Source organism: Macaca nemestrina, chromosome 7 (genome assembly GCF_043159975.1).
Source record: "Macaca nemestrina isolate mMacNem1 chromosome 7, mMacNem.hap1, whole genome shotgun sequence".
NCBI lineage: Eukaryota > Metazoa > Chordata > Mammalia > Primates > Cercopithecidae > Macaca > Macaca nemestrina.
The window spans coordinates 100,116,933-100,627,267 of record NC_092131.1 but is presented as its reverse complement, the minus strand read 5'-3'; the positions used below and the strand labels follow the sequence as shown (position 1 = coordinate 100,627,267).

At 43.1% G+C, this 510,335-nt stretch overlaps 4 protein-coding genes, 1 long non-coding RNA gene and 1 pseudogene across 12 annotated transcripts; 2 read left to right on the top strand and 4 right to left on the bottom strand.

The window, feature by feature from the left end:
* The first annotated feature begins 17,731 nt into the window (after positions 1-17,731).
* LOC105488279 (chondroitin sulfate proteoglycan 4-like) lies at positions 17,732-78,582 on the top strand (annotated as a pseudogene).
* LOC139364374 (golgin subfamily A member 6-like protein 4) lies at positions 74,227-82,113 on the bottom strand. 4 transcript variants are annotated; one of them, XM_071100638.1, is made up of 10 exons: positions 81,978-82,113; positions 80,208-80,327; positions 79,532-79,591; positions 78,538-78,625; positions 77,183-78,144; positions 76,838-76,915; positions 75,451-75,525; positions 74,932-75,024; positions 74,569-74,677; positions 74,227-74,459 (listed from the first exon to the last, which is right to left on the bottom strand). In XM_071100638.1, exons 1-7 carry the CDS (start codon positions 82,026-82,028, stop codon positions 75,475-75,477), a joined length of 1,410 nt encoding a protein of 469 aa, XP_070956739.1. In that variant the 5' UTR covers positions 82,029-82,113; the 3' UTR covers positions 74,227-74,459; positions 74,569-74,677; positions 74,932-75,024; positions 75,451-75,474. The 4 variants fall into 4 exon arrangements, with proteins under 4 accessions (XP_070956739.1, XP_070956741.1, XP_070956742.1 ...); XM_071100640.1 differs by having other exon boundaries at positions 74,932-75,021; XM_071100641.1 differs by lacking the exon at positions 75,451-75,525.
* A 56,159-nt stretch (positions 82,114-138,272) lies between these two features.
* LOC112426263 (putative golgin subfamily A member 6-like protein 3) lies at positions 138,273-148,641 on the bottom strand. Its single transcript, XM_071100634.1, has 11 exons — positions 148,317-148,641; positions 146,600-146,719; positions 146,108-146,167; positions 145,096-145,183; positions 143,737-144,701; positions 143,388-143,465; positions 141,143-141,233; positions 140,547-140,632; positions 140,374-140,460; positions 140,122-140,278; positions 138,273-140,059 (listed from the first exon to the last, which is right to left on the bottom strand). Exons 1-11 carry the CDS (start codon positions 148,365-148,367, stop codon positions 140,022-140,024), a joined length of 1,821 nt encoding a protein of 606 aa, XP_070956735.1. The 5' UTR covers positions 148,368-148,641; the 3' UTR covers positions 138,273-140,021.
* Positions 148,642-204,322: 55,681 nt separating this feature from the next.
* Positions 204,323-275,555, bottom strand: LOC105479416 (golgin subfamily A member 2-like). 3 transcript variants are annotated; one of them, XM_071100636.1, is made up of 6 exons: positions 275,188-275,555; positions 208,447-208,551; positions 208,169-208,280; positions 207,494-207,804; positions 206,426-206,501; positions 204,323-204,968 (listed from the first exon to the last, which is right to left on the bottom strand). In XM_071100636.1, the coding sequence occupies exons 2-6, from the start codon at positions 208,465-208,467 to the stop codon at positions 204,892-204,894; spliced, it is 597 nt and encodes a 198-aa protein (XP_070956737.1). In that variant the 5' UTR covers positions 208,468-208,551; positions 275,188-275,555; the 3' UTR covers positions 204,323-204,891. The 3 variants fall into 3 exon arrangements, with proteins under 3 accessions (XP_070956737.1, XP_024647852.2, XP_070956736.1); XM_024792084.2 differs by lacking the exon at positions 275,188-275,555 and having other exon boundaries at positions 208,447-208,926; XM_071100635.1 differs by lacking the exons at positions 208,447-208,551; positions 275,188-275,555 and having other exon boundaries at positions 208,169-208,338.
* A 352-nt stretch (positions 275,556-275,907) lies between these two features.
* LOC105479331 (synaptic vesicle glycoprotein 2B) lies at positions 275,908-464,135 on the top strand. Of its 3 annotated transcripts, none has more exons than XM_024792104.2 (13): positions 275,908-276,149; positions 389,012-389,845; positions 420,875-421,055; positions 421,425-421,576; positions 427,573-427,706; positions 429,451-429,540; positions 435,462-435,572; positions 436,439-436,527; positions 437,090-437,254; positions 450,499-450,632; positions 452,802-453,002; positions 458,343-458,502; positions 461,207-464,135. In XM_024792104.2, the coding sequence occupies exons 2-13, from the start codon at positions 389,395-389,397 to the stop codon at positions 461,388-461,390; spliced, it is 2,052 nt and encodes a 683-aa protein (XP_024647872.2). In that variant the 5' UTR covers positions 275,908-276,149; positions 389,012-389,394; the 3' UTR covers positions 461,391-464,135. The 3 variants fall into 3 exon arrangements, with proteins under 3 accessions (XP_024647872.2, XP_024647873.2, XP_024647874.2); XM_024792105.2 differs by lacking the exon at positions 275,908-276,149 and adding an exon at positions 277,513-278,106; XM_024792106.2 differs by lacking the exon at positions 275,908-276,149 and adding an exon at positions 328,197-328,314.
* LOC105479330 (uncharacterized) lies at positions 402,162-413,048 on the bottom strand. Its single transcript, XR_011626127.1, has 4 exons — positions 412,910-413,048; positions 412,630-412,769; positions 411,742-411,813; positions 402,162-402,474 (listed from the first exon to the last, which is right to left on the bottom strand). It is a non-coding gene; the product is annotated as an uncharacterized lncRNA (long non-coding RNA).
* Positions 464,136-510,335: the final 46,200 nt, after the last annotated feature.

Sequence of the window (510,335 nt, the reverse complement as noted above, 5' to 3'; positions counted from 1 at the left end):
AGTCCTGCAGCCGAGCATTCGGCTTTTGCTCTGCCAATGATGCAGTTGATTAGGGGTCTGCAGCCTGTTTCCTAATGCTCCGAGATTCTGTGCCCAGCCCAGGTCCCTCTGTTCTGGAAACAAAGGACCAGATCCCCATATTTCCTTCTTGCTCTTTTGTTTTTGTTTTTGAGACAGTCTCTCTCTCTTCTGGAGTAAAGTGGCACAATCTGGGCTCAGTGTAGCCTCCATCTCCAGGGTTCAAGTGATTCTCATGCCTCAGCCTCCTCAGTAGCTAGGATTACAGACGTGCACCATCATGCCTGGCTAATTTTTTTTGTATTTTTAGTAGAGACGGGGTTTCACCATGTTGCCCAGGTTGGTCTCAAACTCCTAGCCTCAAGTGTTCTGCCCCTCTTGGCCTCCCAAAGTGCCAGGATTTCACGCATGAGCTGTTTTGTTTTAATTTCTTGTTTTTATTACCATGTAAGTTTTCTACTCCAAGAGTGCAGGCCTGTGATTGAAGTATCCTAAGTAGAGCTGATAACATTTCCAGATGTAGGGAATAATGGACAGAGAAAAAATATCTTGATGGGATGGGACATTTTGAGGAGAGTAGGCATTTTCTAAAAACTCCATTCTTAGCTACAAGACTTCACACTATGAAATGACTTGGTTGCTCACAAAATAATCTTGCTATGTGTGTTGAATAGCCCTCAGAAAAATAGTTTTTCAGCTCCGTGCGGTGGCTCATATCTGTAATCCCAGCACTTTGGGAGGTCGAAGAAGGAGGATCACCTGAGATCAGGGTTTGAGACCAGCCTGGCCAACAGTGAAACCTTGTCTCTACTAATAATACAAAAATTAGTCGGGCATGGTGGCATGTGCCTGTAATCCCAGCTACTCAGGAGGTTGAGACAGGAGAATCGCTTGAACCCAGGAGGCGGAGGTTACAATGAACGAAGATCAAGCCACTGTACTCTAGCCTGGGCGACAGAGCAAGACTTGCTCTGAAAATTTAAAAAAGATAATACTTTTTTCCCTCCTCTGAGGATTCCTGTGTCTAATTGTAGAGTTCAGTGGGAACCCAGGATGCCGGGAGGGCCCTAAAGCCTAGCAGGGTCTATGGCTAGGAGTTCCAGCCTTCCCTCAAGACTCATGCCTGGCCAGCAGCTGAACCCCTGGCCTAACCTATTAGATTCAGTTGTAGACATTGTTAAGGCAACACCAGGTTCCATGGTCACAGTAGACTTGTAAAGATACAAAGAGAACTTGGCTCGTCTTCATTTCCACCAGACTCTGCAGCACTTGCTCTAAGCAGGGAAGGGATTTGGGTTTTCAGAGGCCAGGGCTGAAGGGTCCAGTGAGCAGGCAGTCCTTTCCCTGAAGAGAGGTGTAGCCACTTCCCCCAGACCCAGCTGCCCTGGCCAGGCCTTGGCTGTCTGGTGTTTTTCTCTTGTCCAGCTTAGCTGGTCAGCCAACTTTTTCTACTGTCTGCCCATCTGGCCTGTTGGATATTAGAAGATCTCTTGAGCCAGACGCTTGGGCCAAAAGTAAGGCCAGAGACTGGAGAGAGGCTGGGTGGGGCTCTGGTCAAGCAGGTAGGTCCAATTGGGGTCAAGAGAGAGGCTCCATGTGACCCCAAGTCCTGAATCCTAGGATTGTTCCCAGCTGCTATTCCCCAGGAAAGAAGTCCCACAACTTCCAAGTTGCCAAGAGCCATAGGGCAGATGTCTTACCTCTGTTTTCTTGGGTGGTTTCTTGGTTGGGCAGATGTTTCTGGAGGTAAGAAGTTGGGGTGGGGGTGGAGGCCACAGTTTATTCTCTTTTTGCCTCCAGAGGGTGCAGAGAGGCTTCTAGTTGGGTGACTTCATCTTCCTTGAAAAGGCCTGAGTCAGAAACACAGCCAACAGGGCCAGGTGCAGCGGCTCACACCTATGATCCCAACACTTTGGGAGACCAAGCTGGGAGGATCACTTGAGCCCAGGAGTTTGAGACCAGCCTGGGCAAGATGGCGAGACCTTGGCTGTATAAAAATTTAGCTGAGCATGGTGGTGTGTGCCTGTAATCTCAGCTCCTTGGGAGGCTGAGGTGGGAGGACTGCTTGATCCCAGGAGGTCAAAGCTGTAGTGAGCTATGATTGTGCCACTGCAGGGGAGAAGGGAAGGGAGGAAAGGAGGAGAGACGCAGATAGCCACATTGTACACTGCCCAGACTGCTACTTCCTCATCATCGTCCTCAGGTTCTTGCCTCCCTGATTCTGCCTGCTGCCCTCTTGTACCTACTATGGATTCTCTTCTCCTTTCACAGGTGGCTTATTCCCTAGGGCCAAGTGCCCTTCCTAGGGGCTGTGCTGGGAGAAGGCTCAGACTGGGCTTTTCCTTGAGGTCTGGGGAGATGGAAGATTGTTGGAATGAGCTTCAGCACTTGGCTCATCCCGTCCTGGGAGATTCTTACCAGAAATTGAATGACCCTTTCATATGTTTCTTCCCACACAGAATACAGAGAGGGAACATGTGTGTGTGTGTGTGTGTGTGTGTGTGTGTGTGTACTATGATAATGTACATAAAACAAGTCTGCAAGCATTCATAAAAGACTCAGGAGAGAGGTACAGCGTGGCTGGGAGATACTTCCCTTCTGTACCTTCTGAGTTTTGGACTATGTGAATAAGTCATCCTTTCAAAAAGTGAATAAAAGTTTAATTTCCCCCTTTCTCTCTGTGCCCCCATCCCCAGCGAAAAAAATGGGCTTAGAGAATCAGCTATACCTTGGTGTTCAAATCTCAGCTCTGAGTGATCTTAGGCAAGCACTTAACCTCTAATACCCCATGTTTTTCATCTACACAATAGAAGTGATAATAGTAACTGTCTCCTATGGTTCTTGTGAGGATTAAGTGGGATTGTTAGTGTGGTGCCTGGTAAAGCACTCAATAAATGTTCAAATAGTGGTAGTCATAATGGTTGTTTGTTTGTTTGTTTGTTTGTTTTTGAGATGGAGTTTCGTTGTTGTTGCCCAGGCTGGAGTGCAATGGTGTGATCTTGGCTCACTGCAGCCTCCACCTCCCGGCTTCAAGCGATTCTCCTGTCTCAGCCTCCTGAGTAGCTGGGATTACAGGCATGTGCCACCACACCCAGCTAATTTTGTATTTTTAGTAGAAATGGGGTTTCTCCATGTGGGTCAGGCTGGTCTCGAACTCCTGGACTCAGGTGATTTGCCCAGATCTGCCCACCTTAGCCTCCCAAAGTACTGTGATTATAGGCGTGAGCCACCATGCCTGGCCAGTCACAATGGTATTAACAATAGCAATATAATCTGCTCTCTCTGGGCCTCTGTTAGCCAGCTATAAATTTGATCTTTTTTCCTGTCCATTGCATCCTTACTGAGTTCTTTTAAAAACAAATGAGGCCGGACGTGGTGACTCATGCTTGTAATCTCAGCACTTTGGGAGGCTGAGGTGGGTGGATCACTTGAGGCCAGGAGTTTGAAACCAGCCTGGCCAAAATGGTGAGACCCTGTGTCTACTAAAAAATACAAAAAATTAGCAGGGCATGGTGGTGTGCACCTGTAATCCCAGCTACTCGGGAGACTGAGATGGGAGAATTGCTTGAACCTTAGAGGCAGAGGTTGCAGTGAGCCGAGATAGCACCACTGCACTCCACCCCGGGTGAAAGAGTGAGACTTTGTCTCAAAAAAAAAGAGAAAAGTGCTTGTGCAGTAGGGTCTGTTCTGTTGTACCTCTGTCATCATCTGGCTAGCCTGCTGGTCTTGGGAGAAGAATAGAAGATGTAGGGCAACACCATTCCAGTGACTTGCAGACTTGCAGACAGAAGCAAAGCAATCTGGCCAGCCCAGCCTAGATCAGCTGAATTCTTGTACATCTGCAGATGGGTGAACAATCATAAATGATTGTTGTATCAAGCCACTGAGTTTTGGGGTAGTTTGTTATGCAGCAGTAGCTAACCAATACATACTATGATTTACCTTCCCAGTCCCCCTCCTCCTTCTCCAGTTATATCACCATTTCAATTGTTACCAGTGTAATCATTCTCATTTCATTAATTATTGATGGTATAACTTCTCTCCTCTGCCTTTTTTTTTTTTTTTTTTGAGATGGAGTCTTGCTTTTGCTGCCCAGGCTGGAGTGGAATCGTGTGGTCTCAGCTCACTGCAACCACCATCTCCTGGGTTCAAGCAATTCTCCTACCTCCGTCTCCTGAGTAGCTGGGGTTACAGGTGCCTGCCACCACACCCAGCTAATTTTTGTATTTTTAGTAGAGATGGGGTTTCAACATTTTAGTCAGGCTGGTCTTGAACTCCTGACTTTAGGTGATCCACCTACCTCTGCCTCCCAAAGTGCTGGGATTACAGGTGTGAGTCACTGCGCTTGGCCGAGCATTTGTTTTTAAAATGGAAATGCATTTTTTAAAAATTAGCATGGACCCAGTTATGGCATACAGAATAAAGTCTACAAAAGTGTGAAGAAACTCTTCTTGATATTCTTGACATTGGAAGAAGTCAAACCTCATGGAATGCTCTCAGTGTCTTTTCCTACAAACCCCAGTGTCTTCCTGGTGATTCTCACATTCTCGTCTCTCATGTCCACTTGGTAATCTGTCGTTTTAGTTTAGAAGTGATTCAGGAACCTACTCAACCTCTCCTTGTAAACGCCACTTTTATGAAAACAGTCATTCTTCCTTGCCTGTAGCACCACAAAAGTTCTAACTGGGTTTCTTTTTTCATTTTCCCTACTTCATTCTGCACGTTTTGCAGAGGCTACTGTATTAGTATGTCTTGCGCTGCTATAAAGAAATACCTTTATATGGCCAGAGCCAGAGGAAGTTGGGGGCATGCTACACACTTTTAAATAAACAGATCTTGTGAGAACTCACTCACTATGCAGTACCAAAAGGGGATGGTGCTGAACCATGAGAAACTGTCCCCATGATCCAATCACCTCCCACCAGCCCCCACCTCCAACACTGGGGATTATAACTGACATGAGATTTGGTGAGGACACAGATCCAAACCACATCAGTTACCTTTCAATAAGAAGATCTAGTTGTATTAAATGGGAAACTATGGAATTGCCAATATCCAACCTCTCTTGACCTACAAAAATTTGCAGTCTAACACAGGTCGCCATGACACTGCTACCTAGCTCTTGGGTCTGTGTTGACCTCTCATGACAATGGTTTTTTGAGAAGAACTTGCTGTACTTTGTTTCCTAATTACTTCCACAGAATTAAATAAGTGGGGTGGTATCCAGAATCTCATGTCCCATCGATGTCATTTGCTGGGTAACCAACAGCGAAGATCAGATATTTATGTCTGAAATGCAATGTTCAGATCAAATAGTAAAACGTCTCCATGTACACATGTTACGCCTCCTTGCAATTATCAATTAAATACTATTCTTTCTGAAGTCACTACACCATTTCTCCCAGTATAAAATTGTCTACAAAATCTCAGAGTTGGTTCTGCATTACTAATTTTGAGTTAAGTGACCTTAGACAAATCGCCTACCTTTTTAAGCTTCACTTTTCTCATATAAAAATTGGGCATATTAATAATAGTTAACTTGGCCAGCTATGGTGGCTCACGCCTGTAATCCCAGCACTTGGGAGGCCAAGGTGGGAGGATCACAAGGTCAGGAGATGGAGACCATCCTGGCTAACACGGTGAAACCCTGTCTCTACTAAAAACACACACAAAAAATTAGCCAGGTGTGGTGGTGGGCACACCTGTAATCCCAGCTACTCAGGAGGCTGAGGCAGGAGAATGGTGTGAACCTGGGAGGCAGAGCTTACGTGAGTCGAGATCGTGCTACTGTACTTCAGCCTGCGTGACAGAGCGAGACTCCGTCTCAAAAAAAAAAAAAAAAAAAAAAAAAAATTAACTCATGAAAGTTAAAATAAAAGTGCATATAACATGGTAAATAGGGTGACTTGCACATACTAAGTGCTCCATGGAGTACATTGTACATTTAAAAATAACTCAAAGAATGAAAATGAATTGTTTGTAGTTCAAAGGATAAATGCTTAAGGGGATGGATACCCCATTCTCCATGATTTGCTTATTTCACATTGCATTCCTGTACCAAAACATCTTATGTACCCCATAAAAATATACACTTACTACGTTCCCACAAAATTTTTTAAAAAGAGAAAAAAAGTAAAGATTTTTTTTGTTTGTTTTTATGTTTTGCTTTTTTTTTTTTTTTTTTGAGACTGAGTCTCGCTCTGTAGCCCAGGCTGGAGTGCAGTGGCGTGACCTCAGCTCGCTGCAACCTCTGCTCCTGAGTTCAAGCGATTCTTCTGCCACAGCCTCCCAAGTAACTGGGATTACAGGCGTGCACCATCACGCCCAGCTAATTTTAGTAATTTTAGTAGAGACGGGGTTTCACCGTGTTAGCCAGGATGGTCTCCATCTCTTGACCTCGTAATCTGCCTGCCTCAGCCTACTGAAGTGCTAGGATTACAGGCATGAACCACTGCGCTCAACCTACATTAAAAAAAAAAATTATTTATTTAGAGACGGGGTCTAGCTCTGTCCCTCAGGCTAGAGTGCTGTGGCCCAATCTTGGCTCACTGCAGCCTCTGCCTCCCAGGCTCAAGTGATCCTCCCACCTAAGCCTCCCAAGTAGCTGGGACTACAGGTGTGCCACCCAGCTAATTTTTGTATTTTTTTGTAGAAACAGGGTTTCACCATTTGCCCATGCTGGTCTTGAACTCCTGGGCTCAAGTGATCCACCAACTTTGGCCTCCCAAAGTGCTGGGATTACAGGTGTGAGCCACCGTGCCTGGCCTATTTTTATAGAGATGGGGTCTCGCCATGTTGTCCAGGCTGGTCTCAAACTCTTGGACTCAAATAATCCACCCACCTTGGCCTCCCAGCCTGCTGGCATTACAGCTGTGAGCCACTGCGCCTGGCCTATTTTTTTTTTTTTTTTTTTTGAGATGGAGTCTCGCTCTTATTGCCCAGGCTGGAGTGCAATGGCGCAATATCGGCTCACTGCAACCTCTGCCTCCTGGGTTTAAGCAATTCTCCTGCCTCAGCCTCCTGAGTAACTGGGACTACAGGCATGCGCCACCATGTACAGCTAAGTTTTGTACTTTTAGTAGAGATGGGGTTTAATTATGTTGGCCAGGCTGGTCTTGAACTCTTGGCCTCAGGTGATCCGCCCGCCTCAGCCTCCCAAAGTGCTGGGATTACTGGCATGAGCCACCGTGCCCGGCCTGCGCCCGACATATTTTTATAGAGATGGGGGTCGTGCCATGTTGCCCAAGCTGGTCTTCAAGCAGTCTTCCCGCTTTGGCCTCCCAAAGTGCTGGGATTAAAGGCGTGAGCTACTGTGTCTGGTCTAAGGTCTTTATTGATAACATTTTGAGTGATACTGATTAAGAAATAAAAAAGTTTTATCTTAGGTATTTGTGTTAGCTTTTTTATTTTTGTATAACAAAATACCACAAGCATAATGGCTGAAGAAAATAACACGTATCTCACAGCTGGGCACAGTTTAGCTGGGTCTTCTCAGGGTTTCTCATCACTATAATCCAGGTGTCAGCTGGGGCTGCAGTGTGTCAAAGGGCAAACTGGGGAAAAAGACTAACTTCTAAGCTCCCTCAATGTGGCTGGCAGAATTCATCTTTAACTGTAGGACTGAGATGTGTTTCCTTGATTACCTTTGGCTCTGAGTTGGGAGCTGCTCTCACCTAGGGACTGCCTGCAGTTCCTTGTTACCTGGCTCATCTGTAGACTGTCTTATGACATGGCAGCTTGCTTCTTTAAAGCCAGTAAGGGCTTCTACAGTCTGCTAAGATGGTATCTTATATAGAACATAATCACAAGAGTGACATCCCATCACTTTTGCTATATTCTTTTGGTTAGAAACAAGTCAGGTCTCCTCCCATCCCAGCACTTTGGGAGGCCGAGGTGGGTGGATCACTTGAGATCTGGAGTTCGAGACTAGCCCGGCCAAAATGGTGAAACCCCATCTCTATTAAAAATACAAAAAATTAGCCAGGAGTGATGGCTAATCCCACCACTTGTAATCCCAGCTACTAGGGAGGCTGAGGCAGGATAATCACTTGAAGCTGGGAGGTGGAGGCTGCAGCGAACTGCGATCACGCCACTGCACTCCAGCCTGGGTGACAAAGTGAGGTTCCATCTCAACAACAATAACAACAACAACAACAACAACAACAACAAGAAACAAGTCAGGTCTTGCCTACACCCAAAATGAGGGGATTGTATAGGGTGTAACATGGGGGATGTGTGGAGATCACGGGACCCATTTTAGAATTCTGCCTACTATAGTATGCTAATAATCTCTAATAGATGTCTAATAATCGGCAGAGAATATTTTCAGTTTTATCTTCATTGAGTACCTTTTTAGATTTATAACTAATAAAATACTATTTTATATTAATTACATTTCCTTAGCTTTCTTGTGAGGGTTTAGAAGTCAGTCTATACATTTATCCTGGCCTGTATTTTTCTGTGGGCTTTCTAGGGTGTGATGTGAGTACACAGAGTTTACACGCACCTCACTGAAACCCTTTTTTTCCTTGCAGCACTGTAAGGGCTGTGGTAATGTAGCCTGGGTGCGGTGGCTCACACGTGTAATCCTAGCAGTCTGGGAGCTCGAGGCAGGCAGATCACTTGAGGCCAAGAGTTCGAGACCAGCCTGGCCAACATTGTGAACCCCGCATCTCTACTAAAAATACAAAAATTAACTGGCCATGGTGGCGCATGCCTGTAATCTCAGGTACTCAGGAGGCTGAGGCAGGAGAATAGCTTGAATCGGAGTTGGAGTTTGCAGTGAGCCGAGATTGCACCACTGCACTCCAGCCTGGCGACAGAGTGAGACCATCTCAGAAAAGTAAAGAAGTCTTCCGTTTGCACAAAGGGAAAGTAACATAATTGTTTAAATTAACCAGAAGTCTGTAATTAGGTTAAGCAAGGGCTAAATGTTGTCTGTTCGTCATTAGAAACACGTGACGATGGTAGTGCTGGTGATGAGGGTGACTGGGCTCAGAAATGATCATAGTGCACCTAGGTTTTGAGGCCTAATTTTCTAGTTTCTAGAAATGAGGTTAGAAACAAGAGTTCTGATCAAAATCTCCCTTGGCTATTACTGTTAATATGGTTTGCATCTAGAATGACACAGAAAGCTCATTACCCATATCTTGTCTAATAGCAGCGAGGAAAACAGAGTAGGGATTTAGCCTTGGGTAATGAGGAAGGGTATGAAGCAAGGTTACTGACATTTCTAAATGTCTGGAATCCGATTTGAGGCTGGGCACGGTGGCTCACACCTATAATTCCAGCACTTTGGGAGGCCCAGGTGGGAGGATTGCTCAAGCCCAGCAGTTTGAAACCAGCCTGGGCAACATGGCAAGACCCCATCTCCGCAAAAAATGTAAAACCTTAGCTAGGCATGGTAGTGCGCACCTATGATCCCAGCTACTGAAGGGACTGAGGTGGGAGGATCCCTTAAACCCAGGAAGGTGAGGCTGCAGTGAGTCATGTTCACACCACTGCAGTCCAGCCTAGGCCACAGAGTGAGACCCTGTCTCAAACAGTAGATAATCAACCCGATTGTGGCAGATGAAAAAGTTGGCAATTTGATTTGGAGCTCATGGAAACTTTCTCAAGTTCATGATTAGTATTTTCCCATATTTTGAATTTCTAGGACGAGGAGACTGGCTTTCACAGAGGTTTGGGTTGGTTCAGTTTTCTTCAGAAGAATTTCAAAATGCACTACAACAGGAAAATCATACACTAGATGGAATAAAGGTCAATCTGTATACCAGATACATCTATGATATATATGTAGCTACTTTCTGATTATGTATCAATTAAATAGATCATAAATGTGGAATGATGGGACTTTGAGAGATTTGTAACTGAAGCTGCCTTCATGCTTGTTAGAATGGTGGGGTGGAAGAGTTCCCACTTTTAAAGGAGAAGTACAAGAAGACCCTTAGGCCGGGCGCGGTGGCTCACGCCTGTAATCCCAGCACTTTGGGAGGCCGAGGCAGGCGGATCATGAGGTCAGGAGATCGAGACCATCCTGGCTGACACATTGAAACCCCGTCTCTACTAAAGAATAAAAAAAATTAGCTGAGCGTGGTGGCGGGCGCCTATAATTCCAGCTACTCGGGAGGCTGAGGCAGGAGAATGGTGTGAACCTGGGAGGCGGAGCTTGCAGTGAGCCAAGATTGCGCCACTGCACTCGAGCCTGGGCAACAGAGTGAGGCTCTGTCTCAAAAAATAAATAAATAAATAAATAAAATAAAAAGAAGACCCGTAACGGTTAGCAAGATATATAGAACACAGGGGACCTAGCAGCGTACTTTTCCAGTCAGGTGAGCTGGGGCTGAAATCTCGTCTTTCCCACTGATTATGTGATCTTGGGTCAGATTGATTTACTACTTTATTTTTTCGTTTATTTGTTTTCGTCATGACTGGGCCTTTCTATGCTGCAGGTTAGTCTTGAACCCCTGGCCTCAAGCTGTCCTCTTGCCTCATCCTCCCAAAGTGCTGGGGTTATAGGACTCAGCCACTGTGACTCACCCAATTTGCAATTTTTAATGGAGGGTGAGGGAGTCATAAGAACAACAAAGATGGTAAAGGGAATTTGAGGAGAAAACAAATAAAATAACAAGGTGAACATAAAAACTGCCTGAGTTCTTTTTACTGACTCCCTCATAAAAAGGTGATTTTCAGATCGAATATTTTTGCAGACATTGCCTTTCCTTCCTTACAGTGCTTATTTTTTTCACCTCCAGGTTCAAGCTCAAAGGCCTAAAGTTTTGCAAACATCTGATGAAGAGGAAGATTTCTGAGACTGTGCCAGCCTATTACATAAAGGAAACATAACCGAGAATTTTGTCTAAAGGTTTTTATTTGAAACAAAGCAAGAGCTTCTTTTCCCCACTCCAAATTAAAACACAGCGCAACAGGGGCCACATTTATTTGGCAGGACAGTTCCAACATGTGAACATCCTCCACCTCACTGCGGTTGGGACGACTTGACTCATAAGCAGCTGTTCTTACACAAAATATTAACGCGAACTACGTGTCACACAAAAGGCAGTGGTCTTGATTGTGGATGTGGGCCAGCATGTTCTATGAATGCTGAAAGGTGGGAGGAGCACAAATAAAAGCCACTCTTTAAAAAAACCAAATAATTCAAAGTAGAATTTTCTATCCCCACCCTCTCCCCACTCCCACCTTCTCCAATAATAGAAAGTAGCATCCAGATCTGGTTTGTATCCCAACCACTCACAAAGTGTTGCCCCATAGCACTTGCGTCATCAGGGTTATGGATAATCACAGTTCATTTGCTTTGAAGAGATGTGTGTCTACTCCTTCCTCCTCTTCTTGCCTTCATGCTCATGTTCTTTGGGGCTGCTGCTGAGGGTCTTTGAGAGCCACCAAGCTGTCTGGCTTCTTCCAAAAACTTGTCCAAACCAAAAGGATCTTCCTCAAACTGAACTGGTCCTTCTCATCCTCTCGGCCTCTCTGCCTGTGGTCTGAACCAGAAAACTTGTCGAGAACAAATCTAGGAAACAAGAGAAAAGACTATGAACTACTTTGTTTTCACTGGTGTAAACACTGAAACGGAGTTGTACGGCTTGATACCTGTTGGTCTTTATTCTGGCTTCTAGGTCATCACCAAACATGTCCTTGTCTAGATTTTTACTGGACCTATAAATACTCTGGGCCATATCTTTACCACCTCTCCAGGTTTGGTCATAAACATTATAAATTTCATCTTCTCCACCTGCAAATCCACTGACCATACCCTATAGGAAGATGAATGCCATTAAATAAAAATGTAAACATTGTTTATTAAAAGATGAATCTGACAACATTCATGTGAAGCATCAACTCTTGTTAATTTGTAGCTCAAATTTTCCACAATCTGAACTGCAAATTTTATTTTATTTTATTTTTTTTAATTTTTTTTTTTTTTTTTTTTCTTTTTTTTTTGAGACGGAGTCTCCCTCTGTCGCCCAGGCTAGAGTGCAGTGGCCGGATCTCAGCTCACTGCAAGCTCCGCCTCCCAGGTTCGGGCCATTCTCCTGTCTCAGCCTCCTGAGTAGCTGGGACCACAGGCGCCCGCCACCTCGCCCGGCTAGTTTTTTGTATTTTTTTTTAGTAGAGACGGGGTTTCACCGTGTTAGCCAGGATGGTCTCGATCTCCTGACCTAGTGATTCGCCCATCTCGGCCTCCCAAAGTGCTGGGATTACAGGCTTGAGCCACCGCGCCCGGCCTGAACTGCAAATTTTAAAAAGGTCTTCATTGGAATATGCGTGGTGGCTCAGGCCTGTAACCCCAGCACTTTGGGAGGCTGAGGAGAGTGAATCACTTGAGGTCAGGAGTTCAAGACCAGTCTGGCCAACATGGTGAAAGCCCGGTGTTCTCCCCACACGCAGAATCGTTCTTGGAGTTGGGGCTGCCACCTCTGGTTCCTTCTGAGCCAAGGTCACCGGGTGAGCCACACACTGGCAGTGTACCCTTTACTCCTTCAGCTGCCCATGTGACTGTGTCTGCTGCTCTTCCTTGGCACTGGCTAAAGCCGAGTTTAAAAAGGCCACCCGCAGGCAAGATGTGCACATTCTTGTAGGTGGATACACAGGACAAACGGGGCAGGGAGCAGGAGAGGAGCCCTTCCTTTGGGGCCTCAGAGGGCGCACCTGTGGGTCACAGGTAAAATGATGTCTGACTACTGGCTCCCAGGGAAGGCATGAGGTTCCAGAGAAACCAGAAGGCAGGAAACTAAGAGCATAAGGGGGTCTGGGAGGGACCACAGTGGAAGGCGGCAAAGGTGGGGCAGCCGGAGTCAGGCTCATCATGGCTGCCCAGCTCTCCAGGTCCTCCAGAATGCTCAGCATGGGCCGAGGCGGCTGCTCCTCCTCTTCCTTCCCCCTCCTCTTCCTCCCCTCCTTCTCCCCCCTTCCTCCTCCCCTTTTCCTTCCCCCCTCCTCCTCTTCATCCCTCTCCTCCTCCTCCCTGCCCAGTCCATCTCCTGTAGGGGGTGGGGGTGTTCAGAGGGGTCCTCAGACAACCCAAAAAGGGAGGTACTGTGGCCCACCCTTGTCTCCACCCTCACTGTGTAACTGTGGGCCAGCCCCTTCCCAGAGGGGAATGAGCAGCTGTTCTTTATTTGCATTCTTTTTTTTTTTTTTTAAGAGCCAAGGTCTCAGTGTGTTGCCCAGGCACAGTCCCACTAGCCATCAGTGCGGGAGTTCTGACCTGCTCCCTTTCTGATCTGGACCAGTCTACCCATCCTCAGGCAACCTGGTGGCCCCCCTGCTCCTGGGAGGTCACCATATCAATGTCGAACTTAGTGCAGACACCTGGTAAGCATAATGACCAGCTGTTCTAAAGGTCTCTTCCAACTCCTCACTCCTACACTGCCAGCAGTCCCCGATTCCTCCTGGGGCTCTCTCCTCTTCCTCTGAGTGGTCTCCTGTATCTTCCCCAGGGAGAGCCATGAGGCTCAACTGGGCCTGTAGCTGCTGGTTCTGCTGGCTGGCAGCTTCCAGGTGCTCCTAAGGGGCCAGGAAAGAGGGTGAGAAGGCACGGAGATTGCCAGGTTGTCCCCCTCAGGGCCCAGCCCTCAGTAACTACCTCATCTGGGTCTCCTGAAACTCTTGGCAGACCATCTTGGCCACTGTTTTGCCCTGAGCTTCCTGTTGCTGCAGCCGATCCATGAGCTGGGTCTGCAGCAGTAACCGTCTGTGCAGCACCTTCTTCTCAGAGGTCAGCTGCTGATAGGCGGCCACATACTGCTGCAGGTGACCCAGGTACTGGTCTGAGCCTCTGCAGAGTCTGAGCCTCTTGGCTCTTCAACTCCACCTGAAGCTGGTGGCTGGCTTCTAGATTCTGGGCCCATAAGTAGGGTAGCGAGGGCACTGTGGGGCTGTTGCCTGCCCAGGCTCCTGGCCCCTTGCTCCAGGCCTAAGTGACTGCATCCATTGTCTTGCCTCCTTCCCCAGCCTCAAATCTCACACCCTTTTTCCTACCATTTAAACTGTAGGCCACAGACTGGTGGAAAAGCAGAGGGAGCCAAACACCATCTGCTAAGTGCACTACATGCCTAATGTTTCCACGTATTATCTCATTTAATCCTCAGCACCTCTGCAAGGAAAATGCTAACTTCGTTTTGAAGTTAAAGAAACCGAGACTTGGAGATGCAAGGTAGTTCAATGGTGAGCAGTGGAGCTGAGGCTGGAATTCAGTTTCAATCTAAGGAGCCTCTTATACCATTGTCTCTTTCCCTGTGATTGGGGAATTCCATGCCTCTAGCTGGGATAATGATGTTCAGACCTGGGAGGAGCCCCGGGCTACCCACCTCTAAAATTCAGAGGGCAGGAAGCAAGAAACAGTTACAGCACTGCCCTGGAGGGTGCTGCGGTCACCTGTCCCCTAGGCTGGAGCTGTCTCTGGCCTCGCACCTCCGTTCCCCAGAGGCTGGTGCCTGCCTCTCAGCCCTTCTTTGATGGGGAAGGGGTTACCATCTCCTTCATTCTCAGTCAGCTGCTCCTTCAGCTTGTGGTTCTGGGAGAGCGTGCAGCTGATAGTGGTGCGGTCATTCGGGAAGGATTGCCTGCGCCTGATGGTGGTGCGGTCATTCTGGAAGGTTTGCCTGTGCACCTCCGCCTGCTCCTCCCAGAGCTTGGCCTTCCATTCCAGCAGCTTCTCCTGCTCCTGCAGCCTCTCCTGCTCCCAATTCAGCTGACGCAAGCCCTGATTGTCTTCCACCTGAGCTTGGAGTTGTCCTGCCGGACTCTCCAGCTCCTTCTGCAGGTGCTCAGCCTCGGCTTGTAGCTGCTGCTCCAGCTCTCAGGGCCCTGCTGGGGACTCCAGGCATGAGGATTCGGCTGAAAAAGGAAGAAGACAATAAGTGCCTCTGGATTCTCAAAAAAGAACAAAACAAAACAAAACACCCTCCTTTTGGTCCACAACTCCTCTCAGGCTTCCCACACTTGGCCTCCCTGCTAATGATTCCTCGCACCCGGATGGTAGTCAATCTTCCAAGCCACTTTCAGACAGAGAACGCTGTGGGTGGCTGACAACTGGCACTCCTCCTTCTTTGCTGATGGGGACACGGAGGCTCATGGAGATTACAAGACTTGCTGTCTCCTGGCACTGACCTCTCCCTCTGCCTCAAAGCCCTTCCATGCACCCACCTCCCTGGGGCATTCTAAGCCACCCCTACAGCCCTCTGATGCCGGTCCTGCTTCCAGGTCACGCCAACCCCAGCTCACCCATCTGGTTCTTCAGTTCAGCCAAGCTTGTCTCCAGCTTCTGTACTTGATGCACTCACGCTACTTCTCCTCCTTCAATGTGCGAACCTGCCCGAAGCACAGGGGAAAGGGCCCTGGAGAGATGGACTGGTGGCTGGACAGGCTACTATCTCCCTCTGTGCTCCTACCTCCACAAAGCCCAGACCCATGACTACCTCTGGTTGTACTATTCCCATTTTACAGATGCCCAGAAAGATCCAGTGACCTATTTAAGGTGGGGGGCTGAAGGGTCAGGTCTCACCTCCTCTGACATTTTCCACATCCTTTCCTGCCACCGGGCCCTCTCTCCTTTTATATGTTGAGCATATTCATCTCTCTCTAGCTGGAGTCGTTTAAGTGACTCCATCACCTGCAAGAATGAGCACAGCAGTTAGAAAGGGCTGTCAGTGGTCCTCACCTGCTCTGACATCTGCATCCTCTGCCACCATATGGCGTGCTCTCCATGGAGATACTCGGCATACTGGTCTGTCTCCATTTGCAGATACTGCACCCACTCCATCACCTGTGAGAAAGGACACAGAAGTTAGGAAGGGCTGTCACTGGTCCTCACCTACTCCTGGCCACCTAGGATCATCTTCCTTCCATCTACCTGCTGAAGTGTGAGGTCGGCGATCTCCAGTTTGTTTTTCAGCTCCTCGAAGTCATGCTGCATCGCTGCCTTGTGGATCAGTATGACTATAAGCTGCTCTGCCTAAGCTGAGTTCTCCTGCTTCAGCTCCTTATTGCTGTTGCTATGGCCAATGGCAGCAGAGAAAGGAATTAACGAAAAATAGAAAGGATTGCTTTGGTGATCAACCCTCTACCCTTGCCCCACAACCACAGAACTGTGGTACTGTAAGGGTCCCCAGGAATCAAATGTCACAGGTGACAGGCCAGAGAGAAGACATGAGTTGCCCAAGTCTATAGCATGAGTTGGGGCACAGATGGCACTAGAGCAAGCGGTGCACGCATGCAAACCTGTACAACCACCTCACCATACTCACCTGCACCCCTCCCACCTCGCCCACGCTACCCACGCTAAGGGCCCCAGACCTCCCATTCCACCTTCCCCCATCCTAGGTGTTCTTGTCTAACTGCAGCCTGAGGGCATCTCTGTCTCTGCTTAACTGGTTGTTGTCCTGCAAATACAGAAAGGTGAAGTCAGGATACAGCAGGCAGAGGAGCAGCTGGCCGACCAGGAAGACAGCTACAGTGACTATTCCAAAGCAACACTTCATCACTCTCAATCATGCCTGACATATTTTCAAGGCATTTCCAAGCCCGTGGTCTCATTTGTTTCTCAAAGAACTCAGTAAGGGTGGAAGGGACACAGAGAGAGATCGAATTTATAGCTGGCTAGCAGAGGCCCAGAGAGATCAGAGAATATTGCTATTGTTCTTACCATTATGACTACCCCTGTTTGAACCTTTATTTAGTGCTTCACCAGGCATCATGCTAACAACCCCATTTAATCCTCACAACCACCATAGGAGACAGTTACTTTTATCACCTCTATTGTGTAGATGAAAAACATGGGGTATTAGAGGTTAAGTGCTTGCCCAAGGTCACTCAGACAGAGCTGGGATCTAAACATCCAGGTATATCTGATTGTCCATGCCCCTGTTTTCACTGTGAGGCAGGAAAATAGGGTCTGGAGGCAGGGAACATAAGGCCAGTTCACACTTCAGCTATAACAGGAAATATCCTCTCCATAGGGCATATGCGTAAATGACTTTGTAACTTTACTTCATCCTCTCCAGTTACATAGGGCGTACCTGAAGTAACCAATGGAATCCTCTAGGGGGGTCATTAAACCCTCCAAAATTTTGTAACGGGGTCCTTAAGCCCCTGTGCTCGGGCGTGCTCCCACACTGTGGAGTGTGCTTTCATTTTCAATAAATCCCTTCATTCTTTCCTTGCTTTGTGCGTTTTGTCCAATTCTTTGTTTAAGATGCCAAGAAGCTGGATGCTTTCCACCTTTAACAGCTGGGGGGTGGGAGCACAGATAGAAAGGGGAATAATCTTGTGTTCACTTTTTGAAGAGTACATTTGTATAGTCCAAAACTCAGAAAATACAGAAGGGAAATATCTCCCTGCCACCCTGTTCCTCTCTCCTGAGTTTTTTACGAATCCTTGCAGACATGTTTTATGTATAGTTTCATAGTACACACACACACACTAACACACACACATACACACACACACATGTGTTCCCACTCTCTACACAAATGGTAACATACTAAAGATACTCTTCTGTATCTTCTTGGTACAAGTATCCTAACCCCCACCTAGGACTTGGTCAATGCCACAGTCAGGTAAGGGCAGGGCAGGCATTTGGCCTCCAAGCTCCATGTCCAGTACTTGCTCCCCTCAGTGCTCCCCAACTCACCCACAGCAGCCAACACAGCCCTAGGCTGCCTCTAATGACCACACACAAAAGCAGTGAGAAATGGCCCATGCTGCCTTCTGGGTGGGACATGCCTTCCTGCAGAAGGGACCTTTAGGCTCACTCCTCCATCTGGAAAGCCGGGCTGCCAGGGTATGGTTAGACGGTTGACTCACCCTATTTGCCTTCTTCTGCTCCCTCTCCAACTCTCCCACACGCTGTGGGAAATACTGCAGGCGGCTGGTCAGATCCTCAGCCTCTTCTGGAATGAGAGGTTGAGATGGGGCCCAAAGGACTTCCCCTAAAGGCCTGTCAAAGTGTCAAGTTGAAGGATGATGGGGTGCCCAGATTCCCACCTTCAAACTGCCTGGCAGCATGCTGGGTGTAGTACAGTGCTGTCTGCAGCTGAGTTTTCTCACATGTAAGGATTTGTATTGCATGAACCTGAGCCTTTGGGATAAAAACCAAGGCAGGCGTGATGGTTATTGCCTGTAATTCCAGTACTTTGGGAGACTGAGGCGGGTGGATCACCTGAGCTCAGGAGTTCAAGACCAGCTGGCCAACATCATGAAACCCTGTCTCTACTAAAAATACAAAAACTAGCTGGGCATGGTGGCAGACACCTGTAATCCCAGTCACTTGGGAGGCTGAGGCAGGGGAATCGCTCGAACCAGGGAGGAGGAGGTTGCAGTGAGCCAAATTGTGCCACTGTATTTCAGCCTGAGCAACAGAATAAGACTCGGTCTCTAAATAAATCATTAAATAAATACACAATGCTTTCCATTTAATAAGCACTCAAAGCCCTTTATCAGTTTAAAATAAATACAAGCCCCTTGTAAAGTAAGGCTAAATGCTAAGTGATGGGGAAGAGAAAAAGGACATAAGTAACTCCTACTCTCATAAGGTTAATGACTAAATCCTATTTTTTGCACGTTCTTGAACTGCATACAAAGTGTCTCAATTTTTACTTAACATTTTTCTTGAAATATACTTATTTTTTGACACTTTTTATTTGACCTAAGAAATACCATTAATGAAACAATGGTTTGACGTGATAGGCATTTCCCTCCTAATGCGCACTAAAACACTTAACTATTTGAAAAAAGAAGTATCTTTGTGTATCAACTAATATATTCTCCTCGGCCACCGTTGGTACACGGACCACATTTTGTTTCTCAAAGCAACGAGATGATTTCTGAGGTCATTTGCAGCTCGAACACGGAATGACTTTGTGGTGATCGAGTAGCCAAAAGTTCACGGAATGCACTGTCACAATTGTGATTCCGCTATAGCGCCGTGCATCCATCCAACACTTGTTTAATACCTAATACCTTAGACTGTCCTAGGCTGTGCACAGAGAAGACTAAACCTCACTTCCTGAGTTGAAGTGCGGGAATAGAGGAGTAAATCATTTCTCCTCTATGTGGTTAAGTGCTGCAGCTCAGGTAACCACCGGCACACAGAGAAAGGGCGGTTTCTGGAGACAGGGCGGAGAGGAGACCGTGGGTGGGCATTTCCCAGAGCAGCCTCTGCCAGCCACTCTAATTTGATCACTTTGCCACGAAGCAGCAGCTGCGGTCAACCTCAGCCTCCCTCAGCAACCTGAGTGCCCCGCCCAGGTGCCTTACTATTGGTCTCGTGGAGCGGGATGGGCAGCTCTGCCGTGCAATCCTAGCTCGCAGCCCTTGCTCCGCGTGTACTCACGGGAGGACTCGCAGGCGTTACCGCCCTCCTGCGTGCCCCGCCCACCGCCGGGCAGCTTGTAGCTGGTGCGCAGGCGGGGCTGTGTGCAGGGCCGGCGCGGAGCCGGAGCAGCAGCGGTGAAGCGCTTGGGTTCGGCGGAGACTGCCGTGCCCGTTGCTCGCCTCGGTCGCCGCCTGTTTAGCCACCGCCGCCGCTGCGGGGGGAGCGGCCGCCTATTGTTTTTCTGCGCGGCGAAGGTGAGGAGCTGTCTCGGCCGGCGGAGGAGCCCCGGGAGCGTCACTGTGAGAGCGCAACTTAGTTGGCGGAGTTGGGGCAAGTTTTGTAATTTGAGGCGGGGTGGGGGTGCGGAGCGCGGCCCGTCCCCTGCGGCCGCTAGGTGGGGCGGGCCCCGGAGGAGGGTCGGCGGCTGCGCGGGGCTTCCGGGGCAGGCGGGACGGACGGGGAGCCGGGCGGCGCGGGGACCTTAGCTTTGCGGACCCCTCCTCTCTGCGCATCACCCTTCTCCCGCATTGTCTGCTTGGGACTCAGCGCGCCTCACACTCCGCAGCCCAACTTGGGGCCGTCGCCGCTTTCCGGGTGGGGGGTGCGCCCGCCACGGATGGCCCGGAACCCTTCCCCGGGTCTCCTGGTTGGCGCTGCTGGGGCGGGCTCACTCCTCCCCTGGGGCCGGCGGCCGCCCTGTGGAGTCCGCGCCCTGAACAAGTGCTGCGGGCGCGGAGGAGCGGCTCCCCGGGGCCGACGCTGACGGTAAATGTGTCCGACGGCGCCCGCCTGCTGGGGTCTCCGCTGCTTCTCCGGGACGCGGCCCGGCTGAAACCCCGCCGCTCCGAGTCGAATGACCCAGGAGACCTGTGCAGTCGGTCCAACTTGCAGCTATACTTTGAGACTAATCTTATTTTTTTTTTTGTAAAGGCAAACCGGTATGTGAAATTGAAAAAAGCAAAAACCCTCAAACAAACTTTCTTTCTCTCCTCTTTCTCTCTTTTTCAAAATCAAGAAAGGGGGTAGATAGGTTTGTTTTGGAAGTAGTTCTTATAGCAGAGTGATACCGTCACATTTAATACTCCTACTGTGAACTCAGGAATTCACGATGGAAGTTGGATTGAGCGGTATTTTTGGTGTTCATTCTTTGCTGACACTCAGTAATGAAGGTATTTGGAGAGTTGATTGCTTCAGTAGAGTAAAAACCAGTGTGCCTTTTTTTTTTTTTTTTTGTTACTACTTGCCCCCCACCCCCCGCATTGTTTTATTTTTCGAAGAAGCAGTTTATTCAGTTTTTCTAAACCATTGGATTGCCCAGATGAGGACAAACGGTGCAGTTCTTGAAAGGTCATTATTGGCAAGTTTGTGAAGGAGCTAAGATCAGTTAAGAAACCAGTGTTACTGTTCTTGTATTCCGTCGTGGACTCTTGGGGATTTGCAGGCTGCATTAAGTACAAGTCTGGTCCAGTTTTGGGTGCACGTATTCCACTGAATAATTTGTGTGGCTTATTATATGAACATGATTCTGTTTCAGTTCTCCAGATGGAACTAGCTTAAATGTCTGTCATTCATATTGACAAATGAACAAAATAGCCAGAGTGTCATTTACTGTTAACTTCAGTTGTGTTCCTTTACCGTCTGCTAAATGAAAAAAAAAATTTGAGAAATAACTGTGTATGTCAGTTTGTTGTGAGTGATTTCTCATGCTAAGTGAGTCATGTGGAGAAGCGTTCCTGGGCTTTTCTGGTTTGGTGGGCCTTGTGTTATAAAACCAATTTTCTTCACCTGATGAAGCTAAAGACAAATTTTCTTCAGGCACAGGCGTTGTACTTTAAAACTATAGAGCCAGTTTAGGATTCACAATACTCGCTTGATGGCTTCCCTTCCTGGTTGTGTGGTTGTGTGTGTGTGTGATTGTGGGGAAGGAGGTTGGTTGACAGGTTGGAAGGGATTGTCAGGGAGGGACACAATGTAAGCCAGTACTGTTTACAACATAACTTAACGAGTGCACCAGTTGCTTTCCTTCTCTGGGCGGAGATGGCATGTTATCTTGTAGGTACTATTGTTTTAGGATTTCTCACACTTCGTTTGCCTTGACTAAATAGTAACTGCACACATACTGTACTATAAATGGACTCCTCCTCTAGTCCTTAACTCCTTGAGGGCTGTGATAGACCTTACTTAGCTTTGTACCCTCTTTGCCAGTAGTCTTAACAGTGCAGGCACGGTATGTGTTTGAATTGGGTAAATTATTTTTACTGCCTAGTGGTAGCTATCGTACACAGGAGAGAGCCACTAACTCTGGGGACTTGTCCAAAATGACAATTCACGTGCAGATCTGTGATAAAATTTACTTTAAAAGGATTTCTAACTTAAAAAAAAAAAATCTGTCGGTTATTATTTATTTAAAGAAGTGGGGCTTAACTGGTGCTCTAAGGATTTCAACAAGAGATTCCGATTTAGAAATCCGCCCCTCCTTTTGGTGAAACTATTATTTTTTTAGAGTCGGAATCTCACTGTTTCCCAGTTGTCTGCCGGGAACCCAACCTGTCCTCCCACCTCAGCCTCCCACAGTGTTGGAATTACAGGCCTAAGCCATCCCACCCCAGCTGGTGAAATTATTAAAATTGTAGTGACAACTCTCCCTCCATTGTGAAATTGGAAAAAAATTAGACATTTTAGTAAAACGTACACCCTTTGGAGCTAGGTAGAGTTCAGATCCCCACATTTCCATTGACTAGTTGCATAGCCTCTCAGAGCTTCAGTTTCCTACTCCATAACGGTTGGTAACATGCTTTGCAGTGTTTTTAGGGATGAATGAAACTGTGAGGTACTTAACTGCAGTATTTAACATGAAGTAGGTAGCTATTTCCTGGTAGCTGTAATGATAATAATTTTGATACGTTTTTACATGACTTAAGCATTCTTAAAAGTCTGATGCTTCTGAGTATAGAGGCTTAGCTATTTCTTTCGTAAAGAAGGGGCCCTGAGACTTGTTAGTCTTATAGTAAAGCATTTCTTAGGTCATGTAAACTGAAGGATAATGGAAACAATAGCGAATTTATCTTCTCAGTCACCTGTGAGTCTTCCTTTGAGAGTGGGACTCGCAGAGTGCTTGGTGGGGTAGAGCTCTTTGTGACTATGGTATTTAGGAAATGGTGAGAGATGGATTGTTTTCAGTCATCAGTCATAAGAGGATATGAGTTAGTTCCAACTTTATTTTACCTTAGTCTTGACAAGTAACACGTGTGGATTATGTCTGTATTTCTCAGACTTGTTTAAGGTAGAGCTGGACTGGGTGTTAACAGTGTTGGTTCAGTACAGAGACATAAGCAAATCACTCACTTCCCCTTCAAGTTAACACTTTAAAGGTGCCACCATTTACAGAAGAAAGCAGTGATTTAAAGCGGCTATACCAGCACAGTTTAGAATACTTACAGTACCTGATGGAGTAGATACATTCTAGAAATATTTACCTGTAGTGGGAGTTGAACAATGAGAACACATGGACACACAGAGGGGAACATCACACACTGGGGCCTGTTGGGGGTTGGGGGCTAGGGGAGGGATAGCATTAGGAGAAATACCTAATATAGATGACAAGTTGATGGGTGCAGCAAACCACTGTGGCACGTGTGTACCTATGCAACAAACCTGCACGTTCTGCACATGTACGCCAGAACTTAAAGTATAATAATAAAAAAAGAAAAATAAATATTTACCTGTTAAGGACATTTTCTGTATATTTTATTCCATCTTTCCAATAGTTTTCTTATGAAGAGATTATAGTAAACCTTTAAACATTATGTTTGATCAAACTTATAGATTGAGGGTAAACCTTTAAAAATTATATTTGGTGACCCTTACAGAGTGAGGGTAAAAACATTCCTGACCAAGCTAGGCAAAGAGACTTGGACTTTTTTTTTTTTTTTTTTGAGAAGGAATCTCACTCTGTCACCCAGGCTGGAGTGCAGTGGTGCGATCTTGGCTCACTGCAACTTCCGCCTCCCGGGTTCAAGCGAATCTTCTGCCTCTGCCGAGTAGCTGGGACTACAGGCACGCACCACCATGTCTTGCTAACTTTTGTATTTTTAGTAGAGATGGGGTTTCATCATATTGGCCAGGATGGTCTTGAACTCCTGACCTCGTGATCCCCCCGCCTCGGCCTCCAAAAGTGCTGGGATTACAGGCGTGAGCCACCGCACCTGTCTGAAACTTGGACTTTTGATGTTCCCTTCTTTTAAAGTTAACATCTGGCACTTGAATAGACTTGGTTATTACTGATGGGGACAGGCGTCCATTTGGAAGTAGCTTCCCTCTCTCTCTCTGTCTTTCCCAGGTTAGGCTGTCTTACTGCTGTAAATGGGGAGAGAAGAGAAAGCTGTGGGTGGAAGAAAGTTTGTTTCATGGCCTGGCACGGTGGCTCATGCCTGTAATCCCAGCATTTTGGGAGGCTGAGGCGGGCGGATCACCTGAGTTCAGAAGTTCAAGACCAGCCTGGCCAACATGGCGAAACCCCGTCTCTACTAAAAATAGAAATATTAGCTGGGCATGGTGGCGGGCACCTGTAATCTCAGCTACTTGGGAGGCTGAGGCAGGAGAATTGCTTGAACCCGGTCGATGGAGGTTGCAGTGAGCTAAGATTGCACCACTTCATTTCAGCCTGGTCAACAGAGCAAGACCTCGTCTCAAAAAAGAAGAAAGAAAGATAGGGTCCCACTCAGTTGCCCAGGCTGAAACGCAGTGGCATGATCACTGCTCACTGCAGCCTTGACCCAAGTGATTATCCCACCTCAGCCTCCCAAGTAACTGGGCTCACATGCATGCACCACCATGCCTGGCTAATTTTTTTGTTTTTGTGGAGAGAGGATCTCTCTATGTTGTCCAGGCTGGTCTCAAACTCCTGGGATGAAGTGATCCTCTCACTGTGAACTCCCAAAGTGTAGGGCTTACAGGTGTGAGCCACCATGCTCAGCCTGCTGGGGTTTTTGATTGGCATTGCATTGAAGCTGGAAATCAGGAGGCAATTGACATTTTAATAACGAGCCATGAGCATGGTATATCTATTTATTTAGACCTTCTTAGATTTTTCATCCGTGTTTTGTAGTTTTTAGCAATTGGATCTTGCATGTTTTTTGTAATCTTATATATTTATTTCATGGGTTGTGATGCTGTTGTGAATGATACTTTTCAATTTCCAGTTGGTCATTGCTAGGATATAGGAAGATGATTTTATGTTACATGCTGATCTTGGATTCTACAACCTTGCTAAACTCATTTTTAGTACTAGAAGCTTTTTTGTAGATTTTTGGAATTTTGTGTCTAGACAGTAATGTCATTGCCAAATAAGGGCAGTTTAATTTCTTCATTTTCACTTTGTATACTTTTATTTCCTTTTTTTTTTTTTTTTTTTCTGAGACGCAGTTTCTCTCGTTGCCCAGGCTAGAGTGCAATGGCGCGATCTCATCTCACTGCAACCTCTGCCTCCTGGGTTCAAGTGATTCTCGTGCTTCAGCCTCCCCGTTAGCTGGGATTACAGGCGCCTGCTACCACGCCTGGCTAATGTTTGTATTTTTAGTAGAAACAGGGTTTCACCATGTTGGCCAGGATGGTCTCAAACTCCTGACCTCAGGTGATCTGCCCGCCTCAGCCTCCCAAAATGCTGGGATTATAGGCGTGAGCCACCGCTTCTGGCCCAAGAGGACACACTGTTTCTTGGCTTATTAAGAGGTATTTGGTTAGTGTTAGACCAGGGGTTGGTACATTATAGCTTGCTGACTGGATTTAACATGCTGCCTCTTTTTATAAATAAATCTTTATTGGAACACAGCCACACCCATTCATTTACATATTGTTTAACAGAGACCATATGACCTGCACAGCGTAAAATATTTACCAATTTGCGCTCCACAGGCACTTTGCTGAGCACTGCTGTGGACACCAATTTTGACTTAGGTATATAAACTTTTTTTGTAGCTTCTGAGGTTTTGCATTAATTTTGCTCAGGCATATAGGATGGCGGAAGTGCTTTCTGTTCCTTCTCCCAAACCAATCACACAACCATGTAACTTCATGCCTGAGTTACTGTGTGGTCCTCTATAGTGATTGAGTTTTTACATAGTTCTTTGCAGGCAGCATGAATTTCAAAAATCTCCAAACTTTTGATATTGCTAATCTTTGTAAACTTTGCACACTCAGCGCTGGTACATTCTGATGATGGTGTCCACACTGCACTCTATGAAGAAAATACTGATGATTGTTTATATTAAAATGCAGGAAGAGAATTGTAGCAGCAACTTTTGCTTCTCTAATCAACACTGTAAAAGACTTAGTATGTGTGGGCAGTGGGGGAGAATGTTAATTTATAAATTGAGATAGTTGTATTAAAATTGAGTGACTCTTATTTTGACATAAAGTGAATGTGTCTCTTTTATACAGCAGAAAACTATTAAATGTGTTTTTTCTCAGCATTATAAAATAAAGTGGAAAATGTGGGAAGAATACAAGTCCTTAACTACTGTGCTTCTGCTTATTTCACACCCCTCAAATTTCTGATTCCTTACAACTATAGCTGGCTTTACTCCTGAGTGGTGAAATTGATGAACATACTTAAAAGCACATCATTTAAGACTTTGAATTTTGACATTTCCTCCTGTTCACATTCTTTCAAATACTAGGCAACCTGTAGGGTTCCACTGTCTCTGTCATGTATTGTCCCTGTGTTACATGAAAACAGCTCCAGTGAACTTGTGAATTTCCTCAGTCATTTCACTGACTACTGGGTGAGGAAGAAGTAGGATTTTCTCTCTTAAAATTCCTTGGTGAAATCATTGGATGGGCATGGTGTGTTTCTTTAATTTTCCTTTTGGTAAAAAATCTGACAAAGCAAAGACTTTCAGTGGGTCTTGGTCTTTCAATAGGTTTAGTTTTTAAGCGTGTTTGTTCTGACCGAAAACTGCCTTCCTGTAATATACTCCTTCCTTTAGAACACAGTTCTTAAGTAGAGTTTGTTTAAATGTATAAAATAATGCATTATATGCATTATATGCATTATATGCAGCGAGGTTTTGCATCAGAACCCTGAGTTCTCAATGTTGTGGCCAGTTTAAGTGTCACCTTTTACTTTTAAAGGAAAAGGTGTTTTAAAAGGTAAAACATTTTTACCTGTTTTTTCTCTTACTTGCTTTTTTATTTTTGGGGTAAATGATATCTTTCTCAGCGAGGCCTTCCCTCAGCACCATGTTTAAAATGGCATCTCCTTTGTTTGCTATTCCTTGTGTTTTATTTTTCTCTATAGAATTTGTTACTGTGTGAAAGCTATTTATTTTAATGTTTTATTTACCTGTGTACCCCTAGAATAATATCTGTGGAGGTAGAGATTTTTGTCTGTTCCTTCTATCCCTACAGAATCTTGAGGATTATGGTGTCTGGCACATTGTAGGTGCACAATGACAGCTGAATTAACTTCAGGGAGAGTTTGTAGGATGGGGGCTCGAGATGTAGGGCAAGTCAGTTTTTAGATTTGAGGTCATTAGCAGGAGATCCTCTTATGATGTGGGGGAAAAACACATGTTTTAACATCAGACTGGGTTTGAATCTGGTCTCTCCAACTTACCCTTTGACCTTGGTGTTAAATAATTTAACCTTTGAAAGATCAGTTTTTTCAGTGGTGAAGTAGGGGAAATAGTATCTTTTTAATGGAGATTAATTGTAATATAAAATATAATGCTCTGTGAATGTTAGTTTTTTCTTTCTCCTTGTGTGCCAGCATTGTGGAAGTCTAAAAGCAACCTGAATTTACCAGTCTGTTTCCGGAGCCTTCTGGGGTCATTACTTTGATTCCTTTTGACAGATAAATTCTTTTCAGCAGCCTGTGTTGCCAGCATAACAATGTCCTGTCCCTTTGACCAGTGTAGGGGACAGACACTTTGTCATCCCTCTTTTAATCCGTGTGTCAGAACAACTCTTATGAGTTCTGGCTTTGAAATATTTAGAGGAGTTTATAATTTCAAACAGTTCAGATGACATCAGCCCTTTCTTATAGTCCTCTGAGTTCGCTCAGCTTCCTCATTCCAATGTGGTGGGAACCTTTCAGTTAAATTGATGTTTGTCGTCTTTCCACATAGTCATCCTAAGTTTCTTGCAAATCACGAAAGATCAGAGGGCTGCTAGGTCACTAGTTTGTCTTTGTAGATTTCTCTAATCCAAGTTTGTCCAACTGCGTCCTGCAGGGTGCATGCAGCCTGTGAAGGCTTTGAATGTGGCCCAACACAAATTCACAAACTTTCTTTTTTTTTTTTTTTTTTTGAGGCGGAGTCTTGCTTTGTCGCCTAGGCTGTAGTGCAGTGGCGCCATCTCGGCTCACTGCAAGCTCCGCCTCCGGGGTTCACGCCATTCTCCTGCCTCAGCCTCCCGAGTAGCTGGGACTACAGGCGCCCAGCTACTTTCTTAAAAGATTGGCCGGGCATGGTGGCTCATGCTTGTACTCCTAGCACTTTAGGAGGCCGAGGCGGGTGGATCACCTGAGGCAGGAGTTCGAGACCAGCCTGGCCAACATCTCTACTAAAAATATAAAAATTAGCTGGGCGTGGTGGCATGCGCCTATAATCCCAGCTACTCGGGAGGCTGAGGCAGGAGAATCGCTTGAACCCAGGAGGCAGAGGTTGCAGTGAGCCAGGATCATGCCACTGCACTCCAGCCTGGGTGACAGAGTGAGACTCCATTTCCAAACAAACAAAAAATTGTGAGATTATCTGTTTTTGCACTTTTTTTTTTTTTAAAGCTTAGCGGCTATTATTAGTGTTAGTGTATTTTATGTGTGGTGCAAGACAGTTCTTCCAGTGTGGCCCAGGGAAGCAGAAGATTGGATACCGCTCCTTTAATTTTTATGGATTAACAAGGTGTTAATTCCTGTATCAGTTTCACTGATATTTCTTCTGCTTGATGCAGGAACACTTGACAAGTTAGTTAAGGTAGATTGGTCCATAAATTTATGGGTTCTTTCATTTCCATGTCCTACGCAAGTCTGAGCAGGACCTGGAAAGCTGATTAAAAGGCCAGTGAGCACAGTGAGCTTAATTGTAAATTAAATGGATATTTAATACATCGAGAAGGTACTCAAACCTTTCAATCTTTCATTTTCATCCATGCTTGCTATTTGAATCTGATGGGCTTGAAATTGACTGTTCTTCTTGTAAAAATGTTGGTTGGTTATTGCTGCCTTTCTCAAGCTTGCTTTTCAGTGTGGATTTCTGCAGATAATTTTTGCAGCAAAAAGTACAAAGTCATTAAGTGAAGGCAGTAAGGAAGGAAAGAGTACCCTGAGCAGGAGGTCTGCTATAGCGCATGGGGTGGACCAGAGAGTGAATGGGCATGGGCCCGGAGGTGGTTCAGTCAGTGTGGGAAAGCCACCTGCTTGTCAGCTTTCTACTGCATTGTCCAGCAGAACACATTGAAGCTTGGGACCTGCAACTGGTGTGGAGATGATTGCATTTAGGAGGCTGATGTAGATTTTTTCCCTCTTAAGTGTGTGTTAACTGCTTTTTGGCAAAGTCTTGATCTGAGACATACACAGCTTGATCTGTGGCAGATCTGTGAGGATTTTAATATCGAGAGGGTTCTGTTATTTGAGTTGGGCATGACTAGGCTACCAAGGCATTGCTTTTCAGTCCAAACATTTGGTCATATCAGTTTATTGTTAGTGAGGCTTTTGTGATTTGTTAGAACACGGAGTTTGGGATTTTGTCTGTTTTTTGCATGTATGAATGACACTTTATACTGTCGTTTTTATTGCTGGTTAGTATGTGTCTTCATTTACCTATTGTGAGTAAGAAACTTCCTCAGATCAAATTATAGAAACAGAACCAAGTGATTATAGAAACAGTCACTTGGTTCTGTTTCTCTGACTCTTAAGAGGATGAGATCACTTTATACTCTAATTCAGGATGTTTGGTAAAGGACCTACCATTGTGAGCATTTATAGCCTAGATGAAGTCCTGGCCCAATCTCCAAGTTCAACTTTTAAGAACATGCTATTCTTAATGTTCAGGAATTCAACCCTGGAAGCCTTCTCTAAATCTTAATGAGATTTTTATGAGAATTCATTTAGTGAAAATAACAACAATCAGGGAATCCAGGTATTAACTCTGAGGAGGGTCATGCCTTTTAGTGGTTAGAGAGGCAAGCTGTAGCCTCCCTTCTTAGAGAAGGGGAATTGAGGAAGAGATTTCTAGTGGCCCTTACAATCCTCCCCTCACTTTCCAGGCTCCCTAGTAAGACTGGAAGAAGTCCCTGAGTAAACAGCGTTTTGTGAGTTTGAGGGACTAGGTAAAAACGTAAGTGAACATACAGTGGTTTTGCTTTGATAACTTTTAAATATCCTGTTGGTTGTTGAAACTTCTGTGACAGTGAAACCTTTTGTCCTTATTTTTCAATTGGAAGATCTTTCTTCCCCACTTGAAAAGATTGAGTTTGGGACCAATCCCTGACCCCACTTCCTTCCTGAATCTCTTAGTGTATGGCATACAGCTGGGCATATGGTAATCTCGGGGACGGGATTGTACTCATAGAGCTATGCTTGACACCTAGGACTTTAGGTGGCTCATGTATTTTTGATGACAACTTTTCATTTTATTCTCATTTATTCCATTTCTGTTTCAGTGTCTTGGGTCATGAAACTTAATCCACAACAATCTCCCTTATATGTGAGCAAATCATGAGATTTCTTTTCATTTTGTATTTATCTGTTCTGTTTACTTGTTATAATAAGCTCACACTCTCACGTGATAGATTCTCAAGGAAAATTTTAACCATATATGCATGAATATATTGATGTAAGACACTTCAGAAATTGAGTTTGATTTAGTAAATACTAAATGGCTAATCTGTGCATGGAACTGAAAACAAATAATACCTGTAAGACTTGAGAGTTAATTTAGTGAGGGTGATAGTATGCACATATGAAACAAATTGTCCTGCAAAACAGTACTGTAGCTTCTTATTTTTTACCTGCAGTGCATTCCTGTAAAAGTAGTGTGGAGATCCTCCTACTGCCATTGTGATTTACCTTATGTTGCAAGTAGGTGGAACTATGTCATTGGCAAGAGTGCTGTTTTCTTTAGACTCTGGGTGAAAGCTGATATATCATCTCCCTAAAGTGAGGGACTTTAAAGATAAAATTGATGAATGATTGAATCAAGGCTGGAAAAGGTAGGCTGTAGGCGACTATTCTTTATTATGGTAAGAGTGAATTAGTTGAATTTGGGTGGTGAAAAGTGCCTGTTTGATGAGAAGCCAGCTTCGGGTTGTGGATGGTTAGGGCTATGAGAGGCCAGTAGTTGCTGGGTTGCTATGCTCTGGAGAGGGTGAGAGAATATCTTTGTAATAGGACTTGATTCCGGCCTTGAAGAATATGGATCATTTAGTTGGACAAAATGTCCCCAGAATTAGTTGAAGACAAAAGGCAAATGGTCAGGAATGGGAGGCAGTGAACATAGTGTTGGATGAATAGTGGGGGGATGGTCAGTGGAAACTGGCCCACCCAAGTTTGTGTCAGGTAATAATGGGAGATAAGCCTGAAAAGATGGATGAAGCTCAATTGTGAAGGAAGACAAAAGTGTGAGGATTTTGTTTTGTGACCACCGAGGAGCCATTGATGGTGTTTATTTTGAGGATGCTTTTCCTTTTATGCATTTATACATAAATACATAAATATACTGCTGTATTAATAATAGTCATTTACCTTTCTGACATAAAATGTTCATGTAACTTCTGCATAGCTGATTTTTATGTTGAATGTAACATGTCAAGAAATATATGTGCCTTTTTAGAAGTTGTCTTATGTGCTCATTTTCTTTCTAGACTACTTGGAGATAGTTTGTGTTTACCAGCGGGTTTGCATATGAACTGAGTACCTTGGGTTATTTATTTTTATTTTTTTTGAGAGAACGGGTCTTGCGCTGTCATCCTCATTGGAGTGCAGTGGAGCGATCATAGCTCGCTGCAGTGATCATAGCTCGCTGCAGCCTTGAAGTCCTGGGCTCAAGCAGTCCTGCTTCAGCCTCCCGAGTAAATGGGAGTACAGGTGCATGCCACCATGCCGAGCTAAATTTTCCCTTTAGAAGCGTGTGATTCTTTGGTTTTTTGTGTGTATACAGTTTTGCAATCACCATTGTCTGACCAGAACATTTTCATCACCCCCAAATAAAGTGCCATACCCATTAGCAGTCACTCGCCATTCCCTGATCCTCTCAGCCTGTGACAACCACTTATATACTTCTTGTCTTTATTGACATACCTATTCCGGAAAGTTCATATATATATATAAAGTTCATGTATATATAAAATCATGCAGTACATGGCCTTTTGTGACTGGCTTCTTTAATTTAGCTTAATGTTTTCAAGATTCACCCATGTTAAAGCATGGATCAGTACCTTGTTCTTTTTATTAATGAATGACAATCCAGTGACTGGACATATCACATTTTACTTATCCATTCACCATTTAATGGGCAATTGAGTTGTTTCCACTTTTGGTCTATTATGCATAATGCTGCTCTAAACAGCAAGTTCTGGTGAAGACATATGTTTTTACTTCTCTTGGGCATATACCTAAGAGTGGAATTGCTTGGGTGTGTGATAACTGTATTTAACATTTTGAGAAATTGCAAAACTGTTTTCCACAGTGGCTGCACCATTTTACATTCCTACCAGCAGTGTATAAGGACTTCAGTGTTTCCATGTGCTTGCCAACACAAGTTATCTGACTTTCTGATGTATAGGCACCCTAATGGGCGTGAGGTGATACCTCATTGTGGTTTTGATTGCATTTCCCAATGGTGAATGATTTTTAGCATCTTTTTATGTGCTTATTGGCCGTTTTTCTGTATGAAGTGTCTGTACAGATCCTTTGCCCATTTTTAAATTTGGTTGTCTTATTGAATTGTAAGGGTTCTTTGTGTATTCTGACTACAGGTCCCTTATCAGATACATGATTTGCAAAAATTATCTCTCATTCTCTGGGTTGTCATTTCACTTTCTTGCTGGTATCCTTTCAAGCAAAATTTTCAATTTTGATAATGTTCTGTTGTTGCTTGTTTTTTTTGGCATCATATCTAAGAACAATTCTTTGCATAACCCAAAGTCGCAGAGATTTACTCCTATGTTTTCATCTAGGAATTTTATAGGTTTAGCTCTTACATTTAGGTATGTAATGTGAGAGTTCATGTTTGTGTATTTTGTAAGGGAAGAGTCCAACTTTTTTCTTTTACATGTGGATCTCCAGTTGTTCCAGCACCGTTTGTTGAAAAGACTCTTCTTTCCCCGATTGAATTGTCTTGGGCATCCTTGTTGAAACTGGTCATAAATGTGAGGAATTTTTTCTGGACTCTGAATTCGATTCCTTTAATTTAGGTTGTCTTTGATTTATTTCAACAGTGTTTTATAGTTTTCATTGTATAAACTTGGTACTTTCTTGAAATTTGTTGCTTATGATTTTATTCATTTTGATGTGATTGTTAATTTTATCTTAATTGTTCAGTTTTTGATTGTTCATTGATACAGAAATACCATTGATTTTTGCATACTGATCTCTGAAACTATAGCCTTGTTTCAGAGGTCAGTTATAAACTATAATCTGGCTTGTTTGTTTACTTAAGTGAATGCCTTAGGATTTTCTGTGTACAGGATCAAGTAATTGGAGATTGTTTTCTTCCTTTTCAATCTGGATCGTTTATTTCTTTTTCTTGCCTAAAATTGCCTTGGGAATCATCTCCGGTACAACATTGAATAGAAGTGGTGAGCGCAGACATCCTTGTCTTGTTACTGATTTTAAACAGAAAGCATCCAAGTTTCACCATTAAGTATGATGTTGTTAGGTGTGGGTTTTTCACAGGTACCTTTTGTTAGATGAGGACGTTCCCTTCTATTCCTAGTTTGACTATTTTTATGATGAAAACATGTTGGATTTTGTCAGGTGATCTTTCTGTGTTGAGATGGCCATGTGGGTTTTTTCCTTTCATTAATGTGATACATTAACATTGACTGAATTAAGTAGTTTTTATTTATTTAAAGAGATGGGGCCTTGCTGTGTCACCCCGGCAGGAGTGCAGTGACATGATCATAGGTCACAGCATCGTGGAACTCCTGGGCTTAAGGGATTATCCCACCTCAGCCTCCTGAGCAGCCAGGACTACAGGTGTGAGCCACCATGCCTGGCTATTTATTTATGTATTTATTGAGACAGGGTATTCCATGACTCCCTGTAGCTGCGATCTCCTAGGCTCAAGTGATCTTCCCACCTCAGCCTTCTGAGTAGCTGGAACCACAGGCATGTACACCCATGCCCAGCTAGTTTTTATTTATTTTTTTGTAGAGACGAGATCTGACTATGCTGCCCAGGCTGGGCTCAAGTTATCCTTCCAGCTCAGCCTCCCACAGTGCCGGGATTACAGTATGAGCCTTCATGCCTGGCCTATCTTTATTTTTAGAGATAAGGTCTTGCTCTGTTGCCAGGCTACCTTGGTTGAATGTTAAGCCAACCTGGCATTCCTGAGATAAGTATCATTTGATCATGCTGCACAATCTTTTTTATATGTTGCTGGATTTGTTTTGATAGTATTTTGAGGACTTTTGTGTCTATACATAGAGATATATTCTGTACTTTTCTTGTGATGTCTTTGTCTGGTTTTGGTTATTAAAGATTTTTAATTAGGGAACTGTTGTAAACAAGTAGTTGTGTTATGCAGAAGGATGGCTCCCCCAAATTTATTCACTTCTTAATCCCTAGAACCTGTGACTATTTACCTTACATGGCAAAAGGAACTTTTCATACTTGATTAAGTTAAGGATCTCAAGATGGGAGGTTATTCTGAAATATCTGAGTGTCCCAGTGTAATTACAGGGGTTCTCATGAGTGAGAGAGGGAGTATCAGGAGAGTCAGTGGTCAGAGTCAGAGATTTGAGGATGCTACACTGCTGGCTTAGAACATGGAAGAAGGAGGCCATGAGCCACGGAATGCAGCTCTAGAAGCTGGAAATGGCAAAGGAACACTTTCTCCACACAGACTCTAGAAGGAACACAGCCCTGCCAGCGCCTTGAATTTTAAACAAATGAAAGTCATTTCGGACTTCTGACTTCCAGAAATGATAATATGATAATAAATTTGTGTTGTCTTAAGCCACTGAGTTTGTGATAATTTGTTGTAACAGCAATGTGAAACTAATAGAATGGTAGTTTGGGAAAATTAGTGATAAAGAATAATTGGCAAGGAGAGGATAAGTGCAGTTAGATCAGTTTGAGTTCTCTGTATGTTTTACTGTCAGTGTTTTGTAAGATTTTAGTTTTTCCTAAAACCAAAGGATTGATTGACCTTCAAAAGGCGGCTCCTTTTTGATGTTAGTCTGTAACCTTTTATCAAAGCAATATTTTCCCCAAATAGGGTTGACAAGAAGACATTCTAAATTATCTCCTAATAAGTTGTTTTGACCTCGGATGTTGAAATTGCAGGCCCATCTCCCACCCGTCTCTGTTTTCTCACTTTTTTGGTATGTTTAATAATAAGTCTTACATTGACTTATTATAATAAGTAAATTATCAGTGGTTAGTGTATGTGTCTGTCTGTCCTTCCCTCTTTCCCCCGACCCCGCCCTCTCCTTCCCCACTCTGTGTGTGTGTGTGTCTCTGTGTGTGTGTAATTACAAAGAAGTTGTAAAGGCCTTTTTTTTTTTTTTTTTTTTGAGACGGAGTCTTGCTCTGTCACCCAGGCTGGAGTGCAGTGGCCAGATCTCGGCTCACTGCAAGCTCCGCCTCCCGGGTTCACGCCATTCTCCTGCCTCAGCCTCCCGAGTAGCTGGGACTACAGGCGCCCGCCACCTTGCCCGGCTAGTTTTTTGTATTTTTTAGTAGAGACGGGGTTTCACCGTGTTAGCCAGGATGGTCTCGATCTCCTGACCTCGTGATCCGCCCGTCTCGGCCTCCCAAAGTGCTGGGATTACAGGCTTGAGCCACCGCGCCTGGCAAAAGGCATCTTTTAAATCTATTACTGTAAACCATTGATGTTCATATGGAATTTTACTGAGAATGGTTTAAGGATTAGGGACAAGAGGGTGGGTAGTCTGGACTGTCTGGGTCATGGCCCAGAGGTCTGAACGCTAGTTGATATGACCTACCTGGTTTCTTCACAGGCAGTATTGGGGTGTTATAAGGGGACATACAGGGTTCAAGGAGCCCACCCTTGATGAGGCTTTCAATGACAGATTTTAGGCCTATTCTGCCTTCTAAAGGAATGGGATATTGCTTTCTTCTTACTATTTCTCCAGGATTTTTTAACTTTATATGTATAGGAGGATTTAGGAGTTTTCCCCAATTTCCTTCCCTTGCTCAAACATCAGGATGAATGTATGTTTCGTCTGCAATGGTGAGCAGGTTTAATGAAGTGTAGAATCCTTCTGAGCCAACATGTAAACCTATACCTAATTTTAACATTAAGTCTCTTCCGAATAGAGTAGTTCCTGCCTCTGGAATTAACAAAAATTCAACATTAGCTGAGCGGTTTTTACATCTAATTTCTGTTTCTTCTAAACTTTTTACTTTGATTCCCTCTCCTTTTACCCCTGAGACTACAAGTTCCTTTGAGGATCAGGCTATATTGTAGGGGAAGGTAACAGACAGGAGCGGTTGCTCCTGAGTCTACTAAAAAGGTCATAAGTTCAGATTTGGGTCCCACCTCTAAATTTATCAAGGGCTCTTGGTGGGATTCAAGGTAAAAGAGACAGAGCCCCTAACCCCCCATTCCTCCTCAAAGGTCATAAGTGGGACAACTTCTCTTTCTGGTTTTAATTCGTGACAGTACCTCTTGAAGTGGCCTACTTTCTCACAATTGAAGCATTCATTCTGTCTCTCTCTATTTTTGTGTTTCTTGGCTTTGCCTCCTTATGTTCTTCATATGGCTTAGGAAGTGGGGGCCTAGGATCTTTATAGGTTTTGGCTCTCGGGAGGCTTTGTTTGGGAGTGTATGGGTCTCCTGGCAACGGAGAGTAATACCGGTGTGTTTATCCTTTGGGGCCCCCTGTTGGAAGGTGGATAACATAATTTTCATTTTTTGTCTTTGCTTCTCCTTGTTCCTCCTTACACACACTTTCTGAGCTTCTCTGAGAAAGTTCGTTCATGGGACGGTCCTTCCAGTGTTCTATTTTTGTAATTTCCTTGTGATATCTGGCTGTTAGTAATGAAATGAAGCTTTAACATTCCCTACCCTAGATGATCTTCTAAATCTTGGTCAGTGTATTTTCTCATTTGTTCTTTCAATCTGTGTAAAAATTCCATAGGCCCTTCATCTTTCCTTTGTTGTATGTCGAATGCTCGAGTAAGATTTTGCGTTTGGAGTACTGACTCCCGAATCCCATTTTTTTTTTTTTTTATCATTTCCCTAAGTTCTTGCATATCCTCTCGGTGAGCTGCATTACTGTTGTCCCACCGGGGTCTTGGTTGGGGAATTTTTGATCTGCTGCATGAACTTTTTTGCCAGGAGGGTGTTCATGTTCCCAGGCTACCATAACAACTCTACGGATCATGCTTCTTTCTTCCCCTGAGAGGAGGATGCCTAGGATGGACATTAACTCAGCCCAAGTATATAACTGTGGTCCTAGAAATTGGTTAATTTGATCTGCTACTCCATATGAGTCGTCTAATAGTGTGGCTTGAGCTCTGTTTTTAGGTTTCGGACTTCTGAGCTGGTTAAAGGAGCATTTACAAAGCCAATGCTGGCTTCTCCTCCTAGGGATACCTCTCTTAAGGGGAAGAGAGATGGAGCTGATTCTTCCAAGTTAGAGGGGAAGGGAAAGTCCTGAATAGCCTTTTTACATTGCTCTATCTCATGTTGAAGTCCTTTCAGGAAAGGGTACTTAGGCTGGCAGTGAGCAGGCTCTTGGGACAATTCCCAAGAGGCAGGGTTATAAGTAGGGGGAATGATGTGGGTAGGAGAAGGGTCTATGACAACTGCCTCTACTTGAGGGGGAGGGAGGTTAGGGTTAGGGGTATTGGACGGGGGAAGGTGGTAGAGGACGTTCCATGTGTTGGTGAGCTGTCTAGGAATATGGACCTTATCTTTCTCAGGGGAGTTAATTTCTGACTTGCTCCCTCCAATCTTTAGAGGGTAAAGAAGGACAGGTCCTTGTCACCAACATAGAGAATAGTCTGTTTCCTCCTGGAAATAGACTATGTGCTCTTGTCATTAGCATGTCCTATTAAAAGCTGACAAATCCAATCCTCATCTGACCCAAACTTTGGCCACAAGACTGAGGGCTTGAGGATTGGTTCCTGAGTCCAAATGAAACAACAATATTTTATCATTGGCTGCTTTTTGTTGTATTTAGTCCTTTCATTCTCTTTCTAGTATTTTAGCATAAGCCCTAGGGGAGTATCAGGAGGAATGTTAGTGTTGCTAGCTTTATTCTTTTTATCCCCTACCTTACTTGGGGTATTTCCCATCTTAAAAAGGGTTTGGGGTGAGGCTCCGTTTCTCCTGTTAGAAATTTCTTGCCTTCCCAGTTACCAGAGGTTTGTGTGTGGCTCAGCCTCCCCTACTGGAGATTTGTCACCTTTCCTTTCCTTTCCTAGAGGCTCAGCCCCCCTGCTGGAGGTTTCTTGCACTTTTCTCCTTTCACTTTGTCCTTCCCTGGCTGCTTCCCTTGTGGGAACATTGGGTTCCTCTTAGCAATGGCGGGTTCAGTAGAAACCCCTGACCCGGACTGCTTTACGGAAGGGCCACCTTAAGCAGTATAAGGTGTCCACCGAACCGCAGATCTGGACTGAACACTTGCTTCTCACTCAGTTGTGAATTTCAACACACACTTTCAATCTCCAAGATATCCCAACCACCAAGGAAATATTTTGTTGCTTTTGTGAAGTTTCTTACTTTGGTCTGTGCACATGGTTACCTGGTCTCCGTGGTATGTGAGGATCCTTTTCTCTAAGTTGTTGGTCTGTTCCTTTCCACATTGCTGGGAGTCTGGGTGTATTCGTCACACTGGGTGAGTCCTGATCACTCACCACGAGGCCACCTCAATGAGGCAGTGGGACGCCTCTCCTCACTAGAGTTGACCAGAGACCCTTTCCCTAGAGGAGAATGGGAATCCCGGACAAGCCCCCAGATTGTTAGAAACAAATGATCAGTGCCACAAGGAAGAACCAGCACTCAGGCAAAAACGGTTTTCTCAGCAAGACAACTTCTGCAAAAGAGTGCTGCTTGGGTTAGTCACAATTGCAAGAGCACACCGAGTGGGTTCTCTCTAGAGCAGGGGTTTTAATCCCTAACACAGTCCCTACTTCTGTGTCATTCCCCCATGGGCTGGGGTCGGACCTCACGATCTAATCGGACCTGGTTTGCTATCGCGAGTATTTTCCCTGATAAGGAAGGGAGAGGGAATGTGAGTTACAGGTTGAGACTGATGGGAAGAGTTGTTTACAAGGCAGGTAACTGAGCAGATAACTAAGCAGGTAAGTAGGGGCGAGAAGGTACAGGGAAATTGTTCTTAGGAACAAAGAACAAGGAATTTGAACAAGTTAAGCTTTTGAAGAACTTACTGTACCTAATAAGTTTTTTTTTTGGTTGACTAATTAAATGTCTATTCATTTTTGCCAAAGAGTGCCTACCCCAATGACAAGATACTAAATTTTAGAAAATGTTGGAGCTCTCTCTGAATCTAGGAGGAAGTGAATAGTTTAGCTTTTATTTAGTAGTTAGGACCTTAAGTAAATCACTTTTTTTACTGTGTTTCTGTATAAAATAGATAATATTTTTTGCCCTGCAAGAGAACATATAGAGGAAAACTCTTTGGCAATGATGCTGTGCCCTATGAATAAAAAAGTGATGATGTCATTTGTGGCTGAATAACACTTTATTTTGAGAATGCTTTATAACAGCTTTTCATGGGAAATAAATGTATGCTGTTAACTTCATCTTGCATTTTTGTCATTTTTACTGTGATTAAAAAGTAGTCCAGTCAAACCTGTAGAAAGGAAATAAACAAACCTTGACTCAGGAGCCTAGGACTTTTTCTTTGGTTTGCCCTCCTGGGACGGATTACCTTTCCAAATTCAATTTGTGGAGGAGCATTGGGAAATATCAGAACTGTCATATGAAGCACCTAAGTGGTACTTTATTAAAGAGGAGTTATTCAGAAATTATATTAGGCAGATAGAGAGGGAAAGGAGTCCTCAGTAAGGCTTTCCCTTTTAATAGAAACAACTCCCGAAACATTTCTTTTCTTTTCTTTTTTTTTTGGAAACGGAGTCTCACTCTGTCGACCAGGCTTTAGTGCAGTGATGTGATCTCGGCTCACTGCAACCTCCTCCTCCCAGGTACAGTTGCATCTCCTGCCTCAGCTGGACTCTTGAGTAGCTGGGACTCCAGGCTGCCAAGCTTTAATATGCAAATGTCAGCACTTGGAAACTGAGTCCATTCAACATGAAAATTCCCGCCCTCTTCTTCAAGTCACCGCCTCAAGGTGACACCTCCAGAAGACCCTGTGTGCAGGACAATATGGTGACCTACATTTGCAAATTAAAAGGCTAGAGTGGGAGGGCCACGTTTTTCTTGGGCTACATGAATGACATGCCTGGTCAAACCGATTCCCTGGGCCCTATGCAAATCAGACACCACCTCCTCCAGCCTCCCAATATAACCAAGTACTTTTCTGCTGCACACGGGGCTTTTTCTCTGTTCGGAGCCCCGCTTTCTCTGTACAAGGGGAAGCCTTTCTTCTTTCTTGCCTATTAAACTTTCTGCTCCTTAAAACCACTCCTCTGCGTCCAAGTTGTTTAACTGATGTGAGCCAGAGGACCCCGATGTTTCTCCAGTCATCAGAGCCATATCAATTTCAGTTCCGAGGAATCGTTTTCATTTATCTGACTGATTTATAATACAGGGTCAAATTCATGGTGGTTGTCTATCCTCCCTCATCCCCATTTTTGTACCCTTCCTTGAAAGAAACATATATATGAAGAAGATACATGTTTCCCTTTTGTGAATAGTATATCCCTTAGTATCTTGATTTTTTTCTTAGTGTGGGGGGTGCGGTTAAACTTACTTAGACTTGATAAAGGGCAGTATTTAATAAATGTCAGCTAGTTGAGGGGTAGGGAATTGAGTTGACTGGAGATAGTCACTGCCAAATGTAAAGCATGACTGGAGAGCCAGAGTGATGAAGCCAGGGTCCCTTTCTTCAGATCCTTTGTAACAGTGTTATGTGATCTCTTCTAGAAGATCGTTCTGAAAGATAATGCCAGCTCGGAACCTAGGAAACCATCCAGCGGGTTTCTGCAGCTTAGGTGGTTCAAATCCTCTTCAGCATGTTGGTTTTCTCTGCCTCAGTTTGCTTCCAATGATGTTCTCAGTAGCTGTAATTGCTGTCTGTCTTTGAATACTCAAGCTTTTTTTTTTTTTTTAGCTCACACAGGTATGTATGCATTTTTATTTTACCAAGTGTTAGAACTTTGACCCTCCTTTTGTGGGCTCTGGGTCAGCAACTTGGTTGTTTAGTTGTAAAATGGTTAGCAGGGAAAAACATGTGTGTGTGTGTGTCTGTATTTTAAGTTGATTTTGTTGTCAGAGCACTTAGAATTTTATATGGAAATTCTGTCAGTTTACTTGCTTCTCCACCCCACATTTATTGAACAGCAAAGTTTGAAAGTAATGTGTCCCATAACCAGCCTTCAGAAGAATCACAACTGCTTTATCTCTGAACTTTCAAGAAGTTTGTGCATCAGTTTTCAAATAATACGAAATCCCTGAAGATAGCTGTGTCCTATATTTGGAAAGATACAAAAACTGAACATTCTAGCAGGCAGTTTTGCTTGCTGATGCTCGAGATAGAGCCACACATTGATCTCAGTGGATTTATGGAGAAAAATAGATACAGAAAGTTACTTCTAAATAAGACCAAAAAATCCTTTTCTTAAACAGTGACAGGTAAAGAGGTTGCCTTGCTAACCTTGAATTGTGTTGCCCTTGATTGAGACAGTTTTATGGTGGGGATGGTAGCGGTGATAAACTTATTTGAAATTTGTCTGCTTATAGTAAGCTTTGTGGTAGCTGTCACAGACAACTTCATCCTCACAGGCCTTAAAATTACTATAAAACTAATAGAATGGAGGAGAAACAAAGGACCTGAATAATTAGATGCTTAGATAATTGTTCTGTTTTCATAACCGGTGAAAAAGAGCAGTATTAGAAGCAATTACACATCCTATGTAAGGAACACTGCCTGAATTTATATTGCGATTTTTGAGCACCATTCACTGTTTGAAAGCTGGCATATTGTAGGTCATATTTTAAAGACAAATAAAACACTTATCTTTTCAAGATGGATCTAAAGCTTAACCTTATCAAAATTACAAAATTTAAAGCATGTGATTGAAAAATATTAATGCATAGGTTTAAATATTGGTCATCATTTTAAATGTCTTTCAAAATAGGTTGACTCTTAAACTGAACAAATTTTGAACACTATGTAGAGTTTGTGCTGAAGGTTACATTTCCTGGGGTGATAGCTATTTTATAATATGGAAAGCAAAACCTTCTTAAGAAATTTAGCAATTTTTTAGGCAAAACTAGAAAATATTACCTATATAATTCTACCACTCAGAAGGTGCCACTATTAGAAATTTGTATCTTTCCAAGTCATCTGCTCATCTCTTTTCTCCTATGCTTGTGTATGTTTCCTCTCCCTTAAAAATCAGATTTTTGTTTGTAATCTGCTTTTTCACTCAACAATATTGTAGATCCACGTCATAACTTCTCTACATTGGCTTCAGTTATTGTGTGCTTTCTGTTGGATGACTGTACCATGTAGTCAGTCATGTTTCCTGGTACTGAATACATAGGGGTATGTGTGTGTGTGCGTGTGCGTGTGTGTGTGCGTGCGCGTGTGTGTGCGTAGTTTTTTCTAACTTAACTAATGCTTTAGACATCAATAGGTAGACCTACATCCTTGAAACCTTCCACATGGTGACTTTCAATTCTCATTGCTGAATTTGTTTCCAGAGATGGAAGAAATTATATTGTATGGGAACTTTATTTTTCCCTTTTTTTTTTTTTGAGATGAAGTCTTGTTCTTGTCTCCCAGGCTGGAGTGCAATGGCGTGATCACAGCTTACTGCAACCTCCGCCTCTTGGGTTCAAGTGATTCTCCTGCCTCGGCCTCCCAAGTAGCTGGGATTACAGGCACGTGCCACCATGCCTGGCTAATTTTTTTTTTTTTTTTTTTTTTTTGAGACAGAGTCTCGTTCTGTCGCCCAGGCTGGAGTGCAGTGGCGCGATCTGGGCTCACTGCAAGCTCCACCTCCCGCCACGCCATTCTCCTGCCTCAGCCTCCCAAGTAGCTGGGACTACAGGTGCCCGCCACCTCGCCCGGCTAGTTTTTTGTATTCTTTTTAGTAGACGGGGTTTCACTGTGTTAGCCAGGATGGTCTCGATTTCCTGACCTCGTGATCCGCCCATCTTGGCCTCCCAAAATGCTGGGATTACAGGCTTGAGCCACCGCGCCCGGCCTAATTTTTGTATTTTTAGTAGAGACAGGGTTTCACCATGTTGGCCAGGCTGGTCTCAAACTCCTGACTTCAGGTGATTTTCCCACCTCAGCCTCCCAAAGTGTTGGGATTACAGGCGTGAGCCTCTGTGCCCAGCCTTTTTTCCTTCTCAGTACCAGCTTTTATTTATCAGATTGGTAAAAATGTTAGAAAGTGTGCAATGAAATGGGCATTCTTACAGTCATGGCAAAAAATATAATTATCTTTGACTTTCCAGAAAGTAGTTTGGCTTTCTAGAAACTTGTCTGAACTCTCCCTGATTAGGCAGGATGAATTCTGACTGCCCCAAGGTGGCCAGCCTTGTCCCTGTGATTCCAGATCTCCCAAAAAGAGAGGTCTAGTCTCAGGGAAAACCCAGATTTGCTTGGCTTAGCCCACCTGGCAACTAATCACTGGAAATGGGGTGGGCTGGTAGAGTCCTTTGCTCAGGTTTTGTGTTGAGAGAGAGGGGTGGAAAGATGGGAGGGAGGTAGCAAAACTGGCCTCAATGGAACTCTATAAGTTAATATAGAATGGCAGAGGGATGCTTCTTCCAAGGAAGAAATTCTAGAGAAGGAAGGAAACTGGAAGGGAAGGCAGCAGTTCTCAAAGTTTTGGGGTCAGGATTCCTTTACACTCTTAAAAATATATTGAGGGCCCAAGGAGCTTTGGTTTATGTAGGGCATATCTATTGTTATTTATCACTAGAAATTAAATCAGAAATATTTAAAATATTCTTTAAAAGCTCACCACATATTGTTATAAATGCTTTTATGAAAAGAAAATTTCTAAACCCAAAGTAGTACAGTCTTGCATCTTTTGCAAATTTCTTTGATGTTTGATATGCCATTTGTGTCTGCGTTCAATTTCTTGTGTGATATTTCCTTGAAAAAATGTGAACAAAGGCCAATCTCATACAGATAACCATTTTAGATCATTGTGGATGTATGTGTATATATTTTTGAGATGGAGTCTTGCCCTGTCGCCCAGGCTAGAATGCAGTGGTGTGATCATGGCTCACTGCAGCCTGAGTCTCCGGGGACTTGGGTGATCCTCCCACCTCAGCCTCCAGAGTAGTTGGGACTACAGGTGTATACCACCACACCTGGCTAACTTTTTATATTTTTTTTTTTGTAGAGACAGGGTTTTGCCATGTTGCCTAGGCTTCTTTTTTGATACTCCATCGAAACTCGGTTTTTCTTGAACTTTGGATCTTTCACCCTTGCATGATATTATAACATCATGCATTGGTCATTTATAAAAAAAATGGTTCACTGAGATCTACATGTTGATACAATTGATTGTACAGTATCAAAATACATTAATCAGTACCAACATCAATCTCATCAGAATACTTTTGGAAAGCGATGGTGGATATAAGTTTTCTAAAATTCTATTTTTTTGTTCAAAAGCTTGAATTTTATTAGCAATTTTATTATTGAATTTTATTATGGCCTGTTTTCCTTGAAATGACAGAATCTGATTTTTTAGAAAATGTCTGCCAGAAACTCAAGTTGAAATAACATTGTTTGCCAGTCATCCTTTCAAGTAAAAATGGTTTTCCATTAAAGTGGTTAATTCTCTTCATGACTTAGTCACTCAAGGGTTTTTTTCTCAGGCAGCCTGTAGGAATGCTCGTGTATACTTCCCATTTCATCATTTGAAATATTAAGAAGATATATTCAAGGATTAAAGTGCAGTAAAATATTCACTGCGTCATCATAAACATTTTTTTTTTTTAAAATTTTTGAGACAGGGCCTTGTTCTGTCACCCAGGCTGAAGTGCAGTAGTGTGATCACAGCTCACTGCAGCCTCAACTTTCTGGGCTCAATCAATCCTCCTGCCTCAGCCTTCCAAGTATGTGGGACTACAGGCATGCAGCCACTGTGTTCAGCTAATTTTTGTATTTTTTGTGGAGATGGGGTTTCACCAGGCTGCCCAGGCAGGTCTTGATCTCCTGGGCTCAAGTGATCCCCCTGCCTGGGCCTTCCAAAGTGCTGGAATTATAGACATGAGCCAAAATTCCCAACCTTATCATAGATGTTCTTAAATGAAACTGACCTTTTGTTGCTCTTCCTTTTTCTTTTTCTTTTTGGAGATGGAGTTTTGCTCTGTTGCCCAGTCTGGAGTTACATAGGTGCGATTTCAGCTCAAGGCAACCTCTGCCTCCCAGGTTCAAGTGATTCTTCTGCCTCAGCCTCCCAAGTAGCTGGAACTACAGGCACGCACCACCACAACGAGCTAATTTTTGTATTTTTAGTAGAGATGGGGTTTCACCATGTTGGCCAAGCTGGTCTCAAACTCCTAACCTCAGGTAATCCATCTGTCTCAGCCTTCCGAAGCACTGGGATTACAGGCGTGAGCCACCCTGCCCCACCCGCCCTTCCTTTTTAAACATTTCCTGTGCATGGTGAAGAATACCATGACTACTAGTAGTTTGGTGTTACTGCCTTTGTTTGTGCTAAAGTACCAGTATTTTTACCCACCATTGTATTTGCATGCTTACAGCTAGTGTCACCATGTTGTTACTCCTGTCACAATAGTTTGGACCTGGGGGTCTGAGGGCCGCGCTTTGGGAACCACTGAAATAGGTACTTAGACCTAGTATATATTGTATGTTTTCATCTTCAAGGGTTTTAAAAACTTGATTTCAGTTAATTTTTTTTTGTAATTTTTAAAATATGGTTTTGAGGGGTTTCAGTCCAGAGCAACAATACGTATTTTATTTTGCTTATGCTGAAGTTTACTAGACAAATACTAACCTAACAGAATGAGGTCCTAAATCTAATTGCAATTTCGTTAGCCAAAATAAAAAAGCCCCAAAATAAAAAGCGTAAAAATGGTCCATATGGTGTATTCTCAGTGTATGCTGAAGAATTTATAGAAGAAAATGCAATACTCAGTAAGTGGTGTTCTTTAAGAGTAGGATTGGCTGGGCACGGTGGCTCGCGCCTGTAATCCCAACACTTTGGGAGGCCGAGGTGGGCGGATCGTCTGAGACTGGGAGTTCTAGACCAGCCTGACCAACATGGAGAAACCCCGTCTCTCCTAAAAATGCAAAATTAGCCGGGCGTGATGGCTACTCAGGAAGGCTGAGGCAGGAGGATTGCTTGAACCTGGGAGGTGCAGGTTGTGGTGAGCTGAGATTGTGCCACTGCACTCCAGCCTGGGCAGCAAGAGCGAAACTCGGTCTCAAAAAAAACCAAAAAAAGAAAAAAAAGAATAGGATTAATTCTGAAGGCTTTCTTTTAGCCTGTAGAGAGATTTGGAACACAGTAAGAGAGGAATGAGAGGAATGATAATAGTAAAATAAATCATTATTGAAGAGAGATACTGTTAATGATGGTCTCCTTCAATACAACTTTTTTTTTTTTTCTTTTTCTTTTGATTTTATTTATTTATTTTTGAGACAGAATCTTGCTCTGTCCATCGCCAGGCTGGAGTGCAGTGGCACATCTCATCTGCCTCCCGGGTTCAAGTGATTCCCCTGCCTCAGCCTCCTGAGTAGCTGAAACTACAGCATGCGCCACCACACCTGGCTATTATTTTTTGAAATTTTAGTAGAGACGGAGTTTCACCATGTTGGCCAGGATGGTCTCGATCTGGCCTTGTGGTCCACCCGCCTTGGCCTCCCAAGGTGCCAGGATTGCAGGCATGAGGCACCATGCCCAGCCATCTGGTTTTTCTTTTTCTTTCTTTCTTTTTTGAGATGGAGTCTCGCTCTGTCGCCAGGCTGGAGTGCAGTGGCGCGACCTTGGCTCACTGCATGCTCTGCCTCCTGGCTTCACGCCATTCTCCTGCCTCAGCCTCCCGAGTAGCTGGGGCTGCAGGCACCCGCCACCATGCCTGGCTAATTTTTTTGTATTTTTTTTTAGTAGATACGGGGTTTCATCCTGTTACCCAGGATGGTCTCTATCTCTTAACCTCGTTATCCGCCCGCCTCGGCCTCCCAAAGTGCTGGGATTACAGGAGTGAGCCACTGTGCCTGGCCCATCTTGTTTTTCTTAAAAGTTGTTTGTGCAAAATTGTTTTCCATGACTTGAACCTAGTTATTCTGAAGCTAATAGATAATAATAATGGCTTTTCCCCAATTTATAATAGAAAACAGTACAACGTAACAGAGGGAATGTTTGTTAGTGGGTGAAAGCACATGATGCTTAGTTCATTAGCTTTTTAAAAAAATCACATGTAATTGTATTCCAAAAATATTATGTATAGTAATGGCATTTATTGGTATTACTTGGTTCATGTGATAGAATAAAATGTTAGAATTTTATGGTGTTTGAATTACTTATCTATTGCTCTGTAACACATTTAGCAGCTTAAAACAATAAATGTTATGTCACAGTTTCTGTGGGTCAGGAGTCTGTGCAGTTTACCTTGGATTCACTGGCTTGGCCTCTCACCAGGCAGTGAAGGTGTTGGAGGTGGCTGGATCATCCCAAGGCAGGATAGGGAGAGAATCCGTCTCCAGGCTCACGTTGGCAGGATTCATCTCAGAGGCTGTTGGACTGGGCCTCCTTTTCTAGATGGCTACTGGTCAGAGGCTTTTTGCAATACCTTTCCATGTGGGCCTCTCCATAGGGCACCTCATCACATGGCAACTGGCTTCCATCAGAGGGAGCAATGGAGAGAGCAGGAGAAGGGTGACCAAGGCAGGCATCATAGTCTCCTTGTAGCCTCACCTCAGAAGTGATGTTATTACTTTTGCTGTATACTCCTTGGTAGAAGTGAGTCACTAGGTCCAGGGATGGGAATTTTACAAAGGTGTGAATGGCAGGAGGTGAGGGTGATCGGGCCCATTTAGAGGCTGCCTACCAGTGTTGAAGAAAATTGGTGACTTCTATGAGCTGTAGCAGCAGACAGTGCTGTGCAAGGAGAATGGCTGTCTGAGAAGTCCAGCGCCTCATATGGGTTTTAATGTGTTACCTTTTCCCCCTGATACATTTTGTTTAAATCCATGGTCATCTTGCCATTTAGTGGTGTGGTTTAATTGCATATTTGGGTTAGTCTGTACGTAAACGTTTAACACAGGTGTCTCTGTGCTAAACAGGAATCCTATTCATCTTCTTCACCAATATGGTTTGTGGACTCTGATGAGCCAAATCTGACATCAGTTCTGGAATATCTAGAAGATACTAAGAACAACAATTCGGTGAGAAAAAAAGCCAAGCTATTTTCTCTTTTCCTCATGAACATTATATTTACAAATTAAATGTTAAGTGATAATATGATATAAAAGCATGATTAATAACTATAATCTTAGAGGAATTAAAGTCTGGGTATTTTAAGTCCTCCAAATCTTATTTACTACCTGGTTTCTCTTTATTATTTCCCACATGTATAACCTTAGTTTAGATTAGGAATTCAGGGTCTCTTTTTCCCTGAATTCTAACCATTAAGCCAACCAAGCGTTTTGGGTAGCGACCAGTAGCCAAGGTGGGAAGTAGAAAAAAGACCAAGGTGGAAGTGAAGGCAGAGATGGGAGAATGACACCAGAACTAGTGGGAGGGAATTGCCTTTTCTTTCAGGGGTCTGTAAGTCTGCAGTAAAAGTCAAAGGTATTCAAATAGGAAGTTTTGTTTTTGTCTTTAGTATATAAAGAAATATAACTTCTCATTTTGCAAAAACTTTAGAAACCTTTGTTTTCTTGATTATAAAACTTATAAAGAACCATTATTGCGATCAGTAGTAAAATATAAAAAAATTAAAATCTCACATAATTTCTCTACCTAATATAACTACTGTTGACATGATGGCTAGTTTCTATCAGTATGTATTTTTTTTTTTTTGTTATCAAAGTACATATACCCTTACAGATATGTTTAAATAGTTGAGGTCATATTCTATAAATAGCCGGGTGCTGTGGCTCACGCCTGTAATCCTAGCACTTTGGGAGGCCGAGGCAGGCAGATCACAAGGTCAGGAGTTTGAGACCAGCCTCGCCAATATGGTGAAACCTCATCTCTACTAAAAATACAAAAAGCAGCCGGCAGTGGTGGTGGGTGCCTGTAGTCCCAGCTACTTGGCAGGCTGGGGCAGGAGCATTGCTTGAACCCAGGAGTCAGAGGTTTCAGTGAGCCGAGATCGCGCCACTGCACTCCAGCCTGGGGGACAGAGCAAGACTCCATCTAAATAAATAAATACACACACACACACACACACACACACACACACACAGATATACACCTACACGTGGCCGATTGCCTCGCCTCTAGTGCTGGGAATCAGTCACTGTGCTGTCCTTGTGGAGTCTTGTGGCCCAACAAGAGGAAGCTCTCCCCTGACTTTGTCCCTCCAAAGTGCGCCACCTCTGGTGAGCCTCCCTGTCATGTCTGGCCTGTGGACAGCCAGCCCCTGCCATCCCCCTCACCCCTCACCAAGCATGGGGGTGCTGTGCAGGCAGCCGTGTGGCCTGACAGTCTCTACCAGTCCTGCTGTCCCTTGATTGAGAATCAGATCCATTTCTGGATGACAGATAATGTGTCCTCTGCTGGCTGTGTTCTCTGTGGAACTCGGGAGGGGAAAGGCCAAACCATTTCTAGGGTGCTGTTGGGAGCGGTGAAAAGGTCACACCTTTTGCAAGGGATACTTTTCTTGGAAAGCCCTGGAGCTTAGCTGGCTCTTATCCTGTGATAAGCCAGAGGTTCTAGGGGGTGAGGGAGCAGAAACCCTCCTCACCCCACCCAGTGGGGTCCTGTATACCTCTGTCAGTCTCTCACTTGGACTTGCTGCTGTCCTCTGAGACTGCCTATTCCTCCCTCTCTGTGACTCTACACCACCATCACCTCCTCCAGGAAGTCTTCTGGATTGACTGCTAGCTTATTAAATCTTTATCCTGCAGACCCTCTCCATTCAAAGCCCCTCTTCAACTGCCCCCGCCCCTCACCACCTCCAAGACAGAGATTCTGGGTTCTTGCAACTGCGGCCCCTCAGAGAGTGTAAGAGGGGCAGACAAAGGAGATCAGAAGGTGGGGGAAGCGGCGCTGTCAGTTTCCAAAGCCCTGGCCAGCAAGGCCTCAGAGGCCTCTGTTGGGGTGGGGTCCTGACTGGCTATGCAATCCAGCAGCACAAGGCAGCCTCTGTGAGCCCCTCCCGCTCAGCCCCACAGGAAGCAGCAGAGCCCAGCCCCTCAGTGGACCCATTCAGACCCCAGCGCTCTGGAAAGTACCTCTGTTTCTTGCCACCGTTCCACTCTGGCCAAACAGGCTCTTCTCTCTTCTGCTGGGAGGGGGCTGCAGGCAGATGGTTCAGTGGTTAGAGCCAACCACCTCCTTCAGTTCCTGTTTGGCCCAGATTCCTGACGTTGACCATGCCCTAGTGGGTGTACATATACCTTTAGTGCAAGGGTGGTGTGATGGTTAATACTGAGTGTCAACTTGATTGGGTTGAAGGCTGCAAAGTATTGATCCCTTGGGTGTGTCTGTGAGGGTGTTGTAAAGGGAGACTAACATTTGAGTCAGTGGGCTGGGGAAGGCAAACCCACCCTTAATACTGGTGGGTACCATCTACTGAGCTGCCAGTGAATATAAAGCAGGCAGAAAAATGTGAAAAGGCAAGACTGGAGCAGCCTCCCAGCCTACATCTTTCTCCCCTGCTGGATGCTTCCTGCCCTCTAACATCGGACTCCAAATTCTTGAGTTTTGAGACTCGGACTGGCTCTTCTTGCTCCTCAAACTTGCAGACAGCCTATTGTGGGACCGTGTGATTGTGTAAGTTAATATTTAATAAGCTCCCCTTTCTATCTATCTATATATCTATCTATATCTATACCTATATCTATATATCTCTTATTCTATCCCTCTAGGGAACCCTGACTAGCACAGGTGGGTAGGCACAGGGAGATGTGTCCCCTTCCCCATGGGTGCTGGGTAGGTAAATGTTTAGCAGTGGGCTTTCTTGGGGAGAGGGAACCCTGATTTTCAGTATTTGCCTCTTTGCCTGGTATAAATATTCCCACTGTGGGCAGTCTCACCTGGCTCTCAAAATTCCTGAAAATGCAACAGTTGGCTCCTGGCAGCTGCTGTGAGCTATTCCAGCCAGTGACGGTGGTGGCTCCATCCTGCAGGGCCATGTGCCCCCACCCCTTGTGCTATGGCCTCCCTCCCTTTAGTGTGCTGTGTTTCGCTCTGAGGAATCAATGTCTTTGCAGATAAGGCACCCCAGTAGGTGGCCGCCACCTGCAGTTCCCTGGTCTGTCTCTTGCTGGCACCAAGCTGTGCTGTGCCTGCTGAGCCTGCCGCGCTGTTCTGCGGGGCTTACTTGATTCCCTTAGCTTCCCAGACACGGTGATGTTGCCAGCAGTGCCCACCGGCAGGAGGAGGGGATAACTACAGGGGATTTAACTCAGCCCGAGGGGCTCTTACGGGATCTTTCCTGGACATCTGTCCAGGGGGGGCTGGCTGCCCTTAGGGCGTAGAAATCTCCAACTCTTCCAATGGCTGAAGCTACTTCCTGGAACAGATGACAGCTGGCTCAGGCTGGCCAGGGACCAGCACATGTGAGGCCAGTACTGGATCACCCTATCAAGGCCATCAGCCTGTGCTTGTTCTTGGGGTTTGAGGGAAACTCAACAGGGATGAATCACGGTTTTTAACCTGTGTTTTTCTGCCCCCTAGCCCTGGACATCTGCAGGCAAAGTCAAAGTTGTATTTGGCTCTTATCACCACAAAAGGCATAGACCAGAAATTATGGCAGCAGGTTGGAAGTCAGGGAGGCTGATTTGGGGAAACTGCCTGAAGGAAGCAGCAACTCAAAAGAGGAGGAGTCCCAGTGTGGGACAGAACAGGCCTTGCATGGGAACCACTAACCCCAGGCAACCCCAGACATGGCCTTCTGCCTGGTGAGGCCTTCTCTGGCCTGCCCTGCAGACCCTCAGCCCCTCCTAGGCCCTGTCTTCAGCCTCAGCCTGAGTGGTGGCCTGGGGCAGTTGGGAGCTCAGCTGTTCTCATTCCTGGTTCTTTGGCCATGGTGGAAACAATGGGGCTGGATCTGGCTGCTCAGCAGCGACTGTGAATAGCTCTCCAGCAGAAAGCAGTAGCAGGGTTAATGGAGGAAGTGTGGGCCCACTTTGGTTTGACACTGCATATGGTCCCCATCTGGCCTCAGAGCCTTTGCTCCTTGGCAAACTGAGGCCAATAAGCTCCCGCCCCCACCCTCAATGGCAGCTGAAAGAATGACCTGATAGAGGAGCGGGGATAGGTGGGCTCCACTGAAACCATCCCCAGATCCCAGCCATGGCCCCAGCCAATCCATGGAGGCAGGGCATGGCACGGCAGGTGCTGCACAGGAGCCCAAGCACAAGGGCACTTAGGAGAAGGAATATCAGCAGGAATCAGTCTGGACTGGGGGTGATTCTCCAGAAACTCCATTCCTTGGGGCTGAGCCACCAAGCCAGGTGATCAGGCCAGTGATGTTTCCCTTTGGGCTGGGTCAGGGAGCCAGACCTGGGAGGGAGACTCCTCTGGGGCCCAGGGGAGGTGAGTCAGAGCTGGCGGAGGCCTCTGGCTCCAGGAATCTCTAAGGAGGAGACCTGAGTTGCTGGGAATTTCTGGGTCTGACCTCCTGCAAAGTCAAGGTCTGGACTGGACACAAGGTGAGGCTGTGCCTTCTGGTGCCAGGACCAAGGAAATGCTGGGATCTGGGCAGTGCTCAGAGGCAGCACCATATAGCAGAACCATGAGGGTGCACCAGCATGAACCCCTTTCTGCAACCCACCCATCCCTCTCTATGGCACCTCGCCTCCTCCAGGCAAGAATCTGAGCCTTGACCAGAGCTCCCTCTCTCACACAGCTTCCTTCTTCGGTGAGAACCACCTGGAGGTGTCCGTGGCCACGGCTCTGACCGACATAGACCTACAGCTGCAGTTCTGCACCTCCCAACCTGAAGCCCCCCTTCTCCTGGCAGCAGGCCCAGCTGACCACCTCCTGCTGCAGCTCTACTCCGGACGCCTGCAGGTGAGTGACATCCCCCTGGGATGGGGGTGAGATTCCTTCTCTAGCTTTGAACCCCAGCTGGCTGTGTGACCTTGTGTGAGTCACTTTTATCTTGGGGTCTCAAGTTCTTCACCATGGGATGGGCAGCAGCAGCCCAGAAATGGTAAATCCTTCCTGAACTGGCTCTGCCCACCAGCTCCCTCCAACCATGTTTCCCACCACAAGCCCTCCCTGGCCATTTGTGCTCTGACTGCACTGAACTGCTTTCAGTTCCTGGCCATCTTATGGTCACTTGCTGCCAGGCCTTTAGTCACTACACTGCTTCTGCCAGGTGCATGCCTCACTCATTCCCTGCACCTGCCTAACTCTAGCCTCTCCTTGAAGTTTCAGAGTGAGCGTCCCCTCCTCCTGGGCGAGGCCCCCTCCTGAGCCCCCATGACCCCTGTGCATCCCTGTGGCACTGCACCAATTTCTCTGCACTACCACTGTCTGTCCACGACAGTAACAGCACCAGTACTGCCTCAGCTTCATTTTTCCATTTCATCCTTCAAGACACCACAAGCTTTATTATCAAGGAGTTTTGTGGCTCCTTCTTGAGTCTTCCCCCATACCATGAAGAGTTTAAGAACCCAGGGTCTTAGTCCAAATTTGGGGCAGGCTGGGTACAGTGACTCATGCCCATAATCCCATGACTTTGGCAGGCCAAGGTGGGAAGATCACTTGAGCCTAGGAGTTCAAGACTGGTCTGAGTCACACAATGAGACCCCGTCTCTATTTTAGAAAGAAAAAACCAAAAAGTCAAATTTGGGGCAACCATCTCCTTCCACACCCCAGTGAGAAGAGAACTAGGGCTTGGTCAGTCTGCTGCTGTCATTGCTGCTCACTGCCACATGGTGTCACTGTTGAACACTAATGTGGTACAGTCTGGCACTGATGGCTGCTGAGCTCTGCGGGTACAGTGATGCCACACCCCTACAGAGATGCACCGTACCAGGACTCCAAGATCATGGCTCTTATTGTTCTGGTTTTGCAGTTCCCATACTCTGCCACCACCTGTTCTAGCATCTGGGAGCACCATACCAGAGCCATTTCTGATGTCATTGTCATGGTGACAGAACTATATCCTTGATCTGTCCCTGAGATCTCCCTCCACCACAGGTCAGGGAGCTTTTCTTTCCGAACACAGAGCATCTGCCTGGGCTCTCTATCCCTGAACAGTTAGCCTGGCTTCCCTCAGTGACCTTGAAAAACTTTGCCAAACTTAGGGGGACTGATCAAGGGATTCTTAGTTACCCTTTATTCCAGGGGTGAAATCTAGATTCCAAGACAGTATTTCTGGCACCTCTCACTCAAGGAAAGAGAAGGAGAATTTAAAAATACAGGTTGGGTTTCTAGAAGAGCATCCTGCTATATGTCAGTTCCTTGTGGGCAAGGAGTACATCTGATTCACATCAGGGTCCCCAGAGCCCATTCAGGCCTGGCCCAGAGTTTCCTTTGGTGAGTGTTTGGAGGATGAATAAAGAGATGGCAGGAAGGCAAGAGGAGTGGCACCAGAGGCCCTTGTCCTAGGTTTTCTGCTCTGGGCCCCAACTGTGGGGAACCCACTGTGCGTTTTATAAGGGAAATGATGGATTCAAAGTGCTGCTCCCCATCTCCCATTCCCCGTCTCTCCTCAGGTCAGACTTGTCCTGGGCCAGGAGGAGCTGAGGCTGCAGACCCCAGTAGAAATGCTGCTGAGCGACTTCGTGCCCCACAGTACAGTGCTGACTGTCTCAGAGGGCTGGGCCACAGTGTCAGTTGATGGGTTTCTCAACGCCTCCTCTGCAGTCCTGGGAGCCCCGTAGAAGTCCCCTGTGGGCTCTTCGTTGGGAGCATTGGGAGCCTTGGCCTGCCCTACCTGAGGGGACCCAGCTATCCCCTGAGAGATTGCCCCTATGCAGCCACCCTCAATGGCTGCAGCCTCCTCCGGCCTCTGACCCCCGAGGTGCGTGAGGGCTGTGCTGAAGAGTTTTCTGCCAGTGAGGATGTGGCACTGGGCTTCTCTGGGCCCCACTCTTTAGCTGCCGTCCCTGCCTGGGGCACTCAGGATGAAGGAACCCTGGAGTTGACACTCACCACACAGAGCCAGCAGGCACCCTTGGCCTTCCAGGCAGGGGACCCGCATGGGGACTTCATCCATGTGGACATATTTGAGGGCCACCTGTGGGCCATGGTCGAGAAGGGCCAGGGTACTGCATTGCTCCTCAGCAGTGTGCCTGTGGCTGACAGGCAGCCCCACAAGGTCAGTGTCCACATCAACATTCACCAGCTGGAAATCTCCATGGACCAGTACCCCACATGTACTTTGAACTGAGGAGTCCTCAGCTACCTGGAGCCACGTGGCAGTCTCCTCCTTTGGGGGCTGGTTGCAGAGGCCTCTTGTCTCCTCCAGGAATACCGCCCAGACCTGACATGAGGAGCCGCCAATGCCTCACTGCTGGGATGGCTGCATGGAAGACCTCAGTGTCGATGGCCAGAGGCGGGGGCTGCGGGAAGCCTTGTTGACGCACAACATGGCGGCTGGCTGAGGGTGGAGGAGGTGGAGGAGTATGAGGACGATGCCTGTGACCGTTATGAAGCTTTCTCCATGCTGGCCCCCAAGACTTGGCTGGCCATGGAGCTAGCTGAGCCATGAGTGCCTGAGCTAGGGCTGCACCCTGTCTGCTAATTTCACCCAGCTGTTGACTATCTGCCCACTGGTGGTGGCTGAGGGTGGCACAGCCTGGCTTGAGTGGCAGCACGTGCAACCCATGCTGGCCCTGATGGAGGCTGAGCTGCACACATCCCAGGTGCTGTTCAGCGTGACCTGAGGGGCATGCTAGGGTGAGGTTGAACTGGACATCCCGGGTGCCCAGGCATGAAAAATGTTCACCCTCCTGGACATGGTGAACCACAAGGCCTGCTTCATCCACGATGGCCCTGAGGACACCTCTGACCAGCTGGTGCTAGAGGTGTCAGTGACGGCTCTGGTGCCATGCCCTCATCCCTACAGAGGGGCCAAAATGACCTTCTGCCCTTCCAGGTTCACCCTGTCAGTGACCCACGAGGCATCATCTTTCCACGTGGCAGCCTCATGGTGTTCCTGGAACACATGCAGAAGCCACTGGGGCCTGAGGTTTTCCAGGCCTATGACCTGGACTCTGCCTGTGAGGGCCTCGCCTTCTAGCTCCTTGGCGCACCCTCTGGCCTCCCCGTGGAGCACTGAGACCGTGGAGCAGCCTGGGGAGCCGGTGACCGAGTTCTCCTGCTGGGAGTTGGAGGCCGGCAGCCTAGTCTATGACCACCACGGTGGCCCTGCACAGCACTTGACTTTCTGGATCAGCGATGGACTGCAGGCCACCCCGCCCTCAGCCACGCTGAAGGTGGTGGCTGTCCAGCTGTTCATACAGATCCACTACAGCACAGGACTGTGCCTGGCCCAGGGCTCTGCCATGCCCATCTTGCCCACCAACCTGTCGGTGGAGACCAGCGCCGTGTGGCGGGATGTGAGCGTGCTGTTCCGCATTGCGGGAGCCCTGCAGTTCAGGGAGCTGCAGAAGCAGGGGGCTAGTGGGGTGGAGGGTGCTGAGTGGTGGGCCACACAGGCATTCCACCAGCCGGACGTGGAGTAGGGCCACGTGAGGTAGCTGAGCACCGACCCACAGCACCACATCAAGGACACCGTGGGGAGCCTGGATCTGGAGGTGCAGGTGGGCTGGGAAATCCTGAGCAATCTGTCCTTCCCAGTGACCATCCAGAGAGCCACAGTGTGGATGCTACAGCTGGAGCCACTGCACACTCAGGACACCCAGCAGGACACCCTCATCACAGCCCACCTGGAGGCCACTCTGGAGGAGGCAGGCCCAAGCCCTCCAACCTTCCACTATGAGGTGGTTCAGGCTCCCAGGAAAGGCAGCCTTCAACTACAGGGCACGAGGCTGTCAGGCGGCCAGGGCTTCACCCAGGATGATGTACAGGCTGGCCAGGTGACCTGTGGGGCCACGGCACGCACCTCAGTGGCAGTGGAGGACACCTTCTGTTTCTGTGTCACAGCTCCACCATATTTCTCCCTGCTCTGTACCTTCTCCATCCATACTGGCGGTGACCCAGACATGCCTGTCCTCACCAATGTCCTCGTGGTGCCTGAGGATGATGAGGGTGTCCTCTCTACTGACCAGCTCTTCCAGAGTCTCAACAGTGCCGGTTACCTCTATGAGGTCATGGAGCGGCCCCCGCCATGGGAGGTTGACTTGGCATGGGACACAGGACAAGACCACTGTGGTGACATCCTTCACCAATGGAGACCTGTTGTGTGGCCGGCTGGTCTACCAGCATGATGATTCTGAGGTCACAGAAGGTGATACCCCATTTGTTGCTACCCGCCAGGATGAGAGCAGTGGTGACATGGCCTGGGAGGAGGTACGGGGTGTCTTCCAAGTGGCCATCCAGCCCGTGAATGACCACGCCCCTATGCAGATCATCAGCCACGTCTTCCGTGTGGCCCGGGGTAGGTGGCGGCTGCTGACTATAGTCGACGTGGCCTTCAGCAGTGCTGATTCGGGCTTTGCTGATGCCCAGCTGGTGCTGACCCGCAAGGACCTCCTCTTTGGCAGTATCATGGCTGTGGATGAGCCCATGCAGCCCATCTACTGCTTCATCCGTGAGGGACCTCAGGAAGAGGTGAGTCCTGTTTGCACACTGGGGCTGACCACGCTGGATCCAGCTGCAGGCGTCTGATGGGCAGCACCAGGCCACCACTCTGCTGGAGGTGCAGGCCTTGGAGCCCTACCTCTCTGTGGCCAGTGGTTCCGGCCTCATGATCCCTCAAGGAGGCCAGGGTACCATCAACACGGCCGAGCTCCACCTGGACACCAACCTTGACATCCACAGTGGGGATGAGATCCACTACCACGTCACAGAGTGTCCTCGCTAGGGACAATTGCTCCGGGCCACTCAGCCAGCCACAGTCGTCTCCCAGCAGTACTTGCTGCATGGGGCCATTCTCTACAGCCACAATCTCCCAGCAGTACTTGCTGCATGGGGCCATTCTCTACGGCCATTCTCTACGGCTCAGACCCTGCAACACCCTGGCCTTCTCAATGGAAGCAGGGCCAGTGCACACAGATGCCACACTACAAGTGACTGTTGCCCTAGAGGGCCCACTAGCCCCACTGAAGCTGGCCCGGCACAAGAAGATCTACATCTTCCAGGGAGAGGCAGCTGAGATCAGAAGAGACCAGCTGGAGGTGAGGAGCTGGAGGTGGTGAGCGGGGTAGTGGACCAGGTAGAGGGCCTCCCGTCCAGCCTCCATGCCAGGTACACATGTGACTTGGGCTGTGGCTGTGGTGGTCCCAGATTGTGTGTGTGCACATGTCTCAGATGTGCTCCTGTATATGTTGTGTTCCCAAGAGTTTTTGGGGAGCCTGCTGTACACCCATCCTCCTGGGAGTTGTGTGTGCCTCTAGAGGTCGTGTCCACTCATGTCCATGGCGTGGCTGAGCATGCAGATTCCTGGACCCCACTCAGCCCTACAGAATCTCTGAAGTGAAGCCCAAGAATCTGCATTGCAGTCAGTTCCCTGGGAGGGCATCACGGGTCCTGAACTTTGGGGATAGCTGGCCGTGGAGACAGGCCACTGCGCCTCAGACCCCCATGTATCCCGCTCTCTTCTCGGAGCCCAGACCAGGACTAGGAGGGTCTGTCAAGGGCTTCTGCCCACCCAGGAACCCCACAGAGCAGCCAAGGGCCCTGCAGCGAGCTCACTGACATGCCCTGTGACCTCAGGCCAGTTCTTGCCCGCTCTTGGCCTTACTCTCCTACACTGCTCATTTCGGGGACCCTTCTGCAGATCTGGCATCAGGAAGGCCTCATGGGAGGAGGCAGTGTTTGGGCCGGGCTCTGAAGAGCACAGGCCATTGGGAGCAGAGAATGGGGAGTGGTATTCCAGGCAAAAGGAACATTCCGGGCAAAGGCACAGAACAGGAATGTGAGTTTGGGGGTGGTTTAGCCTCTTGTGGATGGCCCATCAGGTGAGGGAGCCCGTGTGGCCTTTGGGGCATGAGCTCTGTAGGGCCTGTGTTGGGGGCGCCTGTGCCTCTAGGAGGGGTGGGGTGGGGCGGGGCAGGGCATGCTCTGATGGTCCTGGGTGGTAATAGCAGGGGTTGGGGAAGACACTGCCAGCAAACCAGCCACAGGCCTGAACAGATCCTGAGCAGGGGGGCCTGTGTGTGTGCGTGTGCACACATGCATGTGGATATGTGTGACTGAATCAGTGTCTGATGAACTCGTGTGTCTGTCACTGAGTCTGGGGACGTGTGATTACGCACCTCCCCAAGGGAGTGCATCTCAAGCTGTGTGACCAACCCCCTGTAACCGTGTGTGGCGTGGGTATAACATGTGTCCAGCAGCCGGGGCAACCCAGTGAAACCCCGTCTCTACAAAAAAACTTTTTTAAATTTAGCCGGGCATGGTGGCTCATGCCTGTGGTCCCAGCTACTTGGGAGGCTGAGGTGGGAGCCCTTGAACCTAGGAGGTTGAGGCTGCAGGGAGCTGTGATTGCACCACTGCACTCCAGCCTGGGTGACAGAGTGAGACCCTGTCTTAAAAAACAAAAAATGTGAACAGCTGCATGTCTGGCTGCTGTGTGTGTGAACCCACGTGTATGTTTGTGTGACTAAATGAGCAGTGGTATCTGGTGAGCAAGATCAAGCCTGTTCTGGCTGCCTAGGGCCACAGTGGGCCCCTCTGAGACCCATCTGTGTTCCCTTGTTGGTCCTCATGACCTCTGTTAACCAGGCAGCCCAGGAGGCAGCCCAGAAGGCAGACATCGTTTTCTCAGTGAAGAGCCCACTGAGTGCCAGCTACCTGGTGATGGTTTTGCCTGGCGCCTTGGCAGATGAGCCACCCAGCCTGGACCCCATGCAGAGCTTCTCCCAAGAGGTGGTGGACGCAGGCAGGATCCTGTACCTGCACTTCTGCCCTGAGGCCTGGAGCGATGCCTTCTTGCTGGTTGTGGCCTCAGCCTGGGTGCTCCCCTTGAGGACGTATCGTAGAGCTGGAGGTGCTGCCCACTGTCATCCCCACCGGGAGTGCAAAACTTCAGCGTCCCTGAGGGTGGCAGCCACACCTTGGTCCCTCCACTGCTCTGCGTCACCGGGCCCTACTTCCCCACTCTCCCGGGCCCTGGCCTGCAGGTTCTGGAGCCATCCTGGCACGGAGCCCTGCAGAAGGAAGATGGGCCTCATGCCAAGACCCTCAGCGCCTTCTGCTGGAGAGAGGTATGGCTGTGAGAGGCCCAGGGGCTGCAGCCCAGCTCTGGGGGTAGAGTGGAGGGAGCTCCAGGGACTCCCAGTCCGGGGGGTTATACACAGAGAGGAGACAGGGAGTCACATTTCAGAAGCACCTATGCTTTCACTACTGTATCTCAGGCCAGCGCTTTGGGTGGCTGAGGTGGGCGGATCATGAGGTCAGGAGATCAAGACCATCCTGGCTATCATGATGAAACCCTGTCTCTACTAAAAATACAAAAAATTACAGGGTGTGGTGGCACGCGCCTGTAGTCCCAGCTACTCAGGAGGCTGAGGCAGGAGAATCGCTTGAACCTGGGAGACAGAGGTTGCAGTGAGCCAAAATCGCACCACTATACTCCAGCCTGGGCAACAGAGCGAGACTCTGTCTCAAAAATAAAATAAAATGAAATAAATACTGTATCTCCTTTCTTCCCCACAACTCCTCTGGGAGCCAGAGCTTATGATCCCCGTTTTCCACCAATGGAAGCTGAAGCCCTGAAAGTCAGTCTCCTCCTGCACCCAAAGGCAGGGCATGAAGGGTGCTGCTGGGTCCTGACTGCCAGCCCTGGGCCTGCCCCTCGGTGGAAGAGCAGCTGATCTGCTGTGTGCACGAGGGGAGCGAGACACTGACAGACAGTTTTGTCCTGATGGCTAATGTCTCGGAGATGGACCGCCAGAGCCATCCTGTGGCCTTCACTGTCACCATCCTGCCTAGAGGCCAGCGTCCCCTACTTCCTACTGCAGATCTCCCCCATTCTGAGCCTCAGTATCCTCCTCTGCAAAATGTGGCCACTACCGTGTGCCTCACGCAGTTGGAAGGAGAGATGTGAGATTGTGCTGAAATAGAACACTGGTGGGAGGTTTTGTTACTGGACGTTTGCAATACTGTAGGCGGACTTCTGAGCAGCGACGGGTGGCTCTGCTGTTCCTTTTCCTGTGGCTTAGGACCAGAACACCTGACAGAATCACTTACAAGCCCTTAAGGGCAGACGTCAGGGTGGGACCATTAAGCTTCCCACCTTCACCCCAGCACGTGAAGGCCACGGCTTGGCTCCCCAAACTCCTGCCCTTGTGCCACAGCAGAGCAGGGCCCCCATTTGGCAGAGGTGGAAGTTGAGGCCCAGACATGGGATGGGACTTCTCCATGGTTGCAGAAGTAGTTCTGGTGGAACAGAAAGGGCACGGCTTTACTAAGCCCACATGGCAGGGCTTTGAACGCCAGCTTCTGGGGTGCGTCCTCCCCAGTCAGCAGGAGTCACTGAAGGTTCCACAAGAGGGCTGACTTGGGCCGTCTCTGACATGAGACACCGCGGGGGGCTTTGGTGGTCTAGGATGTGCCTGTAGGGGGTGGCCTCGTGGTGTGGAGGCCACAGAAGAGTGGTACACAGCGTTGTGGAACCACAGGGCGGGATGGCTGTGTGGCAGTGTGGCCACCAGGTGGGACCATCCCCCTGTGTTTGCTCCGGGAGCCCAGAGATGGGGCCCTGCCCCCGACACTATGGCCCCTCCTGCCAAGGCTTGGCCTCAGGGCTCCCTGGGGCCAGGGGAGGAAGCCCAGGAATGGCAGAGGGCTGTTTTCCGGGCATGTGAGTCCCCCTGTAGCACTGCCCGCAAGTAATTGACCCAGCAAGACTGGTACCAGGACCTCAGGAACAGGCGCCTGCTCTGCTTGCAAGTGGGAGGCCTGGAAAGGGGTCCCCTTTGCCCAACACGAGGAGGGCCCGTAACTGCTCTGGAAGCCCCTGGGCCCATCCCAGCACTGTTTCTGTGCTGCAGGACGGTACCAACCATCAGGCCCCAACTCTCCGTGCCTCCCACCCCTCCGTCAGCTGGAAGGAGGGCCCATTTCTAAATCACCATTCCCACCTATGCCCAGCCCCTTCCAGGCACACATGGAGGGTCTGAAAGGAGACCCCTGTCCCACGAATGAGACAGATTAAGGAGCACTGTTGGTCAGCGTTGGGGGTTTCTGGGGGTGAGAACTTGCTGAGGGTAAGAACTGGGGCCTTCCTGGGTAGGGGACACAAGCTAGTCTTGAGGGACACACAGGACTAGGGCAGATGAAGAGCAGGGAGGCTGGCCCTGGAGGGTGGCCTTCCCTGGGGTGACAGGGAAGGTGAATGCGGGGAGGTCCTTTTGTGCAGGGGAGCCAGAGCAGAGCCAAACTCGATGCCACTTGAGGACCTGAGCTGCAGGGCAGCCTAGGGCCGGGGAGGAAGGGGTGGGTGAGCGTGGCAGGGCAGAACCTTCACAGGCCTGTGTCCCCAGATGTGGGAGGAGGCCACTGTGCCCATCCCAACAGAGGCTCTGAGGAGCATGGATGGTTACTCTGGGCCCAAGGACCTGGTCTGGACCATTGAGCAGCCCAGCAATGGGCGGGTAGTGCTGTGGGCGGTGCCAGGCACCGAGGTGTGCAGCTTCACGCAGGCCCAGCTGGACGGCAGGCTTGTGCTGTTCTCACACAGAGGTGGGTGCTGAGGGCCAAGCCCCGGGTTCCTGCTGCCCACAGGAGCACCCCGAGTTGGGGAGCCAGCTCAGGTCAGTCAGACGCAATGCCCCTGTCGCCAGAAGCCCTGGACGGAGGCATCCACTTTGGCCTCTCTGACGGTGAGCACACTTCCTCTAGACACTTCTGAGTGACGGCCCAGAAGCAAGTGCTCCTCTCGCTGGAGGGCAGCCGGACGCTGTCTGTCTTGGTTGGTGTGCTGATTGTGGGCATTCCTGGGTGCTGGGGGCTAGGGCAGAGCTGAGAGTGGGATGCCAGGGTCACGCTGCCTCTCTGCAGCCACAGGCCTGGGCCTGGATCACAAAGGCTGATGGCCCCTTTTGCCTCTGGCAGGGTCCGTCCAGCCACTCAGCAGCCAGAGCCTCAGAGCCAGCTCCAGTGCAGGCACCAACCTCCAGCTTCTGCTCTTACTGTGTGGTGCGGGGCCCCCAGCTAGGTCGGCTCTTCCATGCCCAGCATGACAGCACAGGGGAGGACCTGGTGAACTTCACTCAGCCAGAGGTAAGGGCCCCACTCTGCAGCCACCGCTCAGATGCCCCCAGCCTCAGGTGGCCGCTGTGCCATGGACGTCATGTGGACATGGGCACCAGCTCCAGCATCACTGTCAGCAGACACTGCCAGGCCTACCATGGTCCAGGCCCTGGTGTCCTGCCCTACAGGAGCTATCTGGCTGGCAGGGCAAGTTCATCTTCCCAGAATGAGGGAGAAGGATGTGGGAAGTTGGGGATACAGGGCCCTAGAGCAGGGCTGGGGTCTTGGGGTGTGGCTTCCAAAAGGAAGCTACAGCTGGACCCGAGGGTCTGGAGAGGGAGCACCATGTAGGGGTACTAGTGGCACCCCAGTAGCTGGTGAGCAGCAGTGCCTGGTGGAGGAGGGGGTTGAAGGTGAAGCAGCTGCTGGGCCTGTGGGCAGAGGTGTGAGCCTGGGATTCAGATCAGGTGCCAGCCAGAGGCAGAGTGGATCCTAGGAGCAGATGAGCTGATGAAAGGCAACTGAGTCGGCCAAGAGGATGAAGCTGCCATTCATCCATCCTGGTGGCTTCAGAGAACTGGAGCTCTCAGCCATGGATAGCAGCAGACTCTGTGTAGTAGCTGTGCCATGGGGGCCAGCCCAGTCATCGTTTAAATGAACACCTCTCCCCAAAGGCAGAACAGGAGTAGTTCCATAGCAAGGCAGAGCAGGGCAGACTCTTTTGTAGGCCGTCCTGGGCCTACAGTTATCACACCTGGTGCTCCCACCAGGAGACTGTGTGGGCATCTGAACCCAGCACATGATCACAGTGAGTTCTGGATAGGGAACAGTCTTGTGGGGTGCAGAGCTGACTCTGTCACTCAGAAGCCATGGCATGCGGTACTGCTCCAAGTACCTCCAGAGGGGCCCCCCTGCCAGCCCTTGAAAATGGCAGAGCCCACCCCTAGCCCCCTTTCTAAGCTCCCTTGCTTGGGCAAGGACCTCCTGAGCCTGGCATTCTCCCTCCTGAGAGGTGCAGATGGTATCCAGCAAGTGCAAAGCTGAGGTTTCTTGGGTCTCTCACATCAGCACCTCTGAGGCCTGGGTTCTGTATTTCCCTGGAGCCCCACTCCTGCTATGGTCCCCTCCCCACAATGAGAGATTCATTGGGCTGCTGTCTACAGCTGCTGCTTAGCAGTCGTTGGGAGCCTTTGTCAGGAATGCCCAGGAATGAGGAAGGGACGGGACCAGACCATCAGCAACCGTCTTGCACTCTATAGTCTCATGTTACTCAGAGCTTCCCCGTTCTCCAGCAATATGAAGGACCAGATTGAATGGGCACCAGGGGGCCAGGCTGGCAGTGTCACCCAGGAAAGCCTGGAAGAGGCTACATGGGCTACCTGGCCCACTCGGGGAGGAGGCCAGGACTGAGTCTTGTTTTAACAGCAGCCCTGTGCCACAACACTGAACTGGGCAGGGAAAGGGTCAGGTGTCCCCACTTTTCAGATAAGGAAACTAAAGCTCATGGAGGGCAGGTAACTGTATTCAGAGCACATGGTGAGTAAGAGACACAACTTCTGCCTGCAAGTCTAGGATTTCCTTCACCAGAGGACACTGCTTGCTCCCCAGAGCTCAGGACCCTGTGTTTTGTTTCACTCCCACCCACAGAGCTCCCGTATCCAGGCATCAGCTCCAACTCCCACTCCTGGAGGCGGAGGTGGGAGGATCACTTGAGCCCAGGAGTTCCATACCATCCTCGGCAACATAGTGAGACCTTGTCTCTACACAAAAATTTTAAAAATAGCTGGGCTTGGTGGTGGCACGTGACTGTAGTCCGAGCTACTCGAGAGGCTGACATGGGAGGATCACTTTGATCCCAGGAGGTTGAGGCTGCAGTGAGCAGTGATCACTGTACTCCAGCCTGGTGACAGAGCGAGACCCTATCACCACCCCCACCCCGGCCAAACAAAACAACAACTGAATAGACAAGTATCCTATTGGCATGATAGGTCCTGAGTCCCCTCCCAGATCAGTAACGTGGGACAGGTGTCTTTTCCTCTGGACTTCGGTGTCCCCATCTGAGTGAGAAAAGGCAGTGGGGAGGTGGATCTTCCAGTTGAAGCGGTGTAGAAGCCAGTGTGAAAAGCCATACTACAAGGGGCTCCAAGTCCAGCGCACCGTCCCAGCAGGGCCCAGCACGGCAGCCAGTGCCGCACAGGCATCAGGTCCCGACCTTCTTCACCGATTGCCCACTCTCAGACCACGGAGTTCATATTGGAGCTGCTGGCCAGTCTGTACTCATGTGGGGCCCAGAACACACTGGTGGAGCAGTTGGCAGAAGAGGCACAGCGGCGCGACGAGATGCTGCGCATGCACCACATGCTGAAGGAGGTACTCACCATCATCAGGGACATCAACACGACCACCGTCAGCCTGCCCCTAAGCCTGCATGTGGACGACTCCTGGCTGCAGGTGCAGAGCCTCCCCGACGAACGCAGAGACCAGGGCCGGCCCCACGGTCCCAAAGTCCCCCAGCCTGGGCCGCCCAGAGGAGTGCCAAGGGGGCAGTGGCGTGGTCCCTCACCAGGGTGGCTGCTACCTGGAGTGAGGGGCGGAGCTTGCCGAGGAGCACTGGCTGCGGGGCGGGGTGGAGCTGGGCTGTTGGTGCTGCTGGGGCGGGGCTTAAACTCTGGCGACCACATCAGAGCGTGGCAGGGAGGAGCTTCCCTGCATGGGCGTGGCCGGCACTGGGCTGGGGCGGCGCCTCAGGGGGCGGAACCGCCTATGTCTCCTGTCCCTGTGCCTTGCTGCCTGTCGCCTTGCAGGTCGCCCAAGTCCAGCCCCGGGATGCCCAGCCCCCGCCATGTCCCCAGCCCAGCCTGGGTTGCGGGCCCGGCTTCTGGGCTTCCTGCTGCTGGGTGCGCCCTTGGGGAAGTGCCACCCCGTATCCTCCAGACCAGAGGCTTCCCCTGATCCCTTCCGCCCTACTCGCCAGGTGCTCTCATGCCCCACTAGGGATCACCAAGTAAGTAGGAGCTGAAAGCAGCCAAAGAGGCCGCTGGAGGGGTGTGGCCGGGAAGGAAATGGGACTGGATTCCAGATCATCGGACCTGGCGGCAAGAACTGGCCGTCTCCATCCAAGAAACTGGGACCGTGGCTGCCGAGTCACGTATGGCCGAGGGCTGGCGGAGCCTGTCCCCCAGGGAGGGCTGAGTCCTGGAGGTAGTCGTTTTTGCGGAAAGGGCTGTGGGGCTCCTCCCACCTGCCCCCTTCTTTCCAGCACTTAGGTGGCACTTCCCTCTATTTTCACTCTTGGCGGCTGCCCCCACGTTGCATCCCTCATCCTTTCTTCTCGCCCTCCTCCATTCTCCATTCTGTGCAACTCCTCCCTGGGAAACCTAGCTCAGGTCTGAGAGTCTGAACCCCGAGATGCTCTGGGTGTGTAGATTTCCTTCTGCTACCCTGATGTCCCCACATCCAAGTCCTGACTCCTTTGAGCCATCCCTGGGGGTATCGGGCCACTTGACCACGGGAGCAGAGGCCAGGCTGTGACTGTGTGACCAACAAGATGTGTGATGTGATGTGTGTACGGGTGAGCACACGAGTGTGAGAGTGTAAGAGTGGCACCCAGGCCTGAGCTAGGACAGAAGCAACTGGGGAAGGAGCCCAGGGGCCACAGGCAGTCTGATTTTTTCTCCGCATCTCCCCCCACCCCCTGACCCTGTCCAAACTAATGGGGTAGTGGCAGCTGCAGGGGCAGGGATGGGAGTGACTGAGTCCTACTTCACTCCCAAAGATTTCTAAGGAAGAGCGTTCTACTGCAGCCTTTGGCTTGGCCTTGTTGACCCATGACCCTCTTTCAAGGACATTCACTCTGATTTCCAGTGTGCCCTGTTTCCACTGGCCATGTTCTCTAAGGTAGAACAATAGCATCTGTTTTTGTGTCCAAATGGCTGGAGAGTGGGGCTGTGGGTCCAGCGCCCATATACAAAAGCAAAGTAGGGATTGGGGCTTGCCCTATGACGTGCTGTTGACCAAGTTACATGGATAAAGGCAAGCAGCAGAGTACTGGGCAAGAACACTGGACTGGGAGTCCAGAGATGCTTCACCCTGGGGCTTTAGGCAAGTCCCTTTCCCTCCCAGAGCCTCAGTATCCTTTCTATCAAATGATGATGTTACCGCCTGGGAAAGGCTGTCACCATCCCGCCCTGTCCCTCTCACCCCTCATCCCTCACCCCTCATCCCTGCGCGCCCCGTGCACACCCATTTCGGCTGGTGCAACGAGACCAGAGCATGTGCGCGCTTCCGGCTGCCCCCTCCTTTCCTTGACCCAGCACTGCTGGACCCATGTGGTCCGTTCCTCACTCATGGACTGGAGGCTCTGGGCAGCACAACCACCAACTCCGGTGTGTGTTGAGGGGGGGCGGGGCACAAAACCAACTCGTGTGTGTGTGTGTGTGTGTGTGTGTGTGTGTGTGTGTGTGTGTGTCTGTCTCCCAAGGGAACAGCAGTGCTGAGTTTGGCTTGAGTATTAACTCATGGACTGTCAGCAAAGAACAGTCACCAAAAGACTATGGGCTGTTTTGTCTTTCTCAGTGACATCATGTTGCTCACCTTTTATGTTTTTCAGAGTTCATTAGTTTTTGTTTGTTCTCCGTTAATATCCAGCTCAATAGATTGTGTAAGTAGAATACCCCTAACTGAAAGTCACCTACATAAAATATAGTGAAAAATATGTCACCCACTTAAACTATAGTTGAAAACATGTACTCATGAGTTTTGTGTAGCCAACACTGGATACTGGGTAAGGGCACAGGATCCCAGGGCTAGACTGCCTGGGTTCAAGTTCTGATTTAGCCACTTGCTGGCTGTGAAATACTTGACAGCTTTAAGCCTCAATTTGTTAATTTTTTTTTTTTTTAACTTAATCCCAAATGTGATAGTCTGTTTCTTGATCTGAAAAACAGAAATTATTCAATGAGAGTCTATGTAAAAACTTTAGTTTTTACAGCCACTATCTGGCTCAGGAAAGTCCTCAGCTTTAGGGGTTAAAGTTTTAAAGGCCACTTTAAAGTGTTTCAAGCCACTGCCTGGCTCAGGAAAGCCCTCAGCTTTAGCCATTATTAGCACATTATTGTTGTGCTGGCTACACATGCATTAATGAGGCAGGAAAATGCTCAAGGATAACAACTAAGCATCCAGATTATCTCATCAGACCGAGACAGATACATATACATGCATGCTCATGTTTTAGCTCAGAGCCATTTGTCTAAAAGGCTGTTGAACTCAGAGGCCCAGGCAGTATCTACTTTACTTTGTAGTGGAACCATCAGTTTTGTTAATCAATGAAATTGACATAACGCTCTTTTTTTCTTTTTTTCTTTTAAGTACCAACCATGTGCCTAGAGTTAACTGTGTCAAGAAGAGCATGCTTCAGGTGGCTGGAGTGAGCAGTTCAACTTGTGGAGGAATGAGAAATGATAGTGTTGAGACAAGAAACACAAAACCCAGGGTAAGGTAGGAATCACTGAAAGTCAGGCAAAGGAACTGGCATCCAGAAATGAGTCAGGCTTTGCCAACCTCTGGCCCTACATGTGGCCCTTTGGAGAGGAAAAAATTAAGTCAGACCCGAGGGCGCAGATTGTAAGGAAATGCCGGCAGCTCTAGGCTGTCTGTGAGAGTCCAGATTTGCTGCTTCATCCTGGGGCTTTAGGCAAGTCCCTTTTCCTCCCAGAGCTTCAGTATCCCTTCTATCAAATGATGATGTTCTGCCTTTCTCCTAGGATGGCTGTGATCCCGGGAGGCAGTGGCCATAGGGATGCTATGTTAACTGCAGATGCAGCCATAGGAGCCCTTTGCTAACTGCCAACGTGAGTTCAGACTCTTCAAGCTATTTGGCACCCAGGTGTGTGGTGAGGTGTGACATGTGGGATGTAAGGTTTGATGCCTGCTCCGACTCCGGTCTTGCTAACACACGCTAAACATTTGACAAATCCTGACCCTACCTTGGGGAAAAGGGCAGTCTGGGAGAGCTTCTTCAAGGCAGGTTGGCTTCAATGCAATCCGGGGCATGACTGAAATAGGCTTACGTGGTGAGGAATTGGAGGATAACTGGGTAAAGAGCTGCCATGGGCAGAGGTGTAGTGTGGGTCACATCGAGGATAGCCCCCGGCCAAAGCAGGGAACACAGACAGAATGAGGAAGAGCTCTGTGGGGAAGGTGGGGCATACGGTGGAGAACCTTCAAAGTCTGAAGAGTATGACTTGTTGGGGTTCAATGCTGTAGGCAGTAGGGAGCCATGGAAGGCTCTTAGGTGGAGAAATGACAGCTGGACATTAGTGGGCAAGCCCCGTCTCCATGAGCAGCATGGGTGGTCCTCTGAGCACACCAGGCACGAGTGTGCAGGGAGCTGGTGCAAATGCCTCTGTGTGTGGGCGAGCATCTGTGTTGTGACTCTGCCCACACATGTGCTTCAGTGTGCCGACTGGCTGCATGTCCCAGATCCATGTGGCATATCCCGGCCAATGAGGGTGCTGGGCGGGGAAGGCGGCGTATGCGTGTTGTTTGTGGGCGTGTGTGTTAGCGTGTGCATGCAGGCCGTGGGGCCTTACAGTATGTGTGTGCACACTCCGGTGTGTGCGTGTGTGTCCCCCACCCTCAGGCCTGCCCCACCCATGCGTGTGACCTGCCATGTGATTTGATGCTGTCTTTCAGAATCACTATCGGTGTTCCCTGAGGAGCGTCAGCCATGGTAGGTACATGCTTTGCTGCCTGCTGCATGAAAGGTCTGCCCGCCCCGCTGCCCCAGCTCCACACGGGGGGCACACCTGGGACCTCAGAACCAGGCTCCCTGCCCCTCCCTTCTGGAGCTGCAGACTTGCTCTTTCCTCTTTCTGTCCTTGTGCTGCTGGTTGTCTCACTTCCCTCCCTGCGAGTCATGGGACTCAGTGCCACTGCTCAAGGCCTCCATGGCTGAGCCTGGGAGCTCTTAGAATAGGCTCCATGGCCAAGCTGGTAGATGTGGAACCATCAGAGAGGACACAGAGCTCATGGTTTATGGTGTAGGGGCTGGGAGCTTGGAGCGGGTTGTGTGTAGGGCTGGACTCTGAGGCGGTCAGAGGCCTAGGAACATCATCCTGGGCACGCTGTACCTGTCATGCAATCTGAGGCATGCTGCCAGGGCAGGTATCCAGCTCCCAGCCTGGGAGTGCCGAGAGCCAAATCCACTGCAGATTCAGGGTGATAGTTAGGGTCCCACGTCCTCCAACTGTCAGCAATCCAGTGGTGATCTAGGATAAAAGCCTGAGAGTCCTATATACACAGTCGCCCCACAACACACTTCACAGACCAGGCAGGGACACACAACCCCCTTCCCTCCCTCCCAGGTACCATCATAGCTGCTAGTGTGGACTGAAGACAGGGCCTGTGGCCCCCGCTGAAGCACTACCGCCGACCAGCCACTGGGCTCACTCACCTTGGCCTGTTGCTCCTAGGGGTCGCCTGTGCTATTCAGCCAAGGAGACCACAGTGCCTGCTGGCCCAGCCGAGCTCCGCCTAGCGAGCCCACCTGCCTGTCCTGCCACGGACTCTCCCTCTTCTGCTTTTCCCATCATACAGGGCCCAGCCTCACCTATGCAACCTGCAGCCCCCTGCCTACCTTTTGGACTTATAACTGTATGGCCAGTGGCATCAGGCTACCTGCCCTCCCAGCGTTCCCCAGGGTCCTTCAGAGGACCCTGAGCTTTCTGCCCACCCAGAGGGGCCTCTGGTGCTCACTCCAGCCAGCCATCCCCTTATAGCTTCAATATTTTGTTTCAAGCAGTGTTTCTTCTCTATGAGGAGTGGTGGCTGTTGAGTGGCGCTCCCCAAGCAAGAGGTGGCCCTGGGCCAGTGGGTTGGAAGACAGGGTGACCAGAGAATAGGGAAGTCCTGGGGGCTGGCATTGGTCTGAACTGTGGGTGGACTGCCTGGGTGCCATGAGAGAGGTCAGCGTGTGTGGGGTGGGGAGGGCCGCCACAGCCCCCGGGCACTACCTATGAAGCTCTGGCTTCTCCCTCCATCTTCCTCACCTTTCCCTTCCAGCCTCTCTTTTCCAGGAACCTTGCCATGCCCACACTTACACCTTCCCCTCCCGGCCCTCTCACAGCTGCTACGGTGCACCCATGCTCTGCACTTGCCTCACCAGCTCTGGCTTTTCTCTAACCTGTTTTCTCTCTGCGTTCTCTCCAATGCCAGCTGATTGGGTCAGGCAAGTACATCCCGTCCTGAGAGCCCCAGGCCCCCCTTTGACCTCTGAACAGATCCCTCCTGTTCTGAGAGACCGCCCTTTCTAAGGCTGCCTGGGTGGGTGTCCTGTGACTTGACAGTGGCTCCCGCAGCCCCAAAGCCCGCCCCCTTCATCTGTGACTTAGTCTGTTGTAGTGGTGAGCTGGCACATCAAGCTGTGACCATTGCTGAAAACTTGTGCCCCCTCTGTGGTATGTCCCTGCCCTGTTCTATAAATAGCTATAAATACACACACACACACACACACACACACACACACGTGGCCGACTGCCTCACCTCTAGCACTGGGAATCAGTCCTCGTACTGTCCTTGTGGAGTCTTGCGGCCCAGCAAGAGGAAGCTGTCTCCTGACATTCCCCCTCCAAAGTGCACCACCTCCAGGGAGCCTCCCTGACATGCCCGGCCTGTGGACAACCAGCCCCCGCCATCCTTCCCGCCCTTCTGGGCCAGCATGGGGGTGCTGTGCAGGCAGCTGTGTGGACTGACAGTCTCTTCCAGTCCTGCTGTCCCTCGGCTGAGACTCCAACCCATTTCTGGATGACAGAGAATGTGTCCTCTGCTGGCTGTGTTCTCTGTGGAGCTCAGGGGAGGGAAAAGTCCAAGCCATTTTTAGGGTGCTTTTGGGAGTGGTGAAAAGGTCACACCCTTTCCAAGGGACACTTTTCCTAGAAAGTCCCTGGAGCTTAGCGGGTTCTTATCCTGTGAAGCCGGATCTGGCCACTAGGGGGCAGGGCCGTGAACTCAACCTGGAGGGAGCCTGCGGGGCAGCCTGCACTCTGGAGGGACAGACAGGCCACCCGGTGCAGACAGGAGAGGGAGGCAGGGGGACGGAATGGAAGACACCTGGGGTGGGTGAAAGTCAGTGCCCTCGGGTGCTGGTGTTGTCTTCCCGGCCACAGCTAGATCAGTCTTCTGAACCTGTTGGCTGTCAGGGCTGCATTGTGCCCATTAGGCACCATGGCAGTCCCTGTGAAATCCACCAGGTGTCACCAGGCAGCATCCAGGCAACAGGCCTGGAAGATTCCCAACAGCCCAACTGGACATGCTCAGACACTCTGGGGCTCGTCTTTCAATGGGACAAACTGCAGGACCCACTGAGGGAAATGGGAACATACCAGGCTGAGCAGTATAGCTAAATCCATTTATTCCCAAATAAAAAGCAAAGAAAACAGGAGTCCCATCACCGGGGAGCCATGACTCCATCCCCACCTCCTTCCTCGCTCCTATGCTAGCAATAAATAAGTTTCCCAGCTGCAAATAACTATCAGAACCTCTTCCTCATATGCCAGTTGCAACCTCCGCTAGGTACGATACATACAGAATGTTACACAGATACAGTATGTACATGGGGGAAGGGCGGGTCACCCCCAGCAGCCTGTGCCCTCGCCTGGTCTACAGTTAGCTCCACTGTCCCGCCTCAGATGCCTCTCTGAGTAAGAAGATGGGAGCGCCCCCGAGAGAAAAGTTGCCTTGGTGAGAGTAAGGCGGCCATCGCACCTCCTGCAAACAAACCAAATCTATCAACCTCTGGCTCTTAAATAACAAACATCATCATCCAGAAATGTAAGGACTCAGCCTTGGTCAAGGTGGTAAAGGGTCTGTTTTTCTCCCTCCATTAGTCAGGGGTCTTGTCTTGCTACCTAATGGTAAAAAGGTGACTGGGAAGGGGTTGTAGGGACATGGTGGGGGTGAAGACTCCAGACCCACTTCTCCAGGCTTATGCTGACAGGGGCCTGCTTTTATTTATTTTTATTCCATGACTTTTTCCCGTAACTTCTTTCTCATAACTTTTTAAAAAAACCTTTCATGGAATTTTTTTTTTAACTTTTTTTGGACTTGTTGCCACAAGTTTTCCACCATATTATTTATCCCATAACTTTTCCCTCCCACAACTTTTAATTCCTGTAACTTTTTAAGTTTATGTTCTTTTAATAAACACACTTACATAGTTACAATTTTGTGAGAATAAAAACCAATTATCTCATGACAAGGGTGCCCAACATTTGCACAGTCTCAATACCTTTAATACTATAGTTTTCAAGACACACAAAAATTTAAGGCAAAAACAGCACCTTGCAACAATTTCCTAATTTATTACATTATAGTAGCATCACAGAGGTCAATAATGCCACTTTAGACAAAAGTCAGTATTTCCATTATACATTCTGTTTACAAAAAATCATAAGTTGGTAAAATTATTTGCCAAGAAAACTTGGCAAATAAAGCTTTGGACTGGAATTGGCATTTCTCTCTCTACTTTTCCTTCCCCTAGATTCTTTGTTTTACACTACAGTGTTCCTATTTTAAAATGTTTTAACTTATTTCAAGATATTATTATAGCAGTTATGTTTTTGAATAGTTATTTGAAAGTGACTGTAAGATAAAGTTTTAGAGAAAGTATTATGGATAGGGCTGATTTACATTTTCATGTTTTATAAAACTCAGCTTTGGTTTTAGAACTGATTTTTTTCATTTCAGAGAGACGTATCAGGTTTAATCAAATACTTTAAAAATAATTATATATTGCAGTCTTTAAATTGATATTTTGATTCTTCACTTCCTACAGAAATTCACATTTATTCAGTTTGAACTCACATTTTAAAATTCTGTTTCTGCTGAACTCTAACCTTCTAATGTTGCCTTCTAAGCAAATTGAAAGCTGCCTTATACTGAATGAGGAAGAGAACAAATACTTGGCTGAATGAGGTATTGCAAACGACTGCATGCACTTTGAAGAAAGACTTAAGTTATTGTCACAGGATTTCCATTCTTTTTAGCTTTTTCTTAAACATATGACAAAATTCCTACACAAAGAGTGGTATTTCAGGTAATATAGCACATTTATTTTTCAGACTGACATTCAGCTTAAATATGCCAGTATGTGATTTAATCCAGAGGTCCCTGATGAACACATTATTGCCAGATAGGTTACAGATGCTAAACACTATCTGAAGGTCATTCCTAGTCATTTATATGTGTTAGCTAAAAGTGAAGTGAAAGCTCTAGTTTCTCCACATGCTCTTTCATGTCCACCTTCTCCTCCATAAAGTCGCCCTGAAGCCAAAATAATGTGGTCACATCTCAGGAACCACCTGCCTTGCCCCACCCACACTGTTCATGGCCCCTTGCAGGGCTCGGTGGGTCTCCCCACACACAGACTCACCCCCAGTCCCTGGGGTCCTCTGGGATGAAGCCACCGGGTGAGCCAGGGGCTGGCAGCACACCCTTTGGTATTCCTGGGCATTGGCCCCAGCGTCGTTCAAAAATGCCACCTGAAGGCAAGAGGTGACTATTCTTGTAGGGACATACACAGAACAACTGGGGCAGGGAGGTGGAGCGCAGCCCCTTCCCTTGAGGCTCAGGGTGTGCACCTGTTGGTCACAGGTGAAATGGCGTTTGACCACTGGCTCCCGGAAGGAGTGAAAGTCCACAGAAATCAGAAGGCAGGGAAACCAAGAACATAAGGGGATCTGGGAGGGACCGCCGGGGAAGGTGACAAAGTAGGGGCAGGGAAAGTCAGGCTCACCTGACCTCCTGGCTCTCCCAGTCCTCTGGGATGTTCTGCATGGGCTGAGGTGCCTCCTCCTCCTCACTGCCCAGATGTCCTCCTCCATCTCTTCTAGGGAGTGGCCAGAAGGGTCCTCAGACAACCCAACAAGGGAAGTACTGGGGGCCCACCTCTGCCCCCACCCTCACTGTGTAGCCCTGAATCAGCCCATTCCCAGAGGGGAATGAGCTGTTCTGTATTATTACTTTTAAGAACCAAGATCTTGCTATACTGCCCAGGCACAGTCCCACTACCGATTGGTGCGGGAGTCCTGACCTGCTCCCTTTCTGACCTGGGCCAGTTCTCCCATCCTTAGGCAACCTGATGGCCTCCTGCTCCCAGGAGGTCACCATATTGATACCGAACTTAGCGCGGACACCCGGTCGGCATAATGACCAGCTGTCTTAAACGTCTCTTCCAACTCCTCAATCCTATGCTGCTAACAGTTCCCCTTTCCTCCTGGGGCTCTCGCCTCTTCCTTCGAGTGGTCTCCCGTACCTTCCCCAGGGAGAACCATGACGCTCAACCTGGCTTTAACTGCTGTTTCTGCTGGCTGGTAGCTTCCAGGTGCTCCTAAGAGGCCAGGAAAGAGGGTGAGAAGGCACGGAGGTTGCCAGGTTGTCCTTCTCGGGGCCCTGTCCTCAGCAACTCCCTCCCCAGGGTCTCCTGCAACTTTTGGTGGGCCATCTTAGCTACCACTTTGCCTTGAGCTTCCTGCTGCTGCAGCTGGTGCATGAGCTGGGTCTGCAGCAGTAACTGCCTGTGCAGCACCTCCTTCTCAGAGGTCAGCTGCTGCTAAGCGACCACATACTGCTGCAGGTGACACAGGTACTGGTCTCCCTGCTGCTGCAGACTCTGAGCCTCTTGGCTCTTCAGCTCCACCTGCAGGAAGACCCTGGGCATGAGGGCATTTACTAGCTGGCTTCTGGATTCCTGGCCCATTAATAGGGTAGCAAGGGCACTGTGGTGCTCTGTGGCCTACCCAGGCCCCTGGTCCCTTGCTTCAGGCCTAAGAGACTGCCTCCTTTGCCTGGAACCCAGTGCATCCTTCCCCAGCCTCAAATCTCACATGCTTTTCCCTATCATTTAAACTGTAGGCCACAGACTGGTGGAAAACGGGGAGCCAACCACCATCTGCTAAGTGTACTACATGCCTACTCTTTCCGTGTGTTATCTCATGTAATCCTCAGCACCTCTGCAAAGAAAATACTAACTTCCTTTTGAAGTTAAAGAAACAGAGACTTAGAAATGCAAAGTAGTTGAATGATAACCAGTAGAACTGAGTCCAGAAACCAGTTTGAATCTAAGGAACTTTTTGGTTTTTGTGTTTTGTTTTGTTTTGAGACAGTGTCACTCTGTGTCCCGGGCTGGAGTCCAGTGGTGTGATCTCAGCTCACTGCAACCTCTACCTCCCAGGCTCAAATGATTCTCGTGTCTCAGCCTCCTGAGTAGCTGGGATGACAAGCATGCACCACCAAGCCTAGGTAATTATTTTTTTTTTGAAATTTTAGTAGAGATGAGGTTTTGCCATGTCAGCCAGGCTGGTCTCAAACTCCTGACCTCAAGTGATTCTCCTGCCTCAGCCTCCCAAAGTGGTGGGACTACAGGCGTCAGCCACCACACCCAACATAAGGAGCCTCTTATACCACTGTCTCTTCCACTGTGACTGGGGGCTCCATGGCTCTAGCTGGGATGATGATATCCAGACCTGGGGGGAGCCCAGGGCTCCCCACCTCTAAAACTCAGAGGGGAAGATGCAAGAAACAGTAATAGGACTGCCCCAGGGTCACCTGCTCGCAGGCTGCAGCTGCCTCTGGCCTGGCACCTCCCTTCCCCAGAGGCTGGTGCCCGCCTCCCAGCCCTTCTTGGATGGGTCAGAGGTTACCGTGTCTTTCGGCTCGCCCAGCGTCTTCAACTCCTTTACTTGCGGCTCCAACTGCAGTGCGCTCTTGTTCTCATTGTTCTGGACAGAGAGAAGCAATCATTGGCCACCCACTATAGCTGGAGACCCCAGAACTTGGTGTCTGCCTCCCATAGCACCGGGAAGGGTGGAGGCAGGTAAGAAAAATCATCCCCTCTCTCCCACAGCCATCAGAGCAGGGCTCTGGCTCACAGGTGACTTTAGAAGTACCATTTCATGTGAGGGCTACAATGCCCCATTTTACAGGTGGGGAAACAAAGGCCTGGAGGGCTAGGGAAGAGGGCAGACTCCCCAGGTGGGGGAACCCACCAGCTCCTCGAAGCTGCTGTGTGGCTCCGCCTGCTGCTCGTAGAGGGCTTCCCACCCCAGCTCCAGCATCCTCTCCAGCTCCCGCAGCCTCTCCAGCTCCCGCAGTGTCTCCTGCTCCCACAGCCTCTGATCTTCCTCCCGCAGCCTCTCCTGTTCCAGCATCTCCTCCACTTGGTCCAGCAGCTGCTCCTCCTCCAGCAGCCTCTTCTGCTCCTCCTGTCGCCTCTCCCGTTCCAAAAGCTTCTCCACCTGCTCCAGCAGCCTCTCCTGCTCCCGCAGTCTCTCATCCTGCTCCCACAACCTCTCCTTTTCCAACAGTTCCTCCACCTGCTCCAGCAGCCTCCCATGGTCCAGCAGCCTCTCCTGTTCCAATAGCTTCTCCACCTGCTCCAACAGCCTCTTCTGCTCTGGAAGCCTCTCCTCCTCCCGCAGCCTCTCCTCTTCCAGCAGCTTCTCTACCTGGTTCAGCAGCCTCTCATGCTCTAGCAGCTTCTCCTCCTCCTCCTCCCGTCTCTCCTGTTCCAACAGCTTTTTCACCTCCTCCAGCAGCCTCTCCTGCTCTGGCAGCCACTCCTGCTCCCATAGCCTCTCATCCTGCTCATGTATCCTCTTCTCCTGCTCATGTATCCTCTCCTCCTGCTCACGTATCCTCTCCTCCTGCCCAGATAGCCTCTCCTCCTGCTCATGTAGCTTCTCCTCCTGCTCACGTATCCTCTCCTCCTGCTCACGTATCCGCTCCTCCTGCCCAGATAGCCTCTCCTCCTGGTCATGTAGCCTCTCCTCCTGCTCACGTATCCTCTCCTCCTGTCTCCTGTTCAGGAGATTCAACATCCGATTGTTTTCCACCTCGGCCTGGAGCTGTCTTCCCAGACTCTCCAGCTCCTTCCTTAGGTGTTTGGTCTCATCTTGTAGCTGCTCCACCTCAGAGGGCCCTGCTGGGGGATCTGGGGCCCGGGGTTCAGCTGAGAAAGGAAGCAGACAATAAGGTTCTCTGGATTCTCAAAAAAAAAAAAAAAAAAAAAAAAAAAATCCTCCCATTGGTGCAGAGCTCCTCCTCTCAGGCTTCCCAAACTTGGCCTCACTGCTAAGGATTCCTCGCACCCAGGTGGTAGCCAATCTTCCAAGCCACTTTCAATGGAGAGCACTGTGGGTGGCTGACAACGGGCACTCCTCCCTCTTTGCTGATGGGGACACCAAGGCTGAAGCAGATGACAAGGCTTGCAGTCTCCTGGCACAGACCTCTCTCCCTCTGCCTCAAAGCCCTTCCATCCACCCACCTCCCTGGGGCATTCTAAGCCACCCCGACAGCCCTCTGATGCTGGTCCTGCTCCCAGGTCTCGCCAGCCCCATCTTACCCCTGTGGTTTTTGAGTTTGAACAAGCTCCTCCCAAGCTTCTGTACCCGATGTATCTCACGCTTCTTCTGCTCCTTCAATATGTGAACCTGCCCAAAGCACAGGGTGAAAGGGCCCTGGTGATAGGGGCTGAACCTCTAGAGACAGAGTTTGAGAAAGGCCCCCCCGTCCTGCCAGCTTGTGATTTAGAAAGGTGCGTTCATTCAACAAACATCTACTGAGCACCTACAGGCCAGGTATGGTTCTTCACAGCAGAGATAGAAGACAGAAAAGAACAGACAGGAGCCCTTGGCCCTGAGGTTTCCATTCTAGGGGCCTTTAAATCTTGGACTCTCAGAGCTAACAGAGACCTTGATACTCTACCTCCTCCAGCAACACGAGCTCAAGGAGGAGAGAAGGCTTGTCCAGACTCAAAAAGCAAATTAGGGACTGAGTCAGGGCAGAAATACAGGCCCCTGACAAACAGGCTAGTGCTTCCCTGAGAGGGAAGAACCCCAGGGCGTGTGTGGCAAGGACTCGAGCAGGGGTGTCTGCAGAAGAGAGAGTCAGCAAAGAGGGCAGTGCAGAAGAGCCATGCTGCACGTTCTGTGCTCTGGGGTCCATCCAGGTGAGGCCCTCGTGCCCCAGCTCCCCATTTTCCCATGGCACCAGGGGCCCCAGCCCCTTTCCTCAGGGCCCCAAGGGGAAACGAGTCCAGGATTGGCAGCGTGGAATCAGAGGACCCCACTAGACTCTTCCCAGTGAATGGATGTTTCCACTGAGTTGACTGATTATTGTGGAACTTTGAGTCCGGGGCTCCTGCTAGTTCTTGGTACTGGCTCTGAGGTGCATGCAGAGAGGAGGAGTTGGAGGAGGATTGCGGGGAGGGGTAGAGAGAACATTCATTAGGGCTGGGGAGGGGTGTGTGTGGGCTGTCTCAGCTGGCAGAGGGGCAACCAGCCCCTGCTGTGGGAGGAGGTTGCAGGGTCACTGAACCTCGGCCCAGGGCCTCTTACCTCTAGATCTTTCAGGGTAGAAGATGACACAGGGCCCTCGCCGTAGACACCTGTTGCTGACTACAAGAGATGAGAGTGCACATGGAGATGTTCTGTCCCCCTCAGTGTCTAAGCCCTCTGACTTCCTTTCTTCCCCATCAACTGACAAAAGTTTCTTTTCTGCCTATCTTGCACCCTTTGTCCCATAACTCCTTTGTGCCAACGTCTCTCATGGTTTTTATCTCCCCACGATCCCACCCTGGGGTCCTTTCAGTAACTCCTAAAGGGACAGCCTGATGGCAAGTGGCTCTTCTCATTGGCCTGGCTTCCCCTTGAGACTGGGGATGAGGAAAATCAAACAGCAATGACCATTTCCTCAGTGTCCTGGGTGTTTACAGCAGGCCATGTACTAAGGATTCACATAAAAGCGATAACAAATCTCATTACAACTTCACAAATGGAAGTCAAAAAATACCACCTCTATTATACAGATGTGAAAAGAGAGGCCTGAAGACCTCAAGCAACTTGCCCTAAATCATATCCTAATTAATCTCTAATCAATCATTAGCAGATGGAGAGGCAGGATTCAAACCCAGAATTCTTAACCAGTACCCAACAGTCCATCCACATCTTAACAATTATCCTCTACTGCCCCTTGGGCCCCCTGTCCCCAGGAGCCTGGTCAGCCAAGACTCACATCCGCAGGTGAGCGGTGACCACCAGAAGCGGCTGTGTCAGGGCTACCGCCATTGATTTTCTTTTTCCTGTTAGTTCCTGCTGGAACGCCAGGGCTCTTCCTCTGCCAATATTCTTTTAACTGTGGGAAAGAAGAGCAGTGACACTCATGAGAACTATCAGCCCCTACAGCCACACCCTCCTTCACAGTTTTGACAAAATACTCTTATACACCATCTGATTTAATGCCACCACCAACTGTACATGGTATTGTCACAATCATTTAGTGACTGAGAGGGATTGATATCATGGTTAGAAAAAAAAAGGAAAAGGCAATACTGGAACTTAAGCTCAGTCTTCTGACTCCTAGGTCTGGGGTTTTGCCATGAATCAACAGCTGCCAGGGACCAAAATCAGGGGCAGAGTTAGAACAGTAAACATGAAGCAGGCAGGAACTGCATGGTTTAGAGTCATACATCCTCACATGTCTGTTAGTGTGAAGAAGTGCACCAGTACCTCTCACACTTGCATATCAATGTGTCCTCATGGCAGAAGGCAGCTTTTTTTTTTAAATCTGGGAATTTTTCAGAAAGAGGACAACCGAAGCCTGATTTCAGAGAGAAGTCTGGTATATACTTTGAAACCTATGTGACTGTCATCCCTAAGTACATTAATGTTTGATCTGAAGAGAATCAAGGGAAAATGATGCTTCAGAAAGATGTCCCACATTCATCCTGTGGCACTCAAAGTACCCCAGAGATGATATGAGGAACATTCAAGCTATGTGGTTCATTCAGCTTCCCAAGATCTACTCCACTGAAGATGAGCAAATCTCACTTCAGAGACCACTGACTGAAGGGCTGTCTGGTCCCAGAACTGTGGAGAACTCAGAAAAGAATGTTAAGGTCTCTCTGCAAAGTAGAAGCCTGGGAGAAAACCAAACCAAACCTGTTCTCCCATGGCCACCCAGAGATACTGTCAACGTTTTGAGCACACAGGGGAAGTGCAGGCTTTTCCCACTGTCAATGTCTATGTGAAGCGAGTAAGGCGGCCTGAAACCTCTTGTTCCTGGGTCCCATAGTCCCCATTCCCCTTCCAACTGGAAATTTGTGCTGTGACCAGAGGAACAGGAAACGGGGTGAGAAAACTTAGGGAATTGGGTTGTAAGATGAAAGGCTGGTCTTGCAGCAGTAATGACAGTTCCTAGGGGGACTGTGACATCACCACATTCCATTCCTCCCAGGGGAGGGGATCACATCAGCGTGATGCCCAAGTCACCAATTCCACGATGGGGGAGGGAAACACAGGGTTCAGACCCAGGTCCTTGGAGACACCAGCCGAAGGAGCCCAGGGAGGTCGAGCTTGGGGCAGCAGGAGGGGAGGGCAGAGTCTGCAGTAGGGAGCCCCGGGAGTCACCAGCCTAAAGTCACCCAGGGACGACTGATGAGGGTGTTGCCTGGGGCTAGGGGATCCAGGTCTTGGGAGACGGAGGCCCAAAGAGCTCAGGGAGGTCGGGCTTGGGGCAGCAGTAGGTGAGGGCCGAGTATGGAGCGCGGAGCCCCAGAAGCTGCCAGCCGAAAGTCACCCTGGGGTAAAGATCGGCAAGGGAGGGACTGGGCTTCTTGCTGAAGGGGTGGGGCTGACTGACAAGAATTTGGTGGGGGAAGCCCAGAGTCGCTGGTGTTGGGGGCCCAGTCCGGTATGCCTCAGGAGTAGTTTGGACTCTGGCAATGGTCTTGTCGTCGGAGGGGATCTGTGAATGGGTTGGGGGCTATGACCTGGTGCGTTTTACCTTTTTCTTGGCTGCGGTGAATTTTCCCTGTCGTGTTTTTTCTGACATCATGGGGTGCGGAGGGAGGCGGGGTTGGGGGTCACATCAGTGAAATCCCAGTGAGCACGGCTGAATGCCTCCAGTCACCTACCAGGCCGCTGTGCAACTGAGCCAGAGGAGGCATAACCAGGGCCCCACTAGAACTCAGAATAGGGGCGTGGCCTTAATGCTCCAAGCCCATTGGTCAGTGAGAAAGATGAAAGGGAAAGGAGGTGTGGCCAGGCAGCAGCATGTCCAGAGGGACCTGTGGCATCACAAGGAAAGCTGCCCATGCAGCTGCTGTTCCTGCCCACTCAGAGAGAGAGGAGGGGCCGCCCACTCAGAGAGGGGAGGGGCTGGCTTTTGCTTTAAAAGCTTTCAAACTGTAAAAAAAACCTTAAAAAACTATACATGTGTATACTTTATATATATGTGTGTCTGTGTGTGTGTATGTTTTCCTCCAGAGCTGTCTTCATTATCCAGCTTCTATGCAAAGTCTATGATTTTGGCCTATATTTTTCATCTTCAAATAGAGTACAAGAATTACCAGTATCACCTTCACTGAGATACAGATCCTAGAAAAATGGAAAATGCTTGATGATTAATGAAGTAGACTATAGTACCAACATTCCAATAATACAAAATAATCACAATGATTTCTCTTTTTTGGAAGAACATTTCTCTTTTTGTCCTACATTATTAAGATTTTTTTGTTTTTTAAATCAGAAACCTGTCTGATATCTTTAAAAACACAAAGCTTTTGGGCCGGGTGCGGTGGCTCACAGCTGTAATGCCATCACTTTGGGAGGCCGAGGTGGGTGGATCGTCTGAGGTCAGGAGTTCAAGACCAACCTGGCCAACATGACGAAACCCTGTCTTTACTAAAAATACAAAAACTAGCCAGGTGTGGTGGTGGGTGCCTGTAATCCCAGCTATTTGGGAGACTGAGGCAGGAGAATTACTTGAACCCAGGAGACGGAGGTTGCAGTGAGCCAAGCTCATGCCACTGCACTTCAGCCTGGGTGACAGAGCAAGACTCCATCTCAAAAGATGTAAAATAAAATAAAATAAAATAAATTAGAAAATAAGGAAGAACACAGAGCTTTCAATTTAATAAGCACTTAAAGCTCTCTACTGGTTTAAGAGAAATACAAGTCCCATTATTCTAGAATCACCTGGCCTGTCTAAGCCTTGCAAATGAAACTGAATTTCTCACTTGACACTGTGCTTTGCAATCATGAAAACCAATAATTATGTTACCTCACTGTGTACTGCTTATTAGCTGAATTCCACACTAGGCTGGGATCATGGGTTGAATCTTTCATGATTTTCTCCATAACATGTGTGCTTCTTATCCCAGAGCAAATTAAACTTTTTTTCTAGAGTTCTACGATTTACAGTTAATAGACAAGAGTGGTTCTCAAAATGTAGTCTATGGACTAGCGGCACCAGCAGCACGTGAGATCTTTTCATAAGTGCAAATCCTCAGGCCCCATCCTGGACCTGGTGAATCAGAAACTCTGGAGTAGGGTTCAGCAACCTGTGCTGCAGTAGTCCCTCCAGGTGTTCAAGAACCTCTGGCATACGGCAGGTAGAGAAATATGTTTCCTTCTGTAGGTCCAAAGCCAGATATAACATACGTTCTGCCTTGTTATGCAACAATGACATGCAATGAAAAGACATAAATCTCCTTCCTACTCCCACCCTGTATCCAATGTCTTTTATTTTTGTGAGTTCAATAAGAAAGCAAGTGGCAATCAGAGACTTAGTCTAAAACATATATTTATAAGTGTCAGTTCTCATCCATGCTGATCTCATACAAAACCATTGACATCCTTTTACATCTCAAGTTTTAAAAAAGTATCTCCACAATGTGAGACTCAGGCACACTAGCAGTTCTATAATAAAACACCAAGTAGATCGGTATGTCCAACCTTACTAGAGAAGAAAAGTGGAATCATTGGCTATATTTTCAAATTGCATTCAACAGGAAATTTAAGTGTTGAAGTTTTTTTCGCCTTCATATTTCCAAGTTATTAGAATTAAACCACAATACACCATTCTTTCAAAGCCTCTAGCCAGGCTAAGTTTTACTGTATTATTTCTTGCTTTCAATGGATATAAAGCAGATTCCTGGTAGGCACACTTTGTATACCTGCAAAGATGCAGAACCAAAAAGTTCCAGTCCAGGAGTTCAAGGCTGCAGTAGCTATGATTATGGCACTACACTCCAGCCTGGGTGACGGAATGAAACTTAGATCATTATATTTTCTCCTGCTCCTGTTTACACTAAAATCACTCAGTTAAAAGGCTTTCAAATTTGGCAGGATAAAAATTAAGTGAAATGTGACTTTGGAGGTTGGCTAGTGAAAGAAAGAAAAGAGAGAAAGAAGGAAAGAAGGAAGGAAGGAGGGAGGGAGGGAACAAAGAAAGAGAAAGAAAGGAAAGGAAGAAAGAGAGAGGTAAAGAGAGAAAGAGGGAAAGAAAGAAAGAAAAAGAAAGAAAGGAACATAGAAGGGGAGAGAGGAAGAGAGAGTGAAAAAGAGAGGAAAAAAACAAAGTGAGAATGGCAAGGAAGGAAGGAAGCAAGGAAGAAGGAGAAGGAAAGAAAGAATGATGAAAGAGAAAGAAAGAAACGAGGAAAAAAGAAAGGAAAGCAAAGGAAAGGGAAGGGAAGGGAAAAGAAAAGAAGTAAGGAAAAGTGAAATGACAAATTACTTACTGGGAGAAAGTTTTTGTAACCTCATCGACATATAAAAGTTTTACATCCTTAGTCTATAAAGCAATCTTTAAAATTACTAAGAAAAACAAAACAAAATACAAAACAAAAAAACCAAATGATTTTCAACCGAGAAAAGGCAATGGAGAAAGTGGCACTTCTCATGAGAATAAAAATGGCCAATGGTATATAAAAAGATTCAAAAGCACTAGAAATCAAAGAAATGTCATGAAAACAATGACATTTTCTATATAAAGGCAGGAAAGATGACACTTGGAAGGGGGAACCTGGAGCTCTGTCGTTGTTGGTGGGAGTATAACCTGAGTCACTTTTCCTGGAGGATAATTTGAAAATTTTGATTAAAAGCCCTAAAAATTATTTTCCTTCAGAAATTCTACTTCTACGAATTCAGTCCAAAAATGTTTGGTCAAGTCTATTAAAATGTATATATAGGAAAATTCACCTCTAGGGTGGCAATGATTAACTTAATATACATCCAGCTGTTAAAAATGATGATGCCAGGATATATTGACTGCCACAGAAATATGACCAAAATATAGTAAGTGACAAAAGTATTATGATTCTACCTTTAAAAAGGTTTATATGCATAAAAACTTATAAAAAGCAACAAACCAGAATGTTTGAGTGGCAAATTAAAGATTTTTCTTAATATTTGTCATTCAAATTATTACAAAAGGAATGACTTCCTATACAATCAGGGAGAATTGCTATTTTCATGTATCTGTATTTAAATCTCTTTTCTTTTTCTAAGTTTCTCTGCTGTATGTTTCCCATGTAGGTTCCCGTGGAGGTTAGAATCCCTGCCTCTTGAGGTAAATCAGCCCATTTTTGGGAAGTACGCTACATAACACTGCCCCATCTTCCTTTTAAGAGATCTGGAGACATTTTTATTTCAAATTGTTTTATTGGTCTCAGATTCTTTTAATATATGAAATTGAGGAAAAGACAAAGGAAAGGCTGACATCCTGGGGCTACTCTTCCAATTTTTGCTGCTATTGTTATGTATTAATATTCACGGTACTAAAAAGATGGGCAGCCCCTTAGATCCTTTGTTCTTATCTCATTCGCATTATCCTACTTCATTTCCTCATTCACTTATTTTTAAAAGGGTCATGTGTACAAATACATAGTTCACAAAATTTTTAAATATAACTATCTATGAATGTATGTGGCAAAATCTCATTCACAGTCTTATTCTCCTTCCACAGCCAAACACTTTTAATTGGTCTCTTATATATCATTTCAGAATTTATCTTTGCAAATACACATGTATATGCTTATTCTACTCTTCTCTCTCAACACAAAAAGTAGCATACCATTCATATGATGCCATTCCTTGTTCCTTTTATAACACCCACACTATATATGTGAGTTTTTCTACATGAGTACAGAGGTCTTTCTCATTCTTCTTTACAACTGCACAGTATTCACCGTTAGAATGTTCCACGGTTTACTTAACCAGTTCCCTGTTGGTGGACACTGAAGTCATCACTATCACACTATTAGTAAAAATAATGACAAGCAAAACCACCTATACACACTGAGTTCATTTCTGAATCTGCCTTTGATGAAACGTCTATTTGAATCACCACAAGGTCACAAGGCTGAAAAGTTAGCCCCCTTTTTAGTTTTCATTATGTACAGCAGGATGTAGCAAAAGACTCCCTTGGGCAAAGCAAATGTGCTCTTTGGGGATTTACTTCAAAACAATAAATGGATAAACAGAACACCAAGGAGAAATCTTTCTATTTAAGCATGCACATGTATGTATATAATACACTTATATGCATAGAAAGTATACAATAAATCCATCAAAGCGTTAAGCATTGTCTCAGTATGGTGGATCTATGGAGTGCTTTGTAGACAGCCCTCTTTGCCTATCAATTCTTTCTGGTTTCAAAAGAGTGAATATTTACTATTTTTGCAATATAAAATTTCAAAAAATGTTAACTCAAATTAAGCTGGATACATTCCTTCAGTCTGTCCTATATTTGTAATCCCAGTTACTCAGGAGACTGAGGCAGAAGAATTGCTTGAGCCTGGGAAGCAGAGGTTGTAGTGAGCTGAGATCACACCATTGCACTCCATCTTTGGCGACAGAGCGAGACTTCATCCTAAAAGAAAAAAAAAAAAAAAAAAAAAAAAAAAAATCAGCTTAAATACCTTCTCTGAGAAGTCTTTGTATCTTCGTATTCTTTCAGTAAGAGTTGAAAATTCCTCAACTCTTGAAACATTTGTGCCTCTATTACTATGTATCAGTCACTGAACTGAGTGCCTAGGATAGAAAGAAGAAACTGTAGACCCTTCCTTTATGGAGCTCATGATCTAGTATGGAAAACAACCATATGAAGAAATAACTACAATATAGGTCCTCAGAGCTCAAAACTTATCCTAAATACTGCTAAATTAATATTGTGTGAGGTTTTGAAAGTACTAGGGCCTGAGACAATACCACTGTTTGGATGACTTTCCATCCAAGTGAACATTGGGCCCTCATCATCAAAGGTGATATGTGTGTGCCTCTTCCTTGCAACCCATCAGGGCCTAACATATCATATCACCACTGTTGAAATTAGGAAACAGGCTCAGAAGTCCAAGAGCTTGACCCAAGCAACTCAGCTGTTAGGTAGCAGAACCGGGTTGGTATGATTCTTCTTCAATGTCCTGCCAGTTACATGGGCAAGTAGCCTCAAAATCAACAAAACACAAGTATGGATTGACATGCATCAATGGAGAGAGGCTGAAAAGGAAGAGTTTATACACAAGAATAGAAGAGATATGCTCTAGAAGAGAAATGTTCTAAAAGCGTGTCTTTGAATGTGAAGTATAAGGGGACACATCGGGTTTCACCTTGGTCAAGTGAATCTATAATTCCAACCTGGGCCTCACCCCGGAGCTCCAGTCTTAGTTATCTCTTTTTCTTACTCTAATATAAAATCCACAGGGCAGAACTTAATCTCTAGGTTGTTCACCACAAATTAAAGCACAGTCTGGTTTATAGTAAGTACTTAATAAATACATGAACTATCAAAGAAGCTAAAGAAACATTTCACACTCTTGGGGGAAGGGATTACCATGAAAGAGACCCTAGTAATCACTTACGAATACAGTTGACCCTCATTATTTGTGGATCTCACATTTGCAAATTTGCTTACTTGCTGAAATGTCTTTGTAATCCCCAAATTAATACCTGTGGAGCTTTCAAGGTGATTCGTGGATGTGCACATAGTAGTGAAAATTCTGTCACTCCTTGCACATGTCCCAAGCTAAGGTCAAATAAGGTGTCCCTCGGTCTTCTTGTTTCAGTTCTCACACAAATATGACCCGAGGACAGAGACAGTAGAGGGCCGTGTAGTGTGGTGCAAGAAGCTGTGCCTCTGGGGCCAATTGGACGGGGTCTGAATCTTAACTCTGGCACCTGTTAGTGGAGCGGCCTCAAGCAAATCACTTAACACTTCTGTACTCCCCTTATTCTCTTGGAAAGAAAAAAATTCAACCTATCAGGAGGAGTGGTTTTTTGGAATTAAGATTATAACCTATGTGAGATATGTACATATGTACATATTGACCCTGGAAACAAGGGCTTAGTGTTTGATTAATTCAGTGTTCCAGGCAACTTTATAGAATATTACTACTGCAAATAATAAGAATTGACTGTAATCATTTATAAAGAAAGAGCAGAGATGTAGACAAAACAATTACTTGGATGAGCTAGAGGCAGGCTTCAAGAAGCTTTTGAAGAAACAGAACTTCACCAGACACATAAGGTGTGGAAAAGGCTTGCAAGGAGAGAGAACGGTGCCTACAGAGAGAGGTCTAGATGCTGGAAGAAAACACGTAGGTTCAGGAAGTGGCACTTAGGAAGTCTAGAACAGTAGAAGATGAAGCCAGAACACGGTGCCACAGCGCTTCTCTGCACCCTGTATACACCCTGTACTGCAGAACCTCACTCTTTGCATTGAATTCTTGGTTTCTAGTTCTCTCTTCCATTAATCTCTAAGCCCCTCAACATCAAGGTCTCTAAGAGTAAATCCTAGGTACAGCCCTCTAAATTTACAAACAAGTTATTATTAAACACAGATACACCAAAAAAGACTGTACAAAAATAACGTTAGATTTCAACTGCAGTCATAGCAATTCACAACTTGTATAGATTTGCAATTTTTCCATGATATTTCTCTGATGACTGCTGTAACTCTGTTGTAAACTCTTTTCATTGTTTTAGACACACAGACATTTGTTAGAATTCTAACATTCTAAAAGAGCCAGAAAGATCTTGGTCTTTTAGTGTAAACGATTGATGGGTTGATTGACTGAGATGGGGTCTCATTATGTAGCCCAGGCTGGTCTGAATCTCCTAGGTTCAAGCAATCCTCCTAACTCAGCCTCCCAAGTGGCTGGAATTACAGGCACACACCAATACGCTGGGCTCTAGTGTGATGTATTAACGAGGTTTAAACATACGGTCCATTAGACAAGGCTGCCACCTCAGACTAAAGATTTCTTTTAATTCACTCTAATAGACTTATTTCTCTATATGCAAGATAGAATTTTACCCTAGTAAAACACAAGGAAGCATACTGATATACATATATGTTACAAACAGGATAAGGAAAGTAATATAATGGTCTCCACAAAAACTTGCAAAACCCTGGCCAAAACACAGTAAACAGGATGCTAAACTCACAGCTTACATTTCTCCACTGAGACCTAGGAAAAACAATTCCAGTTTTTGTGCAGTCACAAAACTAAGCACTGTGAGAATTTGTAAGATTTGGTAAACTTGCATATTCTCCCCACCCTGATACCCAAGTAGCCAAAGGAATCTACCAGTCTTACCCCACCAAAGAGGTTCAATCTCCAGCCTCCAAAATGAAACCCTCACTGTCCAATATCTGAATTTATATTTTCAAACATGTAAAAGCTTAATCAAAACTAAAAGCAGTGCATTAGCTTTTCCCCCATAAAATTCTTGGTATAATTTTGCTTAGGCATGACACACTTTGTACTATTATCTAAAAACATATGGATAGAACCAACATTACTAGAAACCAAACGAATATACTATGAAAGTGAAAAGGAAATAGGGAGTGTTGTTTTTAAACTGATTCAATGCTGTTATTCTCCACTGATAGATTGGGTGTGATCAAATCACATCGTGCTGTACAGCTAAGGATGTCCTATATTTTATGACAAAGTAAGGTAACAAATTATTTATTGAGGACCTGTTGGGTACACGGAGGCATGCTAGAAGCTGTAAAAGACTTGATTCTTGCCCTCAAGAAACTTTCAAGGTTGAACACAGCCTGATAGAAGGTAGTCAAAAAGCAAATACTTCAAGGACTATCCATCACAACTACCTTAGGTATTTACTTTACCCTTCTACAAGTCTCTGAGTATTTCCAGGCCCCCTTTACTAACTCCAATGGACTCTATGGCTCAACATTCTTTAGAGCCACAGGCTTTCATGGTCTTCACATTATTATTGAATCTACATTTCTCTGTATCTGCCTCATTTGCCAACTAAAACTCCACTTTGCATCCAACCACCACTTTGGCTTTGGAACCGCCACCTGATATTGACACTTCGTAGATGTAATATGTTTATACTTATATGCCTCTATCTACTGATGAGGATCCTACTCTTTTAGTATACATAGTGCCATTGACTTCTAATCAATTACTTTTGATAATTCCCAAAGTATTGGATAATATCTGATAATACTCCCAAAAGAAATAATGAGTGATGTTCTCTCAAATATATGTATAATCAAATGTGAAATGGAGGAGAAGATGGGGAGGATCTTAGACTCAGAGACTGTATTCAGACCTTTGTAGTGGCATTTGTTTGACGTAATTGTGCATTTATAAAATAAGTAAATTTGTCATCAGATCAGTCTGAAATTTATAGAGGCTTTTGTTGGTGAGAAATATATTTTATGTATAATCATTTACCCATGGGAATTCTTTTGATTATTGTTATCTGCTAAAGTCTTCAGTTCACAATATTTCCACTGTTAATAGTATATATCTCTTTGGAGCAGATCTGAAGAATTCGAGGACCATGTACTAACTGCGATTTGATGTTATTCTGGTAGGACAATTGATTGTCTTTGGGTTGCGGGGAGTTAGAATTTGAAGGCGGGTCTGAGTCTAGAGATCTTGCCACTGACTTTTGGGAAGTCTGTTGATTGTGCCTTTGGAAGCGCCTTTAAATGCCTTATGGAAGGCTGGGCACGATGGCCCATGACTGTAATCCCAGCACTGTGGGGGACCGAGGTGGCTGGATCATTTGAGGTCAAGAGTTCGAGACCAGCCTACAAGGTAAAACTTTGTCTCTCCTAAAAATACAAAAAATTAGCCAGGCGTGGTGGCACATACCCCTAGTCCCAGCTACTCAGGAGGCTGAGGCAGGAGAATCACCTGAACCTGGGAGTTGGAGGTTGCATGAGCCGAGATTGTGCCACTGCATTCCAGCCTGGGTAACAGAACAAGACTCCATCTCAAAAAAATAAATAAAATAAAATAAATAAATTAATTAATGGAGTACATGTTATGACTGTTCTGTACCTTTCCAACAGGGTAACAGTAATATCACCGAACATCCTTGGGGCATTGTTTCTGTAAGTTTGGGGCATTGTTTCTATAAGTTTGGGGCATTGTTTCTGTAAGTTTGGGGTTATTAACAGTTACCAGGTTAAAAATGTAATAAATACACGTAATAGAGGTAACAAATTAATAAATAAGTTTGGGAAACGCTTGGTAAATTCAACAGGACTTCTCAGAACAATGAATTTATACGACCATGATTGTGAGTTTTTTTTTTTTTTTTTTTTTTTTGTTGTTGTTTTTAAGGAGCATTCGCAAGACTCTGTAGTACACCAGTTTGCGAACTGTTGGTATAGGAATCAGGGTAATTAGGATTTGGCCTATTCCAGGTAGGGGTTGTCACTATGTTCAAGCAATTGTTCTTAGTCTTTGGTCTTTGCATGTATCAGCAAATTAACAAGCAAAAATATCAGAATTGGGCCTTGGCTCAGGCCTAACAAATCAGAATATCTGAAAAGTGTGGGTGTGGATAAGCTTCTGCGTGATTCCATGTACTCCAGAGACTGAAAACCACTCAATTACAATAGGCCTTCTCACCCCTTGCTAAATGAATTGTTAATCCTACTTGAGTATGCTTCTGTTTTGTTTTCTTGGGCCTGGTCCAGAGACTAGACTGTTGCTACAATTAAGTTCAATTTTATCATTCTTCCCACAGTATCTGTATCCCGATTTTCAGATTCCATTTCATCAGTGGGACAAATTTATAGGTCAATATAGGACCAGTTTTAAACATTAATGGAAAAGAGATTGTATTATATTGATATTGTCCTTCTAATCTGGCAGCCTTGAATTTAATTTAGAAAATGCCTCTATTTCTAATTTTACCTTGATTTTGATATATTTTACTATTACGGATCACATACATAATTTTCCTCTTTTTCTTGACTTCCTTGTCAACTAATATGTTTTTGAAAGCTTCTGGTTAACTTCTAATTGCAGGTAAGTGTTAGTTTCTGTTTGCTTAACAAGCTCATTGAGGTTTTATTTCTTTGAGACAGAGTCTCGCTCTGTTGCCCTGGCTGGAGTGGGATGGCGTGATCTCAGCTCACTGCCACTTCCACCTCCCTGGTTTAAGCAATTTCCATGCCTCAGCCTCCCCAGAAGCTGGGATTACAGGTGCCTGCCACCAAGCCCAGCTAATTTTTTTACATTTTTAGTAGAGATAGGGCTTCACCATGTTGCCCAAGCTGGTCTCAAACTCCTGACCTCAGATGATCCACCCAACTCAGCTTCCCAAAGTGCTGGGATTTTAGGCATGAGCCACCACACCTCGCCACTTCTCCCATTTTTTACAGGGTAGTTTTTTGAACTTCTAAGAGCTCTTTATAGTAAAGCCCTGCCATAATACTGTTAAAAACCTAAGATATAAAATGGGTAGTAACATGCTTCTCTTAACATTAATGAAAAAATGTTTTTTAATCAGTCCATATTTTTGCAAAAAGGACAAAAATAAAAGATTTAGAAACAAACTGTACATAGAAAGTACATATTTCCTGAAACTCCCAAGTGATTGTGAAGGAGTCACTTTCGAAACCTACTACCCGCCGCCCAAAACACAAGGAGAAAATAAGAATGTTATCCTCTTCCATACTCAATCATCAGTAGCAAGGTACTCAAAGCCCAGTTTAAAGGAATGTTTCTACAGATTCTTTACTATACTGGAGATTCAGCCCTTTCTATTCTTCTAACTGACTGATTCCTACTTGTATATCTTTTTTTTAAGTTAATTTTTAATTTTTTATTTTTTTTGAGACATAGTCTCACTGTCCCCAGTCTGGAGTACAGTGGTGCAATTTCAGCTTGCTGCAAGCTCCACCCTCCCGGGTTCATGCCATTCTCCTGCCTCACCCTCCTGAGTAGCTGGGACTACAGGTGCCTGTCACCACGCCCGGCTAATGTTTTGTATTTTTAGTAGAGATGGGGTTTCACTGTGTTAGCCAGGATGGTCTCGATCTCCTGACCTCGTGATCTGCCCCCCTCGGCCTCCCAAAGTGCTGGGATTACAGGCGTGAGCCACCACACCCAGCCTCTACTTACATATCTTTAATAATTTCCCCATTCTGCTTTCCGTCAGGTCTTTTGATTGTCCTTTCTAAGAATGAGTTAGAGGCTTCATTCATTTTCATTCTTTTCTTAATGACATAAGGATTTTAAGGCAATGAATATTTCTCTGAGCTCTCCTCTAGTCTCTAATCAGTAATGATTGCATTATTGCTTTTCTCTACATATTTGGCAGTTTTAATTTCAAGTCCCTCTTTGACCTTGATTAATGCTGTTTGAATTAATTTTAAAATTCCACAAATCAACATTTGTTTTCTGGTTTTGTTATGAATTTATAGATTCAACTAAGATCAGAGAATGACATCTGTCCTTTTTCTACCTTTCAGTATTTGGGGTGATCTTCATTGAAAAAGACTAACTTCCTGAATGTTCTAGATAGGAAGACAGAGGGAGAGGAAGGGAGAGGAATAGATAGAAGTTTTGTATTTTAACTATGGTTCAATTCTAAGCATTCTGAAATTGCATTGTTTCTGAAACCACAAATTACAAGAGTGTTTGATTTCCAAATTCACATAGCTTTTGTTAATCTCTTCATTATTGCCTTCTAACCTTAACTGCTTCATATTTAAATTATAAATTATATGGTGCGGGTGGTACCAATTGTTGTTAAATCTTCTGACTTGCTTTATGAATTAATATAAAATTAATGTTTCTCCCACAGTCCACATATGTTTGAGAAGAAAATAGAATATCTAATTATTGGGCACAAAGGTCTATATTTGTCCATTATACCATGTTCTTTCACTGATTATTCAAACCTACATATGGGCATTCTGTGTAACTTACTTATGGTAAGCAGGGTATGCTGAGATCTCCAAATATGATGGCAGACTTGTCAGTTTCTCCCTGTGGTTTACTCAGTTTTTCTTCTGTATGTTGAGGTTATTTTTACATGTACCTAAAATATGAAAATTGCTACATCCTCCTAATTAACAGTCATTTAGCATCAAGTTCTTACTAATGCTTTCTGTTCCAAAATCCCTTATTGGTTGATACTGAAGCTCCATCACTTGATTTTGGTTCATGTACACTGGCATATCTTTATCACTCTCTCTCCTTTATAAAAACTTTCAATCTTTTCATATCTTCATAGTTTAAATATGATGGATTAAAACAGCTGGATATTGTTTTTTTAGTTCCATCTGGTTAACTGGTAACTTTAGTCCATTTACATTTGTTGTGACTGATTTACGTGGATTTCCTTCTATCACCTTTAGAACTTCTGTTTCTCTTTCTAATATAATTTTAATATCTCCTCTAAGGATTCCACTAAGACATATTTTAGACCTCATTCTGGACTCCCTCCTCCCACAACCCCACCAACTTCTGCCCTATCATCTATCCTTATGTCTCTCTGTGTAACATACTAACGTACTTTTGGGAGATAATTGTCTAACCAATTAATTCTTTCTTCTGATGTCTAATCCATCCACAGAGTTACTTATTTCTTTTTTTCTTTTTTTTTTTTTTTTTTTGAGACGGAGTCTCGCTCTGTCGCCCAGGCTGGAGTGCAGTGGCGCGATCTCGGCTCACTGCAAGCTCCGCCTCCCGGGTTCACGCCATTCTCCTGCCTCAGCCTCCCGAGTACCTGGGACTACAGGCGCCCACAACCGCGCCCGGCTAATTTTTTGTATTTTTAGTAGAGACGGGGTTTCACCGTGGTCTCGATCTCCTGACCTTGTGATCCGCCCGCCTCGGCCTCCCAAAGTGCTGGGATTACAGGCGTGAGCCACCGCGCCCGGCCTAAGTTACTTATTTCAACAATTACATTTTCTATTTCTTTATTTCATTTGATTCTGAGACAGAGTCTTACTCTGTCACCCAGGCTGGACTGCAGTGACACGCACCTGGAGCCTTGGCCTCATAGGATCAAGCGATCCTCCCACCTCAGCCTCCTGACTAGCTAGGACTATAGGCACATGCTCCACACCCAGATATTCTTTTTTTTTTTTTGGTGGTGGTGCTGGGGTATTTTTTATAGAAATGAGTTCTCACCATGTTGCCCAGGCTTGTCTCCAGCTTCTGGTCTCATACCATCCTCCCACCTCAGCCTCCCAAAGAGTGCTGGGATTACAGGTGTGAGCCACCATATCGAGCTATGTATTTTGTTTCTGTAAGTTCTATTTCATCCATTTTCTTTTCAGGTCCTCCTCATCATTCCTGGCAGTCTTACTGGTTGCTCAATTTTATGAGTCCATCTTTTTTTTTTTATTAAGTTTCACGTGTAACTATTTTCTCACAATTCTAATATTTGAAGTCTGTGCTCTGTATCTGATAATTCCAAAACCTATAGTCTTTGGGAAATATATTATTAATTATTTCTAACAATTCTCAAATATGGTGGGTTGAGACTACTTGAATGCTATGATTTGACTGAATTCATATTTGCCTGCTTTTAATCTTTGGGAATCCTACAGGCTTAAGGTAGAGATGCTTTCCTACAAAAAGTATCTGTGTCTGCTTCTGATGAGAGCTGTCGGCACAACTAACATGAGACCACTTTACCACCATGCATAATCCTGATATTCTCTTGGATTGTCTTGGAGAATCTCAGCATTACACAAGGTTCTCAAATTCGGCTCCCCAACCTTGCTCATTTATACACAGAAGACTAGACTATTTAGTATAGGTGGTGACTCCCTTCCTCCTACCCCGGAAGAAACAAAACCAATCTCTCATCTGAATGTGATCGCAGACTAGGAAATTCTGAAGGTGAATAACTGGAGGCTGTGGGCAGCAGGGAAAGATGGGTGTCTTTCCTGAACATAGAAATAGGTCAGAAGCTGCCTTAAAGGCTGTGTGCTGCAGCATTTCACTCTTTAGCTCAACTACCATTCCCTCCACAAGAGTGCGAATGGAAGCTTCTTAGAGCAACATGCTGTCTTTAAATAAAATCAAATTTTTGCTAAAAGTCATGGTCATGGTTAAAAAGACAAACAAAACAAAACAAAACAAAACAAAACAAAACACCTCTGGCTTTGGAAGGCTTTCTCAGTAATGTCCTAGAATTCAGGTTACAGGCTGCATTTCATGTTAACTAAACAGAAAACCAGCCTGACCAACATCCTTCTGCCCCATGGCTTGCTCTCAGCTCCTCTTGGTTGGGCCTAGGGCAGCCAGGCTGTCTGGTTCCAATCCTCGCTCTGTTACCTGTGACCTTGGACAAGTTACCTACCTTTAGTTGCCTCATCCATATGATGCAGATATTAATAATACTCTCTTTTTAAGTTATTAAGAGGATTGGTGGAGCTAATAAAAAGTAAAAAATAAGAGCTAATAAAATGTAAGAAATAAAAAGATTTGGTAAGCATAGGCACAGAGGGAAAAAAAATTAAAAATAAGTAACTGAAAAGGCTAGTGCCTAGCACATAAAAGTTCATCAGGAATTAATTCTATAACACGAACACAATTTTGCAAAACTTCAAAGTACATACAACTTTTACTAGGGTATACATATCAATAATAAATTTACAACTGTAGATATGTTTGTCTACACTAAATATAACAAAGACCAAACAATCAGATACTAAATCATTAAGTGATTAGCAGTCAGTCAGTATGTTTAATTTTCTTCTACTTCTGTATTTTCTATAGATCATCTTTGTAACAGAAAGAAAACAAACTGAATGAAAATGAAAAGAAGAAAAAATAATTAAGACAGGAAGAAGGTTCACAAAGTAATATAAAATTTGTCTTAGGGTTTATATCAAATTCTTAATAAAAGTACCTTCTTTGCTCCAAGCTGCACGTTGGCTTTGCCTTTGACTCAGGTGGCATTTATTTGCATGATGACTGATTCTATGGAGTAGGCACTGCTTCAGCCCTACGGGAGGAACAAAACATCTCTAGAACACCGCAGCATTCCTGATTCCCACTTGAGAAGGCCTTAACAAAATAGCATATAACTTAACAGCAGATCAGTGTTAAAAAGTCCGGAGTCAAGGGGAAAAAGTAAAATTGGAACATTTCCAGAATCTCACAAAAAAACAACAAACCGATGTTCTAAGTGCCCAACATGACCAAATTAGAATCTTACATAAAGGTTACTGTTAATGTGTATCCTAGCAGGTAGCTCTGTCACCCAGACTGCAGTGCAGTGGCGCCGTCTTGGCTCTCTGCAAGCTCCTCCTCCCGGGTTCATGCCATTCTCCTGCCTAAGCCTCCCGAGATTCTGGCACTACAGGAGCCCACCACCAAGCCCTGCTAAATTTTGTATTTCTTTTTAGTAGAGATGGGGTTTCGACGTGTTAGCCAGGATGGTCTCGATCTCCTGACCTTGTGATCCAGCGACCCGGGCCTCCCAAAGTGCTGGGATACCTTTTTCATTCTTGAAAGTAGGAGCTATGAAAAAAAAAAAAACCTAAAACGTCTTTAAGATAACCTTCTACTCATGATCTAACTTACATAATCAAAACACTCTCTTGAGAGTGAAAATTGAGTATTATAAGAAAATAATCACCTGTTTTGTGAGAGGTTCCATACATAATGATCCTCCATCCAATACATACCTTAAAAAGAAAAAAGGAAAGTTACAAAATTATCTCGAGAATTATTCCTGCTTAAACAATTTCTATGTGCCATTATTAAGAAAGTATGCACACAGTAAAGATAAGAAGAGAACATGCAAGTATGAACATATTTGTTAGGGATATAGGACTATAGGTAATTTAAAAATTCTAATGGTATTACTCTCACGTAATTGCTCTGAAATTCTAGTCAATTGTTTGAAATGGCTCTTAGAACAGAATACTTTGACATTTTGATGATGTCAAAAACTAAGAACTTGGCCCTAAATATTACAAAGAATAGGGGCAGAGGAACCCGTTTCCTTAAATGGCATTTGAGTATTCTTTACAATGGAAACTTTCTCTCCCATCCTGTGATGGCCAAGAGTTGCTCCTCTGACAATGGCACTGACTTTACCCTATCCAAAATATGAACATCTGCATGGTTTCATGGTTCACATTTTTTTTTATCCATTCTGTTGTGAGAATCAAAAGGTTCACAGCATGTGGCTCCTCTGTGGGACTCCTCAAGTCCTTTCTAGGTCTGAAGACTGTTCTCTGAATCAAAGACAACTTCTGGGGATGTACCAAATCTCCCATTAGAAAATTATTTAGATCAAGATATTTTAACCTTTTAACTCTTTCTCAAACAAAATAATTTCATTTCTCCTTTAATGTTATTTTAAATTTCAAAATACACAGTTAGCATACCTCAAATAAAATCAAGGGAATGATAGTTTTAGAACAAAAACTGTGGTAATTTTGAAAACACAAATCTAAGACCACTGATTAGATCTATGTGGACACCAAGTCCACCACAAACTGTTCTGTCCTCCGGGGCTCTGCCCACATCTTTCCCTTGCCTGAGATTCCTTCTGCTTCCTACCCTTCCAAATGCTGTATTTCCCCCCTGCTCACTGCACCCTCTGCCTCCCTAGTTCAAGCGATTCTCCTGTCTCAGCCTCCTGAGGACCTGGGATTACTGATATGTGCCACCACATCTGGCCATTTTTTTTGTCTTTTTGGTAGAGATGAGGTTTTGCCATCTTGGCCAGGCTGGTCTCAAACTCCTGACCTCAACTGATCTGCTTGCCTCGGCCTCCCAAAGTGCTGGGGTTACCGTGCCTGGCCCATGGTTATCATATGATAATCAATAGAGTACTTAGAGTTCTTAGTACTTTTAATTTCCTCTTATATAGCTGGTATTTGGTATAATAAAAAACACTTTACTAGGAACAGAAGATTTATTTGGGCAGGTCACAAGCTGACTTATTAATGAGAACCATAACACACTGTGGCAAAAAAGAATCAATGAAGAAACTATGTGAGAGATTTTAAAACTGAAAATGGCATGACTCATAACTTCATGTATTTGTCTCAATTCTAGGTGACATACTAAGATCATACACTTACATTCTTGGAATTCTTACAAGAAAATGTTGAAAAGCTATACTGGTCCATTTTACAATCACATTTTAAAACGTTTTCATACATTCATCCTGAATTTGCAGATTTTTATCCAAATCCTTTCCTTGATCCTTTTTTTCCCCTCAAATTCTGAACAAAAAATGACCCGTTTTCCTTTCCTATACTTATGGGAATATTGAGTCAACATACACAATTTTATAAACCAGCGCATAAAACTACAGCAGAATACTTATGTCTTTTCTCCCCATTCAGTAAGGGCTTCATTAAAAAGGCATTTTAACATTCAACCATGAAAAACAAACGAACAAAAAAAATGTCTTGGAGGCTAGTAAAAGGCTGGTGTAGTGAGTAAGACACACAAAGGTTAAATATTTACTCTTTTTCAGTCTTGTGTTTATTTTGCATACATAAGTATTTGGCTGGGTTACCTAACACTGAACTTCCAAAACTGACCATGAGGTTTTATACCAAGAGAAGTACTTTTTATAGCAATTTTCCTGCAGAAACCAAAGCAGCCTAGAGAAAATTTAAAGGTAACAAAATAAAACAGTACACAATTCTAAACAACTCTGCTTCACACCCAACCTGGGACTTCCACTCACTGTAATAGTATATTTGTGATCAACTTTGTAACAAGCTGTCAAAAGGAGACCTCTAACATCTGCTCATGAAGGAATCACTTCAGCATGTCCTGCTGTGCAGCAGAAGACACGTGGGAATCACTCAAAACTCTGGATTTCCAACAGAGCAGCATTTCCCAGAGAGTAAGCCAGAGGACAGCATCCTCTGAGATGCTGTCAGAAGCACTAGTAAATGAATTTGGGAAAAATAGAAAATGGCAATAAAGCTCCAGGAAGTCCTTTGGTACAAGACATTTTGAACCTGGTTTCCCCCAAACCTTGCAATCCCCACAAAACAAATATCTATTAAGATTCCACTATATTAGCACTCACAGAACACTTGGGGAGATATGGCAAAGATTAGGCTGCAGGCGTCAGGTAAGTAAACTCTTAAAACGCAATATTGAAAAAAATAGAAATTTAAAAATTAAAACAGAAAAGCAAAATTAAAAGATAGGTAAATAAATACAAAATTTTAGCAAACAATATTGGGCTGGGCAAAGTGGCTGAGACCCATAATCCTAATACATTGTGAGTCTGAGCGGGGTGGATCGCTTTAGCCAGGGAGTTTGAGATCAACATGAGCAACATGATGAAACCCTGTCTCTATCAAAAATGCAAACATTTGCTTGGTGCGGTGGCATACGCCTGCGGTCCCAGCTACTCAAGAGTCTGAGGTGGGAGGATGGCTTGAGCCCGGGAGGCAGAGATTGCAGTGAGCAGTGATTGCACCACCCACTCCATTGGGGCAACAGAGCAAGATCCTGTCTCAATAAAATTAATTAAGTAAATAATAAAACCAATATTTCTTTACTGTGTGGGGAAACTCAAAATGAGCTCAGCACATCCATATGTAATACTAAGGTGTTTTTCTGTTTTTTTTTTTTTTTTTTTTTTTTTTTTACCCACACTTTTGTTTCTCTGAGCTTTTATAGATGGATATCATGTGCAGATAACTATTCTGTAGTATCAACACCACAGTTAATATGTATTCTGATTACACAGAATGATTCTTAACAGGATGTTAGCCCCCAAAACACATACATAAGCATGCAAAGGAAATACAACTGAAAAAATAACTATAGCTACAAAACTCTTCTGGAGAGAGTTCTGTAGTCTGAAGTAGTAGTCACTCGTATTTTTACCCTAAATGCAACTATTACTATCTCAACCATAGAAACGATCAAAGTAAGGGCTGGAGGTATTTAGATTTTAAACACCATAATGTGAATTATGTCACATAATGGAATTAGTCAGTTGAATGTTTGAAAATCCTCAAGTTACTTTAAATTGCTCATATTTTGAGGGTCTACAGAACATTTCATAACTAACCTAGCACACTGTGACCTTTACCCCACTTCTGTAAGACTACCAATCACAAAAAAGAAGCAATACAAATTTCAGTAAAACTGCATGTCTCTGTTTTTTTCATCAAAATACTTCATATAACCATAGATGTTAAACCATTACATCTTATCCAGATTCCATATTAGATCATTAACATTTTTTTCTAGATTTTCTTGTTATTGTTTTCTAACCTTTATTTTTAGTATCTTAAAAACACTTTATTAAATATAACACATTCAGAAAAGTACACAAAAAATACCTTAAAGTAGACCTTAACTAGTTATTCTAAATTATTTGTCCATGTAACCACCAACCCTGGTCCAGAAATATATTACAGCCAGTATCCAAGAAGCCCACAGATGTACCTTTCAGTTCACACCTCTCTACCTCCCACCTAGATGGACTCCTTACCCTACCCTGTGTGTAATCACCTCTTTTTTATTGATAGTTTTACTGCCCAACTATGAATCCATAAATAAGTGTTTCTCAGTTTTCTTTTCATTTATGTTCTATGGCTCCCTGGAGGGCAGCAGACCATTACAATAGGTAAGACTTTCTTTTACTCTAAGGACCGATTTTCACTCCACTGCAGGCGACATTGCCTCCACTAAGAATGTATGCCCTAACGAACATTACTTTTGCCTATTTTTGAACTCTGTATAGAGAAAATTGTACAAAATAAGTTTTGAGGGTCTGGTCTCTTTTGCTCAACACAGTGTTCAAGACCTGCCCATCTCATCCCACAGAGCTGTAAGCCATTTTATGAATTCCACAATTCTCCAGTTTATTGGAATGAACATTTGGGTTCTTCTCTGTTTGGGGCTATTATAAATGATGCTGCTCTGAACATTCCTGTGTCTCCTGGCACCTATGTACTCAGTTCTTGTGGAGTACATATCCACAAGATTCCTGAACCATAGGGTATGAGTATCTTCCACTTTACCAAACTGTTTTCCAAAACACTGGTACAAATATACACCCCCATTAGAAGGATATAGAGTCTCATAACAATTTTCTTACCTTAAAAGATAAGAAAAATGTCTCCTATCCCTTGTTTTTCTTTTAAGATCTGAAGATCACTGTGCAAAGGACTATCAGGGTCAACGTTGAGAATTACAAAACAAAAAATTCAAACAGAAAGATTATTATTATTATTTGTACTAACTCAAAACTGAACCAATCTGAAAGCTAAAATAGAGCACCTAGGGTAGGTTCCAGAAAGAGGAGATCTTAAGCTGCTCTATATCCCCGGGAAAAATGGAGGACACTATAGCTTCCAGCTCCTGTAGAATAAAAGTCCCAAAGAGATCATATAGCTTAAGTCTAATCTAACAAGGGGGTTCAGAGTTTGCAGTCATTCTAAAGGAAAACAGTCACATGTATATAATTTTCTCAAGAATTCAAAAAAAGTTTAATATGCTTTCCTAAACTTGTATTACTAGCCACGCTGTTCAAGGAGGAAAATTTGCCATGGACAGAACCATCAAAAGTTAAATCACTAAAAAATCAGCATGTTTCTACACCTGTCCTATATACACATATCCAATATGTATCCCACTCCTCACTCCCCCTTAGTTTTGTTTTATGAGGCAGGGTGCCTCACTCTGTCACCTAGGCTGGAAAATGATGGTGCAATCACAGCTCACTGCAGCCTTGACTTCTCCACACTCAAAAGATCTTCCTGCCTCAGCTTCCCACCACCCCTGGTAGCTGGGACTACAGGTGTACTCCACCTATATATTTTAAAAGTAATAACATAACTACCTCCACAATAAGAGTTGATTATGTTGCTTTAAAAACTGGCAGAAAAATCACAAAAATCAACTTGGTAATCATTCTCTGTAGAATGAAATGTATTACTCTTATTTACATTATCAAGCAATATTGCTCAAGCTTTTTGCCACAAGATAAAAATCATGTAAATGTTCACTCTATCAGGAAGATGACAAAAAGAATTCCAACAGGCCTATAAAACCAATAGCATACTCATCTTATCTTACCCCCTACATCTTTTGGAACTTGATTGCATTCGAGTTTCACAAAATAAAGCTAGTAAACATTTCCATTTCTGCCCAGTTTTAAGAAATGACATTTATAATCGGACAACAGAAAAGAACAAAAGAACAGTAAGAAAAGCAGGGATTTAGAGATCCTTACCTGTCTTATAACTCTGTGATCTGTATATGTCCCTGAGCCCTTTCATAAGTCTATGTGAAGCTTGCACTGACCCAGACACGGCAGGCTGAAGCAGAAAGGTCGCTGTTTACCAGGGTCGACTGAATCAACTAATGTAAAGATTTGAGGTATTTCAACCTGCTCTAAAAGATTGAAACAGTAGCCAGGCACGGTGGCTCACACCTGTAATCCCAGCACTTTGGGAGGCTGAGGCAGGTGGATCACTTGAGGCCAAGAGTTTGAAATCAACCTGGCCATCAGGATGAAACCACATCTCTACTAAAAAATTACAAAAGTTGATCAGGTGTGGTTGCACGTGCCTATAGTCCCAGGTGCTCAGGAAGCTGAGGCAAGATAATCAGTTGAACCTGCAAGGTGGAGGTGGTAGTGAGCTGAGATGGTGCCACTGCACCCTGGCCTGGGCCACAGAGCAAGGCTCCATCTCAAAAGAAAAAAAAAAAGAAAAGAAAAAAGAAAAAGATTACAATAAAAATTGATCACTACTCAACAATCTAAGAAGTGAAAAAAAAAAGTACAATTAAATGAAGCATTATGAAGTTTCAAGAGAATATAAAACTAGACACAAGTGGTTCATTTCCTTTTTCTTATCACCTAAAAACCTCTAGCCAACATGTTCATACCACCATGGACTCCATGATAGCCTAGAATTCAGTATGAGTCTATTCCAAACCCCAGCAATTTTTGAAAATACTAGAAGACACTCAAGGTGACATTATTAACTAAAATAGGCTTCCATTCATAAGACTACAAGCAAGAATATTACACAGATGGTCTAGTTCACACATTAGACACTGAGGACCATGTGTGCCTACATGCAACTGGTTTCAGTTTTTCAGTGCAGAGACTTCTGTAATGATGAAAACAGATCAATATCTTATCCTAAGACTAAACGGAAATGGAACTACTTTTTGGTCATGAGAAACTAAAGGTTTTAAAGACTGCGCTAGACTTTGAAGGGCGAAAAAGTCAACTTGATAAAAATATTACTTCCTAACCATGTAACCATGAACTCATTTCATATCTATAAAATATGAGAAGTTTTTCCTATCTCTAAAATATCAAGAGTACCTATTTCACACAGTGGCTATGATGACTAAATGAAAAGATCTATAAAGTATTTAGCATAGTATCGGTCATGCAAAAGTGTTCAATAATTTATACTTCTTTTGAAGATAACTCAAACTGGAATTGATCACAAGACACAGAATGTACAGTGACATTAATTCAAATGCTACAATCTTAGTTTTGTAAATAATCAAGATATGAGGGATTAACTAAATTTCTTTGCTGTATGAAAAACTACCTATTAAATTAATATATAAATAAGATTGAAGGAGGGAGAGTTAGCTATCTGATTTCAACATTTGGCATCTACTTGGCTAACAATTCATTCCCTGTTTTGGAGAACCTGTACCCAAGACAAAGTAACTGGTCCTCAGATATTGCAGAGTCAGTAAATAGCTCTAATACAAGACAGGAAGCAGTAAGTGTTTAGACAAACATCTGATGTTTCCCTACACTGTCTAAGCATTTTATGTGTATACATGTAGAATTTTAATTTATTTTTCATAGCAACTATCCAAAATATATGTACTGTCTATCCATATTTTAGAGTTGAGCAAAGTGAAACCATACAAGGTGTGTTTGTCACCAAACTCAGTGTTCCTTTCCCATCCTGCTGCTTCACATAAAGAGATGTAAAGTCAAAAGAGAAACATTACTTTCGGTCTGGTCAGAGCAGGATGGATCAAAGTCAGCTTCACGAAGGAGAAATAATTGGAGCTGTGCTTTGTAGGAGAGAATGAATTTGAATATACAGATGCTACAGAAGGAAGGTCAGCAGAGAAAATAGCATAGACAAGCTGGAAAGGGGCATATACAGGGATCAGCAGGTGGAAGAGCAGATGAACAGGATAAAAAGTGGCTATTCATAGATGAGAAAGATAACCTTGGGCAACAAAGCATATGAGTGTGGCTAGGCATGGTGGCTCATGTCTGTAATCCCAGCACTTGGTCAGGGCAAGGTAGCAGGACTGCTTGAACTCAGGTGTTCAAGACCAGCATGGTCAACACAGTGAGACTCCATCTCTACTAAAAATCAAAAAAATTAGCTTGGTGTGGTGGCACATGCCTATAGTCTGAGACACTTGGGAGGCTGAGGCAGGAGGACTGCTGTAGTCTGGGAGATAAAGGCTAGTTACAGTGAACTATGATTGTGCCACCGCATTCTAGCCCAGGTGACAGAGCAAGACCCTGTCTCAAAACCAATAACCATATGACTGAATCCACCACTAACTCAGGAATGGAGGAGGAGAGCAGCTGAGATTGGCATGTTCATGAATTGCCTGGTATTAACTATAATTACTTAACCAAAAAGTCCAGGCTCCAGATATTTATACACGCTTCCACATTTAAATGGTCGTACCTTTCAGTCTTCCTAATTTTCTCTAATATTGCCCAATTTTCTTTTTCAGTTCCTTCATCCTCCACCTGTTTCCCACTCATAGGCTCTTCTTTCATCTCATAGTGATCTAAGTCTTCTATATCCTGCAAAAAGAAGAGAAATACTAGGTTATTCAATCGATATTTCTTCAGCAGTTTCTTATGCCAAAAGTTCAATTATTCTTGACTCAATGGGGAACAAGAAACAGAATATATCTATCTTATGGGGAGAGAGAAAAAGCCCCACATTCCATTCAAGAGGCTCCCACCTTTTATATCCTGTATTTTCTTTAAAAGCTAGACTCTGAGTAAAGCAGATTTAAAAGCTTTACAAGTCACAACTAGTATGAAATAGACCATCATTAATTTATATACTTCTTTATTTAACTTATCTTCTTTTCTTTTTTTTGAAGATAGAGTCTCACTTTGTCACTCAGGCAGGAGTATAGTGGGGTAATCTCTGCTCACTGTAACCTCTGCCTCCCAGGTTCAAGTGATTCTCATGCCTCAGTCTCCTGGGTAGCTGGGATTACAGATGTACACCACCACGCCCAGCTAATTTCTTTGTATTTTGAGGAGAGACAGGGTTTCACCATGTTGGCCAGGATGGTCTCAAACTTCTGACATCAAGTGAACTGCCCACCTCAGCCTCCCAAAGTGCTGGGATTACCAGCATGAGACACCACGCCCGGCCAAGCCATCTTTTAAATCTCCTCTTAAGAGGAACCTTTGAAACGGTTTGGCAGCAGGTGTCAAGAACCTGAACTGTTCATAGTTTGTTCCAGAAACTCGACTCTAGAATTGCATTAGAAGAAACTAGTCTAAGATGTAAGCACAGATTTAGGCATGAGGATACCTATTCCAACCTTGCAACCACAAAAACAAACACAAAATCTGCATGTGCAAAAATAGCAAAACAGTTAACTCAAGTCCATGAAATATTAAGAGGCCACTGAAATACCAATACAGCATAATTTCTCCTGTATTGAAAAACTTTGAAATGAAAAATGGAATACACAAAGGAATAGAATTTCAATTATGCTGAAATAAGCACAGAAAAAGACCAGAAGAACTCATATTGAAATGTTAATTTCAATTAATTTTAGTTATTATCTCTGGAGAGATTTGGTGCTTCCCCTAATTTCCAGGTTTATGGTTTTATGCAGGAAGCATCTATTGATGTTAACAACTTAAAATTAAGTTAAAAAAAGCATTTGATCTCAGGTGCTCAGGAGGCTGAAATAGAAGGATCGTTTGGGCCCAGGACTTTCAGGCTGCAGTAAGCTATGATCACGTCACTGCACTCCAACCTGGGTGACAGTGACCCTATCTCAAAAACTAAGAATACTTTTTAAAGAATTTGAATAATACCCCACAGAACAAAATCTTTATTCACATCATTCTGCTCCCTCCTTTCCCATACTATCTGTTCTTACATATATACAAATATATGCAGAATTGTTTAAATCCTTTTTCCAATTATGTTATTTTTCTACTTCAATTGCCAAAATCTCTAAAGGAATAGTTTATATTTATCTCGATTTTTTCCCCTCAAGCTGGCTAATTACCCGATTTCTAGACCAGATTACTGACTACCTCCTCTCAAACTCTGCCCATGACTCTGTACTTCATGGAGCTCCCTTCTCCCTGTGTGCCCCTTTCAGCCCTGATCTTCCATCCTACGCTTGTTTTCCCCACAGTGCTCACAAATGCTTTTGGCCTGTATTTCCTCCTGTGTCTTTAACCTCAGTCATGTTCCCATCCACAAAACTTCTCCACCTAAGTATTAGTCAGCACATCCCAAACAGAATTCAACATATCTTTCTAAAACAGTGTTATCAGCACGTTTCCCTGCCTAAGGCCTTCTTATCAACAAACACAACAAATAGAAACGTTCCGTTCTCAAATTCAAGACTTTTAACCATCTTCCTTTTCTGGACAACCTTGCTTTCCATGACTTCAACACATCAACCTTCCTTCTCAAAAGAAAAGCATCCAATACACCCAAACACACCATGTCCAAAATTGCTCTGGGCCTGTTCCCACGTTATTTTAGGAGCCTAGAATATCTGCTTTTCACCTGGCCTAATCTGACATCTCCAAAGTTCAGTCTCCCACCTTTGTAGATTTCCCTCAAAGGGGCAGTCCCTTGTTTATTAACTTGTGAAGGGGCAATGAAAGGGTTCATGAATCTGAGTACAATGGATGTCTGACCCATGGAAAAGGTTTAATGTTTCCATGAAGTTTATTCCACCTAAGCTAAACTGCATAAAAATGTTAAAACAAACTCTCCTTGTAATTGGACAATTTTAAGAAGTATTTTACTCCCAGACTCATAAAACAAGCCTACAGCCAGTCACAGTGGCACACACCTGTAATCCCAGCACTTTGGGAGGCCGAGGTGGTGGATCACTTGAGGAGTTCAAGACCAGCCTGGGCAACAGAGCGAGACTCAAACTCTACAAAAAGTAAAAAAGTAATTAGCTGGACATGGGGCACAGGCCTGTAGTCCCAGCTACTAAGGAGGATCGCTTGAATCCGGGAGTTCAAGGTTACAGTGAGCTGTGACTGCGCTACTGCACTCCAGCCTCTGTGACAGTAAAACCCTCTCTCAGAAAACAAACAAAAAGAAGCCTACAACACTACTTTTCTAGTTCTGAAGCTCTCTAAAGTATATTTTAGATTAATAACTTCCCAACTAAGAAAATGGAATCCTAAATTAATTATAAGACCACAAACAGAAAAAAATCTTTTAAAACAACCAAGACCATGGAATTCACATACATTCTATTTGGTCAATGCAGAGACACAGATCTTTGTTCCAAAGTTTAAATTTAAATGCAAAGCTTCAGAGCCTGAAAACATCTAAAATTATACCCATGACTGACAACTGGCCTAGGCTCAATGTCTTTGGAATTTGCTGTACTAAATTTGCTACTGTTTGAGTGTATTCCCTCCAAAATTCAAGTGTTGCCAATGTGATGATATTAAGAGGTAGGACTTTTAAGAGGTTATTAGGCCAAGACGGCTTCTTACTCCTTCATGGGATTAAGGATTAAGGCCCTTATGAATGAGGCTTCACACGCTGGACTAGCTTGCTCTCCTGCCCTTCTGCCTGCTACCGTGTGAGGATGCAACAAGAAGGCCCTGAGACACCAAATGTTGATATTTTCATCTTGGATTTCCCAGACTCCAGAACTGTCAGAAAAGAAAGGACTGTTCTTTATAAATTACTCACTCTCTCTTATTTTGTTAAAACACTATAAAACAGACTAAGACTGAATGAGCTTTCAACAAGAGACAGTTTCACTACTTCTGGCAAGTAGTTCATAAAGTGTGTCCAAATTCCCTTTTATGGAAGCAAAAAATTTTTTAAACTCAGTAGTTTCTCTTCCAAAAAATAACCAAATACATGTTAAGTACTGATTAGTATAAAATATAATTTTAGTGCTGAAAGTTAAGAGCTTTTGTTTTCCAGAAAATCAAATCCAAGAATTCAGATAAAAAGTTTGCTCAAAGGCATATCATGAGTTAGAGGTAAAACCAGAATTTACAAATTAAATTGCATTCCAAATATGATATGCTTTCAATTATTCCACATTAGTAGTTATTTATAAAGGAGATTAGAGAATTACTCAAATGTTCAAAACTGAAGATATTCATGATTTTTTCTTTTTTTATGAGACAGAGTGTCGCTCTTGTCACCCAGACAGGAGTGCAGTGGCACGATCTTGGCTCAATGCAACCTCTCCATTCGAGGTTCAAGCCATTCTCCTGCCTCAGCCTCCTGAATAGCTGAGATTACAGGTGCCCACCACCACGCCCCGCTAATTTTTGTACTTTTAGTAGAGAGAGAGTTTTCCCACTTTGGCCAGACTGGTCTCAAACTCCTGACCTCAGCTGATCTGCCCGCCTTGGCCTCCCATAGTGCTGGGGTTACAGGCATGAGCCACCTGGCCTGGCCAAAATGTTATTCTTATATAATATACCTACTTCAGCCATCTCTTCTTCCTCTTCTTTTGAAGTCACTTCTTCTGTTGTCCCATTTGAAAACAGAGAAAGAATCTTCCAGGACTACAGGGAACAAATATGCACATTAGAAGACTGGTGTCATAGCTTTAGGGACAAACTCCCAACCATCTGTCACTGCAGTCCCACTACCAGAGAGCTTATTAAAATTAAAATGTGCATTTTAAAATCCAACTTTGATTTGACAAACAACAGTTCTCAGCTTTTCAAATTGAAACGATTTTGAACAATTTAACTTAATGGATGCCTTCAGAATAAAGAAAAGCAATCAGTCAAATATAAAGCAAAAATGAAAAACACTTTAAAATGTAATCTAATTTAAAATAAGGAAATCTTTTACTTATATGGCTATGTGCATAAGATCAAAGGCTTACTTTGTTTAAAATAAATGTCCCAAACTATCAATTTCTCAAAACAGCTACCTTTGTAACTTTGAAAAGCCTGAATAAATTCAATTTCCTTACATTGTAAAAGGTCAGATGAATTACCTATAGTAGACACTTCCCAAAACTAAGAATTATGAAATGATTACCACCTCACTATAAAGCAAATTTTCTTTTTAAAAGCATGTAATTTACTATCAAATATCTCACTACAAGACATAATTTACCAATTAACACAAATTACAATTATCAAGTTCAGAAATGAATGTAATGAATTTTTAGGAAGGGCCTTCACACCCAGTTTGGGCAAAGTTCAAAAGATAAGCTTCCTGGTTAGGACATAGTATATAAATGCATCTTTAACCATTAAGGCCAGTTCAGGTTAGAATCCAGAATATGTAAAAGATCAAGAAACTAGGATCCAGAAATCAAGACCAACAAAGGTCTTAGCAGTATCTAAGCAGTAGCTTCCAAAATGGAATTCACCCCTTCTTTATTTCCCTAAATTGTTATATTCCAAATCCAATTATTCTGGGTATCTAAAGAATATATACCCAGCCTCAAAGTCCCAAAGAATCTGGTTGCATCAAGGGTTGAAAGAGCATTTTTCAAATGCTAATTTCAAAGCCTACCCAAAGAATCTGTTTTGAAAAGCTGCATGAGGTGATTCTCACAGGCAACTGGGTCTGTCACCATTACCCCATTTACTATCCTTCATTCTACACATGAGAAAGCTGAGCCCCTTCCCCATCAAAAAGGGGAAGTAATTTAATCAAAACAAAAAGTGAGTTAGGGCTGTGAAATCTGAAGATTAATTTCATTTCAAGATGTGACCTGGTCCTCTTTCTAAAACCCCACTGAAATGACAGAATTTTATAAAAGAGAGTAAGTGTGCCGCAGCAGCAGCAAAACAACAAATACAAAAAGAATACCCTTAGTGAACCAAAACTATAAGGACATGCTGGAAGACACAAAACAGATGGCATCAGACTGCGGGCCTCAAGAAAGCCACAAACCCAATCCAAATAATAGAGGGACCACTTCTGTTGAAAGAATCAAACATTCTTCACCGTACTTGTCCCAGCTATAGTTGGTAAGGATCACTCTGCTAATAGGAAGCCTATCTTGAAGGTCTCTTACTATCAGTGTCAAAACCAGAGAGAAAAGACAGAACGTTTTTTAATATAACTCAATGAGCAGCAAAATCTTATAACAGATTCTGCTCTTCCTTTTAGTTCAACATCTGGAAAGCTCACCGGCCAGCACCTCCCCATCCTCATGCCACAGGAAGAGCACAGGTCGGCAAACCAGGAGGGGGAGGCCACAGCAGAAAAGAGTGACAATTCTGAAGACATTCATAACAACTGATACTGCTCAAAGGTATACCTCATGTATAAATCAACAGATAACGATGTATCATCAGAGAGTTGAAGAAAATTAGCAACCTGAAAGGAAGGTACCAAGTCAAAGAAGCACAAATGACCTGAAGCACTGCTAATGAAGGAAATAAACAGAATTGTGAAACCTAATTGGAATCTTTAGCAGTAATTGAGAAGATACTATATCCACAAAATACAAAACAGATTACAATGCAAAAGACAATTCTAGGAGGTAAAAATAAGACCCCCAAAACAAACAAACAAAAAAACAAACAAAAACCATCCAATCAAAAAAACAAACAAACAAGAAAACCCACTTGTAGAAGGGCCGGAGCACAATGGACTTGACTCAGCAAAGCATTTGAGGTGGCTCATGTCTGTAATCCTGGCACTTTGAGAGTCTGAGGCAGGCAGATCAGGAGGTCAGGAGATCGAGACCATCCTGGCTAACACGGTGAAACCCTGTATCTACTGAAAATACAAAAATTTAGTCAGGCATGGAGGCAGCAGGATCATTTGAACCTGAGAGGTGGGGGTTGCAGTGAGCCAAGATCGTACCACTGCACGCCAGCCTGGGTGACAGAGCAAGAATTCCTCTCAAAAAAAAAAAAAAATAAATAAATAAATAAATAAAATAAAATAAAATAAAATAAAACCCCACACTTTACAGTTACACAGAAAATCATACTAACTATCAGAAAGAACTGCGGATCAGATAGGCATGAGAATTTCCATCTATAACAATAAATATCATAACATAAAAGTGTAAAGACCTGGAAAGAAACTCAATTATGACCTCAGAATTCTATATCTAGCTCCATCAAGACAGGAATCATATCTGGGTATGTTTGCCTCGGGATTCTCCACACTGATATGAATGGGGTACTTCATACAGAGTCAAATATTTGTTGAACAAGTGATAACACACAGTAAGTTCATGGAACACACTCCATACACATGCCCACAAACCCTTTCTAGGAAAAACAAAACCCAGGATATTATTCAGGGATATACTTGAGGGGCAGGGAGCAGGAGACATAATACAAGAAGTAGCAATAAGCAAAGACAACAGTAACGCCAACAGTGCAGTCTAAATGATTGCTGATAATCTAGCTGAAAGCTCACAGGCCATATTCTCTGACCATATTGATGCACTTAAAATACCTCAAAAGCCACCTAAAATGCTTCTAAAATTTTTTTTTCCTAGATAAGTCTTGGGTAAAAGAAGAAATTGATCCTCATGCCTCAGTCATCCAACTCCTAAGTATGTGCCCCAGAGAAATGCTGGCACAGGGGTACCGTTAAATATAGATAAAAATGATCATAGCAGCATTTGCTCTTCCTAGTAACATGGGAAACAACCCACATGTCTGTATCTAGTCAAGGGAATAAATGGTATGGTGTTTTCAAACAATGGAGTAAATACAGCCATGCAAAAGAACTATAGCTACACACAATAGGAACAAATTTCATACACAATGTTGAGCACAACGAAGAGATGAAAAAATACATATGGCATGGTTTTCAAAAGTTCAAACAATAGGCAACACTACACTGTATTGCTCAAGGATGCATACATGAGTGATAACACTAGAGAAACAGAAGGCAAGATGAAGTGTGCAGAGGCATGGTGATTGGGAAGCAGCCTGCAGAAGGTTTCTGTAGTGCAAGCAATGTGCCTTCTCTTCACCTCGGTGCTGGCTAGGTGTTGGTTCCCAAGTACTGACTCTAACTATATGTTACACTAAGCTTATGTTTTATATAATTTCAATACATGTCATATCTCACAATAAAAAGTTGTGTTTTTTTTTTTTTCGGAGTTTCACTCTTGTTGTCCAGGCTCGAGTGCAGTGGCACGGTCTCAGCTCACTGCAACCTCTGTCTTTCTGGGTTCAAGCGATTCTCCTGCCTCAGGCTCCCAAGTAGCTGGGATTATAGGCATGCACCATCGCACCTGGCTAGTTCTTGTATTTTTCGTAGAGATGGGCTATCTCCATGTTGGTCAGGCTGGTCTCAAACTCCCGACCTCAGGTGATCCACTTGCCTTGGCCTCCCAAAATACTGGGATTACAGGCGTGAGCCACGATGCCTGGCCAACATAAAGTTTTAATAGTAAGAGCAATGTGAACAGAGGTTGCAATAAAATGACTTAGAAAATACAAGCTATTTAGAAAATAGATTTTAAAACTTGTGCAATAAAGTCAAACAGCACCCAAAGGAAGTGTATACCCTTATATGTTTGTTTAAAAAGCAATTTAAATTACATTGATCCACTACACTAGAAAAAGCAAAATAAACAAAAAGGGGAAATAACGAAAACTTAAGGAAAATGTGAAAAACACCCCACCAAATTAAAAAAATAACACTAAAGGAGGATTCTTTCAAAAGACTAAGATAATAAAACAGTCACGCCTCTGATAAGTGATCAGGATAAAGAAAACCTTGAAGAGAAAAGGGCATATACCCACATGTGAATATGATGCAAAAAGTGAAAACTTTACACATCTTTAAAACACCTTAGAAGTATGGATGAAGTGCTCATTTCTTTTAAGAATCTACAGTAACGAAAACTAACTGAAGAAATGGAAAATCTGGAGACCAATACGCAGAAGAAGGAAAAAGACAAAGACTCATCTTCCAAATTGGACATTCGTTTAAACCAGGGTTTGTCAGCCTCAGCAATATTGACATATTGGGCCAGACAATTCTTTGTGGAGGGTTCTCCTGCTGTGTTGTGGGACATTTAGTAACATCCCCTCTACCCATGAAATGCCAATAAGACCTCCCAAGCATGACCAGTTGTGACCATAAAAATGTCTCCAGATATTTCCAAACCTCCCACTGGAGGCATAATATTCCTGTAGTTGAAAATAACTGTGCAGACTAGATCTACATCCTAAGTCTTAGAAAAAAGATGTCATGTTTCCCAAGCTATCCCTGCATACCCTGGATACTGAAAGGAAATAAGAGCCTTAAAGGAAACAAACAAAATATAATCTTATTTAATACAGAAGTAAAAATGCAAAAATGAAATATTACCATAGCCATTCTTACAGTGTTTATTATAGGAATGCAAGGATGATTCAAAATTAGGAAAATTTTGTCAGGTAATTCACAAATTATATTTCTCCATAGAATTGTAGGCACAATCATGAAAAACAAGGTATCTCTATATGCATTAAGTCTATGTGATATTCAGTGAAAAACACAATTTGCACATGTCTTACAGAAAAAAACTGGACACTGAACACATATTCCCACCATCTGCTCTTTGTCTTGAGGCTCCACTAGAAATACAGTGAAGAAGAAACATTATATAAACACACAATTACAAAAAAAGAAATGGGATTACCAACAGAAGATTCACCTCCATTAGACAATGACAGTAAATGGAAAATGATTAATTAATGGAGCAAAGCAAACAAAAGCGGAGGTCCGGGGGATACCGATAACAAGGAAGCTAATTTGTCCCACAGCAACCTGGAAAGGTTCTAGACTCATACACCAGGTACCCCCGAGGGTGGGACTGACAGGCAAGACTGAAAACAGAGATTAACCAAAAGCCTATATAGAGAACACATTTTTCAGGCACTGAAATGCACTGCTTTCCCCCATCTCCTTAAGCAAAACCCAAGCATACGTATCTACCTCAGACAAGAGAATGCAGATTTCATCTCCAGAGGAATGGAGTAGTTCCAGCCATCATTTATGATTCCACCGGCAGATAAGAAAGAGGGGTAGAGGAAAATAATCAGGAATCACCGTACATTCCCCCTAAAAGCTATCAGTTGCCAAGTCTTGGCCATGAAGAACTCCCAATCAATTTTTTACTTTTATTTTTTATTTGTATTTATTTGTCTAATTAATTAATTTATATAGTTATTTATTTTTGAGACAGGGTCTTGCTTTTTTACCCAGGCTGGAATGCAGGAATGCAGCAGGATGATCACAGCTCACTTCAGCCTCAACATCCCGGGCTCAAGAGGTCCTTCTGCCTCAGCCTCCCAAGTAGCTGGGGCTATAGGTGTGTATCACCACACCTGGCTATTATTTTCATTAATTTTTTGTAAAGATCAGGTCTCACAACATTGCCCAAACTAGCCTTGAGCTCCTGGGCTCAAGTGATCCTCCAAAGTCAGTCTCCCAAAGCACTGAGATTGTAGGTGGGAGCTGACACACCCAGCCTCCCAGTCTTTTAGTACCTCTCTGAAATATGAATGAACAAAAAAAGGAATTAATAATTAAAAAAAAAGAATACAGACCGGGCACTGTGGCTCACGCCTTTAATTCCAGCACTTTGGGAGGCCTAGGTGGGCAGATCACCTGAGGTTGGGAATTGGAAACCAGCCTGACCAACATGGAGCAACCCTGTCTCTAATAAAAATACACAAATTAGCCAGGCATGGTGGCACATGCCCATAATCACAGCTACTAAGGAGGCTGAGGCAGGAGAATCACTTGAACCCAGGAGGCAAAGGTTGCGGTGTGCCGAGATCACGCCTTTGTACTCCATCCTGGGCAACAAGAGCGAAACTCTGTCTCAAAAAAAAAAAAAGAAGACTACAAATGATAAGCAACATAGAAGAGATAAAATTTAAGGAAAGGCTTTAAAAAGAAAAATAAGACAAAAATAAACTAAGAAAAAGTTTATTAAAGAACAAACAGATGCTAGGGAGAAGACAAAAGAGTGTCAAAATCACTTCATAAAGACACTTGTGAATATATTACATGAATAAAACAAAAATAGAATATGAATAAGGAATAATCAGAAAAGAAAAAGTTCTTAGAACTCAGGGTTCATCTTAGGAGTTGTTCCCCAATGAGCCACACCTCCTGTCGTCATGTCCTTGGACAGGCCCATCCCACAGTGAATCTGTGTTGGCCCCAAGACTCACTTTAACCTAGAGAATTTGGTAGAAATGACACTGGACCTGTTCCAGGTCTAAGCCTTAAGAACACCTGGCAGCTCCACTTCTGTGCTTCTAGAAGCCAAAATAAGTACTGACTCTCTTCTTGGAGAAAGAGAAGCCACATGAAGAGGCCTTAGAGCATGAGATGCTAGGCAGAGAGGAAGGCCACATGAAGAAACATCCCACAGGCAGACCCGTGGGTGAAGAAGCTGTCTCAGACATTCCACTGCAGCTGAGTATCCAGATGACCAGTCCCTGACACCATCTAACCACACAGTGAGAGATGCCAAATGAAACCAGCAGAAAAACTGTCCAGCTATCCCCAGTTAACCCATACAGTAGTGACAGAGATAAATGTGTAGTTTTATGCCATTAAGTTTTGGGAAAATTGGTTAAACAACAATAAATAACCAAAACAAAACTTAAAGTTTTGACTGTCCAAATAACATTTCCTACAATCAAAAGATAAGAAAAATATTCCGGAACTTAAAAACTAAACAAAAATTAGAAATAACATGAGATACAAGAGGCAAGACAAGAGGACTAAAACCCAATTAACAGACACCTCAAAATGAAAAAATAAAATGGAAAGGTGAAAGTTAACAAAAATATGATAAGATTCAAGATTCCAACTTTGAAAGAGCCTATCCATAGCCCTATCCATTCGGTGTACCCAGCACAGTGAATGAGAAAAGACCTACACTAAGTACAATGTTGTGCTATTTCAGCTCACCAAGGAAAAGACAAAATCCTAAAAGCTTCCAGGGAGAAAGTCGTGCCTAAATGGTGAAACTCAGGATGATATGAAGCTTCACCACCATGACTGGTTAGAAGACAACAGCACAGACTTTGAAATTCTAAGGTAAAATTATCCTCAACCTAGAAATACATAATCAACCAAACTATCAATCAAGTGTGAGGGTAGATTATGACAAAAGTGAATTGTGATGGGGATGTGCTATGCACCAGGCACTGTTCTAAATGGTTTACACGTACCAACTCATTTAATTCTCATAGCGCCCTAGAAACATGGGTACTAATACTATTGCTGGCTTCCCCATTTTGCAAATGGAAAACTGATGCATAGAGCACTTAGGGACTCAGCCCAAGGGCCTACAGCTAATAAGCAGTAGAACGAAGATTCAAACCTATCTCGACTGACTCCAAAATTCAAACACTGCATTGCATTTTTTTTCAGAAGCTAGAGATCAGAAAATATGCCACTCTATGCTTCCTTTGGGTTTTACTGGAGGACACAGTCAGGGAAAATGACAAAGGGAAAGCCAAGAAAGATGACATGGGATCCAGGAAACAATGGATCTCTAGGAGAGCAGATGAGAAAAACCTCAAGATGACATCTGCACAGCCAACCCAAAGAACGACCTGCCAAAATGGGCACAGAGGAGCCAAAGCTTTGGAAGAGAAAGAGATCTCAGAGAAAGGGCTACGACAGAGTTTTTTAAATTAAAAGTTACTATTATGAGGAAGACACTGCAAAACAAAAGGCAGGACCATGAAAAGAAATATCCTATCCTAAATATCCTAGAAAACTTGGCTTTATGAAGTCCTAATGATCATTAGTGATTACTTATATGACTAAGGATAATATTTGAGGAAGGGAAAGTGGGTGGTATAACAGCTAAATTCTCATGTATTATACTAAAATGTCAATAACTAATGCCTAAATAGGTAAATCCAGGGAGAAGTTAGGCGTAGTGGTGACCTAGTGGAGATTTCTGTCGCTTGCAGGAAATAACATTTGGGCGAGTCCTTAAGAAGCATAGACAGACTTAAGGAGATGGCATTTCTAGGTGAAGGTAATTCATTGAGAAAAGACAAACAATGAAAGAAGCAAGAACATTTATGGACACCAAGAATATTCACAACAAAAAGCTGGTGTTAGGGAAAAGGGCAATTTTGCCTGTCATACTAAATACCAGCAGCTCCAAAGAATGAAAAGGTTATTTTTAGTATCTAAAACAGAACAAACAGAACAATTCAATAGCTACAGAAAAACTAACTTCTAAATAAGTTGAGTAATAAAAAAAATCATCCTAGTTTGACTTTTGTTTGAGACAATTTATTTTATCTCTTGAAACTAGAGAATTTTTACCCATGGGTAGTGGTTGATCTGGCATCTCAACACCCCTGTGCTTAGGAAGGTTATATAATCTGCAGAGTCCACATATCACTGACTTCAATTGCTGATGAAGCTACAAAACACATTTCAGTAAATAAGCATTATGTTAAAGAGCCCTTAGAAGACATTAATAATGTTAGGTCTACGGTAATCAATCCAGGAGGAAATAAAAAAGTTTGTTACTGCTCAACTGCAGCTTACAGATTAATAAAAACTCTTTAAAATATTTTCAGGAGCGTCTAGTTTAAGAAAGTTACTCTTGCTTGGGGTATAATCACTACAACTGATACCTAGCAGAATGACAACAATAAAGACAGAGGAAGGAAGTTTCAGACATTGTGCAATTTCTCATTGCTACCTTGTTTCCTTACAAACTTACAACTTCAAACAAGAGAGCATTAATGCATTAATGAGGCTACCAAAAATAAAGAAAAAGAGGACAGGGACATGCCTTTTTTGTCTTTTATACCAAATTATAACAGGTCCTGGCAGAGAGACACACATTTTTTTTTTTAATTGTGTCCTACTATTCAGAGTTTCCTGTATCCACCAGGGGAGAAAAAAAGTAAGTAGAAACAAGCACAGACATAGAGATTTTTTACAGTGTATACTAAAGGGGTCAGATTATACACAATATTTTATGCCTTACTTTTTTTTCTGAGTATATCTTAGAAGTTTGCACATGCTCTATGGAAAGACTGGCTGCCTTTTTTTTGGTCCACAACAGAATATTCTGTTATAAAATGTACACTATAATTTTTATTTAACCAACTCTTTATTGGTGGACATTAAGAATGGAGGAATGTTTCAACAAGGGAACAATCAACAGTATCAAAATACTGCAGAGGGGTCAATTTGGGGACTAAGAAGGAGCCATCGTTTTTGGCAACTGGGAGATAAATTTCAGCACCATGATGAAGGCAGATTCCAGATTATAATGAGCTCAGTGAAAAAAGGTGAAGACATGTAGCTTATTCTCTCGAGAAACTAGGCTATGGTAAACTGGCAGAGGCTCTAAGAGTGGGAGGTGAGTTGTTTTCTCTTTCATGTAAATATATTTACTTTTTAAAACACTAGGCCCAATTTTATATGCTACTTCATTTAACTTTATGAACATGTTTATGTATGTATCTCATGTAATGTTTTAGACACTGAAAAATAACTCATTTCTGCTATTATAAAACTAGTATCTTTAGATGTTCAGAAGCAACTTCCTAAAAGGAGGTAGCAGTAATGGAGCTATGTCTATCACTCTTTCCCATCAATCCCCTTGCTGGAGATGTAAACATGTGTCCATCAAGCCTTTAATTTTTACCTCTTATCTTCATGGCTCTGCAGACAAAACTTAACTCTTTTTTTTGGTATTTGTATATGTATATTTATATGTATATCTATATCTAGAGAGAGAGAGAGTCTTGCTATGTTGCCCAGGCTGATTTCAAACTCCTGGGCTCAAGCAATCCTCCCACCTTGGCCTCACAAAGTGCTGGGATTAAAGGCGTGAACCACTGTGCCCAGCCTCATCCTTAACTCTTAAAATATCTTCAGACTGATGTTCTTCTGTTCTAATTTTTAAGAATAGATGTGTTTAAACCAACTCTAACTTATTTTGACAAAAATTGGAGTTAAGACTCAAACTTCCTCAAATTGTCAGTTTTCCTAAAACCATTTACAGAATAATCTATCTTTTCACTATTAAGTTAAAATACCACCTTTTCCTTACACTAAATTCTCCTTTGCATGACTCTGGTTCTAAACTTCCGTTGCCTTTATCTGTCTGGCCCAGGGCTGGTCCACAGTATTTTATTTAATATCTGCTTGAGAGTCTATACTTCACTACTTTTTAAAAATTTACTCTTCTAAACAAACTTTAGAGTCACTTTGTCAAGTGCCAAAAATAAATCTGCTGGAATTTGTACTGAAATTTGTAAATATATATATTATATACATATTGTGTATATATATATATATATATGTACACTCACTACTTTTTTTTTTTTTTTTGAGACAGAGCCTCACTTTGTCATCTAGGCTGGAGTTCAGAGGCATGATCTCGGCTCACTGCAACCTCTGACTCCCAGGCTCAAGTGACCCTCCCACCTCAGCCCTCAGCCTCAGGAGTAGTTGGAACTACAAGTGTGTGCCACAGACACCCAGCTAATTGTCATCTAACCGCCTCAGCTTCCCAAACTTTTGGGATTACATGTATGAGCCACTGTGCCCAGCAGAAATTACATTTATAAATTAATATGAAGACACGGTGATAACTAACATATTTATAACATGAAATCTGCTCATCCAAGAACATAGAATGAAAATCTTTCATTCCACTCAGCAAAATTTTGTCATGTCCTTGATAAAAGTCCTGCACATCTAAGTTTATTCCTAGATATTTAATTTTTGCTGAAATACCTGAAAAAATACTTCATCACTATATCTTCTACGTGATTACAGCTAACATTTGGGAAGGCTATTGATTTTTATATAAAAGAGCTTTTAACCAGTAATCTTAAAAAGTGTTTTTTACAGTTGGTTCATTTGGATATTTTTAGGTAAACAATCACGTCAACTGAAAATAATGATCGCTATTTTTATGTAAAGACTATGACATCATGGGGAAATACAGTAAATACTTTTTAAAAGAATATAAAAGGGTCAGGGGCAGTGGTTTATGCTTGTAATCCTAGCACTTTGGGAGGCCGAGGTGGGCAGACCATGAGGTCAGGAGATTGAGACCATCCTGGCTAACACGGTGAAACCCTGTCTCTACTAAAAAATACAAAATATTAGCCAGGCATGGTGGTGGGTGCCTGTAGTCCCAGATACTGGGGAGACCGAGGCAGGAGAATGGTGTGAACCCAGGAGGGGGAGCTTGCAGTGAGCTGAGATCACACCACTGCACTCCAGCCTGGGTGAAAGATCAAGACTCCATCTCAAAAAAAAAAAAAAAAAAAAAAAAAAAGAACATAAAACTATACAGAATACGACTTCAAGTATTTAAATATATGTATAAGGGTTATGTATTTTACCATCAAAGAAAAAACATATACTGGTAGAAACTGGCCACCACGTCAACTGTCAATAGTGGTTATATTAGGTAGAGAAATTATGGGAGACTTTAATTTCTTTCTTTTTTCTTTTCTGAACTTTATGAATTTTCTCAACAATGGTTGCTTATGAGTTTTATAATAAAAAAAGTTTTTAAAATTTTTCCAACATGAAAAGTTGTATTTCTTTATATACTAAAAACAAAAACAAAACTTCCTATTTGAATACCTTTGACTTCTACTGCAGACGTACAGACCCTTGAAAGAAAAGGGAATTCCCTCCCACTAGTTCTGGTGTCATTCTCCCATCTCTGCCTTCACTTCCACCTTGGTCTTTTTTCTACTTTCCACCTTGGCTAGTGGTCACTACCCAAAATGCTTGCTTGGCTTAATGGTTAGAATTCAGGGAAAAAGAGATCCTGAATTCCTAATCTAAACTATGGTTATACAAGTGGGAAATAATAAAGAGAATCCAGGTAGTAAGTAAGATTTGGAGAACTTAAAATACCCAGACTTTAATTCCTCTAATATTATAGGCATTACTCATGTTTTTTTTTAAATCATATTATCTCTTAACATGTAATTTCTAAATATAATATTTATGAGGAAAAGAGAAAATAGCTTGCCTTCTTTCCTTACCAAATTGTTGTTCCTAGTATCTTCTAGACATTCCAGAACTGATGTCAGATTTGGCTCATCAGAGTCCACAAACCATATTGGTGAAGAAGATGAATAGGATTCCTGTTTAGCACAGAGACACCTGTGTTAAACGTTTACATACAGACTAACCCAAATATGCAATTAAACCACACCACTAAATGGCAAGACGACCATGGATTTAATCAAAATGTATCAGGGGGAAAAGGCAACACATTAAAACCCATATGAGGCACTGGACTTCTAAGACAGCCATTCTCCTTGCATAGCACTGTCTGCTGCTATAGCTCATAAAAGTCAACAATTTTCTTCAACAGTGGTAGGCAGCCTCTAAATGGGCCCGATCACCCTCACCTCCTGCCATTCACACCTTTGTAAAATTCCCACGCCTGGACCTAGTGACTCACTTCTACCAAGGAGTATACAGCAAAAGTAATAACATCACTTCTGAGGTGAGGCTACAAGGAGACTATGATGCCTGCCTTGGTCACCCTTCTCCTGCTCTCTCCATTGCTCCCTCTGATGGAAGCCAGTTGCCATGTGATGAGGTGCCCTATGGAGAGGCCCACATGGCAAGGTATTGTAAAAAGCCTCTGACCAGTAGCCATCTAGAAAAGGAGGCCCAGTCCAACAGCCTCTAAGATGAATCCTGCCAATGTGAGCTCGGAGGTGGATTATCTCCCTATCCTGCCTTGGGATGGATCGCAGCTGCCACCAACACCTTCACTGTCTGGTGAGAGGCCAAGCCAGTGAACCCAAGGTAAACAGGACAGAATCCTGACCCAAAGAAACTGAGATAATGTTTGTTGTTTTGAGCTGCTAAATTAGTTAAAGAGCAATAGATAACTAATTCAAACAACATAAAATTCTAACATTTTATTCTATCACACAAACCAAGTAATACCAATGAATACCATTACTATATATGTATTTTTGGGACACAATTACATGTGATTTTTTTAAAAAAGCTAATGAACTAAGCATAATGCACTTTCACCCACTAATAGACATTTACTCTGTTGTTTTGTACTGTTTTCTATTATAAATTGGGGAAAAGCCATTATTATTATCTACTAGCTTCAGAAGAACTAGGTTCAAGTCATAGGAAACCATGGAAACCATGGAAAACCAGAAAAACAAGTTGACTGGGCACGGTGGCTCACACCTGTAATCCCGGCACTTTGGGAGGCCCAGATGGGTGGATTACAAGGTCAGGAGATCGAGACATCCTGGACAACATGGTGAAACCCCGTCTCTACTAAAATAAAAACAATTAGCCAGGCATGGTTGCACATGCATGTAGTCCCAGCTGCTCAGGAGGCTGAGGCAGGGGAATTGCTTGAACCCGGGAGGCAGAGGTTTCAGTGAGCTGAGATGTGCCACTGCCGTCCAGCCTGGTGACAGAGCAAGACTCCATCTCAAAAAAAAAAAAAGAAAAGAAAAGAAAAACAAGTTGTATTGAAAGAGGACATCATTAACAGTATATCTCTTCAATAATGATTTATTTCACTATTCTCATTCCTCTCTTACAGTGTCCCAAATCTCTTTACAGGCTAAAGGAAACTCTTTAGATGAATCCTATTCTTTTTTTTTTTTTTTTTTTGAGACGGAGTCTGACTCTGTCACCCAGGCTGGATGCAGTGGCGCGATCTCGGCTCACGGCAAGCTCTGCCTCCCAGGTTCATGCCATTCTCCTGCACCAGCCTCCGGAGTAGCATCAGCCTCCGGAGTAGTAGGCACCCGCCACCACGCCCAGCTAATTTTTTGAGAGATGGGGTTTCACCGTGTTAGCCAGGGTGGTCTCGATCTCCTGATCTTGTGATCCACCTGCCTCGGCCTCCCAAAGTGCTGGGATTACAAATGTGAGCCACCGTGCCTGGCCCAATCCTGTTCTTAAAGAATACCACTTACTGAGTATTGCATTTTCTTCTTCAAATTGTTCAGCATACATTGAGAATACATCATATGGACCAGTTTTAAATTTTTAGTTTTGTGTTTTGAGTTTTTTTTCTCTTTTTCTCTTTTGGCTAAAGAAACTGCAACTAGATTTAGGACCTCATTCTATTAGGTTAGTATTCATCTAGTAAACTTCAGTATAAGCAAAATAAAATACATGTTGTTGCTCTGGACTGAAACCCCTCAAAACCATATTTTAAAAATTACAGAAACATTAACTGAAATCAAGTTTTTAAAAACCTTGTGGATGAAAAGATATATAGTAGGTTTAAGTACCTATTTCAATGGTTCACAAAGTGCAGCCCTCAGATCCCCAGGTCCAAACTATTTTGACAGGAATACTAACATGGTGATATTTTTTGTAATGGTGCAGATGCAATGGTGGGTAAAAATGCTGGTGCTTTGGCACAAATAAAGGCAGTAACACCAAACTACTAGCAGTCATGGTATGACTACTATGCACAGGAAAGGTTTAAAGGTTTAAAAAGGAAGGGCACTCCAGACATGGTGTCTCATGTTGTAACACCAGCACTTTGAGAGGCCAAGGCAGGCAGATCACCTGAGGTAAAGAGTTTCAGACCTACCTGGCCAACATAGTGAAAACCCCATCTCTACTAAAAATACAAAAATTAGCTGGACATGCTGGTTGCATGCTTGTAGTCCCAGCTACTTGGCAGGTTGAGGCAGGAGGATTGATTGAGCCCAGAAGGTTGAGGCTACAGTGAGTTGTGATCATGCTCCTGCACTCCAGCCTTGGTGACAGAACAAGGCTCTGTCTCAAAAATAAAAAGAATGTCTATGATGAAGCAGTGAAAATCTTACATCTTAATCCTTGAATATATCTTTTCAATATTTCATGTGATGAAATGGGAAGTATACATGAGCATTCCTACAGACGGCCTGAGAAAAAACCCTCGGGTGACTAAGTCATAAAGTGAATTAACCACTTTAATGGAATACCATTTTTACTTCAAAGGATGACTGACAAAAAATGTTATTTCAGCTTGGGTTTTGGGAGACATTTTCTCAAAAATGGAGATTCTGTTATTTCAAGGAAAACAACAGAGAGGCCATAATAAAATTCAACAATAAAACTGTTGATAGTAAAACTCAAGCTTTTGAACAAAAAATTAGAATTTTAGAAAACTTATATCCACATTCGCTTTCCAAAATATTCTGATAAGATTGATGGTGATATTGATGAATGTATTTTGATACTGTATAATCAAATGTATCAACATATAGAAGATCTCAGTGAACCATTATTTTCAAAGTGACCAATGCATGATGTTATCATATCATGCAAGGGTAAAAGATCCAAAGTTCAAGAAAAATCAAGTTTTGATGGAGTATCAAAAAAGAAGCCAAGGCAACATGCCAAAACCCTGTCTCTACAAAACATACAAAAAATCAGCTAGGTGTGGTAGTATACACCTGTAGTCTCAACTACTCTGGAGGCTGAGGTGGGAGGTTCACCTGAGTCCCCAGAGACTGAGGCTCCAGTAAGCCATGATCATACCACTGCATTCCAGCCTGGGCAACAGAGCAAGGCCCCATCTCATTAAAAAGAAAAAAAAAAAAAGAAATATCCACAATGATCTAAAATGGCTATCTGTATGAGATTGGCCTTTCTTCACATTTTTTCAAGCAAATATCACACAATAAATGGAATGCAGATGCAAATGACAAACATCAAAGAAATTTGTAAAAGATGTTAGATTGTATTACTTTGGGTTTAGAAATTTTCTTTTAATAAAAGCATTTATAACAATATTTGGTGAGCTGTTAAAGAATATTTTAAATATTTCTGATTTAATTTCTAGTGATAAATACCAATAGATATAACCTACATACACAAAAGCTCCCTGGGTCATCAATACATTTTTACGAGTGTGAAGGAATCCTGACCCCAAAACTTTGAGAACTGCTGCCTTCCCCTCCACTTTCTTCCTTCCCTACAATTTCTTCCTTGGAAGAAACATTCCTTTGTCATTCTATGTTAACTTACTTAGTTCCATTGAGGCCAGTTTTGCTACCTCTCTCCCATCTTTCCACATCCCTCTCTTAACACAAAACCTGACCAAAGGACTCGACCAGCCCACCCCATTTCCAGTGATTAGCTGTCAGGTGGGCTAAGTCAAGCAAATCTGGGTTTTCTCTGAGACTAGACCTCTCCTTCTGGGAGATATGGAATCACAGGGACAAGATTGGCCACTGAGGGGTGGTCAGAATTCATCTTGCCTAAATGGGAAGAGGTTAGGCAAGTTTCCAGAATGCCAGTCTGCTTTCTAGAAAGTCAAAGATAACTCTACTTTCTGTCATGACTGTGAGAACGCCCATTTCATTGCACACTTTCTAACATTTTTACCAATCTCACATATAACAGCTGGTACCTAGAAGAAAAAAAGGCCAGGTGGGGTGGTTCATTCCTCAATCCCAGCACTTTGGGAGGCCAAGGTGAGTGGATCACCTGAGGTCAGGAGTTCCAGACCAGCCTGACCAACATGGTGAAACCCCATCTCTACTAAAATTACAACAATTATCTGGGCATGGTGGCAGGCACCTGTAATCCCAGTTACTCAGGAGGCTGAGGCAGGAGAATCACTTGAACCTGGCAGGTGCACGTTGTAGTGAGTCAAGATCATGCCTTTGCACTCCAGCCTGGGTGACAAGAGCGAGACTTCATCTCAAAAAACTTTTTTTCCATACAATATAATTTGTTCCATCTCTAGAAAACAAATCAGCAATGAGAAATGAAAGCCACCTCTTGGAACGTTTCAAGGATTTAGCTCTACCTATTGATGTCCAAAGCATTAGTTAAGGTAGAAAACACACCCACACACACACACACACACACACACACACACAGTCACTCACTCACTCACCCCTATGTATTCAGTACCAGGAAACACGAATGACTAGATGGTATAGTCATCCAACACAACCACAGAATAACTGAAGGCACTGTGTAGAGGAGTAACTTATGACACGGATCTATCATATTGTTGAGTGAGAACGCAGATTACAAAAACAAAATCTGATTGTTTTAAGGGAGAGGGAACACATACGAGCACAGGAGAAAAGAGATGACCAGAGGACTGGAAAGATACAAAATTCTCATGGTGCTACCTTCTGAGTGGTAGAATTATCGGTATGATTTTCTAGTTTTGCCTAAAAATTTTCTAAACTTCTTAAAATAAGTTTTTGTTATCCATATTATAAAACATCCATCACCCCAGAAACTTCACCTTGAGCACAAACTCTACAATATGTTCAATGTTTGTTCAGTTTAATATTTAAGAGATGATGTTTTTTGAAAGACATCTAAAATGATGACCTATATTTAAACCTATGCATTAATATTTTTCAAGAATATGCTTTACATGTTGTAATTTTGATAAGGTTAAGCTTTATAACCATCTTGAAAAGATAAGTGTTCTATTTGTCTTTAAAATATGACCTACAATATGCCAGTTTTTCAACAGTAAATGATGGTCAAAAATAGCAATATAAATTCAGGCAGTGTTCCTTACATGGAGTGTTTAAGTGATTCTAACACTGTTCTTTTTCACCGGTTATGAAAACACAGAACAATTATTTAAGCATCTAAGTATTCAGGTCCTTTCTTTCTCCTCCATTCTATTAGTTTTATAGTAATTTTAAGGCCTGTGAGGATGAAGTTGTCTGTGACAGCTACCACAAAGCTTACTAGAAGCAGACAAATTTCAAACAGGTTTATGACCACTACCATCCCCACCATACAACTGTCTCAATCAAGGGCAAGGCATCCTCTTTACCTGTCACTGCTTAAGAAAGGATTTTTTGGCCGGGCGCGGTGGCTCAAGCCTGTAATCCCAGCACTTTGGGAGGCCGAGATGGGCGGATCACGAGGTCAGGAGATCGAGACCATCCTGGGTAACACAGTGAAACCCTGTCTCTACTAAAAATACAAAAAAAAACTTAGCCGGGCGAGGTGGCAGGCGCCTGTAGTCCCAGCTACTCGGGAGGCTGAGGCAGGAGAATGGCGTGAACCCGGGAGGCGGAGCTTGCAGTGAGCTGAGATCCGGCCACTGCACTCCAGCCTGGGTGACAGAGCGAGACTCCGTCTCAAGAAAAAAAAAAAAAAAAAAAAAAAAGGATTTTTTGGTCTTATTTACAAATAACTTTCTGTATCTATTTTTCTCCATAAATCCACTGAGACCAACGTGTGGCTCTATCTCAAGCACCAACAAGAAAAACTGCCTGCCAGTATGTTCAGTTTCTGTATCTTTCTAAATGTAGCGCATGGCTATCTTTTGATATCATAATTTTTTGAAAGCTGATACAGAAACTTCTTGAAAGTTCAGCCGGGTACAGTAGCTCACGTCTGTAATCCCAGCACTTTGGGAGGCTGAGGCAGGCAGATCACGAAGTCAGGAGTTCAAGACCAGCCTGGCCAACATGGTGAAACCTATCTCTACTAATACTACAAAAATTAGCCAGGTGCGGTAGCAGGTGCCTGTAATCCCAGCTACTCAGGAGGCTGAGGCAGGAAAATCACTTGAGCCTGGCTGGCAGAGGTTCCAGTGAGTCAAGATCGCACCCCTGCACTCCAGCCTGGGTGATAGAGTGACACTCTGTCCCCACAAAAAAAAAAAAAAAAAATTTGAGATACACAGCAGTTGTGATTCTCCTGAAAGCTGGTTATGGGACACATTACTTTCATACTTTGTCGTTCAATAAATATGGGGTGGAGAATAAAGTAAATTGACAGAATTATCATATAAAATAAAATTTTAAGTCCTCTGACAACAAAAGAAACTTAAAACACACACACACACACACAGACACACACACGGTTTTCCCTGCTAATCATTTTACAACAACCACGCAGCTAACCCAGAGCCCACAAAAGCAGAATAAAAATTCTAACACTTGGTAAAATAAAATGCACATATATCCCTGTCATCTAAAAAAAAGCTTAAGGATTCAAAGACAGACAGCAATTACAGCTACTGAGAACATCACTGGAAGCAAAAACTGAGGCAAGAAAGGAAAGGTGCTGATGAGGATTTGAACCACCTAAGCTGCAGAAACCCACTGGGGGTTTCCTAGGTTCCGAGCTGGCATTATCTTTCAGAACAATCTTCTAGAAGAGATCACATAACACTGTTACAAAGGATCTGGAGAAAGGGACCCTGGCTTCATGACTCCGACTCTCCAGTCATGCTTTACATTTTCACTTCTTACACTCTCTTTCATATGAAGGCAATTTACAGACTTCCATCAAGCCCTTAGAGACTTTTTGTACTATCCACAACAAGTTCTTGATGTTATCTCTGCACTTTTGACAAATTCTTAGCAGTTAACTTACAAGGCAGTTTAGATTTTTGTTCCAGCACAACATAGCTAGGATAGGGTCAGACATTCAACAAAACAAGTATTTCCCAAGCATTTATTGAGTGGGAGATAAAAAGCACAAAGCATAATTATAAAACATTCTCCCCTGCCACTATAAACATTTTTTTAAAGCCTTACAGAACACAGCATAACATGACCAAAGCAAAAATAGTAAGGACGAAAGAGGGGAGGAAGGGGAAATATCAGCATGAACTAAATATGACCCAGGAGAGCCTTGATGGTCAGACATGCAAAGCCAAATTGGGTAGGGTTAGGGGGTGGCTGTCAGGGGCACATTCTATAGGGGAAAAATAGCTGATACAGAAGCCTGAAAGGAAAAGCGGGCAGAGCGCCTGTACAGGACTCTTACCTGCAGCATCCAGGGTACAATGCGCCTTTCCAGAAGACAGCAGGGGCCTGGCCGGGCCCTGGGGAGAGGGATCGCTCAAACAGCACCAGAGGCTGCATTCCAACTTTTCCTCCCTCAAGGAGTCCATTTTCATTGTTAGTTTCTCCTTAAACACAAACTGAAAAACGATTGGCTGAACATGCAGGAACAAGGAAAACCTGACTGAAGAATGAGGCCTTTACACTTAAGGGCCTTGGATCCTCCTGAGGTGGCTCAGGTCTGTAATCACACAACTTTGGGAGGCAGAGGTGGGTCATTTGAGGTCAGGAGTTCGAGACCAGCCTGGCCAACATGGTGAAAGTAAACAACACGAAAGTTAGCCAGGCATGGTGGCGGGCGCCTGTAATCCCAGCTACTCGGGAGGCTGAGGCAGGAGAATCGCTTGAACCCATGGATTGTCAAGAGAAGAGGCTGCAGTAAGCCGAGATCGCCCACTGCACTCCAGCCTGGGCGACAGAGTGAGGCTCCATCTCAACAAGCGCCTGCCACCATGCCCAGCTAACTTTTGTATTTTTAGTAGAGACAGGGTTTTACCATGTTGGCCAGGCTGATCTAGAACTCCTGACCTCAGGTGATCCACCCCCCTCAGCCTCCCAAAGCGCTAGGATTACAGGAAAGAGCCACTGCGCCCTGTCAAAAAACCGAAAATCTTAAAGGCCTTTCCCCTTCCACGCCTGGGCTCAAACAACAGCTGGAGCCGCCCTGCCACACCCAGTCGCGGTTCTGGGGAGCAGGCCGGCTGACTGAGGGCGATCATGGGCCCCGAATGGGCTGCGGGCGACGCGGGCTCCCAGCTCCGGGCTCGGGGACAAGGGCGAGAGGTACCGCCAGCCCCCCGCAAGGAGATAGAGAGACGCAACCTGCGCCTCCTCCCACCCAAGCCTCCGGCAGTCCCGGCGATCGGGGCGGGCCAGTCACAGGAGAAAGGGGCGCGTTTGCCCCGCCCGGGGAACCCGGGCCTCTCTCGGGCAGGCTCCCCTTTGTCCGGGTACTTCCGGAGCCTCCTCTCCGCCCTCGCCCTGCCCCTTGGGGCCGCCGCTGGGCGCTGACAGGGACACGGACACACAGACGCGGACATCTTACCCTCATCTCCGGCGGCAGGGGCGCGGAAGGTGAGCCGGTGAGGAGCCGCTGTTGTGGCCGCGACCACCCGGTGGGGCCGCTCGGCGGCGCTCTCGCGGCTCCGCCTCTTCCCGCTGCCTTGACTCCAGTTGGAGCACGGCAGGAAATCCGCAAGGGACACCGAGGCCTCTGCCGGGAGCTGTGGGGCAGCCCCTGGGCGGCTGCTCCCCTTGTAACGGACTCCACCGGCAGGAAGCGCGGCTCCTGTGAAGCGGCAGCTTAAAAGGGCAACAGCATCACCGCCCCAGCTGCCGCCTGGGAAGGGGCTGCCTCCACCCCGTCCCCCTCCCTCTCACCCCTCATTCCTGACCCGTCACCCCTCACTCCCGCGCGCCCCGTGAGCACCCATTTCGGCGGATGCAGGAGTCCAGAGCATGGGCGCGCTTCCGGCTGCCCTCTGCTCGCCTTGACCCAACACTACTGGACCCATCTGGTCCGTTCCTCACACTGGCAGACTGGAGGCTCCTGGCGGCACAACCACCAATGTGTGTGTGTTTTGGCGGGGAGACACAAAACTACCAACACGTTGTGTGTGTGTGTGTGTGTGTGTGTGTGTGTGTGTCTCCGTGTGTTTGTGTGTGTGTCTCCCAAGGGAACAGCACTGCTGAGTTCAGGCTGAGTATTAGCTCGTGGACTGTCAGCAAAATACAGTCACAAGAAGGCTATGTGCTGTTTTGTCTTTTGCAGTGACATCATGTTTGCAGTGACATCATGTTGCTCATGTTTTATGTTTTTCAGAGTTCATTAGTTTCTGTTTGTTCTCAGTTAATATCCAGCTCAATAGATTGTGTAAGTAGAATACCCCCTAACTGAAAGTCACCTACATAAAATACAGTGAAAAATTTGTCACCCCCTTAAACTATAGTTGAAAACATGTACTCATGAGTTTTGTGTAGCCAACACTGGATACTGGGTAAGGGCACAGGATCCCAGGGCTAGACTGCTGGGTTCAAGTTCCGATTTAGCCACTTGCTGGCTTTGAAATACTTGACAGGTTTAAGCCAAGTTTGTTTGTTTCTTTCTTTCTTTCTTTCTTTCTTTCTTTCTTTCTTTCTTTCTTTCTTTCTTTCTTTCTTTCTTTCTTTCTTTTCTTTTCTTTTCTTTTCTTTTTTTTTAACTTAATCCCAAATGTGATAGTAAGTCTCAGTTTCTTGGTTTGAAAAACAGAAATTATTCCATGAGAGCCTATGTGAAAACTTTAAAGGTTTTAAAGCCCCTATCTGGGTCAGGAAAGCCCTCAGCTTTAGCTGTTAAAGTTTTAAAAGCCACTTTAAAGTTTTTAAAGCCACTGCCTGGCTCAGGAAAGCCCTCAGCTTTAGCCATTAATAGCTATGATTATTATTGTGCTAGCTACACATGCATTAATGAGGCAGGAAAATGCTCAAGGATAACAACCGATACCCAGATTATGTCATCAGACCGAGACAGATGCGGATGCGTGCATGCTCATGTTTTAGCTCAGAGCCATTTGTCTAAAAGGCTGTTGAACTCAGAGGCCCAGGCAGTATCAACTTTACTTTGTAGTGGAGCCATCACTTTTGTTAATCAATGAAATTGACATAAACGCTCTTTGTTTCTTTTTAGCACCAGCCATGTGCATAGAGTTAACTGTGTCCAGAAGAGCATGCTTCAAGTGGCTGGAGTGAGCAATTCAACTTGTGGAGGAATGAGAAATGATAGTGTTGAGACAAGAAACACAAAACCCCGGGGTAAGATAGGAATCACTGAAAGTCAGGCAAAGGAACTGGCATCCAGTGATGAGTCAGGCTTTGCCAGCCTCTGGCCCTACAGATGGCACTTTGGAGAGGAAAAAATTAAGCCAGGCCCAAGGGCACAGATCGTAAGGGAATGCTGGCAGCTCTAGGCTGTCTATGAGAGTCCAGATTTGCTGCTTCACCCTGGGGCTTTAGGCAAGTCCCCTTTCCTCCCAGAGCTTCAGTATCCCTTCTATCAAATGATGATGTTCTGCATTTCTCCTAGGATGGCTGTGGAGATCCAGGGAGACAGTGGCCATAGGGATGCTATGTTAACTGCAGATGCAGCCGTAGGAGCACTTTGCTAACGGCCAACATGAGTTCAGACTCTTCAGGCTATTTGGCACCCAGGTCTATGGTGAGGTGTGACATATGAGATGTAAGGTTTGATGCCTGCTCCGACTCCAGTCTTGCTAACACACGCTAAACATTTGACAAATCCTGACCCTACCTTGGGGAAAAGGGCATTCTGGGAGAACTTCTTCAAGGCAGGCTGGCTTCAGTGCAGTCCGGGGCATGACTAAGATAGGCTTACATGGTGAGGAATTGGAGGATAACTGGGTAAAAAGCTGCCATGGGCGGAGGTGTAGTGTGGGTCGCATCGAGGATAGCCCCCGGCCAAAGCAGGGAACACAGACAGAATGAGGAAGAGCTCTGTGGGGAAGGTGGGGCATACGGTGGAGAACCTTCAAAGTCTGAAGAGTATGACTTGTTGGGGTTCAATGCTGTAGGCAGTAGGGAGCCATGGAAGGCTCTCAGGTGGAGAAATGACAGCTGGACATTAGTGAGCAAGCCCCGTCTCCATGAGCAGCATGGGTGTTCCTCTGAGCACACCAGGCACGAGTGTGCAGGGAGCTGGTGCAAATGCCTCTGTGTGTGGGCGAGCATCTGTGTTGTGACTCTGCCCACACATGTGCTTCAGTGTGCCGTGTGGCTGCATGTCCCAGATCCATGCGGCACATGCCAGCCGGTGAGGGTGCTGGGCACCTGCAGGTGGCAGAGAAGGCGGCGTATACGTGTTGTTTGTGGGCATGTGTATTAGTGTGGGCATGCGGGCCGTGGGGCCTCACAGCTTGTGTGTGCACACTCCGGCATGTGCCTGTGTGTCCCCCACCCTCAGGCCTGCCCCACCCATGCGTGTGACCTGCCATGTGATTTGATGCTGTCTTTCAGAATCACTAATGGTGGGGTTCAATGAGGAGCGTCAGCCTTGGTAGGTATATGCCTTGCTGCCTTCTGCTTGAAAGGTCTGCCCGCCCTGCTGCCCCAGCTCCACACGGGGGGCACACCTGGGGACTAAGAGCCAGGCTCCCTGCCCCTCCCTTCTGGAGCTGCAGACTTGCTCTTTCCTCTTTCTGTCCTTGTGCTGCTGGCTGTCTCACTTCCCTCCCTGCGAGCCACGGGACTCAGTGTCACTGCTCAAGGTCTCCATGGCTGAGCCTGGGGGCTCTTAGAACAGGCTCCATGCCCAAGCTGGCAGACGTGAAGCCATCAGAGAGGGCACAGAGCTCATGGTTTATGGTGTAGGGGCTGGGAGCTTGGAGCGGGTTGTGTGTAGGGCTGGAATCTGAGGCGGTCAGAGGACTAGGCACATCATCCTGGGCACGCTGTACCTGTCATACAGTCTGAGTCATGCTGCCAGGGCAGGTATCCAGCTCCCAGCCTGGGAGTGCCGAGAGCCAAATCCACTGCAGATTCAGGGTGATAGTTAGGGTCCCATGTCCTCTATCTGTCAGCAATCTAGTGGTGATCGAGGATAAAAGCCTGAGAGTCCCATACACACAGTCATCCCACAACACACTTCACAGACCGGGCAGGGACACACAACCCCCTTCCCTCCCTCCCAGGTACCATCATAGCTGCTAGTGTGGACTGAAGGCAGGGTCCCTGGCCCCCGCTGAAGCACTACTGCCGACCAGCAGGCTCATTCACCTTGGCCTGTTGCTCCTAGGGGTCGCCTGTGCTATTCAGCCAAGGAGACCACAGTGCCTGCTGGCCCAGCCGAGCTCCGCCTAGCGAGCCCACCTGCCTGTCCTGCCACGGACTCTTCCTCTTCTGCTTTTCCCATCATAAAGGGCCCAGCCTCACCTATGCAACCTGCAGCCCCCTGCCTACCAGTTGAGGCTCCCCTCTTAGACTTATAAGTCTATGTCCAGTGGCATCCGGCTACCTGTCCTCCTTGCCTTCCCCAGGGCCCCTCAGAGGACCCTGAGCTTTCTGACTGCCCAGAGGGGCCTCTGGTGCTCACTCCAGCCATCCATCCCTTATAGCTTCACCATTTTGTTTCAAGCAGTGTTCCTTCCCTATCAGACCTGGTGGCTGTTGGGTGGGGCTCCCCAAGCAAGAGGTGGCCCTGGCCCAGTGGGTTGGAAGACAGGGTGACCAGAGAAGAGGGAAGTCCTGGGGGCTGGCATTGGTCTGAACTGTGGGTGGACTGCCTGGGTGCCATGAGAGAGGTCAGCGTGTGTGGGGTGGGGAGGGCCGCCACAGCCCCCGGGCACTACCTATGAAGCTCTGGCTTCTCCTCCATCTTCCTTCCCTTTCCCTTCCAGCCTCTCTTTTCCAGGAACCTTGCCATGCCCACACTTACACCCTCCCCTTTCCAGCCCTCTCACAGCTGCTACGGTGCACCCATGCTCTGCCCTTGCCTCACCAGCTCTGGCTTTTCTCTAACCTGTTTTCTCTCTGCGCTCTCTCCAATGCCAGCTGATTGGGTCAGGCAAGTCCATCCCGTCCTGAGAGCCCCAGGTCCCACTTTGACCTCTGAAGTGATGAACAGATCCTTCTCTTCTCAGAGACCTCCCTTTCCAAGCCTGCCTGGGTGGGTGTCCTGTGACTTGACAGTGGCTCCAGCAGCCCTAAAGCCAGCCCCCTTCATCTGTGACTTAGTCTGTTGTAGTGGTGAGCTGGCACATCCAGCTGTGACCATTGCTGAAAACTTGTGCCCCCTCTGTGGTATGCCCCTGCCCTGTTCTATAAATAGCAATAAATACACACACACACACACACACACACGCACACACACACACGCACACACACACACACGCACACACATACACGCAGACACATACACACATATGTGGCCGACTGCCTGGCCTCTAGCCCTGGGAATCAGTCCTTGTGCTGTCCTTGCGGAGTCTTGTGGCCCAACAAGAGGCAGCTGTCTCCTGACATTGCCCCTCCAAAGTGCACCACCTCCAGGGAGCCTCCCTGTCATGCCCGGCCTGTGGACAACCAGTCCCCGCCATCCTTCCCGCCTTCTGGGCAAGCATGGGGGTGCTGTGCAGGCAGCTGTGTGGACTGACAGTCTCTACCAGTCCTGCTGTCCCTCGGCTGAGACTCCAACCCATTTCTGGATGACAGAGAATGTGTCCTCTGCTGGCTGTGCTCTCTGTGGAGCTCAGGGGAGGGAAAAGTCCAAGCCATTTTTAGGGTGCTTTTGGGAGCGGTGAAAAGGTCACACCCTTTCCAAGGGACTCTTTTCCTAGAAAGTCCCTGGAGCTTAGCTGGCTCTTATCCTGTGATGCCAGCTCTGGCCACTAGGGGTCAGGGCCGTAAACTCAGCCTGGAGGGAGCCTGCGGGGCAGCCTGCACTCTGGACAGACAGGCCACCCGGTGCAGACAGGAGAGGGAGGCAGGGGGATGGAATGGAAGACACCTGGAGTGGGTGAAAGTCAGTGCCCTCGGGTGCTGGTGGTGTCTTCCCGGCCACAGCTAGATCAGTCTTCTGAACCTGTTGGCTGTCAGGGCTGCACTGTGCCCATTAGGCGCCATGGCAGTCCGCGTGAAATCCACCAGGTGTCACCAGGCAGCCAACACCCAACTGGACATGCTCAGACACTCTGGGGCTCATCTTTCAATGGGACAAACTGCAGGACCCACTGAGGGAAACGGGAACATACCAGGCTGAGCAGTGTAGCTAAATCCATTTATTCCCAAATAAAAAGCAAAGAAAACAGGAGTCCCATCACCGGGGAGCCATGACTCCATCCCCGCCTCCTTCCTCGCTCCTATGCTAGCAATAAATAAGTTTCCCAGCTGCAAATAATTATAAGAACCTCTTCCTCATTTGCCAGCTGCAACCTCTACTAGGTACGATACATACAGAATGTTACACAGATACAGATGTACATGGGGGAAGGGCGGGTCACCCCCGGCAGCCTGTGCCCTCGTCTGGTCTACAGTTAGCTCCACTGTCCTGCCTGAGCTGCCTCTCTGAGTAAGAAGATGGGAGCCCCCCTGAGGGAAAAGTAAGGAGGCCATCACAACTCCCCCAAACAAACCAACTCCATCAACCTCTGGTTCTTAAATAACAAACATCATCATCCAGAAATGTAAGGACTCAGCCTTGGTCAAGGTGGTAAAGGGTCTGTTTTTCTCCCTCCATTAGACAGGAGTCTTGTGTTGCTACCCTAATGGTAAAGGGGTGACTGGGAAGGGGTTGTAGGGACATGGTGGGGGTGAAGACTCCAGACCCGCTTCCCCAGGCTTATGCTGACAGGGGCCTGCTCTTATTTATTTTTATTCCATGATGTTTTTTTTAATCCAGTAACTTCTTTTTCATAACTTTTAAAAAAAAAAAACTTTCCATAAAACTTTTTTTTTACTTTTTTCCACAACTTTTTTGCCACAACTTTTCCACCGTATTTTTTATCCCATAACTTTTTCATCCCACAACTTTTAATTCCTGTAACTTTTTAGTTTATGTTCTTTTAATAAACACACTTACATAGTTACAATTTTGTGAGAATAAAAACTGATTATCTCATGCCAATGTTCCCGGCATTTGCACAGTCTCAATACCTTTAATACTATAGTTTTCAAGACACACAAAATTTTAAGGCAAAAACAGCACCTTGCAAGAATTTCATAATTTGTTACATTACAGTAGCATCACAGAAGCAGTCAAGAATGCCACTTTAGACAAAAGTCAGTATTTCCATTATACATTCTGTTTACCAGAAATCAGAAGTTGGTAAAAGTAATTCTAAGAAAACTTGGCAAATAAAGGGTTGGACTGGAATTGGCATTTCTTTCTCTACTTTTCCTTCCCCTAGAGTCTTTGTTTTAAACTATGGTGTTCATACTTTAAAATGTTTTAACTTATTTCAAGACATTAATACAGCAGTTACATTTTTGAATAGTTATTTGAAAGTGACTGCAAGATAAAGTTTTAGAGAAGCTATTATGGATGGGGTGATTTACATTTTCATGTTTTGTACAAAGCAGCTTTGGTTTTAGAACTGAGTTTTTTTCATTTTGGGAAAACCTATCAGGGTTAATCAAACACTTTAAAAATAATTATCATATATTGCAGTCTTTCAATAGGCATTTTTATTCTTTACTTCCTACAGAAATTCAAATTTTTTCAGTTGAACTCACACTTTAAAATTCTATGTTTCTGCTGAACTCGAACCTTCTAATGTTGCCTTCTAAGCAAATTGAGAGCTGCCTTATACTGAATGAGGAAGAGAACAAATACTTGGCTGAATGAGATATTGCAAACGACTGCATGCACTGAGAAGTAAGACTTAAGTTATTGTCATAGGATTTCCATCTTTTTAGCTTTTTCTTAAACTTATGACAAAATACCTACACAAAGAGTGGTATTTCAGGTAAGATAGCACATTTATTTTTCAGATTGACATTCAGCTTAAATATGCCAGTATGTGATTTAATCCATAGGTACCTGATGAACACATTATTATCAGATAGGTTACAGATGCTAAACGCTATCTGAAGGTCATTCCTAGTCATTTATATGTGTCAGGGTAAAAGTGAAGTGATTTGAACTATCAAAATACCTTTGAAATAATGTATCAATGTATTAGAAAAACCCAGTTTCAGAACGATAAAGAAAAACTGTTAGACCAAATAATTTGGCTAATTAACAGTGGTACAATCCCTTTTTAGGTCACAATCCCTTTTTAGGTCATCAAAAAGGAGTACAACTGCCCCAGCTCATGATGTAATATCTTCATGAGCCCAGAGCACATTCAAATCCTAAGGGGAGTACCATAGTAACGCACTCATTCTTGGCTCTGAAACAAATGAAACGTATTCTATCCTGCACACATGTGCCAGAGCAGGCCACTTTCCTCTTTCGGGAGATTTAAAAAGCTCCCCAAAATGTTATTACGCCCATCCCCAATACACAGAAAAAGAGGGAAAGGCTCTCTCCACTGCTCCATCTTTAAACAACTGTAAATGTCAGTACTCACAGTGACACATTACAAACTAATAAATAGCGCACTTGAGGGCAGACCACATATTGAGCTAATGAAGAGCTCACTGTGATTAGGAGTCGATCAAGCATAACAGCAGAACATAGGCAAAATTTATTCAAATTCCGTAATGAACATACATGCTGCAATAACATTAAAAATCATGGCAGCCTATTCCAAACCAGCAAGAACAGTTTTGTGCATATAGTGGGTTTTTGCATGTTTGAACTCCCACCACATAGGGCAAACTCGATATGCATGCTAATGACCTACAGTTATCAAATAAAAAGAAAAATGCTAAAGGATGCCATAGTGAACATGAGGGAAAGACCCACTCTTCTGTAACTTTTTAACAAATAAATTTAAATTAAGTTAGAAACACAAATAAACATGAGTGGCTCTAACATTCAAATGAAGTAAATGAATTGTGTAGGAGATTAACCCCTAAACTTTTTTTGTTTGTTTGTTTTTAAATTTCTTGACCAGCTCTTAGATGATAGTGATGGTTTATCTCCCTGATCTCGGCACCGTGAAAAGAATGGCATGCAGGGGTTGCTGCCCAAGCCTCAGTGCTCCTGGGGAGTCCTGCGTCAGAGGAAGCAGCTGCGCGATCTGCTGTGCAGTGGGGTTGTCGTGGGGAGAACCCTCTCTGGCCTCTCCTGGTGCAGGCTCCACGCTGTCAGTGAGGCTCAGCCACGAAGATCTTCAGACAGAGGGAGGAGGGGATCTGAGGTCAGTGCGAGCCTCCCCTGCTCCTGCCTGCCCACCCCGCCTGAGCGCTCTACCCACCACCCTGCTTGTCAGCACACCCAAGCTCCAGGGGGATTGGGGCTCCTAGAGCGGCCTGATCACCAGGACTCTGGGCAGTGGTCAGGAATTTGTCATGCCCCTCGTTGTGGTCGCCCACAAGCCGCAACACCTGTCCCTGCAGCTCCAGCAGGTTCACCTGGAGGGAGGGGTGCTTAGCTGTCATGCTGGTGCTGGTGTCCAAGTTCACCCCCACCGCTACTCCCACCCCCACAGAGATGTTGCACACGCTACTTCCATCTCTTGGTCCTGGGCCAGCCTGATGATGTCCTCCTCTCCCAGTTCCGCATTTTGGCACTGCCCCCTGGCTGATGTACTTTCCTGCAGGAGGACACAGCTCAGAGGCTGAGGCCCCTCTGATGGCCCAGCAGCTCCCCCTGCCGTATGCTGGCCTCCTGCTCACTTACGGTGTCTGTCCCCAGAGGTGGATGAATCGAAGCTCCAGTTACTCCACTGGTTCCTTCAGGTCCACCTTGTCCTCCATAAAGTCGCTCTGGAGCCAAAATAATGGGGTCACATCTCAAGAACCAGCTGCCTTGCCCCACCCACACCGTTCTTGGCCCATGCCAGGACCTACTCAGCTGCACCTTCTCCATGGCCCCCTGCAGGGCTCAGTGGGTCTCCCCACACACAGACTCACCCCCAGTCCCTGGGGTCCTCTGGGATGAAGCCACTGGGTGAGCCAGGCACTGGCATCATACCCTTTGCTCTTCCTGGGCACTGGCTCCAGCGAAGTTGAAAAATGCCACCTGAAGGCAAGAGGTGAGTATTCTTGTAGGGACATACACAGAACAACTGGGGCAGGGAGGTGGAGCGCAGCCCCTTCCCTTGGGGCTCAGAGTGTGCACCTGTTGGTCACAGGTGAAATGGTGTTTGACCACTGGCTCCTGGAAGGAGTGAAAGTCCACAGAAATCAAAAGGCAGGGAAACCAAGAACATAAGGGGATCTGGGAGGGACCACCGAGGAAGGTGACAAAGTAGGGGCAGGGAAAGTCAGGCTCACCTGGCCTCCAGGCTCTGCAGGTCCCCTGGGATGTTCGGCATGGGCTGAGGTGCCTCCTCTTCCTCACTGTCCAGATGTCCTCCTCCATCTCCTCTAGGGGGTGGCCAGAGGGGTCCTCAGACAATCCAACAAGGGAAGTACTGGGGGCCCACCTCTGCACCCACCCTCCCTGTGTAACCCTGAATCAGCCCATTCCCAGAGAGGAATGAGCTGTTCTTTATTTTTACTTTTAAGAACCAAGATCTTCCTATATTGCCCAGGCACAGTCCCACTACCGATTGGTGCGGGAGACCTGACCTGCTCCCTTTCTGACCTGGGCCAGTTCTCCCATCCTTAGGCAACCTGATGGCCTCCTGCTCCCAGGAGGTCACCATATTGATACCGAACTTAGCGCGGACACCCGGTCGGCATAATGACCAGCTGTCTTAAACGTCTCTTCCAACTCCTCAATTCTATGCTGCTAACAGTTCCCCTTTCCTCCTGGGGCTCTCGCCTCTTCCTCTGAGTGGTCTCCCGTACCTTCCCCAGGGAGAGCCATGAGGCTCAACTGGGCTTTAGCTGCTGTTTCTGCTGGCTGGTAGCTTCCAGGTGCTCCTAAGAGGCCAGGAAAGAGGGTGAGAAGGCACGGAGGTTGCCAGGTTGTCCCTCTCGGGGCCCTGTCCTCAGCAACTCCCTCCCCGGAGTCTCCTGCAACTTTTGGCGGGCCATCTTAGCCACTGCTTTGCCCTGAGCTTCCTGCTGCTGCAGCTGGTGCATGAGCTGGGTCTGCAGCAGTAACTGCCTGTGCAGCACCTCCTTCTCAGAGGTCAGCTGCTGATAAGTGGCCACCTGCTGCTAAGCGACCACATACTGCTGCAGGTGACACAGGTACTGGTCTCCCTGCTGCTGCAGACTCTGAGCCTCTTGGCTCTTCAGCTCCACCTGCAGGAAGACCCTGGGCATGAGGGTATTTGCTAGCTGGCTTCCAGATTCCTGGCCCATTAATAGGGTAGCAAGGGCACTGTGGGGCTCTGTGGCCTCCCCAGGCCCCTGGTCCCTTGCTCCAGGCCTAAGAGACTGCCTTCCTTGCCTAGAACCACATGCGTCCTTCGCCAACCTCAAATCTCACATCCTTTTCCCCACCATTTAAACTGTAGGCCACAGACTGGTGGAATAGCAAGGAGAGCCAACCACCATCTGCTAAGTGTACTACATGCCTACTGTTTCCATGTGTTATCTCATTTAATCCTCAGCACCTCTGCAAGGAAAACGCTAACTTCCTTTTGAAGTTAAAGAAACAGACGTAGAGATGCAAGGTAGTTGAATGATAACCAGTGGAACTGAGGCCGGAATCTAGTTTGAATCTAAGGAGTCTTTTTGGTTTTTCCGTTTGGTTTTGTTTTGAGACAGTGTCACTCTGTGTCCCAGGCTGGAGTGCAGTGGTGCGATCTCAGCTCACTGCACTCCTGGGCTCAAATGATTCTCATGTCTCAGCCTCCTGAGTAGCTAGGATTACAGGCATGCACCACCAGGCCTGGCTAATTATTATTTTATTTTTTGGAAATTGTAGTAGAGATGAGGTTTTGTCATGTTGGCCTGGCTGGTCCCAAACTCCTGACCTCAAGTGTTTCTCTTGCCTCAGCCTCCCAAAGTGCTGGAATTACAGGCATGAGCCACCACACCCGACATAAGGAGCCTCTTTTTTTTTTTTTTTTTTTTTTGAGGCAGAGTCTCGCTCTGTTGCCCAGGCCGGAGTGCAGTGGCCGGATCTCAGCTCAGTGCAAACTCTGCCTCCCGGGTTTACGCCATTCTCCTGCCTCACCTTCCCCAGTAGCTGGGACTACAGGCGCCTGCCACCTCGCCTGGCTAGGTTTTTGTACTTTTTAGTAGAGACGGGGTTTCACTGTGTTAGCCAGGATGGTCTCGATCTCCTGACCTCGTGATCTGCCCATCTCGGCCTCCCAACGTGCTGGGATTACAGGCTTGAGCCACCGCACCCGGCCAACCTCTTATACCACTGTCTCTTCCCCTGTGACTCGAGGGCTCCATGCCTCTAGCTGGGTTGATGATTTCCAGATCTAGGGGGAGCCCAGGGCTCCCCACCTCTAAAACTCAGAGGGCAGGAAGCAATAAACAGTCATAGGACTGCCCTGGACAGCTCTGGGGTCACCTGCCCCAAGGCTGCACCTGCCTCTGGCCTGGCAGCCCCCCCTCCCCAGAGACTGGTGCCAACCTCCCAGCCCTTCTTGAATGGGTCAGAGGTTACCGTGTCTTTCAGCTCGCCCAGCGTCTTCAACTCCTTTACTTGCGGCTCCAACTGCAGTGCGCTCTTGTTCTCGTTGTTCTGGACAGAGAGAAGCAATCATTGGCCACCCACTATAGCTGGAGACCCCAGAACTTGGTGTCTGCCTCCCATAGCACCAGGAAGGGTGGAGGCAGGTGAGAAAAATCATCCTCTCTCTCCCACAGCCATCAGAGCAGGGCTCTGACTCACAGGTGCCTTTAGAAGTACCATTTCATGTACATTTCAAGTACAATGCCCCATTTTATAGGTGGGGAAACAAAGGTCTGGAAGGCTAGGGAAGAGGGCAGGCTCCCCAGGTGGGGCAACCTACCAGCTCCTGGAAGCTGCTGTGTGGCTCCACCTGCTGCTCATAGAGGGCTTCCCACTCCAGCTCCAGCATCCTCTCCAGCTCCCGCAGCCTCTCCAGCTCCCGCAGTGTCTCCTGCTCCCACAGCCTCTGATCCTGCTCCCGCAGACTCTCCTGTTCCAGCAGCTCCTCCACTTGGTCCAGCAGCTGCTCCTCCTCCAGCAGCCTCTTCTGCTCCTCCTGTCGCCTCTCCCGTTCCAAAAGCTTCTCCACCTGCTCCAGCAGTCTCTCATCCTGCTCCCGCAACCTCTCCTTTTCCAACAGTTCCTCCACCTGCTCCAGCAGCTTCCCATGGTCTAGCAGCCTCTCCTGTTCCTCCTGCCACCTCTCCTGTTCCAATAGCTTCTCCACCTGCTCCAACAGCCTCTCCTGCTCTGGAAGCCTCTCCTCCTCCTGCAGCCTCTCCTCTTCCAGCAGCTTGTCTACCTGGTTCAGCAGCCTCTCATGCTCTAGTAGCTTCTCCTCCTCCTCCTCCCATCTCTCCCGTTCCAACAGCTTCTTCACCTCCTCCAGCAGCCTCTCCTGCTCTGGCAGCCACTCCTGCTCCCATAGCCTCTCATCCTGCTCATGTATCCTCTCCTCCTGCTCACGTATCCTCTCCTCCTGCCCAGATAGCCTCTCCTCCTGCTCATGTAGCTTCTCCTCCTGCTCATGTAGCTTCTCCTCCTGCTCATGTAGCTTCTCCTCCTGCTCATGTATCCTTTCCTCCTGCTCACATATCCTCTCCTCCTGCTCACGTATCCTCTTCTCCTGCTCCTGCAGCCTCCCCTCCTGTCTCCTGTTCAGGAGATTCAACATCTGATTGTTTTCCACCTCGGCCTGGAGCTGTCTTCCCAGACTCTCCAGCTCCTTCCTTAGGTGTTTGGTCTCATCTTGTAGCTGCTGCACCTCAGAGGGCCCTGCTGGGGGATCTGGGGCCCGGGGTTCAGCTGAGAAAGGAAGCAGACAATAAGGGCCTCTGGATTCTCAAAAAAATAAAAAATAAATTTAAAAAAATCCTCCCATTGGTGCAGAGCTCCTCCTCTCAGGCTTCCCAAACTTGGCCTCACTGCTAAGGATTCCTCGCACCCAGATGGTAGCCAATCTTCCAAGCCACTTTCAGATGGAGAGCACTGTGGGTGGCTGACAATGGGCACTTCTCCCTCTTTGCTGATGGGGACACCAAGGCTGAAGCAGATGACAAGGCTTGCAGTCTCCTGGCACAGACCTCTCTCCCTCTGCCTCAAAGCCCTTCCATCCACCCACCTCCCTGGGGCATTCTAAGCCACCCCGACAGCCCTCTAATGCCAGTCCTGCTCCCAGGTCACGTCAGCCCCATCTTACCCCTCTGGTTTTTGAGTTTGAACAAGCTCCTCCCAAGCTTCTGTACCCGATGTATCCTATGCTTCTTCTCCTCCTTCAATGTGGGAACCTGCCCAAAGCATAGGGCGAAAGGGCCCTGGCGATAGGGGCTGGTGAACCTGTAGAGATAGAGTTTGAGAAAGGCCCCCCCGTTCTGCCAGCTTGTGATTTAGAAAGGTGCGTTCATATAACAAACATCTACTGAGCACCTACAGGCCAGGTATGGTTCTTCACAGCAGAGATAGAAGACAGAAAAGGACAGACAGGAGCCCTTGGCCCTGAGGTTTCCATTCTAGGGGCCTTTAAATCTTGGACTCTCAGAGCTAACAGAGACCTTGATACTCTCTACCTCCTCCAGAAACACGAGCCCAAGGAGGAGAGAAGGCTTGTCCAGACTCAAAAAGCAAATTAGGGACTGAGTCAGGGCAGACATACGGGCCCCTGACAAACAGTCAGGCTAGTGCTTCCCTGAGAGGCAACAACCCCAGGGAGTGTGTGGCAAGAACTCAAGCGGGGTGTCTGGAGAAGAGAGAGTCAGCAAAGAGGGCAGTGCAGAAGAGCCATGCTGCACGTTCTGTGCTCTGGGGTCCATCTAGGTGAGGCCTGGGTGCCCCAGCTCCCCATTTTCCCTTGGCACCAGGGGCCCCAGCCCCTTTCCTCAGGGCCCCAATGGGAAACGAATACAGGATTGGCAGCGTGGAATCAGAGGACGCCACTGGACTCTTCACAGTGAATGGATGTTTCCACTGAGTTGACTGATTATTATGGAGCTTTGAGTCCGGGGCTCCTGCTAGTTCTTGGTACTGGCTCTGAGGTGCATGCAGAGAGGACGAGTTGGAGGATTGCGGGGAGGGGTAGAGAGAACAGTTATTAGGGCTGGGGAGGGGTGTGTGTGGTCTGTCTCAGCTGGCAGAGGGGCAAACAGCCCCTGCTGTGGGAGGAGGTTGGAGGGCTGGCCTGCAGGGTCACTGAACCTCGGCCCAGGGCCTCTTACCTGCAGATCTTTCAGGGTAGTGGATGACACAGGGCCCTCCCCGTAGACACCTGTTGCTGACTACAAGAGATGAGAGTGCACATGGAGATGTTCTGTCCCCCTCAGTGTCTAAGCCCTCTGACTTCCTTTCTTCCCCATCAACTGACAAAAGTTTCTTTTCTGTGTATCTTGGAACCTTTGTCCCATAACTCCTTTGTGCCAACTTCTCTCATGGTTTTCTTCTCCCCACCACCCCACCCTGGGGCCCTTTCAGTGACTCCTAAAGGGACAGCCTGATGGCAAGTGGCTCTTCTCCTTAGCCTGGCTTCCCCTTGAGACTGGAGATGAGGAAAATCAAACAGCAATGACCATTTCCTGGGTGTCCTGGGTGTTTACAGCAGACCATGTACTAAGGATTCACATAAAAACAACAGTCCATCCCGAATCTTAACAATTATCCTCTACTGCCCCTTGGGCCCCCTGTCCCCAGGAGCCTGGCCAGCCAAGACTCACATCCCCAGGTGAGTGGTAACCACCAGAAGCGGCGGTGTCACGGCTACTGCTATTGATTTTCTTTTTCCTGTTAGCTCCTGCTGGAACGCCAGGGCTCTTCCTTTTCCAATATTCTTTTAACTGTGGGAAAGAAGAGCAGTGACACTCATGAGAACTATCAGCCCCTACAGCCACCTCCTCCTTCACAGTTTTGACAAAATACTCTTATACACCATCTGATTTAATGCCACCACCAACTGTACAAGGTGTTGTCACAATCCTTTAGTGACTGAGAGAGATTGATATCATGGTTAGAAAAAAAAAAAAGAAAAGAAAAGAAAAAAGAAAAAGGCAATACTGGAACTTAAACTCCATCTTCTGACTCTAAGCTCTGGGGTTTTGCCATGAATCAGCAGCTGCCAGGGACAAAAACCGGGGCAGAGTTCAAAAAGTAAACATGAAGCAGGCAGGAACTGTATGCCATGTGGTTTAGAGTCATACATCTTCACAAGTCCGTTAGTGTGAAGAAGTGCACCAGTACCTCTCACACTTGCATATCAATGTGTCCTCACAGCAGAAGGCAGCTTTTCTGTTAAATCTGGGAATTTATCAGAAAGAGGACAACCCAAGCTTGATTTCAGAGAGAAGTCTGGTATATGCTTCAAAACCTATGTGACTGTCATCCCTAAGTACATTAATGTTTTATCTCAAGAGAATCAGGTGAATCAGATGCTTCAGAAAGATGTCCCACATTCATCCTGTGGCACTCAAAGTACCCCAGGTTGAGATGATATGAGGAAGATTCAAGCTGTCTAGTTCAGTTTCCCAAGATCTACTCCACTGAAGATGAGCAAATCTCACTTCAGAGACCACTGACTGAAGGACAGTCTGGTCCCAGAACTGTGGAGAACTCAGAAAAGAATGTTAAAGTCTCTCTGCAAAGTAGAAGCCTGGGAGAAAACCAAACCAAACCCGTTCTCCCATGGCCACCCAGAGATACTGTCAACGTTTTGAGCACACAGGGGAAGTGCAGGCTTTTCCCACTGTCAATGTCTATGTGAAGGGAGTAAGGCAGTCTGAAACCCCTTGCTCCTGGTTCCCACAGTCCCCATTCCCCTTCCAACTGGAAATTTGTGCTGTGACCAGAGGATCCAGAAATTGGGTGAGAAAACTTAGGGGACTGGGTTGTAAGATGAAAGGCTGGTCTTGCAGCAGTAATGACAGTTCCTAGGGGGACTGTGACATCACTACATTCCATTCCTCCCAGTTGAGGGGACCACATCAGTGCAATGCCCGAGTCGCCACTCCAAGATTGGGGAGGGAAACACAGGGTTCAGACCCAGGTCCTTAGAGACACCAGCCCAAGAGCCCAGGGAGGTCGAGCTTGGGGCAGCAGGAGGGGAGGGCAGAGTCCGCAGTAGGAAGACCTGGGAGTCACCAGCCCAAAGTCACCCAGGGAAGACTGGCGAGTGTGGGGCCTGGGCTGGGGGACCCAGGTCCTGAGAGACACAAGCCCAAAGAGCCCAGGGAGGTCGGGCTTGGGGCAGCAGGAGGTGAGGGCCAGTGTATGGAGCGGGGAGCCCCCGGAGTCACCCGCCCAAAGTCACCCTGGGGTAAAGATTGGCAAGGGCAGCGATTGGGCTGCTTGCTGAAGGGGTGGGACTGAGACTCTTTCAATGGTCTTGTCGTTGGAGGTGATCTGTGGTTGGGTTGGGGACTATGATCTGGTGCGTTTTACCTTTTTCTTGGCTGCGGTGAATTTTCCCTGTCGTGTTTTTTCTGACATCATGGGGTTCGGAGGGAGGCGGGGTTGGGGTCACATCAGCGAAATCCCAGTGAGCACGGCTGAATGCCTCCAGTCACCTACCAGGCCGCTGTGTAACTGAGCCAGAGGAGGCTTAACCAGGGCCCCACTAGAACTCAGAAGAGGGGCGTGGCCTTAATGCTCCAAGCCCATTGGTCAGTGAGAAAGATGAAAGGGAAAGGAGGCGTGGCCAGGCAGCAGGGAGTCCAGAGGGACCTGTGGCATCACAAGGAAAGCTGCCTATGCAACAGCTGTCCCTGCCCACTCACAGAGAGGGGAGGGGGCCGCCCATTCTGGGAGAGGGGAGGGGCTGGCCTTTGCTTTAGAAGCTTTCAAACTGTAAAAAATAAACTTAAAAAGGTATATGTGTGTATACTTTATATATAGATGTGTGTCTGTGTGTGTGTATCTATGTTTTCCTCCAGAGCTGTCTTCATTATCCAGCTTCTATGCAAAGCCTATGATTTTGGCCTATATTTTTCATCTTCAAATGGAGTTCAAGAATTACCAGTATCACCTTCACTGAGATACAGATCCTAGAAAAATGGAAAATCCGTAGCATGCTTGATGATTAATGAAGCAGACTATAGTATCAACATTCCAATAAGACAAAATAATCACTATGATTTCTCTTTTTTGGAAAAACGTTTCTGTTATTCTCCTACTTTATTAAGATTTTTTTAAAAATAAGAAACATGTCCAATATCTTTAAAAACACAAAACTTTTGGGCGAGGTGCGGTGGCTCCCGCCTGTAATGCCATCACTTTGGGAGGCTGAGGTGGGTGGATCACCTGAGGTCAGGAGTTCAAGACCAGCCTGGCCAACATGATGAAACCCCGTCTCTACTAAAAATTCAAAAACTAGCTATGCGTGGTGGTGGGTGTCTGTAATCCCAGCTATTTGGTCGGCTGGGGCAGGAGAATTACTTGCACCCAGGAGATGGAGGTTGCAGTGAGCCAAGCTCACGCCCCTGCACTTTAGCCTGGGAGACAGAGCAAGACTCCATGTCAAAAGAAATAAAATAAAATAAAATACAAAATAAGTAAGAACACAAAGCTTTCAATTGAATAAGCAATTAAAACTCTCTACTGTTTTAAGAGAATACAAGTCCCATTTTTCTAGAGTCACCTGACCTCTCTAAGCCTTGCAAATGAAACTGAATTTCTCACTTGATACTTGGCTATGATTTGCAATCATGAAAACCGAGAATTATGTTATGTCACTGTGTACTGCTTGTTCCCTGAATTCCACACTAGGCTAGGATCAAGGGTTGAATCTTTCATGATTTTCTCCATAACTTGTGTGCTTCTTATCCCAGACCAAAGTAAACTTTTTTCTAGAGTTCTACAATTTACAGTTAATAGACAAGAGTGGTTCTCAAAATGTAGTCTATGGACTAGCAGCACCAGCAGCACCTGAGATCTTTTTACAAGTGCAAATTCTTAGGCCCCACCCTCGACCTGGTGAATCAGAAACTCTGGAGTAGGGCTCAGCAATCTGTGCTGCAGTAGTCCCTCCAGGTGTTCAAGAACCTCTGGCATACAGCAGGTAGAAAAATATGTTTCCTTCTGTAGGTCCAAAGCCAGGGATACCATATGTTCTGCCTTGTTATGCAACAATGACATGCAATTAAAAGACATAAATCTCCTTCCTACTCCCACCCTCTATCCAAGGTGTTTTATTTTTATAAGTGCGGTAAGAAAACAAGTGGCAATCAGAGATTTGGTCTAAAACATATATTTACAAGTGTCAGTTCTCGTCCAGCCTGATCTCATACAGAACCATTTATATCCTCTTACATCTCAAGTTTTAAAAATGTATCTTCACAATGTGAGACTCAGGCACACTCGCAGTTCTATAACAAAACACCAAGTAGATATTTTCAAATTGCATTCAACAGGAAATTTAAGTTTTGAATTTTTTTTTCACCTTCATACTTCCAAGTTAATAGAATTAAACCAGAATACACCATTGTTTCAAAGCCTCTAGCCAGGCAAAGTTTTACTGTATTATTTCTTGCTTTCAATGGATATAAAGCAGATTCCTGGTAGGTACATTTTGTATACCTGCAAAGATGCAGAACAAAACAGTTCCATCTGTTCAACATTAAAACAAAAGTCCTGTAAACCTTGGATGGTGAGTGTAATACTTCAGCATTAGCCCCAAAGCCTCAAATATGAAAAGATACCAAGAACACCACTGCCAATCAAAACTAAACTCTCGACCAGGAGCAGTAGTTCATGCCTGTAATCCCAGCACTTTGGCAAGCCAAGGTGGGAGTGTTACTGGAAGTCAGGATATGAAGACTAGCCTGGGCAGCATAGCGAATTAACATCTCCACAAAAAAATTTTAAAAATTAGCTGGTGGCCGGGCGCGGTGGCTCACGCCTGTAATCCCAGCACTTTGGGAGGCCAAGGCGGGCGGATCACAAGGTCAGGAGATCGAGACCACGGTGAAACCCCGTCTCTACTAAAAATTACAAAAAATTAGCCGGGCGCGGTTGTGGGCGCCTGTAGTCCCAGCTACTCGGGAGGCTGAGGCAGGAGAATGGCGTGAACCCGGGAGGCGGAGCTTGCAGTGAGCCGAGATCGCGCCACTGCACTCCAGCCTGGGCTGGGCGACAGAGCGAGACTCCGTCTCAAAAACAAAACAAAACAAAACAAAACAAAACAAAAAAAATTAGCTGGGCATGGTGGCACACAGCTGTAGTCGTAACTACTTGTCAGGCTGAGGTTGGAAAATTGCTTGAGCCCAGGAGTTTGAGAGAAGCTAGGGTAACATAGTAAGACCCCATCTATACAAAAACATTTAAAAATTAGCTGCCCATGGTGGCGCATGCCTATAGTACCAGCTACTCAGAAAGTTGAAGCAGGAAGATCACTTGAGCCCAGGAGTTCAAGATTACAGTGAGCTACGATTGTACCACTGCACACCGACTGGGTGACAGAGTGAGACCCAAGCTCAACACACACACACACACACACACACACACACACACACACCACCACCACCAACAACAACAACAGCAACAAAAAACAGGGGAGGGTGACTAGGCTTACTTGGTTGGAAGGAATCACAATTTAAAATACAATCATTAGAAAAGACCTCACCGAGAAAGAGATAGTTAAGCAAAGACATGGAAACAGTAAGTTGTACCACAATGTCATTATCCCTGACGCTCCAAAGGTTCATGGGAGAGCGATGATCTTTTAAAAACCATTGTGTCAGGACTCTTTTTGTTGTAAATGATAGGAAAATAGGCTCACCATGACTTCAGCAAGAAGGGAAAATGTATTAGCTCAAGGAATTGAAAAGTCCAGGTCAGGCTGGATTCAGGGGTCAAACGTCATTGGGACACAACATAGTTCATTTTGTATTTCTGCTTTTTCTGTGGTGGATTATTTTCTAGTTCCATTTGGAGGTAGAATAGCTATCAGCAACCCCAGGCCAACATCCTACAGAGTTTAAGCCCAGAATGGAAGAGGGAGTGCCTCTTTACCAGCAGTCCAAGCAAAAGTCTCAGTGCATCTTATTGGGTCACAGGCTCATCTGGGCTCATCTGAACACTTGATTATGATCAGGATCATATGGCTCTGATCAGCTGGGCTCAGTCACCTGCCTAACCCTGGAGTCACAGGGAGAGTCAACATACTGACAGTAGTGGAAGGTGGGGCCCCGAGGAAATATGGGGTGTTGACTGCAGAGTAGAGAAAGCAGCAAGTATCCATGATATCAGTGATCTAAAAATTTCTTTTATGACCTTGTGTAAGTTGTTGATGCAGTTTGCTCCATGCCTAAAGGGTGGTTAATAGCAGATTACAGATTCCTCCCTAAGAGACAATCTACAGACAGCATAAGCTCCTTCAGTGGGACTCCTGGGTTTCTGTGGTCTCCTATCTCTACACAGGACATGTGAGCAGCACATTCACAAGCTCTCAGACCTTCAAGGGTGGCTAGATGTGTGGTTTTTGACTGTGACCTCTTTTGCTTCCTCCATGGGCCTTAGTGAGCCACATCACAAGTGCCTGACATCCCCAGTGTCAGAAGCTCAAGGCTTTTAGAGTCTAGTTCCACTCAGACTGACCCGTTACTTATGGGGCCTGACAACATTCTAGAGACATAGTCCTAAATTCTGAAAACCTAGTCCACTGCTTGAGTAGAATCTTGGTGTTTTTCTAGGAAACTCCATTTTTACACTTTGATGTTAGACAGTCCTGGGGCTAGATTTTGACTCTATCATTTACCTTCTGCAGGACCCTGAACAAGTCATATGACTGACTTCCTGAGCCTCAGGTTTCATATTTGCATAATGAGGTAGTTAAAATGAGTAAATAAATGACCATGTATAAAGAATCTAGTAACAGCCTGGCATACAGTGGGAGCTCAGAAAATTTCTTTCATTTTTTTCCACTTCCCTGCTCCTTTTTCCATGAGGCCATTACCAGGCTTCCCTAGAGTCCATGTTATGCAACTTGCAGATAAACCTGTCAAATAAAAAGGAAAGGAATGAAACGGATGGGTAAATGAACCCTGGGGCAGAGCTGGGGGATGTGTAGTTGAGTGGAAAATCATAGGCTTTGGAATAAAACTGAATTTTAAATACAGGCCTCATCCGTTGTTAGATTGAAGGCCTTGGGAAAATTACTTAATATTCCAGAGTACCAATACCCAAAATGAAAAAAACAATTACTGCTGTTTATGGTGGTTGTGAGGGTTAGTTGAAATAATGTAACCTGGCACACAGTAGGCCTTTGATGAGTCCTAGTTCTCTTTGTTTGCAAAAGTAATGTAATACCTGGGTGATAGTGATTGACAATCAAGACACTTACACACAAAAATGCGCAGAGAAAATTATTTTCCTGAAGGATCAAACATCCAGACTTTTGCTTGTTCTCCTCCCTTTTTGCTTGTGCAATTTTTTCCACTTATGTTGGAGGCTGGGCAATAAAAGTCAGTCAACAAAGCTGTACTGACAACCTGTCATGCCCAGGGAGAATACTATGTGTTATGGGTGGGAAACCAAATCAGACATAATCCTTGTCCTTGAGAAGGTTTGACTTAATTAGGGGAAATAAAACATGCAAAAGAGGTTATTTAAAATGCTTATGAGCTAAATAATAGCCTGCTGACCAAATGCCAATGCCAAGGTAGACCATGAAGGAGTGACCAGGATTGGGTGTGAAAAGTCAGGAGGGTTTCTAAGGACAGAGATTAGCAGGGAAAAGAACCCCCAGCAGAAGGCTGGAGGTAGAATGAAAAACCTCCTGCCTGTGGGATAGTGACCTCACTGACTTATCTGCACACCAGGAAGGCATTGTGTAGAGGTCCTGAGATAATAAGCCAAGAGGCTCTTGAGCAATTGAATGAGGTCAATCACAAGTCTATGTTATTACCTGTTACTAGTGCTGGTAACACAAACAAATCCAGTCTCCCAAACTGACTGGTTGGAAAAAGAGCTGAAACTTTCATCCACCATAACGTGGGGACCATTCCTCTTATGACTTTTTTATCTAAATCTGAACTTTTTGGCAATTCTTACATGGGGGCAAAACTACACGTCTCTGTGTGGGGTTGCCTTGAACAAGACCTGGAACTCCATCAGGTGCCGCGTGTCAGCATAGTAATGGTGCCACGTCTTACTGCAGCTTAAATTACTGGATCTTCCCACCTCCACATTTAAGGACAGAGGATGCTGAAAGTGGCATTCCTGCCTCTGGATGCTGGTCTAAACTCCCAAGCCCACCTTAGTGTCTGAATAAAATCCTCCTCTGTGCTCCTCTCTACAGCTGGGTGTCATCGCGGCATGATGGCTATGAGCCGGCTCTGTTTCTCACTGGCTGTGTGAAACTTAGCCAGCTAAATAGGAGGATGATACTACTAACGGTAATTCTCTCCTGTAATTATAATTAATTGGGAAGTAATTAATTTTAAAGGCTTAGTATAATGTCTGGCACATAGTAATCACTTACTAAATAGTATTTATTGTTATCTTAAACTAGCTTGAAGTTAGGACACTGTTTTTCTCTAGAGCACAAAGGGCAGATTTATGTGACCCAGAATGGAGGGGAGCTCCATTCATTAGGAATGGATTTAAACCCAGAGGTGATTCTAGCAAGGTAGAGTGGAGAATCTTCCACCTTTACTCTTCCAGCGTATTTGAATGTTTGAAGCACTCTTTGGTGGGAAGGTTAATGGAAAGACTCAGTGGAGTGTGCATCGGCTTTTTTCTTCAGTATTCAAAGTACAGTAACTTTTTCAGGGCATTGCTTAGGAATGGACATATGTGTGTGTATGTTATGCATAAATGAATGTATAAATAAATATATATAGTTTTATACATATAAGTAAGTTTATTAATTTTCAGTATGATGGATCTGATGCCACTGAAGACAGAAAGACTCAGCATGGTTTTATCACAGACTAAATATGTGATTTAACCCCCAGCTCAGTTTCCTCAGTTGTAAATTGTTATTATTATCAAACTCAGAGGCTTGTCGTGAGGATTAAATGAGATACCAAATGGAGTGTCCTTTGCCCACAGATGTTAAATGAGAGTTTAATGCAGACATGGAGCATTGTCATCAAAGTCTTGGTTTCTTACCCAGCTCATTTACTCTCTGAGATAGTTTGGAAGAATACATAAGAGACAGCCTGCTTGGGGAAGACTTGATGACGAGAACTGGTTGGGTGGACATATTTGATCCTTGATGCAACTCCAATATGTGTAATGGCAACCTAAACCTCCTTTAGGCAGATCATGGTAGTCATTCAGCTTGTCATGGTAGGAGGTTTCAAAATAAATTTCCTCTGCAGCAGTGCTAGGTTGTTTGCTTAGAAGATTGTACTTCTGGCCTAGATCCACCCTCTCTGTCTGGACCACAGCTGATAAAGGGAAATACCTGGATTCTCCAGGTTCACTGGCCTTGGAGGAGGAGAGGGTTGAGGTCTGGGCTGAGAGTGAAGATGCCTGGATTCTGGTCCCACTCACTGCTTGCCCATGGGCACATCACTTCATCTCTGAGTCTCAGCTTCCATGGGTTCAAACTGATGTTCTCTAAACTCTTTCCAATTTCTAGTATCTCATAATTCAACGAATGTGTAACTTACTTTCTAGCTGAATAACATGATCATACTAGACAAAGGCAATACCAAAATGAAATTGCCTCATTCCATTATGCAATTTCCTTGGCTTTCTAAAAGCTTTCTAAAAGGAGTAGGTGGGATTCAGCCAGATGAATAATGATGAGCAAACATGTCTCTAAATCCAGGATGCAGAATCTGGTCTTTAATAACATGGAGGCAATGCCTCCTGCTCTCTCTAATGCCCCCACCCCAGTAGTCCGACACAGGCCTCCTGGTTGGGAGGAATTGCTCTTACTCTGGCGAGGTTATTCTATTGGATTTCAGAGCTGGTTTTCAAGTCCCTGTCATTTCAGAGAGACTCCCCTAGGTTCTCAGGCACTGAGCAGAGGCAGCTCACACCCTCTCTCCACGTGTTACTGTGGATGGATGTGTCAGAGCAAGTTGAGTCATGGGAAAGGCATGAGCTCTCCTACCTGCTCCCCAGGCAGGTCCTTTCAGGGCTATTTTCTCTGGAACCAAGCTTAGTCACTTGCCAAGCTCTTAAAACAGAGATGTCTCTAAAATTCTAGGAGAACTGTTTGTTCCCAGGCAAAGTACCTTATTTGGTGGTAAACATAAAGTGGATAGAAGGTCTCTTCTGAGAAAAGCCATTCATTGAGTGATGAAAACCGGCCACCCAGAATATAACTGGGCACTTACTAGCACAAGCAAGTATAATCACCACTGCTACATTTTTAAAGCCCTTGACCATTGATGAGGCCCTTTTGCATGCTTTGCACCAACTTATTGGCCTCACCACAACTCTAATATATAGTATTATTTTTAAATTAATTAATTAATTATTATTATTATTGAGATGGAGTCTTGCTCTGTTGCCCAGGTTGGAGGGTAGTGGCACGATCTCAGCTCACTGTAACCTCCACCTCCTGGGTTCAAGCTATTCTCCTGCCTCAGTCTCCTGAGTAGCTGGGATTACAGGCACCAGCCACCACACCTAGCTGATTTTTGTAATTTTTAGTAGAGACGGGTTTTTGCCATGTTGCTGAGGCTGGTCTTGAACTCCTAACCTCAGGTGATCTGCCTGCCTTGGCATCCCAAAGTGCTGGGATTACAGGCGTGAGCTCCTGCACCCAGTCTAATTTATTTATTTATTTATTTATTTTTGAGAGACAGTCTCACTCTGTGACCCGGGCTGGAGTGCAGCAGTGCAATCATCGCTCATTTTAATAACAGGTATTATTAAACCTATTTTACTGATGAGGAAAGTAAAGTTTAGGAAGACCAATTTTTTCCCAAAGTCACATAACAGCTAAAGAGTGAGTCTGGAACCTTAATTCAAGTCTTCTGACCCTGAGTTCAGTGTTTTTACCATCAATACAACAGAACCAGGAAGTCAATTCAAATCTACATCCCCATACAAGCAGGAAGAACTCCGTGAATACTTCTTGGTCAATGATCTCGTGATTCATCAGCCCAATTTTCTTCACAGCATTTTTATAGCTGTTTAGTCATTTTCCTTACACAATATGGCTCATTCACAACAAAATTAATCAAATAAGGTATTGGAGCTGCTCTTGAGAAGTTTACATTCCAGAGAAACAATTCAAATGGGAGAACAATGTTTTATGATTTTGGTTTAAAGTGAGTGCAGAATAAGGGTTAAGAGACAAGAAAAAAAAAACTTATGGAAAAACTATTTCTCTAAGGCAAGTTAAAATCATCAATATATTCTTTGATTCACCAAGTATTTGGTAAGCATCTGTTATGTGTCAAGGTCCGTACTAGCAACTAAGGACAAATGATAAATAAGACTTAGTCCCCACTAGGTAACTTACAGTTCTCAGGGGTAGGTACAGATGTCAATAAGTCATTGCAATGGAGTGTGATGAGCCCCAGGAGAGACACAAAGTTTTGTGGCACATAGAGGCAGAGAAGGCCTAACAGAAGAGTTTTTTTTTGTTGTTGTTTTTTGTTTTTTGTTTTTTTGAGACAGGGTCTCACTGGGTTGCCCAGGCTGGAGTGCAGTAGTGCAATTATGGCTCACTGCAACTTCCACCTCACGGGTTCAAGCAATTCTCCCACATCAGCCTCCTGAGTAGCTGGGACTACAGGCGTATGCCACCACATCTAGCTAATTTCTGTACTTTTAGTAAAGATGGGTTTTCACCATGTTGGCCAGGCTGGCCTCCAACTCCTGACCTCAAGTTATCCTCCCACCTCAGCCTCCCAAATTGCTGGGATTATAAGCATGAGCCACCACACCCAGCCTGAAGTAGTCATATTTTAACCGAATTGTAAACAATAAAAATTGCCAAATAAATAAGGGGTACATGATCATTTGAGAAATTCATCATCACCCCCACCATCATCCTCAGTACCACCACCATCACTCTATAATTACCTCCTATGTGCCAGACATTCTACTAAGCCTTCTGTATACATTAACTCTTTTGATCCTCTCAGCAAACCACAAGGAGGTATTGTAATTGTCCCCAATTTTTCAGATGAGGAAAATGACGAGAGAGATTAAGTGGCTTACCCAAAGTCACCCAGAGTCATCTGTGCCATCTGACTCCAGAGATCATATGGTTGATAATGGAAGGAACAACTGGTACAAAGATAAGAAGATATGCATGGGTGTTTACATGAAGGATTGAGAGCATTTCAGTGTGACTGGAACATGGTATACAAACTGTGTCTACCTCAGTGGCTCTGTTCCTCTTCTGTTTTCTCATTCTCTCTATGCAGTACTATTTTAAATACATAGCTTGAGCTTTTGAACCATGTCACAGATGCAGACTTGGGCTCCAAATCTGAAAAAAGTGCTAGTCCATGGTTATAACCCCTTAGAGATCAGTGTTTTTTCTTTTCTTTCTCCCTGACTCTGATTGGTGCCAAGACCTCACTTTCCATCATCCCAAGGGGTGTTGTGGGAAGGGCCAGTGTACTTCTGGTTCACACGGACTTGAGGAGGTGACTGTGGAATCCCTGGTAATCCCTAGCCTTGACTTCAGTGTTCTTGCTTCCAGAATCCATCAAAACCACAGCTCAGTTTTGCAGCTTGGAGAATTCAGATGGACAAATGCCTTCACAGGAAATGTGGCTTTGATGTTGCACTTACTTCTCTGGGTTCCTGCTTTCTCTTAGACTTGAGGCTGGAATTTGTTGCCATCCTGTCAGCAATTTGATACTTTTATGAATAGAATATGAAAAGAGAATTATCCAGCATGCTTAGTTATTTTCAGCAGGATAGTTGGTCTAAATTATGAATCCTTCAACTACAGGAAACTCAAAGTCACAAGACTCATCCAACTTTCACAACAACCCTATGATGTAGATACAATTAACTTGATTTTTCCAATGAATCAAATGTGATTCAGGGAGTTTAAATAACTTGCAAAAGGTCACACAGTTAATAGATGATAGGTCCAGAGTTCCAACCCAAATTTCTCTGTCTTTAATTTCCACATCTCTTCTGCCATATTCCGAGGTTCAGCACTCACTAGCTGTGTGGCCTTGGGGAAGTCACTTAACCTCTCTGTTTAAATTTTCTCATTTACAAAATGAAGGTAATAAAAGAATCAACATTGAAAAATTGTTCCAATAAAATAAATTAGTACATGTAAAGCATCTATAACTATGCCTTGCACAGAAGAAGAACAAATGTTTGCAGTTTCTAACATTATTATTGTAGTTCTCTAGGGAAATCAAACTTGTCTAGAAGCTGGAAGTTTATGACCTGTGACCTATTTAGAGAGTATTTGCCAATCCCAATCTCTTTCTCTCTGTTACACACACACACACATACACACACACACACAAACATACACACACACACTCTCATTCATTCATTCACCATTTATAGGCAACCTTCAGTGTGTGAGGCCTTCTACAGAGTACATTTATGTCTTGCAGTGCTTTGTGCCAAGGTCATGGGTTTCTTCCCACTCTGGAGTCCTGTTTTCCAAAGGGAGGAGGAAGTTCCCTTCTGGTCTCTAGGATGAGAGGAGGACTGTCTGAGTACATAAATATTTTGGAGTTACAGTATGTGATGATGCCCTTTCCTGTTTTCTTCTCCTGTTTCTGTAGCCTTGCTTCTTTCAGCCTCCTGGTACACAGTGGATAAACAGGGAGTAACTCTTGTGGAGGCTCTGCCACCAGGCTCTCACCTCCCCCAGATGACAGGAATCCTAAATCATTAGTTGCATTTTTTTTCAAGTGTCCGCTACCTCTTTAGAGACTGCCAGACCCTCTCTGAGGATGAGAGGCCAAACCCAGTGGAGCCAGAGAGTCATTCATTGGATGAATAGGTGACTGGCCACAAATATCCATCAAGGAACGCTGTGTTGAGGTTGAGGAGGATGGGAAGGTTATCATGACACAGCCTTGTGATGAGGTAAGGAGCACAACAGCTCATAAATAAGTTTCATTTAACAATGGAAGATTGTCATAAGGCAGTATTTAGGTACAAAGTGCATGAAATAGCTGTTGATGCTGGTATAAGGGATTCAGAGGGGAAAGAGAGAAGTGTGTGTTTGTGTGTGTGTGTGTGTGTGTGTGTGTGTGTGTGGTGGAGTATGAGTGTATGTGTTTTGTGATTGGTGTCAGGGTCCCACTTGGGAGGCAAGTTGAGTGAGAACACTGTCCATGGGATAGGGTGTGGGAAAATGGTAGGGTTTAGGGTCCAGGAAATATGGAGATGGACTAGAGGCAGTATAACTAGTTAGAGTACAAAAATTCTAGGTGTGAGCCAAGGTCGCAGTAGGTATTTAATCTGAAGGGTGGTTCAAGGCAACCCATATGAAATCAATCAGTGTCCACCTTGACATTTTTCCTTTAAACCAGCTGGCCTATCCACACACCACACATTTATTGTAAGGTTAGTCTTGGATGCATCAATACCTCTTCTTTTTGAGACAGGATCTCACTTTGTAGCACAGGCTGCAGTGCAGTGGCGCAAACATGGCTCTTTGCAGCCTTGACCTCCTGGGGTCAGGTGATCCTCCTATAGCTGGGACTATAGGTGCATGCCACCACACCCAGCTAGTTTTGTATTTTTAGTAGAGAAAAGGTTTTGCCGTGTTGCCCAGGTTGGTCTTGAATTCCTGGTCTCAAGTGATTAAACTGCCTCGGCCTCCCAAAGTGTTGGGATTACAAGCGTGAGCCACCATGCCCAGTCCATCAGCACATTTTCTAATAATAATCTAGAATCCTTCACTGTTGCCCTTGAGAATAGGAAAGTGAAAGGCTTCCTAACACAGAGACTTATTAGACCATGAAAGTGGAAGAGTTAGCTTCTGGTCGTTCAAAATAAACTGAACCTAACCTCTCTTGTTCCAGCCTCTGAAACCCAGGTTTCATAAAGCTTGTTTCTGTTCTTATACTACTTCCTGTGGATCCTTATTCCTGTAGATGTAATCTTGGGCCTGGATGAAATGAAGCATAAAGAAAGAGTCAAAGACAGTAATTAAGAACTAAGACTGGGTGCCCAAGATGGCCGAATAGGGCATGACATGAGAACTACAGCTCCAGCCTCCAGCTCCCAGCATCAACGAACAGGAGATGGGTGATTTCTGCATTTTCAACTGAGGTACCAGGTTTATCTCACTGGGGCATGTTGGACAGTCGGTGCTGGTGAGCAGGTGCAGCCGGACCAGTGAGAGCTGAAGCAGGGTGAGGCATCACCTCACCTGGGAAGCACAAAGGGGAAGGGAATTCCTTTTCCTAGCCAAGGGAAACTGAGACACACAGAATCCGGAAAATCGTGTAACTCCCACTCTAATGCTGCGATATACCAAGGGTCTTAGCAAATGGCACACCAGGAGATTATATCCCACCCCTGGCCCAGAGGGTCCTATGCCCATGGAGCCTCCCTCATTGCTAGCACAGCAGTCTGAGATCTAACTGCAAGGCAGTAGTGAGGGAGGGGTGCCCGCCATTGCTGAGGCTTAAGTAGGTAAACAAAGCCGCCAGGAAGCTCAAATTGGGTGGAGCCCATCACAGCTCAGGAGGCCTGCCTGCCTCTGTAGACTGCACCTCTGGGGACAGGGCATAGCTAAACAAAAAGCAGCAGAAACCTCTGCAGATGTAAATGTCCCTGTGTGACAACTTCGAAGAGAGCATTGGTTCTCCCAGCACGGAGGTTGAGATCTGAGAATGGACAGACGGCCTGCTCAAGTGAGTCCCTGACCCTTGAGTAGCCTGACTGGGAGACATCCCCCACTAGGTGCAGACTGACACCTCATACCTCACGCGGCTGGGTACACCCCTGAGATGAAGCTTCCAGAGCAAGAATCAGACAGCAACACTTGCTGTTCAGCAATACTCTATCTTCTGCAGCCTTCGCTGCTGATACCCAGGCAAACAGGGTCTGGAGTGGACCTCAAGCAAACTCCAGCAGACCTGCAGCTGAGGGTCCTGACTGTTAGAAGGAAAACTAACAAACAGAAAGGACACCCACACCAAAACTCCATCAGTATGTCACCATCATCAAAGACCAAAGGCAGATAAAACCACAAAGATGGGGAAAAAGCGGTGCAGAAAAGCTGGAAATTCAAAAAATCAGAGCCCATCTTCCCCTCCAAAGGAACACAGTTCATCACCAGCAACGGAACAAAGCTGGACAGAGAATGACTTTGACGAGTTGAGAGAAGGCTTCAGTCGATCAAACTTCTCAGAGCTAAAGGAGGAACTACATAACCAGCACAAAGAAATTAAAAACCTTGAAAAAAAAAATGGGTGAATGGATAACTAGAATAATCAATGCAGAGAAGACCTTAAAAGAACTAATAGAGATGAAAACCATGACACGAGAATTACATGACAAATGCACAAGCTTCAGTAACCGACTCGATCAACTGGAAGAAAATCAGTGATTGAAGATCAAATGAATGAAATCAAATGAGAAGAGAAGTGTAGAGAAAAAAGTAAAAAGAAATGAACAAAGCCTCCAAGAATTATGGGATTTTGTGAAAAGACCAAATCTATGTCTGATTGGTGTGTCTGAAAGTGATGGGGAAAATGGAACCAAGTTGGAAAACACTCTGCAGGATGTCATCCAGGAGAACTTCCCCAACCTAGTAAGGCAGGCCAACATTCAAATTCAGGAAATACAGAGAACACCACAAAGATATTCCTCGAGAAGAGCAACTCCAAGACACATAATTGTCAGATTCACCAAAGTTGAAATGAAGGAAAAAATGTTAAGGGCAGCCAGAGAGAAAGGTTGGGTTATCCACAAAGGGAAGCCCATCAGACTAACAGCAGATCTCTTGGCAGAAACTCTACAAGCCAGAAGGGAGTGCAGACCAATATTCAACATTCTTAAAGAAAAGAATTTTCAACCCAGAATTTCATATCCAGCCAAACTAAGTTTCATAAGTGAAGGAGAAATAAAATCCTTTACAGACAAGCAAATGCTTAGAGATTTTATCACCACCAGGCCTGCACTAAAAGAGATCCTGAAGGAAGCACTAAACATGGAAAGGAACAACTGGTACCAGCCATTGCAAAAACATGCCAAAATGTAAAGTCCATCGATGCTAGGAAGAAACTGCATCAACTAACGAGCAAAATAACCAGCAAATATTATAATGACAGGATCAAGTTCACACATAACAATATTAACCTTAAATGTAAATGTTCTAAATGGGCCAACATCATCCTGATACCAAAACCTGGCAGAGACACAACAAAAAAAGAGAATTTTAGACCAATATCCCTGATGAACATCGATGCAAAAATCCTCAATAAAATACTGGCAAACTGAATCCAGCAGCACATCAAAAAGCTTATCCACCATGATCAAGTGAGCTTCATCCCTGGGATGCAAGGCTGGTTCAACATACGCAAATCAATAAACGTAATCCAGCATATAAACAGAACCAAAGACAAAAAACACATGATTATCTCAATAGATGCAGAAAAAGCCTTTGACAAAATTCAACAGCCCTTCATGTTAAAAACTCTCAATAAATTTGGTATCAATGGAACGTATCTCAAAATAATAAGAGCTATTTATGACAAACCCACGGCCAATATCATACTGATTGGGCAAAAACTGGAAGCATTCCCTTTGAAAACTGGCACAAGATAGGGATGCCCTCTCTCACCACTCCTATTCAACATAGTGTTGGAAGTTCTGGCTAGGGCAATCAGGCAAGAGAAAGAAATAAAGTGTATTCAGTTAGGAAAAGAAGAAGTCAAATTGTCCCTGTTTGCAGATGACATGATTGTGTATTTAGAAAACCCCATCGTCTCAGCCCAAAATCTCCTTAAGCTGATAAGCAACTTCAGCAAAGTCTCAGGATACGAAATCTGTGTGCAAATATCACAAGCATTCTTATGCACCAGTAACAGACAAACAGAGAGCCAAATCATGAATGAACTCCCATTCACAATAGCTTCAAAGAGAATAAAATACCTAGGAATCCAACCTACAAGGGATGTAAAGGACCTCTTCAAGGAGAACTACAAACCACTGCTCAGTGAAATAAAAGAGGACACAAACAAATGGAAGAACATACCATGCTCATGGATAGGAAGAATCCATATCGTGAAAATGGCCATACTGCCCAAGGTAGTTTATAGAATCGATGCCATTCCCATTAAGCTACCAATGACTTTCTTCACAGAATTGGAAAAAAACTGCTTTAAAGTTCATATGGAACCAAAAAAGGCCCCGCATTGCCAAGACAATCCAAAGCCAAAAGAACAAAGCTGGAGGGATCACACTACCTGACTTCAAACTATACTACAAGGCTACAGTAACCAAAATAGCATGGTACTGGTACCAAAACAGAGATATAGACCAATGGAACAGAACAGAGCCCTCAGGAATAATACCACACATCTACAGCCATCTGATCTTTGACAAACCTGAGAGAAACAAGAAATGGGGAAAGGATTCCCTATTTAATAAATGGTGCTGGGAAAATTGGCTAGCCATAAGTAGAAAGCTGAAACTGGATCCTTTCCTTACTACTTATATGAAAATTGATTCAAGATGGATTAGAGACTTAAATGTTAGACCTGAAACCATAAAAACCCTAGAAGAAAACCTAGGGAATACCATTCAGGACATAGGCATGGGCAAGGACTTCATGTCTAAAACACCAAAAGCAATGGCAACAAAAGTCAAATTTGACAAATGGGATCTAATTAAACTAAAGAGCTTCTGCAAAGCAAAAGAAACTACTATCAGAGTGAACAGGCAACCTAAAGAATGGGAGAAAATTTTTGCAATCTACTCATCTGACAAAGGGCTAATATCCAGAACCTACAAAGATCTCAAACAAATTTACAAGAAAAAAGCAAACAACCCCATCAAAAAGTGGGCAAAGGATATGAACAGGCACTTCTCAAAAGAAGACATTTATGCAGCCAACAGACACATGAAAAAATTCTCATCATCACTTGCCATCAGAGAAATGCAAATCAAAACCATGATGAGGTACCATCTCACACCTGTTCAAATGGCAATCATTAAAAAATCAGGAAACAACAGGTGCTGGAGAGGATGTGGAGAAATAGGAACACTTTTACACCGTTGGTGGGACTGTAAACTAGTTCAACCATTGTGGAAGACAGTGTGGCGATTCCTCAAGGATGAAGAACGAGAAATACAATTTGACCCAGCCACCCCATTACTGGGTATATACCCAAAGGATTATAAATCATGCTATTATAAAGACACATGTGCATGTATGTTTACAGCAGCACTATTCACAATAGCAAAGACTTGGAACCAACTCAAATGTCCATCAGTGATAGACTGGATTAAGAAAATGTGGCACATATACACCATGGAATACTACACAGCCATAAAAAAGGATGAGTTTGTGTCCTTTGTAGGGACATGGATGCAGCTGGAAACCATCATTCTCAGCAAACTATTGCAAGGGCAATAAACCAAACACCACATGTTCTCACTCATAGGTGGGAATTGAACAATGAGAACACTTGAACACAGGGTGGGGAACATCACACACTGGGGCCTGTTGTGGGGTGGGGGGAGGGGGGATAGCATTAGGAGATATACCTAATGTAAATAACGAGTTAATGGGTGCAGCACACCAACATGGCACATGTGTACATATGTAACAAACCTGTACATTGTGCATATGTACCCTAGAACTTAAAGTATAATAATAAAAACAAAACAAAACAAAACAAAAACAAAGAGAATGAGAAATCCAGACAGTCATTGAAAGGAGAGGGAAATGCCTCAGGAAATGCAAGAGAAAGCAATGGGTGAGAGGTAGGAAATAGAGACTGAGAGTCCCAAGCATGGGCACTAAAGGGACTGGGGTAGTCTCAGTTGGAGATGGAAGCATTTTCTAGAAAGATTAAAGCCCATTACTACCTTTAGAAACAAAAAGGATTTTGGAAGCAGAGAGCACAGTGAGGTGACTGCCCTGCCTTGATTCATGAGCTAGATGCCATGGACTATGTGAGCTGGCCTCCAGCCAGGAAGTGATGCTTGCCAAAGAGCACCAGCTGTAGCAGAAGTGATGGGATTTGTGCTCACCTTATGCTACCCAGGGCTGGTACTTTGGATTATCAGGCAATGGGTGGGGCCATACAGCTCCGAAAAGTTTCTGTTCTTTGTGCTCCTAAAAGTTTTTGTCTTTTATGTTAAGCTACCAGGCAGGTGGTGGGCAAAGCCAGGTGGGGGCTGGGTCAGGCAGGTCCATGTTTTGACTTTTCACATGCGGTGCTAGCAGTGGCCCCTGTGGGAGTTGGGCGATGGTTCTCTGGCCATTGGGATAATGTTCCAGAGAGGAGCATGATGCCTTTGCTGCACAGGAGAGTTCATGCAGGGAGTGGGGAGTAACAGGCAGCGGTAAGCCCCACCCAGCTCCCGTGCACTTGGCAAGGCAGATCTCTTACCTGCAGTATTCTACTAGCAGCAGCCAGCTAAGTTTCTGGCCATCTATGCTTAGAACTCAAAACTTCCTTGGGCCATAAGCCTTTCCCAGGGGAGACAAGAACCATGGCTTTCAGGCCATACCCCTCCCAGTCTGCCTGCACAGGTGGGGCACCCAGCTCATTTCCTCATGACTGCAGCACACTTCCCATTTGCTACCAGGTTCTGGCCAAGGGAGTTCTTCCCCACTCAAGGTTATATCGAAAAATTCAGTTGGGAACTTCTTTTAATTAACTCAGGCAATGACCGCTGCCTGAGTAAGCTGGCAGACTTTTGTGAGGTCTCATATGCAGCAGAATAAGGAATGGCTTCCCTTGGTCCATACTGGAGACTGACAGTGCACGCAAAGTTCTTCCTGCTGTTATTTGTGCTTTTATATTCCTCTCCACTCCCAAAATCAGTTCCAGTGTTGGGTAGGGTTAAGGCCTTTCCCTGTTGCCTGGATTACCAGGTTCCCTGGTGGGGGTGTATACCCTGGAGGTAGTTTCTCCCATTGTCATACTCTGGGGACTGACAGTTGTGTTTTGTTTCGTTTTTTTAATCTGGCTCATGCCATAGGCTACAGACTGCTACTTAAAAAAATAATGGGTGCAGCACACCAACATGGCACATGTATGCATATGGAACAAACCTGCACGTTGTGCACATGTACCCTAGAACTTAAAGTATAATAAAAAAACAAAACAACAACAATAACAACAAAAAAAAAACAAAAAAAAATCTGTGGGCCAGGTGTGGTGGCTCATGCCTGTAATCCCAGACTTTGGGAGCCCAAGGCAGGTGGATCACTTGAGATCAGGAGTTTGAGACTAGCCTGGCCAACATGGTGAATCCCCATCTCTACTAAGAATACAAAAATTAACTGGTGGTGATACATGCCTGTAATCCCAGCTACTCAGGAGGCTGAGGCAGGAGAATCGCTTGAACCCGGGGGCAGAGGTTGCAGTGAGCCGAGATTGTGCCACTCCACTCTAGCCTGGGTGACAGAGTGAGACTACATCTTGATAAAATAAAAAAAAATAATCTGTGGGTTTTAGTTTTCCTGTTTAGTTCCTGCATTGTTTCTTGGGAAAAAAGTCACAGTGTGAATATCTACAGGCTATATTTTGTCTTTCCAAGTGGGAGTGACGTGTGAACACTGCCTCCAATCTGTCATCTTGGAGAATAAAAGCAATCCTAAAGACTACCTAAATGTTGAGACTATCTGGGAATTTAAAATAACTATGATTAATAGGTTAAAGGCTCCATTGGAAAATGTAAACAACATGTATGAATCGATGGATTTCAGTAGTGAGATAAAATATATGGAAGAGTCAAATTTAATTGATAGAAATAAAAAACAAGGTAATAGAGATGAATTATGTCAGTGAGCAGTTGAGGAGACTTTACATGGCCGAGGAAAGAATATATGAACCTGAAGACAGGTCGTTAAAAATTATGCAAACCAAAACACAAAGAGAAAGAAAAGTAAAAACCCCAGAGCACCCAAAAGCTATGGGACAATATTGAAGGGTCTAACGTAAGTGTAATTAGAATACCAGAAGGAGATGAGAGAAACAGTGAGGTAGAAGACATCAACTATATTACTCACCCCAGTTTTTCTTTTTTTTTTTTTTTTTTTTTTTTGAGACGGAGTCTCACGCTGTTGCCCAGGCTGGAGTGCAGTGGCGCGATCTCGGCTCACTGCAAGCTCCGCCTCCCGGGTTCCCGCCATTCTCCTGCCTCAGCCTCCTGAGTAGCTGGGACTACAGGCGCCCGCCACCGCGCCCGGCTAATTTTTTGTATTTTTAGTAGAGACGGGGTTTCACTGTGGTCTCGATCTCCTGACCTTGTGATCCGCCCGCCTCGGCCTCCCAAAGTGCTGGGATTACAGGCTTGAGCCACCGCGCCCGGCCTCACCCCAGTTTTTCTTCTTGAAGCTAACCACTTATCCTAAAGTGAGTGTGTATTACTTCCATCCTGTTTTAATACTTCTTAGTATAGCTAAATATAGCACCAAATATGTGCATAGGTTCAGACCTGAATGGGTTTGAAGCAATGGAGTTGCTTTTGTTTTTAAATGTATATAAATGGCATCATGTATCCTTTTTGTAATTTACTTTTTTAAATTAAAAATTAACTTTCATTAATTTTTACTGGATAGTATCCCATTATATAGTTTACTTATCCCCTAAGTGATAGAAAACCTGGTTTATTTTAGTTTTTACTGTTATAAACAATGCTGCAATAAACATATTTACACATGACACTGTGAACATGTGAGGTTCATAATATATTCTTCAGTGTGCAATTCTGAGTTGAGACAAAGCAATTTTTTTTTTTTTAGAAGAATCTCACTCTCTCACCCAGACTGGAGTGCAGTGGTGTCACCTCGGCTCATTGCAACCTCAACCTCCACCTCCTGGGTTCAAGTAATTCTCCTGCCTCAGCCTCCCAAGTAGCTGGGATTATGGATGCCCGCCACTACACCTGGCTAATTTTTGTATTTTTAATAGAGATGGGGTCTCACCAGGTTGGCCAGGTTGATGTCGAACTCCTGACGTCAACTGATCTGTCTGCCTCTGCCTCCCAAAGTGCTAGGATTATAGGTGTGACCACTATGCCCCGCAACAAAAAGCAATTTTCAATATTGCTATTGCCAAATTGTTCACTAAAGTGGTTAAACTGATTTACACCTCCACTAGCAGTGAATAGTAATTTCTAATTCGTGACATTTTCATAAACACTTAGTATTATCAGAGTCTTAATTGCTGCCAAATTATAGGTGTAAAATTATTGTTGTTTTAATTTGCATTTTCCCTGAACATCTTTTTTTTTTTTTTTTTTTTGAGACAGAGTCTTACTCTGTCACCCATGTCGGACTGCAGTGGTGCCATCTCGGCTCACTGCAACATCCACCTCTCGGGTTCAAATAATTCTTGTGCCTCAACCTCCCAAGAAGCTGGATTATAGGCAGCCATCACCACACCCGGCTAATTTCTTTTGTATTTTTAGTAGAGACAGGGTTTTGCCATGTTGGCCAGGCTGGTCTGGAACTCCTGGCTTCAAGTGATCTACTCGCTTTGATCTCCCAAAGTGGTGAGATTATAGGCATGAGCCACTGCACCCAGCCGTGAATATCTTTTTGTATCTTTCTTCGACACTTATGTTTCTGTTTATGTAAATTCCATGATGATATTATTTGCTCTTTTTTTTTTTTTTTTTGAGACGGAGTCTCTCTCTGTCACCCAGGCTGGAGTGCAGTAGCCGGATCTCAGCTCACTGCAAGCTCCGCCTCCTGGGTTCACACCATTCTCCTGCCTCAGCCTCCCTAGTAGCTGGGACTACAGGCACCCGCCACCACGCCCGGCTAATTTTTTTTTTTTTTTTGTATTTTAGTAGAGACGGGGTTTCACTGTGTTAGCCAGGATGGTCTCGATCTCCTGACCTCGTGATCCACCCGTCTTGGCCTCCCAAAGTGCTGGGATTACAGGCTTGATCCACCGCGCCCAGCCTATTTTGTAAGATTTCTTTATCCCAGTTGATTTGTCTTTATTATATGCTTATCTGTGGCTGACCTTTTATTTTTGCTATGAGCTCCTTTTTTTATACAAATATTAGAATTTTAATTTGTGAAATTTAACAATTGTTCTCTTTGTGTTTTTGCTGCCTTATGAAGTGCTTTTTTACCATAATATCATAAAATTACATTTTCCTCTATTTTCTTCCCAAAGTGCTAGAAGTGTTTTTTTCACATTTGCAAGTTGTTATATGTGAGATAGGGTCTCATTTATCATTTTCTTCATGAAGCCAATTGTCCTGGTACTATATTTTCAATTGTGTTTTCTTTCCCCAGTGTTTAACACCACTGTTGTCTAGTTTCAAGTTGCCACTTATATGGGGGTGGGTTTGTTTTTAGGCTTCTTATTCTGTTCTCTTTGCCTATTTTTCTGTCTTGGTGCCTCTTCCATTTTCTTCACTTAACATTATTTCATAGGAATATATGAGGAAATTTAGAGGCGGCCAACAGTTTCTGGACCACTGAGAGAACAGCTGTAAGAACTAGAGTGTTTACTTTTCTTCCTTTTTTGGGCTTTATTTTTAATTGACAAAAGATAATTGTATATATTTGTAGGGTATAATGTGATATGTTGATTCATGTATGCATTGTGGAATGAGCAAATCAGGCTAATTTTGAGAAGTTTTGATTCCTGATGAGCTTACTGGCCATAGACTGGAGAACCAGAGACTACTCCAAAACCTTCTAGAACGCCGCTGTCATTAAGTATGATGAGCAAGCCACATGGCTGGCACTGTGAGTGTAATGATAGACTTTGGGGAAAAGGAAAGGGGAACTTCAGCCTGTTCTCATCCCATATTGTTTCACCTGAAAGCTTATTTGAATTATTGAAATTCTTACCATAGCTTAGACTATTAAAAATTAAACCTTCTGATGGAAAAGCAACATACTTACATACCAGATTAGGGAATTGTTTTAAAGAAACAGAAATGTTCCCTACTTTTCTTTTTTCTCATCCGGTAATAACACGTGAAGGTGGAAGAAATCTTTGAGGTCATCTAGTATGGGTCACCCGGATGGAATTTTGAGAAGTTTGTTCTACTGATGTACCATGTTCTTATGACAGTTGTGGAGGAAGAGCAGGAGTCATTTTAAGTCAGAGGAAAGTGATTTCACTGATACTCCCTGGCTAGCTTGACATTTGTCTTCTGAAGTTGGAGGGTCTAGGGCAGCTCTATGACTCATGCCTGAAAAGTCTAAAATCAGGAGGCCATGGTTGGAGCTGTTCCTGCCTGGCAGCAGAGTGACAGGTGATGGCTGTACCCTGAGCTGCACTTTCACTAATGATGGGCCAAGATGCCTGTTTTTAGCACTGTGGAAAGGAAGATTTGAACTGGAATAAATTTATATTATTCATATTACATTGGACTAGTCCCAAATTATGTAATTATTAGCTTATTTGAGATTTTATGGCAGAATAGGAAAGAAACTGCAGAGAAGTTTGAAGGGGTGGGGAGAAATAATAAAGTTAGTTTTTTTGTTCTCATACTCCTTTGGGTCCTGCTTAATGAAAACACTAGTCAAATATGAATCTTCAGGTCAGGTGCAGTGGTTCACCCCTGTGATCCCAGCACTTTGGGAGGCCAAGGCGGGTGGATCACCAGAGGCCCGAGTTCGAGACCAGGTGGCAAATATAAAAATTAGCCAGGCATGGTGGCGCACACCTGTAATCCCAGCTACTCAGGAGGCTGAGGCAAGAGAATGACTTGAACCCAGGAGGTGGAGGTTCCAGTGAGCAGAGATCCCACCACTGCATACCAGCCTGGGTGACAGAGCGAGACACCATCTAAAAAAAAATATATATATATATATATATATATATATAAATATGAATATGAATCTTCAGATTTGGGAATCATAACAAGTCACAACTAAGAAAAAATAAACATTTAGGCAAAATCACAAAGAGGATACATTTTTAAAATTCCTGCCTGCCCCCCGCGATCCCTCCAAGAATATCATGTGACTCTAAATGTGTGATACTCTGAGGATCCAACATCACCTATGTGATATTCTGGGCAAAAATGAATAACCCGAATCTAATAAAGAAATATCAGACAAACAAAATGAGAAATACTGTATTTAAAAATTTGGGGGAAAGGAGTATAATAAAACTGTCAATGTAATAAAAGTCAGAAGCTACATGAATAGTCCAGATTCAGGAAGGCTTAAAATATATAACAACTAAATGCAATGCCTGAGAAGAGATTGGGTTGTGTACTTGAGGTGGGGAGATGGGGGAAGAATGTGATAAAGGACATTACCAGGCCGAATGAAGAAACCAGGAGAAGAATGGAAGATTAATAAAAATGTACCATCGTTAAATTTATTAAAGTTGATAACTGAGCTGAGGGTTATACAAGAGAGTGTCTGTACTCTTAGGAAATGCACACTGAAGTATTTAGGGGTAAAGAGCACAGTATGCATAACATATCATCAAGTGGTTCAGAAATAATTTTTTTTTTTTGAGGTAGAGTCTTGCTCTTGTTGCCCAGGCTGGAGTGCAGTGGTGAGATTTTGGCTCACTGCAGCCTGTAAGGCTTAAGAGATCCTCCTGCCTCAGCCTCCTGAGTAGCTGGGACTACAGGTGTGCACCCTTACGCCCAGCTAATTTTTGTATTTTTTTTGTAGAGATGGGGTTTTGTCACGTTGCTCATACTGGTCTTGAACTCCTGGGCTCAAACGATCTGCCCACCTCAGCCTCCCAAAGTGCTGGGTTCATAGGCTTGAGCCACCAAGCCCATTCTAAAATATAAGATAAGAAAAAAAAAATCTATAACTTCTTAAATGGTTAGGGGAAAATAGAGGGAATAAAGAAAACAAGGTACCCTACGTTTTCCAACAAAGGGCTAGGAAATGAAAAGTGTAAGTAGAAATACACAAAATAAATAGTGAAAATACGTTTCACTATATTGGCAATCACAGGGAATGTAAGTATCTACAAAATGGAAAACCATATAGAAGTCGAAACAAACTAATTACATCTATAGTAGCAATACAAACAAGTCTCAGATACATTGTACTGCGCTTATAAAATAAGATGCAAAAGGATATCATAGTAAAAGACCAGTTTTTAAATTTAAAAAATGACATAAAACAATGTTATATATTGTTTATAGATACAAATATATGTAGCAAAATTATAGATGGAAGAATACACACCAACTTGATAGTGTTTATTTCGGGAGATGAGAGAGGGGAGGAATGGGAGAAAGAGATGAGAGTAAATATTTTTATTTATTTATTTATTTAATTTTATTTATTTATTTATTTTGAGACAGGGTCTCACACCATCGCCCTGGCTGGAGTGCAGTGGCATAATCTCAGCTCACTGCAACCTCCACCTCCCAGGTTCAAGTGATTCTCGTGCCTTCTCATGCCTCAGCCTCCCAAGTAACGTGATTACAGGTGTGTGCAACCACTCCTGGTTAATTTTTGTATTTCTTTTTTTTTTTTTTTGTGAAGACAGGGTTTCATCATGTTGGCCAGGCTGGTCTTGAACTCCCAGCCTCAAGTGATCTGCCTGCCTTGGCCTCCCTAACTGCTGGGATTATAGGCATGAGCCACTGCACCCGCCCTATGAGAGTGATCTTAACTGTATCTGATTTTTTCCTTAAAAAACAAAAAATAACAACTCTTAAACAACACATAACTAAAAGTTGATGTGTTACATCTGAGTTGACCACAAATGGGTGTCTGTAATATTTATTTCCGGATTTTTCTGTGCATTTAAATTATTTAATAATTAAATCTCTGTATTTTCTATTTCTTAATTACATTTTTCTAAGGACATAGAGATGATGCAGTCCTGCTTTCACAGGTGCTGGCTGAGGTGCTTATTAAAATACAGCTTCCAAATATAGTGCCAGAACTATATTGGGGGTGGGGGTGGGTAAGGGAGCTGAGTCCTCACCTATCATAGCAGGAAGACAATGGATAATGTTTGATGCTGGTTATTTGTGTGCCTAGGGTCCCTCCCAGCTTCATGCTCTGCCCTGCTCTGCTAAGTCCAGTGGACTCCACTGTCCAGGCTTTCTTCCCAGCTGGCATTCAGGTTCAGCCAGTGGGAGGCTCTGTGGGAAGATGGGAGGGCTGGATTCAAACAGAGGTCAGCGTAGCTCTTCCCAGCTCTCTTCCTGCTTTGGCATGCTGTATCTGGCTGTAGCTGCATCCTAGGTACAACTGTTACTCACTGGGCTCTGATAAGTGTTTCTTTCCCTTGTCTCAATAGGCCCTGGAAGAAGGGAGGGTGGTAATAGCTTCTCAGCACTGCTAATCTCTAGCCTTGTTTGTTACCATATCCAGTCCAGAAACTCTGTGAATAGTCCCTTCATTAAAGCCTTTTCATTTTAACCACCTGGGATGACACGAGAAACACTGTGAAAAGTAAAAACTGCTTTTATTTGTTTGTTTCAGAACTCCTTTGCTGTGGATGAGAAGATTGACTAGTTCAAAGCCTGTCTGCATAAAACAACGGTGACTTGTCTTTGTTATGTTTTGTTATTTTGAGACAGGGTCTTGCTCTGTCGCTCAGGTTGGAGTGCAGTGGTGCAATCATGGCTCACTGCAGCCTCCACCTCCTGGGCTCAGACGATTCTCCCGCCTCAGTCGCCTGAGTAGCTGGGACCACAGGTGCATACTACCACGCCCAGCTAGTATTTTTAAATGATTTTTGTAAAGATGGGATCTCCCTGTGTTGCCCAAGCTGGTCTTGAACTCCTGAGCCCAAGCAATCCTCCTGCCTTGGCCTTCCAAAGTGCTGAGGTTACAGGTGTGAGCCACCATGCCTGGTAACAACTTGGTTCGAGAGCATATGGTTGACAACATCTTGATGAAAAGCGATATGGCTGGCCAGGCATGGTGGCTCACACCTGTAATCCCAGCACATTGGAAGGCCAAGGCGGGCAGATCACGAGGTCAGGAGTTCGAGACCAACCTGGCCAACATGGCGAAACCCCATCTCTACTAAAAATTCAAAAATTAACCGGGTGTGGTGGTGGGCGCCTGTAGTCCCAGCTACTCAGGAGAATCACTTGAACCTGGGAGGCGGAAGTTGCAGTAAGCCAAGATCATGTCATTGCATTCCAGCCTGGGTGACAGAGTGAGACTCCGTCTCAAACAAACAAGCAAAAAACCAATAAATAAATAAATAAATAAATAAATAAATAAATAAATAAATAAAGGATATGGCTGATACACACAGAATGATCTACTCTCCTAAGACGCTGTGCCCCAAGAATTTTATGACTTATCGGATGGTATCAGTTGTGTTTTATAATTTATTTATTCATTTACTTGACAAGTTTTGACCGAGTGCTGCTCTGTACCAAGATCTGTGTGAAGAAATGGGGATACATTGCTGTGTGAGAGGAAGTCCTCATGTGCTAGGAGCTTACGGTAGACGGGGAAGACACACAAACTCATTACGAAGAAATATGATAAATGCGAGGCGAATGGAAGCAGAGGGTGCTCTGGAGTACCCAGGAGGGTTATTCAACCCAGCCTTGTACTGTCAGGGATAGTTTCCCAAAAGAAAGGACATCTAACCCGAGAGCTGAAGAATAAATACTAGTTAGCCAAGTTAAGGAGGATGGGTAGATGGGAGGGAGTGAGTTTTAGTTTTAAGACATTTTAGGTAGAGAGAAAAGCAATTTGGGTAAATCCAGGAGGGGATAAAAATCATTTGGGAAACTGAAAGTCAGTCTCTTGAGTTGATTGCTGGAGGACAGGGTGAGATAAGTTAGAAGAAAAACAGGGATTGGATCACAAAAAGCCTTATAAGTAAGATTCAGGGTAGGGGTATTATTATGAGGTCAATACAAAGCCATTGGATCTTTTGAGTAGATGGTGTGCAGTGTAATTGTATTTGCATTTTCAAAAGATTACCTTGTCTATACGGTGAGAATAAACTGCAGGTGGATAAGAGCAGAGGCAGCTCCCTTAGGAGGTTGTTGCTGTAGCCCAGGCCAGAGATGATGAGTTGGACTAGAGGCTGGGGCTGGAGAGAAGCGGCCAGAGAAGAACATATGGCTAAAGCAGGCAACCTGAAAACATTCAGGAAATTATTGTCATTAGAGGACAGGCTGGCAAAATGCAAATTGTTCTGTCCTTATTTGATCTCAGATGGACTGTGAACTCTGGGGGGACAGGGACTATTTTGTATTCATCCCCATTTCCAGTACTACGGAAGTGCTCAGGAAATGAATATTCTTCCTAAGTGAGTCTCAGTGACATGGTGTCTGGGTAGAGTGGTAACCCTCACGCCTTTGCTGACCCACCTTTATTAGGGAATTTCAGTAGCAATTGTGAAGTCAATGTGTAGAGCTACTGGGGCAGGGACATTAAGGTGCAGAGGCTTTACCCAGTTCACACTGAAATGCCCATGCTGGTTTTTCCTGACTCAGTTCTCTTCTGCCATCTGCTGGGACAGCCTTTCATAGCACATCAAAGCAAGATCACCAGCGAAGACAAGTCTGAAAGCTTTGTGGGAGCCGCGGTGGACAATGACTTGGATGTGTTTTCAACTTAGTTGGAGATGCAAGTATCACATCCAAACCACTGCCCATTTGAGGCTAATCTTCAGTATTTATTTCCCAGAAACAAAATCTCTTTTTTATAAGAATGAGTTCATGTCCTTTGCAGGGACATGGATGAAGCTGGAAACCATCATCCTCAGCAAACTAACAGGGGAACAGAAAACCAGGCACGGCATGTTCTCACTCATAAGCGGAAGTTGAATAATGAGAACACACGGACATAGGGAGGGGAACATCACAAACTGGGGCCTGTTGGGGGTTGGGGTGGGGGGCAAGGGGAGAGAGAGCATTAGAACAAATTCCTAATGCATACAAGGTTTAAAACCTGGATGACAGGTTGATAGGTGCAGCAAACCACCAAAGCACATGTATACCTATGTAACAAAAATGTAGGTTCTGCACATGTATCCCAGAACTTAAAAAAAAAAAGCCTTTTTTTTTTTTTTTTGGAGATAAACTCTTGCTTTGTCACCCAGGCTCCAGGCTGGGGTGCCATGGCATGAACATGGCTAAATGTAGCCTAGTCTCCTCCTGGGTTCGAGAAATCCTCCCACCTCAGCCCCCCAAAGTACTGAGATTACAGGCGTGAGCCGCCATGCTGGCCCACGCAGACTGTCTTAAATGTTTGTATTCTCCTTTGAGTTTTTGCAACAACCTTACGATAGCTATATACTATAACATTTTTTAAACAAGGGAACAGAAACACAGATATTTAAATGAAAAGCCAGCTTTGAGCAATAAATAAGTAGCCCGAGCCAAGACTGAAGCTTCCTTGACTCCTGGTTCCACACTTTTCTCACAACGTCTCAATGTCTCCAACACACCAAGGGGGAGTTCCAATAGGCCGAGACAGGCTGCTGATCTGCAGCAGGGACAGGGCAGGACTAATGTGAAGGCTGACAAGGCTGGCGGCTCCCTGATGTTCAGCACAGAGATGCAGAATGTTGGCATGGGGTGGGGTGGGGGAGAGCAACAGAAACGATTCTCCACATTCTGTGTTCCCCCAAGATATGTCAAGGTGATGTTTCCAAGGGAATGTTTTTAAGTATATGAAAACTAATAGAACTTAAACTTTTGGTGGATGTTGTCAAATAAAATAGACCCTACTATTTTTGTTAATGTGTGTGCTTAAGACTAAGAAACTATTGCACTATCCTTTTCTTTCTTGTTTTCTGTTTTCTTTTTTTTTTTTTTTTTGAGAGAGGATCTCACTCTGTCTCCCAGGCTGGAGTGCAGTACTGAGATCACAGTTCACTGCAGCCTTGAAAAGCTGGGCTCAAGCAATCCTCTTGCCTCTACCTCCCGAGTAGCTGGGACTACAGGCACGTGCCACCACATCTGGCTAATTATTTTTTAGTTTTGTAGAGACAAAGTCTTGCTATGTTGCCCAAGGAATCCTCCTGTCTCACCCTCCCAAAACACAGGGATTACAGGTGTGAGCCACTGCACCTAGCCAACTTTTCACATTTAAACTTAAGTTACTCTTGTATGAATGCCCAAATACATTCTTGGTGTTAAAATATCCAAACATTCAGGTAATGCTAAACATTCCTTTTACTACAGGTTTCAAGTCTTTCCCCTACAGGTTTCAAGCCTTTCCCCAAAGACAAACACAGTCAGGAGTACGCTTCCAGATCTTCTAGGAAATACGAGTGTTCCTATGGGAGCACGGTCTTGTTTAGTGTTTTATCTCCCTTACATGAATGGGATCTTGCTCCCCATTCCCCTCCCCAGGCCTCTGGAAACCACCTTCTACTTTCTGTTTTATGAATTTAAATACTCCAGGTACTTCATGTAAGTGAAATCACACAGTATTTGTTCTTATGTGACTGACTTATTTCACTTAGCATCATGTCTCGAAAGTCCTTCCATGTGGTAGCCTGTGCCAGAATTTTTTTCTTTCTTAAGCTGCATGGGATCTTGCTGCCTCTCCAACTGAGTGGCCCACACTCCCCTGCCTCAGCAGGAGGTGCGATTTGACTTGTCCAGGCCCCTCCTGGGAAGCTCCACGTTATCCCCTGAGAATAGACACCCTCAGTGCCCTCCTGCTTGTATACCATGCCTCCCAGCTGCAAGCTCCCCACAGCCCTCGTCCAGCTTCCTCATAGCTTACCTTCCCCCCGGCTTTTTTTTTTTTTCATTGTGGCAGGATGCATATAACATAAAATTTGCCATTTTAACCATTTTAAAGTATACACTTTAGTAGCACTAAGTAAATTTTCATTGCTGTGCCACCATTACCATCATCCATCTCTGAAACTTTTTCATCTTCCCCAACTGAAACTCCATTCCCATTAGACAATAATTCCCCATTCCCCTCCCCAGGCCTCTGGAAACCACCTTCTACTTTCTGTCTTATGAATTCAACTACTCTAGGTACTTCATGTAAGTGAAATCACACAGCATTTGTCCTTTTGTGACTGGCTTATTTCACTTAGCATCATGTCTTGAAGGCTCATCCATGTGGTAGCCTGTGCCAGGATTTCTTTCTTTCTTAAGTTGCATAATATTCCATTGTATGCATGTACCACGTTTGGTTTATCCATTCTTCTAGTTGGTGGACACTTAGTTTCCTCCTGCCCTGTGGGTTATTGTGAGTAAGACTGCCATGAGCATAGGTGTACAAGCATCTCTTTGAATTCCTGCTTTCCATTCTTTGGGGTATATGCCCATAAGTGTTGCAGCAGCTTTCTGAGCACATTTCAGGCTGTGGGTGTCTTCTTCAGTTGAATACCCCTTGCATTTGGGCTATTTACCATAGTTACCCACTGATGTAGTTTGGATTTATGACTGCAAAAATCTCATGTCAAATTGTAATCCCCAATGTTGGAGGTGGGACCTGGTGGAAGCTGATGGGATCACGGGAGTGGATCCTTCATAAATGGTTTAACACCATTCCTTTGGTGCTGTATTCATGATATAATTCTCACGAGATCCGGTTGTTTAAAAGTGTGTAGCACCTCCCTGCTGTCTCTCTCCTGCTCTGGCCATTTGAAGTGCCTCTCTCTCCCTTCACTTTCCGCCATGATTAGAAGCTTCTTGAAGCCTCCCCAGAAGCAGAAGTCGCTATGCTTCCTATACATAGCCTGGAGAACCATGAGCCAATTAAACCTCTTTTCTTTATAAATTTCCCAGTCTCAAGTATTTCTTTATTGCAGTGTGAAAATGGACTAATATACCCATCCACCAAGGGCACTCCTTTTTCCTTTCTAGGGCAGCTATAGGCTTAAACAAGTAGTTCTCCATTTCTAAAGATTTGGGGCAGGAGAAAGAAGCTGTTCTCAGGCTCCTGTACTGTAAGGCTCAGTTGGAATGTCCCTGCCTCTGCTGTCTTCCCTGATCAATCTAGGGACTGAGTGCCCTTCTCCTTTTTACTGCACTAGCATTGTGCTCTCTTGTTTAACAGCAGTGTTGCTGCTCTTTGTTTAGAGCCCACCTTCCTCAGGATCCTGGGAACTCCTTGAGGGAGAAGACTATGCCTTTTCAGTCTTTGATCTGCTGTATTGTACATAGTGGGCAGTGTCTGTATTTAAATTTTTAATTAATTTAAAACATATCTTTAATAATTACATACAGTTAAAAAACTCAGGGCTGGGTGCAGTGGCTCACACCTGTAATCCCAGCACTTTGGGAGGCCGAGGCGGGTGGATCACTTGAGGTCAGGAGTTCAAGACCAGCCTGGCCAACATGGTGAAACCCCATCTCTACTAAAAATACAAAAAGTAACTGGTGTAGTGGTGGGTGCTTTTAATCCCAGCTACTCAGGAGGCTGAGGCAGGAGAAACCCTTGAACCCAGGAGGCAGAGGTTGCAGTGAACTGAGATTGCGCCACTGCACTCCAGCCTGGGCAACAAGAGTAAAACTCCATCTCAAAAAAAAAAAAAAAAAAATTTCAGGCCAGGCACAGTGGCTTATGCCTGTAATCCTAGTACTTTGGGAGGCTGAAGAGGGAGGATCACAAGTTAGGAGTTCGAGACCAGCTTGACCAACGTGGTGAAACCCCATCTGTACTAAAAGTAAAAAATAAAATTAGCTGGTCGTGGTGGCATGTGCCTGTAATCCCAGCTACTCAGGAGGCTGAGGCAGGAGAATCATTTAAACCCGTGAGGTGGATGTTGCAATGAGCCAAGATCGTGCCACTGCACTCCAGCCTGGGCAACAGAGCAGGACTCTGTCAAAAAAAAAAAAAAAAAGAAAAAAAATCAAAGAACAAATAAAAGATTTGTAAACATTAACTTCCCCCTCTCTGTCTTAGTGCTACATTTCAGAAGGAAACACCTCTTTCAATTTTCAGTTCTCTGAGTGGTAATCAGCTTCTCTAAGTAGTAAACTTGAACCACTACACCAGCAAACCTAAAGGAGACAATCTATTGGCTTTTGCGTTGGTTGATGAGAATTTAGTTCACCTGTACCACCACCCACCTTTCCTGCCCCCATTGGTTCCAAGCCTTCACTCCATCCCCACCCATCTCCAGGACCATTTCCTTGTGGCTTTGCAGTTTTGCCCACTTACATACCTTGTTTTTCACTTTGGGCTCAGCCATATCATGTGCTTTGGATAATGGGATGTTTGCAGGCATGATGTAAGTAGGGGTTAGAAAAATGCTTGTGTTTCTGGGCACAGTGGCTCATGCCTGTAATCCCAGCACTTTGGGAGGCTGAGGTGGGTGGATCACTTGAGGCCAGGAGTTCAAGACCAGCCTGGTCAACATGATGAGACCCCGTGTCTACTAAAAATACATAAAATTAGTGGGGCATGGTGGCATGCACCTGTAATCCCAGCTACTCAGGAGGCTGAGGTGGGATAATTCCTTGAACCCGGGAGGCAGAAGTTGCAGTGAGTCGAGGTAGTGCCACTGCACTCCAGCCTGGGTGACAGAGAAAGACTTTATCAAAAAGAGAGACAGAGAAAGAAAAAAGAAAAGAAAAGAAGGAAGGAAGAAAGAGAAAAGAGCAAGCTTGTGCAGTAGGGTCTGTTCTCTTGTACCTCTGTCATCATATGGCTAGCCTGCTGGTCTTGGGAGAAGGATAGAAGATGTAGGGCACCACCATCCCAGTGACTTGTAGACTTGCAGACAAGAAGCAAAGCAATCTGACGAGACCCAGCCTAGATCAGCTGAATTATAGCACATCTGCAGATGGGTGAACAATGATAAATGATTATTGTATCAAGCCACTGAGTTTGGGGTAGTTTGTTATGTAGCAGTAGCTAACCACTACATACCATGATCTACCTTCCCAGTCCCCCACCTCCTTCTCCAGTTATATCACCATTTTTGTTCTTTAATTGTTACCAGTTTAACCTTTCTTATTTCATTAATTATTGATGGTATCACTTCTCTCCCCATTTTTTTTTTTTTTTTTGAGATGAAGTCTTACTCTTGGTGCCCAGGCTGGAGTGCAATGGTGTGGTCTTGGCTCACTGCAACCTCCACCTTCTGGGTTCAAGCGATTCTCCTGCCTCAACCTCCTGAGCAGCTGAGATTACAGGTGCCCACCACCACACTCAACTAATTTTTGTATTTTTAGTAGAGACGGGGTTTCACCATGTTGGCCAGGCTAGTCTTGAACTCCTGACCTTAGGTGATCTGCCCGCCTTGGCCTCCCAAACTGCTGGGATGACAGGAGTGAGCCACTGCACCTGGCCCCCATTTGGTATCATAAGTTTATTTTCACTCTTCTTCCTTCCACTCCACTCACCACTTTTCAACAACTAATTTCCATCAGCTACACCTTAGCTTTTACACAGAGATATCTGATTTCATTAACATTTTTTTTGTAATAGAACTTTCGGACACTTGCTGCTTTCTAAGTACATCAGGTTTCTATGGAGGAAAACTGACAAGATACTCTTTCAGAGCAAAGCCGCAATTTCCCATGGGCGAATTTAATGTGTTTCTCTTTCTTGCAACCAAATGATCCCAAATTAATACATCCTCAGTCCCATCAAATCTCCTGAGACCAAAATGTAAGCAGCAGGAAGACTGAATGGCAGGATGAGACTTCTTTGCATTGAGTTATGTTGGGTTTTAGCAGCGGTAATAAAACCCTGGGATGTTTCCTCTCTGACAACTCTTTCCACTGTCACAAACATTTGTGCTAGTAGCAGATGGATAGGTCACATCAATTTAATGTAACAACTGTACTTTGTAAGGTGCTGTCTTAATTAGTAAAGATCAATTAAACCAAGATGGGCATTTTGCCCAGAAAGTCAGTGGGACATTTAACAAGAAGGATATTCTCAATTGATACACTTTGCCATAATATTTTTTTAACCAGATAAAATAAAAAAATTGGAGATGAAAATGAATAGATATTTTGTAAGGTTTAGACTGGAGACGGTGATGTTGGAAACTGGAATTCTCAATTGGTAGGAATGTTATCCTTGGGTTTGAGGAATCTCAGACCTTTCTTGACCCCTCCACACCTACATGGGTCAGGAGTGTAATAAGGGACACTTCCCCTCTGAGGACACTGGTTCTGAGGACATTTTACTTCCCCCATATTCTCTGGAATCATGAAAAGAACATGGATTTGGGAGTAGACAGTTTTACATTTGAGCAGCCACTTTACCATGGCTTGGCAAGTGGAACTTGGCCAAGTTCCTTAATGTTTCTGATCTTCAGTTTCCTCAAATAAGGAAAATAAATAAATGCTGAATAGGTTCTCCTGTGAAGAGTGAATGAGCCAAACATCTCATATGCCTGAGTCAAGAGAGAACTTCACAAAAGGTAGCTGCTTTTATTCTTACTATTATTATTCATCACCTTGAGACACATATTTATCTTAATATTTAACTTAGCTCATTTTATTATCCCATGCAATTTATAGTGATAATGTATTTTTTCCCCTGCTATCTTTTCTTCTGTGATAACTCCGAGATGTCTCCTCCCTAAGGGATATTCCTTGATTCTTGGATGCTGTCACTTACAGCAGAGAAAACTGGAAAACAAGGGTGTCTAGGATTTTTGACTGTTTCTGCTTGTCCTAATACACAGTGGTGCTGTTGAAACAAGCAATCTTGCCACTGGGTGCCATCCTCCTGGTCCAATGTACAGAGATCTTAGAGAACCAGGCAGGCATCTCCATGGAATACAGGGATCTGGCGGCAGCTGCTATAGCCCATCTCAGCCTCATGGAGAGATCACTCTTATTTAACTACGACTTGTGATGACTATCATGTGTGCAGGAGGGATCCTCACCCTGGTGTACCCGCCTGTGTCTGAGGCTCAGTCCTGCTGCCCTGTTTAATTACTCTGAACTTTGAGTTGACACATCCAGAACCTCCATGACAAGTGATTTCTCTCCATGCAGCTACCACCATACTCAAGTAATTAGCATTCTTCTCCCTGGCAGTATTCACTTGCAGGTTCCTGCCACAAAGAATCCCTTGCAGGGAACCAGCTCTGACTAAAGCTTGCAAAACTCACACCTCTGTGGGCACATATCTGCCCAGATGAGTTCCTTGGACCTGGATGTTTCTGCCCACACTCATGAGACCTGGGCTGGAATTAGAAAGCTGTCAGTGCTGAGGGAATGTTGGAGTTAACATCACTTGTTCACTTTCGCCTCTTAAGCCAAATCTCAGGACTTTAAATGTATTGAGGGCGTTTGCCATGGGAAGGAGGAGCATGAAGAGATACCCAAGATAAATGGTTTAATCGAGAAAACAAATTGGCAAACTAGATGTATAACATGATCCCATTTCCCTGCTTTTTCATTTGTACTTCTCTATTGTCTGAATTTAATGTACAGTTATAAAGAGTACGAATTAGTTTTACATGTAGTAAAAAATGATAAAGATGTTAAAAACCACTCTATTCTGCTAGCAAGTTGGTTGGAAATAGAGGCTTCAATTGAAAGAGAAAAGAAGGGGATAATGTGGTGTCTTTATCAGGATTGCTTTGGAAAAACTGAAAAATCATCAAAATTATTTGCTTCTAGTGTTATATAATCCAGAATCAAAATTATTTTAATATTTTTAAGTTTATTTTTGAGACTGAATTTCACTCTGTCACCCAGTCTGGAGTGCAGTGGTGCAATCTCGGCTCACTGCAACCTCCACCTCCAGAGTTCAAGCAATTCTCCTGCCCTAGCCTCCTGAATAGCTGGGACAAAATTATTTTTTAAATGAGCACAAAATAAAATTCATGAGGTGATGTAAAACTATATTGTGAGCTGGCCTTTGCTTCCTTAAAATGATTTCTAAAGAGGTCAAAACAATTTCAAGGGCCAGGTGCAGTGGCTCATGCCTGTAATCTCAGCACTTTGGGAGACCCAGGAGTTTGAGACCAGTCTGGCAACATGTGGGACCCCATCTCTACAAAAAATTACAAAAATCAGCTAGGCATGGTAGTGCATGCCTGTAATCCCAGCTACTTGGGAGGCTGAGGCAGGAGGATCACTTGAAACCTGGGAGGTCCAAGCTGTAGTGAGCCGAGATTATGCCAGTGCACTCCAGTCTCAGTGACAAAGTGAGACCCGGTCTCAAACAAAACAAAACATCCGTATCAAAGTCTGACAGTAACCGTACACGAAGGACAACAGCAGAATCAGGCAAGAGCAGATGGTGTTTCTGTCTACTTGTGACCAAGAAAGGTTTTTATGCCTTCCTTTCATGTAGGCTTCCTTTTTCTGTGTCTGCTTTTGATCAAGTGGTTAGTGGCTATATTCTTTATATTTGATTATGCCTCCACGATGTAGAGTGTCTGAGCAGCAACCCTCTGTTCAGTTAGAGATTAAAAACTGAGGAGGTTAGGGAAATTGACATTTAATGGATACCAACTAGTACTGAGCACTGGGCTAGTGACTTTCCTGCCTTCATGGCTCAGAAGCCTATGTCCAAGAGGGTTTAAGAGCAAATTCAAAGTTGCTGGCTTTTCCTTTTTATTTATTTATTTATATTTTTATTGTTTATTTTTGAGAGGGAGTCTTGCTTTGTCACCCAGGCTGGAGTGCAGTGGCATGCTCTCGGCTCACTGCAAGCTCTGCCTCCTGGGTTCACGCCATTCTCCTGCCTCAGCCTCCCGAGTAGCTGGGAATATAGGCGCCAGCCATCACGCCTGGCTAATTTTTTATATTTTTAGTAGGGACGGGGTTTCACCATAGACAGGATGGTCTTGATCTCCTGACCTTGTGATCTGCCCACTTCGGACTCCCAACGTGCTAGGATTACAGGTGTGAGCCACCACTCCTGGCCAAGCTGCTGGCTTTTCAAGACACTTGGTTCTTGGATCCTGCATCTATGAACATGGGAATTGCAAATATATATACTTCTTTATGGAAGGGAAGAATTCAAATTTTTCCAAATATATATTCATGTCTATTTTAGCTGCATATGTTTTCTGTATTAATTGGGTGATGTTAGCTGCTGTAGCAGATTAACACCACTTCTCAGTGGATTAACACGAACAAACATATTTTCTTAGTTTCCTGGTCCATACTGGTTGGGAAGTGTTCAGTATGGCTACTCAGAGTCCAGGTGCCTCCATCCTGTGGCTCTGCCCTCTGCTCTGTCCCCAGAGTTCTTTTCATTCAGCAGATGGGTCAGGGAGAGCAATTGTGTGGAAGACACACATGTTTCTTAGTCACTTTGACCTACAGGAGACAACAGCACAGCATCATTTCCTTGGTGAGAACTAGTGCTGCCTAGAACTGGGGTTGGGCAGCCCCTTCCCACAACGACTGTGCGCCGTGGAAGGGATCACTTGTCTTTGATGGTCAGCTGATCCTTTCTACCACGTGTATACTCAGGACTCAAATCAACGACTCTGGAAAAATGTCATATTTAATGTCCTCAAAGTCACTTTCCCACTTCGGCAGTGAAAATGGCAAGAAAGAGAGTTCGTTTGGAGTCCACTCAGAGAGAAGGTTGAGATTCAGATCAGGCATCCTGGAGCTTCCTGTTTGTATTTGCACAAGCAATCTATCTCCAGACCCGGTATCTCCTCAGCAGGTTGGTCAGAGGGCAGGCAGAAGCATATCTATCTGTCAACAATTTTTTTTTTTCTTTTAGATGGAGTCTCGCTCTGTTGCCCAGGCTGGAGTGCAGTGGTGCAATCTTGACTCACTGCAACCTCTGCCTCCCGGGTTCAAGTGATTCTTCTGCCTCAGCCTCCTGAGTAGCTGGGACTATAGGCACCCACCATCACACCTGGCTAATTTTTTATATTTTTAGTAGAGATGGGGTTTCACCATAGCCAGGATGGCCTCAATCTCCTGACCTCATGATCTACCCGCCTCAGCCTTCCAAAGTGCTGGGATTACAGGTGTGAGCCACCGTGTCCGGCCCCGTCTCTACCATTGATGAGGATTTATTTCCCAATCAGCAACCCTGGACAACCAAATAGTCCAAACAACTACATGTATGAATGACTCCCAGGGGTTTCTATTTTTTTTTTTTTTTTTGGGCAAGATGGTATCTCAAGAGCAGGAAAAAACTGACCAAGTTCTTATGAGAGAGAAATAAATTATTCCAGCATGCCACTGTCAGTAACCATAAATAAGTCACCATAAATAAGATCTAGGTCTTACAAACATGTCTGCTGCCTGGGACAAGCCCAGAGCCAAATCACATCTCACTATCCAGAATGTGCTTGACAAATGTGCCAGTTTCCCTTAGACACACAGCATATTAATGCTGCAGTATAATTGGAGTTTTTAAAAAAACTTTTAAACAGAAGATTCCATAGAAGAGGAACAGAAGAGTGAGCCATTGGGATCAGCGTTGAGCCTCATAACTGTGTTTACTGTCTGACTTGCATCTGTTCAAGTAGGTCTGTTTTATTAATGCTTACTGGCCTAAAGCTATAGCCATAATATTGAAGATGCGATGTTAGCACAGCACTGACATATAGATTGTTTTCTATAAGAAATAAATTAATGCTTGCATAGGATATTGAAGCCCTGGCTTTCCTCCAACTTTCTGGCCTCCATGTTCAGAGGCTGGATTAAAGATAAAGATTACAAAGGGGCCCCTAAGGGGGTTACCATTAAGAATGGGGTAGAGATCAGCGAAAGCTAGACTAGGGGACTAAGGCTGAGATATCAGCTCACCTCAATGTGAGACCCGACTTCCTCCCCATTGCTCAATCCTCAAGCATCAGGTAATCCATATGGACTAGCAGGTACTTGGTAAAGAAGGAAACAAAGTGATCCCTTGACTCATAAACATCCAAACAGCTTCGTCAGGCAGGTGGCAGAATTACATTTATCATAAATGCTGGGGTCCTTTTGTCACTAAGAATAAGAGAGTGTAGCCACCTCCAGTTTGATCCAGGCCAATATTCATGCTCAAAATATTGAAGAGTGGAGCATTTAAATTCAGTTTCTAGGCAGCTGCCATCTTGGATACCAGGGACTCTGAAGCCCCAGCCCAGGAGGCCCCTCCAAGCAGATGAGAACAATGAGAGTCTCAACCGCAAGGGAAGGTGTGGGTTGAGTGGGAAGATGACAACCCACTAAGCTGGTCCATGCTTCAGGGCAGGACTCCAGACCCATGAATAGAGAGGGCCTTAGAAACCAGAGGCTGGATGGAAGGAAAGCTGCACCGACACAGTGCACTCAGAATCAGGAGCCAGGGGACTGGAGGTGATGCTGCTGCAGACTTCTCGAGGTATTCAGACTAGGTGATCCTGATAAAAGAAGACTGACTCCTCAGGGACTCCCTCTCCTGCGGGAACAAGTTCCTCTTGGAATGGTGGCTGCCATGGGTTCCAGGTCAGAGGGAGATTAGTCTGTGACTGAACAGCCTGATTAGGGCTTTGTTCTTGAGCTAGGCTTGGCAAAGTTCTTTTGCAAAGAGTAGTAAATATTTTTATTTTTATTTACATATATTTATTTATTTAGAGACAGAGTCTTGCTCTGTTGCCCAGGCTGGAGTGCAGTGGCATGATCTTAGCTCACTACAGCCTTTGCCTCCCAGGTTCAAACAATTCTCCTGCCTCAGCCTCCCTAGTAGCTGGGATTACAGGTGCACAACACCATGCCCTACTAATTTTTTGTATTTTTAGTAGAAACGGGGTTTCACCATGTTGGCCAGGCTGGTCTCTAACTCCCGGTCTCAAGTGATCTGCCTGCCTCAGCCTTCCAAAGTGCTGAGATTTACAGGCATGAGCCACCATGCCTGGCCAAGGGTAGTAAATATTTTTAGCTTTGCAAGTCATAGGCTCTGTCTTGCTATCATTCAACTCTGCCCTTGTAGCACAGAAGCAGCCACAGACAATATGTAAAAAATGGGCATGGCTGCATTTTCCACTCCTCCAAAACAAAAGCTTTGTTTACAAAAAGAGGCAGATTTGTCTTGCAGAATGTAGTTGGCTGACACCTGTTCTGGAGAAAAATACTCTCTTCTCCACAAGGCCATCCCTCCTATCCATCAGGCCTCTTGTTTACGGCCCAGCATGGGTGCTCCTCGATACTTCTCTTTCCCTCCTTTCTCCTTTGCTTTTCTTTCTCCGCTCTTTTTTTGTTTCTCTCTTCTGTATCTTCAATCTCTTTCTGTTTTTCTTGTAAAGCACTTGCCCACCACATTGTAATGTAATCATCTGCACTACAGATGTGTCCTCTACCGGACTTCCTTAAGGCTCTGTTTCTGAGAGTTTGCAGTTTTTCCGTAATGCTTTTTAGGCAGTAGGTGCTCAGTCAATGTTAGCTCATCAGCCTGCTCAACTGGGATATATTACTCCTTTTCCTGAATGCCTGGTCTTCCCCTCATAACCTCCACAGCAGCTGTGTTTCAGGAGCAGCTCCTCCTCTCTGTTTGGAGCTCTCATTGTTGGGGGAACAGCCACCTGGGTGGGATTCTCTGAGTCCAAGAACCTTCAGCAGCTGGTCCCTGCCTGAAGAGAGCTGCTGTTCCAGTTCACAGCACACCTGGTTGCAACAGGAGAACAAAGGAGCCCTGACAGGAGCATTAGTCAGACTGAGAGGGCGTGAGAGCCTTTCAGTGAAGGTCCCAGAAGGAAGAAGGCCTTACTTAGGGCTTGGGCCAGAGGTGTTCCACCCAAGAGGATGTCTGGCAGGTGGCAGCTTCCTTTCTATACTCTTGCCCCATTCATCCTCTCTTTGGCCCTCATCTCTTCCAAGAGAAGGACTCCTTCCTCCTGTTTTGCAAAATGACTGATTTTCATTTATGCCAATCTACTTGACAGAGCCAGGTCGATACAGGGCTAAGGTAAGTGTCTGACTTCACAAGCCCCTGGGGCAACAGCTCCTCTGATGGTTATAAAGAGCCTCTCAGGAGATGTTGGGCCTCCCCACATGGTCTTTTTTTGGGAAAGAACTTACCTGCTGAGTATGCATCTTAGAGGCCTGCTGTAATTTTGGCTTCAGAAACGGTGTCATCTGGGGTTTGGCCTGAGTCCATGTTACCCTCGGTCTCCTTCAGTGAGACAATTCCCCCTCTCAGCCTAATGAGGTTGTCATCTACAGGAACTAGACATCTTAGTATCTGTTTTCTATTGGAGGGCTGGAGGGGCAGGGTACATCCAAGCACTCTGGCATCTGTTCTCCATGTGTGACGTATAGGTTGAAAAGCAGTCTTCCATTTGCAGAAAGGGAAAGTAACAAAATTGTTTAAATTAACCAGAAGTCTGTAACAAGGTTAAGTAAGGGCTAAATGTTGTCGTTTCTTGTTTATCATTAGTTGTTTATCATTAGGAACACATGATGATGGTAATGCTGGTGATGAGGGTGACTGGGCTCAGAAATGATCATAGTTCACCTAGGTTTTGAGGCCTAATTTTCTAGTTTCTAGAAATGAGGTTAGAAACAAGAGTTCTGATCAAAATCTCCCTTGGCTATTACTGTTAATATGGTTTGCATCTAGAATGACACAGAAAGCTCATTACCCATATCTTGACTAACAGCAGCGAGGAAAACCGAGTAAGTTCGTGAACACAGGGATTTAGGCTTGGGTAACGAGGAAGGCTATGAAGCAAGGTTACTGACATTTCTAAATGTCTGAAATCCGATTTGAGGCTGGGCACGGTGGCTCACACCTGTAATTTCAGCACTTTGGGAGGCCCAGATGGGAGGATTGCTCAAGCCCAGCAGTTTGAAACTAGCCTGGGCAACATGACAAGACCCCATCTTTGCAAAAAGTACAAAACATTAGCTAGGCATGGTGGTGCGCAGTTATGATCCCAGCTACTGAAGAGGCTGAGGTGGGAGAATTGCTTGAACCCAGGAAGTTGAGGCTGCAGTGAGTCATGTTCACACCACTGCAGTCTTGCCTGGGTCACAGAGCGAGATCCTGTCTCAAAAATATCAATCAATCGATCAATCCAATTGTGGCAGATGAAAAAGTTGGCAGTTTGATTTGGAGCTCATGGAAACTTTCAATTAATCTTTTCCTGTATTTTGAATTTCTAGAACAAGGAAACTGGCTCTCAAAGAGGTTTAGGTTGGGTTCAGTTTTCTTCAGAAGAACTTCAGAATGCACTACAACCGGAAAATCATACTGTAGATGGAGTCAAGGTCAATCTGTTTGAATGTCATATACATCTATGATATACATGTAGCTACTATCTGATTATGTATCAATTAAATAGATCATAAATGTGGAATGATGGGGACGTTGAGAGATTTGTAACTGAAGCTCCCTTCATGCTTGTTAGAATGGTCGGGTGGAAGAGTTCCCTTTTTTTTTTTTAATTATACTTTAAGTTCTAGGATACATGTGCACAACATGCAGGTTTGTTACATATGTATACATGTGCCATGTTGGTTTGCTGCACCCATTAGCTCGTCATTTACATTAGGTATATCTCCTAATGCTATCCCTCCCCCTCCACCCTCCCCACAATAGGCCCCGGTGTGTGATGTTCCCCTTCCTGTGTCCAAGTGATCTCATTATTCAATTTCCACCTATGAGTGAGAACATACTGTGTTTGGTTTTCTGTTCTTGTGATAGTTTTCTGAGAATGATGGTTTCCAGCTGCATCCATGTCCCTACAAAGGACATGAACTCATCCTTTTTATGGCTGCATAAATGTGCCACATTTTCTTAATCCAGTCTGTCACTGATGGACATTTGGGTTGATTTCAAGTCTTTGCTGTTGTGAATAGTGCCTCAATAAACATATGTGTGCATATGCCTTTATAGCAGCATGATTTATAATCCTTTGGGTATATAACCAGTAAAGGGATGGCTGGGTCAAATGGTATCTCTAGTTCTAGAACCTTGAGGAATTGCCACACTGTTTTCCATAATGGTTGAACTAGTTTACAATCCCACCAGCAGTGTAAAAGTGTTCCTATTTCTCCACATCCTCTCCAGCACCTGTTGTTTCCTGACTTTTTAATGATGGCCATTCTAACTGGTGTGAGATGGTACCTCATTGTGGTTTTGATTTGCATTTCTCTGATGGCGAGTGATGATGAAAATTTTTTCATGTGTCTGTTGGCTGTATGAATATCTTCTTTTAAGAAGTGTCAGTTCATATCCTTTGCCCACTTTTTGATGAGGTGGTTTGTTTTTTTCTTGTAAATTTGTTTGAGTTCTTTGTAGGTTCTGGATATTAGCCCTTTGTCAGATGAGTAGATTGCAAACATTTTCTCCCATTCTGTAGGTTGCCTGTTCACTCTGATGGTAGTTTCTTTGGCTGTGCAGAAGCTCTTTAGTTTAATTAGATCCCATTTGTCAAATTGGACTTTTGTTGCCGTTGCTTTTGGTGTTTTAGACATGAAGTCCTTGCCCATGCCTATGTCCTGAATGGTATTCCCTAGGTTTTCTTCTAGGGTTTTTATGGTTTTAGGTCTAACATTTAAGTCTCTGATCCATCTTGAATCAATTTTCATATAAGTAGTAAGGAAAGGATCCAGTTTCAGCTTTCTACTTATGGCTAGCCAATTTTCCCAGCACCATTTATTAAATAGGGAATCTTTTCCCCATTTCTTGTTTCTCTCAGGTTTGTCAAAGATCAGATGGCTGTAGATGTGTGGTATTATTTCTGAGGACTCTGTTCTGTTCCATTGGTCTATATCTCTGTTTTGGTACCAGTACCATGCTGTTTTGGTTACTGTAGCCTTGTAGTATAGTTTGCAGTCAGGTAGCGTGATGCCTCCAGCTTTATTCTTTTGGCTTAGGATTATCTTAGCAATGCAGGCTCTTTTTTGGTTCCACATGAACTTTAAAGCAGTTTTTTCCAATTCTGTGAAGAAAGTCATTGGTAGTTTAATGGGGATGGCATTGAATCTATAAATTACCTTTGGCAATATGGCCATTTTCACGATATTGATTCTTCCTATCCATGAGCGTGGTATGTTCTTCCATTTGTTTGTGTTCTCTTTTATTTCACTGAGCAGTGGTTTGTAGTTCTCCTTGAAGAGGTCCTTTACATCCCTTGTAAGTTGGAATCCTAGGTATTTTATTCTCTTTGAAGCAATTGTGAATGGGAGTTCATTCGTGATTTGGCTCTCTGTTTGTCTGTTACTGGTGTATAAGAATGCTTGTGATATTTGCACATTAATTTTGTATCCTGAGACTTTGCTGAAGTTGCTTATCAGCTTAAGGAGATTTTGGGCTGAGACGATGGGGTTTTCTAAATATACAATCATGTCATCTGCAAACAGGGACAATTTGACTTCTTCTTTTCCTAACTGAATACACTTTATTTCTTTCTCTTGCCTAATTGCCCTAGCCAGAACTTCCAACACTATGTTGAATAGGAGTGGTGAGAGAGGGCATCCCCGTCTTGTGCCAGTTTTCAAAGTGAATGCTTCCAGTTTTTGTCCATTCAGTATGATATTGGCTGTGGGTTTGTCATAAATAGCTCTTATTATTTTGAGATACATTCCATCAATACCAAATTTATTGAGAGTTTTTAGCATGAAGGGCTGTTGAATTTTGTCAAAGGCCTTTTCTTTTTCTTTTTTTTTTTTAAATTTATTTATTATTATTATACTTTAAGTTGTAGGGTACATGTGCATAACGTGCAGGTTTGTTACATATGTATACTTGTGCCATGTTGGTGTGCTGCACCCATCAACTCGTCATTTACATCAGGTATAACTCCCAATGCAATCCCTCCCCCCTCCCCCCTCCCCATGATAGGCCCCTGTGTGTGATGTTCCCCTTCCTGAGTCCAAGTGATCTCATTGTTCAGTTCCCACCTATGAGTGAGAACATGCGGTGTTTGGTTTTCTGTTCTTGTGATAGTTTGCTAAGAATGATGGTTTCCAGCTGCATCCACGTCCCTACAAAGGACACAAACTCATCCTTTTTTATGGCTGCATAGTATTCCATGGTGTATATGTGCCACATTTTCTTAATACAATCTGTCACTGATGGACATTTGGGTTGATTCCAAGTCTTTGCTATTGTGAATAGTGCTGCAATAAACATATGTGTGCATGTGTCTTTATAGCAGCATAATTTATAATCCTTTGGGTATATACCCAGTAATGGGATGGCTGGGTCATATGGTACATCTAGTTCTAGATCCTTGAGGAATCGCCATACTGTTTTCCATAATGGTTGAACTAGTTTATAATCCCACCAACAGTGTAAAAGTGTTCCTATTTCTCCACATCCTCTCCAGCACCTGTTGTTTCCTGACTTTTTAATGATCGCCATTCTAACTGGTGTGAGATGGTATCTCATTGTGGTTTTGATTTGCATTTCTCTGATGGCCAGTGATGATGAGCATTTTTTCATGTGTCTGTTGGCTGTATGAATGTCTTCTTTTGAGAAATGTCTGTTTATATCCTTTGCCCACTTTTTGATGGGGTTGTTTGTTTTTTTCTTGTAAATTTGTTTGAGTTCTTTGTAGGTTCTGGATATTAGCCCTTTGTCAGATGAGTAGATTGCAAAAATGTTCTGCCATTCTGTAGGTTGCCTGTTCACTCTGAGGGTAGTTTCTTTTGCTGTGCAGAAGCTCTTTAGTTTAATGAGATCTCATTTGTCAATTTTGGCTTTTGCTGCCATTGCTTTTGGTGTTTTAGACATGAAGTCTTTGCCCATGCCTATGTCCTGAATGGTACTACCTAGGTTTTCCTCTAGGATTTTTATGGTATTAGGTCTAACATTTAAGTCTCTAATCTATCTTGAATTAATTTTCGTATAAGGAGTAAGGAAAGGATCCAGTTTCAGCTTTCTACTTATGGCTAGCCAATTTTCCCAGCACCATTTATTAAATAGGGAATCCTTTCCCCCTTTCTTGTTTCTCTCAGGTTTGTCAAAGATCAGATGGCTGTAGATGTGTGGTATTATTTCTGAGGACTCTGTTCTGTTCCATTGGTCTATATCTCTGTTTTGGTACCAGTACCATGCTGTTTTGGTTACTGTAGCCTTGTAGTATAGTTTGAAGTCAGGTAGCATGATGCCTCCTGCTTTGTTCTTTTGACTTAGGATTGTCTTGGAGATGCGGGCTCTTTTTTGGTTCCATATGAACTTTAAAGCAGTTTTTTCCAATTCTGTGAAGAAACTCGTTGGTAGCTTGATGGGGATGGCATTGAATCTATAAATTACCTTGGGCAGTATGGCCATTTTCACGATATTGATTCTTCCTATCCATGAGCATGGTATGTTCTTCCATTTGTTTGTGTCCTCTTTTATTTCACTGAGCAGTGGTTTGTAGTTCTCCTTGAAGAGGTCCTTTACATCCCTTGTAAGTTGGATTCCTAGGTATTTTATTCTCTTTGAAGCAATTGTGAATGGAAGTTCATTCGTGATTTGGCTCTCTGTTTGTCTGTTACTGGTGTATAAGAATGCTTGTGATATTTGCACATTAATTTTGTATCCTGAGACTTTGCTGAAGTTGCTTATCAGCTTAAGGAGATTTTGGGCTGAGACAATGGGGTTTTCTAAATATACAATCATGTCATCTGCAAACAGGGACAGTTTGACTTCTTCTTTTCCTAACTGAATACCCTTGATTTCTTTCTCTTGCCTAATTGCCCTAGCCAGAACTTCCAACACTATGTTGAATTGGAGTGGTGAGAGAGGGCATCCCTGTCTTGTGCCAGTTTTCAAAGGGAATTTTTCCAGTTTTTGCCCATTCAGTATGATATTGGCTGTGGGTTTGTCATAGATAGCTCTTATTATTTTGAGGTACGTTCCATCAATACCGAATTTATTGAGCGTTTTTTAGCATGAAGGGCTGTTGAATTTTGTCAAAAGCCTTTTCTGCATCTATTGAGATAATCATGTGGTTCTTGTCTTTGGTTCTGTTTATATGCTGGATTATGTTTATTGATTTGCGAATGTTGAACCAGCCTTGCATCCCAGGGATGAAGCCCACTGGATCATGGTGGATAAGCTTTTTGATGTGTTGCTGAATCCGGTTTGCCAGTATTTTATTGAGGATTTTTGCATCGATGTTCATCAGGGATATTGGTCTAAAATTCTCTTTTTTTGTTGTGTCTCTGCCAGGCTTTGGTATCAGGATGATGTTGGCCTCATAAAATGAGTTAGGGAGGATTCCCTCTTTTTCTGTTGATTGGAATAGTTTCAGAAGGAATGGTACCAACTCCTCCTTGTACCTCTGGTAGAATTCAGCTGTGAATCCATCTGGTCCTGGACTTTTTTTGGTTGGTAGGCTATTAATTATTGCCTCAATTTCAGAGCCTGCTATTGGTGTATTCAGGGATTCAACTTCTTCCTGGTTTAGTCTTGGAAGAGTGTAAGTGTCCAGGAAATTATCCATTTCTTCTAGATTTTCCAGTTTATTTGCGTAGAGGTGTTTATAGTATTCTCTGATGGTAGTTTGTATTTCTGTGGGGTCGGTGGTGATATCTCCTTTATCATTTTTTATTGCGTCTATTTGATTCTTCTCTCTTTTCTTCTTTATTAGTCTTGCTAGTGGTCTGTCAATTTTGTTGATCTTTTCAAAAAACCAACTCCTGGATTCATTGATTTTTTGGAGAGTTTTTTGTGTCTCTATCTCCTTCAGTTCTGCTCTGATCTTAGTTATTTCTTGCCTTCTGCTAGCTTTCGAATGTGTTTGCTCTTGCTTCTCTAGTTCTTTTAATTGCGATGTTAGAGTGTCAATTTTAGATCTTTCCTGCTTTCTCTTGTGGGCATTTAGTGCTATAAATTTCCCTCTACACACTGCTTTAAATGTGTCCCAGAGATTCTGGTATGTTGTATCTTTGTTCTCATTGGTTTCAAAGAACATCTTTATTTCTGCCTTCATTTCGTGATGTACCCAGTAGTCATTCAGGAGCAGGTTGTTCAGTTTCCATGTAGTTGAGCGGTTTTGATTGAGTTTCTTAGTCCTGAGTTCTAGTTTGATTGCACTGTGGTCTGAGAGACAGTTTGTTATAATTTCTGTTCTTGTACATTTGCTGAGGAGTGCTTTACTTCCAATTACGTGGTCGATTTTGGAGTAAGTACGATGTGGTGCTGAGAAGAATGTATATTCTGTTGATTTGGGGTGGAGAGTTCTATAGATGTCTATTAGGTCTGCTTGCTGCAGAGATGAGTTCAACTCCTGGATATCCTTGTTAACTTTCTATCTCGTTGATCTGTCTAATGTTGACAGTGGAGTGTTGAAGTTTCCCATTATTATTGTATGGGAGTCTAAGTCTCTTTGTAAGTCTCTATGGACTTGCTTTATGAATCTGGGTGCTCCTGTATTGGGTGCATATATATTTAGGATAGTTAGCTCTTCCTGTTGAATTGATCCCTTTACCATTATGTAATGTCCTTCTTTGTCTCTTTTGATCTTTGATGGTTTAAAGTCTGTTTTATCAGAGACTAGTATTGCAACCCCCGCTTTTTTTTGTTCTCCATTTGCTTGGTAAATCTTCCTCCATCCCTTTATTTTGAGCCTATGTATGTCTCTGCATGTGAGATGGGTCTCCTGAATACAGCAGACTGATGGGTCTTGACTCTTTATCCAGTTTGCCAGTCTGTGTCTTTTAATTGGAGCATTTAGTCCATTTACATTTAAGGTTAAGATTGTTATGTGTGAACTTGATCCTGCCATTATGATATTAACTGGTTATTTTGCTCGTTAGTTGATGCAGTTTCTTCCTAGCCTCGATGGTCTTTACATTTTGGCATGTTTTTGCAATGGCTGGTACCGGTTCTTCCTTTCCATGTTTAGTGCTTCCTTCAGGGTCTCTTGTAAGGCAGGCCTAGTGGTGACAAAATCTCTAAGCATTTGCTTATCTGTAAAGGATTTTATTTCTCCTTCACTTATGAAACTTAGTTTGGCTGGATATGAAATTCTGGGTTGAAAATTCTTTTCTTTAAGAATGTTGAATATTGGCCCCCACTCTCTTCTGGCTTGGAGAGTTTCTGCCGAGAGATCTGCTGTTAGTCTGATGGGCTTCCCTTTGTGGGTAACCCGACCTTTCTCTCTGGCTGCCCTTAAGATTTTTTCCTTCATTTCAACTTTGGTGAATCTGGCAATTATGTGTCTTGGAGTTGCTCTTCTCAAGGAGTATCTTTGTGGCGTTCTCTGTATTTCCTGGATTTCAATGTTGGCCTGCCCTACTAGGTTGGGGAAGTTCTCCTGGATGATATCCTGAAGAGTGTTTTCCAACTTGGTTCTATTTTCCCCCTCACTTTCAGGCACCCCAATCAGACGTAGATTTGGTCTTTTTACATAATCCCATACTTCTTGCAGGCTTTGTTCATTTCTTTTTCTTCTTTTTTCTTTTGGTTTCTCTTCTCGCTTCATTTCATTCATTTGATCCTCAATCGCTGATACTCTTTCTTCCAGTTGATGGAGTCGGTTACTGAAGCTTGTGCATTTGTCACGTATTTCTCGTGTCATGGTTTTCATCTCTTTCATTTCGTTTATGACCTTCTCTGCATTAATTACTCTAGCCATCAATTCTTCCACTTTTTTTTCAAGATTTTTAGTTTCTTTGCGCTGGGTACGTAATTCCTCCTTTAGCTCTGAGAAATTTGATGGACTGAAGCCTTCTTCTCTCATCTCGTCAAAGTCATTCTCCGTCCAGCTTTGATCCGTTGCTGGCGATGAGCTGCGCTCCTTTGCCGGGGGAGATGCGCTCTTATTTTTTGAATTTCCAGCTTTTCTGCCCTGCTTTTTCCCCATCTTTGTGGTTTTATCTGCCTCTGGTCTTTGGTGATGGTGACGTACTGATGGGGTTTTGGTGTAGGTGTCCTTCCTGTTTGATAGTTTTCCTTCTAACAGTCAGGACCCTCAGCTGTTGGTCTGTTGGAGATTGCTTGAGGTCCACTCCAGACCCTGTTTGCCTGGGTATCAGCAGCAGAGGCTGCAGAAGATAGAATATTTCTGAACAGCGAGTGTACCTGTCTGATTCTTGCTTTGGAAGCTTCCTCTCAGGGGTGTACTCCACCCTGTGAGGTGTGGGGTGTCAGACTGCCCCTAGTGGGGGATGTCTCCCAGTTAGGCTACTCAGGGGTCAGGGACCCACTTGAGCAGGGAGTCTGTCCCTTCTCAGATCTCAACCTCCGTGTTGGGAGATCCACTGCTCTCTTCAAAGCTGTCAGACAGAGTCGTTTGCGTCTGCAGTGGTTTCGGCTGCGTTTGTTATTGCCCTGTCCCCAGAGGTGGAGTCTACAGAGACAGGCAGGTTTCCTTGAGCTGCTGTGAGCTCCACCCAGTTTGAGCTTCCCAGCAGCTTTGTTTACCTACTTAAGCCTCAGCAATGGCGGGCACCCCTCCCCCAGCCTCGCTGCTGCCTTGCTGGTAGATCACAGACTGCTGTGCTAGCAATGAGGGAGGCTCCGTGGGTGTGGGACCCTCCCGGCCAGGTGTGGGATATGATCTCCTGGTGTGCCTGTTTGCTTAAAGCCCAGTATTGGGGTGGGAGTTACCCGATTTTCCAGGTGTTGTGTGTCTCAGTTCCCCTGGCTAAGAAAAGGGATTCCCTTCCCCCTTGCGCTTCCCAGGTGAGGCGATGCCTCGCCCTGCTTCAGCTCTCGCTGGTTGGGCTGCAGCAGCTGACCAGCACCGATTGTCCGGCACTCCCCAGTGAGATGAACCCAGTACCTCAGTTGAAAATGCAGAAATCACCAGTCTTCTGTGTCGCTCGCGCTGGGAGTTGGAGACTGGAGCTGTTCCATATCGGCCATCTTGCTCCGCCCCTGTCAAAGGCCTTTTCTGCATCTATTGAGATAATCACGTGGTTTTTGTCTTTGGTTCTGTTTATATGCTGGATTATTTTTATTGATTTCAGCATTTTGAACCAGCCTTACATCCCAGGGATGAAGCTCACTTGATCATGGTGAATAAGCTTTTTGATGTGCTGCTGGATTCAGTTTGCCAGTATTTTATTGAGTATTTTTGCATCAATGTTCATCAGGGATATTGGTCTAAAATTCCCTTTTTTTGGTGTGTCTCTGCCAGGCTTTGGTATCAGGATGATGTTGGCCTCATAAAATGAGTTAGGGAGGATTCCCTCTTTTTCTGTTGATTGGAATAGTTTCAGAAGGAATGGTACCAACTCCTCCTTGTACCTCTGGTAGAATTCAGCTGTGAATCCATCTGCTTCTGGACTTTTTTTGGTTGGTAGGCTATTAATTATTGCCTCAATTTCAGAGCCTGCTATTGGTTTATTCAAGGATTCAACTTCTTCCTGGTTTAGTCTTGGGATAGTGTAAGTGTCCTGGAAATTATCCATTTCTTGTAGGTTTTCTAGTTTATTTGCATAGAGGTGTTTACAATATTCCCTGATGGTAGTTTGTATTTCTGTGGTGTGGGTGGTGATATCCCCTTTATCATTTTTTATTGCGTCTATTTGATTCTTCTCTCTTTTCTTCTTTATTAATCTTGCTAGCGGTCTATCAATTTTGTTGGTCTTTTCAAAAAACCAGCTCCTGGATTCATTGGTATTTTGGAGGGTTTTTTGTGTTTCTATCTCCTTCAGTTCTGCTCTGATCTTAGTTATTTCTTGCCTTCTGCTAGCTTATGGATGTGTTTTCTCTTGCTTCTCTAGTTCTTTTAATTGTGACGTTAGGGTGTCAATTTTAGATCTTTCCTGCTTTCTCTTGTGGGCATTTAGTGCTATAAATTTCCCTCTACACACTGCTTTAAATGTGTCCCAGAGATTCTGGTATGTTGTATCTTTGTTCTCATTGGTTTCAAAAAACATCTTTATTTCTGCCTTCATTTCATTATGTACCCAGTAGTCATTCAGGAGCAGGTTATTCACTTTCCATGGAGTTGAGCAGTTTTGATTGAGTTTCTTAGTCCTGAGTTCTAGTTTGATTGCACTGTGGTCTGAGAGAGAGTTTCTTATAATTTCTGTTCTTTTACATTTGCTGAGGAGTTCTATACTTCCAACTATGTGGTCAATTTTGGAATAAGTGTGATGTGGTGCTGAGAAGAATGTCTACTTTGTGGATTTGGGGTGAAGAGTTGTGTAGATGTCTATTAGGTCCACTTGGTGCAGAGTTGAGTTCAATTCCTGCATATTCTTGTTAACTTTCTGTTTCATTGATCTGTGTAATGCTGACAGTGGGGTGTTAAAGTCTCCCATTATTATTGTATGGGAGTCTAAGTCTCTTTGTAAGTCTCTATGGACTTGCTTTATGAATCTGGGTGCTCCTATATTGGGGGCATATATATTTAGGATAGTTAGCTCTTCATGATGAATTGATCCCTTTACCGTTATGTAATGGCCTTCTTTGTCTCTTTTGATCTTTGATGGTTTAAAGTCTGTTTTATCAGAGACTAGGATTGCAACCCCTGCCTTTTTTTTTGTTTTCCATTTGCTTGGTAGATCTTCCTCCATCCCTTTATTTTGAGCCTATGTGTGTCTCTGCATGTGAGATAGGTCTCCTGAATACAGCAAAGTGATGGGTCTTGACTCTTTATCCAATTTGCCAGTCTTTGTCTTTTAATTGGACCATTTAGACCATTTACATTTAAGGTTAAGATTGTTATGTGTGAACTTGATCCTGTCATTATGATATTAGCTGGTTATTTTGCTCATTAAGTGATGCAGTTTCTTCCTAGCATCGATGGACTTTACATTTTGGCATGATTTTGCAACGGCTGTTACCAGTTGTTCCTTCCCATGTTTAGTGCTTCCTTCAGGATCTTTTGTAGGGCAGGCCTGGTGGTGACAAAATCTCTAAGCATTTGCTTGTCTGTAAAGGATTTTATTTCTCCTTCACTGGTGAAACTTAGTTTGACTGGATATGAAATTCTGGGTTGAAAATTCTTTCCTTTAAGAATGTTGAATATTGGTCTGCACTCCCTTCTGTCTTGTAGCGTTTCTGCCGAGAGATCTGCTGTTAGTCTGATGGCTTCCCTTTGTGGATAACCCGACCTTTCTCTCTGGTTGCCCTTAACATTTTTTCCTTCATTTCAACTTTGATGAATCTGACAATTATGTGTCTTGAAGTTGCTCTTCTCAAGGAATATCTTTGTGGCGTTCTCTGTATTTCCTGAATTTGAATGTTGGCCTGCCTTACTAGGTTGGGGAAGTTCTCCTGGATGATATCCTGCAGAGTGTTTTCCAACTTGGTTCCGTTTTCCCCCTCACTTTCAGGCACACCAATCAGACGTAGATTTGGTCTTTTCACATAATCCCATATTTCTTGGAGGCTTTGTTCATTTATTTTTACTCTTTTTTTCTCTACACTTCTCTTCTTGCTTCATTTCATTCATTTGATCTTCAATCACTGATACTCTTTCTTCCAGTTCATCGAGTCGTTTACTGAAGCTTGTGCATTTGTCACTTAGTTCTTGTGTCATGGTTTTCATCTCTATCAGTTCTTTTAAAGTCTTCTCTGCATTGATTATTCTAGTTATCCATTCATCCATTCTTTTTTCAAGGTTTTTAGTTTCTTTGCGCTGGTTACATAGTTCCTCCTTTAGCTCTGAGAAGTTCCATCGACTGAAGCCTTCTTCTCTCAACTAGTCAAAGTCATTCTTCGTCCAGCTTTGTTCTGTTGCTGGCAATGAACTGCGTTCCTTTGGAGGGAGAGATGCGCTCTGATTTTTTGAATTTCTAGCTTTTCTGCACTGCTTTTTCCCTATCTTTATGGTTTTATCGGCCTTTGGATGATGGTGATGTACTGATGAGGTTTTGGTGTGGGTGTCCTTTCTGTTTGTTAGTTTTCCTTCTAACAGTCAGGATGCTCAGCTGTACGTCTGTTGGAGTTTGCTTGAGGTCCACTCCAGACCCTGTTTGCCTGGGTATCAGCAGCGGAGGCTGCAGGAGATAGAGTATTGCTGAACAGCGAGTGTTGCTGTCTGATTCTTGCTCTGGACGCTTCATCTCAGGGGTGTACCCAGCCGTGTGAGGTGTGAGGTGTCAGTCTGCACCTAGTGGGGGATGTCTCCCAGTTAGGCTACTCAGGGGTCAGGGACTCACTTGAGCATGCCATCTGTCCATTCTCAGATCTCAACTTCCAAGGTGGGGAAACCACTGTTCTCTTCAAAGCTGTCAGACAGGGACTTTTATGTCTGCAGAGGTTTCTGCTGCTTTTTGCTTAGCTATGCCCTGTCCCCAGAGGTGCAGTCTACAGAGGCAGGCAGGCCTCCTTGAGCTGTGTTGGGCTCCACCCAATTCGAGCTTCCTGGCAGCTTTGTTTACCTACTTAAGCCTCAGCAATGGCAGGCCCCCCTCCCCGAGCCTCAGCTGCCACCTTGCAGTTAGATCTCAGACTGCTGTGCTAGCAATGAGGGAGGCTCCGTGGGCATGGTACACCCTGGACCAGGTGCGGGATATAATCTCCTGGTGTGCCGTTTGCTAAGACCCTTGGTAAAGCGCAGTATTAGAGTGGGAGTTACCCGAGATTCCAGGTGTTGTGTGTCTCAATTTCACTTGGCTAGGAAAAGGAATTCCCTTCCCCCTTGTGCTTCCCAGGTGAGGCAATGCCTCACTCTGCTTCAGCTCTCGCTGGTTGGGCTGCACTCCCAGACCAGCATCGACTGTCCGACATGCCCCAGGGAGATGAACCCAGTACCTCAGTTGAAAATGTGGAAATCACTCGTCTTCTGTATCGCTCATGCTGGGAGCTGGAGGCTGGAGCTGTTCCTATTTGGCCATCTTGGGCGCCCCCCCCCCGATAGCCCTTTTTTGTATGTCTAAGGGAATTGTTCAATGCAGAGACTGAATTGTTTTCTTGGGCCCCACTGATTCTCCTCCTTCCCAGGTTTGTCTGTGCTGAGATGTCCACTTCTAGAATTACAGCCTAACTTGAAGTCACATAGTTCTTAATCTTTACCTTTTCATTCTGCTAATGATTGTGCAATATGTTGCTTTCTATGCCTTTCTGTACTCAGCCGAGTTCCCAGTTTTAAAGGAGAAGTACGAGAAGACCCGTAATGGTTAGCAAGATATATAGAACACAGAGGACCTAGCAGCGCACTTTTCCAGTTAGGTGAGCTGCAGCTGAAATCTCGCCTTTCCCACTGATTATGTGATCTTGGGCCAGATTGATTTACTACTTTATTTTTTCGTTTATTTGTTTTCGTCATGACTGGGCCTTTCTATGCTGCAGGTTAGTCTTGAACCCCTGGCCTCAAGCTGTCCTCTTGCCTCATCCTCCCAAAGTGCTGGGGTTATAGGACTCAGCCACTGTGACTCACACAATTTGCAATTTTTAATGGTGGGTGAGGGAGTCATAAGAACAACAAAGATGGTAAAGGGAATTTGAGGAGAAAACAAATAAAATAACAAGATGAAAATAAAAACTGCCTGAGTTCTTTTTACTGACTCTCTCATAAAAGGGTGATTTTCAGATCGAATGTTTTTGCAAACATTGCCTTTCCTTCCTTACAGTGCTTTTTTTTTTTCAGCTCCAGGTTCAATCTCAAAGGCCTAAAGTTTTGCAAACATCTGATGAAGAGGAAGATTTCTGAGACTGTGCCAGCCTATTACATAAAGGAAACATAACCGAGAATTTTGTCTAAAGGTTTTTATTTGAAACAAAGCAAGAGCTTCTTTTCCCCACTCCAAATTAAAACACAGCGCAACAGGGGCCACATTTATTTGGCAGGACAGTTCCAACATGTGAACATCCTCCACCTCACTGCAGTTGGGATGACTTGACTCATAAGCAGCTGTTCTTACACAAAATATTAACGCGAACTACGTGTCACACAAAAGGCAGTGATCTTGATTGTGGATGTGGGCCAGCATGTTCTATGAATGCTGAAAGGTGGGAGGAGCACAAATAAAAGCTACTCTTTTAAAAAACCAAATAATTCAAAGTAGAATTTTCTATCCCCACTCCCTCCCCACTCCCACCTTCTCCAATAATAGAAAGTAGCATCCAGATCTGGTTTGTATCCCGACCACTCACAAAGTGTTGCCCCATAGCACTTGCGTCATTAGGGTTATGGATAATCACAGTTCATTTGCTTTGAAGAGATGTGTGTCTACTCCTTCCTCCTCTTCTTGCCTTCATGCTCATGTTCTTTGGGGCTGCTGCTGAGGGTCTTTGAGAGCCACCAAGCTGTCTGGCTTCTTCCAAAACTTGTCCAAACCAAAAGGATCTTCCTCAAACTGAACTGGTCCTTCTCATCCTCTCGGCCTCTCTGCCTGTGGTCTGAACCAGAAAACTTGTCGGGAACAAATCTAGGGAACAAGAGAGAAGAGTATGAACTACTTTGTTTTCACTGGTGTAAACACTGAAACGGAGTTATACGGCTTGATATCTGTTGGTCTTTATTCTGGCTTCTAGGTCATCACCATATATATCCTTGTCCAGATTTTTACTGGACTTATAAATACTCTGGGCCATATCTTTATTTACCACCTCTCCAGGCTTGATCATAAACATTATAAATTTTGTCTTCTCCACCTGCAAATCCACTGTTCATACCCTGTAGAAACGTGGATGACATTAAATGAAAATATAAACACCAATTATTAAATGATGAATCTGATAACATTCATGTGAAGAGTAAACTCTTGCTAATTTGTAGCTCAAATTTTCCACAACCTGAACTGCAAATTTTAAAAACGTCTTCATTGGACTGGGTGTGGTGACTCATGCCTGTAATCCCAGCACTTTGGGAGGCCAAGGAGGGCGGATCACTTGAGGTCAGGAGTTCAAGACCAGCCTGGCCAACATGGTGAAAACCCAGTGGATCTCCCCAAATGCAGAATCGCCCCCAGTCCCTGGGGTTGGGACTGCCACCTCTGGTTCCTTCTGGGCCAAGGCCACTTGGTGAGCCAGGCGCTGGCAGCACACCCTTTGCTCCTTCAGCTGCCCACATAGCTGTGCCTACTGCTCTTCCTTGGCACTGGCTAAAGCCGATTTTAAAAAGGCCACCTGCAGGCAAGGCATGTGCATTCTTGTAGGGGGATACACAGGACAAATGTGGCAGGGAGGGGGACAGGAGCTCTTCCTTTGGGGCCTCAGAGGGTGCATCTGTGTGTCACAGGTGAAATGATATCTGACCACTGGCTCCCAGGGAAGGCACAAGGGTCCAGAGAAACCAGAGGGCAGGAAACAAAGAGCAAAAAGGGGTCTGGGAGGGACCACAGAGGGAGGCAGCAAAGGTGGGGCAGCGGGAGTCAGGGTCACCATGGCCTCCCAGCTTTCCAGGTCCTCCAAGATGCTCGGCATGGGCTGAGGCCCCTCCTTCTCCTCCTCCTTACTGCCCAGTCCATCTCCTGTGGGAGGTGGCTAGAGGGGTCCTCAGACAACCCAACAAGGGAGGTACAGTCAGCCCAACCCTGGGCCAGCCCCTTCCCAGATAGGAATGAGTAGCTGTTCTCTATTTTCATTTTTTTTTTCTAAGAGCCAAGGTCTCACTATGTGGCCCAGGCACAGTCCCACTAGCCATCAGTGCGGGAGTTCTGACCTGCTCCCTTTCTGACCTGGGCCAGTTCTCCCATCCTTAGGCAACCTGATGGCCCCCTGCTCCCAGGAGGTCACCATATTGATACCGAACTTAGCGCGGACACCCGGTCGGCATAATGACCAGCTGTCTTAAAGGTCTCTTCCAACTCTTCAATCCTATGCTGCTAACAGTCCCCCTTTCCTCCTGGGGCTCTCGCCTCTTCCTCTGAGTGGTCTCCCGTACCTTCCCCAGGGAGAACCATGATGCTCATCTGGGCCTGTAGCTGCTGGTTCTGCTGGCTGGTAGCTTCCAGGTGCTCCTAAGGGACCAGGAAAGAGAGTGAGAAGGCACGGAGGTTGCCAGGTTGTCCCCCTTGAGGCCCTGCCCTCAGTAACTCCCTCGCCTGAGTCTCCTGCAGCTCTTGGTGGGCCATCTCGGCCACTGTTTTGCCCTAAGCTTCCTGCTGCTGCAACTGATCCATGAGCAAGGTCTGCAGCAGTAACTACCTTTGCAGCGCCTCCTTCTTGGTGGTCAACTGCTGAAAGGCAGCCATGTACTGCTGCAGGTGACCCAGGTGCTGGTCTTGCTGCTGCTGCAGACTCTGAGCCTCTTGGCTCTTCAGCTCCACCTGTAGGAAGACCCTAGGCATGAGGGCAGCTGGTGGCTGGCTTCCAGATTCTGGGCCCATTAATAGGGTAGAGAGGGCACTGTGGGGCTCTGTGGCCTGCCCAGGTCCCTGGCCCCTTGCTCCAGGCCTAAGTGACTGCCCCTACTTGCCCAGAGCCCCATGCCTCCTTCCGTAGCCTCAAATCTCACATCCTTTCCCCCACCATTTAAACTGTAGGCCACAGACTGGAGGAAAAGCAGAGGGAGACAACCACCATCTGCTAAGTGCACTACATGCCTAATGTTTCCATGCATTATCTCATTTAATCCTCAGCACCTCTGTGAGGAAAAACCTCACTTCCTTTTTAAGTGAAAGAAATGGAGAGTTAGAGATGCAAGGTAGTTCAATGGTGAGCAGTGGAGCCGAGGCTGGAATTCAGTTTGAATCTAAGGAGGCTCTTATACCACTGTCTCTTTCCCTGTGACTGGGGGGGCTCCATGCCTCCAGCTGGGATGATGATGTCGAGACCTGGGAGGAATCCAGGACTACCAACCTCTAAAATTCGGAGGGCAGGAAGCAAGAAACAGTCACGGCACTGCCCTGGAGGGTGCTGTGGTCACCTGTCTCCCAGGCTGCAGCTGCCTCTGTCCTCGCACCTCCCTTCCCCAGAGGCTGGTGCCCTTCTTGGATGGGGTGGGAGTTACCATCTGCTTCAGCTCGGCCAGCTGCTCCTTGAGTTGGTGATTGTGGGAGAGCACGTGGCTGATGGTGGTGTGGTCGTTCTGCACAGAGGACTGGCAGGCCTCCCCCTGCTCCTCCCAGAGCTTGGGTTTCCACTCCCACAGCATCTCCTCCTGCTCCCGGTTCAGGTGACTCAAGCCCTCATTGGTTTCCACCTGGGCTTGGAGCTGTCCTGCCAGATTCTCCAGCTCCTTCTGCAGGTGCTTGACCTCGGCTTGTAGCTGCTGCTCCACCTCTGAGGGTCCTGTTGGGGGCTCCAGGTGTAGGGGTTCAGCTTAGAAAGGAAGCAGACAATAAGGGCCTCTGGATTTTCAAAAAATCCTCCTCTTGGTGCACAGCTCCTCTCAGGCTCCCCAAACTTGGCCTCCCTGCTAATGATTCCTTGCTCCCAATGGTAGCCAATCTTCCAAGCCACTTTCAGATAGCACTGTGGGTGGCTGACAGTGGTCACTCCTCCCTCTTTGCTGATGGGGACACTGAGGCTCATGGAGATGACAAGACTTGCCATCTTCTGGCACAGACCTCTCTCCCTCTGCCTCAAAGCCCTTCCATCCACCCACCTCCCTGGGGCACTCTAAGCCACCCTCACAGCCCTCTGAAGTCAGTCCTGCTTCAAGGTCACCCCAGTCCCAGCTCACCCATCTGGTTCTTCAGTTTGGCCAAGCTTGTCTCCAGCTCCTGTACCTGATGCATGTCATACTTCTTCTCCTTCAATGTGCAAAGCTGCCCAAAGCACAGGGGGAAAGGGCCCTGGAGAGAGGGATTGGTGGCTGGACAGGCTGCCATCTCCCTCTCTGCCCCCACCTCCACAAAGCCCAGACCCATGACCACCTCTGGCTGTGTTCCTCCCATTGCACAGATGCTCAGAACAATCAAACGACCTCTCTAAGGTGGGGCCTGAAGGGTCAGGTCTCACCTGCTCTGATGTCTCCTGCATCCTCTGCCACACATGGCATGCTCTCCATGGAGATACTCAGCGTACTCATCTCTCCATTTGTTGATACTGCAGCCACTCCTTCACCTGCAAGAATCGACACAGAAGTTAGGAAGGGCTGTCACTGGTCCTCACCTACTCCTGGCCACCTGGGGTCATCATCCTTCCACATCCTTCCCTCTGCAAAGCCTCACGTGCCCCAGGTATGCTTCCAGCTGTGCCTGTTCCTCCATGGCCTGCTGTAACTCCTGGTTAGCATCTGGGGCTTTGCAGCAGCTAGACAACTGGATGGTAAAGCGGGAGAAATTTCAATCTGGGGAGCCCGGACCGTTCCACACAGTGCCTTTAAAAGGGCTAGGGCTAGGCTCGTACAACTCAGTCAATAAAGATCTCTGTCAAGTTGCTTTGCTTTAGAAACAAAAAATTAAGTAATTTTAAAGAGATCTCAGGCCGGGCATGGTGGCTCATGCTTGTAATCCCAAAATTTTGGGAGGCTGAGGCAGGCGGATTCCTTGAGCTTAGGAGTTCCAGACCAGCCTGGGCAACATGACAAAGCCCGTCCCTACAGATACAAAAATTAGCCAGGTGCAGTGGCATGCACCTGTGGTCCCAGCTACTTGAGAGGCTGAGGTAGGAGAATAACTTGAGCCTGGGAGGTGGAGGTTGCAGTGAGCCGAGATAGCACCACCAAACTCCAGCCTGGGTCACAGAGTGAGACCTCATCTCAAAAAAAAAAAAAAAAAAAAAATCACAACTCTCTATTATTACCAGGAAATAGTGAAAGTGTTGGCTTGACCCTCAGAAGGAAATAAACAGACTCATGAGCTAGCCATATAAATGTAATCTATAAAATAATGGTTTTCATCCATGATGCTTTAAGAAAAAAAATTTTAAGCCCTAACCTTGAAATTCTGATTCCCCAGGTCTATGGCAGGACCTCAATTTGTAGATTTTTAGCAGTCTTTAGGGGATTCTATGGCAGGAGCAGAAAAAGGACTCAAAATTTTCAGCTCTTGGCTGGAGCCTCCCCATACCCAGCATGATCCCTAGGCCATGGCCCCAACTGGATGGGGCTTCCACCACCCCAGGGCTGCAACAATCCCTCCAGGTGTTCAAGAACCTCTGGCATACGGCAGGTAGAAAAGTGTTTCCTTCAGTAGGTCCAAAGCCAGGAATACCATATGTTCTGCCTTGATATGAAACAATGACATGCAATTAAAACACATAAATCTCCTTCCTACTCCTACCCTCCATCCAAAGTGTTTTATTTTTATGAGTTAAATAAGAAAATGAGTGGCAACCAGAGATTTCGTCTAAAACATATATTTACAGATATCAGTTCTCATCCAGCCTGATCTCATCCAATATCATTTAAATTCCCTTACATGTAAAGTTTTAGAAAAGGATCTTCACAGTGTAAGACTCAGGCACCTTAGGAGTTCTATAATGAAACACCAAGTAGATCGGAATGTCCAAACTTACTAGAGAAGAAAAGTGGAATCATTGGCTGTATTTTCAAATTGCATTCAACAGGAAATTTAAGTTTTGAATTTTTTCCACCTTGAACCCGGGAAGTGGAGGTTGTGGTGAGCTGAGATGGTGCCATTGTGCTCCAGCCTGGGCAACAAGAGCAAAACTCTGCCTCAAAGAAAAAAAAAAACTACTCAGAAAAAAACGAATGATTTCTAACAGAAAATGGGCAATGGAGACATGAGAACTTCCTCCAAGAATAAAAATGGCCAATGAGCATATGAAAAAGATTCAAAAGCACTAGAAATCAAATAAATGTCATGAAAACAATGAGATTTTCTGCTTAAAGACCAGCAAAGAGGACAAATGGAAGGGGAACCTGGAGCTCTGTCCCTGTTGGTGGGAGTATAAACTCAACCAATTTTCCTGCAGGATAATTTGAACACTTCTGTTAAAAACACAAATTGTTTTATGTTATTTTCCTCCAGAAATTCTTCTTCTATGAATTCAGTCCAAAAATGCTTGCTCAAGTCTATTAAAAATGTATATAGAAGGAATTTCACCTCTGGGGTGGCAATGATTCACTTAATATACAGCCAGCTATTAAAAATGATGATGCCAGGATATATTTCTGCCATAGAAACCTGCCCAAAATATAGTAAGTGACAAAAGACTATATATTATGATTCTACTTTTTAAAATGTTTATATGCATACAAAAGTGTAAAAAGCAACAAACCAGAATGTTTTGAGTGTCAAAGTTAAAGATTTTTCTTTATATTTTTTCATCCAAATGATACAAAAGAATGTGATTTCCTTTGTAATCAGGGAGAAATGTTATTTTCATTTATTTATATTTATATATTTTTTCTTTTTCTTTTTTTTTTCTCCTGTATGTTTTCCATGTAGGCTAGAGAGCTTGAATCTCTGCCTCTTGAGGTCAGCCCATTTTCGGGATGTGCAGTACACAAAGCTGTCCCATCTTCCTTTTATTTTTCATTTTTATTTTATTTATTTATTTATTTATTTATTTTTTTGTTCTGAAATGGAGTCTCGCTCTGTTGCCCAGGCTGGAGTGCAGTGGCATGATCTCAGCTCACTGCAACCTCTACCTCCCAGGTTCAAGCGATTCTCCTGCCTTACCCTCCCTAGTAGCTGGGATGACAGGCGCCCGCCACTATGCCTGGCTAATTTTTTTTTTTATTTTTAGTAGATACGGGGTTTCACCATGTTGGCCAGGCTGGTCACAAACTCCTGAGCTCAGGTGATCCATCCACTTAGGCCTCCCAAAGTGCTGGTATTACAGGCGTGAGTCACCATGTCCAGCTGAGATGTTAACTTAGATTTTTTTTCTCCCCCCTACCCTTCCCCCTCATTGTAGCCAGCAACAGCTCCAAACTTCACTGCTGCTGGGGAGGATGTAGTAGAGGGGAAGGACAGAGAGAGGAGGTGGGGGGCTGCAGGGAGACCCTGATCCTCTCCCATGACATTTCCTGCCACTCGCAGCAACAGTGTGGTGTGTTTGGGTGATCCCAGGCCTGCCACGGAACAGAAACAATGGCTAGAAAAGATGGATGTCTCAGTGGTGACCGAGGTGGAAGGATGACTGAGGTGTCTCTCTGCACCCCAATTCCCTGACTTCACACAGAACTGAGGCACAGATGACTGCCCAGGAAAGGGGCCTTGAGTTCAGAAACTCAAGTGTTGCATTTAAAACCAAGGAATTTAAGATGAAATTCCTCATGCACTGCATTCTGGGCTGGGATTCAAGGTACCATGGATGGGGTACCTCCCAGTGCTGGGGTTTTGTGTGCAGCACTTTGTATCCATTCTCTCTGACCTCCTAACAGGCCACTGAAGGAGATATTACCACTCTTATTTCACAGCGAGGTCAGAGGCTACAGGGAGGTCATGGGAGAGAAGGAGAAGCAGGTACCTGAGTCTGAGGTTGGGACCCGCTCCACCTCTCACTCTGAGGGCAGTGCTGAGCAGCTCCCTAAGAGGCAGGGACCAGAGCTGGAGGAGTGGAGATAGTTACACACCCTCCTGGGGCTGCTATGCCATTGCTGGAACCTTCTCTATGGAGAGTACCAAATACCTCTACCTGTAACACTTTCCCTGGCTGGAATCCTGCAATTGTCACAGTGGCTGGAGATCCAGGAAGGCAGGGCAGGAGCATCGTGTCCCCTTCCCAGCAGGTGCAAAGGAGGCTGGGGGGCGAGGCACAAGCCTGTGGGAGGGTGAGGGGCAGGACAGGTGTGTGTGAGCCTCTGTTGACTGCTTGCTGCCTCGGCTGGAAGGTCAGGACCCAATGGCTATTAAAGGTTACAATTACAGAAGTATTTCGGATTTTGGAATTTTTCAGATTTTGGAATTTGAAAATCTGAAATCCAAAATGCTCCAATGAGCATTTCCTTTGAACCTGGCCTTCAAACATATCGGCACTCAAACAGTTTTGGATTTTGAAGCATTTCAGATTTTGGATTTTCGGATGAGGGATGCTGTATTATCTTCTGAATGAGGCCACTCATTTAGGAAAGCCCAGAGTTTGGGGACATGGAGCTGCAGGCCAAAGAGGTGATTTCTGAGGTGGCTTCCAGTGTGGAAGGGCCTCCAAAGTGGTTTAAGGCAAGCCACAAAATAGGAAACCCAACATTTAGCTAATGGAACACTGATAAAACCTGCTTAAGATGTCTGTCTCTACTAATTCAAATGGAGCCAAGCCAATGCATTCTTATCATTTGAAAAAGGCACCAGTCCCTCTGCAAAAGCACTGAATTGTATCACGAATCATCGGCGGTGGTTTTTTTAGGGATGTGAAGAAGGTGTTTTCACAATAGATCGCATGACACACTATCTTCCAAATCTCTAAACATTTCTCTCCCCAGCCCGGTCCTCTCCACAGTTGTCCAAATCCTTCCCTCTTTTCTCTTGTCTCCAAAACTCAAAACCGTGTTCTGACTTTCTGTATCCCACCACCCCCCTTCTTGGACCACCTGGGAAGACCCCTGGTTCCCCAGGGTGTCCACTTCTCCCCTCCTGAGATCCCCCATCTTTCCTCAAATGAACCAGTTTGGCCTCTCTTAGTTTCTCCAACTCTGCGTCTCAACCTTTCTTCCTTCACTACACAATAATGTCCAGGAGGCCAAGAGCTCACAAGCCAGGGACCCTCTTTTTCCAGAAGGGAGGAGAGAGGTGACTACAAATATTTGGTTATGGTTTTCTTCCCTGCAACGCCTGTTTCCATGGGCAGCGCTGAGTCCCAGTCCTGGCAGACCTCAGAACCAGGCTCTCAAGAGCTGGGGCAAGTGGGGCCTAGGGAGCCTCTGGGTTGAGGACCTTGCAATCCTACTCTGCAGCTGCCCTGTCCGAACCTCTGTCCCTTCCTTCCTGTGCCCCCAGGCCTGCCCTGTCTTGCCTCAGCCTGCCCAGGAAGGCCTCTGCTTGAGGCCTGCAGGAGGCTCACCCCGGAGCAGGCATTATGATGAGGACTGCCACATCCCACCTGCAGAGTCTGCCTGGGGCTTTGAACCAGCCAGGAAGCTCATGCAGTCAGGGCTGGCCCCAGGCCTAGTGGTGGGGGAGGCAGGCCAAGTCTGAGCCCTCCCCAGTGCTGCCCCCGTCCCCAGGCCTGGCTTCCTCTGGCACCCAGTCCTGCAGGTCCCACCCACCCTGTGCTCTGCCAGGTCAGGGGACTGCTGCTATGGCATTAGAGGTTCAGAGCTGCAGAGGGCCCTGGAATTGATTAGCCGAGTCTACCTCCCATGCCTCAGGATGGGGATGTTAAGGCCTAAAGCAAGTCAGGGACCCTCATCCATAAGAGAGCACATAACTTTGGACAGAATGAGCTAGAACTTTGGTCTCCAAACTTCCATGCTAGTGTTTTCCCCAAAACACATAGGGATTCCATCATTCCTAGCTGGGCTCATTGGCTCACGCCTGTAATCCAAACACTTTAGATTCTGAGGTGGGAGGATTGTTTGAGACCAGGAGCTTGAGACAAGCCTGGGCAGCAATTTGAGACCCTGTCTCTATAAAAAAAAATCAAAAAGTTAGCCAGGCATGGTGGTGCACATCTGTAGTCTCAGTTACTTGGGAGGCTAAGGCAGGGGGATTGTTTGAGCCCAGGACTTCAGGGCTGCAGTGAGCTGTGATTGAGCCACTGCACTCCAGCCTGGGTAACAGAGCAGGACCCTCTCTCTGAAATTATAATAACAGTAATTTCTAAACTATGGAGGTGAGTGGAGAGTGGGTGCTGTTGAAATTAATGGAATTGAAAGTGTAGATTGTGGGTTCTCCTATGGTTATTTGCATTTTAAGTGGAACATAAAGATCAAACATCTTGACACGCAGGCAAATCCACAGAGACAGAAAGCAGATGAGTGGCAACCAGTGCCTGGGGAAGGTGCGGAATTGGAAGTGGCTGCTTCATGGGTGTGGGGTTTCTTCTGGGGTGATGAAAAGGTCCTGCGATGATTAGTAGTGATGGTTACACAGCACTGTGAGTGTACTTAATGCCGCTGAATCGTACACTTGAAAATGGTTGAAGTACTAAGTTTTATGTTTCATATATTTCACCACAATCAGAAAAGAAATCTCCCCGACTCAAATACATAAAACCTGTATAGAAAAAGGTCTCACTGCTGCGAATCTGTTTTGCTTCTTCCCTTCTCTCTCTGTCCCTCCCTCACCCAGTCTGAGAGGGGAGCTACACACAGTGTAGACAGTGACTGAGAATCCACTCCAGGACAGCATCCCGAGAAACGAGACAGAACCAAATGATAAAAGGAGTTGTTCCTGGAAAAGCATCCTGGAATAGGGGAGGGGGCACAGGTCAAGCCACAGGGGAGGGTATGTGACAGCTGCTTTACTGCACGGGGTAAAGCACTGAATGCTCTGGTGGTTCCTGACTTCACTTTTTAAAAATTATTTTTATTTTATTTATTTATTTATTTATTTTGAGACAGGGTCTGTTGTCCAGGCTGGAGTGCAGTGGCGCGATCTCAGCTCACTGAAATCTCTGCCTCCGGGTTCAAGTGACTCTCCTGCCTCAGCCTCCTGAGTAGCTGAGATTACAGGTACGTGCCACCATGCCCAGCTAACTTTTGTATTTTTAGTAGAGATGGGGTTTCGCCATGTTGGCCACGCTGGTCTTGAACTCCTGGCCTGAAGTGATCCTCCTGTCTCGGCCTCCCAAAATGCTGGGATTACAGGTGTGAACCACCTCGCCCGGCCCTGAGTTTACTTTTTTTTTTTTTTTTAAGACTCCACATATGAGTGAGATTGTGGGCTATTTGTCTATGTGTGCCTGGATCATTTCACTCAACGTGGTGTCCTCCAGGTTCATCCATGTGGTTCCAAATGACAGGATTTTGTTCTTTTTATGGCTGAATAGCACTTCATTGCATATACGAAATGATCCATGCATGAGGGGATGGATGCACTACCTCCCTGATTTGATCATTATGAAGCACATCTGTATTGAAACATCAAATTGTACCCATTTTATGTACAATGACAATGTGTCCATTTTTAAAAAGCTGGCTCACTGTGGAGACCAGTAAAGGCTTTCACAGCTCCAGGGGAGATCACAGACTATGGAGCAGGCTGAGGGCTGCAGGGCCTGGGCCCCTGGCACACCACTGTACTTCCCAGGCACAATCCTCCCTCTCTTTAATGTCAGGCATTCCCTCTCCCCTTCCTGAAGGTCCTGCTTCAAGCCTGCCTCCTCCTTCCTCAGCCAGACTACATGCTGTGTTTTCACTCCTTGTCAGAAAATTACTTAGGCCATGAAGATCTGTATACATTTGCCAGCTTTCTGAAAAAGTTTTCATATCAGGCAGTTTCCCACAGGGTTGGAGTCTCAACACATTGAAACGATAAATTATGCTGGGTGCAGTGGTTCATGCCTGTAATCCCAGCATTTTGGGAGGCCGAGATCAGGAGTCCGAGACCAGCCTGGCCAACATGGTAAAACCTCACCTCTACTAAAAATACAAAAATTAGCCAGGCATGGTGCGCACCTGTAATCCCAGCTACTCCAGAGGCTGAGACAGGAGAACTGCTTGAACTCGGGAGGTAGAGGTTAAAGTGAGCCGAGATCACACCACTGCACTGCAGCCTGGGTGACAGAGCAACGTTTCATCTCAAAAAAAAAAAAAAAACAGACAGAAAAAAACCTTAAAAATAAATGGTAAATTATTTTTTCCTTACTCCCTTTACTGAACTTGTAGGGCCTAGCACCATGTTCTGCACACTTGAGTCCATCGTCTGGCACACGCTGGTCCTTTACCTGGTCTGGGGCTCTGAGCACTCGCCCCACAGTGCTGACCTGGCAGTGCTCACCAGGGTGGGAGGGAGTTGGTGCTACTCTCCTTGGAGTGCTCTTGTAGGTATGTGTTAGATCTGTGGTCTGAGGCATGTTAGGAACCGAGAATAATTTCCCAACGGGAAGAACTAGAAGTCCCCATAAGAGAACAGAGCTTGCCCATCTACTGAGGAGTAGTCCTCCAGGGTCCTTTCCTGACCCTGCTCAGCTGCGAACTCCCTCCTCTCCCACCCCTCCTGTTCCTCTTCCTCCTCCTCCTCCTCAGCTCTCAAGGCTTAACCATCAGGTTAAACATAATCCCCACGAGGTGAACCCAAATGAATACCCGGAGCTGTCAGACACAGACTATTGCATGAATAGGCTCATGGCAACCCTTCAACCCACACATAGGGCAGCCTTATCCCAAGCATGAGCTTTGTAAACACACACTTCCCAGGGGCGGACAGGGAGCCTGGGTTCCCGGCTCAGCTTAAGTGCTGATCAAGGTATAATCTTAGTCCTCTTCTCTCCGGACCTTGGTTTTCCAGCTGTACGACGAGAGCACTGGACTCAATGAACCTGGGTTTCCTTTCAGCTGGAGTGTCCATGTTCACAAAGTTGTTCTTGGTGTCACTCAAACAGCTGCTCCTGCCTCCCCAGCCCCACCCACACACATGCCCATAACCACACACATGTGGTTAGAGTGGGAATGAGGAGGTGTGGGAGGGCAGCCCCCTCAGAAACTGCTGGTCCTGAAGTCCCGGCCAGTGCAGGGAGCAGCGGGCGAGCATCCACTTCACCCCAGAGGCTGCTCCTGGCTTTGCCAGACCTGACCTCAGAGGAGTTGGTCACATGGGGGTGTTTTATCCCTGAGACTCACAGAGACACGTAAAACATCAAGTGGGGGGTAGGGGTGAGGCCTACAGAGGGGAAGGAACTTGCTGAGGCCTCCACAGTGAAGAGGGCACCTCCAGCGCCTGGCCTCCAGAAGGTCCTCAGGCCTGAGCCCCTCTGTAGCACCAAAACAGGGCAGTGCTGGGCCACTACCCCCTCCCCCCGCCCACTTCCCTAAGGTACGGCTCATGGGTCAACTGTCCTGGTCCAGGGACATTTTTAGACAGCAACATTTTGCTCTGAAGGTGACTTTCCTGTGGCTGCTGTAACAAATTGAAACACCTGGTTGGCTTAAAATGCCAGAAATTTACTCATAGTTCTAGAGGCCAGATGTCTGACAGCAAGGTGCTGGCAGGGCTACGTTTCCTCGAAATGTGCTATGGCAGAGTCCCTCCTTGCCTCTTCCAGTTCCTGCGGGCCCCAGACATTCCTTGGCTCATGGCTGCATTGCTCCCGCCTCTGCCTCTGTCTTCAAGCGGCCTTTTTTTCTGTCTCCTATAAAGATACTTACTGGATTCAGGTCCCACTCAGATGATCTTACTTTGAGATCCTTGATTACATCTACAGTAACGCCACATTCACAGGGTATCAGGGTTAGGAAATGGACATATCTTTTTGGGGGGCCACCGTTCAACTCATAACATATACCACTGCATTATCCCATGCCCCACATTGCCAACCATACTCTGTTGTTTATTCCTGCTTTGTGGTAACAATAACAGCAATAGCAATACTAACAGATAACATTAATTGAGCGCTTACTACGTGCCAGGCACCATGATAAGCCCTTAACATATTAACTCATTTAATTGTCACCACAACCCTGTGAGGTGGTTACTATTCTCTCCAAACTACAGCTAAGGAGATGAGGGTCAGAGAGGAAAATGTTGATCACAGGTGAAAATACAGAACTCAACTCCTGGGATCCCAGAGTTCAGAGTGGACAAGACAAAAGCAAGAGACAGAGGACCTACCCCTGGGGTTGGAGAGCGGGAGGACCAAGGAAGGTAGTGGAGGAACTCAGGCCAGCACCACTCCGCCCCTTTCAGCTGTGTCACCCCAGGCTGGGGTCATGCATCACACACCCTGTGGACACTGGGGCTACAGCTGATACATGGTCCTGCCACATGGTGCTGAGAATCTTGGGAGAGAGAGATGGAAACCAAACAGTTGCATAAATTAAGGTAAAAATTGCAAATGGGATGCAGAGCACAAAGGAGCCTATAAAACCTTAGGCCAAGGAAGAGCTTCCTGAGACAGAAACGTCCAAGCTCAGAAGTAACCAGGCAGAAGAGGAAGGGAGGAGTGTTTTGGGCAAAGGGAATAGCATCTGCAAAGACTGCATGGCCAGAGGAGGCATGATGAGTTTGAAGACTTGAAAGAAGGCCTGGGTGGCAGGAACTTAGAAGAGGCTTCCTAGATGGTGAGGAGGTGAGGGGTGGAGCCAACCATGTCAGGCTCTGAGGGCCCAAGAGTGGTAAGAAGCCAGATTTTAGAGAAAAAAAAACAGGTCCCTAGGGAGACAGAAAATGCTTTCTATTCCTCCTGGACACCAAGAAACAAAGCACAAGTTACATCCTCAGCAGTTGCCCACTTCTCCGGTCCTGGATGGGACACCCTGCTCCCTTGCAAAGAGCTCAATTTGGCCCTGCCTATGCAGCACAACAGGGCAAAGAGAGGCTTAAGCCTGGGAAAGGCTGGGATGGGCTCCTTAAGCTAAATCACAGGTGCTTTGTTTTTTAACTTGCCTGAAGGACTTAGGTGACTGATGGGTGAGCAAGAGGAAAGTTGTTTGGATTCTTGGGTGAATATTTAGGTAATTTCCATATTCCATGTATGAGTGCCACTGCAATGCATATTGATGCATTCATTTTGCACATCGGATTATTTCTTTAGGATCCATTTCTAGAAATAAAATTTCTGGTGTGAACAGATGGGACATTTTTAGGGCTGTGGCCCTACAGAACAGTTGTTTCAATTTACAGCCGCAACAGTGGATGAGTGTCTGTTTACTTAAACTCTCCCCTGTCCAGCTGTCATTATGACCATCTCTTTCTGATCTCTGCCAATTCAGCAGGCAAAAAGAGGTATCTTGTGGTTTTAGTTGCATTTCTCATTCTTCTCCTCCTCCCTCCTCCTCCTCCTTCTCCTTCCTCTCCCCTCGTCCTTCCTCCTCCTGTGGTTTTAGTTGCATTTCCTCCTCCTCCTTCCTTCCTTTCTCCTCCTCCTTCTTCCTCCTTCTGTGGTTTTAGTTGGATTTCCTTCTCCTGCTTCCTCCCTCCTCCTCCTTCTTCCTCCTGTGGTTTTAGTTGCATTTCCTGCTGTTACATTTTCTCCTCCTCCTCCTTCTCCCCCCTCCCCTTCTTCCCCTACTTCTCCCTCCCTCACCCTCCTCCTCTTCCTCCTCCTCTTATGACTTTAGTTGCATCTCCTCCTATTCCTCCTCCTCCTTTTTCCTCCTCCTCCTCCTCTTCCTTCTTCTTCTCCTCCTCCTCTTTCTGCTTCTCCTCCTCCTCCTTCTTTTCCTCTTTTCCCTCTTCTTCCTCTTCTCTTTCTAAGACAGGATGTCGCTCTGTCACCCAGGCTGGAGTACAGTGGTGCAATCTCGGCTCACTGCAGCCTGGACTCAAGCCATCCTCCTTCCTCAGCCTCTGGAGTAGCTGTGACTACAGGTGTGCAACACAATGCCCAGCTAATTAATTTTTTTTTTTTTTGAGGGCTGGGCACAGTGGCTTACACCTATAATCCCAACACTTGGGGAGGCCAAGTGGGGTGGCTTGCTTGATTCCAGGAGTTCAAGACCAGCATGGACAACATGGAGAAATCCCATTTCTACTAAAAATACAAAAATTAGCTTGACATGATGACACACCTCTGAAGTCCCAGATACTTGGGAGGCTGAGGCAGGAGGATCACTTGAGCCTGGGAGGCAAAGGTTGCAGTGAGCCGTGATTGTGCCAATGCACACCACCCTGGGCAACAGAGTGAGACTGTCTCAAAAAAAAACTTTTTTTTTGTAGATATAGGGTTTTGCTTTGCTGCCCAAGCTGGCATTAGACTCCAGGCTTCAAGTGATCCTCCCACCTCGGCCTCCCAAAGTGCTAGGATTACAGGCATGAGCCACCGCAGCTGGCCACATTTCTTTTATTACTCTCATGGTTATGAATGGTTTCATATATTTACTGGTCATTTCTACTTGTTTTTAAGTTATATACCCATGCCCTGTGCCCACTCCTATTGGGAAGATGTCTTTTTCCTATTGATTTGTACTGATATTAACTCTCTGTCTGACATACATTGAATTCTCCTCATTTATCATTTGCTTATGAATTTTGTTTCTGAGATTTTTGCGTCATAAAGAAATCTTTTTGTGATTGCGTTTCCAATCTTTCCTTTATGGTTTCTGATTTCCCTGTTAAACTTAGGATGGCCTCCCTCACATTGACATTATACAAATGATTTCCCTACTTCATTCTCTCATCTTTTTGGTATCCCTTTTCACTTTTGTTTTTTTTTTTTTTTTTTTAGATGGAGTTTTGCTCTTGTTGCCCAGGCTGGAGTGTAGTGGCACAGTCTTGGCTCCCCGCCTCCTGGGTTCAAGTGATTCTCCTGCCTCAGCCTCCCAAGTTGCTGGGATTACAGGTGCAGGTGCCACCACGCCTGGCTGATTTTTGTGTTTTTAGTAGAGACAGGGTTTTGCCATGTTTACCAGGCTGGTCTCAAACTCCTCACCTGAGGTGATCTGCTCGCCTCATCCTCCCAAAGTGCTGGGATTATAGGCGTGGGCTACCGCACCCAACTAAAAAACTATTTTTCTGAGGACTTTTCCACACATATAGCATGATTATTTTCTGAGCAACCAAGTTATTTCACAATTTTAAGTCTTGTAGTTAAGAATGGAGCCAAAAAAAAAAAAAAAAGCCTTCTCTCCACAAAATGGTCCCATCCCATTATTTTTTCTCTCTCCATTATTCCCTATTTCTGGAAATGTTATCAGCTCTACTCAGGATGCTGCAATCACAGGCCTGCACTCCTGGAGTAGAAAACTTACATGGTAATAAAAACGAGAAATTAAAAAAAAAACTTACATGGGAAACACTTATGGATATAGAGAAGGTATAAAAACAGTAAGGGTCTGGGCGTGGTGGTGCTCACCTCTAATCCAGCACATCGGGAGGCCGAGGCAGATGGATCACTTGGGGCCAGGAGTTTGAGACCAGCCTGGTCAATATAGCAAAACCTTGTCTCTACTAAAGATTCAAAAAAATTAGCTGGGCATGAGGGTACATGTCTGTAATCTCAGCTACTCTGGAGGGCTGAGGCATGAGAATCACTTGAACCCGGGAGGCAGAGGTTGCGCTGAGCTGAGATCACACCATCGCACTCCAGGAGAGTGGGCGAGACTCTGTCTCAGAAACATAAAGAAAACAGCAAGAAGGAAATATGGGGATCCAGGCCTTTGTTTCCAGAACAGAGGGACCTGGGCTGGGCACAGAATCTCAGAGCATTAGGAAACAGGCTGTGGACCCCTAATCAACTGCATCATTGGCAGATAAAAAGCCGAATACTCAGCTGCAGGACTCCTCTAGGCCTGTGCCCCGCACAGTACCACTCAGTGTCTCCCCTGAGCCGGCAAGGTGAATCACAGCACCTGGACAGACCTGACTGGCCGACGGGGGTCAAGCGTGATGACTGAACAGCTCTCTAACAGCAGCCAGGGTGCTCTGTCTCAGCGTCCCCACTACCTGACATGCTCACCCCCAACAGGATCTGGTTCCATCTGCCCTGCTTCTCTGCAGGCAAGTTAGATATGGAGGAAATGCCAAATCACAGCCAAAGGAAGTTGTCTCTTAGCCCCATGTACCCCCAGGCCCTGCCCCACACCAGGCTTCCTGTGCTCCTGAATAATGCTGGCCATGACCTCACCACTCCCCCTGCCTTCCCAACTCCTCATGTGGTTGAATGTTACCAACTTTAATCTTCAAGCCAGCCTCAAATGCCACCTCCACCAGCCTCAAGTCCGTCTGGAACCAACCTACCCGTGAGCTGAGCATTTGGAATGTTCCAAAATTCTCTCTCGCCTCCTTCCCAGGAGTCTGCCTCCCTCAGTGTGCAGCCTCCCTTGTTCATCTATTTGCTAAAACTTCGACTAAAAATTAATTTTAAAATGATTACATGTTGAGGTTAAAGAAGTAGAACTAAAATTCTAGACAACAATAACATGGAAGATAGGAGAGGATAATCCAGAGCTAAAATATTCTGTTTTATATATTTATTTTTTTTCAGATGGCGTCTCGCTCTGTCACCCAGGCTGGAGTGCAGTGGTGCAATCTCCGCTCACTGCCACCTCTGCCTCCCGGGGTTAAGTGATTCTCCTGCCTCAGCCTCCCGAGTATCATGCCACGACCATGCCCAGCTAATTTTTTTCCATTTTTAATGGAGATGGGGTTTTGGCCATGTTGGTTGGGCTGATCTTGAACTCCTGACCTCAAATGATCCACCTGCCTCAGCCTCCCAAACTTCTGAGATTACAGTCATGAGCCACTGCGTCTAGCTGCAGAACTAAAACATTATAATATCCTAATATTTTCTTTGTCATCCATGCATGTTAAAATTTTGAGATTATTTTTTATTTTTACATTGGTGTTATTTATTTATTATTTATTTTTTTTTTAGAGACAAGGTCTTGTTCTGTTGTCTAGACTGTAGTGCAGTGGTGAGATCTTGCCTCACTGTAGCCTGTAAGGTTGATCCTCCTGCCTCAGCCTCTTGAGGAGTTGGGACTACAGGTGTGTGTCATCACACCCAGCTAATTTTTGTAATTTTTATAGAGATGGGGTTTTGTCATGTTGCTCACACTGGTCTCAAACTCCTGGGCTCAAACCATCTGCCCACTTCAGCCTCCCAAAGTGCTGGGTTTACAGGTGTGAAGCACTTCCATTACAGGAGCCAGCACTTCCATTCTAAAATTAAAGATAAGAAAAAAAAATCTATAACTTCCTAAATGGTTATGGGAAAATAGAGGGAATAAAGAAAACATGGTACCTTCCCTTTTCCAAAAAAGGGCTAGGAAGCAAAAAGCATAAGTAGAAATACACAAATCACAGGGAATGTAGGTATCTATGAAATAGAAAACCATATAGAAGTCAAAACAAACTAATCAGATCTATATGTATCAATACAAACAAGTCTCAGAAATATTGTACTGAGTTTATAAAATAAGATGCAAAAGGATATCATAGTATGGGACCAGTTTGTAAATTTAAAAGATGACATAAAACAGTGTTATATATTGTTTGTAGATACAAATATCTGTAGCAAAATTACAGATGGAAGAATACACACTGACCTAATGATAGTATTTATCTCCGGAGAAGATGAGAGACAAGAGGAATGGGAGAGACACATGAAAGTAATTGCTTTTTTTTGGAGACAGGATCTCATACATCACTCCGGCTGGAGTGCAGTGGCACAATCTCAGCTCACCGAAACCTCCACCTCCCAGGTTCAAATGATTCTTGTGCTTCAGCCTTCCAAGTAACTGGGATTATCAGCTCTACTCCGGATGCTGCAATCACAGGCCCCCACTCCTGGAGTAGAAAACTTACATGGTAATAAAAATGAGAAATTGAAAAAAACTTACATGGGAAACACTTATGGATATAGAGAAGGTGTAAAAACAGCAAGGGTCTGGGCTTGCTGGCGCTCACCTGTAATCCCAGCATATTGGGATGCTGAGGCAGGTGGATCACTTGGGGCCAGGAGTTTGAGACCAGCCAGGGCAACATGGCAAAACCCTGTCTCTACTAGAAATTCAGAAAAATTAGCTGGGCATGAGGGTACTTGTCTGTAATCTCAGCTACTCTGGAGGGCTGAGGCATGAGAATCACTTGAACCCAGGAGGCGGAGGCTGCACTGAGCTGAGATCGCACCATCGCACTCCAGGAGAGCGGGCGAGACTCTGTCTCAGAAACATAAAGAAAACGGCAAGAAGGAACTATGGGGATCCGGGCCTTTGTATATGCCACTACTCCTGGCTAATTTTTGTATTTTCTGTTTTTAGTGGAGACTGGGTTTCACCATGTTGGCCAGGTTGGTCTCGAACTCCTGGTCTCAAGTGATCTGCCTGCCTCAGCCTCCCTAAGTGCTGGGATTACAGGCATGAGCCACTGCACCTGGCCTATGAGAGTGATCTTAATTGTATCTGCAATTTTTTTCCTTAAAAAACAAAAAATAACTTTTAAACAACATAAAACTAAAAGTTAATGTGTTACATCTGGATTGACCACAAATGGGTGTCTGTTATGTTTATTTCTGGATTTTTCTGTGCATTTAAAGTATTTAATAATTAAATCTCTGTATTTTCTATTTCTTAATTACATTTTTCTAAGGACATAGAGATGATGCAGTCCTGCTTTCACAGGTGCTGGCTGAAGTGAGATGCTGGTTATTTGTGTGCCTAGGGTCCCTCCCAGCTTCATGCTCTGCCCTGCTCCACTGAGTCCAGTGGACTGCACTGTCCAGGCTTTCTTCCCAGCTGGCTTTCGGGTTCAGCCAGTGGGTGGCTCTGTGGGAAGATGGGAGGGCTGGATTCAAACAGAGGTCAGGGTAGCTCTTCCCAGCTCTCTTCCTGCTTTGGCATGCTATATCTGGCTGTAGCTGCATCCTAGGTACAACTGTTACTCACTGGGCTCTGATAAGTGTTTCTTTCCCTTGTCCCAATAGGCCCTGGAAACAGGGAGGGTGGTAATAGCTTCTCAGCACTGATAGTCTCTAGGTGTCCTACCATACCTTGTTTGTTACCTTATACAGTCCAGAAACTCTGTGAATAGTCCCTTCATTAAAGCCTTTTCATTTGAACCATCTGGGATGACACAAGAAACACTGTGAAAAGTAAAAACTGTTTTTGTTTGTTTGTGTCAGAACTCCTTTGCTGTGGATGAGAAGATTGACTAGGTGACTTGTTCCAAGTTCAAAGCCTGTTTGCATAAAACAACAAGGACTTGTTTGTTTGTTTTGTTTTGTTTTGAGATAGGGTCTTGCTCTGTCGCTCAGGTCGGAGTGCAGTGGCGCAATCACGGTTCACTGCAGCCTCGACCTCCTGGGCTGAGATGATTCTCCCGCCTCAGCTTCCTGAGTAGCTGGGACCCCACAGGTGTGCGCCACCATGCCCAGCCAGTATTTTAAAATTATTTTTGTAGAGATGGCATCTACCTATGTTGCTCAGGCTGTTCTTGAACTCCTGATGTCAAGCAATCCTTCTGCCTTGACCTTCCAAAGTGCTGAGGTTACAGGTGTGAGCCACCGTGCCTGGTCACAACTTGACTCGAGAACACATAGTTGACAACATCTTGATGAAAAGAGATATGGCTAGTCAGGCATGGTGATTCACACCTGTAATCCCAGCACTTCGGGAGGCTGAGGCCCGTGGATCACCTGAGGTCAGAAGTTCAAGTCCAGTCTGGCCAATATGGCGAAACCCAGTCTCTACTAAAAATACAAAAATTAGCCGGGTGTGGTGGTGGGCGCCTGTAGTCCCAGCTACTTGGGAGGTTGAGGCAGGAGAATTGCTTGAACCCAAGAGTCGGAGGTTGCAGTGAGCTGAGATTACACCAGCCTGGGTGACAAAGTGAGACCCTGTCTCCAAAAAAAAAGGGATATTGTTGATACACACGGAATGATCTGCTCTCCTAAGACCTTGTACCCTAAGAATTTTATGACTTATCGGATGGTATCAGTGTGTTTTATGATATATTTACTCATTTACTCGATAAGTTTTGATTGAGTGCTGCTCTGTACCAAGATCTGTGTCAAGATATGAGGATACATTGTTGTGTGAGAGGAAGTCCTTATGTGCTGGGAGCTTACGGTAGACAGGAAGACAGGCAAACTCATTACGAAGAAATATGATAAATGTGAGGCGAATGGAAGCAGAGGGTGCTCTGGAGTACCCAGGAGGGTTATTCAACCCAGCCTTGTACTGTCAGGGATAGTTTCCCAAAAGAAAGGACATCTAACCTGAGAGCTGAAGAATAAATACTAGTTAGCCAAGTTAAGGAGGATGGGTAGATGGGAGGGAGTGAGTTTTAGTTTTAAGGCATTCTAGGTAGAGAGAAAAGCAATTTGGGCAAATCCAGGAGGGGATAAAAATCATTTGGGAAACTGGAAGTCAGTCTCTTGAGTTGCTTGCAAGAGGAGAGGGTCAGAAAAGTTAGAAGAAAAAAAACAAGGATCGGATCACAAAAAGCCTTGTAAGTAAGATTCAGGGTAGGGGTATTATTATGAGGTCAATACAAAGCCATTAGATCTTTCGAGTAGATGGTGTGCAGTGTAACTGTATTTGCATTTTCAAAAGATTACCTTGTCTATACGGTGAGAATAAACTGCAGGTGGATAAGAGCAGAGGCAGCTCCCTTAGGAGGTTGTTGCTGTAGCCCAGGCCAGAGATGATGAGTTGGACTTGAGGCTGGGGCTGGAGAGAAGCAGGCAGTGTAGAACATATGGCTAAAGCAGGCAACCTGAAAACATTCAGGAAATTATTGTTGTTATAAGATGGCCCGGCAAAATGCAAATTGTTCTGTCCTCATTTGATCTCAGCTGGACTGTGAACTCCGGGGGAACAGGGACTTTCTGTATTCATTCCTGTTTCCAGTACTACGGAAGTGCTCAGGAAATGAATGTTCTTCCTAAGTGAGTCTCAGTGACATGGTGTCTGGATAGAATGGTAACCCTCATGCCTTTGCTGACCCACTTTTATTAGGGAAGTTCAGTAACGATTGTGAAGTCGACGTGTAAAGCTACTGCGGCAGGGACGTTAAGGTGCAGAAGCTTTACCCAGTTCACAGTGCACACTGAAATATTCAGGTTGTTTTTTCCTGACTCAGTTCTCTTCTGCCATCTGCTGGGACAGCCTTTCACAGCACATCAAAGCAAGATCACTTATGAAGACAAGCCTAAAAACTTGGTGGGAGCCACAGTGGACAATGCCTTGGATAAGTTTACAACTTAGTTGGAGAAGCAAGTGTCACATCCACACCACTGTCCATTTGAAGCTAATCTTCAGTATTTATTTTCCAAAGACAAAATGTCTTTTTTTTTTTTTTTTTGAGATAAGGTCTGGCTCTGTCACCCAGGCTCCAGGCTGGAGTGTGGTGGCACCAACATGGCTCAGTGTAGCCTTGGCCTCCTGGGCTCAAGAGATCCTCCCACCTCAGCTCCCCAGAGTGCTGAGATTATAGGCATGAGCCACTATGCCTGGCCTATGCAGACTATCTTAAATATCTGTATTCTCCTATCAACCTTATGATAGCCATAGATTGTAACAATTTCTAAGCAAGAAAACAGAAACACAGAGATTTAAATAAAAAACCAACTTTGAACAATAAGTAAGTGGCCGAGCCAGGACTGAAGCTTCCTTGACTCCTAGTTCCACACTTTTCTCACAACATCTTAACATCTCAAACACAACAAGAGAGAGTTCCCACAGGCGGAGACTGGCTGCTGATCTGCAGCAGGGACAGTGTGGGCCTAGGGTGAAGGCTGACAAGGCCAGTGGCTCCCTGATGTGCAGAGATGCAGAATGTTGGCATGGGGTGGGGTGGAGTGGGGGAGAGCAACAGAAACAATTCTCCACATTCCATATTCCCCAAAGATGTGTCAAGGGGATGTTTCTGAGGGATTTTTTTTAAGTATATGAAAACTAATAGAACTTGAATCTTTGGTGGATGTGGTCAAACAAAATAGACCCCACTATTTTTGTTAGTGAGTCTGGTTAAGACTAAGAAACTATTGCACCATCCTTTTCTCTTTCTACTTCTCTCTCTGTTTGTTTGTTTGTTTTTTGTTTTTTGGGTTTTTTTTTGAGACAGGCTCTCACTCTGTCACCCAGGCTGCAGTGTAGTGGTGAGATCACAGGATCTCAGCTCTGGCTGATTATTTTTTATTTTTGTAGAGATGAGGTCTCGCTATGTTGCCCAAGGAATCCTCCTGCCTTGGCCTCCCAAAGCACTGGGATTACAGGTGTGAGCCACCGCACCTAGCCAACTTTTCTCATTTAAACTTAAGTTATTCTTATGTGAATACCCAAATATAGTCTTGGTGTAAAACAATCCAAACATTCAGGTAATGCTAAACTTTTCCTTTACTACAAGTTCCAAGCCTTTTCCCAATGACAACCACAGTCAGGAGTATGCTTCCAGATCTTCTAGGAAATACAAGTGTTCCTATGGGAGCATAGAGTCTTGTTTAGTGTTTTATCTCCCTTACATGAATGAGATCTTGCTGTACTGTCCTGCCTCTCCCGTTGAGTGGCCCGACATGGTGGGACGTGCGCTTTGACTTGTCCGGGCTACTCCTGGGAAGCTCCACTTTAACTCCTGAGAACAGACGTCCTCAGTGCCCTCCTGCTCCCATGCCATGTCCCCCAGCTGCCAGCTCCCCACGGCTCTCGCCCAGCTTCTCATAGCTTGTTTCTACCCACCCCCCCTTTTTTTAATATTGTGTCAGAATAAATATAAAATTTGCCATTTTAACCATTTTAAAGTATGCAGTTCAGTAGTATTAAGTACATTGACATTGTTGTGCTACCATTACCATCGTTCATCTCTGGAACTTTTTCATCTTCTTCAACTGAAACTCCATTCCCATTAAAAGATAACTCCCAGTTCCCCTCTTCAGGCCTCTGGAAACCACCTTCTACTTTCTGTCTTATGAATTTGACTACTCTAGGTACTTCAAGTAAGTGAAATCACACAGTATTTGTCCTTTTGTGACTGGCTTATTTCACTTAGCATCATGTCTTGAAGCCTCATCCATGTGGTAGCCTGTGCCAGAATTTCCTTCTTTTTTAAGTTAAATAATATTCCATTGCATGCATGTACCACATTTGGTTTATCCATTCTTCTGTTGGTGGACACTTAGTTTTCTTCCACCCTGCCGGCTATTGTAAGGCTGCCATGAACATAGGTGTACAAGTATCTCTTTGAATTCCTGCTTTCCATTCTTCGGGGTATATGCCCATAAGTTGCAGCAGCTTTCTGAGCACATTTCAGGCCGTGGGTGTCTTCTTCATTTGAATGCCCCTTGCATTTTGGCTACTTACCATAGTTACCTACTGATCTGGTTTGGACTTACATTCCTGCTCAAATCTCATGCCAAATTGTAATCCCCAGTGTTGGAGGTGGAGGGTCTGGTGGGAGGTGATTGGATCATGGGGGTGGGTTATATCCGGTTATATCACTCCTTCTCCAGTTATATCACCATTTTTGTTCCTCAGTTGTTACCAGTTTAACCTTTCTCATTCCATTAATTATTGATGGTATCACTTCTCTTCCCATTTTGTACCATAAATGGTTTAGCACCATCCTTTTGGTGCTGTATTCGTGATAGAGTTCTCACAAGATCTGGTGGTTTAAAAGTATGTAGCACCCGCCCCCGCCCCCACTGCCCCCATCTCTGTTCTTCCTGCTCTGGCTGTTTGAAGTGCCTTTCCCTCTGCTTCACCTTCCACCACGATTGGAAGCTTCCTGAAGCCTTCCCAGAGGCAGAAGCCACTATGCTTCCTGTACAGCCTGCAGAACCATGAGCCAATTAAACCTCTTTTTTTTTTTTATAGATTACCCAGTCTCAGGTATTTCTTTATCACAGTGTGAGAACCGACTAATACACTCACCCACCAAGGGCACTCCTTTCCTTTCTAAGATAGCTGTAGGCTTAAACAAATGGTTCTCCATTTCTAAAGATTTCGGGCAGGATAAAGAGTCTGTTCTCAGACTCCTGGACTGTAAGACTCAGTTCAAATGTCCCTGCCTCTGTTGTCTTCCCTGACCAATCCCTAGGGACTGAGTACCCGTCTCCTTTTCTTTCTTTCTTTTTTTTTTTTTTTTTTTTTTGAGACGGAGTCTCGCTCTGCCGCCCAGGCTGGAGTGCAGTGGCCGGATCTCAGCTCACTGCAAGCTCCGCCTCCCGGGTTTACGCCATTCTCCTGCCTCAGCCTCCCGAGCAGCTGGGACTACAGGCGCCGCCACCTCGCCCGGCTAGTTTTTTGTATTTTTTAGTAGAGACGGGGTTTCACCGTGTCAGCCAGGATGGTCTCGATCTCCTGACCTCGTGATCCGCCCGCCTCGGCCTCCCAAAGTGCTGGGATTACAGGCTTGAGCCACCGCGCCCGGCCAGCCGTCTCCTTTTCACTGCAGGTCCACTGTGTTCCTTCTGGCGCAGTGTTGCTGCTCTTTGTTTAGAGTTCATCTTCCTCATGAGACTGTGAACCCCTTGAGGGAGAAGATTGTGCTTTTTTTTGGTCTTTGATCTGCTGTATTGTACATAGTGAACAGTGCCTGTTTTAAAATTTTTAATTAAACAACATCTTTAATGGTCGAGTGGGGTGGTTCACCCCTATAATCCCAGCACTTTGGGAGGCTGAGGCAGGCAGATCACTTGAGGCCAGGAGTTCAAGACCAGACTGGCTGACATGGTGAAACCGTGTCTCTACTAAAAAATACAAAAAGTAGCTGGGTACAGTGGTGCATGCCTGTAATCCCAGCTAATCGGGACGCTAAGGAAAGGAGAATCGCTTGAACCCAGGAGGTGGAGGTTGCAGTGAGCTGAGACTGTGCCACTGCACTCCAGCCTGGGCAACAGAGTGAGACTGTCTAAAAAAAAAATCACACACACAAAAACAAAAATACAAAACAAAACAAAAATCACCAGATTTTAATAATTATATAGTTAAAAAATTCAAACAGATAAAAGGTTTATAAACCTTAACTTCCCCCTCCTAGTCTAGTACTGCTCTTCAGAAGGAAACACCTTTGTTTCAATTTCTAGTCCTCTGACTCTGAGTGTAGATCAGCTTCTCTAAGTAGTAAAGTTGTACCACTATACAACCAACCCTATAGGGCTTTATCTACTGGTTTCTGCCGTGGTTGATGAGAATTTAGTTCACCTGTACCACCACCCACCTTTCCTGCCCCAATTGGTTCCAAGCCTTCACCCCTCCCTATCAGGCCCACTGCCATGTGACTTTGCAGTCCTTCCCACTTGCATATCCCCAGATTTTGACTTTGGGCTCAGCCATGTGATGTGTTTTGGATAATGTGATGTTCTCAGGTACAATGTAAGTAGGGGTCAGAATAGTGCTTGTGGGCCAGGCGTAGTAGCTCACGCCTGTAATCCCAACACTTCGGAAGGCCAAGGCAGTTGGATCACTTGAGGCAAGGACTTCAAGACCAGCCTGGCCAACATGGTGAAACCCTGTCTCTACTAAACATATAAAAATTAGCCAGGCACGGTGGCACGTGCCTGTAATCCTGGCTACTCAGGAGGCTGAGGCAGGGGAATCACCTGGACCCGAAAGGTGGAGGTTGCAGTGAGCCATGATCGCACCACTGCACTCTAGACTGGGCAACTGTGTGACAGAGTGAGACCCTGTCTCAAAAAAAAGAAAAAAGAAAAGAAAAAAGAAAAGTGCTTGTGTAGTAGGGTCTCTTCTGTTTTACCTCTGTCATCACCTGGCTAGCCTTCTGGTCTTGGGAGAAGGATAGAAAATGTAGGGCAACACCATCCCAGGGACTTATAGACTTGCGGACAGAAGCAAAGCAATCTGGCCAGACCCAGCCTAGATCAGTTGAATTACAGTATGCCTGCAGATTGGTGAACAATCATAAATTATTATTGTATCAAGCCAGTGAGTTTTGGGGTAGTTTGTTATGCAGCAGTAGCTACCAATACATACCACAATCTACCTTCCCAGTCTCCCTCTTCCTTCTCCAGTTGTATCATCATTTCTGTTCCTCAATTGTTACCAGTTTGACCTTTCTCATTTCATTAATTCTTGATGGTATCTCTTCTCTCCCCATTTTGTATCATGAGTTTATTTTCACTCCTCTTCCTTCCACCTCCACTCACCACTTTCCTAATTTCATCAGGAAATTCCAATAGCTGATTTCCATCAGGAAATTCCAACAGCTGATTTTTGTCAGCTACATCTTAGCTTTTACACAGAAATGTCTGATTTAATTAACATTTTGTTTTGTAACAGAATGTTTGGACACCTGGTGCTTTCTAAGTCCATAAGGTTTCCATGGAAGAAAATTGACAAAAGATTCTTTCAGAGCAAACCCACAATTTCCCATTAACTAGGTTAGTGTGTTTTTCTTCCTTGCAACCAAATGACCCCAGATTAGTATACCCTTAGCCCCATCAAAGCTCCTGGGGACCAAAATGTACGTAGCAGGAAGACAGTATGGCAGGATGAGACTTCTTTGCATTGAGTTATGTTGGGTTTTAGCAGCGGTAATAAAACCCTGGGATGTTTCCTCTCTGACAACTCTTTCCACTGTCACAAACATTTGTGCTAGTAGCAGATGGATAGATCACATCAATTTAATGTAACAACTGTACTTTACAAGGCGCTGTCTTAATTAGTGAAGATCAATTAAACCAAGATGGGCATTATGCCCAGGAAATCAGTGTGACATTTAACAAGAAGGATATTCTCGATGGACACACTTTGCCATAACATTTTTTTTTTAACCAGATACAATAAAAAATTGGACATGAAAATGAGTAGATATTATGTAAGGTTTACGCTGGAGATGGTGATGTTAGAACCTGGAATTCTCAATTGGTAGGAATGCTATCTTTGGGTTTGAGGAATCTCAGATCTTTCCTGAACCCTCCACACCTACATGGGTCAGAGTGTGTAATGAGGGACCTTCCCTTCTGAGGACATTGGTTCTGAGGACGTTTTACTTCCCCCATATTCTCTGGAATCAGGAAAAGAACATGGATTTGGGAGTAGACAGTTTTACATTTGAGCAGCCACTTTACCATGGCTTGGCAAGTGGAACTTGGGCAAGTTCCTTAATGTTTCTGATCTTCAGTTTCCTCAAATAAGGAAAATAAATAAATGCCTAATAGGTTCTGCTGTGAAAAGTCAATGAGTAAAGCATCTTATAAGCCTGAGTGATAGAGAGAACATCACAAAAGATAGGTCCTTTTATTCTTGTTATTCATCACCTTGAGACGCATATTTATCTTAATATTTAACTTAGCTCACTTTATTATCCCATACCATTTATAGTTAGAATGTATTTTTCCCCCTGCTATCCTTTCTTCTGTGATAACTCCAACATCTCTCCTCCCTGAGGGATATTCCTTGATTTTTGGGTGCTGTCTCTGCCAGCAGAGAAAACCAGAAGACAAGGGTGTCTAGGATTTTTGGCTGTTTTTGCTTGTCCTAACACACGATGGCACTGTTGAAACAGACAATCTTGCCACTGGATGCTGTCCTCCTGGTCCAATGCCCAGGGATCTCAGGGAACCAGGCAGGCACCTCCGTGGAATATAGAGATCTGGCAGCAGCTGCTATAACCCATCTCAGCCTCGTGGAGAGATCACTTTTATTTAAGTACAGCTTGTGATGGAAACAGACCTGCAAGCCTATTGTGTGTGCAGGAGGGATCCTCACCCTGGTGTACCCGCCTGTGTCTGAGACTCAGTCCCACTTCCTTGTTTAACCACTCTGAGCTTTGAGTTGACACATCCTGAAGCTCCATGATAAGTGATTTCTCTCCATGCAGACAGCTACCGTCATACTCAAGTAATTAGCATTCTTCTCCCTGGCAATATTCACTTGCAGGTTCCTGCCACAAAGGTGCCCTTGTAGGGAACCAGCTCTGAATAAAGATTGGAAAACTTATACCTCTTTGGGCACATCCTGCCCAGATGAGTTCCTTGGATCTGCATGTTTCTGCCCACACTCACGAGACCTGGGCTGGAATTAGCTATCAGTGCTGAGGGAATGTTGGCGGGAACATCACTCATCCACTTTCACCTCTTAACCAAATCTCAGGACTTTAAATGCATTGAGGGTGTTTGCTACAGAAGGAGGGGCATGAAGAGATACCAAAGACAAATAGTTTAGTTGAGAAGACAAATTGGCAAACTAGATGTATAAGATGATCCAATTTCCCTATTTTTTTCTTTTGCATTTCTCTATTGTCTGAATTTAATGTACTTTTACAAAGCACATGAATTAGTTTTATATATAGTAAAAAAATGATAAAGATTAAAAAAACACCATATTTTGCCAGCAAGTTGGTTGGAAATAGAGGCTTCAACTGAAAGAAAAAAGTAGAGAGATAATGTGGTGTCTTTATCAGGAGTGCTTCTGGAAAAATTGAAAAATCATCAAAATTATTTTTTCTAGTGATACATGGTCCCGAATCAAATTTTTAAAATTTCTTTCTTTCTCTTTTCCTTCCTTCCTTCCCTCCTTCCTTCCTTCCTTCCTTCCTTCCTTTCCTTCCTTCCTTCCTTCCTCTCTCTCTTTCATTCTTTTTCTTTCTTCTTTCTTTCTTTTTTCTCTCTTTTCCTCTCTCTCTCTTTCCTTTCTTTCTCTTCTTCCCTCCCTTCCCCTCCTTTCTCCTCCCATCCCCTCCCCTCCCCTTACCTATCTTTCTCTTCCCTTCCCTTCCCTATCTTTCCCTTCCCATCCCTATCCTTCCCTTGCCTTCCCTATCCTTTCTTTTCCTTCTTTCTGCAGTCTCACTCTGTTGCCCAGGCTAGATGAAGTTCAGTGGCATGACCTTGGCTCACTGCAAACTCCACCTCCTAGGTTCAAGCAATTCTCCTACCTCAGCCTCCAGAGTAGCTGGGACAAAATTATCTTTTAAATGAGCACCAAATAAAATTGACAAGATAATATAAAAGCATATTGTGAGCTGGCCTTTGCTTCCTTAAAATAATTTCTAAAGAGATCAAAACAATTTCAAGGAACAGGCACAGTGGCTCACTTCTGTAATCCCAGGAATTTGGGAGGCTGAGGTGAGAGGATTGCTTGAGTCCAGAAGTTTGAGACCAGCCTGGGCAACACGGTGGAACCCCTTCTCTACAAATAATTTTTAAAAACTAGCTTGGCATGGTAGTGTGTGCCTGTAAACTCAGCTACTCAGGAGGCTGAGACAGGAGGATCACTTGAAGCCTGGGATGTCGAGGCTGCAGTGAGCCGAGATTGTGCCACTGCACTCTAGCCTGAGTGACAGAGCAAGACCCTGTATCAAACCAAACCAAACCAAACCAAACCAAACAAAACACCAGTATCAAGGTCTAACAGTAACCATACACTAAGGACAACAGCAGAATCAGACAAGAGCAGATGGTGTTTCTGTCTACTTGTGGCCAAGAAAGATTTCTGTGCCTTCTTTTCACATAGGCTTGCTTTTTCTGTTTTTACTTTTGATCAAGTGATTTATATTTGATTATGCCTCCATAATGTAGAGTGTCTGAGTAGCGTCTCTCTATTCAGTTAAGGATTAAAAACTGAGGAGATGAGGGAAATTGACATTTAATGAATACCAACTGGTACTGAGCACTGGGCCAGTGACTTTACTGTCTTCATGGCTCAGAAGCCTATGTCCAAGTCAAGAGCAAATTCAAAGTTGCTGGCTTTTGAAGACACTTGATCCTTGGATCCTGCATCTATGAACTTGGGAACTGAAAATATGTATACTTTTTTATAGAAGGGAAGAATTTAAAATTTTCCAAATATATATTCATGTCTATTTTAGCTGCATATGTTTTCTGTATCAATTGGGTGATGTTAGCTGCTGTAGCAGATTAACACCACTTCTCAGTGGATTAACACGAACAAACATATTTCCTTAGTTTCCTGGTCCATACTGGTTGGGAAGTGTTCAGTATGGCTACTCAGAGTCCAGGTGCTCCATCCTGTGGCTCTGCCCTCTGCTCTGTCCCCAGAGTTCTTTCATTCAGCAGATGGGTCAGGGAGAGCAATTGTGTGGAAGACACACGTTTCTTAGTCACTTTGACCTACAGGAGACAACAGCACAACATCATTTCCTTGGTGAGAACTAGTGCTGCCTAGAACTGGGTTTGGGCAGCCCCTTCCCACAACGACTGTGCGCCGCGGAAGGGATCACTTGTCTTTGACGGTCAGCTGATCCTTTCTACCACGGGTATACTCAGGACTCAAATCAACGACTCTGGAAAAATGTCATATTTAATGTCCTCAAAGTCACTTTCCAACTTCAGCAGTGAAAATGGCAAGAAAGAGAGGTCATTTGGAGTCCACTCAGAGAGAAGGTCGAGCTTCAGATCAGGCATCCTGGACCTGTTTGTATTTGCACAAGCAATCTATCTCCAGACCTGGTATCTCCTCAGCAGGTTGGTCAGAGGGCAGGCAGAAGCATATCTATCTGTCAACAAATTCTTTAAAAAGGTAAAATTCCTCAATGGATTGTAGTAATGCAAATGTAATATATGTTTCCAAATACTGTTAGTGTAATTGGACACCCGTTTGTGTGAGAAGTAGCTGTACTTTTAATATGCCACTGGTGGAATTTTTAATTGGTTTAGCCATTGAGACAACACATTGGCATAATATCTCAGAGTTGAAAATGCAGGCATCCTATGACCCAGCAACTCCATCTGTACCATTGATAAGGATTTTTTTTTTTCCCAATCAGCAACACTGGACAACTAAATAATGCAAACAACCGCGTGTATGAATGACTCCCAGTGGTTTCATTTTTTTGACAAGATGATGTCTTAAGAGCAGGAAAAAATCGACCAAGTTCTTATGAGAGAAATAAATTCCTCCAGCCTGCTGCTGTCAGTAGCTGAACACGCACATTGGCAGCAAGTTCTAAATGATGGAGACCATCACGCTGTTTGCCTCACAGACATTCTCAGGGCAAGTCTACTGGAAAGTCAGAATTTGAACAGGTAAAGGTATCTGTGCAAAGGAGAATCAATGCAGTACTATCTCACGTAGTCTCATGGGATGGAAAACATGATAAGGAATCAACTTTACAGTAACATTTTAGCCAGTATCTATATATTTTTATCAACAGGAGTATTGATTCAAGTAGAATGGAAACGTTGTAGAATGTATCTGTTGTAGGAAAAGTGGAGATTTGTAGGTAATATTTTTCTTTGCAGACTGGCGATTTGAGTGACATGATAGGAACACAGGGGGTCACCATTGTGACAGATGTAGTAAATTTTGTTTTATATTGTCACTTATCTGAGGACTTTCCCTCTTCAGAAGTATAAACGTATGGAAAATAAAATAGGCTACTGAGCAACAGAAATATGTCACAGACATTATGAGCTGAAACTTATGAAAGCTCCTGTGAGATTTCCACAAATATCATGCCAAGTTTGTTTTCTATTTATTTTCTTATGTTTTTGTCTGATAAGCCTGGCTAGCTCTTTCCTTCTTTGAGCAGCACTATAAGATGTAGCATGTTAGAAATGTGTCTGTGTGCATGAAAAAATGCTCATCATCACTGGCCATCAGAGAAATGCAAATCAAAACCACAATGAGATACCATCTTACACCAGTTAGAATGGCGATCATTAAAAAGTCAGGAAACAACAGGTGCTGGAGAGGATGTGGAGAAATAGGAACACTTTTACTCTGTTGGCAGGACTGTAAACTAATTCAACCATTGTGGAAGACAGTGTGGCGATTCCTCAAGGATCTAGAACTAGAAATACCATTTGACCCAGCCATCCCATTACTGGGTATATACCCAAAGGATTATAAATCATGCTGCTATAAAGACACATGCACACGTATGTTTACTGTGGCACTATTCACAATAGCAAAGACTTGGAACCAACTCAAAAGCCCATCAATGATAGACTGGGTTAAGAAAATGTGGCACATATATGCCATGGAATACTACGCAGCCATAAAAAGGATGAGTTCATGTCCTTTGTAGGGACATGGATGCAGCTGGAAACCATCATTCTCAGCAAACTATCACAAGGACAGAAAACCAAACACTGCATGCTCTCACTCACAGGTGGGAATTGAACAATGAGAACACTTGGACACAGGGTGGGGAACATCACACACCGGGGCCTGTCATGGAGTTGGGGGAAAGGGGAGCGATAGCATTAGGAGATATACCTAATGTAAATGACGAGTTAACTGGTGCAGCACACCAACATGGTACGTGTATACAAATGTAACAAACCTGCACGTTGTGCACACGTACCCTAGAACTTAAAGTAAAAAAAAAAAAAAAAAAAAAAAAAGAAATGTGTCTGTGTGTATTTGTGTGGCTGTGTACTCACCTAGAACAATTGTTCTTAAATGGGGGTGATTTTGCCCCTCCCCAAAAGGGGACATTTGGAAATGTCCAGAGACATCTTCAATAGGCAAGGCTGGGGAGGAAGGGAGAGTTACAACTCACATCTAGAAGATAGAGGCCAGGGCTGCTGATAAATATTCTACATTGCACAGGATGCCCCTGAAACTATCCAGGCCAAAGGTCAACAGTGCCACCCTAGTAAGACACCCTAGCAGGCACCAGGACATCAGTGAAATATTTGTGGTAGCTTACAGCCTAAAAGTGAGGTAGGAGGCAGAAAAAAATTATAACAACAAACATATGAATTTAAAAAATTAAATTTACAAAAGCACGTCAGTGTGGCACCACCGGCATAGAGGGAAATAATTCCATGTGTGTCAATAACCCCTGAGACTATTGCTGTATCAGGGCACTGAGTAGTAATGGCTGTCCAAATAATGTTAATATATTCAGTTTCATAAAATAGATGGGAGATTTTTATTACCTGCAGCTCCACAGGGCTGAGTCTAGCAGACACTGACATCCGTGATAAACAGATACCTCTGACTTCTGCCTGGAGCTAAGGGACTGCAATCCAGTGTATTAGAGGCAGAATTTATGTGGCAAAGTACGTGCATTTAGGAGTCCTAGACACCTGGGTCCAGTCCTGGCTCTGCCACTGTGTGACTTTGGGCAAGTTTGAAATCTTCTGAGTGTCTACAGGGGATTATATTATCTACCATGCTGAGTGCCATGAAGATAAAATAAAAATATTTGTTAAATGCCTGATGCGTAGAAGGCACTTAATGAATAATGGCTCTTATTACTATAGTAAGTGATAAATAATTTATAAACATAATAATATAAATAATGTTAATAATAAAAACAACTTTATATTATATAATGATAAAAATATAAACAACTTTATAATAAAAATACAAACAACTTCATATTCATAATAATAAAAATATGAACTATATTATATTTATAATATATGTAATAACCAGCAAATGATTAATAAATAATCGTTGTTATCGATAATCTGGTGTCCTGAGGCCTAGACATTCTGATACCTTGCCACTTGGCAGATAAAAGGTAATTGGCACAATCCCAGTGGCCTGACCTGGGGTGGCAAGTTCCCTCATCCATTCAGACAGCTGCGGTGAGTTTCTGGCCTAGAATAGAGGAGGGAGACTGCCTCTAATCCAGACAGCCTCAATGATTGAAGGGGGAGAAATAAGAAAAGCCTGAAAGTCAATTAACCTGAAGCTGAACAACGGAATGCCTGACTCCATTGTTGAACTCCCTTCACCCAGCAGCTACTTCAGTGCTGTAGAAAGACTGTCTTGCCTCTTCTCACTCCTGCTGGCCGAGAAAGCACAGGAACCTCACAGGACCTGCACACTGAACTAAATTACTTCTAGCAGAAAAAACTCCATCAGTGAAGCACTTGTGCGTCCCAGACATATTTTAAGGGCACCAGTGACGATCTCTCCTTTAACTCCTGGGCCTCTTACTGCTTCAGCTTCAGACAAAACTGGGTTAGTATCATGGCTTTGTTGCTTCCTAACTGGGTGGCCCTGTTATCTAGGTCAAATGTCTTGTGGCTTGTCAGAAGCAACTTACTTGATTTCTGTAAGCCTTAGTTTTCTCACCTGCATATTAGGGATAGAAATAATATCTGTTTTTCAATGTTATTGCTTAATACATATCAAGCATATTATTAAATAAAAATTAAATGCATCTATTAAATAAATATTAAATATATTACTGTATAACAACAATGTCTCTGAGGCACTTAGCTGAGGGCTAGCATATCCTAAGAGCTCCATGAATGTTAAACGCTCTTTTTATTATAAAATATTATCACTACCCTTGGGATGGCTGTAGATGAAGATCTTATTGAATATCTCCCTAATAATCTTGGTCTGAAGCGGCAGTGCTCTTAAGGATAGTTCCTGTATTGCACTTACAGTAGTTTTACATTAACTCTTAGAAACTGAACAAGTAGGCTGGGCATGGTGGCTCACGCCTATAATTCCAGCACTTTGGGAGGCTGAGGTGGGTGGATCACTTGAGGTCAGGAGTTTGAGATCAGCCTGGCCAACATGGCGAAACCTCATCTCTACTAAAAATACAAAAATTAGCCGGGCATGGTGGTGCATGCCTATAATACCAGCTAGTCAGAAGGTGGAGGCAGGAGAATCGCTTGAGCCCTGGAGGTATAGGTTGCAGTGAGCCAAGGTGGTGCCACTATACTCCAGCCTGGGTGACAGAGCAAGACTCCATCTCGGAAAAAAAAAAAAAAAAAGAAGCTGAATAAGTAAATTTTGTTTACAATAAGGGATGAACAAGTTCTTTGTTATTTTAGAGATGAGGTCTCCCTCTGTTGCCCAGGATGGACTTGAATTCCTGGCCTCAAGTGATCTTCTCACCTCAGCCCCATGAGTAGCTGGGGCTACCATGTCTGAAGCTTTTCTTTTTTTAAAAAATTCAAACAATATCATTTGTGTTATATTTACTCTAGGGAAAGCGAACATTATAAACAAGGGGAAACTGCTGTTGAAATGAAAAATACATCATTTTATCCTTTTATAGTTTTACATTGGTGAAAAGAATATGTCTTTGTATAATCCGAGTGTTATTTCAAATGTTCTGGCTTCCTGCCTTTTTCTTGTTCTATATTACTGTCTGTGTTAGAAGATAATAAACAGTATGTGTCCTCCCCAGCTTGAATCTGTTATCCGCTGTGGGAAGCTGCTGGCTTTGCTTTATGTTCAAAAACATGATTTTTGAGGAGGTTTATGCATATTAAAAGATGGGACTTACCTCAGCTGGGACAATCTTTCATTTTTTGCTGCCTGAGCAGATAAAGATGAAAGAGCAGGAAAATCAGAGTTGTAGGTCATAATAATTCCAAATGATGGTTTGCTTTGGGGCTTAGGCCTGGATCATTTATTTTCTCTTTTACTGTCATCTTGCTAAGGGATCTCATCCTGTCTGCTGGTTTTGAATGCCATTAACTTGCTGATGGTTCTCGATTTGTATCAGCAGCCCAGACCTCTCCTGGGAGGCCAGTCAGGTCCACCCAACTGTCTACTTGACATCTCCACTTGTCTGTCTAAGAGGTGATCCAAACTTCACACATCCAAAACCACACTCCTGATTATAGCCTCAACCTTCATCATGCCCACCCTCCCCCAGCTCAGTAACTAGCCTCAAAGAATTGTCTTTGTCTCTAGCTTTTGTGAGGGAATCACTACACCGTTGGGATTTCCCAAGTGATAGGAGTGTCTTTATCATTCATGGTGGGCCCCTCAGATCACATCTGAGTTTCTGCTAATGAGATGACTCAGGACAGAGGCCTATCATAATAGAATGGCCAACTATGTGATTAGAGGATTGGGGCTTTGAGCTGGGTGATATCAACTTGAATGATGGAGAGGGGAAGGGAACTGGAAGTTGAGTTCAATTTTGTGGTCAATGATTCAGTCAACCATGCCTACACAATGAAACTGCAGTAAAAACTCTGGACACCAGGGCTCAGGTGAGCTTCCCTGGTTGGTGATACATATTGATGTGCTAGGAGGGTGGCAGGTTAATATAGTGGACAGCCAAGGTTGAGAACCAGGTCAGACACAACAAGCTCTTACTGCCTCTAGGCCTTTGTCTTTTATGTCCGCTCACTTGGAATGCTATTCCCAGCTCTTGAAATTGCCAGGCCTCAGCTCAGATATCCCTTCCTCAGAACAGACTGCTCTGATGTTCCTATCTAAAGTGACCTCCTCCTGTCTCCCTCTTTTTCATTACTGTATTTACTTTGTAAGACTTACTTCAGTCTGCAAGTATCTTGTTTATTTAGGTTTACTTGTGTCTGCCTCCCCCAGTAGAATGTGAGTGCCATGAGGGTAGGGGCCTTGTGTCAGTGCCTAACACTATGTGAGGCATAGCTACACCCAGTAAGTACTTTTAAAGTATCTCTTAAACAAATAATTGCATAAATGAATAACTGAAAAAAGCTGGCTGATTAGGTAACATTATACAAGGAAAAATGATACTCGATGAATTTAATGAGTTTTTGTCCTGTATGTAATTACCTAAATCTATCTCTATGTGTGTGTTTGTGTGTATATATAATATACCTATTAGACTGATGCAAAAGTAATTGTACTTTTTGCCATTACTTTTAACGGCAAGAACTGCAATTACGTTTGAGCCAATGTAATACATACGTACATACATGGATACATAAATACGTATACATAATATGTGTGTGTTATATATCCATTTATTTTTTCCTAGAGTGGATGGTTCTTTTAAAAATATTTGCCTGACAGTGTAAAAATGTGAAGTACATGAATTCCATGAGCCCTAAATAGCCGTTTTGGCTGACAAATTGGAGATTGCTCAAGGTGGGTCCCAGGAGCAAAGGCTTCATGAAACATTGTCCTTTGACCAATTCCTGGTTATTTCTCAGGCCCCGTGGTGGAGGTGCCTCTCCTCTGTGCCATGATCTGGCAGTCACTGCCCAGGACTTGATGTGCTTGTGTATTCGTCAGTACCTATCAGAGGACTGTGCTCTCGGGGACTCTGTCCTGTCTCTACTTTCTCCCAGCACCTAGCACAATACCTGACATATAGCTGGAACGCACTCTGTGTACAGAATGCACTGAAGCACAGGGCAGTAACAGGGGAGGTTTCAGAGACATTCAGTCTGGCTCAGACCCCAGCTACCACAGTGACTGTCCTGTCACCCTGGACAGAGCCTGGGGGACCTCTTTTGTAAAATAGGAAAAATAGTATCTGCTTCCAAGACTCCTGGGGAAGGACAGACGAAGACTGTACTGGAAAATGCTTTTAAAGGCTATGCTAATTACATTTTATTTTAATTTTATTGGCTTCCGCAACGTTTCTTTAAAGCAGGGACCAGGCCTTCCAATTTAGCCCATGAGGACTTGTCACGGGACACTGCTGTGCCTATTCTCTGCTCGCCCCTCTGTGGCTCTTTCACTCAGTAGCATATTCCCAGGTGTCTTGATCTGTAAGTAGGGCTCTGAAGCAGTGCAGATTCTGTGAAAGTCAAGCTCTCCTATGGGTCGGTAACTCTGGAAATCTAGAGAACGAGTCAGCATCTGTGACAAGTAAGCAGAAAACACGAAGGGACCTTTAGGCTACTTTTCTTCCCTGATCATTTAACTACAATGTGCAAAAGGGAGCTGTGAGTCTGGATCTTAAATCTGGGGAGCTGACAAAGGCATCTTCAATGTACAAATTTCCATCTGATTCTCAGTGTCATGGTACTTGCCAGAGAGGCTTCATTGCTTGATTGATGAGGGTTTTGCCAAAGATTTCTTTTTTTAATCTTCGAAATTCTTAGCATGCTTACAACTTGGGGGCTCCAAGCACAGGCAGTTTCACTCTCTTCTAGGAAAATGGACCTTTTTCAAGAAAATTAATTTGTTTCTGAAAACTCATTCTGATGCACGCACTCTCTTTCTCTTGCTTATTTTCTTCTCTATTCCTTAAGCAGTTTCAAGGGGGCTTGCACTAAGGTAGCCGCCCAACCTGTAAATTAGGAAATAAAGGGAATGAGGTTGTAGTTAGAAAACTGAATGAGAAAGTACATGCTAGATAGGGTTAGCTATCTGTGGAATAAATCATAAGATTATTTGTGTGTAAATATTTGAGCAAAGAGAGGACACCCCAAACTCCAATCAAGTGGACAGTAGAGAATTTATCTGAACAAGTAAATGAGGTGTTATATCCAAAGCACCTTGGACAATGCTGGTGCATCACAGGTATTGAGTAAAAGGTTGTTACCAATAACACCATCTTCATTACTAGGGTTATTAGGGTACAGTTTCAAGGAGGTGGGACCACTAGATGTGACTGCAATTTTGAAAAAGAACTGTCAACATTTGTAAGAGCACTTACCATACAGTAGGCTTCGGAGTAAATGCTAGTGTAGGTGTATTAACTCGACAACACTGTGAGGTACTATTCTTATGCCTATTTTACAGAATAGGAAAGTAAGGCACAGAAGCAAAGTCACATAGCTAACAGCGGTGAGATGTCAATGCACCAGATCTCTCCCCAGAGCTTGTGCCCTGACTCACTGACTATGTCAGCCTCCTCCCAAGGCACAAATCTAATCAAGTCTTGGTTCATTGTATGAAGAAAGACTTATGAAGACAAGGGAAGTGATGAATTTAGAGAGCAGGGCAGAGGAAAGTGATTCATCCTGCTGGAGATGTAGAGGCACAGCTGGAAGCTACTTTCTGCAATCAAAGGACTGTGTTGGTCAGTTAGTCTCAGCTAACATTCAGTTATAACTAATATTGTTTTATTTTATTTTATTTTATTTCATTTTATTCTATTTCGAGACAGAGTCTTACTCTGTTGCCCAGGTTGGAGTACAGTGGCACGATCTTGGCTCACTGCAACCTCCACCTCCTGGGTTCAATTCTCATGCCTCAGACTCCTGAGTAGCTGGGGCTACAGGTGCATGCCACTATGCCTGGCTAATTTTTATATTTTTTGAGAGACAGGGTTTCACCATGTTGACCAGGCTAATCTTGAACTTCTGACCTCAAGTGATCTGCCTGTCTCGGCCTCCCAAAGTGCTTGGATTACAGGCATGAACTACTGTGCCTGGCTGAGTTGTAACTAATATTGTTTCAATGAATATTTCTGTATCATTTGCATATGCTTTTTGTTAATCTATAGTTACTGTATTATTTTGTTGACATAAGTCACATTAATGCATCAATGGCTCAGAGAGTTTTGTGTGTGGCTGTGTTGTATAATATATTCAGAGAGGTGGTATTATTATCTTAAATATAAGGTATAAATTTATATTTACACATTTAAGAAAAACAGTAAAATGACCAGGCACCGCGGCTCACACCTGTAATCTCAGCACTTTGGGAGGCTAAGGCACTTAGATTACTTGAGCCAGGAGTTTGAGACCCTCCTGGCCAACATGACGAAACACTATCTCTACTGAAAATACAAAAATTAGCCAGGAGTGGTGGTACATTCCTGTATGTTCTCTGTCCCCCAAAAAACAAAACAGAACTCAGTAAAATGAGTAGTTGTATAACGAACAACTGGGAGAACTAGAACATTGCCAGTACTTTACAGGCCCCCACGCCCACCTTCCCCAGTGGCGCCCCTCTCTCTTCCTTATCTCCCTCCCTTACCATGTTCCTAACTTTTCTATCTTTAATTCCCTTTCTTTTCATTCTAGCTCTACCACCTGCGTATATATCACTAAATAACTTGTTTAATTTACTTATTTTCTTTTACTTTCTATAAATGAAATCACATGTTTTCCTGTGACTTGCTTCTTTTGTTCAATGTTTTTGAGATTCATCCATGTTGCTGTACTTAGCTCTGATTCATTTATTTTCACTGCTGAATATGTTCATACAATAGAATGAACTTATGACTAGACTACAATTAACTCATATGTTGTCAGTGGTCATTCTGATTGGCTTGTTTCCAGTTGGTTTACTTTTACACATCATGCTGCTTGAACATTGTTGTTCATGTCTGATAGTGCATGTGTAGATGAAAAAATTTGTCTTCTTTTTTTTTTTCTGAGACAGGGTCTTGCTTTATCACCCAGGCTGGAGTGCAGTGGTGTGATCACAGCTCACTGCAGCCTTGACCTCCTGGACTCAAACGAGCCTCTGACCTCAGCCTCCCTAGTAGTTGGGACAACAGGTGTGTGCCACCACACCTGGCTAATTTTTTAAGTTTTTTTTTTTTGTAGAGATGAGGTCTCCCTATGTTGCCCAGGCTGCTCTCAAACTCCTGGGCTCTTGAGTGTCAAATTACAAAATGCTTTCTCACAAAGAATAATTGGCACTTAACTATATGCCTCCTAATCTTGATTTAGCATTGACAGAAATAACTGCAAATTGTAAGAACAAACTGTGCACATTTTTTTGGCATGCCGACTGGAGAAACAGGCAGTTAGCGCAATACCCTGCTTTTCCCCAATGGAGGGCATTGTTGAGGGTGGGAATGGTACACTTTTGTCTTTAAATAAGAAATGAAATTAAATGTTTTTCATAATGCTGTTTTTAACCTTAATTCATAAATCTTAGTATCTTGAATGGTGTAATCTAGGGGCCTCAGCTCTCACATTAGGGACAAAATACCCCATATGCTCAGGAGACGATGTTAGAATTTCTTCAGTAGGCTAAATGATGGTGCAAAGAGTTTGATTTCTGGGAATTTGATAGATTACCAATAGTTAACGTTTTTTTTTTTTTTTTTTTTTAATTTGCTAGAGAAAGAAATTAAGAAAACCAAGATGTAACGCTGTTAGCCTTGGCAAATTCATATGGGTCTGCAGAAAACTCAGTTATTGCCTCCTCAGAAGAAAGAATATGACCGAGGGATATAAGGCAGAAGGAGACACTGAGGCAAGTTTTAGAGCAGGAGTGAAAGTTGATTAAAAATCTTTAGAGCAGGAGAGAAAGGAAGTATACCTGGAAGAGGGCCAAGCGGGTGCCTTGAGAGATCAAGTGTGCTGTTTGACCTTTGACTTGGGGTTTTATACACTGGCACGCTTCCAGGCTGTTGCGTCCCTCACTTGCCCCCCCATTCTTCCCTTGGGGTGGGCTATCCGCATGCACCGTGTGTTTCCTGGAGTTGTACACATGCTCCCTTGAAGCATTCTTCCCTTACCAGTAGAGTGTTCCCAAAAGGTCATACGCCTGTGAAACTCCGCTGTTTGCTTCTTAGTGCGCATGCGTGAGCCCACTCGCCCAGCTCCTGAGATCTTAGTTTTAGGTGTTTCTGCCTATTGGGAGAATGCCTTTCCCTGGTCCCGGTTGCATCCAATTATTGTTTTGGAGAGACAGCTTAACAGCTGCCAGACTATCACCTGGTGGTCGCCTGGTGCAGGGAGGTCAGGGGGCTCTCCTGCCCTGCTCATGTCTGGCTCGCTAGCTTGTGTAAAGGTGCTGCATATTTAAAAATCCACGTCTTCATCCAAGTACTGCAACAGAACATGAAACAATACCTTCAGAGCCACAGTCAATGAAAGAGTGAAAAAGTCTGTCTTCAAAGTCGTCCCGGAATAGAAACATTTGCCCCTTGTCTTTTAGATACGATTTCTGTCAATGTAGCGTCCGACAGGGTGGAGAAAGTTGTATTCAGTAAGAAACCCTTTATTTTCCATTCGATTTTCCCAAATTTGTGTAAAAGAGACACCAAACATTCACTGACATTCCCGATGACCTGAACTCTGAGATGAAATTTTCTAATTTAGTAAAAATATATGGGAGGAAAATAAACTTTAACAGGAGGAAGGATATAGAACCTAATCTACAGCTCAAGCTATAGAACACTAAGCCAGATACAGAGACATTGGTGGAAGATTACAAAGGATAGTTCTATAGCTGATAAAATGTCGATTAATATTAATATTAAATATTTTTATAATTTTAAAATATTTTAAATATTTTATCACTTATTCTTGTCTACCAATTCTATTTTTAAATTTTTATTTTCATTTATGATTGCATTTTATAAACTTAAGGGCTACAATATGATGTTTTGATATACATAGTAAATGATTTCTACAGTTAAGCAACTTAAGATATCCATTATTTCACATCTCACATAGTTACCTTTTTTTGTGTGTGTGGTAAGAGCACCCAAAATCTACTCTTTTAGTGAATTTCCAGTATACAGTACAATATTATTAACTACAGTCTTCAGCCAGGCATGGTGGCTCACATCTATAATCCCAGCACTTTGGGAGGCTGAGATCAGGAGTTCAAGGTCAGCCTGGGTAACACGGCAAAACCTCGTCTTTAGAAAAAACGCAAAAGTTAGCTGGGCACGCTGGTGCATGCCTTTAGTCCCAGCTACTCTGGTGGCTGAAGTGGAAGGATGGCTTGTGCCAGGGAGAGAGAGGTTGCAGTGAGCCAAGTTTGTGCCACTGTACCCCAGCCTGGGGGACAGAGTGAGACCCTGTCTTCAAAAAACAAAACAAAACTATAATCCTCATGCTATATTTTAGATCTCCAGATTTATTCATCTCACCTAACTACAACCTTGTACCCTTGGACCTATGTCTTCCACCCCCCCCCCCACTGCTTCCCACTTCCAATAACCACTTATTCTCTGTCAATTTTACTGTCATTGATAAAATGTGATTACTCTTAACGTTAATGATATTTTTAATCAACATACTTAAAAATTAATACTATTTTTATCTAATTTATTTAAAGCCAGCAGACCACATTTGTGTTGAGAAACACTCAGCTCTCCACACATGGAAAAATTTGAGAAACATACCCCCATCTAATCCTACACCAAGATAGGCACTGGGGAAAAAAAGATGAACAAAACATGTTATTTCTGATAGTCAAGGTATGGAGTTTAACTGGGAGATGAACATATACCTAAATTAGCAGAATGATAAGGTGGTGTATAAATTGTAATTATACAAAGAAATTTGTATTTGCCCATGATTGCTCAACAAATTAAGTGGCAGAACTAAAGTCAGGGCAGGTTTCCTTGACTGTGGCACTGTATCAGTGATATTTTACAATTTTAGTGTTTAACATGAAAATTTTAAGCAAATACAAAAAAGAAAATAGCATGATGAGCTGCCATTTACTTTTACATAGCATCATCAATTATTAAATCTGTGGCCATTCTTATTTCATCTATGTGACAACTACTTCTTCCTGCCCCACTCCCTGCATTATTTTAAAGCAAATCCAAAAGTTACTATTCCACCCATAAATATTATCAGTATGGATCTCTAAAAGATATGTGCTGTTTAAAAAAAACCTACAATATCATTAAACTACTTAAGAAATTACTACTTTCTAATCTCAAATATTTGATCAGTGGTAAAATTTCCCCAATTGTCTTATACACGTGTCTCTGTGTGTGTGTGTGTGTGTGTGTGTGTGTGTGTTATACTTGTATACTTGGCTTGTTGGAGTAAGGTTGCAAACAAGGTTCATACACTGAATAACATTGATTTATCTCTTAAGTGACTTTTAAATCTATAGGTTCTCTTACCCTCTCTTCTTCCTTTTCTTGCCTGATCAATAGGAAAAACATTTATGTAGTCAAGCTTATCCATTTTTGCTTTACTGCTTCTGGATTTGGTGTAATGGTTAGAAGTAAGAGTTCCCCATTCCCAGGTTGCATAACTTCACTCATGTTTTCTTCTGTATGATTTCATATTTATATTTGAAATTTATTCTAGTGTATGGCATGAAGAATAGATCTAATTTTGCATTTTCCCAGATGACTATCCAAATTCCCAACACCATTTATAAAATACCCATTTTTTCCCCCACAGTGCTTTAAACACTTTTCATACTCTGTTCTTCAAGGGAGATGTTATTATGAGAGTACTGGATGAATAATATTCAGATGTTATAACATATAAGGCAGTCCACATGTACTGACATAGAAAAATGTCTCTTATATGAAGTAAAAGAAGGTGCAGAATAGTATGTATTATGAATCAACTTTTGTATAATAATTACTTATATCTGTACAAAAAATATTTGTAAAGTCATTCTTCTTCAAATTGTCAATAATGGTTAATGGTAGTTACCTCGGATGGTGGGGAATGAGGGGGTAGAGTTTTAATTTTTTTCTTTGTAAAATTTAGTACTTATTTATTTATATTATGTGCATGTATCATGTTTCACTTAAAAATTCAAATTAAAAAAGGTCATTAGCATATCCTGAACGTCTTTCAATTAGTGTTCTGTGAGTTCAACTGTATACCAGTTTGCTTGTATGCTCTGTGTCTGAGGATGTTTCCCCACCACATATTTTCAAATCACCCGCTTTCTCTGTTTCTGTTTTCTCCTTTCTGAAAAAAAGGGAGCTGCAGGATGCACTCAGGATGGACAATCAGGAGACCTGAGTTCTGGTTTCCACTTTGCTAGGCAGCTCTGTGAACTTGTTAGCCCAAATGCATTGCTTCTCTAACCCTCTGAGTCTGCATCTGTTAAACAAGGGCTTGGCTCAGATCCTCTCTGTCTTGTCTTGTCCATCTCTGAAATTCTGTGATCTGATAATATTTACATATGCTCTGCATGGTTATCTGACCAATTCCATCCTAGCCAGGCTGGCCAATTCCAGTAAGTCCCTGTACATCCAGACTAACTGTGAATAGTTTTCATTAAGTATTTACTCTGTCCGGTTGTGTCCTGCAGATCAGGAGAATGATTTATTTGATTTATATTTAGTAAGTGTCATGGTTGACAAATAGCAGGGCATTATTTTTTGGGAATTAAAAAGGATTACATAGCTTCTTGAGTAATCAGGGTTTTTCTTGTTGTGTTTTTTTTTGTTGTTTGTTTGTTTTTTGTTTTCGTACAGGTTTTGCTCTGCATTCAAGCTGGAGTGTAGTGTCATGATCATGATCAGGGCTTACTGCAGCCTCGAACTCCTGGACTCAAGTGATCCTCCCACCTTGGCCTCCCAAAGTGCGGGATTATAGGCATATGAGCCACTCTGAAAGACCCAGGGTCTTTTTTGTTGAGGGTATTGAAGTTATTTCCTTCAAGAGTTTTTTTTTTTTTTGAGTAATACATTTTTAATATAGCTTTTTTTTCTGATTTTATGGGTACAGTGCAATTGCATTATAAATGTACTCAATGTAAGCAAATTCAGCTAAATGTATGTGATTCTAGTGTTTAAAGATGCTTATTTTTCATACAGCATGAACTTTAAACGCAAACTGACTACCTCATCTAGTGCTTAGCTAAAGAAACAACTATCTGTTCCAGTGCAATAGGAATTACTGGTTGGGTTGATTAAATATGTGTGTGAGTACCATCTATGGTAGACAATTAAATGAATTCAACACTGACTATATATAATTTTTCACATTACAAACTGTCATTGGAAATGAATCCTGGCATAAAATGCATTTCTATTATAATACATGCTCATTGCAGAAAATTTGAAAAAATATAGCAGAAGATAAAAATCATCCCTCATCCCTCTATATGGAGATAATTGTAATGATTATTAAGGGCGTATGTCTCTTCAATACTTAATTCTATGCAAATATTTATGTGGTAGGATACAACTTAGAGATCCTATAATAGGTCCTTGCCCCTACCTCATTCCCTTGTGCTCTATCCTGTGGCATTTCTAACCGCCTCACCCCTACACCCACCATCCCTCTTCTTAAAGGTTCAACATTGCCTTTTGATGCTTATATCAGAATTAAAAGCATTGAAAGTCAAACTCTGGGATGTGAATATTCTGAAAGTCCGTGTCCCAAATAATTAAGTGCATAAAATTGAATGAGGTAAACAAGAAGGGAGGGCCAGGTGCAGTGACTCACGCCTGTAATCCCAGCACTTTGGGAGGCTGAGGCGAGTGGATCACTTGAGGCCAGGAGTTTGAGACCAGCCTGGACAACATGGTGAAACTTTGTCTCTACTAAAAACACAAGAAAACTTAGCTGAGTATGGTGGCACATGCCTGTAGTCCCAGCTACTCGTAAGGCTGAGGTGAGAGAATGGCTTGAACCTTGGAGATGGAGGTTGAAGAAGGCTGAGATCATGCCACTGCACCTACAGCCTGGGCAACAAGAGCAAGACTCTGTCTCAAAAACAACAATGACAACAGCAACAACAAAACAAAAACAAAAAAACAAACGAAACCAAAACAAAAGAAGAAGGAAAGTGGAGCCAGGTCCCCCTCTCCTAGGGGAGATGAAGAATCTCCTTATGGGGAAAGGCATGTGGGGGGAATGGAAGGCACAGAACACTTGCCTAGAGAAAGAAATTGGTGGGTTTCAGGCGAACTATGTAGACCCACCCGAGGGGACCAGTACTGCGTTGCCTCTGACTTGAGTGAGCACCATCTGTTGCTGGCAATGAGAGCCCCAGGGGAGCTGCCACAGGCCCCATTGCCCGCTTGCCCAGTGTAGGTAAGCGTTTGTATTACCAGTGCTCGGGAACTAAACTAAGTCTGCAGTTTCCTCCCTGCCATTGTGCTAGGAGTGTCCATGGACACTAGCCAGTGGGTCTCTGGCACAGGGACCAACTGACACAAGTGTTAACCATCTGTTCCCTGAGATGCTGCTGCAAATTACTTTGTGTGGCCAGTGCCTCTCTTGAAAGATCAAGTACACTTGTGAGCCCATAAACTACCTGGATGGGCAGTGGTGAGGTCACAAGGAACGAGCCAGCTTTGGTACTTTGGTGGAACTGTGTGAAATCAGCTCTCCAGAGCACACACCTCACCTTTTAGATATCCCAAATTGGGATCATACTGTACGGCCTATTTGGAGACCCTGTATTTCCACTTTATATTCTATCATGTACTTTACCTTCATGATTAAATAGTCTAAGGTGATTTTAATGGCTTCAGGATATCCCATCACATGAAAGGTACCAGGGTTTACTTTAAAAATCCCCTCTTGTTGGACATTAAAATGATTTCCAGTGTTTTGCTGCTACTAATAATGCAACAATGACCTTCATTGTCCTAAATCTTTGTGAATGTCTCTGAATTAAAAAAAATCTTAAAATATGGCAGGCGATCACAAGATGACTACTGTGAACATGATTGTCTGGGTTTTGGCTTAATTTTCTAGGATTATTGGCAGCTGTTGAAGCAGCTCAGGTCCCACCTGCTTTGCAGATGGGCAAGGCCTGCAGAGGCTCGGAATCGACTTAACACACTGGTCGGAGGAAGAAAGGCAAACATAGGAATATAAAATTGCCATGGAAACATGCTTCCTGGCTAAATACATATCTTGGTATCTAACCCATGTCTCAGAGTCTATGATGACTTGCATATATGAAATGAGGTCCTGCTTTGAGGTTAGCATTTCAGAGAAGATTGTAGTTCCCAGGAGCCTTCATCCTCTCTCTTCTGCCTCAGACAGGAAGTCCAGTCTGAGTTGTCCTCACACATGAACAGAAAAACCATGAAATATTAATGCCTTGTTAGTGACTCTGCTGCAAACCTTTAGAAAGCATCAGTCCCTTCCTAATCAATATGCTCTAAATTATGCATAGCAATGCCACAAAGTCACGCTTACTATCCTTTGGGTTACAGTGGTGGGAGGACTAGGAGCAGATACCTGAAGAAGATGCTAATCAGAGAGGGTCACAATCTCTTCTCTATATATTTGCTGTAGAACAAATTCAACTGGTTCCAGAGAAAGAGAGTGTCTTATTCATCCAACAAGTCAAGATTTGGAAGTATAATGCTTGAAGTAGCCCAGTAGATCACTTTGATTTATCTCCCTCTTTGGCAGTAGGGAGAGGGAAATGGTAAAATTTTAACATATTTTGTCTCTGCTTACTTAGAAGGAATACATATCTATTCTAAAAAATTTGGAGAATGTAGAAAGATTAAATTTAAAATTTCCTTTTTAAATACACACTGTTATTTTTATTTTATTTCTGTTTTTATATTTATTTTTTGAGACAGGATCTTGCTCTGTTACCCAGGCTGGACTGCAGTGTTACAATCTTGGCTCACTGCAGCCTTGAACGCCTGGGCTCAACTGATCCTCCCACCTTAGCCTCTTGAGTAGCTGGGTATTTAGGTGTGTGTCATCACGGCCAGCTAATTTTTATTTTTATTTTTTTGCAGAGATGAGGTCTTGCTATGTTGTTCAGGCTGGTCTTCAACTATTGGCAATCTTCCTGCCTCAGTCTTCGGAAACACCTGAGATTACAGGTGTGAACCACTGTGCCTGGCCCAAATAGACATTATTTCAAAGAATAGGTTTAGGTTCAAAGAAAAATTGAGTGAAAAGTTCCCACATGCCCCCTCCCCCTACACATGCACAACCTCCTCCACTATCAATATTTCACATGAGCATGGTACATTTGTTACAATCAATGAAGTTACCGTTAAAAAACAAAATTTCAACAAATTGAGTTTAATGATTGAATTGGCTTTTATTTGTGATTCATGAATTGGGCAGCAACTCATTTATGAAATAGAAGGGCACTAGGCTGGACATGGCATGATTTTTGCAAGGTAGCTTGAGCAGGAACAAGGTAGTATCACAGTGCAAAAAAGCAGATTGGTTAACATCAGGTTACTTCAGGCTACTTTCTTTGTATGATTTAAAGCAGAGGAAGATTACTTATGCTGGCCAAAACTTGCCTGTTTGGAGATTTGGCTATTACCTCTCTCCTGATTTCTCAGAAGGTCAGATCTTAAAAGTAAACAGCTTGTGTTTTAGTTTGGTAATATGAAAACTTAGCATGAGTGACTCCCTTTCAGGTTGTTCTGCCGGGGCCTGTGCAGGATCTCCGTCAGTGGTCTCTTAGAAATTTTATTTAACACAGCTGGGCGCAGTGGCTCATGCCTGTAATCCCAGCACTTTGGGAGGCCGAGGCGGGCGGATTGTCTGAGGTCGGGAGTTTGAGACAAGCCTGGCTAACACGGTGAAACCCCACCTCTACTAAAAACACAAAAATTAGCCGGCTGTGGTGGCGCATGCCTGTAGTTCCAGCTATTCTGGAGGCTGAGGCAGGAGAATCGCTTGAACCCGGGAGGCGAAGGAATTGAAGTGAGTTGGAGATTGTGCCATAGCACTCCAGCCCTGGTGACAGAGCAAGACTCTGTGTCCAAAAAAAAAAAAAAAAAAAAAAAAAAGGAAAAGAAAAAAAGAAAAGTTATTTAATACTACGTTGATACCTCATTGTCTACCAACTCCATGGTTTTCATTAGAGTTCACTTTTGGTGTTGTACTTTGTAAGGTTTTTGAAAATGTATAATGACATGTGTCTACCACTATAATATCACACTGAATAGTTTTGTTACCCTAAAAACTCTGTGCTTTGCCTATTCATCCCTTTACTTTTTTTTGAGATGGAGTCTCACTCTTATCACCCAGCCTGGAGTGCAGTGGCATGATCTCGGCTCACCATAACCTCCACCTCCTGGGTTCAAGCGATTCTCCTGCCTCAGCTTCCCGAATGGCTGGGATTACAGGCGCCTGCCACCACGCCTGGCTACTTTTTGTATTTTTAGTCGAGACGGGGTTTCACCATGTTGGCCAGGCTGGTCTTGAACTCCTGACCTCAGGTGATCTGCCCGCCTTGGCCTCCCAAAGTGCTGGGATTACAGGCATTAGCCACTGCGCCCGGCTTCATCCCTTTACTTTTAATATATATGTTTATGTTTAAAGTGAGTTTCTTGTGGGCAATATATAGTTGGGTCTTCTTTTTTGGTCCACTCTGACAATTTGTCTTTTCAGTGGTAGGTTTAGGCCATTAATGTTTAAAGTGATTATTAATTTAGTTGTGTTGATATCTATCATACTTATTACTGTTTTCTATTATTGCCTTTTTCTTTATTTCATTTTTGCCTTCCACTCTTTTTAGGCCATTTGTGGTTTTAATAGACCATTATATAAATTTTCTCCATTTTATCTTCTTTCTTAGCATATCAATTATACTTTTAAAACTTTTTAGTGGTTGTTCTAGATAGAATTTGCAATATACAACTAATTCAATCCACCTTCAAATAATACTATACCACTTCACAAGGAGTGCAAATACCTTATAATACAAAATAAGCCTAATTCCTTCTTCTCACTCCTTATGTCATTGCTATTATTCATTTCACATATACATAAGCACATGTAATTGTATACGGATGCTCTTCAACTTACTTTGGGATTATAGCCTAGTAATTGAAAACATCACAAGTGAAAAATGGATTTAATACACCTAGCCTACCAAACATCATCACTTAGCCTAGCCTATGCGCTCAGAATACTTACATTAGCCTATATATAGGCAAAATCATCCAACAGAAAGTCTGTTTTATAATAAAGTGTTGACTATCTCATATAATTTGTTTAAAACTGTACTGAAAGTGAAAAACAATGATAGTATGGGTACTAGAGGTACAGTTTCTACTGAATGTGCATTCCTTTCATACCATTATAAAGTCAAAAAAGTCATAAGTTGAACAATCAGACGTCATGGACTGTCTGTATATATTTACATACACATGAACATACATAAATATGTTATTGCCATTTTTATTTTGAACAAACCATTCCCTGTTATGCCAATCAGGAATAAGAAACATAAATGTTTTTATTTACTTTTATTTATTCCTTTTCAAATGATCTTCCTTTATGTAGATTTGAATTTCTGGAGTTTATCAATTTTCTTCTCTCTGAAGAAGTTTTTAAAAATATTCCTTGAAAGGAATGTCTACTGGCAACAAATTCCCTCAATGTTTGTTTGTCTGAGAAATTATTTCTCCACTTTTGAAATATACTTTCACAGGATAAAGAATTCTAGTGGGGCTTTTTTCTCTAAACACTTTAAATATTTCACTCCATTCTCCTCTTGCCTACATTGTTTCTGAGAATTGAGATGTAATTCTTATCTTTGCTCCTCTACAGATAACGTATTTTTGTCCTCTATTGTTCTCCATAATTTTTTCTTTATTTTTGATTTTCTGTAGTTTGAAAATAATATGCTTCAGTGTAAATTTTTTGTATTTATTCTTCCTGGTGTTCCCTGAGCCTCGTGGATCTATGATTTGGTGTCTCAAGTTTACTTTTTGGGAAATTCTGTTATTATTGCTTTAAATATTTCTTCTGTTTTTTTTTATCTCTATTTCTACTTTTCCTGATATTCACAATATTTATGTTGCACCTTTTGTGTTTGTCCCATAGTTCTTGGATATTCTATTCTACTTTTCAGTATTTTTTCTCTTTGCTTTTTAGTTTTAGATGTTCTATTGACATATCCTCAAGCTTGGAGATAATTTCCCCAGCCATGTCTAATCTACTAATGAGTCCATCCAAAGGCATTCTTCATTTCTCTTACAGTGTTTTTGATATATTGCATTTCTTTTTGACATTAGAATTTTCATCTCTCTACTTACATTGCCCATCTGTTCTTGCATGTTTACTTTTATTCCATTAGAGTCCTTACCATATTAATTACAGTATCATGATCTGATAATTCCAGCATCTCAGCTCTGAGTCTATTTCTTCAAACTGTTATTTTTCTTTCAGTATGCCTTTTACTTTTTGTTAAAAGCTGGACATTATGTACCGGTAGAAAGGAACTCTAGTAAATAGACCTTTAGTGATGTGGTGGTAAGGTGTAGGGGAGAAGAAACATTCTACAGTCCTATGATTAGGGGTTTTAGTGAGCCTGTGTCCCTTGACTATGCACTTTACAAGTGCCTTTAAGGTCCCCCCCACCCTGCTTTAGGTAGGACAGGGTGGGTAGAAGGGATTGGAGTTGGATATATCACTTCCCCTAGGTTGGTTAGGCTCTGACAAAACCCCAATTAATTATGCTCTGGTAAAATAATATTTCTCTCTCTCTTGCTCTCTCTCTCTTTAAGAGACAGAGTCTCACTATATTGGCCAGGTTGGTCTTGAACTCCTGGTTTCAAGCAAACTTCCCTCCTTGGCCTCTCAAATTATTTGGATTACAGGCATGAGCCACTGTGCCCAGCCAAACCTGATGAATTTTAAAATTTTTTAAAAAATAGAAATGAGGGTCTTGTTTTCTTGCCCAGGCTGGTCTTGAACTCCTGTGCTCAAGGAGTCCTCCTGTCTCAGCCTCCCAAAGTGTGGGGTTACAGGTGTGACCCTAAAATATTAATAGTTTCTTTTGAAGGCACACCTTGTTCAGAAGAAAAGAATGCTTCAGTGTACTTCAAAGTAACCACTTTTCCTCTCTTCTCTTTCCCCTGCTGGAAACATAAGAAGATTTTTCTTCAGTCTTCATTGTGGGAACCTGGTTGAGCTCCTGGACTTAAAACTAATGAAAGTATGGGGGCCCCTTAATAACTAGGCCCTCCTGGAGTTTTGGCATGACAGACTTGTTCATACCGAGCCTCCAGCAATTTGTCAGTTACAGGTTAGGTCCCTTTCTCTTCCTTCCTTCCTTCCTTCCTTCCTTCCTTCCTTCCTTCCTTCCTTCCTTCCTTCCTTCCTTCCTTCCTCCCTCCCTCCCTCCCTCCCTCCCTCTCTCCCTCCCTCTCTCCCTCTCTTTCTCTTTCTTTCTCTCTTTCTTTCTATCTTGACAGGGTCTCACTCTGTTGCCCAAGCTGGAGTGCAGTGGTGCAATCTCGGCAACCTCCACCTCCTGGGTTCAAGCTGTTCTCCTGCCTCAGTCTCCTGAGTAGCTGGGATTACAGGTGCACACCACCATGCCCGGCTAATTTTTATATTTTTAGTAGAAACGGGTTTCACCATGTTGGCCAGGCTGGTCTTGAACTCCTGACCTCAAGTGATCCTCTCACCTCAGCCTCCCAAAGTGCTGGGATTATAGGCATGAGCCACTGTGCCCGGCCAACTCAGGTTTTTCTACCCCAGTACTGGCTCCCATGGGGTTTTCTGCTCCAGTATGTTATGATTTTCCGTATCTGCCTGTTCATCTCTCCAATTTTGGGGTCAATGGTTTGCTCTGTGACCTCACTTCTCTGATTCGTCTAAAAAGAGTTGTTAATTTTTCAGTTCGTTCAGGTTTTTTCTTATTGTCAGGATGGAGTGGCAACTTCCAAACATCTTATATGTCAGATGGGAATTTTTTAAAAGATATTTTAAAAAATGCCTGTAGACATCCCTAAAAGATTTAGATGCTATTAACTATTTCAATGCATTTCCATGTGCATGTATATATGAAAGCAGCCACATATTACCGTTTTTTTATGTATGTAGGAATTTGCATACACAATAATATACATATATGCATTGTATACTGTGTATGCAAATATTTTCTATATACATATATCAATACAATATATGCAGTTGCTTTCGTAAAATTTTGATTAAGTTTGCACAGCTTTGTATTTAGATTTTTTTCTTAATTTCCATTTGTATTTTTCTGTGTCATTAAATAATCTTGTTAACAGCAGTTGACATTCAAATTATCTCATATAACTAAGAGATGAAGCATAGCAGAAAACTACCTGTGAAGTCAAGAGAAGTTGGCAATTAAAAAAGTGTTGATCATCTGTGAACCTTTAAGTTGACATAAAATTATTTTAGTTCAGTTAAATAATACATATTAAGTACTCCAACCCTGTCACCTGCATTGTGGTTACAGAGATAAATGGAATGTAGACTTTGGCTGGAGGGGCATATACCTACATGAGAAAAAGACTAACAAATAGACAATGATAATAAGAGTTGGGAAGTGCTGTGGGGTACATGCATATGCATGGTATATATATGGACAGTGTTTGAGAGATGAGTAAGAGAAGCATTTCACCCAGCTTTGGTGGCTTTTTATGTGGCAACAGCTGGGCTGAGTTTTTAGCAATGACAAGAATTTGGCCAGAGGAAGACTCAGTGTAGGAAAGGAAGAGCAGTTGTCCTAAATAGAGGTAACAACCTGTGTGGAGCTGGAAGTGTGGAACCTGAATTGATACTGGGTGGGAAATGAAGATTCAGGTACACTGACATAGGAAAACCCAAAAGTTGTTTGATAGGAGGGACCAAGCTACTTCTTAGTTATTAGTTTCATTTTGGTCTCAAAGTATTGTATTTTTCTTGAATAGCCAACAGAAACTTATACATGTAGTGTAGAGTCCACCACATGCCAATCTCTGGCAAAGCGAAGCCTTACCAATTGGACTATGCTCGAGAAATCCTATTTTAGAAAAAAATGAGACAAGAGTCAGCTTGTGTAGGATTTGTATCAAGCACAGTGAAAATTTAAAATAAGTTTTGTGACTTAAAAGGGGTAAACATTATTTACCTGAAAAATTCACTTACTTGGCTTTATAAAAAAGAAATATAGTTTTCAATTTTTCTATTAGAAGGACTTTAAAAAAAGTAAATATTGAACACAATCAAGTATATAAAACAAAAATAAGTGTAGCATCTCTGCTTGAAGCAAGGTGTGTGTGTGTGTGTGCGCGCACACAGAAGCATCCAGAGCTCAAACCACTCAGCATGCCCCTTTGCCAGAAGAACCTAGAATTGCAGAATATAATTTACAAACTATTGAAGTAGACTGGAGGACTATGAGGGGTGAAAGGACTGACAGATTTAATTGAAACATCCAAACCTTGGATTTTAGACATGGCCCTCAAAGAGTTGGCAAGGGATTGTGACTTTCCCAGGATAGTGGGACTGAATAATTTCTCAGGCATTTCTTAAAATTCTGACGATTTTATCCCATGACATGCTTTTGCCTGGAGAGGAACTCAACATAATAGGAACATCTTGGGCCTCCATTCAAGAAAACGTAGTAAAATAATAACAAATATAAAGTTTATTATTTTTGGAACACTTTTTGTGTATCCTACACTGTGAATGCATTTTGTATTCATTATCTTAAAAAATTTTAATTGGCCTGGTGCGGTGGCTCACGCCTGTAATCCCAGCACTTTGGGAGGCCGAGGTGGATGGATCACCTGAGGTCAGGAGTTTGAGACCAGCCTGGCCAACATGGTGAAACCCTGTCTCTACTTAAAATACAAAAATTAGCTGGGCGTAGTAGCAGGCGCCTGTAATCCCAGCTACTTGGAGGCTGAAGCAGGAGAATCGCTTGAACCCGGGAAGCAGAGGTTGCAATGGGCCAAGATGGCACCATTGCACTCCAACCTAGGGGGCAAGAGTGAGACTTTGTCTCAAAAAAAGAAAAAAAAAAATAATTGTAGGCTGGACATGGTGGCTCACACCTGTAATCCCAGCACTTTGGGAGGCCGAGGCGGGTGGATCACCTGAGGCTGGGAGTTCGAGACCAGCTTGGCCAACATGGTGAAACCCCATCTCTACTAAAAAATACAAAAATTAGCTGGGCGTGGTGGCAGGTGCCTGCAATCCCAGCTACTTGGGAGGCTGAGGCAGGAGAGTGGCTTGAACCCGGGGGGTGGAGGCTGCAGTGAGCCGAGATTGCACCATTGCACTCCAGCCTGGGAGACAGAGCAAGACTCTGTCTCAAAAAAAAAAAAAAAAAAAAAAAAAAAAAAAATTAATTGTAAACTACCTATGACATAAGATTTACTATACTAATTATTCTCAGGTACACAGTTCAGTGGCATTAAGCACACTCACATTGTTGTGCGACCACCACCATTTATTTCCAGAGTTCTTTTGATTTTGCAAAACTGAAACGCTATAGCCATTAAACAATAACCTCTTTCTCCCTTCCATTAGCCCCTGGCTACCACCATTCTCCTTTCTGTCTGTATGAATTCAACTACACTAGGTACCTTATATAGGTGGAATCATATAGTATTTGCCCTTTTGTGACTGACATTTCATTTTGCTTAATGTCTTCAATGTTCTTTCATGTTGTAGCCTCTGTGAGAATTTTCTTTCTTTCTAAAGCTGAGTAATATTCCACCGTATGTATATACCACATTTTGTTTATCCCTTCCTCTGTTGATGAAAACTTGGATACCTTTCACCATTTGTTATTGAGAATAATGCTGCTATAAACATGAATCTAAAAATATCTCAAGTCCCTTCTTCCAATTTTTTTACATACCTATTAGCATGTCATATAGATAATGGATCATATGATAATTCTAATTGTAATTTTTTGAGGATCCGCCACACTGTTTTCCGCAGTGGCTGCACCATTTTACCAAACAACAGTATACAAAGTTTCTTACCAAGTGTGCATGCAAGCTCCAATTTCTCCAAATCCTCTCCAGCGCTTGTTATTTTCTGTGCATATTTGTGCTTTTTTTTTTTTCCGAATAAACAGCTATCCTAATAGATGTGAAGTGCTATCTCACTGTAGTTTTGATTTTCATTTCTCTAATCATTAGTGATGAGGAGCGTCTTTTCACTTGCTTATTGGCATTTGTATATCTTCTTTGGAAAAATGTCTATTTAAATCCTTTGCCTGTTTCTTTTTTTTTTTTTTTTTTTTTTTAGTTGTTGTTGCAGGAGTTCTTTATATAGTTCTTATATTGATCCCTTATGAGATATATAGTTTGAAAACATTTTCTCTCATTTAGTGAGATGCTTGTTCACTCTGTTAATTGTGTATTTTGATGCACAGAAGCTTTTAATTTTGATGCAGAGCAATTTATCTTTATTTCTTTTGTTGCTTGTGCTTTTGGTGTTATATACAAGGAATCACTGTGATATTTAATATCACGAAGACTTTTCCATGGTTTTCTCTAAGAGATTTATAGTTTTTATCTGTTATGTTTAGATCTTTGATCTATTCTGAGTTCCTTTCTGTGTATAGTACCGTAAGGGTTGAACTTGATTCTTTTGCATGCGGACATTCAGTTTTCTCAATAACATTTATTGATTAATGTGACTTTCTTAGAGCCACATAGACAGTAGCAGAGATGTGGCCAGAACCTAGGTTCCCTGATTCTAGGTCTTTAGGACTTCCCCTACTGTTGTTTGTTAGTGCCCCATTGCCCACTGTCTTCCATAACTGAGGCACCACTGTGTTCACACAGAGGTGTGATGGAGTTCACACTCTGAGTGCACCTGCATTTGAAAGGCAGAATTTGTTGTCCCCAATATTTTTGAACAAGGAGGTCATCCAGTGCTCCCTGCCCAACTGGTCATCCAGTTTTGCTTCTACTTCATCATTTCATTAAGGCTGGAAAGGAGGCAAACCCAGTCACAAAAACTTGCCTTCAGAATCGCATGTTGTTTATACTTTACTTCACACGCTTTTCCTTAATAAACCACAGGGCTCTTTAAGAACCAAACCTCTTCTTTCAGGAAAATAAAATGGGCTTGTGCAATGAACTGTACAAATTAAAAAATATGAATTATGAAATGATGAATGTGAGAAGTCCAAACTTAGCGAAATTAATTTCTAAAATACATTCTATCCGCTGAGACTCTGATCATGATCCTTTTTCAATTCATACCTAAACTACCATCTATTTAATTTTCTTTGCAGGAGTTGGTGGTTAGTATATGTCAGAGGAAAATACTAAAAAGAAATTCAATGAGCAAAAATATTTTAAAATCACTTGCAAATGTGTTAAACATAAATTTCATGCAGTGTAAACCTGTGTAACACATGTATACTGGGTCCTACATGGTCCCATCTTTGCATGGTCATGTATTTCAAGAAACATGCCTCAGAAACACAACTGAAGGTCATTAAAAGTAATTCCAATCTTTACTTGGCTATTGATTAACATTAAAGTGGATTCAATTCATAACTTATATTTCTTTCAATTTCTGCCTGTCTCTTTCACATTTTGCAACTGCTCCCCAATCAAATGCACCCTTCAACACCTATCCAATGACCTTTTCTATTTCGTTGTCTTCCCCATCTCCTTCTGGATCCCCCTTTTCTCTCAGACATTTTCCTCCTCAAAATTTTACTCATATGCATAATAAAGGGGATGGTGATGAACACTTCTTACCACCTTCGTTTTTTTTTTTGAGACTAAGTCTCGCTCTGTCACCCAGGCTGGAGTGCAGTGGCATGTCTTGGCTCACTGCAACCTCTGCCTCCTGGATTCAAGCGATGCCCCTACCTCAGCCTCCTGAGTAGCTGGGATTACAGGCATCCACCACCATGCCTGGCTAATTTTTGTATTTTTAGTAGAGACGGGGTTTCACCATGTTGGTTAGGCTGGTCTTGAACTCCTGACCTCAAGTAATCCGCCTGCCTTGGCCTCCCAAATTGTTGGGATTACAGGCATGAGCCACTGTGCCTGGCCCACCTTCACTCTTTCCACCTGGTCCAGGCCACCATCATTTCTAGCCTGAATCGCTATGTGAGTCTCTCAGTTGGTCTCCTCACTTCCACCCCTGCCCCTTAGAGTCTATTCCAGATACAGAAGCCAAAACAATCCATTAAAATATAAAGTCAGCATTAGCTTTCTCCTTCCCCTGAGTATTTATTTGCTTACTGTCTGTTTCTTCCCACTAGACTGTAAGCTCCTTGACTGTGGGCAGTTTTCTCTGGTTCCCTGCTGTATCTCTGGTGAAAACAACACTGACTGGTACATGAGAGGTACCTCAAATTTGTTGAATGAAAGGCTGAGTTGATGAATGAATTTCTTACTTGATTTTACAGGTTATTTCTTCTGTATGAAATAACTACTATAAGAATTGACATGATTTTGGCTTCAGGTTACAAAAAAGACAGCATGCTTTATTTTATGTAAATAAGAAGCCATTTCTGAACATGAATGATGTGTTACCATTAAGGCTTCAAAACCAATGAGGAAAACAAACGCTATATCTCTGACTGCCTTTCTGCTGTTACTTGCCATGCTACAATTCATATTTTTTTTTTTTTTGGTCTTTCAGTCTCCTTTTATTAAAGGGGGAATTAAAAAGAAAGAAGTGGCTTAAACAATGAGGAATTACTGCTCACATTACTGGAAGTACAGAGGTAGCCTGATTCTAGCAACTGAATGATGGCCTTGAGCTTGCAGGTGCTTTTTCTTTCTTTGACATCCAGTACTACAGGGCACCTTCAGTGCCCTGTCTCGTAGTCTCTCAGTCTACCTTTAATCTAGCAATTGGTGCAGGAAATCAGCTTTGCCCACGTGCATCAGCACCTTGCCTCAGCTGCACACCATAGTTTTCACTTTCTGTTCCAGGGCTCTTCTGCTAGCAGATGTGTCTTCTAGGAACCAACTGAGGGACCAGCTGGACCCTTGTGCACAAGCAAACTTACAAACAGGAGGACGTTAACATGCCATGGGGCAACTGTTGACCAATGGGAGATGAGAACGAGTAGATAAATGTTTCAGTCTTTCAACCTTTGGGTCACATTTCTGAGTCATATTCTATACAGTTCTTTTAGAATCTCTTAGCAGGATCAATATCCAGTTGCCCACAGTAGTGACTAATTTGATAGTGTGCCATTGAATTTACTTTCCTTTCTCCCCTCACTGTTCAGAGTCTTCCCACTCTTGTACCCTAAAATTTTCTCAAATAAGCTACTCATGGGGATATTCTTGCCCCAGGCTCTGTTTTCAGGGGAAAACCTAGGCTATGAGAGTTGGAACCAGAAAGTTCTCTGAAAGCAGTCCCTCAGGATGGATTCTGTGACTTGATTACTCATTGGTAGATGGCAAGAAGGACTTCATTGTTGGTGGAAAGCAGGGTGTTGCTAACCCTTGACATGCAGTATTACTACAATTACTAAGACTCTGTATGGTAGAGAATTGGGATGAGGAGCAGCTGGAAGGTGAGACACTGGCATAAGTTGGGGAACCTAGGCTAAGACGGTAGCCTTTATGTAAATGCTGGTCCTCCTCATGCTCATAAAATGGCTGTGAGTAGCAAGCGGAGTGTATTAGTCTGTTCTCACACTGCTAATAAAGACATACGTGAGACTGGGTAATTTATAAAGGAAAGAAATTTAATGGATTCACAGTTTTGCATGGCTGGGGAGGGCTCACAATCATGGCAGAAGGCAAAGCAGAAGCAAAGGCACATCTTATGTGGCGGTAGGCAAGAACTTGTGTAGGAAAACTCCCCTTTATAAAACCATCAGATCTTGTGAGATTTATTCACTATCATGAGAACAGCATGGGAAAGACCTGCCCCCAAGATTCAGTTACCTCCCACTGAGTTCCTCCCATGACAGGTGGGAATTATGGGAGCTACAATTCAAGATGAGATTTGGGTGGAGACACAGCCAAACCATATTATGGGGCTATTTGCTTCCTCTTTCACATCCAGGAGAAGAGGAAGAGTGCCTCCAAGAGTAGTTCTTCCTTCAGTATGATCTCATGGACTTTTTTGGACCAATTTTTGTTGCAATGAAATGCTATTAGGCTTAGGTTTCTGAATGAATCATGGCCAAGGGGCACTGAAATTACTTACTGGAATTACTGCAATTACTGAGATGGTTAATGTTAGGTGAGTCGCAAACCATTCATGAGGTTCATATCTTTTCCAAACTTTTTTAAAGTTCGTAGTCGCTGAGAGAGACTGAATTGCATGCTGGGGAATCAACCACAATGTCCACTGCACTCTTCTATTCCTGATTTCTTGATGAACCGCTCATCTTTCTTCAAGACACTGTTAAAACATCACCTGTTCTGTGAAGACTTCTGTGAGGCAGGCTTATCTTCTCTGTGCTACATCTGAACCTATGTGAGGTAGTGGTTTTGAAAGTATGGGTGCTGGAGCCCATTTGCCCAACTTCCTAGCTGTGTGATGTTGGGAAACTTGTTTAACCTCACTCTACATCAGTAGTTTCATAAGTAAAAAAGGTATTGATTTTATTTTCTTTATTTTTCTTTTTTGTTTTTAGATTGGGAAAAAGGTACTTTAACTTTAGAGTGTTGCTGTGAAGATTAAATATGTAGAATGTATAAGTGGTTCAGAACAGTGCCTGGTACATAATAAGTGCTCATTGTGTCTGTTATAGGATTTCACTCCTAGTTATTTTTCTGTTTCCAGTGTCTGAAGTGAATAAAGATCTGTTAAATGAATAAATGAATGAACAAATAGTACAGAGAATACACAAATATCTGGAAGAGAGAGATTGCTATGAGGAACTGGGGGATGGAGGAGAGTGGTTTGAGCATGTTTATTGGAGGATGTGGAATCTGAGTAGAAATTTGAAGGATAAATTGGCCTTTTCCAGGGTCGAGGATCAAAAACAGTACTAGTATGAGGAAGTGTGTGTAAAGACACAGAAGAGAAAATAAGTACAGAGCATTTGAGAGAATAGAGCAATGTGGCTAGAATTGAAGGAGTGGGAACGGAAATGAGGAGGGATAAGACAGAACAGTTAGGTTGGAACCAAACTGAGGAGGAACCAAGTCTATATGAATAGGAGAAGGATAATTTTGTGGAAAGAGGTCAGGCTTCAGAATTGGTTTGGACTCTTGTCCCCATCACTTACTGGTTGTCTGGACTTAAAATCACTTGACCATTCTAAGCTTATTTTTTAAATCTATAACATAAAAATAGGCCAGGCAAGGTGGCTTATGTCTGTAATTCCAGTATTTTGGGAGGCCGAGGTGAGCAGATCACTTGAGCTCAGGAGTTTGAGACCAGCCTGGGCAATGTGGTGAAACCCTGTTTCTTCAAAAAATGCAAAAATTAGCCAGGCATGGTGGCACGTGCCTGTAGTCCCAGCTACTTGGGAGGCTGAGGTGGGAAAATCGCTTGAGCTTAGGGGGTCGAGGCTGCAGGGAGCTGAGATCACACCACTACACTCCAGCCTGGATGACATAGTGAGACCCTGCCTCAAAAAATATTTGCATAATTTGTAGAGATTTTTTGAACATCAGCAAAAATCCACATAGAATGCCTTTCAAATGGTAAGCACATGATAAAGGCATTTGTTAAGTTGATTGTTATACTGGCAGGTAGTGTTAAAACCTTTGTTTTATACAGGAGAGTGGCATTTTAACGTCCTTTGATGGTAGTATAATTGAACCATCAAAATTTATAGAGTGATAAAACCCAGGAAGTGAACCAGCAAGTCTACCAGACATTGCCAATGCATGGAAATCACTGCCTTCTTTGGTCGATTGGGAGGCAGCAGAAGGTAATGGAAATATTTCAAGTGATGGGACTTTGCAGATTCCTTTTTTCCTCTTTCAGATTTAGTTTTATAATTCTGCTTTCAAGCAGACCACCACTTTCTTTATAGGATTGTTTGATTTATCTGCACTGTTGAGTGACACTTTACTTCCTAAAAACCAACCAGAAGTCTTTCTTAGTCAGTTCATAAATTGGATCTTGCCATGGTCAAATCTGAATTTCGTCTCTGCCATTACAGGGAGTGGAAGAGATGCTGATTCTTTATATATTAACTTTTCCTTCTGGTAAAACTGCAGGAGAGACTTTATCATGATCACATCATTATTAGCCAAGGGCCCACAAAGAGTGAACACCAGAGATTTTCAGGCTTACATATTAGCTTCAGTTGTGACTTACCCTTTGCAATCACAAGCCGACAGCTCCCTGAAGGCCTGTAGGTTCTCATCTGATATTCTTTGGTTCTTGTGAAATCACAAATTGATTGTGGATTTCCCCATTTCTGCTCTAATTGTCTTAACTTTTGCTGTTCTAAGTAAGGTGTTTAGAAGGCTACTGCACTTACATTCCAAGAATGAAAACATAAAATGAGGGTGATTTCCTAGATTCATTTGTATTGGTGAAGCAAACTGTTAAAATTAACAGTAATATTCTAAGGGAGGAAGACACAGAAAATTTGACAGTTGTCCCTCATGTTTATTGAAGAAAATCGGAACAAAAATGGCCTTTGAGGAAGTGAGGTTTGTCCTTTGATTCTTGAGGAGTAGGAGAAGGTAATTTAATTTCTACAGAAGAATTTTGGTGAGAAATGTGCCTTGAATTTAAGGTAATTTATTTACATATCTGACTAACGTAAATCTCAAAAGAATGTTTTAAAAATGATCTTCTTTCCAGATTTTCAACTAGAAATCAGAATTAGCATTTCTTCACCTATTATATAAAGGATACTCTCATCCATTGGAGGCAATATATTAGAATGGTCATTACCACACCTGGTTTTAGAATGAGATAACTTAGGTTGATCTCCTGGCTTCATTACTTACTACTATGTGATCTTTGGCAAGTTACATAATTTGTCTGAAAATGATACCTACTTCATAAAAATGTGAGGATTAAAAGAGTCAGCAAGTTGATTTCTGATTTCCAGTAAGATTTAACAGGTAATGGCAAGCCATTATCTTATGTAGCAACTAGAAAAAAATGGGTAAATTACATAAATTATGTTTTAAAAAATATCAGAGGACAGTGGAAACAAAAAGGACTAGATGAACTAACATTTCAAAGAGAGAAGGACTCTTCTTAGGTGGGCTAAGATTATTCTCTTCTTTCTTATGAAGACGGGCTGGGTCTGACTATGTGTTTACTATGTGTTATAGACTGAAATTTTATACTAGGGGAAGAGGAACCAGTAGAGCTTTAGAATAACATATAGCTTGATATACTGGTTTAAAGTCTAGAGAAGGCCCAAATGTACAGATAGTTTGCCTGATAGAATATTTGCTGAAGCTGAATTGAGGGGTATGAGAAGCTGGTATTAGACTGGAAAGGCAGAATGAAATATTATGTAATTTCACAGGGTTTATGAGAAAAATCCTTCCTGGAGAAACGTCCTGTAATAAACACAAGACAGATTTCATTCTTGAGACATATGAAAAGCAGAGGTGAAGCCATCTATGTAAAGCAATTACGAAGCTTCTTGGAAGCTTACTGCTTGAATGAATTGAGGTAATCCATCTCTTATCTTATCTGCCTAACAGAGGACAAGGTGAACCGTCTTTGAAGGAAAACAGTATCAACTTCAGTTTTCCATGGTTCCTTTCCACACAGTGTCTGGCATACAATAACAAAACCAAGACACATTTGAAGAGACAGAAAAATTTTTTTCTTTACAAATAATCAAGAGAAAAGACAAGACAACAAAATAGATAAAATTATCCACATGTTAAAGTTAGTAAATTTTGTTATAAATATGTTACAGAAAATAGAGAAAATGATGAATAGATGAATAAAAATATAAATCAAATATTAAAAGTTTGAACAAAGCCTATGTAAAATAATTAAATGGACATTTGAAAATGTAGTATCTAGACTTAAACACATTGGACAGGTTTAACAGAAAACTGGTCATAGCAGAAAACAAATTTAGTAACTTCAAAGAAAGTTCAATAGAAAATATTCAAGCTAAAGCACAAAGAGGGGGAAAAGGAAAAGAAGGAACAGAATGTGAGAGAAATGTGGGACAATATCAAAATGGCTTAATTATGCATAACATATGTGTTCTTTCAATACAAAAGCATAAGAGAGAGAAAATAGGGCACAAACAACCTCTGAAAAGATAAAGAGTGATAATTTTCTAAAACTTATATAAAAGATATCAACTCACAAATTCTAGATGCTCAGAGACCCACAATCAGGATAAATACAAAAAGAAAACTATACATAAGAATATAGGGGAGAAGGCTGGGCGTGGTGGCTTATACTTGTAATCCCAGCACTTTGGGATGCTGAGACTGGTGAATCATTTAAGATCAGGGGTTCGAGACCAGCCTGGCCAATATGGTGAAATCCCATCTCTACAAAAAACTGAAAAAAATTATCTTGGCATGGTGGTAGACACCTGTAATCCTAGCTACTGGGAGGCTGAGGTAGCAGAATCACTTGAACCTGGGAGGTGGAGGTTGCAGTGAGCCGAGATTGGGCCACTGCACTCCAGCCTGGGTGACACAGTGAGACTACATCTCAAAAAAATAACAAAAAACAAACAAAAAAAGAATACAGGGGAGAAAAAAATGCTTTCTTCTATCCTTCTAGGTTCTTTGGCTGGTCTTCACATTAAATTGACATGAGATAGATTAACAGGAGAAAAGTAACTTTAATTATGTATACACAGGAGACCCACAAAAATATGAGACTAAAGAAGGTGGTCAGAGGACTGAGACTTATCAGATGACTGAGACTTTAATGTTCCAAGGATTACAGGTGTCCACCACCATGCTAGAGAAAGGAATAGAGGATTAAAGTTTCTGGAGAGTGGTGGAGACAAATTATGGGAAAGTGAAGGGAGGAAATATATGGTAAATAAAAATTACCTTGTTATGCAGATAAACATCTCTTAGGTGATAAAAGTTGTCTCAGAGTAACTCTCTTCCTAGTATAGATATTTTTGCCAATAAAAATTATCTTTAAAAATCAAATTTTTCTTATAAAAGGGTAAATTTATACTTTGTCTTAAGCCGCTGAAAGGGAGGTAAAGATTTTTTTAAGCACTGGCTGTTTGTCAATTTCTTTTAGCTCAAATAATCAATATGCCCAAATAGCATATTTTGCAGTGACATATTCTAAACTCCTTCAGAAACATTATAATTACACTCTGATTGAAAAGGTAAAGAGAAAAATACTAAAAGCAGCAAAAGAAAAAAACATTATTTTCAAAGAATTGATAAAAAAAAATCAATTGCAGATTTTTCAACTGAAACTATGGAAGCAAAAAGACAATAGAATGACATCTTCAGAATGATGAAAAAAAGAGACTTTTATCTATGAATTCATACACAGTGAAAAATATCCTTCAAAAATAGTGATAAAATAAAGACATTTTAAGTCAAACAAAAGCTGAGCATATCAGTCCCTAGTAGGCCTGCACTACAAGAAATACTAAAAGGAGTTGTACTAGCTGAAATAAAAGGATCTCAGAAGCACAGAACTTCAGGAAGGAATGAAGACCACCAGAAATGGGACATATGCAATTCAATATAGGAGGATATTGACTTTTAAGGGTTTATAGTGTTATACATTAAGTAAAATATATGAAAACAATAGCACAGAAGTCAGGAAGAGTCGAATGTAGTTAAATTTTTGCAAGGTTTTTGCATTGTTTGGGAAGTAATAAGAGTAATAAGGTTAACTTAAAGTTGTTCGAGTTGCACGGTAAAATCTCTAGAGTATCCAAATATTATAAAAATAGAAAAAGGGAAATGTAAAAAGCAAATAGAGGAGATATACTGACTTAAGTTTTAAATCTTTAAGAAAGGAAGAAAGAATACTAATCTACACAAACTATTCCAGAAAAGATAAGTGAGAGAATACTTCTCAGCCTATTTTATGAGGCCAGTAAATCCTGATACAAAAACTTGACAGGGACACTAGAAGAAAGAAATATTACATGCTAATCTCTCTCATGAACACAAACACAAAAATACTAAACAAAATATCATCAAATCAAATGCAATGATAATAAAAATATTACACCATGACCAAATGGGGTTTATTTGAGAAATGTAAGGTTGGTTTAACATTCAAAAGTCACTCAAGGTAATTCGCTATATTAATCAAATGAAAGAAAAAAAACAGTCATTTCAGTAGACGCAAAAAAAAAAAAAAATGACAAAATTTAGCACCCATTTGTTATATGTTTCTTAGTAATCTAACAGAAGATGGAAGCTTTTAAATATAAAGATTAGAAATATCTCCCCAAAATATGCCACTTTGGCATAAGGCTTATTTTGAGCTAAAGACAATTGGGGAAAAGCAGATACAAGAAAAACTCTCTGTCCTTTCCCTATTTTCCTAAAAGCAGGGCATAAATATACATGAAAGTCTCCCCTCCCCTCTCAACCAAGAACACCAAAAGTAAATCACCAGATAGAAATGACTTTAGACCCTTATCAGACTGGAGACAGCAGCAGAACGTCTACATAACACAACTAGCATTTATCTACCATTAGTTTCCTGTATATTTGCCTTCCTACAATTTCCTAAATTGTAGGAGACTCAAAGTCCTTTTCTTTTGTCTTGTCACTTCTCTAAAAGTTTATTATTTTTTGTTGAAGATGTATAAGCTGGAGTTTGAAGCTATCTCTGTGAGAATTACTTATTTTCTGGGTATCCTCTAGGCATATGTAAGATATACATGTTAACAAATTTGTTTGGTTTTCTCTTGTTAGTCTGTATTTTGTTTCAGAAGCCCCAGCCAAACATTTTAGAAGGGTAGAAGGGAGCTTATTTTTCCTCCCCATACACCCATGGTTAGCATCATACTTATTAGTAAGAGTGCTTTCCCTCTGAAGTTATGACTAAGACATGCTGTTAATTATTACCATGTTTACAATTAATATAATACATAACAGTATGAAAATGCCCCACCCTCCAAATTTGAGACTAAGACAATGATGTCCAATGTCATCACTTTCTATGAAAGGTCCTAGCTACAGCAATAGGGCATAAAAAGTTTATGTAGATGTTAAACATTAGAAAAGAAAAAGTAAAATTGTATTTAATTGCATATATTCTGTACCTTAAAAATATCAAAGAATATACAAGCTTTTTTTTTTGCTTTGTTTTTGAGATGGAGCCTTGCTGTGTTGCCAGGCTGGAGTGTAGTGGCACGATCTTGGCTCACTGCAACCTCCGCCTCCCAGGTTCAAGCGATTCTCCTGCCTCAGCCTCCTGAGTAGCTGGGACTACAGGCATGTGCCGCCACATCCAGCTAATTTTTGTATTTTTAGTAGAGACAGGGTTTCACCATGTTGGTCAGGATGGTCTCAATCTCTTGACCTCGTGATCTGCCTGCCTCAATCTCCCCAAAGTGCTGGGATTGCAGGCGTGAGCTACTGTGCCTGGCCTATACAAGCTATAAAAATTAATAAGTGAATTTAGCAATTAAAAGAATATGGAATATAAGAACAATATATTGAAATAAGTTTTATTTTGATGTTGATATAAGGTTAATCTAAAATTATATTTTTGTATACTAGCAATAAGATTAAAAATGAAGTTAAAGTGCTATTTACAATAAAATGAAAACATCAAAAATTTAAGCGTAATACAACAAAACATAAGCAAGATCTACTCACAGAAAACTATAAAGTATTTCTGAGTGACATTAAAGAAGACCAAAATAAATAGATATAAAATGTAAAATTATTGGAGGACAGTATTGTTAGGGTGTTGATTCTCACCAAATTGATCTATAGATATAAGGCAATTTCAATAAAAATCCCACCAGGGATTGTGTGCATAATTTGACAAGTTGATTCTAAAATTCTTGTGGAAAAGCTAAGGACCTGAAAGAACCAAGACAATTTGGAAGAAGAAAAAAGGTGGGCAAATATGATCAGATTTCCGGACTTATAATAAAGGTAACTAAGACTGTGTAGCGTTGATGTAAGGATAGGGACACAGACCAGTCTAGAAACAGATGGACATATAGATGGTCACTTGACTTATAACAAAGATGCTATTGCAAGCTAATTCATAAAGAAAGGTGTTTTCCACAATGGTTTTGGAGCAACTGCTATCTTGAAATAAAAGTAAAATTTCAGCCTACCTTATCCCATGCACAAATAGAAAATAAACTAAAATGTAAAGGGTAAAACAAAGGCTTGTAGAAGGAAAGAAACATCAGACAATAGATGCCCAACTCTGAGACAAAGAAAGATTTGTTAAAACACACAAAAGCAGTCATCTTTTAATCACAAAAGAAAAAATTAATGTTGTGTTTCATTAAAATTAAGAGAATAAAAATATAAGCCCCAAACAGGGAGAAGGCATTAAAACTATTATATCCAACCAAGGATTTATACCTAAAACAGAGAGTGTGCCTACGGATCAGTAAGAAAAAGACAAAAAAACCAATAAATTGGTCAAAAGACTTGAAACTTTACAAAAGAATATCCAAATGGCCAATAAGCATAAGAAATTGCTCAACATTAGTAATCATCAAGAAATACAAATTAAAACTATATCAAAGTTTTAATTTCAATGTAATTTACACTACACACAAGAATGGCTAAAATTAAAAGCACTGATAATGCCAAGTTATGGCAAAGAAATAGAACATCTGGAATTCTCAAACATCGCCGATGGGACTAGGACTGTAAATTGCCACAACCACTTTGGAAAACTGTTTGGTAGTACTGTATCTACTAAGGCAAAGTACTGTATCTATTTACTAAGGCAAAAACAGGTATTTATCTTGTGACCCAGCAACTCTATTCCTAGTTACATATTCAAAAGAAAAGAGTACGTATGTCTATCAAATGTTCATTAACAGGCTGTGCGCCGTGGCTCACACCTGAAATCCCACCACTTTGGAAGGCTGAGGTGGGTGGATCATCTGAGGTCAGGAGTTTGACATCAGCCTGGCCAACATGCCAAAACCCTGTCTCTACTAAAAATACAAAAATTATCCAGGCTTGTTGGCGCATGCCTGTAATCCCAGCTACTTGGGAGGCTGAAGCAGGAGAATTGTTTGAACGCGGGAGACAGAGGTTGCAGTGAGCTGAGATCATGCCACTGCACTCCAGCCTGGGCGACACAGTGAGACTCCATCTCAAAACAACAACAACAACAACAACAACAACAACAAAAAACGTTCATAGCAGCCTTATTCATCACAGCTAAAATCTGGAAGCAACTCAAATGTCCACTCATAGGAGAAAGGATAAATAAATTGTGTTATATTCAGGCAATAGAATACTATTCAGCAATAAGAAAAAAATGACCTACTGATACATGTAATGATATGGATCCTAGAGCAGGCCAGGCATCTGCGGTGTTGTACTGTTTGAGCCCGCGTCCGAATTTCCAGTGTCCTTTCCTTGCTCCTCACTTCCTCCTAGAAGGAACCCTATTCTCCTAAAGAGCCTTTCGGTGCTGAGCCTTGGCAGTTTAGTTTGCTGAACTCTCGTCAGTGGAGTTAGTGGGTGGTGGTTTGGAAGTAGGGAGAAAGAGGTGGAGGGCTTGTTTGAATGCACCAAGCCTCGCAGGCTTTCCTCCTCCCCGCGCTGGTCAGGTAGGTTCTTTTCAGTTCCTGATGAGGCAAACGAAAACAAAGCAGTTGAACAGCACCAAAGTATATACTTTGGGGGCGCCGTGATCAGAGGATTCCCTTTCCCGGGAACTTGCGTCTAGTCCTCTGACGCATCCTAGTTCGGAGTGGGTGGAAGGGCATGTGGAGTCCACAGCGCCCCCTCGCCCTAGGCGGGGTGGAGACAGCGAGACGACGCCCATGATCAGCTGGTTACAAAACTCGAGGAATAAGAAGTTTAATATCTATTAGTCTGCAAATCCGGAGACCTTGCGGCCTCACTGGTCCTCCTTCCCTCTGAGCTATCTCCACACCCAGCCTTGGATCAGAGGGGATTTAGAAGCAGAGCTGTCCGCAGCGAATACTTTTAATGCCCAGGCCGGGAAGAAAGCGGGTTAGGATCTGATCCCGCTGAATAGAGGACCCAGGAGCCTCCCGCCCCGGGTGCTCTGTAGTGCGGGGGCGCGCTGCGCGCTGCGCGCTGCGCCTGGGCGGCTGGCGGCGGCGGCGTGGGGGCGGTGATGCAGGTGTGACACCGGCCGGCTACTGCCTCCGCCCGGATCGCCCAGCGCCGCGTTAGCCGGAGCTGCACGCGGGGCTACCGGGGTGGAAGCTGCTCTGCCTGCATCCGGAGGCGTCCGCCAGCGGATTTCCCACCCAGGTAGGGGACGGCGTTGCTCGCTGCGGTGCAACCGACCCAGCCGGGGCGCGGACCCAGCGTGCGCCAGGACTCCCAGGCGCTTCTGCCTGGCCTGAAATATACACGCTCGCACCGCTGAGTGCTGTTCATAGTAAATGGCACAAAAGACCGAAGAGTCTTGGGAAGCCGGCGCAGAAAAGCTAGGGCTTGCCCGCTGCCTGGAGCTGTGCGCTTCTCTGAAAGCGGCCTCCCCAAGGGCTGTTTTTAAACCCCGTTTGAACTATTAGCGCCATAAGTAGTTTTTCAACTTATAAATGTCAGGCTGCTGGCATTTATAGCTCCGTTTCCATAAGCTTCCTAGCCACTGCTTTTAGCTTCAGTTACATTCTAGTAGATGGATTTTGTTATTGTTGTTCGTTTGTTCTTAAAGAACAGAATTCAAACGTGCTTATACCTGGTGGCTCTTGGGGTTTGTGAGTGTGTATTTCTGCATGTGTAGGGCGCCCTCCGTGGGCGTGGGGGCCGTTTCTTAGGGACACAGAGAGGATTTGTTTATGGACGGGTTTTAGCGCAAGGGAAAGAACATGACTTGTTTTGCAGGGATGGGCTAGCAAATGCTTTTAGCCAGGGAGAAGCAAGGCACTGCTGTGTCTTCGGCAGATGGGTGGTAGAAATCTCTGCTGTCCAGGGTTCAGCAGGGCTGATGAAACACATTCCTTTATCCGGAAATTACAGATGTAAATTGCTCCGTTTAAGGGTAACTTAACGTCGATGTCTTGGGCTCTGATAAGAGCAGCCCCAGTGGGGTGGGGTGGGACGCTGGGGGATGCTTGCTCCTTTCTAGCCCTTGGGGAGGTGAATGTGGGTGGTTTTGGGGCTCAGACAGTGGCAGGTGAGGGGTGAGGAGGGTGCATGGGGGAGGATTGGGCACTGTAGTCGGCTCAGCGGTGGTGCTGGTCTATGTTGATCTCCTCTGTATTTCTGCTTCCTGCCCTTTCCAGAAGAGGTGACTTGTTCTGCTTGTTCCAGTCAGTGAACTAGGTACAGTCTCGTGCTGCATCTTTCTTGAGTCAGCAAATACTTACTGAGCGCTTAGTATTTGTCAGAGATGGGATTAGTCCGTGGGGATGCAGAGATGATGATAACAAAGTCCTGGCTCCCTGAAGTTCACACCTGGTAGGGGGAGAAGTACTTATAATCAGGAGGTGGATAAGTTCATGATGGTGTTGGAAAAGAGCAGCGAGAGCAGAGAGGAGGAGGAAATTGATAGTGGCTGTGATTGGTATAAAAATGAAGCCCTCATGGATTAGGCATGACATGGATTTCAGCAGGGACTGGGTCGCTCTCTTGGTCCTTTGGTCTGGGAGTGACCCACATGACTCTACCACACCATTGCCATCACTGCCAGTGGGTGGGCAGAGCTTTACAAGTCTCGGCTGGGCTGGTATTTGCAGTACGTGACTAGAACCCAGTAGACACAGGCGGACACCCAGAGAGGAGCACATGCAATACAAGTCAGACTTTTAATTTTTTCCTTTTTTAATGAATGGCTTTCCTGAATTCCAGGACTATAAAGGTTTTGAAGCAGCACTTCACAAAGGTAGGGACTCTGGAAAATTCTGAGGGAGTTTCAGAGCAGATGAACTTCTGTCTGCTTCTCCCTGGATCCCTGACCTATCTGTTCTTGTACCAGCCCAGTTCGAAAGGAAAGCTCTCCCTTGATTATCCCTAAATAGGTGGAATAACGGAAAGCTAAAGCTGTTACTACCAATCGTCTCTGGGAGATGAAAATCCAGTCTCAAGGATGTTTCTTCCTGGACCAAAACTGTGATGGGTGAAGAAAAATGATAGAATGAAAAGCTGTTGTATTGTGTAGTTGCCAGAGATGTGCATTACATGCACCTACATCATCACTAAGGTGTTTGAAAAGCGGCCTGCACTGTAAGAAGCATAAGTGTGGATGCTCAAACAGACCTAGGTGAGTTTCTTGGGCAAGTTACTTAGCCCCTCTTTGAGCATTAGTTTCCTGATCTGTAAAATGGAGACAGTAATAGGATTCTTATAATAGTTAAAGAAAAGATACTTTAAAATATTTACTCATTGTTACCCTATCATCATATATAACTCGCTTGGCACAAAGTAGGTGCTCAAGCAATGGCAGTTCATTCATTAAGTTCCTACTATGTATCAGTCAGTGCTCTATGTATGGAAAATACAGACAAAACAACCAAAAAAGCCCTCTCTCAAGGAGCTTAAATTAATGAGTGTGTGTATGTGTGTGTGTGTAAGATGATGGACAAATAAATAAATATAGAGTGTATCAGCTGATGAGACATTGTAATGGAGAAAAATAAAGCTGGCTAAGAGGACTGGGGAGTGCTGCCAGAGGGCAGGGTGGGGCTTGTTATTTACTTTTATGCAGCTTGGCCAGGGAAGGCTTTTTTGTAAATGACATTTGACCAGACATCTGGGGAAGTGAGGGAGGAAGCCAGGGATTCTGGTAAATGACATTTGACCAGACATCTGGGGAAGTGAGGGAGAAAACCAGGGGTTGTAGGCAGCACCTGCAAAACCCTGAGACAGGAGAGAGGTGTGTTCCCAAGAGACCCAGAAAGGAGGTCACAGAAGCTGCTGTTGAGTCAGACACCAGGACAGCAGTAGGAGCTGAGGTCATAAGGGCAACACGGCAGGTCTTTGAGATATTGCCTCTTAGGGTTCCTATTTGTCACTATGATGTATGTGCTGAGTTATTGTTTAAGGAATTGGATGAAATCCTAAACTCTGTGTTTAGAAGAAGGTTGGTTGGTAGACATAAGTACCTGTGGTCATTCAGAGCGTAAATGAATGCAGCAAGCAGAAAGCATAGGTCTTTGCAAGGCAACAGGAAGCACAGGAATTAAGGAGACTGTGCAATGCAGCAGTCAGGTTTCTCCCATCCGAATGGAGGACCATGTTTGTGCTTCTTTTGAATCTTAGTATTAAGATTTTTTGTTTCTTTTCCCCTACACTAAAAGAGAAGGTCATCTTTAGCAAACAGGCCAGCAGTCCTTGCCAGATATTCTTTTTTCTTTGAGCATGAGAAGAGTTTCTATGATCATGGAAAAGTGTTGGGATCATCTGGAAATATGCTGACCTTCAGTGACCATGGAATGCATTTACATAATATCATATGGCAAATTTATTTAAAGCCTCTGTCTTATGGGCTTAACATAAAGATCAGTTTGCTGCTCTGCCCTTTGGAAACTTTATTACTCTAGAGAAAATATGGTTTGGGGATTTGAGAGCCTCATCACTCAGCTGTCCTTGGTGCAGAAGGGCTACTGCAGTGTGTTCCATGGCCAGAAATGGAGCTGGATGCCTGAGAACCTAGTCAAAGTTTCTGTGAAATAGAATGAGGTGAGGCTGGGTCAAGGTCAGAGAGTCTGACTGGGTGTCCCCAAGTCCACCTCAGAAGGCAACATTTACTTCTGTGAATTTCCCCCATCCAAGATCCGGCTTTTAGTATTGCTGCCTCAGAAACCTGATCTGTCTTTCCGGGCCACATCACAGTGACCTTGTTCACCTGCATGCCAGCATATTGATTTGCAGTGGTTGAGACACTGTATGGCTTGGTTAGTGGGTCTTCTTCCTACAGACCCCTGTCATAACAGCCAAATCACAAGGAGAAGGTCTCCTAAAGCACATTATTCAGAGCAAAGCAGCTTAGATGCCTACCCTAGGAACTGGTTACATGCTTTAGGGCCAATCTTGCCAAAGGTACTACAGACCAAACCACCCCTAAACTTCGTGGCCTAAAACAACAGCCATTTGTTATTTTCTCTCCTGTCTTTTGGTTGGCTGGGTAGTTCCGCTGATCTGAGTTGTGCTTGCTTGATTTCAGCTGTGCTTGCTCATGTGATTTTGGTCTGCCGATGGAGTGTCTGAGGGCTGGCTGCTTTAGGATGGCCTCAGCTGGATGACTTGGCTCTGCTCCGTGTGGTCACTCATCCTCCAGCAGGCCAGCTCAGCATGTTCACATGGTAGTGGCAGGAGGCCAAGAGAAAGTGAAAACTTGTATGGCCTCTTGAGGCCTAAGCTTATAACTGGCACTCCATCACTTTATCCTTGTCTAATGACAAAATTAAGACACAAGATAGCCCAGAGTGGAAAGTTAGGAAAACAGACTCTACTTCTTGATAGAAGGAGCTACATAGTCACATTACAAAATGCATAGATACAGGGAGGGGAAGAATTGGGACATTTTTGCAATCAATCAATCAATTAATCAATCAATCAATCTACCATAGGGACCTGAATATTTATTTATTTATTTTTGAGATGGAGTTTCACTCTTGTTGCCCAGACTGGAGTGCAGTGGTGTGATCTCGGCTCACTGCAACCTCTGCCTCTGGAATTTAAGTGATTCTCCTGCTTCAGCCTCCTGAGTAGCTGGGACAACAGGCCTGCTCCACCACGCCTGGCTAATTTTGTATTTTTAGTAGAGATGGGGTTTCTCCATGTCGGTCAGGCTGGTCTCAAACTCCTAACCTCAGGTGATCCACCCACCTCGGCCTCCCAAAGTGCTGGGATTACAGGCGTGAGCCACCGCGCCTGACCGGGACCTGAACATTTAAAGTGCTCTTGGCTAAGTTTCCTTTTCTTCTGGACTCTGCTTGATTGGGCAGAGTCTGTACTTGCTCTTTTGACTGTCTCTTTTTCTGTGTTTCTGTGGTTGACCATGTAGGGATGTATGTATGTTTAGATAATCATTCATTCACTAAATAAATATTTATTGAGTGATCTCTATGTGCCAGGCATGTTATAGGAAGCAGACCCATCTCATGAAGCATTCATTCTAGTTGAGGGAGACAAATAATATGTAAGTAAATAACGTATGTTTTATATCAGGTGATTAAGGAACGTTGAGCAGGGAAAGGAAGATGGGAGGTGCCTGGTTGCGTTGGAGTGGGAGGGTAGGGTAAAGCGAGGAGTGGGTATTTTATGTAAGATGGTCAGGGTAACATGAAGGAAGTGAAGGAGTGAGCCAGACAGTTATCTGGGGAAAGACATTTCCAGGTAGGGAGAACAAGTGCAAAGGCCCCGAGGCAACAGAGATAACTGGCATGTTCCAGGAACAGCAAGGTGACTTACGCAGAGGGAACTGAATGAGACAGGGTGAGCGTGGGAGAAGAGATCGGAGAAGTAGCAGGGAGCCAGCTAATACAAGGTCCTATAGGGCCTTTCGTAGACTTTAGCCTTTACTTTGAGAAAGATGGGACACCACTGGAGAATTTTGAGCACAGGGTACTATTAGATGATTTATGTTTTCCAAGGATCCCTTGAGCTTTAGAGCTTAGTGCAGACTCTCAGAGGACAAGGGTAGAAACAGAGAGATTAGTCAGGATGGTACTGCAATGACTCAGGTGAGAGCGGGTGGTGGTTTGGACCAGGCTGGATAGTAGTTAAAATGGTGAGAAGTTGCAATCCCAGCACTTTGGGATGTGAACGTGGGCGGATCACTTGAGCTCAGGTGTTTTGAGACCAGCCTGGGCAACATGGCAAGACTCCAACTCTACAAAAAATAAAAAAATTAGCCAGGTGTGGTGGCACATGCCTGTAGTCCCAGCTACTCAGGAGTCTGAGATGGGAAGATCTCCTGAGCCTGGGGAGGTCGAGGCTGCAGGGAGTCATGATAATGCCATTGTACTCCAGCCTGGACAATGGGTTGCGATCATGTCAAAAATTAAAATTAAAATTAAAAAAAAATATGGTGAGAAGTGGCTAAATTCATAAAGTAGGCAGGATGTATGGATGAGTTGGATACTTAGGGTATGAGAAAAAGATAACTTAATGAATTTTGACCTAAGCAGCTGGATGGAGTGGCACTTTAGTGAGATGGAGAGGAAACAGTGATGGGGTTTAATTGGATATCCAATGGGAGATGTTAAGTAATTCACTGCATATGAGAGTCTAGAGTTCAGGGAAGAGTTTCAGGAAGGAGACATAGGTTTGAGTATCATTAGCATGTTATTTATTTTTCCTTGAGCCAAGTCACTGCTGTATCACTAGTGCCCAGAGTTTTGTCCGGCACATTGTATATACTCAGTGGATATGCACTGAATAAATGAATGGAACCACTTAATTACTAGAGTTGACTGCAGATCTTTGCTTTGGTGGATCTTGAAGTGTAACTCCTTGAAGTTATTTCTTTTCTTTACAAGGTCTCATGGGAGCCTTATTGTGGATCTCATGCACTAAAAAGAGGCTTTAAATGTGAAGGCTCCAATTGCTTATATCATACAGAAAGCAATGTGTGGTGACAAGTAAGAAAGAGGAACAAGTGGAAACCAAAAAATAGCTCATATTTTCAAAAAATGAGAAAAGATCCTTTAGAGAGAGGTGGCTGAAATTCAGGGGTGTGATGTTCTTGGGTTATTATTGTACTGCTCTTAATTTAAGATGAGGCAGAAGCAAGGAAGAATCCTGAAAGGGGAGAATTTTATTTAAATCAATTTATGCTGAGTGTCACCAGCTTGCTTGAGAAACCTCACATCTACAGTAGCTTGCATAATGTGTTCCTGTTTATAAAAGGAAGAAATAGGGAATAGCCTTCATAGGAAAAGGGAGGGCTGGAATGACTTCAGCCTCAGGCTGTGGGTGCTGTCCATTTTCTCCTCGTGGTGTGGCTGATTCTATGTAAGTTTTGTTTGCAATGATGTTGGTGAAGGGAATGAAACAAGAAAAAGCAGGCACTGCCATTGAAAGTGGTTTTGTGTGTGTGTGTGTGTGTGTGTGTGTGTGTGTGTGTGTGAGAGAGAGAGAGAGAGAGAGAGAGAGATGGAGAATGTGCCAGTGGTGGAGAAAAAGAACCAAATCCCAGAAGGAAGTGTGAGAAAGAGACACAAGCTGCCCTTCATTTTTACATGTGGGTACTAGGCCTGACCACATGGGGCATAGGATGGAGCAGTGGGTTTTAGCATCAGACAGAACTGGGTTTGCACTCAGGCTTCATTACTTTATTTATTTATTTATTTAAGATGGAGTACCATTCTGTCACCAGGTTGGAGTGCAGTGGCACAGTCTCAGCTCACTGTAACCTCTGCCTTTTGGGTTCAAGCGATTCTTCTGCCTCAGCCTCCTGAGTAGCCGGGACTACAGGCATATGCCACCATACCCAATTAACTTTTGTATTTTCAGTAGAGACAGGGTTTCACCATGTTGGCCAGGATAGTCTCGATCTCTTGACCTCGTGATTCACCTGGCGTGGCCTCCCAAAGTGCTGGGATTACAAGCGTGAGCCACCACGCCCGCTAACTTTCTATTTTTTTTTTGAGATAGGGTCTCACTCTGATAACCAGGCTGGTGTGCAGTGGCATGAACACAGCTCACTGCAGCCTTGACCTCCTGGGCTCAAGCGATCTTCCCATCTCAGCCTCCAAAGTAGCTGGGACTACAGGCATACACCACCATGCCCAGCTAATTTTTAAATTTTTTTGTAGAGATGGGACCTTACTATGCTGCCCAGGCTGGTCTTGAACTCCTGAGCTCAAGTGATTCTTCCACCTTAGCCCCCAAAGTGGTGGGATTACAGGCATGAGTCACCATGCCTAACCCAAACTTCCTTACTTTCTAGCTGTGTAAACTTGGGCACATTATTTAATTTCCCTGAGCCTTGGTTTCCTCAGTTGTAAGGTGGTGGTGGTGGTGGTGATGATGATAGTAATAATACCAAGTGTTCTGCAGTCCCCTCTATGCGCCTGGACTTGGAACTATGTTGGTGTAAATATTGATTAAAGGATTACCATACCAGCTGAGGAACTTAGAGATTTTATGTGAAGGGAGAATGGAGAGCCTATCATTTGATGTTCACAGTGCCATTTAGAAGATTATTTGCGTGGGGCCCATAATGTTCAAAATTAGACAAAGGGACAATAATAAGGTGCCTAGAGGAAAACTAACCTCCCTTTCTCTGCAATAAGCCAATCTCCTTAGTTCAGTTTTGCAATGTTGCATAGTTTGTTGGAATTCTGTGATGAAAATTTTGGAGTCATGTGTAGCTTTCCTATGCAGAAACTTTCCTATCTGATGCCTTTGTGGTTCCCACAAAATCCACTGCATGGTCTTCTTCTGGAAAAGTCTGCTGTTCTTCCTGTTCCAGGCACATAGTAGGCATGCGATACGTATTTATTAGATGCATGGTGAATAAATGGTGCTGTGGTTTCTGTGTTGGCTGTGGCTCTTCTGGTTGCTCCTACCGGCCTAGGCAAGAGATCAGCAGGTAAGTGACAGTGATGAGCTAAGTCTTTGGCAGGTACTCAGCAGCTAATGTTGCCCTCTCTCCACCACCCTCATGCCTTGGCTATCATTCTGACATCCTCTAGATCAAGTATCATATAGTCAGCTTTCCCTCTAAGTCCCCAGTTACATCGTCAGCAAATCTAAAGCTCCCTCGCTGTCCTGACTGTTGATTACAGGTAACGCAACAGTGTCTCCTGACTTAGCAACAAAGACCCACACCATGGGTTCCCTGCTTCAGCTCCCACACAGAAGCCTGTGGTCCCATTAAGTCTTCCTGTTTTCTGTACACACTTCTGCTCCACCCATCTCCTGTTCCCTTCAGTTGTTAGAGCTTGATTCTGTATTGGTTGGCAGGGGAGAGAGTAGCATTAATTTTCTTTTCACAAAAGGCAATTGAAAATTCTTTCCTAACAGATGACTGTCTAGCCCCTCAGAACTGAACTTCTTCAGGAGGCAGATAGGCCACATCCTTCCTCCTGTGCCCATTTTACAGATGAGATATCTGAAGCTCAGAGAAAAGAAATTACAGACAAAAGTACCCTTGGAAAGGTGGATGCACAATCTCATTTGTTTCCTGCCAGCTCTGCATACATGCAAGAGAAGGTAATTTTTCCAGACCCCTGGGGCCTTCTTGAATCACGGATGTCTGCATCCAGAAGTTGATTGTTGAATCACAGGTGTCTGGATTTGGAAGCTGACTGTTCAAACTGGGAGCTTGGTGCTATTAAGTACTTCTTATGTCAACCCCAGGTGATATGTGTGTGGGCAGGAGCTCTAGGCTCCCAAAACTCACCTAGGTGTGATAGGTGTGATTTACAATTCTGTTTTCATGATCATTTCATGAGAGAAACCTGCAAATGAACACTGCTAAGGAGAAGGAACAGAACACGTTAATGGATAAATGAGCTGTCCATCATTACTCCTGAGTGAGCATGATTTGTTTTAATGAATATTTCATGGGCAGGTTCCTTTTCAGGTCCAGAATACGCTCCAGGCAATGAAGACCTTAATTGAACTGTAGGATCTTACAGTTTCAGAACTTGAAGGGACCCTAGAAAGCAGGGAATCAAAACTTATTATTCAAAGAAGGAAATAATTTAAAAAAATTTTTTTTGACACATGTTCTTGCTCTGTTGCTCAGGTTGGAGTGTAGTGGCACAATCTTGGCTCACTGCAACCTCTGCCTCCTGGGCCCAGCAATCCTCTCACCTCAGCCTCCCGAATAGCTGGGACTATAGGCATGTCCCACCATACCTGGCTAAGTTTTTAATTTTTTGTAGAAACGAGGTCTCACTGTATTGCTCAGGCTGGATTGCCCAAGCAGTCCTCCAGCCTTGGCCTCCCAAAGTACTGGGATTACAGGCATGAACCACCGCATCCACCTCAGAAATAACTTCTTAGGATGGATAAAAGAGCTGTCCATCATTACTCACATTACAAATCATGCTCACTCAGGAGTAATGATGGACAGCTCATTTATCCATTAATGTGTTCTGTTCCTTCCTCTTAGCGTGTTCATTTGCAGGTTTCTCTCATGAAATGACCATGAAAACAGAATTGTAATTTATAAGAAAAGAGGTTTAATTGGCTCATGGATTCATACAGTAAGTTAATGACGGAGAGAGGATCAAAGCTCAGGTCAGGGATGTAGCAATGTTAAGTTCGTATGAGAGGCCAAGAGAGAACAGGAAAACAGAAAAATGTAGCGTGGGTCCCCTACATTGTCATGCTTAGAAACCCTCTGAAACCGCACAACTAGTTCTCCCAAGCAGGTGACAGCCCGGTTAGGCCCCTCAACAGCCTCCTCTGATTGCTCAGTCCTTTGGGATTTTCCCTGCCTGGCTCCCGGAGCCCAGGCCCAGTGAGGGTGGCTCCTGTGTTGCCTGCCATCCCTGCTCTGTTGTGCATAGAATCTGACTGTGGCCTCTCGCCTGATCTGGGGTGCAGCAGATGGCACTGAGGAATAGAGCCCAGCTGGCACGTGGGAGGCTCTGCAGGAGAAGAAGAAGCACTGTGGGGTGGCCTGCCCTAGGCAAAGTGCTGGGCCTGGGAGATGGGGCTGGAAAGGTCATGGGAATGTCAGGAGCCTCTGCCCTTGACCCTGGAGGGCTCAAGGAATTTAGTTCTACCCCTAGCACTATGACGAGTGACGAACACATCCCACACATGCTGGCTTAATGGTCTGTAAATTAAATACAGCCACTTTAATTTTCGTTTTTTAAAGCAAAGCATAAACATGCAGTGTTAAGGAAAGGAAAGCTATAGGGTAGCAATGTAAAGGCAGTAGCTTAAAACTTAAAGCAAAGAAGAGAAACTCAAATGGGACAATGAAGAAGTGGATGAGACAGGGTATATGAAAACGGGATGGGGTGCTGAGCCAACTTCTCCTCCTACTTCTCATGACGGATAAGGGTTTGTTTGTTTGTTTGTTTGTTTTAGTGGTGCTGCCCACGTCTGTGGCAGAAAAGCTGTGCTGGGCTCCCACCCTCATATCACAGGGGTGGTGGCTGCCTGCTTCCTCGGTGGCCCAGCATGCAGCATCTTGGGGCACTACAGAGGGCTGTCAGGCCAGGCTAGTCCTATCAAGTTTCTTAGTTTCACCTGTGTCACTCCCAGGTTCATGTCTTGTTACTTTCAGCCCATTTCCTCTAGACAAGCAAGGCCCCTACTGGCTGGCTTGGCCTGCCAATCAGTTCCTGGATTCTTGAGCAAACTCTTACCTCCTTCTGGTTCTTTGAGATGGTGCAGGGCAAAGAGCCCCAGAGCCTGTCTGCTTAGGGCTCTGCTGTAGGAGAGCTCATTAATTAGTAATTAGAATACAAGGTGGGGAGGTACACACGGAGAGAATGGGGGAGCGTGAGGCTGGAAGCCGTTGCTATTGCTGCATGAGGAGAGAAGACGGAGGGCCAGGCAAAGCTATCGGACAGGGGAGGGGCTGTTGTCTGGTGAGCCTTGAAGGATGGGCTGTTGTAGGGAGGACAGGGAATGGTTTCAGCAGAAGCATATAGACCTGAGGAACAATAGGGGGTTTGGTGTATTAGTCTGTTCTTTCATGGCTATAAAGAAATACCTGAGATTGGGTAATTTATAAGAAAAGAGCTTTAATTGGTTCATGGTTCTCCAGACTGTACAGGAAGCATGGTGGCATCTGGAGAGGCCTCAGGAAGCTTCTAATCATGGAAGAAGGCAAAGAAGACAGCAGGCATGTCACCTGGCAGAAGCAGGAGTAAGAGAGAGGGGAGGCGCCACACACTTTTAAGTGATTAGATCTCATGAGAACTCACTCTCTATTGCCAGGACAGTACCAAGGGGATGGTGCCAAACCATTCATGAGAAATCTACCCCCATGATCCTATCACTTTCCACCAGGCCCCACCTCCAACACTGAGGATTACATTTCGACATGAGATTTTGGTGGAGACAGATATCCAAACTATGTCATCTGCTGTGGCCAAAACACAGGATCTGAGGTGGTATTGGCTGGGGGTGGGGTGAGGGTTGAGTCGGGTGGGGATAGGGAGAAGGGGGATGGGGAGAAGTTTGGTGAGAAGTAGCAGGATGCCCACTAGAATCTCTTGTGGGTTTAAATGTTGTCACCAGATGTGCCAAGAAGGAAGAAGCTCAAGAACCACGGTGATACAGAGGAGCTGGTTGTCTTTGCTCCTGAAATGCTCCTGTAAGTGGTGAGATCGCCGCTGTCCTGTGCTTCAGCCACGATGTGTGGCTGGGTGTGAATTAAGTGGATCACAAGTTTGGTTTGGTCTTGGTCACAGATCTCCATCCAAATAGAGAAGGAGTCTTGGAAACTGTGATTGATATCTTGGAGATGCTCTGAGGCACAGAAAGATCCCAGAGAGCATGGAAAGCATTTAAGAAATAAAAAGCTTTTAGGTTGTTGTTACCTAAAACAAATGGAGTGGAAAGTTCTGTTTGAAAAAGATGAGAGAGAAGCAAGGGAATTAGGGAAGCAGGATTTACCTGTATTTCTTGGGTAGTTTCCTGGTACATGGTTCTACCCGTAACTCCTCAAAGACTCACTGATTAGGGGATTTTCCCCCTTTCTCTTTTTCCTCATCATTTTGGATGCATTAAAGACATATTACAGACCATCCAGAAAGTAGGGCAAAGAAAAGGAAAACCTTCTTATAATCCCCACCATTTATATAGCATTTTGAATTCTATTCTTTCTCTTTTAGAGACAGGGTCTTGCTCTGCCACCCAGGCTGAATTGCAGTGGTGCCGTCATGGCTCACTGCAGCCTCAAACTCCTGGACTCATGAGATCCTCCCACCCCAGCCTCCTGAGTAGCTGGGATGAAAAGGCAAACACCACCATGCCTGGTTAATTTTTATTAAATTAATTAATTTTTTTTTTTTTGGAGAGATGGGGTCTCACTATTTTGCCCAGACTAGTCCTGAATTCCTGGCCTGAAGCAGTCCTCTCACCTTGGCCTCCTAAAGCAGTGGGATTACAGCGTGAGCCACTATGCCTGGCCCAGAGGTAATCATATGAAGTATGCAGTTTAGAAGCCTTCGGCAAAGACCAGCTGGCTTCATTTCCTCCTCCTCCTGGGCACATAGACTACATCTCCAGGCTTCCCTTGCAAGTGGGCGTGGCCACGTAACAGTTTCGTTGATGCAGTGAGAAAGGTGTGTTCTTCCAGGCTCCTTTTCATCTATTGGCTGCCCCTGCACGAGGCTATCTCAAGTGCGAGAAATAAACTCTGCCTATGCTAAACGACTGACATCTTAGAGTTTGTTTGCTGCAGTAGTCTAACTGAATTTCACCCACACAGAAGCTGAAATTTCAATAAGCTATTTCTCATAAGCTTATGGGAACACATTGAGGAAGATCCAGAGGCATGTTTCTTGATAACATAAAGATTAAAAGGTTATAGCTGGGCTGTTGGGTTGCCTGTAGCCTGGGTGCTCTTTAATAGAGAAAACAACTGGGGTAAACATCCAGCTTTTTTCCTGTGATGGATATACCAGGAGCATACATGTCTGAAAAGGCTGAGGTTCAATATTTTCCCTTTTCTTCTCTCATTGTTTCTGACTCCTACAAAATAATAGGAATATATTGTAGAATCCCATATCATTTTTAAACCAATAGGTTCTTTCTGATACAGCTTACATAGCCTCAGACAAGTTTAACTTCGCAGAGCCTCAATTTCCTGATCTTTAAAATAGTCACAGTAAGGTTTATTTTCTGGGATTGTCGAGGCATTGAAGGAGATCATATTTGTCAGTGCGTAGTAGGGTACATTGTGCACAATAGGTGCTTTCCCACTGGACTATAGATTCCCTGAGAGAAGGACTATGCCACCTTGTCTACCACTGTAGCTCCAGTGTGTAACACAGTCCCTGGCACATAGTAGGTGCTCAATGGTTAGTTATTTTCCAAACTTAAAGTGCCTTAAAGAAACCTGTGTATTAAAAGGGAGAAACAACGTACCCTGGATTGGAGAACCGAGAAAGGTGTTAGAGGAACTTGGAGAGGGTCTGGACAGTCTAACACCTTAACCTTGAGGTGCTGAGAGGGTTAATCTATGAGTTCACCAGAAGGGTGAGAGAACAAGAATTTACGCAAGATGGGGAAACGTATCTCTAATGTGTGTGCTTGGGATTGCTCTATATTTGGATGATAACTCTCTCATCTGAGGTTAATCCTCTTTGTCTGAGTCATCCAGGCAAGGGATTAACTGCTTTAAACTCCAGGCCTTGCTGGCCCTGACAATGTGAGCTTGGTGTTGCTGGTGCCCAGGGACCCAAGGGGTCAGTTTTTATTGACTCAACACACAAGGTTCCTCTGTGGTTATTTAATCCCAGCCTCTTAATCCTATGGAGGAAGAGACTGAGGCCTAAGAGGGGAGGTAACTGTTTTCTTGCAGCAGCTTTGTGATGAGAACCTCTGTTTCCAGCTTAGAGTTCTCTTCTGTGCTCTGTGCTAGGCTCCAGGGAAGGCTTCAGGAAAAGGACCTTAGCTGAAAGAGCAGAAGAACAAGTCTCCGGGAGTGCTTGTGTATTGATGGAAATTCCATATTGTGTTCTGGGGAAGCTCCCACTGTGTCTGTCAAAAGCCTGCTCCCTTGCTAATCAGTGGGCTATTTGGAAACACATCCCAGGGTCTGGATCCTCCAGCCACTTTCTAACTTTGTGTGCTCAGTTCATGATTCACAATCTAAGATGAGAGAGCCTAGCCCAGGTGGGATCACATGCCCATTCCTGAGGGCACCATAACTATGACTCCCAAGATGGCATGTAGTGAGGAAAGGGGAGTTCCTTAAAGGAACATTGGAGAGTTGTTGCTGAAAGAAGCGTACATGGGTCCTGAGCAGGCGAAGTCCACAGACGTCCACAGCACATGCTGAGCTGGCTTCTCTTGCTGAAATAAAGATTACAAAGTGCTACCTTTGTTGGTGAGTGTCGACGACTTTGAAAGTGAGCTGTTTCTCCATCTCCCCTTCCTTTTTTTAAAAAAATTAAGTCTTGCTTTCTTACTCAGGTTAGAGTACAGTGGTGTGATCTTGGCTCACTGCAACCTCTGCCTCTCCGGTTCAAGCAATCCTCCCACCTCAGTCTCCTGAGTAGCTGGGACCACAGGCACCCATCATCATGCCTGACTACTTTTTTTTGTATGTTAGTAGAGACAGGCTCTCGCTATGTTGCCCAGGCTGGTCGTGAACTCCTGAACTCAAGTGGTCCACCTGCCTTGGCCTCTCAAAGTGCTGGGATTACAGGTGTGAGCCACTGCGCCTGGCCTTCCTTATTTTTTTCTAAGAGGTTTCTAAGGGGTTCACATTTTTATAACCATCTCCTTGCTTGACCTAGTCTTGCATTTTAAGAATTAAACTATGCAAAATTCAAAGATATAATTCTCCCTGAAATCCCTTTTACATTTATTTATTTATTCAGCAAATGTTTATTGACTTCTCATTGTGCTAGGCATTAGAGTTAATGATAGGTAAGGAAAATGTGATCTCTGCCCTCAGGGTGTATAGTGTAGAAATTTGTAAAGAAGTTTTGTTTCACATATACCTTAACAGAGTACATGCACACACACACACACACACACACACACACACATAAATATACATATATAATACATTATTATATACTTCAGAATTTCTAGCTTGCTTATAACTTGAAGACCTTTAAGCCCAACTGCTGCTCATCAGAAGTCCTAACTTGGTTAAAGAAAGGGGTATGTTGTTGAATCACAATGATGAAGAACATCTTGCTAAAGAACATGACTTTGCATTCTCCCTGTGCATAGAACATCTTGGAAGTTGAAGAGTAAAAAATCCATCTTGGTATAAAACTGCCTGCTACTCTGTTCTCCTAAAACTAGGAGGGAGTGGGTGGCCTTCATTGGTACTGCTTCTGTTTGCAGGCTGTGAATGAGGGCTGGCACCCCTGGCTACTTTGTTGTTGTGTGGTGGTGTTTGAACACCGGTCAGCATATTGCTTTGCTGTTGTCACGTTATTCGTATAATCCCAGCAGCTGGCAATTGTGTAATAATTTTTGAGAGACCCAGATATTTGCTTAGAGAGAATAAAAATAGGCAGAGAATGAGGTGTGCTCTGCATCCCGTGCAGAATGTTGTATGACTGCACTTCACAATGACAGGATTGTTCCTTGGTTAGAATTCCCTGTGGGACTTTCCCTCCTCAAAGTTCAGAGAAGGGTCATGCATTCTGGAAGGGAAGCCTGTCTTATCCTCTTTGCATGCACTGACAGAGCTAGAATAATTGTCTCAGCCCTTGCGATCCAGTCAGGCTTGTACTGATAGGGAACTCATAAACGGCTGTATTGGTCTATTCTCATACTGCTATGAAGAAATACTCAAGACTGGATAACTTATTAAAAAAAAGAGGTTTAATGGATTCACAGTTCCATGTGGCTGGGGAGGGGGGACTCACAATCATAGAGGAAGGCGAAGGAAGAGCAAAGGCATGTCTTACATGGCAGCAGGCAAGAGACCGTGTGTGGGGGAACTGCTCTTTATAAAACCATCAGATGTTGTGAGACTTACTCACTATCATGAGAGCAGCATGGGAAAAACCTGCCCCCATGATTCAGTTACCTCCCACCGGGTCCTTCCCATGACATGTAGGGATTATGAAAGCTACCATTCAAAATGAGATTTGGGTGGGGACACAGGCAAACGATATCAATAGTCACGATGGTTTCGAGCTTGAGGTCTGTACCAGTATGCAGACTTAGAAGAGCATAGAGCCACATCTTTGTCTCCTGCTTTTTGTTCCATGGTGGCAAGATTATGCGTCTGGAGTTAGATTGCTGGGATTGAAGCTTGTCTCTTTCACTTACTAATTATGCTAAAATTCTCTGCACCTCAGTTTACCAACCTGTAAAACAAGGATAATATTAACTAGAATTCTATCTTATACATTTGTTAAAAGGAATGAATTAAAGGAGATAATACAGTGCTTAGCAGAATGTTGGACATATAACGAGGGTATTAATTAGCTGCTACTGTATAGCAATAATGCTGCCTAACAAATAGCCCTAATTATTGCACTGGCTCATACAACAAACTATTTATCTTACTTATGAGGTGGCCAGTCAACTGTGATTGGCTCTCCTTCATGCTGTAGGTCAAGTTCAGGTCTGTTTCATGCATCTCTCATCTCTCCACCAGATGCTACCAGCAGCTACCAGGGACATATTCTTCTCATTCTTCTCATGCCAAATGGCAGGAGGACATGAGGAGTGCTAACTGTCCTAGTACATTTAAAGCCTCTGCATTCATCATGTTTGCTAACATTTCATTGGCCAAGGCAAATGACATGGCCAAACCCAAACCCGTATCAGTAAACTGGGAAAGTATACTCTTCTCACAGTGGAAGACATGGCAAAGTGACATGGCAAGAATGTGGATTATAATCATATTACATAGGGGAAAAGAATTGGGAATAAAAATTGGATCTACCAAAGCAAGTTCCCTATGTAACAAGATGTTGAGTGGGACTTTTTTATTGCCCCAGAATGGGCATTCAGATTGCAAATCTGAAAATAAAGTCTTAGACACTCTATTTGTTAAATAACTGGAATTCCTCATGACTTTCAAGAGGTATCAAAACTGGTTTTGGGGCCCACAACTCTAAGCCCCTGGGTCTATATAAGTAGAGGGATAAAAAAAGTGGGTAGAATTTTTGAAATCTTGGCCTATAACAAATACTAGCTTGAGGTGAAACACTTTTTGCTCCCCATAAAACCAAGAAAAGGGCCTCCAAGAGACTCCCTTATGGGGAGTGGAGATGCTTGCAAAAAGGGAGACAGGGTACCTTGCACCCTAGCTGGGTGTTTGCTGATCCATGGTACTGGTGGAATGCAGTCTACTATGCAAGGGAGCGCTTTAGAGGGTTTGATGTGTGCCCTGGAGTTTGGGGCATAGAAGACATAGAGCAAGGTGCCTCTTCTAGTCTGGAAATTTTGGCAGGCAGGTGATTTAATCGAGTAGCCCATGCCAGCAAGAAAGATGGGTGGTAGTATAGTGCTAAGGGAAGAATAGAACATTTTTTTTCCTTTGCATTCATTGAGGGCTTGGGAAGGTGCAGAAAGCTCCAGAGGAAGAAGCTTGATGTTTACAGGAGGAGTAGGAGCCCCAGGGCTGTCCAAGCTGAATCACAAAAGGGGGATATCTGCCTGGAGAAGAGGCTGGGTGAATGGACAGCTGCAGGGTCTGAAGCGGGACGCAGTTGCCCCTTTCTGAGAGGCTACTTAGTGCCCAAGAGGGCCAAGGTGAGGCTGAACACTGTCTCAAGAAAACTGTATACACAGAAGCCACCACATCAGACAGCCCAGTCCAAACCAGAGCCATGCCAGGGAGGGACATCTCCCTGTCATCATCATCATAATAGTTCTTGCTGTGATTATGCTTCACTCATTCTTGTTTGAATGAACAAAATTAATCTGCCTCCTTACTCGATTTCTGGTTCCTCTTCGTAGCTTCTTGCCTCCTCTCATCAGCTCTGTGTGGAGACTTACAATACTTTATATACCGGTTAATGAGCTGTCTGTGCTTGGAGGCAGGGCCTGGGGGTGTGGGCATGCTGGCTGATCCGCTTGGGGCTCCCAGCTTTTACTCCTAATCCTCAGCTTCTATCTGGCCTGTAGCAGATGGAATCCTCTGCAGGATGCTCAGCCAGTTGCTCCACTTTTTAAAACAAGGCGGGGTCCAAAATATATAAATAAAATGCTGGCAGGGAGCATATCTTTGCAAGGAGCAAAGGGTTGGCATTTCTAAGGGAATAAGCTTTCCCCAATGGTAGGAGCTATCTTTTTAAGGATAAATCCTCTTCTAATTTGACAATCTTTTAGCTCTCAGGGAGATATTAAATAGCTCCAATGGATAAAGAAAGAAGTTAAGATTTCCTAAGATACTTTACCATTTGAGACGTGAGTACAGAGTATGGCAAGCAATTCATTTGTTCTAATGCTTAGATCTGGGCCATTTGGTGACCTGCCTGAATTTAGCAAGTGACAAACCCCACTCCTGGCTCTGATTGTGTAAACTGATACAATACCCAGACTGCGACTCGTTTCAAGCTTTGCGTTTGCCAGGGATTTGGAATGTACCCAAATCTATTGCTGAAATTAGTGAATATTCAAGTTTCCAACCAGGTAGTTGGTTTCCTTATGCCTACTAACTTTTTCTTTCTGATTAGAAAAGTGGTATTTATGATTGAATACAATTTGGAAAATAGGCAAACTAATAAATGATAAAGCTCTTCATTCATGCTGCCAAGTTGCGTTCTAGAAAGCTTGTTCTAGTTAACCTGACAGCTAGCAATATGCACATCCCCCTCAATGCATCTTTGTTTGCAATGAGTATTATCCTTAAAAGGAAAATCAAACATTGTCAATTTGTTAGGTGAGAAAATATTTTATTTTTCATTTATTTGATTTCTTATGAGATTGAGCATTTTTATTTATTGACTGTATGTCTCCTTCTTAACATTGTTTTTCTATGCTGTATGTCCATTTTCAATTGAGCATTAGTGTTTTCCATATTTGTAAAAGCTCTGCATATACTGAAGATACTATTCTCCTTGTTACTCTCATTAGAAATACATATAAGAAATATTCTCCTAAGTGTTGCAAACATTTTCCAAGTTGATTTGCCTTTAATTTTGTACTTGTATGATCTCCAGCCTGGGCACCAGAGCAAGGCTTTGTGTATTAGTCTGTTTTCACACTGCTATAAAGGACTACCTGAGACTGGGAGATTTATGAAGAAAAGAGGTTTAATTGACTCACAGTTCCACAGGCTTAACAGGAAGCATGACTGGGAAGCCTCAGGAAACTTAAAATCATGGCAGAAGACGAAGGGGAAGCAAGCACCTTCTTCCCATGGTGGCAGGAGAGAGAGAGAGAGAGTGAGGGGGGAAGTGCCACACACTTTTAAACCATCAGATCTTGTGAGGACTCACTCACTATCATGAAAACAGCATGGGGAAATCTGCCCCCATAATCTAATCACTTCCCACCAGGTCTCTCCCGCAACATTTGGGAATTACAATTCAACATGAGATTGGGTGGGGACATGGAGCCAAACCGTATTACTTTGTCTCTTAAAAAATGCTTTTAAGAGCTATTTGTATTTTAAAATAATGATAGAGGCCGGGCACAGTGGCTCATGTGCCTGTAATCTTAGCATTTTGGGAGGCTGAGGAAGGCAGATCCCTTGAGCCCGAAAGTTGGAAACCAGCCTGGGAAACAGGGTGAAACCCCATCTCTACAAAAAATACAAAAATTAGCCAGGTGTGGTGGCATGCGCCTGTAGTCACAGCTACTTGGGAGGCTGAGGTGGGAGGATCGCTTGAGGCTGGGAGACTGAGGTTGCAGTGAGCTATGATCATGCCACTGCACTCCAGCCTGTGTGACAGAGTGAGACCCTGTCTCAAAAAAATAAAAATAAAAATAAATAAATAAATAAAAAATAAAAAGGAAAAGGAAAGAAAAAGTAAAAGAAACATTTCACTTATAGAGAACTTAATACAGTCTAGGCTTTGAGTTCTTTAAATTCAATATCTCATTTAATCCTTCCAGTTTTCTCAACATGATTCAGGTGGAAGATGGCAGAGTTGCAGCACCCACTCAAGACTTTCTGATTCTGAAGCCTGAACTGTTAACCTCTACAGTCTATACAGTCATCCCCTCGCTTAAGATTTTTGCAAACTGTTTCCCATGGTTTAAGGTGGTAGTCTTTAAACATACTAATTTTTGTTCTTACATTAGTAACTTGTTTCATTTTTTATTCTCTTTGAGATAAAAAAAATGTTAAGGTAAGGCTAACTTTGCTTGAAGTTTAGTGAGCACTGCTAATTTCGAGCCAAAGTTTTCTTCACCTCAGGCAAGTTTTTATCTAGTGCTGCGGTTCTCAATCCTGGCTGTACTTTAGAATCAGGTGAGAAATTTATTAAATTTTTCCACTAACCCTCCTGAGAGTACTTAAGCCAGAACCTCTAGGGATGGGAGTATAAATAGAATTTTTTAAAAATAAGCTGCCCAATGATCCTAATGTGCAGCCAACACCCAGTGACAGAGTAAACCTTCAATTATTATTACTGTTTCTTTTGTTTTATTTTCCCATAATTCTTGGGTAGAATCTTGCTTCTTTTTCTTCTTCTTTCATGTCTATTATGTCATTATTTTTTTTACCTTTTTATTTATTTTTTTTCTTTTCCTTCTGAAGGTAGACTTGACATTTGGGCAAACCGAGCGGGGCACCCATTTGCTGGAAGGGAAGAAAGCAGAGTTGACTTAGAGATGAAAGCAAATAAGATCTGAACACCAACTCTCTTGAACCACATGGATGCTTATCTTGCCCAGGGAATTAATTCTTTTTTTTTTTTTTTTTTGAGACGGAGTCTCACTCTGTCGCCCAGGCTGGAGTGCAGTGGCCGGATCTCAGCTCACTGCAAGCTCCGCCTCCGGGTTCATGCCATTCTCCTGCCTCAGCCTCTGGAGTAGCTGGGACTACAGGCGCCCGCCACCTCGCCCTGCTAGTTTTTTTTGTATTTTTTAGTAGAGACGGGGTTTCACTGGATTAGCCAGGATGGTCTCGATCTCCTGACCTTGTGATCCGCCCGTCTTGGCCTCCCAAAGTGCCGGGATTACAGGCTTGAGCCACCGCGCCCGGCCGGGAATTAATTCTTTTACACCACTCCTTTCCCTTTCCAGTCACCTCAAGAAAGCATCTATTTATATATTAATTGTGTTTTAAAAGTGATGCTTGCCTGTTGACTCCAGGAGTCTGACCCCAAAGACTGAACTCCCAATATGTGCTAAACCATCTCCCCTTTGGACTCCCACTATATCAGCTACTAGAAATGTATTGTCTCATTGATATATGTTCCATTAAAGCCAGGGGTGTCGTGGATGCAGGTACAATGAGTACAGAGTCATATTCAGAGAAGGAGTTGATCAACGATGCCCTCTCTGTCCTCCATCAAGAATTAAGTCATGCTGTACACAAATGGAGTCTCCAGACATCCTCCCTGGGGACACAGTCTAGAAAGCAGGAATGGCTGGGGTTGATTTCCCTGTCTGAATAATTTTTAATGGCTCAGATTTCTCCTGCTGGGTTGACTTTCTGATCCCTATGCCTTGTAAACCATTTGGACACCACACCCTGCTTCTCCTTCTCTGCCAGCACGCATGCTACAGAGCAGACTCCCCCGTCCTGGTTTCTTCTCCTTCCTTTCTGCTGCTTCTAGTGCCTGCTTTGTCTGAGTGATTTAATAAAACTGGACATCCTGTTGAGATACTTTGCACCTGGGGCTCATCTTCCCCAACCATTTGTCTCTTCTTAGTCTTGTATTTTCCAAGACATCTATTGAAATAAGAGCTTGATCCTGGAGAATATTACATTAAATGAAATACGGTGGACACTGCCTGATCTCACTGATAAATGGAATCTAAAAAAGTTGAGCTCATCGAAGTAGAGAGTGGAATGGTAGTTACCAGGGGCTGGAGTGAGTGTGTTAAAGGATACTAAATTTCAGTTTGACAGGATTAATAAATTCAAGAGGTCTATTCCACAACCTGGTAGCTATAGGTAACAACAATGTATTGTATTCTTGAAAATTGCAGGTGTGGTGGCTCACGCCTGTAATCCCAATGCTTTGGGAGGCCGAGGTGGGAGGATCACTTGAGCTCAGTAGTTTGAGAGCAGCCTGGGCAACATGGCAAAACACCGTTTCTACAAAAACAAGTACAAAAATTAGCTAGGCTTGGTGGTGTGCACCTGTAGTCTCAGCTACTTGGGAGGCTGAGGTGGGAGGATCATTTGAGCCTGGGAGTTCGTTGAAGCTGCAGTGAGCCGTGTTCATACCACTGCATTCCAGCCTGGTGACAGAGCAAGACCTTGTCTCAAAAAACCAAAAAACAAAACAAAAGACCTTGTCTCAAAAAACAAAAAACAAAACAAAACAAAATTGCAAACGGAGTAGATTTTGTGTTCTTATCATACACACATACACACACCAAAAAGATAAGTCTGTGAGGTTTAGCTTGGTTTAGCCATTCCGTGATGTATTCATATTTGAAAACAACATTTTGTACATAACAAATATAAATAATTTTTATTTGTCAATTAAAAAAAGAAACAAGAGCTTGAGGAAGATACAGTGTAGGTGGGCTGTAAAACCACAGAGCCTGCACTTGTGTACCCAGGGAGAACCTAGGGAGACGAGATCTGGTTCCATTCATGCAGTAAAAACTCCAAAAGTGGTCCCTGTGCATTACTGTGTGACTTATGGCACACAATTGGGGAGGTGTGCATGAGGTTTTGCATTTGCTGAAGACCAGTTATTTGTCTAGCACTTTCTGAAGAGTGGAGATGAGGAGTGGTAGAGTTGTGATCCAGGTCTTTGGACTCCTTATGCAGTGCTCCTTTCTCTATTCTGGGCACGTCTTCACTGAAGGTCTCCAGAGAGGAGCAAGGAGAGACTAACTGGGAACAGGCAGGATTTGATAGTGTGGAAAAACCAGACAAGTGAATTCCGGGGGAGACTACCCTGGGCTCTAAGCACACTTAGTCTGTGTCCCAGGCATATCTATAAATTACTCCCTTACCTGGAAATCACCTGGCACTGTTGCCCAGAGAGGTGCCTTGAAGAGGTACCTAGAGAAAATATTCAGCTTGCAAGCTGCTAGTTCAGAGACAAGCTTGAAATCCCTCAGGAAATACTTTGTCCATGTCACCTCGTTGCACTCCTCATTATGGGAAAATCATCCTGGGTAAACACCAAGGTGGGCAAACTGTGTTTTGGCTTGCTGGTACTGGTTTGCCATTCTTTTCTCACCACATTCATTAAATTATCAAAATTCTATGAGGATTTAAATGAAAAGTTCCAGCCTCAGGGCCCATCTGTTCACGCTATTTATTCCCTCGGGGAAGTCACGAATCTGTCATTTGCGAGTTTAGTTTTTGTGTCTGCAGTGCCAGTGGTGTTTCCTTCTGCGAGGCACGACTCCCCAGGCAGGACTCTTGGGAGGATTGTGAAGCTAATGGCACCTCCTTCCTCAGGAAGTGAGACACCCGCAACTGAGTATGAGGTGCAGCAGCCAAGAGCCAGTGAGGAAGGGAGCCCGGTGGGGGAAATGTGCATTCCTTATTTCACGAGACAGAATTTCAGGCCTGCAGAGGGATTGGGGACTTCCTTTAAGTCATCCTAAAACTTTCCACCATCCCCAAATGCCAAAAATACTTCTCAAAAGAAGACTCTTAATTTGCTGCCGTAACAGAACCCCATGGAGCGGGTGATCTAAACAACAGAGATTTCTTTCTTTCAAAGAATTTTTTTATTTATTATTTTTTTTTTTGAGACAGAGTCTCACTCTGTCACCCAGTTGGATAGTGCAGTGGCACTATCTTGGCTCACTGCAACTTCCACCTCCTGGGTTCAAGCGATTCTCGAGCCTCAGCCTTCCGAGTAACTGGGACTACAGGCATAAGCCGCCACACCTGGCTAATTTTTATATTTTTAGTAGAGACGAGTTTCACCATGTTGGCCAGGCTGGTCTCAAACTCCTGACCTCAACTGATCCACCCGCCTTGGCCTCCCAAAAGTGCTGGGATTACAGAAGTGAGTCACTGCACCCAGCCCAGAAATTTATTTCTGATGGTTTTGAAGACTGGAAGTCCAAGGTCAAAGTGTGGTCAGGGTTGGTTTCTACTCAGGCCCCTTTCCTTGGCTTGCAGACGGCTGCCTTCTTGCTGCCTGTTCACATAGCCTTCCCTTGGTGCAAGCACCCTGGGATCTCTGTGTGTATTCAGATTTCATCTTCTTGTAGGGACACCAGTCAGATTGGATTAGGATCTACCCTAAAAGTCTCAATTTAACATAATTAGCTCTTTTGAAAGGCTTTATCCAAATACAGTCACATTCTGAAGTTCTGGGGGTTAGAACTTCAGCACACAAATTTTGAGGAGACAGAATTCAGTGCCTAGCAGTGCTTGAGGGAATAAACACTTGTTGAGTTTCTATTCTGTGCCAGGTACTGCACTCATGATGTCACATGTTTTCTCATTTACTGAAAAGACTTTATAAATCATCCAATGGTGATCCCAGTTGGCCTTTGTATGATCATGATTGTGCAGTCAGTGCAAGGAGTGAGGCTTCCCTTAAGAACTTAGACATTTGGCCGGGCGCAGTGGCTCACGCCTGTGATCCCAGCACTTTGGGAGGCTGAGGCAGGAGGATCACTTGAGCCCGGGAGTTCGAGACCAGCTTTGGCAACATGGCAAAACCCTGTCGCTACACAAAATACAAAAAAAAAAAAAATTAGCCAGGCATGGTGGAGCACGCCTGTAGTCCCAGCTACTTGGGAGGCTGAGGTGGGAGGAATGCTTGAGCCTGGAAGTTTGAGGCTGCAGTGAGCTGTGTTCATGCCACTGCCCTCTAGCCTGGGTGACAAAGTGAGACCCTGTCTCAAGGGCACACACACACAAAAAAAGAACTCAGGCATTTAAAATTAGGGCATAAAGAGCACAGTGAGAAAATGAAGTCATCTTAAAGGGAGAAAAGGGTCCCCAACCCTACTGTACTTGAACCTAACTGAAGTAAATATATTGGTAACAATAATGATGATGATAGTTGATGTTTGTTAAGTGCCTACTTTTGGCTGGGGGTGTGTTCTGAGTGCTTTAAATGGATTACTTAATAGTCACAACTCTAAAGAAAGAACACATCTAGCACACTTAAGAGGAATTGGTCAGCTAAGTATGCATAGAAAAAGGAGCTTCTCAGAAGATGATGTTGGGAGTGAATTCCAACTACCACCTAAGAAAGACAGCATCTAGCTAACAAATTCAGGTGTGAGGGTTCCCTTGGCAAGGCTGTGCCTACTGTGAGCCTGAGGGCAGCAGGCTCTAAGATGGAGACCCAGAGCAGTGACTCATCTGCTTCTGCCTCTTCCAACTCTGTGCTCCTGAGCCTCCATCCAAATAGGAGTTGACTTCCTGTGTTGGTCTGATAGGAAGTGCTGATCATGCCAAGACGAGGATTCTGTCTGACAGGTAGATCTCTCCTTGCAAATAAGTAAAGTGACATTCTGGTTGATATCTCTATCTGGAGATAATAGTGGGAGAGAGACTTATGGTTGTAGGACTGATGAGCCAGGTCTTTGGCTTGATTTAGGGTAAGAGTCAGACCCTGGACTGGGATATTGTATTTGTTTCCTATTGCTACTCTACAGAAAGGAAAACTATAGACCAATACCTCTGATATATAGACACAAAAATCCTCAAGAAAAATACTAGCGAACAAAATCTAGCAATGTAAGAAAATGATTATAAACCATGACTAAATGGCATTTATCCCAAGCATGTGCAAGTCTGGTTTAATGTTCAAAAGTCAATCAATGTAATATACCACATTAATGGAATAAAAGAAAAAACTTACACAGTCATTTTAATAGACAGAAAAACATTTGACAAAGCCCAACACTTTTTCATAATAAAAATACTTAAACTAGAAATAGAAGGGAACTTCCTCAACCTGATAAAGGACATTTATAAAAACCCCACAGTGAACAACATCATAGTTAATGGTGAACGACTGAATGCTTTCCCCTCAAATTTAGGAAAAAGACAAGGGTGTTCACTCTCACCACTTCTATTCAACATTATAGGACACATAGCATGGGCTTTGGAATGAAAGAACTTGGACTCAAATGATAGCTCCGTCAATCACTAGCTGTGTAATTTTGGGCAGATTGCTTAATCTCTCTGAGCTTGCCTTAGTTTCTCCCTGTATACAATGGGATGATAATTATATCTACATTGCAGATCTTTTTTTGAGCACTGAATGAATGTCAAGCTTCCAGCTCTGAGCTGGGCACAGGGTGGATGTTCACAGAATATTCTTTTTGCTTTCTTCACCCTGGGATGCTTAGCTTCATCTTAGAGAAAAGAAAAGGGTGTGGACAAGACAAGGTGGGGAGAATGGGAGGCACATTTAAGCATTTCTGAGATACTCTAATGAATGGGCAAAGGCCAGGCTGGAAACAGATCAACTGTGCCCTTTGTGCAGCTGTTCCAGAACAAGCTCATTATGCCATGCCCTCTGCTTGGGACTGCCAGGAAGTCATCCTGTTCTCCAAGCCCCCGCACTAACAGCGCTGTCCAGCCGCTCTTCTGTCCCTCAGCAGGAAGGCTCAGTAGGGGTTTGAAAGCAGATTGTCCGCACTGTCCTGATTTCGGGAAAGAAAAGCTCTTTCTATTGAACAAATAACCTTTTGGATGAGAAAGAAAAGAAATACTCCAGAGGCATGACAGTTACAGAATGGGCCCAGGGACAGCCTAGAAGGTGTTTGTGTGCGCAGGGAGCTGAGATGCAGGGGGAAGTGTGGTGGGTGGAAGGAAGGAGGAGTGAGACATGTGGTCTCAGTGTTCTGCTGGGCTTTCGCAGGCTGCCTCCATAGAGGAGTGAAGGTTTTAACTTGTGCATATTGGGGCATAGTAATTGTCCCAGGGGTTCATGAGAATTTCTGTGCTAACTTTGCAAAGCTATGCGGAATCAGGAGTAGTTCTTTGAGCTTTTCTTTTCTTTTTCTCATTATAAGCATTAAAGTGGCATGCATTTGATGAACTGTGAGGAAACTTGGGATAAGGTCATCAAGAATGCCATTTGCTGCTCTGCAGAGAAAAACATCCCTCAGGTATTTGAACCTATTGCACTGGAGAAGAAGAGAAAAATATACCTGTGAAGGCTCTTATTATCATTGTCAGGTTCATCCCAAGGGCTCAAATTAAATCTGGGATTGTGCAGAAACTGCATTTCCACCCTCTGGGGACAAATCCCATCACCAACTCTGTTCTGTGTGTAGCAGAGATTTTCAGTCCCTCCTGGGAGCTGTTTTCACCCTCTCCCACCAGTGAGTCATCCTCAGAGGCCGTTCTCCAAGAAGGTGGGATGGGAGAGCAGGAGGAGGTGTCAAAATGTAAAAGCTGTTCTGTTCTTTCCTTGACAGTTATCTTTGCAGCTTGTTAGTAAGATTTTTCTGCAGAGTCAGAACAAGTGAATGGACCAGGTACTCATCCAGGGTCTGATTCCATCCTGCAAGCCCTCACCTGGTTGAATATGAGATCCCTACGTTGCTGTTTTTGCTCAGAAAACAATATCCAAAAATGAAAGCCTCAGAAGTGAAAGTTTTTTCTCCTGCCCTTCTGTCTCTCAGTCCCAGTCTCTCTCAAGGCTAGCCATAGAAACTAGAATCCTTCCTTCCCGGGGCAGATCATAGAAACCAGAATGCTTTTTCCCCAAAGCCAGCCTTAAAACCTAAAAATATTACTCTCACTTCCCTCTGCCTTTCTGTGTAAAACCTGGCCATAAAGAAATTATCTGACCTACCTTCTTTGACTGTGTAGGTCATAAGACTCTCAGTCCAGAGAGGGCCCTGCCCCACACCCAGAAAGAAGGAATACTGCCCAGAGACGACCAGAGGAATCTAGACGGGTAGGCCTTGCTGGGTTTCCTCAGTCAGTCATGAGCACTAGATTCTATCCTTTTCATCCAGTCATATTTCTCTATGGCTGTCTACACTTTGTTGAACCCACGCATAACAACGGCCAATTTCCCTTGTGTCTTTGGGTCTTCATTCTGAAGGCTCCCATGGATACACATCAAATATAGTTGTATGCCTGCCTTCCAATTAATCTGCTTTTGTGAGCTGATTTTTTGGTGAAACTTCAGAGAGTCAGGGAGCCCTTGGCCCCTACATGGCCACATGTAAGTCTTGTGTCCTGCTGCATTTCAAACAGGAGTGAAATAATCCCAGTGACGGCGAATGTGTGAGATCCTTGGGATCAAGTCACTTCAACAAATATTTAACATGCCCTGGGGTAGGTACATGACACATTACAGAAATGAGTAGGTCAAAGATATCTGACCTTAAGAAAGTTAGAGTCAAGTGGGTTGAATACATGTGCAAATGACCATTTCATAAGGTAAAGTGAAATGAAGGCTGTGGCAAAGGTATACGTAAAGTGCTGGGTTGTGATGAAGGGGGAGAAATCAATTGTCTGGAGATGGCATTGGAGGAGGAGGGAGCATCGAGGCTGAGCCAAGTGTGATGGTTGGGATCAGCAAAGGTGCAATACGTCTTGGAAAAGCCCAGAACCGGAGCATGGCCCAAGTGCATGGATGAGGCTGCAAGGGCGGAGAGAACCAAAACAAAAGGCCACATGTGCCCAGCACAGCACACCGGGCACAGACTAGGACTGCATCTGGCTGCCTCCAGATGGCTTTAGGGGCCATGCAGAGGACAGTGGTAGGCATAAGAGAGCCAGTGGAGGCTTCTTTGGAGGCGATCTGTTTGATGTCATACGGTCTGTGGATGGAGACAGTATGACCTCATGGCTTCTGGCCTGTGCCCTGGAGTTGGAGAGCCTGGATTAAAATCCCAGCCCTGTCACTTACTGTGTGACCATGAGTATGGTTTTCTTCAGTCTCTGTTTCCTCATTTGTAAAAGAGAGACAAGAAGAGTACTCATGCGGGGATCTCGGGAGAGTTAAGTGAGCTAACGCATGTAACGTGCTTAGCTCAGTGCCTGGTCCTTGGCAAAGGTTCAGCAAAGGGAGCTGATATTAACAACCATTCTAAGGAGATGGCCATCAATGCCAGGGGTGGATGAACTGGGAAGAGAAGCACAGTAGACCTGGGGCCACGTGGGCAGTTGTGGCCAGCATGCAGGTCAGGCATGCCAAGGCCTGAACCTGAACAGTAGTGGGAGAAAGGAAAGGAGAGATGGACAAGATGATTCGTATTGCTGAGATGAAATGGCTAGGACTTGGCAAGTCTAGGAACTGGGGCTGAGGAGAGTCAGAGGAGTGACACAGATGAGATTCCTAGGTTAGGGCAACTGGGAGGGAGGATGGGAGGAGTGTTGGAGGGATACTGAATTCCATATTGGGCTCTCTTGAGTGAACAGGTTCAGGAACCAATTGCAAACTCAGAGATAAGATCAGAGTTGGAGTTACGTGCTATGTGCTTGGCTAGGGCTGAAGCATCATGTGGCAGAAGTGGCTGAAATCCTCCAGGGAGACAGAATAGAAGCAGAAAATCCCATGCTAGAACCATAGAGAACATTTGCATTCAAAATGGAGGTGAAGGGTAAGGAACAGGGAATGAGAGAGAGAGAAGCAACCGCATTCGGGGAGGAAGGAGGAGAGTCAGGAGAAAACTGGTGTCAGAGATTCCAAAGTAGGAGGGATCTGACCAAGTAGGTGTTAATGGAGGACAGGGACCAAGAGGAAGCTCCTGCGTGTCAGTCAGGACGTGGCTTATGAGTCTTGCAGACATACTGCAAGAACAGCTGCAGTCCTGGGGGCGAAGAGGGGAGTGTGTGGCAGCGCAAGGGTCAGTGAGTCCTTCAAGATGTTCGGAGGTGAAAGCGAGGGGAGAATGTTGGCTGAGCTTGTGGGAAAGAGGATTGAAGGGAATGTCTTTAGGATGTGATATTTTAGTATTTTTACAGAATAAAAAGTGAGAGTGTGAGGAGAAGGAACTTGAAGATGCAAAAGGAGGAGATGGTTGATGGAGTCAAGTTCAGGAACACATGGGAGGGTGTGGAGCTGAGAGCAGTGGGGGGTTAGCCTTAGAAAGGGGTAGCTACGCTGTGGAGGGAGAGGAGAAAGGAGTGGGTGAAGGTGGGAGATGTTCTGAGAGAAGGCTTTCAGTGAACTAGCGAGTGAGGTCAGGAAGGGTTTTGGAGACGGGGTGAGATTCAGGGAAAAGATGTTTTCTTGTTTTTTTTAAAAATAGAGACAAGGTCTCACTTTGTTGCCCAGGCTAGTCTTGAACTCCTGGGCTCATGCAATTCTCCTGCCCTGGCCTCCCAAAGTGTTGGGAGGCATGAGCCACTGCATCCAATCCAGGGAAAAGGTTTGGAACAGCCCTCACAGGGAATAAAACTAAGCACAACTAGGGGCATTGACAAGCAGGACTGGGGGTCAATCGATTTGAACATCTGTATTGGGAGATACAGAGTTGAGCAGATAAGCACACATATATGTATACATATAACACACATACATGTTTGTGTGTGTATGTATATATGTATATATTTTACTGTGAGTGTTTGGCAGCCTAAGTAATGGGCAAAAGAAAGTGGGTTTGCAGATTGAGTGCAGTGGCTCATGCCTGTAATCTCAACACTTTGGGAGGTAAAGGCAGGATCTTGAGGCCAGGAATTTGGCATCAGCCTGGGCAACATAGTGAGACTCCATTTCTACAAAAAATTTGAAAAGAAACAAAAAAGTGACTGAGTGTGGTGGCTCATGCCTGTAATGCCAGCACTTTGGGAGGCCAAGGCGGGCGGATCATTTGAGGTCAGGAGTTTGAGACCAGCCTGGGCAGTATTGTGAAACCCCATCTCTACTAAAAATACAAAAATTAACTGGATGTGGTGGCAGGTGCCTGTAATCCCAGCTACTTGGGAGGCCGAGACACAAGAATTGCTTGAACCTGGGAGGCAGAGGTTGCAGTGAGCCAAGATTGTGCCACTGTACTCCAGCCTGGGCCACAGAGCGAGACTCTGTCTTAAACTAACAAACAAAAAACATAGCCAAGTGTGGTGGTGTCACTGGTAGAGGGATGTGACTGCAAATTATCGAGGTTCTTGGTGTTTTGAACAAAGAATTTGACAAAAACGCCCAGAAAAGCAAAGAAAGAATAAAGCAACAAAAGAATGAAAGCAGGGATTTATTGAAAACAAAAGTACACTCCACAGTGTGGGAATAGACCGCAGCAGCGGCTTAAGGGCCCAGAATCTTCTCGGGTCCAAATACCCTCTAGAAGTTTCCGTTGGCTGCTTCAGGCTCACCTCATGTAAATGAAGTAGTAGCCCACAATCAGTCTGATTGGTTGCAGAAAGCAGCCAACCAGAGGCTGAAGTGAAGTTACAAAGGTCACACTCCTGTGCTAACATTGGTTGCAAAAGCAACCAATCAGGGGCTAGGGTGAAGTAAAGTTATACTTCTATGCAAATAAAGACTCGGCGTGCAATCAGTAGTTGGTTGTGGACAGCAACCACTCAGGGGCTGGAGTGAAGTTACAAAGTTGCAAACAAAGACTGAACCCTCAATCAGTCTAATTTGTTGCAGACAGCCAATTTCCTCTCAGGTCTGCAGAAAAGGTCAAAGGGAAGAGTAGCCTCCGGTCCTTTTGTTACTTAGATGTGGAAAGTTAGGGTTTTCCTTTTGATTTAGTTCTAGGAAGTCGGTGTGAAACAGTTTAGGCTTTTTGCCTCCAGACCCTATTTCTCCTGCCTCAGTGGCACATACCTGTAGTCCCAGCTACTGGAGAGGCTGAGGTGGGAGGATCCATTGAGCCAAGGAGTTTGAGGCTGCAGTGAGCTGTAGTCGCACCGCTGCACTCCAGCCTGGGCAACAGAGTGAGATCCTGTCTCTTTAAAAAAAAAACAAAACCCAAAAAACAACAACAACAAAACAAACAGTGGGTTAATGTAGTGCTGAAAATTGTGCGTGTCTCTGGTTCCTCGTGGGAACTGGTGCCATTTCACTTAAGGCCAATGCATAATAAGGGCTAAAAGACTAAAGACTACTGGGCATCTGTTGCATGCCAGGCCTTGAGAGATGTATGTTACCTCCGTTAGTTTATTTAATTCTGTAACATCCCCGTGACGGAGGCCACATCTTTATTCACATTTTGCAGGCGGATAAACCGAGGATCCTAGAGATTTAAGAGACTTCAATATGATCACAGCAAAGAATAAGCAGTGAAGGTGGGAATTGACACCAGTGCATTTGTAGGAATTAAGCATTTTCTCCTGCATCTCCTGCCCACAGCACAGACTGGGTCTCAGGATTAATTAGACAAGAGAAACAGCATTTCCTGTTGGGGTTGATGCACTAATGAGCAAAGGGTTTTGATGCAAAAAAAAAAAAAAAAAAAAAAAAAAAGAACAAAATTGAACTGCCACCCTCCTGTTTCACTACTCTGCGGCAATATGTGTGGGAACTTTTTCTTCCTTTTCCTTTTTTTTGTTTGTGGCTGTCTGCTCAAATGCACAGGAATTGACAAATTCTAATGATAGTCTATTTTGGAGGGAGTGTTAAATTATTCAGAGGTAGGCACAAATATCACATCTCCAGCTTCGACTTCCTGCTTGAACCTGCAGATGTCAATTTATTGAGCCCTGTGAGGGTCTGCAGAAAATACCCGGACCAGGGTGGGGGCAGGCGGCAGGGCTTCCACCCACTGCCCTGGAGGCAGGTGCTTGCTGGCTGCTACCTGGAGTCTGCAACTCCAAACTCTCCACACTTTCTGTCCCTAGGCAGCAGGGTCGCTGGACACAGCTTGGCGCCATGGCAACAAAGTCCTTGACTGTGGCTTGTTCTGGTTTCTCTTGTTCTCCCTTGCATGGGTGTCAGTGAGCCTTCCACGTATGCAATCCATGAGAAGCTGGAACTTCTGCAGTGCACTTCCATGGTGATCACATTTGGGGTTTTGCGTATTCTGAGCTTGGAAACGTCCACATGCACATGAGGGCTTTTTGCAGGATGCTTAAAAAGTGAGGTATGTTGAGATGTCTTACAAATAAGGTCCTCCCATGCCTCTTCACCACCACTTTCTTTTGTTCTTTCTTTCCTTTTATTTCCTTTTCCTTCCCCTTCCTTCCCGTTCCTTCCCCTTCCTTCCCCTTCTTTCCCTCCCTTCCTTCCTTTCTTTATTTCCTTCTTTCCTTCTGTCCTTCTTCTTTCTTTCTTTCTTTCTTTCTTTCTTTCTTTCTTTCTTTCTTTCTTTCTTTCCTTTCTCTCTCTCCTTCCTTCCTTCCTTCCTTCCTTCCTTCCTTCCTTCCTTCCTTCCTTCCTTCCTTCCCTCCTTCCTTCCTTCCTTCCTTCCTTCCCTCCCTCCCTCCCTCCCTCCCTCCCTCCCTCCCTCCCTCCCTCCCTCCTTCCTTCCATCCTTCCTTCCTGTTCTCTCCTGTCTTGCTGTCTCCCAGGCTGGAGTGCAGTGACGTGATCTCGGCTCACTGCAACCTCTGCCTCCTGGGTTCCAGCGATTCTCCTGACTCAGCCTCCCGAGTAACTGGGATTACAGGTACACATCACCACACCTAGCTAATTTTTGCATTTTTAGTAGAGACGGGTTTCACCATGTTGGCCAGGATGATCTCGAACTCCTGACCTCAGGTGATCCACCCACCTCTGCCTCCCAAAGTGCTGGGATTACAGGCGTGAGCCATGGGGCCGGCCTTTTCCACCACTTTCTTGTCATCACTCATCCTCTTCTTTCCCAGGGACCTCTTTGCATCTTCTGATAAGGATGTTGCTACAATTCAGAATCCATTCAAGATCGCTGGGATTCTAGGCCTTCCCTGTGGAAATACCTTGAGGGATGGACAGAGCCACAAGGTAGATGCAACTAGGATGATTATTTAATTTAGGATCCAAACCAGGACATGCAAGAGAGTGAAAAGGGGGTGCTTTTTACAAATGACTCCAGGACACCCGGCATGATCAGGCACTGTCTGGAGCAAATTGGGAGGATGGCCACTCTGGAAGGAACACAGGCTCAGGAATGAAGTGTTTTGCTTAACATTTAGGAACCTCAGTTTTTTCATCAGTTAAACTGACATCTACTTTTCATGGTCCTGTTGGAGTAACATGTAAGGTGCCAGGCACAATTCCTAACACATAAGTGTTCAGTATTTATTAGCTCCTTTTCTTTAAAAAACAAACAACCCCAATAAAAACAACAGCTACAACCAAAACTGCCCTGTACCAAAAAATCATTTCTAGGCTTCCAGCAGGTAGGATTGAATTCCACCTATTTTCACTGCCTGCCTCTTCCCCCAGCCATTTGTTCTAATGCAGAGGTGGAATATTGCTCTCCCAGTCAACCGTTTCCTTTTCTGCTCATGCTCAGATGATTCTGGTCTCTGTATAACAGTGTTTCTCAACCTTTTTTTTGAGACAGGGTCTCACTCTCTTACCCAGGCTGGAGCACAGTGGTGTGATCATTGCTCACCGCAGCCTAGACCTCCCCAGCTCAAGTGATCCTCCCACCTCAGCCTCCCAAGTAGCTGGGATCCCTCTCCCCCATCATGAAATTATATATTATACTACAGATATACTGTATATCTTTTTGTGTACTGTGGCCCTTGAGAGGCCACAAACCATTGTGATATCTAAGATTGTTTTCCTCCTTCCCCTCAAAAAGCAGATTATTGCCCTTTTCAAAAACCAATTTTCATCTAGTTGGAGGCAATATCCACCCCTTTGAGAACGCATGGCATTCAGCATGAATCTTTCCCTCTTCCCACTTCATCTCAGATTCTCCCATGTCGGAGGTGTCGTACTTCTCAGTTGGAACCTACCTACATAATGGGGAGGGAAAAACCATGAAAAACAGTAAGAGGTACTTTTTGTTGAGCAAGTGCTTCATGGTACATTATCTCTGATCATCACAGCAATCTTGCGAGAAAATTTTCTTTCATGGATGAGAAAACTCAGGCTTGGAGGGGTAAGTCACCCACAACTGTGGGGTTGAATATAAAACAGCGTCTGTCTGATATGAAAATCAAAACCATGACGCCATACTGCCTGCTCATTCATAAAGGCTAGGGAAAGGTAAGAGTAGAAGGAACCAGCATTTACTGAGCCGTTACTGTGTTTCTGAAACTCTGTTTGGTGCTTTACCTACTTATTTAATTCACATCTCTGTTTTGTGAAGTTGGGGGTATGTGCCTAGTTTTAGAGACAAAAGATGGGTTTGCAGTGATTATTTTTTCAAATTTCACATGGCCAGCAGTTCATGAAGGCTGAATTGTAACCCAGGTCGGCCTCTCCTAAAACTCCTCTCTTCATTACAAAACACAGCTCCTAGGAGGAAGGTGCTCTTAGCCTTCACCTTGCAGGAGGGTAAAAGAACCACACAATTGCAGCTTTCTCCCACTGCCTCTTCCCCAACACACACTCTTGATTTTTTTTTTGGCACATGTAGATATGAAAATAATATAAAGTTAGATATGAAGATAATATAAACCATAACATTTTGAAAACTTTGTGCACTTTACCACCTTCACAAAGTACTGCCTTCACAAACTCCTAGGAATCTGGGAATCCCAGATTAAATGCCACTGGTCTCTGATAAGCCAAAGAGGGGCCTGCTGGAGAGAACTTAGCAGGATGCCATTCGGGTGGGCATACTCAGATGCAGTGTAGCATGGGTATAAACCTCAGATCAGTCGGGAGAGAGTGGCCGACCTCAGCAGGTTGCCGGAAGGTTTGATGTAGGGTTGATGCATACTACAGCCAGAATGTAAGGGGTCAGTTTGTGGGTGACTCACTCTCAAGGGGCCTTAGATATATTCTTAGAGAGAGAACCTTTATTTACATGTGCCAGTCCAGCTAGTGGTGAACCAGTGGGAAGGCCCATCCACCTTGGGTGCTTTGTCGCAGGGAGAGAATTGTGCAGTGAAATAAGGGATCTTGGTTCAGCTGCCTGCAAGCCCTTTACATCTTCATTTCATCACTGGCCTAATTTGCTGAGCCCTGACCTGACAGCAAGGTGGGGCCAACCATTCCGTCCACACCCTGGAGCAAGGAAGCTCTAGGTTCCTGTAAGGCAAACTGCCTTTTTAGTTGTCCGCAGATTTGTCTCTCAGGAGCAGGAATGGCGGCTTCCTTCCCTCAGGGAGGTGGGAGTGGTGACAGTGGGGTTGACCAGCTCTCCTGCTGTGCCGAGAAGCGTCTGGAGGCTGGCACATGGGATCCAGTGCTCAGAACAGAACACCTCACTGGTCACTTTTGGAAGATGCTAGAAAACCAACTTATTATTTTGAAAACTGGTAAATAAGAAGAGAGAATCAGGTGTTTACTTTGCCTTTCCAATACAGACTATATCTCAGGACAACCAAATGATAGATGAGGGGAAGTTGCTCTTTACAGAAGTATTCCAGCTGACAAATGAAGAAACAGGGACACAATTGAAATTCTGTAATCTGAATTACAGGGTCTAGGCAATAATTGCCAATGAGTGTTAACATCACATGAAGAAAGACAACAAGATTTTATGTGTATCTTGGTAGAAGTATCACAACACTGCCTTTGAAGTAGACTTGACCCCCAAAACAAGACAAAAACAAAACCCAACAATAACAACAACAACAAAAAAACCCAAAAAAACCCTAACCTGAATCTGAGGTGGAGCATGTCCAGTGGAGCTTTCTGCAATGATAGGAATGTTATGTATCTGCACAGTCCAACATAGTAGCCACTAGTCACATGCATGTGTTGAGCACTTGAAATAAGACTAGTGTGATTGAGGAACTAAGTTTTAAATTTTATTGAATTCTAACTAATTTAAATTTAAATAGCCACATGTGGCTATGGGTTACTGTATCGGACAGCACAGTTCTAGATTGACCTATCAATTTATGGGAGACACAGGGGACAGAAGAACATGTTGGATGACACCATAGGAATGCAAACAGGAAAACACATTCTATGAGAACTATAGTTGGCACTTTGCATTCATGGATTCAACCAATAACAGATTGAAGATTTTTTTTTAAAAATTGGATGGTTGCATCTGTACTAAATGGGCACAGACTTTTTTTCTTGTCATTATTACCAAAATAAACAGTATAGCAAATATTTACATAGCATTTACATTGTATTGGGTATTATATGTAATCTAAGGTGATTTAAAGTATACAGGAAGACGTGCATACATGATATGCAAATACCATGTCATTTTATATAAGGGACTTGAACATCCATGGGTTTTGGTATCTGCAGGGAGTCCTAGAACCAATCCCCCATGGTTACTGAGAGATGACTGTATAGGACAAACTATCTGGTTTCATCAACAAATAAGGCACAATGAATAAAAAAGACATAGCCGGGGAAACATAAATTATTAAAGACAAGTGATATCAGCCAATTATTAATACAAGGTATAGAATGTATATGGATTCTGTTTTGGACAATTAAACCAGTGCAATTATGAGACGATTAGAGAAATGTGAACCCTGATTGTCTATTTAATGATGTTACAAAATTATCACTTTTTAGGTGTGATAATGGCATACTGATTATTTAAAAATAGAGTTCTATTCTTTAAAAATTATTACTGATGGCCGGGTGTGGTGGCTCACACCTGTAATCCTAGCACTTTGGGAGGCCGAGGCGGGTGGATCACCTGAGGTCAGGAGTTCGAGACCAGCCTCAACATGAAGAAACCCCATCTCCACTAAAAATACAAAATTAGCCAGGTGAGGTGGTGCATGCCTGTAATCCCAGCTACTCGGGAGGCTGAGGCAGGACAATTGCTTGAACCTGGGAGGCGGAGGTTGCGGTGAGCCGAGATCACGCCATTGTTCTCTAGCCTGGGCAACAAGAGCGAAACTATGTCTCAAAAAACAAACAAACAAAAAATTATTACTGATGTGCATATGGCTAAAATCATATGATGTAGAGATGTGCTTCAAAATCATCCACTGGTTGTGTGAAGGGGAAGGAGGTTAGAGAACTGGGTAGGGGTGTAGATGATATGAGATTGGAATGAGTTGATAATTGTTCAAGCTAGCTGGTGGGTACATGGTAGTTCATTAAGTTATTCTCTCTACTTTTCAATGTGCTTGAAAATTTCCACAACAAAATGTTAAAAAAAAGAAGTAAGGGAAACTTCCAAAGAACCTCTCTCTAACCCCAAATAACAACAGCCATAATAGCAACAGCAGCAAAAAATACCACCCTTGAGCTAAAACCAGAGCTGGGAAGTGGGGGCAGGGAAAGGTGTACAGGTAGCACCCAGGACAGAAAAGCAGGGTGAGGGCAAACACCGCTATCAACGCTGTAGTAAGGAGAGTAAGCCTTGGGCCAAGGGCACGTTAAGCTGCAACTCCAGCTAAGGTGATCCCAGGTCTACAGTGTCCCTGGCTCTCAGAGAAGGCAAAAGCAAATTCTGTCTGAAAGAGAGCACCCTCCATTTAGGTATGTGGGATTCCTACAGATTAGGGTTAAGCAAATAGTAGCAAACGTTAGGGTGACTGTAACAATTATCATCTAAACTGAGACATTTTTGAGGATGTAAAGAAGTACTAAGATAATTAACAGGCGTCAATTGGTTGTAAAAGACACAAACTAAGATTGTCCTGGAGGAACCAAGCCATATGGTCTCTCTGGTAGCTAAGGAAGGGAGGGAGAGCCAGCCACTTTATTCCTAGAGTTTGGTGAGAGTGAGAGCCTGCATCTCAGCCCGGATCATTTGGAAGTTGGGCTCATGCTCTGGGTCAATGATTCGCAAAGTGTGATCCTTGTACCAGCAGCATGGGCATCACCAGGGAGCTTGCTGGAAATGCAGGCTCTTGGGTCCTGCCCCAGACATAATAAATCAGAAACTCAGGGGATGGGCCCAGTAGGTGATTCTGATGCACCAAGTTTGAGAACTACTGGTGCAGGCGAACATTTCTGAGCTGCTGTCCATCCAGCTATTAATAAACATTCCACCAGTATCACAATGCTCATTATGTTTTCTTCAAAGTAATAGCAGCTAGGAACAAAGTTACATTTACTCAATCCTTAACATTTTAACGGTACCAGGTAATTCGATAAATAAAGTCTAGTGAAAGTCATTCATCAATTATCCATTAAGAAGGATTTTAAAATAATAAAAATGCCTTTCAGCATTTTCTATCTCAAAAGTCTAGTGCTTCAGAGGAGAACAAAAATATCACCTTCTCAAAGGAAGCTTTAATTAGGTGTATATCTCTCCTGTGTGCCAATTCATGGAGTTCCTCCAAATTAAGTTCCTACACACTTCTGACTGAAACTGGCCCCTAGTTAGCACTAGCTCATTCATTAGGTCAGCTTCCATTTAACCTGGGGCCTGAGGAGTAGCCTATTGCTGTCCTCTTTGATCTCCTCCAACATAGTGGAGAACATGTCTGATGGTCAGTTTTTCTTTCCACACTAGGCTTCCTGGACTAACCAGGACTGGGTGTGGGGCATGTATTAGATATTTTTGTGGCTTAAAACACCACCTTCTACCAAAGGCATGCTTCTGTTTGTCTTGAAGAAGTTTCTGGCACGGCTCCGTGGCTGTTTATCACCTCTGTATTGAGGATAATAGGATGAGCCCCTTGTTGATGAGAGCCTTGCTGGGGGTTGATAAACACACACAGAGATAGAAGACTCTCTGTTTTCTTATGGCCACAGGCACCAAACAGAAACCACACAGCCTCAGATGAACATATGTTAACACCAAGATTCTCCACACTTCCTCCAACTTCTCTTAAAATAGAACTATTTTCATGGTGGAATCCAGAAGTGCTACAAGCACTCAGGTGGCAGGACTTACAGCTAAGAGTGGCATAGGATCGTACTGTTTCCTAAACCCCACTTCTGGAACTGGCTACATTCTTTGGAGACCATTTTTTTTTTTTTTTTTTAAATAGCCCTTTCTTCCACCTCATTGCCACAGGATTTTCTTCAATAGGTCTGCACTGAGGCCTGAGAAACTTCAATGTTGGAAGGGTTCTTAGGGGATTTCTGATGTACAGCTTGAGTTGGGAACTGCCGACGCTGAGCTAGAGCTGTTCTAGCAAGGGCTTGGAGTGTTTCCAGATCTTTGCTGGCATCATCTAGAGTGTCTTGCAGAGAAGGGCCTTGCTCTTCTTCAGGGAGACTTGAAGTTTTCAGGACCATCTTTGTAGTTTAGCTTTCTAACCTATTCCTAATCCAGGTGATAAGTGACTCCATTGAGGCATCCTGGTCAAGAGTGCAGAGAGGTTCCCCTTTGAGGGCCAGCTCTGCCACTTACCATCTGTGAGACTTTGAGCAAGTTCCCAAATTCCTGCGAGCTTTGCTTTGAATGTCTAAAGAGTGGTAAGGGTAATATCTACTTGAGAGGGCTCTTGTGAAGATTAAATGAGAGAATATAAGGAAAATCCTTAGCCTATTGCCTGGCACATAGCGAATGCTTAATAAATCATTCATATTATTATTTTTTTCCTAAGGGTTCAAGCCAATAGAGTTGCCAAATAGTTTGGGTTTTGTTTTGTTTTTTTGTTTTGTTTTTGGACAGAGGTCACATTTTGGCAACATTTTTTTTTTCTGCTAATGGATATTATAGAAAGTTACATTCAGAGAGATAGGTGCTGTACCTGAAAGGGTATATGTTTAAAAGACTGACACCGTCTGATAGGAATTGGCAGTAAAGAACACAGGGTCCCACAGTGGATCCTCAGAGCTCCTGAGCAGAGGAATGGCACAAAGAGAACAGGAAGGCAGAGAGGTAAGATACACGGCTTTGTAGGAACTCATTTCAGCCTAGATGTTAGCTGGAGGCCCTGAATCATAAGAGCTGGATATAATGGGATCACACTCCACTCTACGCTCTGGAAAGGTCCAAGATTTCTTGAATTTCACAGGCATCCTCAGAAGTCCCCCTTGACTCTGACTTCTGCTGATTCTCAACCCCTGTTCCTGTTGCGTGCCCACAGCCTTGCTGTTCTGTCTTCCCTCCTCTGTCTCCTCTCTTCTGTACTTACTCCATCCCGTTCACTTCAGATGAAGAACAATTTAATTACCTCTTTTGCTACCTTTTCTCTTACTAACTCATGCTGTCTGGGTGTCTGCTGCCCCAAGTGGCATTTCAAGATATTTTCCTGAACAAAGAGAATAACTTCCTGAAAAAAATTACAATGCTTGCTCTTAAGTAATAATTTATTTCCTATCTCCCTCCAAACCTAAATATTTAAGTAATGAGATGCTGAGGAAATATAGGAATGCTCATGTAGGTGGTGTGTTAGCAGTGGAGAGAAAGACTGGATCAGGAGATATTTAAGAGATGATAAGATCCCATGACAAATTGACTGTAGAAGAAAAACAAAAAGAAGGGGAAGGACGGGAACCAACATCTATTGAATGCCCGTATGTTAACAACAGCCCTATTCTATTAGTTTTATCCCCAACTTTCCAATAAATGGAAATCAGAGGGGTCAAATAATTTTATAAAAATAAAGTTTAGCATATACTCTTTTTTTTTTATAGCTTGCAATTTGAATTTTTGCATGCATCTTTCTTTCAATGGTTTCTTAGGTGCAAGTAGCAGAATCTGCTGCTGCTTCTGTGTGAATGAGGCTCCTCTTACTTGTGACAGCACAGCTAGTGGCTGGGAGTTCCAGGGAGGCTGTTTCCCAACGGTTGGTGCTGTCCAGGGATAGACTGGGTGGGTCCACTCTCATGGGAGGTATTAATATTTAAGCAAAGACTGGAGGACGGCTTGGTTGGGGTGTTGCTGTGGGAATTTGGATTTGGATAGGAGGTTCCCACATAGGGCTGCCATAAGAACCACTTGGGGTTTGAAGGCATGTTCAAAATACAGATGCCTGGGTCCTATTAGAGACAATTCAGTATGTCTAGAATGGCTCAGAAGCCTTTCAAATATGTTCCCCAGTTGATTTTCATGCACACCCAGGTCTGGGGACCATTGAAACAGGTTACCATTAACCCTTTTCCTGTTTGCCCCGAGAATACTCGCTGGTGGCGCTTGCAGTGGCAGCATTTACCCTGAGATAACTTTGCCACAAAATATCTCACTTTTATTATTATTATTTTCACATTGCTCTAGTGTATTGACTTTGGAAACAAAAGACATCATTCTATCAACAGCATTCTGTTTTTAGTAGTGCTATTTCCATTTACAAAATATAGTAATTCTCGATCACTGAAAGTGTCAAATCCCAGAAAACGCAGCATTCCTATGTGTGATGTTAACATCATTCTCGAACAGTTGTTGGGTGAAGACCCATTTGATGAATCCGATTGTTCTGAAATAGATGATTCTGATGATTCAGACAATTCTGATGTTTGTTCTGTTTAGAAATAACTCCAAGAACAGTTTTTATATTTTATTTTCACATTGATAATTGGTCAGATTTGCTTCAGCCTCAAAGAGCATGTTAATGCAAAATTAAATGAGCACTGGCAGTGAGTCGCACTATTTTTTTCTAAATGGGTAAAGTTCCCTTCATCACTGGATTCTCTAGAGTCTGTCTTCTATTATGGGCAAGGAGAGTCTTATAGCCTTTAAGACACAATGCTCTATTCATGTAGGCAGTGATAACTGGTCAAACATGATTTCTGTTTCATTCTTGGAGAAAGTAGAATACTGAGCTCCTTTAAAATATTTGGGTTACATATTCTCTTTGTAATGGAAAATGGTATTTACTCTAGTAGTGTTGTTGGTGATGCCACACATATTTTACTTTGAAGAAGCCAGATAGTGTTTATACACCTGCAGAAACTAGCTGGAGGAATCGAGATGAGATTCCTAGCTAATATATATACTTACAAAAAACAGAAGGGTAAACACAGGACTGGAGTGGTTTGAGGAATGGAGCATGCTCAAATATACTTCTCCTTGGTGCGCTCGAAGTAGAAAAAGAAAACTCAAGGGATTTAATAACAAACATATATTTTCTGGGCCTTTGGTAACATGCTGCCCAATATCTCTTCAGCTCTCAGGTTGAAAACATTCATGATTTTTTTTAAAAAAGCGTTTGCTTGTTCTTCCCCAAGTAGATAGATACTGGTAATAAATAATGAAAAAATATTGAATGCCAGGAAAATGACATGCAATTTTTCTTTCTTCCTGCTATAATACTTTCTTAATAATTGATGTGTGCATCTTTTCTAGTGGTGAAAGACCTTTACTTAAAGAGAGAGAGCACACGGACAAAGCTGAGAGACTTGCTGAGTTTGTGGCCAGCTCAGAGGCATTGACCACCAAACCATTTGCATTTCAACAGCAGGACAGCTCTCAGAAGAAGACGCAGGAGAGAGATGCCACGCTTTCTCTACTTCTCTTACCTTATTCCATGGCACTCAGCCTTCTTTGGCAGCCAGCCTATTCCTCATTTTTAAGTAGGAGGACTCTATAATTAACTCCAACCTATTTCTGCTGTGTTAATTAATGTGTGTATACAGAAGGTTGCTGTTTTTCCCTTAAGGTGTGATGAAGAGGACTGTTTTTTTTTTTTTTTTTTTTTTAATGGAAGTCACTTAGAGCTTTTGCAGATGTAGCAATTCACTTTGAATAGCAAGACACAACAAATTCTTTTTTTTTTTTTCTTTTTTTTTTCTTTGATGGAGTCTTGCTCTGTTGCCCAGGCTGGAATGCAGTGGCGCAATCTTGGCTCACTGCAAGCTCCACCTCCCGGGTTCACGCCATTCTCCTGCCTCAGCCTCCCGAGTAGCTGGGACTACAGGCACCCGCCACCACGCCCAGCTAATTTTTTGTACTTTTAGTAGAGACAGGGTTTCACCGTGTTAGCCAGGATAGTCTCCATCTCCTGATCTCACGATCCACCCATGTTGGCCTCCCAAAGTGCTGGGATTATAGGCTAAAGCCACTGCACCCGGCCAACAAATTCTTTTTTTTTTTAATTTAATTTTTATTTTAAGTTCAGGGGTACATGTGCAGGTCTGTTATATAGGTAAACTTGTATCATGAGGATTTGTTGTACAGATTATTTCATCACCCAGGTTATTGAGCCTAGTACCCATTAGTTATTGTTCCTGATCCTTTGCCTCCTCCCACCCTCCACCCTCCAATAGACTCCAGTGTGTGCTGTTCCCCCCACCCATGTGTCCATGTGTTCTCATCAATTAGCTCTCACTTATAAGTGAGAACATGCAATATTTGGTTTTCTATTCCTGAATTCGTTTGCTAAGGATAATGGTTTCCAGCTCTATCCATGTTCCTGAAAAGGATATGACCTCATTCTTTTTTTATGGCTGCATAGTATTCCATGGTATATATGTACCACATTTTCTTTATTAAGTCTACCATTGATGGGCATTTAGGTTGATTCCATGTCTTTGCTATTGTGAATAATGCTGCAACGAACATACATGTGCATGTGTTTTTATAATAGAATGCTTTATATTCCTTTGGGTATATATGCAATAATAAGATTGCTGGGTTGAATGGTATGCCTGTGTTTAGGTCTTTGAGGAATTGTCACACTGTCTTTCACAATGGTTTAACTAATTTACATTCCCGTCAACAGTGTATAAGCATTCCTTTTTCTCTACAACCTCAGCAGCATCTGTTATTTTTTGACTTTTTAGTAATAGCCATTCTGACTGGTATGAGATGATATCTTATTGTGGTTTTGATTTGCATTTCTCTAATGACCAATGATGTTGAGCTTTTTTTCATATGATTGTTGGCTGCATTTATGTCTTCTTTTGAAAAGTGTCTGTTGATGTCCTTTGCCTACTTTTTAATGAGGTCATTTTTTTCTTATAAATTTGTTTAAGTTCCTTATAGATGCTGGATATTAGACCTTAGTCAGAGGCATCGTTTGCAAAAATTTTCTCCCGTTCTGTAGGTTGTCTGTTCACTCCGTTGATAGTTTCCTTTGCTGTACAGAAGCTCTTTAGTTTAATAGGTCCCATTTGTCAACTTTTGCTTTGGTTGCCATTGCTTTTGGTGTCTTCATCATAGAATCTTTGCCATTCCTTTGTCCAGAATGATATTGCCTAGGTTGTCTTCCAGGGTTTTTATAATTTTGGGGTTTACATTTACATCTTTAATACACCTTGAGTTAATTTTTGTATATGGTGTAAGAAAGGGATCCAGTTTCAATCTTCTGCATATGGCTAACCAGTTATCCCAGCACCATTTATTGAATCCATTCCACATTGCTTGTTTTTGTCAGGTTTGTCGAAGATCAGATACTTGTAGGTGTGTGGTCTTATTTCTGGGCTCTCTTTTTGAGCCAGTGCCATGCTGTTTTGGTTACTGTAACCCTGTAGTATAGTTTGAAGTTAGGTAGCATGATGCCTGTGACTTTATTCTTTTTGCTTAGGATTGACTTGGCTATTTAGGCTCTTTTTTTATTCTATATAAATTTAAAAAAAATTCTAGTTTTGTGAAGAATGTCAATAGTAGTTTAATAGGAATAGCATTGAATTTACAAATTGCTTTGGGCAGTATAGCCATTTTAATGATATTGATTTTTCCTGTCCATGAGGATAAAATGTTTTTTCATTTAGGTTTGTGTCATCTCTGATTTCTTTGAGCAGTGTTGGTAGTTTTCCTTGTAGAGATCTTTCACCTCTCTAGTTAGCTATATTCCTAGGTATTTTATTTTTTTGACACAACTAATTCTACTGGGTAAACTCTACCTGGGACTACAGTATAAAAAATCATACAGACTCCCTCTGGGCTCTCTATGGGCATTGGAAAACAGTGAACAAAGTGGAAGGATCCTGTCCAATGACATTAGTCCGACTACGGTCTGAATCTGAACACCACACTATAGTGACTGTGTGATTTTTTGTAAGTCACTTAACCTCTCTGCGTCTTGTTTGCTCATTCATAAATGGTGCACAGAATGCCTCCTTTGATCAAGAGTGACTCATGCAATGTTTATGAAGCTTCTGAGTCATATAACTCAATTCATGAGCCTATACATTGGCTGTAAGTGTTTACCCCATTAGACTAAGATCCTTGAGAGCAGAGACGATGTCTTATTTATGTCTTCAGTGCCTAGTAACAGTAGGAACTCATATTTATTGAAAGACCAAAAAAATGAATTTGTCTTATTTGATTAGTAATCTTTACAACTGTGCAGTGACTCTTGCTGGGGTATAGATAAGTTTTTAGCCCTAAACTCTTCACGTCTGTGTCCCTACAGGAATGTTGACCTTTCTCAACCTGTTGGCAGAGTGTGGTCTTGCCAGTTCACAAAGCCTACCACCTAGAATTACACTATCCCTTCCTGCATGGTCCTTCTGGCCTGGGAGTCCTCTGGAGCTCCCTGAGATGTGGGGTGGATGCAAATCTTTGCAGAGATGCTGGTGACCCAGCTTGCCCAGACGTGCCATGCAGCCACTCCCCTCTTGGGTTGTGTCATGTCAGTGCCAGTGCTATAGACAAGCAGGGCACGAGGGGCAGCAGGTTTTTTTCCTGCTTTCAGAGACCTCTATCCATCCTCTGCTTCTGTGCTCCTTCCCCGGCCCAGGGGAATCTCTTTTTAGTCTGAGTGAGATCAACTTCCCCTTTCTGCTCTTTAAGGCACTCAGTCCATCCCTAGAATCTCTCTTTCCCAAAGGCCATAGGCTTTTGGAACACACAAGCCAGAAACAGTTTCAGGTAATTTATTTTCTGCTCTGCCTAAACCTCTGCTGGATATCAAACATGCAAGACTCATTACTTGCCTGAATCCGGGAAGGGAGAGTTAATATCTTAAAATATTACAAGTCTAGTGCCTAGGAGGAAACAATTAGATATTGGGGACTCGTCTTACCAGGGATGGCAAATGTTACAGGACTTTAGGGGATATTAATTCCTTATGATTGTGAGATGGTGAAACTCCAGGTATCATTGCAGCATTTAAGACAGGAAAAAGGATGGAAGAAACAACAGTTTTCTATTTGTTCCCCACCACACCACCCCCCTCCGTTTTGTTGTCGTTGTTTTTGAGACAGAGTCTTGCTCTGTCACCCAGGCTGGAGTGCAGTGGCGTGATCTCAGCTCACTGTGACTTCTGCCCCCTGGGTTCAAGCAACTCTCCTGCCTCAGCCTTCCAAGTAGCTGGGATTACAGGCATGCGCCACCACGCCTGGCTAATTTTTGTATTTTTAGTAGAGATGGGGTTTCACCATGTTGGTCAGGCTGGTCTCGAACTCCTGATGTCATGATCTGCCTGCCTTGGCCTTCCAAAGTGCTGGGATTACAGGCGTAAGCCAGCGTGCCTGGCTTGTTCCCTTTTAACAAGAAATGAAATAGCATTTTAGAGCCCCTCTGCCTCTCTGAGACTTTAAAAAATGTATCATTGACCAAGATAGGGTCACATAGCACAGGAGGCAGGAAAAGCCAACATTGGGTTTCCAGCCTCAATGTGGGGAGACAGCAAGTGAAAAGCGATGAGGCAAGCTGTTGAGTTAGCCCATCTCAGTCTGGGTTCCCCCAGAAGCAGATCCTGAAACAGGGCTTCAAAAGCAAGTGGTTTGTTTGAGGGTAAAGTAAAGCCTGGTAAAGTCATGAGAAAGTGAGAGGAAAAGGAGAAGCTATGTATATAGTCTCGGTTCCCTGAAGAAACACAGTCAATAGGGAATATTTATATAAAATATACACATATGTAATATATATATAACGAATTGACTCATGTGATTTTGGAGGCTGAGAAATCCCCAAGATCTGCAGTCGGCAAGCTGGAGACCCAGGAGAGATGATGGTGTAAGGTACAGTCCGAGTCCACATCTGAAGGCAGAAGAAGGCTGATGTCCCAGCTCAAAGACAGCCAGGCAGAGAGAATTCTTTCTTACCTAGCCTTTGTTGTATTCAGGCCTTCAATGAACTGGATAAATCCTACCCACATTGGAAGGGAGCCTTCTGCTTTACTCAGTCCACTAATTCAAATATTAATCTCATCCAGAAACACCATCACAGACACATCCAGAATAATATTTAACCCAATGTCTGGGCACCCCATGGACTAATCACATTGACCAGGACAGAGGTCATTTGTCAATTTAGCTACCACCGTGGGCAGCCGGCTCTTAATCCTGGTGGAGTGACTTCAAAATCTAGTGTAAAATATATAGACTGGTGCTATCTCACTTTTACCAGTCATTGGTTGAGGGCTGCTAGGGATTGAAATCCCTGGTACTCTGTCCTGCTCATGACTTGGCAGATGGGCTTTGGCCTGAGGATGCCTTCAGACAAAGCAATGCAGGTGCTGGCCATCGGAAGTCCGGAGGTTGCTCTTTAGTAGTAAGATGAGGGGATATGAGTGGGCACTGATGTTATCAGTGGCCCCAGCTGGCAGGGTCCACCACACAGGGTGTAGTAAAGCACTTGAATGATCAGTAAATGCTTTTTGATTTTTGAAAAATTAAAAGCTGTTGATTGATTCTAAGTCTCAGATGTTTTGAGATGTAGGACTTTCTTTATCTCAGAAGAGAAACTTGTGCTCTTACGACATTTTCTGTGGGGACAACCTACCAAAGAAAGAATGAGGATCTTGTGAGGAGAATCTGAAGTGATTGAACTGTAGACCTTACAATCTGAACCACTGGGAGCCGAGCTCTCAGTCTCTCCATCTTGGACATGGTTTGGCATTTAAAGGGAGGGCAGATCCCACTGTCTTATGTAGCTTTCAAATTCAACCTTGGCCAAGGTGGTGCTATCTGCTGTCCTAATGTGGGAAAACTGAGGCTCAGGGAAGGATTTGCCCAAATTATCCAGCTGCAAACATCAGCGTAGAACCCAGGGAAGCCTGACAATAAAACTGGTAGCTGTTCCATGATACTTGTTGGTTCCCTTCCAAGAAGATGACCTTTCGAATGTGCCATAGAAATAAATAATGGTATAATTATATGCCATTTCTTGTGCTGACTCACTTCCAGGCCAGTGGCAGAAAGTTCTTCTGATGGGAGTATGTAGCGCTGACCCTCTGATATCCTCTCTCTCTCTCTCTCTCTCTTTCTATCTGTCTCTCTTTATTTATTTATTTTTTGACAGAGTCTCTCTCTGTCACCCAGGCTGGAGTGCAATGGCGTGATCTTGGCTCACTGCAACCTCCACCTTCCAGATTCAAGTGATTCTCCTGCCTCAGCCTCCCAAGCAGCTGGGATCACAGGTGCCCACCACCACGCCCAGCCAATTTTTTGTATTTATTTTAGTAGAGATGGTGTTTCGTCATGTCGGCCAGGCTGGTCTCGAACTCCTGACCTCAGGTGATCCACCTGCCTCGGCCTCCCAAAGTGCTGGGATTACAGGCATGAGCCACCACGCCTGGCTTCTGTCTATCTCTCTATCACTCTTTGGTCAGGTGTCTGCAGCTGTTGGTAGGGTTTGGTGTCATGTTCCCAAGTCAATCAAGTCAGCTCATGCTGGGCTGAACCGTACTCTTGAGGTATTGATATTTCCTCCTGAATTATTAACTTTCAGATAGCTGCTAATACCTGTGTTGGAGAAACATAAGTTGCAAATAAAACTTGGCTCTCTTTTGTCCTTCTGTTGTTAAAATTAATACACACATGGATTTGTCTGTGAATGCCCCTCTTCTTCTTTGGACGTGCTGCTGATCCCTAGCTCCTGCTGGGAGGAAGACCAGCTGTCCATGCTTCCGCCCCAGTGTCTGCTTCCATAAGCAGAGGGGTGGGCACAGATTGTAAGGAAACCAATCCCGTCATGTTTTCTGTCCTGGGAATTTAGTTCTGAGGCTCTGAGAGACTGAAATAGTCATACTGTGGCAAATCATGCCACAAAATCATGTCTGAGTCTTAGATGTGGGTGCAGAGGAGCTTGTAGTGAGCAGAGAGCAGGCAGATGTTTGTGGGGAAGCAGAGACAAGAGAACAGATGGCTCTGTGGAGAAGGAGTTTTGAATTCTGCGCCCCCACCCCTCTGCTCCTGGGCTAGACTTTCCTCCCCTTGTCTAGGAGACTCACATGATTATGATGAAAGAAACCCCCTTACACATGTAGCCTGGGAGGGGGCATGGGTTCCTTTTCATCCAGATGGTCCTCAGTCAAGACGATTTAGGTGAGAGCCTGTGGGCTTCAACCATGGAGCTGCCTCACCACGAGCGTGGAGCTCTGCCCTGTGCTGAGACGGAAGACTAACAGTTAAGCACATGTGTGCACATTCAAGCCTGTGTGTCTATTCACAAGACTGATCAGGGCCGAAACTCCTAATTGAAACAAAACAAAAGCACAACCATCTGAAGAGAAAAACCATGTCATTAATGGTTACGCCGAAAAATTGAGTCAAATTACCGGGTGGTTTCCATAGAAAAGTTAAACTGCAGCTTTATAACTTGGCCATAATATCCCTAGGGAGCAAGTTGTGATTTATTTGCTTATTTTGAAACATAAACAGTACCTCCGAAAGCCTGAATAACAAAAGTTGAATATGAACCACTTTAGCCTAATCAGACTGAGACCACTAAGGACAAATCTACAGCCCAAGAAAGTCAGATTTCTTGATCCATTTTCATGATGGAGGCTGCATGCCTGAAGGACCATTGGGCATCTCACCAAACACAGGGAAAGATAGAATTATTCTGCAGTTTTCAAGAAGGCTAAAATTTAGGTAAAATGAAAATAAAGCTTAAAAGCAAAGAAGTGCTGGGTGTAGAGGGGTCTGGACTGTAAATTGAACCCAGGTTCCCATTTCCTTAGAAATGACAAACTTAAGATAAATATGAGTGTTTTCATCAGAAACCCCTTATATGAAGCTTTATATCTGGGCTAGAAATCAGAGCTGCTTCTCTGTGTCAAAGTGACTTAGATCTTCCAGGCAAGAGTGATATGGTTCATTCTTACTCATACAATTTCCAACAGTGAAGTTTCTGATAGTCACTGATTTTAGAGATCAAGGCTTTTCAGGATGCAAGAAAGCAGTAGTTACTCAAAGAAGGTTATTATGTGCCGTGTGTCCTTGGGAGAAATATCATTTCCTGGTATACTTTGCAAGCAGCTGTATCTGTGTCTGTTATCCCTGCCTGGTGAATGTCAGGACAAATATTTATTTTGTCAATCTGAGTTAATTTTTACTCTTTAAAAAAACTTGGAGGCTCTTTGTGGGAGAATGAGTCAATGTTCTTTGTTTTTTCCAGAACTTGTGAATAGATTTTTGTAAAACTTGTGAGAACTCGCAGCTATTCTATATGAACACACATGGCTAATGGTGTTTGGAGGAGCTAGGTGGGACCTGCCAGCTTTGCTGATATCACAGCTGGGATTTCCCAGTCTTGAGAGGTGGCATAACACAGGGCACTGTTCCCACCTTTGAGTCTCTTGGGCTTTACTTGCCTGATCTTTTTCCATATGCGGGAACATGTACTATTATTTACTTAATTTTTAAGAAGTGAATTTACATCTTGTGCTTAAATGGATACATTACAAAGTAAAGCCTTTAATCATTACCATAACAGGAAAAACAGTATTGCTTTCATATATTCAAAGTAACCATAGGAAAGAAATTAAATGATGCCTGATATCACTTCTTGTATCATCTATTGCTTGTCAAATTGTGTGAGACTGAGGCTTGTCTTACCTTTAAAAAAGGGAATGTGGGGTGAGGAAGATATAAGCAAAGATCAGAAAGGAAACAGAAAGGAAAGGCTTTCTCCGTGATTAGAAAGATAAAAGAGTTAAAAGAGGAGACTCATACCATGTATCTTAGTCCATTTTTTACTCCCATAATAAAATACCTGAGACTGGATAATTTACAAACAATGGAAATCTATTTCTCACAGTTCTGGAGGCTGAGAAGTCCATGATCATGGTGCCAGCAGATTCGTGTCTGGAGGGGGAATCTCTGCTTCCTAGTTGGTGCCTTCCAAGATGGTGCTGGGTTCTCACGTGATGGAAATGGTGAGCTCTGCCCTCACATGCAGAAGGGCTAAAGGGATGAATGCTGTGTCCTTTTAGGGTAGAAGAGATGGAGGGATCCGGCAGCTCCCTGAAGCCTCTTTTAAAGAGCATTAATCCCATTCACAAGGTGGAGCCCTCGTGACTTAATTTGTTCACCTCCACCTCTTAATACTATCACCTTAGAGGTTAAGTTCCAACATATCACTTTTGGGGTGACACATACATTCGAACCACAGCACCAGGATTCGCTATTGGACCACCTCACATCATCTCTGGTGCCAACGTGACTATGTGTCCCACCCTTGGGAAACTAGCATTGCATTTTGGGAGCTTTGGCTGCACATTCACAGGCTCAGGATGGAATCAGGTCCCACCATCCGTGACCTTGGGGCAGGCATTTAGCTTCCCCAAAGCTTAATTTCCCCATCCCTCATGGGGATAGTAATTGTTATTACTTCTTATGATTGCTTTGAGGATTTAATGAGCTGATTCATGGAAAACTGTTAGCACTGTATCTGTCGTATATAGTTTTCCACAGCTCTGAGCTAGGATGCTGGGATAAGCTTGTGTCATGCATCTGCCAAGGGCCAGTGCCTGGGTAGGTTTTAGAGGTCACATCTTGGTCACAAAGGATGTCCATCCATATTGACCAGAAGGGGGAAGTCAAGCTGACTGTTGAGGGTCAATTCCTATTGTGTCAAGTGGTAAGAGTCAGGCTGGAGACAAGGGTCAAAGAACTATGTCAGGGCAGGGGCAGGGGCAGGAGACAATAACAGAACATCTGCCAAGAGTCAAGACACAGCCTCTCCGCAAATGTAGGCAGGCCATGCTGAGGTGTGTCTGAGGTTTCCCTTAGTCTCCTGTGGCTTGGGGCAGGGGGGCGGGCATCCCAATTAAGGGAGACACAGCTTCTCTAATCCTAGCTCCCAAGAGACAGTTATAGGGCCCCCGGTCTCATCTCTGGAAAGAGACTATAAAATAATATAAAGAGACTGTTTTGTAAGGGTCTCTTTATATTATTTTATGTTATAAATATTAATTTATATTATATTATATAAATTATATAAATTATATTATAATATAAATTATCTAAATTATATAATTATATATATATAAAAATTAATATTTATAACATAAAATAATATAAAGATACTGTCTTACAGAACAGTTTAGGGTCACTGGTCTCATCTCTGGAAAGAAACTATTTGGGTGTCATGCATTCATCTTTTTGTAGGCCTACTATGTGCTGGATACAGTGCCAGGCACTAGACATGGTAGCACAGAAACATGGTTGGCCAGGAAGGCTTAGGGTCAGGGGTCCAGGAGATACTAAGATTAAGTGACAGAAATTGAGTCTTAGACAGGCAGATTGTGGAAGGAGCAGGGAGGCACACAGGATGGGGAGAAGCCTGGACCCCACTTGGCTGTGTAGCTTCAGGTGTTGGTGTCAGCGTCTGTCCATATCCTCCTGCTGTGGGATGAATGTGACCTTATTTAGGTTTGGGGTTTTTGCAGACGTAATCAAGTTAATTTGAGGTCATAATGGATTACAGTGGGCCCTATTCCAATGACCGGTGTCCTTATAAGAAAAGGAAAATTTGAATACAGCAACACACACAGAGGGAAGATGGCCACGTGATGACAGAAGTAAAGATTGGAACAATGAAGCTGCAAGGTACGGGCTGTCCACAACCAGCAGAAGCTAGGAAGAGGCAAGGCAAGATTGTTCCTTTGGAGGGAGATGGCCCTGCTGACCTCTTGATTTTGACTTCCAGGCTCCAGAAATGTAAATTTCTGTTGTTTTAAGCCACCCAGGTTTGCAATACTCAAGAGCATGGGTCCTTGGGGAGGTGCCTGTGAGCAGGATGGGGGTAAACAAGTGGAGTGAGGTCTCTGCCTTTCTGTGCCCATTACTGATCTTTTGTTAGTGATGAGTGCCTTTCCTCAAATTCCTGAGTATCCCAAAGTACTGTTTCTGGCCCCATCCCTGGGACTCTGATTCTTCCGACTCATGGACAACTCTCCCTCCAGCTCCACCTTTCACTATCCAAGAGAAGCCATAGAAAGTAGAAGGTAGGAGCCTTGGAGCAAAATGGGGAAAGGGAAGGGCATGGTTAAGGTAGGAGGGATAACCTGCAGGGGAGGAAGAAGGTGTAAAGAATGGAATCCTTTTCTGCAGAGTCAAGAGCAGACCACTTGTGTCTCAGGATCCTGTGCCAGTGAGTATTAACTGCAGATGGACATGGTACTGACACACCAGTTCTTTCCCAGTTTAGCCATCTTCTCTACCTGGTCACCAGCAGGTAGCTTTAGACACATTTCTTGCTTAAAGGGCAGATTAAATAATTTTATTCAATGTTTACCTAGATCCTGGGGCAAGAAACCAGCATTCCTTGTATAGATTTTGCTCCCTGGCCTCTTCTGGACCCCAAGATGCAGGAGAGGACTTTCTGCCTCAGTCCATGGATCAGGGCATGTGGCCAGAGGTCTCATGTCTCATGACTGAGTGTTTTATCAGAGACCTGAGGGTCAGGGCTGGGGACTGATATCTCCCTCCACTGCTTGTTGCAGGGGGATGTCTTACTCCCTCACAATAGCCTTTATGAAAAGAAAAAAACCTGGTCAGTCAAATTGCATTTTATCTAAAGAGGAAGCTTAAACTAATCTGAGCCATTTGACAAAACTAGAAGGATCAGACCTCAGGTTTTTGATCTTATGTAGGTGGTCATTGTTCCAGAACATTAAGATAGATAGTCGTCTGGACTCAGTGGAACCTCCTGCATTTTAAGAGTCCCTGAAACCCATGTGGCCACTCTGCAGACTCACATTTACCATAATTCTCAACACTACATTCTCTCTTTCCAAGAAATCGCAGGCCCAGACATTGATATTTTGATGAGCTGATATAGAAATAAATTTCAGGCAGAGGGGTTTTGGTTGGAGAGAAGCAAGAAGGTCAAGCAGAAAACAAGGAATGGAAAAGCGTTTTATGTTCATGTCAGAGGGCCTTCCAGGTCACTCCAGGCTGGAGCTTGAGGAGAAATGTCTCAGAGGGACTTGACTTCAAGGCCCAGGGACTTAAGAGTAGACATTTAGGAAAAGAAATGCCTCAGTAACCTTGAATTCTCTCTGCCAAATTGTAAGGAAAGGGTATAGATAGCCTTCTTTCCTTCCTTCCCTAGACTGGGACAAGAGGCCCAGTGTGACTCTACGGACTTCTTAGAGATGAGTTCTCTTGTGCAGGGCCACTTGATGAACACGTGTACCTCAAAACTAATAAGAGATTTGGGGGATTCCAGTGTCAGAGGGGTGTGACTCAGCCAGCTGAAAACATTTTAAGCATCAGATTCGTGAAAGCTCAGAAAAATCAAGCTGCAGCCTTAAACAAAATGGCAGGTAGGAATCAGGAGCTGAAGCCAAGGGTATGGTAATGGGAGAAAGTCCAGCAGCCTGGGAGCAGGTTAGTGATGGGAAGTTGCACAGGAGAGACCCGTGCTAATAGCTCTAGGCTGTCAGCCTTAATGGCCATTGGCCTGGCTTAAACATACAGGGTCAAGCATTCATCCCTTTCTGGAAATCTCTAGTTGAAAACAAACTCAGACAAATCATTTTCTATCGATTCAGACTGAAAGCCAAAATCCCCAGAGGACTCAATATCACCTGCCTCAAGCACTTCCTGGAAAACCTCCAGGGTGCAATGTCTTTGCAACCCATTGTTCTCAGCCATTAACTTCTCTGACTTATGAACCACATGGAGAACAACCTACCTCCTTTATGTGGACTGCTAATTGCAATTTTTGTTTTTATGTAAAGCGTTGGGACAGATGCTTTATTCAGAAAGTAAAGCCTCAGATAAACAAGTGTGTAGGCACAAGTTCATCACTTGCCACCCAGGGCTCTGTATAGCTGCATTTGACTCCCAGCTGTAGTCAAATTAGGAATTAATTTGTCAGTTAGGAAATGGATAAGGCCCTGTGCATATCAAACACTGAAATCATGGGAGCAGGTTAAAGAGGGGGAAACTGAGCTGGGAAATGCAAAGTAGGATTTGGGAAGGATTTTTACCTTTTTCCCATTTCTACCAGTCAAAGTCTGCAGAACCTTCCAGGAAGCATGTCCTGGAGTGATTGGGAGTCAAATCACTTGGGATGCACAGGGAAGGAATGGTTTCTGTCTTAGATAATCTCTGTGAAGCTCCAAGAAAAAGACATGAAATCAAGGGAGGTGTCCTAGATCAACAGAAGGATGGGTCCAAAAACCCATGGGGGACCCAGCTGCTTTGTTCCTCTTTTTCCTTCTCTTCTCTACCTGCACATCCCCCACAAGAGGAAATGTTAACGTTTCCCTCATTTCTTCCTGGCTGTGGGATAATTTTGGCCAGAGTAGCAATCTTAAAACATAGCCTTCTTTGTGATGCTCTCTTGATAAAAAATAATAAAACAAATGCTTTTGCTGCTTACAATATGTTAGGCACTGTTCTGAGCTCTTTGCACATTCTAAGTCATTTATTTCTCACAACAATGCTGTGATGCAGACGCCATTATCATCCCCATTTTAGAGAGTGAGGGGAGAACTGAGGCATAGGGAGGTTAATTAACTTGTACCAGGTCATAGTGCTAAGTGGCAGAGCCAGGATTTGAACCTAGAATCTAGATCAAGATCCATGCTTTTTTCTCCACTCTGCCTATAGGACAAAGAACAAGTGTGTTAATCTGGCATTCAGTGTCTTCTACCACCTGGGCTCTGTCTACTTTGTCCCCTGTGTATACTTCAAAGTACTCTGTGTGCCTCCCACAAAAGTATTTGCATTGTTTATAAAAGACAAAGAGTGAATATTTTTATTATGCAAAACCTCATAAAAATGACAGGAGGCAAACAATCTAATCTCAAATTAGCCAGGTATCCACGGATGACAATACAAGTGAACAGTAAAATGCAAACATTTTCTTTTTTTTTTTTTTTTTTGAGACAGAGTCTCGCTGTGTCTCCCAGGTTGGAGTGCAGTGGCGTGATCTCGGCTCACTGCAAGCTCCGCCTCCCGGGTTCACGCCATTCTCCCGCCTCAGCCTCCCAAGTAGCTGAGACTACAGGCGCCCGCCACCACGCCCGGCTAGTTTTTTGTATTTTTAGTAGAGACGGGGTTTCACCATGTTAGCCAGGACAGTCTCGATCTCCTGACCTCGTGATCCACCCGCCTCGGCCTCCCAAAGTGCTGGGATTACAGGCTTGAGCCACCGCGCCCAGCCAAAATGCAAACATTTTCTTAGCCACAGAAATGAAGACTTAAACAATGAATTACCTTTTTTGGGCACAATTTCTAGCATTTGATAATACATGCTGTGAAGGTGTGAGGAAATGAGCAGTCTGTTTAGAGGAGTATAAATCAATTCAGTATTTTTGGAGACTGACTGGATAATAATAGCTATTAAAAAGAAAAATGTGTATGTCTTTAGTAAAATAATCCCTCTTCTAGCAATCTTTCTTCCAGAAAATAATACCACAGACACAGTAAGGCAAATGCATAAGGATGTTCGTTGATGGGTTGTTTGACAATAACAAGAAATAGGAGCCGGATGAATTTCTATAAAGAGGAATATGTTTGAATATATTTTGCTACATCAAAATAATAGCAAAAAAATATAATATTATGCAAAAGAAGTAGGAACACTTATTTTCATTGGCTTGGAAAGCTGTATATTATTGTATTAGTTTTTCATGCTTGTGTAACAAGTTACCACAAATTTAGAAACGTAAAATAACACCTAATCATTAGCCCATGTCTCTGTAGCTCAGACATCTGGCATGGCGTGGACTGGATTCTCTGCTCAGGGCATCACCAAGCTAAAACCAAAGCATCAGCTGGACTGAGTTCTTATCTGGAAGCTCTGAGGGAAAAATCAGTTTCCAGTCTCATTCTTCTTGTTGGCAGAATTCAGCTCCTTGTGGTTGGAGGCTGAAGTTCCTGTTTCATTGCTGGTTGTCAATTAGGGACTGCTTTCAGCTCCTCCAGGCTACCTGTATTCCTAGTCACATGTCTACCTCTATCTTTAAGCCAGAATAGTGTGTCAAATCCTTCTTATGCTTTGAATCTGTGACTTCCTCTGTCTCTGACCTCTAGACCCAAATTTAAAGAGTTTATGTAATTGTCTCCCTATTTTTAATGGAACTTATTTGGGACCTTAACTATATTCACAGAATTTCTTTACATTAACATCTGGATTCATATTTGACTGAGTAAGTGGGAGAAAGTATATGTACACTAGGGTCTAGGAATATTGAAGACTATATGAGAATTCTGCCTACCATAATGATATACCACAAATGAAAAAGCTATTCATAGATCAAAAGATTGAGCATGAATCCATTAAAACATTTTATATTTATATATGGATAGCAATACAGATGAGTATGTTTACACACATATTGATTTTTTATATATTAATATATATGGGGCTGGACAGTGGAGAGTCATGCAAGACCATTCGAGGGCATGCTGTTAAAAGTGGTTATTTCTGTGATTGGGATTGAATAGGACAGAGGGGACTTGTACTTTTTCCTTATGTTTTTACTTTTTAAAAAATTACAAAATTACAGGCGTTTATCTGTTTGTGTTTTTTAGTACATCAGCCCCTCATATCTTTGGCGTCTGCATCTATGGATTCAAGCAACCGTGGATCAAAAAAATTTTTTAGGCTGGATGCAGTGATTCACGCCTGTAATCCCAGCACTCTGGGAGGGAGAGGTGGGTGGATCACCTGAGGTCAGGAGTTTGAGACCAGCCTGGCCAATATGGTGAAACCCCGTCTCTACTAAAAATATGAAAATTAGCTAGGTGTAGTGGCAGGCCCCTGTAATCCCAGCTACTTGGGAGGCTAGAGAATCACTTGAACCCAGGAGGCAGAGGTTGCAGTGAGCTGAGATCACATCATTGCACTCTAGCTTGGGCAATAAGAGCAAGACACTGTCTCAAAAAAAAAAAAATTTTTTTTAAGGGATATCAGTATTGAACATGTACAGGCTTTTTTTCTTGTCATTACTTCCTAAACAATACAGTATAACAACAATTTACATAGTGTTCACATTGTATTAGGTATTATAAATAATGCAGATGATTTAAAGTATATGGCAGGCTGTGCATAGGTTATATACAAATATTACACCATTTAATATAAGGAACTTGAGCATCTGTGGATTTTGGTATCCACGGAGGGGGTCATGGAACTAATCATCCATGGATTCTGAGGAATGACTATATTTGAGCCTTTAAGGTCTCTGACATCACCGTAGGAGACAGACCTGAGGGAGGAAAGTGATCTATCTTCATAGATTTACATCGTCTTCCATTTTCTTCTGCTTATAGCCCAAGTCACAGCACCACTTCTTCCAAATTTCAACATCATACATATTTTAAAGAATTTGAGGAGAAAAATAGTCAATTACGTTTATCCAGATATTACCATTTCCAGGTTTTTTTCTAGTGTTATTTCCTTTCCACTTGAATAACTTCATTTGGTGTCTCTTTTAGATGAGAACTGCTGAAAACAAATTCTCTTTGTTTTTCTTCATCTGTAAATATCTTTATTTTGCCTTCATTCTTGAAGGATGTTTTCACTGAATATAGAATTCTAGGCAGACAATCCTTTTCTTTCAGCACTTAAAAATGTTCCATTGTTTTCTGGCTTCCATGATTTCTTGTGAGAAATCTGGAGTCATTTGAATTGTTGTTCCCTTAATATCAGCGGTTCTTAACTTCAGCATTATTGACATTTTGGGTTAGATATTCTTTGTTGCGAGGCTTCTGTCCTGTAGGATGTATAGCAGTATCCTTAGCATATTAGGTACCAATAGCAGTCGACTCCCAATGTGACAGAAATTAAACAGTTGGAAACATCTGACCTTGTCAGATGTCTCCTGGGAGGCAAAACCAACCTGGTTGAGAAACACTGCCATGCAATATGCAATTACACTGCATATAATGGTTAATTTAAAAATATTTTAAATATAATTATATATATCTTAGGTTTTCAACAGTTTGATTGTAATGTGTCTGGTCATAGTTTTCTTTTAGTTTATCCTATTTGAGTTTCACTAAACTTCTTGAATATGTAAATTTATGACCTATAAGTTGAAGAGTATTTACTCATTTGTTAAAATTGTTAAAAAAAAATTTTCAGCACCAATCTTTTTCTCCTCCTCTTTAGAGACCCCAATAGTATGAATTTTAGAACTTTTGATATAGTTCTACAGGTTCTGAATCTATATGACTTTTTTCTCAATTTTTATATCCTCTATTATTAAGATTAGATACTTTTAATTGACCTATTTTCAAGTTCATCAGCTCTTTCCTGAGTCATCTTTATTCCTCTGTTGAATCCATACAGAGAGTTTATAATTTCAGTTATTGTAGTTTTTAGTGTTTTTTTGTAAAGTTTTTATTTCTGTACTGAGAATTTATTTTAGTTAATTTAAAGAGTGTTTACCATTATTTCATGGAATATGGTTACAGTAGTTTTTTTAAGGTCTTTGTCTGATAATCCCAACATCTGGTCGTCTTGGGATTGGTATCTGCTATCTTTTCCCTTGAGAGTTAATTATATTTTCCCAGTTTTTTTGTTTGGGTAATTTTAAATTGTGTATTAGTTTCTTATTACTGATGTAACAAATTACCACAAACTGTTGGTTTAAGGCAAATTTATTCTTGCAGTTTTGGTGATCAGAAGTCTAAAATTAAGATGTTGGCAGGCCTGCATTTCTTCTGGAGACTTTAAGAGATAATACATTTCTTGTCTTTTCCATATTTAGAGGTGCTTGCATTCCTTTTTTGTGGCCCCTTTCTCCATCTGCAAACACATCACTTCAACCTCTGCTTTTGTCTTCACAGCTCCTTTTTGTCAGATTCTGATCCTCCTGCTTATAGAAAGGCCCTGTGATTACACTGGGCTCACTTAGACTGTACAGGAAATCTCCCCATCTCAACATTCTTAACTTCATCACATTTGCAAAATCCCTTTTACCATGCAATGTAACATATTCATGGGTTCTGGGGGTTACTAATTAGACATCTTTGCAGGGGTTATTATTTATCCTACCACAAATTACATTCTACAGATTTTGAATATTATGTTACAAGAATCTAAGTTCTGTTAAAATCCTGTGAAGAATGTTCATTGTTTTTTTTTTTTTTGAAAGTGGGTAATCAACTCAGTAAGTAAGATTCAGATGGCAAGGGCTGACCTACCTCCTGTAGGCTCTGGATCCAATGTCAATTTAATTTTCACAGCCTTTGTGGTGCTATTTGATTTCATCCCCAGATGGGCCACTCAGGGTCAGTCTAGAATCTGGGGGATGGTCTCTACTATAATTCAGTTCCCAGAGCCTTTGCTATACTGCTTTGAGTTGATTCTGTGTGTGCACAGCTTGGGCATGAACTAGGATTTCATACTTAGATTTAGAAGGTAGTTTTTGCCACCCCTTTCAATTTGTGATTGCCCTCACAGTCTCTGGCTCCCAGAGTCCCTTTTTCTTGGTTTTCTGGCAGAAATCTGGTTTAACCTCCCTGCACAGTTCCACACTTTTTGTGAATCGGTCTGCCTTTGGGCAAAATGGTGAGATATGAGAGAGAGAGAGAGAGAGAGAGAGAGAGAGAGAGAATGAATAAAGAAATTTCTCAGACACTCTTCAGACCAAAGAGGACAATTTCTCTGGTCAACGAGTGGGATTTTCTCTGAGTTAGGGGTGACCTTATGGCTGGTATTCCTGCAGCTGCTGTGGGAGTGCTGGTTCATGCCTGGGGCTTGCCTTGAGACAGGGCCAGCAGAGGAAAAAGGGGGAAAAGGGAGATACCTCCCACATCCTATGTTCCACGGGGGTCCCCCTTTCCAGTCTTCTGCCTAGAAAAAGAAAGTTTCTCTTTGAGATTTTTCCATCTGTGTCTGCTGTGCAGTTCTGGGATGTGAGCCACCCTAGAGTCTAAGCTGGGAGAATTGAAAAAAAAAAAATTAAACCAGGAAACTCACTGCTGTATTGGTTGTTCTTTGAGTTGTAATTTTCCACCCCAGCATCTCTGCTATTATTTATTTTTTAGAATCCTCTCATACAGTTGCTTTATCTAAGTTATCCAGAGATTTTAGTTATAATCAGTGGGAGAGAAAGAATAGAGTGTACTCATTCTATCTTTTCCAGAACGAGAAGCCCCAGGTACATTATTAATAATACAAATGATGGCAAGAATGCAGCTTTTGATATTACAGTGAAACACATCATCAGTCTTGTCCATGGTAATTCTTCTTATCTGCAGAGAGAACCTATAGTGAATTCCCCTAGTTAGTCCAGGGGCAGATGATTTATATATTTTTAATGACCCCTGTAGATATTGATTACTCATTTGATGTCTGAGGTTACATTTGATGATAAGGAGGTTACTTTGTTTTTCTGCATATGAAGTAGTAATAATCACCGTCATCTCATTGTATTTCTTCTCTTACTCCTCCTCCTCCTCCTCCTCCTCCTCCTCATCATCATCATCATCATCAGTTACTGGGTGGTTACTATGCTCCAGGGACCATGCTAAGGGTTTTAGATACATTATATATCTCTGAAATAGCCTCATCAGTGTATGCTTTGCAAAAGTTCCAGGCTTGGGCTTGTGCAATAATGTCTTCTTTAAGAACCTGGGCTAGGTCTATTTCACTTTCCTGCATGTAGCCAGCATGGTCCAGTACTTGGTCTGAGTAGGTGCTGAGTAAACATCTGTCCAGTGAACGAATGAATGAAAGACGCCTCTCCTATCCCTCACTCCCACCCTGTTTTGTAGGCTATTTAAGGAGAACTAAGTAATATGTACCTGCTTCTCCTTCCTAACTGCAGCTGAGCTAGGAGACCCTTTCACAGGAATACACCAGTTTTGCTATTCATCTACTCACTTGACAAGTATGTGCACCAGGCAGCATTCTGGCTGCTAGGGATGCTGTGGGGGAAAAGCAGGAGAGACCCTAGCCCATGGAGCTTGCATTGTAATGTGTGAGTCAGACAAGAAACAAGTAACTGATCAATGAATGAAATAATTTCAGGTGGTGATAAATGACATGGAGAAATGAAACAGGGTAATGGGTAGAGGCAGAAGGGTGTGGGGCTACTTTAGCTAGGAAGGTTATGGTTATGTGGGATTCTTGAAAGAGGTCCCAGTTGAGCTGACATATGAGAAAGAACCAGTCAGACATTCATTTAGCAGCCTGGAAATTTTTCTTGCTTAACATCCCTGTTGTTTTCACTGGGAAAATCAGCGGCGCAAGTAAGACTGCAAAAGCAATGTTTAAAATTGACTGAAGAGATTCAATTACTTTCTGACGGTTGAAGGGGCCTTAGACACCATCTAACGATTTATTTTAGCCCAGGGTTTTTATTTTTTGCTTGTTTTTAATCATCAGAGGTTTAAAACAATTTTTAAAATTACTATTATTTAATTTGTCTTTGTAGGTCGACATTTTTTTAAGACTTTGACCACCAAAATTTTTTAATTAGGTAGATTTCTTATGAGACTACAGTGTCAGTGCATGGGTTGGTATAATTCCAGTCAAAAGACAAAGACACCTGAATTTTTTTAGATTACCTCTGCAGCCTTATTAGAGAGATATATGCTGATTTGTTGTTGTCGTTTTTTGATACGGAGTCTCGCTCTATCACCCAGGCTGGAGTGCAGTGGCACAATCTCCGCTCACTGCGAACTCCACCTCCCAGGTTCAAGTGATTCTCCTGCCTCAGCCTCCCATGTAGCTGGAACTATAGGCATGTGCCACCACACCCAGCTAATTTTTATATTTTTAGTAGAGACAGGGTTTTACCATGTTGGCCAGGCTGGTTTGAACACCTGACATCAGGTGATCTGCCGCCTCGGCCTCCCAAAGTGCTGGGATTACAGGCATGAGCCACTGTGCCTGGCCTGATTTGTTAGATTTTTAAAATTAAAAAGAATATTATACAAACTTGGTTTAAAAATACGTTAAAAATATCTGACTGTCCCTGCCCTGAGGTCAGTGATTTTCCTCTTAGATTCACCATTGTAATTTCAGAAACTAGAACAGTGTTTGGCATCAGGCAAGTACTTAATATTTTTCAAATGAATAAATGCTTCTACGGAAATTTTTCCTGATCTAATGGAATAATAAAACTTTAATTAAAATCAATAAAAGTTGATTTGTATTTGGGTTTTTTTAGGTGACTGACTGTGAAGTTTGAATAACATGTATATTGGAATAAACAGGGTTTGTGAGCTTCCAAATAAATATTATTACGCCCCTCTTCATTGTGGACTCACTCTGTGCCAGGTGCCATTACACATGTAAGTCTTCACAGCAGCTCTGTCCATTTTGCAGATGAGGAAATTATGGCTCAGAAAGATGAAGTTCGATGTCACACAGCTGGTTAGTGGCAAAACCAGAACGTGGATCTCAATCAGTCTGTCACTGAAACCTGTGCTCTTAGCTATTATGCTATGGAAAAGGCAGGGAAGCATGGGGGTCATGGTGTCAGGGTCCCTGGAACTGGGCTCTGAAACATAGCTCTGCTGTGTGGTCTTAGGCAAGTGACTAGACCTCTCTGTACCTCAGCTTTATCATCTTTAAAATGAAGCTACTTACCTAATAGAGTTATTAAGATTATTAAATCAGTTAATTTATGTAAAACATACAGTAAGTACTTCACAAGATAGTTAACTATTTCTGAGCACAAAACATTTGGCTGTTTGATATTGTGAGCTGGTGGCACATGTGTCTTGACTGGCTGGGCCAGGCTGCCTCTCTGCTGCTGCGGTGGCTCTGGTGACAGCCGCACTCAGTGCAATAGACTGTAGTGGACGTCAAACACTTTACGCTCCCCTGGTCTGTTGGTTTAGGTCGTGTGTCATGTTGGCAGCTAATTTTCTCAGAGCAGTTTGTTGGAATGGGTCTCAGAGACTGTGCCTAGAGTCATAAAACATACAGACCCAGCGAAAATGGTCATCATCTCTCCTCGTGATTAGTATGGATTGCTATGGCTTTATTGATCGGCAACAATCTCTTGCTCTCACAAAAACCCGTATGCCTAGCCCACGCAGACCAGTTTTGCTGTTTTGTACTGTTTTTCTTTTGGCATTTTGACAAAGTCTGTGAATTAACAATGTTCCATGGAGTGTTTTAAAGTGGTTGGCTGTCGGTGGATCTATCTTGTTCCATGATTGAAGACATCATCTCCCACCCCTCCTTTATCCACCCCCTCTTCACACCATCTGCAGAATCATCCTTCTGAAACAGCAATCCTTATCACTCTGTTGGATGAAAACCTTTAGCGATAAGCAGATTTTTTTGGGGAGATAGAAATGTTGATTATCCTAATTGTGGTGGGGGTTAAGTGTATGTGCACATTTTGTCAAAATACATCAACTGTACACTTAAAATTGGTATATGTAAGTTACACCTCAGTAAAATAAAAACAATCAGGAGAGGGGAAAAGCCTGAACTCCCTCCCTGGGCATTCAGAGCCCTTCTCGGCCTGGCCACAGCCTTTCTTTCCAGTCTCTTCTCCCCTTCTGCATCCCTGTCCCCTGCACTGTAGCCCACAGCTTTCTCTGCCTGTGCCATCTCTGCTTATAAGCTGACACATTCGCACGTGCTCTTCTCTCTGCCAGGAAAGCCCCCCTCACCCCTCCCAGTGTGGAAACTTCTCTCTCTCTTCCCTTCAAGGTCTCCTATGTGTCAGGCTCTGTGGTAGGCATGGGGCCCACTAAGATACAGAAGACACAGCTCAGCCTCTGAGGATCACACTAAGCAAACCCATTCCCTCCCCAGACACAGCATTTTGGTCCCACCGTGTCTTCTTCTTTTTCTGGCATATGGAATCCTCAGAACAGAGTGAGGACTGGGTACAGGCAGGCTGATGTGAGACCCCCACAGCCTCTCTGTGTCTCCTTCCGGGAAGTCTCCTGTCCTCCCTCAACACATAGAAGCAGGAGAACAGAGCAGTTCAAGTTTCCACTCTGGACGCAGCTTTTTTAGGTTCCCAGCTCTTGTTCTGATGGCTGTGTGACTTTGGGAAAGTTACCAAACCTCTCTGCACTTTGGCTTCATATCTGGAAGATGGTGAGAACAATAATTCTGCCCCAAAGGATTCAGTGAATTAATATACGTAAAGTACTAAAAACAGTATCTGGCTCATCATAAAGGTTATATAAGTATTGCTATTATTGTTCTTGCCTGCCAAGTGCACCAAGATGAGTAAAAGCCTGGCTTTCAGGGGCATTTTTTTTTCTAGTGAAAAAGTCCAGACAATACACAGGTGAATAAATCAATAGCAAGAGGATACCACACTGTGATAACTGCTTTGAAAGACACAAAGAGGAGACCATGCTAGGGAGAAATTATTTCGGAGGAAAGGAGGCACTTTCTGGTTGGTCTTTTGAGGAGTGGGCCTCTATGAGGAAGAGACAAAAGGCCAAGTGCTGAGAAGGAGGCAGGCATGTAGAGGCCGTTGGAAGAGGATTCCAGGGAGAGAAAGCATGGTGACATGCCCTAAGGAGGCACGAGCGCGCTGTGTTTGAACAGGAAGAAGCAGATAAAGCTGGGGTAGAGGAGGGTAAGGAGAGTGCAGGAGAAGGAGTTGTGGGATTGCAGGGGCTTGACCACCAGTGCATGGTACGAGCTGTGTCAAAGAGCTGGGATTTGATTCTCGCTGCGTTGGAAGCCTCTGGAGAGCCTTAGGCAGGGTCTGATCTTACCAGGTCATTTAATGCTCTCAGTTCTAGTTAAAGCCAAACCAGGAGCACCGCCTTCTGGGTTTTTCTCTGCAAAGGCTCTCCCACAGATTGTATCATGATACTACTTCCCCCAGTAGAGTGGCCCACCCAGTGCTACTGTCCTGCCCTTTCCTCAGTCCTCCCAGCCTGCCTCTTTGTCTTCAACCCATCCAAACTTACCCATCCTGTGTCCACACCTCATGACTTTCCCAAATGGTTGTCCAAAGGAAGAAATGTTCCCAGTCTGTTCCAAAGGACTGGAAGTTCTTCAACAGGAAGCTCCACAGAAGAAACGCAGGAAAGAATAGGTGAATATTTCAACATCAGAGTCAAAGTCACCTTGTAAACCAGCTGGAGAAAATGTTGGGCAAAAGGACCATTCCTTTTGGTGCTCTCAGATCTTGCCATGCCTCTGACGTGCAAGTCTCTTCCTCTGATTATCTTTTCAGTACTTTGATGCCTTTTTCTCATCTATCTGAGGGTTTCCATTTCATCCTTGGGATTTTGGGTTTCAATGCATGTTGAGGACCACTGTAACAGTCCTCAAATCAAGCCAGCCAGTGTCTATGTGAGAAAATATACTCATTCATCATTTTCTGCATTCATTTTGCAACTGATTGCATGAGCCTTCTGACCACTTGTCTGAAAAGTCTAATACCAAACAAGTTTCTGAAGAGCCAGTGGAACACTGTAGAGATACAGCCTTTAGCACCTCCAATTCTGAAACGAGCAAATGACTGATGACGTGCAATAGAACATGAAAAATAGAAGGTTCTCTGGTTAAGAAAGTTTGACTTGACAAATAGAGGAACCTGGCTTTGATTCTCAGCTTCACTCTCTTTGTGGATTTAGACAAAATTACTTAAGTTCTTTGTGCTTCATTGGGGTTGGTAATTAGACTTTGCCATTACCATTGTGATAGTCCTGCGTGCAATAGTTATGTAAACTATTTGAGGGTGCTTAGTAGGTACTCTATTCATTTTAGTTCCATTCCTGGTTGGAAATTGAATGTTGAATGCTGTGTTATCCTTTGTTTAGGGAGAAAAAAAGGCTTAATTTAAAACAAGCATTACTTCTTTAAGTTCCTGCACTGTCCCATCCTACCTTCCATTATCTTTGTGATTAAATAATATTCGTCATTAGGTGGGATCCAGCATGCAGGAAGCTCCTGGCTAGCTCAGGCATTTTACACTTTGGAGAAGTGCCCATGGAGGGAATTTTAATTCAGGAACAAATGAAATCTAGTGTAGTGATAGTCAAAGAAAAGCTTTTTCTATAATAGCCCTCCAAATTTGTGACATTTCTATGAAACTCATCAAAAGATGGTTCAGGCCATTCCTGGATGGGCCAGTTTCTCAGCATTGAGCCTTCTGAGCCTGGTGGCATCCCCATTGGGATTCAGCTGGAGGGACAGACCCTGAACAGAGAGAAGGTGAGCTCAGACCCAGCTGTCCTGGTCTGGGGTTGGGGAGACTTCTATTCTGAGGGTCATAGAAGAGATGCCAAGGGGAGATGCATCGCTGTGAAGTTCTCCAAGAGCATGGATGTGTGGAGGCCTTTCTATCAGCCCTGCAGCTATGTCGCTATATGGGAGCACATCTCAGACACACAAATATATAGTGTCCTGTTCTGGTGTAAACGAAGCAGTCTGGAAAAGGGTAACTTCCCAACAAAGTATTTGTCAGAGCAAATGTAAGGTGATCTGCCTGCCTATGTCACCTTTTCCCCACTAATAAAAAAAAAAATCAAAGTTTTATCTCATTGATGTGTCACAAGTTGATCTATTGTTTCAAGGGAAAGTAAAAACAAGACTTTCCTTTTTTTTTTTTTTTTGAGATGGAGCCTCGCTGTGTAGCCCAGGCTGGAGTGCAAGGGTGCGATCTCGGCTCACTGCAACCTCCGCCTCCTGGGTTCAAGTGATTCTCCTGCCTCAGCCTCCCGAGTAGCTGGGATTACAGGCACACACCATCATGCCCAGCCAATTTTTTGTATTTTTAGTAGAGACGGGGTTTCACCGTGTTAGTTAGGATGGTCTCAATCTCCTGACCCTGTGATCCACCGGCCTTGGCCTCCCAAAGTGCTGGGAGTACAGGTGTGAGCCACGGCTCCTGGCCTGAGAAGACTTTCTTATTTCCCAGTGAAATAACTTGGTTCCATACAATCTTATACCTAGAAATCTGTAAGTATTTTAAAAGAAGACAGTGCAAAATTTCTCCTTGTCCTTTAGACTTACTCTCTTAAAAATAACTATCATGTAAATACGCATATACATATATGTGTCTATCTATTATCGATCTAATCTAATCTTGATACATACAGAGACATACAATTGAGTTTGAACTAAAATCTTTCTGGTTTGAAGAGATGAGATGCCATGAATTTTCTTACATTACTTTGCAAATACCCCAATACAGATTCAACCATGACTCCTACATGAAAGAAGTGACATGTGATGACCTCCTTACTCAGAAAATTGACAGCCTCATGATGGTTGTCAAGCTGATTATTCCATTTGGCCACCGTTTATCTAATTGGCCAATTGAGTGAGTCATATAAGAACACTATTTCTTACTATCCTAAAATTTTTTGATAAACGTTTTTGTTTTCAGCTTATTATCTGTAAATAATGACTCACTCAATTAAGTGAGTCCAGGAGCCCACACAGTCATCTCTCAAACACGTGCCACTGACCACAAGGGCATCTAAGATGGGTCAGCATGAAGTCATAGTTGGAAGAAATTATTCCAAGAGTCTGTTCTTATGGCAGAAGTCAGGAGCACCTCTTTGAGTCCTACATTGTAGGAACCTCATCGAAATTTTCTTTTCCTTGCCATTTAAAAAAATATCATTCATTATAGGAAAGAAATTCACCATTCTGCTGGATGTTAATTAATTGTAAACCAAACTCAAATGCATATAGATGTACACACAGCTGCCAAGTTTGAAAAGTACTAGAGAATTGTCATTCATCTGTATACCCATGGGCTTTAAGATTTGCACTCCCTCTTCACGTTCACAGCTTCTTTTGAGTACCTGTTATGTGCCAGGAGCCAAGACAGGGCTGGAGAGACTCAGTTCAGATCCTGTCCTCGTGGAGTGCATATTCTAAGGAAGACAGACATTACAAATATGTAGTCCTATACAATCAAAGGAGAAGGCATCATTTGGAGTGATTAACATGGGAATTTAACCTTGTCTGGGGTCTAGAAAGACTTACTTGAGGAGGTGGCTTTTGAGTTGAGAGCTGAAGGATGAAAAATGAAAAATAGCTATGATTACCATGGAATCTAGATTACATACAAATTAGGATTAAATTATTCACATAAATATGGGGGAAAGTTGGTCTTCACTTGGATTACCCAGATACTTCCCTTTGACTTTCTATTATATACTGTTGAAATATCAAGTAGAGAATCAAAATGATTGACCAATTGACCAGAAAATATTTTTCCTTAATTACATAGACACTTCCTAAAGAAATAGTTCAGATAGGAACTGTCTAGATAGCTGGTTCTCTGCTTCAGTTGCATTTACATCCGGTTTTAATATCCAGCTTAAGCTGCACAACTTTTTATGAATCCAAACTTTGAGACCTATTTCTCCAAAACTCCACACAACACAGTAGATGCCATCATAGGTTATTTTCTTGTTTATAAGATGGCATCTTGCCTTCCCCATAGCCTAAGTTCCCCTGTTGAATTGGTTTTATTGAGCTTCACAGTCATTTTGCTATGTATTTGCCCAGGCATTCATCAAGATGACAAAGGAAATAAAAACCCCAGTCTCAAAGCTGTGTGAATGTCAATGAGCAAACAGATCAAAGAAGTAAACAAGCCAGATCCACATTCACTTGTGATTAGCAGGAAAACAGAGGGGGAGGAAACTGACTACTTGCCAAGGACAGGATGGAACATAAATTGAATTTTCCTCCTGGCCTTTGAAAATGTTGTTATTATCATCTGCTCATCGTTTCTACATGTCTTATTTTCACAACTTGCTTGACACCCCAAATAATCGCCTGAGGACAAAAAAAAATAACTGCAATATCATCAGGAGTTATTTAATCGCTAGTATTGTTAAGAAAACATTGTATCCACCTTCATCTTCTATGAAGTGCCTAGAACACTTAACAGTCACAATATTGTGAATTCAGTGCATGAGAGACACTTGAAGGCACTTATACATCTCTGTTGCCCCAGTACCTAGCACAGAACCTGGCACAAAGTCCCATTAAATAGAGTCCCCTAAAACCCTTGCAGAATAAAAGCAACTTTCCAAAGTGCCCATTCTCAGTAAGAAAGGTAATTCACTGAGTGGAAGTTCATGGGCTCTGGAGTCAGACAGATGAGATTTTGAACTTTGACCTCTATTTACCAGATTTTGAATTCTGATCTCTTTAGGCATATAGTAACTTCTCAATGTTATCTATCAGTGCCTTACCTGGGCATCATAAATTGGATGTCAGATTTTGTGAGATTTGATGAATAATTGTCAGTTATTTCTTGGGGAAAAAATGGACTTTGGTTAACGTACTCTAAAATATCCCCTCTTTAAAGAATCTTCCCCAAGGCCCTGCCATTGGAGCCTCTGCTGCCTTTCGATTCATCACTGTGGTACCTTTCTATTCCCCAATTTCTTTCTTCTTTAGCTTGTTTTTTTCCATTGCTTGTCAGCTGCTTCTTCCTTTGTGATCTTGAAAAATGCTTACTCATGACTTCTCTGTTACTTCAAAGCCATATGTTTCATTTTATCATTGGCATCCAACTTATCTATCTGACCTTCACCACTTTATTCAGAATTCAAGCCATCAGATGCAATTGACCTTCATCTTTTCAAATGCTGGTTTAAAAACTCTAAGTCCAAATGTCACCATGGTTGTCTTAAGACTTCTCAGACTATTTTGCATAAATGTACACAGGCAGATATACATGTATACCTAGTGTACTAATGATAGTATAATGAAGTTATTATGAATCTACTCCAAGTGAGGTAATTATTCATAAAAGTTTCTTTCACTTTTAAAGAGGCACGCTACTGAAAACTACTCCCTTCTGTCACTGGAACTTTCTTCTGAACCAGATGTTCTGTCCATCCAGTTGAATATCAATTAAAGGATTTTTTCTTTTTTCAGACAAAGTCTTGGTTCTGTTGCTCAGGCTGGAGTGCAGTGGTGCAATCATGGCTCACTGCAGCCTCGACCTCCTGGGCTCAGTGGATACCCCCACCTCAGCCTCCCAAGTAGCTGGGACTACAGGCACATGCCACCACACCCGGCTAACTCAATTAAAGGATATTTAAGGAAAAAAATGAACCTCTTCAAAATCAAATTTATTTTGATATTTAATTCACAAAGATGTGCAGCACATTTTTGTGTTTCTTTCTTTTTGTATCTATTTGGATTTTTGCAGGTAGTTATTTTGACATGATATGGATGACATTTTCCTTCCTTTCGTTTAAATGATCAGTGGGCACTGTTATCTTTAATTTGTAAGGTATCCCGCTGTCTCCATCACATTGATGAGAAGGGTCCTGGTCTCGTTGTCCAGAGCTCATGGCTATATTAAACGATTGTATGTTTTCTTCAATAAAGCACATGGGGAGGAACGGAAGGGAGATGTTTCTGGCCTCTCACACCCATATATCAGTGTCCTTTGGGGGTTTCCTGGAGAAAATAGTACTGAACATTTTTAAAGGTCACATTACTGGAACTGAAAAAGTGATATGATGGGGATTAGGATGGTGATAATGGCCGGCATTTGGTCAACCACCATCTTACAAACTCTTTGAACTCTTGCGATACCTTGCAAGGTAGATTGTGTGATCTCCTTTGTCCAAATCAAGGAACTTAAAGCACAGGAGAGTTCAGTAACTTGCTTAAGGTCATGTTGTTGTGGACTAACTCTGGGTCCCAAGCTCCACATCACTATGACACTCCATGAGGCTATCACTGGTTTTATCATCCATGTGTCCTGACATTGCAGTGAGGTGTGACCAGATCCTCTTCTAAGATGGGCTCCCATCTGTCCCAGGCTGTCCCCCAGACCCTTGCTTCTTCTGTCTTCTGTCTTCATCACAACATACAGGAGGATTCTTTATGGACTATTACACAATGGTATTATTTTTCTCTGAATAGGGGTGTGAATTTTGGCAAGGAATTACCTACTTACTTTCTCCTAACAAAAAAAGTCCTGGCCCATCTGGATATTTATCAGTGAGATACGGAATGAAAGAAGGCTGAGTTGGATTTATTTTACACCCAAAGCTGGTAACTTCAGGGCCTCTGGGGAACTATTTGGCAGCTCAATGTCATAAACATTTTATTTTATGTTTATAAAATGAACTATACAGTTTAAAATTTTATTTTGCTATACGTGAGATAAACCACTGAGCAAAAATTACATATAAAACATAGTGAATTGACATCATGATAAATAGAAAAAGCGTTTGGGACAGAACTAGTTTTGAATCCTAGTCCACAATTTACTAGCTGTGTGTCCTTTAGCAAGTCACTTGACCTCTCTGAGATTTGGTTTTCTAATTTTTAAAAGGAGATCATTATACCTACCAACAAGGCAGTTATCAACAAGTTGTAGGGTTACATGAACAAGAGTTATTAAGCAAGTTTTGGAAATGTGAAAAGATCCTAGATACTTAATGAACTTTAAAAAATACACTTATAAATGGAAGCTAAATAATGTGTATGCATGGACACAACATGGAATAAGAGACACTGGAGACTCAGAAGGCTGTGGGTGTTGGGGAGGTTGAGGGGTGCGAAATTATGTAATGAGCACAATGTACACTATTTGGGTAATGGTTACGCTAAAAGCTCAGACTTCACCACTGTGCAATATATCCATGTATCAAAACTGCACTCGTACCCCTAAGTGTATACAAATAAAATAAATTAATAAATTAAACAACTAAGAGAATGCTTACATTTTTCTTAAGCAATTTCTTTAGAAGCATGTATCAAGCAAATACACAAAAGAAATTTATTTTCAGAGCCTATTTATCTTTTAAAAGTACACTTTTTGTTTTCACTGTAAGGAGACGATTGAACATGCTCCATTCTTATCATCAATGCGGGAGAAGTCCTGAGTCATGCGCAAGGCATACTTTTAAGAAAAACTGGCAGGCATTAACATTTCACGGGTGTTCATTCCTGGATGTGTGAACACTGCATTTTAAAAAAGTTTATTGGCATTACATTTTGTGACATATTGTTGGAGGTGAATAATTCGTCTGGTGTGACTGCCTGAAGAAATATTTCTCCATATTCGCAAGTGGATTCTTCTTTCTCATTACTAAGTAGATTTATTGCATGAGTAAAATGAATTCTATAATGCCCTTAAATGTTTCTCAGTAAGAGACGAATTTCAGAGTCTCACATTTAATCGATGATTTTTTATGTGGCAGTAGAATAAGAGAACATTCCAACCAGCTTGCTCACCAGCATGTGAAAACAGCAGGTAAAGGTCACTGTCCAATGTGCTGAAAGCTGCTCCTGCTTATGAAATCAGTGGCTCTGGGTTAGTTTTCTGGAAGTCACCCCATTCTAATATATAATGCAACATTTTAAAATACTTCAGCACAGTAAAGCTTCTTGTGGCTTGTAGGATAACATCTGTCAAGTGCTACTTGATGCCTTAGAAAAATAGTGACAATCTTCAATTCATTCGATTTTATGTTTTTTTTTAAATTGTGGCAACATATACCATTGTTTTCCTTGTTGCAATAAGTAGATTTGTATAATTTTTATTGAGTTAAATAATAATTAATTGAATATTTTTCTATATTCGTTTACTAGGAAGCAGCACTTGGGATTTGTGGTTTTTCAGATGCTGACTATATTTCTTTTAAGCATGGTGTTTTGGTCCTTTTGAAGAAAGAACTGAACCACATAATTGAAATAGACTAGCTTTGATTCACTTTATTTGGGTTTAATTTCAAGTACAATGCCACAATAAACAAAATAAGAATTATAATGAAACTATCTCATATTCAAAATATCCAAATATGTATTACTAAGAAATTTGGTACTAAAAGCCAAACATATTGTATTGACTATATATTATTTTTTCATTTAATTATTTTTCTTTTATTTTTATCAGTAAGTTTTCCTATAGTTACCTTATTTTAAAATGAATAATTATAGGAAAATATACCAAGAGGTATAATTGGAGATCTACAATACAACCTGCCTTCTACCAAGGCCAAAAAAGAACCCAGGAAGGGGTCTGTCTGTAGAATATGTGCTTACCCTCTCCAGTCCAGAGAACTTGGAAGACAAAAGAGTATTCCTTTTTTTTTTTTTTTTTTTGAGACAGAGCCTTGCTGTGTCACCCAGGCTGGAGTGCAGTGGCAAGATCTCAGCTCACTGCAAGCTACGCCTCCCAGGTTCATGCCATTCTCCTGCCTCAGCCTTCCGAGTAGCTGGGACTACAGGCACATGCCACCACGCCTGGCTAATTTTTTTTTTTTTGTATTTTTAGTAGAGACGGGGTTTCACCATGTTAGCCAGGATGGTCTCGATCTCCTGACCTTGTGATCCACCCACCTCGGCCTCCCAAAGTGCTGGGATTACAGGCATGAGCCACGGCACCCGGCCTGAATGTTCCTTATTTTGAACATGAATATGTCATTTGAATAGTGTAGGTTACTTAGGGCCTGCTTTTTTGAAAAAGATTAATCTGAACGCACTTATTTTTACGCCCCATCAACTATTACAGGTTTTCTTTATTATTGTTCTCATGGCCTAGTAGCTTCTAATATTAAGTTCTTGAGGATGTATGTACATCCTATTTTCTCCCTTATTTTTATTTATTTATTTATTTTTGAGATGGAGTTTTGCTCTTGTCACCCGGGTAGGAGTGCAATGCTGCACTCTCAGCTCACTGCAACCTCCGCCTCCTGGGTTCAGGTGATTCTCTAGCCTTGGCCTCCCAAATAGCTGGGATTACAGGTGTACACCACCATGCCCAGCTAATTTTTGTATTTTTAGTAGAGACAGGTTTTGTCATGTTGGTCAGGCTGGTCACAAACTCCTGACCTCAGGTGATTCACCCACCTTGGCCTCTCAAAGTGCTGGAATTACAGGAATGAGCTCGGCCATACATCTATTTTCTATCTACATCAGTTTTTTTTTTTCTCCAAATGTCATTTTTTTTCCCACCTCTTACTTTTTTATAGATCACATTTTGTTCATGGCACACTGTCATAATTAGTCCTTGGAAAAATGCCTTGTATTTTGTGTTATTCTGGTCATTTTTTCCTCTCACTTCCGTCCCCATTTATGTCCTTTCATAGGCATCCATTCCAACATGTTTAGTAAGTCCACTTATGTATATTCATAAAATATATGTATTGTTTTATTTTTATGTATTTTATATACATAGATGGCATTGCACCACGTTTTGTTTCTTCCTTTTTCACACAGTGCTATTTTGAAAGATCTACCCATGTTTTTATATACATGTATATATGTACTTTGATACTTCTGACATTATAAAAAAAGTCAGTTTTCTCCAAAGTACCTTACCAATACAATCTAATTATAAGAAAATCCCTTCTTTATCATGTTGTCATCTCATACATAAATTTGGTAAGTCTTTTTATATGTTCAAGTCTTTTAAAAGCATTCTTTGAAAGAGTTTCAGATTTTCTCTGGAAAGGGCTTGTTCACTCCTTTTAGAAAAATTCCAGCTGGGCGCGGTAGCTCACATCTGTAATCCCAGCACTTTGGGAGACCAAGACGGGTGGATCACAAGGTCAGGAGATCGAGACCATCCTGGCTAACACGGTGAAACCCTGTCTCTACTAAAAATACAAAAAATTAGCCGGGCGTGGTGGTGGGTGCCCATAGTCCCAGCTACTCTGGAGGCTGAGGCAGGAGAATGGCGTGAACCTGGGAGGCGGAGCTGGCAGTGAGCCATCTGCACTCCAGCCTGGGTGACAGAGCAAGACTCCGTCTCAAAAGAAGAAAAATTCCTTGATATTTTAAAGATTTTATTGCTATTTTATCTTATTTCACATTATATTTTCTTGTTATTACTGATAAAGAGAAATGCTATTGATTTATGTTTATCTTTTGTCTATCTAACTTGGATTATTACATCTATATGAATGATCTGTGTAAGTGGTCATATCATTCATCAATAGTGATCATTATACCTTTTCATTTTCAGTGTTTTCTTTTTTTCCTTTATTTCTTTTTCTTGCATAATTGTCTTCTTGAGGGCCTCCGGTACTATGCTGTATAGTTGTGGTAAAAGTGCACATTATTTTTTTGTTCATGATCATAAAGTGAATGCATGTAAAATTCCCCATTTAGCATGATGTTTGTTGTAGGATTTTGGTAATTAGTATTTATCTGTAGTCATAAATACTTACTTGGAGTGCCTTCTATTTCATTCTGTTCTAAGGATCTTTAAATTTTCATTTTTGTTTCTTCTTTCTGCCAAAGACAGAACATTTCCTAGTTTTCAGACATATGTTGTAGATTTCTAATGTTCCTGTTTTATGGTCAGAGACATAATCTCTATGAAGCTTCTGGTACATTGTAGAATTTTGCAAATGTTCAATATGTTGTCAATACACCTATGCACGCAAACTTTTTTATAGTTCTTATATAACATGACTTTTCTTTTATTTATGTTTTTTGGAGAAGGAAATACTACAATCTCCAGCTACAATGGTTGATTTATCTACTTCTCTCTGTAGTTTTATCAATGCTGCTTTGTGTATTTGGATATTATATTATTTAGAGGATTTTGTTCATGATCATTATAGTTTCTTGATCTAGTGTTTTGTCTACCATTATTTATCATACCTCTGTCCTTATGATAATTTTTACCTTAAATTCTACTTAGTCTGATATTAAGATGGTTACCCTGGCGTTTTTTGGGGTGTTTTTTATTTTTGTTTTGTTTTGTTTGACAGAGTCTTGCTGTTGTTGCCTGGGCTGGAGTGTCATGGTGCAATTTTGGCTCACTGCAACCTTCGCCTCCCGTGTTCAAGCGATTCTTCTGCCTCAGCCTCCTGAGTAGCTGGGATTACAAGCCCTCGCCACCACAACCAGCTGATTTTTGTATTTTTAGTTTCAATTTCAAACACTCTCTCTTTAATCAAACTTTATTCAGGCTCCTAGTAATCTTCTCAATTAGATCTTGCCTTTGGCCTGCTGAGCCCAGCTCTAGTGAAGAATCCTATTAAGATAGTTTAGAGAGAACCCTTCCACCCCTGATATATCATCAGGTTATTAATCCCCCCACCTTGATATCGAAATACTTGCCTAACCTTTAACAAGAATCTTGTTAAGCCAGTTTGGCAAAAATCTCTCTACTCTTGATACCTAACCAAGTTCCTCTCAGTAATTTTCTACCTACTGACCCCCTTGTCTGTTCCTTGGCTGTAAATCCCAGGTTGTCTCTGCTGCTTTTGGAGTTGAACTCAGCTCTATATCAGAGTCTCTCTCCCCTACTGTGGTAGCTCAAATACAATTTATCTTGCCATTTGAAACAAATGTCTGGTGCAAAATTTTTCTCCTGCATAACCTCTCCATGTACTACTTTTGTTTTAAATACGTCTCTTATAGACAACATTTTGCTGGATATTTTTCAAAATACGATCTGAAAATATCATCTTTTAATCAGTTATTTGACCTTTTATATTAACTAGTTATTACATTAGTATTTATTACTCTATCTCATTTTCTTTTTGAAAAAAATTTTGCGCATCTTTTATAAAGATTTTTCTCTTCCTATTTTCCACTGGATACATTAAATTTTATTTAATAAGTTTCAAAGTTGGAGTTTTACTTTTCTGGTGGTTACCCTTAGATTCCAGACCTTCCACCAAACAAAGTAAGTGAATACATTAGCATGTTCTTACCTCATGCTGGTCTCTCTCTCTCCTGCCCACTATCATATCTTTAGCTCTAGGATTTTACACATTTTTAAAAGTCATTGCTTATTTACAAAATAAACCTTGTTAACATATTTACTCACTTTTCCTTCTATGCCTAGTAGGAAGGAATTGATTTTCTCTTTTTGTGGCACTGTTTTTCCTAAAAATTATTTTCAAAGTGTGTCTTTGTGTAATAAGCCCAGGCCTTGAATGACTAAAAGAATTTTCATTTCACTCTTGCATTTGATTATAAATTTGGCTGCCATACAATTCTATGCTTTCTTGAATTCAATTCCTGTCTAGGATTTCTGTTCCTGTCTCTAACTCTTTGTCAATAGGACTTCTTGAGTCTAGTGTTTCTGTCATGAGGTCTGAGGTCACTCTTGGAAGTCACTTTGGCCTCTTTAGACTTCAAGTTCCTCATCTGTAAAATGAGATCATATCAATATGGGTTTCACAAGGGATATGATGAGAAATTAATGAAGTAGTGTATGAAAAAATGTGATATTCTTGAAGTGTTTATGAACAACAGCCACTGAGTTGCTCCTAATATGGCTTTAAAATGGCTGACATAGTTCTTCCGTTTAAAAAAGGATGGAGAAGTAAAGGAGAAGGCAGGTGACATTTTCTTTTATTTCACAAGGTAAAGGGAATTCACTCCAATTTTTCCCATTTTAAAAATTCACAGTTTTGCTCGCAGTGGACAGATGAATGACTTTCAGTAGCTTCTTTTTATGATGCAGACCTTAGGGACTGACGTGTGACTCATAGCTTGAAACCAAGCTGCGCTATTTTTCCAGGCACCTGCTGTGCAGGCTCCTGAGGCTGGCCGGATGGATGCAGTACATTGGCTTGGACAATTCAAACCAGTCATTTGCAGGCTGTGGCTGCTCTCATACCATGGATTATTTTTCCAATGTTTCCTCTCTGAAGTGAAAAAAGGAGACACAAATCTGTCTACTCATTTGTTTTCTGTCTGTTAATCCACAGTGGTCCCTTTGACTCAGTTCGACATTTGTCTCTTGGGCATCTATCTTTGTTTGCTCAGTATCGTGCCCGCTTCAGCTCTTGGAAGTCAGTGAGTTAGGGATTCAGGAGAGGTGAGCCTGAGATGGCAGCAAGACGTGAGGGAGCCCCTGCAAGCGTTTCAGGAGGAGAAGGAGACGACCTGCTTAGGGGATGTTTACCACACCTGCCTTTTGCTCCAGCGCATAGTAGTACCTCAACAAACAGTTGTTGAAAAATGTACCTGTTGGCTGATGTTGGCCTGTGTGGTTAGCCTCTTATTTCCAATGAAGCAGTGTTAACTTTGCTTTGCCCTGACATTGCCCAAGTTGGATGTTTTAAAAAAACAAAAACAAAAACAAAATCAGAGCCAGGGAACCCCCTTTGGATGATCCAGACCGTCTGTGCTTCCTTCTCTTTCTTGGAGCAGAACAGATGGTGACTTAACTTGCCAGACCTAATCGAGAGGCAGATCTCAGAGCAGGCCCACACCATGCATTTTTTAAAATCTGAAGGCCTCTGAAGACATCCAAATATGTGAGAGAACCACAAGGACATTTTGCCATTCTGAAAGCAGCTTTCATCTTCTCAAAGTTGTCTCACATTCTCATTCTAGAAAGCACTCAGCTTTCATATCTGTCCATTTATATTAACATGAGGACTAATTTTCAAGTGAAGTGCTTGTAAAATAAGCACAAAAGAGATAACTGGAATAGACTTAAATGATATAAATATGTTTATTGTCTCAGGGACAGCAGTCCAGAAAAAGATTATATTATTTTTTCCTACATATTCCATCATGTTTAGGTATGCCAAATCTAAGTTGTAACCGTAAAGACTCAACGTTTTTATCGTATTTTTGTAGGGTAAATGTGGACATTGCAAACCTGTTTCTGTTTGATAGGTAATCACCAGGGTATAGAGCTTTTTTTTTTTTTTTTTTTTTTTTTTTTTTAAATAGGAACCTGGCCAGGGAACTGGGATGCTGGATTCGATGGTGCCAGGGAAGAGGGAATTGAATTTATGCAGCATCAGCTGGGATCAGTCAAGGGCAGCTGTGATTAGTGTCCTAGATGACTTAGGGAGCAGAAGACAGTATTTCAGCTGAGCAGAAAGAGTAGGACAGGCAGAGAAGCAGGGAGTTCTGGCTCAATGTCTTGAGGGGTGATGGGCAGAGCAATGGGCATAGCTTGAGAATACGTAGCTTCTCCCTCGGCTCTGCCCCGTAAAGGTGTGACCTTGGGTCAGCCTGCTCATGTCTCTGGACCTCAGGAGCTTTATTTCCTTTTGGATAATGTCAGAATTATTCCTCTGGGCATAGTTGGGTTGCTTCCAGTTTGGAGCAATGATGAATCAAGCTACTGTGAACATTCTTGTACATGTCTTTTTGGTGGCCACATGCACTCTTTTCTCTTGGGTAAATCTCTTGAGTGGATTTGCAGAGTCTTAGGTATACATATGTTTTGATTACCTTGTCCTCACTCTGAAACTTTCTGGAAAATTGTAGAAATGAATTTCTGATAAATTCAGATGAAGCACCTTGGGGCTCTGGAGAATACGTTAGACAAGGATTCATTCTTTCGGGAAACCCATGAGGAATGCAGGCATGAAGGAGACAAATTCATTACTCTGGGACAACTCACTGACTTCAAGGGAGGTTGCATCTTTGGGTTTCGGTCCTGATGCTGTTACTCCTTGTGGTGGGCTGCACTACTTGGTGTCCCTCTCTGTGGAAGGATCATGGAGGATTCTTCTTCCCCAGCTGAATTCAAGTGTGGCAATGTGGCTAGGGTTGACCAATGAAGTGAATGTGGAATGGTCTGTGTCTACATGGTTGTGTCTAAGAATCAGCACATAATTTGTCACATTCTCATTTCCTCGGCCATGATGACTGGCAATATCCAGGATCAGAATGAAGATGAAGGCATGGAGCAGGGCCTGGGAGGCTCACAGTGGATATACAGCCCGAAGGAGAAATAAACTCTTACTTATTTAAGTCACTGATATTGGGGCTCCTTGTTACCACAGCATAGCCTAGCCTGCCCAGGCTGATTCAGCAATGACTAGCCATGGATCTTTGAGCATGTCATGTAAACTCTGTTTTTTTGTTTGAGATGCGGTTGCCCTCTGTTACCCAGGCTGGAGTGCAGTGGTGCGATCTTGGCTCACTGCAGCCTTGACCTCCCAGGCTCTAGCGATTCTCTCACCTCAGCCTCCCGATTATGTGGGACAACAGGCATGCACCACCATGCCCAGCTAAATTTTCGTAACTTTTGTAGAGACAAGGGATCACTGTGTTGCCCACGCTGGTCTCGAAATTCTGGCCTCAAGTGATCAGCACGCCTCGGCCTCCCAAAGTGCTGGGATTACAGGTGTAAGCCACTGTGCCTAGCTACATAAATTATTTGACCCATAGCTACATAACTTATAAAATGGGGAGATGGGCATTTTACCTGGGTTAATGCAACTTCCTAGGGTTGTTGTGAGAAATAAGCAACACATTGTAAAATTGCTTTGAAAATGAAGCTTGGTTTCTCTCATGGCAGTGTGGTATAACCTAATTAATGAATGGCTAAAGGTTCAGGCTCTAGGGTTAAGCAGCTGAGCCATTTACTCAGGGTGTGACTTTGGGTACATTACTTAAACCCTCTAAGTTCTCTCAATGCCAAAATGTAAATAGTGGTGGTATCCACCTTATAGGTTGGTGAGCCAGTTAGATATGCAAAAGTACAGCTAACACAGCACAGAGCCTGACACATAGCAAGTCCTACGTGAAGCTTGCCTGGTGTAATTGCCATCATTGTGTTGTTATTGCTATCTATGTACACTTTTCATCAGCATCAGGATCAGAGAACGTAGGGAAAGGCTGGGGTTCTGCAATTCTGTTCTACTACAACTAGAGCAAAATATTTCTTTTTCTTTAAAAAAAATTCTGCAGGCAGGAAAAATGTCCATACAAGGTAAAGTGTTTAAGTGCTTAAGGCTTTGTGTTTATAATAATTTATTAAAGATTGGCTGCTACAAGAGTCTTCTTTCAAAAATAAATCAATAGCACACACAGGCCAAGATCCTGAAATCCTCTTCTTCTTGCTAGAAATTAGTCATGGAAGAAAATCACATTTGATGTGTTTGTGGAAGATTTATTCACTCCGCTATACTTCAAGGCAAGGCCCGGGGATAAAATAATTTATGAAAACAACAAGGTGCTCAGAGTCTAGAGTGCGAGAGGGGCTCATGTCCACACAGTTAAAATAAGATGCTGTTAAGTGCTACTGCATTGCAGAGTTACGTGGAAAAGGTGACAGGAACATAAATGTAGGAGTGATGTATTATGTCTACGTGGGTCTGGCCTCTCCTCGCCAAGGCCTTGGAGAGGAAGTGACATCTGAATTAGGTTTTATAGGCTAATTGGACAGCCCTTGGATATGCAGGGCCAGCACTATGAAGGAAGGCACAGATTGGGAGGCCAGTTATGGGATATGGCTGGATATAAGATGGAAAGAGTGGCTGAGCTGGTTGGAAGGGCCCTTGACCCCATGTTAGGAAATCCGACCTTGATTCTTCAGGCACAATTAAAGGCAGGTGGATTCAGCACGTATGCCCTGGATAAACACCAAAGACGGAGAGGAAGAAAAATCAACAAAGTTATGAATTATCCTCTATTTATATGTGAAGCAAATTTTTTGCTTGCTGAACAGGATGTGCCTACATAGGTTTGTTGGGGTGAAATTGCACTAAAATGAGTGATAGCCCTTTCGACCTGTTAATGAGTAAAAGTGCCACTGTGAGGTGAGCTTAAAGGGGAGGGCTGGGATTCTAGCCAAGCAGGGAGATCAGGCAGGTGATAATCATGATGGCTGCTGTTCACATGGTGCCAGCAACATGCTGGGCCCTGTGACAGACACTTCACAAACAGCACTGCTGCAGGGGAAGGTTTATACCCACTTCCAGGGCCATGGGGATTTTGCTCCTCTGTTGCTCAGCCTGTCGGCTGTGGCAGCCTGTAGCCCATAGATGCTGATCTTCGAGGTCAGAAAGACCCGTCTGCCCTGTTTCAGATGTGAGGCTGGCCTTATCAAATCAAATTACCGTACTTCTCAGAGAATCAACACCCCTTAACAAAAAGAAATGCTGTGATTATTGTTGCTGTTGTTGTTGTTGTTGTTGTTTTTTGAGACGGAGTTTCACTCTTATTGCCCAGGCTGGAGTGCAATGGCATGATCTCGGCTCACCGCAACCTCTGCTTCACGGGTTCAAGCGATCCTCCTGCCTCAGCCTCCTGAGTAGCTGGAATTACAGGGGTCCGCCACCACGCCTGTTTTTGTATTTTTTGTAGAGATGGGGTTTCTCCATGTTGGCCAGGCTGGTCTCAAACTCCTGACCTCAGGTGATCCGCCCACCTCAGCCTCCCAAAGTGCCGGGATTACAGGCATGAGCCACCACACCTGGCCATCATTGTTTTTAATAGGAAAAAAACAAAACAAAACAAAACAAAAACCCTAAATCACTGTAAAGACAAGAATGGATAAGTAAGGAGCGTTATCCACAGGAATACTATATAGCAGTTCAGATAAATTAATTACAACTACATATATGTTACAACAAAATCTCTAAAATATAATGTTGTGCTAAAAAGCAAGGATACTTGCTATATAAAATTTTAAAAATATGCAGCCAGGCGTGGTGGCCCACACCTGTAATCCCAGCACTTTGGGAGGCCAAGGTGGGTGGATCACCTGAGGTCAAGAGTTCAAGATCAGCTTGGTCAACATGGTGAAAACCCATCTCTACAAAAAATACAAAAATTAGCCAGGCATGTTGGGTGACCCCTGTAATCCCAGCTACTCGGGAGACTAAAGCAGGAGAATCTCTTGAACCTGGGAGGCTGGAGGTTACAGTGAACCCAGATCATGCCATTGCACTCCAGCCTGGACAACAGAGCGAGAATCTGTCTCAAAACAAACAAACAAACAAAATACACAAAATCTATTTGATGAACACATTAATATGTAGGAAAATATAAAAACTGGTGAATCTCTGGCAAGGAAAAGAAAGGAGCCAGATGAAAAATGTCTGCACCAGCGCTTCAGTTTTTATCTGTAGTGCTTCCTTTGTTTTGAGAGCAAAAAGCCAATGAAGCCAATGTTAAGACTAGATAAAGCTGGGCAGTGAGCTCACGGTGGTTCATTATGTCAATCATTTTCTCTTCAAATTTCTGTATTTGAAATATTTCACAATATACTAACATTTTAAAAGAAAATGCTTTCATCAAGGCACCAAGGCCTATTAAAACAAAGTCATTACCTTTGGCACTGAATGTATTTTTCCCATTGCTTTTTCTTCTCAATGACAGCTTTTGGTTTTCAACCAAGAAGCACGTGTGTGTGTGTGTGTGTGTGTATGTGTTTGTGTAGGTGTGTGTTTGGAGGTCTCCTGGAGGGAAGTGAGTACATTTGTTAAAATGGAGTATTATGTTTGTGCAGAATATGTTACCTTAATGAGTAAAAGGAGTTCTGCTTTGGATAACTGGGCCCAGGCCACAACAAATGAGAAGGGGAATGGGAGGGGTAAGCCTAGATGATATGGAGAAAGCAATAATCTGGCCATGGTGCTCTTGCCCAGGGAGAATGGCTGGAGACCTTAATGATAATTGTTAAAGCTATGTGGTGAACTTGGCCTTGACCCAGAGTCCTGTTGCTGTATGTGTGCAGCTGATCTGGGGGCAGGGCCATAAACAACAGCAACTCTGGGCTTCTAGGAGATGCCTCTTCAGGACTGGCAGAATCTCCTGTGTGTGGTTTTGCATGCGTATTTAAAGTTTGAAACAGCATATTCAGTATTATCAAATATTATACAATTTTATTGTGAATATAAATACTTAAAACTTAAAAAGTCTACTTATTTATTTTTTAGAGATGGGGTCTCCTTATGTTGCCCAGGCTGTACTGGAACTCCTGGGCTCGAACTCTGGGACTCAAGGAATCCTCCTGCCACAGCCTCCTGAGTAGCTGGGATTATAGGTGTGTGCCACTATGCCCGGCTCTATAAACACGTAAAAAAATCACGTAAACTATAGAGAGTAAACCTCAATAAGTCTTAGGGGAAGAATTTTTGGAAAATACTGTTTGACTCTTAGCTGTACCCATCACTCCCTGGGGGAAGGATGAAAATTAGGGAGTGACTGGCAGTGAGGCTTGTCTAAGGGGGCAGGACCCAGGTTTAACAGGTAGAGTAACAATCCTCCAGGCCAGTGTGCTCTGGGGACCAGAATCTTGGTGGTGGTAATGGGGGGACAGGTGGCAAACAACATAAGGTCTTCTTTCTCCCTGAGAGCCACCTGCCTGGAGTGGGAGAGAGTGGGTCATGGGCTTCTGTTTGTTAAATGCTGCTTTTCTAAAACACAGTGCCTCTGGGCAGATGTTAGGCCCTCAGGTGTCTTGGGATAGGGCAAGTGCTTTGAGATCCCAGTTGTGGGCAGTGGTGCTCCTTTGTGTTTGTTCCCAAGCCTGTCGTTGTTGAAACAGAATCACAGGTAGTAGGAGCTGAGAGAGACCATCAGGGGACTGAGGTTTCAGGGTCCCGGGGGGCGGGTGGGGAAGCCAGGAAATGGAACAGAGGCTTAATGGAAATTTCTGGATGTACACAGTGGAGATGAGGACTTGGAGGGTTATTCTGGGCTGAAGGCTATTAATCTCAGGCCTGTGTGATGATGAGGAGGCAGCAAACATACCGCTGTGGGGACAGCATGGCACCCTGGCTAGTTAAGTGCACTTCCCACAGCCTGGGGGCTGTGTGAGGCTGGGCCTGCAGGCTGAGGGTCTTCATGTGGACTGCCCCGCAGAGAGACCTCCTAAAGTTCAGGGTCTGGCTTTCTTCTGAACTATCTGTTACCCTGCTTAATACCTTCCATATTTATATAGCTAAGGTGCATTAAATGCTCCAGGAAATGCTTTGATCTCACATCCCTTCAAGCTTCTCCTATTGCATTCAAGTCTTTTCTATTCCTATTGTTCTGGTATTTGATAATTTACCAAAAGGTAAGGTTTCCACTGAGGGAATCTGATGCTTTACTTCTGATTGTGGTCTTTGTGGACCATTTCACTGAGATCAAGCAGGTTTGTTCTGCCAGAATAAGGCTTTTGACCTTTGAAATGTTATTTCTCCAGCAGAATTGCTAGGAACAGTAAGGTACAGAGAGTTTAGGGATATTGATTGGGCCATATGGCCTTGAAACATGTTCAAATATAACTAGAAGGGAGACAAATGCTGTATCCCTGTTGATTACTTTTTGAATGCATCTACCTGGGGGATTAGAGAGGAAACTATAGGGGTGTCCACTGGGGCCACTGAGTGGTGGCTATAAAGAGTCCCAATATGTCAATATGGGTCTCACATGGTTGTGGTCAGTGGTAGCAGACCCGGCCCAACTCAGTGAAGACAGGTGCCTGAGAAGGTCAGATGGTACTACTAGGGTTTATTCATTTTGAATAAATAAACTGAAAGCCGGCTTGGCACGGTGGCTCACAGCTGTAATTCCAGCTTTGGGAGGCCAAGACAAGAGGTCCGCTTGAGTCCAAGCGTTTGAGACCAGACGGGGAAGCATAATGAGACCTCATCTCTACCAAAAATTCAAAAAAATTAGCCAGGCATGGTGGTACATGCCTGTCGTTCCAGCTACTCAGGAGCCTGAGGTGGGAGGAAGGCTTGGGCCCAAGAGTTCAAGACTGCAGTGAGCCATGGTCGTGCCTCTGCACTGCAGCCTGGGTGATGGAGAACCTGTCTCTGAAAACAAAACAAAACAAAACTGAAAGCTATTCTCCATCTCTTTGGACACATCCTGGATTTCACAGTATCTGAAAGGATTAATATATGTGTCATAAAATAACCATTTTATGTTTGGCGTTTGCTGCATTATTGGCTGTATTTTCAGTAAAATGGACATGCTATTCCCTTTGTCTTGAATGCTCCCCCACACTCTCCACTTCCTTAGCCACCTGACTCCCTCCTCTTCATCTTCCAAACTCAAGCTCAGGTTTTATCTTCTCTGGGAAGCAAGTGTCCAGTCCAGTGAATCACACCCTTTTTGGGTACCTCTTTGTACTATGTACAAATCCTCAAGTGTTACATCCATTGGGAACCTCACTGGAATTTTAAAATACTAATATGGTGCTGATTGCATGGAAGCCACTGTTCTAGATACTTTTACATGTGTTTACTCATTTAAGCTTCATAATGACCTGATAAGGTCAGTGCAGATGTTCTCCCTACATCACAGATGAGAATGATGAAGCCCAGAGAAGTGCAGTGTTTTTCCCAAGGTCACACAGTTAATAGCATGAGAGCTGAGACTCAACTCTGGGTAGCCTGGCTGTAGACTCTCTTTTCATAAGCAGTGTGCAGAGACATTTCTCCCTGAACTCTGTTGCCTGTAGTGGTTAACTTCCATGACTCCCTATCTCCTGATCCCGCCCCGTCTTCAGCCAAAGCTGCTCCTCCCACAGGCCTTTTCATCTCAGTTCTTGGCAAATCCATCCTTCCAACTGCTCAGGCCCCAAATCTGGGAGTCACCCTTGACTTTTCCTTTGTTGCTGTCACACCTTTTATCGGATCCATCTGCAAATCCAGAAGATCTACCTGCAGCATAGATCTGACAATTTCCACCACTCCCATCACTAACCATCTTGGTCTAAGCCACTGCCATGTATGGCCTGGGTTATAACAAGAGACTCCTATTTGGCCTCCATGCCTCTTTCCTTGTCCCTAGCCTCCCACTCCCCAACGCCATCAGATCTATTCTCAACACAGCAGCCAGGTGATCCTTTTAAAATTTGCCAGAGCATGTCACCTCTGTTCAGTATCTTTCACTGTTTCTGACTTTGTGCTTGCCCCCTTTACTCAACATCCTGTTTCTTCAAATATCTACATGGCTCACTCCCTGCTTTCTCTTCTTTACTCAGATGTCACCGATCATGAGATCTTTCCTCACTTCCCCACATAAAATAGTCCTATCCCTGCCCGCATCACCTCTGGTCTCCCCTGACCTGTTTTATTTTCCTGCCTAGCACTCGTATGAGATATGCATTTACTTGTTTATTTGTATATTTCTTGCCTTTTCTGCACTAGAAGGTTAGCTCTGTGGGGTCAGGGACTTTGTGTTCTTTGTCCACTACTGTATCTGCAGTGCTAAGAATAGTGCTTAGCACATAGTAGATGCTCAGTAAATATTTGAAGAATGAATGAAAAACATTAATGAATGAGTTGAATACTCACTCCGTATTAGTCACTATTATGTTTATTTACCAATATCATGTCTTCTTTTTTCCCAAGATCTCCTAAGGCCACCTGGGTATCTTTGGAAAAATGATTGATCTCGGTTTAGCCTCAGTTTCTTTATCTGTAAAATGAAAATAATAGTACTTACCTCTAAGAGTAAGTACCTATAAAAACTGAGAACAGTGGCTGGCACATAGTATCTGTGCTACCTGGATTCCCTGGGAAGCAGAGGGAGATTAGCACACTGGATTAATGCTCTGGGGATCAACACCTGTGTGTGGGGGTGGGGTGGTGATGAAAGAAACAGGATTGGCCAGAGAGAGAAGTGGGGCTGCAGTCTCATCACTCTAGGGAGTGCTGAAGCTGGAAAGGTTGTAGAGTTGGCCTGAGTTGGGCCAATGGGCCTGGCCTTTTTATCCCCACAGTAATTAGTCATTGGCTTCAGGCTGCTCTGGGAAGAGGTGTGATCTTGGGTAAGCCCCTCTCTTCACTCTCAGGCAACCCCTAGGAAGGACTGACGACCACCCACACTCCCAGCAGCTGGGGAGTGAGGGCTCCAGCCCTAAGGGTGTGCTCGTGGGGCTGGGTAGGTATCATAGTAGCCACCAGAGTAAACTTTTTGTAAATGCTTGGGATGACAGCCTTATTACTGCGTTATTTAATCCAGCAGTTAATTCCCTGCCTAAGAACCTCTAGTGAGTCTAGTGCCCATTGAGTACAGAACAGACGCCATCCTTTGAGAGTCTTTGCTTTCCTGTAAAGATTTAGGATTGAACTTGAGCTACAAGCCTTTCTCCTTGCGGACATCCCCAAGTAGGGGCCTGGCCTGGCTGTCCAACTGCATAGTCACCCTTGAGGTCCCCACAGGTTCTATGCCATCCCCTGTGGTCGAGGTGATTCAGAACCAAATAGGGCGAGCCTTTGGAATAGTTGAGGTCAGCAGGCATGAGCCTGGTACCACTGAAATGAAAAGGTGGGGATTCCCCCTCCACCTGGATTCCTGTTATGTATTGAAGCATTTTGAAAAGCATCAAGAGTGTTCTATTTAAATGCAAATAACTGTAAAAGTTAACAGCTTAAGCCTTTATGATGAAATGCCTTTATATCTTTATTCAAAAACACTATTAAGTTTCTATTTTAAAGTATTCTAAATGTGGCAATCTTGTTACCATTTAGCTTGGGTTTCCTCTGCTTTTAGTGAAAATAAAAATAATCTGGATTCCTTCATCTGGGCATTTTCTTTGAGAAGAATGGAGGGTACAGTAGAAAAAGTGCTGGAATATGGAGACCTGGAGTCTAGTGTGAGGTCTGTCCTAACAAACTGGGGACTTTTGCCAAGTTCCTATATGTTAAATCTGTAAACAAAAGACCATGAGATCTGTGGAGGAAGGGAGAGTGTTCTCTCTCTCTCTCTCTCTCTCTCTCTCTCTCTCTCTCTCTCTCTCTCTCTCTCTCTCCCCTCTCTCTCACGGCGCAGCCTTTAGTACAAGTTAAAGTGCTCTCAGAAGACCAAAGGGAGAAAATCTTGCTTAAACAGGAAACCTTCTTGCCTAGGTTCTCAATCAGGTCCATTTATGCAAATGAAGGATTCAAACTTGTTCAGTTCTGATCAGTTGAAATAATTGAGCCCTGGTTGGGTGGTTTCCAAGCCCCAAAAGAGAAGTCTCTGTCAGATATTTATTTCAAACTACTAAGTGGGCTGGGCTGGGAGGCTTCCAACTGCAGTTACCCTGGCTCTGGTAGGGCACGCAGGACTAATCCCTCTCACCCCGCTATGTCCACCTGGTTCTGCTTTTAAATTTAGAGCATCTCTATTAGCCACAGGGAATCCATCTGGTCTGGAGAGCTAAGGGTTTTAATTTACAGTTTTATTTTACAAATCCAAATTAATTAAAATTTAACTCAGTTCCTTGGTTGCACCAGTCACATTTTGAGTTGTCAATAGCCAACTGGGACAAGTGCTACTGTAATAGGCATTGTAGCAAATTCTACTAGATGGTGCATGAAGATGATGCCTTTATTTCTTTGTTTAGAAGAAAATTTAACCCACATTTGTAATGAGTTGAGAGTTGATGATAATAGGTAGTGTTTGGTTTTTTTAAAAATTTACACACATCCACCAGTGCTTATCTGGCCAGTTATTTCTTTTCTTCTTCTTCTCCTTTTTTTTTTTTTTTGAGACAGAGTCTCATTCTGTCATCTATACTATCTTTTCTTCGTCTTCTTCTTCTTCTTTTTCTTTTTTTGAGACAGAGTCTCATTCTGTCATCTATACTAGAGCATAGGGGCTCGATCACAGCTCACTGTAGCCTTGAACCTCTTGGGCTCAAGTGATCCTCCCACCTCAGCTACCTGAGTAGCTGAGACTACAGACATGAATCACCATGCCCGGCTAATCTTTAAATTTTTTGTAGAGATGAGGTCTTGCTATGTTGCCCAGACTAGTCTCAACCTCCTGGGCCAAGCAGTCTGCTCACCTCGGCCTCCCAAAGTGCTGGGAATACAGGTGTGAGCCAATGCACCTGGCCCACATACTTTCTTCTATTTCTTACCACCACCTTGTAAGCTAATTTTTACAGATGGGAAAACTGAGGCTGAGAGAGGGTAGAAAACAGGTTGAAAGACCTAACTTGCATGAGGTCTTTGCTTGCATTCACATACAGGTTGATCTGATGCTGAAGTCTGAGCTGCTGTTTTTGTTTTCTGAAATAAGCATGTGCTAAAAGATTATAGACTCACTGTTGTTTAGAAAGAAGTTTATCCATCCTTATTTCTGCTGCTCTTTTTCCTCTTTTTTCTCATTTTCTTCTAGAAAGCTTTGTTGACTTGGTACAATGCGCGTGATTCCTTTCTCTAGTGTCAACCTAAAATAACAAAAAAGTTCAGGATCCAGTTAAAAGAGTTTATTCAAGCATAAAGTGTGAGGGCTGACATCAGGAAAGCAGAGCTACACCAAAGAATGGTGATCAGTGCTCCTAGTGTGGGGAAAAAGGAGGACCATTTATCTAGGCAAAAATGGAGGTGCTGAGTAGGATAACAACATTTCTTTCTTTTTTTTTTTTTTTTGAGACAGGGTCTCACTCTGTTGCCCAGGCTGGAGTATAGAGGTGATGTCGGTGCACTGCAGCCTCTGCCTCCCGAGTTCAAGTGATTTTCCTGCCTCAGCCACCTGAGTACCTGGGATTACAGGTGCGCACCACCATGCCCGGCTAATTTTTGTGTTTTTAGTAGAGATGGGGTTTCACCATTGGTGTCGAACTCTTGACATCAAGTGATCCACCCACCTCGACCTCCCAAAGTGCTTGGATTACAGGTGTGAGCCACTACACCCTGCCCAGGAAAACAACATTTTCATACAAAGTCTAACATAGATATAAGATTTGATTGGCTATACTATTGATTATACTCTAAAGGGGTTGCTTAACATTTTATTGCAGAGAGTCAACAATCACAAGGGTGTCTAGCAAAAGTCAACAATCACAAGGGTGTCTATCTCCAACATCATTTAGTCTAGGTTTGAATAAAGAATAGAGAGTTCAGTTAATGTATAAAATCTCAACCCAAAGGTCAGAAAGCAACAGTCACATACTGGAGGAGAAAAACAGCTGTGTTATGTGAGTCAGTTGCCAGGGCTTAACTTTTCCCCTTGGCCTGATACATACGAGAGGTCCTGAAATTTTATTATCTTTTTACACCAGAAACAACTACTGTTTTTGTTGTTGTTGTTGTTGTTGTGGTTGTGGGTGGTTGTTTGTTTTTGAGACAGGGTCTTCCTCTATTGCCCTGGCTGGAGTACAGTGGTGCAATCCTAGCTCACTGTGGCCTTGAACTCCTGGGTTCAAGCAATCCTCCTGCTTCAGCCTTCTGAGTAGCTGGGACTACAGGCACATGCCACCATGCCTGGCTATTTTTCTTTTTTAAGATACAGGTTCTTCTTGTGTATCCAAGGCTGTTCTTAAACTCCTGGGCTCAAGTGATCCCCCCTGCCTTGGCCTCCCAAAGTGCTGGGATTACAGGCGTGAGCTACCATGCCCAGCCGATGACTACTGTATTTAGTTAAGGAAGCTCCCCCTTCCAGCAGGTTTTTCATGTATATAGCCCTATATATGGCATTGTCATATATGGGTGATGTGCTCATCCACATGGGGCTGTTCTTCAAAGGCCTGACTATGGTTTCTATTTTGAATTTCAGTTCAGTAAAAGTTGGAAACCTCTTCAGGAATTTCTTTGGGTTTAAAAACTTGCAGTTTGCTTGGGACTTGAGGAAGCTTATCCATCTGAGGACGTTGTGGGCAATGCCTACTTGGAAGCTAATAGTCATAAAAATGTTTTGAATGAGTGGGGTTTGGGGTGAGTGTCCACTAATAGGATAATGGAGTTATCTTCTGGTTTGTTAACTGATATCCTCATAGGATATAAATGTTAGCCCTAGTGCCTGTTATGTTTTCTCTTGACTTGATTGTATTACATGACATAAAAGAGCACGTTTAAATCGCAGGTGTTTAGGAGGGGAAATGGGTCCCCTGATCAGCAGAGAAGTTTGAAGGCTGATGTTCGATGTTAGGATATTTTATTTGGACACATCATCGCAAATAGAAAAGCAGATTGATCCAACCCAAAGGATATGTATTTTCCAGAGAGTCTTGAGAGAGTGAGAAGGGAGAGTTTTGGTTAAGACTTAGGGCAAGATGATAACTCCATGAAAGATGTGAAATGGGACTGTGAGCAATTTTCTTTAATTTTTTTTTTTTTTTTGAGTCACCCAGGCTGGAGTGCAGAAGCCTAGCTCACTGCGGTCTTCCTGGGCTCCAGTGATCCTCCCACCTCTGCCTCCCAAGTAGCTGGGACTACAGGCACATGCCATCATGACTGGCTTTTTGGTTTTTGGTTTTTGTTTTTGTTTTTGTTTTGAGAGACGGGGTCTCACCATGTTGCCCAGGTTGATCTTGAACTCCTGAGTTCAAGCGATCCTCTTACCTTGGCCTCCCAAAGTGCTGGGATTACAGGTGTGAGTCACTGTGCCTGGTCTTAAAACAGTTTTTTTTTTCTGTCAGATATCTAAAAAGGTGAGACTAAAGAACTCCTTTGTGGCAGGCATCATGTGTTAAGAGCAAAAAACTGGCTTAGGAAGGACTCTTTCTAGTTCCTGTACCTGAAAAAGGCCTGTGTGTGTGGTCTGTGTGGTGCCCACCAAGGAAACAATTTGTTCTCCTGCAAACCAAGGGTCAATTTATTGGGGGGAATATCTACTAAGTCTGTTTGGTCAGCTTGATGTTGTAGGGAAGAAAAATAATTTCCCTTCCTCACCTACCAGAAGGTTCATAGCTGACATCCCATAACCAAAGACAGAATAACAAAATAAAAGCATACCAAGTTATTTAATATAAGTTTTATATAAAACTTATATTAAAACAGGAACCTCCAGAAATCATGATCCAGGGAAATAAGGGAATCTGTGTATTTTTATGGACCGTCATGCAGAAGTATGATTGGAGGGCAAAAGAGCATGCTCTATTGGTAATAAACTGCGAGGACTTAACAAGGCCTGTTCAGTTTCTTCTTGACATCCTGTGTGACAGTTCTTCCTCTGAGGTATAGGGCAGGACACCTGTCACATGAGGGCCTTCGGGGGCGAAGCGAGGAAGAAGGTCGGAGAGTGACTTTCCCAGGTTTTATCGCCTGCATCAAGGAAGAAGAGGCAAGTGGAATTCTAGCGTCTGTGGCCCGCTTCAGGGGAGAAGGGGGTCAGAGAAGGCAGAGGGACCTCCCTACTTCTGCTGTTTTCTCAATTTCCAAGATGCCATATTTTTGGGTAACGTTTTCTGCACCCCATCAATATCGACAATCTCACCCGCGTCTGTGATCCCAGTGGAAACAGCTGGAGCTTTCCTGATGTAGTAGAAACCTAGTGGTGTCTGAGTAGCTGGTTTCAAATTCCCCAGCAGATACCATTAAGCCCTCTGCATTTTGCAAAAACTCATGTGTCTCTACCTCTATTTGTATGCACAACAGCTTGCAAATAACTGCTTTTTTCTTACATCTCTAGGGGGAATCATTGCTTTGTGATTTATTATGAAGAGAAAAGTGTTTCCCCCCACCCTTGAAAATAAAACAACATGATGTTAGTTGATTTCAGAGGTGAAAGTTGCTAAATATCATTTTGCTAATGACAGTTTCATATTCATGGAACACAGAAAACATCATGTATTTGGTTTCAAGGCTCCGGATGACAGCAGCAGACAGCTCTGAGGGTGGACCCCGGATGACGCCTGATGCAGGAATTGTCCTTCATGCAGCATGTTGCAGTGATGTGCCATCTGCTTCTAGGATGAGTCTAGTAGCTGTTGAGGAGCCTACAAAAATATTCCTGCCAGGTCTTCTCAAAAATTCCTCTTTCCGCCTCCTTGTATCTGACAACCGTCTATGTAAGAAGGCAATTTAGCAATAGGAGGGCAATGAAGATGCATCTTTTAAAAAAATGATCTTCTCCCTGTCACCCAGCTGGGTGGCTCCCTTACACTCATCAACTTCTTCTACTCCATTCAGGACTCCAAAACATAGCAGTGTTGGAGTTCATTTCAGTATCCACAGACAGTTTAAATGATGCCACAATGGACTGTGTGGGTTTCCGCTATTCTTGGCTTCAGTTGTGCAGGAGTGCAATCTTCTTCTTTTTCTTTGGTAATAATCTATTTATTATGTGCCTATCAGTGCCAGGTCCTGCTTCTTGCTACATAGGCGACAGAGGAGTCAGAGATAGACTCTGTCCTCAAGTTGCTTACCATCTAGCCAGCAATTACAATGAGCAACTGTGGCAGTACTTTTTTTTTTTTTTTTTTTTGAGACAGAGTCTCGCTCTGTTGCCCAGGCTGGAGTGCAGTGGCACGATCTCAGTTCACTGCAACCTCTGCCTCCCAGGTTCAAGTGATCCTCTTGCCTCAGCCTCCCAACTAGCTGGGATTAGAGGCGTGCACCACCACACCCAGCTAATTGTTGTATTTTTAGTAGAGATAGGACTAGCCAGGCTGGTCTTGAACTCCTGACCTCAGGTGATACCCCTGCCTCGGCTTCCCGAAGTGCTGGGATTACAGGTGTGAACCACTGTGCTTGGCCGGCAGTACTAGTTTTGATGGCTTAAGCAGAGTTTTTCGAACGTTGACATTTGAAATCTTTCCTTGCCAAACATGTAAGAGTCATTTGAATAGGAAAGCCAAACAGTTGAAAAGGCATGGTGAGGAATTTCATCACACTATTAGCTGAGCCTGTCAGGTGCCAGACTGAGATAATATGTGATGTTCTGTAATAATATGGGGAAGCCCAGATATGACTGCAGAGACAGCCAAGTGGAGACCTGGGTTTGAATCTGACTCTGCCTCTCTCTCCAGGGCTATGACCCTGGGCAAATCTCTTGGCCTCTCTGAGCTCGTGTTACCTGAACCCAAATTCTCAGGTCTTTGGGAGGATTAAATGAGATCATGAGGGAGACACTCCTGACATAAACTACAAGTTCATTAAAGGTTTTCTTCCTTTCCCCTTGTCTTTCCTCGTCACTCCAGAATTTGGAGCAGGGCCCAGAACTGCACAAAACACTGGGCTTGAGCACTAAATATGTTTGCATTCCTGGCAACACGTTACCCTTTTCTAATTACAAAGTTTATAATTTGCCGAAGCTGAATTGGGGAAGAGGATGGGGAGACGGAGCGGGACTATTATACAGCAGGGATCTGCTGGAGTGGGGCTTGTGTGTCCAGGCAGGAGAGAGCCACAGGGCCAATGACACCCGGGGGCTGAGTCTATGGCAGGATAATTAGGAGATGGAGATAGGAATTGGAACACACTGAGGTGAATTTAAATAAAAATTATTATTTCGGGGAACTAGATGGGACTGCACGATAATCTATGAGGTCACTACTGATAATTTTCCCAATGAGAAATGATGGGGAGGTTTCCAGAGGCCGGGAGAGCTGCAGACTGATAGTCTATGGGGTGGAGCCGTAACTGGGCAGCAGGGACTGGGGACCCCGGACCAAGTGGGAGGTGGTAAGTAGTTAGGTCTAAGCTGCGGAGAGTACAGACGGCTGGCAATCCTAGAGGACAGGGAATTTCCATGGCTGGGTTATTTGCTAGGCTAGACTGCAGCAAAGGACAGGGTAGTTTCAAGAAAGGCTAAAGTCAGAGCAGAGGCAAATTGAGACATAAAGAGGTGGTTTTTCTAGCCTGCCAGCTGCTCTCAGATTTGCATCTGGGGTGTGTTGGGGAATGATCCTGGATCCTCCTTGATATCATCTCTTCTAGCCTGCCCATCTCCCAGCCTTCCTTAACCTCAGTAACTCCTAGATCTGTATTCACAAAGTTTCTTGAGTCTTTTAGGAAGAGATCAAATTTCCAGCCAGTGTCCCCTATTGGAGCAATACATTCCCCCAGTTTCATGCCAGCTTTGAGTTTTTACTGTTTTTGATATACCTGCAAAGGTTCAAACGAACCGGAAGCTAGAGAATATCTTATGTGTGAAGAGAGGGCCCTTTCTTTGTAGAAAGTCTACTGTTCTTAGGCTTATTAAAATATCTGTTCACTGGACTGCACGGGACACGAGGGCAGGAGCTTGTTTTATTCTCCTTGGTGTTCCCAGTGCCTGGCATAGGCCCTCCAGGCAGTAGATGCCCCAGAAGTGTTGGAGGAATAAATGCCTGACTGATGAAGACAATGAAGTAGGGCCACGCCCCAAGGGAGGGACGACCAGAAAAGGAGAAAATGATGTTAGAGAGGCGGGCTGGGTGTCATTCAGCAAGGGTCCTGTATGGCCAAATCAACGACAGTAGTTTGAAGATCTTGAAGTTACTAAGAGAGTTTAGGCCATGAGGAGGGGGCTGGTGGTGTCAGGGAACTGAGGTGAGAGCTGCGCTAAGGCAGTGCCAGTGGAATGGAGTGAAGGGCTCGTTCCCAGGACTTCCTTCCTTGGTAGTCTCAGAATTTAAAAGCTAGAAGTGTCAGCAGGCAGTCTGTCAGCCTCATGAGAAGGGGATCATGGGTGTGTGGCCTTCTCTTTGATGATTCATTTGATGATAGCTATGGCAGTCTTCAGGATCACACTCAATTCTGCCATTGGCTTAGTGGCTTAAACTATTCGTTTTTCTCTCACCTTCCCTTCCTTTCCCTTCCCTTCTCTTCCTCTCCCTTCCTTTCCCTTCTCTTCCTCTCCCTTCCTTTCCCTTCCTTTCCCTCCCTTTCCCTCCCTTTCCCTCCCTTTCCCTCCCTTTCCCTCCCCTTCCCTCCCCTCCCCTCTCCTCCCTTCCTTTCCTCTCCGTTCCCTCCCTTTCCCTCCCCTCCCCTCCCCTCCCCTCCCTTCCCTTCCCTTCTTTTTTTTTCTTTTCTTTTTTTTTTTTTTTTTAACTCAGCAGTCTCACTATGTTGCCCAGGCTGGACTCAAACTCCTGGCCTCTAGTGATCTCCCACATCAGCCTCCCAAAGTGCAGGTATTATAGGCGTGTGCCACTGCACCCAACTATTCAGTATTTTTAAACTAGGCTTTCAACCAGAAAAATTATTTTTGAATCAACTCTATTGTGGAAAAAAAATGCATGTGAAATGCCCACCAGGTTATAACATCTCTTCTTTGCTCTGGGAGATTGAAGTGCATCAGAAATATGACCTGTTTATAGGTGCTCTCTTAGAAAAACCCATGTTGTGTGCCGTGAGCCTCTAGGTAGATTTGTGCAGCAGCAGAGGCTTCCATTTCAATAGCTCTGACTTTTCTTTCCAAAGAAATATTGCTTCTCAGGAAAAACAAAAGCAAGAATGAAAGCCCTCCAGAAAACTTGCACTCTTTCTTCCTTGGGCTTAACCCCAAATCTATCTGTGTTGGTTTCACTTTTCAAGTTTTAGGTGTTAATTAGTCAACTCTCTGTTGTCACTGAAGCTCCTTTTCAATCTGGCCCTACCTTCCTTCCTACATTTGTCTGCTGCCTTCCTACTAAAGTTCCTCTGTGCTCCTGCTGGATTTACTGGCCCCCACGTGGGTCCCATCATTAGATAAGTTGATGTGACTCAAGTTTGCTAACATTCACTGCTTAATTCTGCCAGTCTTAGCATTTACTTAGGGCATACGTGTTGATACAGGGATGTGTTCACTTGTTGCTTACAGTAAGTGCTCTTTGTTGGGTGTATTTAATGGTAAGGTAAAGTGGAATTGTAGAGGGATGTTCTGGTAGAGAATAAAGGAAGCTGGCTGGGCACCGTGGCTCATGCCTGTAGTCCCAGCACTTTGGGAGGCCGAGGTAGGAGAATCACTTGAGCCCAGGAGATTGAGACCAGCCTGGGCAACATGGTAAGACCCTGTCTCTATAAAAAAAAATTAAAAAAATAAGAAAAAGAAAAAAATATTTTAAAAAAGAAAGTGATTTTAAAAAGAGAGGCTGAGCATGTGGCTCATGCCTGTAATCCCAGCAGTAGGGGAGGCCGAGGCAGGTGGATCACTTAAGGCCAGGAGTTCAAGACCAGCCTGGCCAACATGGTGAAACCCTGTCTGTACTTAAAAAAAAAAAAAAAAAAAAAATTAGCTGTGCATGGAGGCTGAAGCAAGAGAATTGCTTGAACCTGGGAGGTGGAGGTTGCAGTGAGCCGAGATCGTGCCACTGCACTCCAGCCTGGGTGATGGAGTGAGACCCTGTCTCAGAAAAATAAATAATAAAAATAAAAAATAAAAAGAGGGAGAATAGAGGAAGTCAGGATGCGAAGGCAGGGGCTCTAAGTTGGCTTCCCAGTAGGACCAATAGACTCATGGGCACATTTAACTTTTCCTCAAGCCCGTGTTACTTTCCAGTGAGATACCTATCTGGCAGTGGGAGATGCAGTAAGTGTGTAGTGGAGGCAGTTTGGTATAGGAGGTGAGTTTGAATCCTGACGCTTGTGCTTACTAGCTGTGTGACCTTAGCAAGTGACTTAACCTCTCTGAGCCTTAGTTATCTATGGAATACAAAGGTAAAGGTATGTATCTCCTAGTGTTGTGAAGTTGAAATGAGATGATAAATTTAACATGCTCAACTCAGAAAGTGCTACTTTCTCTCCACCTCGCAGCATTTCCTGTCTTGGTGGTCTTTGCCAAATTTCCATCATTCATCTGTAATCCTCAAAAATTTTTATCATGTGCCTGGCAAAGATCATATACCACCTCCTATACTCCTCTTACTTAATTACTTAATTTTAAAAATTCAGGTCATTTTTATTAACTGACTGCATTCATTTAGTGAAGATACTATACCACTCCTATAAATATAGGGTTACTATTAAAAAAAGACAGTAAAAATAATACAGTGTTATGTTATTGATGATAGTCAGATGCTGTTCCTTTTAAAGGCTCTGAACCAGAGTCTGTTTTCATTTCATTAAAAAGGACAATTAACAAGTTAGCAAGGAATTGGTAGAGCTGTGCTGGCCCCCAAAAGGAGACGTTTTCCATGACAATCGAAAGGGATTGTAAGAACCCTGAAAATGGAATCACCATTTCTCTATGTGATTCAATGTCATTGAATGGTATGTTCAAACACCTTTTGAAGTCATGTCAGACACCATGAAAGGTAGCATCTTCCACTCTGGGAAACACTTAACTTGGAAATCAGTCATATGGGAACAAAATACCAGCTCATGACTACTAGGGAGTGGACCGGGTCCAGATCTCTAGAGGAGGGAGCTGGCATGGACTGGTGGAGTGGGGGTAGTGGTGACCCTAACCTGGGGATGGGGATTCAGGGCAGCGTCCCAGCAGAGTGGAGGTGCTAAAAAACCAGAGGGTCTCATCCAAGAAGGCCTCAGATTTGCTGCTTGTGGAGTGAGGTTAACGGTCTTGTTGTCCTTTAGAGTGTGGTGTGCATCTCTGCAGGAACAGGGAATACGTAGAAAGGCATATCTGTGTGTGTGTTTATATAATGACAGCTATTTTTATTGAGCTCTTTCTTGGTGATAGGCACTGGGCCAAGCACTTCGAAAATGTTAACACATTTAATTATCATAACAACGCAATGAATAGGAATCCTTATTCTCCTCATTTCACACACGAAGAAACTGAAGCTTAAGGTTCAGAAACCCAGAGCTGGTATCTGTAAAGAAATGCAATGGGCAAGAATTCGCTTTACAACAGCCACTGTACAGCAAGAAATATCATTGACAATTGTTTAATCAAATCAAAGTAGGATTGGCAAGCTGCCCATAATGGTCTTTGTTAGGACTTCCTTCCCTGTTCCACTGGATCACTTATTTAAGTGGTACCCAAACAGTTGTGGGGGTGTGCTTGACTCCTTAGTCCGTGGCTATAGCCACAGTGGTTCTCTTCGTTCTTTCTGCTCCTCAATGCTGCCTTCAGGAGCAAGCCTTCTGCCATCTGCCGAGCAGTTCTGTTTTGGATAAACTACAAGAGACGCTGCTCAGTGATTCTTGATTCTGTTTACTAGTCATGCTGTAGGCTGGGACCATTGTTCCTGACCCTAGGGCGGCAGGGTAAACGGCCCCGCAGGCATCCTATAGCTATCCCACATCCGGAGCGCTACCTGCAGGAGGGACCGGTTCTATCTCCTCTGGAGAGCTCACATTCCTTCGTCCAGGAGTCTTTGTCCTCGTGGTCGGGCATCTCCACAGGTCCAGTCACCAGCCCCTCATCCCCTTCCCTAACCGCTTAGCTCCTGCAAAGAGCTAATTAACTATCTGAAGGCTTGGGTGGGGTCTTCTTTGGCCTTGTACTTGAATCACAATGAAACTGTTTCCTGGGCTAAGAAGAGCTTAGGCCAGAGGTTCTTGACTTTGAGTGAGCACAAAAATTACCTTGGGAACTTGGAGATAAAGCAGATTTCTGTCCTCCTTCTGTTTCAGCAGTTTTGGAATGGGGGCCGGGCGCCTGCATTTAACTAGCACCGGGTGATTCTCTTCTGCAGGTGGTTTGAGGAGCACACTGGAAAACAAATACAGGCTTGGCTTTGGAACACAGAGGAACAGAGAGAGAGAAAATACACTTTTCAGGGGATAACAGGCAAACATTAACGTCTTAACAGATCATCCTGCTAGAGATATTTGCACAGTATAAATACATATTCATATAACATTATGGATACTATTAGTATAACAATAAATACATGATCTCTCTACCATTTTACCTGGCATTGTAGTGTCATCATTTTCTCTGTTTTTCTTAAAAAGTCCTTCAAAAACATATTTCTTATATTCCCATAAGATTTAGCTGTATAAATATCTTAATATTTATTTACCTAACCCTTGTTATGTGACATATGGCTTGTTTTCAAGGGTTGTTGTAATAAATAATGGTTTGATGAACATACTTCTCCATAAATTATTGTTCTGCATTTGTATTTAAAACTAAACAGCATTATGAAAATTCTAACTAAGTCTGACATTACTTTGAAGTATTTGGTATTACTTTAAAGTATTTGTGTTTTTCTCCAGCAAAACAATTTGCAGGATTTGGTTCTTATTTCATAATCAATTGTTTCTCCCACCTTGAAAACTAGCTTTCTGTTTTAACAAAATAGAAAATAGATGGATGATTCCACTTAGAAGAAAGAAGTATTCTTAACGTAATACTCATGAACCAACACTGTTGTAAGTGGGGCAAGTGCAGTAATTGTTGGAAGCCTCAAAGAATACTGTCTCCCATACCAGCCAAATAAGCCTTGGTATTTTCAGCCCACGGGTTGATGTAATCTACCCCAGAAACATCAAGCAGGATATTTCAGGAAGCATCACAGGTGGTTAAAACATTTTTTATGGTCAGAAAGTTGATAACAAGTAACTCAAGCAGTCAGTTGGTAGAACCACTGCAGCCCCAGCAATCTTAGCTGGGAACTTGTGGATGTAAATAGAAGGACTACAGGCAAGTGAGAGTAAATGGCTCTGTGTGTGTCCAAAGAACTGAACTTTTAATTTAACTTGTAAATTTTCTTTCTTTTTTTTTTTTGTTTTTGTTTTTTGAGACAGAGTCTTGCTGTGTTGTCCAGGCTGGAGTGCAATGGTGCAATCTCCACTCATGGCAACCTCCACCTCCCGAGTTCAAGTGATTATCCTGCCTCAGCCTTCTGAGTAGCTGAGATTACAGGCATGTGCCACCATGCCCGGCTAATTTTGTAATTTTAGTAGTGACAGGGTTTCTCCTTGTTGGTCAGGCTGGTCTCGAACTTCTGACCTCAGGTGATCTGCCTGCCTCGGCCTCCCAAAGTGCTAGCCACTGCGCCTGGCAATTTAACTTGTATTTTTATTTTTTTAGCAAAAGTAAAGCATAACATTAAACCAGTTCGTCTATTCACTCAAGGCAGGGACATTCTGTCTCATGGGCCATTTTCAACTTCAGCGAGGCACTGAGTAACTATATATATATATATATATATATATTTTTTTTTTTTTTTTTGAGACAGATCCTCACTTTGTTGCCCAGGCTGGAATGCAGTGGCACAATCTCAGTTCACTGCAACCTCTGCCTCCCGGGTTCAAGTGATTCTTCTGCCTCAGCATCCTGAATAGCTGGGGTTACAGGCATGTGCCACCATGCTCGGCTAAGTATTGTATTTTTAGTGAGGACGGGGTTTCGCCATGTTGTCCGGGCTGGCCTTGAACTCCTGACCTCAAATGATCCGCCCACCTCAGCATCCCAAAGTGCTGGGATTCCAGGTGTGAGCCACCACGCCCGACACTGAATAACAATTAACTGTGTTCATTGAGCAAACATTTTTTGAGAATCTTCTATGTTCAAGACTCTGTTTGGTTCTGGCGACTCAAAGATAAGTAAAATTCAGTGCTTCATCTATCTTGGACCTGCCCACAGTCTCCTGGCAGAGAGAGACACATAAACAAAGAGACACCAATAATTCCAGTATAATGTGATAATAGAAATACGTGTGCAATGCCATGGGACCTCTTGGAGTAATTCTAAATGTTTAGGGGGAGGGGAGAGGGATAGCATTAGGAGAAATACCTAATGTAAATGATGAGTTAATGGGTGCAGCACACCAACATGGCACATTTATACATATGTTCCAAACCTGCACATTGTGCACATGTACCCTAGAACTTAAAGTATGATAATAATAAAAAAAGAATAAACAGCCACCAAATTGCCAAAACAAATGGCTAATCAGTTTGTAAATGTTGCTCTTAACTCAAAAGAAACATTATCCTGTCATATTCTAACATAATAATAATTCTGTTATTATATATTACTTAGATACTTCAAAGCATTTTCACAGATAGATGAGAAAATATTGAGTCAGATGGCTAGACAGGGTCTTAGAAATCATCCAAAACAATCCCTTGATTGGGAGGCGAGGAGCTGAGAACCCTAGAAGGTGAGTGACTTCATTCGGGCTCCCTCAATGCCTTTATGGCAGGAATGGGACTATGATTCAGGTCCTCTCTCCAGTTGTCCAGTGGATTTTCTCTAACACAACAGACTCTACTTTGTATGGAGTCACGTGCCCTCGCTTAGTACTCACTATTGCTATGACCATCTCAATTAGGATGGGAGCTAAAGTAAAGGTATTTGTTCTTATTGTTGCCAGGATCATGGCTGAGACCCCTATAACAAAAGACAGATTAACAAGAGAAAAGCATACACATTTATTTAATATGAGTTTTATGTGACATGGGAGCCTTCAGAAATGAAGACTCCCCAGAAAACCAGGAGAACTGTTTATTGTTCTGGACAGTTGTGCAGCAGCATGATTGGGGGACAAAAGGGCGTGGTCTCATGAGAATGAGCCGGGGGAGTTTACCAAGGCCTGTCTGCTCAGTTTCATCACTGTGTCCCTGTGTCTTCAGAGATAAGGATATTCTTTTCCTTTAGGTATAGGGTGGGCACCGCTGGAAGGAAGATTTTATGACCTACTTGAGAGGAAAGTCAGAACACATTTTTACAATCTGCTTCAGGGGAGAAGGGCAGGGGGAAGGATAGAAAGCCAATCCCACAGGCCGAGGCAGTAGAATGGCTTGAACCCAGGAGGCGGAGGTTGCTGTGAGCCAAGATCACACCATTGCACTACAGCCTAGGCAAGAAGAGCAAAACTCTGTCTCACAAAAACCAAAAAAAAGCCCCTCCCACTTCTGCTATTTTCTCAAATGCCAAGGTGCCAAATTTTGGGGGAGTGTGTCTGGAGCCTCACCCCTTTTCACAAAGCTAACACGTGAACATCTCATTAGTACCCATCTGAGTGTGTTGACTCTTCTCCTTCTTTATATAAAATAGAATTACAATAAGGTTCTCAAATAACATTTTCTTGGGCTTTATCCCTATAATGCCTCAGTGTCCACCAAATTCCTGCCAAATAGTTCCAGGAGCACCCAAGGGTGTCCAGTCCTTCTAAGCATGGGATGTCTGCCGTTTTCTTCTTCTGCCCCGACTCATTGGGGTGAATCTCTTGTCAAAGCCAACTGCAACTCAAGTCACAGATGCTACTGACTCCTGCTAAAAGGACTACCAGATGTGCTCAGCTCTCCATGGGTGGGCCCTGAGGATACTGGTATCTTGGCTAAGGGGACCATCTTTGTTATTGTTCACAGCAGAGTTGCTACATTTTGGGCAGGCTTTCTTTCTTTCTTTCTTTCTTTCTTTCTTTCTTTCTTTCTTTCTTTCTTTCTTTCTTTCTTTCTTTTTTTCTTTCTTTCTTTCTCTCTTTCTCTCTTTCTCTCTCTCTTTCTCTCTCTCTCTCTTTCTTTCTCTCTCTCTCTCTCTCTTCTTTCTTTCTTTGTTTTTGAGACATGGTCTTTCTCTGTTGCCCAGGCTGGAGTGCAGTGGTATGCTTACTGCAACCTCCGCCTCCCGGGTTCAAGCCACTCAAGCCATCCTCCCCACCTCAGCCTCCCTAGTAGCTGCACTACAGGTGTGCACCATCACATCCAGCTTATTTTTGTACGTTTTTTAGAGATGGACTTTCTCCATGTTGCCCAGGCTTGTCTCAAACTTCTGGTCTCTGGTGATCCACCCAACTTGGCCTCCCAAAGTGCTGGGAGTACAGGCATGAGCCACTGCACCTGGGCACATTCTGGGCTCTTGATACACCATCAAGATTGGACGGAGCCTGGTGAAAAGGTTCAGAATTATCCTTCCTTTAATTCTCTCTTCCAATAGGAAACTCTTGGTCCCTCATGCAGATAGACTCCAGGATGCTTGCCAAATGGGTTCTCAAGACATGACAAAATCCTGGGATGAATGGAGCTTAGATTCTAGTGAAAAAAATATCTTTATTTAGAACAGCCTGTATTCCATGGATGTCAATGAGGATTCCAATGAAAAAGAAGCCCATGATAGTGGGAAATACTGATTTTAATAGGTTAAATAGTTTTTTTTGGAGGAGGTGGTGGGGACGGCAGCTTTATTGAGGTATATTTTATATACCATAAAATCCACTCATTGTAAGTGTTCAATTCGATGATTTTTAGTAAATTCATAGAATTGTACAATCATCACTATAATCCGGTTTTAGAACATTCCCATCAACACCCTCCCCATACCCCTGAATTCCCTCAAGTTTACTTACACTCATTCCCCACTGTCACCCACCGTGCTGGGCAACCACCAATCTAACTTTCTGTCTATGGATTTGCCTATTCTGGATATTTCATATAAATGGAATCATACAACACCCGGTCTTTTGTGTTTAGCTTCTTTCATTTGACATAATGTTCACGCAGGTTGTAGTTTGTATTAGTAATTTGTTTCTTTTTTTATTGCTAATCAGTATTCCATTGCACTGCATTTGGTTTATCCATTCATCAGCTGGTGGACATTTGCACTGTTTCCAGTTTGGGGCAATTATAAATAATATTGCTATTAACATTTGTGTCCAAGTCTTTGTGTGGGCATATATTTTTATTTATCTTGGGTAGATTCTCAGAATGGAACTGCTGGATTATTTGGTAAATGTATGTTTGACATTTTAAGAAACTGCCAAACTATTTTCCAAAGGCTATTTTACATGCCCACTGTCAGTTTCTGAGGGTTCCAGTTCATCACATCCTAGCCAACATTTGCTATTGTCTGTCTGTTAATTAGAGCTATTCTAATGGATGTGTAGTGGTATCTTACTGTGGTGTTCAGCAGGTTTTTATTCAGGCCTTCTCATGGCCTTTAATACAGCAATGTGCATTGTGAATTTCCAAAAGAGAATAGTGAATAGAAGATGCTGTGTTTCCCAAACTTACTTGCTCTTGGAATTCTATTTTTCACTGAAATGAGAATATTAAAGGCCTAATGTTCTACAGAACAGATTTTGGGAAGCATTACATCATTTCATTATAATATTATATTTAACTTTGTTCTCTGTGATATTTAGTAACAAGCAAGAGTTTGCTGTACAATGATTTTGAGTCATATAGCATAGATGTGGAGGCTAATAGAATGTAAAAGTTAAAGGAGGATGCTTAAGAGGTTAGCAGCATGGGAAGTAGTTGTTTTTATGAGTGACTCAGTGTTAGTTTGTTTTTCTCTGTACTTGGTTTCCTAGCCCAGTCCTGATGGGCCCCAAATCTCATGGGGCATGAGGCTGGGCTCGAGCTTAGAACTTGGCTACATTTTAATTGCTAATACTTAGATAATAATCATAATTTTTATTTTATTTTAAATTTTTATTAATTTATTTTATTTTTTGAGATGGGGATCTCTCTCTTTCACCCAGGTTGGAGTACAGTGACATGATCTTGGCTCACTGCAACCTCCACCTCCTGGGATCAATTGATCTTCCGTCCTCTGCCTCCTGAGGAACTGGGATTACAGGTGTGCACAACCACGCCTGGCTGACTTTTTGTATTTTTTGTAGAGACAGAGTTTTACCATGTTGCTCAGGCTGGTCTCAAACTCCTGGAATCAAGCAATCCTCCCACCTCTGCCTCCTAAAGTACTGGGATTGCAGGTGTGAGCGCCCATGTCCAGACAATAATTATGATGACAACAACAATAATAGCTATTAGATGAGATTTAAATTGATCACATCTGTGCCAGGCACTGTGCTGAGCACTCTTCATGGATGATCTCAACTGAATTCTCACAATGACCCTACTATAACCATTTTACAGATGAGGAAACTGGGGCACAGAGCAGTTAGTAGCTTGCATGCAGGTAGTAGATGTGGCAGAGTCAGGATTGGAACCTGGACCCTCTGAGACCAGAGTCTCTGTTGTACATCCCACAATCATACCGAAAAGGTGGATCAGCCTGAAAAAAGATTTTTTAAAATCTTAATTACACAGGAATTATATAGGATGCTGGAAAGGTTTCCAGTCCAGAATTTGGCTCCTTAGGGTCATCATTGTTCTCGTCACTCTCGGCCTTTCCTCCTCACCTAATAGGAAATGCACCATGTGTTCTCCTGTGGGAGTCCTCTTGTGTCTATCCTTCCAGCCCCATGGCCACCCCCTTGGTCCAGACCTCACCTCTCCTCTGGACTATTACCAAGCATGTACACACACGTGCACGCGTGTGCATGCGCGCACACACACACACATACATGAAAGCTTCTACCTGGTTTCATTGTTGTTAGAATTTTTATTAAAAACCAGGAGCACATCCCCATGAGAAGGATCTTTCCAGAGCCCTGCCCTGCTGCACTGCACTGCTGTGTCCAGTTTAACAGCCTTCACTGGCTCTCTTTTCTCAAAGAAAATTTCAAACCCTGAGCAGTGTATTCACACTGACTTCTATTTCCTTCCGCATCATATCTCCCATAACCTCCCGCTCTTGGATCAACTGCTGTAGGCCACCTGGCCTCTTCACTGCTGCCAAGACAAGCAAAGCCATCCTGCCTCCATGCCTCTGTGTAGACTTGTCCTCCAGCCTGCCATGCCTTCCTCTCCATTGTTTGTTTCTCTGAGCCCTTTCCTGCCCTTGGACATCCCCACTACCTCTAGGATACTATTTCAGCAGATCCCGGCCCATAGGACCCCTCCTTCCTTTGGAACCCCTTGGAGAACAAATGTCTGTGACCCTGTGTCATCTATCTAAGTTCTTCGGTCTCAGTCTTATTTTCTGTAAAATGGGCACAATAATAGTCCCACCTCACACAGTTCTTGTGCAGGTTAAAAGATGTAAAGCACATGGTAAACTTAGAACAGTAGCTGGCACAAAGCCTCAAGGCAAGTATTCAATAAATGGAAGATACTGTTATTAATAATCGAGATTGTAATTTTTATTACTGCATGATGCTTTGTGTTGTTTTAATCTAACTCTCTCATGAGGGGTAAATCTTCTGAGAATGGGGATCAAGTCATGTCACAGTTCCTGTAATGCTTCAGCATCAAGATCCCAGGACATGTTTGTTGAGGATGGGTGAGCAAACCCTAGCCAAAGAGTTGGAAGCTCAATGTCAATGTGAGCTCTACCAGCGACTCAGCGTGTGACCTTGACTTATATTCTTGGCATCTTCGTTTCTTTCACTTTGTATCATCATCCCTAATATTCTGTTTGAACGTGGATTTCAAATCCAAGCCCGATATTGATTCTCTGTGTTAATTTGGGCACATTCTTCAATCTTCTTAGTCCTCAGTTTCTTAATCTGTGAAATGGAGAGAATAATCTTGTTTTACTATTGGCTGTAAGAATAAATGAGGTATTGCTTATAAAATGCTCACCTCAGTACTCAGTTCAGTTGCACTTGTGGTTGTTTTATCATAGCTGTTTGATTTTGTTATTTGATAAACACTAGACTTGTTGAATGTATTAGTTTCCTGGGTCTGTCATAAAAAATACTACTGATTGGATGGTTTGAACCACCGAAATTTATTTGTTTCATAACTCTGGAGCTTAGATGTTCAGAATCAGGGTGTCAACACCGTTGATTCCTTCTGAGAGCTGTGAGAGAGAATCTGTTGCAGGTTGGGAAGCCTTAGGCTTGTAGATGGCATTTGTCTTGGGTCTTCACATTGTCTTCCTTTTGAGCATGTCTGTCTCTGTGTCCTTTTGTAAAGACACCAGTCATATTGGATTAGGACCCATCCGAATGATCTCATCTTAACTTGATCACCACTGTAAAGACTCTATTTCCAAATAAGATCACATTTTGAGGTACCAGCAGTCAGAATTTCAACATACCTTCATGCTATAGAGACACAATTCAGCCAGTACCATTGAAAATGATTAATAGTTTTATTTCTTAAATGAAATAGAAATGAAAAATCACTGGACAGTGATTCCCCTTCCCTCCACTGCACTTGACATTCACAGCAGTTCTTTTAACTGGATCAGGTGAGTGGAGTTAGTTTTGATGAAGATCCTCTTCTTTCTGCAAAGCAACTCCCAGAACCTTTGTCCTGAGTGGTGAGTCCCACAAGTACTTTTGGAATTGTAAGTCTGTCACTTCTAGTTCACGACGTTGTTATAGGGCCCCCGGGATGGAAATAACACACCAGGTCTCAGTCAATTGGTGTTCTTTCCCTGTTTTTATAGCACTCTGCAAACTCTCCTGCTGTTTACATGTGACTTATATTCCTCTGGTGGTCCCTAAATAGATGTAATAAAAACAGATTTAGAATATTAATCTGACATGGTTCAAGCCAACATGGTCTAATAGAAATTTATTTACTGGAGATGGTGAAAAATCAGAAAGAGTAGAGTGCGAATCATTTCTTAGTAAGTATTTGTTGCTGGCTTCTTTGGCACTGTTTTTCAAAGTGCAGTCCTGGATTCCTGGTGTTGTTTGTGGAAAATGCAGATTGCAAGGCCCTGCCCCCATCCTGCAGATTCAGTGTCTTTCAGGGAGGGGTCCTGGAATTGGCATTTCTGTTGATCTGCCCATGTTCTGAGTGGTGCTTCACCCTGCAATGTTTGAGAACCACTGGTTTCTATCCTCTCGGAAGGAAATGCGTTGTGTTGTCTGAGTCAGATGGGTTTCAGTGCTGGAGTCTGTCCAGGGCTGAAGACCAGGAGGGCCAGGAAGCAGGTGTGGGGCAGATGGCCCAGGGATGGTCTGTGGGCAAAGGGAGGAGTCAAGTAGCCATGGTGAGGACAAGTGTGTCCAATCCTTTGTGAGGTGACATCTGCTGAGCATGGTAAAAGGACAGTGGATTTCAGGTGTGACAGGGAGGCCTGTAAAGGTTGATGGGGTCTGTACTGTCGCCAGGTGGTTTGACCTGGGGCATGAGTTTCTGGCAGCCTCAATGTATGGAGGTCCGAGCATCATCCCTATCAAGGGTCTAGCAGCTGGGAGCACTGGGAGCACAGGGGGTGTAGGAGGGGCTGACGCCTAGTCCTGAGGGGGGCTAACTCCACTCACCTGACTCCACTCACCTGACTCAGTGAGGCGGGGCCTCAGAGCCACTTGGAGAGAGCTGTGTGCAAATTTGGATTTCTGAGCTTGAACCAGCCCTTCTTCATTACACTGTGGGAATCTGTATTTTTAAAGCTCCCCAGGTGATTTAATGTGAGTCCCTCGGGATAGCATTTGAGAAGCATGAGGAAAGAGTTGGCTTTGGAATCAGTGACCTGGTCCTAGTGCTGTGACCTTGATCGTGTTACTAACCCACTCTGAGACAGTTTGATTATCTCTCAAATGAAGATACAGATTTTTTTTTTCTTTCTTTCTTTGCTGTTGTGAGAATTACGGATAAGAGATGTGATACACTTAGCACACTCTCTGGCACACAGTAGGCCACAATAAATGGTGGCCCCAAGCCTTGTGAAACCTGAGATTCTAGGCACAATGAGAATCCACTGGGCCAAGGAGTCAACAGAGGGACTCTGACTGGAATTGGGATATAGGATGAGATCTTGACTCTAGACAACATTGCCTCCTGGTGTCCAGAAATGGAACTAGGAAAAAGAAAAAAGCAGCACTCATGTCAAGGCTTAAATAGTGTTTACCTGTGCAGACCAGGCATTATTCTAAGCACTTTATGCACAACCTTTTGAATAAGTACTATTGTTATCCCATTTTATACATGAGAAAATTGGGACTCGGAAAGATGCGTGCATGGTCGCATGGTCCATTGTGCAGCAGAATTGAGTTTCAGACCCGGGTCATCTGGCTGTATCCTCAGCCCCCTGTTGCTGCCTGTTTAAGCCTCATGTGAGGACAGAGTGGTCTTTGAACCACAATGCTGAGTCTCAAAAGTAAGCTGGGACTCAAGAAAAATGTTTCCAGCTATTTATTATTATTATTTTTTGCCATACATTTCTAGATGTTAAATTGTACAGCCACTTCATGACAAAGTTAGAAAAGCTGGCATTTTCATAGCAGAAACTGAGCTCTAATAACCTCCACTATTGCCAAAGGCTTGATAAGTTCTAATAGAAAATCCATAACACAAAATTATCTTAGAGTGAAAATCCCTTGACCACTTTATATTCCATTCTTGCATAAGATTTTTAATTTTTTTTAATTTTATTATTATTGTTCTTTAAGTTCTAGGGTACATGTGCACAACGTGCAGGTTTGTTACATATGTATACATGTGCCATGTTGGTTCGCTGCACCCATTAACTTGACATTTACATTAGGTATTTCTTCTAACTTGCATAAGATTTGACCTCTTTCATGGGTCAATTAGAGCTTCAAAGGGCTTCTCTGACCACGGTTCCTTCTCCCTTAGCCTCCAGCCTCACTGACTCAATCCTCATTCAGTTGATAGAAATTTGAATCTCTGATCAAGATTTTCCCCACCTTACACATGAGGCATTGGCATTACCGAATATATTGGCTTCATTCTGAGAGTATTTTGTTAGAATTTCAACCTTTTGTAACATTCTTCTCTATCCCTTCTCTCTGTTCTCAGGGCATAACCTTCGGTGGCAGGACAAATCAGGCCAGCACGCAGTCTGCCAAGTCCCTGTCAAGAAAAACAGCTAGATCCATTTCTAATCAACACTTCCCAACACAACACTTCTGAGTCTCTAAAGGAGACCAGAGCTTGAAACTTTCCAGACTTCCAATAGATATCGAGTGCAAAAGGATATTTAGGTTGTCTTCGCACAAATCTGGTTGATTTGAGAGATTAAAGGGGTGAGAAAACGAGTGTGACTTTCACCTAAGAAGTCACATGAACATATTTCACATTTGAACTACATAATGCATGATGGTTATTGAAATAGCCCAAACCTCTACCACAGAGCGAGGGATATAGCTCAAGTGGCAACCAAGCAGTCGCAGAACCAAGGAATGGATGACTACAAGTATCAGGACAACTATGGGGGCTATGCCCCCAGTGATGGCTATTACCGTGGCAATGAGTCCAACCCAGAAGAAGATGCACAGAGTGATGTCACCGAAGGTCATGATGAGGAAGACGAGATCTATGAGGGCGAGTACCAGGGTATCCCTCACCCAGATGATGTCAAGGCCAAGCAGGCCAAGATGGCGCCCTCCAGAATGGACAGCCTTCGGGGCCAGACAGACCTGATGGCTGAGAGGCTGGAAGATGAGGAGCAGTTGGCCCACCAGTACGAGACCATCATGGATGAGTGTGGCCATGGCCGCTTCCAGTGGATCCTCTTTTTCGTCTTAGGTTTGGCCCTGATGGCCGATGGAGTGGAAGTGTTCGTGGTGAGTTTTGCCCTGCCCAGTGCAGAGAAGGACATGTGTCTGTCCAGTTCCAAAAAAGGAATGCTAGGTAAGTGGAAATTTCCAATGATCCCTCCAATGAAAGGGAAGGAGAAGTAAAATTTATGTAGTATCTGTCACTATTAGGCACTTTAAATATATCACAATGTACCCATTTTGCTGTTAAGGAATTTTTATCTTAGAGAAATCAATTGATTGGCTTAAGTTTGCACAGCTAATAAGTCTTGGAACTTAGATTTCTATTGAGGTCTATCTGACTTCTGAGCTCTTAGTTTGCTTTCCAGATCTTGTTGCCTCCTTGAGAGTCAGATTTCTTTCTTCTTCTCATTAAACCTTCTTCGATGTCCAAATGACAAATACATTTTGGGAGTGGCAAATGTGGGAGTGGCAAATTAAACCTTCTTCCATGTCCAAATGACAAATATATTTGGGAAGAGACCTCTGGCTGGTGTCTTCCACTTGGTTCTTCTCTCTGTGTCTTTCCAGAATCTGATGGTGTCTGTTCCCGGTTTCTCATGTACATAAATGTTAGTAGGCTGAATGCCCACATACCCTGGGGATGAATGGTGGACTTGAGCACACCAGTGGAGTCCCTGCAGGCTGTTGGGAACCATGCTGTGAAGCACAGATGGATTCTGCAGGATAGAGGAACAGCTTTGCAAATCAATTAAGAGATCAGCATCATCAGAGCCAAGCATCAGCATCAGGCTGAGGCAGAGACGATTTGTGAAATTAGAGAGAGGATATGCACAAATGGTGTGATGTAGAAAAGACTCATCATCATATGGACAAGCATTTGTCTTTAGTCACCAAATGTCCTGCAAAACATATCTAGCCTCTAAACTTAGAGTCCATGGAATTAATTGTGCAGCAAACATGCAGTTATTGAGAACTATGAGTCAAGTTCTCATTCAAGACCAGGACATGCTTGTGACCCTGAAGAGCTCAAAATCTATCTAGCAATTCAGCTCCTTCATTCAACAAATATTTTTTATTGATTTACCTTATGCTAGACTCTGTGCTCAGGACCTGGGAAGAAAAAAGCTTTTGTCTCTCAGATAATTTGCATGTAGTTGAACAAACAGACATTAACAAACACAGAGAATTATTTAGTTACTGTAGGGACAGTCTCTATGAAATACCTGGTGCAATTCAGATCCCCAATATTTGCTATAGAACAACAGCTAGCAAACAGTTCTGTAAAGACCCAGATAGTAGATATTGTAGACTTTGCAGACCCAGATGGTCTCTGTCACAACCACTCAACTCTGCCACGGTAGCACAATAGCAGCTTTGAACAACATGTAAACAAATGGGCGTGACTGTGTTCCAATTAGACTTTATTTACGAAAAAATGGTCAGTGGGCCAGATTTAGCCTGCGGGCTGCAGTTTGCAATCCCCTGAATTAGGGCCACTGTAAATAAAACTGAGATATCAAATAAAGGACATCTGCATAAAGAATTGTTCCTGGGGGCTTTTTAAAATGGTTTTACACATTTGTGTTTAACTAAAGGGCTATTTAAAATGATTAGAACTATGTCAGATATAACCATGAGGGCACCAAAAGAGACAGAGTATATGCAAACAGAAGGAAGGGCTTGAGAAGCAAGGATATTACCTAGAGTTTTTAAACACCAATATAATTTTAGTGTAATTCTTTTTCATATTAAAAAATTCTGCTACCTGCTTTTAAGTATAAATAGTAGATTTTTTTTAAAGGACAAAACCAACCAATCAACCAACAAACAACCGATAAAAACCAAAAACCCCAAACAAAACAAAACCATCTCCAACTGATGTAAACATTTCCAAGACATTAATTTGTTTTGCAGCATTCCCAACTGAAACCCTGGGTCCCTGTGAGTCCAAATTGGCAACGTCGGTAATGATTTCATGCCCTGCTGGTCTCTCTGGCACCGTGGTGCCTAGCAGCCTCATTAACAGAGCTGCAGTATGGTTGCAGCCCTTGCTGGCTCTTAGGGCAAATGCTGGGAGTTGCGGGAACATGGTCTTAATCTGGGGAGTCCAGGTTTTTGTAATTTTGCTCTTAGTGTCTGCCCAGAAGATGCTGTGACTCAGCCCAAGAGGAGAAGGCAGACCCTCTGAACATAGATGGACTTCCTGTGCACTCATGGGACCCTCTTTGTGGTCAAGAAAATGAATGTCTAAATGGATCCAGGGGGCTGGATGATTTGAGGATTTCATGAGGCCAGAATTTCCACACACAGTCACATGGAACCTTCAGAGTCACCATGTCAGCTAGATGATCTTTGTCCTTCAGTGTAAACATGCAGACCCAGATTCAGAGAGTTTTATCTAAGGTCACATAGCTCGTAAGTGTCAAGCAGGGGTTTGACCCCAGGTCTATTTGACTTAAAAGTCTGGGCCCATTCTGCCACATCACACTGCCTTTCTCTCATGCCTGGTTTGTGGGAAGGAGGTCATGCCATGCACAGGCCACTGTCTGTGTCATCAAGCACCTTATAGATTGCTTGGAACACCAGACTGCTTCCAGAAGAAAGGGAGCATGGTGTGCTGATAATGATGTGGGCACTGGAGTCCGACCTCTAGGCAACTGGGTGTGTCCTGTATGTCGTCGATTTGCTAGTGACCTTGGGCAAGTGATGACTCCTCTAATTCTTGGTGTTTCCATCTGTAGAATAAGAGCAGTAATACAGTGCTGTGAGGACTAAATGAGATAATGTAGGTGTAAAGCAACCAGCACTTGGTGCCCCCTCAACAACGATTAGTTCTTGTTACTTTATATTCTGCCATTCTGCCTTCTGGCATTTGCAGCGAACTATACCTGCAGTGAGATGATGAAGCAGTGTGGCTCTGGAGCCAGTTGCTTGGGTCTGAGTCCTTGCTGTGCCATTTCTTAGTAGCGTGATTTTGGGCAAGTTGCCTGGCTTCTCTGTGCCTTGGTTTCCTTGTTTGCAAAATGGAGATAATAATTGTATCTACTTCATAGGATTTTTTTGGGGAATTAAATGAGGTTAATCCATTTAACATGGCTAAAACAGTACCTGGACCTAATCAGTGCTCAAGATATCTTAGTTAACATCGTTAATTGTGGTTGTTATTGTTACTAAACTCATTGCTTGATAATGATTCAGGAACAGATTTTCTCAGGTGAGACTGCAAATTTCTTTCAGCCAGTGTTTTTTATGATAGACTTCTAAGGTCAAGCTATCCTACCTCAGCTGGTAAAAAGGCTGTTTATGTTTGAGTGCTGCTAACTCAGATCTCTCTTTCCCCATCCTCTCTCTGTGTTAAAAAGAAACTCTCTGGTTGGGTGTGGTGGCTCATGCCTGTAATCCCAGTGCTTTGGGAGGCCGAGGTGGGAGGATAACTTGATCCCAGGAGTTTGAGATCAGCCTGGGAAACATGGTGAAACCCGTGTCTACAAAATACAAAAGAAATTAGCCAGATACGGTGGTGCATGCCTGTAATTCCAGCTACTCGAGAGGCTGAGGTGGGAGGATTGCTTGCGCCCAAGAGGCGGAGGTTGCAGTGAGCTATCATTGTGCCACTGTGCTCCAGCCTGGGTGAGAGAGTGACAACTCGTCTCATTAAAAAAAAAAAAAAAAAAAAAGAAAAGAAAAGAAAAAGAAACTCTCTGAAAGTGATGTCTTTACACTAGACTTCTACTTGATGACCCAGGAAAGGAATTCAGTAAGAGAAATCTCCATTCCCAAATTCAAGTGTCAAATCATAGGATATTTTGTTATTTTTTTCCTGGAAATTAATGAATCAGTTCAGAAAATAAATAAATATCCCTTGGCCAGGTGACAAAAATATCTGGGTGCTGCTGTCCTATTTTTCTGAGCGTTTAGAAAGATGAAAGTTTACTTCTCTTGAGCATTATGTTTTGTTGGATCCTCATCTGGAACTCTCACTTGGGGAAGAAAAAGGTCTGTGAGTATGTTGTTGACATTGAAGGCTCAACCCTGCCTAGTGTCCAGCAGTTGGTCTCTTTCAACTCTCAATGAAGGAGAAGGCATTCATTTGTTAATTAAAGTCTTCATCCATTCTTTTAAAAAATGATTGAACATTACCACACGCCTGGTACTCCTCTGGTTTATAGCAATACAAGGAGACAAAGTCCTGGCACTCAATGAGTTTTATTCTAATGGCGGAAATGGAGGTCACACAGAGATGTTAAATACAAACACCACAATATAATCGTGCAATGCAATATTCAGTCTTACCACTTTTATTCAGATAGGAAGGAAACAAAGACAGTGTAAAGGGATAGAGCTTGAGCTTGGGGGAGTGGTTCTAGAATTAGGAGATTTGTTTTTGCAATTGCCCTATTAATGATTGTGTGACCTTGGGCCAATCTGAAGTCTTTCTTCTGAGATTCCACAATTTTAGGTGGTTGATGAGTGAATCCACATATATTTTAACCTTTTATGTGATAATTATGCATTTTCTGGGTATGTAAAAGAAAAATCACCCAAAGAAATGACTAAACTTAGGAAGCTCAAGGCTATGTGGCAGGGTAAGCCATTTGGTTCTTACAAATGACATCACTGGCAACGGATTATCATGTTTAGGAGTGTGGAGTTGATCCCACCAGCAACGGAGAGCTGTTTAATGGGGAGCTACGAAATATGCCTTTGAGGAAGGAGGTGATAAGATGGGGCCTGTGGTTTAGGATGATCACTCTACCCCAGTGATTTTGGTACTAAGAGTGCTTCTAGAGGAGCAGAATTTTGAGGATGAGTTTTCTGAATTGGCTCTGGAGTTTCTGGAATTGTCTTTCTAATCTGATTAGATTTAAAGATAATTCATTTTTTGAATGTGAGAGCCTTGTCTCCCTGGAGTTACTTTTAAATGGCAAAAACCACAATTATTTTTGCACCAGCCTATAGGATGACAATATTGGCGATACATAAGACAAACCAACTCCATGCTTTTCTGCCTGCATTTAATAAATCGTCACCAATTTTTCATAATTGCAAATAAGCGCCTCAACCTGGAATTGTGGGCTATTCCTTACCTTCATGCCTATGAATGTGAGCTTCCCTTTCAGGCAAGAGTTCTATGTTTTGCCTGAAGAGTTTTGATTTCTTGGAAGGATCCAGCGACTTGTGTATTTTATTGGCTGTTAGTTTCTTGCCATCTGCAGTGAAAAGACTCTGGGAGTTATACCTTTCAGAAAGTGATTTAGAACTTAACAGTTGACCCCTGGGGCATGGTGTCTGTGCCAGCCGCACGGAAGACACAGAGCAATGTCAGATGGGGCAGATTCATTAGAATAAATTGTGAGCTGAATTTTCATGGCAGCTCAGAGATAGATATATTACTCTGCTGTCATGAAAGATTATCCCGTGATTGTTTTATATGTAATTCTAGCCAAGCATCAGGGCAGAATATTTGATCTATGAGCCATGTTTTGTTTAGGCCTAAATTCATTGTCAGTTCTTGAAAAGAGGAGCCACTCTGTGTCTCAGAAGGAGGTGGCATGGAGGGGGGTGGGTCACTTGTCTGGCACAAAATATGTCCTCAATAAATACCTACTTACTCATGATGGTGAAATCCACCACTGGCAATGTCCATGTATTTCTTTCTGTGTTTGATTTATATCAGTTTTCTTATTTATACTGTTTAGATCATGTAATTCTTCAGGATAGACTGATTACTTGATGCTCTTGTGAAAAAAAAAAAGCTCAGAAGAAATAGAATAAACTTAAAATGAAGGGCTCCCTTAGCAGGCATACGCGATTGCCGTGTTTAGGAGTGTGGAGTTGATTCCACTGGCAATGGAGAACTGTTTAATGGGGAGCTATGAAATATGCCTTTGAGGAAGGAGGTGATAAGATGGGGCCTGTGGTTTAGGATGATCACTCTGTCCCAGTGATTTTGGTACTGAGAGTGCTTCTAGAGGAGCAGAATTTTGAGGATGAGTTTTCTGCATTGGTTCTGGAGTTTCTGGAATTGTCTTTCTAATCTGATTAGATTTAAAGATAGTTTATTTCTGAGCATGATATATTGTTATAGCAGTAGTTCCTTTTGAATTTTTCACATTTAAAATTTAATTTCAACTTTTATTTTAGATTCCGTGGGTACATGTGCAGGTTTGTTACATAGATATATTGTGTGATGCTGAGGTTTGTGATATAAAGGATCCCATCGCCCAGGTATTGAGCAAAGAACCTAACTGTTTTTCAGTCCTTTCTCCTCTCCAGTAGTCCCCAGTGCCTATTATTCCCATCTGTATGTCCACGAATACCCAACATTTAGTTCTCACTTATAAGTGAGAACATGCGGTATTTGGTTTTCTACTCCTGCATTAATTCACTTAGGATTATGGCCTCCAGTTGCATCCATGTTGCTGCAAGGAACATGATTTTGTTCTTTTTTATGGCTGTGTGGTATTCCATGGTGTATATGCACCACCTTTTCTTTATCCAATCTCCATGTTGATGGGCACTTATGTTGATTCCATGTTAAAGAACCTTTTGACTCTATTTCTAGGAGTAAAGAGAGCACTGATAGTCCATGTTGTGATGTGGCAATGAAGATACATAAAATATCACTAGATACATCTAATCAAATACTTATAATAGGCAAGAATCTGGGTGACCAAGTACATGATACCTTCAAACGTTTTTGTCAAACGAATGAGTATAATGACTTTGGCTGGTAGCACTAATGGTACGGGACAAAGAAGGGAAAGAAATGGATGAGCCCAAGGATTCAAATTCCCAGCTCAAATGCTGCATAAAGGATATGAAAGCTTCTGTGTTTCCCTTGAAAGAGATCCTTATCTCCTGAGATTGCTGAAAACCAAACCCAGAATCTCATTCTGTGAGTGGCTGAATTACAGTGAAAATTGAATTCCCAGCCTTGCAGGGTGTCTTCTGTTAAAGTGAGAACATTGACTGGGAAGGAATGAGATCCTGAAAGTCAGCATGGGGATGTGTGGGAAGACTGAGGAAACTGGGAACACTGAGCCCCTAAATTCTGAGGAGTCTTTTTTGCCAATATAAGCAACCTTTCTGCCCCTATTCAGACAAGATGAACTCTGCAGTGACTGAGGAGGCTGTGAGTGCCTCTCCTGAGGCAGTTGCCTTACTTGCTGATTCTCATCAGGACCCACCCCCTCCACCCCTCTTTGCTTCTAGACCTATAACTATACTCAAGTCCCATCAGGCCTCTAAAGGTGAGGCACAACATGTGGACCATGAAGAGGTGGCTACACTCCAAAAGAATGATTTGATTTTTCTAATTTACACACACAGAAATCTGGAGAATATGTGTAGGAATGGATATTAAGGGTGTGGGATACTGGTGGAAGAAACATAGAGTTGGGTCAGGCTAAATTTATTGATTTGGGCCCACTGAGCAGAAATTCTGCATTTAATGTTGCAGCTTTACCAGTTTGTTTCATTGGTTGGCTGAAATGTAGATCAAAATGTGGCCCATAGTAAATGAACTTGAAATGCCAGACCTATGTTGGTTTATGGTAGAGGAAGGGATTGAAAGGCCTAGGAATATTTGCATCTTAGATGGATTTTTCATTTCAGACCTACTCACCCACACTGAGAGGGTTCAGAGAACACATCTTTTACCATGACTATGAGGGTTTCTTGAGGGGATCCTTAGTGTCCTTAAAGAGGTCTGTGATTACTGTGCTCTCTGGGACAGACCTTCCAGTGTGGACTGTAGTCACTGAGTTGTAACACCTAAATGCAGTGGGAATAATTGGATCCCAGGGTGCAAGGGCCAAGTGGTGGCACTCAGTCACCAAAGGCAAGGGGAGTGTGGTTACTGTAGTGGACAGCAGAGGCAAAGCAGAAATCAGAACGGTCTGACCTGTGTAGACCTATGGTACTGGCTAGTTAATTGTGGCATTTTTAGAAATGAAATAAAAAGGAAGCCTACTAAACTCTTACTTGATCTGTATAAGAGTAAAGTTCTAGGTCAAGTGAACAGAAGTCTAATGAAATATAGAAACAGAGCATCATGGCTTCTCGGTCAATTCCCAGACTTGAGCTAGTTTACAGACCCAGAACCACTTGAATGAAAGGGAGGCTGAATCTCCTTGAGGAGGGACCCCAGTACACTGCCAAAAATTTATACCATTAATCTTTCTCCCAGTGTTCCCCAAAGAGACCTGTGGGCTTTTACTAGGTGACTGTGCCTTAGGGAAAGGAAAATAGTCAGACTTTTTGAAGATACTTGCTCTGAACTGACACTAATTCCAAGAGACTGAAAACATCACTGTGGCCCATCAGTCAGAGTAGGAGCTTATGGTGATCAGGTATCAGTGGAGTTTTAGCTCAGGTCCATCTCACAGTGGGTCCCCAGACTTGTTCTGTGGTTATTTCCCCAGTTCAGGAATGCATAATTAGAACAGACATCCTCAGCAACTGGCAGAATCGCCACATTGGTGAAGAAAGGATCATCGAGGAGAGAGACTGGAGGTGGGAGAACCTATAGAATGTGATTGGAGTAAGAAATATGCAATTCCTAAACTAGTCTTTAGAGGTAACAATAGAGGCCATTTGAGTGTTTTGAAGAATTGAGGTTTTTAATGTAGGCCTTAAAAACATTTCTGCTATAAGCACCATTATTTTCTTGTACAATTTATGCAAGGAAGAAAACCCTTCTTAACGTCAAGAGATTTACACTTTTACACAGCGGGTTGTGTTTATTATAATACGGTCAGTGAATTCATAGTCAGAGGGTTGGCTATTACAAAGCTTATGAGTAAATTCACTTTTCTGTAACTAATGCACAATGAATAGAAATAAATTTTTCTACAATCAACCAACCAACCACCTAGCCAGCCAACTGAAAAGCAAGCTCCATACTCTCAAGATTAAGAGCAATTTCACAATTAAACCACTGGAGTTAAAAAAAAAATCTCTTGAAGAGAACGTCTTGCACACAAAGCACTCATTTTATCATGTGAGATACAGATTCAGTGTGGATTTAGCTTTGAAGGTGACGCTTTCCCCACTTGTCTACTGCTATTTTTTTGTGCCTTTCAGCTTATTCAAACATCAAAGGAGAGAGCCTACTACCCATTACGAAAGCACCTGTGTCAACAACTTTAAATTATTAACTCCTTGTTAAAACTTACGGTTTCTGAGTTATTACTTGGATTTTGATCAAGATTGAATCAAAGATATGTGGAGCTTGTGTAGATTTTAGTTTTATTGGGAATAAAGAGTAATGTCTGGAAAGAGAGGGAGAAGCAGAGAAAGAGAGGGAGGAGAGAGAGACAGAAAGAGAGAGAAAAGACAAGGCAGTAGAGGATGGTTCTTAGCTCCCAAGGATGCTGGGAAGATTAAATGAAATTACCCCTGCTCTCTGCCCTAACTACTCTGCTCAGGATCTGCACACAGTAGATGCTTAGTCAGTACTCATCTTGCTCCCCTGATCCAATGGCAAAACCTGATGTTTTAGCTTCTCAGTTGTTTCAATATTGATTAGAGCAAGGATGTCTCAGGACATTCTGTTCACTTTGCCTGCAGAATATCTCCCTTGGCAATGTCACCTTCAACGACTTTAATGAGTTGTTTTTCCTCTACCGTTAAGTGCACTCTTCCAGAAGACCTGGTAAATGAAAGATGTTTAGTAACTACCAATTTGCTAATTATCAGAATAAAAATATCTTATTTATTTATTTGTATTGATTCACCTATATTTATACTTATATTTGCTCCCACAATGGAAAACTTCACCAAGAATAAAAAAGACTCATAAGACCCTTGACCCACATGTTGGAAAATATGATCTTCCAGACCACAGAAAGCACAACAGAAATGAATGGGAGGAACTCTTAAGTAAACTGGCATATTTACTGAGAATGGAGGTGGAAGTTGCAGAGTTGGGTGTGGGCTGGAAATATATAAAGCTCATTCCCTGTACAAGTATATGTAAGCTTTTGACCTTGGTGGCCCAATGAAGAGGGTTTAGAGATGGATCTTTTATAGAATCATGAGGGACTTTATTCTGGTTATCTATTATTGCATATCAAACAAGCAAACAAACATATACTCCCCATAGAACCAAAACCACCAGGCCATTTACTTTGCTTATAAATCTGCAGCCTGGGCAGACACCTGGCCTCTGTCCAACTTGACATTGCCTGGGGCAGCTGGAAGGTGGGGGCTAGAATCATCGGAGGGCTCACCCACACAAATATCTGATACCCAGACTGGAAGACACAGATGGCTGGGGTTTCTTTTGAACATCTCTCTCCATCTCCATATGATCTCTAAATGTAATCTTTCCAACATGGCCACTCCAGGGTAGCTGGATTTTTTTTTAACCTGTTGACTTAGGGCTTCCAAAGGGGCAGATCTTGGAAAGAGATCTTGAGAGAGAAAGACAAGCAGAAGCCTTTCGTGACTTTGCCTCGGAAGTCAAGCATGTTATTTCCTTGAATTCTATTTGTTGAGATAGTAATAAAAACCAATTTAATTTCAAGAAGAGAAGAAATAGACTCCATCTTCTAATGGAGGAAATGACAAGGTTCTGGAGAGCATGTGAGACCAGAAATTTTGCTGAGCTATTTTTCTGCAGTATGGTCAGTTACTGACTTTCTTTAGAATGAGTCCTCTGTGTGGGCCCTCTCAGTCATGCTCTATTGACATGTTGGGCCGGTCAATTCCATGTTCTGAGGGGCTATCCTTTGCGTTGTAGGATGCTTAGCAGCATCCCTGGCCTCTACTCACTAAATGCCTGTAGCACCCTGTTCCTAGCTGTGACAACCAAAAATGTCTCCAGATGTTGCTAAATGTCCCCTGGGGGGCAAAATCACTTCCAGTTGACAACCACTGCACTAGATTAATGTCCTGAATCCTGACTACCCAATAGAATCACCTGAGGAGCTGCTGACAAAAACTACAGACTTTGCTCTAGAATAATTAAGCCAGAATGTCTATGGATGAGTCATGGGCATATGCATTTTTTAATAGCTCCCTAGTGATACTATTGTGCAGCCAGAGTAGAGAACCAGGTAGTTTATGCAAAGACTATGTATGAGTAGGAGCTGCTGAGATGTCAGGGTTTTTGCTTATCATGCTATATAAAAAGTAGGAACTATCCCCGCGTGGCTTCCTTCATGTATTTGTGATGATGTTTGGAATATTTGCACATATCTTGGGTAGCATGGAAAAATGGAACTGCGTTAAAAAATCTTGTACAGTGCTTTATAGATTTTCGGTGGTTTCCTAATCACTCTTATTTGATCTTTAAATGACTCTGTGAGATGAGCAGAGTGATAGTCTGTATTTATGCAATGAGGGCAGTGTTGCTCAGAGACCTTAAGGGATGAGTGCTGGACTCCAGTTCCTAATGTGATTTTCCTATCCCGTGTTGCCACTCATTGTCACTATGGGTTTCTTTATATTAATGAAGTTGAAAGGCTTATTTTCTCCCATACAGACTTCTTCATAGAAAGCAAAATAAACTGATATGAATAAATCAATTATTTCACACAGTCTTGTATAACGTGTTACTTTTTTTCTAATTTAAAAGCAAATTATAATAATTATACCACTACCACCACTACCAAGAGTTACAATTTGATAAGCTCTTTCTTTGCATTCATTTTGTACTAGGTATCTTATCTTATACCATTTCTAACCTTTATAATGACCTGCAAGGCAAACATCATTTTCACTGTTTAACAGATGAGAAAACCTAGACTCTAAGAGGGTAAAGTAACTTGTAGAAACTAGTCAGTGACAGATCTAGGATTTGAAAAGTCCAGTTATATCTGACTTCAAAGTCTGTTGCTTCTCCTTTACCTTGCTGTCCCATCCCTGGAAGACGTTTCCAGGTGTGCATTACCCATAAAACCTTAAACAACTTTTATGCAAAATGCATGACTTCAATAAGATGCAAGTGTGAAGTAGGCATTGGCCTCTATCAGGATGCTGGAGTCAGTACCAGCCCATGTCCGTAGGTGAGAGAGGGATGTTGTTTGTGTCCTAGCTAGCGGGTGTAAAAGGCTGGGTGCTGATTTCATTGGAAGGGGAAACTGCAGGGGTCTGCAGTGATCCCTGAGGCTAGACTGTCAGCCTAGAATAGGCTGCCAGAGAGCTGAGTGGTGACATTGCCATCCTTTGTGTCAGGGGCCCAAGAGATGATCCGTCACTAAGTATGGAGCAGAGCAACAGAGCACAAAGAATTTCCCGCATCCCTTCCACCAGCAACGCTATCAGACAGAGAACACTAGGGTCCTCGGTGGAGCTAATGACTGCCGGCTAAAATGACTCTTTGAGGCCGGTGGGTGTAAACTTCCTCTTTATTTTGTAAATCTTAACCACCACTAGCTCAGATGAACTGATTTCACTTTGCAAAGGATTTATTTTAATTTCAGAGAAGAAAGCTGGAAAGTCACAAATATTAGCAGGGATGGAAGAAAGGGGGTGTGATAGAAGGTCCTGGAAATGAAATAGGCTTTGACATGCCCCATGAGGTCCACTGAACAGGCTGGATGTGAACATCCTCTTCTCCGTGTGGGCTGGCCTGGGCTGCCTGAATGTGCGGAGTGTATGCTTTCTATTTCACCACTGGAGATTTTGCTGACTCAGAGGCATTCATCAATCTCTGCTGGGGATGTGCAGAAAATAGTCCAAAGAAGTTTTGTCCTTGCCTTGTTCTCTCTCCCTCACCTCTCTGTGGGTCCTAGAAAGGGGAGTCTTGTCCTTGAAAGGAGACATGATAACAGATTATAAGGTATAAGGCATGAATTACAAAATTATAGTACCATTTAATATTAGAAGCGAAAGAAAGGAAGGAGACCTCCTAGCAGGCCCTTCGTTTCTGACTTGAAGAAACTGAGCCCCAAGGAGACAGTGACTTGGTCAAGGTCACATACTCTCAGATCAGAATCTGGGACTCCTGACTATTGGCACAGAATTCTTTCCCCTCTGCCAAGTTGTCTTGCTGTTTGCTCATTAAGTGATGATTATTTAAACCAATCAGATCGGGGGGGTGGAGCAAGATGGCCGAATAGGAACAGCTCCAGTCGCCAACTCCCAGCGCCAGCGACACAGAAGACCGGTGATTTCTGCATTTTCAACTGAGGTACTGGGTTCATCTCACTGGGGAGTGCCGGACGATCGGTGCTGGTCAGCTGCTGCAGCCCGACCAGCGAGAGCTGAAGCAGGGCGAGGCATCGCCTCACCTGGGAAGCGCAAGGGGGAAGGGAATCCCTTTTCCTAGCCAGGGGAACTGAGACACACAACACCTGGAAAATCGGGTAACTCCCACCCCAATACTGCGCTTTAAGCAAACAGGCACACCAGGAGATCATATCCCACACCTGGCCGGGAGGGTCCCACACCCACGGAGCCTCCCTCATTGCTAGCACAGCAGTCTGTGATCTACCAGCAAGGCAGCAGCGAGTCTGGGGGAGGGGCGCCCGCCATTGCTGAGGCTTAAGTAGGTAAACAAAGCCGCTGGGAAGCTCGAACTGGGTGGAGCTCACAGCAGCTCAGGGAAACCTGCCTGTCTCTGTAGACTCCACCTCTGGGGACAGGGCACAGTAAAATAACAAACGCAGCAGAAAACTCTGCAGACGCAAACGACTCTGTCTGACAGCTTTGAAGAGAGCAGTGGATCTCCCAACACGGAGGCTGAGATCTGAGAAGGGACAGACTCCCTGCTCAAGTGGGTCCCTGACCCCTGAGCAGCCTAACTGGGAGACATCCCCCACTAGGGGCAGTCTGACACCCCACACCTCACAGGGTGGAGTACACCCCTGAGAGGAAGCTTCCAAAGCAAGAATCAGACAGGTACACTCGCTGTTCAGAAATATTCTATCTTCTGCAGCCTCTGCTGCTGATACCCAGGCAAACAGGGTCTGGAGTGGACCTCAAGCAATCTCCAACAGACCTACAGCTGAGGGTCCTGACTGTTAGAAGGAAAACTATCAAACAGGAAGGACACCTACACCAAAACCCCATCAGTACATCACCATCATCAAAGACCAGAGGCAGATAAAACCACAAAGATGGGGAAAAAGCAGGGCAGAAAAGCTGGAAATTCAAAAAATAAGAGCGCATCTCCCCCGGCAAAGGAGCGCAGCTCATCGCCAGCAACGGATCAAAGCTGGACGGAGAATGACTTTGACGAGATGAGAGAAGAAGGCTTCAGTCCATCAAATTTCTCAGAGCTAAAGGAGGAATTACGTACCCAGCGCAAAGAAACTAAAAATCTTGAAAAAAAAGTGGAAGAATTGATGGCTAGAGTAATTAATGCAGAGAAGGTCATAAACGAAATGAAAGAGATGAAAACCACGACACGAGAAATACGTGACAAATGCACAAGCTTCAGTAACCGACTCGATCAATGGAAGAAAGAGTATCAGCGATTGAGGATCAAATGAATGAAATGAAGCGAGAAGAGAAACCAAAAGAAAAAAGAAGAAAAAGAAATGAACAAAGCCTGCAAGAAGTATGGGATTATGTAAAAAGACCAAATCTACGTCTGATTGGGGTGCCTGAAAGTGAGAGGTAAAATGGAACCAAGTTGGAAAACACTCTTCAGGATATCATCCAGGAGAACTTCCCCAACCTAGTAGGGCAGGCCAACATTCAAATCCAGGAAATACAGAGAACGCCACAAAGATACTCCTCGAGAAGAGCAACTCCAAGACACATAATTGCCAGATTCACCAAAGTTGAAATGAAGGAAAAAATCTTAAGGGCAGCCGGAGAGAAAGGTCGGGTTACCCACAAAGGGAAGCCCATCAGACTAACAGCAGATCTCTCGGCAGAAACTCTCCAAGCCAGAAGAGAGTGGGGGCCAATATTCAACATTCTTAAAGAAAAGAATTTTAAACCCAGAATTTCATATCCAGCCAAACTAAGTTTCATAAGTGTAGGAGAAATAAAATCCTTTACAGATAAGCAAATGCTTAGAGATTTTGTCACCACTAGGCCTGCCTTACAAGAGACCCTGAAGGAAGCACTCAACATGGAAAGGAACAACCGGTACCAGCCATTGCAAAAACATGCCAAAATGTAAAGACCATCGAGGCTAGGAAGAAACTGCATCAACTAACGAGCAAAATAACCACTTAATATCATAATGGTAGGATCAAGTTCACACATAACAATCTTAACCTTAAATGTAAATGGACTAAATGCTCCAATTAAAAGACACAGACTGGCAAACTGGATAAAGAGTCAAGACCCATCAGTCTGCTGTATTCAGGAGACCCATCTCACACGCAGAGACATACATAGGCTCAAAATAAAGGGATGGAGGAAGATTTACCAAGCAAATGGAGAACAAAAAAAAGCGGGGGTTGCAATACTAGTCTCTGATAAAACAGACTTTAAACCATCAAAGATCAAAAGAGACAAAAGAAGGCCATTACATAATGGTAAAGGGATCAATTCAACAGGAAGAGCTAACTATCCTAAATATATATGCACCCAATACAGGAGCACCCAGATTCATCAAGCAAGTCCTTAGAGACTTACAAAGAGACTTAGACTCCCATACAATAATAATGGGAGACTTCAACACTCCACTGTCAACATTAGACAGATCAACGAGACAGAAAGTTAACAAGGATATCCAGGAGTTGAACTCATCTCTGCAGCAAGCAGACCTAATAGACATCAATAGAACTCTCCACCCCAAATCAACAGAATATACATTCTTCTCAGCACCACATCGTACTTACTCCAAAATTGACCACGTAATTGGAAGTAAAGCACTCCTCAGCAAATGTACAAGAACAGAAATTATAACAAACTGTCTCTCAGACCACAGTGCAATCAAACTAGAACTCAGGACTAAGAAACTCAATCAAAACCGCTCAACTACATGGAAACTGAACAACCTGCTCCTGAATGACTACTGGGTACATCACGAAATGAAGGCAGAAATAAAGATGTTCTTTGAAACCAATGAGAACAAAGATACAACATACCAGAATCTCTGGGACACATTTAAAGCAGTGTGTAGAGGGAAATTTATAGCACTAAATGCCCACAAGAGAAAGCAGGAAAGATCTAAAATTGACACTCTAACATCGCAATTAAAAGAACTAGAGAAGCAAGAGCAAACACATTCGAAAGCTAGCAGAAGGCAAGAAATAACTAAGATCAGAGCAGAACTGAAGGAGATAGAGACACAAAAAACCCTCCAAAAAAATCAATGAATCCAGGAGTTGGTTTTTTGAAAAGATCAACAAAATTGACAGACCACTAGCAAGACTAATAAAGAAGAAAAGAGAGAAGAATCAAATCGACGCAATTAAAAATGATAAAGGGGATATCACCACCGACCCCACAGAAATACAAACTACCATCAGAGAATACTATAAACACCTCTACGCAAATAAACTGGAAAATCTAGAAGAAATGGATAATTTCCTGGACACTTACACTCTTTCAAGACTAAGCCAGGAAGAAGTTGAATCCCTGAATAGACCAATAGCAGGCTCTGAAATTGAGGCAATAATTAATAGCCTACCAACCAAAAAAAGTCCAGGACCAGATGGATTCACAGCTGAATTCTACCAGAGGTACAAGGAGGAGTTGGTACCATTCCTTCTGAAACTATTCCAATCAATAGAAAAAGAGGGAATCTTCCCTAACTCATTTTATGAGGCCAACATCATCCTGATACCAAAGCCTGGCAGAGACACAACAAAAAAAGAGAATTTTAGACCAATATCCCTGATGAACATCGATGCAAAAATCCTCAATAAAGTACTGGCAAACCGGATTCAGCAACACATCAAAAAGCTTATCCACCATGATCAAGTGGGCTTCATCCCTGGGATGCAAGGCTGGTTCAACATTCGCAAATCAATAAACATAATCCAGCATATAAACAGAACCAAAGACAAGAACCACATGATTATCTCAATAGATGCAGAAAAGGCTTTTGACAAAATTCAACAGCCCTTCATGCTAAAAACGCTCAATAAATTCGGTATTGATGGAACGTACCTCAAAATAATAAGAGCTATCTATGGCAAACCCACAGCCAATATCATACTGAATGGGCAAAAACTGGAAAAATTCCCTTTGAAAACTGGCACAAGACAGGGATGCCCTCTCTCACCACTCCTATTCAACATAGTGTTGGAAGTTCTGGCTAGGGCAATTAGGCAAGAGAAAGAAATAAAGTGTATTCAGTTAGGAAAAGAAGAAGTCAAACTGTCCCTGTTTGCAGATGACATGATTGTATATTTAGAAAACCCCATTGTCTCAGCCCAAAATCTCCTTAAGCTGATAAGCAACTTCAGCAAAGTCTCAGGATACAAAATTAATGTGCAAAAATTCACAAGCATTCTTATACACCAGTAACAGACAAACAGAGAGCCAAATCAGGAATGAACTTCCATTCACAATTGCTTCAAAGAGAATAAAATACCTAGGAATCCAACTTACAAGGGATGTAAAGGACCTCTTCAAGGAGAACTACAAACCACTGCTCAGTGAAATAAAAGAGGACACAAACAAATGGAAGAACATACCATGCTCATGGATAGGAAGAATCAATATCGTGAAAATGGCCATACTGCCCAAGGTAATTTATAGATTCAATGCCATCCCCATCAAGCTACCAATGAGTTTCTTCACAGAATTGGAAAAAACTGCTTTAAAGTTCATATGGAACCAAAAAAGAGCCCGCATCTCCAAGACAATCCTAAGTCAAAAGAACAAAGCTGGAGGCATCACGCTACCTGACTTCAAACTATACTACAAGGCTACAGTAACCAAAACAGCATGGTACTGGTACCAAAACAGAGATATAGACCAATGGAACAGAACAGAGTCCTCAGAAATAATACCACACATCTACAGCCATCTGATCTTTGACAAACCTGAGAGAAACAAGAAATGGGGAAAGGACTCCCTATTTAATAAATGGTGCTGGGAAAATTGGCTAGCCATAAGTAGAAAGCTGAAACTGGATCCTTTCCTTACTCCTTATACGAAAATTAATTCAAGATGGATTAGAGACTTAAATGTTAGACCTAATACCATAAAAATCCTAGAGGAAAACCTAGGTAGTACCATTCAGGACATAGGCATGGGCAAAGACTTCATGCCTAAAACAGCAAAAGCAACAGCAGCAAAAGCCAAAATTGACAAATGGGATCTCATTAAACTAAAGAGCTTCTGCACAGCAAAAGAAACTACCCTCAGAGTGAACAGGCAACCTACAGAATGGCAGAACATTTTTGCAATCTACTCATCTGACAAAGGGCTAATATCCAGAACCTACAAAGAACTCAAACAAATTTACAAGAAAAAAACAAACAACCCCATCAAAAAGTGGGCAAAGGATATAAACAGACATTTCTCAAAAGAAGACATTCATACAGCCAACAGACACATGAAAAAATGCTCATCATCACTGGCCATCAGAGAAATGCAAATCAAAACCACAATGAGATACCATCTCACACCAGTTAGAATGGCGATCATTAAAAAGTCAGGAAACAACAGGTGCTGGAGAGGATGTGGAGAAATAGGAACACTTTTACACTGTTGGTGGGATTGTAAACTAGTTCAACCATTATGGAAAACAGTATGGCGATTCCTCAAGGATCTAGAACTAGATGTACCATATGACCCAGCCATCCCATTACTGGGTATATACCCAAAGGATTATAAATTATGCTGCTATAAAGACACATGCACACGTATGTTTATTGCGGCACTATTCACAATAGCAAAGACTTGGAATCAACCCAAATGTCCATCAGTGACAGATTGGATTAAGAAAATGTGGCACATATACACCATGGAATACTATGCAGCCATAAAAAAGGATGAGTTTGTGTCCTTTGTAGGGACATGGATGCAGCTGGAAACCATCATTCTTAGCAAACTATCACAAGAACAGAAAATCAAACACTGCATGTTCTCACTCATAGGTGGGAACTGAACAATGAGATCACTCGGACTCAGGAAGGGGAACATCACACACCGGGGCCTATCATGGGGAGGGGGGAGGGGGGAGGGGTGAGGGATTGCATTGGGAATTATACCTGATGTAAATGACGAGTTGATGGGTGCAGCACACCAACAAGGCACAAGTATACATATGTAACAAACCTGCACGTTATGCACATGTACCCTACAACTTAAAGTATAATAATAATAAATAAATTTAAAAACAAACAAACAAACAAAAAAAAACCAAAAAAAACCCAATCAGATCATCTTTCATTAGCATGGTTTCTTTTTTAGGAGGCAGCATGTATATAGGGTGCATTTGACTTCTGGTAACAATAGCTTTGAATCATGAAGATACTCATTATTTATTGACCAAGAGTTTTCAAAGTAGGTAGTACCAGAGTTGGTTCAATGACTCACTGATGTCAGGGCATGAGGTTGGCATGTCTGCAATTCTCTTTACGTTCCCTTGAGGTCACAAGATGGCCACCATAGCTCTAAGCTCTATGTCCCCCAATAATGACTTTCCAATCATTTGGCAGGTGTCCACCAAGTCTTATGGCTTGCCTAGATTAATTACTGGCAAGAAGAAGTGGATGAAGATGACCATCTTAAATTAACTATGATTGATCCCCTAGAGTTGAGTGTGTCTTGGGAGGCAATCTCTCTGAACACATTTAATACGTGAACAAAAGTCAGGGTTCCCTTAGCAAGGAAGAAGAGGGAAAAAGGCTGTTGGGAACGTGACCAGCAGAGTCTATCACAGGCATAAGGTTTTTAAAGGTAGGCTGTTTGACTTCTTATCTTGGCTACATCACTAACCCTATCATCTTACACAAGTCACTTAACCTCCCTAACCTTGGTTTCTTAATCTGAGATTAAAATATATTAGTACCTGCCTTCAGAAGCATTGTGAGGATTAAATAAGATAAAGCACATAAAGGACTCATCACAGTCCTGGCACACAGTTAGGATCCAGTAAATATGAGCTTGTATTTGTATATTTTTAATTTTTCCTTTATTCAATAGCTCCTTAAAGAGTCAACTTACTCACGGGCTTGTTTACTGATGAACAAGAGGTGTAAGTCCCTCCTGTCCCATCATGGAGCCAACATTTTAGTAAAGAAAAAGCCAAAAAACAAAACAAAACAAAACAAAACAAAAAACTAGATGGCTCTCTCTGACTTCCATTTTTCCACTGCCAGAAGTAAGAAGATTCTAGAATTCAATGTATTCTTGGTAGGCTTCCCAGTTTTTCTCCCCAGTACTACCAGCCTTGCCACCAAGATCAGGACTAATTTCATTATGCTCTTTATCCCTGTATGTCAATCACCGTGAGAGGTTCATGTCTGCCAGGACACCCCTTACCACCCACATTTGCATTCCCCTATGGCACTGTACATGCCTCCATTCCCCTATGTTTCCCCCTTCTCCTCTGAGGATGTTAATTAGCCCTGCAGCCTTAGATGCAAAAATTAGCTCTTTGCCCCATTACAGCCTCCACTCTTGTACCATTGCTCTTTCTTGCTCCCCCTGGACATTTCCAGGCCATTCTCCCTCTCTCCTCACTAAAAGATCTCATATTCGAATCTCTTGTCATCAGAGACTATCACTTACTACACATTCTGGTTGCAGTCATCCACTGACCCCTGGGCCATGTGTTCTCATTCCTGGAGAATTTTAGTTCCAGGTTCATCACTGTCACATTCCAACCGTATTTCTATTATTGTCCTTGGAGATTTTAATAAGTGATTTCCATTATCCTGGTCTGTCATTTCCTTAAAGTCCTCTCCAATCTTTAGCCTTTTAATCTCTTATTACCCCCTTGTTCTCACCACATTCCTCACTGAGCTTAATGTCCATGTCCATAATCACAGTCACTTCCTGTGCACATCACCAGCTTCCTTGCACCTCTCTTACTCTGCTGTGTTCCCCACCCCTGGTTGCATCCAACTTTTCTTCTGTCTGTCCCTAAACCCTGTTGCTGCATATGGGTGGTCAGGAACACAGAACATACAATGTTGCCCACTGGCCTCACTAAACTCATGAGCCAGAGCCTCCAGAAGATCCTCTGTGCTGCCAGCCATCATCCTTCATTTCCCTCATCCCTTCACTCTCTCCTCGATAGTTATTTTGTGTCTTATCTACTATTTTCCAATTTCCAGCATCTCTTCCTCATCTTCACTCTCGGATTAATAAACTCAGTTCCTCCTGAACTTAGAACAACAGAAGCAACCAGAGAAGAATTTCCACAGCTCCTGCTATCACACCTACCTTCCTCGCTGCCTCTGTGCTGACCCTGTATTCTTGTAACCGTGGAGGAGCTGTAAGGCTCACTGGTCTCCCTGTATCCCATCCCCTCTCACCTCCCCAGAACATCACTTTTGCAATCCTTTTCCTCATCATTTTGCAACTCCTCTTCATCAATATTTTTCTCTCTATGGAATCATTCCCACCAGCACACCACACATTTCTTCAGTCTTGATCTCACGTATGTCTTTTCTATTCCCTTTCTGGTAAAATTAACTGAACCCAGTTCCTCACTTCCTCTTCTCACTTGAACCCTCTTTCAGTAGGATGAATGAGTGAGGACATTGCATCTTTAAGCAGGAGTTAATCCTTCCCTCTTCAGAAACCTGTTCTTGTCTAGATCACTCCTGGCCTCACTGACTCAGTTCAGCCGTCAGCTCTCATCCTCAGCTTATTCACCTATTTACAGCAACTGCAACTGGTGACCACTCTCTCCTTCTTGATGCACTTTCTTTATTGGACATCTAAGCTACCTCTGTCTCATCGTTTTCCAGCTGCCCATTGGCTGCTCCTTCTTGTTCTCCATCACTGGTCTCTCTTCATCTTCCTGGCCTTTAAATGTTGGAATGTCTCAGTGCTCAGTCCTTGAATTTCTTGTGTATTGCCACTCACTTCTTCAGGGATCATGTTCATTGTCTGCTTTCATTACCACCCTTCCTCTAGACACCACCTTTAAAATGCACCCAGAATCCAGCCACTTCTTACCACTTTCCTCTACCTACCCACCTGGTCCAAGTCATCAGTGTCATTCACTTGAAACACACGTGGTGGCCTGCTAACTGGTCTTTACGATTCCACCTGTTGGAGAGAGAGGCTGTTGAGGATGGATGGTCAGTGAAGGCCTCTTTAAGATTTTGCCTGAAATATGAGAAGGAGCCAGCCATACAAAGATGTGAACAAAGAACATTCTAGATAGAGGAAAGAGCAGTGTGAAGACTCTGAAGTGGGAGAGAGCATAGGACATCAGTATCCAGGGGTTGCTCAATACTTGATAAAAGGGTCAATAGCAGATTAACAGTAACTGTCATAGGATTAAGAGATTTGACCCCGGAGTTGCCTATTTTTTTTTTTAATATGAATACTTATTTTCTAAACATACTATTCAAGCCTGCACAAATCTCTGTCACACAGGGTTCTCAAATAGTAGGTGAGACTACTGTTTGGCTAGTAGTGTTTTAAAACTCAGAGATTTTATTTAGCAATCTAGATTTCTGGTTCTTTTTGAAACCGTAGGAATAGGGTCTATCTTCTGTAACGTAGCAGTTGGCTGAAGTTAGGTGGTGGCTGCTCCCTTTAGATGGACATGTATTCCTCAGTCACCACACTCCCTATTAGGGATGCCTGGAAGTATCACCCATTTGTATAACCTGCCTGGGCCCTGTTGGCTTCTGCTTTTGCCCTCTTGTGAGACCCCTGGACTACTCCTATATCTCATCAGACACAATATTCCACTCTCTAGAAATGACCACAACTTGGTCTTAAGTGAAATGGCAGAGGCATCACTGAGCCTCATTGGGTTATGATCCTATTTGAGATGCCCACAGTGCCCAGGAGAGCTATTAGAGATGTCATACCTCCACTGGCCCAGATGACACCTCCTCTCACCCGTCTTACCTGGAGTCATTCTGGATAGGAGGTACCAAAAGGGAAGCGGCTTTTCTGAAACATCTCTAGTGTAGTGGTATGCAAACAAGGCAATTTCAGTGTTCTTGCAGTATCCTCAGGGAATCTTTCTTAATGCCTCTTCTTTTTAGCTTGAGAGAAGATTAAGGAAAGTGACAGATACTCGTTTGCCCCAAGGCTAGGGTGAGCCCCAGTCAGAAACCTCCCTAGTGTCTTAAATCCTTTCTGTTGCAGCTGCTTCCACTGTGGCTGTGGATATGTCTCTACTCACCAAAGACACAGCCAGGACCCTGAGGTCTGGGTCTCCTCATTGCTCACTGCTTGGCCCAGAATGTTGTCTCATGGTTTCATCTTGGCTATCCATCTCCTGTGATGATAAAGTATCTAGGCTGCCAGGCAAAGTCTTCAGTTTCTCCTGTATATAGTTGGAGAGAGAACCTCTTCCTGATTTAAGGCTCTGTCCTTACACAATGTTGCTGAAGCAAGGGGCTTCTGTCTCTCAGACTCTCCGATCTGCCTATAGACCCTCACCTCTGGGCCTATTAGACACATTCAGAATCTAGAACTTCCAGGAGGGGTGGTTTTGCTCTTCTGCTGTGCTGTGGTTTGCCCTGAGCTGAGAGGCCAGGGCGAGTGAGAATGTTGCATCCTCAGGCAGAGTGACAAATGCCTCACCCCAACCCTGCTGTCCTTGAAGAGCATTGGTGTATCTTTCCTCATGGGCTATGTCATAATTTGGGGCATTGGTGACTCACTCAACTATAATCCTAGGTTCTTTCATCAGATATTGGGAAAGTTTACTTACACTTTAATAATTGTGGTCAGAGAGGAAATCTCTTAACCTCAGTTTCTTCATCTGTTAAATGAAGCCATTAGTACCTCCCTCACAAGGTTGGAATGACAAATTGAAATTATTAGACATGTGACCTATCATACTATCTTACATATGGCAGGAGATCAACAAATGCTAATTCTTTTGTCCCTTCATTTCTCCTCTACACATTTGTATCCAAATATCTTATGTGACATTTAGGAAACAGTTCCAACTACCAAGAGAATGGATGAGTTAACCCACTTCTGAAGATTCATTCACTTGAGTTTACTGGACCCATAAAAGACTAGAAAAGTCTAACATGGTGATTCTAGATTAGTTTCCACTAGATGACGTGTTCAAGCCAAACCTTTTTGACCCAAAATAAAGTGTTTACTCATCCAGAAGTTTCCAAGCATCCAGATGCCACATAAACAAAGCACCTGACTGACTTACCCAATGCGTCTTATTTCATAGGGTGTGCAAATGGATACCCTGATGTTCCTCCATGATTTAATACCAAAGTGAGAGTTCTTTGTGGGATTCCCATATATGTTAAAACATTTATCACATTTACCACTTTGAGGGACTGTGAACCCCACGTGCTAGTCCAAGAGAATATTACCCTCCAAGGGGGGTATATTTGGTTGAGTAATAAATAAATGGAATGGAAATGACAGGAATTACTTTTTAGAGATGTTATTATAGATGGAATGGAGATGGTTTAGTTGGAAGATGCTGATTTTTATCCCTGGGAAGCATATGCATAGTCAAATAAATATTTGAGTCGCTGCAGGAAAAAGAAGCTCATAATCCTCTCAGGATAATGAATGCATTTAATTTCTACATATTCAAGCAAGAAAAAGGCTAGAAGTGTCTTCTTTGTCTTTGGTTAATTGCTAAATAAAGAAGCTCACCCACGCAGGGCCTCTGCTTTCATGTCACCATGGTAAGCCAGTGTGGTCTGATAGTACATCTTATCCTGCTGCCTCTGGTGTGGAGAGGAAATACTCTGTCGGTGTGAAAAGCATCTCTAAAGCTGGAAAGAGGTTTCTGATATCTGCCAGCTCTCTGGAGGGATATTTGGCATTGTGTCTCAAGAGCCACAAACTTGTTGATCTCCTTCGATCTCATGATTCAATTTCTTGGAATCTATTCTGAACAAATAACTAGAAACACCAACAAAGACATATACAAAAAATATTATTTGCTGAGTTGTTTATTAAGTGAAAAGCTAGACTACGAAGCTTTCAATAGAAAAAGGTTTCTATCATGTAAATACAGTATGTAGTTATACACATACGAATACAAATACAAAAATAAAGGCTGCTAACAGCTGTCTCTGAGTGGTGGTATGATGGGTAGATTTTTGCTTTACCTTTTATACGTTTTGGGGGATATTCTTCAGATTTTCCTACAGTGAATAGGAATTACTTTTATATTATTTTATGTGTTGAACAAATATTAATGGAGTACCCACTACGTGTACACCTCTGTGCTAGAGAAACAGTGGCGAACTCTGCTCAAGCAAAATCAACATGGTCCCTTCCTCTAGGAGTTTACAGTCACAGGAGTTTGGCAAATATCAAACAAATAAATATACAATATCAACTAGAGACATGCGATACAAAGGAAAAGCAATGGTACACTGCCAAAAGACTATGAGGGGCAACTGAAATTTGGAACAGGAACCAACAAACTATGGCCTACAAACCTGTGACCTATTTTTTATTTTTTATTTTTTTTACATTCGTAAAGGGCTGTAAACTTAGGAATAATAAGATGATGTGACAGAGACCATAGAAGATTGGCAAAGTACATTTTACAAGTAAAATATCTATGCTCTATCCCTTTATAGAAAAAGTTAGTGGAGCCTTAGTTTGGAACATCAGGGATGCCTTTCTAAGGAGATAAAATTTAACGTGGGAACTGAAGAAATCTGAGTTAGCAAAAAAAAAAAAAAAAATTCCCCCCCTTCAAAGTCTTGTTAGAGGAAACTTCAAAAATATTTTTCAAAAAAGCTTTTTATTGGAACCTGGCTCCTTCTCCAGGTAAGGCGAGAGGGAGGTACATTTAAAGGGCATACTACTAAAAATAAGTTTCCTCTGCTATTCTGTATCCTCTTTCCTCATATTCCTTCCGTATATGATTGACTTGTTTTTAAAATATCACCATCTTATTTTTATTTTTCTAATCCTGTGGCTTTCCAGGGTCCTAATTTTAAGTTGTACTGCTAATAATATCAATAGCAGCTTTTATTAATTGTGCATTTACTTTGGTGCCAGGCATTTTGCTAGATACTTTAAATCCACTCTCCTGTATAATCCTAACAACTGCGAAGATGAGCACTGAATTTTACAAAGATGTGATAATGGTCAGAGAGGCTGAATGGGCAGCCCACAGTCATGCTGTGGTAATCATGGAGCCAGGACCATGGTCCAGATGTCTCAGTCTCAGAATTGGGATCTTTCTTGCCTGATGCCTGTCACTGCAGGCTCCTCCCTCTTCCAAGGAGGGGTATTCTATTTCCTTTGTTGTGTTACCACCAACTAAAAGTCTCTTCCACTCCGCTACATCCCTCCTCCTTTCAATCTCCTCCTCCTCCTCTTCCTCCTCCTCCTCCTCCTCCTCCTCCTCCTCCTCCTCTACTCTGCAAGTAGCAATCCTGGTTTTCAATTTCCTCAAAAATCTCAGTATATTAGGGTCATTTCCCTAATATGCCACTGAGCTTGCTGAGTGAAATTGAAGGATGATTGAATTTCTAGCTTTCTAACTAGTTCCTTATCTGCTTCACACTAAAGTAATTTTTGATAACTCCACTGCACTCTAATTTTCCAAATGTATTTTTAAAATTTCTTTTGCTAAAGACAGATTTTAAATGAATCTAATAACATAACCATTCCAGAGACATTGTTAATTTGGTATTTCCCTTCCCTGGTGATAGGCTCATTTTTCCTTCATTCTTCCTTTTCCTAGACTTCAAAGACAGCATTTGAAAAGCTCTTCTTATTCTCTCTGGTACCTCCATGGCCTTGGACAGTGAGGTTTAGTAGTGAAAGCACCAGGCCTGGAACCAGGAGACCAGAAATGCAGTGCCAGCAGGTCTTCGGCCAGCATTGAGGTTCTGGGCAAGTTATAGACCCTTTCTGGGGCTCAGCCTCCTCGTCTGGTAAAATTAAGGGGTTGAATTCAACATCTGACTAGTTCTAAAGTTTTTCAATTTGTCTAGGTGTCTAGATCAGTCATGGGATAGTCAGGAGACAGAAATCATACCAGTTATTTGAAGAGAGAGATTTTAATGTAAAAATTATTAACAGGGCGGGTTGAAATGCTTTTGAAAAGTATCACTGAGGTAGTACATGCAGGGAGAAGCTGCCTCCCCTAGGGCTTGGAGAATAAAGGAAAGAGATTGGAATGATTATAACTTAGAATCTTGAAAAGGGGTTCCATGAAGCTGCAACTCAGCCCTCTGAAGAGAGGCCCTGGCTGGCAGTTGCTGGTGTTGGAGAGGAGAATGAAGTGCAGTGTGGCTTCTGCTAATTGGATGCAGCTGCTGTCTGGAAAGGAATTGCGGCAGTCAGGGTGAAATTACAGGAACAGAAAGGACAGGTCCTTTCTTCCTTCCCCAGCCTTGAAGCCTCCCTCTAGCGCCCTCTGTTGGCAGAGCCTAGCAGAGAGTGGCTGGGATTTGTGAACCAAGTAAGGTCTAGACGGGTGGCTTTGGAGCTGAGAGACAATAACTTCATAGCTGCACAGTGTTCATTGCTAAGATTGCAAACTGGTAGGCTAGAAGCCACTTTTTTGTTAATGAGATCTTTATTATTGTTATTTGATTCTTTTTAAATTGACTTATCATAGTTGTACCTGTTTTGGAGCACCTGTGATATTTTGATCCATGTGTACAATGTCATAAAGATGCTTTGTATGGCTGTAAGTAGTCTAATCAAACATTTGTGTCTGAGTTTATGTTTTTAATCTGAATATCTTCTTCCTGGGAAATCCACAGTACTTAATCTTTCATTATTTACATTTTAAAAAAATTAATGTAAAATTAATGAATGGGAAGGCAACTTGGAGATCATCTCTAGTTCAGTAATCAGTTTATAAATGAGGTGATTAATACCCTCAGAAAGTGAGAGGTTTTGCTCCCAAATTGTACAACTAGTGAATGAGATCTTTGGGTTCTAAGGCCTGGATTCTCATCACTGTTTACTGTTTACAGGAGGACAGATGTGCTCTAGCCTCTTGCTACTCAAAATGTGGTCCCCAGACCAGCAGCACTGGCCTCAGCTGGCAGCTTGTTAGAGATGCAGAATCCCAGGGCCCGTTCTCGGGCCTGCTGCATCAGAATATGATTTTGACAAGATCCCCAGGTGATTTATGTGCACAGTAAAGTTTGAGAAGTGCTGAAGATAGCTTTATTGAAGTAAAAGAAAAAACAGACTTTTATTGGATGCTAGTGCTTTTCTCTAGGGTGGAATCAGGGTATGGGCTATAGAGACTAGCTCTCAGCAAATCTCTGGACCACTCCTCTTAAGTCTCTTTTCGCTCTTCCTGCTTTCAATTTATAGGCCCATACACATACATGCAAACACCCATGTGCACACACACAATCACACATGCATGCATCCATACATCTACATTTTCACACACACACACACACACACACACACACACACACACACACACACACACACGTTTATGATCTGGCTTCTGTCCTACCCTCTAGCCTGAACCCTCATCAGGTTCCCCTACATGAACTATGCTGTACTCATGCTAGGCCACTTACAAGAAGTTGCCCAAACATATCAGACTTCCTTTTTGCCTCAGTCACCAAATGGAAATCAGACTAAATTCTGTTTGTCTTTCAAGAACAGCTCAACGTCTTTCTCTTGGAAGTCTTCCCACATTGAGTGAATTATATCCAAGGTTTGCTCTTCTTCTGGGTTTTAATAATACCTGACAGATATCTTTATTGGGCACCTTTTTTCTCACTCAGAGATAATCTTACATTTTATTGTTTATCTCCTTGAAAGGATGGAACCATTCCTCACTTGGCAAGCAATACTGGGGGTGAGCAGATGAAGAAAGAATGGACTAACGTAGAGCGAAGGAATCTAACCAACGCTATCTATAAAGAGCAGCAAAGTGTAATAGTTAAAGCAACGAGCTGGTTTTTTGAAAAGATAAGCAAAACTGACAAACTTTTAGCTAGACTAAGGAAAAAGAAGGCTCAAATAAAATCAGAAATGAAAGAGAAGACATTACAACTGATACCACAGAAATATGAAGGATCACAGATACTATTATGAAAAGTTACACACAACAAGTTGTGTAATCTGGAAGAAATGCATACATACCTAGAAACATGCAATCCACCAAGACTCAATTGTGAAGAAATAGAAAATCTTAACAAACCAGTAATGACTAAAGAGATTGAATTAGTAACCAAAAACCTCTCAACAAAGAAAAGCCTAGGACCTGCTGGCTTTACTGTTGAATTCTACCAAACATTTAAAGAATAATTAATGCCAAGCTTTCTCAAACTCTTCCAGAACATTGAAGGGGAAGGAATATTACAAACTCATTTTACAAGTCCAGCATTACTCTGATACCAAAGCCAGAGAAGAACACTACAAGGAAAGAAAATTACAGGTCAATATTCCTGATGGACACAGATGCAATAATCTTCTACAAAATACTAGCAAATTAAATTCAGCAGCACATTAAAAGGATCATACACCACGATCAAGTGAGATTTGTGCCTGGCATGAACAGATGTTTAAACATGTGCAAATCAATAAAAGTGATATACCATATTAACATAATAATGGATAAAAATCATATGATCATCTTAATAGATGCAGAAAAAGCATTTGACAAAACTTCAGCATCTTTTCATGATAAAAATTCTCAACAAATTAGGTATAGAAGGCCATGTATGACAAGCTCACAACTGACAATCATAATCAATAATGAAAAGCTGAAAGCTTTCCCCCTAATATCAGCAAGAAGACAAGAATGCTCACTCTTGCCACTTCTATTCAACACAGAGCAATTAGGCAAGAAAAAGAAATAAAAGGCATCCAAATCAGAAATGAAGAAGTAAAATGGTTTCTGCAGATGGCATCTTATACATAGAAAACCCTAAAGATGCCACCAAAAAATTGTTAGAACTAATAAACAAATTCAGTAAAGTTGCAAAATAAGAAACCAACATAAAAAATAGTAGTGTTTCTATATACTAACAATGAAGTATCTGAAAACGAAATCTAAGAAACAATCTCATTTACGATAACATTAAAAAGTACTTAGGAATGAATTTAACCAAAGAAATGAAGGTCTTTATACTGAAAACTGTAAGACATTGACGAAGAAATAGAAGAAGACACAAATAGATGGAAAGATATCCCATGTTTATGAATAGAAAGAATTAATATTGTTAAAGTATCTATATTGCCCAAAGTAATCTACGGATTCAATGCAGTCCCTATCAAACTTCCAATGGCATTTTTCATAGAAATAGAAAAAAAAAATCCTAAAATTCATATAGAACCACAAAAGATTTGGATAGGGAAAGCAGTCTTGAGCTAAAGGACAAAGTTGATGGCATCACACTACTTGCTTTCAAATATACTACAAAATTATAGTGATTTAAAAAAAAATGGTACTGGCATAAACACGGACATATAGACCAATGGAACAGCATAGAGAGCTTAGAAATAAATTCACACATTTATGGTCAATTGATTTACAACAAAAGTGACAAGAACACACAATAGGGGAAAAACAGTCTCTTCAATAAGTTGCATTGGGAAAACTGGATTTTACATGCAGAAGAGTGAAACTGGGCCCTTATCTCACACCATATACAAATATGCTACATTTCCTTAAGCCTAGACATTGGTTGTAGCTTGAAGAAAGGTCCTTCTTGGGTGGTAATAACATAGCTGGCATTGCTTTCAATTGCTGTTTTTCACTTCTACCATGTTCTTCCTTCCTAACATTTCCCATATCCACTTTGCCACACTTTACCCTGGAAATTCTCTCCTTAAACATAATCTACCAGTTGAGGGCTTTTGCAACACAAACATTTTCCTTGCTTAAAAAATTACAGCATTTCCCTTGTCTGCAGATGATGCACCTAAATGGGTGGTCTTACAGCTATCTCAGTTTTGGTTGATATGCATTAGTCTGTGTACATGTGTATAAACCTGGTAAGGCCATTTTTAAGATAACATTTGTAAAAAGTTGTATTTGTATAGTACTTCTAATTTGCCACAAATATCACATTCCACCATTTTGTGTCTATGACACAGAAATTCTAGGATAAGTAAAAATGAACACTGTATTTTATAAACATTATATAGAATCTAATCTTTTGTCTTTTCTCTCTATTCTCGCCCCTCCTTCCCCTCATTGCAGGGATGATAGTCTACTTGGGAATGATGGCGGGGGCCTTCATCCTGGGAGGCCTGGCTGATAAGCTGGGAAGGAAGCGAGTCCTCAGCATGTCTCTGGCCGTCAATGCCTCCTTCGCCTCCCTCTCTTCCTTCGTGCAGGGATATGGAGCCTTCCTCTTCTGCCGACTCATCTCAGGCATCGGGTATGTTCTTAGGGAGCTGGAGCTGGACCCTCCCAGACCAATGGCCCATCCATTCTGGTACTCTAGCTCTGAGAGATAACTCCAGAAACCCTTGGACTGATTGAGTTTGTGTTTGACTTTCAGGATACCATATTAAAGTTGAACCTTAGAAAGAGTTAGGGTTAGGATTAGCCTCTGAAGTCAGCATGCAGTGTCAAAATAATCCAAGACTGCTTCCCACATGTAGAGAGGAACTACCTGGCTGGTCCCTCAAATTAACTGGGTCATTTCACCACAGAGTCTAAGGTGGGGTATAGGCAACTTGGTTTCTGCTGTGACCATTTTTAGTGTATGACTTGATTCTTTCTCTCTGGACTTTTCCCTCTGCAGTATTGGGGGTGCTCTGCCAATTGTTTTTGCCTATTTTTCTGAATTCTTGTCTCGGGAGAAGCGAGGAGAACATCTCAGTTGGCTGGGCATCTTCTGGATGACTGGGGGCCTCTACGCATCTGCCATGGCCTGGAGCATCATTCCACACTATGGTGAGCCATGGCTCAAAACAGCCTAGGGGCCCCTGTTTCTATGGCTCCTGCACCCAAACGATAGTCCCTATCCTCAGCCTTATTTCATGTACTCACGCACAGTTCCCATATGTGACCTTGATCTTTCTTAACAACTTCTAACATTGCAGACGCATTGTTAATTTCAATTCACATGTCTTTTTTGAAAAATATATCCTGTCCTCCCTCTCTTCCTCCTTCCTTCCCTTCCTTCATTCTTCCCTGTCTCCTTCCCTCTCTCCTTTTCTTGTTTCCTTACTTTTATTTGAAATAATTTCAACTTTCATCTCCTCCAGCCCTCCTCCCCCTGAGCAAGTTAGGCTTTGGTAACCTCATTTTATAGATGACAGGTAAGCGACAAAAGCCAAGAGAAGTTGGTGACTCGCTCAAGACCATGTCCCTGGCATGTGGTGGAGTGGGGGCTGGAGTCCTGATGTCCCCTCAGGTGCGGTAGGCTTGTACTCTTTCTACCCTAGTGCCTGCTGTCACTCTTGTTTGACTGTGGAAGTGCAGCAGCCCTTATAGACAAGGTCATGGTTTCAGCTGGGACAATTTTATTTTCCTGGATAATTGTAAGCACTGTATTCTCTGGACAGAGACATGGAAGCATCAACTTTTACTACTGGTTTCGTCAAGAGCAAAGTAGGGAGAAGGCAGCAATTTTGACTTTGATTCTGCTTTTGGAGTATACTGAGTAATACTCTCATCATCATTCAAAATCATTTTTGGTAAATCACTGATTATGAGTATAGGTTTAGCAGTGATTTAGAATCCTCAGACCCCGAGGGGGTAGCAGACACTTGCCCCTGAAGCTGACCGACACTTTACCACCTATTTATTGCCTTGTTTTAAATACGACCCTCTCTGCTGTGCTTTCTGAGCTAATGGAGGCTCACGGAGGCTCCATGTATACCTTTTTAAGAACAAGCTTTGGTTTAGACAGTACCTACTATATTAGTTAAGCTGTTACTGGGTACATTACCCTGACAAACTGATAAACCCTGAAATCTCAGTGTTTTAACACAGTGAAAGCTTCTCCCTTATGCGAGGTCCGGCTGGCATTCCTGATCTGCAAGTGGCTCCACTCCATCGAAAATTCTGGAGTTTAGACTCCTTCCATTTTGTCATTCTGTCATCTTCAACACACAGTTTACAAGGTCTCTGGTTTGGGGAAAGAGACTGGGCAGTTGTAGACTGGCTAAAGGCCAGGAAGTAGAGCACACTCACCATCTCTGCTCATATTCCAGTGGCCCCTGATCTGTAACATGCCCACACCCTCCTGCAAGGGACACTGGGTAACAATCGAGCTGTGTGCCCACAAAGTAGAGGAAGTGGTTTTGGGAAGACCCTGTTGTCTTTGCCATATCTAGCACTTGAAAATTCACTGGGTTTTATATCAGAAACAGGATAAATATGAACAGGAATAGTGAAATAAAGAGTTGAAATATATCAGAAACAGGATAAATATGAACAGGAATAGTGAAATAAAGAATAGTGAAATAAAGGAATAGTAAAATAAACCACTATACACCAGGGGATGCAGGTCCAGTCAATTCTGTCACTCTAGTTCTCCATAATTTTAGATACAAAATTGTATTGCTGCTACTATCAGGTTCTGCAATTTATCCCTCACTCAAATGCACACTTTAATTGCCCATGTACTATGCTGTTGATTATATGGTTTTGAGGCATTGCTTTTTTTTCCTTTTTTTCCTCACAATTCTTGATATAATATCATTTTCCCTGTTAGTTGATCCAAATGTTTGAATACTAAGGGATTATAAGGACTTTGAATACTAAGGACTTTTTTTTTTTTTTTTTTTTTTTTTTTCCTGAGACGGAGTGTCGCTCTATCACCCAGCCTGGAGTGCAGTGGCATGATCTCAGTTCACTACAACCTCTGCCTCCCAGGTTCAAGCAATATTCGTGTCTCAGTCACCCAAGTAGCTGGGATTACAGGTGTGAGCCACCACACCCAGCTAATTTTTATATTTTTAGTTGAGTCGAGGTTTTACCATGTTGGCCAGGCTGGTCTCCAACGCCTGACCTCAAGTGATCCACCCGCCTCAGCCTCCCAAAGTGCTGGGATTACAGGTGTGAGCCATAGTGCCCGGCCTATTTTCACATTTAAATGAAGTGATTGAAAACCCTTTTATGGAGGGAAGCAACTTACATCTGAATAAAAGCTGAATCCAAATAGTGGTGCTGTGTGATATGGGACAAGTCAATCCATCTTTTCAGCCTGGGTTCCCTCACCTGTAAAATGGAGGGGAGAAAGGACACAAAAAGAATCAGCTGTAGATATACCTGCCAGCCCGAACCTTTGGCAATTCTTGGGGTACACAGAGGAATTAATGTTGAGAAAAATTCCAGGATAATTCTAGTACTCAGGCTAACTTCCCTCCTGGAAGCATTAGCAATACCAGGCTTTCTGTTTGCAGACTACTTGTTTCATGGGGAAAGCCCACCCTCACACTCGACCAATGAGAAAGGGTCTTTGATTTCCCTCTGATTGGATCAGCCTTGGTCATGTGTCCACCACAGCCAACCACTATACACCAGGGGATGCAGGTCCAGAAGGGTTTAGATCCACTTCTGTCCCTAGGGATAGGGTCAGTCCCACTGAAACCACAGGTGTGCAACGCAGTGGTGAAGAAAAGGCAGGAGGATGTTGTGAGGGAAGCTAGCAACCCACAATAGTCACTACAAACTGCATCTTTTTTTCACTTCACAAACACACACACTTACGCAAATGCACACACTACTGTGTCAGTGTCTGATTTCTAGGAAAGCAATAAAAGAATTCAGGTTTGGGACATGTTGACCAACATAGATGGGATGTCCATGGCAGAGGGGCACCATGGTAACTGTCTGACCACTGCAGGCTGACAGCAGTGCTTGTGGTTAAATACTTTACCCCAAATGAGATTATTATTCTAAGTGAAGTAACTCAGGAATGGAAAACCAAACGTAAGTTCTCACTCATAAGTAGGAGCTAAGCTATGAGGATGCAAAGGCGTAAGAATGACACAATGGACTTTGGGGACTTGGGGAAAGGGTGGGAAGGGGGTGAGGTATAAAAGACTACAAATTGTGTGCAGTGTATACTGCTTGGGTGATGGGTGCACCAAAATCTCACAAATCACCACTAAAGAACTTACTCATGTAACCAAACACTACCTCTTCCCCAATAACCTGTGGAAATAAAAAAATTAAAAAAATTATTTTACCCCAGATGGACAGGACATTTCCCTATGTGTATGCCTGTATGATATCTGTGACTTTTATACTCCATTTTAAAATAGAAGCCTCCTGGATGATAGGCTTAATTGAAACAGGCATTCACTTGTGGGAAATCCATCCTAGAAATATGGTAGGCTAGAATCACAGTGTAACAAGAGCCATTATTTACCTTAAGCCTCGGATGTTTTGTCCACGGTGAACCAGACATTTGATGGTATTTTCCAATGTGCCTAAAGCATTAATCCTCTAACAAATGCAAATGTAACTTTAGAGAAGAGACTGATATTTGTGTGTACAGCTTGTGTAGTCTGTTTAATTGATTTTGCAAAACTGAAGTAAGGGAAAGTCTTGGCACCAGGAATTTGAGTGACTGGCTCATTGAGAAAGAAAATTACAAAGCTCAGAATGTTTTCCTGTGAACTCATGGGTAAAGCTAAGAAAAAAATGGATATATTATGGAAGATTAATTCCCATTGTAGTCAGCATTACCAGCTGTTTGTGAAATCCTGACAGAGAAAAGTAGGGCAAGCTAGAAGATCAGCAAACAGAACAATCTCTTCCTCCAAATTAATACTGTTCCAAATATTTGGAAGCAGTTTGCCATTTAATTTTATTTAATTTAAGGCCCCGAAGATGTGCCTAATGAATGTGATAAATGCAGATTACTGAAATCACCATAAAAGTCAGAGAGGTGTGAGGGAATAATGGATTTTGTATAATTTGTGCATATTATAATAAAGAAAAAGATCTTTTTGAAGCAGAATACTTTATAAACATAACTGCTTCTGCCCCTCTTCCTTGGTTATCCATCTGAGTTTGACTGCTGTGTGGTTTTGATCACCTTTACTTCTAATGATGCCAGAATAGTTTTTGCACATGAGCTGAGAATGTGTAAATATTGCTATGGTTTTATCTCCCTCTTTCTAGTGTTACACCCAGGAGAAAGAAAAGGTTTTTAAATTAAAATTAAAGTGAACGAACAAGCCTCAGTGAGATGATAAGAGACCAAGCTGTGCAAAAAGAGATTCGATTCTGATTGAGTGTATTGGATGAGGTGTGTGTTCAGTTGCTGTGGCCAAAGGTGTCCAAGGGACCACAGTCCCACATTTCCAAACTGGGATTCCCTCTACCTAGTCTTTTAATTGTACAAATAGAGTAGAAAATGTCTGCAGGAACAGCAGATAATTGGTTAAGAGTCTGCTGCGTGTAGAACAAGTTGAACCACAACAGAGTAATAAAAATTCAAGGCAAGCTGTTTGCCACTGGAGTTGGCCATATGTTATATTTCTAAGTAAATGAAATAGAAGTTTTATATCAAAATAACTATTGCCCTCTAAACTTTATAAATCAATATATTTATTTACATAGTCTTGTCTTTCACAAATACAATTTGAATTGTCTTCAGAAATACTTCATGGCATGAGAAAACCAGTCTATTTTATAATCTCGGCTCTATTTTTTTTTAAATTCTTCTGCTGATCTTTGCTGATATTTATCTATTTTATTCAACATCCTTGGCACTAAATGTCATGGAGCTATTTCTAAAAAAAATCAAATGTACTCTCAAAGCAGGTGAAGTATGATGGGTTGCTAGGAGCGTTCACACATGACAAATCTATGGAGGTATCATTACCTGTATTCTACAGCTGTGAAAACCCACGAATGCGATTCCATAGGATCAGACCAGAACTCTGATCTCTGTGACTGCAAAATCTAGGCTCTTTTCACTTTACTACTTAAAAGAGGGAAGTTTGCTACCCATGAGGATATTCAAAACAATGCTTCAATGTAATTTCTGAAGATGAGTTTTAGCAATGCTTTCAATAATGATGATTGAATAGGAGCTAGTTATCTTCCCATTTCAATGATGATAGGATGCCTTTGAATGTAGAAGTTCAGTCTCTCATTTTAAAAAATTGTGTAGTCATATAACAACTTACAGTGTTTTTCAAAATGGGGTCCTGAACCCTTTGCACTGGAATCACCTGGAGCTGGCATTGCCCTTTGACGTTGGAAAGAGGGATCTCCAATAGAAGCCCTGGGCCGTATGAGGCACTGCTCTGGCCTTCCTCTGGCTGCACCCCTTCCCGTGAGGCAAGGGATCTCTGAGGCCAAGACCCCCATCCCCATCTCCATCCAGATTATGCTGTGGGTGCTCAGGACCCAGGAATTCCTGTAGACTCAAGAAATCAAGACAGGAGTGCCCATTCTCATCACAGTGGTGTGTCCACGTATGTCTGCATGAGATCCCTCACTTGGAAGGAGGGGTTGAGGGATTGAAAAGGGGATGTGGCACATATGGGTATAAATTCTGGGCCTAGACTTCTAGCTTGTTGCTTGTCAAGGCAGGCAGATAGAATAGATTTCATTTAACAATTTGCCATCTTAAAAATACAATGATTCTATAGAGATATGGCCTATTGCTTCTGTTTGTACTCTTATCCAAGGCTTTGTAAATGTCAGGCCAGGCCTGGACCTGGGGATTTGTCAGAATGCAGATTTTGACAAATTTGCAATGTGAGAAATATCATTTTGCAGATTTGTCAAGATGCAGCTCCTATCCCAGACTTACCACTCAGAAGCTTTGGAGGCACAGCTGAGGAGTCTGCATTTTAACCACCTCCCTGGGTGATTATCTTGTGCCCTGAAGTTTGTGAGGCAGGGCTTCAGAGTCACTCTTCTGTAGAGGAAAAGATCATGTCCCAGAAATCCTTTGACTGACTGCTCCTTTGCAGGCTGGGGCTTCAGCATGGGGACCAATTACCACTTCCATAGCTGGAGAGTGTTTGTCATCGTCTGTGCTCTGCCCTGCACTGTGTCCATGGTGGCCCTGAAGTTCATGCCAGAGAGCCCACGGTTTCTGCTAGAGGTGAGTCAGTGCTTTTCCACCAGGGGGAGAGCGACAAAACAGCCACCGGAATCCAGCCTCGCTTCCTTCTCTCAGTCCCTAGTCCCACATCCTCTGCTGCTTACACGTTGCAAACTCCCCCAGGTTGGCTGACCTCACTCATCATTAAATCTGGCACCCTGCCTGCTGTGATGGTGGCAGGTCATGGATTCACGGGCTGTAAATGCTGGAAGATTCAAGAGCTTGTGGAGCCCAGAGCAGGAGCTCCTTCCCAAGACTGTGCAGTGGTGGAAGGCAGCTCCTGAGCTGCCTCACAGCACCCACTGTCCCCTGAGGTCCTGATTAGGAAGTTTTTTAGCCTGGGCTACATAGGGCGACCTCATCTCTACAAAAATAAAAAAAAATTAGCTGAGTGATTTGGTGCATGCATGCCTGTGGTCCCAGCTACTTGGAGGCTGAGATGGGAGGACTGCTTGGGCCCCAGAGATCAAGCCTGCAGAGAGCCATGGTTGTGTCACTGCACTCCACTCTGGGTAACAAAGAGAGACCCTGTCTCAATAAATAAAGGAAGGAAGGAAGGAAGGAAGGAAGGAAGGAAGGAAGGAAGGAAGGAAGGTCTTTAGAGCTGCTGTTTTTCTGTTTCGCAGTAAGAGCTATGGTACAGCTTGTTGCCGCTCCCAAGCCTTTCGGGTCTCTTAGCTACACAGGGTCCCCAGCCACCAGACAACTGCATCTGTTTCCTGAGAGATGAGTCCCATGAGCCTTCCAACAGCGGGGGAGCCTCCTGCTTGCAGAAGTCAGACAGTCCAGGAGCAGGCAGAGGGGCAACAGGACCTTGAGGCTCTTCCAGCCCCAATCTGCAAAGTCCACATATCTGCCTCCTTCCTAAGCCATCTGCAGAGTGATCCTCCATGTTGAATGTCCCTGTTCACCCCTTTGATCAGGAGGCAGATGCAACAGGGAGTTTTGCACCCTTGGTCGGATAGGAGTGTCCTAGGGCTGCTGTAGCAAAATGCCACAAACTGAGTGACTTTAAAAGACAGATTTGTCTCACACTTTCAGAGGCTTGAAGTCCCAAATCAAAGCAGCAGCAAGGTCATGCTCCCTCAGAAAACTGTAGGGGAGACTCCTTCCTTGCCTCTTCCAGATTCTGGTGGTTTGCGGCAATTTTGACCGTTCCCTGGCTTGCAGCTGCATCACTCCAGTCGTGGCCTTCATCATCACATGGCATCCTCCCTGCATGCCTCTGTGTCTCCATATGGATGTCTTCCTATAAGGGCAGCTGTTCTGTTGAATCAGGGCTCCACCCACTCCAGAATATCCTCATCTTAATTTAGCTAATTGCACTTGCCACAACCCTATTTCCAAATAAAGTCACTCTCTATGGTACTGGGGATTAGGACTTCACCATATCTTTTTTGGGGGGACACAGTTCAACCTGTAACACATTGTTTCTTTGCCTTATCTCATCAGTGAGGAACCTAATAACTGCGATTAGTTACTTAGAGTGTATAATGATAATACTACCTAGCATTTACACCTTGAAAGCACGACCTTATTATCCTTGTAAGATTGGCTGGGGATGGAAGCTTGTCCTGGTCTTTCACAGGTCCTAGATGGTAATGAGTCCACATGCAATTGCCTCAGACCTGGTAGGAATGCTCGTATCAACCTTCCCATTGAGTTCGTCGGATTTTCCACCCCTAATGAACAGAAGGCATAGTCAGCAATGAATTTTTCCTGTGTCTTTCCTTGGTTTCACCAGATGGGAAAACATGACGAAGCCTGGATGATTCTCAAGCAAGTCCATGACACCAACATGAGAGCTAAGGGGACCCCAGAGAAAGTGTTCACGGTGAGTGTGGGGTTGCCTGCCAATAAGAAGGGGGTTCTCCTCTTCACTGCTTTGGTTTGCTAAAAAGTAATTTAAGCACATAACAGAAAGTTTGTCAAAAGGAGAATAAAGACTCTGATATTGCTGTTACTTTATAATAATTATTCTTTGCATTTTGATGGATATCCTTTGAGGTTTTTCCTTAGGTTGCTAGTTGTTTTTAAAAATGGTGCCAGGCGCAGTGGCTCATGCCTGTAATCCCAGCACTTTGGAAGGCTGTATTAGTCCATTTTCATGCTGCTGATAAAGACATACCCGAGACTGGGAGGAAAAAGAGGTTTAATTGGACTTACAGTTCCACGTGGCTGGGGAAGCCTCAGAATCATGGCAGGTGGTGAAAAGCACTTCTTACATGGTGGCGGCAAGAGAAAATGAGGAATTTGCAAAAGCAGAAACCTCTGATAAACCTATCAGATCTCATGAGACTTATTCACTACCATGAGAACAGTATGGGGGAAACCACCCCCATGATTAAAATTATCTCCCATCATGTCCCTCCCACAACATGTGGGAATTATGGGAGTACAATTCAAGATGAGATTTGTGTGGGAACACAGAGCCAAACCACATCAGAGGCTAAGGCTGGCAGATCACTTGAAGTCAGGCATTCAAGACCAGCCTGGCCAACATGGCAAAACCCCGTCTCTACTAAAAATACAAAAAAATTAGCTGGGTGTGGTGGAATGTGCCTATAATCCCAGCTACTCAGGAGGCTGAGGCATGAGAATTGCTTAAACCCAGGATGTAGAGGTTGCAGTGAGCTGAGATAGTGCCTCTGCACTCCAGCCTAGACAACAGAGCAAGACTGTGTCTGAAAAAAAAATGGTAACAGAAATAAACAGATTTCTCTGGGGATCAGCATATGTATGTATATTTATGTGTACATATCATTTAACACTGTAGCACTCATTATCATTTTACATGTTGTCTCCTAGTATTCATAATCATCATTTTAATAAACAGTAGTGTTATGAACATTAACACAGTTTTCCTAACATGTCTCTAATGTTAGAAGCTTATTTATCCAGTTGTACTACCTTGTTCCTATAAATATTAGTGCAATGAACCTTCTTGTGCACATAGTTCCTTCCACTTCATGTTCTAGGAGTGTTTTATTTCCAGGAGTAGACTCCTAGAAATGAAAGTGCTGGCTCAGAGAGCTTGGATATTTTTATAGCTCTTGAGATATATTGCCAAATCATAATACATTTCAACTGGGTTGTACCAATCTACAATGCCACAGGCAATAGGGGACCCATTTCCTTACACCCTTACCATCCTTGGCTATTAATCTGAATTTTGTTTCTCGCCAGTTTTCAAAGCAAACAAAGCAAAACAAAAATAAACAAAACAGAATGGTAAATGGTAATTTTCATGATGATGGCCTGATAGTTACAGAGATGCCGTCTTCCTGCCTGCCGTGCTCTGACAAACCAGGAGGCTACAGGCATCTTTGTGCGCCTGTTTCTATAACTTCCCCCACTTCAAATCCATTTTCTCAAGGAAACCTTCCTGGAGTAACTCCTACCTAATTTTGATTCACTGCTTTTGATTTTTTAGCTTCCATAATTTCAGTTTCGAGTAAACCATTTACCCTTGTTAACCTGTTACTTAAAACCTCTGCTTTTCAGGCAGGATCACACGGTGGCCAAGCATCTGCACCCAAAGTATCAAATCCCAGTTTTGACACTTTCTAGCTGTGTGGCCTTAGGCAAGGTACTCTCCGTGCCTCATTTTTCTCATGGAGAAAAGAGGGATAATCATATCTATAAATGTGGCTATTGTAAGGATTAAATAAAATACCAAAAACAACAACAACAACAACAACAAAAACCAGTGCCTGGCTTGGAGTAAGTGCTAGACAGATGTTAATCATTATTTAAATTATGACATTTTTTCATAAATTAACTCAAGTTATAAATTTTATGGAAAATTCATCAGTGGGATATTTTCTCAATTCTACTGCTTCTAAAATATCTGAAATATGGGACCAATGTTTTTCCTTCTTTTTTTTTTATAACTTCTATTTTAGGTTCAGGAGTACATGTGAAGGTTTGTTATATAGGTGAACTTGTGTCACAGGGGTTTGTTGTACAGATTATTTTGTCACCCAGGTATTAAGCCCAGCACCCAATAGTTATCTTTTCTGCCCCTCTCCCTCCTCCCACCCTCCACCACCAAGTAGACCCCTCAGTGTTGGTTGTCCCCTTGTGTTCATAAGTTCTCATCATTTAACTCCCACTTATAAGTGAGAACATGTACTGCAAACATTTATTAAGAAGCATAATGAACAGAAATGCTCCAAATGGAAGACGTTAAGGGTCACAATGATTCTCCTGATCTTCCATCCCCGCCGACTCTGTGATGGCCTGTAGTGCTCCCGCTGTGCTGCAGGTGTGGAAGCCACACATTGGTGAGGCTTCTGGGTGTACCTGGCTCAGTCCTGCCACTCTGCCCCTGCTGCCTCATTCCATGGCCAGAGGAAGTCCAAGTTTCTCTCCGAGCTCCTGCTTATTTCTGGAAGATGTTTCCACGGTCTTCTGTCTCTGCCTCCAGTCTCTGACTCCACATTGGCTGGATTGGTTTTTGCACTACATCAACCTGGCCTGAAACACAGGCACACACAAGCACATACACAAAGACATGGAGACACACACAGACATAGGCACCCATACAGAGACACACAGACACGGGAACACATGGACACACAGAGACACACACAGACACACGAGAAGACAGACACAGAGACCGACACATTAAGACAGACACACAGACACAGACACACAGACACGGGAACACAAACACAGAAACACACAGACACAGACACACATTAAGACACACAGTCACAGACACAGGAACACATGGACACACAGGGACACACACACAAACACACATTAAAACAGACATGCAGATGCAGAGACACATAGACACACATTAAGACAGACACAGAGATACACAGACACAGGAACACAAACACAGAAACACACACACACATTAAGACACACACACAGACACACAGACACACATTAAGACAGACACACAGACATCACTCATACCAAGCGTTTGGGGTTGAATGGGCTTCCTGAACATCTGTGAACAGAGGAATTACATCGCAGAGTGCAGCCTTCTCCTTCCTTTCTCCCTGCCCCTCCTCCCTTTCAGTGTCTCCACCTCTTTTCCTCTGCCTTCTCTCTATTCTTCTCCCTTTGGAATAAAACATTTTCTCCTTGCTTATGCATAGTAGGTTACTAGTGTTTGAAATCTGAGAGTGTCTTTCTGGGATTTCCCCATGCCTCCAGCAGTTATTAACAGACTTATTTCAAACGCACAGACTGTCCCAGGAGGAGTCCACCCCACCCTGTTCTGCCTGTCTGCCTTTGCCTGCCCACGCACACTATCAGCTCCTCCCCACTCGCATCTTGCCCTAGGGCGTCTTGTACAGAAGGTTCCACACAGTGGTGCAGTGGTGCTCAGCCAGGCATTTCCTAACTGTTGCTTCTGGCAGGACCCCTTCTACACCAACCAAACGGGCTTGCCCCACTGGGAGCCCCTTTTTTGGAGAAGTGATCCCACATTCTCTCCTGACAATGCATTCTACTGTGTTCAAGAGAAACTTTGGCACATTAAGATTTTAGAGAGTTTATTTACGGAGATAGTGATTCATCAGTCAGGTAGCTCACACTGGAAGTGGGTCAGGGTTTTACCGAAGGAGCAGAGGAAGAGGCTTTTATAAGTCGAACATGGAGGCAGAGAAGAGAAAGTATTTGCTGGGTTAGAGTTTGAATGATTGCCTCATTTGGATTATTCCAGTGGGAAGTTCAAGATAATATAGCCAGTGCCCACTCAGCCAACTGGGATTGGCTGAGCTTGTTTCATTTTCTTTAAAATTCTGAGTTAGGTTTCTGCTTGGTAATGTGGCAACCCAGGGCATTAGAGCCACCTCCGTTGAGTGGCCTCCCATTGAGTTATTTTAACAAACGCAGCCGCCGAATGCTGAAGAATGAGATCTTAGCTAGGAAATCAATCAAAATGCCAATTTTCAGACACAAAAGCCTTTTACAACAGGATCAGAGTTCCTCATTTTCGGGGTGGGAGTGCACCTGGAGGAAGGAAGTTCAGGCAGAAATCAATGTGTGGAGAGTTATGAAGTTTTGGAGTTGGTCTTATCCCAGCATGCATGCCAGTTACTAGGTTCTGAGGCATAACTTCTGCTTTTAGTTTTAACCCAACAGGAGGAGGGACTTAAAAAAGGTTATGGGCTCAGTATTTTATACTGACCTGATGATTATATTAATGATGTAGAAGTAAATGACTGGATGGGCCAGAAAAAGAAATGAAAGAAGAGAGATAACCAGAAAGTGGTAACTGACCTCAGAGAGCTGGCCTGTGGTTGGCGATAAGGGGCGGGTCCTCAGCCCAGCTTGATGGCCTTGCCTGTCTTACTCCTGTGTGTGCCCCATCAGCAGACATGCTCACAGATATTATTCAGTGGCCTGGAGGGAGAGCTTAGGGCAGTCAGACTCTTAGTTGATGCCTGTGCTGTGAGCTCTAGATTTTACCAGCCCTGTTGGCTGCGTCACAATCTCGCAGTGAAACCTTTGGAAGGAGAAGGAGTTGAAGCATTAGGTTGAGAACCCACGATCTGCAGGTCTGGGGTAACACAGGCCATATTCTAATTTAGACTGAATCATAGACAATTGTTCTAATGAATCGTAAATTAGAGTGAGTAACTGTGCTTGAAGTTGTCAACACACCCACTCCCTAATCCCAAAGGAAGACAGTGATATTTTCCCCAAGGAGCAAAGAAAGGAAAAATCAACATTTGAGAGGATAACTTAAGGCTTTGGGGTGTGATTTTTGAGGTGCTTCCTGAGTTGGTGTTAACTTCCCCTTTAGCCTCCTTTGGCTGTCGCTGGGGTTCATAACATCCATGAAGGTATTGATTAGCTTGAAACCCAGTTCCAGCCAAGAGTTCTGCTGCAGAGTCTGCTGTTAGTTCTGACGCTTCCGTGTCTGACCTCAGGCGGAAGATCATTTGCAAAGGCTGCATAGCTGGGAGTGGCAAGATGAGTCCAGGAGGCTCACAGTGTGGTCATGTCCTTGACATTTCTGGGAAGAGAGTCTATGCCTTTAGCAGATTCTCAAATGGGCATCTAGCCCTCCCAAAAGCTTAAGAACCACTGTTTTGGCTGGGTGCAGTGGCTCACGTCAGTAATCCCAGCACTGTGGGAGGCCGAGGCAGGCAGATCACGAGGCCAAGAGATCGAGACCATCCTGGCCAACATGGTGAAGCCCTGTCTCTACTAAAAAATACAAAAAAAGTACCTGGGTGTGGTGGTGCGCGCCTGTAGTCCCGGCTACTCGGGAGGCTGAGGCAGGAGAATTGTTTGAACCCAGGAGGTGGAGGTTGCAGTGAGCCGAGATGGTGCCACTGCACTCCAGCCTGGTGACAGAGTGAGACTCTGTCTCAAAAAACAAAACAAAACAAAACACCGTTTTTTCGGTTTAAAAAAGAATAGCCAAGCTGTCTTAGACCTAGTGCTCTGGAAATGATGAGTCGGTTGTCCACTTTCCAGGGGCTGCTTTCTCCCCACGGATTGTCCAGTCCCATCTGTATTTTTCTTCTGTTATCTCCTCATATCCTCAGTCCTTCGGCTGAAGAAAGAGATGGAGACACTCTATGACTTGTCTTTATCCCTAGATGAAAAGTTTATTGGAGGAGGTGATGGAAACTGGTTTTGATTTTTTTTCGCGTGCGCTCTTTGAGAAATCAAAGACTCCTCTATTCCTAAATCAGTTTAAATAGTTACATTAAACTACACATTGAAAACTCTGACACAAAGTGGGGTTCAGATTCTCTATATCCTATTTTTACTTTTCAGGTGTCCAACATCAAAACTCCCAAGCAAATGGATGAATTCATTGAGATCCAAAGTTCAACAGGAACCTGGTACCAGCGCTGGCTGGTCAGATTCAAGACCATTTTCAAGCAGGTGTGACTGGGAACTTACTTTGGGTGAGAAGGTGGCTCTATGGGAGTCTCTAACCTTAGTGGATGAAAAATGCAGATCCTGAACATCCCCACCAACCTGGGGCAGCGTGTTGGAGAGGAATCAACCCTGGAAGGGGGCGTTTGGGCTCCAGCCCACGTCTGCCTCTAGCTTGCTGTGTGCCCTGGAGCTGAAAACTCTCTAAATCTTAGTTTCTTTTCTTTGTTCTTCCTTCCCAAGGCAGGGATTTTGAATGTAGGTAAAATGTCTAGTCTGAGTAAACATCTTCTCTCTAGCAAATTTTAAAATAATCCACAGGGAGGAAGAAGTGAGTGAAATAAACAATCCCTTGAGGCTTGTTCTTGATTTCCAAGAAATGTTTTTCTAAATGGGCAATGCCATTTCTCTGGAGCACTGGCTCCTCCAAGTAGGGATTCAGTCAGCTATTGAGCACTGAGGCAGCCAGCCAGCCAGAGTCTGTTGGGACTGAATGGTCTTCGCAGTGTATGGTCAATAAATGTTTGCAATATCCCCCTTGCCCACAGGCAGGGCGTAGAACTCAGTAGTCCAGGTTATTCCGTGCCTTGAAGTCCTAACTCAGTGTGCTTTCAATCACATTCACAGAATATTGTGTTCCCAGGGAAAATCCTATTGGACTGTTAGAGTATGAGGCCAGCCAGTTAGAAGAGAAGAGGCTTTCCTTGTTATTTGGAGAGATTTGCTGCCTTTAGGAGACAGTGGGGTGCCCATTCTCTTCATGGGTTCCTAGGCAACTTATTAGAAAATCTGAGTAATGAGCTCGTTGATTGTGGGAGAAACAAAGTCATACATTGCTTTCTTTAACAATCCTTCTCTGTTACGGGTTGTAGGTCTGGGATAATGCCTTGTACTGTGTAATGGGGCCCTACAGAATGAATACACTGATTCTGGCCGTGGTTTGGTTTGCCATGGCATTAAGGTAAGTTCTGTCTTACTTAAATTTCATAATTCCGTGTGTCTCAGTGGCCTCCTTTACACATTTGGGACTACAGGCATGCACCACCACACCTGGATAATTTTTGTATTTTTAGTAGAGATGAGGTTTTGCCATGTTGGCCAGGATGGTCTCGAACTCCTGACCTCAAGTGAACTGCCTTCCTCACCATCCCAAAGTGCTGGGATTACAGGCATGAGCCACCGTATCGGCCAGTGGGGATGTCTTTAGCGTTTCCCTATTCACTAAGATTCTGTCTGAGACATGTATATTTTATGTGTTAAGGTGTCCACCAACCCCTAATCTATTGGTGTTTTTATCAGGAAAAAAATTCTTTTAAATCAAATACCTTTTCAGCATTTATGGAGGTGGTCATATTTTTTCCTCTTGTATCTATTAATATGAAGATTTATATTATCAGATTTTCTAATAATGAACCAAATTAATGTATTTTCAATGAGTTTGATCTTCAAGTCAAGAATGTAGACACTGATCATGAAAGAATTAATCTTGTTGTTGCTCCAACCTTCTCCCTTCTCCACTCCAGTTACTATGGACTGACAGTTTGGTTTCCTGATATGATCCGCTATTTTCAAGATGAAGAATACAAGTCTAAAATGAAGGTATTTTTTGGTGAGCATGTGTACGGCGCCACAATCAACTTCACGATGGAAAATCAGATCCACCAACATGGGAAACTTGTGAATGATAAGTAAGTGAGTGAGCACAGGCTTCCCTCACATCAGGGTGACAGTTGTGGGGACTGTTTTTGGGAGGGAGCCAGAGGGAAGATAAGAATGAAATATGGCCGGGAATGAGTGCCAAGGCTGGTGTCAGCATCACAGCTTGTCATGGCTGCCAGAGACTCCATAGCTCCCCTGGTGGCTGTGTCTGTATTGTGCTGGCTCCTCGATACCCTGATCTCCTGGCGAGAGCTGTTTCATGCAAGGATGGAGACATTTGATTTAGGACGGTCAGTTGGGCCATTTTTCCAAGAACTTGAACCTTTAATGGAAATCAGCAGAAAGTGATGTCTCATTAAGAGTGGCTGCCCAGAGAAAGGGCCTAGGGCTCTTACTGCTAAGATTCCTGAACTAGTCCAAAGCCCGGGTGTTGAGCTTTTAATTTGACCTTAGAAGCTTTTCCATGCCAGGACTAATAGAGCCCTGTTGTAATTCTTTCACCTAATATTACTTTGGAGGGTTGATCAGTATGGTCCATGGTCAGCCAGGAGTGTTTTTTAGAGGAAAAAAAATCAGTGGAGGATTAGAAAATTCCTGTTCACATCTTTGTGGGGCTACTTCCTCAATTCATGTTACTTCTCCTCCTCCTGGTCCTGGGACAAATGAGATGGGCCATCCACGCTGTTGTGCTTTAGGAATGCCTCTTTGAAACTTTCCTCTGCAACCCTCAAGATGGATCAGGGCAGGACCTTAACCATGCTTCCCCAAGGCCACATTATTCACTAACCTGAGCATTTACCCCTCTGCTGTTTCCCTTCTTGAACTGTACTTAGCAAGCTCATCAGGTTGTGAATGGGAAGTAAGTGGGTGGCCATGGGCTATGCAGTGGCACCTGAAATACCATGGCACAGATAGTTCAATGTCAGTCACATTAACTGCCCCATATTTACCACTTCAATACAAAATTAATTAATGCCACGAATTCTCACCTCTGGTGAATGTTCTGTCTCCCCCTGTCTGCACCCACATATGCATCTGGTGTCTCAGTAAAATCTCTACCTGTAGTGACTCCTGGCCACTTTAGGAAAGGAATGGCTGGGTGAAGCCCAGGAAGGATACCTCTTTAAGTTTATTCTGTATTGTTCTCACAGGCTAGACTGTAGCAAAGGCTCCCTGTTATTTAAGGTGAGAAAGTGTGCAATAAAAAGGAGAATGTTATTTCTACCAATATCAGACCTTTGGGAAGGAAGTTTTAGGACCAAGTATCATTGACGTGGGTTCAGATTTTCAGATTTTTTTAAAATGCTGAAGCCCAGTACAGACATCTCCATACTCATATACCCATGCATCCATACGTCCCCTGCAGAGACAGTTCAGAGTCATTATCCTCTGCCCAGAGTGACCACTTCAGGGATGGCGGCTCCAATGCTCGTAGTGGTGGAAGGCAGTTCCCCCAAGATGTTTCATTGTCTGAGCTCTTTAGTATGTCAGGAGGTCTTGTGTTGACATTGCCAAGGAAGAAATGTCACCCTTGCTTTATTAGGATACTTTGGAAATATTGAAAACCAAGGAACATTATGGATGACTAGATGTTACCCATGGGGTCACACCATTCCCTGCAGAGATGAATTCCCTAAAGGAGACCTCATTTCTGAAGTTCCCAATGTTTAGTGATACATTATTTTGATACAAGTAACACTAATGGTAGCAGTGACAATGATAATAATGCCAATGATAGTCACTATAGCAGCCGGCGTTAATGAGCATTGCTGTGTACCAGGTGCTGCCTTAAGTGCTTTATGTAGATTATCTCACAAAACTCCAGGGAACAAGAAATATGCTTTCTCTTTTGCAAGTGGGGAACAGAAGCTTAGAGAGGTTAAGTATCTTGCTCAAAATCACACAGCTGATATTCACAGAAATATCTATCTCCCGACCCACATATTGGGACTCCAGATCTTGTACTCTTGACAACTACAAATATTTTCTCATTAGGAAACTCTTCATTCCTACAGAGGCGCAGTTTTACATGATACTTTCTGCATTAAAGTCAACACAACGCGGAGTCCTTCTGATTTGTAACAAGCAAGTTTTGCAGTTCTGACACTTAGCTAGGCAGAAAGTGGAGACTTTTGATCCACTCTGTCCTTTTAACTTTGCTCAGCTTCTCCAGGCTTTCAGCAAACTGCTGAGTGGGAGTGAGGAAGAAACAGGGGCTGAAGAAAGCAGTGTTGAATCCTGTGGATGACAGGTGGACGGTGAATCCTGTGGATGACGGGTGGACGGTGAATCCTGTGGATGACGGGTGGACGGTGAATCCTGTGGATGACGGGTGGACGGTGAATCCTGTGGATGACGGGTGGACGGTGAATCTTGCGGGTGATGAGTGGACAGGGACTCTTGCGGATGATATGTGGATGGTGAATCTTGCGGATGATGGGTGGATGGTGAATCCTGCGGATGATGTGTGGATGGTGAATCCTGTGGATGATGGGTAATGAATCTTGTGGATTCAGGACCCCCGAGGGACATTATGAATGACTAGATGCCCCCCCCCAACCCAACGGGGTGACACCATTCCCTGCAGAGATGAATTATTTTAAGGAGACCTCATTTCTGAAGTTCCCAATGTTTAGCAGATACATCATTGTGATATGAGTAATAATGTTGATAGTAGTGACAGTGATAATGCTAATAATGGTAACTGTAGCAGCCAATGTTATTGCCAAGGTCTGGGAATATATAAGTGTGCCAAGGATTGTCTTGGAGTGGATTGTCTTCACACATTTTCTACCATGTTTCTATGCTTCAAATGTGCACAGATGCTTTTGCATGATTATGAAAATATAAATTTCTTCAAAAGTTGTAATGAGTTCATTGTAACTTTCGTCATATGGTATATGTTTTTTAACTAACCGACACTAAACCTATACCCACTATTATTTGAAGCCCATAATTCCCCTACTCCCTCCCCAGCAACTTGTTTGAATGAAAAGGGTATTTTTCCCCTTGACTGATGAGGAACCTTTGAAAGTGATCTAAGGAACGAAAGGAGCCTGGCTTCTTTTCTTGATTTATTCTGCCATCTGCTGGTCGTAAACTGGAAAACACCTCATTTTTGAAAACCCCAACCCTCTTCTGAGGCCTCCAGGGATACACACGTGTTCTTTAGCTTCCTTGGGGGCATTTCTCCCATCCTTACCGGTACTCCTCCTTTGACTTTATTCATACTTGGCTGATTTAAGGTTTCGATGGAAATTATTTTGTTGGGTATCACATATGGTGGAAAATTATTTTGTGTTAAGGGCTTTAAAAAGACTTCACCCACGGACATTGTTGACAAAGGAAATTCTATTGAAACTTCAGTTTCATCCTGCAGTAAAACCAATCCCTTTGCCCCCAGGAAGGAACAAAAGTGCCAAGGGTAGTTTTGGTCTGCTCCCGAAGCATCATCTGCAGCCTTCTAGTGCCTTTTTTTGGGATCTGGGGTCTCTGAGTACCCATGAAGCTTTGACTTCAAAACCTGTGAGTTTTTGGAAAGTGCAAGAAAGGCAAAAGAATAAGTTCATGTTTTAAACCCTGAGCTGAAATGTCAGGCCAGGCTTCCTTTATTGTTAGCTGAAAACAGGATAGATTTTCTACCCAGAATATGTGTTAACTAACTAATTAATTAACTAACTTACCTTCTCTTCCTGGGAAGACATTTCTGCTTGGTAGGGCTTTCTTCTGTGAGGGTTAGGAGCGGGAGGGCGTTATTTTATTTAAACTTTTCTGCACATCAGGGAGAGGTGCCTGATTTCTGTCTGTGATAGGTTGTGACCCGGAAGGAATGTCTTTCTCCTGGCAGTTCCTCAAAGCTGATGCTGTGTTCTTACTCATGTAAGAACGTGTAACTGCTCACTCAGATGATTTGCCAATGAAGGATGAGAGAAAAGCTCTCCTGAGTTCTTAGTAAAGGTCAGAGGTGAATAGCTCAGAATGAAAATGAAGTTCACAAGATTTAGCTCTAAAATGAGGCCAGTAGGATAGCAGGGGGCAGGAAGAGCAGAGAGAGGAAGAAAGCACATACACACACACATCAGAACAGAGGTTGCTGTCACGCATCCCACTGAAATGTTATACGCCGAGGCTCCTTTGGGGAGGGGGAATAAATAAGCATATTAACCTTATTTTTTTTTTTTTTTGATGGAGTCTCACTGTGTCTCCTAGTCTGGAGTGCATTGGCATGATCTAAGCTCACTACAACCTCTACCTCCCAGGTTCAAGCGATTCTGCTGCCTCAGCCTTCCAAGTAGCTGGGGTTACAGGCGCCTGCCACCACGCCTGGCTAATGCTTGTACTTTTAGTAGAGATGGGGTTTTGCCATGTTGGCCAGGCTGGTCTCAAACTCCTGACCTCAAATGATCTGCCCCCCTCGGCCTCCCAAAGTGTTGGAATTACAGTCATGAGCCACCATGCCTGGCTCTAAATAAGAATATTCTTCAACTGCAGTGGGACTAAATTTCAGTACAGTAAAGCTCCTTGAAGATGCCAGTGGTGGGCCAGGTCAATGCAGCTTCTGGTTTCTTGATCCCAGAAAGTTGCCAAGGCTGGGTTCTGGCTTTGATTATTTAGTAACAAACTGAGCCATCCTAGGCAAATCTGTGACCTGTCTAAGCCTAGGATTCCGCATCAGAATGTCATAATATTGATGTAGAATGTATATCATATTTCAGAGTTAATAAAATTTATCAGCCAAGTTTTGTAGCCTACTCCAGGTCCTGCATAATTCTTGTGGGGCGTCTTCCTGGGTAGTTTGTACTTTGGCTGCTGAAAATTGGATTGCTTTTCCCCTGTCAAACATGTGCACGTGTTGTAGCAAATAAATAAGACTCCTATTGAGTTTTGGATGTTTATTTTGTCTCTGACCTCCCTGATAGTTCTGTTTTTCTCTTGTTATATAATCCTATCATCTGCAAATAACTAGTTCTTTGACTCCTTTTTTCTCTTTTTTTCATTATAAAACATTTCAAATATGCAAAGAATAGAGAATATAAGCAGCCCCATTCAGAGCACCTAGCTTTATAAAATCATAAACTACGTTTACTTCAGATGTCAAAATTGATTAAGCATTACTCACTGTATTACTCTTTTTGATGATATTCTTCTCCCTCCCCAGAGGTCATGATCACCATTGTCATAAGTTTGATGCTTTACATTCATGCATGTTTTTACACTTTTTGCATATACTTATGTATCGTAAGCATTGTACAGCAGTCTTTTGAATGTTTCGAAATTTAGATAAAAGCATACTATATTACATGTGTAGATATATAATTATTATAAATTATGCAACTTGCTTTTTTGTGTAGAATTACGATTTTGAGAATACTCTGTGTTGGGGGAGATAGCTACATAACTCAATTTCATTTAATTCAAATTTTTATATGCATATTTCATAATGTATTCATCTGTTCTCCTTTTGAAGGATATTTAAGTAGTTAATAAACTTTTATTGCTATTACAAATAAAGTTGCAAAAAGTGTTGTCAGGAAAGAATTTTTCTAGGCTATGTACCTAGAAGAGGAGTTGCTGGGTGAAAGGCTAGAAACATCATTCTCCAAAGGGATTGCATTAATTTGAACTCTCACCAGTAGTATACGGTGTATATTTAGCTTATACTGTTCTTGTTCAACTTTGGTATCATTGTTATGTCCTCTTTTTCTTTTCCTTAAAGGAAATTATATAAGATAGGGATTGTTAATTTTTTGAAGGTTTGGTAAACCAGCCTCTATAACCAAGTGAGCCTGCCATCTATGGAGACAATACATTTAGATGACCAATTCATTTTGTAATGGTATTTGTATATTCAGGTGTGGTAGTTCTTCTTTTGAAAAATTATATTTTAAAAGTTTTACAATTTATCAACATAAAAGTATTCATTGTATTTTCTTAGGATATTTAAAATCTGTTGGATCTGTAATTATTTATAAGTCCTCCTTTTTTGTATGAATACAATTTCCATTAATATTCACTCTTCAGCTCACCTGTTATTTAGAAGTGCATTTTAAGTGTCAAAACACTGTTAAATATTGATAATTTATATATACTTGTGCTATTACCAGATGATGCAGTCTGTATGATATTTATTCTTAGAAATCAAAATGTGTTAGGATTTTGTTTTTGTTGTTGTTAGTTGTATATATATTTATAACCATTATATGTTACTGGTGAATTGAAACCTTTGCCATTATGTAATGTACCCTTAATCCCTGATAGTAATCTTTGTTGTAAATTTACTATCTGATATTATCTAAATCTCCAGCATCTTTCTGATCAGTGTTTGTGTAACTTTTTCCAATTGTTTGCTTTCAATCTATGTATATTTTTGTAATTAAATGAATTTCTTATAATTAATATACAGTTAGGTCTTCCTTTCTCCACCTAAACTGACTCTCTTTATTTTAAATTCATGTGTATAGAACATTTATACTTATTGTAATTACTTATATGGTTGAATTACAGCCTATCATCTTGCTGGCTACTTTTTTTTTTTTTATTAAGCTTTATATATATATGTTATACTTTATGTTCTAGGGTACATGTGCAGAACGTGCAGGTTTGTTACATATGTATACATGTGCCATGTTGGTGTGCTGCACCCATTAACTGGTCATTTACATTAGGTATATCTCCTAATGCTATCCCTCCCCGCTCCTCCCACCCCACAACAGGCCCCAGTGCATGATGTTCCCCTTCCTGTGTCCAAGTGATCTCATTACTCAATTCCCACCTATGAGTGAGAACATGCGGTGTTTGGTTTTCTGTTCTTGTGATAATTTGCTGAGAATGATGGTTTCCAGCTGCATCCATGTCCCTACAAAGGACATGAACTCATCCTTTTTATGGCTGCATAGTATTCCATTGTGTATATGTGCCACATTTTCTTGATCCAGTCTGTCACTGATGGACATTTGGGTTGGTTCCAAGTCTTTGCTATTGTGAATAGTGCTTGCTGGCTATTTTCTATTTGTTTTGCATGTTTTTTTTTTTCTTTTTTCCTACCCTCTTTCAGATAATTTTCACAATTCCATTTTACCTTCACTATTGGTTTATTACTTATTCCTCTTTGTAAAAATTTAGTGGTGCCTTAGAGCTTACAATATACATCTTTAATTAATCATAATGTCCCTTCAAGTATTATTCTATTACTTCAGTTTTAGTGTAACAGCCTTTTAACAGAACACTCATTTCTTCTCTCCTGTTTTATGTGATTGTTGTCATACGTACTTCCTTTACATATGCTATAAACACATGATACGTTGCTACTATTTTTGCTTTACCCAATGAACTATCTTTTAGAATGATTAAAAATAAGAGAAAAATAGGCTGGACACAGTGACTCACACCTCTAATCCTAGCACTTTGGGAGGCTAAGCTGGGTGGAATGCCTGAACTCAGGAGTTTGAGACCAGCCTAGGCAACATGGTAAAACCTTGTCTCTACTAAAAATACAAAAAATTAGCCAGGTATGCTGTTGTACGCTTGTGGTCCCAGCTGTGTGGGAGGCTGAGGCAGGAGAATTGCTTGAACCTGGGAGGTGAAGGTGCAGTGAGCTGAGATGCCACCACTTTACTCCAGCCTGGGTGACAGAGTGAGACTCCGTCTCCAAAAAAAAAAAAAAAAAAAAAAAAAAAAGAAAGAAAGAAAGAAAGAAAAATGTATTTAACCAGTTCTAGAGATCTTCATCTTTTTGTGAACATCCAAGTTTCAAATGTAGATAGGTATTGTATTTCTTATGCCTGAGAAACTTCCCTTTATTATTCCTTGTAGTGAAATTATGATGGTAATACATTTTCTCAGTATTTGTTTGTCTGCAAGATCTGCTGCTTCTACAATTTTGAAAATATTTTTGCGGGGTATAAAATCTGGGTCGACAGTTTTTTTGTTTTTGTTTTTGTTTTCCATTCAGAAATTTAAAGCTTTCACCCTGTTGTCTTTTGGCTTGCATACTTTCTGATGAGAAGTCTGCTGTATTCTTACCTTTATTTATTTATTTTTTGTATGTAACATGATTTTTTTTTCTTTTGCTTCAAGATTTTCCCTCTATATTTGATATTCAGCTATTTGAACATCATGTGTTTAGGTGTACCACCACCTCCTCATCTTTCTTCTCCTCCTTCTTCTTGGGATTTCCTCTACTGAGGTTCTATACATTTTATGAACTTATGATTTGATTCGTTTCACTACTTTGGGAAAATCCTTTGCCTTTGTCTTTCCAAATACTTCTTCTTTCTCTTATCTTTCTTGAATTCCAATTGCACCTATGTTAGATTGTTTAATATTTTCCCATAGCTCTTAGATGATTTTCTCTGTTTCTTCCCTTATTTTTCTGTTTATATTTCAATTTTGGTAATATTTTTTGAGTTATCTATAATTCCAGTAATCCTTTGTTTTTGCCACAATGAGCCTAATAATGAGTCCATTAAAGACCTTCTTAATATGTGTTACATTATATAAAACAATTCTAGCATTTCTGTCTGAATCTTATAGCTTGCATCTTTTTGCTGGAATTCCTCAACTGCTCTTGCATGCTATCTATTTTTTCCTTTAAGGCTTTAATATGTTAATTATATTAAATTCCCTGCCTGATAGTTCCAGTATTTATATTATATCTGAGTATTATTATGATGATGATTTGTTGAGGTGACATTTTGCTCTTGTTGCCCAGGCTGGAGTGCCCTGGCATGATCTCAGCTTGCCGCAACCTCTGCCTCCCAGGTTCAAGCAATTCTCCTGCCTCAGCCTCCTGAGTAACTGGGATTACAGGCATGCGCTACCATGCCCACCTAATTTTTTGTATTTTTAGTAGAGATGGGATTTCTCCATGTTGATCAGGCTAGTCTCGAACTCCCGACCTCAGGTGATCCACCCGCCTTGGCCTCCCAACTGAGTATTATTTTTTAAATGATTATGTCTTGATATGATGTTGTTTTATTCTTGCTTCTTTGTGTGTACTGTAATGTTGGGTTGCAATTCAGATGTTTTGTATGACAGTAGGGACTGAAAAATGTGTACACCTCTTTTGCTAGGCCGTAACAGTATGTGGGGAGGTTAAGAAAATCTAGGCAGTAGTTGAGCTTGGTTTGGATTTTGTTTTAGTTATGGTTACCTTAGAAACTTTTTGAAACTTCCTTTTTTATTGAGGAATAATTTATGTACAGTAAATTTACCCCTTTTAGTATATAGCCCCGTGAGTTTTGACAAAGGAGTGCTGTCATGTAACCACCACCACAAGCAAGATACAGGACAATTCCATTACCTCCTGGATTTCCCCATGCCATTTTGTGGTCAGCCCTTTCTCCATCCCCAGTCCTTGGCAGCCAATGATCTTCTTTATGTTACTTACATGGAATTATACAATAGGAAGCCTTTTGAATTTGCTTCTTTGACTTAGCATAATGCATTTGGGATTTATCCATGTTATTGCATTTTTAGTAGTTTATTTTTATTGTGGAGTAGTATTCCATGATTTGAAAGTATTACTGTATTTTGTTTATCCGTTTATCAGTTGAAGGGATCTTTGAATTGTTTCCAGATTTTGGCATGGTTAAATTGCTGTTTGACTTGGGATGTTTCTAACTATATTTATATATGAATTTGTTTTACTGTTTTTCTCTTGCTAATTTAATGTTTTTGTCTTTATTATTTCCCTTTTTGTTCTATGTTTTATGCTTCAGTTATTGTTCCTAAAGGCAGTAAATGTGCTAGGATCTTTGTAAAGGAGACAGAATGAGGTACAGTGATTTCACCACTCAGGTATCTTTGAGTGTATGAAAAAAAAAGAGAGAGGAAGTTGAATTTTACTGCCAGACTCACTGAGGCACAAGAATATATGTCCTTACACTATTTGATTGACATTGGCACCAGGATTTCCCATCGTGAACATTTTCTGATTCTTCATGCAATAATATTTCAATATTTGAGGAAGTAAGATGGCCATCTCCTAAGTTCACTCTTTTATTTCTTTCTTGGTGCTACACACATAAAAGTACTCCTGGTTTATGGAACCATGCTAGAGCTGCAAAAAGAGCCATCTTCTCAACATCCCTATTTTATAGATTTTTTTTAAAATGCAGGCTTAGAGAGGAGAAGAAAATTGTTTGAGGGCTCCTGGTGGTTAAGTTCTGAAAGTTAGACTCTTCATTGTTTTGGAGAGTGGCATCACAGGTTAGGTGAAGCCCTGACCCCTACACCTGGAGAATGTGAGAAGTTACACAGAGTATTCAGGAAAAAATTTGTTTCCTCTTCTCTTTAAGCAAATTAGGCCCAAGTACATATTTTCTGAAGTGATCATCTTATTTGTCTTTTGATTTACCTCAGATTAGGACCTGATCTAAGATAATATGTGAGAGACCGGGATTCCTGTTCTTAAGAACTATATTTCATTTCATGGTGGCTAGAGAGCTTATTAAAATATTTATGTGTGTGAACTTTGGGGAGCCATAGCCTTTATTTATTTTCTCCTTAAATGATGATATAATTTATGTGACAGAGAATTCTCTGCTTTCAAAAAAGGCAATTGAAGAGTATATATGACATGCATCTGTGTCGGCACATGCTTTTCCCTGTGTCTGGAATACATGTCCTTATCTTTGCTTAGGGAGCTTTCACTCTTCCTTCAGGGTAAGTCACCTCATACTTTACCCAACTGGATCACAAGTGTCCCCTTAGAAGTGGTTTTATAGCATACCTCTATCTTGATAATCATCACACTAAATTTTCAGGGCTGGTTTTCTTGTTTCTCTCTTTAATTAGACTGAATTCCTTTAGGGTGATGCCCTCAAGCCTAACACATGTTGAATGTGACTTTGGTGTAGCTTAAATCACTTGCTGGACTAACCATTGGGCCTGAAGCAACTGAAACAAAGCGTATGTAATGACACTTTTGTCATAGACCTTGGATTGCCAATGGCTTCTGTTGCCTTAAAGGAAAAGCTTACAAAGTACTGTTGCTAACATTTCTTTCATCTTTTGAACTCTCCTGAACGAAGAATCTTGGGTGGGCTAGGTCAGTATGTAGATTGGAGATTGGGGGAGATGATTTATGTAAAGAGTCATAAAATATGTGTTGGCCCTTTCTCCTTTTATCTCTTCCCTTGTAGCTCTGGCTTTTTCTAACTCACTTGGAGAGACATTTTAAGGGCTGCCTGCGTCAGACCCATTTATGATTTACGGCTCTGCCTTCTCAGCCACCCTGGGAAGAATATTAAAATATCACCCAAGGCTGCATCAGCAGCCTATTACTATATTAAAGAGAAGCATATATTAAGAAATGCAAAGGCCTGCAACAGTCTCCAGGAATAGCTCTCTTAAGTAAACACGTCTAGCTTATACATTTTGACATCAGAGGCATCTTCTTGTAACAAAAGACTTACCAGTTAGTTTTCCTATGGAAACCTGAATATTTTAGTGATAGCTTTTGGAGGCCCCTATTTAAGTCTGTAGCAAATTTGGCCCTAAGAAAAATTTATCAAAATAGTTTGGTTTTCTAGACCAATGATTCTCAAATTTCTTTAAGTATAATAATCTGGTCTCGGCCATTGGTGACTCTGGTTCAAGAGGCATAGGCTGGAATTTAGGAAATGACATCTTTAATAATAACCTCAAGTTTATTCTGATGCAAGTGGTCTGGGGTCCTGCTTTTGGTGAACACTTGCCCAGGACGTCTTGTTGTGTGCAGTCTTTTAGCAGAAGCTAATGATTGGCAGCTCTAGGTTAGGGTTCTGAGCAGGACACGATAGAGCATGAAGGATAAGGGTCACTGACCATTGTAGGTAGTCATGGAGTGAATTATCTGGTGGCCCTTTTGAAAAGGAACAATGGCCACCAGCACCCTGTGCTATCTCTGTCATGGCGATTTCCACTGTATTGTAGTTGCCTATTTGCTTGCACTTTTTTCCAATTAGACTGGAGAGCAGGGACCTTGTCTTTCCTCTCTATACTCATAGCACCTAGTACCATGCTCAGTGTTTGCAGAAGACTAAGTATGTAAGTGAATGAATAGAAAAATGAAAGAATGTGTTATAATTACTTACAAATGAAGACATATTTAAGGATTTCCAGCCTAAAAGTTTGACCAAGCTTGTTAAATATAGCCAACAGAGAAAGATGGTAATGTATGTGAAATATATTTTTAAATATTGCATTGTTCTTTCCTATTAAATATGCAGGAGTTGGAGAGGTGCAGTGACTCTCACATGAGGCTGCACCTCATAATCATCTAGGTGCCTTACTGTCTTATTAACTGAGTTTAAAAAGAAGTGAACAAATAATACATACACTTGGCATAAAGTGAAAATTAAGTGTATTATTCCTCACTTCCATTGTACCTCCCTGGAAACAACCATTTCTATCAGTTTCTTGTGTAGCTCTCCAGATATATTTGGAAGCATATGTGTCCATGCCCTTTCTTACCTGAATGAGCCCGTGTTATAAACTCTATGATGCATCTTTGTTTTTTAACTTAACAATATATCTTAAAGATTATTCCATATTAACACATATAGATCTACCTCATTTACTACGATGGCTACATGGTATTCCGTTATATGGCATCTATTACATATGTATGTAGGTAGTAATCCATTGTTGTTACAAGCAGTGTTGCAGTGAAGATCAGTGAATGTATCTCTTTGAATACATGGACAATTATGTGTAGGATAAATTCCTAGAGGTAGTATTCCTAGGTCAAAGAGAATGTGCATTTCAAATTTTGCAAAACTGCTCCCCAAAGAGGCTGCATGGATTATATTCTACCAATAGTATGAATGAAAGTACCTATTTCCTCGCATTTTTGTTGGGAAAATTTAAAAAAAATAAAGATTCTCAGACCGTCACAATTCTATGGCTTCCAAAACTTCTAGGACCAGTCCAGGGACCTGCTTGTTTTAAAAGTATCTCAGAAAGTGAGATGTTATCAATATTTAAATTTCACACTATTTCACATTTCTGTGATTCTGACTCAGAAGGTCCGTGGACCTGCCTTTGAAAACCACCAGGTTGGTGCATAGCACTCCGTATGCACCTACACTAGACACTGGCTTCCAGGTCCTGAAGCCCTTCCCCACTAATAAACAAACAGCTAAGAAGTGAGGAAGTTCTGGGTTGGAAATAATGCTCTGGCACCTTTTGCTTGCAGATCTCCTTTTTCTGCCTTGCTGTGTTTTCCATTTTGGTCTTAAGTCTCTGTTCTTCTCAGATGAATCACTCAGAGGTCAACTTCTTCCCACAGGTTCACAAGAATGTACTTTAAACATGTACTCTTTGAGGACACATTCTTTGACGAGTGCTATTTTGAAGATGTAACATCAACAGATACCTACTTCAAAAATTGTACCATTGAATCAACCATCTTTTATAACACAGGTAGGTAAGAAGATTAATAGACTGAATAGACTGTAACAAGAGACAACTAGTGTTGTCCAAGAATCAAAATGCTCAGGCATAAACTTCAGGAGTAGGAAAGTATTCATAGATACAAATGCCAAGCCTTGGTGGGGAAATGGATTTTAGCCCCAGGCATGGCACAAATTAGGTGCACAGCCTTTGCTAAGGCATTTAATGTATCTGTGTCTCAGTTTTATCACAAATGAAATGGAAACAAAAGTTCTAGCCAAATATCCTCATCTCAGTGAGGCTGATGCTATACACGAAGGGTCTTTGGTACGAACGAAGGATGACATAAATAACAACTAGCATTCCAGGAGGGCTGCATTTTATGCAGGGAATGCATGCATTCTTGAAGACCTTGCATAATTTGAAACTTGCAAAATGCAAGACTCATGTTCTCACAATAATAAATGAAAAGGGAAAATTACATCTGTTCACATTTTGTGCATAAAGTGAAATACGAAGACTATTTTAAAATCATACTATTCCAGATTTCTGTGATTTAAAAAGTCACAAAATTCTACCACTTCACCACTTCTTGTTACTTTTACTACCCTCATCATAAATTAATAACATACCAAGTGAAGTTGGGGTATAGGGAAACCAACTGAGCTTCATTAGGGGGCTTTACCTACATTGTCTCAATGGAGAAATGTACTATTTTTTTTATCCTTCTTTTATAGCTAAGGAAGCCAAATTAAGGAAATCAAGACTTAAGCAACTTGCTCAAGGCCATGGTTAGCAAGTGGAGGGAATTTGGATTCATTCCTCAATGATTTGGCTCTAAAACCTGCAATCTTTCCACAGAACTACTTGCATTATGTCCAGATCTATGCTTTATTTTTGGCATCAGCAGCAAGGGATAGTTTATATAAGAACATCTTTTTCCTCTATGATATCAGCCTCAAGAGCTTCAATATCTGGTCTCTAAATGTTCTGGACTCTCTTAATAATTCCTTCTGGCACTTACCTTCCTGAATTTCCTTTTAGACTGATCTTGAAACAATGATGAGTTCCAGAAGTTTACTAAGTGTCATTAAAAACTGGCGTATCGTTTTATGATTTCAAGTTTGAATGATGCCTCCTCATTTGAATACTCTGATCATGGAGATTCTTGCAAACACATGTAGTCAGGAAATGTCAGAGCTGGGAGAAGCAGTGGAGATGATCAGGTGTACTCTTCCAATTTTGTAGATATTTTAGGTAGAGCCTCAGGGAGGTTAAAGAGGGTCAACAGCAGGGCCAGTTCCTCAAACGCAGGTTTCTGGGGAGCCTGTTTAGGACTTCCTCTGTCAGAACAGCTGATCTTAGAAGGTGTCAGAAGACTTGCAAACTGGTTCCAATGCAAATAGCTTTTATTTTTTAGGAATGTTCAGGTTTTGGCACAGACTACAGCAGGGGCTCTGGAGTGACTGGCTCCATCTGGAACCAACTCTCTTGTGTTCTGCTTCCCTATGCCAGGTAGCCTCCAAGGAGAGGCCTAGCTGTCATGGTCCTCAGTGTCTCAGTGTCACCTGATGAGTACAAACAGGACTGTTATCCAGCGGGAGAGTTGGTTTTTTTTTTTTTTTTTTTAAGACAAGGTCTCCCTCTTTTACCCAGGCTGGAGTGCAGTGGCATGACCATGGCTCAATGTAGCCTTGACCTCCTGGGCTCAAGTGATCCTCCTGCCTCAGGTGCCAGAGTATCTGGGACTACAGGCACATACCACCCCACCTAGCTAATTTAAAAGAAAAATTTATTTATTTGTTTATTTTTTGTAGAGATAAGATCTCACTATGTTGCCCAGGCTGGTCCTGAACTCCTGAGCTCGAGTGATCCTCCTACCTCAGCCTCCTAAAGTGCTTGTATTACAGATGTGAGCCACTACACCTGGCTGAGAGGATGCATTTTTAAGTCTCTCGGTGTTAGTTTAATTCCCCCTTGCTTTTAGGAACTTGAACAGGTCATTACATTTTTGAAAGTTTCTCTATTCATCCATACCTTGATGACCTGACCACATATTACCTTGACTTTGAGGCTGTCTGACTGGCAAAGGCTACCACAGCCTGCCTACGGGAGGGGGCAGACGTCATCCCTGCCTCTGCCTTTCTCTCTCCAGCTCCTTTGCACTTACATGAACCGAAGGTTTCCTTCTCTCCCTAGACCTCTACGAGCATAAGTTCATCAACTGTCGGTTTATCAACTCCACCTTTCTGGAGCAGAAGGAGGGCTGCCACATGGACTTGGAGCAAGATAATGACTTCCTGATTTACCTCGTCAGCTTCCTGGGCAGCCTGTCTGTCTTACCCGGAAACATCATTTCTGCCCTGCTCATGGATAGAATCGGAAGGCTCAAGATGATTGGTGAGTTGTCAGCAGGGTCACTTCTGGGCTCCAACACGCTGGGGTAGTGACTTTCAAGTGTATTAAAACAGGGAAATTTTCCCTTTTATTAAGTAACTTTTGCACAATAAACCCAGCAAGTAAGATTGCACATGGGGCTATAGAGCCAAGGATGCATGCCTATAGAAAACTCCAGAGCTCCTTGGAAATAGTCAAGACTCTTTGGTCTAGGCGAGGGATTTTTGTTCATTTCCTGACAGAGAAATTCTGTGACAGTCATTTAATCTATTAGCACTTCAATAAGGGTAGTAATAATATCCACCCTGCCTCTTCATCAGATTATTGTCAGAAAAATATATAAAATGGTCCTGGATGATGGTTTGATGTTTGAAGGTAAACTGTATTACTTTTATTATTTAATAGCAATACCACTTTAGGCTTTGGAGTTGGACAGAGCCCTGTTGAAGACCTCACTGAAAGGCTGTTTGACCTTGAATGTGTTCCTTTACTTCTCTGGGCCTCAGTTTCCTTATTTATAAGAGAACGATTTCCACATCTAGCTGGTAGGGTTTTGTGAGAATTGAACATAAGGTGCCTGTAATACTTGGCACATTGTAGGTTCTCAAAAATGGTAGCTATATTCATGTATGCCTTGCCTCATTCCATCGGGACTTGCAGCAATTCATTACAGAAACGCATGCTATGAATGGTAAACAAGAAGCAAAATGTACACATTGAGGACCAGGGAAAATGTACATTAGAATATTAGTCAAGGCCAGGGGTGGGGAAGTGGACAACATGTTATTAATAAACATGCCATTAGGGACCTGCCTTAGGGAGGTCGTTGATTAGGAAAGTTATTATGAAGATTCCTAGCAGCAACATGCAAAAGGAAACAAAATAAATCATAAAGCCATTTTGTTGGAGAAGAGGAATTGATCAGGTCTTCATGGAAAGGAATTCTTTTCCTGGCATTTGGCTCATACTGAATATCACTATTATAAATAGTAGCATGCATATTCAGCGTGGTGAGCATGAGAAGTGCCTGTGACTTCAGCTTTTTAATCTCGTGGTGAGGGTGGAGTCATCTCTTAGGCACGGCAGACTTCATGCTCTCCTCTCTTAGAGGGAGTGCCTGGTTAGTCCTGAGGCCCTATGGAGGAAGGGACAATGGCTTACTCATTTCCGTGACCCCTGTGTCCAGCGCAGTGCCTGCAGTAGAGCTGACACTCAGCAATGCCGCTGAACTGACCAGAACAGAAGGAAGATGGCCTCTTTCCTAGGTTAACCCCAAACACCAAGCTTTCAGCAGAAGACACTACAGGTTGTCATCTTAAAAAAAACTTCGGCTGGGAGTCAGGTGGCTCCATCTCTGCCAAGATTAGCTTTATGTGTTGACCCAAGTCAACTTCTTTGAGCTTCCATTTCCATTGTTAAAATAATACCTCTGTTTGCCTCAATAAGATAGGGGTATGAGAGCAGACATGTGACACTTCTGCCATTTGTCACCAGCCTTATGAGTCCCAGAGTTTATCAGTGGAGTCTCTGGTCTGTTCATGAAGCAGCTGAGGAAGTTTTGGGGGAGGCAGGGTTATAAGGATGGGGTGGGTGCCCATGTCGACGAGAACGTCCCACACCTAACGACCTGCCACATGCTCCCTCGTGGAAGTGGAGGGGGGCGGTGTGGCTGGGCACAGGGGCAGGCGGAATGGTGAGACAGCAGACGTCCTTTCCCTCACCGCTGAAGCCCTTCTTATAGTGAATACATCACAGATCAAAACAATTCCTATAATGCTAAATGAAGGCATGCTCTCCAATGAGAGATCTAGAACTAATATTTAATCATTCTTTATAGCCTACTCTCTTGTGAATGTCTCTGTTTTGTTTCTGAGCTAGAGGCAAGCTTGTTAAGAGCTCAGACAGGGCCTTCTTTGTCTCTCTACCCTTCTGTCTTTAGTAAAAGGCCTGATGTGCAGTGGGTCGACTGTGATATTGACAGTGCATGGGAAAGATGAGGTGCTCAATTAATACCTATTTCACTGGGATATGGGATGTGGCGGAACCACTTTGAAATAGCCCTATCCCCAGCTCTCAGACCAACCCCGCTAGAAAATCTGCAAGCACATTTTTGTTCTGCTTAATCTGCTGGGCTCTTGGTAGTGTGCAAGTCATTTCTTGTTATCAGTGGAGTAGAAGTTTTCCTGGTTAGGCTGTTACCCACTCATTTATTCATTCAGTAACATTTATTTATACAGTACTTATTCTCTCAAGGCTGGGTGGGAGGCAATGGGAATACATCAGTAATTGAAACAGACAATATCCCTGTGCTTATGGCGCAAATGATCTGTTGGGAGAGGCAGACTTCAACTAGAAATTTCATTTACCTCAACACTATGACATGCTTATTATTATTGAATATTATTAATGTTGAACATGTGTTCAATACTAACGCATTGAACCCTCATGATAACCTTATGAGGTAGGCACTAATTTAATCAACATTTTAGAGATGGGGACAGTGAAACAGCTCACAGAATGGTGAAGCAACTCACTCATGGTCACACAGGTAGTATGTAAGCCGGCATTTGCACCCAGGCCTCCCAATTACAAGAGGAATAAGAATTATAGAAGTGGAAGTACACTGGGCCCTGGGGACTTATAGCAGGAACACCTAACAGAGTTGAAGGATCAGGGAGGGCCTCCCTGAGTATTAGCTGATTTGTCAGATAATCATGTTTTGTGGTTATCAAATGTTTGCCAGCATTTACTGTAAGCCAAGCCCCGTGGCTGGCCCCTCTGAGGGATGTATGGATGTAGAGGGTATTGTCCACAGAGCACTCGGGGTCCTAGGCATGCCAGTTTCTGCTGTTCTAGTTCTCTCCTAGCTTTTGGAAAAAGGTTACCAGGCACCTGCTCACAGCCCTACCGCTTCCCAGAGTGGGCAGGATCCAGTTGGGCAGTTATCATTTCCTAGTTCATCAGCAAGGATTGGCACTAGTCTTGCAGCCCCAAGTCTGAGGGTGACACTCTGAGCTGAGGCCCATCCCTGGGGAGGCGTTTCTTATCGAGGCCAGGTCGGCCTCTGGCTTCTTGCCAACTGGAATACCTTCCTCCCGCAGGGTCCTGGTACCTGGTGGGGCACTCGTGCCCTGTGTCCCTATTGGTTGTTTGAGACCTGCTTCCTTCCCTTTCTGTTCACCCTATTTCCGCCTCATCGCCAGTCACTTTCCTGGGCTGCAACCTGTTTTGCCATGCTCTGCATCCACCTTGGACTTGGAGCTTGCATACCAAGTTCCTCCGGGCTGAACTTACTGGAGTTGGGCAGCATTTGACAGTCTTCTTTGGATGGGATCTCCTATTAGCTCTATAAGGGCTGTGCTGCTCATTTTCTGTTCACTCCCATCCCCACCCCAGAGATCTGAGCTGCACTTCTCCACTCTGCTGGGAGCCCTGCGATGCTAACCTCATGGACTGCATACTTAGATTCCTGGAGGGGAAAAGGGATTGACCCCAGATAGTTCTAGTAAGGAAACCTTACTCATAGGGCTTTTAGAGGTGTGGGCAGGGTTGTGGAAACAAATAAGGCAGGTGAGGCACCCAGACACTAGCAAAAATGAGAAGCAGTTACCACCTCTATGGCTATGAGGACAAGGAGGGGCAGTTGCACTCACAGAGCTCCGTGGGGGCTGGAACCATGGAACAAGAGCTACCTGGGAGGAACTGGAGTCTTGGAGGGATGCAGCCATTGCCAGAAAAGGCCTTCTACCCCAGGGGAGGAGTTGGGAAGAGGTACTCCAGCCACTTTCCCCTCCCAACTGATAAGAAAGTCCATGGGGTTAGTGGGTAGAGGGTATTGTTCACAGAGCACATGTATAGAGTACAGAGTATAGAGTAGGGCTGAAAAGGGCAGGTCAGATCTCTGGGGTGGGGATTCGGGTAAATGCAGAATAGCACCGCCTTTCTTCAGGTTTCCCTTCAGTAGCCCATCATGTACAGGTGTATTCTCACCAGGTTATAAGCTCCATGAGAATGGATTTTTTTTTAATTGTGTTTTTATTTTCAATGGATAAATTACAATTGTGTATTTTTATGGGGTACAATGTGATATTTTGATGCATATATACGATGTGGAATGATTAAGTCAAGCTAATTAACATATCCATCACCACACATATATATGTTTTGTGGTGAGAATATTTGAAATTTACTCTCAGCAATTTTGAAATATACAATACATTGTTAGTAACCGTAGTCACCATGCTATGTAGAGATCTCGAAAAGTGAGATGATGCAGATGTTTCTGTGCCTGGCTTACCCCATGGACTGTATCTAGCATCCTGCCTTCCAGGTTCATCCATGTTGTCATAAATGGCAGAATTCCTTTCTCTTTTCTTTTCTTTTCCTACCTTCCTCTCTCTCCCTCCCTCCCTCCCTCCCTCCCTCCCTCCCTCCCTCCCTCCCTTCCTTCCTTCCTTCCTTCCTTCCCTCCTTCCTTCCTTCCTTCCCTCCTTCTTTCCTTCTTTTTCTCTTCTTTTTTTAACAGCGTCTTGCTCTGTCACCAGGTTGGAGTGCAGTGGCGCCATCTCAGCAACCTCTGCCTCCCTGCTTCAAATAATTCTGGTGCCTCAGCCTCCCAAGTAGCTGGGATTACAGGTGTGCACCACCGAGTCTGGCCACTTTTTGTATTTTTCGTAGAGACAGGGTTTCACCATGTTGGTCAGGCTGGTCTCGAACTCCTGACCTCAAGTGATCCACCCACCTTGGCCTCCTGAAGTGCTGGGATTACAGGCGTAAGCCACTGCGACTGCCAGAATTCCTTTCTTTTTAATGTCTGAATAGTATCCCATTGTGTACGTAAACCACATTTTCTTTATCCACTCATCTGTTGATGGCCACTTAGGTTGACTCCATATTTTGACTATTGTGACTATTGTGAAGAGGCACAGATCTCTTTGACATCCTGGTTTCAAATCAAGTCTGAGGTTTTGTTTTTGTTTTTTGACTGATACTGATGTAGCTCAAGCACCTAGAACAATGTCTGGTACATAATAGATTCTCAACAAATGCCCCTATCTGCCCTGGCCCGTCATTCTGAGCTGGGCAGCACCTTAGTGTGGTGACTTCAGAAGCCTTCCTAAGTCTGGTGATCCGACCCACGCAGAGGGCTCTAATGCCATGGCTGGGGTGCCATGGGAGGGTTCCAGCTGTGCTCTCTCTGTGTGGAGGATGAACCTAATACTTCAGGCAGCCTTGGCTTCAGGTGTACCAGTGAGGGTGGGAGATGGGACGAGAACTGTGAGTGATAGCCGTGTGCAAGACACAGGCCTCATGTTTCTTTTTGACCTTGAACTCCCTCTGCAGGTGGCTCCATGTTAATCTCTGCAGTCTGCTGCTTCTTCCTGTTTTTTGGCAACAGCGAGTCTGCGATGATTGGCTGGCAGTGCCTGTTTTGTGGGACAAGCATTGCGGCCTGGAATGCTCTGGATGTGATCACAGTGGAGCTGTATCCCACCAACCAGAGGTCGGTTCTTCCATGGGCTTTCCTCAGGGACTTGTTTGGGTTTCTTTGGTCAGAAGTCTACCTGCTCCCTGAATCTCATGCTGTGTATGGCCATCGTGGTCTTTCTGCTGTTCCATGAAACAAACATCTCTTGCGTCGAGCTTCTCCTGCATGGGGGACGGCATAGACCTGAAAGTTGGCAGGCTAGGGCTTGATAAGGTTGGAAGGATGGCAAGAAGCAAAGGATGGGAGCAGACTATGTCCAGGAGAAGGAAATAAGAGTGAAAAGTTGGCAAAACCATACATGTCATGTAATCCACAAGAGAGAACAGACCTGCCAATGGGAGATAAGGCAAAAAAGTGAAGAACTGGAATAGCACAGGGGCAGGGAGATAAATAAAGCTCAGGAGGCAGCATGAAGTCCAGGGAATCTGCAGAGAATGTGGCAGGGAGACCCAGGGGTTACTTTTATTTTGCACAGGTCATATATGGGGAGAGGCCTGGTTTAAAGGCATAGGGTGAAAGTCATTACTTAGTAATTGTTTTTCTTCGTGGAGGGGGAATTGTGAATTTTAAGGAGAGAAGATAAGAGGCCCCGTGTTCAAAAAGGAATGTGAAATGGTAAGGAAGGTGGGTAAATGAAATTCTGCAAAAACCTTAGTGATATTTCCAAAATTGGCGACAGAGGTGTTGGGATATAGATAACTAAGGAAGAACACAATGTGTCATATTTGGAGCCCCTCTCATTTGAGTCAAAGAACTGCTAAGTTTTATGCAAAATAACAGGAGGACAAATGATTATTATTTGAATATGATGTGATTTTACATCTAGGACATCTAAGAGAATTAACTAATGAGACTACTAGAGAGAAAAAGACAATTTGGTCAGGTGGTCAGTAATAAAACTAAATTACGTATAGGTTTGAAAATATATTGAAAAAGTTAAAGATGCAATTCAAATCCATTTAATAACAGCAGACATCATAAAATAATCAGGGATCAACTTGACAAGTGAAACACTTAAATGAAGAAAACCATAAAGCTTTACTAAGAGATATTTTAAAAAGACATATAAGAGAAGATAAATATATGCCAGCTCAGTGACTTGGGAGGCCGAGGCAAAAGGATTGCTTGAAGGCAGGAGTTTGAGATCAGCCTGGGCAATATAGTGAGATCCCATCTCTACAAAATAGTTTAGAAAATTAGCCAGGCATAGTGGCATGTGCCTGTAGTCCTAATTACTCAGGAGGCTGAGGGGGAGAGCTGCTAGAGCCCCAGGGGTTCAAGGTTATAGTGAGCTAGGATCACAACACTGCACACCAGCCTGTGACAGAGACAGACCCTGTCTCAGAAAATGTATATATTTATGGATTATATATTTATATATAATTATGATAATATATATAATTGGTAGCACATAATTAGTATATTTTTATTATATATAAATAAATGTATATATATTTAAGAGACAAGATATACCTAATTTTGGATAAGAAGATTCAATCTTACAAAAATGTCAAATTGTATTTAGTTTTTTTCTAACATAAAAGAGTTCATTCAAAATTCAACAAGTTTTTTTTCCCCCCCTGGGAACTTCAAAAAAGTTTATTTTAAAAAGTACATATGTTAAAAGATCCAAGAAAATACAAAACCAAAAATACTAAGACAAACGAACGAAAAAGACTGGGTTGGTGATTATAAAGCTACAGTGTGGTACAGTTATAGACAAAAATGAAAGAAGAGTTTTAAGTACAAAAGTATACCCACTTTCTTAATACACTTGTGGTACGAGAAAGAAACATTTGATTTCACTTGGGGAGAGGTAGTATTGGGAATATTGCCTCTGCATACAGATGGGGCCATGAAAGAATAAATGATTAGTAATAGTTCTCACTGGAAAGTGGGATTGAAAGATCATAATTAGGATTAGGTTTTGCTGTGGCTGACAGAAACCTCAGATACATTGCTGTGGTCTTGAGAAGGTTAAGCATTGCATTTTTTCTTTCCTGAAGAAGTCTAGAGTGGGTGGTGCAGGCTCTTTCTATCTCATTGTTTTTCATTGCATGGACTCACCATGGTCCAAAATGAAACCATCTGTGTTCCATCGTGAAGCAGGGTAGAAGGAAAAGAATGAAGGGGAACAGAGCAAAAGGCCCACCCACAATGTCCCTTAAGGAAGCTTCTTGGAAACTGCCGCCACTTTCACTTACATCCCATTGGCCAAAACTAAGTCACATGGTCATTCTCAGCAGCAAATGAGTCTGGGAAATGTAGTCCTACATTTGGGGAAACGCTATTTGGGGGCCACTGGCAGTCTCTGCTTCAGGACGGTTGAGTGTTAAAAGGGGGAACACTTACATTTTCTGCTTTGCATACTTCTTCATCCTTTCAGGATTTCCATAGTAAGCATGTCGTACCTGTAAAAAATTTTTAAATAGATATCTTTGAAAAAAAAAAAACCAAAAAGAAAAACACTTGAAGAAAATACTTCAAAATGTTAACAGAGGTGATTGTCTCTCGGTGAAGAGGTTAGATATCCATGCATCTTTATATTATTCTGTATTTCCAAATTTGACTACAATGAGAATGTGCTATTTTTCTATTTAGGAAAAAGAATTCCCTCGTACCCCTCTTCCCCCTGCAATAAGGAAAAGAAAGATTCCAGTCCTGTTCATCTAATGGGGTTCAGAATGTCAGAATTATTTCCATTCTTCTTCTTTTACAGAGCAACAGCCTTTGGCATTCTCAATGGATTATGCAAATTTGGCGCCATCCTGGGAAACACCATATTTGCTTCTTTTGTTGGGATAACCAAAGTGGTCCCCATCCTTCTGGCTGCTGCTTCTCTGGTTGGGGGTGGCCTGATTGCCCTTCGACTGCCAGAGACTCGAGAACAGGTCCTGATGTGAACCACCTATGGGAAAAGGAAAGGTCAAGAGAATCTTGTCCAGGACACTAAAATGCATCCACACTTCCTGCCTATCACGGTCCAGAGGGCACCTCGGATAACACGCGAGGAGAAGTTGACTTTGTGACCCCTAGTTTAGGACCCACTTCAGCTGTCAATATGTTTGTAACTCAGGTGACTGTTTTGGGGGTGCCCTGAGCCACCCTTAGAATCACAGAGCTGCGCGTTTAACTTCAGGTCTTTCCAGTCCAAGGCAGGGAGAGGATTCTCCAGTGAGTGCACACACTATGCGAGGAGTAAGCATTTCTGTAAGTCAAGTGCAAGGACTTACTTGCATTTCAAAAGGAATTAGAGGGTAAGAAATACCCAAGCTCCTCCATAAAGCTCCTTGGAGCCCAACAACTTAACAAATCAACTTGGCTGGAAGTTAGAGTCATTATATGAAGATTGGGCTTGAAGTACAGGATACATATATTTTTGCATTTAAAAGTATCACCTATCATATTTTCCACTCGAATACTGGCATGGTAGCATTGAGAATACTCTGATCTGGAAAGCCAAATATTTGAGCAACATCTATAGAGATCTACTTTTCTCCTAAGTCTCCGAGGCTTTCCATGATAATTAGGTGATACATTTAAGAAGGATATTTATTTCTGTTTTGCTCTATTCAAAGAAATTGAATGAGTTAGGTATTCTGTAAACTAAGTTTGTATATAACTTTATTTGGGTTTAATTTCCACAACTGGTATCTGCAAATATTGCCAGCATTTTAGCCATATTTTGGGAGAACTTGGTGTTTAAGGTCCCAGGAAATGAGGTCTGATCAAACGAAATGCAAGCACAATTTCTTACAGCCATTTAACTTTCTGCTGGGAGGATGTACTTAACAAACTCACGTTGTGCAGTCCAGTTAATCCAGGCACTTTGTGTGTGCAGTTGGAGTGAGTAGTTACTTCTCTGTCTTACACAGATGACTTGTGAAACTCAAGCTTACCATCTTCAGTGCTGGCATTTTACTTTGCCACTCACCCCAAAACAACGTGAGATGTGTTCAGTGGCCTCTGGTACTCTTTCTGGCAAGAATCAAACAACATGGGGACTGAGGGAGGGATGGGGAAGTGTAGCCACAGTTCTTCCAAGTGTAAATACTTTTTGTTTGTTCTAGCAGTAAAATGCAAATGCAATCCATATTTGTTAGAATGGTTGGGTCTCATGAGAAATCTATGCTATGTGTCCAGGGCTTTTGAAACAGAGTCCATTGGAGTGGGAGTTAGGGAGTGTAGTGGATGCCAAATATGTCTTTCTTCAGTGCTTAAGAGAACTCTTTCCTGAAATCCAGTTTTGAACATAAACAGGGGTGTGGGTTGGGGGAGGAGCCTAGGACAAACCTGTCTGATGAAGGTCAGCAGTAGACTGAAGTCTTGACTGCATGGAAGAGGAACAACATCAGAAGTGTCTGACAATGGAGGGGACAGTGAGCTATGCACAACCGCCAGTGGAGGTGAACTTGAACCTGCCCAGGCCGAATGAACATCAGCCTGCAAGAACTAGTTCTTTGAATTGATTTGCAATGCTCTCAATGGCTATAAAGTGCCACATTTTCCCTGCCAGAGATCTCCAAAAATTTCAAACAGAAGAATAATGGCTGCATCGAGTGTTTTCTCAGTTTTGGAGAAATGCTTAGGTCCTATGATAGCTTCGGGACATCTTTCTGTAATTTTCCTCAATTAATGGGTTGGTAGGGGTAAATCTTATGACACCTTTCCACTGTCAATTTGTGATCAGTTTTAATGGTTAAAATGTTTACTCTGCTTCTGTCAACCCTCACCTTTTTATTTACACCCCTCCCTTTTTTTCTGTACAGGGAGAGAAGACATATCGACTCTGACTGGACACCCTGATTCCTCCAAATATATATACCACTGTGTATTAATCTTTCTCTCAGTGTTTTATAGGGGTGCCTAACATAATGCTGTGTCAATAATGAAAGGCTTGATGTAATATAGCTGTAATTTACCTTCCATATGAATGCAGTGGTTAGTTAGGTTCATAAAAGAGAATTGTGTGAGTCTGGGATTACCACATCTAAAACATTACTCTTTAATGGGATAATACAATTCATTGAACAGCTACCACTTAAAAAATTTGCAGGACAGTTAGAGCCTGCATTTCTAGTTAAGATGGATCTTGTAAATTTAAAATTGGATTAACTTTTGAGTGCTGGGGTGGCTGCAATAATTTGGGGGCTAACTCCATTTGGTTTCCAAGCTCTCACTTCTGCATTATCTTTACGGGTCTTTAAACCAGCCACCTAACCAATCAGCAATTCCCATCTGATCTATCACTCAGGCTTTTGTAAAGAGTGCAGCCAAGCTCTGCAGACTTTTCTCATGAAGGATTGTCTAGCACGAGTACCTGGCTACTTAAATGCTGTCACTCCTGCTGAGATAAATGCGTCTTTAAAAATAGTCTCTGTGGCAGGTCACTGGGGGACAATGTACAGCATCTGGCCATCCACTTCTTTTTCATTTCATGTTCTACCCCAAGAGACTCCCGATGTCGGCTGTGGAGGGTTAAAAGGATGAGGCTCTCCTTTGTTTAGCAAATCTGTTCACAGTTCATGATGATGTATTTTATGATGCCAAGCTTGGAGATAGTTGCTTTCCGTAGTCCCAACTGTATTGTGTCATCTCCTGATACTGATTTTTGATCTTTTGTTTTATTAAAAATAATTAGTGAAAGAGGTGTGCCCATCTGTGAAGTTTGTAGTACATTATCCTGAAGTTATGTAACAACCCCCAACCCCAGCGTTCCCTGCTACCTTGTGTTCATTAAAACTAAACAATAAAAATAACTGTAAGAAAACCTTAAGAACTGGGGTTAGAGATTATTTTCAGGCACTAGGATCTCTTCTGTATTCCTAAATTGATTGAATCAGCAGGGAGAAACATCGAGAATCGCTTCCTTCAACTTTTTATTTTGCAACATGGGGACCTCAAGAGGTTAAATGATGTGGCCCAGGTTACATGTAATGTGAGGAGAGGGTGACAAGGCCTAAGGTGATGCTCTTGTGACAATTCTGGGGAAGCCTGCAGTTTGGGGAATGGGACAATGTGACACATATTCTCCGTTCCCTGAGACCATTCATTGACTATCCCTTGGTGGTTTTACTAGAATGAGAGGAAGCATCAGTTTATACATAAAAAAGATTAGTATTCGTTCATTCATTCATTCATTCATTCATTCATTCATTCAGCAAATCCTTATTGAGCCCTGACTGTGGGCCAGTCCCTGTGCCAAGTCCTGGGGACATAGTGATGAAAAAACTGGTTACGTTTTCTGCCTCCTGCCTCATTCCACTTACAGGGAGTAGGCAAGTGGATATTAAATTGGCCATAAACACTGAGGACAATGACCTTACAATCCGCAAAATGCACCTTTCGTTTGTAAAAATATTGCTACTACTTTACTTGTCAGCTGTGGATTTCCAAATGTGGTGGCTCCCTCCTCTTTTTTTTTTTTTTTTTCCTTTGAGGAGTGTACCATTTTTTTATCTTTATAAACTAGGTAAGGGAAATGATGCACTTGCCCGTTTTCTACAGACCTAATCGATTTTTACCTAATCAGTTTTACAGAAAATGTTACATGGAAGAAGAGATAGGGGCCAGGAATGCAAGAGGGACATTGGTGAGTGGGGTAAGAATCCCAGTAGCCCTGGGAAAGGTGTCTCCACTTCCACATCTGGCTTTTCTAGGAGGCATGTGTGCTAAATGACCTGGGATTGTGTTGGATGGCATACGACTGAAAGTTCAAAGAAACCAATTTATAATAAGTTTACAGTTTAGGAAAAAGAATTCCCTTTCACCCCTCATCCCCCTGCAATAAGGAAAAGAAAGAGCCCAGTATCACCTAATTATTGTGGAAATTATTTTACTCTCATATGAAGGGAATCTGGAGGAAGGAAAGCCAGGGCTGGTGTGGCTGCCTTTTGATCCCTGGGAGCACACTCCTGCCTTCAGACTCCTTGATCTTGAGTGCACAGTTTCCATCACTGAGGCTGCCTCATGGGCTAAGATGGCTATTGAAGCACTGATCCTCGCATCCACATTTCAGGCAGGAAGCAGAAGGAAGGGCGATGGGCAAAGGGGCTGTGCCTTGCAGCCGAGCCAGTCTCCCTTTGCTGCAGAGGAGGCAGGGAAATGTGGTATTTACTGGGAACATTGCCGCCCCTCCTCCAAATTGAGGGTCTTGGCTCCAAGGATGAAAGCCGGAAAGGATAGGTGGATCAGTGCTTCTTAAACTTTTGCATGCATCAGAATCACCCAGAAAGATGTTAAAACTCACTCTGCAGGGCCCTACCCCCAGAGATTTGGATTCAGTAAATCTGGGGTGGGGTCTGAAGAATCTACATTTTTTAACAAACTCCCAGGTTACATAGATGGTGTCAATTCTCAAGCCATATTTTGAGTAGCACTGACACTCTTCCAATAGGTAGTACTTTCATTTGTCAGGGAAGTTCTATTGCTCTGATAACTTCAACCCAACCAGAAGCTCACAAAAACTAGCAACCCATGAAAAATGATCATCATTTCCCTAGAGCTCTGAGACAACTAGTGGTAGTGCAACAGTAACCCAAAAATGTCAATGAAAATATTTCCTTCCCCAGAAACTGCTTGGTTTCACTCAGGTCCTGTCCTTATGGGACTGCGTCTGGTTGCAGGGCTTGAAGTATTTGGGAAGCTTAGCAAAGGGTGAGCCCTTTCCCCTGGGGGTTGGTGATCTTTGTTTTCGCCATTTCCACCTGGTGAAGATTTTCATAGACAAACATGCTTGTGGCATCTTGTAATTCATTGTGCCTTATGATGGGCCTCTGGTTCTATAAGCTTCCCCCTAGCTAGGGATCCACGGGGGTGATCAAGATGTGACTGGATGTGAACCTGACCTGCTGACAGTCCACCTGAACTTGCCTACAAATGTCTCTTGAAAAGGATGAAAAGCCTCCTCCTTTAGACAAGGAAGAGAGAGTGGGGTAAATTTCTCTACATAGATCTCATTCGAAAACAAATTTACAGAATGCAGAATGGCTACTGTGTGTCTTGTGCTATGCTAGGTCTCTCTCTCTACATGGACTTTGACCCTGTCCGAAACATTGTGCTTTTATGCGTAGTTGTGTCACATTTAGGCCCAGCCCTAAGAACAGTTTGAAAATAAATCACATACAGCCTTTGATTGTGAGGCAAGCTTAAAGTACATTTTGTTTGATTTGCAGAGGCATGGTGAGGAATTTATATGCATGGCTGTTGTGGCAGCAGTGAGATTTCCAAAAAGATGAATGATGAAATGAAACAGACTGAAGCTATCTCACAAATGTTAAATGGAGAAATAAAAGTTGTTTATAGTCATGCTAATTACAGAATGAGCAAGAGATTTATTTAGCAGGACCATACTATGCCCCTTGGAAGGTTCAGTTTATGAGCTAGAGCAGAAGGATTTACTGTCATTTCACCTGAAAACACACATTTAGCTGTCCATTTACCTTTAGTCCTACTGACTTAAAATACTTTAAAATTTCAGAAACCATTAATATGTATTCCTTTAGAAAGCAAAGCTCTTTCAGAAGCTGTCCTCTACCAAAGTTAATGTGGTCACCACATTTGATGATTTTGCTAGGTAGGGAGGTTTATTTAATCACAGCTACTGTCACTCAGGAGGATGAGCCATTCAAAAACGATGGCCCTGTCCTCCGCTTCTTACCTACCACATATAATCTCAGTAATTCAGATTTCTCTAAATCAGCATTAGTGATCATTTCAACAGGGTATGAACAAAAGGCCTATAAAAATAGCTTTCCAGCTCGCCACCAAAAATGCAAAAAATGGTAAGTATGTGAGGTAATGCATGTGTTAAATAGCTTGATTTAGTCACCCTACAATGTGGGTGTGTATATATATACAGACATATGTATATATACACATTATGTTGTACACCATAAATATATAGAAATTTTACTAGTCAATTAAAACTACAAATAAAGTGGCTTTCCAGAAAAATTAGATATTGGACTCTATTACAAAGGAATTGCATAAAAATACTTACAAACATAACTAAAAGCAGTTGATGAGCAAATTACAAATGACTGTTTTTTATTAAAGCATTCCTCCAAAAGAAAGGGAAAGCAAATTCTATACACACCCAAAATACTGAAAGTGACAAAACAATACTTCTTTAAAATGTATTTTATGATATATTGATTGATATTTGAGTGGTTTTAAGTAGGATAATTTTCCAAAACCTAAGGCTATATATTTTACAGTGGAAATATCAACCTTATCATGAGCTAAAGATTTGCAATCAGAATGTTGGTAGTGCATTGCTAAGTTATGACAAGTGTCACAGGACAAGGATATTTGGTAGGTATCCTTAAATATATAGATGCTTACCAGTAGGTTTAATAGATGATTTCTGAAAGGTAGCCCAACTTTTTATTTCATTTTTTAATTTTAATTTTAATTTTTTTTTTTGAGACAGAGTCTCACTCTGTCAACCAGGCTGGAGTGCAGTGACGCGATTTTGGCTTGCTGCAACTCCACCTCCTGGGTTCAAGCGATTCTCCCACCTCAGCCTCCCGAGTAGCTGGGATTACAGGCATGCACCACCATACCTGGCTAATTTTTGCATTTTTAGTAGAGACAGGGTTTCGCCATGTTGGCCAGGCTGGTCTCGAACTCCTGACCTCAAGTGATCTGCCCACCTCAGCCTCCCAAAGTGCTGGGATTACAGATGTGAGCCACTGTGCCCGGTCCCAACTTTTTAAAATTAAATTTTGGGGAAGTTCATGGAGATATTTTTGACATATAAAAATAATTTTAAAAACCCTTCCATAGTGTGTGCATATATACACACAACTTTCGGTTTAATATACTTGCCATGCATTAGTCAGTTTTGATTCAGATTACATAAGGGATAAAATATAAAAAGACGTTTTAAAGTTTGAAATATGTGCTAAGTAGTCAGAGAGAGATTTGGCAGTTTTGTCACATTTCAAATGGGCCAAACATTAAAATAACTTATCCATGAATTTCAGGTTTCAAGGAAGGAGGCATATCTAAGGCTATTTTTTGTGTGTGAGATTTGGTCTCAGTTTTTTGGTCCATCTGAATCCTGGAGGTCCCCAACTCTACCAGACCAAAAGCATGTCTCTATTTTTTGTTATTGCTTCTCTGTTCTTGTTGTAATGAGTAAAGTAGATGAAAGAGATTAAGGGGCAGGGAAGGGCTCTTAAAAGTTCAATGGTTCAACTTTCCATAGTGATTCATGCTTATGAATCTTCTTCCTCTTCTATTTCAAAGTAGCCAAAACTTGGGAAGTTCAAATTAATCTCTGGGCTCCAAAGAGCAATTCTGAAGGATTAACAGGTTTCATTCTCTCTAGTGGGAGGTGGCCTAGACAGGTGCCCGTTTTGGGGAGAGGTGAGAGTACCCAGATGTGGGTGACTATTCCTGTTCTTCCCTGAATGTCAGGCTAGTGGTCTTGAATCATTCGCACAGCAACTGCTACAAGTGACTATCTTAATCCTTTGACTAGATGGGATACTTCTTCTAGCTTTTCAGAGGTGAGCTGCTGAGTAGTAATGTCCGCTACAACAATATGCTCCCGGAATGGTGGTTCCTAAGAGCAAAGTCAATTAATACAATTTCTCCAGGTATCTAGCTGTCTCCAGGTGTGTGGTCCCATGAAGCACTCTAAGTACTGTAAACAATACTTCATAGGTATAGAAGGCATTTGTAATACTGTTGGTTCAAATGTGCTGACATGTAGCCAGTGGAGGAAGATGTTTCTTTGGAAGCCTGCCATCTTTCTGTAACGCACCTTCAACCTGAGATGATTAAGAGTCATTATATTTCCCAGTCCCAAGTCATATTGACCAGTTCTGTGGTCCTATGGCTAAGTGGAGGACACAATCACAGGCTGTGAGTCATGAAAAGGGGGTGCAGGTTATAGGCAGAGGGACCCATTAGCCAGTTTACAATGACTTGTCAACTGACCAGATATAACTTGACCATATGTCCATGTAGAGTTGCTCATATTAGTCTGTAAATAATTCTATGCATAGTGAATGCAGCTAGTGAATTATTAAACTGAGGCTATAAATATGAACTGACAAAACCCACTTTTGGTCTCTCTTTGTATTTTTCACGCTCTCATTTCTCTCTCCCTTCAGATGTTTTTCCATCTGACTGTCACTGGATAGTGGAATTGCTCTGATTACCGATGTCTTTTTTGTTCTTCGGTATATTAAAATAGTAGTAACAGTTGATCTGGTGACTGGTGAATACAGTTTAATCTTTAATACCTTGTGATCCAGATACTTAGCAAACACACATGAAATTTACTAAATGACCAGCACTGCGATAAAGACTTTTAAAGCCTATCCCCTTTAACCTTCATAATAACCTAATGAGTAAGTGTTATTTTCTTCCTTTTAGAAATGGGGAAACTGGAGCACAGGAAAGTTAGTTGCCAAAGACCAGTAGCTACAGACCGAGTATACCTTATCCTAAATGCTTGGGACCACAAGTGTTTTGGATTTCCAGTTTTTTAAGATTTTGGGATATTGGCATTATACCTACCAGTTGAGCATCCCAAGGCTGAACATTTGATATCTAAAATGCTCCATTGAACATTTCCTTGGAGTACATATTGGCGCTCAAAAAGTTTTGAATGTGGGAGCATTTCGGATTTTTGACTTTTGGATTTGGATTTGGAATGCTCAACCTGTTTTCAGAGTCAGAGCCAAGGTCTGAATGCTCATCACCTGGCATATAGTATGGTATAATCATCCCACCAAACTTCTTCCAAAAGAAGCCTGGGTCATCTGCTGCAGATGCTTCTGGGCTACTAGGCCAATATTAACCAAATTATTATAGATACCATCTTAACTGTAGAGGATCCCACAAGACTGTGACCTAATAAAACCCTCATTTTCCCTATGCATTGTGACTAACACAGTATGTCATACATTGTAGGTCTCAATAGATGATGAATAGACAGATGAATGAGCACATGAGTTGAATGGTGAGGAGCAAGTGAAGTGTCATATTTAAAAGAGTTAACTACCAGGTCGATTCAAATGCGGACCTAACACTGCAGCTTTAACTCTGGGTCCGGGTCTTGGTGGCTCCTGCTTTGCTGAGCTTTAAAACTTTAGTAACTGGATGATGGCGAGATCTGGGGGGTCCAGAGGAGGAAACTGGTTCTGGAGTGGTGATGCTGGTTGTCAGAGGGCTGAGGGTGGTGGCCTTTTGCTAACTGGTATGGAAGCATTTCAGTATTTTAACAAGTATGGAAGTAACAATATGAATTTTCCAAATAGAAACCTTGGAGGCCAGGTGCAGTGGCTCACACCTGTAATCCCAGCATTTTGGGAGGCCAAGGCAGGTGGATCACTTGAGGTCAGGAGTTCAAGACCAGTCTGGCCAACATCGTGAAACCCCATCTCTTCTAAAAATACAAAAATTAGCTGGGCGTGGTGGCACATGCCTGTAATCCCAGCTACTTGGGAGGCTAAGGCAGGAGAATCTCTTGAACCTGGGAGGTGGAGGTTGCAGTGAGCTGAGATGGTATGTGAGTCTTGGTTGGACCCAAGAAAGAGAACGCACTCCAGCCTGGGTGACATAGTGAGATTCCGTCTCAAAAAAAAAAGAAAAATAAAAGAAACCTTGGGAGCCACAACAAGTCAGTCCCAGTGCAATATCCTTACTTGATGATGTTTCCAAGCTCCTACCGAGGCTGCTGAGACACATCACTAATTGAAAAACTTTGTGACAAAGTTGGGTTTTGTTTCAACCAGGTATGCTTTTTTGCTTTATTCCCATACCAACACTAGAGGGCAGTAGCTACCTTGAAGATGTAAACAAGGTTTCTCCAAGGTTGGCCAGCCCTCTCTCCCTGCCTCTGCCAAGGGGAATAAACGGCTTTTGTAAAGCCTGAGTATTGCCCCTCTGTTGTTTACAATGGGTCTGAATGTGGAGATGATTCCAGAAGGCATTTGCTGGAGGGCCTGGGATGTCCTTTAACCATTGATAATATGCTCTTGTCTGAAAGATGGAAACTTTTCCATCAACTTTAGAGGAATTGTAGATTCAGCAATCATTTATTAAACATGGGGATGGGAACACCCTGCACCATCTTAGCAGATGACTGGCTTTTAACCCATGCTTATTTAATTGGCACTTCACCATTTACTGTTGCTAGTTAATTTTATATAGGCAAAAAATTTCTTGGTGTCCCCCGGGATTCTGTAAGGACAATGTGCTATGAACGAGAATTCAGAAGAGAGTGGTGGTTTGTGTATTCATAAGGTGTCTACTCAAAGATTGAACTCTTCCATACATTGGGTGAAAGTTCCTGGCGTTAACTAGTTCCTGTATTAACTAGTCACTAGTCACTGTATTAACTAGTCACTGTCCTCGCTGAACTCAGGGGAGCAGATGTTTTCAGCACAACCGATCCATACAAAGGCAGTAAAAGATACTAGGAGAAGCTCAGTTTGGAAGCCCTGAAGTTCTTGGCTCCAGCCTTAACTTCTGTGACCTGAGGAAAGGCTGTGAGAGCCTGTACTGGTTGCTTAACCTCATTTTCCTTGTCTTTAAAACAGAAGAGGCAGACACAATGGCTGTAGGGTCTCTCCAAGTTTCGATTTCTATAGTAAGAACAATATCACTTGGGCATGCATATAAAGCAAGACGCAGAAATATAATTTCCTGTATGTGAGTCTTGGTAGGTCACAAGAAAGGAAGTGCATGCCATGTGAGCTCTGTTTTGTTTGGAGACACTTGGCAGGGTGCACTGTGCTTTGATTACTCCTCACCAGTGGTTTCCACAGAGGGAGCAAGGAGCAGGTGATCTGCCAGTGTAATATGAAAGGCATTCTAGGCTCAGGGCTAGCTTAAAGGGAAAAGGAAAGGAGGTATCCACAGGGAAAATGGAGTTAGTTTTATATTCAAATCTTACCTGAGATGCCGACAAAGTAATGATGGAAAACTGCATTTAGCTGTATCAGGGGAGGCTAAAAAAAGATAATCAGAGAGACCAGGAAGCAACCTACTGCAGCAGGAGAGAGAGAGAGGGAGGGAGGGAGAGAGAGAGAGAGAGGGAGGGAGGGAGAGAGAGAATGGGGAGAGAGAGAGAGAGATGAAGAGAGAGAGAAGGAGAGAGAGAGGGAGGGAGAGAAAAAAGAGAGACACAGAGAAAAAAGAGACAGAGAAAGGAGAGAGAGAGGGAGAGAAAGGAAAGGAGAGAGAGATATGGAGAGAGAAAGAGAGAGAAAAAGTGAGAGAGATAAAGAAGGAGAGAGAGAGGGAGAGGAAGGGAGAGGGAGAGAAAGAGAGACAGAAAAAGAGAAAAAGGGAGAGAGAGAAAACAGAGAGGGAGAAGGAGGGAGGGAGAGAGAAAACAGAGGGAGAAGGAGGGAGGGAGGGAGAGAGAAAAAGATGGAGGGAAAAGAGGGAGAGAGGGGGAGTGGGAAGAGGGGGGAGGGGGGAGAGGGGAGAGGGAGAGGGAGGGGGAGGGGAGGGGGAGGGGGAGGGGGAGGGAGAGGGAGAGGAATTGATTTGTGGTTGGAAAGTCCTGGGTTTAAATCTTGGCTCCACATGGTTAAGCGTGGGCAGGTGAGGGAGCTCCCTGAGCCTCCTTTTTCTCACCTATTATTCATAAACGTCAGTTGCCTCTCCTCTCCTTCTTTTTCCTCGAATCTATAGTTCTAAGGAAAAATAAGTGTTTCATGTTTCATGCATTCAACAGAAGCTTTTTCCCCTGGTGCTGAATAAGTAGAAAAAGCACCAGAAAGTGTAGTGAAAGAATGAGGGTACTCTAAGTCTGGCTTGAAGGGACCTCACCATTTCCAGAATGTTCCACAGCTAAAGATGAGCACACAGAGAAGGAGACCAGAAAAGACAGATGGATGAGAGACCTGGAAATTATCTTCATGTGAGTCCTGGCATGTTTCCTGAAATGGACCTTCCTGGCATTAGTTTGCATGAAAGAATTATTTTTCACTGGAGTGGAACAGACACCAAATAGCAATGGTGATGATGTGGAAGGATCACCTCCATGTGGCTTTGTAGGGGGTAGTAATATCAATGTGGTGAACCAGGGCGGGTAGAAGAACATGGAAAAAACACTTACAGGCAGATGTTTGTCACTCCTTGTGAACTTTCAGAAATAACCAGGTGAAACCCCTAATGGAATTAGAAAACCTTTATTAATAGCCAGGGAAAAGTACTAGGAATCACAGGTGATTACTGTAAATGAGACCCGGTTTACAGGTGACCACGTGCTATGTAAAGAATGAAGGAAATTGAGATTTATTCCGTGAAATAGAGATGTAGGGAGACTGAATGAAGTTTAGCAGAAATTACGCCTCTTTCAAAATTCTGTTTTTCAGGTTTCAGTGAGTCTGAGTTAATACGTGAGATACCAATAGGCTGGTTTAGAATTACATGTCTTTATGATTTCATCTTTATGTATTTACTTTTTGGGGTTGCCTCATATTAAAGAACTTCAGCTTCATTTTGTTAAAGGAACTTCGGCAAGTGAAAACATAGACTATCCACTAATCTTGCATAAAAAAATCAATATTGTATTTGCATCGACTTCTCAGATCTAATTTACACTGCATATAGGGTATCCCCCAGGGAAGCTTAGCCCAAAGGAAAGAAGTTGAAGAGAAGAGGAAGAGAATGACTTGGATGAGGAGGGCAGAAGAACACAGAAGGGGAGGAGGCCAGGTCGTGGATCAAGGCCGGGTCCGAAGGGGACAGCTGGTGGTACACATAGAAGCAAGAGGAAGGTCGTCATGAGAAATTCTAGGACTGCAGAAGGAGGGTGTGTTTAGAGATTCTGATTCCTCCAACAGGGGGAAACAGAAAAAGTCCAGAATCTTAAATAATGGGCTTGGGTCAGCCTCATGTATTCCATCAGGTCAGAGGGAGACAGGGTGTGTGTCTGAGGATCCAGGCAGAGTTTCAGGTGATGTAAATCAAGCCCAGTTGATAGTAGTTGAAGAAGATTCTAGAGAAGGAAATAGGAAATTGCATCCCTGGGTCAGAAATTGGCAGTCAGGTCTTTACTACTATACCCTCAAGAAATGACTGTGAATTCCAGAACGGCGTCTTCCTACCTCTGCCCTACCCATTACTTACTCTCTTGCAGGGTATGAGATACTTGCTGTGCACCACCCCACGTGCTCTTGGCTTTGCCTCTTACTTAAATGGCTGCTGCTGTGGCAGTCAATCTATGCAGGCTTTGACAAGCTTCCTGCAGCCTGGGCCTCAGGGATTTTTGTCACACAGCGTGGCATGCCCAAAGAATTGCTCAATACTCACAAATGCTCAGCTGTGAAATGGAGGGGAGCTTGTGTCTCTTGGGGGACCCCTGGACCAATGCGGGGCAGGATCTGATCAACAAATGTCTTCCTTCCCTTTTTTACTCCAGAGACTTGGTTGTGACTTCTCAGGTGATTTCATGAGATGTAAGTGGCCCCAGAGTGAGGGCCCATTGGAGATTGCAAATGCATCCTGGTATCGGCTTGCTTTCCCTCCTGCTCTCTCTGTCCTCAGCCCTGCTGCCTAGAATCACCCTTCCAAAGAAACTACTGTCACATAAGCCTTTATCTCAGGCTCTACTCTGGGTAACCCAGACTAGAAAAGCAACAGACCAAGAGAGTGAGAGGAGATGGGGATGTCTTCCCTGGAGGACGTCTTGAGTTCAGCAAGTCGCTGCAGGGAGCAGGGGCTTCTCAGAACAAATGGTGAGACTTTCCCCATCCTTTCCTTTGGAGGGTGGTGAATACCTGGGGCAGGTACCTCTCTGGCTAATGATATTCCTTTTATAGGAGACATTTTTCTGCTTTTCAGAGATCATTTCACATAAAACTCAGACTTTGGGACTTAAAGTCCTACTCTCTTTTCTAGACCAATGACTCCCTAATTCTCCATGGCTTCATTTTAAGATCCAGAGTGCACATTTGCCCACTGACTTGGTCTCCTGCCCCTAAATGTGGATCTATTCTTTATTATTCCCCTGAAATCAGTTTCCTGAGAACTGGCTGCCCCAACCCAGGTGTGGCCTGACTGATGCAAATACAGGGGAATTCTTGCCTCTGGTAGTTTGAGATTCAGTCCTTGGTCAGTTAATGGGGACCCAGATTATAGAATGCAAGTCTTTGCTTTCAGGAAATTCAATGACTGTGTTGGAAGCACTAATTACCTGCCTTAAAAGCCAACATTATTAGCCAAGAATAATTATTACTGCAAGGAAAAGGAAGACAATCAGGAAGGAACACATCTTTAAAGCCACTTTCAATTTCAACTCGCCTTCTAGCGGAGGGGGAAAGGTGCAAATCCTTATTCTCCTCTCTATTAAAAAGGAAGCCTTCAACTGTAAGCCATCTGCCACTGAATCCCATTTATATTTTTTACCTGTGGTGTGAATAGCAATTAGATGTAGTGACAAAAACACAACATGTGGAGGTTCATACAACTTTGGTATTTGTTATTTTAAGTTCCTTTTCAGGATATAAATGATTATTGGAGTTTGAGTGAGTTATGGTTGGTGGGTGAAGCGTGTGAAGTGTGTGTGTGTGGGGGGGGGTGGGATGGGGGGTAGCATAGGGAGGCTTCATGGTTACTATGGCTACACCACACAACTCCCCTGGCAACTTGAACAGGGTGTAAGGGCAACAAACAGGGGGAGTTGGAAAAGCATACAAATGAAATCAGAGGGGGTTACAAATTTCCAAACTGGAAGACTGTATTTCCTTAAATACCTCTACCATCTGGGCACATTCTCTTTTAAGATTCTGTACTCCAGATGCATTTTTGTCAAACAAAGCAGAGTTATCTTTAGTAATATAAAATTAACGGAGCAATGGCTGAGCGTAACAATTCTAAAGAAACCTTGGGATCAGCCATAGAGTGATGCCTGATTTAGCTGGCATTGTTGGGTCTCGGTGCTACATAAATAAAATAACCCCTGTAATGGGAGCTACCTTGTTGAACTAGGATGGATGAGTGGGTCAGTGGGAAGATTCTCTTTATTATTCTCCTTGAATCTGCCTCCAGCGCTGCACCTGCCACATCTCTTCTAGGTCTACCTTGGCCCCAAACCCCACCAAACTCTGTGGGGAGATAACAAAAGGAAGGATGTGAGGATGAAGGGTAACCTTGATGACTCTAATTCTGTTTTCCACTCTCCTCTCTCCTTCCACACAGGCCTAGCTCATGGGTAATCGGATGGAGGAGAGGATGAAAGCAAGTGAAACTTCCTCCTTCCTTCAGGCCACAACAGCCAGATAATCTCTTGCTTATGTGACATACAATTTGTGATTAATTCACTGCTTACCCCTCTTTGTCTATTGCTCCATCCTTTTCTCAACTCAACAGGGACTTCTATTTTTGTCTCTATTTTTTAAAATCTTAATTTTTAAGTTTTGTGGAGGTAAAATTCATATAACATAAAATGAACCATGTGAAAGGACAGGTTGAGTATTCGCTTATTTGAAATACTTGGGACCAGAAGTGTTTCAGATTTTGGATGTTTTTGGATTTTAGAACATTTGTATGTATACAATGAGATATCTTGGGGATGGGACCCAAGTCTAAACATGGGATTAATTTATATTTCATATACGCCCTATATGCATAGCCTAAATGTAATTTTTATAATATTTTTAACAACTTTATACAGAAAATAAAGTTTGTGGTAAGTACTTTACGTGCAGAATTTTCCACCTCTGGTGTCAAGGTAGCACTCAAAAAGCTTCAGATTTCAGAGCATTTCAGATTTTGAATTTTTGAATTAGGGTTGCTCACCCCGTATAGCTTTCAGTTGCGTTTAGTATATTCTCTGTGTTTCACAATGAACATCTCTATTTCATTCCAAAACATTGTTACCACCTCAAAAGGAAGCCTGGTACCCGCTCAGCCATCACTCCCCACTTCCCCCCTCCTCCGCCCCTGCCAACCACTAAAACTGTTAATTGTAGTATAAAATACGTGCAGAAAAATGTGCAGGTCATATGTGTGCAGCTCAATGACTTTCAACAGGTGGTCACACCCGGGGTCCCCGAGCTCAGATCAAGATGGAATCTTAGCAGCTCCTCCTGTGGCCCCTCTCACTTCTAGCCCAGCTACCACAGAAGCCACTATCCTAATCATGGATCGTGTGTGTGTTTTTGAGCTTTCATCACATGGGCTCCAACCTTATGTTCTCCTTTGAATCTGGCTTCATATCTTCATCAGTGTGTTTGTATGGTTACGGTTTGCTTATTCTCTTCACATCTTCATCAATATGTATGTATGATTGTGTTTTGCTTATTTTCGTTACAGTATTGTATTTCCTTGGGCAAATTTACTCTAATTTGTTTGCTGGGTGAATATACTTCACTTTACTTATCCATTCTATTGTTTCGTGGTGCCTAGTTTCTCTCTTTAGGACTGCAGGACAAATTCCCCTGCTGTCTCAGTGGAGGAGAGCTGCTTTGCCCAGGTCACACTCCTTTGCTGGGCAGTCCATATCCAGTGCTGATTGACATGTGGGGTATGAAGGCCTAGCCCCATCACCCTAACTTGGGACAACTAGGAAGCGCTATCCCAGATTCAGAGCTCTCCCGTGGGGGTCAGCTGAGGCCATGATGACCTGCATTGCAGCCCACCCAGCTTCTCTCTGCCCAATTCTACTCCCTCCCCTCCCGCCATGGGTGACGATTCTTTAATTAATGTCCTGCATGTGAGCATTGCTTTCTGGGTAGGAGTGGACTTTGGATCATTTGTAATTTTTTGCTTTCATGAAGTGGTGCTGCTATGAATATTCTGGTACAGGTGTTCTGGTGAAGATGTGTGTGCATTTCAGTGGGGTATGTATCTCAGAGTGGAACTGCTAGGTTTTAGAATTAGCACTCACTCAGCTTTAATAGATAGTGCCAAACAAAGTAAAGTGGTTGCGCCAATTTACCTTCTTGTCAGGAGTCCTAGTTGTTTCACATCCTCACCAACATTTAGTTCTCTTTTACATGTTAGTTAGTATAATAGGGGTGTCATGATATTTCAATCAATGTGGTATTTGTTTGTTTGTTTGTTTGTTTGTTTTTTGAGATTGAGCCTCTCTCTTGTCACCCAGGCTTGAGTACAGTGGTGCAATCATGGCTTCCTGCAACCACCACCTCCCAGATTCGAGTGATTTTCCTGATTCAGCCTTCCTAGTAGTTGGGATTACACATGCATGCCATCATGCCCACCTAATTTTTGTATTTTTAGTAGAGATGGGGTTTAGCTATGTTGGCCAGGCTGGTCTCAAACTCTTGACCTCAAGCCATCCACCTGCCTTGGCCTCTCAACGTGCTGGGATTACAGGCTTGAGCCACGGTGCCCTGCCTTCAATGTGATTTTAATTTGCACTTGCATTGCAGCCTATATACTTTTTAGGCACCTCTCTTGAGCCATTGGGCAGATACCCCTTTTTTAAGACTAAATATTTTTTAAGAGCAGCTTTAGGCCCACAGCAAAATTGACAGGAAGTATAGAGATTTCCCATATAACCCCTGCTCCTACATCTGCATAGCCTCCCCCCATTATCAACATCCCCCAACAGAGTGGCACATTGACGCATCAGTATCACCCAAAGTCCACGGCTTACATCAGCGTTCTCTCTTGGTGTTGTACATTCTACGGGTTTGGACAGATGTGTAATGACATGTATCCATTATTATAATAGCATGCAGAGCATTTTCACTGTCCTGAAAAATCCTCCTTGGTTTGCAGACACTCTTTATAGTGATCACATCCCCCTTCGTCCAAGACAGGCATACATTTTCTTGTACACCATTGAGACCAACATTTAGTAATTTTATTTTTTTATTTAGGAAAACTATAAATATAATTTACCATAATTATGATTATAAGTATATAGTTCCATGGTAATAAGTACACTTAAATTCTTTTTTCCCCTTCATTCCCCCAAGATATTTATTACTTTTAATACCTTTCTACCTACTGGGTACAGGTAAGACCATTATGGTTTTTTAGTGGACTAGTAATATTGTTGGCTTATTAAATTGCAGCAGCTCCCTGAAGTAAGAAGCAGCTGAAGAGGCTGGGTGCGGTGGTTCGCGCCTGTGATCCCAACACTTTGGGAGGCTGAGGCAGGCGGATCACGAGGTCAGGAGATCGAGACCATCCTGGCTAACATGGTGAAACCCCGTCTCTACTAAAAATACAAAAAATTAGCCAGGCGTGGTGGTGGGCACCTGTAGTCCCAGCTACTTGGGAGGCTGAGGCAGGAGAACCTGGGAGGTGGAGCTTGCAGTGAGCCGAGATCACATCACTGCACTCCAGTCTGGGTGACAGAGCAAGACTCCATCTCGAATAAAATAAAATAAAATAAAATAAAATAAAATAAAATAAAATAAAAAAGAAGTAGCTGAAGGGTAACAGAAACCCCTGGGGCATGCTATCCTAGAGCAAGAGAGGTATCGCTAGTACTAGAAAGGGGCCTGGGGCCAGGGGAGAGGGTGAAGATACCAGAAGAAGTTGGCTGAGGCAGAAGAAGGTCAAGGTAGACGTAAGAAAAAGAACATGAGTATACATAGAAATGGACGTAGGTCTAAGCCCTGCTATTAATCAGCTTGAGCCACTGAATTTAGACCTCAGTTTCTACATGTATAAATTAGCAGGTTTGGTATAAAAAAAACTTCCAGATTATTTGCTTCTCATTTTACGTTTTCATTAATTACAAAAGTTATATATATAAAACTAGTAATTGGAGTTCCACTTCTGGCATGACAGCATAAGGAACTCCAGTGACCTGCTCACCAGTGAAGTGGGTGAAAATCATTAAAAAAAAAAAAAAAAGCCAAACAAACTAAAGCCTTTATAAATGGTCCTAATGGCAAATGAAAAGAAAAATATCTTCAAGCAAGTCTATGAATATTCAGCAGGAAAGGAGTGAGTCTCCGGTATCTGCCCCAAGACCTCTTCCTTCCTCTCCCCTCCCAGCTCAGTGAGGCTCTTTGCCTCATCCCTCCTGCTCAGCTGAGTGTAGAGACTCCACTCCAGATGGCTGCGGCCAAGAACACAGGGTTCTCTCTTCCCCCAGCTCCCACTGCTTTCTTCCTGGGAGGAGCAGGATATCAGCATTTCTCATCTTGCCCTCAGCTGCCTGTTGCCGAGGCTTAGTTCCAGGCAAGTGCTGGTGAGAGGCGAGGGCTCCCTTCTTCCGCTCAGCCTGTGCTATGCAACAGAGGAGGCTGAAAATACTAGGGCCCTGATCACTCTTGTGCCACCGCAGCTTGTGGGTTGATGGTTCCACATCAGAAGAGGTAAACCAAGAAGACGCCAGTCTGATGTCACACCCTTGATCCCCCAACTCCACTGAGCACTCAGCTAGAGCAGAAAGAAGCTTGTCATCATCCTCACCTCCAGCTCGAGAGCTGTCTCAGAGACTTTGCCTGGGGGAGAAGCAGGCAATACAACAAGCAGCTCCTAATCTCTTCCCAAAGGAACTGACTTCATTTACAATAGAGAGTGGAGAAGTTCAAACCTAAGGGCCCTCTCTGGTGAGAGGCAATTGATTCATGGGTCTAGGTCTTAAGACAATACTGTCTACCTGGTGGGCCAGTTTGTCTGCAGGAGACAACTGGAGAATAAAACAGCTGGGAGAAATCCTGTTGGGGTCAGAACAAATCTCAAACATGAACCTCAGGAACTGTGTCTCCAAAGGAGTCATAATTTGATTGGATTACTTTATAAAGAAATTTATGCCCCAGGGAATTGCTGAAAACAACAGAATGATTAGCAGGCAATTAGCAGAGTTAAACAGCTAGGAGTCAACAGGTAAAGAAAGAGAACTGAACCAATATGATTCATCCTACAGTCATCTCAGGGTGAGTGTGGTCATAACCAAATCTGTATCTCCCTAAGGAGCAACATCAGAGGTTTAACACTATGGAGTAGGGGTAGGGAGTAGGGAGTGGGAGAAATAGACTTCACTAAAATCTAATCACTTAAAAATAAACAAGGAAATAACAAACACAAGTGTTAGAGGGGAATTCCAGTACCCAGCACTGCTACAATATATCATCTAAAATGTTCAGTCTCAAAAAAATATTGCAAGCCACACACTGGAGGAACACTGGAGCAAAGAAGGCAATAGAAACTGCTTGTGAGAATAACCAGATATCATATTTAGTAACAAAATACTTTAAGATAGCCATTATACAAATATGTTCACAGAACTAAAGGAAACTGTGATTAAAGAAGTAAAGGAAGGTAGGATGACAATGTGACATCAAATAGAGAATGTTAATAAACAGAAATTACAAAACAGAACCAAATGCAAATTCTGGGGTTGAAAATTACATAACTGAAATAAAACTTTTACCAGAGTGGCTCAACAGTGGATTTGAAGTAGTAAACAAAAAATTAACAAACATGAAAATAGATTATAATTCTTTTATGTTCAAAATCTTATATGATGTTGGCCAAACTGATAACATTTAAATGTGAAGACCACAGCAAGACTTGTACTGGAACAGGTTTAATAGACTTTACTGTCATTTGTAGGGCATGGACCAGCCTAATTTGAATATTTAGGTGTGGGAGGTTATAGTGGGAAAGCAAGAAGCATGAAAAAGACTAACTTGTTCAATATGTCATTTGGTTCAGCCTGATTGCCCATGTATCAAGTGTGATTTTGAAAAAGTTTTAGACTTTGATTGTATTACTCAGAAAAATAGACTATGGATTTTGAGGTCTGGGTTTGACTTCTAACTTAGTCACTTTTCAGTTTACCTTGGCCAGAACCGAGTGCTAGGTAGTAACCAATCACAAAATTTCAGTGGCATGCAACAGTAAGGACTAGTTTAGCTTGTGTGTTGGTGGGCCAGCCTGGGGGTTTGTTGGGTGCGGGATAGATTGATCTAGGCATGGCTCAGTGGGGGTGGCTCTGTTTTATGTGTCTTTTTGGGACCAGAAGGCTAGACTGACGATGGCAGAGGGGCAAGAGAGCAGGTCCAACTGTAAAAGCACATTCTAAGCCTCTGTTTGCATCCCATCTGCTAACATCCCATCAGCCAAAACAAGACACATAGCTAAACCCATAGTCAAAGGGGCACTGCAAATGTACATAGCAAAGAGTATAGACAGATGATCCTATTACTAGGGGGGAAGTAAAGATTTGGAACCATATCACAGTCTACTGTAGTCAACTACTAGCAGTTATTTTGTGTTATCTGAAAGAAGGAGATGATACTATCTAACCTTATAATTTTGCTGTGAAGGTTAATTACAATATTTTATGTACATGTCATACATAATCAATGGCTATGAATTTCCTTCCTATACAAAAGCTATAATGGATATTATAATTCTTTTATGTTCGAAATCTTATGCGATGTTGGCCAAACTGATAACATTTAAAAGTATGAAATAATTAACAAATTATTTTTGTAACACACTAGTAAAATAATGGATTTCTACCTATTATGTTCCTACTAGGTTCCACTTGCAAAAATATTTTTGCATAGTTGAATCCAGAGTGTATGGCCGTTCTGAATACTGCTATTTTAAATTTCTTACATCAAAACATTATCTGAAGCTTCTACACTGCTTTTCTGTGAATCCCTTCTTGTGGTTGTATGATAGTTTGTCATTTGTTGGACCATAATGAGGCAAACTATTTCATGGAGAGGTTTCAAGGCCTCTGGGCTGGGCATCCATTACCTGAGCTGATGTCCTGTTGGTTTTAGAGTGTTGGCACCTGCTGAGTGATTGTGGCAAGGATCTTAGGGTGCAGGGCTCTCGAGCTCCATAAATCCTCTCTTCCCTGAGAAGAAAAGCTAGCACACTGGAAAAGCAATAAAGTCCTCCATGTTTTATTAGTGTGACTGCTGCCTGTGGGAGGAAAAACAAAGCCATCTGCAGGTGCTGTCAGTGTCAATAACACATGACACCAGGCTCCAACCCCACTGAGTTCATTTGGTGGTCTAAAATATTTTGGCCAGACATAGGACTGCATCTGTGGCTTTGTATATTTGTTGAAGGAGCTACCTAAGCTCATTTGTTAAATTTTTAAAAAGCAGGTGAAACGGATCTAGAATTGGTTTAATGAAGATGTGGCTCACAAGGGCAATGAGCAGCAGGTGGGCTCTGCTATCTGGGCAGGGTTAGTCCAATTAAGGAAAGCTTTGTCAGCAAGCTGTTGATCTCTTTGGGACCCAGATGGCAACCCACTGTTGTCGAGACTAGTTCCATGGCTAGACTCAAAAGGATCCATCATGTCAAACTAGGAGTTCAGTTCAGCCAGGAAAAAAACACAAAACTTCTTTTGCTTAGGATTGTCTAATAAAACATTTGCTCGTGGGTTGCCCAGGGCCCTCTGCCCTTGAGACCGGCTCACTGTGCACTCTAAATTCAATGCCACATAATATCCAACCCTCCAGAAGTGATTATATCATGTTTTGGGTTTGCCCAGAAATTTTTTGTTCAGAAGAGTCTCAGAGAATGGCCTGAGGATTCATCACATTTTTCATGAACATCTTTCTATTTTCCTTTGAAATGTCTCTCTCTTCCATCTCTGTGCCTCACTCTGCACACCCAGCAAGGGGTCCCTGCAGGGATGGATGTATGGTGCAGTAGTGAAGAGCATGGACTCAGGAGCCAGACTGCCTGGGCTTGACACCTTTGGCCACTCAGATGTTGTCACCTTGGTAAGTCACTTAACCTCTTGGTGTATTCATTTCCTCACCTTTAATATAGGGATAATAATGGCCCTACCTCATAGTATTGTTTCAATAATTAATGGATTATGTAAAGTGGTTGGAGGAGTTCCTGGCAAGTGGTGTTATGTAAGATGACTACTATTATCTTGAGATCTTAATGAACATCAATTAAATGAGATGATGCTTGAGACATTCTGTCATAGAGAGGACACTGAATTGTAAATATTATCACCACTAATAATGTTAATAGGCCAGGCACGGTGGCTCACACCTGTAATCACAGCACTCTGAAAGTCCGAGGCAGGTGGATCGCCTGAGGTCGGGAGTTCGAGACCAGCCTGACCAACATGGAGAAACCTCATCTCTACTAAAAAATTACAAAACTAGCCGGGCATGTTGGCGCATGCCTGTAATCCCAGCTACTTGGGAGGCTGAGACAGGAGAATCTCTTGAACCTGGGAGGTGGAAGTTGTAATGAGCGGAGATCACGCCATTGCACTCCAGCCTGGGCAACAAGAGTGAAATTCCATCTCAAAAAAAAAAAAGTCAATAATAAGATATTCAAGTTTTATCTCTTCTTGGATAAGATGTCTGAATGTTAACAGGGACTTATTGCAAAGAAAACCTGAATTTGCCTTTTCCCAATTGAGTTTGGCTCTATAGAGGAACGTGTCTTATGGTCACGTAAGTTTGGAAAATGTTGCTCGGTTGTTTGCATATGAGTGTGTGTGTGTGTACATATGTGCATGTGTGTGTCTCTAATACATATCCAGATCTTTGAAATATTTTCCCTCAAAACCCATTTTGGAAAAGTTTTTCCATGACCTGTGGAATGGGAGTGGGGATTTCAGATGAGGAGAATCACTGGAGGAAGAAGAGTTCTGAACCCTTCTCAAATAATGCTAATCAAGAAACTGCCCTTCTCACCTCCAAGGGAAGTAATGGGAATTTATTAATATCTCCCCTGTGCCAGACATTGATCTTGGCGCTTCAAATGCATTATCTCTAATAAAAATATGTTAATGGCTACCATTTTTTGACCACCTAGAATGTGCCAGGCATTTTGTATAATTTATCTCTAACATCCATAACATTTTAGCAGAGTAGGTATTATTATTCCTAGCTTCAAGGTGAGGAATTGAGGTTCTGTAATATGTCACATGGCAAGAATTTGGAACCAGGTTCAAGCTCAGGTCTGGAGGCTTCAAAGCATCCCTTTGTGAAACCATGATGGGGGAATTTGGCATTCTCAGCAGCACTTAAGAAGATTAGGGAATGAAGGGGAAAAGCAGTGATAAGAATAGCAGACGTTCACATTCACGTTGTAATTTAGAAAGTGCTTCCCAATGCAGTTTCTCATTTGATTCCAAAAGTGTGCATTCTGGGTCCCACCTCCTTCCAGTCTCTGCTTCCACAGTTCCCTTAGTGGGAGGCTCTTTCCAAGGAGCTTGGTCTACCCCTCTGAACTCACTTGACTCTTAGGATTTCTTGCCTTTTCTCACATTCACCCCTTCTAATAGTTAACTTGACGAGTCTTCCAAGTTCCAGTTTGCCTTCCCTGAGCAGCTCATCCTAGCTCCTCTAGACAGAATTAATTGTTCCTTCTTTACACTGCGGAATTTTATTCAAACTGATTTGTTGCACATTGAGTTACGATTGAATGGGTGAGCACAAAGTAGCATCTTTCAGCTAGGTCAGGTAGGCATAGTCCTCTCTTGTTTTTGTTTTTAAATGAGAATAGTAAAGCTTAGATTCAGTGACCTGTCCAAGGTCATACAAGTGGTCAGTGGTAGAGCTGGGCCTTCAGACTTGATTTTAGGAACCAGGGATCCAAGAATGCCAACCCAGGATTATAGTCATAAAACTTAAATGCTCATAAACTAATTTCCCAGTCTCTTCCCTGAAGGAACATACCTTTTAAGCCAGGATTGATCAGCTTAACAAGAGAACTCTTATAGAATCAATGCAAAAAGCATCTATAACCTCCTGTTTATATGCGTCTTAGTTTTCAAACCACCCTCTATTCTACCCACTTCCCTAGTTAGGTCGAGAAGGTCAGTTGGTGATAAGATGCTTTTATCTAACTTACTGAGGTAAGCAAGTATGTTTTCTGGCGGATCTTTAAATGATAGGAATGCTCCCACTACAAACATCTCGCCCTCTCCCGCTCCCTCTCTCCATCTCTATGTGGATACTTTCTTTGGACAGTCTCACTCCCTCTAATGATTCTGTGGGAAATTTTGCACTTTCACACCCAAGAGGCCAATTAAAATAAATCAATTAAAGTCAGACTGGTGAAGGCAGTGATCCAACAAGGGGGAATAAATGAGCAAAGGATGTTTATCATAATGAAGCTGGAAGGCGAATATTGCCTAAACACTCATTTACAGGCCAGGGGACTGACAGCCAGCTCCTGATTTAGGAGGCCTTGATGAGGCTACAGCTTCAGCACTCTCGCGTTTTCTCGAGAGTTTCCCTCTGCGGGCTGGCTTCAGGTTCAGGTCTTCAATCAGTCAGGGCAGAGAGATAGCACGTATCAGCCAGAGCAGATGGCCTGCCCTGTTTTCCCTTTGAAAGTTGGAATCTGAAGCTATATTAGTGCCAGGCTTAATATTAATTATAACCGTGACCTGCCTGGCTAGACTTTCTGATTATTTTTGGTAAATTTTCCTTGGAGATAAGGAGGAAACCGTTGAACTCAGATCATAGTTTGTCAGTTCTAGGACGTCTAATACTGCTCTAGACAATGAAGAAAATAGCCCAACCTTGGGCACGTAAGTGGATGACACACTGCCATTCCTGAGAGCAGCTCCAAGATTGGCCGAGTGGATCTTCCTCATCTTTCACTGTCTAACCCTGGAGGCTTGCCTTCCGATTGCCTTGTCAAGATAGTGGAAATGTGGCTTAAGAATTCTTAAGAAGATCTAAAAAGAAGCTTTGTCTTTTTTATTCATCTTTTTTCCTCCTTGTCTTAGGCTCCCCTGCCCCCACTCTCTCTTAGATCAAGGTCGTTTATTACAGTCTACATGCCCGCTGGTGATAGGGCAGGACTTGAATTTGAAGAACTCTTTGAAAACTGAGATTTTTATTTTATTTATTTTTTTTTTATTTTTAACTCCTGAAGCCAGAATCTCAGCACTGAACTGGGGAACGAGCCCTGTTATATACCTGGGCTAAACCTTTTTCATTAATTTCTCTTCCTACTAATATGAATCCTATGTAAGATTCAGACTTTGATCTCCTACAGTTTCGCAAATCTTTGTTTTTGTTTTTTTTTTTGAGAACTTAACATTCTTGGTTATTATATCTAAGATGAATACTTTTATGTCTGTACTTTTTACTTGTCATTTTAAAACCTAAGTCCATTAGAGAGTTGTGAGTGTAGCCTCAATTATACCTTAATGAGTGATGACTTTTGGAGTAGTTGCCTTGGGTAGACATACTGTTATTTAGAATCATTTAGGTTCAAGTGGAAGAAAATAACGCTAGTTAAGTTAAGCATAAAGGAGATTTATTTTACAGATACTAGGGTGTCTCACAGAACCTAAGAACACAAATATGATCAGTTCTCAGGACTCTTGGGAACAGGAACTCAGAAGTTCTCAGAATTGACTTTCTATTTCTTTTATCTCTGATTCTGTCTGCATAGCAACATCTTTCTTCCTCTTCCTTGAGTATAAAGGTTTCCTCCATCTATCTAGTCAACATCACAGAAGACAAAAATGCAGTCTGAGTTTCCCATCCTACAGTAAACTACTCAGGAGTGACTTTTTTTCTTTGTTCTAGTTCCACGATTACTCTGCCAGCACTCTGGTTGGCCTACCTTGGGACAGGTGCCTGACTCATAGGGCTTACATGGTGTCAATACAGATGGAGGTGGGTCTCAGATAGGGGTGTTCAGAAGATGAAAATTAGGCAAGGAAAGAAGAAACTTGTCCATATATTCATAAACCATTCACTAAGCAAATTCATTAGTTTTGCTAATTAAGTCAATTCATTTTCCCAGGAAGTGGTTAGTTGTAGATTTTTAGTCTATGAGTTATTAACCTCTATCATTAATTGGATTTAGTTACTTAAAGAAATCAGTTCCTTTATTGATCAAGCATTGATTTAGAAACATCTATTTACATTGTTCTTTCCCTTAAGCAAGTTATAATAATAGCAAACATGTAAAGGGCTAACTGTGGGTAGTAGGCACTGTTCTATGTTGTGTGTATATGTGTGTGTATGTGTGTATGTTTGTGTGTGTATACTCATTTTGGTCTTCAAAACTGAGAAAAATGAGGCATAGGGAATTTGAAAATTTTCCCATGGACAAGAGGTAATTAGTGGTAGAGCTTGGATTTGGATCTATAAAATGAAACTGGGGATTGGAGGAGTATTCAAATGAACAGCTAATAGAATAATACAGTGCAGAATGTGGTTGTATTTTAATCTGTCCTAGAATTTGGAGATGTTTAGGAGCCACATGAACTAGTCTCATTACTTCACGGTTAGTTACTTTATTTTTTTTTTTTTTGACAAAATTAGTATTCTTAACACAGTTGATCACTACTGTGCTACAATTCCAGAGAAAATAGTTTACATTTTACCAGATAACTTTTTTATGGTAGCCTGCTTGGAAGTGACTATAAGGGAATGAATATTTCCTGTTCAATTTATAGATAGGAAAAGTAAAGATAAAGCCTGGAGAACCAGAATGCTTATGAGCCAGAATGCTGCAGCTACATAATGCTAGGCCCTGTGTTTTCAGAATACATTAAAATTTTGCATTTTGTATTGCTACATGTCAATATCCAAGTCATCTCAGTTTTCTCATTTCCATGATAGGTATAAATATATTTCTATTTCTAATGAAAATAGAAGCTGTTGAGGATAAAACACATCTAAATTAAAAAGCATTTTTATAGATAAAAAATGCTATGGAATGTTCAATGCTATTATCTTCACCATTGATTTTATCATAAGATCTACCCTCCCATATGTTGGAATAGTCTTCTGACATAGGATTTTAATGCTAGGAGGGTCCTTAGAGGTCATTTATTCCAAAGGCTAATTTTACAGATGAACACACTGAGGCCCAGGGAGGCCTATGTGACTTACAAGAAGTCACACACAATCAAAAAAAGAAGAAAGTTCTCCAATATTAGACTTCTCTAAGGGTAAACATCTCATGGAGTGGCTCCTTTGAAATGTGTGCACAAAATCAGGCTGAGACTTTTGTCTATTTCACATATAATGTCTCCTCTGGTATTTGACATCACAAATGAAAGCACAAGGCCAGATGCTTAATTGCTTCTAAATGGAGGCTATTAAATGATAAGCAAGTTTTTGCCATCTTTTCTGTGGGTCATTGTGTCTTCTCCAAAGTCATTGTATTTTTGTTGTTTGTTAGCTTATTTCCAAACTGGGAATTATGAAAACGATTTTTAAAGCACTAGAATGACTTACGGAAAACTATGATATAGGGTTTCTAGATTTTTTCAGGGATTATGCTCTACCTTACATTTCCATTTGGTATGCGATTAAATGTCCGTAATTAGTACATTTCTAGTCAGCTTTTAGCACAACATAAAGCTGTAAATGCAAAGAACAAGGTTATTCCTGGGCAAATAGTCATTGAGAGTCTGCTTTTCTTTCCTTCTTTAATAAGCAGAACTTACTCTTATCAGATTATAAATAAAATTTATAGTTATTGTAGAAAAATTTAAAAAATGTTTTAAAAGTAGGAAAAAGAATAAAAATATATAATCTCACCTCAGAGACAATCTTCTTTATTATTTCAATGCATTTCATTCTACTCTTTTTATTTTTTACATTTTTATGGTGATAAAATATATAAAACAGATATGTAGGCTTAACATATGGTAATAATACTTAATGAATATTACTAAACCAAATGCCTGTGTTAACACCAATTTCTTACTCATTCAGGTCAGGAAATACAACATTATAGGCACTCCAGAAAACACCTAAGTGATCACAACCTCCTTCCTTCCCCTTAGGTAATCATTATTATTTTTTTTTTTTAGTTTTAGTTTTTTTAGTTTCTTTGTATAGTGTTACTACTGTTACATATAGCTTTAAACCACACACACACACACACACACACACACACACGCACACACACACATATTTCTCCTATTAGTAGCATCTCATATTAGTATGGTACATCTGTTACAATTAATAAACTAATATTGGTACCTTATTATTAACAAAAATCTACAGTTTATTCAAATGTATTGCAATTTTTACCTAAGTCCTTTTTCTCCACCAGGATCCCATTCAGGATTCCACATTGCATTTAGCCATTATTGTCTTTCTAGACTCCTCTTGGCTATGATCGTTTTTCAGACTCTCTTTGTTTTCGGTGGCCTTGACAGCTTTGAGGAGTACTGGTCAGATGATTCATAGGATGCCTTTTTACTGAAAGTTATTTGATGGTTTCCCTCAGGATTAAACAGGCCTTACAGGTTTTTTTCGGAGGAAGATCACAGAGGCAAAGTGCCATTTTCACCTGATCATCTAAAGGGTATGTATCATCAGCATGATTTATGATGTTGACGCCGACCTTGATCACTAGGCTGAGGTAGTGTCGGCCAGGTTTTTCTGCTGTAAAGTTGCTGTTTTCCTCCTCTCCATGCTGTACTCTTCCGAAGAAAGCCACTATAAACAGACCACACTTAAAACGTGAGGAATTATGTTCCCCCTCCTTGAGGAAAGATTGTCTACATAAATTATTTAGAATTCTTCTGCATGGAAGATTTGCCTTTACTTCCCCATTTAATTAATTTATTCACTTTGTATTTATAGATACATCAATTATGTATTTATGAACTCATGAATATTATGTGTGTTTATTTTGGGTTTTAATATAATACTACTTAATTTTGTTGCTCAAATTTTTCCATTTGGCCACTGGGAGCTCTTTCAGTTACCTCCTGGGCCCCTTTGATATACTCATTTCAATGTATATGCTGGGATTTAATAAATTTATTTGTATTTTCATCTATTTTTTTGCTGGTACATAGTAGGAGTATATATTTACAAGGTGCATGAGATATTTTAATAAGGCATACAATGTATAATCATCATATCAGGGTAAATGGGGTATCCATCACCTCAAGCATTTATCCTTTCTTTGTGTTACAACAATCCAATTATATTATTTTAGTTATTTTAATATGTACAATAAATGAATGTTGACTGTAGTCACCCTGTTGTGTTAGCAAATACTAGGTCTTACTCATTTCATCTGACTATATTTTTGTACCCATTAACCACCCCCAATTCCCCTACACAACTACTACTCTTCCCAGCCTCTGGTAAGTATCTTACCCTCTATCTCCATGAGTTCAATTGTTCTAATTTTTAGCTCCCACAAGTCAGTGAGAAGATGCAAAGTTTGTCTTTTGATGCCTGCCTTCTTTCACTTAACAACGACCTCCAGTTCCATCCATACTGTTGCAAACGACAGGATCTGATTTTTTTATGGCTGAATAGTACTCTGTTGTGTATATGTACCACATTTTCTTTATCTATTCATCTGTCAATGGACACTCAGGTTGCTTCCAGATCTTGGCTATTGTGAATAGTTGCTGCAATAAACATGTGAGTGCAGATAAGCCTTTGATACACTAATTTCCTTTCTTTGGGGTATATACCTAGAACTAGAATTGCTGGATCATTTGATAGTTCTAGTTTCAGTTTTTTGGGAACCTCTAAACTATTCTCTACAGTGGTTGTACTAGTTGACATTCCCACCAACAATGTACGAGAGCTCCCTTTTCTCCCCATCTTCACCAGCATTTATTATTTCCTGTCTTTTGGATAAAGCCCATAAAATGATATTTTCACCCCAGTTTTGATTTGCATTTCTCTGATGATCAATGGTGTCGTGCACCTTTTCATATACAAGCTTGCCAATTGTATGTCTTCTTTTGAGAAATGTCTATTCAGATCTTTAGCCCATTTTGGAATTGGATTATTCAATTTTTTTTTCCTACTTAGTTGTTTGAGCTTCTTATATATCCTGGTTATTAATCCTTTGCCAGATGAATAGTTTGCAAATATATTCTCCCATTCCATGGGTTGTTTTTTGACTTTGTTGATTCTTTTGTTTGCTCTGCAGAAGCTTTTTAACTTTGATATGATCACATCAGTCCATTTTTGCTTTGGTTGCCTGTGCTTGTGGGATATTACTCAAGAAATCTTTGTTCAGTTTAATGTCTGGGAGAGTTTCCCCAGTGTTTTCTTCTGGTAGTTTCATGGTTTGAGGTCTTAGATTTAAGTCTTTAATTCATTTTGATTTGTTTTGTATATGCAAGAGATAGAGTCCAGTTTCATTTCTGCATACGAATACCCAGTTTTCACAGCACAATTTTTGAAGAGACTGTTTTTTCCCTAATATATGTTCTTTGCACCTTTGTTGAAAATGGGTTCACTGTAGATGTATGGATTTGTTTCTGGATTCTCTCTTCTATTCCATTGGTCTATGTGTCTGGTTTTTTAATGCCAGTATCAAGCTGTTTTGGTTGCTATAGCACTGTAGTATAATTTGAAGTTAGGTAATGTGATTTTTCCAGTGTTGTACTTCTTGATTGGGATAGCTTTGGCTCTTCTGGGTCTTTTGTGGTTCCATATAAATTATAGGATTGTTATTCTGTTTCTGTGAATAATGTCATTGGTATTTTGATAGGGATTGAGTTGAATCTGTAGATTGTTTTGGGTAGCATGAACATTTTAACCATATTGATTCTTCTAATCCATGAACATGGAACATTTTTCCATTCTTTTGTGTCCACTTCAATTTCTTTCATAAATGTTTTCCAGTTTTCATTGTAGAGATCTTACTTCTTTGGCTAAATTTATGCATAAATATTTTATTTTGTTTGTAGCTTTTGTAAATTAGATCACTTTCTTGATTTATTTTTCAGAATGTTTGCTGTTGGCATATAGTAATGCAACATGTTTTTGTGTTGATTTCATATCTTGCAACATTACTGAATTTGTCAGTTCTAATAGGTTTTTGGTGGTGTCCTTAGGTTTTTCCAAATGTAAGATTATGCCATCTGCAAACAAGGATATTTGGCTTTTTAAAAAAATTCTCTTTTTTATTCTTTTTGAAAAAGGTGTTACCTTTTCTTAGGATTACTTGCACTCTGCTTTGGAGCTCAGAAAAATCTCTCTCAAGGAGTTAATCTCTCTCTGCTTTTAAACGTTTATTTTAGGTACGGGGTACATATGCAAGCTTGTTATATAGGTAAACTTGTGTTATGGGGGTTCGTTGTAAAGTTTATTTTATGACCCAAGTACTAAGCCTAGTACTTAATAGTTATTCTTTCTGCTTCTGTCCCTCCTGCCACCCTTTACCCTCAGGTAGGCTTTAGTGTCTGGTGTTCCCCTCTTTGTGTCCATGTGTTCTCATCATTTAGTTCGCACTTATAAATGAGAACATGTGCTGTTTGGTTTAGTTTGACTTCCTGTCTTTTTATTTGGATGCCCTTTGTTTCTTTCTCTTGCCTGATTGCTCTGGCCAGGACTTCCAATACTATGTCGAATAGGAATGATGAGAGAGGGCATCCTTGTCTTGTGCTGGTTTTCAAGGGAAATGCTTCTAGCTTTTGCCCATTCAGTATAATGTTTGGGTTTGTCATAGATGGCTCTTATTATTTTGAGGTATGTTCCTTCACCGCCTAGTTTCTTAAGAGTTTTAAAACAGAAAGGAATGCTGAATTTTATTGAAAGCCTCTTTTGCATCTATTGAGATGATCACGTGTTTTTTTGTCTTTAGTTCTCAAACAAGGATAACTTCACTTCTTCATTTCCAATTTGAATGCCCTTTGTTTCTCTTGTCTGATTGCTCTAGCTAGAACTTCCAGTAGTATGTTGAACGACAGTGGTGAAAGTGAGCATCTTTGTCTTGTTCCAGATCTTAGAAGAAAGGCATTCAGTTTTTGTCCATTCAGTATGACACTAGTTGTATATCTGTCATTTATGGTATTTATTATGCTGATACATGTTTTTTCTATAGCTAGATTTTAAGTTTTTTTTTTTAATCATGAAGGGATATTGAATTTTATCAAATACTTTTCAGCATCAATATAAATGATTATATAGTTTTTGTCCTTTATTCTGTTGACATGATGTAGCATGTTGATTAATTTGCATATGTTGAACCATCCTTGCATCCCTGGGATAAATCCCACTTGGTCATGATGAGTGATCTTTTTAATGTGTTGTCAAATTCAGTTTGCTAGTATTTTGTTGAGGATTTTTTGCCTCACTATTGAACAGGGTTATTAGTCTATAATTTTGTTTTATGAGTCTTTGTCTGGTCTTGGTATCAGAGGAACAGTAATAGTAAGATTAGTTTGGAAATATTCACTCATCCTCTGTTTTTCAAAATAGTTTAAGTAGGGTTGGTATTAGTCCTTCTTTAAATGTTTGGTAAAATTCAGCAGTGAAACCATCAGTTTCCAAGCTTTTCTTTGCTGGGAGACTTTTCAATATGGTGTTGATCTCATAACTTGTTATTGGTCTGTCAGGTTTTAAATTTCTCCATGGTTCAATCCTAGTAGGTTGTATGTGTCTAGAAATTTATTAATTTCTTCAAAGTTTTCCAATTTATCGGCAAATAGTTGCTCATAGTAGCCTCTGATGATACTTGAATTTGCGTAGTATCGATTGTAATGTCTCCTTTTTCATCTCTGATTTTATTTATGTGGGTTGTCTCTCTTGTTTTCTTAGTTTGGCTAAAGGCTTGTCATTTTTTTTTTTTTTTAATAAGAAACAGCTTTTAATTTCATTGTTCTTTTGTATTGTTTTCTTTTGTTTGTTCCAATTTCATTTGTTTTGCTCTGATCTTCAATATTTTGCATTTTACTAACTTTGCTCTTGCTTTTCTAGTCTCTTAAGATGCATTATTAGGTTGTTTATTTAAAATTTTTCTATTTTTTTTGATGTAGGCACTTATTGCTATAAACTTGTCTCTCAGTACTGCTTTCACTGTATCCCATAAATTTTGGTATGTTGTGTTTCCATTATCATTTGTTTCAAGAAATATGTTAATTTTGTTTTTAATTTATTCATTGATCCACTGTTCATTCAAGTGCACACTGTTTAATTTCCATGTGTTAGTATAGTTTCCAAATTTCTCTGGTTCTTGAGTTCTAATTTTATTTTCTTGCGGTCAGAGAAGGTATTTGATAGAATTTCAGGGTTTTTAAAAAAAAAATTGGATTTCATTGAGCTTTTCAAAACAGCTATTTTGAATTATCTGTTTGAAAGGTCACAATTCTCTGTCTTTTTGGGATTCTTTGTTTGATGAAGTCATGTTCTCCTGGATTGTCTTGGTGCTTATGGATGATTGCGGGTGTCTGGGCATTGAAGAGGTGGGTATTTATAATAGATTTTGCAGTCTGGACTTGTTTGTACTCATCCTTCTTAGGAAGACTTTCTGGGTATTTGAAGGGACTTAAGTGTTGTGGTCTAAGTCTTTGGTTACCACAGCTGTATTTATTTTAGGGGGCACACTAAGCTACCCAGCAATACTGTGGCTTTTGCTGACTCATAGAGGTACTGCCTTGGTGGTCTTGGGTAAGACCCAAAAGAATTTCCCAGATTACCAGACAGAGTCTCTTGTTCTTTCCCCTTACTTTCCTTGAAACAAACGGTCTCTTTCTTTGTGATGAGCTGCCAGAAAGTGGAGGAGGAGTGATGCATGCACCCCTATGGCCACCACCACTGTGCTGGGTCAGACCCAAAGCCGGCACAACACTGGGTTACACCCAAGGCCTGCAGTGACCAGTGCCTGGCTACTGCTTATGCTCACTCAAGGCCCAAGGGTTCTACAATCATTATGTGGCAAATCCAGCTGGGCTTGTGTCCTTCCCTTCATGGCCACAAGTTTCCCTCAGTCTCAATTGTGTCCAGAGATGCCATCTGAGAGCCAGGTCCTGGAGTCAAGAACCTTAGGAATCTACCTGGTGTTTTATCCTATTGTGGCTCAGTTTGGCACCAAAGCCACAAGATTCTTTCCCACTCTTCCCTCCCCTTTCCTCAAGCAGAAGAGTCTCTCTTCATGGCCACCACTATCCAGGCCCACGGCAAGTACTGCCTGGGTATCACTGATGTTGACTCAAGGCCAAGGGTACTTCAGTCAGCTTGAGGTAATGTTGCCAGTGCTGAGTCTCTCCTTTCAGGGCAGTGGGATCCCCTCTGGCCAAGGGAAGGTCCAGAGACGCCATCCAGGAACCAAGGCCTGGAATTGGGGACCCCAGGAGTCCACTTGGTGCTCTATCCCACTGTGGTCAAGCTGGTGCCCAAGCTGCAAGACACAGTCCCCTTTATCCTTTCCACTCCTTTCCTCTAGCAGAAGGGGCCTCTCCCCATAACCACCACAACTGGGAATGTTCTGGGTCATATCTGAGGCCAGCACAGCTCTGAGTCTCACCCAAGGCCCAGAACAAGTACTACTTGGGTATCACAGCTGATTATCCAGGGCCCAAGGGCTCTTTAGTCAGCAGGTGATGACTCCTGCCGGGACTGGTTTCTTCCCTTCAAGGCAGCAGGTTCCATTCTGGCCCAGGGTTGGTCTAAAAATGTTGTCTGGGAGCTAGGGCCTGGAATATGGGCCTCAGGACTCTGCGTTGTACCCTGTCCTACTGTGGCTGAGCTGGTATCCAAGTTGTAAGACAAATTCCTCTTTATTCTCCCCTGTGGTCTCCTCAAGCAGGAGTCTTTCCTGGAGCAGCAGTGAGCTGTGCTGCCTAGGATTGCGGGAGGGGTGACACGAGCACTTCTCCAGCTTCCCCAGCTGGTGTCTCACTAGGTCAGGTACCCTCCAAGTTCACTGGCTCTGAGCCCAGCACAGCATCAGGACTTGTTCAGGAATTACAGACCTTGTGACCTAATGCTATTCAAATTTATTTAGGACGCCAGAGCACTTTAACCTGTGAGGGAGGGGTTGCCAGAACTTGGGTTTCAACTGCTGGGATGGATGATTTGCCTCTGGCTGGGGCTGGTCTGAATGCTCCCTCTGTGAGTGATGGCTGAGTTCTGCCTGAAGTTCTGTTGTTACTGCACAGCACTGAGTTCCAATACAAAGTCTCACAGCCACTGTGCTTTCCCTCTCCAAAGTACACAGATTCTCTCTCCATGCCATGTGATCATTGCTGGGGGGTTGTGGGAGGGGTGTGTAGGTGGCTGTTTTTCCTACCCTCTTCGTATGATGTTAATATGATTTCTTTAACATCAAGTTGATATGATGTTGAAACCAGGTATTATTTTCCTTAATATGAAGTTAAAGCCAGGTACGGGGATTACTCACCTGATTTTTGGTTCTTATGAAGAATTTTTTGTGTGTGGATGATTTTTCAGTTTGGTGTTCCTCAGCAGGGACAGTTGCTGGAGGCTTCTATTTGGGCATCTTGCTCCACTTCCTCTGTCTGATTTTTTTTTAAGGCACTTCCTTACTTTCTGGCACTGCAAAATACTCCAAGCTCATCTTGCATGTTTCCTGTCTCAATCCTAGAATCAGCCATTACCTCAGGGAGTGCTGGTTCCTTTTTTTTTTCTGAGAATGGTATTATAAATCAAGATTTTGGATCTAGGTATGCTCATTGTTTCATTTAGGCCCTCTTAGCTGACAGAGCAAAGAAATACATGTGTATATGTTAACTGGTATACACATATCTATAAATATCGCTACTATGCAATCACAGGTATCTATGTTAAGCTTAATATGATTCTTATTTATATTCCCAACCTTAATTCATCACCACATCAATCATTCTAGCCTCCACCCTTGCCTATTTGTAAATTCCCACTCCAACAATGAGGAGCCTGGCTCCTACCACCTGCCATCTGTTTACTTAATTGTTCAATTTCTGTTTACGTGTATAGCAGTACCGGAATTGTTAACTTAGAAAATAGATTTTTCTTTTAGAGTTTTTTTTCCTGACTGTGTTGGTAGTGAACATAGAAATGACAACCTGCATACCTAACTTATAAAAAAATCAAAATTTAATACTTTTTTTACTCTGTGATATACCTTAGAATATTTCAACATTAGTTATCCCTTCCCTGTATTACTGTTATATGGTGCTATAACTCTTCATGCATGCATGTGTGTGTGTATGCATGTGTGTGTGTGTTTCACTAGGCATTAAGTTTGTATTTACCTATATATGTATAACTTTCCTTTCTCTCCCTTCCCTTTTAAGTCTCAGCTGTCAATCACGGATCATTTCTTTTTGCTTGAATGTTATCTTTTAGAATTTCCTTCAGTGACCGTCTTTTGGTCATGAATTTCAATTTTAGCTTGTTAGAAGAGTTTTTATTGCACTGTCATTTTTGAAAAATAATTTTACTGGGTATGGAATCAGGTTTGTACTAATCGAAAATAGCTTTCTACTGTCTTCTGGCTTTCATTGTTGTTGTCGAAGTCAGTTATCTATTCACTGCTGTACTTTCAGAGTACTCTATTTCTTTTTATAAATTTCTTGGTTTTGGTTATTTTTTGGTCACATATTTGATATGCATATAGATGTGGATTTATTATTATTTATCCTACTTGAATTTTCAGCCTGCTTATATGTATTGGTTTCATCGATCAGTTCTGAAAAAAATCTCAGATGCTATTTATTCCAGTTTTTTCTTTCTTCTCCTTCTGGGACTCTAATCACTTTAGGCTTTATATCTCTCTTATCTGTCTTTGTAATGTTTCTGGAAAATGTCATCTTTTTAAATCTGTCTTCAGTTAAGTTAAATCTGCTGTCCAATGTAACCACTGAGCTCTTAAATCCTTTTATTATATATTTTATACCCAAACTTTCTGTTTGTTTTTTTTCAAATCCACCATATCACTCTTTATTGTTTCCTACTACCATTGAATATTTTCGAGCTTACCTTTTATCTCTGTAGACATAATAATTATGGTTGTTTTATAATTAATGGGTAATTCACCTGTCTATTTCTTCTGCTTGTTTTCTTTGATGTTGTCTTGCTTCTTTATGTGCTTGACAACTTGCTTGTCTTTGCCCTTGAAAATTATTTGTTCAGATTCCCCGAGGTCAAGGATGATTGTACCTTCTGGCTTCCCTCCAGAGTGCCTCAGAAGCTTGAGGCTTCCTGGCCTACTCCAGCCTATACATGCCTGTGATGCAGGGGTACAGGAGATGGGTTTTGGTGTGGTTTGCCCCTATTTTTAGGGTCAAGTTTAATGAGAAAGGACTCCTGTGATTATCCCCACTTTGGGCAGGTTTTGGGCCTGACATTCTGCACTCTTGCTCTGTGAAGCCTTGGGCCCAGAGTCCAAACAGTTGGTATTGGCGAATAGGCTTAGGGAAAATGCTGCAGTCATCACAGCTGTGAGAATGCATTGTATAATATTTGTATTCTGATATTTTTCTGTTAACACTATAACATAATTGCTTTGCATATATTCTGTATCCTGATATATTCCTGTTATTACTAGATTATTGTTTTCTAGTGTTATCAAAACTATTTTTTTATCTTCACATGCTTTCAATCACAATAATAACTTGAACGAATTGTTTTCAACACAATTATCTACTATCAGTAAATCCTGATTATCTTTTTAGCTCTTATATGATAGACAAATTAAAATATTAAAAATCACAAAATTTCAAGTTAGGAATGAAGACTAGAAAATGAAATGTCATAACTATTATAGGCAAGTAACAACAACAACAAAACCTCCAATAGTATGTCAATTTCAGGTAAGACTAGTGAAGAAGAGAAATAGAGAGAAAGAATGTTAAGGTCTGCCTGGTCAGTAACTGGGTTCTGATTTCTGCACTGCCCTTTGTATTCTTGCTAGGAACTTCTGCTTATTTTTTCTTGCAAGACTAAAACTAGCACTCATCAGGGAATGATTCCTGCTCTAATAAGAAACATATATAACTCCCCTGGCCAGTCCTCCTTCACTTCTAAAAGGAGTGTAAACTGCTACAGCTATTCTGAAGATCAATTTGACAGCATTTAGTGCAATTAAGTGTGCATATGCCCTGCAACCCAGCAATTTTACTTTTGAATAGTGCTTCCAGAGACACTCTCACACCAGCAGAGAAATATATGTATATGAGAATGTTTGTAGAGCCAAAACCTGGAGGAAGCCCAACTGTTCATCCCTAGAAGAATGGATAAATAAAATATGACATGTGGGTATACCAGAAAGCCTTATCGCAGCCAGGAGGAGTGAAGCAGATCTACAAATAGCAACATCTCAAATACATCATATTAAGTGACAAAAAGTAAGAAACAGAATAATATCTATAACTACAGCTTTATCATCATTGGTTGCTCCTAACAAACCATCCCAAAAATATTGGTTCAGAGTAATTGTTTATTAGCACAATAGTTTGGGCTGGGCAAAGCAAAGCAGTTCTGCTGGTCTCTCCTGGGCTCACTTGTGCCCCTGAGTTTGGTTGGCACTTAAAACAATGGTCCCTGGGTATTCTAATATGGCTCACCCACCCAACTAGCTATTGCTCCTGGTTATTCATGTCTGGGAGAGCTTCATACTTGCAGCAACTAACAGACTAGCTTGGGCTTTCTCACACAGTGGCGGAAAAGTTGTCAGCAGTGAAAGAGAGAAAGCTCCAAGGTACAAGATATTATTAAGTGTTTTCTTGGACTATGTTTGCTAATGTCCCTTTGTCCAGAGCAAGTTCTATGCCAAGCCTGGAGCCAGAAACAAAAGGTGTGTGAGCATCTAATGTGGTGTGTGGTTCGTTGGTTGCAACAATCTATTACAATAACATGATACTTTTTATGAGTTGCATTTTGTCCCTTCCCTGAAAGCTCATGTTAAATCCCTAACGCTTAGTACCTTAGGATGTAACCATATTTGGAGATAAAGTCTTTAGAAAAGTAATTAAGTTAATATGAGGACTTTAAGGTGGACTAAACATTGAATTTTTATCTAGCACCACTGGTATCCTTATGAGAAAGGAAATTTGAATACACAGAGAAACACCAGGGGTGTGCATGGGTAGAAAAAAGACTATGTGAGGACGGAGTGAGAAGGCAGCCATTTCTGAACCAAGGAGAGGGGTCTCAGGAGACATCAACCCTGACAACACCTTGATCTTGGACTCCCAGCCTCCAGAACTGTGGCAAAATATATTTCTGTTGTTTAAGCCATTCAATATGTGGGATTTTGTTATGGCAGCTCCACCAAACTAATATAATACTATTTATGTAAATTTAAAAAGTTCAGGCTGGGCGTGGTGGCTTACACTTGTAATCCCAGCACTTTGGGAGACCGAAGCAGATGGATCACAAGGTCAGGAGTTCGAGACCAGTCTGACCAACATGGTGAAAACCCATCTCTGCTAAAAAAATACAAAAATCAGCTGGGCATGGTGGCATGTGCTTATAATCCCAGCTATTTGGGGGGCTGAGGCAGGAGAATTGCTTGAACCCAGGAGGTGGAGGTTGCAGTGAGCCGGTATTGTGCCACCACAAGCCATACTATGTATTTTCCATCGATACAAAGGTAATTGAATAAACATATGTGTATATAAGAAGCATGTAAACACGGGGATGAAGGTGCTTATGAGAGGGAGAGAATGGGATTGGAGTGAGAAATAAAGTGGAAAATAATTTAAAAAGAGGGCCATGGACGGACAGATGATAAGAGCATACCATGTACTGAGCAAGGTGACCAATTCAAATCTGTGTACCTGAGTTCTAAAAACAGGATAAAGTAAAAGAAAAATAATCTCTTTTGGCTGAGGCAGAGTTGGTTTCCTTACCAGTATAAGACCAATTTTTAAAACCTAATATTATTGAATACTATTGTATGATAGAGTCTTTTATATCCTTTAACCTTTTTCATGAAGATACCATTGCTCCCATTTATAGGAGAGGAAACTGAGGCAAAGATAACTTACATATACTTCCCACAGGTGCATAGTGAGTAAGTGGCTGGGCAGATGGTTGAGCTCCAATCTATCTGCTTCCCAGCCTGGGCCTTGGCAATTCCATTTGATTATCCCTTACTTAGCTATTTGTGTCTCTTCAGTTGCTTAGGCCTGCTCTTTGAGTCTGGAATCAGACTACCCCTTGCCTGTGGTTGCTGGTCATGTTTCTCAGTCATTGCTTTTGTCACCCTGTCTTGTTTTCTGCTGTTTGCCTAGTTCTCATTTGCAGCCTAGCTCTTCCTAGGTATGGGCCTGGCTCCTCCAACTTGCTTCTGCCTCTCATGGTAGGCTCCAAGGTTGCATCCATAACAAGTCATGAAAAGGTCAAGAAGCCTGAGAGCAAAAGAACATAGCCAAGAGTAAGCAGAAAGGGGCATAGGCTCAACCTTGACTTCCTTAGTTGTGGGCACTTTGAAATGCAGGTGACCATATTTCAAATATAATACCTAGTGAGAAGAGAACTTATTGTGAAGTACAGAACAATTTTATAAGTTGTTTACCAGCAGTTTGAAATTGGCCCTGGTTGGGGTATTTACACCAAAGAAACTGGCAAATGTGACAAATCAGGACTTGCTTTTTGGAGAGTTGGTTTATCAGAACACCAACGAATAGAATATCCACAGGCTATAAAAATTTATTTAGGTTAAAGGACATAAAATTGATGTATTCCAAGTGTCCATGTTGTGGAGTCAGAAGACCTGAGCTCAAATCAAAAACTTCACAATGTTCTCGCCAAGCGATAAAGAGCAAATTATCTTATTTTACCCTAGCTTTGGTTGCCTTAGCTTTTAAAGAGGAATAATAATACCTACCTCACTGAAATGCTGTGGGAATTAAAAAAATACATGAAAAAATTGAGCACTGTGCACGAAATAAGCACTCGAAGAATATTAGCTGAATTTGCCCAAGGAGCAAAGCATAGTTAATAAACCCACCCATAATGCTTTCAGGAAATGCAAATAATCATAATATTTATGAATGTTTACTGTATGCCAGATATTATCTTTCATGCATTGGTTTCCTTCAACTTTTTCAGGTAGGCGCTATTCTTTGTCACCATTTCAAAGAGCATAAAATGCACAGAGCTATTTATTGACAGGGGTTGGGTCTGTCAGATTTCGAAGTCAGTCCTCTTAACCATCCATGCTGCTGGTAAGGGTTGATCAATGCTAAATGACACTAATGCATGCAATAAACATGATTACATGTGATATGTGCGTCTGCCTTGTTCAATTAGGTGTGAGGTCATCTGGAAAACAGTCCCCTTTGTATCAATTGATGTGGAATCACAGCTCTGCCGTAAATTGTGGGTCATGTTTTATGCAGGGTAGTCACTGTGTTTTTTCCATCCTGTGGGAATTAGAGTCTTTCTGGAAAACGTTCTAATAGTCTTCAGCTAAACCAACTCAAAGCCCAATTCTCATTCAAAGATCCTATTAACAGACCTTTGGTATGCCAGTGATACTCTATTAGAGCCTGGGCCAGTTCCTTTAAAGAATATACAGTAAAGTTACTGATTTCATCCCAATCTCCTTACTTAATCAATTATGCTGTTTCTAGGCCATTAGAAGACCTCAATTTAAAAAATCTATCCATGCTGCATTTCAAATATGAGCGAATATATTTTTTCTCTTCTGATATTTTCCCTTCTATTTGGTATCCTGCAGAGCAGGGGTAATGCAAGAAGCTGCCTGTTTTTCTTTCATGGAAAAGAAACCTGGAAAATGAATTTGATTTCATTACCGCTTATGTTTATTTATTCAGCAGCTAATTTATTCCTGTTAGAAGAGAAGCATGTCTTTTTTCCTTCCTTCTTTTCCCTCCACTCCTCTCTTCCTTCTCTTTCTTTGCTCCTTCCTTCTCTCTTACCTTTTTTCCTTCCTTCCTCTCTTCCTTTCCTTCTTTTTCTTTCCTCTTTCTCTCCCTCTTTCCTTCATTCTTTCTTTCTCTTGCCCTTATAAAATGACTTAAATAATAGATCATGGTAAGGCACTCTCTGACAAACTTCACTAATTTTGGGGAAATTGCCAAAGCAACACTCATTCTACTGAGAATAAAACAACTTTAAAGATCCATTTCTGCTGCAGAGTTTATCAGATGTTGAGAGGAAACTTGACATGAAAGTAGATCCTTAAAATAACCTAGTTACTGAATAGTGTTTCCAAATCACCTTTTACATCTATAACTCAGGCAATGCTGGGAGTTCTTTCTTTGGTGCTTCCCTGTGCGTGTGTGTTGTGCACACATGCACTCCTGAGAGGTTCTGAGGACTGATTTAAAATGACTGAGAAGCACTTGAAGAACCAAGAGGTGACTTTAAGGAGAACCGTAATTTATTTTTCTTTTTAAAGAATGTTCGAAAGAATTGAGTGAGGAAGGAGGCTGGAGCACAATTCTAATTACAGAGAGAGAGAGACAGACCCTATAACCCCCACTGGCTGCAGAAGAATGAATGTGAGCTTTGGGGTGGAGCAAGCATGTGGCTGGAGTGGAAAGATGTGAAAGTATTTGCCACTCCTCAAGGGATAACACTGTATCCCTTTTTCTTGAGGTTTTCTTTGTTCTTGCTGTTGTTGGTTTCACGTGATAATTCATGGCACATGGAGAATAAGCCGTGACTTGACTCTTTTTTCATTAGAGTAGGAAACTTTATTATAGTAAATGCTGAGTAAAGAGTCCAGGCATTGGAGAAACTGGAATCCTGGTTTTACCTCTTGCTAACTGTGCAAATCCAGGCAAGTTCTTAACCTTATAAGCCTCAGTCTCTGCATCTGGGAAGTGAGACTGCTCAGTATCTACATATAGAGAGCAAATAAAATGATGCCCCCAAATTCCTTTGTACAAGTACCAGACACTAAAGAAGGGCTTAATAAATGTGAGTTGTCTATTTTATTTTAATAATTTTTATAAATTCTTTAAAAATTTTAAAGTTTAATTTAATTTGTTTTATTTCACTTTATTATTTTTTTCTTTTTTGAGACAGAGTCTTGCTCTGTCACCTAGGCTGGAGTGCAGTGGCACAACCTCGGCTCACTGCAACCTCCACCTCCCAGGTTCAAGCGATTTCTCCTCCCTCAGCCTCCCAAGTAGCTGGGACTACAGGCATGTGCCATCATGCCTGGCTTTTTTTTTTTTTTTTGTATTTTTAGTAGAGACAGGGTTTCGCATTTTGGCCAGGCTGGTCTCAACCTCCTGACCTCAGGTGATCCACCCTCCTTGGCCCCCAAAGTGCTGTGATTACAGGCGTGAGCCACTGTGCCTGGCCATTTTTTTTTTTTTAATTATGATATACCAGGTTTTTTTCAGGTTTTTGCTCAGATATCTTTTCAGAGAGCCTTTTCCTGGCAGTAAAGACAGAGCTTAGGCAATGCTGACTGCCTGCCTTCATTGGAGCTCAAAACATGTTGCTTTGCAATTTGTCTGTTTTCCTGTCTGTCATTTTTCAGGACCCTGAATTCTCTTGACCAGAGGGAATATTGTGAGTATTGTTCATCTTGGTATGTGACTGACAAGTACCTAGCCCAATACCTACACATATTGTTTCTACTTGTTCCTGAGTTATTTACTGAGTGCTTGCCATGACCAGATATTGTGCTAGAACCAGGCATACAATGGCGTATAGACCCTATCTTTAAGAAGCTCACAGTCTAGTGATGGATATGGATAAACAGCCAATAAAAATATAGTGTAATAAAAGAGAAGTTTACTTACTTTTTTTATACTTAGAAGAGGTCAGAGAAGGCTTCCTGGAGGAAAAGCTAATATTTAAAACTATACATGGGTATCTATGAGAACTTGGGGGGTATTGCTTTAAGTTTTTCCAAAAACAGAACCTGAGGAAAGGATTTGGGTATAAGTAATCTATTTAGGAGGTGCTCCCAGGAGGCAGAATTAAGAGAGTGAGGAGAGTAGGGAGGAAAGGAAGAAAAGCCAGGAAAAGGTGCATTGTTGATCTGGGTACTTTTGTTGTCAAATGGAAAGTAGAGCACCCTTTAAATCTTCCCTCTGAAGCTCCAGAGACAGGGGCATTTATCTGTTGACTGACTCTTCTATTGGAGGAGAGTTACTTGCAGCGGTATTAACCCTTTTACGTTCCTGGCTCTGCACAGAGGCTGAGCAAGCTGCCTTGGCTTCAGAAACAATTTAGGGCAGAAAGTGGGGGAATATGTGTGAAAGGAAAGAGGATGCCGTGGGAACTGTCCAGCAGAGATTTGGCTGAAATCACTTCAAGCTGACCATGTACAATGCTGAGGGCCTTGGCCATCTCCCCATTAAGTTAAAAAAAATAAAGTGCCTTGCCCCTAAAACTCATGGGCAGACTTCGTGGATTCAAGACATCTTAAGAGCTATGAAAAGCATCTTAGAAATTCCTGCAGGCTCCCACAACTGCGTATTGTCAAGGCTCAGTGTGGTTTCCTTCTGTAATTACCTAACAATTATAATTGGGAAATAAAGCATCAGTAAAATAAATGTGTAATATATTCATTGAATGTGTTTCATTTAAAATTTTTCAGTATAAATTCTAGGGCTTTGAAACTAAAACGTGTTTTATATTCTCTCAAAGCCTGATTTGTCTCTGCCTCTTACCATGCCTTATCAAATCATCAGCCCCCTGAGGAAGCAACTGATACTGCTTCCTGTAAAAATAACCGCTCTTTTCTTAGCAGGAGAGCAAGTAGTCTAAGGGAAAAGGAGGAATAGAATGCATATAGATTATGTGAAGCATGCACAATATTTGACGGCCACAGTTTCCTCCTGGAGATGTGGAGGGAAGGAAGTGTGCCTCTAAGATCCCTCCTGCTTAGGTATCAGAAGAGATTGAACAAAATCCTCAGTTCCACAAATAATTATTTCCAAAAGAATGGCTAGCATTTATTTTGTTTAGATGGACTCTCGCTCTGTCGCCCAGGCTGGTGTGCAATGGTGCGATCTTGGTTCACTGCAACCTCTGCCTCCTGGGTTCAAGTGATGCTCCTGCCTCAGCCTCCTGATAGCTGGGATTACAGGCATGTGCCACCATGCCCAGCTATTTTTTTTTTTTGGTATTTTTAGTAGAGATAGGGTTTTGCCATTTTGGCCAGACTGGTCTTCAACTCCTGGCCTCAGGTGATCTGCCTGCTTCTGCCTCCCAAAGTGCTGGGATTTCAGGCATGAGCCACTGCCCCTGGCCTATTCCTATTAAGGTTTATAAACTTCCCCAAATAGGAATCTTCTCTTCAAACTACTTTATCCATAAGAATTGTGATTCTCTTGTGTGGTAGAAAGTGCCTGTGTTTTGGTGACAGGCAAACCTCCAAATTCTGGCCCTGTTAATTTGAAGCTCCTTGACCTCAGGCTAGACATTTAATCTCATCCTCAAAGAGGGAAAGGGAAATAATACGTGTTTTACTGTTTCGTTGCAAGGATTAAATGAGGTGATATCTGTTAAATTCCAGTTGAAAGGTAAATATTTACTAATGTCAGTTCCTTCCTTCTTCCCTTAGCTAAGGGGTCATGAAGCAGTGCTGGATTCCCCTTGCAAGCTGAGTGCACATCCTTTGGGGATAGCTCTCACCTATAGTATAGTCATCATGGTGGAGTCTCCAAAGCTTTGAGAAGGGGCATAAATTCATTTTATTTATTTACTGGGTTTTAAAAGTTATTTTACCTGCTAGACAATTTATTATTGACATATTAGACTTTTGTTAGTTAAATGTTCAATGGACTGTCCTCTCCTAAAATAAGTAAAATATGGTGTTGGGTGTGGTGGCTCATGCCTATAATCGCAGCACTTTGGGAGGCCGATGTGGGTGAATCACCTGAGGTCAGGAGTTCGAGGCCAGCCTGGCCAATGTGGTGAAACCCTGTCTCTATTAAAATACAAAAATTAGCCAGGCATGATGGGGCATGCCTGTAATCCCAGCTACTTGGGAGGCTGAGGCAGGAGAATCACATGAACCTGGGAGGCAGAGGTTGCAGTGAGCCGAGATTGCACCACTGCACTCCAGCCTGGGCAACAAAGTGAGACTCTGTCTCAAAAAAAAAAAAAAAAAAAGAATATGGAAATAATTAGAAACAGAGCCTCCTAATGGTCACCCAGAAGAAAAGGAAACAAAGGCTATGGACACACAACTGATGGAAGATAAAAGCCAAATGGTCAATAAATATATGAAAAGATGCTCAATTTTATAAGGAACGATGCTAGTGAAAATAAATATTAGGAGATATCATTTGAGATCCATCAATTTGCAAAATCTTACATAAGACTGACCATATTGAGAGATCAGAGGCAGTAGAGCAATGGAGTTCCCCATGCACTGCTGGTGGTTGTGCAAATCAGCACAACTGGAGAGCAGTTAGGCAGTGTGTGGAAAGTTGAAGGCACACCCACCATTTCATTGAGCAGTCATGATTTTAGATACATTCTCTGGAGAAACTCACATGTATCCAAGGACACCTGTGAGCCTGTTGTTAGCAACACAAAATCAAGGGAGGGGCAATCTAAATGTCCAGCAAGAAACTCGGTTCAATAAATTTTAGTTCTTTTTCAAGCCAGAATACTGTTCAAATGTTAAAAGAATGAGCTATAACATGTACCAGCATAAAAAATCCCTAAGATGTACTATTTTATTAAAAGCGTGTCACAACATTTTCATGTGTATACAAGGACACAAGTCCAAGGATGTTCATGGATGTTTACTGCACCAGTATTACAGTCGTGCAAAACTGAAGACAACTTAAATATCTGCCAACAGGAGAATTGATCCATAATTGTGGCAGATTCATAACACGGATTATTAAATGGCAGCTGAATTAAATTAGGACCGTTACATCCATATGGTTAAATATCAAATGCAGAAAGAAATATGTACATTTTTACAAAGTTAAGAGGATGTAAAATAATACTAGGTATTGTTTAGCATATGTACATGTATTTATATTAATGATATCTATCTATCTATGTAACTAAAGGATAAGGAGAAACATTGGTGGGCAAAACTAATATGGACTCTTTGTCTTGGAGAATGTAGAAAGGGAAGGGAATATAATGGGATTAGGACAGAAGCGTTTTACCTATCTGAAATATTTCTTAATGAAAAATGGAAAATAAGGGTCCTAATGTGAGAGAAATATGACTCTTCCAATTTAGATAGCATTTTATTTATAACATAAAATTACCATTTAAAAAGTAACTTTTCTTATATTTTTTCTCCCATTAGCTAGGCAAGAAATGTCAAACCTGGTGTTTCTTCACCTTGGACTTTTCTCGGTGTCTCTGTGCCTGTTTCAGTCATGTGCAAAGTTCAGTGACAAACCAAGGAAACAGGACAAGCTGGTCTAGAGACTGATGCTCCAAACAGCTGCCAGCACACATACCTCTCCTGTCTGCTCCAGTCACTCGATTCTCATTTCCCCATAAGCGCCTTCGCCTCCCTCGGCAGCCCCAGGACTCCTCGTGACTCTGTGATCTCTACAATCACTAGTGAAGGCTAGGACAACAACATGTTCTCATCATATTCACCTGCTGTCAACAAAGCTGAATGGTGCCGAATTCTTTGAAACTTCCTTTTAGTCCTTGATGCTGTGACGAATGAGCCTTCTCATCATGTGCTTTGTTTTAAGCTACAACGGATCCAAACGCTAGTCTCCACAGATGGAAAAAGACAGGGGCAAATATATTTACTTTTATATTTATGGGGTTGTTCACAGTCCATAAAAGATTCAGTTGAAAAAGGAATTTTTTTTTTTTTTCAGACAGAGTCTTGCTCTGTCACCCAGGCTGGAGTGTAGTGGCACAATCTCGGTTCACTGCAACATCCACCTCCCAGGTTCAAGCAATTCTCCTGCCTCAGCCTCCTGTGCAGCTGGGATTACAGGTGCCTGCCACCACACCTGGCTAATTTTTGTATTTTTAGTAGAGATGGGGTTTTGCCATGTTGGCCAGGTTAGTCTCGAACTCCTGACCTCAGGCAATCCACCCACCTCAGCCTCCCAAAGTGCTGGGATTACAGGCATGAGCCACTGTGTTTGGCCGTGAAGAAGGATGTTTTTAATGAATGGAGACTCACTCCTCCACTGTGATGAATCCTCCTCATTCCTGGAATGAACCCTGATACGGGAGGTTTACCTTTCATCTTCAGGGACTTCTCTCCACTGGGGAAAATACAGAATTCTAGACAGGATGCTGGGTAGGATCTTGTTTTTTGTTTCCTTGACAGTCTGAATTATGATGATTGAT

Excerpts from the sequence above, each read along its gene's own strand:
- LOC139364374 (XM_071100637.1), bottom strand. The coding sequence starts at position 82,028 with ATGATGTCAGAAAAAACACGACAGGGAAAATTCACCGCAGCCAAGAAA. Across the intron at positions 80,328-81,977 it reads TCACCGCAGCCAAGAAAAAG|TTAAAAGAATATTGGCAGAG; the intron begins GTAAAACGCACC and ends TCTTTCCCACAG. Across the intron at positions 78,626-79,531 it reads CTACCCTGAAAGATCTAGAG|GTTCACATATTGAAGGAGCA; the intron begins GTAAGAGGCCCT and ends TGCTTTGGGCAG.
- LOC105479416 (XM_071100635.1), bottom strand. The coding sequence starts at position 208,316 with ATGGCAGCCTGTCCAGCCACCAATCCCTCTCTCCAGGGCCCTTTCCCC. Across the intron at positions 207,805-208,168 it reads CAAACTGAAGAACCAGATGG|CTGAACCCCTACACCTGGAG; the intron begins GTGAGCTGGGAC and ends TTCCTTTCTAAG. Across the intron at positions 204,969-206,425 it reads CATGGTTCTCCCTGGGGAAG|ATTTGTTCCCGACAAGTTTT; the intron begins GTACGGGAGACC and ends CTTGTTCCCTAG.
- LOC112426263 (XM_071100634.1), bottom strand. The coding sequence starts at position 148,367 with ATGATGTCAGAAAAAACACGACAGGGAAAATTCACCGCAGCCAAGAAA. Across the intron at positions 146,720-148,316 it reads TCACCGCAGCCAAGAAAAAG|TTAAAAGAATATTGGAAAAG; the intron begins GTAAAACGCACC and ends TCTTTCCCACAG. Across the intron at positions 144,702-145,095 it reads CAAACTCAAAAACCAGAGGG|CTGAACCCCGGGCCCCAGAT; the intron begins GTAAGATGGGGC and ends TTCCTTTCTCAG.
- LOC105479331 (XM_024792104.2), top strand. The coding sequence starts at position 389,395 with ATGGATGACTACAAGTATCAGGACAACTATGGGGGCTATGCCCCCAGT. Across the intron at positions 389,846-420,874 it reads TTCCAAAAAAGGAATGCTAG|GGATGATAGTCTACTTGGGA; the intron begins GTAAGTGGAAAT and ends CCCTCATTGCAG. Across the intron at positions 450,633-452,801 it reads AACCATCTTTTATAACACAG|ACCTCTACGAGCATAAGTTC; the intron begins GTAGGTAAGAAG and ends TTCTCTCCCTAG.